This window comes from Callithrix jacchus, chromosome 7, assembly GCF_049354715.1.
Source record: "Callithrix jacchus isolate 240 chromosome 7, calJac240_pri, whole genome shotgun sequence".
Lineage (NCBI taxonomy): Eukaryota > Metazoa > Chordata > Mammalia > Primates > Cebidae > Callithrix > Callithrix jacchus.
The window spans coordinates 26,111,354-26,688,069 of record NC_133508.1 but is presented as its reverse complement, the minus strand read 5'-3'; the positions used below and the strand labels follow the sequence as shown (position 1 = coordinate 26,688,069).

Below are 576,716 nucleotides of genomic sequence, written 5' to 3'. Positions count from 1 at the left end.
TGGGGAGATAAATGATGAAAAACCAGATGCTAGAGCCCTTTCTCATACCATATAAAAATAACAAACATTTAATATCAGAAAACAACAAAATATTAGAAGACAAATTTGGAGAGCAAATTTTGTATGGTGAAATGCTCCCAAACAAACCAGTAAACCCACTAATCTGAAAGATATATTTGTCTTGTTACATAAATATTTAAAATTCATGACAAACAAATGAACAAACACTAAATAAAAAGACTAAGAAATGGGAAAGATATTTTCAACAGATATGACAGACAAAACTATTAATATTCACAATAAAAATAATTTCTCTAAATCAAGAAGAGAAAACACACAAAAGAGGGCAAAAGTGATTCATAGAAGATAAAATTTAAATATCCAAAAAACATATAAAAAGATACTCAAACTTTCTAGAAGTCAAGTAAGTAAAATTAAACCAGGAGGATAGTTTTTTCTTTAAGTTCTGGGATACAAGTGCAGAACGTGCACATTTGTTATATAGGTATACATGTGCCATGGTGGGTTTGCTGCAACTATCAACCCATCATCTAAGTTTTAAGCCCCACATGTGTAAGCTATTTTTCCTAATGCTCTCCTGCCCCTCACCCACCACTTCTTGACTGGCCTTGGTGTGGATTGTTCTGCTTCCTGTGTCCATGTGTTCTCATTTTTCAGCTCCCAATTATGTGCGAGAACATGCGGTGTTTAGCTTTCTGTTCCTGATAGTTTGCTGAGGATGATTGCTTCCAGCTTCATCCATGTCTCTGGAAAGGACATGATCTCATTTCTTTTTATGGCTGCATAGTATTCCATGGTGTGTATGTGCCACATTTTCTTTATCCAATCTGTCATTGATGGGCATTTGGGTTGGTTCCATGTCTTTGCTAATGTAAATAGTGCTACAGTAAACATATGTGTGCATGTGTCTTTATAGCAGAATGATTTATATTCCTTTGGGTATATACCCCGTAATGAGATTGCTGGGTCAAATCGTATTTCTGGTTCTAGGTCCTAGAGGAATCACCACACTGTCTTCCATAATGGTTGAACTAATTTACATTCCCATCAACAATGTAAAAATGTTCTTATTTCTCCAGAAAATACATTGTAATTATCAAATTGACAGAAGAAAAAAAGAAAAGGAAACAAAGAGGGGAAAGATCCCATTTTGTGCTGCTAGGAGTGTGGGGAAGCAGCTGTTCTCTTACCTGGCTTCTGACAATAGTGAATTGCTGCATTGTCTCTGAATGTAATCTGAACATCTTTATGAAATAAAAAAATCCACTCTCTTCAGTACAGGAATTTCAGTTTGGAAATCTTTCCTGTGAAAATAACAGCAGGATTATGAAAAACCATATGTTCCAGGATATTTATTACAGCTTTGCTTTCATGGCAAGAAAACTGAAAATGATTAAGCTGTCTATCAATTAGTGAATGGCTGAATTAGGATAATATTAACATGCCAAAGACAAATCCCTTCATAAAAAGATACTAATAGGAATCCATGTCATGTGACCTTGCTGTGCAGCAGAAACTGTTCTGGGGAGGAAATGCCCTGACTCCAATTTCAATATTTTATAAAATCTAGTTTTTATTTATTTTTTAATTTTTACTTTAAATTCTGGGATACATGTGCAGAACATGCAGGTTTGTTACATAAGTATACATGTGCCATGGTACACCTATCAAGCCATCATCTAAGCCCTGTATACATTAGGTATTTGCCCTAATGCTCTCCCTTCCCTTGTCCCACACCCCCTGACAGGCCCTAGTGTGTTAATGTTCCCCTCCCTAAGTCCTTGTGTTCTCATTGTTCAACTCCCACTTATGAGTGACAACATACAGTGTTTGGTTTTCTGTTCCTGTGTTAGTTTGCTGAGGATGATGGCTTTTTAGTTTCATCCATGTCACTTCAAAGGACATGAATCGATTCTTTTTTATGGCTGCATAGTATTCCACGGTATATATGTGTCACATTATTTTTATCCAGTCTGTTATTGATGGGCATTTGGGTTGGTTCCAAGTCTTTGCTACTGTAAATGGTGCTGCAATAAACATACATGTGCAGTTTTCTTTATAGCAGAATGATTTATAAACCTTTGGGTATATACCTTGTATTGGGATTGCTGAGCCAAATGGTATTATTCTGGTTCTAGATCCTACGAGACCTAGTTATTTACTTTGAGTTCTCTAGACACGATTGTATTTAAGTGTTTGAGTTAATTATAATCTGTTCTGTCTTGCTTAGGTATGCAGTTTGGAAATTCCTTGTGATGGAGCTTTGAGGAGCTATGTAGCTAAATTATCCTGGAGTTTTGCACAGGCTAAACATAGGTGGTTTATCTCTATATTTATATATATTAACATATAATTTATATATTGGCATGTATCTACATACATAAAATATTTGATATAGACATGCTATATATATCATATATATGATAAATACTGGAAAAGGTGGAGAATGTCCATTATTATGGTTAACTATGAAAAGCAGCTGCTGAGAAATATCTATAAGATGATCCCACAGTTGTCAGAACAGATACAAGAAATTCCCACTTGCTTCTTAACATTGATTTCTCCAGAGCAATGAGCCTATAGCTGGACAGTATCAGAGATATTATGTCTTCTTTTTCTCTTGGGTGGTTTCCCCTTTATAATGGGCATGTATTATTTTAACTAATTTCCATAAGATTTGTTAAAAGGCTAGTTTATTTTCTCATTGAGGGAGGACTGGAGGAAGGGATTTGAGAGTTTGAGAAGCATCTTGGGAGACTGCAAAGAGCCAGGGAGCAATTTGTCTAGGAAACGTGAAGAATTTTTAGGATGCATTGAGATATCATTTGAGGATGGGGATCATGAATTAAGAAGACTACCAGTAAGCCCTGGCATGGGACTCTCCCAGTAGCACTTTCTCGGACTGTGGAGAAACCAGCATCTTTCAAACCTTAAATGAGACTACAAAAAGACGCTGGGACAAGAGAATTAAAGCCTTTTTTTTTTGGAAACATCTTATTGAAATGAAAGACCATTAGCTCTAAGCTGATTTGGTATAAAAAGGAAGGAAAGGGGCCAACAATTTGGAGAAACCAGAGCAGTCAATGGATTGGTTTCAATGAGACTGAAGAACAGCAGAAAAAGTTGAACATGTTTTCGGTTATGTTCAAGGGTAGCGGTAATATTAAAAATATTTATTGACTATAAAAAAGGTGCCGACCAATCAGAATAATGTTTGGATCACTGGATATTGGAATGATGCCTGGTCAATCGGTACAGAATGCCCAGTTTGTTAAACACATGGGTACAGCCTGAATCACACACCTGCTGTGGGAATGGACAGGAGAGGAGGAGTTGAGGTGATGATCATTAGAGGTAAGGAGATCAAGGAACTGAGGTATCAGGATTTTGTCTGGATTGTCCTGTGGACACTAAGGTCACATCACGTGATGGCAGGAAATGAGATGTAAAGTGACTGTGAGCCCGTCGTCCAAACCTTCAATGAGTGAGTGGAATGGGCTGGAGGCTGGCTGGTGGATAACAGTGGCAAGGAGGGGAGAAGATCGCTTGTGCAGAGTTGTGTGGGGTAGAAGAGAATGAGTAGCCTCCATTGGACATGCAGCAAGACCACCCAGGTTTTAGGTAAGGCTAAGATGTGTTCAAGGAATTTGCACTCTATTAAGGGAGACAGATGAGAAGGCAGTAATAGTATGGTATGTGAAGTGTAGGGTGCTATGAGAGCATATTAGAGTAACTTTTAACCATAGTGTAGGTGCTTCTGAATGAGCGAGGTATGAAAATAATAAAATATTATAATAAAATATACCTATAAAGTAATAATAATCACAATGATAGCCTAACACTTATGAGGGCTTAGCATGTGCTCCACCAGGTACTATGCTGGTTTTTTCCCCTTAATTCTTATCCCTATTAGATAATACAATTATTCCTCCCCAATTAACAGACAAGGAAACAGAGAAATCAAGCACCTTCCTCAATAGTACAGCTGGTGTAGTGGTCACTAAGATGCCCAGGTCCCCAGCAGGTTGGAGTGCTGCCAGCAAATAGCCATTAGCCAGCAGCTCTTTCTGGAAATTGCCGTCATCTGGAGAGAGCTGTTGGGCCCAAGATCACCAACCACTTCAGAGGACTGGCTACATCCAATACCTGGTCCACATGTGAGCAGAAAGTTCTGGCCCCTTTGCTGCAACCTGGGACAACTCTGAAGGGCCATCCCAGTTGCTCCCTGTGAGGTTGACTGAGACCTTTCTTGAGACTGCACAGCAGACCAGCTTCTCCCCTTGTTTAATCCTGCTTTATCCCTTCTCTGCCAAGGCATTTACCTAGGAACCATTCTCTGATAAACTGTCTGAATTCTAATCTCCATCCCCGTCTCTGCTTCCGGGTAACCCAACCTATCATTGGTGGCAGGAAAGGTGAAGAAAGTCAAGGCTAAAATGAAATTGTGGAGCTGGATCACCTGCCAGGTGTGTTGAAATGAGGACCCCATCACTGGTCATAGTGGAGAAAATGTAGTTCCCGACACAAGGTAGCAAAGCAATAGTCATGTTTTGTATACTGATATCGTATAGCATTGGAAGAAAATGCACTCGTGGAGGAGTGTCTCAGGTACTTGAGAAACTTGGGAAATTCTATCCCGATACTCATCATCAGAATTGGGTGCCTGTTGCAATTGATGCTTTGGAAGGACCTTATGAGTGACAAGGATACTATCCTTGATAGTATCTTGCATTGAGAGACAGCGAGGATTTGATATGGAGCCAGATGAAGAGGGTGCTGTTTACTTTAAGACATTAAAGATGATGAGTTTGCAGGTTAACAGAAATTGTAGCACTGGAGCTATAGATTCGGGAGTTGTCACTGCATATACAGCAATTGAAACCATAGCCAGGGATAAAATTTATGAGGGAGCGCATAGTGGGAGGTGAGCTTAGGGACCATCGTAGATAGCTGTGTGAGCCTGCAGTGCAGTGCTAGGGACCAAGCACGGGACTCGGGAATGCCATACACTAACAGACAGGCAGAGGATGATGAATTCATGAAGGCTGTTTTCCTTCAACCTCAGAAGTCAGAGAAAAGTCAGAAGGAGACAATGCCAGCCAAGCTTTGGAAAGAAAAATCAATAGAGTGGGGAATGGTATCAAATGCTCCAGCAGGATCAAGAAAGAGGAGAGCTTAAAAGTATCTGTTTGTTTTAGAAACAGAAAAACTGTGAATGACTTGGGCAAGAGAAGTTTCAGTGGAGTGATTGGGGTAGAATGCAGGGACTTTAGCTAGAAGTGGGTAGAGACTTAAGGAAGAACCTTTTCTGCTTGTTGTTATTTACTATGAGAGAGAACAGAGGGCGCAGTGTGGTGGTTCATGCCTGTAATCCCAGCACTTTGCAAGGCTGAAGCAGGGGGATTACTTGAGGACAGGGGTTCAAGATCAGCCTGGGAAACATAGTGAGACATTGTCTTCTACAAAAAAAATGGATAACTTAGAGAGGAATATGAATGAATTAAAGGAGCTGAAAAACACAATACGAGAACTTCAGGAAGCATGCACAGGTCTCAACAACTGAATTGACCAAGCAGAAGAAAGAATATCAGAAGTCGAAGATCAACTCAATGAAATAAAACGAGAAACCAAGATCAGAGAAAAACGCGCAAAAAGGAATGAACAAAGTCTCCAAGAAATGTGGGACTATGTGAAGAGACCTAACCTACGTTTGATAGGTGTACCAGAATGTGACGAAGAGAATGAATCCAAGCTGGAAAATACTCTTCAGGACATTATCCAGGAAAATTTCCCCACCTAGCAAGACAGGCCAACACTCAAATGCAGGAAATACAGAGAACACCATAAAGATATTCCACAAGAAGAGCAACCCCAAGGCACATAATCATCAGATTCAACAAGCCTGAAATAAAGGAGAAAATACTAAGGGCAGCCAGAGAGAAAGGTCGGGTCACCCACAAAGGGAAGCCCATCAGACTCACAGCAGATCTCTCGGCAGAAACACTACAAGCCAGAAGAGAGTGGGGGCCAATATTCAACATCCTTAAAGAAAAGAACTTTCAACCCAGAATTTCATATCCAGCCAAACTGAGCTTCATAAGTGAAGGAAAAATAAAATCCTTTGCGAACAAGCAAGTACTCAGAGAGTTTGTCACCACCAGGCCTGCTTTACAAGAGCTCCTGAAAGAGGCACTATACATAGAAAGAAACAACCAGTACCAGCCATTCCAAAATCACACTAAATGCTAAAGAGCATCAACATAATGAAGAATCTACAACAACTAACGGGCAAAAGAGCCAGCTAGCATCAAAATGGCAGTATCAAATTCACACATAACAATATTAACCCTAAATGTAAATGGACTAAATGCACCAATCAAAAGACACAGACTGGCAAATTGGATAAAAATCCAAAACCCATCAGTGTGCTGTATCCAGGAAACCCATCTCACATGCAAGGATACACAAAGGCTCAAAATAAAGGAATGGAGGAAGATTTACCAAGCAAATGGACAGCAAAAAAAAAAGCAGGAGTTGCAATTCTCATCTCTGATACAATAGACTTTAAAGCAATAAAGATCAAAAGAGACAAAGAAGGCCATTACATAATGGAAAAGGATTGATACAACAAGAAGAGCTAACAATTCTAAACATATATGGACCCAATACAGGAGCACCCAGATACATAAGGCAAGTTCTTAATGACTTACAAAGAGACTTAGACTCCCACACAATAATAGTGGGAGACTTTAACACTCCACTGTCAATATTAGACAGATCAACCAGACAGAATATCAACAAGGATATCCAGGGCTTGAACTCAGACCTGGAGCAAGCAAACCTGATAGACATCTACAGAACTCTCCACCCCAAATCCACAGAATATACATTCTTCTCAGCACCACATCACACCTACTCTAAAATTGACCACATAATTGGAAGTAAAGCACTGCTCAGCAAATGCAAAACAACTGAAATCATAACAAACAGCCTCTCAGACCATAGTGCAATCAAGTTAGAACTCAGAATTCAGAAACCAACCCAGAACCACACAGCTTCATGGAAACTGAACAACTGGCTGTTGACTGTTGACTGGAGAAACAATGAAATGAAGGCAGAAATAAAGAAGTTCTTCGAAACCAATGAGAACGAAGACACAACATGCCAGAATCTCTGGGACACATTTAAAGCAGTCTCTAGAGGAAACTATATAGCAATAAGTGCCCATATGAGGAGAATGGAGAGATCCAAAATTGACACCCTATTGTCAAAATTGAAAGAGCTAGAGGAGCAAGATCAAAAAAACTCAAAACCTAGCAGAAGACAAGAAATAACTAAGATCAGAGCTGAGCTGAAGGAGATTGAGACACAAAAAACACTTCAAAAAATCAATAAATCCAAGAGCTGGCTTTTTGAAAAGATCAACAAAATAGACAGACCACTAGCCAGATTGATTAAAAAGAAAAGAGAGAACAACCAAATAGATGCAATAAAAAATGACAAAGGGGAAATCACCACAGATTCCACAGAAATTCAAACCATCATCAGAGAATATTAAAAACAACTCTATGCACATAAACTAGTAAACCTGGAAGAAATGGATAAATTCCTGGACTCCTGTGTCCTCCCAAGCCTAAACCAGGAGGAAATCGAAACTATGAAATAGACCAATAACAAGGTCAGAAGTTGAGGCAGCAATTAAGAGCCTACCACACAAAAAAAGCCCAGGTCCAGATGGGTTCACAGCCGAATTCTACCAGACACACAAAGAGGAGCTGTTACCATTCCTCCTGAAACTATTCCAAATAATCCAAAAATAGGGACTCCTTCCAAAACATTTTACGAGACCAATATCATCCTGAAACCAAAACCTGGCAGAGACCCAATAAGAAAAGAAAACTTCAGGCCAATATCCATGATGAACATAGATGCAAAAATCTTCAATAAAATATTGGCAAGCTGATTGCAACAGCAAATCAAAAAACTTATCCATCATGATCAAGTAGGATTCATCCCGGGGATGCAAGGCTGGTTCAACATACGCAAGTCTATCAACGTAATTCACCACATAAACAGAACCAAAAACAAAAACCACATGATTATCTCAATTGACACAGAGAAGGCATTTGACAAAATTCAACAGCACTTTATGCTAAAAACCCTCAATAAACTCAGTATCGATGGAACGTATCTCAAAGTAATAAAAGCTATTTGTGACAAACCCACAGCCAATATCATACTGAATGGGCAAAAACTAGAAGCATTACCTTTGAAATACGGCACTAGACAAGGATGCCCTCTTTCACCACTCCTATTCAATATAGTACTGGAAGTTCTAGCCAGAGCAATCAGGCAAGAAAAAGAAATAAAGGGTATTCGAATAGGAAAGGTAGAAGCCAAATTGTCTCTATTTGCAGATGACATGATAGTATACCTAGAAGACCCCATCGCCTCAGCCCAAAAACTCCTGAAACTGATAAGCAACTTCAGCAAAGTCTCAGGATATAAAATCAATGTGCAAAAATCACAAGCATTCCTACACACCAATAACAGACTTAAAGAAAGCCAAATCAAGAACGAACTGCCATTCACAATTGCTACAAAAAGAATAAAATACCTAGGAATACAACTCACAAGGAACATAAGGGACCTCTTCAAGGAGAACTACAAACCACTGCTCAACGAAATCAGAGAGGACACAAACAGATGGAGAAATATTCCATGTCCATGGTTAGGAAGAATTAATATCATGAAAATGGCTATACTGCCCAAAGTAATTTACAGAATCAATGCTATCCCCATCAAGCTACCATTGACTTTCTTCACAGAACTGGAAAAAACCACCATGAACTTCATATGGAACCAAAAGAGAGCCCGCATAGCCAAGTCAATTCTAAGCAAAAAGAACACAGCGGCGGGGGGCATCACACTACCGGATTTCAAACTATACTACAAGGCTACAGTAATCAAAACAGCATGGTACTGGTACCAAAACAGAGATATAGACCAATGGAACAAAACAGAGGCATCGGAGGCAACACAACATATCTACAACCATACAATCTTTGATAAACCTGACAAAAACAAGCAATGGGGAAAGGATTCCCTGTTTAACAAATGGTGTTGGGAAAACTGGCTAGCCATGTGCAGAAAGCAGAAACTGGACCCCTTCCTGACACCTTACACTAAAATTAACTCCAGATGGATTAAAGACTTAAACATAAGACCTGGCACAATAAAAGCCCTAGAAGGAAATCTAGGCAAAACCATCCAGGACATAGAGGTAGGCAAGGACTTCATGAACAAAACACCAAAAGCATTGGCAACAAAAGCCAAAATAGACAAATGGGACCTAATGAAATTCCCCAGCTTCTGCACGGCAAAAGAAACAGTCACTAGAGTGAATCGGCAACCAACAGAATGGGAAAACATTTTTGCAGTTTACCCATCTGACAAAGGGCTGATATCCAGAATTTACAAAGAACTCAAAGAGATTTACAGGAAAAAAACAAACAAGCCCATTCAAAAATGGGCAAAGGATATGAACAGACACTTTACAAACGAAGACATACATGAGGCCAAGAATCATATGAAAAAATGCTCATCATCACTGGTCATCAGAGAGATGCAAATCAAAACCACATTGAGATACCATCTCACGCCAGTTAGAATGGCGATCATTAAAAAATCTGGAGACAACAGATGCTGGAGAGGATGTGGAGAAAAAGGAACACTTTTACACTGTTGGTGGGAGTGTAAATTAGTTCAACCATTGTGGAAGACAGTGTGGCGATTCCTCAAGGCCTTAGAAATAGAAATTCCATTTGACCCAGCAATCCCATTACTGTGTATACATCCAGAGGACTATAAATCGTTCTACTGTAAGGACACATGCACATGAATGTTCATTGCAGCACTGTTTACAATAGCAAAGACCTGGAATCAACCCAAATGCCCATTGATGATAGACTGGATTGGGAAAATGTGGCGTATAAACACCATGGAATATTATGCAGCAATCAGAAATGATGAGTTCGTGTCGTTTGTGGGGACATGGATGAATCTGGAGAACATCATTCTCAGCAAACTGACACAAGAACAGAAAATGAAACAACGCATATTCTCACTCATAGGCGGGTGATGAAAAATGAGAGCACATGGACACAGGGAGGGGAGTACTAAACACTGGGGTCTATTAGGCGGAAAAGGGGAGGGCCAGTGGGGGCGGAGCTGGGGAGGGATAGCCTGGGGAGAAATGCCAAATGTGGGTGAAGGGGAGAAAGGAAGCAAAACACACTGCCATGTGTGTACCTATGCAACTGTCTTGCATGTTCTTCACATGTACCCCAAAACCTAAAATGCAACAAAAAATTTTTTAAAAAAAGAAAAAAAATTTGGGAACATTGAGAGAAAGGATGATAGTCTAGGAAAAACTCAGACTTTGGATCCTGATAAAACTGAGTTCAGATTCAGACAGATCAGGGTTTAAATTCCAGAACTTCCACATAATAGGTGTTTGGCCAAATTATTAATTGAAAGTTCATTTTCTTTATAAAGTAGGGATAGTAACAGCTGTCTGGTAAAGTTATTATGATGAAAAAATCAGATAGTATACTGTATATACACTAGCACAGTGCCCTGTATATAGGAAACATAATACACAGTAAATGATAGCTATGATTAGCTGCATCATAAGGCTACAGTCTGACTGGAAGGAAAGTTATGTAAAACAGTTGGCATATAATTGCTGTTTAATAAGTCATGGTTATTACATAACTATGATCCACAAATAGGAGAAAACATTGACTCTTTGTTTTGTTCCTAATTGTCTTTGTTTGGCTATATATGAAAAACCATAGACTGGGTAATTGATAAACAACAGAAATTTATATTGCTTATAACTTTGGAGGATGGGAAGTTCAAGATCAAGGTGTAGCAGCGTCATTGTCTGGGGTAAATACCTGAGGTTTGTCGTCTCACGCCAAGGAAATAGAGTATTTGAATGCACAAGAAGTGGATTTAGGAGTGGAGGTCTAATAGATTAAAAAGGAGAAAGGAGAACAACTCTCTCTTTTGTGAGAGACAGGGGTGCCCAAATGGGGCTTCCAGCCAGCAGTGGAGTGCACAGGGTTTTACAGACAGGCTTGAGGAGGTGGTGTTTGATTGACATAGCATCCAAAGATTGGTTGGACCAGGTGTGACATTTACCAGCTTTCGGGGAAGCTGGCTGCCCCACCCTAATCTTATATGCAAATGGGGTCTTTGCCTGGACAGGCATGTTGTCTGCTCTTTGACTGCACACATGGTTGTCAAGGAAAAGGGAAGATGTAGCTGCCATTTTGAACATGCCTAGCCCCCAGGTAGCCCCTTCCCTATTGGCACAGCTGACAGCATTTACCTGTGCAAGCTTCTACCTTGCCTTTCTATGTCTCTAGCTTGATTTTATAGGCTGCTCTTCATTGGAAAAGAAAATGATTTGGGGTCTGCTTTTTCTTAAAAGGAAAACCACACTGAGGACTTCCTACCCTATCTGCCTAAATAATTTTTTAGCTCGTTCCTGAGGCCTCCCCAGCCATGCTGAAATGTGAATCAATTAAACCTCTTTCCTTTATTAATTACTCAGTCTCAGGTAGTTCTTTATAGCAGTGTAAAAACCAACTAATACACCTCCCAAAGGCCCACCGCTTCATACTATTGCATTCAAGATTAGGTTTCAGCATATAAATTTGGAGGCAGGGGAAACAAACATTAACACCATGGCACTAATGTTTAGTTTTAAGTAAGGCATCAAAGGTGCTTTCATCTTGGGTGCTACTAATTGCATAATAAAGGTGGTTAGAGAAAAAAAGTGCTTAATGAGATTTTGTGTGTGTGTGTGTGCGTGTGTGTGCGTGCGCGTATGTGCGTGCACATGCATGCATATGTGTTAGAGAACATGTACTCAGCTGTGATTACAAAAGTTTAAGCTTTTAACTGGCAAAAATTCTTTAAAAAGCAGTAGGATTATTACTGCCTGAAATGCAGCAAAAACATTCTTCCTATGAATTGTTTTATTTTCATGAAATGCAAGGTATAAGCCTGGCTTAGGTGACTTACACAATTACAGTCAGGTATTTGGCAGTCAGAAAGTATATGTTTGTTTTGTTTTTGACCTAAGTATTCCTCAGAGAGCAGAAACAGCATGACTTGATTGATTCTTTAGCATAGCTTGATTGATTTTAGCATAACTTGAGTGATTTTACCATAACAGAATTGAGAAAAGAAAAATGCATAGTGAAACCCCATCTCGACTAAAAATACAAAATTTGCTGGACCTTGTGGTGGGTGCCTGTAGTCCCAGCTACTCAGGAGGCTGAGGCAGGAGAATTACTTGAACCTGGGAGGCAGAGGTTGCAGAGAGCAAGATCATGCCACTGTACTCCAGCCTGGGCAACAGAGCGAGACTCCATCTAAAAATAAAAGAAAAAAGATAAATAATCTGTGTTGTGGGCAAACCAGTGGGCATCATTTGTGGATCTATACAGCTTGGCCTCAAAATTAGAACTGCACTGGTATTTGAGGAGGTCTCAGTGTAGCCCCGTTTTTCTGTTCATCATAATGGCCTTTTGCTTCTTTGGGTTTCTTGCAAACCTTCTAAAGCTTGAAGAGAGGTGCTTTGGAGATCTGATGCTAAAGAAGTCTTAAAGGGCCAGGTAGGGGTGGGTCATCACGCCTGTTATCTTAGCACTTTTAGAGGCCCAGGTGGGAGCACTGCTTGAGGCCAGGAGTTCAAGACCAGCCTAGGCAACATAGTGACACCCTTTCTCTACAAAAAGCTTTTTTAAATTAGCTGCACATGGTGGTGCATGTCTGTAGTCCTAGCTACTGGGGAGGCTGAGATTCGAGGATTGCTTGAGCCCTGGAGTTATAGGCCAGCTTGGGCAGCACAGCCAAGCAGACCCCCTTTCTAAAAAAACGAAAAAAAGGAAGAGTCAGGAATGTTACACGAGTCAGACTTTCTTCCAGAAGCTTTCAGAGAAGGTTGCTCACATGGCCGCGGCTGCCTTGGGTGCAAATTTAGATTTCTACCCCTCAGTAAGCACCTCTAGGCCGATTATTCGGGGCTGCTGGGGGGATGCTGGGGAGGGACTCCCACCCCAGCAGACACCACTCTCTTCCCCAGAGAGTCTGGCTGGGCTGGAGGGACACAAGAGGAACTAGAGACGTTTCCAGACTGTGGGTGAACAGACAGGAAGGAGAGATGGGGAGGGTGGCGTCCCCAGACAGCGCCCCTGAGAGGGGTGTGTTGGCCTGGAGGGACATCTCCAGACGCTGAGAACTCGGTTTCCCCAGCAGAGCCCACAGAGAGTGACCCACAAGGTGCAGCTCCCGAGCCACGTGGTTTGGTAGCTTTCTTGGCTGAACCAACAGCGAAAGAGATTCGCAGGTGGCCATCTGCAGACAGGAATATCCTTGGTCTCCTGGCACCCAGTGGTCCGCGTTGTCCAGGGCTCATGGCTACTCCTCCTTCATGTGGCCGCGATGCTGAACTCAAGGCCTACATGAGCTGGGGCAGCCAGGTGGTGGGTTTGCCTACCTGGGCCTCTGCTTCCTGGGGCTCGGAGACCGCAGCACGCCCGCGAGCACAAGCGACACCAAATTTGCCTGCAGGAGGCTCCGTGATAAAAGCCCGGATAGAGTCTGCTCGTTGAGCAGGTGGAGGCCGGTTGGCCTCACCCTCCACCCCGGGCCAGATCCGGGCCTCCCGGGGTCTCCAGGGGCCAAGAGCGTCCTGCGCTCCAGGGACGCATGACACCGCCCTGGGGCCTCCAGTGCCACGGAGCTCCGGGGTCCGGAAGGGGCTGGTGACAGAGCAGCCCCGCTCCGCATAGGCTTGAGAAGTCTGGGCCTCCCTGGGACCGGGAGCGGGCCCTGCTGCGAGCTTTCCAGCAGGTCTCCTACACCTTTGGGGAGGCGCCTGCAGAACTCTTCCCAGCTGGGCCTGCTTAGCTGGAAGGCACAAGCCTGGGCCATCAGCTTCCTTGCATCTGGGTGGATTGGGATAAAAGTTCTCTGGTGGTTTCCAAACCTCGTTGTGCGGCCCATTCAACTGACAAATGAGTTAAAATGTCTATCTGGTGTTTAAACTCATCGAATTGCATACATTAAACACGTGCAGGTTCCCCGCCCCCCCGACCCCCCCATGTCAATTACACCGCCATAAAGCTGTTAAAAAAACAAAAACTACCCGGGTGTCTTCAGCTGGGCCTGATGTAGTCTGCATTTTCCAATGAGTTCTAGGTCATTAGAGACCTCTCTGGAGTCAACTGTCTTTGGATGGGGGTCTTAGTTGTTTTTCTCTATGCGGAGAATTTTGTGTCATGCCTCCAATAAGCATAAGAATAAAGAAAATGTTAAGAGTATGACCTCCACGCTGTTTGAGGCAAGCTGGTTTGTGTCAAATTGGCCAAAGGGGATGCCCAGGATAGACCACTTGAGTTGAAAGTCGTCTAAGGGATTATTTGGTGGGGACATTTGACTTATTAAAAAAAATTTTTTTTGAAATGGGGTCTCCCTCTGTTGCCCAGGCTGGAGTGCAGTGGTGCAATCATAACTCACTGTAGCCCTCTACCTCCTTGTCTCAACTGAGCCTCCTGCCTCAGCCTTCTGAGTAGCTGGGACTACTGGCATGTGCCACCATGCCTGGCTATTTTTTTATTTTTAATTTTGTAGAGATGGGGTCTCACTATGGTGCCCAGGCTGGTCTCAAACTCCTGGCCTTAAGTTGTCCTCCCAGCTCAGCCTCCCAAACTGCTGTGATTATGCATGAGCCACCTTGCCAGGCCTAGTTTGTATTATTATTATTATTATTATTATTTGAGATGGAGTCTTGCTCTGTGGCCCAGACTGGAGTGCAGTGGCACAATCTGGACTCACTGCAACCTCTGCCTCTGGGTTCCAGTGATTCTTCTGCCTCAGTCTCCCAAATAGCTAGGACTATAGGTGTATGCCACACCTGACTAACTTTTTGTATTTTTAGTAGACACAGGATTTCACTGTTAGCCAGGATGGTCTCCATCTCTTGACCTCATGATCCACCCGCCTTGGCCTCCCAAAGTGCTGGGATTACAGGCGTGAGTCACCACGCCCAGTCCAGGCCTAGTTTTAAAAATTGATACATAATATTTGCAGATATGTATGGGGTACATGTGATATTTTGTCACATGCATAGGTGTAATGATCAGGTCAGGGTATCTGGGGTATCCATCACTTCAAATATTTATCTGTTGGAAACATTTTGAGTCCTCTTTTCTAGCTATTTTAAAATATGTGATACATTGTTGTTAACTATAGTCTCCCTTCTCTGCTATTGAACATTAGGATTTATTCCTTCTATCTGTAGGTCTGTAGTTATTCTTTTTAACTGTACGTTTTGTACCCATTAATTAACCTCTCCTCATCCCCTCTGTCCACCTACCCACCCTTCCTAGCCTCCGGTATCTATCATTCTATTCTCTACCTCTATGAGATCAGGTTTTTGCTCCTATAAAGTGAGAACATGTGATATTTGCCTTGGCTTAATTTATTAGCATAGTGATCTAATTCCACCCATAATTCCATAATAACATAATCCCATCTACATTGCTGCAAATGACAGGATTTTATTCCTTTTTTGGCTGAATATGTATTCCCTTATGTATATACACTGCGTTTTCTTTATCCATCTGTCTGTTGGTGGACACTTAGGTTGATTCTCTATCTTTGCCATTGTGAATAGTGCTGCAGTAAACATGAAACTGCGGGTATACACTGATTTCCTTTCCTTTGGATAGATATTCAATAATGGAATTGCTGGATCGTAGTTCTGTTCTTAGTGTTTTTGAGAATTCTCGACATTGTTTGCCATAGTGGCTGCACTAATAGACGTTCCCACCAATAGTGTATGAGAGTTCTCTTTTCACTGCATACTCGCCAGCATCTGGTGTCTTTCATCTTTTTCATAATATCCTTCTAACTGGGGTAAGATGATCTCTCGCTGTGGTTTTGACTTGCATTTCTCTAATGATTAGTGATGTTGACCACATTTTCATATACCCGTTAGCCATTTGTATAGGAACAGTTGACTTACTATTTTTCATTTAGGCATTTTTATATATATTCTAAATGTAAATAGTTGTTATTCTATATTGCTTAGGAAGTAATAACCAGAAATAAAATCTGTACGTGTTTAGTATAGATGTAACCATCCATTTTTTTATATGGCATTTTCAATCTGAGGTTGGTTTGAATCCACAGATGCAGAGGGCCGACTATATACTGTGTGCCAAAAAGTCATTGAGTTTTAGCAAAAAATAACCATCTCTTTAGTGTGAAAAGAAAACCCTTAAAGGAATGTTCACCAGGGAAACCTCAAAGTATTGCTGATAGGAACTCTGGCATTTTTTATTGTCTTCTACAATTTAAGTGCGTGCTTTTTATGCCATCAAACGGCAGCTTTGAGAATAGAGATTTGTTACCCCAGATGTTATTATACAATTCTTTGAGCATTTCAGGGCTGGCTAAGTGCTTTCATAAAATGTTTTACGGAAAACTTACATACAGAATTCCTCAGGTAGGCTTTTCATTTAAAATAAATCTGTAGGTAGGATAATGAGACTTTTATCAGGATATGAAGTAGATTCTCATATTGCTTTTTCTCCTTCCTGTGAAAGGCCGATTAAATCTCTGAACACTAGTTCTGTTGTTAGTTATTTCCTGATATTTCTGGAGATTGATTCGTCAATATAGTGACTGATTACTTTACATCTGTAAGTGTTCGGCAAAATCTTTCTCTTTTCTGAAATAGGGTGATTTATTTTGGTCTGAAACATTAGCAGTCAAATGGCCAGCCATATAATTGCACATATAAATTTTATGAGTAGAAAAAAGAGGGAATGATAATATATTATGGTTATTACACTAGTCTTTTTAGTTTAACTTCCTACCTCCGTTCTATGTTGTTTTTAGCATCCACCAGCTGTGTGCTTTAAAAAAAGAAATTCCAGAAACAAGCCATTTATTTATGAATAACAATGAGCAGGGGATGTCTTATCAGATGGGTTACTCTCTGGAATAGTGCTTCAGTGAAAAACACACACACATACACACTTGTATATGAAAATGCATATGTCGCTGTCAGTGTTTAACAGTAGAATAGTATCTTCAAATTAGGAAGAAATGTTGAGATCATTTGTTTTCCTGAATTTCTACTCTATCCAAAAGTTCTTCCAAAACATTTTTAACATGAAGTTGCCTAACCAGTGAATTACAATTGTTAGGGTCAAGAGGGTGATTACCTTTCAAGACAACTGTGAAAATGTGGGGGATGGTACATTGGAGAATTAAGCTTGAAACTGAGTGTCTTAGTCCATTCGGGCTGCTGTAACAAAATACCAGAGATTGGTGTATTTGTCTGTTCTCACACTGCTATAAAGAACTACCTGAGACTGGGTAATTAATGAAGAAGGGAGCTTTAATTGACTCATAGTTTCACAGGCTTAACGGAAAGCATAATGGGGAGGCCTTAGGAAGCTTACAATCATGGTGGAAGGTGAAAGGGAAGCAAGCAGCTTCTTCACATGGCAGCAGGCTAGAGAGTGAGGGGGTGTGATGGTTAATATTGAGTGTCAACTTCATTGAAGGATGCAAGGTATTGCTCCTGGGTGTGTCTGTGAGGGTGTTGCCAAAGGAGATTAACATTTAAGTCAGTGAACTAGGAGACGCAGACCCACCCTCAGTCTTGGTGGGCACAAGCTAATCAGTTGGCAGCGTGGCTGGGATACGAACAGGCAGAAGAACGTGGAAAGACTAAACTGGCTTAGTCTTCTGGCCTCCATCTTTATCCTGTGCTGGATGCTTCCTGACCTTGAACATTGGACTCCAAGTGCTACAGACTCTTGGAGCTTTGACCACACACTGAAGGCTGCACTGTTGGCTTTCCTATTTCTGCGGTTTTGGGACTCGGACTGGCTTCCTTGCTCCTCAGCTTGCAGATGGTCTATTGTGGGACCTCACCTTGTGATCCTGTGAGTGAATCCTCCTTAATAAACTTCCCTTTATATATACATCTATCCTATTAGTTCTGTCCCTGTAGAGAACCCTGACTAATACATGCGGGAAGTGCCACACACCTTAAAACCATCAGATCTTGTGAGAACTCCCTCACTATTATGAGAACAGCAAAGGGAAACCACCCTGTCATCCAATCACCTCCCACCTTCCCCCAGCCCTGGGGATTACAGTTCAACATGAGATTTGGGTGGGGACACAGAGCCAAACCGTATCAACTAGGTAATTTATAGATAGCAGAAATTTCTTGCTCACAGTTCTGGGAGGCTGAAGAGTCCAAGAAAAAGGCACTAGCAGATTTGTTGTCTGGTGAGGGCTCCCTCTGTGCCTCAAAGATAGCACCTGAGCTGTGTCCTCACAAGGTGGAAGGAAGGGGCAAACAAGTTCCCTTGAGACTTTTTGATAAGGGCAGTAATCCCATTCACAAGGGTGGAACTCTTATGATCTAATCACCTCCCCAATGTCCCACCTCTTAATATTATTGCATTGGGGATTAGGTATCAACATAAAAATGTTGGGGGAACACAAACATTAAGACTATGACACCTAGTTTGAGCTATATTCAGGATATCAAAAGAATACAATTATTTCTTGGATGACTGCTCTTATTGGTAAGAAATCCCTGGAGAATTGTGCTAAGAAGGATCCTTAGGTAGCATCTGGGCTCAGAGGAGAAGGGCCTTTGCAGATTAGTAGCAACAATGGCATTTGGGCTGAATGCCTGTCATGAGCTATCTGGTGGCACAATGAAAGTGGCTTGGTGTTGTGTTTAGATATGTAAGATAACTTGACTGAGAAAATTAAATGTATCCTCATGTTATTTACTTTCTGCTTTCCCTCCTACTAGAATGAAAGCTCAACAAAGACAGGTTTTTATCTATTTTAATCACAGTGGAGTCCTGTACCCAGACAGTGTCTGGCATGTGATAAATGTCTGTAGAATATGAATGAACTGTTTCTGTCTGGCAAGGCTTCAAATCTACATTGATTCTCCTCTGATGGGAGACCACAAGTGTAATGTCATTCCAGTGATCTGACCTAGAGGGATGTCTAGGGTTGGGCTCACCCAGGTCCCTCAGGAACTTGTATCATCCCTGGGAAGAAAGACAGAGAAAGAGGAGGAGGGAAGGAGGGAGATTGTCCTGAAATGACTGAGTATTTACTCAAAGTTTCAAACTGGAAGTGACTATTTTTACCTTGAATTGGCAAGAGTGTTTTCAGTGACTAAGCTAAAACAGTTTGTATTATCTCACTTATACATGCTACATAGCTAAGAGGGAGCTTTCAGATAGACCTGGTGATGTTACCCCCACCCCTTCCCACAGGATTCCCTGGAAATTCCCTGCCAAAGCAGAGCACAATATCTAGCACAATACTGTGACTTGGGACCATCAGTTTTCTAAGCACTTTTCTCTTATCAACAACAGAAAAAAGTGCAGTATTCAAATCCTGGTGGGTTTTGCTTAACTTTTCTCTGTCTAGATTTGTTTGCAGAAATATAATCTCCAACTCTTCCAAGCCCTATGACTTCTTTGTTCCTTCTATCTAAATTAATCTTTTTTTTCTAAAACATTTTAATACTTTTTGCATTTAGGTTGTTTGTAGATCATTTGTTCTTTTAAATATTTTATTTCCTGTCACATAAATGGTAGTAGGCCTTTTAATCTAACTTTGAACTATTATTTTGAAACTTATTTAAAAGTATAGATGCTAAGCGTATTATTTCCTTTCTAAATAGGTGGCTTCCAGTGCCTAGGGGTTGCTGATAAGGATGTCTTACTGGGATTGGGTAGTGGTGGCTATTTCTTCAATAAAGAAGTGCAAAATGTCAGGCTTGTCAGGCATGGCTTGTTCAGAACCTGATGGAAATCAGCAAATCAGCTTGCCAAGACCTGGGCTGCAGATGTTGAGTTACCCTCAGCCAGGTCTTCTTCTGCTCAAACCTATCCCGGGCTAAAACTCAAAGTAAAAAGCTGGTTCTGTAGCATCCACTGAGAATGGCATTCAGGCAATGCTGTCCACTGTGGGTTGACCTCAATTTTGCTATAAAACACAACTGCAGAAACTCTACTTCTCCTTAAAGTTAAGTTACAGTGAAGAGGTATCTGAGCTCAGTGGAGCAGGGTTTGAGCCCCCTGAGGGGAAGGTAGTTTTGGAGCACTGGTGTCACCAGCTTGTCCAAGTGGGACCTGGCCATGTCCTCAAATTGGGCCTCAACAGTCCTCATCAGCATTGCAAACAAAGCGAAGACTCTCACTGGCATGATCTTCACACACCTATTCAGCTTGATTTGGTTGTCTCATGACATAGAGTGGTGGCCACGAATACACAGAGTTCAACAGCAATGCAGTGTCAGTAACTATCATCCTAGTTTAAAATTAACCATATTTTACCCACACATAACCAGCCTATTCCATGCTCGGAGGGCCGTATGGTTCATGGAAGCTTGCCAATAACAAGTTAGTTTCCACCGGATTTTCTATTCCATGGATGCCTCTGCAGGCATGAAGATCCTATTGGGTTTTTCTTAACTTTTCTCTGTCTAGATTTGTTTGCAGAAATATAATCTCTGTTAGGGTTTCCCTTGATCTCTTACATAAGCAGGAATGGTACCAATGTAAAACTGATGAGCATACGCAATCAGGTATCAATTACTGAGCCTCATCACTCTCTACTTTTGGAGCAGCTGGGGTCCAGGCCAGAGAGCTGATGGATGTTGAGATTCTCTCCCCTGCTCAGAGCCTTGTGTGCTGCTTTGGAGACGCTCTGACATGAGCATGTGTAACCTCATCTGAATTCCATCAGCAATTTTTACAGTTCTTTCAGCCACCGTTTCCAAGACAAGTTCAACATCTAAAGGCTGAAACTATTGATATTTGTTATGCTGACTTTTGTTTGTTTTTTATCACATTTATTTATACTCTCAAACTTTCTCTACTTTTTAAAAGTATTTTGGGCTTTCTTTCAAACATGTGATCATACTTTTAATATTTGCTTATTTGTAGAATGGCCAAGGACTCTTGCCTTTTGCAACTTACCTTTATCTGTTTTTTTTTTTTCATTTTTTTCTCCTTGCAAGTCAGTCTTCAGTATAGTATACAGGTAGTTATAATAATTACTATGCTTTTTTCTTTCTATTGAATCTTCCCTATAGAATTGCACTATTTCTCTAAAATTCATAAAAGTTGCAAATTTGTCATAAAGGTGGGACTATGGAAAAAATGTAGTATCCAGCTTGGCGGTGCATATATCAGATTATTTGAAAGATGGTGGCTACTTATTACTGATGTTTTCATAGTGGCATGTGAGCATTCCTGTTTGCATCTACAAATTCTGACTTGTTTATTGCTATACTGGTACTTAGGGCATCAGAAAAGTGCCTTTTTTCTTCTAGCCTTTAAGTCAGTTAATGAGCAAAGGAAGGCAGACGTCATGTCCAGAGAATAATCAAAGGAGCTTTATATGCCAAACTGAAATGTTTGGTACCAAAGCCAAGTTAAAAATTCTTCCTGGTTTCAGTCATGAATAAGCAAACTCTCAACACTGTGCAGTAACTCTGGACTGAACACTACGGCCATATAAGAGAAGGTTTGTGTCCTGGATGTGGCTGTGAAATAAACCCTTGAGATGGAACGGAAGGGTTGATGAGAAGTCAGTCTCTGATGTGTGATGCTGTAATTCTTGAGCCTACTGCAGATGATGCTGCTGGCCCTGTGTGTGCCTTATTTTCAGCCACATTAAGTGGCAGTGTGCCAGCCAGTCACATTTGACATCAACTAGCATGTTCAATCCATGAATATTAAAGTCCCTAAAAACTACACATGTTTTGAAATATCAAAGATAGGAATATAGAATGTGCCTGAAGTAGTCTACTCTAGGGCATTTTCATTCAAAAGATGTAATTATTGTCTTGAAACTGACTCTTTAAATTATTACATTTAAATATTTCTCAGTGGTTTTAATGCAATGCCTCTTATTCATGTATTTAATCTTATAAAAGCTAGTTTGCCATCAAGCAGTTTATGATTAAGTATATTTCAATATTTCTAGCCTTTTAGTAATGAGAGGCATCTATTAGAGTTATAAACAGTAAATTATCTGTTGAAACATCAGGAATTCTAAGCTGTTAATGTTATGCACTAAAGTGAGCTCAACCCCTATATGTAAGAATTAAAGATACTCAAGAAATACATAATTTTTTCTGAGACTTGTCATTCTTTCAGGCACATTTTAGTAATTGACTGATATCTCAGTCAGCTTGGGTTGAATTTCTTATAGCACTAGAGGCTGGAAAGTTCAAGATCAGGGTTTTAGCTGATTTGGTTTATGGTGAGGGCTCACTTCCTGGCTTGCTGGTGGCTGCCTTCTTACTATGTCCTCACGGGGCCTTTTCTTAAGTGCGTGAATCCTGGGAGAGAAGAAGCTTTCAGGTGTCTCTTCTTCTAAGGACACTAATTCTATCAGATCAGGGCCCCACCCTTTTGACCTCATTTTACCTTAATTCCTTTCTTAAACTTCCTGTCTTCATATATAGTCATGCTAGGGGTTAGCGCTTCAATTTATACATCCTGGGGGACAAGAGGTGATAGATATTTAGTTAATAACAATTAGTAATCCACACTTCCACCTACAGAAGGCAAATTACCTTATATGACTGCTGTATGGAACTTTCACATACAGTTGAGAACATTGACTTATGAGATAGTGACATACTTGATGTTTGAATGATGGCAGAGACATACCACAAATTTATATGAAGTTGCTTTTATTTTTTATTTTTTAGCCATGTACACCAAATGTGGTAATATCAGTGCCACTCTTACAATGTGTATGCGAATCAACTTTAAAGACACCACTATCATTTCCTCTCATCACACTCCTAATAACCATTTGTTCAACAGTTAGCATGTGCCAGGAATTGACTACAATTTTTATTTTCCTTATTTTAATCTGTATGATAACTATGTCAGGTAGGTAGTATCTTGCCCTCTTTATGGTGGTCTAGAGAAGTCAATGATTTGGCAGATTCATGGTGTTTGTTCTGGTAGAGGCCTGATTTTAACGCTGTGTGGCCATCTCAAAGTTTATGCCCTTTTCTTGGTCTCACAGAAAGTATTATATGTCTGAGGATGTAATAGAACAAAAGGAGGTACTGCATTGGGATTCTCCTACTTTTGGATTCCGGGCTGTATAGCCTTGTTCCTATTAACCAGTCAGGAGAGCCGTAAGACTGCTCTATTTAATAGATGCCCAATACTGTCATTCTAGAGAGATTTTAGAAAGAAATGTTAAAATTTTTTCAGGGAGTCATCTTGAGAATTATAGCCTGTGTACAACTTCAATGATAGCATCATGGTAACAAAGGTCAGGCTGTATTTCTGCAGAGCAATCTGGAGCTCAGTTTGAATTCCTTGATGGCCACATTCACATTGACCTGAGAGTAAAATTTTGGTGCTTTATTTTTCACTTGATGGCCCAGGTTAATGGCTTCTTAACAAAGTCAATTCCTTCTAGTATCTGGTGGTAACTCTGGGCTGAAATGCAGTAGCTTGGACATTTAACAAAAGGATTTAACAAAAGTGGTATGTTGAGTAGAAAGTATCAGATGAGCAGCATAAAAGCAAGAGGTCAGCAGATGCCAGAGCAAATGCTGGCTATTGAGCATGGGTGTGGACTTCTGACGTGATTTAAGGGAGATTTAAGGAAGTAGCAAGATAAAAATAAATTAGAGAAGGACGAATAGAGTTTCATCCAGTATTGGGCCATTTCTGCCCCAGACTGGCTCGCTGTAAACTTGGCAGTATTAACTGATGACAACGCAGAGCCACTTCCTTGGTTTCCATTAAAATCAATTATAGAATTTGATCTTATTGGCCAGAGAACTTTCTCCTTAGTCTATTTCCTTCTGTATCATAAACAAGTACTCTCATTTCACCTGCAATGTGAAGACAGATCATAACCTTTAGACTGAATGTGATAGAAAATAACTGCTGAAGGGACACACATGTTGCAAATGCATGAAGCATCTGATTCCAGCTTTTGTTTTCATGTTGAATTGGACACGTGTTTGCATTTGTTTCAAATGATAGCTGATTAAAGTCTGAAAGTAAAGTACCATATAAAGCTACAGTTTGTTCATTGAAATGATAACAATTCAGCAGTTTTAGAATTTCCCTTTATAATTTTCTTTTTACAATTGTTTACTAGAGATTTTTACATTATAATCCTGTGGTAAATTTTTAAAAGCCATTTAGACAGTATTACAGTGGTAGTTTAATGTACCCAAGTTTCTAAAAAATAATAGAACTCTATTTTAGAGTGGTGCTATGATTGACTAAAAAGAAAATGTTTACTATATCTAGTTGCATTAAAAGAAGGTGAATCTTAGGGTTCAGACAGGTAACAGAGATCATATCAGCAATATATACAAAGGAATATTTAAGAGAAGGATGATTAACTAGGGCTGAATGAGGTGGCCTATGCCTGTAGTACCAGCTACTTGGGAGTCTGAGATGGGAGGATTGCTTGAACCCAGGAGTTTGAGGTTGAAGTGAGCTATGATTGTGCCACTGCACTTGAGCCTGAGCAACAGAGTGAGATCCCCAACTCTTAAAACAAATATTATTAATTAGGAATCACAATTAGTAAAATGGGAAAAGGAAAATTCCTAATAACACAGAAATAGCAAAAGTAAGGAAGAGTTACTCCCTTTAGGGCTAAGGGAAAGAATCCAAGGAAGGACAAACTTGGAAGAGGGCTCTTCACCAGCTGTGAACTAGCTCTGGCCTAAGGCACTGGTAGCCCATGCCAATGAGGTTCCTGAGCTGTCTCTGACCAAAGCTGGTCTGCAGTAGGCAGGCTGGGGCTGGTGAGAAGGAAGTTGTCTGCCCAGGAGCCAACCAAACTTGGAGGAAGGTGAACATGAGTGAGCCTCTTGCATGCCACTGGCAGCCTTGCTTTAGGAAAGAGAAGAAAAGCATACCAAAATCAGGAAGAAGCTTCAACTTTTGCAGCATCCCTTCCGCAGCCTATACAGAAAGGTTTCACTTTGTGGCGGCAAAGGAAAAGTGCTCTCTCTCACAGAGCACTGCAAAGAAGGGTGGATGCTACAATAAGATACCACTTTATATGTAATAGGATGGCTGTTACTGTCAAAAAAGATGTCAAAAAGACAGATGGTAACAAGTGTAGGTGAGAGTGTGTAGCAGTCTGGGAGATCCTCAAATGGGTAAACATGTAGTTAGCGTATGATACAACAGTTCCACTCCCAGGAATAAAAATAAAAACAAAAAAGAGAAAAGAAAACACACGTACCCCGAAACACCTGTACAGAAATGCTCCCAGCAGCATTATTCATAACAGCTAGAAAGTGGGAACAACACAAATGTTCATGAACTGGTAGAATAAATAAAATTGGGCATATCAATGGAAAGCTTTTTGTCAATAAAAGAAATGAGGTATTGATACATGCTACAGCATGGGTGAAAGTTGAAACGATAATGCCAAGTGAAAGAAGCCAGTCACAAAAGACTAAATATTATATGGTTCCATTTACATGGATAAGCAAAACTACAGAGACAGAAAACAGATTAGCAGTTGCTGAGGGCTAATGGGAAGATGAATAATTGAGAGGTGATTACTGAAAAGTATGGGGTTTCTTTTTGGGTTGCTAAAACTGTTCTAAAGTTGATTGTGGTGATAATTGCACAATTCTGTGAGTATTAAAAACCATTAAATTGAAGATTTTAAGAGGGTGGATTGTATGGTATATGAATTACATCTCAATGCAGTGTTATAAAAATTTTTTAATTGATGACTGGCAGAAATCTCAAAGAATGGACAATAATGTAGCCACTTTACTATGTTAAATTTCAAAACTTTTTTTTCTAAAAGCTGATAAAAATATCTGAAACCTATAGATGTTAGGTGAGTTGCTTAGTATGTGGTTTTCTTGACTTCTAGTCTCTTGTTTGTTGTACAGGACAATACAGTTTCAAGGATTCTGTAGGAAAGCAGTCTAACAGCCTCTGTTCTTCCCAGAGGGACACTCTCTGAGAATGGCATGGCAGAACTTATTTATGTCTGATTTAGAAGTGGTAAAAGGGCAAAGTATTGAGCAACTGATTAAGGTGAAAAATACAGATCTGGACATGGCCTCAGGCCCAGTTATGAAAACAGTTGGTTGCAAAATATCTTACCAGTCTGAAGATGAAGTGATTGCTGATAGGTTGTAGGAAGTATTTTGAATGAAATTAACAGGAAGTTTTTGAGTTTTGATAAATATAGACTCTTTTCTTAACACAAAATAATCCCCACTGTGTACACCTACAACTCTTGCAATTCCTTACATTTTAAATTCCCAAGACATAAACCAGTACAGAAGTGATTCTGGATTTGACCTTGAATAGCTTTTCTATCTTTGATAATTCACACCCCAAATTGTTTAGTCATAAATTTTGTTTGTCTGTAGATTATTTGTAATGGTCTTTCTGATTTTCATTTCTCTTCCAGAATTGTCTCTTCTGCTTCTATTTTGATGAAGCAGGATATGGAAGCCATATGTCACAATTCTTAGTAATATTACTTCAAACAGATTGCTCCTAGTTGTATTGAAGAGAGCATGTTCTTCCTTGAGCAGCAGAAATACCTTAACTAATAAAGCATTTTGGATATATTTTGGAGATGAACCTTTCTGAAAAGATCGGGAATATGTAAAATATTATTTTTCATTTTAAAGGAAGAAAACATAAATTTCATACTAAAGTAGAGATATACTTTAAAACAATTTTTATCTTTTTTTCAACATGGTGTCAAATACACTGAATTTTTGAGTGTATCATCTAATGCTACTTTTAAAACCAATTATAATTTTTAGAACATTCTCCTGAAAGAAAACAACTCTCATACCATGTTAATTAGGGATTCAAAAATATTAATAAGTCCTAAATGCCTTCATCAAAAAGTTAAACAATCTCAAATTAACGATTTAATTTCTCACTTAATAGAACTAGGAAAAAGAACAAACCAACACCAAAGCTATCAGAAGAAAATAAATTATTAGCATTGGAGAACTAAATAAAATTCAGATACAAAAACCCATAAAGAGCAGTGAAACCAAGAGTTGGTTCTTTAAAACACTAAACAAGATTGATAGACTGCTAGCTAGATTAACAAAGAAAATATACAACTCAGTACAATTGGAAATGACAAAGATGACTTTACAACTGATCTCACAGAAATACAAAGATCCTCAGAGAATACTATGAACAACTTTATGCATACGAACTAGAGAGTCTAGAGGAAATAGATAAATTCCTGGAAGCACACAATCTCCCAAGATTGAATCAGGAAGAGATTGAAACCCTGAATAGACTATAAAATTGAATCAGTTAAAAAAAAATCCAACCAAATAAAACTCTGGACCAGATGGATTCACAGCTGAATTCTACCCGATGTATAAAGAACTGACACCAATCCTATTGAAGCTATTCCAAAAAATTGAGGAGGAGGGTCTCCTTCCTAACTCATTCTGTGAAACCATTATCAGCCTAATGCAAAAATCTGGCATAGATATGATGAAAGAAAACTTCAGGCCAATATCCCTGATTAACACAGACCCAAAAGTCCTCAACAAAATACTAGTAAACTGAATCCAGCAGCACATCAAAAAGTTAATTCATCATAACCAAGTGGGCTTTATTTCTGGTATGCAAGGTTGGTCCACCATATGCAAGTCTACACATAAAACTAACCATATAAACACAATTAAAAGTGAAAACCATATGATTATCTCAATAGATACAGGAAAAAAAGCTTTTGATTAAATCCAACATCCCTTCATGATAAAACCCTCAACAGACTAGGCATCAAAGAAACACCTCTAAATAGTAAAAGCCATCAATGACAAACCCACAGCTAGCATCGTACAGAATAGGCAAAAGCCAGAAACATTCCCATTGAGAACTGGAACAAGACAAGGATTTCCACTCTTACCACTTCTACTCAATATAGCATTGGAAGTCCTGCCCAGAGCAATCAGGCAAGAGAAAGAAATAAAAGGCATCTAAATAGGAAAAGAACTCAAACTATCTCTCCTCACTGACAATATGATTCTATAATTGAAAGCCCTAAAGATTCTGCCAAAAGGCTAATAGAAATGATAAATAATTTTAGCAAAGTTTCAGGAGACAAAATTAATGTACAAAAATCAGTAGTATTTTTACACACCAATAGTGCCCAGGCTGAGAGTCAAAACAATAACAGAATTCCATTTACAATAGCCACAAAGAAAATGAAATACCTAAAAATACACCTAACAAAGGAGGTGAAAGATTTCTGCAAAAACTATAAAACTCTGCTGAAATAAATCAGAGATAACACAAATAAATTGAAAACCATTCCAGGCCCATGGATTGGAAGAACCAATATTATTAAAATGGCATACTTCCCAAAGCAATTTACAAATTCAATGCTATTTCTATCGAACTACCAATGTCATTCTTTGCAGAATTAGAAAAAAATTATCCTAAAATTTATATGAGACCAAAAGGGACCCAAAACAGCCAAAGCAATCCTAAGCAAAAAGAATGAAGATGGAGGTATCATACTACCTCATACTCTATACTATAAAGGCCACAATAACCAAAACAGCATGGTACTGGTAAAAAAAAAAGACACATAGACCAATTGAGAAATAAGCCTGCACACCTACAATCATCAGATCTTCGATAAGGCTGACAAAAACAAGCAATGGGGAAAGGACTCCCTATTCAATAAATGGTGCTAGGATATCTGGCTAGTCACGTGCAGAAGAATGAAATTAGATACTTACTTTTCAGTATATATAAAAATTAACACAATATAAAGTAAAGATTTAAATGTAAGACCTTAAGTTATAAAAATCCTAGAAGAAAACCTAGGAAATAGCCTTTTTGACATCAGCCTTGGGAAAGAATTTTTGGCTAAATCCCAAAAGCAATTGCAATGAAAATAAAAATTTACAAGTGGGACCTAATTAAAGAGCTTCTACACAGCAAGAGAAACTATTAAGAGTAAACAGACAACCTACAGAATGAAAGAAAATATTCACAAACTATGTATCTGACAAAGTTCTAATATCCAGAATCTATAAGGAACTTGAAGAATAACTTTACCTGTACTATTACACAATGATTGGCGGATCAGCAGGTATCACAATAAAGATGCAACTTCTGCTGATTTTTATTTTGCCCAGCTAAAAAGATTCGGTCCTGTTGCTCATATGAACCAGCACAGCTGGAGCTTTCTCCACATGTTTAATTCCTCCTCTAGGGATACAGCAGCACTTATAACTAACTGTAGAAGAATTATTTTATGCCCTTGGAAATCATCTGTGCAAGCAGTCCCCCTACTTCTACACATATGCCAAGTTCACACCATCAGAATTCTCTTACTTTCTGTATTTCTAGGAAGCACCTTGGAGTTTTGTTCTTTCCCTCTTTCTCTCTCTCTCTCTTTCTCTCTTTCTCTTTCTTTCTTTTCTTTTCTTTCTTCTTTTCCTCTTTATCCCTCCCTCCCTCCCTCCCTCCCTTCCATCCTTCCTTCCTTCTTTCTTTCTTCTCTCTTTATCAGGGTTTTGCTGGCACCCAGGCTGGAGTGCAGTGGTGTGATCATAGCTCACTGCAGCCCTGAACTCCTGGGCTCAAGCAATCCTCCTGCCTCCGCCTCCCTTAACATCATGCCCAGCTAAGTTTTAAAATATTCTGTTATGCAGCAATAAAAAATGATGAGTTCTTGTCCTTTGTAGGGACATGGATGAATCTGGAGAACATCATTCTCAGCAAACTGACACAAGAACAGAAAATGAAATACCGCATATTCTCACTCATAGGCGGGTGATGAACAATGAGAACACATGGACACAGGGAAGGGAGCACTACACACTGGGGTCTATTGGGGGGAATAGGGGAGGGACAGCGGGGGGGAAGCTGGGGGGAATAGCATGGGGAGAAATGCCAAATGTGGGTGAAGGGGAGGAAGGAAGCAAAACAGACTGCCACGTGTGTACCTATGCAACTATCTTGCATGTTCTGCACATGCACCCCCAAACCTAAAATGCAATAAAAAAATATTCTGTAGAGACAGGGAAATCCTATGTCCCCTAGGTTTGAGTTTGCATTTTCAATGATCTCTTCAGATCATTCCGATGCAAAGCCAGGGTGAGAATTGATGTTTGAAGGTGTAATAACAAATATATTATTTTTGCTTCCATGCATACTTGTCTTATTTGTATCTCTTTGGATTTCATTCTCTTTTCTGAAATATGTTTGTTAATTTATTGAGTGATTGATTAATTTATTAATTCATCTAAAATTTATTTAGCCTACTATGCCCCAGGAATTGTAGTAAGTGGGGTAAAAGGAGGAATAATAGGGGAGATAAATAAGAAACAAATTTCACTATAAAGTGAAAACAAAAATACAGTTAGACTCAGCAATGAGGACGGGCACTTAATCGAAGACATAGTCACAGCCTAACTAAAACACACATGAGGTGGAAAGGCAGGAAAGTCAAGCTGGGTGTGTGCCCCTGTCCTTGGTGCTGAACCATACCTTCACCTAGGGAAGTTTCTCCCAGTACCCCGACTGCTGATGATTTCTATACTACCCCCACGAATTCTGAACCAAATGAGAAAAGGGCCAGAGGAAATGGAGGAACATAGATATAAGCAGAATAAACAGACTGTTGGAAAAAAATTCGTTGAATTATTGACTCAGTGATGCTAGGAATTTGAGAGAGCAGTGAATGGGGATCTTGACTAATCTGGAAGAAAGTTTTCTTCTTTGGAAAACTAAGCTCTCCAGAACTTTCTACATTGCTATACTTATGACATTAGAGGCTTTCAGGAAGTGCTAACAATCTGAATTGACCTCTAAAATGTTCCTATAAATGAAGGGGGCCTGAGAGACATTCCAAGGAGAGAAAACCTTATGATTAATAATAAAGTACTTGTTCAAGGATCTATACATAGTTTAATATGGCAAGAACATAGAGTGTCATGGTAAGATAAAATGATGAAGAAGTATCTAAGGAGTAGATCATCACAAAGTATCTTGTATGTAAAATTCATAAGAAAGGGCTGGCTGGCAAGGTCATTCTGATAAGAGTCTCAAACTAAATAGAGCCTAAGAGTTTGGCTGTTCAGCAGTAAACGTGAGTAGAGGAGGAGAATGAGTTTCTGTTAAGTACATTGATTTTTGCCTAAAAGTATCCACACATATATGCACATATATGAGATACATATGAATACACAGATATAGACAGACAGATAGTTGTAGGAACCAAATGGTTGCTAGACATAGAGCTACTCCCTGTCACACATAAAAGGTGAGCTAGCATTGTGAGTGAGAAACAATGTTGTTTAGTCCTCACTTTAATAATATTGGGTTTGGTTATGTTATGAGTGTTTCTACTCACAGAGTTAATGTTTAGCCAACCCAAACACCTTCCAGGAATGCTCTAGGTGTTGAAATATCAAAATAATTCTGTACTGGTTCATTAACAGTTGTTACACAGAGCTTCTAAGTGACTTCTGGCATTTTGGCACCTCCTTGCCCCACCCAGGACTTCTTCCTGGTCAGTGAATAAATGGCTCCTGCCCAGCCAATGAGGGGCCTCCAAAACCAAGTCTGGCACATATTTTCCTAGTTGGTTGGTTATTGAGCCATTTTGAACACCACTCCTGCCTACTCATGCTGTGACTCGTTTATTCCAGAGGGCATCGTAAGATGTTCTCTTGGAAGGTCATCCACACTATTCTTATCTGAAAAACATGGTTTTCCGTTTTTTGGCACATCAATGGATAAGCACATTACTAATGAATGATCAATTAAATTTCTTCATGGTAACTTTGCATTTCTGCATTTCATGTCTTTTATAAATTGTCCTTGATCATTTAAATATTTTTATTTAATTTTAATATTTTATTAAATTTAATATTTTATTTAAATTTAATATTTTACTTTATTTATTTTGTGTTTATAAGTTTTACCAATTATATTTAAAACATAAGCAAGCTGTCAGGGCTCATGCCTATAATGCCAGTGCTTCAGGAGTCAGAGGCGGGAGGATTGATGGAGATCAGGAGTTCTAGACCAGACTGGGCAACACAGTGAGACCCATCTCTACAATATAAAATAAAAAAAATTAACTAGATGTGGTGGTGCATGACTGTTGTCCCAGTACTCTGGAAACTGAGGTGCAAGAATTGTTTGAATCCAGGAGTTTGAGGTTATAGTGAGCTCTGATTGTGGAACCACACTCCAGCCTGGGGGACAGAGGGAGGCAAGGTCTGGAAAAAAAAAATTAAGCTGTTTACAAGTAAGTATTCATATCCAGAACACATTGTTTTTGTTTTAAATCTTATCTGATGGTGGTACTTTTCAGATTAATACATATTTTTAATAGCTGCACTCTTTTTCTAGATATTGAGTTTCCTGAATTGTGACCTTGTTTGGAAAATGATTTAGATATCATATTATTTTATTCATAAGTATTTCAATGTTTATCTCTTTAAAGCAGTATGACTAAAATACTCTTGTCACATCTGAAAAAAAATAGCAGTAATTTCTCTTTTTTTTTTTTTTTTTTTTTTTGAGACAAAGTCTTGCTCTGTTGCTCAGGCCAGAGTGCAGTAGTGCTATCTCAGCTCACTGCAATCTCCACCTCCCAACTTCAAGCAATTCTCCTTCCTCAACCTCCAGAGCAGCTGAGATTGCAGGCATGTACCACTACACTCAGCTGGTCTCAAACTCCTGACCTCAGGTGATCTGCCTGCCTCAGCATCCCAAAGTGCTGGGATTACAGGTGTGAGCCACCATGCCCAGCCAATAATTTCTTAATATCATCAATTATTCACCTGACATTTGGCTTTCCCTAATTGTCTCTTAGATGTTTTGTTAAGTTCACATGCTGGTTTAGGTCTGTTATTTTAGTATCATTATGAATAAGTGGGTTTTAAATATGGTTTATGTATTATTATTTTTATTGCTGTCATATTGCCCCGTCTCTGGCTAATGGGAGCCTCTTCAAGTTGTCTCACGAGTGATTTGATATATGGTCAAATCACTGTATTCTAAAATCTTCTGAATAATTTCACTTCATGTGGTTAAACCAGCAATTTCATATACAAATGACTTCATTTGTTTCATTTTGCTTTTGAAATTTTAGGGTTGCTTTATTTTCCTCTTAATTTGTTTTAAAGTTATGTAAAATATTTACTTATTGCAAAGTCAAGTCTATAAGAGTGTTTGTATTCAGAAAAGTCTAGTTTCCATTTCTGTTTTTCCTCCTCTACTGCAGAGAATCCTTTAGTTTATTTTATGGTTTATTGTTTAAGAGTATAAATGTATATGTGAATGACAGTGTATGTACATATTTATTTATTTTTATATTTTCCCTAATTAGACAAATACTCTATAGCTTGAGTATCCCTTATCCAAAATGCTTGGGATCAGAAGTGTGGATTTTTTCAGATTTCGGAATATTTGCAGAATGCATACTAGGTGAGCATTTCTAATCCAAAAATTCAAAATCCTAAATGCTCCAATGAGCACTTCCTTTGAGTGTCGTGCCAGCACTCCAAAAGTTAGACTTTGGAGAATTTTGGATGTTCAGAGTAGGGATGCTCAACCTGTATATATTTTTTTCATCTTTTTTTTCACTTAATGTTACATTTTGATGATCACTTCACAGTAGTGTATAGAGGTAATCCCTATTTCTTTTAAAGCAGTGTCAGTTGTAACAGAAAATTGAACTGATAATGTTTCATACTTTGTAATAAATACATTTACATTTAAATTCTATAGAATCAATTCTATTTTCTTTAACTCTACCCAAACCAATAAAAAAATACTCTAGAGGAAATCTCTCAAATGTACACCAAGATATATCAAAATAATATTTGATAAGAGCATTATTTGTAAGGGCAAAAACTGAAAACAACCTGAATATTTATCAGTAGTAGAAAGGTTAAATACATGCTGATATAATCATCCAATAGAATACTGCACAACAATGAAAACCAATGGGCTACAGTCATGTGCATTCAACATAAATGAATTTCATACACATAATATTAAGCCCAAAAAGGAAGCTTTAGGATATACATAATATTTATAAAGAGATAAAGCATGTGTCAAATGAAACTATATAGTGTACAGGGATACAGTGATAATGCTACAAAAATAACTATAAGCAAAGGAATGATAAACACAAATTTTAAAATAATAAATTACCAGTGGGAGTGAAATGGGTGTGCAGGAAGGGCAATGAGATTAGGCAGGAGCCCACAAAGAGCTTCAAAAGACAGGTAATATTCATGTGTTAAGCTAAGCATGGGATGCATAGGTTATTTTTCTTTTGACCTCCAAGTCCTTATAACTCACTCACTTGTTATAAATATTTTGTATTCATTCAATATTTACTATATTTTCTGAAGAATCATGCATCAAGTGGTAATGTTTAGACGTCAAGAATACGCATCAACAGGCTAGGTATGTTGTCTCATGCCTGGAGTCCCAGCATTTTAGGAGGCCGAGGTGGGTGGATCACGGAGCCCAGGAGTTTGACAGTAGCCTGGGAAATGTGGCAAGACCTTGACTCTACAAAAATTAGCTGGGCATGGTGGTGTGTATCTGTGGTCCCAGCTATTTGGGAGGCTGAGGTGGGAGAATTGTTTGAGCCTGGGATGTTGAGGCTGCAGTGAGCTGTGATCATGTTGCTACACTCCAGCCTGGGTGACAGAGTGAGATCCTGTCTCAAAAAAAAAAAAAAAAAAGAAAGAAAGCATCTATAAGATGAATGAAGTAACTCACTGACAATATTCTGTGAATGCCTGTTTGTGGCTTAAAGATTGCAGAGCCAGAATCATACATATAAAATGTGAACTCTGTGCTCAGTGATTCCAAAGTAATGGTGATAACAATGATGTCAGAGGTACATGTGGATAATTTAAATATATTTTATTCTTTTTCTGAGAGGGAGTCTTGCTCTGTTACCCAGGCTGGAATGCAGTAGAGCTCACTGCAGCCTCTGCCTCCCAGGTTCAGGTGATTTTCCTGCCTCGGCCTCCTGAGTCGGTGAGATTACAGGTGCCTGCCACCAAGGCCAGCTAATTTTTTTTTTTTTTGTATTTTTAGTAGAGATGGAATTTCACCATGTTGGCCAGGCTGGTCTCAAACTCCTGACTTCAAGTGATCTGCCCATGTCAGCCTTCAAAAGTGATGGGATTACAGGGATGTGCCACTACCCTTGGCCTGCATACAATTTTTTAATGAAACATGAGAGTGAAAAAAAATCAACATTGTTAAATTAAAAGATGTTTTAATCATATGTGACTTAAGTATATATGTAACTAGGTTAAAAGTGAAATATAATTGGCAGGTAGGCATTTGACTACTGTGTACACATCCCTCAACACTCATGTATACAAGTTTACTGAACATCTTTGTAGAAAACCTCCTCTGCTGTAAGTATAGCATGGAGCTGTGGTTACAAGATCATTCGATCATTCCTCCTCTCTTCCCTTTCTCCCTCCTCTTCCCACAGGGCAAAAGTTTCTTTCTTGGTAGCTGCATTTATTTTTAAATGATGTCTCTTGTCACTTTATTATTCATCATCTAATGCTAACTAAGGACCACAGACATCCCTGGTACTAGCTAAATCCCAGGGCTAGAGTGGTGAAGGGGCTTCAAGATCCATATGCTTCTTGGGCCTATTCAAGGCACCTGGAGGCCCTGCTTACTTGAATTTTTTTTTTTTTTTTTTTTTGAGACAGAGTTTCACTCTTGTTACCCAGGCTGAAGTGCAATGGCACAATCTCGGCTCACCGCAACCTCGGTCTCCTGGGTTCAAGCAATTCTCCTGCCTCAGCCTCCCGAGTAGCTGGGACTACAGGCATGCACCACCATGCCCAGCTAATTTTTTGTATTTTTAGTAGAGATGGGGTTTCACCATATTGACCAGGATGGTCTCAATCTCTTGACCTGGTGATCCACCTGCCTCAGCCTCCCAAAGTGCTGGGATTATAGGCGTGAGCACCGGGCCCGGCCTACTTGACTTTTTAAAAGACTCCTTTTATCCTGAATGACATGAGAAGACATGGAAAGGTTTTCTGAGCATTGCTCTCTATTATCTAAGTCACTATAGTTCTTATCTTCATGTGGTCAAACTTGACTACTTTCCATTTCAGTGTTATGCATTTTTGCAGGGCATATTTTTAGAATACTTTGTTTTCTAGCTCCCTTTTTACTTCCTCTTCTATTTTGGTATTTCTGTGTTAATTTCCTTTTCTTCGTTTCCTATCTGTTGGTATCTTCCACTTTATACCGTCATCAATTTCCTCCTCCTTATTATTTTCTGTGAGCGCTCAAGTGATTTTTTTCTTTTCTTTGTATGGTCAGATATTTCTGTGAAGCCTCTAAATTACCTAGACAGGTTTTCAGGGTGGTCACAGATTTTCAATAAATTCTAGATAAACATTTGTTAACAAAAAAAGGTATAAACAGCACTGTTTTAACTACCTATTATGCCTGTGCCATTCAGGCACTGTGTCCAGCACCTTCAACTTAGGAGGAAACTCTTGCCTGATGATTCAATGTGCGACTCAATTTTACCTTAAGAAATGAGGCTTTCCGTAAAAAGAAGCTGTTGGCTAAAAAGAAGCTTAAATGAACCGGGACTTAAGTTGCATGATGTAACCAAACATTAGCTATTAACCTTTTAACCAAATAAAATGTGTTAATAAAAAAAATGAAATGAGGCTTTCTAAATTTCCACTTACCCAAACCATCATTTTCTTTCAAAAGAGCAAAAGACACACTGAAAATGCATCCAATGCAAAATATTGATACTTTTAGTCTCTTAGATTCATTGTTCTGTAGATTTCCAAAACCAGAGCTGATACTGACAGCTATGTGCTATAGCATCTGGTCTGATTGGTTAGGCTTCCATTCTAAGCAGTTTGTATCCCCACCCTACCAGACATTAAATGTTTTGATGATCACTTCTGCCTATGATGCGATAAATTCTTTCCACACTGGATTTTGTCTAGAAATGGAAATAATGTGGAACAGTCTAAGCATATTTTCAGTGGCAGGTAGTTATGAGGCTGAAACATTCCTTTTTCTGAGAAGCTGGTGCCACCTTAGTGGAAGGAAGCGTCACAGTTACTCTCTGCTTCTTGAATTTCTTCATAAGGCTGGTGAAATTTGATGCAAAGTCTACAGAATTATTTCCCTGTACATCTAAGGATGCCCATGCATATCTTAGGTGCCTTAGAATAGCCTTGACACAGTGCTACTATAACTTTCACATTAAAACAAATTGGCATGAATCTTTTTTCTCAAGAATTTTCAGAACTGAATTCTATACCCTAAAATGTTTTCATTTTTAGAATCTACCCTCTTTTTTCATAATTCACATGGAATTTCCATTTTAAAAGTTCTGCAAGCTTTGAAAAACAGATGTAGCATTAGATGTATCAAGAGTAGCCCAGTCCCAAACAGTAAATATATAAAAGGAAAATCGTTTGCATATCTGAGGAAGTAGATGTTACTCATGTGAATTCAGAGGTGTGAAGTCAAACTTTCTGCCTCTCTGCATGGAAGTTTCCAGTTTTGAGGGTCAGTGATGTTTTCATGGAGAATCAGAACAGAGATATGCAGAGGTCCGGGGAATAACCTAGGACGCTGGTGCAAGGTCACTTCATAGTAGGCTGTAGCAAGCCTCACTTAATTTGAAACCATTGTGAATGTCTGGTATGTTCTCAATCAGTTTCCCAGAGACAAGGCTCAAATAGGAAGTCTATCTGAGTCAAGGTGACAAACTTGGCAATGCTTATTGCCTGGCAAATATTTAGGTTAAAACTTTGGTTGCAACAGAAAAGGTGGTGAAGGAAAATAGGAAAAAAGCTGGAAAAAAAGAAGAGCATAAAATGCAAAGAAGAAACAGAAAAAAAGAAGAAGAAAAAAAACAGATCAAGAGAAAGGAAGACCAAAAGATTAGGGTCCTCTTGTATACTCTTCTGGAGTCAGGAAAGGCTGTGCTTGTATAATTTGAAGTTTTAAAGGAAGCAGAAACTGATGACTATCTTCAAAGACCTTGAATTCAAATTGAACCAGGGGTTTAATTCTTCTGAAAACCCCATATAAATGTTTATAAGTGTTTCAAATATCAAGATAAAGAGAAACCGTAGAGGATTCTTAATGACCTTTCATCTCATAAATTCTCTGAGGAATATTTCTCCTGGATAGATCTGTCTGAGAGAGAGCTCATAAAAATGCAGAATGGTAAGAAATGTTTATTATTTCTCCAATTTTCAACATTGGTTATGGTGAGATTGGCCATTTTTTTCTTGGCCATGCGTAGAGGTATTTTTTTGCTTCATCATACAAAATAGTTTTATCTTCTATATATTAGAGACTTGTTATTAGCTAAGGTCTTCCAGAAAGAGGATTGATGCTCCTTGCTTTCAAGCTCATGCACTCCCATCTAAAGACAGGCAGATATCTGGGAGAAGGATTCTGTGAATCAGAAAAGTAGATATAAAAAGACAGAAGAGGTTGGCAGGGGTGAGGGGTGTGGCCCACGCCTATAATCCCAGCACTTAGGGAGGCCAAGATGGGAGGATCACCTGAGGTTGGGAGTTCGAGACCAGCCTGACCAACATGGAGAAACCCTGTCTCTACGAAAAATACAAAAATTTAGCTGGGCATGGTGGTGGGCTTCTGTAATCCCAGCTATTCAGGAGACTGAGGCAGGAGAATCATTTGAACCCAGGAAGCAGAGGATGTGGTGAGCCGAGATCACACCATTGCACTCCAGCCTGGGCAACAAGATTAAAGCTCTGTCTCCAAAACAACAACAACAACAACAACAACAACAACAACAACAACAACAAGACAGGAGAAATTCCTCATCACAAGACCTTCCTCTAGAATCACCTTGCTGAAGGACACAAGACGCATTCACCAGCTACTTGAAAATCTCATGTTTCCATTGTCCATCATCCTAAAGATAGATCTTCTATCCCCAGAAGATCTCCCAGCTCCCATCATTTTGAAAGAATTGTTTACATGTAGCAGAGCTCTTGGTTTAGGACACCTATTTTCCCTCCAAAAACTAGAACAATACATCCAAGAGCAAACATTAACCATGTGCTTTTTTTTTTCTTCTGAGAGAAAGGGCCCTTTCCTTCACCAGTTAGACAATTGCTTCATCTCTGGGACTTCTTAGACTCATCTGTAGAATTCTAAAACTCATTTCTCACCCCAAAAATATTTCCTTAGAGACATTTTGCTGCTTCTCAAATATAGGTTCTTGTTAAAGTTTAGAGAAGTTGTAACTATAGGATCACTCCATATAAGAATACTCCAAATAGACTTTTCTCTGACGAACATAAATTTTAAATCAACCAAATATTTTTTCATCAGATGAGAAGAATACAAAGTTGTATCCATATAAAATATACATCCTCAAGCTAGATTTACCTATCCACTTCAGCCTTTGATCTGTTGCCTTTTTTTTTTTTTTTTTTTTGAGATGGAGTTTTGCTCTTGTTACCCAGGCTGGAGTGCAATGGCGCGATCTCGGCTCACCGCAATCTCCGCCTCCTGGGTTCAGGCAATTCTCCTGCCTCAGCCTCCTGAGTAGCTGGGATCACAGGCACGCGCCACCACGCCTAGCTTTTTTGTATTTTTAGTAGAGACGGAGTTTCACCATGTTGACCAGGATGGTCTCGATCTCTTGACCTCGTGATCCAGCCGCCTCGGCCTCCCAAAGTGCTGGGATTACAGACTTGAGCCACCGCGCCCGGCTTGATCTGTTGTCTTGATGGAAGCATATGAAGAAAACCTGTCCACACATAGATATGCAGTTGGCAATAAAAGAAGTATTTTTGTAGCCTTTTCAGACAGTAAATCTTATGTCAATGAAGTTTAACTCCTCTGCTACATTAAATTCCATTGGTCTGTCTTATACTTTGAATGAATCATTTGGCTATGTATGATTTTGTAACATCCTGTATTAGTCACATGGAAAATATTTAATGAATTTTGCAGATATTCTAAATATGAACATATTTTATTACATATTGTGAAAACTTCATTTATCAAAATCACCAGTGATATTATTTTAAAGGTTTTGAAAAGTTGTTAGGTTCATAATGGTAGATACAAATTCTCTAAAATTCTAATTTTTGCTTAAAAGCGTAAATTTTATATTTGGAAAAAAATATTGCCAGTTTTTTCTTGAAGTAACAGATTCCTTTCATTCATGAGGAAGAAAAACTGCTTCATTTCTAAGTGTGAATGATCTTAGGTTTTTTTCGTTTTGTAAGACCCATCTGAGCACATCTAGACTCCTGACCCAAGGAAATGGTGAGATAATAAACGTGTGCTGTTTCAAATCACTAAGTGTGGGGCAATTTGTTACTCAGCAATAGACAATTGATACATAGATATTACATAATTTTTCTCATTAGTGGTTCTACTGATTTAAAATTCTAATAGTAAATTGGAGTTGATATTTTCAGACCTTTTAGACCTTGCCAATGTAATGGCTGTGAAATGGCATTTATACTGTGCTTCTGATTTGCATTTTGGGGATTACAGATGTATTTGACCATCTTTTTATGTGTGTGACATTTTAGTTTCTGTGAATTGTTTGCTTACATCCTTTGTCCAATTTTTAGTGATATGTAGAGGCTCTTTATTCTTCTAATTTGTCAGTTATATGCATATATGTGTGTGTTGAAAATACCTTCTGTGGTATGTGGCTTGTATTATCACATTTAAAAACATTAATACATTTTATGTTTTAGAGCAGTTTTATGTTTGCAGAAACTTGAGCCGACAGTCCAAAGAGTTCCTTTCCCTCTTCATCTCCCCTAAAGTCTCCCCTATTATTAATATCTTATATTACTGTAGTACATCTGTTACAATTAATGAACCGACATTGATACATTATTATTATAAAGTCCATAGTTTACATCAGGATTCACTCTTTGTGTCATGCATTGCTATGGATTCTGACAAATGTGTAATGTTAATATTCACCACTATAGTATCATAAAAAGTAGTTTCACTGCCCTAAAAATCCCCTGTGGTTCATCTATTTATCCCTCTCTTTTTGACCCTGAGCCCCTGGTAACCACTATTTTTTTACTGTCTTTACAGTTTTACCTGTTCCAGAATGTCATATACTTGAATCATACAGAATGTAGCCTTTTCAGACTAGCTTTTTTCACTTGGCAATAGGCATTTAAGGTGTCTCATGTCTTTTCACAGGTTGGTGACTCATTTCTTTTTACTTCTCAAAAATATTCCATTGTTTAGTTGTGAAGGACATCTTGGTTGCTTCTAAGTTTTGGCAATTATGAATAAAGCTTCTATAAACATCTATGTGCAGGTTTTTGTGTAGACTTAAGTTCCCATTTATTTGGGTAACTACCTAGGAGTGTGACTGCTGGAGCCTATGGTAAGACTATGTTTAGCTTTCCAAGAAACTTTTTGCAATCCCACCAACAATGAGATTAGTAATAGCTTTTCATATCCTAATTGGTCAGTGTATAATCAGTCTTGAAATCCAAACCAAATTTTGAGTGGCAGTCTATAGTATGTATTTACATATATTAACCCTTGGGAACTACTGTAACAGAAGACATAAAGGAACAGTCAGATGCTTATACTTGGATACAGAATCACTGTTGGTGGCAGCTACAGACTGATGCAGGGAGATTACATATGGGCAATGTTGCCACTGATTGTGTGCTTTTCTGAAATAGTGCATATTTTGAATAAATTTTCAAACACAAGAGTGTAATTTGTACTCTTCTAGGTATTCCTGGAAAATTCAATGCATATGAAAATCTTGCAAAAATTACTCACGTCTCTATGTACAGTAGAGCTAGCCTTTAATTTTAGGTAACTATATCCAGATATTTTGCCTACGTAAATGTCCAGAAGAGTATTTTAAAATTGTGTAGTACTGTGTCATGCAGGAGGGTACCATGCATTCTGGAATGTCTAGAATGTGACTTCTCCCTTTCAAAACCACAGTTCAACCTTAACTTGATGTAGTATGGTGCTAGGGCATCCGCCTTTCCTTGTAAAACTGCTAAGGAGGGCTTCTGTCTAGCACCAGGGTGAGGGCTGCAGAAATTGGCCATTTGCCATCACTATCTTCTAGACTGCCCACGGGACAGCTGGGATACACACAGCATCTCTCCTTGAAGCTTACGTCGGCTTTCTTGAGACCCCACCACAGCCAGCATTCCCAGTAGGCACTGTGATATGTGAGCAGTGCCATGTACTCAGGAGCTGAAAACTGCATTCAAGGCAATCTGGCATTTTATTTTCTTTTTTTCACTATGTACTAGACTTGCAAGAATGTTGTATTTTCTATCATGCTATCCCCAAATTCTCCCAGCCTCTGCCCATTGCCCAATTTCAAAGCCATTTCCACATTTTTAGGTATTTGTTACATCAGTCTTGGTAACAAAATCTGTGTTAGTTTTTGCTATGGTTTGAAAATCTCTCTTCCAAAATTCAGGTGTTGCCAACGTAATAGTATTAAGACATGGGACCTTTAAGAGGGGATAAGGTCATGAGGGCTCCTCTCTCAAGAAGGGGATTAGGTACCCTAATAAAAGGGTTTGATGGAAGGAGCTGATCCTTTCTGTCCCTCTAACTTCTGCCATGTCAGGACACAGGTCCCTCCCCTCCAGAGAATGCAGCATTCAAGGCACCATCCTGGAAGCAGAGACCAGACTCTCCTCAGACAATTAACCTGCTGGTGCTTTGATCTTGGCCTTCTCAGGTTCCAGCACTGTAAGGAATAAATTTCTCTCTTCATGAACTACCCAAGCTCCAGTATTCTGTTATCATAGCACAAACTGTTGTACAAATTGCTGTTGTAACAAATTACCACAAACTTAGTGGCTTAAAACAACAAAATTTATTAGTTTTTTGTTCTGGGGATCAGAAGTTTGAAATTGGTCCTGCTGAGCTAGAGTCAAGGCTTGGAAGAGCTGGTTCCTGCTGGAGGTTCTAGGGGAGAATCTGTCTCCTTGCTTTTTCCAGCTCCTAGGTGGTTGTTGCGTTCCTTGACTCAGGACTTCTTTTATCTTCAAATCTCCCTCTGATTCGGGCCTTTCTTCTGCCTTCTTTCTTGTACTCCACCTAAGAACACTTGTGATTACACTGGGGCCATTCAGATAATGCAGGAGAATCTCCCTGATTTACAGTCAGCTGATTAGCAACCTTAATTCCATCTGCAACCTTAATTATTCTGTGCCATGCAACCTAGCATAGTCACAGCTTCCCTGTAGCAGGATGTGGTCATCTTTGGGAACCATTGTTCTGCTTACCACATTCTACCTCTTAATATTTATAAGATGATAGGAAATGTATAAGTTTTAACCCGAAATTTTCATGCAGTGACTTCCCTGGGGACATCCTGAAGAGGAGTGTGGGAAGAAGAGAAGCTCAAAGATAAGTCGTCATCAAGGAGGCCACTTCCCCAGCACTGCCATCATCAGAAGGCTTGGGGCCAACCCCAGATTCTCTAGTTCGGATACGACTCCCGCAGACCAGCCTCGCATACACTGTCAAGGCATCTCTGCTGCAGTTAATCCACTGAGTTAAGACTGAGCCTGAGTCAGCCTCAGCTCCCTGTGCTCCTTCCCTGACGTTCTTGTGAATCACAAGGGGACTCCTGGTCCTTTAAAGAGGAGTGGTCAGCATGCCTGCAGGAAAACCAGAATGGATTTCTAGATCTCTGTCACTAATGGCCGTTGGGGGTGATGGCAGTTCGATTTACATTTTTCTGAATTCCCAGGGCCAACCAATTCCCAGATCTGATGGACACAGTTTCTCTCCAGATGTTATTACATTTAATACATGCAGTCATGTTATAATCAAATTGTCGGCATAAGAATCAGTCCAATTTTTATAAACGATGCTTTGGCATGTATTTATTCTGATCTACTGTGTGTTGATTTTAGGTTTTATGTCTTCAGAGGACAATCCCATTTGACTGATTTTTATGCTCTTGATATACCGATGATAGGAATGGCCAGCTGCTTGATCTTCTCAGTGGTACGAAAGGGCATTCTTCTGAAATGCATCCTGACCTTTAATTAAAACAAGGCAGCCTCTGTTGGAAACCTTCTTGGAAATTTGCTCTGACGTGGTGGAGCTACAGATTAGGGTATGTCTACAGAACTATCCCCAGAACTGTATTAATTGCAACTCTGTTGAGCAACAGAATTCCATTCAGGTTGACTGAAAGCAAAAATAAACAGGTAGCAGAAGGGAATTACTATGTGGGCACAAGGAGTCTCCTATACCCCAGGATCAGAAATGAAGTCGGACTAGTAAGGAACTGGAGCTAGGAATTGTCAAGCTGAATTCTCTGAATACCCACTGCATCCTCCTTTCTCTCTCAATAGTCTGACTTTTCTCTTGCTTTTTGAGTTCCACAGCCAGAACAGGCTACCCTACTTTCTCCAATTACATCTCCCAATCCCAGCCACTTGGGCTCTCTAGCTCCTCTTCCTGGCTCAGTAACCACAAATTTTTGGGAGAGAAAAAAAATCTCATAGACCCAGTTTTATTCTGATGCCAAGCTCTCATTAAAAAGGCACTGCCAGGTACTGTGCTAAGTATCTATACATCTTGCAAATTAGCTCTATGTCAGTTTGGAAAATAAGAACAAGATTGTGATTGAGTTGCAAATTACAGGCTATTTGTGTTCTTCATGCAGTTGTCTAGTAAAGGTCATGGAAACGACTTCACTTAATGTGGCAGAGGAACCTTTGGATACAACATAATTCAAACCACAGAGGCTATCTAATTGGGGTAGTTTTGTGATTTAAATAAGTCCAACAAAACAGGAGCCAAATTTGCACCAGTTTTGTTAGTTGTGAGAGGTATTTCACTGAGGGAAACATCAGTGTAATCACTGAATTCATGCTGGGCTGATGAATAGCATTTTCTCTCTCTCTGGTTCATTTTCAGCCTCTTCTTCTTCCGCTTGTTACCCTAAACTCTGTGCAGCTATTTGATAAGTCCTCTTGGGTGCAGATGCCAGTGATGTTCTCTATGACCTCTCTCACAAAAACTGACATTTTCAAAGAGGCCCCCTGCAAAGCACAATGCTTAATCCAAAAGGGTAGCCCTCTAATTGTAAATTTACCTGCACCTTGGAAGGACAATGCAGAGGATGAAATATTTTGGAGTGGGCTAGGCAGAAAATCCCATCTTAAAGCAGACTATGTAGGTTGGTGTCCAGTGGTCTTATTTTCTGCCCAAGATAGAAGAGTATTTGAAAATGTAACTGGAGATTTCAGAGCTGTTCTTTCACAGATAAAACTTAAGTTTGGCAAGCGTTGAGTTCAAAACTTGAGAGTTCCTCCTTGTAAAATATATAGCTACATATTTTATACTGTTAGCATTCAGTCTGATGAACCATTAAATGTCCACGCACACCTCCATCTTCCTCTCCTTATTAAAATGTTTAGTTGTGTGTAGCGAGAATGATCCAGCTACCATGGGTAGAAGGAGATGCGGGTAGAAGGAGATGCGTTATCTTTCCAACTATTATAAAATCCCCATCTGCACTAAAGGAGCCCATGAACAAGGGGTCAGTTCTGAATCTTCTTGAATTGTGAGAAAAACAGACCTTCATCACAGGGACTTGCAATGAAAGTTTGATAGTAAAATCTCTGAATATTACTGGAAGCAGAATGCTGACTTTTATCAAAATGAACAGAAATAGCACTTCATTCAAATGCAAATATACAACTTAATTTCAAATGAGTTTTTCTAAGTTGGGATATTTTCTGATCCTTTCTAAAAATGCTTCTCCTTAAAAAAGGCCACATCATTTACCCCCAAAAAAGACAACACATTTTGTTTCTTACTTTTGAATTGTTTTAAGGGAGTCACAAAATTTGCAAAGCTAAAAAATCTATGCACATGTACGTTCATATTTTACCCCTGAGAAATCAAAACAATATGCAGCCCCTGAATAACAATTAGTAATACCATCTGTTACCAAAGACAGATGTAGTCAATAACCTTGTGCTTCTGCTTCCTGATTTATAAAAATGTTTTTATTCTAAACCTAATTTTCTCTTTTGGAAGAGCCCTGAGCCTTCTGTGACTACTGTAGAAAGCCAAATTTCTGTTTCAATTATAGTATTTTCACAAGTAATCTGGATAGAAGAACGTGCCTATCAGATGATAATCAATTAGCTGGAATTTTAAAACTACTTTAGTTATGACAGTCGGCCCTTCAAATCCACAGATTCCACCAAACACACATAGAAAATAATTGGGGGGAAAAAACTAGTAAGAATAACAATACAACAATAAAAAAACAAATAAAACAGTACAATATAACAACTATTTACATTGTATTAAGTATCCTAAGGAATCTAGAGATGATTTAAAATATAAGAGAGGGAGGGAGGACTCAAGATGGCGCTGTGAGAACAACCCAGGATTGGAGCTCTCGTTGAATCCGCAAAGAGGTGAGTCGGAGTTGCATTTCCAGACTGATCTTTGTTGCCCACAGAACGGGGAAACTCCCAAGTGTAAGGGAGACACAGGATGCCAGGCAGTAAGTCTGCCTGGCGAAGCCGGCAGCCGGGGCAGCGGTGGCCAGCCCTACCCAGCAATCCCCACAGGGCGCGCTTGTCCGGGTGCCCTGTTGAACCGGCAACCTGAGACTTGAGAGGGCTGGACTTGAGACTGAATGAGACTTGGACAGTAGGCCAGCCCAGGGGATTGCAGGGACAGAGCGTTCGGGGTACCCAGTGGGACGAACAAAACCGCGATTTCAAACTATCCCAAGCAGATGGTCCGAGACGCTCTGTGGGGGAGGGGCGTCCACCACTACCGAGGCAACCTGCCCCAACTGAGATACACGCCCACTGCTGATGCAGCCAGCCATTGCCGAGGCAACCCATCCCTACTGAGATACACGCCCACTGCTGACGCAGCCTGCCATTGCCAAGGCAACACGCTACAACGAAGAGACTCGGCGTGGCGGAGACCACAGCAGAGCCTGCAGGAACAGGGCAAATCACACAACAGCAGGGCGGAGACTCAGCAGGCAAACAGTGGCTAGTCTGCCTTCTAGCTGGGCAGGACACCTCAATGGACATCGAAAAATAAAGCCCGAACCCCCCAACACAGAGCATTTGAGAAAAAAAGGGTTTTTTTAAATGAGCTCTGTTGCAGCAGAATCAAACATAGCAGCCTAACAGCCCTGAATGAACAACAGAGCTCACAGCTCAGAAATTGAGCTCCTAAAAAGAACAGACTGTCTCCTGAAGCAGCTCCCTGACCCCTCTATTTCCAAAAGACTGACATTTGGCAGGCATCATCCTGGGACAAAGATAGCAGAAAAAGAAACGGGTAGCATCCCTCACTGTGCCACAGCTGCTAGAGGTGCACCCCAGACAATCAGGGCCTGGAGTGGACCTCAGCAGTCGTACAGCAAAGGGGCTAGGCTGGTAGAAGGAAAATCAAGTAACAGAAATACTTCATCATCAACAATCTGGGGGTCCACTCAGAGACCCAATCGAAAAGTCAGCACCTACGCAGACGACAAGCGGATAAACCCACAAAGATGGGAAGAAACCAGCGAAAAAAGGAGGAAAACACCCGAAACCAGAACACCTCGCCTCCTAGAAAGGATCAAAACTCCTTACCAGCAAGGGAGCAAAGCTGGACGGAGAATGACTGTGATGAAATGACAGAATTAGACTTCAGAAGGCGGATAATGAGAAACTTTTGTGAGCTAAAAGAACATGTATTAAATCAATGCAAAGAAACTAAGGAACTTAAAAAAAGATATGAGGAAATGATAACAAGAATGGATAACTTAGAGAGGAATATGAATGAATTAAAGGAGCTGAAAAACACAATACGAGAACTTCGCGAAGCATGCACAAGTTTCAATAGCCGAATCGACCAAGCAGAAGAAAGAATATCTGAAGTCGAAGACCAACTCAATGAAATTAAATGAGAAACCAAGATTAGAGAAAAAAGCGCAAAAAGGAATGAACAAAGTCTCCAAGAAATGTGGGACTATGTGAAAAGACCTAACCTACGTTTGATAGGTGTACCAGAAGGGGACGAAGAGAATGAATCCAAGCTGGAAAATACTCTTCAGGACATCATCCAGGAAAACTTCCCCCACCTAGCAAGACAGGCCAACACTCAAATGCAGGAAATACAGAGAACACCACAAAGATATTCCGCAAGAAGAGCAACCCCAAGGCACATAATCGTCAGATTCAACAAGGTTGAAATAAAGGAGAAAATACTAAGGGCAGCCAGAGAGAAAGGTTGAGTTACCCACAAAGGGAAGCCCATCAGACTCACAGCAGATCTCTCGGCAGAAACACTACAAGCCAGAAGAGAGTGGGGGCCAATATTCAACATTCTTAAAGAAAAGAACTTTCAACCCAGAATTTCATATCCAGCCAAACTGAGCTTCAGAAGTGAAGGAAAAATAAAATCCTTTGCAAACAAGCAAGTACTCAGAGATTTTGTCACCACCAGGCCTGCTTTACAAGAGCTCCTAAAAGAGGCACTGCACATAGAAAGGAACAACCAGTACCAGCCATTCCAAAATCACACTAAATGCTAAAGAGCATCAACATAATGAAGAATCTACAACAACTAATAGGCAAAACAGCCACTTAGCATCAAAATGGCAGTATCAAATTCACACATAACAATATTAACCCTAAATGTAAATGGACTAAATGCACCAATCAAAAGACACAGACTGGCAAATTGGATAAAAATCCAAAACCCATCAGTGTGCTGTATCCAGGAAACCCATCTCACATGCAAGGATACACAAAGGCTCAAAATAAAGGGATGGAGGAAGATTTACCAAGCAAACGGAGAGCAAAAAAAAGCAGGAGTTGCAATTCTCATCTCTGATAAAATAGACTTTAAAGCAACAAAGATCAAAAGAGACAAAGAAGGCCATTACATAATGGTAAAAGGATCGATAAAACAAGAAGAGCTAACGATCCTAAACATATATGGACCCAATGCAGGAGCACCCAGATACATAAGGCAAGTTCTTAATGTCTTACAAAGAGACTTAGACTCCCACACAATAATAGTGGGAGACTTTAAAACTCCATTGTCAATATTAGACAGATCAACCAGACAGAAAATCAACAAGGATATCCAGGGCTTGAACTCAGACCTGGAGCAAGCAAACCTGGTGGACATTTACAGAACTCTCCACCCCAAATCCACAGAATATACATTCTTCTCAGCACCACATCACACCTACTCTAAAATTGACCACATAATTGGAAGTAAAGCACTGCTCAGCAAATGCAAAACAACTGAAATCATAACAAACAGCCTCTCAGACCATAGTGCAATCAAGTTAGAACTCAGAATTCAGAAACCAACCCAGAACCGCACAGCTTCATGGAAACTGAACAACTGGCTCTTGAATATTGACTGGGTAAACAATGAAATGAAGTCAGAAATAAAGAAGTTCTTCGAAACCAATGAGAACGAAGACACAACATGCCAGAACCTCTGGAACACATTTAAAGCAGTCTCTAGAGGAAAGTATATAGCAATAAGTGCCCATATGAGGAGAATGGAGAGATCCAAAATTGACACCCTATCGTCAAAATTGAAAGAGCTAGAGAAGCAAGATCAAAAAAACTCAAAACCCAGCAGAAGACAATAAATAACTAAGATCAGAGCTGAACTGAAGGAGATTGAGACACGAAAAACCCTTCAAAAAATCAATAAATCCAAGAGCTGGTTTTTTGAAAAGATCAACAAAGTAGACAGACCACTAGCCAGATTGATTAAAAAGAAAAGAGAACAACCAAATAGATGCAATAAAAAATGATAAAGGGGAAATCACCACAGATTCCACAGAAATTCAAACCATCATCAGAGAATATTAAAAACAACTCTATGCACATAAACTAGTAAACCTGGAAGAAATGGATAAATTCCTGGACTCCTGCGTCCTCCCAAGCCTAAACCAGGAGGAAGCTGAAACTATGAATAGACCAATAACAAGGTCAGAAGTCGAGGCAGCAATTAAGAGCCTACCACACAAAAAAAGCCCAGGTCCAGACGGGTTCACAGCCGAATTCTACCAGACACACAAAGAGGAGCTGGTACCATTCCTTCTAAAACTATCAAACAACCCAAAAAGAGGGAATACTTCCCAAATCATTTTACGAGACCAACATCATTCTGATACCAAAACCCGGCAGAGACCCAACAAGAAAAGAAAACTTCAGGCCAATATCCATGATGAACATAGATGCAAAAATCTTCAATAAAATATTGGCAAGCCGATTGCAACAGCAAATCAAAAAACTTATTCACCATGATCAAGTAGGATTCATCCCGGGGATGCAAGGCTGGTTCAACATACGCAAGTCTATCAACGTAATTCACCACATAAACAGAACCAAAAACAAAAACCACATGATTATCTCAATTGACGCAGAGAAGGCATTTGACAAAATTCAACAGCCCTTTATGCTAAAAACCCTCAATAAACTCGGTATCGATGGAACGTATCTCAAAGTAATAAAAGCTATTTACGACAAACCAACAGCCAATATCATACTGAATGGGCAAAAACTGGAAGCATTCCCTTTGAAATCTGGCACTAGACAAGGATGCCCTCTTTCACCACTCCTATTCAATATAGTTCTGGAAGTTCTAGCCAGAGCAATCAGGCAAGAAAAAGAAATAAAGGGTATTCAAAGAGGAAAGGAGGAAGCCAAATTGTCTCTATTTGCAGACGACATGATAGTATACCTAGAAGACCCCATCGCCGCAGCCCAAAAACTCCTGAAACTGATAAGCAACTTCAGCAAAGTCTCAGGATATAAAATCAATGTGCAAAAATCACAAGCATTCGTCTACACCAATAACAGACTTAAAGAAAGCCAAATCAAGAACGAACTGCCATTCACAATTGCTACAAAAAGAATAAAATACCTTGGAATACAACTCACAAGGAACATAAGGGACCTCTTCAAGGAGAACTACAAACCACTGCTCAGCGAAATCAGAGAGGACACAAACAGATGGAGAAATATTCCATGTTCATGGTTAGGAAGAATTAACATCATGAAAATGGCTATACTGCCCAAAGTAATTTACAGAATCAATGCTATCCCCGTCAAGCTACCACTGACTTTCTTCACAGAACTGGAAAAAACCACCATGAACTTCATATGGAACCAAAAGAGAGCCCGCATAGCCAAGTCAATTCTAAGCAAAAAGAACACAGCGGGGGGCATCACACTACCGGATTTCAAACTATACTACAAGGCTACAGTAACCAAAACAGCATGGTACTGGTACCAAAACAGAGATATAGACCAATGGAACAAAACAGAGGCACTGGAGGCAACACAACATATCTACAACTATACAATCTTTGATACACCTGACAAAAACAAGCAAGGGGGAAAGGATTCCCTGTTTAACAAATGGTGTTGGGAAAACTGGCTAGCCATGTGTAGAAAGCAGAAACTGGACCCCTTCCTGACACCTTACACTAAAATTAACTCCAGATGGATTAAAGACTTAAACATAAGACCTGGCATGATAAAAACCCTAGAAGGAAATCTAGGCAAAACTATCCAGGACATAGGAGTAGGCAAGGACTTCATGAACAAAACACCAAAAGCATTGGCAACAAAAGCCAAAATAGACAAATGGGACCTAATGAAACTCCACAGCTTCTGCACAGCAAAAGAAACAGTCACTAGAGTGAATCGGCAACCAACAGAATGGGAAAACATTTTTGCAGTTTACCCATCTGACAAAGGGCTGATATCCAGAATTTACAAAGAACTCAAACGGATTTACAGGAAAAAAACAAACAAGCCCATTCAAAAGTGGGCAAAGGATATGAACAGATACTTTACGAAAGAAGACATATATGAGGCCAACAATCATATGAAAAAATGCTCATCGTCACTGGTCATCAGAGAGATGCAAATCAAAACCACATTGAGATACCATCTCACGCCAGTTAGAATGGCGATCATTAAAAAATCTGGAGACAACAGATGCTGGAGAGGATGTGGAGAAAAAGGAACACTTTTACACTGTTGGTGGGAGTGTAAATTAGTTCAACCATTGTGGAAGATAGTGTGGCGATTCCTCAAGGCCTTAGAAATAGAAATTCCATTTGACCCAGCAATCCCATTACTGGGTATATATCCAAAAGACTATAAATCGTTCTACTACAAGGACACATGTACACGAATGTTCATTGCAGCACTGTTTACAATAGCAAAGACCTGGAATCAACCAAAATGCCCATTGATAATAGACTGGATTGGAAAAATGTGGCACATATACACCATGGAATATTATGCAGCAATCAGAAATGATGAGATTGTGTCATTTGTAGGGACATGGATGAATCTGGAGAACGTCATCCTCAGCAAACTTACACAAGAACAGAAAATGAAACACCGCATATTCTCACTCATAGGCGGGTGATGAAAAATGAGAACACATGGACACAGAAAGGGGAGTACTAAACACTGGGGTCTATTGGGGGGAAAAGGGGAGGGCCAGTGGGAGGGGGAGGTGGGGAGGGATAGCCTGGGGAGAAATGCCAAATGTGGGTGAAGGGGAGAAGGAAAGAAAAGCACACTGCCATGTGTGTTCCTACGCAACTGTCTTGCATGCTCTGCTCATTTACCCCAAAACCTAAAATCCAATAAAAAATTAAAAATAAAATAAAATAAAATAAAACAAAATAAAATATAAGAGAGGACCAGACTTTGATGGCTCATGCCTGTAATTGCAGTGCTTTGGGAGGCCAAGGTGGGAGGATTGCCAGGAGTTTGAGACCAGCCTGAGAAACATAGCAAGACCCCGTCTCTACAAAAAAAATTGCATATGGATGTGTGCAGGGGTTATATACAATTACTATGCCATTTTACATAAGGGAGTTCAACATCTTTGGATTTTGATATCTGAGGGGTTCTGGAACCAATTCCTTGCAGATATTAAGGGTGGACTGTACTGATTCTTTGTGATATTAGAACAAAATTTAAATATGAATTGAAAAATTAGAAATATAGTCATGTACCAAAAAGGAGAGAATTTGGGACAGAGGACTTCATCAAGGTGACTTGATGCCTACACCTCCATCTCTGAGAGCCTGCTTGTTCCCCTCCCCCTGAGGAGGCTTTCCTCCTTTCTATGTGACCTTGACCCTTGTCCAAGCTGATCGGAATGAAGGTGGTCACCTGACCCTCAAAATGAGTCAACCAGAGTCTCTCTCACAGGAATCTGGAATGGTAGCATAAAGACTAAGAGAGGTTTGCTTTACACTGTTAAAAAATATTACTGAGGGCTGGTGCAGTGGCTTACCCCTGTAATCCAGCACTTTGGGAGGCCGAAGTGAGTGGATCACAAGGTCAGGAGTTTTGAGATCAGCCTGACCAACATGGTGAAGCCCCGTCTCTACTAAAAATACAAAAATTGGCCAGGCATGCTGGCACGTGCCTGTAATCCCAGCTACTCAGGAAGCTGAGGCAGGAGAATTGCCTCATATCTATAACTGAGACATGACATCAAGAATAAAGGTGAGTTCCATGATAAGACAGTTACGTGCAAGAAAGTTAAAGAAGAGCAGAAATTTGGAGACTCATGGAAGTGAGTCTGATCCACAGAAAGAAAAAGATGAGAGATTACCTCTCCAGCCACTTCATTCCTTCTCTCTGCCTTCAATCTTCCAACATTCATCAGTTGCAAAGGACAGGGTTATGGGAGGTGAGGCAGAGGGATACACTAGGGCTTACCTATAAAGGTCGACAAAAGCTAAATTCAGGATTTTGAACTTTATCCTTGGGGTCATGGCAATATATGAATCCAAAGTGGCCTGAATAGATTTGTTCTGGAAATTTCTCTCTGGCTGCAGAATGGACAATCTGTTGGAATGAGTGGAGAGTGGACACCTGTGGCTTTCAAAACCCATGAGGTTGAGAAGTAGGTAATGATGAGAGTAAATTCCCACTAGCTTTTACTTCCAGTGTGCCTCAACTTCCAGTATCCTTTAAAAGAACTTCCCCTTCCCTTGAGATTCTTCTGTTTCTTTTTGTTCTGCAATGAAAGAATCCAAATTTCTAAGCAGAACTCCAGGTAAACATTTCCACATGGTGTCCACAGTCACCTTAAAGTCACCACAGTGGGACTCCAGGCTCTCTGGTTCCTCACCCTGTGCTCCTTATTTCAATGAGTCTCATAAAACAAGTATATTCTTGGCCCCCTTGTCTCTTCAGTCCCCTACATCTAACTGGTCTCAAAGTTCTACTGATTTTTCCTCCTTTCTGGGCTCCCTCTCCTTCCTCTATCCCTTCTGCCCATTGTTCTCTCCCCAGCCTTCCCCATCTCTCTCCTGAACTGTTTTGTTGTTTGTTTGTTTCATTTTTTGAGACAGAGTCTTGCTCTGTCACCCAGGCTAGAGTGCAGTAGTGTGATCTTGGCTTACTGCAACCTCTGCCTCTTGGGTTCAAGTGAGATGAAGTAACATACCAGATAATTTAAAATTATTATTCTTGTCCTTGAGGTTGTATTGTTGCCTGTATAACTATGATGAATGAGGTGCCCCAGCACAGGTGAGGTGATCTCCAGCACACTCTGGATGAGGACTGCCTGGGAGGAGGCAGTTAGGCTTCTAGGGCCGTCTTTTAGAGTCCCAAAGGGAAGCCTGCCCCTCCAGCTGTCCTGAATGATGTCACTAATCTCTTTACTGTGTGCCATGACTTTACTCTGTGTCCTTTCTATGAATAACCTTTATTACTTACCTAGGTCAATCTCTACCCAAACTGTGGAGATCTGAGCCAATTATGGACATGTGTCAACATGGTGTCACCTTGCTTTATTTATGTATTTGATCCCTTCAGGTTTTCTGAAAGCTATGCCTTTAAGAAGTACTGAGCTCTGATGTTTTCCTAAGTGAATTCTTTCAAATGTTCAAGAAATTAAGATAATTATGCTTTTATAACTGTACTAGAGCATAGAGAACAAAAAGATTTTTATAAAACCAGCATATACATTTTGACAAAAATAGCACAAAAAGAAAATTATAGACTGCTCTCACATGTGAAAGTCTATTCAAAAATCCTAAATGGCCAGGCAGATAGAGTCCAGCGATAAACTAAGAGTACACAGAGCCAAATGGGTTTATTCTGAGACTTCAAGAAAGGTTTACTCTTAGGGTATTTATTAACGTAACTCACCATATGTTTAGAGCAAAAGATAAAAATACATACTCACATTGATAGGTACAGAAGAGGCATGTGATAAAAGTCAGTGTTTCGAATGTTCATTGCAGCACTGTTTACAATAGCAAAGACCTGGAATCAACCAAAATGCCCATTGATAATAGACTGGATTGGAAAAATGTGGCATATATACACCATGGAATATTATGCAGCAATCAGAAATGATGAGTTTGTGTCATTTGTAGGGACATGGATGAATCTGGAGAACGTCATCCTCAGCAAACTGACACAAGAACAGAAAATGAAATACCGCATATTCTCACTCATAGGCGGGTGATGAAAAATGAGAACACATGGACACAGAAAGGGGAGTACTAAACACTGGGGTCTATTGGGGGGAAAAGGGGAGGGCCAGTGGGAGGGGGAGGTGGGGAGGGATAGCCTGGGGAGAAATGCCAAATGTGGGTGAAGGGGAGAAGGAAAGAAAAGCACACTGCCATGTGTGTACCTACGCAACTGTCTTGCATGCTCTGCTCATGTACCCCAAAACCTAAAATCCAATAAATAAAAAAAAAGTCAGTGTTTATTCCTGACTTTAAAGAAATCGCAGTAAAATAGGAATAGATGAATACTCTTTAAAATGATGAAAGTTTATCTTTCCAACCAAAATGTAGGATTACACTTATGGCAAAATACTGGAAGCACTCATATTAAAATCACAAATGAGGCTGAGATGCCACCATCCCTCTCACTCTTTGACATTAATTTACAAAAGTTAATCTTATATCAGTGGTAATTAGTGAGGAAATAGAATTAACAGATCACCATAAAGATGTTTGAAAATAGCCCTACGGAGGGATTTAAAAGAAGACAGTGAGGTATTCTCTACTCAGGAATAGGAAGGCTTACTGGACATACTAACCGTTCCTAAATCAATGTGTACATTCTTCTTTCTTTTTTTTTTGGAGATGGAGTCTTGCTCTGCCACTCAGATTGCAGTGGCAGAATTTCAGCTCACTGCAACCTCCGCTTCCTGGGTTCAAGTGATTCTCCTGCCTCAGCCTTCTGAGTAGCTGGGATTATAAGTGCCGACCATGACTCTCTGCTAATTTTTGTGTTTTTAGTAGAGATGTGGTTTCATCATGCTGGCCAGGCTGGTCTCGAACTCCTGATTCCAAGTGATCTGCCGGCCTCAGCCTCCCAAAGTGCTAGGTTATAGGCATGAGCCACCATGCCCAGCGCAATGCATACATTCTTTAGGATCCTCATGTAAAATTAGATTTGGGGTAGAATTTATCAAAAATTCCAAAGTTCATCTATAAAAATAAGTATAAAATAATATTAAGGAAAATTCAGAAAGAGAAGAGTCACAAGAATAGAAAAGCCTTATAATATTACGTTGTGTTATGAGGCAGTTTAATGTAATGGCAAAGGGATAGTCTCTAGGGTCAGACAATCTTAGTTCAAGTCTTTACTATTCCACTGAATATGTGTGTGCACTGGGTAAATTACTGAAATTCTCCATGCCTTATGTTCTACTTGTAAAACATGTAAAATAGTACCTGTATAATAAGCATTCCACGAATCTTAACTTTTACCATTATGGAGCGACCTTCATTAATACTGTAGGATACTTGCATTGTAATAGATGGTGTAATTGGCAAAAAGGAATAGAGAATTCAGAAAAAATGCAAGAACTAATAGGATTACAGTATATAAATAAAAGTAGCATTTCAAATCAGTAAGAAAGGTGAATTACTGAATAATGTTGGAACAGGTGGCTAGACATTAAAAATGGATTTTTGTATTACTTACATTGCATTTTGTTAACACACATTATATTATAACTCGAAACAATTTTCAGTTACAGTGAAGACTTAAATGTAAAAGATAAAATCACAGAAGTACTAATGGAAAACATGAGTAAAAAGTGTTTTTATAATCTTGGGATGTGGAATGTCTTTATGAGCAGGTATAAAACCAGAATCCATAAAGAAAATGCTAATAAATGTGTTTGGGTGAAAATTTAAGCTTTTTTTATGGTGCTAAGAAAACCAACAATCGAAACAAAAATAAAAGCAGAAACAGAAAGTCCCCTCTTGCCACAAGAAAAGAGGGCATTGACAAAACTTAAGAAGATTGACTAAGTTTCTGTGCCTAAAAAAAGAAAAAAATTGGTTTTGTGCTAGGGAGGAAGGTGAAGAAAAGACAAATGTGGACAAAGAGGGAGGACAGGGCTGACCCTGGGCGATGCCACTGCCTCCAGTGGACAAAGAGGGAGGACAGGGCTGACCCTGGGCGATGCCACTGCCTCCAGTGGACAAAGAGGGAGGACAGGGCTGACCCTGGGCGATGCCACTGCCTCCAGTGGACAAAGAGGGAGGACAGGGCTGACCCTGGGCGATGCCACTGCCTCCAGTGGACAAAGAGGGAGGACAGGGCTGACCCTGGGCGATGCCACTGCCTCCAGTGGACAAAGAGGGAGGACAGGGCTGACCCTGGGTGATGCCACTGCCTCCAGTGGACAAAGAGGGAGGACAGGGCTGACCCTGGGCGATGCCACTGCCTCCAATCCCTTTTAGCCCTAGCCGGGGGCCTCCCTCTCCCCCAACCCTTTTCTGTTCTCCTCTCATCTTCCTAGTGGCAAAAGCAAGTTTTCCTTTTTAGTTCCTGGGCACCAGTTTAGACATCTTAGAATAGCACTTGACATATAGTAGGTACTCAATAAACATCAGCCTTAACAACAATACTAATAATTCTTAAATTATCTGGTGTGTTACTTCGTCTCCTGCAAATACCCATGTCCTCAGTGTCTCATCTCCCATCCCAAGGGGCCCTGCAAAAGGATTGTCTTTTTTAGTGTTCATTTTTTATCGATGTATCATAGTTGTACATATTTTGAGGGTATGTGTGATATTTTGGTACATGTATACAATGTGCCATGAGAAAATCAGGGAAACTGGTATATTCATCACCTAAATCTCTTCTCTTTTCTTTGTATGGAGAACATTATAATTCTCTTCTAGCTAGTCTGAAAAATGCAAAAAGAATTTTCTTAAACAAATGCAGCTACCATCCTGAGAGGAATTATGGTGCCAGGGTTAACAGACAAATGTGTGTTAAATACGTGACTCTCACATTCACACAAACACAATACTTAGACATACAGCCTCACACATTTGTATATGTTTCAGATTGTGCCTTGTGTTTGCTTCCATTTTCTATCACATATATATGTTTATACATGTAAAATTGAGGGCTCTATAAATCTGTATCTTTATACGTCTACATGTCTGTGAATGCACAGAAAGACTCCAGTGTGATGGAACCAAACCTCTTCACGGAGGTTACCTCTACGGAGTGGGGTTCTGAAAGGGTTTCCAGCTTGATTTTCATCTTTCTGTACTGGCTAAGTTCTCCACATGTTTTATTATTTTGGCAAAAAATACACTTAAAAATAAAATAGAGTGTTGAAACAAAGGACTATGAATGGTAAAATGAGGACTGCAGATATCCCCAGGTTTTAAATTTTCAGCAAAATATTTAAAATGATTTTATCGCTATCGTATGAATGCGGGATGCTTTCTTGAATCTTGGACTCTTTACTTAAAAATAAACAAACCAGCAAACAAGTTGCTGGTGGCTCTCCCTCCTCAGCGCAAGGGCACGTGATGGGACTGCCTCACGTGGAGAAGCACACAGCAAGTTCCTCCGTCTCTCAGGAGCCTGTGATGGAACTGTGGGTTCTCCAGTCTCCTGACTTGCTTCCCCAGTTCTTTTTTGACATGTTTACTGTTTCTTATCATTGCTTTTAGGGGAAGGGGAATAAAAACAGAAAAAAAATATAGAACTTAAAATTCTAAATGTCTCTCTCTCTCGTCCCTCCCGCCATCCTCCGTGTGTGTGTGTGTATTTTTCCTAATTTATATTGTTAGGTGTTTTTAGTGGAATCTCACAGAACCCACAGGCTGCCCCTTGCAGAGTTGAACACTGGTGAATAATGTAACACCACACACGAAGCAGGTAGAAAGAGACTATAGACCATTTTACTTTTTGAAAGTTCTGTTAATTATGCCTTGCCTGCCTCCATGATAGCATTCATCAGCATGTGCCGGCAATGTGGCTCAGAATACCCTGTCTCTTTATTTAAACATGCTCAGGTCCGTGCTCTGCTTGTGAAATGAAATTGAGGGGTCTAACTGTACATGAAGAATCAATAAATGGCAAAAGAAAAGATTCACCCTCCAAGAGCCACAATAGAGAATTAGAATCAGAAGACGAGAAAGTGGCAAGAACAGCAAATAATAATTTTCTGCATGTCTTTAGAAATTGAGGTGAAAGTGCACATGAGCCAGAAATTCACCAATGATGAGAGCGCTCACAGAAGCCACTGTTACTGAGGGAGGATGACCAGCTCTTCAAATAAAAGTATCATTGTGCTCCATGTTTCTGGCAGTGTGAAATGAGCAGAAGAAAATAAATGAAGCCTCAGAAAACAGTTTTCCTTGGACCGGATGATTCCTGAAACAGCTAACAGAGTCCAATCTTTTACAGTGAATATTGAGGGAAAGAATGAAATTGTAGATGCTGTCTGAATTAAAAGACACATGCAAAATTGGAGGAAAATCATGAATTCCCAAAAGAAAACACTACTACTGCTAGCACTGCCAGGTCAACAGGTTGAAACTATACTGGTGACAGGAGGCGTCTAGATGCCAGAACGCGTTCCCTGAGATAATAATATCAGTACCAGCTTTCAGGCATTAAGTAGGTGCCAGATGTGAGCCACAAGGATGCTGATGAAAAAGACATCGGGTGGCTTCATCTTACATTGAAGGATGAATCTGTGGGGCACTACTGGGATTACTGCATGTGGATGTGGAAGTTTTAGAAACTGATGATGGGGTGAAAAAATTGGAAGACACCCAAATATTCAGGTGTCCAGTTCAATGTTGAGTTCATATGTCTCCCTCAAATTCCTTCCTTCCTTCCTTCCTTCCTTCCTTCCTTCCTTCCTTCCTTCCTTCCTTCCTTCCTCCCTCCCTCCCTCTGTCCCTCCCTCCCTTTATCCCTCCCTCCCTTCCTTCCTCCCTCCCTCCCTCTGTCCCTCCCTCCCTTTATCCCTCCCTCCCTCCCTTCTTTTTCCTTCTTTCCCTCCTCCCTTCCCTGCTCCCTTTCCCTCTCCCCTGCTTCCTTCCTTCCATCCTTCCTTCCTCCTTCCCTTCCCTTCCTTCCTCTCTTTCTCTCTTCTTTCCTTCATCCCTCTACTCCTCCCCGCCCTTCCTTTCTTCCCTTCTCCTTCCCCCTCCCTTCCTTTCTTCCCTTCTCCTTCCTCCCTCCCTTCCTCCCTTCCCTCCTCCCTTCCCTGCTCCCTTTTCCCTTCCCTCCCCTCCCCGTGAGAATTCATTCAGTATTATGAAGACAGCACCATGCCATGACAGACCTGCCCCCACGACCCAAACACCTCCCACCAGGCTCCACCTCCAACAGTGGGGATGACAATTCAACATGAGATTTAGAGGAATCAACATCCAAACAGTGTCACCAACCTTTGAGCCGTACATCTTCTGTTCCTTTTTTCTTTGTGCCTGTGTGGAATTTGGCTAAATATGATGCAGCAATAAAGCAGCTGCTAACTGCTGGCCACCATTGGGAACAGGCATTAATCAGGTAAGTCAGCATTAGAGGAAAAAGTAATGTGAATATTATTTCAGAACCCATTAAAATTCAGAATGGTGCAAGCTTGCTTAAGTAAACAATAGGAACTATTTGGGACCAAATAATGTGCTTTAAGGATTTTGAAATGAAGGAGCTTGTAAAGCTGAGAGAAAGCTTGCTGAGCTATCCCGAATACATCGTTCGAGGAAACCTGGGCCACCAGGTTTCCGAGGCAGTCAGAAAACTCAGGGAGATGCCTAAGATATTAAGTATTCTCCACATTTCTCAGGTGAAGGAGAATAGCAGACACAGGGCTATGTCCTCCATTAAGGGAGTTTCTGTCTGATATTTCTCCCACAGGAATACTTTTGCCCGAGTTTCTTCTCTAAGTGTTTATTTTTTAAACTTTTGTTTTAGGTTCAGGGATACATGTGCAGGTTTATTATATAGGTAAACTTGTGTTATGGGGTTTGTCGTACAAATTTTGTCATCAACCAGGTACTGAGCTAGTACGCAATAGTCATTTTTTCTGATTCTCTCCCTCCTCCCAGCCTCCAACCTCAAGTAGACCCCAGTGTGTGTTGTTCCCTTTTCTGTCCATGTGTTCACATCATTTAGCTCCCACTTACAAGTGAGAACGTGTGATATTTGTTTTCCTTTTCCTATGTTAGTTTGCTGAGGATAATCACTTCTAGCTCCACTCACATTCCTGCAAAGGACATGATCTTGTTCTTTCTTTATGACTGCATAGTATTCCATGGTGTATATGTACCACATTTCCTTTATCCAGTCTGTGTTGGATGGGCATTTAGGTTGATTCCATGTCTTTGCTGTTGTGAATCGTGCTGCAACCAACTTGCATGTGCATGTGTCTTTTGGCTGAATGATTTACATTCCTTTGGGTATAGACCCAGTAATGGGATTGCTGGGTCAAATGGTAGTTTCATGTTCAGCTCTGGGAGGGATTGTCATTTTCCACAATAGTTGAACCGATTTACACTCCCACCAACAGTGTATAAGCATTCCCTTTTCTCTGCAACCTCACCAGCATCTGCTATTTTTTTGACTTTTTAGTAATAGTCATTCTGACTGTTGTGAGATAATGTCTCATTGTCATTTTGATTTGCATTTCTGTAATCATCAGTGATACTGAGCTTTTTTCACCTGATTGTTGGCCACATATATGTATTCTTTGGGAAAGTGTCTGTTTATATCTTTTGCCTGCTCTTTAATGGAGTTGTTGGCTTTTTCTTGTATATTTGTTTAAGTTTCTTACAGATGCTGAATATTAGACTTTTGTCAGATGTTTTCAAGCCTTTGATCCTGTTAGGAGTAAAGTGCTGTGTTTACTTTCATCCCCTACTATGTTCTAAAACATGTTTTGTAAAGGTAATAGTTACCCGTATGTGAGATAAAATGTATGTATTTTAATACAGATTTGAATTTGTAATCAAGCCCCCTTTACTCTAGAATGATTGTGAAATGGCATAACCAGTATAACATTGACATAGGAGTTACAAAGAAATTATTTGGGAAGATAGTGAGGGTAAGGAAGTTCTTGGTAAGTTTCCTTTTAACGAAAAGCAGCCCCTTAACTTTTTTTTTCTAACAAAGGGCAGCCTTAAAATAGAGCTACAGACATAAGCAAGCAAACCAGAAGTTTGCATGGGTGAATGCCAGCAGCTGGGCCAATAGGAAAAGGCTACCTGGGGCAGGCATGTTTAACATGGAGGCTTCATCTTCCCTTTTCCTCGTCAATCACTTGTGCAGTAAAGAAGCAGACCCTATGGTACTGGTCAAGTAAAAAGTTCATTTGCATAATTAAAGATTAAGGCGGAGCAGCTAGCTTCTTCACATGCTATGTAAATGACACACTTCGACCGACCAATCTCTTGAGCCCTATGTAAATGAGACACCGCCTCCTCAAGCTCTGTAAACAACCCCACCCCGGGTGCCGTGGTGCTGGAAGACCCACTCTGGCACCCCTCTCTCTACAGGAGAGAGAGCTATTCTCTTTTCTCTTTCTTTCGCTTATTAAACCTCCACTCTTTTTTTTTTTGAGACGGAGTTTCCCTCTTTACCCAGGCTGGAGTGCAATGGCGCGATCTCGGCTCACCGCAACCTCCGTCTCCTGGGTTCAGGCAATTCTCCTGCCTCAGCCTCCTGAGTAGCTGGGATTACAGGCATGCGCCACCCTGCCCAACTAATTTTTTGTATTTTTAGTAGAGACGGGATTTCACCATGTTGACCAGGATGGTCTCGATCTCTTGACCTGGTGATCCACCTGCCTCGGCCTCCCAAAGTGCTGGGATTACAGGCTTGAGCCACCGCACCCGGCCTAAACCTCCACTCTTAAACACAGTCTTTTGTGTTTGTGTCCTGGATTCCCTTGGTGTGAGATGATGAACCTCGGGTATTTACCCCAGACAGTGACAGTGCTTTAAGCGTTTCCATAACAGCAAGACTTTCATACGTATGGACACATTTCATTAAATGCAATATAATGCATCTACCAGTAATGTTTTATTTTGTTTAATATGTGGCTTAAAGATAGTTTTCTGTTTTTTAGATCATTCATCAACATTTGAGGATCCAACTGTGCTAATGGTCACCTTTATTAACAATAATGTACAGTATCCAATAAAATTCCTGTCCCTTATGAGTTTCTGAGTATTGTCTTCTGTATAAACATTGGTTGGTTCTTCTTACTTATTTCAATTATTTCAACTATTTTATATTCAGAAAATATTTATTAGCACCTACTGTGTGTGAGGCACAATGGGGGTACATGAAAATAATAGAGCATAATCCCAGGCCTCAAAGAACTCACAACCTGAGGAACAGCCAAATACACAAATAAATTGTTCACATGCTTAAGTGGTTGCAACCATTCAGACCTAGGCACGGAACAGCCCACACTCCATACTAGTATACTCTGTGTAGTGCATTGGGGAGTCCAACATAGTTGGAGAGGCTGAAAGAGGAACTGGTGGGGCACGTGGGGCTTGGTAAGGAGAAACTGTCAAGAGCTTAGGCTGGAGAGATAAGAAAGAACCAGGTCATAAAGGGTTTGTATGTCATGCTTGGGAATGTGGACTTAATATTGCAGATGTAAGAAGTTTTAAGGAGGGCAGTTATAGAACACTTTTGTGAGGGTGTGAAAGGTGGAATGTTGAACCAGAAGATTAGCTCTTTGAAAGTATCATTATTTGGCCAGCCCGGTGGCTCACCTGTAATCCCAGCACTTTGGGAGGCCGAGGGCGGTGGATCACCTGAGGTCAGGGGTTTGAGACCAGCCTGGCCAACATGGTGAAACCCCATCTCTACTAAAAATACAAAAAAGTAGCTAAGTGTGGTGGCGGGGTCCTGTAATACCAGCTATGGTGGAATCACTTGAACCAGGGAGGTGGAGGTTGCAGTGAGCCAAGATGGTGCCACTGTACTCCAGCCTGGGCAACAGAGTGAGACTTTGTTTCAGAAAAAAATAAAAATAAAGTAAGGTATCATTATTCTTTTTTAGGAGAGATTACATCTCACTTGATTGCATAGGCTCTTAAACTACTGGCTTCAAGTGATTCTCCCGCTTTAGCCTTCCAAAGTGCTGGGATTACAGGCCACTGTGAGCCAGACCAGTATCAATATTCTTGATGGCTAGAGAAGTGGGTAACAGAAACCTATTTGATAAAAATACGTATTTGATTGATACATTTATGAAAATTATACATAAATTTAATTTTAGAAAAGGGTATTTTAAAAGCTCCAGTGAAACTCTTAGGAGAACCAGAAGTGAAATCTTTTAAAAAGCACATTTTGAATTCTTTTGTAGTAAAATGTATTACTCAGATTAATTATGTATAAATTGAATTTTAAATAAATTTTCATAGATTTCAACTTTTCCAAAGCAGGTTTTAGATGAGTAAAAGCAAAGTTGGAGCAATTCAGGCCTAGAAACTCCAAAGCAACTACCATTACATTCAATCGCCATTCAAACAAGGCACATGCTTAGACAGTTTTAAATTGCTTGTGAAGAAACAAAAACAAAACTCCGGATTTAATATAATTTTTGAAAGATAATGATTTTACAATTTTTTGAGGGGGAGGCATTTAAAAAATCTATTTAAAAAATTTATAGGACTAAAAATAGGAGAATATAAGCTTTCTACACTGATGTTAAAAATTATAAGGGTTGGCCAGGCTCAGTGGCTCACGCCTGTAATCCCAGCACTTTGGGAGGCTGAGGCAGATGGATCACGAGGTCAGGAGTTTGAGATAAGCCTGACCAACATGGTGAAACCCAGTCTCTACCAAAAATACAAAAATTAGCTAGGCATGGTAGTGCGCACTTATAGCCCCAGCTACTTGGGAGGCTGAGGCAGGAGAATCACTTGAACCGGGGAGGCAGAGGTTGCCGTGAGCCAAGATCGCACCACTGCACTCCAGCCTGGGCTACAAGAGTGAGACTCCCTCTCAAAAAAAAATTAAAAAGTATAAGGGTTAAGGTGATGTTACCAAAATGGGAGAGTACAAGAAATCTGACTTTACTCTCACAGAAAATGAAGCAGAACTATTCAATGTGAAGATCATCACCACCAATATCCAAGAACTCAAACTTGAGGCTGTGACAATCCCTGGAGACACACAGATGTAGAAAACTGCAGGCAGAACATAGGAGAAATTGAATTCTCTATCCATGATGCTCTTCCTTCAAACTGCAAGGCACTTCCTGAAAATGTCCCCCAGCACTCATGCTTTCAACACCGGAAAAAGTGAGGTCAAGGTGGACAGCCAGCTTCCCCAATATCGTGAATTCCTATGCAGGAAAGCTGTTTCTGTCTCCACCCATAGGAAGCATCATGAATGTATGCAGCAAGAAGGACCCTGAGGGCATCTGGAGCCAGACAGCAGAGGTGGGGCTCACAGCCCCAGTACATAAAACTTGGGAGCTGCTCTCTATTCCAAAGAAGATGCCAAGTCAGAGAGGCAGTTTGGCAGCACCATGCTGTAGGAGGTGCCCTGCATGGATCCTTGGGGGCATAAATGCCTACCCAGTTTCACTACCCAGCCAGGAAATCCCCTCTGGGACATCTCCCTTCCAAGAAGGGCAGTGCTTTGAATAGTTGCAAAAGCTGCAGCAAAGCTGGTCTTAGGGCACCATCTAGTGGCGAAAGGGAGGCAGTGATCTAGTGCTAAGAGAATTAACAGGTCAACTTCCCCGAACGTCTAAACACACTTATGCTAGCTAGAAAGAGCAAACCAATCCAGACAGCAAAGACTGGAATAAATAACAAATTATTCAATGCGAAGACATAGATGTATGTTTATAAGAAACAACATCAAATAGGGAACAATGACCTCCCTAAATGGACAGAACGAGGATCCAGCACTGACCCTAATGAAATAGTGATATATGAGTTCTTAGATCAAGATCCAGAATAGCAGTTTTGAGGAAACTCTGCAAACTCCAAGATAACATATAAAAGCAATTCAGAAATTTATCATAGAAATTTAACGGATTGAAATAATTTAAAAAGATTAAATCCTAGAACTGAGAAATACATAGGCTGAACTGAAAAATGCATCAGAGGGTCTCAACAGCAGAATTAATAAGGCAGAAGAGAGAAGTAGTGGACTCAAAGACAGACTGTTTGAAAATACATAGTCAGTGGAGAAAAAAGAAAGAATAAAAGGAATAACGAATGCCCATGAGATCTAGAAAATAACCCCAAAAGAGCAAATCTAAGAGTCATTTGCCTTCAAGTTGGAGTTGAGCAAGAGCAAGCAGCAATAAGCTTATTCAAAGAAATAACCAAAAAAGAATGCTTTCCTATAATATATTTTTGTTGGAAAATATCCAAATGATGAAATATCCGTTGTTTAATATAACTTTAGATGCTAAATTATGACAGTTTGTTTATGAGTATTCCATTTATATAATTATGTATTTTAATCATTTACCTAGTTATTTATGAAAACCATGATGGTCATAATTTAAAGTTATAAAATCGCCATTACAAAATTATAACTGAGACAGTGAAGATGATCTGACCTAACTGACTTGCTTCTAGTCTCCAACATGTTCCTGTTCATTAACTTGTTTATAGTTTAGCTTTGAAACAAACATGATAACAGTCCTTTCCCAGAACAAACTTCCTTCATGTCTGTGAGCTAGACTGCCCAAGGCCACAAGAGCAGAAGTTAGGGTATTTTACTAATAATTCAAGATTTAGCTATCTTCATTAAACCAATATTAATGTTTCATCATTAAAAATGACACAAGCAAAGATCATCCCGTTTTGGGCTGTTATAGTTTTGTAGCCTCTATGCCAAATTTTGACGCCTTATAGTATTTGGCAGAGATAGGTATGAAATTGCTTGATCAATAAATGCAAACAAGTATGTTGACAACTCTTAAGACATTTCTAATATTACATTATCAATAATTTTTAAAACTAGCTTATTTATTAGAGATTTTATTTAAGTCATATAACTTGAAAAAGCATTTGACTAGTCTTTCCTTTTTTCTGTTGAAGTATTTAAGTGCTTTTATTTTTCTTCGAGCCAGTTAATTAAAACTCTTTTATATATTGTCAGTAGTGAAACATGGTGTACACAAGACATAAGTACACAGACATATTAGGCATGCCAATAGAAGCACATTTTATAGATTCATAAGACCTCCTTTTTTCTATCTTTTCACTGGATCTTTGAGCTCTGGGCAGAGCCCACAGTGAATCCTGAATTTTCAAAAAGGTAGAATTACTATGAGACTAGACCATGTGATGCTTTTACAGTGCACTTAGAAAAACATTTTTTTTTCTAAACAAAGACATTTCTAAGTGTCTAAATTATACTTTCTCTTAAAAGCCCAGAGTAGCTTCTGTTGTAATAGCTATTCAGGAAGGAAACAGAATTCAGTTAACTAGGAAGAAAAACCTTCTGCTCAAAAAGACAAGGTCTGAGGAGAGAAATAAAAACAAAAACATAAAAGTCTTTTAAATACAAATATACACACAGACATATGCACATCTTGGATGTTAGCTTTTAATTAAGCTGACTCTCAACCATTGAGCTTCTAAAAATATTTTCCTTCCCAGAGGCCTCTCAGCAGGAATGGGCCCAATACCTTCCATTTTCAAGTTTACATAATATCAACGGGAATAAGACAGATACACAAATAAGTGGAAACAAATTTTGGACAACACAAGGGGGAGTGCACTCTACTCAGGCAAAACAAACTCAAAACAACTCAAAACCTGATCTCTATCAAATACAAATGGGTATATGAGAAAGCCGTATTGCTTCCCGTGGTGGCACCAGACAAATGGCTTAGCAATCCCAGATACAAAAACAATAGGCTCCTGGCATACAATCCAGTTAACTCACCCTTTGAGTGCGTCTGCTCTTGATCTCCATTCTTCCCCAGTAGTGAAAGGGACGTACACTTTTGTGCATGGGACCCTTCAAGAGGATTCCTGGGAAAATCTCACCAGTAGCTGCCGGGATCCTCCTGAACAGTGTCTCATCACAGGTCACTGGCCACAGAACACAGCATCCACTGCTCTCTCCTGGCTGGCATACCAAATTCTGTTCCCAGACCAAACAGGATTGGGCTGCTATTTCTTGAGGCCCAATAACAAGACACAGATGAACTGGGGAGGAAGAGGGTAACCAGTTACAGGGAGAAGGCCTGGAAATTATCACCAGACCAACTCAAAACTACAGTTTTCTAGAGCTTATATGCCTCCTAAGCTACATGTCTACGTGTAAGTGAGCATTCACCTAAAGACATAATTGACTAACTTCTTTTAATCTATAACTAAGGTCTGAGTCCTCAAGACCTTCGTCTGGAGCCTCGGTAAATTTACTTAATCTAAATGGGCCCAGGTGCTAGGATGATTACCCTTACCTTGTCTCCTGCTAAATCACGGAGGTCTGGGGAGCTCCTTCAGACCCCCAATAAACTTGATTGTGGAGGCCTGGGGAGTTTCTTCAGCCCCACAGTAAAACTTGTTTAATTACGCTTTAAGGTCCAGGAAAAGACTAAGCAAAACCCATGGTGGGCTTTTGTTACGTTCTAGCCTGGCTTTTCTAGCTTTTAATATTAAACTTAACCACTCAGTCAGTACTGAAACTGTTGTTGGGGAGCCTTGCATTGGTGAGACCTTCTGCTGCCTTCAGAGAGCTTACAGCCTAACACACTTTGATTGCAGTGAGAGAGAACACCCGCCCTAGTTTTCAGGCACTTGGCATTCAACAGAGGTCCAAGCGCAGCAGTGGAAATTTCCTCAGTGCATGAAGCAGCTTCTATGTTCCCCAAATTTCACTGCTCTTTTTCACAAAGCACATATTTTCCTCATACCTTTAAGACCCCAGGGCATACAGGAGTGATGGAAGCAGGTGAGGAAGAAAACATTGCTAGACAGAGAAATGGACGTTGGTGGCACTGTTGAAGGGAGGTATCAGGGAATCTGACTGCTTGGAATGAGAAAGAGATTATCGCAATTTTGACAACCAGGTTCTGTATTCAGCTAGGAATAGAAAAATGTCCTAGGAAAGAATCAAATGGTTGAAACATCAAAATGCTTACAGAATTTCTGGCAAAACTTTGGTAACATTTTTTTCTCTTCTACATTCTTCCAGAAAATTCCATTGTAACTCATGAGGTCGTGGCATTCCGACAGCTGCCAAGCAGAATCATAATTCTTTTCTCATTGCTAATAAGTCATTCCCTTTGAAAATTTCCTTAGAGAAATGGTTTAATTCTGTGGAACCAGCTTTTGAGCAGGGGCAATGAGCAATGATTGGGGTCAGTTTTCCAGTTATTGAACTACTGACTGGAAGCTCTGTCAAGGTTTGGTTTACCCTGAGCTATAGCAGTTTAACTATCATTGACCAGGTACACGTTCAGGGGTTGAACTCTCCTGACTTGGGGCAGAGCGCCCTAAATAAGATTTCAGACAGATGTTTTTCATTGCGCAAACGTTTTCCTCACACAGATGTTTTTCACTGTAGATATGTGTGTTTTTGACTATTACAAAAGTCCCGAGTTAAATAGTTCCTGAAAAGAAGATCATCTGCAGCTAAAATGAATTTGGCAACACATTATAGGTTGGCCATGGTAAGAGGGCAAGAAAGGGTGAGAGCGAGAGAGAGAGAGGTGTGTTTTGGGGTGTATGCCACCACCATGACAAAACGACCACAACTCTACTCAGGGTGATCACAGGTTGTTTAATTTCTTTAAAGCCTGTGCTGTTCATTTTCCCTTGGGCTTGGGCTGTTTTAGAGAGTCACTGGGTAGGTGTATGTGGGGCAGTGAGGGGTGAGGGCCACCTGCACAGCCGTGTAGGTATTCGGGTGACATGCGCTCAATTACCCGGATTGCTGAGCCCTCCTCACTTCCGATCCCTATACCTGCCAGGTCAGAGTTTAGATCTTGCGGAACTTCCGCCAGGAAGACTGGCTCTTTCCTCTGCTCCACCTTCTCCCATGTCAGTCCACACATCCGTTTTCTCCACGCAGTTTCAGTGTCTGCTTTTCTTCTTTCAGAAACATACATTCCGGTCCATTGACAATACCTTTCCCTTGTTCTTACGACTGTTGTGGGTTAATCCCTCAACTTTTCTCTGCCTTCAGTGGAACCTGACCAAGAGAGAGCAGAAAGAACATGATTGTCATCCACTTTCTCCTACTAGAACTTGAATCAGAAAGTTTTTTTACTAATTTGGAAAAGGAGTGATACGACTTTTCCTCTGTCTTCTTCTTGTCTTCCCTGGTATAGGGTGTGGTGTCGCTGGTTAAATGCATTCCCATAGGCCGAGGAAGAAGGGGAGGAGTGCATGATGGAATGGAGGCGGCAAGGTCATTCTCTGGAGAGCAAAGACTCAGAACACTGGACCCATGGTCCATCCATGTCTGCCATTGCCACCCTGGTCTGAGATGCTGTCATGCTCCTCAGGATCATGGTCATAGCCTCCCAGCGGGTACTGCTTCTACACTGAACTATCTCCAACCATTTCTCCACACTTTCATTAATTCTTTGATGATTTTCTTTTAAATGGACAAAATTCTGTATCATTTCATAACATGGGTTTACATTGATGATACAAATTACATTGATGATATCCTTTCAATATGCAGATACACCCCCTACTCTCATTTCTTTTAAGACTGAGACACACCGCTTAAAAAGCTCTTTAAGGCCCTACAGACCCTGTGCTTGACTTCTCTTCAGCCCCACCTTGGCATAAGTTCCTTCCTGCAGTCTACTCCTTTGTGAGGCCTAACGGCCAGGGGCCAAACCCTGCTCTGGCAGCCAGGACACAGCAGTGGACACGATAGGCAAGACTATTGGTACATTAATGGCTAGAGACCCAAAAAAGTCAGACATTGTAAATCACTTTGGGTAACTGCTTCTATTCTTCACAGGTGTTTACATACACAGCTCCTGTTCCTATAACACGTTTTCCCAATTTTTCTGAGTTACTCTTATCCTTCTGCCCATAAGTTAATTTCTCAGGAATGTAACATCTTTATCATTGGCTCTTGTAATGTCGCATACCCCTCCCTCCCTCCCTCCCTTCCTTACTTCCTCCATTCCTCCCTTCCTTTCCCTCCCTTCTTCCCTTCCTCCCTCCCTCTTTCCTTCCTTCCTTTTATTTTTAATTGACACATAATAACTATGCAAACTTATGGGATGCAGTGATGTTTCAATACATGAATACACTGTGTTATGATCTAACCTAGGTAATTGGCATTTCCATCACCTCAAACATTCAAATTCCTCTCTTCTAGCTTCGTTGGGAATATATGACATATTAAAGTTGTCATTTTACATTGTTTTTGTTTTATTGTCTTCTCTTCACTTAGGAATATCCCCATGACAACAGGAGCAGTGCCTCTTTTTACTTCCCATTATGTCTCCAGGGCCAGACATTGTGGGTACTAGATAAATAAGTGTTGGCTAGATGAATGCTCGAGGGAGTGAATGAATCACCTGTGGACAGAGAAAGTGTGTGTGTGTTTGCACACATTAGGTAAATAGTGGCACCTATTGAGATGCCAGCCATGTCATGAACCATTGCCTTTCCCTAATATTTGTCCCTGATGTATGGGCATGGGGACTAGGAACCTTATTTATATTACATGATACCAGCATCTTGGAGATGGCCATCTTGACCAGGGGAGACCCTTGTTCCCAAGCTTGTCCAATCACATTCTTACTTAAGAGTAAGAACAAGAGGCCAGGAATGATGGCTCATGCCTGTAATCCCAGCACTTTGGGAGGCCGAAGCTGGCGGATTACCTGAGGTCGGGAGTTCGAGACCAGCCTGACTAACATGCAGAAACCCCATCTCTGCTAAAAATACAAAATTAGCCAGGTGGCACATGCCTGTAATCCCAGCTACTCAGGAGGCTGAGGAAGGAGAATTGCTTGAACCTGGGAGGCAGAGGTTGCAGAGAGCTGAGATCGTGCCATTGCATTCCAGCCTGGGCAACAAGAGCGAACCTCCATCTCAAAAACAAACAAAAAAAGAACAAGAGACAGAGACTAGGAATTGGGAGTTGAGTCAAGTGATGGATGGTAGGGCTCCAGAGGGAACTGTGGCTAATGTCATCAAACCACCCTGATCCCTGCCCTTCTCAAGTTCTGAATGTTCCTGGGGTTGGATTTTATGCACTTTTCTAGTTTTCTACCAAGTTTTCTTTCTCTAAGCTAGTTCAAGTTGATTTTCACTACTTGCAACCAAAGAACCTTAACTAACTTAGTATTACTATTACAACATTGCAAGGTGGAAATTAGGGCCATGACTAGGGTGAGCAGCAATAGTAATAGAGACAAAGCGATCGATTTACAGAAGTAGAACTCATATTGGTAGAAAATGATAACACGCGGGGCAGGATTCCATGTAGTTATGTCTGAAATGGAAACAGATGACTTTTAATATTCTCTGTGGGAAACTCACAAATTAGTTTATGTGACTGAACATTCATTGCCTTTAAGTGAAATAGATTTAAGTGCATGAAAATGATTTCATTAGATTCTTAGTTTCTTGCAGCATAGTAAATTGAGCAAGGTTTTATCCCCCTCTGCTAAATGTAACTGACCATTTCTTACAGAATATAACACTTGAGGGTTCCTGAACCTATGGCTGCCTCTAAAACTGCACTTGTTCTAATCTCATCTGTTTGTAAGAAATCATAGGTTTTAGGGAAGCAAAATTTTCCATTGCAAGCTTTTTTTTTTTTGAGACAGACTCTTGCTCTGTCACCAGGCGCCAGGCTGGAGTGCAGTGGTGCGATCTCGGCTCACTGCAGCCTCCACCTCCCAAGTTCAAGCAATTCTCCTGCCTCAGCCTCCCGAGTAGCTGGGACTACAGGCATGCGCCACCATACCCAGCTAATTTGTGTGTGTGTGTGTGTTTTTTTTTTACTGGAGACGGGGTTCCACCATGTTGGCCAGGATGGTCTCGATCTCTTGAACTCGTGATCCACCCGCCTCAGCCTCCCAAAGCATCGCAGGCTTCTAACCAGGGTTTCAGCCTTCAATTGTCAAGGGTCAAGGCTTCCAGTGTCAAGAAGAGGGTCTGGGGAAGTTCTCCCTCAGACATGGCCCGCTCTGGCCCCAAGCGACCCACATCCCAAATAAATGTATACTTGTTGCCTATATCAGACAGCCCCCTCCATTTCTCATGGTGCTTCCAGGACAGTAACTATTTAGGTTTGATTTTTATTGGGCCAGGCATGGTGGCTCATGCCTGTTATCTGAGGACTTTAGGAGGCTGAGGTGGGAGAATCACATGTGCCCATGACTTTGAGACCAGCCTGGGCAGCATAGTGAGGCCTTTTCTCTATAAAAAATTTTTAAAATTATTATCCAGGCATGGTGTTGCATACCTATGTTCCAACTACTCAAGAGGCTGAAGTGGGAGGATTGCTCGAGCCTAGGAGGTGGAGGTTGCAGTGAACTGCAATGGCACCACTGCCCTCCCTCCTAGGTGACAGTGAAACCCTGTCTCAAAAAATATGATATCTATTTTTCTGTGACCACCCCTCACTAGGTTTGATTTTTAAAAAATGCTGGCTAGTCAACAAAATGCATTTAGCCCTCCTTATGACCACAGCACCCCCTCAGTTGAGGGGACAGCTGGCCCCGGATGACCCACTGGACTGTGAGCCACACGGTCTCTTGGAGTGCCGCTCCTTGGGAGTGACTCCTACATCTTCTGCTTGTGCTGCAGGAGACCTGGGAAGCCTTTCTTTCTCTCCACCTTTTGGAAAACATCCTTCAAGACCCAGGCTTCTCTGTGCTCCTGAGGAGGCATCCACAGGACTATGCGGATGACTGCAACACTGTGTGAATTTACCTCCTCTCCGCACTGAGAGCTCCCGGAAGCCCAAGACTATGTGATCTCATCTTTGTCTCCCAGCAACAAATGCATTGTTCATATTCAGTGTTTATCCTGATTTACTCTTGCTCAACTCCTTTTTGTTTGTGTTTGGGAGACAGAGTCTTGCTGTATCCCCCAGGCTGGAGTGCAACGGCCCAACATTGGCTCACTGCAACCCCAGCCTCCCAGGTTCAAGTGATTCTCCTGCCTCAGTGTCCCGAGTAGCTGGGATTACAGGTGCCACCTACCACCGTGCCCAGTTCATTTTTGTATTTTTAGTAGAGATGGCATTTTGCTATGTTGTCCAGGCTGGTCTCGAACTCCTGATCTCGGGTGATCCATCCAGCTCGGACTCCCAAAGTGCTGGGATTACAGGCTTGAGCAACCATGCCCAGCTTTCTTGCCTGCTCTTTCAGGAGTTAGGCCATGATTTTTGGAATGCAGAGGGAATTGATTAAGTCTATTTTTTTATTGCATTTTAGGTTTTGGGGTACATGTGCAGAACATGCAAGATAGTTGCATAGGTACACACGTGGCAGTGTGTTTTGCTGTCTTCCTCCTCTTCACCCTCTTTTGGCATTTCTCCCCATGCTATCCCTCCCCAGCTCCCCCCTGCTGTCCCTTCCCTATTCCCCCCAGTAGACCCCAGTGTGTAGTGCTCCCTTCCCGGTGTCCATGTGTTCTCATTGTTCATCAGCGACCTATGAGTGAGAATATGCGGTATTTCATTTTCTGCTCATGTGTCAGTTTGCTGAGAATGATGTTCTCCAGATTCATCCATGTCCCTACAAAGGACATGAACGCATCATTTTTGATTGCTGCATAATATTCCATGGTGTACATGTGCCACATTTTCCCAGTCCAGTCTATCATCAATGGGCATTTGGGTTGGTTCCAGGTCTTTGCTATTGTAAACAGTGCTGCAATGAACATTCGTGTGCATGTGTCCTTATAGTAGAACGATTTATAGTCCTTTGGATATATACCCAGTAATGGGATTGCTGGGTCAAATGGAATGTGCAGAAAGCAGAAACTGGGCCCCTTCCCGACACCTTACACTAAAATTAACTCCAGATGGATTAAAGACTTAAATGTAAGGCCTGGCACCATAAAAACCCGAGAAAAAAATCTAGGCAAAACCATTCAGAACATAGGAGTAGGCAAGGACTTCATGACCAAAACACCAAAAGCATTGGCAACAAAAGCCAAATAGACAAATGGGACCTAATCAAACTCCATAGCTTCTGCACGGCAAAATAAACAGTCACTAGAGTGAATCAGCAGCCAACAGAATGGGAAAAAATTTTTACAGTTTACCCATCTGACAAAGGGCTGATATCCAGAATTTACAAAGAACTCAAACAGATTTACAAGAAAAAAACAAACAAGCCCATTCAAAAATGGGCAAAAGATATGAACAGACACTTTACTAAAGAAGACATACATGAGGCCAACAAACATATGAAAAAATGCTCATCATCACTGGTCATTAGAGAGATGCAAATCAAAACCACATTGATCTCATGACAGTTAGAATGGCAAACATTAAAAAATCTGGAGACCACAGATGCTGGAGAGGACGTGGAGAAAAAGGAACACTTTTACATTGTTGGTGGAAGTGTAAATTAGTTCAACCATTGTGGAAGACAGTCTGGTGATTCCTCAAGGGCCTAGAAATAGAAATTCCATTTGATCCAGAAATAGAAATTCCATTTGATTAAGTCTATTATATATTTTATGTAACTATTATTTAATATGGTAAGTTCATATATAAGTTCTTAGGCAGCATATGTTTTCCCTCACTCCTGAAGCAAATTGTTCATTACTTACACTCAGAAAGAATAAGAACTGAGGCTTTGTCATTTTAGTCTCTTCTCCTTTCTGCTTTTCCCTTGGTCAAGCACAAGGAGGGCAAGATAATGATGGTTCCTGCGCCAGACAGAAGTTGAAGGAGCATGGTCTTTTCTCGGGGGGGTTCTTGGCTGCCGGGATCCTTGTGTGTGTTCCGGTTAAAGGAGATCCAGTGAGAGCTGGATGTGGTGGTTCACGCCCATAACAGAGCACTGTGGAAGACGGGTGGACTGCTTGAGCCCAGAAGTTCAAGATCAGACTCACCAACATGGTGAAACCCCATCCCTACTTAAAAACAAACAAAAAAAATCCACAAAAACTAGCCAGGCATGGTGGCACATGCCTGTAGTCCCCACTGTAGTCTCAACTCAGGAGGCTGAGGCATGAGAATCAATTAAGCTGGGGAGGTGGAGGTTGCAGTGAGCTAAGATCTTGCCACTGCCCTCCAGCCTGGGTGACAGAGTGAAACTCTGTCTCAAAAAAAGAAAAAAAGAAAAAAAAAAAAAGGAGAGCCAGGGAAAGCAGCCTCCTCTGGTCTGTGAGGAGATGAATGAAGGCTGAATGCAATTCCTCCTGAGCACCAGCCACAGGGTGCGGGCGCGGGAGACACAGCCTGGCTGATTCTGTTCCACGCATGCCAGGGTGGTCCATGATCCAATTGAGTCATTTCTTTGCACAGAGGCAGCTGCAGTGGCCTTTGTCGCTCTGTCATCCTAAGGTCCTCTGTCTCAGGTGGCTGCTGCTCTCCAGCTAATGGGTGATTATCTGGTTTGCCCCTTGTGGGGCCCTGTCTAAATGGAATCTAATAAAGTCCTTATAAATGAGTTTATTAGCATAAAACCTGCTCCCAATGTGCTCAAACCCATGACTCTTTCTGCAGAAGCACATTGGCTTAGTTGATATTTTATTTAAACAAAGCCAAACAAACCCCTTACTTTCTATGAGGAGCTACCCAGGACAGTGAACAATCACATTCACAGAGAATCTGTAGATCCAGTTGACTTACCAGTGGCAACTCCATTAGGAGGCTATTCTAAGACCACAGGGATGAAGAGTGATTGCAGGACAGAGGAGAGAAAGGAAGGGCAGTTCGCCAGTGCCAAGGCCTTTCCAGATATTTTCCATTAAGTTCCTACAACCCTCTCCCATAAGAATCACTAAGCCAGTTTTACAGATGAGGAAAAGAATTCATAAAGTGAAGGGATGACATATTATTGGGAAGTAGGGAATTTTGCCATTGGTCTAGGAAGCATTGAGGGGGTTTCTGGAATTTTGGAGTAGCTGCCTTAGGTTCAGGGTGAAGGTAAGACAGAAAAATCAGCCCATGACTCTGCCATCCTTCAGTGCCCTTATGGAATATTACTTTAATGACGAGATTAATGGTACTAAGGGGTGGGGTCCTTCGTGCATTGCATTTACTCAGACTAAATAACCTCTAATCATAAATTATAATAGGTCATTATGACCAAAACACAGATAATCACTCAATGTGAGAATTTAATTCCCTACCCATGCCTAACTACAGAGGGTTCATTCTCAATACACATTTTACCTAAAATTTCATCATTCTTTTAAAATGTAAAGTGAGAGGATGCTTTGTCTTTGGAACTTTAACACACACACACACACACACACACCAAAAAAAAAAATTGAAGTACCCTCTTTCTTCAGATCTTGGCTCCTAAGTAATAATTGGAACATCTGCTCGTTCCTGAAAATAAACCAGCCTGGCCCAGCCAGCCGTGGAGACGCACAATGAGGAATGGTTTCTCCCACTAGACTATTTCTCCATAGTACAGAGGGGTTGTGAGCAATTTAAATGAAAGCGAATAATAAAGAAAATCCTTATCCTTTAATATCGTAGTCTCTGCAATCTTAAAAGAGACAAACTGTAGAGGAAATAAAGAGAAGGCCAAAGACAGGGCAGCCAGATTTCCTTTTGACTAAAATCTGAATTGAAAGAGACTCTGATTCTCTTTCTTCTTTTTTCACGTTTGTATAATTGAATTTTCTTGGAATTTACAAAGTTACTGTGCTTAAATAAATTGAAATCCCTCTTGAAAGTGATTTTCTTGCCAACTGTAATAAGCTTTTAATTACTTTTCCACAGCCTAGAAGTCTCTGTTCTGACACTTTGACAGGGAACACAAACTTTTTTCCCAAAGGTGGAGCCAGGATTGCAGGTGGAGAGGTGGCTGTTCAGCCCCTGGAGTCCGTAGTCTATTCGTGTTTATCCTGCACAAGCTACAAAGCAAGGGCTAATTCAGGAACAGGGCTGACCTCAACTCAGAGCTTTTCATGATCCTTTGCTACTGTGTGTGTGTGTGTGTGTGTGTGTGTGTGTGTGTGTGTGTGTGCGATTGAAAACTCCTGAATGGCTTTCAGGAGAATAGGTCACTTTTCCTTTTAATGGTGTGTCCTCAGTTGTCTTATTCAGCTAGGGGTGCTATAACAAAACACCATAGATTGGAGGGCTTATAAATGACAGGAATTTCTTCCTTTTTAAAGGATTTATTATTGGGAGACAGGCGCAGTGGCTCACACCTGTAATCCCAGCACTTTGGGAGGCCATGGCAGATGGATCACAAGTTCAGGAGTTTGAGACCAGCCTGACCAACATGGTAAAACCCTGTCTCTACTAAAATACAAAAATCAGCAAGGTGTGGTGCTGCGCACCTGTAATCCCAGCTACTGAGGAGGCTGAGGCAGGAGAATCACGTGAACTCAGGAGGCAGAGGTTGCAGTGAGCCAAGATTGTGCCACTGCACTCCAGCCTGGGTAACAGAGCGAGACTCCATCACAAAAAATATATATTATTATTTTAGATATAGTCTCCTTCTGTTGCTCAGGCTGGAGTACAGTGGCACACAAACACAGTTTACTTCAACCTCGAACCCTAGGGCAAACGTGGTCCTTGCACCTCAACCTCCTGAAGATCTGGGACTACAGGTGTGCCCTTCCATTCATCGCTAATTTTTTTTTTTTTAAAGATGGGATCTTGCTATGTGGCCTAGGTTGGTCCTGAACTCTTGGTCTCCAACGATCCTCCCACCTTGGCCCACCAGAGTACTGGTATTACAGGTATGAGCCACTGAACCTCATCCAGAAATTTATTTTTATTGTTCTGGAGGTTGGAGGATTCAGATCGGGGCAGCAGCACGGCTGAGTTCTGTGAACACCCACTCTTAGGCTGCAGACTTTTCACGGCACCGTTACATAGCAGAAGGGTGAGGGAGCTCTTTGGGGACTCTTTTATAAGGGCACTAATCCCCTTTATAGGGGTCCACCCTCATGACCTAATCACCTCTTAAAAGCTACAGCTCCAAATACCATTCCCACTGGGGATAGGCTTCTATATGTGAAATTTGGGGGGACACAAACAATGGTGAGTTGGCACCAATGACTACTTCTCACTGTGTTAATGGAAGCCAGTAACCATTAGGCAAGTGATCATATTCGCAATTCTTATGAAGCCAGAACCTCTGTCTCATGCCATTTTGCTTTAAATCTCTGTGGATGCATGTCTGAGGCAAGGATGCACCTGGAGAATGAATAGCAGGTCAGAATTCCAACGAAAATAACTGATTTTCTCTTGCTCTTCCTTTTTCCCTCAACTTTCCTGCCCAGTCCTCTCCGTCTCTATGCAGACACTAATAAAGCTAGGACTAAGGATGTGGGGGCTGCCTGCTGTCCTCAGGGATGCCTCATAAGTGGCTTTCTATGGGGTGACACTGCTGTTCATGATCCTTTATGTGTGAATTCATGGTATTCTCTGTGAGTTTAGGCAGCACGAGGGACCTGTGTCTAACCCTAGTCTTTTCAGTGACACCACCAAATAAAGGTAAGATCAACACACGTTGCAGTCACTCTCTTCCAGGCATCAGACTTTTTTCTCATTCGAATCTTCACCATCACCCTGTGAAGTAAGTGCTATTTTTGTCTTTGTTTTACAGATGACAGAACTGGGGTTCAGAGAGGTTAACTGCTTTGCCCAGGGCCACAAAGCTAATAAATGGAAGAGCCAGCATCAGAGGCCAGGCCGTCTGACTCCAGCTGCTGCTCCAGCAGTCTCCATGTGAGAGGAATGAAAATGTGAGTGCACAGACCCGACCTCTCCTGGCAGGAGTCTAGATTTCCAAGATGCTGCAAACCCAGATCTTTGCGATACCTCCTCCTGTGAAATCATAGCAGTACTCCTTTGTTTTTAGACCGGGTTTCACTCTGTCCCCTGCTGGAGTACAGTGGTACAATCTCGGCTTACTGCAACCTCCATCTCCCAGTGTTAAGTAATCTTCCCATCTCTCCTGAGTATGGGACTACAGATGTGTGTCACTGTGCCTTGCTAATTTTTGTGAACTTTTGGTAGAGACAGGGTTTTGCCATGTTTTCTAGGCTGATCTCAAATTCTTGGGCTCAAGTGATCCTCCCACCTTGGTCTCCCAAAGTGCTGGGATTACAGGCATGAGCCACTGCACCCAGCCACACCCAGTATTTACTAAGTCAGATTTGTATTTGCTTGGCTGTGGATATCCCTGGGAAGAAAGTTAATAAGACTCAATGCTTCAGCAGGCATTAGTACAAGAAGAAAATTCTCTTCCTAAGAACGCTTGTCTTTCAGAATTAACATCTGCAATTTTTTTTTTTCATAAATGCTTTTTGGGTGACCAGGGTAATTGAAATCTTTTTACTATTACACACGAAAAAAAGTATCAGGCAAGGCTGATGGGAGTAGGGGCATCTTTAAAACTCTCATATACACTGGAATAGTAATATTGTTTCTACAATGAAAACAAATCCCTTTCCTTATTTAGTCTTAAAATACTCACATATGCATCTGTATTTGGTAATTGCAGTTCATCAAAGGCCACAAGGAAAGAAATTCTAATATCCTTTTGGGATGAAGGAGCTAAAACTGCAATAGCAGCTTTGTTCCCTCTCTTCATACTCATCTCCCTCCCCATCCTCTACTGCTGACTTCCCCTGGGAATTAACTGGGACAGCCAATATTTAAAAAGCACTGAGTTTAGAAAGTCACTTCAAATCACAGCTTTCTGTGCATAAACAAGGCAGATGTTAAACCAGGTGCTTTCCCTAAATGGATGTTTTGATCTATGTTGCAGAGAATTGTTGGTTTCCATGCAGTGGCAGATGTTGTTAAATGTGTGAATTTGTTTGAATCACGGACTAGGAAACAAACGTGAAGTAGAAGAGTTTCCACTTTCCTCACTGAAGCAGAGAACCGTCTACATCATGAAGCAGCCCCAGAACTCACTCTGATGTGAACGAAAGAGTGAGGCAAAAATATTTTGGTATTTTATAGTCACAGCATCTCATCCATCTATCAGGGACTAATTTTGAAGTTTTTGTCTTTCTTTGAAATGTCATGAAAGATCCTAGGTTCTGATACCGTTAAATGGCTGAGGAGGAAAAAGATACGAATCTCATGATTTTGCATTGCCAGGGTGAAGGCAAAGACAGCACCTGCCTGGGTAAATTGCAGTAAAATGCACACAGTCAGGTAGGAGTAATCCAGTGCTTAGAGGTGGTGGGATATGTGTCCATTTGAAAATGAAAACACAATTGGCGGATTCTTAGCTTCTAGTAGCACGTAGATTACACCACAATCTGCCGTCTTTCAAAGCTTTCAATTTGACTTGTAAATATTCAAGTCAATTTGAATAATAATTACCCTGAAATGGGGTAGGAAGAATCTGCAAGATTGGATGAAATTGGTGGTTCTTGGATTTATGGTTTATATACCACTCTAATTTTTATGATGCAGGGGTTCAAAATGAAGTTGCTGACTCTTTTGACAGGTGAGGTGTCATCACTATTACCTTTTAAGTGGAAGGATATCTTATGAACAGTAACAATTAAAAATATAATGAGGACACAGTCTGAGACGAGACTGTCCTTCAAATTGAATAGCTTTAGCTTCACAAAAACACTTCTTGGTTGTCCTGGCTTCTCATTTGGCCACAGATTAGACACAACTTTACTCTGCCCTGAGTCCAAAACCCAGGGTTTGGGAAACTCTACATTAGATGACTTTTCCAGGGTGTAAATGAAAAATAAAATTCTAAGCCCCCCAACCATCTGAATAGACCCCTCCTCTCAGCAAAGGGCATTCCAAAGCTAACCTGAAAAACTAATTTGGGCCATGATGGGAAGGGAGGGTCAGTCATGCCTCATTAAACCCTCCTCCCTTTTGGAATTACTGACAGAACAGACTCTTTAAGTGTCTGATAAGAAACATTTACAACGTAGTGTCTCTCTGAAGCCTGATACCCGGAGGCTTTACCTGCACGATAAAACCTTGGTCTCCGCAACCCCTTATCTTAACCCAGACATTCTTAAGTCTTTAGTCAATAACAACTCTTTCATCCAACTCCCAATCAGAAAATCTTTGAATCTAACTATGGCTACCCACTTCCAGTTGTCCCACCTTTCTGAAATGAACCAATGTACATCTTACATGTATTAATTGATTTCTTATGTCTCCCTAAAATGTATAAAACCAAGTTGTGATCTGACCACCTTGGGTCCATGTTCTCAGGATCTCCTGTGGGCTGTGTTTTAGACCACAGGTCACTCATATTTGGCTCAGAATAAATCTCTTCAAATATTTTACAGAGTTTGACTCTTTTTGTCGTCAAGGGTATTATTTCCAGCTGTCTAAGTCTGTGACTGGAAGGCATGTCCCTGCCCTCAAAGAAAAATGGAAAGACCAGATTTACAGATGGCAAACAGCTGGAGAACAACTCTAGGCAGTACAGATGCTGGTAGTGACAGGGTTACACAGACTCTGGCCATCTTCTACTGGTTCTCCTATAAGCCACATTGAAATTAGCTAGAAATTCAACATCCTCCCCTTTTTGTCCTCCGTACCCCCATCTCTGTTAAAAATTATATCTTTTTACACCAGAATTTTACCATCAAGGGCAACTCAAGCCTGTTGGGGCAGCCTGGACCTAACACGGCACATCAGGCATATCTATTCTATCTGTTCAATTCCTACAGCTTTCTAGCTTTTAACCTGGGCACACCTCTTAGCCTCTGCTCCTGAGAGCCTGAGAGCAAAGTCGCTGAACACAAGACTACAGCTTGCAACTCACAGAAGTCCAGAAATAGACTCAGCACACTGGAAAATAGACACAGCATATGCACAGCAGGGTGTATATGGTGTGGTACTGTGTGCCTCACTTGTAGATGTCTCAGCTGTCCTGAAACACATCGTCTCATCAGGTTTTCTGAGCCACAGGCATGGGCTTTGCCACGAAATTAAGAACTGGCAAAATGTGAACAGTAGCTGGATAGCTGACATTGTCGTGGCAATATTATTATGTTTTTAGCTGTGATAATGGTATTGAGGACATTTTTTAAAAAGAGTCCAGGCCGGGTGTGGTGGCTCACACCTGTAATCCCAGCACTTTGAGAAGCCAAGGTAGGTGGATCACTTGAGGTCAGGAGTTCAAGAACAACCTGGCCAACATGGTGAGATCCTGTCTCTACTAAACATACAAAAATTAGGGGTGTGGTAGTGTGCACCTGTAGTCCCAGCTACTTGGGAGGCTGAAGCAGGAGAATCACTTGAACCTGGGAGGCAGAGGTTGCAGTGAGCCGAGATTACACCACTGCACTCCAGCCTAGGCAACACAGTGAGACTCTGGCTCAAAAAAAAAAAGTTTCCTAATGTTTTAGAGGTTCATATAAAAATAATTTAGTGTTGAGGAGGAAGTGGGGTAGAGGAATGGGTGAAACAAGTTTCAGGCTCAGAATCAGTAGATGTTGAATCGGAGTGAAGGCTACAAAGAAGTTTATATTATTTTCTCTACCTTTTTATGTATGTAAAATTTTCCATAATAAAATATTTTGTTAAAAAAGATCAGATTTGATTGAAGGAGAAACCAGAGTGGGGCAAAGGTATCCTTCAGAACCTACAGTGTGGGTAGCTGCAGAAGAGCTTTTTTTTTTTGCCGCAAAAGACCCAAAGATACGTCGAGCTCTTTGACAAGTGAAGGGCCTTTGATTCTAGCAATTTGTTGAAAATCATCTCCACCATAAGACAAAGTCAGAACAATTATCCACAGCCTGAGATGTGTCCACATTTACACATTTATTTGGGTTTAGAAGACAACACAGATAAAATACTTGGATCATACACAAGTTTATATTTGGTAAGAAGAACAGGTTGCGACATGTTTGTATATTTTATGTTTTTATTTTTTTCTGTCTTTAGTAATGAAGTAATGTTGGGGGAATGCTGATGTCATCCAGAAACACCAATTTGGGAACAGTAGTTTGGCACACGTAACTAATAAATACACAATGTTTGCATTTAGCATTTGAAAACAGAAGAGCACGTGCAAGATGATACCCAGTTTGAGGTTCCTTGGTTCCCCGTCCTGCTACTATATTTACACCTGTGCCTTCTTTGTCCATATTCTGAAGAGTAGCAACTACTCCACTGCCCAGCAGAGCCAACACCTGTGATTTTGGCAGCTGGTGACACTCCATGATTGGTAACATCTATTCTCAGAGACAAAGTGGTGTTCACCTTGCATTTTGTGAAGTCACACAATTCTCAGAGGAAGTTTCTCGGTAAGGGGCTTAGCTGAGGGCATGTTCTCTATTACAGCTGATGTGGAGGGCATATAGTTTAGGAAAGGGAGAGAACAGGAACAGATGCAAATGTAGTTTTCATAATATCAAAGTTCAATAGAGCTACCACACAAAAAAGACATACCAATAATATATATTGTACAAGCTTTTACAGAAACACATGTTGATTTGCAACACTGTACAGTTCAGATCTAAAGTGCACAACCCCAGTCTGAGGTGACAAGACAGTACTATCAAGATAATAAAGGCAACACAGTCAGACACAATTGATTTCCTTTTCTTTCCTCACATCCTGTGATGGTTTATGAAGTTCATACCATGTGCAGGTCTCAGATAAAGACATATCACACTTGTTTGTTCAAGTATTTGAAATGATAAACACAATATTGCTGTATAAATGAAAATGGCCATGTCAGTTCTGATTAAAGCTAAAACCAAACTTTTCTGAGATTTGTAAGAATGGGCCCACATAAAGACCATGCCACTGGGAATGTGGGCTAATGTTCAAAATAATCTCCCTTCTTCCCTCCCTCCCTTCCTTTTTTTTCTCCTTCCTTCCTTCCTCCTTTCCTTTCCTTCCTTACCTCCCTCCTTTCCTCCTTCTTCCTCCCTCCTTTCCTTGCTCCTTCCTTCCTTCCTTCCTTCCTTCCTTCCTTCCTTCCTTCCTTCCTTCCTTCCTTCCTTCCTTCCCTCCCTCTCTTCTGTGCAGATTACACACCTCCTTTCAAGACTATTTATTAAACTACTGGGACCTGGGCTTTTATTTGCTTCCTTCTTTGGGCTACAGTTGGTAAGAATTTCCCTGCACAGGCCTAAGCAAGGCTCTCGGCCAATTTGAAGGAGTATTGGGAAGGGGTAGGGCAGTGGGGAAGAAGAGCTATTGTTTTTGCTAGAATTGTTTTGCTGGAATTTCATACATAGACACAAATTGTCCTTGAAAATTGTATCATCTCATTGACCTAAAAAGCAGCAGTTTACAATCCACGGTCTGTAACCCAAGAGATAAAGCATCCTGGAGTAGAGCAAGGTTGGTTCACCAGGGCATTGGGCCCCACTGTCTTCTCCAAGAAGGACAGCAGGTTGGATCAATTAGCTTTTCTGCCTCTGAAGTGGAACCTTTGGGCCTGAGGCTCAAGATAGTTGGGCAGCTATGTGTTGATTCTCAGCAGCCAGTTTTGAGAAAGGAAAGGGATGCTTAGCCATTAGACAAAGTCTAGAATGGAAGGTTATTCCTTCAGGAAATTCTGTGGCACAGATGAAAGGCTTTAGTTCTAATCATCATAGTGAACCCATTTGCTTTCTAGACAGAAAGGGCCCAAAGCCATGTTCATATAAAATATCACTATTTTTGCATATAACCTGGGAGAAATAATGTAGGGGCAAGCTTAGGAAAATTTCAGATGGTTGGATCCTTTGATTATATTACAGGGCATTTCTATATGTTATATTGTAGGGCATTTCCACATGTTGAAGGGCAGGGCCTTCTCTCTTCCCTTGTATAACTGTAGTCTGAGTATTGAACTGCCTGGTCCATTCAGAAATGGAAAATGTTCCTAAATTTGCATTTGCAGTTTTCATATGAATCTAGTATCCTCCTATCAGGACTTGGAATCTGACAATGTGTGACCCCGTAAATATCTGTGGAAGCTTTTGTTAGCTCATGTTTTTCTATCAGGTTCACAGGGAAAGAAGGATGTTTTAAAAATACTATTTTGAATCTAAGGATCTTATTATTTCTGCATATTCTGGTCACTTTGGATCTCAATGAGAGATAGATAAAGGAAAACCTTAAGATAGTGTCTCAAACTCTAGGGTGAGAAGCTCATTTAATGGAAGAAAAACAACGACCCATGGAATATAAATTAATTATTTTGGATCTCAGTAGTAGGGAATCTAGCAGGAGAGAGTTTGTGGGTAGGAATGGGGAGGGGATGGAATTAAACAATTGCGCTGGAGGTAAATTTCTCTTTCCTGGACAGTGGGAATATGGCACCAGGATGATGCCATTATTGTCCCACAGAGATTTCTTCTTCCAAGGCCAACTTTAATTTTCTGGGCTTACCATATTCTGGGAGTGTGCTTCATTCCTCTTTGCTCAGGCTGATTAGGTTTTATTTTTATTTTCTCTAATTAATTCAAATGACCTAATAAAAGAATACTATTTGGAAGATGCCTCAAGAATGAGAATAAACCTTCTGTTCAAAACAGGCCAAATTGGAAAGCAGAATAGAGACAATTACCCTAATTTAATCTGAGATGAAGCTTGGCTTGTCTCACTTACAGAGTGAGTCCGCTAAGAGTAAACTGCATGGAAAACTTAAAGGGGAAGAGATTCTTATCGCCAATTGGATCAATTATTTTAAAGAACTTGCAATATTCTTTTCTGTTTGTCTTGAAATACTAACTTTAGAGATGTGATAAGCCATAACGTGTAGAAAGAAGGAATCTTATCTTTTAAGAATTTTGTGGGTCAATGCTTCAAAATAACTTTGCTAAGTGTTTTATTGTGCCTCCATTAAGAGAAAGGAAAAAAAAAATCTGGCTTCATTTTTATATCTGCCCCTGCAGTTTGTATAACCCATATAAAATAAAAATCTATATGTTACAAAATAGGATATCTTTTTTAATATATATATTTTCCTTTTGTAAAATTATATGTATTTAAATACATTTGAAATGTTGCTATACGTAAATTAGAAATTTTTTTTCTAATACTATGAAAAAGGCAAGAGTTTTTATTGTCAACATACATTTTATATTTACTTTATCCTTTTCACTGTACCCCAAAGAACCTTTTATGATTCAGGGGCAATTTGGCACTATTCAGTCCTACTAGTCTGAAGTGAAAATAAAGTTTGCTTTGCACACTATATTAAAAGTAAGGGAAGTATTTATAATAATTTTAAGCTTTTCCTTATTGATTAGAACACAGCCTTTTGTCACTAATTCTTAGAGAGGTATTCTAAACTTAAGAAAGGATTTTTAAAAGGAGCAATGTCTTTTTTGTTTAATTTTTAAACTCTACTCTATTTTGACACCACAATATAGAAATAGATTTACTTTGGAACAAACTACAAATACATTCACACAGTTTGTGACAACTTAATTGTCTACCTAGAGAAGTGGAACAGCTTGGTGAGCTAGGTTATTATAAATCTTGTCCAAGGCGTTCTATTTCTTCAATCAGGAAGTCAATGTCTTGGTGAGTTGCTGCGGGGTTTGAGATGACCATGCGGAAGAAATTGACCTTGTCTCCCAAGGGTTGGTAGCTGACCATCGTGGTTCCATACTCCATCATTCTGGCTTTAATCACTGGAGCCACCTGTGGGACAGACCATATTAGCGTGATGACTTTCTCCTGGGATTCTACCGAGTCAAAGAACCCAGCAGCAAGCAGTCTTTAGTCTTTAGCTCAACAGCCAGAACCTTATTTGTTTTCTCTTGAGTTACCCCCAAGTTTTCTTGGAATCAGAGAACTAGAACAGTTTAACACATTCAAGATCCTGCAGGGGATAAGAGGAATAATAAATGATAGACTATCAGGTGACTGCCACCTTGTCCTTGACTTTCCAGTTTGTGTTTTGGGAGGATGGGATGAATCTTATATTGGACCCAAGGACAGATGGTTTAGCAAGACGTTTGGGGGCATTTTTCCCCAATAGGAAATGTAAAAACATTGGAAATAAAACAGTTCAGAGGATTGCTATCAAAATGTAAGTTTCAGTATCAGGTGATATATGAAGATAAGCAGACTTTTGACAACTTTCTTGAAATCCTGAAGTTTTCTAGTTTCTTTTCATTCTCTTTTTGCAGTGCCTCACTTTATATTTTGAAAGATATTCCTTAATAATAATGATGAATCAGCTGGGCAAAAAGCTGAACCCTCAAGGACTTATCATATGTTGCATATCACAGAGAGGATAGCACACCACGGACAAGATTATACTCTATTTATGCCAGATTGTTGATTATAGCCTCAGTAGTTCTCTATTGTGTATGAAATTAACCTTAAACTCTAGTTCAATGCAAAGACCTTTCATCACCCATTTCTGAGGGCTCATCTTCCACAATTTGCCAAAATGAATCTTCAACTCTGACAAGACTCCTTTATTAAATATATCTTGAATTTGCTGTACATATTTTTATCTCTTCACACTTGTTTATCAGTGTTACCATGTCAGACCTGTTCTCTGTACTTAGAATCCATCCCTTTTCTCTTCCAGTTCATATCCTACTTCAAGACTCCACTACAGTCCTACAACTGCTATGAAGCCTTTCCTGACTTCTAGTGGCCATCAGTAGCTCTCGTCTTTTAAGCTGTAAACATATGATCCATGATCCTTCCCCATAGATTCTGACTATATGCTAATTTCCTACTATCCTCTTACTTCTGCGCAAATACATTTTTTTCCTCTACCTCAACTATCAGGTCCTGGAGAGCAGACACAGTGTCTTCTACTTTTTTGTTGTTTGTTTACTAGCATAGTGCTGGGTACATGTTGGAGGATTTCTAAATTCTTATTGCTATAAAGAGTAGCATAATAGAAACAGCTATCTAGGCAGAGGCAAAAAATTAAATCATGTCTAACCATACATACAATCTGTCCACATATATTTACCACTGGAGTTTGTAAATATATCATATCTGATCTTCATTGCTGCAAATACCTACCAGGAATGGTAGACGTCAGAAAAACTTTACACTTATTTAAGTTACATATGGTCAGAAACTCAGTTCAAAATGGAGACTATAACTTATATCACAGCTGGATTTGTCTTAAATGAAGGACAGTTTGATTCAAATGGAATGCTGTTAGGAACCTGTGACTTATAAATATCAACTTTTAAATAATTGGTTTATAATGAAGTTTTCATCTTCAAAATAGTCAACGCATAAAATCAGCAAAGTTCCCACTGGGTCCAATCATTCGTTAGTCACCAAAGGCAAAGTCAACAGACAGACTTCACCTTTACCTTCACTTCTCATTCTGAACCTAATTTCCTTATCTAAAAATGATGTGGATGATGATTCCAACATTGAGTTTTTTTATTCTAGGTTGAGTTCTTATATCCCTTACCACCCCTTGTTCCATGGGGAGGAATGTTTCTCTTGGACTTATCCTTCTTTCACTTAAAGCATTAAGAATACATGCAGAGCACTGGGCTCATCCCAGGTAAAAAATAATAAGAAGAATTTAAATATCTCAAGTCTGGGATTAACTTCTGAAAACATACCTACTAGAATACTCCAGCCAAAGGGGCAAGAAATTTATCCTTTGTGTTGCAAGGCATGTCAAGTCAATGTGATTCTTTCAAAGAGAAATCTCAAATTAGAAAAGGAATTCCAAATTCACTTGGATGCAGGAATTTAAGGACAAGTCACATCACTATTCCTTAGTTTTATTTGCATAATAAATCATTCTTGCTCTTTAGAACTGATAAAATAATGACAGAGCTTTACTCAGTAAATGAAACTCTCATTTAGTTTTCATGGGCAATCTAAGCAAAAATACTGAAGAATGGCACTAATTATTAAGGACAATCATCTGAAGCTTTTCAGATGAATGCAAATCAAAGGTTAAAAGATTAATGCTAACAGCCACAACCAAACAGATTTTGGCATAAAGTAAGATTGAATCCCCTCAGTTCCTGAAGCAAGCTGAATTGGCAGAAATCACAGCTGTCTAAATACATATGACTTTTGGTTGCTTCCAGAAAATGCTGATGAACTAAAATTAGCTGGAACATGGAACAGCTACTTTATTGTATATTCATTCATTGCAAGTTAAGAAGGAAAATAAGATTCGGACTATTCTGATGAACATATGTGATCTGTGAGACCAAAATAGAGACTCCCATAGCAACTAAGATGGACACCAAGGTTAAGGAAACAAAGTTACTTACAGGTCCAGGGTTCAGGGCCTGGCTGGAGGCAAATTACTAAATTCCTAATGATTGAAATTCCCTAACAATATGTGCTATGAGACCCCTCCTCGCCCTCATTTACTACCCAGACCAATACAACTCTGACTGACAGAAGGCTGACCTTACACACGTTATTTCCTGGTAAGCAACTGCAGACCTTAAGCTAGTTTTAGTAGCTTATAGACACGTGAACCAACTGTGTTTATGTCCAACAGTTCACCTTTTGATGTAAAGAGCCAAATTCCACCTCATTTTAACACTAAAACCCTTCTCTGAAGTAAACATCAGATGTATGTTACACATATGTTTACTCATGGTATATGTGCTTAGCTCCGCTCATAAGTATGGATAGCTTTCCCCCCAAAACCTACTGAATATGTATGACTCTACTGTGATACAGGCATAAAACCCAACCTGCCCTTTCCCTCTTGGAAGGGAGAGCACCTTCTGCACATGCTGGAGGCTGTCTCTTCCCAGTTTGCAAACTGCTATCACCAATAAATCTCTCCTTTCTACTATTTAGACATTCAGTGGTCTTTTGGATGATATACATAGAGATTTCACTAATTTCTCGGCTTTTGTATTTTTGGTTGGATTCTTAGTTTTCCTAAATAAAGAAGGGTAGTTGAGAAAGAGTGGTTGCATGTTGAAGAATTCCCTGAAGGCATAGTCGACAAGAGCTCCTTGGGGCTGCCTTAAGAGTTTTAGGGTACTGTCTTCTCTCTTGTGGCATTAGCTTTTTCAGTCCTTTAGAAAACAATAACCAGGGGATTCTTCCAGAATTGGAATCCACATTTGTCTCTTTCAAAGAGGGTACATAGCAAAGCATCATGAAATAAACTTAAACTATATCACAGAAATGTATTTCTCACTATGTCTTAGAAAACCTCTTTATTTTTACATTTTGGAAGACTGTGAGAAATTTTTGAAAAATCTAAAAGCAGGATAATTAAATGAGAAATTCTAAACTATTGGCCAGGCTTAGTGGTTCACACCTGTAATTGCAGCACTTTGGGAGGCTGAGGTGGGTGGATCACTTGAGGTTAGGAGTTCAAGACCAGCCTGGCCAACATGGTGAAACCCTGTCCCAACTCCATCTCTACCAAAAAAATATAAAAATTAGCTCGATGTGGTGACAGGTGCCTGTAATCCCAGCTACTCAGGAGGTTAAGGTGGGAGAATCACTTGAACCTGAAAGGTGGAGGTCGTAGTGAGCCGAGATGGCACCACGGTACTCCAGCCTGGGCAGCGGAGTGAGACCCTGTCTTAAATAAAGTTCTAAAACACTAAAATTTCTATTGCACTTAGTAACACAGACTTTCAAAGAGTCTGTGTTAAATATAAGGCCAGACTATTTCCTTACAAATTTAGTATTAAATCCACTGCTAACCTTTTAAAAGTCCACAAATCAGTATAGGACTATAAAAGCTGACAGAACCAGATAGTGATCAAATATAATGAAAATTAAAAAAAGAAGATGAAGAATAAAAAACACAAGAGGTGATTAACAGACCAGCCCTTTTGATTCTTGTTTGGTAAACACTGGCACAGCCTACTTGCTGCTGCTCCCTGTGTCTAAGGCATGGATGTGGGGTCACATGCCCGTAGTGCCCCATGCATTCATCATCTACACTGTCTCAGGGACAAAGTGCCATCTGCAAGATCCTAGTCCTGGCTGGGTGGCAGGAAGGACACTGACTGGATTCTCATCTTTACCACTCTCATGAAGCTATGACTATGCTTGCTTTATTAATAAATTCTGTTATCTAGATATTTGTCCCCAAGCTAGTGCACTCTGGGAAAAGGCCTATGATCCAGCATTAGGTCTCCTAAATGTTGTTTCCCTTCCTTATTCTGGAATATGCCTAAGATATTTACTATAGACTGAATTTTTATGTCCTCCCAAAATTTATATGTTGAAATCTTAACCCCTCAATGTGATGGTATTAGGAGGTGGGGCCTTTGGTAGGTGATTAGGTCAGGAAGGCACAGTCTTAAGAGACCCCAGAGAGCTTCCTTGCCCTCTTCTGCCATGTGAGGATACAGTGGGAAAAAGGCCATTGATGAACCGGAAGTGGGCCTTCTACCAGACATGGAATCTACTGGCACTGTGATCTTGGACTTCCCAGCCTCTAGAACTGTGAAAATAAATTTCTGTGTTTATAAGCTACCCAGTCTATATTAGTTTTTTGCAGCCCAACCAGACTAAGATAGAATTTCAGCTCAACAAATGATTTTTGAGTTCCTATTGTGCGCTACAGTTACGAATCAGGCAAGATGGTACAAAGAGTAATTCTCTGCCTTGTCTTGTCCAGAATTTCACATTATTCTTTTGTTTCCCACAGAGAACTCCATGTTTCCCCCCATTTTGGTTATCTATATCAGCGTGGACCAAGAGAACTCTGTGCAGTGATGCAGATGTTCTATATCTGCACTATTCCATACAATGCCATTGGTCACAAGTCAAGCAACTGAAATGTGGCTAGTGTGATTCAAGAACCAAATTTTTAGTTGAATTTAATTTTGATCAATTTAAATTTAAATATGAATAGCCACGTGTGGTTATTACTACCATATTGGACAGCACACATTATTTGCCTCAGCTGTTTTCCTTCTGAGACTCTGTGTGTGTGTGTGTGTGTGTGTGTGTGTGTGTGTGTGTGTGTGTGTATTGTGAATATTCTATACTTGTTCCTGGACATTATACATTAAGGGCTTTACACTTAATAAAGAACTTTCCAGAAAGCCTAAAAAAGTCATTGGCATAGATGAACAAAAGTTAAATTTGGTATTCACATGGTTCTTTTCATTTCCAAATCTGAATTGCTGAATTCTCTTAATTACAGTAATAAAAAATGAAGAAAAATCAGGAGAATTCATTTTGCAATCCCCAGAGACTTTTATATTTGAATTGTCAACAGCATAAAAACAGTTTGGTAATATTAAAATTGCCATCTCCAGGAAATAATCTCCATCTCCATTCCTCATCACAGCTCCCATGAGGTGCTGAAACGCAGGAGGCATTTGAAGAGTGATATTTAAATGGGGGAGCCTCCAAGTTGACTTTTTTCAGAAAATAAAGAAAAAAAGTTTTTTCTATCTTCCCATCTTGTTCTATCCCTCAGCCCAGTGAAAATGGACTGATTCAACAAATGAAATCAGCCAAACTAGTCCACGATTCTCTTTCTGGTCAGTCAGTTCAATAAGGAAGTGCAAGACAAAAAGAATGGAAGCATCTAATTTCTAACTAACAGGTTAAATAAAATTAATCATTGTTAATAAATTTTACATTATGAAGGCATACCATAAAAATTCCAGAAAAAAATGTGAATTCTTTCCTCTCAAATGACAGCAGACACCCGCAGCCCCTATGTTCGTTGTTACTGCCTGCACTGAGCATCTCATCCAAGACCACCTCTATGCCTTCCCTCCCACCTTGTGAGTGTGCTTTTCCCGGAATGAACCTACTCCACTAACTCATCCAACATAACCATAGTCCCTTCCAGCCAGACCTGGTTCTAGAAGCACCACGATCCTGGTTCTTCCATCTTTTCCTCTAGGTCGGGGGTTCTGTAGCTGAGCTGCACACTGGAATCATCTGGATAACTTTCAGAATCATTCCCAGGCCCATCCAAGCACAATCTGATTACATTTTCAGGGTGACACCTGGTCACTTGTGTCTTTTATAAAGTGCCTGGATGATTCTAATGTATGGCCAAGATTACGAATCACTACTGTAATTAGGAGGCTTGGTTTAAAGACCTCAACCATGTGTAAGTTGCCTCCTAATGAGGAGTTTGATCCTGGGTGCTTAAGGGCAAATGTTAACAGTTAAAAACTTTAGTGAAGGTTTTTAATCTACACGAAATCTTCTTCTTCATTTTACATAGAAGGAAATAAAGTGTTCCCAAAGGTCACTGAGGCAGCCCAAGCTCTTGAGAGGTGGTCAGACAGCCTGCGGGGCTCCTGGCAGTGACTAGAGGAGGTTCCCTCCTTCGCGATAAATGAAAGGAACCCCCAAATCAACCAATCAATTCTGAGCTCCAATTCTACATGATCATCCTTAGTTTTCCATGGGGGACAGGTCCTGCATATACTCCCCTTCAATGTGCATTATAAACCATATTTCACTCATGTGTACGTGCTGGGAGCAGGAGAGGATGAAAGATAAAGGGCATCTTACTGACCACAGTACAACTTAAAGCTCAAGCCCTCAGGCTCTGGAGGCAGATTTTCTGTGAGATTTTGGGAGTTACTTTTTCTCCCTGTGCATCAGTTACCCCATCAGCAAGATGGGTGGACAGTCCTTCCCATGTCAGGTTACTCTGAGGCTTTAAGTAACCTAACACCTGATACCGAGCTGGGACACAATACACACTCCAAACAGTGGCTGTTATTATTGTTCTTTGCCCTCCTACCTTTTGGGGGCCACCACAGCTCTAAGAACCCTGCAGTGTAGCCTTGATCTTGGCAGCTCAAGAGGGTCAGCGGCAGTATTTTTGCTAACCATTTCTGGTACCTGGAGTCTCTTTTGTGCTTGTAACTGAGCACCAGTTTCACTTGGAAGATCAGAGAACTTCAGCAACATTCTTGCTGCTTTGTGAATGTCAACAAAGGATATCACCTGACTACTTCTTTTAAGACATCATAAACTCATTCTCAGAAAACAAGCAAATAGAGTTGTTAAAAGTCTGCATAGGCCAGGTGCGGTGGCTCACGTCTGTAATTCCAGCACTTTGGGAGGCTGAAGTGGGCAGATCACCTGAAGTCAGGAGTTGGAGACCAGCCTGGCCAACATATTGAAATCCCGTCTCTACTAAAAATACAAAAATTAGCTGGGCATGGTGGTGGGCACCTGTAATCCCAGCTACTCTGGAGGCTGAGGCAGGATAGTCGCTTGAATCCAGGAGGTGGAGGTTGCAGTGAGCCAAGATCACACCCCTGCACTCCAGCCTGGGCGATAAGAGTGATACTCTGTCTCAAAAAAAAAAAAAAAAAAAAGGCTGCATATATCAGGTTCTATACATCCTAGGTCTGTGGGAGCCCACAGAAGGGAGTGGGTCCATGCACCCAGATGGGATTTCTCCTAAGGCCATAGGCATATGTCATAAAGAAAATGTGCACACGAAAGGCTCAATACACACATTTATCAGAGGAGCTCGAGCACTGACCTTTGAGAGGCGACTCATTCTCTCTTCATTGTCTTCCAGAGTACGCAAGCTTGGAGGAATGTACCAGAAGCAGACATTTGTGTGCTGAGGCTACAAAAAGGAAAGGAGGATTCACATCTGGCCCAGGCTGGCAATTTAAAAATTCCAAGGACATTTCAAATAGATGTATTCAGCAGGTTCAGAACACAATTCCCACTTTTCAATCAGGCATTGCCTTTGGGGGGCTTGATTTTGACATTAGACAGACTGCTTGGTGGGTTTGATCTTTATTCCAGCTTGTAACAGCTACCCCACCATCCACTGCTCCCCTTTGTGATGGTCCCACTTACCTGGACAGCTCGTCATTTACATCGAAACGTATCAGCGATGAGAGTTGGAATTGACTAAACTTTCTGGGATAGTAGAAATCCAAGTACATACCTTCCCGTCAAACACCATCTCATATCCTTCTCGGTTTTTTATGATGTTGTATAAATACTCTGCCAACTCCAAACACTTATCAACATGCGCTTCAAACCCGGTAGTCCCCTAGGTAAGAAAAGGACACAGTTCATTAGGCAGGCTGAGAGGGCGGAGGAAGCAATTTCCCAGGAGACTCGTGGTCATCCTGCCGCCTCCTTTTCAGCCCGTCTGGCACTTTCCCGACACAAGCTTGCATGTTCTTCACATGTACCCCAAAACCTAAAATGCAATAAAAAAAGAAAAGAAAGAAAGAAAGAAAAAAAGACTGTTTCCATAGGCTTTTTCAGCACGCTTTTCTCTTCAATGCTCTCCCTGTCAGGTGCTTTTGTTCCCTTTCATTACTCTTTCTACACAGACTCCATTTCTTCCAGAGCTTCCATTCCCCAGGCAATTATTTTGATTACTCAAGGAGAAAATGTGCCTGTGCTATTCATAGGAGTAATCATGGAAGTCATTAATAACAGGAGGGCTGGGCTACTCTCTCTCTTCCTGCAGATAAAAAGCATCACCAGAGACACCCCTCTCCCCTGAATGCCTGCTTAGACCCCCTCCAACCTGTACATTTTCCATTCCCAGAGTCCATTTTTGTTTGCCAGTGTACCTGATTCGGAACAAATTGAGTAGCTGCTCAATGAATTCGTTGAACAAATGGATACAGGAATTTAAGGGAGCACCCAGATGCTCTGCTAGCTCATCAAGCTCTGTAGAGTTATCCTTTGGGGGTAGATAAATGCCTCATGTCTATAATGGGTGAACATTATCACGCAGGTCTTTTAGTTTCTGGCTCTGGAAGCCCTGGATCCAGACTTGGGAAAACTAATAAAAGAGTCTGTACTGGAGCTGTTTAACTGACATCAGGACACACAAGAGAGCTGCCTTTCAAATGGCTTTCCTCTTATCTCCTTGGATGTTTAGTGGGTGCTGATGGAGAAAGCTTAGAGAAAAAGTCAATGCTCATCCCAGAAGCACTTTGAACCTGCCTACCAGTAACTCCTCCAGCAGGGAAACTAGAGAAAGCAATTGTAATAGATAAGATGGGCCCACTTGCCTGTTTCACACAAGATTACATCATCTCACCTAAGGGGGCCCAGCATAGCCCAGTGACTTGTGACATCTGAAGCAGGTTTAACAACAAGCTTCCTGGAGAAATCAAATGGGTTCAGAAATTCACTTATTCGGAGACTGCTGCCATGGCTGATCAGTTCAAGGAGGCTAATGGGTTTTTGATGCCTCCCCAGGAAGGACTTGGGCTGATGCCTAATGCTTGGCCAGCACCTATACCAGGAGTTCTGTGCATCTGTCATGCTAAGGAGATTAGAATTGGTTTGGACTGACCTGACAGTTTGGGTTCACTTGGGATGGACTGTAGGTAGAAGAGAGGGAGACTAATTGCTCTTCTCCAACCTGGATCCTTTGGACCAGTCTGGAGTTGGGTTTAAACTTCTGCATATCTGATCTAGGATATGGTGGACCAGTCTGACTCTGACCCTGTCCAGCTGAATGGCCTTGGCTAATCTCTCTGGTCAGATGGGAATGATGATGCCTTTCTGATTTCCCACGAAGAAAAGTTTACACTGTAATGGCAATGGAATTGCCAAAAACCAGATATGAGACCTCTGGTCCCCGTGGTCTGGGACCTCGCTATGGGGATGATCATGGGTCATGTGATTGCCCCTTTAGTTGGGGGCTAAAGACATACACGGGGCTAAAGACACAGAAAACTCTAGTGTGCCCTAGATGCCTCCCGTTGATGTTGAATATTTATGGGAATAAGATCCACATTTTATTTTCAAGGTTTTGAAGGCTTTTAGGAGGTTCTTCAAAATTCTTTCATTCATTAAATACTTTCACATTCATTAAATCATATGCCATACAGCTCTTACTGTGAGAATGACAGATACACATGTGAAACTTTATCAGGGAACATGTCCCCATAGCCTGAACCACTGTGGAGGATGCTGGAGGCTCGGCCAGGTACTTCTAAGTGAAAGGCCGGATCCCAGTGTCAAGCTTCCACTGGGGGAGTTTCTGGGGAAAGATGGTTTTATCTAGTGTCTCCTGACCCACACATGTAGGACTGATTTAGATTGACCTGGCTGCAACACATACTACATGTGGGCACAGGTTTATGTTTCTTTTGTTCACTGTTAAATCCTCCACATTCTGAGCAGTGCTGAGCACATATTAGGTGCTCAATGTACATTTGTTGAATGAATAAGTGAATAACTTTGAAGCCTTTTACAAAGTTAAAGAAATGATCTGAGGAATGATCTATATCAGAACCAGATTATTTGTGTTAAAAATGTAGATCCTTAAGCCCCACCTCAGACTCCCAAACCAGAATTTTAGGAAGATGAACAATGTTTATGTGGTCTTCTTCAGCAATCTCACTGTCCAAGTGTTCGGCTGCTGTCTCCATGTGGTCTTGGGGCTTGACATCTTGAGAGTTGGTCATGATCATTCTCCGCTTCTTGAAATGCTTTTACGAACATTCTCAGGCCCCAGAGATGGTGCTTCTGAAATAACTACCGAATCCCTTGCTGCTATCTCAATTTTTGCTAGTTCAGTGTCTGTTACTTTTCACCTCTAATGTAGCTCCCAAGTCTTCCTTCAGTCAATCAGACTCTTCTGTACTCTCAGAATATGCACTGAACTCCCACTCAACCACTCCTTGGAATAGCCTTCTCACAGCACTGCTGGGTGAAATCCTACTTCTTCTACCTATCCTGTTCAAATCCTATCTCAAAGGTCATCTCTTTGTGAATCATCTCGATTCTTAAACTTGGAAAGAGCTCTCCATCCTTTAAATTCCCCAGATGTGTCTGGATTTCTTTTGTGACCAGTCCTAATCTGTGTTTTATGATGGATTTCTGTGCATTTATCTTATCCTGTCTGGAAAATGAGAGCCTTCTCATCCCATTCAGTACTAAGCATGATAATAGATGTTCAATATCTACTTATTAAAATAGTATTTTAGAGAGAAAGTGAACATTCAGCCATTTTCAGCAAAGGATGCCAAATATCCATTTACCTTTAATAATTGTTTCCAGATAGTTTTTATTCCTCAGTCATTTGCCAGTCCCTCTGTTATGTAAATTTTTTAATTAGAAAAGCTAATCATAAACACACACACACACACGTAAATCTGCCAATTTGTTATGACTACATGCAAACACAGAGATTTGCTATGAAACCTTGGCTGTTATAAATGAAGCCATTCCTGTAGGCCTAAAAAGGGAATGTAGGAGAATTTCTTGAACCTGGGAGATGGAGGTTGCAGTGAGCTGAGCTTGCATCACTGCACTTAAGTCTAGGCAAAAGAGTGAGACTCCATCTCAAAGAAAAGGCGGGGTGGAGGGGATGTGATTTTAAGTTTATTTACTTATTTTTGACAGTCACTGAGTTTTAGCCACTGTAGGAATCTGTCAACATTGGAACATAATCATTAGGTCCTAGGATTATAAAATAAAATGGAGACAAAATGAAAGGCCAATTCTGTAAGAAGAGAGCTGAGGTTAGGCACCAGGCCTCTCCTGATGATAAACATCTGTATCTTAACCATCTAATACGCTTCTTAGCATTCCAAATCAGGGGTCTTATTTTTTATATAAATTTGTTCTAATCAGGTTAATTTGGATTTAATATGATGGCTGTCATCAGTGCATTTAGCTCCATTAGTCATTAACAGATTAATTCAAAGAATAATAATTTATACTTAGGCTATTTTTCATGGGGTTTATCTTAGGAGAAAATGTGGAAAACAGCAAATTCTCCAGGCATGTCTGATAACAGAGGTTTACTGAATTAATACTATGTTCTTCTTCCTTCTCCTCCTCCTCCTCCTTACTCTTTTCCAGATTGTTTCCTCATTCCTGTGGGGAGGCAAGTTACAACATCATAGACAACTCCTTCATGGCTCCTCTTGTGTGAAGAGGATGATTTCTTCCTTGGCCGGCATGGCTAGAGAGAGAGCTTTGATGTGAGAGTACAATTATCCTCACCTTTGATCTAGATTGTAGGACTAAGCTTATTACTTTAATAATAATTATTTCATTTTTTAAAAAAAATACGAAGGTTTAGATTGAAAATCAACTGGAAGTTTTTTCCGTTTAGATGTCTAGATACTGGAGGAGTTTCCACAAGGAAGTAAAAGAATAAATAATGCAGTGACTGTGATTTCCTCTTTTCATCCCCTTTCCCGGTGCCTTCATGAGGCCCTTTCTTTTATTTCAGGCTTCATCTGGTCCTGCTGTTCCATTCACACCTGATGCCCTCCATGTTCTTTCACTAAAAACCCACGCTGCCCCCTGCTGGAGAGGAGCCTTCAGATGGAAAGGGAGCAGCAGAAACTGATGAACCATGAGAGAAACATTTTCATGTAAATATTGCTGATGATCATTATCTTAATAAAAACACCACAGGGGGGAAAAGACACAAAGAATATTACCTGAAGTAAGAGGGAACTTGTACAATATTTAGAGATCATGGTTTCCTCAGCTTGCTACCTGATATTTATATTCATCATCTTGTAATTCCCACCAATCAACGAAATGAAAAACCTGCTCATTTTAAAGCAGCTTGGAGTTACATTTATATTCTTGATTGATTTTTTTTTTTCCAAATGAAAGTGTCATTGCTAGCACAATGAGCCTCCCATTGGTTGGTAAGGACCAGGTACCTGTCCTTGTTGGGCTGTCAATTTTCAAAAGAGGAAGGGGGCTCATCACCCCACCATTATTGGGCAACACAGTGGAGCTTCACTTCATGTAAAGCTCCTGATATTTAGCTTCATGTAGCTGCCTGATATTTAGCAACATGTAAAGAAAGTTCAGCTGGGGTTAACACTATTAAGGAGGCTTGCCTGAAAGATGCACAGTCCAGCCTCCCTGGAAACCACCCGAGAGTTATTGCTTCATTAAGCAAGATCACCTTTCTGTTTAAACAGCATCTTTTTACTAGAATGGACTTAAAGGAGATTCCATAAATACCTGTGGATTGCTTTGCTTCCCTCCAAAACTCCCTCTTTTTCTTTTTAAGGACCTGGTCATCTAAATTGCTTAAAGTAATTTAGGTTACTTAAAAAAATACATATGAAGGCATAAGGAATTCATTGCCATGGACATGGTTCCTACTTTTTTACACAGACTTCAGCAAGAATCCCTTCACTGGTCTTATCCTGGTATACTTCACTCCTACTGACCAAGCTATTTGCTTTTTCTTATGGGACTGATCATGTTGATCATGTTACCTCTTTACATAGGCGATTTACACATTTTAGAGCCAAACTCCATCTAAAAAAAAAAAAAAGAAAGAAAGAAAGAAAGAAAGAAAACCCTGATAGACAGAGCCAGGGAAAACCAGGGAGAGAGGGTTCTCACGCCTTGTATACTGGATAACAAAAGCTATCACAGAAGACTGCAAAAATTACAACCTTGCTCGAAGGCTACCACAACCTTACACACACACAAAAATACTTCTGCAGGGACATCTGCCTAGTGATTGCCTATCCAGCCTTGGACTGGCCTCACCCTTGTTATTGATCTTTGTAGCCAAAAATATTTATCTCAAAACAATTATGTAATCTTCCTCATTTCTTCCTTTAAAAACTTTTGTCTTCCTTTACCTCCTTTGGATATGCACGGAGTTTACTATGGCATATGTATTCCCATTGCAATGCTTTATTTCCAGATCAACATCTTTTCTTTTGGAGAGCTTCTCTCTGTTATTTAGGTCGACACTTTTTTTTTTTTTTTTGAGACGAAGTTTCGCTCTTGTTACCCAGGCTGGAGTGCAATGGCGCGATCTCGGCTCACTGCAACCTCCGCCTCCTGGGTTCAGGCAATTCTCCTGCCTCAGCCTCCTGAGTAGCTGGGATTACAGGCACGCACCACCATGCCCAGCTAATTTTTGTTGTATTTTTAGTAGGGACGGGGTTTCACCATGCTGACCAGGATGGTCTCGATCTCTTGACCTCGTGATCCACCTGCCTCGGCCTCCCAAAGTGCTGGGATTACAGGCGTGAGCCACTGCTCCTGGCCAGGTTGACACTTTTAATTGCTCCCTTTCTTATGTCAGATTTCCTTGAACCCTTTTTTTGCATTGGTGTTTCTATAGTATATACAGCTGGCTCTGTCCATTGCCTCCTGCAGGAGATAAATGAAGCTGGACTGGCAGGCACTAATTTGTGACTTAAGTTAAGAATCTGGTCCACATTAAAAATAAAATCTTTGACCTTTCCAGCCTGCTTATATTTAAATGTAAATGTAGGCTCCTGGAAGGCTACAATTAGGTCCAGCAAGTCCTGCACACTGTTAGTAAGTTTTCCTTGCTGAGAAAGTAGGGGTCACTTACAGTTAAATTCAGAGGGAAACACAGAGGCCACATTAAAGGAGGTGATTAGGTACTTCAGGAGATTCGAAAACAAAAAAGCTTTTTAACTAGAGATTATCCCTTGAAATGTCAAAAAATAAGCTATCATGATGGGCTTTTTACTTTTTCTTTTTTGTTCTCTAAACGTGTTGTTTCAGATGGCATTCACCTACCCCAGGTGATCAATCACCGGGTAAAAACTGAATTAGTGGGCAAAACCCAACAATAACAATAAACACCGGTTCAAGTTCAAAGTGGTCCACTATATAAAGCAAAATGGATTTGTTTTCTAGATGAGTGAGCATTTGAGGTAATTTGGCTAGAAAAAAAACAGTGGGTTTGACTCTATTTTTCCTCATGTCGAATGAAGGTATTTAGATGCAGGATTAAAGAAGGCAAATCTTGGGTAAGGTATTTCAATTTGGAAATCATTTTTTTAACATTTCATAATAGGGGTCACCATATAAAAGTTCTGTTTTTAGTTGACATTTACCTGGTCCACACACACTCACCTTTGCCCTCCACATCAGCCATAGTTTAAAAACATCAACGTGGCGTCCGCACTGTAAGGCCTTGTCTCCAGTGTCATAGGACAGGTCATAATGTTTATCTTGCTGAAAGAGGTAGGAGGCATGCATTTGGTTGCAATTCTGCATCAATCCCTAAGAGAGAGAATAGAATATTTAGAAAATTCTACTGACTACTCATTAGATTTATATTGGTAAAAATTAATAGGAAAAAAATAAAAGAAAGAGACATTGCATATCTTAAAGAAAGAGAAGAGTACAAATCAATTGGAAAAAAAGGATGGGGCCAATTCTGGACAGGAGTGTCTTGTTGTAATGGTCAACCATGTGGGATCAATGGCCCAGGGTCAAATGTCACAGAGGTTAGCAAGGCCACATTTATACTTTCACTCTCCCTTTTAAGATAAGACATTTATAAAAATCAACTGATCAATAAAAATCACAACCAGAGCATATATTTATGTTTAAATGTTCTCCTTCTTTGGGAGAACATCTCACTATTCTGGTTTTGTCATGATTAAAGTATTTTGGAAACTCTTTGGTTTTGTGAAATATTATTGGTTTGTTTCTTCTAGTATTTCCATCCATATTTAGTTCAAGTACTTTATCATTTAGCTGTTCGAGTTTGAGCTCCCTTTGGAAATCATAGCTTTTAAGACAGCTCATTGCTATCACTTTTATATGCTGAAATCTAAAAAAAAAAAATCCTACATATACATTGCAATTTTTAGATAAATTTAAATAACCAATCTTTCAAATGTCATGTTCCTCTCTCAAGAGTGGTCAGAGCTTCAGTCCTACAATTGTATAGTCAGTTTCTTAAGGCAATTAAGTGGAAAGTTTAATCGCCAATGACCATTCATTTGTTCTAGCACTGTAACATTACTATAGAAATGGGTGGCAAAATGATTGAATTATTCCGTAGGATAGTGAATGAATCATGCTTTCTGACTAAAACAGTATCGCCAGTCTCTTCACTAAAAGCCCCGTGTTTCAATTTGTCATGAACCACTGGAAACCTTTGACTATTTTCTTCTCTTCTGTATAATTGTGATTTTACAACAACTTTGGCATTTGGTTTTGTTTCTTTTGTGACTCATGGCAAAAGAAGACAAGACTAAAGTATGATCACTTAGTTGAAGTTAGAAGTGAAAACACTTCTGAAAACTGTACATGCTAAAACACAATGCAATGCAACTACGATTTTAATTTGGCTTTGAAAGACGGAGTGCTGAAAGGGTGGACAACAAAACTAGACTCTACCTCGTAGTTTAAGCTTCAATATATTGGAATCCATTTGTTATTTTTTGGAATAAGAACAATTAATACAGTGTATTTATATTAGATCAGTAGAAATATATTGAATTTGAAAAAGAAAATTTACTTGAATACCAATAAGGTGAAAATTTGCAATATATGCTTTTATTTGGTTTCCTGGTCACAGAAACTTTGTACCATTATTCCTCTGGCCATGAAAGCTCCCACATTGGTGCCATCAATACTAAGGAAGGCCACCTCAGAGATTGCGAAATGGTGAATGGATCAGACCTGTTCCTACTGTGATAGAAAAAACAACTCAAAACACATGAGCCCTAACAAGCCGGGCAGCTGCAGTCTCAGTATTGCACAAAATGACAAGCAAAAGTGATGCTGTTTTCCCTATAGAAGGCCTTAGTGAGATGATGTCCTGGTTCTAAGCCATGAAAACGTTTTAGACCATCATGTCCCAAACTATTTAAAACACATGAATAGTTCTGTACATGAAGAGATTCCCATACTGAAATAAATTTAGGAACCCGTATACCATCTATTCTTTGTTTTTAGATACCGCAATACACATCAGCATATTAAGGGCCCCAATAAGCCCTGAAATAATGTAAGTTGCTTTTAACTCTAAACCAATATATCCCAGCCTTTTTAAAACAGGAAACTCTCTTATTGGAGAACACTTATTACCATCTTATGGAACAGCACATTCCGTGGATGCTGTCAGAGCATCATAAACTCTTTGATTGTAGGGTAAATGAATTAGAGCTTGTTTATTCCTATTCAATAAAGGAATCATTTCTACATACTTACTAATAAGTGGCTGTCCAGTCTATTTAATCACCTCCCCCATTAATTTATCCCTATCGTTGGATAGCTTGATTGTTAGTATTCCTTTTATTGAATCCAAGTCAGAGCTAAAATCACAGTGTCTTCTGATTTTGCCTTCAAATCTGTAGCACCCGGTGTTAATAAACCAGCCCCTCAAAGCTGCAATGGAAATCCTAATCTCTTCCATTTGACAGTCCTTTAAACTAAAGTGAAGGCTGCCATCCTTCTCTCAGCCCTTTTCTTTTCTTTTTCTTCATAGGCTAAACATCCTTAGTTCTTTCAATCATCCCTCTTACATGTGTACCAGTTGGTCCCCACAGTTTGGGCTCTAGCTTGATGGAAACCCATGGACAATTTGGTACCAAGCTAAGCAGAGCACTGTAGGTGTGTTTTAACCAGAGGTGAGGGGGAGACCACCACCTTCTCATGCTGAAACTCCACTTCCTGTATCTCATTAATGTATTTTGTGTGGCATTTTTCTCTGGACTCATTGTTGACCCTGTAGAGCTAACATCCTTTTTCACAAGTCCAACAATTTAGCCATGTAGAAACAAGCCTTTCTTGTCCAATCAAAATGTAACCATCATATACAGGGACCTAAGAGCAGAGCCTTACAATGATCCCCAATAACAATGTCCCTTTTTGGATGTGGCTCACTGGTCCAGTCTGTAGAAATCAACTTGTATTCTGATTCTATCCCTCACACATTTACTCTACCTCCAAGTCTCTCTCATCTGAAACATTCTGTGTTTTACTCAAACAATGCATGAATATTTTGAATGTACAGGTTAGGTACCAAGCCACAGGCTCTATCCTGGGTTTAAAAACCAGTCAGTAGGTCCTTCCAATGCAGTCATCTAATCAGTTCCAAATCGTTCTATTTTCTTCCAGTTCACTTTTTTCTTTTGGTCTGTAAGTACATAATGGGAGTCACTGTCAAAATATCTGACTGAAATCTAAATAACACAAATTTATTTTCTCCTTTCAAGTAATTATAGCTGAGGTTTGCATGAGCTAGGGCCGATGATAATACACTGAACTGTATTTTTAACTGACGAAAAACCAGTCTGAAAGGATATTTTCCAATCCATTCATCTCATTTTGAAGGGATGCTTCTGCTTCAGTCCTGTGTCCATATTTTTATTATTGATGAAGATGCAGAAGGCATGCTGTGTATATCTGCGGCTGACAACAGGAGGTATTAAGAACCCCAGAAGCAATAACACTCTTTGACCCAGCAATCCCACTTTGAGGAGTCTACTTTGAGAAAATAATCAGGAATGTGATCAAAGATATATGTTTAAGGATTCTATCAAGTCACTCTGTAAAACACTGGTCAATATTTTAACCATGGAGATTTTTAAATATGGTTCACTGAATTATGTGATAGGATAATATGAGTCTGTTAAAAATCAGGTTTGGGGAGAGCATGCTCACAATCTAATGTAAAGTATGAAAAAGAATAAACATGTATGTATGAGGTAGATTATAGCAATTTTATTATAAATATACATTCATACATTTTTACATATATTTATTTCTAGAAAAAATGTGGGAGAAAATATTAAAAATAGTAATCATGTTTATCTCTAAGTGATAAAAATTTGAGGTGACTCTAAATTTATTTATATTTTCTGTTCTACCTCAACTTTTTAAAATAATGTGTTAACTGTGTAATTAGAAAAAAGGAAAACATTTTTATTTGAATTTTCTCTTTTTAGTAGAGACGGGGTTTCACTATGTTGGCCAGTCTGGTCTTGACTCCTAATCTTGTGATCCGCCCACCTCGGCCTCCCAAAGGGCTGGGATTACAGGCATGAGCCATTGCCCCCGGCCACACTGATTGAGTTTTTAACAAACCTGCACATTCTATACATGTACCCCAGAACTTAATAAGTATAATAAAAAAATAAAATAAATAAAATAAATAAATGGGCATGGTAGTTCATGCCTGTGATCCCAGCACTTTGCAAGGCTGAGGCAGGCAGATCACTTGAGGCCAGGAGCTCTTAAACAGCCTGGCCAACATGGCAAAACCCTGTATCTACTAAAATCACGAAAATTAGCTAGGTATGGTGGTGGGCGCCTGTAGTCCTAGCTACTTGAGAGGCTGAGACATGAGAATCACTTGAACCCAGGAGGCAGAGGTTACAGTGAGCCAAGATCACACCATCACACCTCCATGACACTCTGTCTCAAACAAAAAAAAAGGTAAATGAAGATCAACATTTAAAAATTCCTTTAATATGGGGTTGCTTTATTAATGCTAAGAAGATAAAATTTAATGGGGATCATCTCAAACTCCTTATTTGGGTTTCATCAATAAAATAAATGTGGGAGTGAGGAACTGAGTCTAGCCTGGCATCACGGAAAGGAGATGTATCGGCATCAATAGTGCCCACCTACTGAGAACGACCCTAGGCCTGGTCAACAGAACCGTCTTGAATGAAAGTGCTCACTGATGCTGCTTCTCTTTTCTGGTTAATAAGAATGCTGCTTCCTTACACTCTGAACATGGCTTTAAATATTAGATAGATTGTAATCATGAGATATAGAACACACACACATACATATACATGTAATGTACCTGGATCCTAACACTAACCTTGATCCTATATCATGTATATTTCTTATATAGAGAAAATGATCTCCTCTGAGTTTCTAGAAAAATAAAAACTGGAAATTTAATTTTTTGAGAGAGTGACGTAGAGGGTCTCTGGGTTGGGGGACAGCAGGAACACTTAAGGAAAAAAGTATCATATTGAAAACAGGAGATTAGGTCAAAGTTTATACTCTGAAAGTTGATGTCCTTTTATCCTTTCTTCCCCGCTAGGCACCAGACCTTCACCCTGCAGACAGGAATCTAGAAAGTGCTCTCTGGGGAATGTGAGTAGCGCCATAGAAAAGACCCGGTGATCTTGACATTTCCAGAGAAAGTCAACCACATAAAGAGTCAAAGCCCATGCCTGGACTGGGACACAGAGTCAGGAGAGACATACCTCTTCTCTAACCAGGAGAGCAGAGCACTGCAAAGGGACTCCCATCATTTTGTGTGGATTCCACGTCACAGAGTTGGCCCTAAAATAAACAAATCACATAAGCGAGTGGCACTCCACCCTGACTGGCTCAGGGCACGCACAGCCGAGCTTCAGTTTCTTAGTACTGTTTCTCAGACTCCAGATTGACACTAAATGTATGTATTTATTTTAATTTAAATAATTAAATAGATTTGTTGGGTACAAGTGTAGATTTCTTATGTGCATATAGTGTGTGGTGGTAGAGTCTGGGCTTTTGGTGTATCCAGCACCCAAACAGTGACCGCTGCACCCAACAGGTAATTTTTCAACCCTCACCCCCATCCCATGCTTCCACAACACTATATTTAGTAAACACAAAGTAGACTCTTAAATATGTGTGAAAGGAAAATATCTTGAGCCCCCAAACCACTAAGCTAAAGGGAAGAGTCAAGCTGGGAACTGCTTATGGCAAACCTGTTCTCTCATTCTACTCAGTCACCCCTCTGCTCACTGAGATAAATGCCTGTCCAATTGCCTCCTTTGGAAAGGCGAATCAGAAACTCAAAAGAATGCAATTATTTGTCTCTTATCTACCTGTGACCTGGAAGCCCCCTCCCCACTTCAAGTTGTCCCAGCTTTCCAGACTGAACCAGTGTTCACCTTACATATGTTGATCAATGTCTTATATCTCTCTAAAATGCACGAAACCAAACTACTCTGACCACCTTAGGCACGTGTTGTCAGGACCTCCTGAGGCTGTGTCACAGGCATGCATCCTCAACCCTGGCCAAATAAAGTTTCTAAATTAACTGAGACCTGTCTCAGTTTTTCAGAGTTCACACTGCCACTTTTCTTGGTCCACAGAAATAGCAGGTGAGGGCGGGTCACCTGTGGTGTGCTCCAGCTCCACTGGCAGCATGCAGCCCACCTCCGTGGTGGTCTCGGAGCCCCTTGAGTGACTGGGAGCATCCAGTCCAGGGTCCTTCCTTCAGCCAGTGATGGCCAGAGCACCTGGTCAGTCAGGGCAGCTGCTTCCTGTGCCTCTGTGGTCCTTGCTATTGCTATGGCCTGGTGCTCAGAGAGGGCTCATTCCACTGCTGAATTTTATTCCTTTCTTAACTCGATGTTTTCTTTCTAATCAATTGATGTCCAAATTTCTCAGATGCGTCCTTTTGTAGTAGCTACTGGTGAGGCCCCTGCTTCCACCTGTTTCCTAATCCAGAGTTATTTTCTTTCCAGACTGCAGGTGAGAAGTGCTGCGGCTCCCACAGCAGGGGAGAGTTCCGTCTTGTTTCGCCTCACACCTTGGAGAAATTTGATGTTCTCTCATCAGTAACAGTGGCTCACACAACAGCAATTCCCCGCTCAGGGATTTATGTTATTTCAAAAGTCTAAACTGTAGTCCTGGTTCAGATTCCCTTAATAATAATTATTATTTTATTTCAATCTGAATTCAGCAATTGTGTCGTAACTGATTCTCGGTCTCCATTTTGTTCCTCATGTGGCAGCAGAATTATTTTCTATCTCTGTTTATGGCCCTCTCCTTCTCCAAAATTCCTGAGCGTTTTCTTTTGCCTCCAGCCCAAATTCCAAACTGCAGGTGCGGCTGATGCAGCCCTTGGGGCGAGCCCTAGCTACACCTTAGGTCTTGCGTCCCTTCGCTTTTCTTTGTCCATTTCATCACCCCAGATTCTCTTTTGTTCTCAGAGAACTCTGTTCTCACATTGCTGGGTGTCACCGTGCTATTTCCTCTTCCTGGAATGTCATCTCCCTTTGCTTCACTTTGTTAAATCTTGCTTATTTTTTAAGGCCCCAGATTCTTTCAGTATTCTCTCCATGACCTGGTTTAACTTCTCCATTGTGCTCCTCTTTTGATTCTGGGCAAAGCAACTCTTCCCACTGTGAATGTCATGGCTCACTTCACTCATTTACTGGTTAAGGTGAGTCTTCGGGGAGACTGAGGGGTCGTGGCAGTGGAGTTTCATGAATCTGACTGTGGCATAAAGGAGGAAAGAAAGCATGATAGAACAACCAGCAGCAGCTGCCTGCAGAGAGCCATGGATTGTTGCCCCATCTGGCTGCGCAATGGACTTGGGCTCACCCAGTTCCCACCTCTCTGGGTGTGATGGCCTTGGGAAGAAATGAGAAGCTGGGAAAGGCCCCCTTTATTCATTTGATAAAGGGCAGGTGTCAGACAGACAGTCAGGAGGCACTCACTGGCCTGGGAATCTTATCCAAACCAATGAATAGTCTAGCTCAGCTTCTGGTCTTTCTCTGGCTCAAATACATTTAGGACTGGAATAGAGGAAATAGAAGCAAAGGCAGTTTATGGTCAGATAACTAACCCTGAAGAGAGGACTAAATGACTTAATGAATAATAACAGCATTGAGGTATCGAAAAGTTCCCTCCAAGAAAGTATCTACTTGCTCTGCAGAATGACCCTGCAGTCAGGACCCTAGGCTGTAAAGCAGACATAATAGTTAAGGGGGAAGCCCTCAGGAGCCAGGTAGTATGGATTTGCATTCAGGTTTCATCACTTCCTAGCTGTGTGACTTTGAGCAAGTTACTTAACCTCTCTGTGCCTAGAATTTCTCACCTGGTAAAGGAGAATAATAAATAGTTTAGGTAAAATGCTTAGAACTGTGCTTAACATGCAGTGAGCATTAAATAAAGTTGGCTCTTGCTAAAGATTTCACCTCTGTCATTTGCAAACTTGGTGACACCGTGCACGTATGTACACACAGCCATTCTTTATATTCCATCATGTTCTATGGCTAGATATCTAACTCTGATAAACTCAGCTTTGTCAGAAAGAATGCCTGATGGGAGAGGAAACAACCGTCCTCCATTTCTGTGACTGTGGTGTTTATCTCTATGCGGGGGCCTACCTGTCTTTTTAGAAGAGAAGCTGCCAAGACCCACAACTACCTGTCACTGAATTCTCTGTCCTGCCTCTCTCTCAGAGGCATAAAGATGGCAAAAAGCCCTGCAGATTGATTTTATGACATGACCTTGGTTTATTTGAGAAATGTTGGCAATTTATTTAAAAAAAAAAAAAAGCCTCAGGTTCATTTCAAAATGTTTTGGTGTGGGATTCGGTCATGTGGCTTCTGCAGCTTTTGTCAGTTGGAGAGAACTGAATCCAGCAGGACTGTTTAAAGACATCTTCCTGCGCTCTTATTTGTGCTTTAAATATGTAAGCCCCACTCACCACTGCTCAGCCTTCTAGACTGATTCTTTCTCCTCTATATTTGTATTCCTGGTGCCATTTTCCTTCCAGGCATCCAGCCTCCAAACCTCACTGTTGTCCTTGGTTTCATGTCTTTTTCCCTGTCTTGATAATGCCCCTACAGTTCTCTCTCTCCCACTCTCCTAGGTCCATCCACTTACTTCCTTTTCTGCTGCTACACACTCAGCTTCCCTCCCATCCTATACCTGGACACTCCTAATAGCTTAATAGCTTCTAGTCAGCCCCTGGCTCCCATCTCTTCTCTAATGCAGAGTTAATGCCAAGACACATGTGAGATCATATTGCATCTCGGCTTAAAGCCTGCTATGGCTCCCGCAGCAAATGTTTTCCACGGGTTTTGTCCCCCATGAGGAATCCAGTGCTCTCCATGCATAATGGTGGCCCACACAGCAGTGACACCCAGCTCAGGGATGTATGTTTCATGGGAAGCATCCCCGTGGATTCTGACCTGGCTCTCCAGGCAGGCCCTGGGCTGAAACTCACTGGCCAAGACTTCTGCATTTTCCACCCATGTCCTGGCCACTGCTGTGAAACCCTGTCATCCTCCAACCAAACTTGTTTAAACTTTCTCCAAGACCTTGTGTACTTTCACATTTGTGTCTCTTCAGCCTGAATGCACTTTTCCATTTCTGCCTGATGAAGTACCTTGTATGCCATGGTGCTCAGCTCCAGTGCTGCTCTGCTTGGCGAAAGCTCCTGGTAATCACAGAAGGAACCATTTCTTTCTCTGCTCTCCAATCTGCTCCCATGTCTGTCTCTTGAGTCTTTGTTTCCTTGCCTTGAATTTTAAGCCACTGTGCTCACACCTGTAATCCAAGCATTTTGGGAGGCCAAGGCGAGCTGATCACTTAAAACCAGGAGTTCAAGACCATCCTGGCCACCGTGGTGAAACTCCATGTCTACTAAAAAAAAAAAAAAAAATTGGCGAGGAGTAGTGGCGCACACCTGGGATCCCAGCTACTCAAGGGGCTGAGGCAGGAGAATTGCCTGAATGCGGGAGGCAGAGGTTGCAGTGAGGCAAGATAGTGCCACCACACTCCAGCCTGGGTGACTGAATGAGATTCCACCTCAAAAATAAATAAATAAAAGAAAAGTAAATGAACTAAAAATACGACGAACAGAGTCATGCTCTGGAGTCTCAGGCCTTGTGGTGTGCACTCTCAGAGGCACCATCTCAAGATATTTTAACAATGCTAGCAGGGAAGAGAGCTGTTTTCTGAGAATTTGGTTGGTTCTTAAAGAGGATGCCAGGCAGGGCTCCAGGTGTTTGTGCCATTTAACTAATCTATTTTTTTAGAGATGGGGGTCTCTGTTGCCCAGGCTGGAGTGCAGTGGTGCCATCATAGTTCACTGCAGCCTTAAATTCCTGGGCTCAAGTGATCCTTCTGCCTCACTCAGCCTCCTGAGTAGCCAGAACCACAGCTTTGCATGCCACCATGCCTGGCTAATTTAAAACAAAAATCTTTTTGTAGCGATGGAGTCTCACTTTGTTACCCAGGATGGTCTTGAATTCCTGGCCTCAAGTGATCCTTCCACCTTCACCTCCCAAAGTCCTGAGATTACAAGCAAGAGCCACCATAACTGGCCCTCTTGTGTCATTTTGTTGTGAGAATGGCATTCAGGATTCCCTGTGACTACTAAGGAGCCTCTGAATTTGGGGACAAGAATTGACTGTGGATTTCCTCTACTTTTAGAGTGAGTTTTAGACTTTGGTTTGTAGCACTTGGAAAAATGTCATTCCCTAAGCGAGACACATTTCTTTCCTAAACTTGTGGCCATATACATTATGTGGTTTCCACTGGTCTTCCAAGTGTACTCAGAAAGTACACCTTTTACTAATAAGTCAGTGAGAGGAATATCCTTGGGTAAATGGGTTGGCCAAGGGGGGTCCAGCAGTCCCCTCATTTTTTAGGACTTCATATATTGTTATTCTATTTGAAAAATTTAGTTACAATACAGTTTCAAGAAGTGTGGCAATAAGAGAACTCTGTGTTCCTTGATGAACGTTCTAAGCTTTGCTCTCAGATAATAGTCTTTGGTACAGAATTGTGTGGGTGTTTATTTTTCTAAGGCTCAGGGTAGGTACTTTTGTGAGTTTTTAAGTGGAGGATGTGCCAGGGATTTCAGCATTTGCAGTTGCACGTGGCATCAAAGGTAAAATGACAGTCTTTTTGTGCCAGTCAGAAACTCACAGAAGAGAAAGTACTGGATCTAGGCCACCTGTCTTGAAAGCACATGAATTTAATTCTTGTTCTTATCCTGCAAGCAGGTACCTTCCGAGTTGTTCTCTCTTTCATTGTCTCTCCCTGTTTAGTTAATTGCCTCTTCCTTAAGCTTCTGCTTTCCTGCAGATCTTCATAATGGAAAGGGATTAGGCCTAGGAGAAGCCTCAAGGGTCCAAGAGCAGAGGCCTGGCACTGGCTGACTCTGGGAGGGAGACAGGCCTGTCCTCATCCACCAATGTCTCAATGCAGCCCTGCAATCAGAGCTTGGGTGGCTCCAGGCGCCTTAACCCAGCTGTGCTCAGGCCAGGCCCTGACCCCGGCCATCAGACTCAGGGACAGTGACCCTTCTGACATGGGCCTTCGCTGGTGTATCCCAACTCTTTTTTGCCTTCTTTCCACTAATTTAGTGGGATGCTCTTGAATCCAGCCCAGTAACCCTACCCCTCTTTTCACACTCATGGGATCTCTGTGCATTTTGGGCCTGGGCGTCACATCGCACCCTCTGCACAGCCACTCTGGCTGGGCTTCCCACATGCCCAGGGCTCACAAGTGCTTCTGCGCTCCATCAGCATTCTCCTTGTCCTGTAACAGAAACTGTGCCAAGATGTCTAGCAGTAGAGCCAGTGTGACGCTTTTGCTGGGCAGCATCTGGCGACTTGGCAGGGCATGGTGGGCATTTGGCAGCCTCTGATGAATTCAGGCTTTCTTGGTCATCCGGAGTGTCAGATTTCACCACTGTGTCTGATCTGCCATGGTGTGGTGAAAGAACTGGGCTCTCTTTGCTTGTGGTTCAGAACCAGAGCCTGTATTTTACATTCTGTTTTTCTCTTTTCTTTGGACCTGAATGTGTTTTATGCTAATCAGACTTATCGACTTCGTGTTTTTCAGCTTTTCTCAACAGTCTTCTGTGTAGGCTCTAAATAAAAGGTGCTTTGCAGCATCAGTCAGAGCAGTGTCAGAGAAAAGTTATGACGGGAATGAAACCATGAGATGAGGTTATCGCTAGTATGTCTCACTTTAAGTGAACTAGCCATCTTAGACCCCAAACCAAAACTTTCAACACTGATAAGTTACAAGGTGCCTATTTGCTTTGTGAAATTATTTGTGGTGTTTTTTTTTAAGCAGCGGATATTATCCTTTTATGAAACATAAAAGCTATACATCTTCTCCCTGGAAAATGTGGGCTGCCCATAGGTTTTAAACAATTTTTTGTGGTTGGTTCAGAGATCCCAGGAATAGACCCTAGAAAGGAATCTCTACATCTGAAAGACATTCTGCCTGAGTCACTGGATGTGTGTTCTGATTTTTGTGTTGTTTACACATAATATTTACATATTTGATTTTTCTGTTGTTTACACATATAATACCACATAAGGCAAGGAGCACAGGCACTGGGTAGAGTGAGCTCACCCACTATTCAAGAGTTCCTGGAAATTGATGTGATTTGTGTTTCACAGTTGGCTTTTCACACTTTATGTTGTTAATAAGAACAATGCAACATACCTCTCCACGCCGCTCAGTTTCCACTTGTGTTTTCGGGACATCAGTAATCCACCACCCCAAGCTGCCTGAAAATAAAAAGATCGTAAGATGAAAATCGTAGCAGTTTGTCATTGCCTAGATTTCTTTGTGTGTGTGTGTGTGTGTGTGAGACGGAGTCTTGCTCTGTCACCAGGCTGGAATGCAGTGGCGTGATCTCAGCTCACTGCAACTTTGGCCTTCCAGGTTCAAGAGATTCCCCTGCCTCAGCCTCCCGAGTAGCTGGGATTATAGGAGCACACCACCACACCCACGCTAATTTTTTTGTAGTTTAGTAGAGACAGGATTTTACTATGTTGACCAGGCTGGTCTCAATCTCCTGACCTCAGGTGATCCACCCACCTTGGCCTCCCAAATTGCTGGGATTATAGGCATGAGCCACTGCGCCCAGCTGTGATTGCCTAGATTTCTATAGTTAGGTGTCTTCTAGACTAATGAGAGTCTCCTAGGGTGAAAATCATCTCCTTGACCCCAGGCAACTTAGGGAGTTGACCACCTTCCTCCGGCACTAGACCTTCCGAGTTTATATTGAAGGGCCATTCTAAAGTCCCAGACTCTATCCCACATTTATATGGGTGTTAAGGAGCCACCTTGGAGGCTTATTTCCTGGTCTGCAGGAGATGGAGAAAGACCCTCTCCCAAACCTATCACTGGCACTGTTAGTCCTAGTGAAGTCATGTTCTCAGAATGAGAGACCCTGTGTTCCCCACAGTGTCAGGCAGAGAAGATGGGCAGGAGGGCCATTAAACAGCTTCCAAGTTGCAGGGAAAACTCTTTTGACAAGTCTAAATGATCCCAGAAATAGGAAATGGTTTCATAACTCTAGTTCACTGATGTGTGATTTGTGATAGTTTTTGTGTCCAAAAGAAAAACCTCACCCAAAATCCACAAGCAGAAAAGATTCATACCAGTCAATTAGCTGAGCAATTAGAACACATGTCTTAAAAATGTGTGCTTGATCAAGGTTGAAGATTTGAATTGGTGTAGGAATCTCCTTTAAACACCGAATGTCAAGATGGAGATTCATTTAGAAATATTAACTTTCCACTGTGTGTACAAATAATTCTGAGATAAATTTAATGGGATTATAAAATTCATTTATGATGAAATTGCTTCCCCCAAATTTTGTTGTAAGTTCAGTTCCTTTTTTTTTTTTTTTGAGACAGAGTTTCATTCTTGTTGCCCAGGCTAGAGTGCAATGGTGCAATATCAGCTCACTGCAACCTCTGCCTCCTGGGTTCAAGCAATTCTCCTGCCTCAGCCTCCCAAGTAGCTGGGATTATAGGCACCCACCACCACGCCTAGCTAATTTTTGTATTTTTAGCACAGATGGGGTTTCATTATGTTGGCCAGGCTGGTCTTGAACTCCTGACCTCAGGTGATACACCAGCCTCAAACTCCCAAAGTGCTTTATATTACAGGCATGAGCTACTGTGCCCGGCCCAGTTCTTTTGCACTTTGAAAAATTATCAGATTTTCCAAATGTGTACTATTTTAAGATTTTTTTTCTACTATAATTTAGAATGTATGAATGTCAAAGCTAATAAGAGTAAGTGGTAAACTTGGTATGTTTCAAAGAAAAGCTAATAAAACTGGTTAAAAGATTCCCTAGTTCTAATTTAAGTATAAGGCCCAGAGGAATGACCCATAGCTTCTGTTGGCTCAGGACACACAGACATTCTTTTGAAGTTGTAAGGTAATCCTCTTCCTGAATCAGCTAGCAAGGTCTCACAGGCTTTCCAGTCCTGAGACCTAGGTCACTAATGGTACGGAGGTGGTTCAGTCTTTTCTCAGTGTCTTCAAGTGTAAAATGAAAGGGGCTCTGGTAGCCTAATAAATGACTCACACTGTGAATCAGGGAGGGTAAAGAAGATTGGTGATTGCTTTACGTGAATACTCTGGAATAATAGAAATGCACCCAGCTTAGCCAGTGGAAGTTTTGTGCTCTTAAAGAAAAGACTATTAATGAGCCTGGACATGGTGGCTCACGCCTGTAATCCCAGCACTTTGGGAGGCCAAGGTGTGTGAATCACGAGGTCAGGAGTTCGAGATGAGCCTGGCCAACATGATAAAACCCCATCTCTACTAAAAATGCAAAAATTAGCCAGGTGTGGTGGTGCACACCTGTAATCCCAGTTACTAGGGAGGCTGAGGTGGGAGAGTTGCTTGAATCCGGGAGGCGGAGGTTGCAGTAAGCTGAGATCATGCCACTGCACTCCAGCCTGGGCGGCAGAGCTCTGTCTCAAAAAGAAAAGAGCGTTAATTTGGTCTGAATAATTACTATTAAGCCCAAATGAGCAAAGCCAGGGATAGGTCACTGTCACAGCACTGGCTTAGATCTGGTGCTGGCCCATAACAACGTAAAGGATCTTGCACTCAAATGAACATCAACTTACGCATTCCTTCACTGAGAAAGTCTTGCAATGAAAAAATTATCAGCTGAGTCAAGCATTGTGCTTAGTTTGTGATGGTTTGTGATTAGCGATGGTTTGACACAAACTCTTTATCTCATGTGGATCACTAACAGTTTGCAGGTGGTAGCTAATCTTCAAATCACACTGAGTAATACAAATCTACACTTAAATCCCTTCAATCCTTCTAAAACATGACACTTTTTTTTTTATTAAAAAATGTTCTGGCGGGCACACCTCCATTATTGTTTAGTGTGATAAGGCCTGAAGTCAAAACCTTTCAAATATAATTTATCTTCTTACCTGACAAAGCTAAGAAACTGGAACTTTGCTGGTCCGTATTTCCCAGGAAGTTGTCAAGCCTGTTTTCCTCTCTAAACATAGGAATATCTAACTTGAGCTTGAGGATTTTTTTTTAATCCTCTGGGTCTCCTACATCAATGCAACTCCTTTTTACTCTTTTGACCATCCTGGTAAGTGAGGAAAAGCTGCATGTGTGGGACTGTGTGTGCAGCCTGTATTCCTCCATTAGATGCAATGGCTCAATGAATTGAAAACAAAGCAGTCAGCTTGGGTACTGATCAGAGAAATACAAATATTACCATGTTGGGGACATTAAGGCATAATCAGCCTCAGGATGCTTCTGGTGCATGTTGTGTACAGTGTGAGTTGTGTGCTAATTTGCTTCAGCCATCTTTAAAAGCTTTAATTTCACCACTCTGAAAATAAGCTGATCAAGTTAAAAAAAAGAGAAAACAAATTTCCTTCATGTGTCCCAGAGGCAAAGCATGCAAGGACATTTTAGTGGCCAGTCACTAAGGGATACTTACATCCACATGCATCCAGATCTTATACTTCTTGCAAATGTCAGCGACAGCTAAGAGGGGGTCAAATGCTCCATACACGGTTGTTCCAGCTGTGGCACTCACGAGGAAAGGAACAAATCCCTGTGCGAACGAGAAAGCCCCAAATCATGGAAAACAGATTCAAGGGTTCTTTTTAAAAGCTGATTAGAAGCCATGGAAATTCCCCCCCTAACACACATGTCTGAATTTTGGGAAGCAGCAGATGAGTTATTGATACCCTAGGACGTGGGACAAACTGCTGTTCACTCTCTGGAATCTGAGTTCTCTAGGCCATGCTGTTGGATCTTACTGTCTTATAAGAACAGACATTCTGATTTTCAGAAGAGGCTGCAATAAACCCAGAGGCTGTTAGTGATGTCCCCAAGACATGTATATATTCCAGTAGACTTTCTGGCCCTTTGTACCTCCTTTGCTCACTTTCAAGTATTCCTTATTCAAAAAGAGGCTTTGGAACTTCGTAAGTCCCCTAGAGTGAACAGGCAGAAAAATTAAGAGAAGTAGCTCTGACCAGCCCGTTGTTCCTATTTGGAAAATGCCCCCATAATTTATTTGGCATTTCAGCACAGAGGGGCTAAAATAATAAGCCACGACTTTCATCCATCTGACTAGTCCACAGTTTCTCTGACCATGGCTAAATGAAAACTGATTGAAATAACAGGCGGGAAGAAGGCAGAAGAAGGCCACAAACAGGATCGCCATAGTCACTCGTTCCGTAAGGACTCTGTCCTGTCTATAGAACATGACGTTACGGCGTCAGTCTTTAGGTGGCAGCAAAGGTTTGATCTTGTAGTTGATGTTACTAGACGTGATTCTAATATCTGTACAAGAATGAGGGAAACCTTCTCCTGCTGCCTGTCACTCAGTAAAACAAAACCAAATGAGAAAGGGCATATGAGCATAAATAATGACATCCATATGCATCATCAAATGAATGTGCATGTCATTAAATCAGGAACTGTAGATTATATCTACCAACCGGTAAACAGAATTTTAGAAACAAATTCTCTGATCTGTGAGCCATCGGGGGTTGTAAATGACTTTCTAGAGCTTTGGGAATCATGAGCATGCCTTCAGAATGTGTTACTTCTGAAAAGAGTTCTAAATTGCTTCCTGCAAAATAAGACGGAGAGCCAATGCTATCAGCATGCCCCTAGATGGGAAAAACTTGCCCCTTCTGAAGAACTGCACCAGGGTCCCTCACATACTGCATTAGTATTCTGCTATTTCTCCACCTCTGGAAATACTCTTTCAAATGTGTGTGTCTTTCATGCCAACCCCCAGTACCGAGGCAGACAAATGCTTTAGAAACTCTTACTGTATCTCTGTACATAATATTTACTCAGCAATTTAAATTTTTTTAAAGCAGAGCCTATAACTCAGAGAAATAAATAGTGACTGGATGCAGAATTCTATATTCTCACCAAACCTGAGAGATTGAGGTTTGGATCCTCTGTTTAAAATAAAACCAAAACACACTTTGTTCTCCGGTGGATGGAAATAGAAATATGGGCTGGATAAAGCTCCTGGCAGAAACTTACTTTCTGTTTAGCTTCAAGAATCCTTCTTTCAAGATCAGATGGGATCATTTTCCCTCTGGAAGGAAAAAGAAATACAGATTTGCTTTGAGTAATTTGCTTCCTCGACTTTACAACATAAGCGGCCGCAGGAGGGTAAAGTCCCACCCTCAACTGTTGATAATAACACTCAGTGAAAACAACTCATTGACTGTTTCCAGGAAGAATGCATTTACCTGCCTGGATGATGCATGACTATAATTTCTGGCCCATTTTGCAGACTCCTGACCATACTGTGTTGTTCTCCGTAGAACAACTATAATGGCCCCCAGCTGTGCACACAACCTTCTTATTAAGTCATCCTCTTAATTCAATTAGAAGAAGCCTGATTTTGAGCAAAACGTTTGGCAATGAAAGGAGAGTTCGGAAAAACCTTTCTATTCCAAACCTTTTAATAAACTGACCTGCAATTTCACATACCAATGACACACCAAGAAAAGAAAATCCATCCTGAAACATCTGGATGAAGATGCTAAGTAAATAAGCTACCTAACGACATTCCAAGTGCTAAAAGCATAAAGAGGACCAAAAATTCATGGGCTCAATTTTCAAATATGCTTTCAACCCTAAAAATGTTTCTTTCTTAAAATAAAAAAAAAAAACAGTGCTTTGCTTCCTATTATAATAATCAACCATGGTAATGGAGGCAGAGGAACGTTCTTTAAGTCAAAATAGCTCTCTGGAGGTTGCTAACATGGCCAGTTTTGCTTCAGGGTCATTGATGTAGGTTTTAAAAAGGCTATTTGGAAAATAACTGATGGTAGAGGTGATTATCACGATAAATGGCTGTGGGATACTGTTGGCATATAGTGAGCAGCGAGAGGTATTTGTCATTGGCACAAGAGTACATTTGTGGCTCTCCTGTGAGTCTAGACATGCAGCAAGCATTGGACTTCATTATAGCTTCTAGTGCTGTCTTACTTAGGCTTTTACATATTAAAATAAGTTAATTTATTATGAATTACTTCTATAGCCTTTATTTCAAAAATAATTTGAGCATTATATAGCGAGAAGGGTGTTATATTTTTGACCCATTTTTTTCAGGCCAGTAAAGGAGGTATGATAACATAATTGGCATATAAAGCAGACATGAAACCTCAAAGCATTGGGACTCACTGATTTTGTTGAAGCTGTTTCCCAGAGAAAGACAATTACCTGGGCAATGGTAATGGACAAGTTACCAGTGATTAGTTTGTCACATTGGAATGGGAAAAAAACGGCATTACAGGTACATTTGATGCCAAGAATATGAACTTGGATTAGAGCAGCCTACCCTTGGGGAACTTCTGTGAGACTGAGGGGAGAGACGAGAGAGTGGTGTGGTTGAGGAAAGCATGTAGAGAGCTTCTCACTCCCTATAATTCTTCCTACACTTCACAGCTTTGCCTGGCGGCATCTCTTAAAGCAGTTTTTCAGCCTCTCCCCATCAGATCAGGCTGTGCTAAAATACCTTGCTCCAGCCCTGATATAAACAAAGTGTTCAAGGTTCTGAGAAAGTGTATTATCTTTATCTTTTACATAAAGTTTAAAGCACATTAAAATTACCATAAACAAGAAAATTGAGAGTGAGAACTCTTTGAAATTGTTTTTTGTAAATCTTGAATTTTACCCAAGTTTACCACAAGCTAAACACCTCTGCCTGGAAGAATTTGGGGTAGACTAGTTTGACAATCATTATTTGCTCATCAAATCATATCATACTTAATATTTTGTTAAGTATAAGGCAGTAAGATGGCAGTGAGGAGTCAGAGATGAGGGTACATTTGAATTGGAAGGGGTTCCAAGACATGTCCGATTCTAGTTGAACCTTCTTATTTTTCAAGTAAGGTAATAGGCTGAGAGGAGAAGTGACTGCCCAAGATCAAATGCTGGTAAAAGGCCAGGGAGTAACTAGAAATATAATCCAAGCTTCCAGAACAAACTCAAAGGCACCGAACATATAGGAAACCTGTTTGGAAAGGCTGGAGTCTTTTAAAATAAGATAAATCTTTTAAGATCTGACTTTCATGAGCCAGAGCTGTCATCCAAACCTGCCGGGAAAATAGTAATGAACATATGGCCTGTTTCTTTTGTGTATCAGCGAGCTTTGGGCAGGAGGGGGGCGTATCTTGTCAAACATCAACTCCAAGTGTTCACCTCTGGCAGACTGGAAAGAAATGGGGCTAGCTCTAGTTTCTCCTCAGCACTCTGTCTTCCAAACCCGTATTTGTTTTGTCTACTTAGGACCCAGAGCCTGACATATGGCAGGTGGTAGATAAACACTTGTTGGAGGAATATGGCTAGAAGGAAAAGTTGAACCCAAAGCTTTAATATCTTTACCTTAATGTCTGACTAGACAGTGAATATGGAGGCCTTGTGAGAGGAAACTTACCATCTTTTGCTCTAACTTAGAATTGGCCAAATTACCTTAGAACATTGGTTCTTAAAATTTGGTGAGCATAATAATCACCCATGCCCCTGTTTAAAATGCATAGCCCCATTCTTAGGCATTTTGATTCAGTAGGTCAGCCTGGGGACCAGGAATTAATTCGTCCCACAAAAATTTATTGAGCACTTGCTATGTGCTATGCAGTGTTGTAGGAACTGGGGTCAGGGTAAACAGGACAGCGTCTACTCTCCAGGGCTTCCATGTTAAGAAGGGAGACAAACAATAAACTGATAAATAGACAAATGTGCACAAGAATCTGCATTTTCATCAGTCACCCAGGTGATTCTGTGTGACATATGCAGGTAGACCTAGGGCCATATGTTAAGAGATGCTGCTTGGACATTTTAACCTGGAGGTACTTAAATAACTGTGTAACACACTAAGTACTTTTCATACATGCCATGGTTTAGAGCCTTCATGGCTGCAGTGCAGTGAGCAGAAGGAGCTCCAGATTTAGCCTTGTCCATCCCTGCCTGCCCATATGTTGCAGAGAGAGAGAAGATTGGGTGACAACCAGCAGATTGTCCTCCGTGGATTAGAAGTTGTCGGGTCAGTCCTGCCTTTCTGCACAAAAATCGCCTGGTGCCTGGGAGGCTTTGGATGGCGACTGTTCCATACTCTATGTGTGGTCTAAAAGAATTTCTATAACATAAGTGTATATTATGCATCCAGCCTTCAAGCTCACAGTTAAGTAGCCAATGATGCTTTACACCACTGCTCTCAGTTACTTGTTAGTGTTTAAAAAGGGACTGCTACTAAAGTCAGGGCCATTGAACCAGACTGCTGCTTTGGACGAGGTATTTTGCATTGAGACGCTCAGTCAGCGGTAGCCTTTAAAAAGTCTTATGATGCTGGTGGGGTGCGGTGGCTCATCCTGTAATCCTAGCACTTTGGGAAGCCAAGGCAGGCGGATTATGAGGTCAAGAGACCATCCTGGCTAACATGGGGAAACCCCGTCTCTACTAAAGATACAAAGATTAGCTGGGCATGGTGGCACATGCCTGTAGTCCCAGCTGTAGCTATAGTCCAAGCTACTAGGGAGGCTGAGGCAGAAGAATTGCTTGAACCTGGGAGGCGGAGGTTGCAGTGAGCAGAGATTGCACCATTGTGCTCCAGCCTGGGATACAGAGCAATACTTCGTTTTTTTTTTTTGTTTTTTTTTTTTAAGTCATAGGATGCTATAGGGTCAGATAACTCCACTAAGTTGACTGGGCAAAATCCCAGGAAGAATGGCAGGTAGAACCACCAGCAGGAAAGATCTTCTCTTTGTGGGAAAAAGCAAAAAGACACAGATTGTACCTTGGACCATGGTCCCATATTCATGCCTAAAATTCTCCATGGCTCCAAAGGGAAGGACTGATTATCTGACCAAATGGAGCAGGTTACTGGAGAGTCTGTATTTCCAGGCAGGCTTGCAGAGGGTCACATATAGGGTGCCTGAGTCACTAGCTGACCCCATTCATTGGCCCTGCTGAAACTAGAGATACTACCACCCTTTCCTAAGTGAGCAGGGCTTAGCTCTGTTCATAAAAACGTGTGTGCAAAGAAGAAAGTAAGCGTTCATCCTTCCTGTTAGAAATGGGCTAAGGTTATATAACAACAACAACACTACCAGCAGCAAAACCAAATGACAAGTTTTAGAAGCAGCCGTTGCACAATCCCTGCTCCTCCCCAGCACTACAAGGAGAGTTCTTTCACATTTACCTTGCAGATTAGGAAACTGAGGTTCAGAGAGGCAGTTGACTATGGTTAAAAGCTTGAAATCTGGAGACAGAATAGTGGATTCCTGCCACAGATAACATGCTAACTGTGTGTACCTGAATAATTAAGTTATTCTTTTTACTCATTTATAAAATGCTGATGATAGTATTTGTCTCAGAAGATTCGTATGAGGGTTAAATAAGATAGTAGGTATAAACGATATTAAGCAAACTCTGCCTAACATATGGTAAGCACTCAATGTGTGTTTGGCAGTGTAACGTTGTTACATTGTTATTAACAGTGGTATTATTATTGTTATAGCATTATGTAACTTGCAGAATGTCACACAGCTAGCAGGAGGCAGATTTCAAATCTAGAGCAGTCTGATAGCAAAACCCACATTCTTGATACTGTACAACTACCCTGACGTAACAAAAAACTTTTCAGGTTGAATTCTAGGATTGTAATGACGTATGCAAAATGTCCCTGTGGTTTTCTGGAAGCCCCCTGAATTGAGTAGTTCAGTGATCCCAATTACTGCTATCAGCACTGGCTAGTAAATACTAAAAGCCTGTGACCTTGTCCTAAAACATATCTGATGATGTTGTTCTACCTAGTGCAGCATCCAAATGCAACAGCAGTAACAAAAACCTGCTAGCTGTTGATTGGTTTATATTTGCTTTTAACTAGTCAGTGCTAGGTAAAACTTTCCTATCAAGATAGCAAGAAGAGTAAATGGATGCAGGTGAATTTTCAAATTGCCCAGACTGTGTGGTGACTAGAGAAACTGCATGGACTGACTTGGGGAAAGATTGCTGAAGATGAATTGCAGAGGGGCAGTAAAAATTACCACAGATTTCTCCTGGATAAAAGAGCTCCCCGTGTCTTTACATAGGTGCTACTAACATGGGTACCCTGTCTTAGGAAAGGCCCCTAAGATAAACTAACAAAAGTTAAAACTGGTCATTTAAGAAGTACTTGTATTACAAAGCCAAACCCTTTGCAAAGAATTTTGCCATGATTATAAACAGTGAACTTTCTTGGTGCCTTTACTACATAGTTGGATTTGGAAAAAGAACTTTAACTGTAATGATTAATGATATTTTTCTCTTTTAAGATTTGTTTTCTAATATGCACAATGGAATCACTTAGCATTAAGGTCAAGTTATAAGAGAAGGATGTTTTTGGTGATTTTTTGTGTATAATTCTAGTAATGTTTACTCCTTTCATTGGCTTTCTCCAAAAGCATTTACTTTGCACACATACTATGATATACAACAATACAAGTGATGTGCAGCTGAGACTCCAACCATGATATGGTAAGGAGATATATTCTTTTGTATATGAAACTGCCTTACTGTTGCCCTTGAAGGGTAGTATGAGCACTGACAGGGAGGTATATGGTGAGGGAAATTGTATGGGCAGGAAGTTGTGCTGACCATCTCACATCACTCCTCCTTCTCCCTAAACTTCTATCCCTCTTCCCTGAATGTGTTTGTAGAGAGAAAAAAAAGAATTATAATAAGAGGTTCAAGTTACCATGTAAGAAACCATGCTTGGCTACTCTAAATAAATAACTTTGGAGTCCAAGAGGAAATCAAGATGGCAATTACAGAACATTACAAATTAAAGACACGAGAATAATACTTATAAAAACATGAGAAGCATCCTAAATCATTCTCAGAGGAAAATGTATAGCCCTGAGTGCTTATGAAGTTAAATAACAGAGAACAAGAAGAACTAAACGAATTAATCCAAAAAGCTAGGGAAACAACAACAGTGTAGGCAGAAAGAAGGAACATTTTTTTTAGTGAATTAGAAAACTTAATAAAAAGCAAACTTAACTAATACATTCAAAAGATGGAACATTGAAAAGATCAATAGATACACAAATATCTGATTAGTCCAATAAACAAAAGAGAGAAAATTTAACATTTGAAATGAGAGGGATGCTATGAATAAAGAGATTTTGCTATTTTTAAAGCATTCTATGTAAAGCTTTAGAATAATCTTAAAGTTTTTGAGAAAAATAAATAATGTTCCCTAGGAAAAGTAAATTACAAGAATAAATTCAAGAATATATGGAAAATTAAAAAAAAAGAAACTAATAACCAAGAGATAAGTGGGAGAAAAGTTGCCAAAAATCTGCCCCCACCTCAAAATGCCAGCCCCAGATGGTAAATTTTAACAAGTTTACTAATGACATATAGTACTCTTTAAACTCTTATAGAGAAGACAATGGAAAGCTGCAGAATTAATTAGGCACATCTTACAAATGTAGCTACAATAACCCTAAATATAATATTGGAAAATGTAATCCTGAAGGAAGTTCAAGATTAGCATTGGATCAAGTAGGAATTGTGGCAGGAATGCAAACAAAGGTGTGTCCTTCTAGGAAATCCTTTTAGCATAACTCATCAATAGATCAAAGTTAGAAAATCATCTGAGTTAGTGTCATCTCAACTGATGTCTAAAAGGCATTTTATGAAAGTCAACATTCATTCTAGAAGAGAAGGAAGTGGGTGAGGAGAAGGAAGAATAGAAGAGGGTGGGAGGAGAAGAAACAAAATAATTCTTGGTAAATTAAGACACCTTATTAACACTATAAAAAACTTTACTTCAAACTAAGAGTGAACATCATATCTAAGTGCAAAAGCTTAAATACATTTCCATGATATTTGGGACAAGAACATTCTTCTCAAAGACACAGAAAATTCTAACTGACCAATAATGAATAAGGGAATTGAATCAGTAATCAAAAATCTCCCATCAAGGAAAAGCCCAGGACCCAAGAGCCTCACTGGATAGTTCTTTCACACATTTAAAGAAGGAATAATAAGAATCCTTCTCAACTTCTTCCATATAGTTGAAGATGAAGAAACACTTTCAAACTCATATAGTTAAAGATTATGAAAAACCTTCAAACTCATTTTACAAGGCCAGTATTATCCTGATACCAAAGCTAGTCAAGGCCACCCAAAAAAAGAAAATTACAGACCAAGATCCCTGATGAAAGTAGATGCAAAAATCCTCAAAATATTAGCCAGTTGAATTCAACAGCTGATATACCATGATGAAGTAGGATTATCTCTGGAATGCAAGGATGGTTTGATATAGGCAAATCAATGAATGTGATATACTGCATTAACAGAATGAAGAATAAAAACCATATTACCATCTCAACAGATACAGAAATAGCACTTGAAAAAGTTCAACATCTTTTCATAGTTAACAACTCTCAACAAATTAGGTATAGAAGGAATCTACATCAATACAATAAAGGCCATATATGACAAGCCCACAGCTAAATCATACTCAACAGTAAAAGTTGAAAGCATTTCCTCCAAGATCAGGTGCAAGATAAGGATGCTCATTCTTGCCATCTCTAATGCAACTTAATATTGGAAGTCCTAGCCAGAGCAATTGGGCAAGAAAAAGGAAAAAAGGCATCCAAATCAGAAAAGAATAAGTTAAATTGTCACTGTTTTTGGATGATGTGATCTTATATCCAGAAAACCTAAAAGATTCACCAAAAAGCTGTTTTAACTCTTAATGAATTCATTAAAATTGCAAGATATGAAAATTAACATAAAAATCAGTTGTGCTACCATACACTAGAAAAAAACTACCCAGAAAAAAAATCAAGAAAACAATTCCATTTACATGGCATCAAAAATAATAAAATATTTAGAAATATATTTAACCAAAAAGGTGAGAGATCAGTACAGTGACATTATAAAACATTGATGAAAGAAATTGAAGAAACAAAAAAAAAAATGGAAAGATATCCTATGTTCATGAATTGGAAGAATCAATATTGTCAAAGTGTTCATACTACCCAAAGCAATCTACAAATCCAATGAAGTATCTGTCAAAATGTCAATGGTATTTTTCACATAAATTCATATGGAAACACAAATGACCATGAATAAAGTAATCTTGAGCAAGGAGAACAAAGCTGGAGACATCATGCTTCCTGATCTCAAATTATATTACAAAGCTATGTGATAAAAACAGTATGGCACTGGAATAAAGACAGATATGTAGACCAATGGAACAAATAGAAAACACAGAAATAAATCTAGGCATATGTGGTTAACTAATCATCAGCAAAGGTGCCACATACACATAATGGGGAAAGGACAATCTTTTTGCTAGGGCCAGGAAAATTGGATATCCACATGCAAAAAATTAAAATTAGACCCTTATATTACACCATACACAAAAATCAACTCAAAATGGATTGAAGACTTACCTAAGACCTGAAACTGTAACTAGAAGAAAACATAGGGAAAAATTTCTATGACATTGGTCTTGGCAATGATTTTTTTGAATGTGATACTAAAAGCAGAGACAATAAAAGCAACAATACAAAAGGTTGACTATATAAAACTAAAGTTTCTTCACAGTAAAGGAAACAAGTAACAAAATAAGAAGGTATCCCATGGAATGGGAATAAATATTTGCAACCTTACATCAGATAAAAGTTAGTATCCAAAATATATAAGGATCTCATATAACTCAATAGCAAAAACTCCCAAATAACCTAATTTAAAAATGGACAAAGGATCTGAATAGACCTGTTTCCAAAGAAGACATACAAATGGCCAACACGTGTACAGAAAGGTGCTAATCACTAATCATGACTGATTTTCAGGGAAATGCAAATCAAAACCACAGTGAGATACCATCTCACATTTGTTAGAATGGCTATTATCAAAAAGTCAAAAGATAACAAGTGCTGGAGAGGATACAGAGGAAAGAGAACCCTTATGCCCTGGTGTAGCCATTATAGAAAACAGCATGAAAGTTCATAAAAAAAAAAAAAAAATAGAACTACCATATGATCCAGAAATCCCACTTCTGGATATGTATCCAAAGGAAATAAAATCACCCTCTCAAAGAAATAGCCACACTTCCATGTTCAGTGCAGCATTACTCACAATAGCAAAGATTTAGAAACAACCTAACTAAGTGTCTGCCAACAGGTAAATGGATAAAGAAGAAATAAAATAAACATATACAATCTTGTCATTTGACAACATGGATGAAATTGGAGGACATCATACTAAGTAAAATAAACCAGACACAGAAAGACAAATACTGATGATGTCCCAAGTATATATATAATCTAGGAAAGTCAAACTCATACAAATAGCAGAAGAGTGATAACAGGGGTTGAGGGTGTTGGAACACCATTTGGCAAGGAAGGAAAGAAGAAAGAAAGAGAGGGAGGGAGGAAATATTACATACTTCCCAAACATTATAACCAAAGTAAATTTCAGTTAAATCAACTATTTAAATGGTAACATAAAATTTCTAGGGAAAAACAATGAATATTAACATGTTCTAAGAATAAAAAACATTTTCTAAATACACTAAAGGTAGAAAATAAGTAACCAATCACTCTATCAAAAATGGAAACATTTAAAAAATACAACAAATGAAATAAAAAAGCAGATGATACATTTTAAAAAACATTTGCAACATACATGATAAAAGAGAGCTTTGTTTTATTTTTCTTTTTGAACTATAAATAACTGATAAGTATGAAGTACTCAACTTTGCAAGGATAAATGCTTGAGGGGATGGATACCCCATTTTCCATGATGTGCTTATTTCATATTGTATGCCTGTGTCTGTCAAACTATCTCACCTACTATGTACCCACAAAAATAAAAGATTCTACTTTGCTAATTATCAAAACGTAAATGAAAACATGAATAATAAAAAAGCTCCATCCATCAGATTGATACACATCACTTAAGGTTTTAATTCCTAGCATGAATGAGGACATAGTGGGTAGGTACCCCTTTATAGTACTGGAAGAGTGTAAACTGGTTGGGTCTTTTCTGAAGGCAACAGGACAGCAAGTATTTTAACTCAGCATAGACACAGTCCTGAGGTCAGAAACTCTACATCTAGGAAGGTGGGTTTTTTTTTGTTTTGTTTTGTCTTTGTATTTTTTGAGACAGAGTTTCACTCTGTTGCCCAGGCTGGAGTGCAGTGGCGTGATATTCGATCACTGAAAACTTTGCCTCCTGGGTTCAAGTGATTCTCCTGCCTCAGCCTCCTGAGTAGCTGGGATACCACACCCAGCTAATTTTTTATTTTTAGTAGAGACAAGGATTGTTGGTCAGGCTTGTCTTGAACTCCTGACCTCAGGCAATCCACCACCTTGGCCTCCTAAAGTGCTGGGATTACAGGCATGAGCCACTAGGCCTGGCCACAAATTATTTTAAGAAAATAATACAAGGATATGTACAAATGTTTAGACGTGATAATGTTTATAATAGCATTTTTTAAAAATAGTAAAAGTTTAAAACAACTTAATGTTTAGCAACGAATTTGTTAAGCAATATAAATTCTAAATAGTAGGTTATTAAATAGTGAATAGAATTGTATTGAAGCATTTCTAAGACATACAAGTTGTCCATAATATTTGGTATGTAAAAAACAAATTTCTAATTAGTAAATACTTATAGTTCCTTTTATGTTAAATATATGAAAATGTATTTTGAACTATATCCACCAACTATTATGAGAGATTTTATCTAGGATCTTTTATTTTCTTATTTTTCTACAATGAGTATGTGTGGCTTCTCGAATAGAATTATGTTGTCATTCTTATTTTTAAAAAGGAGCCATCTCTTATACAACACCAAGTAAATTAACTCAAAATAGATCAGAGATCTAAATGTAAGAGCTAAAACTATACAACTCTTGGAAGAAAACATAGGACAAAACATTCATAACACTGGATTTGGCAATAATTTCTTGGATATCACACCAAAGGTACTGACAACAAAAGAAAAAATAGACAAATTGGATTTTGTGAACATTGAAGACATGTACAACAGATGATACTATTAACAGAGTAAGAAGGAAGCTCAAGGAATGGGAGAAAATATTTGCAAATTATATATCTGATAAGCGATTAATATCCAGAATAAAGAAGTTCTAAAACTCAACAACAACAGTAACAAAACCAATCCAAAAGACCCGAGTAAACATTTCTCCAAAAAAAGTATACAGATGTCCACTAAGCACATGAAAAAATTCTCAGCACCACAAATCATCAGATGAGTGCAAATTAAAACCACGATGGAATACCACTGCATAGCCATAAGGATGGCTGCTATGAAAAACAAGCAAACAAACCAAAAACTCAAAAAAGAACAAGTCGGTGAGGAGGTAGAGAAATTGGAACCCTGTGCACTGCTGGTAGGAATGTAAAATGATATAACAGTTGTGGAAAAAGTATGACGGTTCCTCAAAAAATTAAAGATAGAATTACAATGTGACCCAGCAATTCTACTTTTAGGTATCTACTCCAAAACGATTGAAAGCAGAGTCTTGAAGATGTAACTGTTCACCCAATATTCATTGCAGCATTGTTCCTATTAGTCAAAGGTAGAAGTAAGGCTGGGCACGGGGGCTCATGCCTGTAATCCCAGCACTTTGGGAGGCTGAGGTGGGTGGATCACCTGAGGTCAGGAGTTCAAGACCTGCCTGACCAATATAGTGAAACCCCATCTCTACAATAATGCAAAAATTAGCCGGACACAGTGGCATGCACCTGTAGTCCCAGCTACTCGGGAGGCGGAGGCAGGAGAATTGCTGGAACCTGGGAGGCAGAAGTTGCAGTGAGCAGCTATTGTGCCACTGCACTCCCAGCCTGGGCGACAGAATGAGACTCTGCCTCAAAAAAAAAGAAAAAAAAAAAAAAAAAAAAAAAGGTGGAAACAACCCAACTAAGTGCGCATAAATGGATAAACAAAATGTGATCTATACAATAGACTATTATTCAGCCTTAAAAAGGAAGGAAATTCTGACACATCCTACAACAGAGATGTACTTTGAGGACACTGCGCTCAGTGAAATAGACAAGTCACAAAAAGTCCAATCCTGTATGATTCCATTCATGTGAGTGAGGTACCTGGAGTAGTGAAATTCTTAGAGACAGAAAGTAGAGTGGACTTTTCCTGGGGATAGTGGGGAGGGAGTGGTGGGGAGTTAGTGTTTACTGAGCACAGAGTTTCAGTTTTGCAACGTGAGAAGAGTTCTGGAGATCAGTAGTAACGATGGTTGTACAGCAACCATCAGTGGTACTTCATGCCACTGAAATGCACACTTAAAAATGGTTCAGATTGGAAATGTTATGTGATATGTATTTATCCCAATAACAAAATGAAAAAATAGGAGCTCTGTTTAAACTAGTGAACACTAAGAGTTCTCTTCTGAGCTCACACCCTGACTCTTCATCTATAAGCCATGTGACCTTGTACGTATCCCCTGTGAGAGGCTATGAAAGAAAACTTGCCATACTGTTTAAAACTATTATGTATATGGAATCACTTCACAACCTATGTCGGCACGAGAAAAATGTGAAAGAATATACTATTTTGTGACTCTAATTAAATGAATTAATTAGGTCAATTTTGTCAAGTGTCTAGAACTGTGCCTGGCATGTCATAAACTCTCAATCAGTGTCAGCTGTTATTATTTTATATTCCTTTCTGATAGAGGGCAGAATGCAGTACACACAACACTGGCATCCCCGAGTTCTCTGCATCTACACCCATAGGAAATACACGACTCAGAGGGCTTCCCACAGCCTTGCTCAGGAAGAATTGATTTGGTGTTTCTGTGAAGTCTATTCCGCTACAAAGCACTGAACAGCTCCCCAAGGACCCGAAAGAGTAATTAGCATCCCTAACCACCTTCAGGCACTGGCTACAATTCAGCTAATTTAATGAAAGAGTATCACGACCCTTGATTATTTATACTTTCAATTGTTTAAATCAATTTTATGATAAAGCATGGTACTTAAAAAGCACAGGGAAATGTAGTCTAACTGTAATTTATTTACTTATTTTTAATTTTATTTTTAAGCCTATAACACATGGTATTTCCAGGCAGTCTCCCACCTAAGTACTAACCGAGTCTGACCCTGCTTAGCTTCCAAGACCTGACGAGATTGGGCGCATTCAGGGTGGTATGGCCATAGATGTCTAGCTGTAATTTATAAAGCTTGAGTGATATGTTTAAAAGAAAGGCTAAAATATACATAAAAGCACTAGTAGCTAATTTGTGGTAGAAGAGCATTAATCAAAATGGCTAACAGAATTTTTGTGTTACATGGGAGCTAGGAAAGCCAGCGACTCTAGCAGTCCTATGCCACTAGGTATCATGCGACTTGGTCAGATTTATTTTCTGTAAGGTTTACAACAAATTACAAGTAATTTAGATAATGTAAAGGGAACCCTGAAGGGAGGAGAAAGAGAAGGCGAAATGGAAGAGAGTGGGGAGAACAAGTGGAAGAAGGTGCTAGAACATATTAATTTCTTTTTTCTTGTTTTGAGATGGAGTCTCGCTCTGTCTCCCAGGTTGGAGTGCAGTGGCATGCTCTCAGCTCACTGCAACTGCTGCCTCCCAGGTTCAAGTGATTCTCCTGACTCAGCCTCCCAAGTAGCCAGGATTACAGGCGTCTGCTACCAGGCATGGCTAAGTTTTATATTTTTAGTAGAGATGGGGTTTTACCATATTGGTCAGGCTGGTCTTGAACTCCTGACCTCAGGTGATCCACCCACCTCCGCCTCCTAAAGTGCTGGGATTACAGGCGTGAGCCACTGTGCCCAGCTGAGCATATTAATTTCTAAAAATACTTTTGAGTCCATACTGAGAATAAATGAGAGAGCAAGAAAGAGGGAGTGAGAGATAACAAAAAGACAAAGAGCTCTTCCCTACAGTGGAATGAAAGGACTAAGAAGGACTAATAAATACAGAAGTTATTTATTTATGGAGTTAGAAAATCACTGTTCTGCAACCATTACAACAAAAATTCAGGGAAAAATCATCGGTGGATGCTAAGCTAGTGGGTGAACATTTCAGAAGCAATGGGGTATTTATACAGTCTCAAAGCATCCTCTGCAAGATACTTATTAACTGCAAAATAGAAAATAGTCATTTCATAGTGGAGTAACCTGGCAGACACTGCCTTCACCAAAAAATCAAAGTTGATATGGGACCAACCGCCAGACGAGATGCACTCGAGAAAGCCAGTCATCTCCTCCTCCAAGTCCTGCGCCAAATGCATCACTTGAACCTAATCATGGGAAAACACCAGCTGAATCCAAAGTACCTGCAAACTAGATGGTCTCTACTCATCAAAAACATCAATGTCCTGAGAGACAAAGGACAGCTACAGAAACACTGCAGATTAAAGAAGACGACAGAGACATGACGACTAAATGTCATGTGTGATCCCAGACCGGGGAAGAAATAGCCGTCATGGATATTATTGGGACAGCTGAAGAAACTTGAATAAGGTATGTATATTGAATAATAGTATTCTATGTCAAATTTCCTGATTTTCATAATTGGCCTGTGATTGTGTAAGTGAATATCCTTGTTTTTAGAAAACATACATTGAGGTATTAAGGGGTTAGAACAGCACGATGTCTGCAAGGAGCTGGCAGATGGCTCTCTCTCTCTCTATATATATATATATATATTCATATGTATAATTAATATAGGTAATATTCATTACACTTAATATGTAATATTGGATTTTATATACAGTATATATTGAAAGATAGAGAAAGCAAATGTGTCAGACTGTTCATAACTGATGAATTTCCAACTATAAGGGTGTCTGATTTGAATCATTAGCAGCTTGTCAACATAAGCTGAGCCCAGGCTGGCCCCTCCTGTCTTTCCTCCCCACCCCTCCCCAGTCCTCTTTGCACCTTCCATCAACAGCATGCTGCTGTTGCTTTCTCCCCTGTTTCCTTCCAATTTTAGGATATGAAATTATTTCAGAGTTTGTGTGAGCTCCTCAGAGAAAGGGTCTACACAATTTTAGCCAAAAGACTAGGAACAAGACAAATTAAACCTTTGTTATTTATTCTTTCTTTCCCTCCCTCCTTCCTTCCCTCCCTCTTCCTTCCTTTCTTCCTTCCTACCTTCTTTCCATCCTTCCTTCCTCCCTCCCTCTGTCCCTTTCTCCCTCCTTCCCTTCCCTTTCCCCTCCCCCATCCCCCTTTCCTCCCTTTCTCCCTCCCTCCCTCCCTCCCTTCCTTCCTTTTTCTTTCTTTCTTTCCTTCCATAATTCATATTTCCTCTCTAGTGGGTCCTCCACCTCACAGTGAAATGGGCAGTAAGCCTCTCTCCTTTAAACAACAAAGCCAAAAGCCATCCTGGATTCAAAGCTCCCCTCCAGCTTCTGCCCTGCCTTCTCCCCTTCACGGCTCCACCTCCTGGACCTTGCCTGTATTCTCCTTTTTCTCATCTACCACTCACCCCAACCTACTGCAAATTGCCTTCTGCCCTCACTCCTCCACTGAAACTGCCCTTGCCAGACCCAATCTCCACCTCCTTAGGAGAAATGCTGATGGGTGGTTGTTGGCCCTCATCTCGCTTGCTGTAGCATTTGATTCTGGTGACCACTCCTTTCTCCAGAAACACGGTCATGGCCCTCATGGCCCTGTTTCTGATTCTCTGACAATTCTGGCTGCTCTTCCTCAATCTCCTTTGCAGGCTGCTCTTACTCTGCCTGTCCCTGAAGTGTGGATGCTCCTGAGAGTTCCTTCCCAGGCCACCTTCTGCATGGCTTCCCTAGTGCATCTCCCGAGCTCCAGGCCCATACTTCCAACTGCCTATCAGACACCCTTATTTGCGTGTCTTATAAGGTCTTCACACTCAGTATCTCCAAATCTGAACTGTTCACCTTGGATAGGGTGCCTTATCTCAGAGAATAGCACAGCATGGACATAGCTGGCAAGCCAGGAGCCTGGCATTCATCCTTGCCTCTTGTCTCAACCTGCACACCAATCAGGTTACTAATGGCAACACTTCTTATTAACTCCAGCACTCCTCTCCAATTGCTCTGCATCTGGTCAGCCCACGATTCATCATCTCCCATTCATATTACTACAACATCCACCAACTTCCAGTCTCTAATCACATTCGCTCTGCATTTAGAATAATCTTTCTTACACAAAAGTATGCTATTGCTCCCCTGCTCAAAACCTTCAGTGATGTCCCATGTCTTTTAATCAGAAGCCCAAACAGCTTAACATGGCCCATAAGGCCCTCATGACAAGGACATTCTAACCAAGTTCTCTCTTCTTTTCAGTTCCTTGAACAAGCCAGGTTCTCTCTTACATTCAAGGTTTAGAGTAGGGGTCCCTAATCCCTGGGCCATGGACCAGAACTAATGGCAACCTGTTAGGAGCTGGTCACCCAGCAGGAGGTGAGCCCCACCTCCTGTGAGATCAACAGCAGCATTAGATCTCATAGGAGCCGGAACCCTACTGTGAACAGCAGATGTGAGGGATCTAGCTTGTGTGCTTCTTATGAGAATCTAATGTTTTTGGGAGATCGAGGCAGGCAGAGATTACCTGAGGTCAGGAATTGAAGAACGGCCTGGCCAACATGGCAAAACCCCATCTCAACTATAAATACAAAAATAAATAGCTGGGCATGGTGGTGGGTGCTTGCAGTCCCAACTACTTGGGAGGCTGAGGTACGAGAATTGCTTGAACCCAGGAGGTGGAGGTTACAGTGAGCTGAGATCATGTCACTGCACTGCCACCTAGGAGGCAGAGTGAGACTCCTCAAAAAAAAAAAAAAAAGAAAGAAAGAAAGAAAAAGAAAAAGAATCTAACAAATGCCTGATGATGATCTGAAGTGGAACAGTTTCATCCTGAAACCATCTGCCATCCCCGCCTCTCACAGCCCTCTCCGTGGAAAAACTGTCTTCTATGACGGGTCTGGTGCCAGAAAGGGCGGGGACCACTGGTTTAGAATGTGCTGTGGCGTCTGCCTGGGACATTTTTGTCTCTCCTCTTTATCTGGATGACCCCCATAATCCTTCCTCTAGCTGCGGAACTAGACGTGTGTCAGTAACAACCAGCACTTTCTCTGTCATGGTGCTTCCCCTCCTGTGCTCATCTCACTCCAGACTGAGCTACGTCCACCACATCTGCCACTGTGTTCCGGTGAAGGCCACTGTCTGCAGCCAAAAGAGGTAGCTCGCAGGGCTCCTGCTTCCATCATATAGGAATTCCCCATTCTTCCAAATTATCACCCATGCAATAGAAATGTTCTCTCCTATTTTCTTGACTGGATATTTGGGAAACATCTTTTTGCCCAGTGGCCTAAGCAAATTTGGAAATATTACTCTGTTTTCTTTCACAAATGTGTATTTTCTTCTCTACACTAATTCACTTTTCTTCTCTCTTCTTAGCTATAGCTACACATCGTTAATCTAGATGCTACTGATTCAAATTTTGCAAATATGAATGACAGGAATAAAAATTCATTAATCCCATCCCTGAATATTCATCTTTTTGTTAACAAGGAGAGGAAACTCAAGCTATAACTTATGAAATCATGTATTCACCTAACACAGTTTCCTCTTTCAAATTTAATAAGTAATTTTTACAAAATGGAAGATTCCCATTTAGTTATAATACTTCACATCAAAATGTAAGCCATGGTGAACTGAAATTTTGTATTACCTTATCTTATTCCATTTTTTATAGTATATTTAATAAAATTAAAATGCTTTTTGATTTTCAATTCTAAGAGAACGTAGTTCAAACAAATATTTACTGTAACTTTGTTTTTTTGTTTTAACTGAGAACCGTGTTCCACTTTGAATTGTCACCAAAAGCTAACCCCTCCAACTGTAATCCCAGAACTTTGGGAGGTCGAAGCAGGTGGATCACCTGAGGTCAGGAGTTCAAGACCAGCCTCGCCAACATGGCAAAACCCCGTCTCTACTAAAAATACAAAAATTAGGTGGGTGTAGTGGCACACACTTGTAATTCCAGTTACTAGGAAGGCTGAGGCAGGAGGCTCTCTTGAATCTGGGAGGCAGAGGTTGCAGTGAGCTGAGATTGCACCACTGCACTCACTCAAAGAGTGAGACTTTGTCTCAAAAAAAAAAAAGAAAGAAAAAAGGGTGTACGTCACAGGATCTTCTTCCACATGCAGCTTTGGGCTTATTGTTACAAAGACACAGACCATTCTCTTTCACTGGGACATTTCTTTTCAGTTGTGAACCTTCAATCAAGTCAACTGTCTGCAGAACACAATAAAACCCATCACCCCAACCACTGATAGACTATTGTGTGGTAGGAAAGGGTAACTACAAGAAATGAAAGCCATAGAGAACAGGTCCAGGCTTTTGTTTTGGGAAGGCTGAATGAGTTTTACAAAGCACATTACAGGAAACAAGCATGAAGGCACTCACCTTGTCAGCCTTACATGATGTACTGAACTGCACATCTGACTTTTACAAGGACGTGATAATAAAAATAAAATGGCTGCCGAGAGTGTTTTAATTGATTCTGACCCCAGTGGTGACTACAAATGACTGTCCGAGACTTTCCCCTTAGCTGCTGAGCGCAAACACTTCAATGTCACTTAAACCATTAGGGCCAGGCCCTTCATCTTAAACTCATGTCATAAAGATGATGTGAATTACCAATAGAGAGCCAAAGATGGCATGTAGCTAAGAGCACAGTTAAATTTTTTTCAAACATGTTCTTATATAATGCTGCTAGGAGAACGAACTGACGAAATCTTTTGCAAGGCTTATCTGATGCATCCCTTTTCTTAAAAATGTTCATATGATTTAAGTTAGTAAGAATACAGAGACATTGTCAAAATGGAGAAGCCATGGACGCATAAGGACGTTCACTGAAGGATATAAAGGTTATTTGTAACCGTAACACGAGAAACAGAAACATGTATAATGGGGACTGATATTCTGGACTTACCCCATTCATTGCTGGATTGTTTTTAGCATTTTACATTTGTCAACACATTTAATCTTTATAACAATCCTATGAAGCAGGTGCCATTACTTTTTCATTTTTTCAAGTAAAGAAGCTGAGGCACAGAGAGGCATTTGCCCAGGCTAGTGCTGGGGCTGAGATTGGAATTTAAATAATTCAGCTCCAAAGCCAGCTCTCTAAATGTACTGCAGTGCTTTCTGAGTAGTCACATCTAAAATATTATACAGTTAAGTGTGTTTGTGTTTGTAATCATGTGGAAAAATACTCATGTTATATCTAGTTAGAAAAAGAAACATGAGGCTGGACATGGTGGCTCATGCCTGTAATCCCAGGACTTTGGGAGGCGGAGGCCATGAGTTCAAGACCAGCCTGGCCAACACAGTAAAACCCCGTCTCTCCTAAAGATACAAAAATTAGCCAGGCATCATGGCAGGTGCCTGCAATCCCAGCTACTCAAGAGGCTGAGGCAGGAGAATCACTTGAACCCCGGAGGTAGAAGCTGCAGTGAGCTGAGATCATGGCACTGCACTCCACCCTGGGCATCAGAGCGAGATTCCATCTCAAAATAAGAAAAAAAGAAAACGAAACATGATCAAAAATGTGTAAGAGGAAAAAAGGGAAAAAGAAAGAACAAACTTCTATGCTTAGAAAAAGATCTTCAAAGGTTTGGACACCAATGTGGTACTACTAGTGATGATCTTTGTATAATGGAACTATGATTTTTCTCTGTTATTTTAATTTTTTTAAAGTAAGCATGTATTGCTTTTTAAATAGTAAATACGGTCATTCACTCCTTTTAAAGATCTCACTGTGTTTCTGGCTCCCACTCACATTGCCCTCGACATCTCTCCCCCTTGCTTTACTTCTTATTTTCCGTCACAAACTTCTCTCTCCTTATTTCTCTTTTCTCCTTATTTTCTCTCTTATTTCTCTCTTAGTCCCTATTTTCCCACCTTTTGTTTCTTACCCCGCTTGCCCTTTCCCATTTCCTTCTTTCTTCCTCCTTCCTCTCCTGGCTCTTCCTCCTTCCCCCTCCCACAAAGCTTAGGAGCGGAAAGGGAAAAAGCCCCCAGCCCTAGCTGCTCAGGGGCCCTTTTCCCTGTGTCTCTCCCAAGGGGTGTATGTGAGTAGATAGGGACACTAGAGAGTGAGCCATTTTCTGAAAAACACATACCTTTTAGCATTCTATTTCTAATTGTTGTTCTAATGACTTCTAAAATTGTTGAATTAAGCAGGGTGTGATGACTCATCCCGGCCACTTGGGAGAATGAGATGAGAGGATTTTTTGAAACTAGAAGTTCAAGACCATCCTAGGCAACATAGTGAGTGAGACTCCAACTCTGAAACAAACAAAAATGAGCTGCGGATAGCATTGTGGGCCTGTAGGCCCAGCTACTTGGGAAGCTGATAGGGGAGAATTGCTTGAGTCTAGGAATTCAAGGTGAGCTACTACTGCACTCTACTGCACTACAGCCTAGGTGAAGAGCAAGACCCCATGTTTTAAAAAAATAATTGTTGAAATAAAATTCTTTGACTTTCACATTTGAGGACCCCTGGCCAGTCACTGATCGCAGGCCCCACCAGCTCTCCAGCCTTCTTCCCTGCCCTCCTGGTCTCCTGGTGGTGCATGGCAAATCCCACCTGCCTTTATCCCGGCAGCCCTGTCCATGGTCCCTTTCCCCACCACTCCTCTGTTTTCCCTTCTTGATCTTCCTTCTTCTAGGCCTGCACTTCTCTCGTGAGCAGAGCGATGCCTTCAGACCGGCGGATGTCCTCAGGCCGGCCTCTTATTCCCATGACAACCCAGCTGGCTGGCTTGGTGTGCTCATCCAAGACCATTTCTGCTGCCACACTGGATTTTCACGGTAGTAGAAGCAGTGATACCGATGCTTTGAACACTGGAGTCCAGAGCCCCTGCTGCTCTGCCAGTCACCTCTCAGCCCGCTGGGATTCACTAGAGAATGCCAGCCGCTGAGGCTAGCAAGGAACACTGCCTAGGCCAGCGAGCCGTGGCCCCTCTAGGTGATTCTTCCCTGAACTCCGGGCTCCTCACTCATAACAGATCAACTACAGATTAAGAAAGTTTTAAAGTCATCTAAGCATTTATTCTCCACATTTTTAAAAGCCAGTTTTTTTCCTCAAATCTCAATTCTTAAGTGCTTGCTAGTAAGGAATACTGGTAGCCTTAAAAATATGAGGCAAGCCAGGCACAGTGGCTCATGTCTGTAATCCCAGCACTTTGGGAGGCCAAGATGGGCAGATTGTTTGAGGCCAGGAGTTCGATACCAGCCTGGCCAACAGGGTGAAATCCCATTTCTACTAAAAGTACAAAACCTATAGCCAGGCGTGGTTGCGTGCACCTGTAGTCCCAGTGATTCGGGAAACTGAGGAAAATAATCGCTTGAACCCAGGAACCAGGAAACAGAGGTTGCAGTGAGCCAAGATTGTGCCACTGCACTCCAGCCTGGGTGACAGAGCGAGACTCTATTCCCGGCCACCCAAAAACAAAAGAGAGGCAATTTGTTTTCTTTTCCAAATTGTGTTTGCCTTGCTCTGTCCTTTTATCGTTAATGCCTGTCTATTGCTAGGGTCTCCCACTGGCCTTCCTGACTGGAGATCCTCTCACTTTTTTGCCTCCTGAAGGGTGGCCTCACTCATGTTCTTCTTTAATGAAAATTCTTTCCAGTTACCTCATTTCCAGACCTATCCAGCTTAAATCCTAACTTTAGCTCCCCTTGCCCCCCACCAAAAAAAAAAAAAAACACCTCCCCACCTTCCCGCCACCCCCATTGCAAAGGTATGTTCTCTGTCAACAAACAAAAGCAGGCAGTATAAAAAGGTGTAAACAAGAAAGTGGTAACCTTCTTTAACCTCATCTCCCAGAGCTGAGTGGGGCAGGAGCCCTTTTAGTGGCCTTCAGGCAACATTCCTAAGTCTGGAAATAAAGGGAAACAGGTTCCTTCAAGGGAAATTCCAGGCACTAGCTAACCCGGAGAAGTAAACCAGCAACTTCTGAGGAAGTTAGAACCACAGGATATTTGATTCCCTGTAGAAACTAAAGGTAAGGCTGGGCATGGTGGCTCACGCCTGTAATCCTAGCACTTTGGGAGGCTGACGTGGGCAGATCACTTGAGGTCAGGAGTTTGAAACCAGCCTAGCCATGATAGTGAAACCCTGTCTCTACTAAAAAGACAAAAAAGTTTGCTGGGTGTGGTGGCAGATGCCTGTAATTCCAGCTACTCAGGAGACTGAGGCAGGAGAAATGCTTGAACCTGGGAGGCAGAGGTTGGAGTGAGCTGTGATCACACCACTGTACTCCAGCCTGGGCAACAGAGCAAGACTTCGTCTAAAACAACAACAAAACCTAGAAACTAAAGGTAACATCTTAACATGTATCCTTAAAGCAATAGCTGAGCAATTTAGAAGCACAGGATATTTGATTCCCTGTAGAAACTAAAGGTAACATCTTAACATATGTCCTTGGGTTGTTTTTCAGAAGCCAGGACTCCAGGACTCCTACCAAATGGATCGTAGACCTCAGATGAGGGGAAACTGAGGTCTGAACTCTGACCACCTTTCTTTGTTCTAAATTTCTTCCTGAAGGGCCTGGAGGGAGGTGTGCCTCTGAGCCAGAGCTAGCATTCTTTTCTGCTGACCCCAAATTGTTAAACAAAACCTTCTCTTCCTTAACCCACAGCAAATCAGAAAACCTCTGAATTCACCTATGTCCTGTAATTCCCCACTTCAAGATATCCCACCCTTTCGGGCCAAACTGATGCGTAACCTCCATGTATTGATTTGTAATTTGCCTGTAACTTCGGCCTCCCTGAAATTATCCCTGCCTTTAAAAACCCCTACCTGCACACCATTGGGGAAGTCAAGTCTTAAGCATCAGTGCTCAATTCTCCTTGCTTGGAGCCCTGCAAATAAATGTCCTCCTTCCTCCTGCTGTAAATCTCCATGTAGATGTTTGGCCTCACTGCTGCTGGTGAACAAACCTCAGTTTGGTTCAGTAACAGAGGTAAACATGGCTGTTTTCAGAGATTTCTTTCTTTTTTTTTTTGAAATGGAGTCTTGCTTTGTTGCCCAGGCTGGAGTGCAGTTTCATGATCTCGGCTCCCTGCAACCTCTGCCTCCTGGGTTCAAGTGATTCTCCTGCTCAGCCTCCTAAGTAGCTGGGACCACAGGCGCACACCACCACACCCAGCTAATTTTTGTATTTTCAGTAGAGACAGGGTTTCACCATGTTGGCCAGGCTGGTCTTGAACTCCTGACCTCAGGTGATCCACCTGTTTTAGCCTCTCAAAGTGTTAGGATTACAGGTGTGAGCCACTGTGCCCAGCTGGATTTTTAGAGCTTTCCGAATTCCATGTAAACAATGGTATTTACCAGGCTGCCCCTTCCCCATGCCTCTGCTAAGGCTTGGCTTCTAGAGCCCCACAAGGCACTCATTACTTCTTCTGTGGTTTGTCAGAGGCATGTGAAACAGAGCAACTCCATCTTGAACAGGGGCTGGGAAACTGAGGCTGAGACTTACTGGGCTCCATTCCCAGACAGTGAAGGCGTTCTAAGTCACAGGATGAGATATGAGGTCAGCACAAGAGACAGGTCATAAAGACCTTGCCAAAACCCACCAAATCCAAGATGGCCACGAGAGTGACTTCTGGTCATCCTCATCGCTACACTCTCACCAGCACCATGACGGTTTACAAATGTCACGACAATGTCAGGAAGTTACCTATATGGTCTAAAAAGGGGAGATATGAATAATCCACCCCTCATTTATCGTCAAGAAATAACCATAAAAATGGGCAACCAGCAGCCTCCAGGCTGCCCTGTCTATGGGGTAACCGTTCTTTTATTCCTTTACTTTCCTAATAAACTCACTTTCACTTTACTCTCTGGACTCGCCCTGAATTCCTTCTTGCGCAAGATCCAAGAACCCTCGCCTGGGGTCTGTATTGGGACCCCTTTCCTGCAACAGCTTTGCTGCTGGTATTCAATCTTCTGCACCTGCCCTTGCCTCTCCATCCACTTATCCAACTCACTTCTAATTTTAAAAATCCAGCTCAATTCCTGCCTGTTGCATGACGCTTTCTATGTCTTCTCAATGTTCAAATGTACACTTCGTGCCATGCAGTTCAACCATGTAACCATCTCCTGACAAGAAGTGCCTCTTCCCACCTGGCTCACATCCTGCAGGGAACCAGGACTACCGTATTATGCTTTTCTAGAGCCTAGTGACATGGTGGGCAATCAGTACACATCTGACTGATAAATGCAAATGAATAAATAAATGGCTAATGGAGTGGTTTCCTTTAAATTTAGTGAAAATTCTTACTCAAACTTTAGAGACTGAATCGAATTTTTAGTAGGTTTCAGGCCTATAGGTCAGTGATACTTTATGTGGACATCCTCAAAGTGCTTTTAAATCTCCCCCACAAAACACCACACTGAATCCTAGAGTGCCTATGAAGTTCCAGTGTCAATTAAGACAGAGATTTTTCCTGAGTCCTTTGGTTACAGGTGTTGAGTTGCTGGTGCGTTATTTACCTCCTGCTCCCTAAACTGCACCCCTCCTGTAATCACCCCATCAAGCTTACACAGTCTATGGTGCCCAAAGTGATGACACCTCCATAAATCAGTGCTCAGATCGCCTGCTGTTGCTAACATGTCTAGGTGATAAATGTCCAGCACTTTCTTGGTGTTGAATATTCCTATTGATTTAACAAAGGTTTAGGTTGAGTCAAGGGCTGAATCTCCCTTGACTCCTTGACATGGAAGACTCCATGGCATCAAGGAACCACATCGAGCACTAGAAACAGGAGCCCATGTTTAAAAGAAACAAAGAGTGGCAAAGGCTGAGAGGGAGGCCGACTTGCTGCCCCGTGGTCCTGTCCTGTTTTCAGACCAAAAGGCACTGGTTTTTGGTAACCAACAAGAGTTAGAGATGCATTCTCACCTCTCATCACATTTGATCAGAATCACGCTGTCTGTTCCAATCCCTAAGGCTGCAGCTCCCTTCTTGAGAGAAAAATGACTCTGTAAGAAAAATACACATATTTGCAATTAGTTCCATATAAAGACAAGATCCATTCCACTGGCTGTTTGTTTTCTGTTTTCCTTTTCTCCTTTGATTTCTAGTCTTCCTCCAAAGCCTGGGCTGCTGAGAGAAGATGGCATCTTTCAGTTGTGCTTTTTAAAAAACCGTAGTGAAACAAACATAACTTAAATACCATCTAAACCATTTTTATTTAATTATTTTTTATTTCTATTTTAAGTTCCAGGGCACATGTGCAGGTTTGTTACATAGGTAAACGTGTGCCACGGTGGTTTGCTGTACCTATCAACCCATCACATAGGTATTAAGCCCAGCATGCACTAGCTATGTTTCCTAATGCTCTCCCCACCCACGCTGCCCCCCAACCGGCCCCACTCTGTGTTAGTAACTTTTTTTTTTTTTGAGATGGAGTTTTGCTCTTGTCGCCCAGGCTGGAATGCAATGGTACAATCCTGGCTCACTGCAACCCTCATTCCCAGATTCAAGTAATTCTCCTGCCCCAGCCTCCCGAGTAGCTGGGATTACAGGTGCCCGACACTATGCCTGGCTAGTTTTTGGTATTTTTGGTAGAGATGGGGTTTCACCATGTTAGCCAGGCTGGTCTCGCACTCCTGACCTCAGGTGATCCGCCCACCTCAACCTCCCAAAGTGCTGGGATTACAGGCATGAGCCACCACGCCCAGCCTTATTAACCATTTTTAAGTCTACATTTCAGTGACTTTAAGGATATTCAGTGTTACGCAAACCATCACCTGCATCCATCTTCAGACTCTTTTCATCTGGTAAAACGAAAACTCCATACTCATTAAACATTTTCCCCACCCCAGCACCTGAAAACCACCATTTCATTTTCTGTTTCTGAATCCGATTACTCTAGGTACCTCATATAAGTGGAACTCACAGTATTTGACTTTTTGTGACTGGCTTATTTAACTTAATATAATGTCCTCAGGGCTTATCCATGTTGTAGCATGTGTGAGAATTTCCTTCCTGTTTAAGGCTGAATGACATTTTATTGCATGTACATACCACACTTATAGACAAAGGTTGCCTCTACCTTGCAGCTATTGTAAATAAGCTACTGTGACACATGGGGGTACAGCTGACTCTTCCAGACTCTGCTTTCAATTGCTTTGAGTAGCTGCCTAGAAGTGGACTGGCTACGTCATACAGCACTTCTATTTTTAACTTTTTGAGGAACATCCATACAGTGTTCCATCATGGCTGTGCCGTTTTACATTCCCGCTCTTGGCGCACAAGATTTCCAATTTCTCCACATCCTCACCAACAATCGTAATTTTCTCTTTTTTGATAATAGCCATCCTAATGAATGAGAGATGGCAACTCATTAAGCTTCGGGTTTGCATTTCCCTAATGACCAGTGATGTTGAACATCTTGTGCTTAGCATCGTGTGCTTAGTGGCCATTTGTACTTCTTCTCTGGAGAAATGTCTATTTAAGTCCTCTGCCCATTTTTGAATGGGGTTGTTTATTTATTTTTTGTTCCTGTAGGGATTTTTGAGGGATGTTGCAAAGATGCTGGGAATTGTAAATGGATCTGATAACACACAGTAACTACAAGCCAAATTTTAAAAACAAGGTATAAGAATACATCAACCACCTCCAGCAGCTGTGTATTGTATAGCTTATTTGTTACCGAGAAGTTACACTCAGTTTCTCCCAAGTTCTGTGAAACTGGGTACATTCGGGTAGGAGGAGAAGTGACCCCAAATCTAGCACTCTTTATCTCAGAGTTGCTGGAGGGGCTATTTGTTGCATAGACAACTGCCAAGCCTGAGTCAGTCTTTAAAAAAGAGGCATCAATTACTGACTGGGGCAGAAGGACTTGTCTGTGTGTACAGAGCAGGCCACACTGCCAACCTCCCGCCACAGTCTTTGTGCCTTTGGTATGATTCCGGGAAGCACCGTGTGTCTCAATGGTTGTAATCACTGTGCCATTTGATTGCTGAGAAAGGCTAACCTAAGCCCAGCTGTACTGCATCTGCCCATCAGCCTCTTGCTATTAACTACAGATCATTAAGCTGTCCAAAAGGAGAGCTGCTTCCTCCATTTACATCTCCAAAGGGCTGCTGACTAGAATTTTAAGTTACGGATCCAAAGAGGGTCCTCTCTCTTTGAATACTCACTTTTGTACTCATCTGAATTCTCAAACACACAGCACGGGAACTCTTAACACACATATTTTAGGGGGTATATCTCATCACCAAGAAATCACATTTCTAACAGCAGCAAAGAATGATGACCAATCAAAGAGCTGTGGAGTTTGACAAGCCAGTGCAGATAGAAGCAATGAGAAAGGGCCATTAGCCTCATTTTACAACCTCAGAATGACAAAGTGGACAGTCATTACGGAGATACCTGGGAACTAGAGGAGAAAGCTTAATTAGATCGAGGTTTGTAAAGATACATGACCTCCCCCACCAAAAAAAAAAAAAAAAAAAAAAGTTCTTTTTTGTGCATTTAGCAGAGCCCTGGCGACCCTGAAGAGAAGGAGCTCAGAGGCAAGCTAAGTCTCTTACAGCCGGAGGGGACAGAACAGAACAGCCAGCTGCCCCGACTAAGCAAGCCTGGCAAGCCACTCAAATTACGCCCCTCTGTGAATGAGCTCTTAAGCACTAAACTGCAAAAGGGTGAACTGGAGATAAGTAAGAGATCTGGTGCACCTGGTCAATGGGAGGATGTATTCTTGTCTGGTCTTTAATGAGAAAGAATAGGGGTTCTTAAATGAGGAGCAATTACCCCGGATAATTGGTCACAGCACCAAATGCTGCAAATTTAAAGAAAAACACGTGCCCAAATAGAAAGCTTAAAGACAGGGAACAAAGGTGAGATGAGGCATGAAAAAGAAAATTAGGTAGCAAACATCGAGTCTGTTTATATTTTGAGGAAAGGGAGCGGAGAAATAGCTTAATGTCGTTCACAAATAGCAAGGGGCTCATGGAGAGGAAAAAACTTGAGAGGAAAAAGCAATCTACCAAATGAGGGAGAAACAGTGAAGACAGCTTAAATGGCATGTCTCTCTGGGCTGGCAAGACAACATGTGGCCAGTCATTTTTATTCCTTAGCACCACGTTGAATGGAACTACTTGTTGATGAACCAGAGGAGAACGGTGTCTGAAGAGCAACTGCCTGGATGCTGAGAAGGCTGGAAAGCAGGTGTCTGGAGAGAACCTAGAGGGTGTCTGGCCATGAGCAGAGGGCATTAGGGATATCTGATGTGGGTGGCCTTCAGGTGAAGGGCTGTGCCTGGGCTGGGATTGGGGGATCAGCTGCTCTGGAGCACATCAGGCTGGAGAGGGCGGCACCCTATTCCACCTAGCCCTCTGGAGGGTGAGGCATGAGCTCTTTTACTCTTCAATGGCTTCAGAAGACAAAATTCTGAACAAAACTTGAAAGCTACAAGAATTCAAATTTGTCCCCAAATAATCAAGACTCTTGTAATAATCAGTCATTCTTCAATAGAATGACTGGGGAATAAGCCAATGAGAATGCCCTCCTCCCCTCCTTGGATTTGGGATAGATTACAGTAGAGCCTTGATAATAGAATCTAGTGCTTATTTAGGACTAAATCATGTTTCTATTTAAGGGCCACAGATATTAAAACCCATATAATTTTTATTTTCTACTAAATGAAAAATTCAAGGTTGATGGAAGAGTAATTTCTCTCTCTCTCTCTCTCTCTCTCTCTCAGATGGAGTCTTGCTCTGTTGCCCAGGCTGGAGTGCAGCAGCTTGATCTCAGCTCACTGCAACTGCTGTCTCCTGGGTTTAAGTGATTCCCCTGCCTCAGCCTCCTGAGTAGCTGGGATTATAGGTATACACCACAATGCCTGGCTAATTTTCGTATTTTTAGTAGAGACAGGGTTTCACCATGTTGGCCAGGCTGTTCTTGAACTCCTGACCTCAAGTGATCTGACCACCTCAGCCTCCCAAGGAAGAGTAATTTCTCTATTAAAAATACATATGTGGCTGGGTGTGGTGGCTCACACTTGTAATCCCAGCACTTTGGGAGGCTGAGGCAGGTGGATCATGAGGTCGGGAGATTGAGACCATCCTGGCTGACACAGTAAAACCACGTTTTTACTAAAAATACAAAAAATTAGCTGGGCGTGGTGGCAAGCATCTGTAGTCCCAGCTGCTTGGGAGGCTGAGGCAACAGAATCACTTGAACCCGAGAGGTAGAGGTTGCAGCGAGCCAAGATTGTGCCACCCACCGCACTCCAGCCTGGGCGATAAGAGCAAGACTCCATCAAAAAAGAAAAAAGAAAAAAGAAAAAATATATATATATACACACACACACACACACATATATATACACATACATATATATAGGTGTGTGTGTGTGTTTGTGTGTGTGTGTAAATGTAAGCCAGAAACAGGTTACATGCACCAATAAATAAGGAATTTTATAAGTATTTGTAATTAAAATAATAAGCAGGCTTTCTGGGTTTGAGTGGGATGAGATCATCCAGCGTAATAGTGAGTGAGAAGGAATGCATCAGGCTGGAGAGGGCAGTGCCCCATCCCACCTAGCCCTAGACCAGAGGGTGCAGCATGAGCTCCTTCACTCTTTAATGGGGACCGTAAATCTAATCCCTTTAGGGATGGTAGGAGAATAAGGAGAAAACTCTGAGACAAACTAATTTAGAATCTTGGCATGTCAGTTTCTCTTCCTCTATTAGAACTGAGATAAGAAATCTGGAAAACTGTATCAATTCTTTCAAGCCCTTGCTAGTTGCATCCAAATATTTAACTGAGACTGAGATTCGACTGCCTAACAGATCACAGGGTTTCAGGGACAAGCCTCTACTGGGCTTGGAGGACACAGATTATTAATACAGTCCTCAGTGTCTGGATACCTCCCCTACGTCCTTTTCTGTCTTCGTTCCCCTCGCTCTGTCTACCTGGTATGTTGGCCTTCCTGGTCTTCTGCTAAACTTGTTCATGCCTCTGGGTCTTTGTACTTATAATTCATTTTCCTGGAAAATCTTTTCAAATACTTACATGGTTTCCTCCCTCATTCAATGTAGGTCTCCGCTCACATATCACCTCCACACAGAGATATTTTTATGACCATCCTATAAAGTAGCTGACCTAATACCCTACTCTCATCACCACATGACATTATTGCACATACTTGTTTACTGTGTGTCCACTATGAGAACACAGGAGGCTGCATGAGGGCAAAGACTTTGTCACAGACTTAGAGTTGACAAATATTTGTTGAATTTGTTGACCACATACTCAGAGAACAAGTCCAGATAAATGTCACGATTTATTGCCGCAACTATCTGGCCACAAATCCCAATGTTGAAATGTGGCTCTGATGGTCGGAGCCAGACCATGGTGGACTCCGTGGACCCCAATGCCTCGAATATAAGGCCCATTCTAAAAGCAAGTCCAGGGGTCTTCCTGGCACCTGCACCAGAAGGCCTAAGATGGGGTCTTGCCCAAGCTGGAGGCAACTGTGGGGTCCTCCTAACCAGGCCAGCTGCTCAGGAGAAGAAAGAAGAAACACGGACTTCAAATAAAGAGAAAGGACACATTGGCTGGGAAATCTTAGCTCTTAACTCTTCTGACACCCTATCAAGCATTGTACCTTCTAGCTCTGAGATCCATCATTGATCAATTGTCCCCAGCCTTGATTCTTTTGTACCAACACCCTTTGTGGGTGGAATTAGTGGATATGTGGGGAGGAACAATGAACAGAAGTGAATGGGGATCATTATACCTTGTCCCCAACAAGCAGACCTTGAAGCCCAGCCTATCAATGAGCTGGAATCTACCTTTTTGACCCTTCCTCATGCTTCATGACTCCCCCAGTCCTTCAGCAATTGCAGTTTTAACCTTATCCCCTTGCCCTCCTCCTTCACACCCCTCTGACACCTCTATTTGCTTGCTCCTATACAATACACCCTAAGATTTGAGGGAAATGATAGCTAGAGCTGCCTTAGAAAGACTGATTGTCTCTGTCCTTACTTCTGCTTGCCAACTGGCCTCAAAGAACATCCTCTTGCTAAAGCACTGGATTTACAAAGAAGCTTGTGCTCTGGGAGATCACCTCGTTGATTTCTAATTATTATGATCCAGAGGGGAGGCAAACACCCAGACACATTTCAGACACATTTTTAGAGAGTCTGTGTTATTCACAGGTGATGTTAATCTGTACACAGGTACTTCTGGGAAGCTGTTATCTTTTTAGTCACATTCAGTTCTGACTAGTAGATCAAGGTGGCACCACTGTGAGCTTGTACCCTAAATAGGTGTTGAATGAAAGGAATTATGTGTACCAGATTAGCTTAAATGAAAAGAGATCCAAGAATGATCTTCAGTGACAAATGTGAACATCAGTACTGAGTATGTCTTCAGTCATTTCGATCTCTGTGGACAACAGTGATTTCCATGATATGTGGCTCACGAAGAGTGAATGAAAGTGTATAATGGAAAGAGGTGATGTGAGGCACAATGATGAGGGTTTGACACCTGCTTCTAGTTAGGCAAATTACTTTCTCATGCCGAGCCATGGTTTGTTCAGGTGCAATGACAAAGCTTCTCTTGGCAGAATTGATGACAGCAGTGTAGCTGTGGCACGTGAGGCATATTACATATCATTTTTTTGGGCTATCCCCCAAAAGGGTAGCCCTTCCTACTTCCTATTCTCCTGTCCTCCGACCTAATGTGATACCATCCTTCCTACTTCCTATTCTCCTGTCCTCCGACCTAATGTGATACCATCCTTCCTACTTCCTATTCTCCTGTCCTCCGACCTAATGTGATACCATCCTTCCTACTTCCTATTCTCCTGTCCTCCGACCTAATGTGATACCATCCTTTCTACTTCCTATTCTCCTGTCCTCCGACCTAATGTGATACCATCCTTCCTACTTCCTATTCTCCTGTCCTCCGACCTAATGTGATACCTCTCCCTTTTCACCTTGAGTGGCATTTTGAAATTTTCACACAAAATTCATGTCAGTTCACTCTTTCTTCTCTCTCTCTATCACACACACACACACACACTCTCTCTCTCTCACTCTGTGTGTGTGTGTGTGTATGTGTGTGTGTGTTTGAGATGGAATCTTGCCTTGTCACCCTTGAGTGCAGTGGCATGATCTCAGCTCACTGCTACCTTCGCATCCTGGGTTCAAGCAATTCTCCTGCCTCAGCTTCCCAAGTAGCTGGGATTATAGGTGCCACCACCATGGCTGGCTAATTTTTGTATTTTTAGTAAAGACAGAGTCTCACCATGTTGGCCAGGCTGGTCTTGAACTCCTGACCTCAGGTGATCCACCTACTTCAGCCTCCCAAAGTGCTGGGATTACAGGCATGAGCCACCATGCTCAAATAACTCACTTTATTTCTTAAAATAAATATATACCATATGGAGTGTGTAGGGAAATCCCAATATTATACAAGTAGCATCTAGACTCTCCCAAGGCCATGGATCCTTGAGTAGATCTGGCACTTTGGGAGGAAGGGCACATCCCTCTTAAGGAAATCATTGGCCTTGACTCCACTCTCCCTGCTGCCTCTGTGTCGCCTCCTGGCTGGGCTCAGCTCCTGTAACAACAGTGTCATCTGTGAGGGGCTCACCAAGAGCCACGTGCAGTGCAGTTACCTTCCCACGTATCATCTTGCTTCATCCTCCCCACAACTGCAGGAGCCGGGTAACATCATCTCCATTTTACGGATGAAGATGAGATAAAGGGACACGCCATGGGAGGTGGCAGAGCAGGGGCTGTTACCATTTCGTCACTTCCAAAGCTCATGGGCTTTATCACTAACCTGGAGAACAATAAGTCTGTCCAGTCACTTTTGACCTGGTACTAGGAACAAGGGAACATCCGTCACCTGGCATGGATGGATCTCAGGGGCCCCTTCCCCTTGCTTTCTCTCCCAGTGCCAAGGACTCTCCCTGAAAGCAGGCACTGGGTATGTTCTGCCCACTGCTGTCTCCCCCATGCCAGAAGCAATGCCTGGTGCCTGCAGCACTAAAGGAAGAAAGGAAGGAATAAAGGAAGCATCTCTCTGCACAGTGGCTGGCTCGTGCCTCACCGCCTCATGCCTTTGCCTGCAATTGCAATGGGAATAGCCGCAGGAGAGGCAATGGGGAGGCCTTACCTATCACTTACATCTCAGCATGGCTTTTGGGCTCTTTTCTGAGAGGAGGTTTGGATGGGACTGGTAGAGGAGAAAATAACATGCAAGTGATGAGGGCCCTGAGGTGAGAAGGAGGTAGGAATGCAGCAGCGGAGCGGGGGTACTGAAGGTAAGTGGATCTAGCTTGCAATTTCACTCACTGTCAGTTCTGCCTAAGGGGGAGCAATACATTTTGTGGAAGTCATGTTTCTAAATTGCCCAAACAGCCCTGTTTCCAAACAGGTCGCCATTAAAATTTTTTTTTAAAAGATCTATTTTTGAAATTAAAAACCTCTCCAAGAATGATATGTGAAGTCATCTCTCTCAGTGGGCACAGTGGCTCATACCTATAATCCTAGCACTTTGGGAGGCCAAGGCGGGTGGGTCACTTAGGTTAGGAGTTCGAGCCCAGCCTGGTCAACATGGTGAAACCACAACTCTACTAAAAATACAAAAATTGGCCAGGTGTGGTGGTGGGTGCCTGTAATCCCAGCTACTGGGGAGGCTGAGGCAGGAGCATTGCTTGAACCCAGGAGGTGGAGGTTGCAGTGAGTTGAGATTGCACCATTGCACTCCAGCCTGGGCGACAAGAACAAGACTCCATCTCAAAAATAAATTAAAAAAAATAAAAAGAAAGTTACCTTTCTGAAGATGTGGTGACTCAAGCCTGTAGGTTCAGCTACTTGGGAGGCTGAGACAAAAGGATCATTTGAGCCCAGGAGTTTGAAGCTGCAGTGAGCCATGATCATGCCACTGCACTCCAGCCTGGGTAACACAGTGAAATCCTGTCTCTAAGATAAAATAACAAATTAAACTAAAATAAAGCAATTTTGAGAAATACCTCCCCACAGAAGTGGACCAAGGTCACAAGGGGCCTTGGCAGAACATTGGCAACTGGTTTCAGGAGACGTGGGCATGAGCCAGGCTTGGAGTGTGAAATGGGGAGTGAGTTAGTTATGGTGATTTGCCTAAAGATCCGGTGTCTGTTATGATTATGAAGAACATTTATCCTAGATGAGGTTATGCTGTTTTATGAAAGCTATTTCTGGAAGATCTTGTGCCACACGAGAAATAAGAGGAATTTGGAATTGGGCTCATAGTTTAGGCTTTCAGAGAATTCAGAACTGGAGATGTGAATTATTGAGCTGGGATCTTAGCTCCCCTCTGAACCTACTTTCAAGAGAGACCCTAAAACTCATTGAGTTAATTTTTGCTAAGCCTTTGTATGGCTGAAGATTTGGGGCAGGGGATGAGAGTCCAGTAAAGGATGTGTTAAACCAAAGGATGTTTAAGCTTGCTTTCACTTCTGAGATCTTGTGATTCTGTATTTTAGAGAAAAGTAATCTTGGAACTCTTAAATGCTTGCCACAGAAATACTACTTGTTTAATTTAGTCTTATTCAAGTTTTGCAAGAAAACAATTGATTCAAACAACCAGAAAAACTGAATAGCTCATCCTCCTCATCAGCTAAGTAAAGTTCTAGTCTGCATTGGTGTCTAGAAAAGAGGTGGGTAGCTTTGGTGGGGTGCGACACAGAGAGAGTGAAGGGTCATTTAGAAAACAAAATGACTTTTCTCTTCATGAATATGTGAAAGTTTCTGGTTGGATGCTGAAGACCACAGAGTCTCTCCATGTTGCTTCCATCTCTATGGCTCTAAACATGCCAAGTTATAAACTCAGTGCTCAAATTAGAAGGGACCAGTAGTGTGACCTGGTTCAGAAGATCAGGAAATTATATTAGCACAGGAATAACCAAAGGGGGCCAGGTGTGGTGGCTCATGCCTGTAATCCCAGCACTTTGGAAGGCCAAGGCAGGTGGATCACCTGAGGTCAGGGGTTCGAGACCAGCCTGGACAACATAGTGAAGCTGTCTCTACTAAAAATACAAAAAGTTAGCTTGGTGTGGTGGCGTGCACATGTAGTCCCAGCTACTCAGGAGACCGAGGCAGAAGACTTACTTGAACCCGGGAAGCAGAGGTTGCAGTAAGCTGAGATGGCCACTATACTCCAGCCTGGGTGACAGAGAGAAAAATCCAAGTCAAAATAAAAAAATAAAATAAGATAAGATAAATGGGATTTGAGAAAGGGTGCTACAAATGAATTTAGAGCAGCTAGCCAGAGAGAGGTGTTCAGGACAATTAAGACAGTAGTTGATTGAGCGGTGTTGGGCTGGGCACTATGCTAACCTCTTCAGTGGTGGTGTCTAACTGAACCCTCCCAACAATCCTATCAGAGAAGCCTTAGTATGACTTCCCCGGTCAGAAAACAGGCATAGCGAGATGAAGTGGCTTGTCCAGTGTCACACAGCTAGTGCGTGATAAAGCCAAATATTTCAGCCTTGCTTGTCTGATTCCAGAGCCTATCCTTAGATGACACATCAAAGAAATTAATTTTCAATTCAATAAAATACACTGAATACAAAAAGAAAGTTTAAAAAGAGCAGTGTTGGTGTTATTGAGAAGCTGAGGCTTCAAATCTGGCTCTGCCATTGACGGGCTGTAACGCCCTAGACAAGGCCTCTCCCACCTCTGGAATTTGGTGTCTTCATCGGTGAAACCAGGGTTTACTGTTTTGTTTTGCTTTGATTTGTTTCCAGAGTCTCACTCACTCTGTCACTGAGGCTGGAGTGCAATGGCGTGATCTTGGCTCATGGCAACCTCCACCTCCCAGGTTCCAGTGATTCTCCTACCTCAGCCTCCCAAGTAGCTGGGATTATAGGTGCTCACCACCATGCCTGGCTAATTTTTGTATTTTTAGTACAGACAGAGTTTCACCATGTTGGCTAGGCTGGTCTCAAATGCCTGACCTCAAGTGATCCACCTGCCTCGGCCTCCCAAAGTGCTGGTACTACAGGCGTGAGCCACCCAGCCCGGCTAAGGTTGTTGTTTTTTAAAGTTGACTGGTATTTATGCAGAGCTCCCTGTATCCCAGGCACTGAGACATGAGTTTTACAAGGTTCTCATTTGATTTTCCAGGAGTCTTGAGCCTTGGAAGCCTCTCAAAATGCGTGAAGAGAGAACACCCGAAGCAGTGTCTGTTTTAACCCCTGGCCTCCCTCTCCTCACTGAGTCAACAGAGCAGCTCCTCCATCACCCTTTCTCCCTGCCAGCCAAGCCACTGAGGAAAGAAGCCTCCATGCCAGGACTGAGGCTGTCCAGACGGAGAAAAGGCATTTGAGAAATGATTTGGTAATTTTCTTCCTAATGTCTCTGGAGTTCTATTTCTGGAGCTGGTGGAGACAGTATGATTGTAAAATCTGAAAAGACCTAGGGAGTATATGGCCTGGCCTGAAGCCAGAAGGAAGCTACACTAAATGATGAGTTGAAAATAATGTCTGAGGTCTAGAGCCCAGAAGGAACTAGTTGGGGACCATGTTACCTCTTAACCTGCAGCTTCAAAGGCGGGGCTCACTTTTAAGAGCTCACCTGTCCAGGATGGTTAAGGTCAAGTGTTCAAGGAGACACAGTGGCTTTAAATGAGCTCCAAAACCCCCTCCAGCCCAGCCCTGTGAGATGATGACAATGTTTTTGGTAGAAAGAGAGAGTCACAAATTAGCATCGATTTCACATTAAGAAAATAGCTCTTGGTGGAAATTTGATCAGGGAAGATATAAGATGTTAAGTCTGTTGATGAGCTGCTGTATACAAAGCTCTGTGGCGGAACCTTTTAATCTGGTTTCTACAGTGGTAGTCCATGCATGGACCTCACTAGTCTTCGACCAGTAAACCCAGTTTGATCCTGGCTCCACCTCCCTAGCTAATTTCAGCTTCTTCATTTGTAAAATGCTGATGACAATCTCAGTTTGATCCTGGCTCCACCTCCCTAGCTAATTTCAGCTTCTTCATTTGTAAAATGCTGATGACAATCTCTGTTCTACTTGTCCCATAAGGTTGCTGTGAGAATCAAAGTTCCATATGTTAAGAGTGTTTTGGAAACTGTCATATAGTAGTCAGATATTAGGTATTATATATTAAAAAACAATCCATTTGTCAAAAATGAGAAGGCGATGATAACCCAAATGATAGGCTAAGGTTAGAACCTATTGGTAGTTTAGGAAAGCTTCATAATTCAAGTGATCTTTCATAATTATATGCATGGATGAGATGCAGGAAGAAGGGAGAATCAAATCCTTGTTATATGGCCTAGTTGTGTTTCTTTCTCAGAAATGAAGAAGCTGTCCAGGTGTGGTGGCTCATGCCTGTGGTCCCAGCACTTTGGGAGGTCGAGGTGGATGGATCACCTGAGGTCAGAAGTTTAAGACCAGCATGGCCAACAGGGTGAAACCCTGTCCTACTAAAAACACAAAAATTGGCCAGGCATGGTGACATGTTCCTGTAGTATACAGCTACTCTGCACCAGAGGCTGAGTCAGGAGAATTGCTTGAACCTCAGAGATGGAGGTTGCAGTGAGGCGAGATGGCACCACTGCACTCCAGAGATCTGGAGTCTGTCAAGAAAAGAAAGAAAGAAAGAGTGAGAGAGACGAAAGAAAGAAAAAGGGAGGAAGGAAGGAGAAAGAAAGAGAGAGAGAGAAAGAACAAAAGAAGAAAGAAAGAAAGAAAGAAAAAGAAAGAAAGAAAGAAAGAAAGAAAGAAAACATGGATGAATCTGGAGAACGTCATCCTCAGCAAACTGACACAAGAACAGAAAATGAAACACCGCATATTCTCACTCATAGGCGGGTGATGAAAAATGAGAACACATGGACACAGAAAGGGGAGTACTAAACACTGGGGTCTATTGGGGGGAAAAGGGGAGGGCCAGTGGGAGGGGGAGGTGGGGAGGGATAGCCTGGGGAGAAATGCCAAATGTGGGTGAAGGGGAGAAGGAAAGAAAAGCACACTGCCATGTGTGTTCCTATGCAACTGTCTTGCATGCTCTGCTCATGTACCCCAAAACCTAAAATCCAATAAAAAATTAAAAAAAAAAAGAAAGAAAGAAAGAAAGAAAAAGAAAGAAAGAGAAAGAAAGAAGTAGACTCTGATTTACAGTATCAGGAAAAGAAGGTATAGCAAAATTATTATTTTCAGATCCTCAGACCACATAGCTTGACCTTTCTGGGCAACGCTCAGTCAATTTACATAAAGCATGAGGCTGAGAAGCTCATGCCCAGATGCCTGGCTGACAGCACAGAGTGGCTTGCTGCTGGACCCAACTCATTTTAACTTGTGGACACAGCCTGGAAACCAAAAGAAAAAGATGCCCAATAAAAGATCATTTGGACTTTTTGAGGCTGATAATGCAGTGACATGTAACTATTTAGGGGTCTGAACCCATTCCAGGAAAATAGTAATTGAGGAGAAAAATAGATCACATTTTTCTATCTTTCGAGAAGCTGAGAAATGGAAGTAATCTCCTGGTGGGGTACTAGGTAGGATGGGCTGAATAACAGATACTCCCTGCCACAGAAATCACATCTTCATCTTCAACACTGTGAATATGTTACTTTACATGGCAAAAGGGACTTTGCAGATGTGATTTGGTTAAGGGTCTTGAGATGGGGGATTATCCTGGATTATCTGAATGGGTCCAACAGGGGGAGGCAGGAGAGCCACAGACAGAAAGAGATATGGTGGTGGAAGCAGAGGTCAGATGTATCTATCTATCTATTATCTATCTACCTATCTATTATCTATCTATCTATCTATCTATCTATCTATCTGTCTGTCTGTCTGTCTGTCTGTCTGTCTGTCTGTCTATCTATCCATCTATCTATAGAGAGAGATCCGAAGATGCTAGGCTGCTGCTTCTGAAGATGAACCAAAAAATGTAGGTGGCCTCTAGAAGCTGGAAATGGATTCTCCCAGAGAACCTCCAGGAAGTATGAAGCCCTGCTTTCCCCATTTTAGATTCTGACCCCAGAACTATAAGATAATCAATGCATGTTATGGTGAGCCACCAAGTTTGGGATCATTTGTTCCAGCAGCAATAGAAAGGTAAAATACTAAGTAATTTTAGGCTGTGGTCTTTGCTCAGTGTGACCTCCATATACTGAGGAAGGGCATTTAACAAAATAATAAAACCCCAAAACATGACTGAAAACAAGATGCTCTGATATATGTTAACATAGAATTGCTAGTTTCCTTTAATTCCATGGCCACTACTGTGGTAATGGACTGTATCTGCTGGTTTCCACTCTGTTTCCTTGTCATAGACACATACAGATACACACCTTACAGACACACACACATAGACACCCACAGACACACACTCACCTCACTTAAAATGGAAAACAGAGAAATTCCACGGTGGATCTGGACCTGAGGCCCATCACAGTTCCCTGCGTCTCCTGAGTGACATCTCCTTACAGGAGCCCTGAGTCTCCCTCTAGACCCTTCCTCCTTCCCTGTCTCTTAGTTCCCTGGCCATCAGTGGGTTTCCTGATTGTCTCTGAGGCAGCTGTATTACAAACCCCAGGCTACTGTGAGGCAGAGATCATTAAAGAACAGTCTTACGCTTTGCTTTTTTTTTTTTTCTTTTTTTTGAGAATGGAGTGTCACTCCATTGCCCAGGCTGGAATGCAGTGATGTGATCTCGTCTCACTGCAACCTCTGCCTCCCAGGTTCAAGAGGCGATTCTCCTGTCTCAGCCTCCTGAGAAGCTGGGATTACAAGTATGTGCCACTACACTTGGCTAATTTTTGTATTTTTAGTAGAGACAGGGTTTCACCATGTTGGCCAGGTGGGTCTCAAACTCCTGATTTCAAGTGCTCTGCCTGCCTAGGCCTTCCAAAGTGCTGGGATTACAGGTGTAAGCCACCGAGCCCAGCCGGGTGCTATTATTTTATGGTAAAAGAAAAAAAAGAAACCTCTGGTCAAGTTAGTCAAAGATGAATGTTAAATGGTTCAGGCTTAGTATGATGGTGGCTCACACCTGTAATCTCAGCATTTTGGGAGGCCAAAGTGGTAGGATCACTTGAGACCAGGAGTTTGAGACCAGCCTAGCCAACATTGCAAGACCCTGGCTCTACAAAAAATAGAAAAACTAGTCAGCTATGATAACACACATCTGAAGTCCCAGCTATCCAGGAGGCTGAGGTGGGAGGATCACTTGAACCTAAGAGGCTGAGGCTGCAGTGAGATGTGACTGCACCGCTGCACTACAGTCTGGGTGACAAAGCAAGACTGTCAAAAAAAAAGAAAAAAAGAAAGGCTCAAGGCACCATGAGGGCAGAATATCTCAGATCAGTGGGCTGAGTTTTTAAACAGAAAAACTGTCTCAAAGGCTACTCTGGAGTTTTCATTATACGGGCCTACAATGGTCCAAATGAGTCTGTAGTCCCTTTGCCTTTTCTCCTCCTCTTACCCTTCCCCGAACATGCAACTTGATTGCACAGAAGGGAAGGGTACAATCACAGCTCCCTGTAGTCTTGACCTCCTGAGCTCAAGTAATTCTCCCACCTCAGTGTCTTGGGATCATAGCTTTAGGCACCACGCCCAGCTAATTTTTTAAATTTTCTGTGAAGATGGGGTCTCACTATGTTGCCCAGGATGCCTCCTTATCTTCGAGGGTTTTCTTGAATTTCAAAGAGTCAAGGAGGGCACCCCATAGTACCACTCAGCTTTCTCCCTTATTCTCTCCCAAGGTGTCTCCTAGAAAGAGGACCTCTGGGGATAATGCATTTCCAGCCATCATTCCTTCAACTTGGGCTTTACAGAACATAACCTTAAATTTGGAGAACGGAAACACATACATGCTCAGACGTGAAGGCAATGAGCCTGGGAACAGCAGCCATTCCTTTCTCCTTGACTTCCGGGAACATCTTAAAGCGCGCGATCATCATGGCATACATGTTAGATATGGCGCCACCTAGAGTGCATAGCAACACACAGTTACTTTATGTATTAGGGACCTCATTTCACATGCAAGCCACATTCCCTACTTCCAGTGATATGAGTCCTTCTTGGACTCAGGAGAAAACCCTATTGGCTTTCTTTAAACTGAATCCTCAGACTCACAGGCGCTACCCAAGAGGGCACACTGGGACAGGACAGGTGCCACACGCCACACCCCATCTCAGTCACTCAGGGGAACTGCAAAGGATTCTGCTCTTGCTGGGAGCCCTTTGAAGAGGTTTGTTTTTGTTTGTTTGTTTTTATTCAAAATAAAACGGTTTGCCTCCCGTCCCAGCTTGTGAGTGTGGTCATTCTGTGTTGGGTATGTAAAATCCTACGTATATCCAGATGAAGAAAACGTATTATTATTTTTTTTCATTTCAACTCATACAGTGCCTTGCACTTGGATTAAGATAAATCAGCTGTTACTCGGTTACTGGTATGAGCTATTAATCAACAATTCTTTTATCTTTCTTTCTTTCTTTTTTTTTTTTTTTGTAACTTGAGACAGGGTCTCACTCTGTCACCCAGGCTGGAGTGCAGTAGCATGATCTCAGCTCACTGAGACCTCCATCTCCTGGGTTCAAGTGATTCTCCTGTCCCAGCCTCCCAAGAAGCTGGGACCACAGGCATGTACCACCACGCCTGGCTAATTTTATTTATTTATTTATTTTTGTATTTTTAGTAGAGACAGGGTTTCACCATGTTGGCCAGGATGGTCTCGATCTCTTGACCTCGTGATCTGCTCGCCTTGGCCTCCCAAAGTGCTGGGATTACAGGCGTGAGCCACCATGCCCGGCTTAATAAACAATTCTTACCGAGTAGTCCCCAACATTTTTGGCAGCAGTGCTGCATTTCCTGCAAGATAATTTTTCCACTTAACAGCGAGTCAGGAGCTGGTGGGGTGGGGTGGAGAATGGTTTTGGGATGAAACTGTTCTACCTCAGATCATTAGTTGTTAGATTCTCATGAGGAGCATGTAACCTAGATCCCTTGCATGCGCAGTTCATGGATTCAGGCTCCAGTGAGAATCTAATGTGGCTGCTGGCCTGACAGGAGGCGGAGCTCAGGCGGTAATGTTGGGGGCCCCCTGCTCACCTCCTGCTGTGCGCTTGGTTCCTAATAGACCACAGACCCCGTTAGGGATCCACCACAGGGGGCTGGGGACCCCTGTTATAAAGGATCAACCTCCAAGTCCATCTCATCATACTCATCTGTTCATCCCCTCTAAACAGGTCTTCCCTTGCAAAGACATCATTGAAATACAATTGTATTAGGTAACAAAACTTATTTCATAATTATAGAAAAACACACAACTAAGAATTTTCAGTCCATATTGCATCACTTTTCTATGTCATCCTAAGGTTGTCAGGGATTCCACGCCATAAGATTCGTGTCTTATAAGTAGAGTCTCACTTGACAAGCAAAGAAAACCCAGGGCTGTTGGGAAGTTTAGGATTTTTGCAATTCATAAGAGACAGATTGTTATGAATGCAAATTAATACACTGGTGTGGAAGGCATGAGGCCATGAGGCAGAGTGAAGGTACTGCTTCTCCCTTCTATGGCGAAGGGGACACCCCAGGCCCTGCCATCACATGAGTGCTCCGAGTTGCTTTCCTTCCTGGTGGCTGAGGAGGAAGAGGGCTCTGTGTCAAGCTGAATGGCCCATGCAAGGCCATGCCCTTTGCCTCTCCAGCCCTGGGCTCTGACCAAGCAGGCCGCCTGGCACAGAGCACTCATCACCCAGATCCTGGCTCTGTCCTTAGTCAGAATGAGGGCGATTCCTTCCTTCCTAGACCCCAGAGACACAGGATAAGTAGAATCCAGGTCACACCTGCTCTGAGCAGACACCCTGTCTAAAAGGCTGACTGTAGGTGGCTGGAAGCAGGGTCCGCTTAGAAAGGAAATTCCATTCCAGCTCATGGTCTTGGCACTTACTGACATTTTGGGCAACATAACTGTGGTAAGGACTGACTGGGGCATTGCAAGGTGTCGAGCAGCATCCCTGGTTTCTACCCACTGGATGCCCATAGCACTCCCTCCCCCAGACAATCAAAATTATCTATAGATTTTGCCATATGTCCCTTGGGGAAGGCAAAATGACCTCATTTGAGAATTGCAGCTTTAGTTGCTCTTATTTATTTATTTTTCTTTCTTTGTTTTTTTTTTTTAAGACTAGTCAAGTGCAGTAGTGAGAAGGGGGGAAAGAGTAGAACAAGGCGTTCGATCTGTAACTGATTGTGAACGATCAATTGGCATAACTCACTACCTTTGGACCAGCCAGCTTTAGTTGTTCTTAAAGAGGCTGGAGAAGGAAGGAGGGAAGAAGAAAAAGGGGAAGATGTACCCAAAGAAAGTGCTCTTCACATGCAGTTCTCCTGAGGCTTCCAGCTCTGCCCTCCTACGCCTCACTCTGCAGCTCAGCTGTCCTCTGGCTAAAGGCTCAGCAGCCCTGAGTGGGAGGAAGAAGCTTCTGGGCCTCTGGGCAGAGAAGACCGTTTTGTGTAACAGAGGCATGAGAACAGATGCGTGAGCTCTTATTTCCTACGAATCTTCAAAAAAGGATGTAAAAGCAAGTGCTACTTTGGGAGAGTAAGGTGTGGGTGAGTCACCTGAGGTCAGGAATTCAACACCTGGCCAACATGGCGAAACCCAATCTCTACTAAAAATACAAAAATTGGCTGGGCATGATGGCACGTACCTGTAATCCCAGCTACTGGGGAGGCTGAGGCACAGGAATTGCTTGAACCCGGGAGGTGGAGGTTGCAGTGAGCCGAGATCATACCACTGCACTCCAGCCTGGGTGACAGAGTGAGACTCTGTCTCAAAAAAAAAAAAAAAATAAAATAAATAAAAGCAAGTGCTGAAATATTATGAAAACCCTTTTAGCTAGGAAAAGGTCTATGACCAAGCCAAGCTTTCTTTCCTAGCTCCTCCTTAGTCTTTGTGCTTTGTGACTTGATGAGCAGTAAGGAGTGCTCTGTACTTCTCTGGTTCCCAGGGTAAGTGACACCACAAAGGCAGATTTCTTTTAGGAGTCCTAAAAGACTTTCCACAAAGCATGATGCCTTTGAATATTATTGATATAGGTGTAAAGCGGTATGTTTTAAGTCACAGATCTAACCCTTCACGTTGAATCCCAGGGAATGTGACTTTTAGATCCCAGACCCACAAGATGTGTGGCTTTCTCTATCCCCACTCTTAAATTGTAAGACCCTTTACTGCAGGAGCAAGGCTGGATGTTCCTGAGAATAGCATCCATAGCGAGTAAGGATATGATGAGCCACTTCTCCTCTGTGATGTCTTGTAGAAAGTAGAGCAAAAACAGGTTGCAATGACCTTCTCTGCTGTCTTCTCCCCACTTTGCAATGTCTGCATTGCACTGTAGTGTGATATCTATGGCTTGCATCTTGGGGTAAGAGCAAATGGGTCTTTAGTTTCCAAGGAATCCTATAATTTCCATACTCAAGCTGAAGTCTTCACGTGAAAATCCCCCATCGTCAATAAGTGTGGAGGGTAAGCTCTAAGTCCATACCTGGCCTTGCAGAACTGCCAAAGAGAATTCTTTCTCTGGGTATATGTTTTCTGGGGCATGTAGGTTTTTCAGACCAGCCAGGTAAATTGGGCCTGGCTCTTATTCAAATTAGTCAATGTTCAGGATCAACATGTACAGCTGTTCTCTCTGTGCTCCTGGGGACCATTAAAACTTATGGCATGGAAATAAATTCAGCATAAAATAAATTCAAATAAAAGAAAAAAACAGAGCCCAGCATGTTCTTGGTTCATCTCAGGGACAGATCAATCCTAAAACCAACCACACAAGGGTAGGAAGAAGAAAGGTAGAAATGATGAGGATCTCTGTATCCCACTTCATTCCTCATGAAAAATGTTTCCAAAGCATCAGGCAAGCTCCCCCAACAGGGATGGTTTTCCAGCAGAAAACTAAGTACTAAGTGCCCTACAAAATAAAGGCTAGGTTAAAATTAATCACAGCTGTTGTTCAATGACGTTTAAAAAGGCTAATTTTCCCTTCCATTTAACTAACACCTTTTCTTTCAGCACCTGAAAAATTGTGCTATATATTTAAAGACATAAAGTAAAATAGCCGAACACAGCTTGCAGGCAAACATGCTTAACTTAAGCCTGGTCTTGGGACCACTCTTGCTTATTTATCATTTCTTCTTTCCACTCATTCTTTTCTTCCTCCCTCTCTCTCATCATCTGCTTGTCTTTGTAGATTTGCTAAAGAAAGATCACAACCACTTGGCCTTATGCACTGTCTGACACAACGACAGGTATGGCTCTGGCCTCTCTCCCAGGTGGGTCCTGTCTCAGTGGACTAATGACTCCCGCTCCTGCCACTGATTAGCTGATGGGTTTTTTTCCATGAATCAGTGACTCTTTCCACTGCCTTACTGACTTCTATTCCTTTTCTGCATCAAACCAAGGTCATACACAGAATCATAAACCGAGGGCATAGCTTTTTGTTTCAGGTTGATCCTCTGGGCTGGAAGAGGTGTAAATAATGGAGCTTAGAATGCAATGGCTGGTGATAAAAGGCAGAATGGAAAAGACTGAATATCATGACAAAAAAGAGAAGGGATGAGAAAGCTCTTGAAGAAATCATAACCCTCTTTTTTTTATTTTTTGCTCTAAGAAATTCTCTCCCAAGGCATTCTCTGTCCTCCTTGAAATTAGCGTAAGTCCACTTTGTTGCTTGTTATTTCAAAAATACCGCGGTCCATATGCTCTATTGAGTAGACTTACCTTGCTAGGCAACCTTGAACAGCAAATGCTTTAATAAATGAGGCTACCTGTTTCCTTTCACTAATTCTAGGAAGAGCGTCAGAGAGTTAATTTCCTGATTAGAAATCTTGATTCCTTTGTTCCACGTTATCCATACATCCTGCTTATAGGATCACAGTAGAAGCACTGGGTAAGTACCATCTCTGATTATGCTCTTTTTGGACACAAATAACTGATGTTCAAGCATGGGTTACTTAGCTTGGAGGCATGTCCAGTGGTCATGTGCATTTAATCACATTCATTCTTTTGATCAACACACAGTCTATTTAATCTGAGCAGAGACACAGGCTAAATATTTAATCTTCCCCAGGCTTACAACAAGGCATTGTATTTTAGAAGAAAAACCACAAAGAAAGTTGAAATATCATGTACCTGGAGAAAATATTCCATCGCCAGAGCCCCCTGGCCAGCCAATGATTTCTCTCATTTTCTTTAGGGTGACATATTCCAAAAGCACAAATACTGGGGCAATTTCATAGGTGAACCTGAAATGTAGTTATGGCCACATTTTACCTTTGTCACTCAAAGAAATAATTTACAATCATTACAATAGCTACAGAACTATTTACTTTTTCAAAACATACATTTATAAGTGTTAAGATTATGACATTAAGTAGAGAGAAAATTATTTCAAAAAGGCCTTCCAAAGGTTTGTTTATTTTCTCTATATCCCTAAAATCAAGAGCTCCAATTATTGACCTAAGACACACGGGGAATTTATCGTATTAAATAAATAAAAAATATTGCAGAGTAACATGATTTAAAGGATAATATCTGGTCCCATTTGTCTTTGACATTATGCATAATAATAAATCAAAAATGTCAGAAAAAAGTCTCTTTTGTGTTTTAAAAATTTTGTAGCGTTTGATTACATGGAAGATATATCAGGACTACTTTATGTTACATTAAAGTGAACACTTACACTTCAGAAGTTTGTATCACTATTTTAGTGGCAACTTAATAAAAACAGATTTTCACATAAGAGGTAAAGACTATGGAATGTCTCTAATAATTATCCTAAATTACATAAAAATACATTTGGCTACTTACATGTTAGTATTTGCTGTTGATGTCAGCCAGTCTGCTGCTAATCCCACCATATCCAATCCAGTGGAAAGTTGATTGAAGTATCTGGGATGCCCTGAATGAAATGGAATACCAGAATCAGGATTACCTCCAGTGAAAATGAATGCCTCTCAAACACATGATTTCTCTAGCTAAAGGAGCGTGAAAGATCTGTCAGTGACAGGAAATTCGTAAGTAGAAATCCAACATGTACACACATGTGTATATGCAAGAACACACACACACACACACACACACACACACACACACACACACTATTAAAGCATTCCTCTAACCATGAAGACTACTTTACGTTTTGATATTTCTTAAAACATACCCTACAAATCCTCCTTTAAACATACTATATAAAAAATTACAAATGTGGTTTGCAATCTGGACATTGATTTCTTCTCTGCTTTCAATATTTTTGCAAGCTAAAATGCTACTGCAACCCAAAGCAATTCAGACAGGTTACTTCTCGTTTACACTCATGCTGCTAGAAGTCCTCTTTTGTTGTAGTCGTCCTGAGAATCAGTCATACCATGACATCCGCCAGGCATGCCAACATTCATAATAGTATCAGTGACAAATGGCTGATGATTACAAAAGACAGGGCAAAAATGAGAAAATAGGACACTCCACTGAGTGATTTGCCCTGGATTCAAAAAGTGATGATTGTCTAAAGATGGCATGGACAAAGCTAATTCTTGTCAGTTCTTCTTTGTTGATTACAAACAACAGAACTCCTTCATAGTTGTGATTTAAAATAAAGCCACATACAGTCAACGCAACTGTTTTATCAACAAGATGCATAAAGATATATTCAATGGACTGATTAGTCCATTAGCAGGGCTTGTCTCATTAACTTCTGGATTTCTCTAAAATTCTCCAAATGGATTGACATCCACATTCTCCTGAGGCTATTATTTAAAATGTGATTATAAATATGTCATTAGCACTCAGTTTTCTCCTCTTGCTTCACAAAAGCCTATCATCGATAGGTCCATGATTTGCACAGTAGCAAAAATTTTGGATGATGGGCAATTATGGAAACAGCATCTGATAAAAAGCTATCTTCCTCATTCTGGACATCTGTCTGAGGCCTGGGATGTGATCTCTCTCATCTCCAGCACAGGCAAAACATGATAAAGGAAGGCAATGGGGAAAAGCAGAGACAAAAGTCAATGTCTAGCTTATCTCCTGCACTGGAGTGCTCTCTTATCAGCCTCAGCCATGTGGCCGGAGAGTTAGACACTGGGAAAAGATAGAAGCTGGGAAGACGCACATTTTAGCGGCACCAGGATTTGTGTATCTAGTGAGCATTCTCCAGCATTGTTTTATGTCCTTGTGGCCTCATGCAGAACCCTTCTATCTCTGATGCTGACCCCCCTCAGTTTACCCATCCAAGAAAGGTGAAAAGGCCTTTTTGCTGCTGTGGCCACTGATGTCTGGAGCAACCCTGCACTCCTCTCTGCCTCATTGACTTCCCATCTCATTATACTCGCAGCTGAAATCACAGCCGTTTCCTCCCTCCCGATGCTCCTTTATTTCTCTTTCTCTAAGCCATTTTTTTTTCAAGTGAGGAAATTAATAAGGATTATCAGCTCTATCCATTAATCTTATTCTTTCAATTCACATGCGTTTTCTGGATGAATGTGATGTCTATGACTAGACGGTATTTAACTCCAGGGAAACTTGGGAATGAAAACCTCTGCATAAGACAGAAAGGGATGTGTTGTGCCCCTGGATATCAGAAGGCCAATCTACCCTGATGATAACTTTCCACAAACTGTGAAAACAAGTTTGATGCTTTCATTGCTGGATTTCCCTTCCTCCCTCTATATTTTTTTACCTTTGTCTGCCATTTTACCTGAATCTCTCTCTTGCCTCAAAATTTTCATTCCCTGATCATTATGTGAAAACAGGGAGGGAGATGGTTTGACAGGTCAGATCAACAGGCCCTCTTGATTTCTGGCAGAAATACTCCCCTAATGACATTTACTATTGTCCTGTGACCACTACAGGCTGCTTTCTAAGGCTGCCCAGCAAATACAGGCAGGGCTTTCTCTGAGGAATTGTGAGACCTGCCCCCACCAGTCAGCTGTCCTGGCAGCCCTTGGCCTCCTGCTGCTGTCGCCGCCCTGCCAATCCCTGTGATGGGAGCAGAGCACAGTGCGTCAGGCATCCGGTGGCCACACAGAGCCGGTGAGGCCAGGAAGATGGCGAGCTTGAGATGTGAGAATCCGCAGCTCAGACTCAGGGATGCTCCCTGCAGACTAGCAAACGAGCATGGACAGATGAGCAGACCGGGAACAACCAACCTCAGGCAACTCTGATCCTGGTGCTCACAATCAGTTGGGAAGAGGCCAAAAGTCGGTCCAAAGGGCTCTTGATGTCCTGGCAATACTCACACCAGAATGGCCTCATCTACTGAGGCTTAATTCCCTTTGTCTGGTGGTTTGGTTAAAGATTCAGGACCACGTTAAGTCCTCTCTTCCCCAGCCAGCACCACTACCACCAGCACCAAATCTAATGATCTCTGCAAATGTGAATTATATCCTTCTCTGGACAGTTTTCTGTGTTCCAACATTTCTTTTCACAGAAGTAATTTTAACAATCCATGAAGACTTCATTTTCCCACTGCCCTTCACTCCTCTCTAAGCTTGAAGCCCAAGTGGAAATCAGGGTAAGGTCTCTCAGTTGAAACAAGATGACAATATGCATTTTATAAAATAATCTCCTGAGGACCATTAAAATGTTTGGTGGTAGCAGGGGTGGTGACTAATTGACATACCCTAAATAGTGCCAGATGACAAATATGATAGTCATAGCACAGAAATCTATAGGCTTGCCAGCTGAATAGGGAAGAGGACTGCTGTTAATTTTTTGAGATGCTATTTGGAAGGAAAAGGCCAGCAGACTAAATATGTTATGAAAAGTATTGAGAGATTGAATTGATATTGATATGCCTTGCTTAGAAATCCAACTTAATCCATCACATTTTTATCTGAACTTTAAATAAAATGCATTACAGTGACACCTGACTAACAGTTTCACAAGCATTATGGCAAAATCCAAGTATTGAATTAGCCTATCTTTTCCTGGCACTAAATGGAACATTGATAGACAGAACTATTGTTTTCATTGGCTTGCAATTCCCATTATCTTAACTCTTTAGACTGCATTTCAGGCACCGCTAGCTTTCAAGGATGAAGACATAAAACATTTTCATAGGTTCTTTTTGGTTTGGTAGCAATAAAAACAATAGGTAGCAATTTACTATTAACATATCTAAATATGTTATGGAGAATGGGTCAAACAAAGATGAATAAAAGCATTCCTCAGGATTGCACTATTGATGCAGGAAAAGCTGAGGAGGGGTAGGACATTTTTAATGCCTGCTGTAAACATGTGGGTTCTCCATGAACATTAATTGAGGATTATGTCGAATACCCCTTCAAAACTCCTGACTTTGATAGATATCAATGTCCCAAGGCTTTTCATATGCATACCTTTCTTCTCTGTTGGTATAAATAATGTGAACAAAAAAGAAAAAAAAGAACTAAAGTTCTCACAGCAAACATTTTAAGAATGTTTGTTATTGATTAGCATAATAATGATAATTCATCAGCAAAAAATTTGCAGTCTAAAAAGATGACATTTCTACGGTGATGAATGTTCATGTCATAGTTCACATTTTTTATTTGCTAGCAAATCTTTTAAAGACTACACATCCATTTAGATCTACAAAGTCCTCCTCGCACCTGGAAATTCATTCATACTTATTTTTATTGCCTTAATGAAGGGCCATGCCTTCCTGTATCAGGATGATTAGAGACAATGTAAAAAGCAAGGATAATTAAGACCTGGGCAGATGAATAGCCGACTTTGTGTAGATAACATGAAAGCTCAGAATGGACCCACATAAATGTTATAAACGAAGCTGTCACATAGATGAAATATAAAGAATCATGTGAAAAGCCAGAAGACCACAAAAATATATTTAAAAACATTTCCCCCTAAGGATATCTGATTTGCCCTTCCCCCCTTTTTTCTTTATCTCACATACACAGTGGCTGGGAGGAACACATATCCTTGAATAACAAGGCTGAATTGCTAAGCTAGCTTCTGGCATGTCTGCTTGTGTGTTGTGCACGTTTCCTTAAAAATAAGTGAAAATCTGAATTCAAATCGGAAAGGTTGGCCATTTGAGAAAATGTGAAAACATCCCTCCTGCTCAGTGATTAATAGGGTGGTGAGTCCTGTTTCTAACCAGTTCAATGCCAAAGACAATACCAGCACAGCACTGGCATTCGGGGTTTTGTTTGGATCATGCATTTCTTGAGCTTTTATTTCCATATTCTCGTTCTTCATTTTGGGTCTGCTGGCCTCTGCTGATAAATGTTTGCTTCTATACCAGCGGTTAATCTCCGGGTCCAAATACATGCAACGTAAAACCTGATGATTTTACACTTAAATCATGTTTCTGACATTATCAACTTCAGAAGCATGAAAAATAACAGTGGAAGGTGTTTTGGATTAGAATCATGACAATAATGACTATTTTCTACATGATGAAAATAACTTTGCAATTTTGAAAACATCAGTAACTCCATCAAACAAACATTTTATAGAAAAAATAAAAATTGTAAAAGAAAAAGAGCTTTATTATTTTCGATGAGACAATACCTGTTTTAATTGCATATTTTAGAGTTGTTTGGCAATGCATCAAAATTTCCTCCAAATTTTGTGGTTGGTCTGCCAATTCCCAATTATATTCTTGGAGAAGCTCATTAGGGTAATGGAAATCAATCACTTTGGTTGATCTATCGAAACTTTTCACCACATACTGAAGTAAAATGTTCATAACATCCTGCAGAAACGCCAAAGTGGGCCTTTCCCCATCACACGCCGGCAGCAGGTCTAAAGAATGGAATTAAAATGCCACATTTTAATTTTACTTTGAAAATATTCAAGGCAAGATCTTGATAAGGCAGTAACATCTCTTTGAATTGAGAAATTTCATGTTATTTAATAAAGCTTTTGGAAACACAGAATATTTTTCTTTAGAAAGGAGGCATTTTTCAAAGGTTAAGAGAATGAATGAGAGAAATTACGATTTCTCCTCTTCCCCAAATTAACTTGCATTTCAATTCATAACTCATATTGTTGGCTTTCTTTTCTTGAAGAACGTGTGCCTCCGTATATGTATTTCACAGGAGTTCGTCCTAAATGTTGTTTCTCAGTATATCATCTTAAATGTTTATGGAAAGGTTTCAGGTCAGAAGAGTTTGTCTGGAATGCCTTCAGGCAAACCAAAGTGGAAAAGGAGCATTAGGATTTCTGGTCTGTTAGGAAGGGAACAGCCCGCCGTCAGTGTGTGTGTGTGTGTGTGTGTGCGCGCGCGCGCGCGCGTGTGTGTGTGTGAAAGAGAGAGAGGAACGTGTGCGTGTGTGTGACTGCATGTGTGTGAGCGCGCATGCATTTGGGAGACTGTGTAAGCGCACGGGGTTAAAACTTGTGCGCGAGTTTCATGTGAATAGAATCGTTCTCTTGTGCGATTGCAGCTACAAATCACTCTCGTGATCTTAAAAAAAATTGTGCAATTCTGAATTCTCGGGCACGATATTTGGAAATCGAGTCCCACCCGAGGCCCCAGCGGCCTAGGGAAGCCAGCCGTCCTTGATTCAGGGCGCGCGCGAGCGCCTGGGTCACTGGCCACCCGCCTCCCCAAGGGCAACGCTGGGGGAAGAGCGCCACGGCCTCAGAGCCCTCTTGGCGTTTAGAGGCCCGTTCGGGGACCTGGACCCAGCGGGCAGGTCCCGCATTTCTCGCTTTCATCTAAAGATTCTGGCAGGTCCCGCCTCCGCAGCCACCTTAACGCCCCAGTCCGGCTCTCAGCGCGAGGTCCCCCGCAAGGCTGCGGTGGGCGGGGCAGAGAGCTGGGCCGGGGCGCCCCGGGGCTCGGCGCGGAGCCTTTACCTGTTGCGTGGAGAAACGCGTAGTTGACATCCGCTTTGGAGCAGCTGCAAGGCTTATGATCGCAGGCGCAGGCGGCCTTCCGGGTGGCGGCCCGCGGGGTTTGGCTCCCGCCGCCCTCCGCCGGCTTCTCCGTGTCTCCATAGAGCAGGGCTGGGCAAGGACATCGAGCGCGGGCCTGGTCAATCCTCTGCCGGGCCCGGCTCCCTCGCTACCGCCCACCCACGGCCAGGAATCCGCGGCTCCTCTGACCGCTATGCAGAGGTGAGAGGACGGCTTGGACCCGGCGGACCGCGAGCGCGCGACCTTGCCCGCCCCCAACCTTGGGCACTCACCGCACAGTTTGTTTCCGATGCCTCCTGTGAACTTCTGAGCCACTTGACACCAGGCTCGCGCTGCAAGGAAAGACAGGCAGGCGGGCAGCGAGGCAGAAAGAGAACATCGGACGGACGTGTGAAATTTCGTTCTGTGTGAACATCAAACAGCTGGGGGTCCGGGAAGGGGCCGCCTTCCTCCTGGGGGCCGCTCAGGACCTAGTGCTGCCGGCAAGTGCCGGAGGCAAGTGGGAGCCCGGCCGCCCGGCCGCCCCTCATTTCCTTGATCTGCTTCCCAAGGAGAAGCCCACACCGCTGCCCTTCCAGGTGCCAGTCGGCTCAGGCAAACTCTCCCTGCCTCGCTTGGGCGAGTTTTCCTAAACACTGAAGCAATCCATTTTTTCGCAGACTGTCTTTCTAGACCAAGAATTCTCTTGCCTTTCCCATTTTGGTTCTATCTTCACGGTCACTTCGTCCCTCCCCAGGGTCCAGACACCCAGATCTTAGCAGCGCCCCAAGCCCACGGAATTCCACGTCCTGGAGACACCGCGGTCTTTGGGGGGCTCTTCCAGCTTTCCGTTAAAGGGGCCTGAGACTATTCGGGCCTCTTCCCAGGGGACAAGAATCTGTAGAGGTCTTGAGCTCTTGGGCGATCAAGGACTTAGCCCAAAAGCAGGGAGAAGCGCCCGAAGAAGTTTCCTGTTGCAGGTGGAAAAACCTCCTTCTGCTTCCCCGAAGCCACGCAAACCCCAGACTACCGCAAAATTCTCCTACCTCAGGTCCGCGTTCTCTTTCCTACCTGTGCCGGGATTGTCGGGATCCCCGGAGCCATCTTCAGACCCGAAGGACCAAAAGCCGGAGCCCGGGGATGCCATCGGCGTTGGAGACTGGAGCAGGTCGCCTGCGAGTGCAAGCTGCCGGCGAGCTGCCTTGGACTTGGCCCTGCGCGCGCGTGCGTGCCGGTGTGTCGGGAGGAGGGCACCGCGCGGGGACCCGCGGGGCCGCGCGGCGAGGGCGGGTGTCACGCCGGGATAGAAAACGCGCGTGTCTGAGTGTGCGTGTGTGTGTGCGCGAGCTGGAGACAGGGTTTAGGGACGCGGCAACGCTTTGGAAGCCGCGGAGCCTTAAAAAGGACGGGGAGGACCTGAGGGTCTTCGGAGCCCGGACTCAGGAAAGCGTCGAGAGCCCGAGAGCATTTGAGGGAGAGGGAGCCCAGTGGGGATGAATGAGGGGGCGGCGGAGGAAAAACCAGGAGAGAGGGAGGGAGCTGAGTCGTGAGGTTGCGAGGCAGACCGTGCACGCCAACTGGAGTCAGAGTGCGAGGGTGGGAGGCGTGCCAACGCCTCCAGGGGCGAGCCAGAGGCGGGAAGTGCCGGAGGCCGCTGTCCCGGGTGCTGCCACAGCCGCTGCGCGTCGGCCTCAGCGAGAGGCGACTGGGGACACCTCGGCGAGGCGGGACGTGGCTCAGAGTAGTTTTCTTTATGCACAGACAGGGGTGTTGTTTGAGGTCTAACTCCAGCTGGGGGAAAGAAAGCGGTGTTCCGTCGCCGCCTTCCTCCTAGCTGGTGCTGAGGTCGCTGCAACCTCGAGAGATCGCGCCGCTGGGCCGGCATCAAGCGCCTTTCACGAGCCTGGGGAGAAGACGGCGGGTGAAGGGCTCCTACCCGTTGATGGGCTCATTTTAGCGCCTTAGTAGAGCCTGACGCCTGCCTGCTGAACCGCGCGGTCCCCCGGGGCGCACCGTTCTGCGCAGCCAAGGGCTAGATCGCAGGACCCACCGTCCAGGCTCTGAGTGACGGCTGGGGAGGATGACTGCTGATTGAGGCAATTAAAATCCACGCTGGAGTCTTCCGAGGACCTTGGGCTGGGGAAAACAAATAAAACCAATAAAAACTTCTTGGAAGGGAACGAGGCAGACAGAGCGGCCAGAGTCGGCAGCATTGACGGCGGGTGGGGGATGGGATCAGGTCATTTGGTGACCTTGGCACGCAGAGGCGTGGAAGGGCCCGCTGCTTGCCAGTAAGAGGAATCTGTGTGAGCCTGGGAGGGGAGAACAGGGTTTCCAACTAAGCAATCTCAGCTTTCTAAATCCGAGTAGGAAAGAAGGCATCGCCCGCAGGGCCCTCGTTTTAAGAGGACTCAAACCAACGGCATCCCCCCACCCTGGCCCCCAGCGAATCTTCGCGGTAGCGGGTGACCCGGGAGCGCGAGATTGGCTCTCTCTGCCTAGTAAGAAGGGTTTTCTCTTTTTCTAATAAAGAAAGGAGAAGAAATAATCTTTCTGATGATTTCCTTTCTACAAAAAGCTGTTCCAAACAGGGAGGACGCCCTGAGGACTGGGAGCCCTTTGACAGTTTGCGCTGCGTTCTCCTGGCAGTCGAGATCAACTTCAAGTGCACCTCGCAACTCCGGGGCTCTGGCAGAGAGGGAGGGAGAGAGGGGAAAGGGCTGCGGTCGGCTTCCCGAGGCGGCTGCCTTCCCCGCGCCTGCCAGAGCGCCTGTCATTTCCATTGTGTTCACAAGCCGTTTTCTTTCTCTGAACTCCTGAACCAGTCACCAAAGCTGCTACCAAAGCAGAGACCCGGGGATCCCGTCTGGGAGACCACCCCTCGACCCTCACTTAGAAGGGACATCCTGGGGCCCATGCTGGACGCATACGGGCCCAAGTCCTGTGTCCTGGAGCACAAATGTCCCTGGTCAATTTTCTCCACAGAGCGCTGTCTTCTCGCTGCCTGAGTCCAGGGCTTCCCGAGGAGTCATGGGATCCACACTATGGCAGCTGGGCCCAGGCACCGGGGTGAGAGCTGGGAACCAGTCAGGCGTTGATAGCGTCCTGCCGAAGGCTGGTGCTGAGCGGGCTAGGTGGAGGAGTCTGGATCAGGCTATGGGAGCCTGGGTGGTCAAAAACTCAGTTTGGCTCCTCTTTCTGGCTCTCCTGGCGCTGACACTCCAGGTGACCAAGGTAACAACTCTGGAAACACAAAGACTTGTGGTTCAGCCATCTGTACTTCAGGCATCGCAGCCCCGCAGCTCTCTCCAGCCTCGCAGAGACTGGTTCTTTGTTTAAATGCCTATCAAATCCTGCAAAGGTTTTGCTCCAAGCCAGCAGGCTAGGATTGCAGAACTTTTCTACTGTAAATGAGTGGTTGAAAACATAATGGTTCTTAAAAACAAGTATTTAAAACACAAAACCCCCAAAGAAGAAATGGATTAAAACACCTGAATTTAACTGATTATTTTCTTCTTTTTGGTAAAGCAATGGCTTCAAGTGTTACTGTTTTAACTCCATGAAATCCCACAGATCTGGAGTACTTTGGATCTAATGGTGGTATTTATATTTTTTATTTAAACGCACCCAGCTTCGGATGCAGACGGGGACCGGATTTGTCTTTCCTGAAGGCTGTCCCTCCCTTGATGGCAATTTGCTTTGTAATGACCTTCATTTCACAAAAGAGCCCATTCCCGGTCTTCAGGGCTTGGGGTTGGAGATAACAAAAGAGCTCTGGGAGGTAATAATTACAGTCATTAGTTCACAAAGGAGGCATCCAGTGAATGGGAAGGGAGGGCGGGCCAGGGGCGGGGCGGTGTGTGTGGTGGGGGCAAGCTTTCGAAGACCCTTCCTTGAATCAGGGGAGAGAGACCCAATCCTCCAACTCCTAGAGACTGTTTCCTTAGATGTCTGTGGTTTCCTAAGACAGCGGTCTCAGGCTGACCCAAAGAAGAGTGTCTTGTACATAGTTTCCTGTGTCCTTCCAGTGCTTAAATGTCAAAAGACAGAGAAAGAAGGGAAAATGGAATGAAAAAGGAGAGGAAACAAAAAACCACAGAAGAAATAGAAAACAAACGCATTGCAAACAAGCATTCACCAAGCCTTTGCCATTCTCTTTTCTGTTCTCACTGAAAACATTGGTGCCGGGAAAATTTAGGGAGGGAGTCTATTGCTTCCTTACCTAAATTCTTCCTATAGCAACAGAAGTTATAGAAGGGCCTGAATGCCAGGGCTCTGGTCTTCAGGGGCCACTCCAGAAGGAAGCCTGGATTGAAGGGGGACAGGCAGAAAAGCTGAGCTCAGCTTACCACTCTCTACCTCCTGCCCCTGCTCTGCCCTCCCCACAAACCCAGGCCTTCTGGAGTCAGGTAGATAGGTGGCTAGAGGTGGAAGGGGGCCGGACCACTTTGGGTTATAGACACCCCTGTCCCTCCCAGCCTCTCTGTCTTGTGACCTGCTGTGCTGATTTCTTGGGTGCTGCGCCATAGGCAGCTACTCAATACATTTGCACAGCTGAGGGTCACTCCTTACTTTCAGTCCCAACCCCAGCAAGACTGTGCTGCTAAGCTAGGGAAAAAGAAGGCCTGGAGTGCACTTGGACTCTTCCCTTCCATAGCTGCAGGTTTCCCCTTGGCCAGATTGCAACCGTAAAATGAAGAGATTGCACGAGTTGTCTCTGGGGACGTTTTGGTGCCAACTTTTTAAGTTGGAGAGATTACTATGCCCTGTGGACCAGCGGTGCAACATTCTGAGCCCCTTGCACATGCCCTCACTCACTCCTCTAATATTTCCCCAGAGTGTTTTGACTCTGGCCTGTGGATGCAGAAGCCAAGGGCACCCACACAAGGGGTAAGCCCAGTGCTGGGCAGAACCCTTCTTCTGATTCCATGCAACTTCATGACCTGTCCTTACCCTCTCCAGGTCGCTTAGATGGGAGTGTCAGTTTCATAAAACAGCTTAAACCGGTTTTAGAATAAGGGTAGTCAATCCAGGAATGCAAACTTCCTTCCACCCACTAGTCTCCATCATTTTAAATACACACAAAGTCGGAGTAGTGAAGATGGCCCCAAATCTGCAGACTAGGAGAACCTGAAATCTGACAGTTGCATCCAGTGGGGGCACCAGCATCTTTACAGATGAGGCCAAAGACAGTTACACAGATTGGGAAGGCAGCGTGCACATGGGCACGTGTGGTGTGTTGGGATTTAGAGATTGGAGGCCGCCCCGTTTGTGCAGCAAGGAGTTCTCGCTTAGATTGTGTTTTTCTGAAGTGGCTGGGTGGTGCTGAGTATGGCACTGATGAAGGCATCTCAACGCCCCTCCTCGGGCACGGTCACCAGCGCAGCCTTATGGCAGAAGCCCCAGAGGGGAAAATAAGAGATCAGTTATGCAAACCACGGGCTTTCCAAGGCACTTCCTTTATTTAGTAACCTTAATAACCAAAGAAAGAGAAAGAGCCAAGTTTGAGATGAAGTTCATCTTCGCAATTCTCCCTACCCCTCCCGGGCTTTTATCTTTACGATTCAACAGCTATCGAGTGTTCTATGGGCTAGTGAAAGCCGTTTCCAAGAAAAAAGGAATCTGTGAAGTCACCCCAAATGAGAGAGGGGCTGGCGAAATCCCAAGCGCCCTGGAATCCACAGAAGGAATCACACATTTAAAAAAAAAAAAAAAAAAAAAAAAGAACAAAGAGATAGATTAGGGGAACAAGGACAGGGATGCCCCAACTGGCGGGCTGATGAGAAAGGAGGGTGCGGGAGTTCGGAGAGAAGGCGTCAGAGGAGGTTTCCCGAGGGCTCCCAGGTCTCTTCTTCCGGAGCACGGGAAGGCTGGTCCGGGCACTCAAGGGCCAAGCGCGGCAGGCAGATCCTGTGGAGATCAGGGCCGCAGCTTCAGTGCCTGCTGGTGCCAGCACCACAGTGCCCGCTTGGCCCCTGCTGCCCCGCAGGCTCCAGCGGCTTCCGACGGCGGTGTCTACCTCGCGCGGCTAGGACTGCTGGACAAGGCGCCTGCGCTGGGACGTTTTGCGCAGGAGCCTCCTGAAGTCGAAGGGGTTGGCTGCTGGCCCTCTGTCCTCCACCTCTTCTTCCTTCTCCTCCTTCTCCTCCTTTTCCTCAGGGCTCTCCACCGCCCAGCACCTGCAAGCGAAATCCGTGGTCCGGGTGTCAACCGCGCAGCAGTGGGCAGGGCATCCCCACCTACCCCGAATTAGGCGGGTCCTCATCCCCTCACTTTCTGCCAACTGTGGGCATTTAAGAAAGCCACAATCGAAATGACTGGGTAATGGCCAAACTTATCTGCGATAACTCTCAGCAGGTTTTCAAAACTCCTTTGAGCTGAGGAGCAGAGGGGCTGGCTGGTGGAGCCTGGTTTAGATATGTGCTAAGTAAAGCGTCAGAAGGTGCAGTTTTGGAAAGGTGAGTTTCATTTGAATTGCAGTAATTCACAACCAATAAACAAATATTTATTTTAATACTTTAATTTTAACATACTTTGGTCAAACAGAAAAAACCTCAAAGTGATGAAATAGACACCCAATATTTTCCATTTTAAAACTGCTCAGATGTTTCTTTAAAAAAATGCTCCCTCAAAATCTGATGAACTGCTGTTAGTGACACCAGAGCTATGATCCCTGTTGGCTTTTTCAGTGTTTCAATGTTTTCAATGAGCCTGCTGGGCTAAGTTTCTGAATCTATTGTTGGGAATCCCTGCCAATGTTTACCTTTAGATTCTGCAGCTTGTTTGGGAAGTGGAGTATTCTCTAAAAATGCAACTACATAGATTCATTCACTCCTCATTCATTCATTCATTCATTCAGGAGAGACCCACAGACAACTTAAAAACACCAGGTGGTGAAAGGTGCTATTCAGAAAAGTAAAGCTGGGTAATGGGGGGAAATGTAGTGAGTGTGTGTGTGTGTGTGTGTGCGCGCGCACGCACACACGCATGCGTGTGTGTGTACAAGCCATTTCATAGGGGGTGGTCAGGAAAGGCCTCTCTGATAAGGTGATATTTGAGGAGGGACCTGAAGGAAGACAGTGAGTAAGCCATGCAGATCTCCTGGGGAAGGACAGTAATTCCAGGATGACAGATCAACTAATGTAAAGGCCCCAAGACAAGAATGTACACTTTGTGTTCAAGGAAAAGCAAGAGGGGGAAATAGCAAGAGATGAAAGCAGGAGGAATGAGGAGTGTTGAGACCACATCAAGGACTTGACTTCTACTTAGAGTGAGAGAAACATTGAAAGGTTCTGTGCAGAGGAATAACTCGTAACAGGATCTGTCTGCCAGGATGAAAGTAGGAAGACCTGTTAAGAGATTCTGTAATAGTCCAACCAAGATTGATAGTGCCTTACACTAGGTTTGTGGAGGAGGAGGTGAGAACTGGCCAGATCCTGGTCATACTTGGAAGGAGAACTGAAAGGGTTGGCTCACTGATGGCTACTTATTTTATTTTTTATTATTGAATGTGGGGCATGAAAGAGAAGAACCAAGAATGTCCCTGAGGTTTCTGACTTAAACAACTGGAAGGGTAGAATTGTCATTTAATGAGACAGGGAAGGCTGCAGAGAAGAATACTTTTTGCAGTGAGCTAAAAATTTTAGTTTTGGTTATGCTAAGTTTGAGATATTTATTAGATATTCAAGAGGATATCAAATACATGAGTCATGATCTAGGCTAGAGAGTTCAGTTCATGAATTTTAAGTATAAAGACAGTATTTTTTCGCTTTCTTTTTTTTCTTTCTCTCTCTCTCTTTCTTCCTTTCTTCTCTTTTTCTTTCTTTTTTATTTTTTTTTTGACAGGGTCTCACTCTGTCACCCAGGCTGAAGTGCAGTGGTATAACAGCCTCAATCTCCAAAGCCCAAGTGATCCTCCTGCCTTAGCTTCCTGAGTAGCTGGAACTACAGGCATGCACCACGATGCCTGGCTACTTTTTTTGTTTTTATGTTTTTGTAGAGACAGGGTCCCACTAATGTTGCCAGGCTGATCTTGAACTCCTGGGCTCAAGTGATCCCTCTGCCTCAGCCTTCTAAAGTGCTGGGATTACAGGCATGACCCACAGTGCCAGGCCAGGAATTTTAAGTACAGATAATATTTAAGTTCATGAGAGTGCCTGTTGATAAAACAAAGGACTGGGATACTCCATTACTGAGAGACTGGTGAAATGAGAAAAGTCAGCAGAGGGAGGAAGAAAGAGCAGACAGTAAGACAAGAGGCAAACCAAGATAAGTGCTGCCCTGAAGGCCAATGAATGAAGTACTTAAGGAAAGAACAAGTACCACAGGTGTTAAATCAGAGTATGGCAAACCAGAGGTTACTGTTGACCTTGGCAGAGGCAGTTTCAGAGTCATGCTGGGAGACGAAACCTGATTGAAGTGGCTCAAGAGAATAGGAAGAAAGAATGTACAGTAGGTAGTATCATTACTCTTTCATTTATTATTTATTTACTACACTGAAGAGCAGAAAAAATGAAGGATTGTAGAGGGGGACTAGGTCAAGGGTATTTTTTTATGATGGATCTGAATGGATCATGTTCACTAATTGCCAGAAATGATTTAGTAAGAAGAACAAACATTCAAGGTGCGTTAAGAGAGAGAAGACAATTGCAGGACAATGTCCTTGAATAAATGATAGGACTTGGATTTACTGCACAAAGGGAAGGTTTTACTTTAGCTAGGATGACAGAAAAGTCATCCATAGTATCCTGAAGGAAGTGGATGGGTAAGTGGTAAGAAGGCTGATAGATTCACCATGTATCTGTTAGCTGCTACTGTGCTAAAAGAAGGTTGTCAGCTGAGAGCAAGGAAGTTTGGAGGGTTTGAGGAGAGAGGATGAAGTTTGAAAGAGTGGACTGGGAAAGGGATTTTTAGGGAAATGTAATATTCCAGAATAACTAATGGCCCATCAAACGTATGGCCATAATTTAAGTGTGATTAGATTGTTCTGATTTTACCCAGCATTGGAGTTTGCCAGTTGAATATGATTGAAGGAGACAGGGCAAGGCCATTGGAAGTATATGCAAATAATGATGAAAGGAGAGGTCTAGAACTTGGCCTGTAGATGAAATATGCCTTTATTCTGGTCTGTTCTGAACAGGGAATTAAAAAAAATAGGAAAACGAAAAAAAAAAAAAAAGAAAAAACTTTGGCAAGGTCTTTCAGGCATCTGAGCTCAGTGCATACTTGTCAGGGAAAGGTCAAGTAGCATCATGATGGGTATTGAAGGGGCAGATCATCCTCCTTTGAGTTACTGCTTGAATTTTCAATGCTATTCAGCTGATTTCTTTTTAAAGAATATTAAATATCAACTATCTTCCAGGTATATCACACACAGCATTTCTAATTCTAAGGACAACACTGCAAGGCCTTAGATTCTTGTTATTCTCAATTTGCAGATGAGAAAACAGACTGAATCTAGTTGCCATGGCTAGTAAGAAGTAAAGTGCAGATTCAAACCCAGGTCTATAGGACTCAAATCTTTTGCTTTCCTCCTTGTATCTTTTTGCCTCTTTTCTGCTGGTGCTTCTTTCACATTTCTCCTGTCTCTTAACTGAGGCACTTGTATTCTATCTTATTTTTGCCTTTTCATCCTCCATTTATCTTCTTGCCATAATTAAACCCCACTTATGCCCTAAACATCCCATATCATCTCTTACTACTGCCCAACAGAGATCCCACTATGTTCCATCTTTGAAGGAGACAAGCAAATGTCAGCCTCCTGTTGTCTTCTAGTGCAATTCTCTAATCACCAATTACCTGTCACCAGCTTTTATTCATTTAAAGTCCATGAGAACAATGAACTATACAAAAAAAAAATCAAGAAAACAATCTCATTTATAGTAGCCACAGAAAATACTTAGGAATAAATTTAACCAAGGAGGTAAAAGATCTAAACACTGAAAAGTATAAAACATTGATGAACAAAATTACAAGTGACACAAATAAGTGGAAATATATTCTGTATTCATGGATCGAAATAATGAATATTTGTAAAATGCTCATACTACCCAAAGCGATCTACAGATTCAAAGCAATCACTATCAAAATTCCAAATATAGGAAATTTTGTCTTAACAAATATAGAAAAAACAATCTTAAAATTTATATAGAACCACAGAAGAATCCCAATAGTCAAAGCTATCTTGAGCAAAAAGAAGAAAACTGGGAGAAATCACACTACCTGTTTTCAAACTATGTTACAAAGCTATAGTGTGTAAAACAGCATGGTACTGGCATAGAACAGATACATAGACCAATGGCACAAAACAGAGAGCCCAGAAACAAATCCAACATATAGTCATTTTATTTTCAACAAAGATACCAAGAACACACAATAGGAGAAAGACAGTCTCTTCAATAAATGGTGTTAGAAAAGCTGCATGTCCACATGTAGAAGAATGAAATTAGATATTATCTCATTTATAAAAGCAATCTCTCACACAAAAATCAATTTCAAATGGATTAAAGACTTAAACGTAAGACATGAAAATACAAAACTACTAGAAGAAAATATAGGGGCTAGCTCATGTGATGTTGCCTAAAAAGAGAAAAGAAAGAAATTATAGGGGAAGAGCTCCATAACATTGATCTGGGTAATGATTGTGATCTCAAAAGCACTGGCAACAAAAACAAAAATAAAAAATAGATAAATGGGATTATATTTGCTGAGCTTCTGCACAGCAAAGGAAACAATCAATAGAATGAATAAACAATCATTTAAATGGAGAAAATATTTGCAAATCATACATCTAACAAGTGGTTAATATCCAAAATATATAAGGAATTTATACAACTTAGAACAAACAAACAAACAAACAGAAAACAACCCACATATAACCCAATTAAATAATGGGCAAAAGACCCAAATAAACATTTCTTAAAAGAAGATTGAGAAATGGTCAACGTGTATATGAAGAAATGCTCAATGTCACTAATAACTGGGGAAATGGAAATTAAAAACACAATGAGATATCATCTCACTTCTGTTAGGATGGCAACTATAAAAAAGATGAAAGTTTACAAGTGTTGGCAAAAGTGGGGAGAAAAGGGAAACTGTTGCACATCATTTGTGGGAATGTCAATGAGTATGGCCATTATGAAAAACAGTACGGCAATTCTTCAAAAAGTTAAAAACAGGCCTGGCACAGTGGCTTATGCCTGTAATCCCAACTCTTTGGGAGACTGAGGTGGGTGGATCATCTGAAGTCAGGAGTTAGAGACCAGCCTGGTCAGCATGGTGAAACCCTGTCTCTACTAGAAATACAAAAATTAGATGCATGTGGTGGCAGGTGCTTGTAATCCCAACTACTCAGGAGGCTAAGGCAGGAAAATCACTTGAACCTGAGAGGCGGAGGTTGCAGCGAGCCAAGATATTGCCATTGAACTCCAGCCTGGGTGACAGAGGGAGACTGTGTTTCAAAAAATAAAAATGAAAATGAAAAGCAGAACTACTATATGATCCTACTTCTGGGCATATATCCAAAGGAAATGAAATCAGTATGTAAAAAAGATATCTGGGCTGGGTGCAGTGGCTCATGTCTGTAATCCCAACACTTTGGGAGGTCGAGGTGGCCAGATCACTTGATGTCAGTAGTTTGAGACCAGCCTGGCCAGTATGGTGAGACCCTGTCTCTACTAAAAATACAAAATCAGCAGGGCATGGTGGTGTGTCCCTGTAGTCCCAACTACTCAGGAGGTTGAGGCAGGAGAATCACTTGAAACTGGGAGGCAGAGGTTGCAGTGAGCCAAGATCACTTGGCTCTACCACTGCACTCCAGCCTGGATGACAGAGCAAGACTCCAAAAAAAAAAAAAAAAAAAAAGATATCTGCACTCAGATGTTCATTTTAACATTATTCACAAGAGCCAAGATATGGAGTCAACTTAAGAGTCCATCAAAGGATGAATGGATAAAGAGCATGTGATATATGTACACAATGGAATACTCTTCCACCTTAAAAAAGGAAAGACAACCTTCCATTGACAACATCACAATGAACCTGGAGGAAAGAATGCTAAGTGAAAGAAGTCAGGTGCAGAAAGACAAACACAGTGTGATCTCACTTATACGTGGAAGCCAAAAACAGGACAAGCACATGGAGCAGTGAGTAGAATAGTGGTTACCAGGGGATGGTGGGGGGACTGGGGAGATGTCAGTCAAAGGATACAAAATGTCAGCTAGACAGGAGGAATAAACTCAAGAGATCTATCGTACAACATGGTGATTGTAGTTAATAACAATGTAGTGTGTACTTGGAAACTGCTGAGGGTAGATTTTAAGTCTTTTCATCATAAAAAGATCAATATGTGAGGCAATTCATATGTTAATATGCATGATCAAGCCATTCCACAATGTACACATATCTTAAAACATTGTGTTCTATACCATAAGTTTATACATGTTTTATTTGTCAATTAAAGCAAAAGGCACTCAATTCACTGTTTCTGTTATCTCTTTCTTCCAGGCTTACACCCTCTCGGGCAATGTGTATACACACACACAAAGATATTCTTTGTGCACTAACATCTTCTGACACATAGTTTAGTCTCACATTTCTCCAATTGTTTCATAGCACTGTTTTGCTGTTTTGTTTTTATTTTCTATTTTAAATTCAGGATCCTGTGAAGGCTATTTTGTCCCTGTAATCTCCCTCAGGAAAAACCCTTCTCTGAGTTACCTTGTTCAGCTTTCCTATATCAGTATACTTTTCCTCTATCATGAAGGTCTTGGATACAAGGATCACATCTTATGCACCATTCTATCCACCCCTTCTTCAAATGACCAGTGTGGTCTTTTGCACAGTATGGAAATGCTGAGTAATGGTTAAGGCCATCAACTCTAAACTTAGAAAACCCTGTGTTCAAATTCTGGATCCATAAACTCATCATCAAGGTGATTTTTGCAGTCACTAAACTTTGTAGACTTAGCCTCCTCATCTATAAAATGGGGCAATAATAGTAACTGCCTCATGTGGTTGCTGTGATGATTAAATGATAATGGCTTAGTGCCTAGCCCTATGTGGGCAGTCAACAATGCTAGCTGCTAGCATTTATTCCAGTGGCTATGAAATACACAGCATTGATATCACTTAGTCTACACCAGGAGTATTTCAGGGATAGAATGCTTTCATAGCAGACATGTGCCTGCCGGTGGGGGGAAGGGGAAGAAAACACTGGAGAGGGGCAGAGTGAGCTATTAAAATGGGAAGCAGGTAAGTCAGTGAAAAGCAAATGGGCAGGGAGTGAACATCTGGGATTTTAGTTCACTAACTTAACGTGTGATCTTGGGCAAATCACTTAATCTTTCTGGCATTTAGTGATTTCCCGTACTGAGCTCTGAGGTTAGACTAGAACATCTCTAAGCTCCAACATGTTATAGTTCTGGATCCCAAGATGGAAGAGCATATCTTCTTTTGTAAACAAAGGGGAAAAAATCATAGTTCAGAGGGATTCTGAAAAAGCAAATAAGATGATAATAGACATCACTGATAGAACACCTTTCCCATGTCTCTCCTAAGTACCCTATTGCTACATTTCATCTCTACAACAACATGGTGAGTCAGTTATTAGTAAATTCTTTTGTAGATATGGAAATGTAGCTTAAAGAGGTTGGCTAACATGAGCAAGGCCACTTGACAACTAAGGGGCAGAATCAGGATCCAAACCTAAGACCATGTGACTCTAAAACTTCTTCTCTTCACCATCATGTCATGCTGTAAAATGGGTAGGGTTCTGAGGACCCTAGGCTGACAGGATATTTGTTTAGAATTTTGGATGAACAGCTTTTGGTTTTCAGCCATTGATCCCATTTTTCATAGGCTATGTTTCTGTTTTATTATGTACCCTGATCTCAAAACTCCACAGATATTTTGGGAGAAAAGAAAAAAATTCCCAAAGTATTAAATAAGCTACAAAATAAGTTAATGTCACAAAGTTGGTGGCAAGTGAGAATTCAAGTCCAAAATATGCATTTTTCTATGAATCTTTCTCTCAAATGTTTTTGGGTCTGACATCATTGATTCTGAGAAATTAACCAGCATAATTAAGAAACCAATCTGTAATTAAAATTACATTGGTCGAGCTTGAATATATATTTTGAATGTGATACATTGCTTACAATTAGATAATCATATAATAATTCATCATCCAAACTGAAGTACTTGTATTAAATAAAATGAGTTTTTGTTAATAATCACACCAAAAAAACAGGTATAAACTTAGTTTTTGCTAGGAAAACTGAGGTGTCTAATTACCCTAACATAGCACTGTACATGATGTTACTTTTAAACAACATATCACTCAAAAGATACAATATTCAGTAAGAGTGCTTTGTCATTCATCTATATATAAAGTGAAATTACTTAAGAAATGGAATTATAAGTATAAAACTGCAAATGCTGTACTTTAAAGCTTAGCTTTTTACCTTTCATTAGCCTTAATACATTGAGTCTGGAGTTCTCGCTGTGGTCTTCGTTCTCTTAAACTAGGTCTATGTTCCTTTGGTCCAGAACGACTGGGCAAAAATTCCTTATAATAGAAATCTTCCAAATCTAATAATTTTCCCTGACTGTAAATGAACACATAAACACACCATTGCATCAATCTAATTTTCTACTCACTTAAACTTACAGGATACTTGTTTTTTTCTTTAAAAGTATTTACAACAATTTAGGAGTAACATGTACATGTCATTAGAAAGTCTTGAAATGTGGGAAAAATAGAATATCCCATAAATGAAAAAGAAAAACCTTCATATCTTACCTTGAATAGAGCAGTAGCTGTGGGAACACATTTTCCTGGTTCTATTGTACTTAACTTGGCACCAAACTAGTGGTTACTAGAATAGCCAGTGATTGCATTGTTTCAGTCTGGCCAGACCAGGTCAGCAGTCACTACTGACCTTTAGGCCATTATCAGAAAAGCTCAGCTTTGTGTTCTAATACACAGCCTTTCCAAATTTTATCAGCCCTCAGTACATTGATACGTGTATAATCTTAACTTAGTTCTTTCATCAGTGATTTTCTGTCCTCCCGCTACCCTTAGTTCTTTATCGGATTAATTTCTGTGCTAGATTTTAACACCCACACATGACATACACATAAGGGTATGTCCTCAACCATTTTAATTTTTGGTTCTACTCAGGGTGCAGTCTGGTTCCTATGGTGCTCAGTGTCTACAATCTGATAGGACTTACTAAGAGATAAACCAGGTAGGTCTGGAAAACCTCCAGGTGTCACAGTGCTTCCAGGAAAACACGATTTTCAAGTTACAGATACTAATTTAGCAAGGACTTTCAGGCTGTTACTGATTCAGAAATGAAGAACTGTGTTCACTCATGCTTAATAAGAAACACTCTTGTTTTTTCTTAGCATTCACTGTCTGGAAATTGGTTGACATGAACATTGATTAAAATAGTGGTATATTAAAAGAGTAAAATATCAGTGAGAAATACAAGAAAGGAGAAAAATGTGAACTTAAGTGTGCCATAATTGTAGGTAACATAAACCTAATCTTCTTGAAAAAAAATCCATTAAATTATAAGAAGCAAGATTTAGCATGTGTAGAAGGAGAAAAAGCAAAAAGGCATTTGGGGAAAGAAAATTCATGAATACAGGCATGTTCAAATTGCCCAAGTAAAACCATTCCATGGATCAAAAAAAGGAAATTATCTATTGGGAGGGTATGATTCACTGAAAACATACTTAAGTTTTTAGTGCTATGCTGGCTCAATAGATTTCCAATAGGCAGGATCTTTTTTTTTCCTTTGGGACAGAGTCTTGCTCTGTCGCCAGGCTAGAGTGCAATGGTGCAATCTTGACTCACTGCAACCTCCATCTCTTGTGTTCAAGCGATTCTCCTGCTTCAGCCTCCTGAGTAGGTGGGATTACAGGCATCCACAACCAGGTCTGGCTAATTTTTTCTAATTTTTTGTATTTTTAGTAGGGACGGAGTTTCACCATGTTGACCAGAGTGGTCTCGATCTCTTGACCTCATGATCTGCCTGCCTCAGCCTCCCAAAGTGCTGGGATTACAAGTGTTAGCCATTGTGCCCAGCCACGATAGGCAGGATATTATAAGTTATATATAAATCACGTATTTGTAATATAAATGTATTGAGTGAACATTACTTTCCAGGTCTATCCATATAAAATAGGTGACTTAAAATAGTAATTTGAACACATAAATTTTTATTTTTGTTTGAATACCTTATTGAAATCAAGAAGTAATAATTACCTGTCTTTTCTTGGTCTTCGTTTTTCTTCTTGGATTGACTTCTGAAGGGAAAGAAGAATTCAAAAGATCTATATAATATTATGATCTTAATATAACATAATTGATATAGCACTCTAATCTTAATATGTAAATACATTTATTCTTAAAATACTGCTAGAAATAAGCAAATGGATACAATATTTTAAAAACTGAAAGAAATATAATTTACTGAACTTTTATTAATTGTAAATTTTGGGTTATTTTTACATGCCTAAACTGAAATGAATCTTCGCATTCCATATGATAAATGTATTTACCACACAGTGACCAATATAGACAAAGTTACGTAAGATCTATTTATTAAAAATGGGAGCAAATTATAAAAGTTCTGGGAAGCCCATTTCTCTACTACAAATGCAGTTGTGATGTAAGCAGGTTAATTAGGCTGCTTTGATGTCTTGCTTCTTAGTTTGCAGGTAAAACAGGTGGGTGAATATGGAGGGCAGATGCAATAGTCCACAAAAAGAATGGAATTGTGACTTCATAAACCTATAGGAGGCCATTTATGACATAAATGTGGCAGCAAGATGATATATGTTTTCATTTGAACTATGTTTTCATAGTTGAGAACTTTATGTATCAAGGTCAGAAAAAATTAAGATATTCAAGTATGGAAATAATGAGATATATGTTAATCGATACTTCAATTTGAACAGTAACAAAATGGTCCTTTGCATATAAATTTCACCTTATAGACAAACCAAGATGATCTGTGCACTGTAGCATTAGTAGTCTGTTTCTGTGTGTGTGCTACTTCAATATATTTGAGCTCATATATTTACATGTTGCCACAGCATATATGTCTTTTAGGCTGAGAAAAAAGACACCACACTCACTTTGAACAAGCTGAAAATATAATTGTGGAAACCTTATAGCAGTTATCAAGTTGGCTGGTACCATAAAAGTGTACTATAATAAAAATGGCAATTAACAATGGTTTATAAATACTGAGGCTATTCCACAGTATTTTTAGAGACATAGTAAGTCATGCTTTTTTCAGAATTTATCATTTGTCATACTCTAAAATGGTGGATGAGTGAAACAGTGCATGGCTTCTTTTATTCTTACTGGTTGGCATTTTAACGGATGAATGAGGTAGAAGTGAGTGCTTCCTTGTATCAAGTCTGCAAGGAGACCATTCAGGAAAGAGCCATGTAAGGGCAGGATATCAATTACATTCCTCCCTCCCACTTCCCATCACTTCACATTCTTGATCCAATGCCCTAGGCTAAGAGGTCCTTACTAATAATTACATTGCCAGCATAGGAACAGTGGCCACTAGCAGTTCAGTTAATGATCTCTGGGACTGGGGTGGTATTTGTTGTGGTGATTGTTGCTATTTTAACATGATTTCAGTAGTAATTTCCTACAGAGGTGCTGCCACCCTCATCCTTTACCTGAAAAAAAAGTCCCTTTTGTTCTAGGTAACAACTGTCTATAGTTCAAAGTTATGCTTAAGTGATGGCACTATGTTGAGTGACAGAGATGTGCTTTATACAACCAAAAATCAAATAATGTTCTGCCCTTGAATTCTCAGGCTGGTGAGGATCCTATTTATATATACTAGATCAGCACTTCCCTCTGGGACGTGCTGTATATAAGTTGGTTCTCAGTTATTCCTAGAAGAGGACATATTGTCCCACACTTCTTTCACTCTTTCCTGTGTTAAAATATTCTTTTTTCTTTTTTCAGGACAGGGTCTCACTCTGTGACCCAGGCCGGAGTGCAGCAGTGCAATCTCCTGCAACTTCCGCCTCCTGGCTCAAGTGATCCTCCCACCTCAGCCATCTTTGTAGCTGGGACTATAGTCATGACCCATCAGACCTGGCTAATTTTTGTATTTTTGTGGAGACAAGGTTTCACTGTGTTCCCCAGGCTGCTCTCAAACTCCTGAGCTCAAGTGATCCACCACCTCGGCCTCTCCAAGTGTTGGGATTACAGGCCTGAGCCACTGTGCCTGGTCTTGTGTTAGAATATTCTAATAAAATGTAATTCAATAATATATTTTTCCAAAAATTATTTAAGATGGCTCATGATAGAAGTAGTTACACAGTCAAAGTAATAAAGTAGACACTGTAAATGAGAAACAGAGGAGGCAAAGGAAGTAGGTGTGCTGAGATGGAGGCTTACGTTTGTCTCTTAGTTTCCAAACAGCTGGGGCTGAAAGGGGAGCACGATGCATTAATCCCTGCTCTTTGTCATGAAAAGGGAAGCATATCACTCCTCAAAGGTGAGGATTTTATAAGAAACTTATCATGTATAGTTTATACTGGGGATGTTTTTTGCTAAGGTGTACAATGTTTTCAATTATAGTTTTGAAATTACAACTTAAAAACTTGAAATTTGAAATGAAAATAAAGAAGCAGATGTCCCATGGCAATTTCTTGTAGAACCAGAGTAGAGAAAAGAGAGAAAGAGGAGACAATCATGACTCAAGTAGATATTCTGGTGAGGGTGTTTCTTGAGGAAGTCTTTAAAGAATAATGTCTTAATTCTGAAGACTTTGAAGAACCTGTTCCTTAATCAGGCACATCACACTCCCCCTTCACCTCCACCCAACATAAAGAAACATGTTTTATGAGAAAACATTAAAATTCCTATCCATTACATCATTGTGAGCACAATATTACTTTCCTTTTGGTAATACACTACCAATTTATTTATGGATGAAGAAGGAGCTAAAACGTAGAAATGAAGAAGGAAAAAAAGGCTTTGGAGCAGCCAAACTAGCTACTGCTGTAGTTCAGGGAAAGTACTGGAGAGAATTATAAAATTGGAAGGGATCTCTGATAGGATTGTGTTCTATTACTCGTTTTTGTTTTGAGGAAACTTGGCCCTGAGTCGTTTTTGCTGATGTCGCACTCGCCCTCCACTAATGTTCTCCTCCACAGGCACGCTTCTGTGGCTTGGCTCACTCTTTTTTTTTTTTTTTCTGAGACGGAGTTTTCGCTTTTGTTACCCAGGCTGGAGTGCAATGGCGCGATCTCGGCTCACTGCAATCTCCGCCTCCTGGGTTCAGGCAATTCTCCTGCCTCAGCCTCCTGAGTAGCTGGGATTACAGGCACGTGCCACCATGCCCAGCTAATTTTTTGTATCTTTAGTAGAGACGGGGTTTCACCATGTTGACCAGGATGGTCTCGATTTCTTGACCTCGTGATCCACCCGCCTTGGCCTCCCAAAGTTCTGGGATTACAGGCTTGAGCCACCGTGCCCAGCCGACTTGGCTCACTCTTATTTTGGACACAGCAGCAGCAACATTTCCTGGATGTAAGAGATAAAGAGCATCAAGTCACAGGAAACAGCCAATATTGACATTAAGGCCGCCAGAATGACCATTGTAAGAAGTGACATCTCAGGAGGAAAAAAAAGTTATAAAAATAGCAAAACAACAGAAAGCAGAGAGGTTTGTATTGGACAAATGTGAAGGAAATAATTTTCCACAACTCAACAGCCCCTGCGGGTACTGTACTACAGGAGTCTATTAACAGTCTTCTAGCTGTTAGCAGCACAGTGTTCCAAGGACTATGGCCATAACAGTAAGCAAAGGCCCTGCCTCCAAAAAGCTTCTAGTTTAGATGGGGAAGTCAGGCAGGAGACAAGAGGACAAATAAATATTTATAAATGCACTGAAGAGGGCTGGGTATGATGGCTTATGCCTGTAATCCCAGCACTTTGGGAGGCCAAGGTGGGCAGATCACCTGAGGTCAGGAGTTTGGGACTAGCCTGGCCAACATGGTAAAATCCCGTCTGTACTAAAAATACAAAAAAATTAGCTAGTCATTGTGGCAGGTGCCTGTAATCACAGCTACTTGGGAGGCTGAGGCAGGAGAATTGCTTGAAATCAGTAGGCAGAGGTTGCGGTGAGCCAAGATCATGCCACTGCACTCCAGCCTGGGCATCAAAGTGAGACTCTGTCTCAAAAAACAAACACACAAAAAATACAAAATGCACTAAAGAAAAATGAAGCAGGCCAGGGGCATACAGAGAGATAGGGTGTTGCCTTAGACATGGTGGTCAGGGATCCTCTCTGGTAAGTATAGATCCAAATGAACCAACTCAATTGCCCCATAGATTGTTCTTTTTGATAAACATAGAAACTTACCCTTCTGGTCCTAAAGCTTGAAATTTATATTTGTTTTATCTGAGTTCTTTCCTCAGGAAATAACTTTCAGTCCTCTCAAAAAAGTATGAAAGAACTGAAACTCACCAGATCACTGTACTCTTTCACCATGATTGCTTCCTTGCCCCTCCCTAGATCTTGTTTTCTTAAACATTGTTACATTTCCTCCCTGCTATATAAACCCTGGTGTTAGTCAGGGAGAAGGATTTTAGATTGAGCTCCCATCTCCTCAGCTGCAGTACCTGATTAAAGCCTTCTTTCTTGGCAATACTCGTTGGCTCAGTGATTGGCTTTCTGTGCAGCGTGCAGCAGGACCTCAACCAAACCCCTGGTGTTTCAGTAACATGAATCAAGTACAAACATTTTGAATAGTGCTACAATATAAGTTCACAGTAATGTATTGCATATTTCAAAATAACTAAAACAGTGCAATTGGGATGTTCTTAACACAAAGAAATAATAAATGACAGATACTCCAGTTACCCTGATTTGATCATTATGCATTGTATACTTGTATCAAAATATCACATGCACTCCATAAACATATACAACTAGTATATATCCATAAAAATGGAAAATAAAACATTAAAAAAGTAAGAAACATTTTCATTTGCTAAAGTGACCCTGGGTCATCAAGAAAGAGTTTTAAGTATGTAGTATAATATATTTTAGAAAGACTTTCATAAAAACCATTTAAAATTACAGAAAGTGTTTGGTGGTTGAAGGGAGTGGGGCCCCATTACAGCCACACTTTTCACTGTGTGTTATGCCTCAAATCCTGGGAAGGGCCAGATAACTATGAACACATGGTATGTTTTCACTTGTAATACTCCTTTTCTGTGTTTTATTTTTCATTGAAGCCATAAGATTTCAAGACTTAGAGTTACAAAAAAGGATCCTATTCCTAATAGGATATATAGAAATACAGTCACTAAAAAATAATAGTCTGATGACAAAGTAAGCTTCTTGGGGATAGAACTTACTTATGAGGCTCGGAGTTTGCTCCATAGTTCTCACTGGTTGTTAGTAATAAACATTTCACTTCTTTTTTACAATTTCTCATACTGGGAATACTATCTGCTGTTGAAGCCATCACAATCATTTGTCATTTCAGTTGTACTTAATAAAGACCATTGAGTATCATTTACTACTTAAATTCGGGATTAGGAGGGAATGTCTGGTAATTTCTAATCTTGTTTCTGCTGTTCTGTTTAACTGCATAAACAAATGTCAGTTTATTTGCTGCTTTGCTTTTTAGATTATTTTAGCAGCACAGGAAAAAATCAATGTCATTTCTTAATCAGCTTCTGTTATAAAGTGACTGTCAAAGGCAGGTATCTGGAATTTTAGATTTTTCTCAATTTACTCCGATTTGTTTTCATTCTTTTATTTTATTGCTCTCATTTGTACAATACAACATATATTGCATGCCTGCTATGTGTCAGGTTGAATGCAATAGGCAAACTCTTTGACTTTGTGGAAGTCATACCAATCCTTCTTTAGCATGATAAAGTGTCATAAAAGGGAAGTATGGGCTGCTTAGGGAGGATATAGGAAGAGCTATCTTGGGATTTCAGAATGACAAGAAGTTTTCCTGAAGAAAAAGACATCTAGACTGAAGGTGTTTTGATCATGAAAGATGAGAAGAGAAAGAGGCTGTGTGTTCCAGGATGACAAAAGGGCATGTCCAAGGACAAATGTTCATGGACAATTTGAAGAGGAGAAAGCAGGTGACTGGAAAGGAGGGGTGGAGTGGAGAGTTTGGAGGGGTGAATGAATGAATATCAAGCACAGAGGCTGGAAAGGTGAGCAGGGCCCAGATTTTGACAGCCCTCCATGTCTTAGGACAGTGGGAAGTAGTGGAAAAGTTCCATCCATGGGAGGATAGTATAATTGGATATTAATTTTAAAATAAAACTCTGGCCACAGTGTGGAAAATACATTAATTAGAAGGGGAAAAACAAGAGCCCAAGTGACCAGTAAGAAAAGTGACTCAGAAATAATGGCAAGACAAGACATGCTGGCCCGGAAGAGGGTATTAGCACACAGCATGGAGAGAAACAGAAACTCAAGGGATATTTGGATTTAGATTTTTGAATATGGAAGATGAGAATGAGGGAGAAGTCAAGGTTATAGTCAGATTACTGGCTTGTACAATTAGTTGACTATTCAAAAAAGACCACATATTGTGTGATTCTATTTATAGAAAATGTCCAGAATAGGCAAATTGATAGAAACAGAAACTAGATTGGTGATTGCCTAGGGCTTGGGGCAGGGGGTGGGAGCTGGGAAGTGACTTCTAATGGGTTTCTTAAGGTGATGAAAATGTTGTAAAATTGACTGTGATTAAGTGATTGTACTAAAAACCATTTAATGTATATTTAGATGTGTGAATTGTATGGCATGCAACTTATATCTCAACAAACTGTGTGTACAGTCATGTATGGATGTGTTTGTGTGTATATCTATATATCTATATATCTATATATGTATACATGAATGCCTGTGTGTATCCATGTAGCATATGTAAAACGAACATTAGGTAGTTTGATATTTGAGTTGGGGGCTACAGAGAGATTTAAGCCAGTGATAAAGATTCAGAAATCAGCAGTCACTGAGGTCATGGTAGCTAATTAGATTGTCTAAAGGAAATGAGAGGGGAAGAGAATGGAAGATCGAATTCTGGGCAACACCCAAAGGGAGGCAACTCTCTGGAAACTGAAAAGAAATCACTAGAGAGAAGGGAAAGAACTAGAGAAGACTGGCTAACTTGAAGGTCGAGTATGAGCTTCATTTTTTGCCTGCAACATGGAAAACTTATTTCCAAGTGATTCTCTGGGTTTCGACACATCTGGGTTCTCCAGAGCATAGGGTAATGCTGGTCTCTCACTGTGGCAGTGAGGACTGGAAGAGTGAATAAATATTGCAAATGGAGGACCAGCCAGTGGCAGCAAATGCCCTGGGAGAATTGAGGGAATGAAGCTCACCTGCAGAGTTTCAAGCAGTTCACTGTGGCTCAAGGACAAGAAGAGGGTGAGAAAAGAGGCTGAAGGGCAGTCGCAGGTCCAATGAAGAAGGCCTTGGAAGGAATTAGGACTTCATCCTGAAGGAGTTGCTGAGCCATTAAAGGAACAATTAAGGGAGGAGTATGCTCAAAGGTATGGTTTAGAGACATTTTCACGTGCAGGCTGGACAGGACACAAATTAGACAGTTAGGTGGGACCTGAAATATTCCAGAATGGGAAATGATGATAGTCTGAAATATGGTAATTGCTGTGAGGTTAGAGGAGAGAAATGAGTTGGAGTGAGCTCTTGCAGGTAGAAGCCACAGTTTAGAGACACTGATGGATTACAGGTATGAGAGAGAGGACAAGATCCAGAATGACTCCCAGGTTCTTGGTTTAGGAAACCATGTGGTTGACAGTGGCATTCATGGAGAACAGGAACATGGTTGGAAGGCCAGGATAGCAAGGGTGAGGAAAATGAGTCCTCATGTTGTGAGTGAGCAGGAGCTGTGGGGTCAGAAGACCTCAGTAAAACAAATGGCCTGGCAGCTGAGACATGTTTATCTATGTCTCAGAATCCTGATCTGAGAGATATGGATAGTACATTCAGGGCTTCTTCCAGGATTAGCTATCACAGTGGATGTGAATGAGCCTCATTCTAGGCCTGGAATTTAAAAGATGCTCAATAAATGTCTATTTCTCCCCCTTTTTCCTTTTCTTCTAGTTTTATCATAACCCACCCATTTATACCAAAGCCTCTCTCTGGAGAGTTCCTGCAATGATGGGTTTCCCTTTCTGAGTTGATATTTTCATATTAGCTTAGATTAATGGACCAGCAGAGAAAGCTACAAGGAGGATGTTGTAGGTACTACTATGGGAGAGGCTTGAATGTGAGGAAGAAGGGCTGGAGGAGATCCAAGTGCCCAGGCCAGGGGAGGGCACTGAAGAGGAGACCAAGGACATCTCTGTCTTGCCAAGCCTTCCTTTGTGCCAGGCACCTAATCTAGCCACAGTTTTCACACTGGCCATTAGTGGATGTGATGGCTCCCATCTAATAGTAAGAGTGAACCACTTACATGTAGTAGATAATAGTATGTGGAGTCTTCGGGGTTATTTAATGTTTTGGGTTTCCGGGGTCGTCTTGGGGGTCTCAATATTTTTGGCTCTTCTCCTTTAGAGATACCTATAAGAAAGGTGATCATAAGCAAATATTCAATTACAAAGACTATTATCAAGTGATGTTTTCCTTTTGGGTTAAATAAGAAATTATATACATACAACTGAGGCTAGAGCTGGAGAAAAAGGAAATACTTCTGTTGCACAACCAACCCTTATCCTACTCCTCACCACACGCTTTCCTGGTGGTCTAGGGCTTTGAGAGCTAAGGGGAAGAAAACAAAAGGAAGAAAAGAAACGCAGCTGGGTGCAGTGGCTTATGCCCTATAATCCCAGCACTTTGGGAGGCTGAGGCAGGCAGATCACTTGAGGTCAGGAGTTCAAGACCAGCTCGGCCAACATGGTGAAACTCCATTTCTACTAAAAATACAAAAAAATTAGCCAGGTGTGGTGGCAGGCACCTGTAATTCTAGCTACTTGGGAAGCTGAAGGAGAATCGCTTGAACCCGGGAGGCAGAGGTGCAGTGAGCTGAGACTGCGCCACTGCTCTCCAGCCTGGGAGAAAATAATGAAACTCTGTCTCAAAAAAAAAAAAAAGAAAGAAAGAAAGAAAACAGAAAGAAAAAAAAAGATGCATAGTTTGTCATATGGAAATCAAGTAGAGCAGTTCAGAGGATGGGTAAGGTCAGGGGTCAAAGCCACCAGAAAAGAATTAAAACGGAGTGTTAGACTCACAGAACCTCTGCTGTCCCTTCTCTTCCCCTTGTACCAGCCTCACATGTGACCCATCTGTCCAAGCACTGCATGATCTTCATTTTTAAGTACCACCTCATATGTTATGGCCTCAGATGAAGAGAATGCTCATTTGCGGAGTTGACTCTTTCTGAAAAGCCTAATCTATTCTTTCTCCAAAATTTAGAACCTCAAACTAGTAGCATTTTCAGACCTGACATTAAAACAGTGACCAATAAAGAATAAATTTTGTCATCTTTTCCTACTCTTTCTGTTAATATAGCCAAGATCCGAAACCTGGAGCAATGCTGTCAGAGCTTCCAGTGATGTGTACACTTGGATGTTCATGTTCATTACAAGTGGCTTTATATTTACAGAGCTAATAGACCTAATTAAATATTTCTATTTTTTTCATGATTCTTGACCATCCCATCCACCGACTGGGTTTGTGCAAATATGTCTGCTCAATAGATCAGGGTAAAAGTGGTGGGCTGGGTAGGGTGCTAATTGTAAAGCGTCATTCAATACATCTGAGCATATATTTATAAGTAGACTTTAAAAGCAGTAATAGCTCATTCTTGCATACAGTAAAGGGGCAGTGATGATTCCTAATCCCCAGATGTAAAAATACGCAGAGAAACGGAGTTGTCCCAAACTATACTAATCAAACCAATGGACATTTATATTTATTATATGTAAACAACTGTGATTGGCAGTGCAAATCAGCTTTAGCCAAGGGTGAGAGACTCACAGATGTCTAACTTTCTAGTTCCCTGACCAGCCCATAGAGGTGAAGATATTGATCACAGCAGCATTCATATTCTGACATTATCCAGCTCATTCATTCTAAAGGTATGGGAAATCACTGGGTGACAAAGGAGATCAGCTTATTAGGAGTACTTCATAGAGGTGTAGTGCATGGATCAATGCTTATCAGAGAAACCTCAACAATCACACATTACTGTCCTTTTTGGAATAAAACATAAAAAAGAGATCTTTGTCAATGAGACCATGTTAATACAGATTAGTAACAGACAAAAGTGAAAGCACTTGTCTGACCCATCCCTGGAGGTTCATCTCCCATTCTCTCTCTCCCTTCTTCAAGGAATAGAAGGAGGTGGTGGAGGGAGTCCAAGTATCTGAGCCATTTCTGATCCATCCTAGACTGTCACAGGCACGAGGAAAGAGGGTAAGGCCTGAATTCTTGCCACCACCATAAATAGTGGTCTTTTTTTTCCTTCTCATTATCATCTCTCCCAGTGCTGATTATTAAATAGCTTCTATTGGCTCTTGCAAAATTTTCTCATTTCAAAATGCATTTGTCATATCCATTTATATTACTAATTTGAATCTGAATGGCAAGAAACATAAAAATATGGTATAAGTTATTAGATGTTATTAATATTTTTAGAAACATGAATGTGGTGTGTGACTAAATTGTAACTTGGCTTTAATATTATTTAAAATCTGAATTAAAATATCAGAACATTACTATTGTAATACAAATTAATGAAAATGAAGATGGCCAAGAAGTTAATAATTGCCAAGAGAGTGAAAAACAAAAAAAGGTTCTGGGAATAAAGGCATTCTTGACCTTGTATTCGTTTTTACTAAATGTTCCCCCATTCAATCTGATTTCTCTATTGAAAATGTTTTTATTTTTTGCCAAAACCACAATTCCCTTTGCGCCAACCGAATAGAAGGTCAAGGGTGCATTTCATTAACAAATCCTAAGGTCCTTTATCAGTCCCTATCGTCTCTTACCCTTCATCATTAGGCATTATTAAACACCCCTTGTCTTCATGACTCAGGATAAAGTTTCTGAAGGTAGATGCCTTATCTTACTTTTCTTTGTATTCCCAGTACTTATAGAAATGCTTGACACATGGTAAGTGCTTAATAAAAGTTTGCTAGATGACTAAGTGATCTTCCCCTTGTTTCCTGGATTAAATCATCCTCTCCTCAGCTCCTGGAAATTTCTGGTGTGCTCCATACACATGACTTTCTAATGCACACCTCAGGTTTGACCCTCCCATCCCACAGGAGCTCCTGCCCTAATTTCTTACTTCTTACTGAATACTTCTCTCTCGGACTCAAATGAAGCCACAGTCATCTTTCTTCCTCATCTAAGATTCTGTACACTACGACCTCAAAGGCAGCATTATTTCTGCCTCTCAAGTTGAAAACACTGGTATTACCTTTGCCATGTGCCTCTTCTTCATTTCCTACAGACAATCATTAACTTCTGTCCATTGTTTTGACACATTCTTTGAAATATCTAATATTCACCCACCACTTAGTCTCATTTGCCATTGCAATCACTCTGGTTGAAATGACTCATTGAATAACTGTGGAAGAGTCTCAATCTGGTTTCTATGCTTTATCTCACAAATGAAAACCAGATTTTCCTTTCTTAAATACCACTTTAATTGCGAAAGTTCTAGTTTCAAAAATTTATGATGACGTCTTTTTTTCTTCTTCATCAAGTTTAAACTTCTGACTAGGTTATTTATAATCTTAGTAATTTCAATTCTATCTCCCATTTTCCCCTGAAGGAACTATCTCCTCTTGTTAGTCCAGTTATCTCACTGATAAACCACATTAATAGCTGTAACTTTGCTTCTTCTCACCTTCTCATAGAAAAGCTTTTCATAGCCTCACTGAAATCTTAAGCTTGTTCAATGTCCACCTTCAATCCTATCTTTCTCATGAAGCTTTCACTGACTCCCCAGTTATCTCTCTCTCATTGAGCATAAATCGTACTTGCTAGTTGCACAAACCATTTGAAACCTCTTACAGGCTGAATTGTGTCACCTCAAAATTTACATGTTGAAATCTTAACCTTCAGTACCTCAGAGTATTTGGAGATAGGGTCTTTAGCAAGGTAATTAAGTTAAAATGATGTCATTAAAGTGGGTCCTAATCTAATGTGACTGCTGTCCTTATAAGAACAGGAGATTAAGACAGACACATGCAAAAAGAAGACCATGAGAATATGAGCATCTAAAGCCAAGGAAAAAGGCCTCAGAGGAAGACAACCTTGCTTACATCTTGATCTTGACCTTCTAGCCTCCAGAACCGTGAGAAAGTAAGTTTCTGCTGTTTAAGTCACTCAGTCTATGGTACTTTGCTATGGCAGCCCTGGAAAACCAATATAGAATGTAACCCCACCATTTTGCCACTTACTATTTTTTGCTGTGATTGTGTTTATTTTAAATAGTGGAACTAGAAGTCTCCGGATGGTGGGGATCATGACTTAGGTTTTGATGTCTTTGTGTCATTTCACTGGTGGTCTAAATGTAGTAGTGTTTGGAGATGCAGAAAGTGTGATTTCATTTCAGCTTAGAGATGTAGTGCTAAGTGAATAGTAGATACCCATATACTTCTGTGAACTGGATCACTATTGTCACCACATATAAAAATAAATCCCTGATGCTTTAAAGATAAATGTAAATAAAAAAATAATAAAGCTGTTGGAAGAAAATCTGGGGTAATTCATGAACAATCTAGGGGTATGAATGTTTCAATCAAAACTCAGAAGTCATAAAAAAGACAGACATATTTGCCTATTAAATATAGGCAAAAACCTTTTTTTGGCAACAAGGTCAAAAGACATATGATAGACTTGGAAGGTTATATTTACAACACAGATATAAACAAAAGGTTCATATTTTTAATATGCAAAGAGCGCTAACAAATGACTACCAAAAATATAGACCAACAGAAAAGTGAGCAAAAGATTTAAGTAGAAAATTCAAGATGAGCAAATCCAAAAACCAAATTCAGGGAAGGCACCTGAATTAACTAGCAGATAAAGGAATATAAATGAAAATAAGATGTGATTTTACTCCAGACACATTAGCAAAGATTAAAAAGAAGGATATTACTGATGGACAGGATGTCAGGACAAGTGTATGCTCCCAAATTGTTGAAGAAAATGTCAATTGCTAGAGCCTTTTAGTAAAGCAATCATCTTGTAACTCAATAACTTTATCCCTGGGGATTTATCCCATAATATTAAAATTCTAGTATATAAGTACATTTTCAAAGATATTTACTGCAACATTTTTCATGGTAGCAAAAAATGGAAACAAAGAGAATACCTAACAACAGGGAAAAGGTTATATAATTATTGTGATTCATAAATAAAGGATTATGCAGCCATTAAAAACAATAAATTACGGCTATACTAGTTGATGCGCAGAGATTCCTGCAAAGGTACTGCGAAAAGCAAGTTGCTTAAGTGTTTATATTATGATCATATTATTATACTATTTATATAAAACAATGATGAAAATCTGTTATGTATATACCTGCATGTATGTAAATCTGCAAAAAATACATGTTCTATAACAAGAGTTCCCTTGGTTGGGGGTAAGCATTGTGGGTTGACAAGGGGAACAGAGGGGAGGAAACAGGAAAAAAAGAAAACAAAACACTACATTAAATGAGAGTCCTGGAACGGGACAGGCGTGGTGGCTCACACTTGTGATCTCAACACTTTGGGAGGCTGAGGCAGGTGGATTACTTGAGGCCAGGAGTTTGAGATCAGCCTGGCCAACATGGTGAAACACCATCTCTACTAAAAATGCAAAAATTAGCTGGGTGTAGTGGCACATGCCTGTAATCCCAGCTACTAGTGAGGCTGAGGCAGGAGAATCACTTGAACCCGGAAGGCAGAGGTTGCAGTGAGCAGAGATTGTGCCACTGCATGCCAGACTGGGTGACAGAGCAAGATTCTGTCTCAAAAAAAAAAAAAATTCTGGAATGTATGATAGGGTAGCATTGGTATAAAATTATAAATATGCATGTCAGTGTCTACATATTATGGAGATTTTAAAAATCGAAATGCATTGAATTTTCAGAATTTCTGAAAATTGAATCTGCTGTAGTGTTAGCTTCTTGACATTTTTTCTTCACCAGGATAATCTAAAGCCAAAGTGTTGACTAGTCTTAAGGGGTGTCTCACTTAAGATATTGCAATGCAAGGTGGCCAGCCAGTAAATTAAAATGATGATGAATGTATTGTATTCAACAGACTATGATTGCTCTGCTTAAATTCCTTCAGACTATTTTTTTTAAGAGGAAACTTCCCATGAGCTTATCAGCATGCAAATATTTCAGAGAGGCATATATTTATTTGCCCTCTAATGGATCTGTGATTTTTTTTCCTTTGGGAAACTATAAACACTGTCTACTAACATCATCCTAACCCCTTAATTACAAAAGTGACATAAACATTTATAATCACAAATTATCAGCAGCATATCAATGTGGGCACTAGCATAATTAGGTTTGTGGCTATTTTGTGTGATGTGTATGGTAAATATTAGCTTGTAAAGGTTATTGCTGTATTAAATAGCCAGAAGGTAAGATATTTATTTATATTGCAGTTGTGGTAATAACATCATTATGTGTTTTGGTTTATCAGAAATGCACTTTTTTTTTGGATAATAATCACCTAACATCTCAACTATTTTGCATTCAGAAGATAGATTTAAAACTCATTGCCAGGGAAAACTGCTTTAGAAAATTAAATTTCAGTATTATTCTCATTTTAATTACACTGTTTTACTTAAGTATACAAGCCGAGTATAATTTGCAGAAGTATCACATGTCTAAATCAAATATTAGCCAAAACAGAAATGCATGTGTTCCTATAATTTTTTCTTTAATAAATCAGCTTTTTTGTTTCTGTATATTTCTATTTCCTCCTAAGAGTTTATGACCTTCAAGCAATTGAGTGACCTATGGGAAATCTTAGTAGAGGAATTTTCACTGCTGCATGTTAAAGGCAGACTCACTCTAGTCATGGTTGCAACCTGCCTTCTGGAAGTTGCCTTTTCCACCAGTCACCTCATTTGCCCTCAGCCAGGCTGGCTGTTTTGCTCTGGCTCTTGACTTAAAGAGCACTGCACAGAGTTCTGAGCTTCTGGACAGGACAATTCCAGAGGAGTCCTCTCTGCCTTACACTGCTTCCCTCCTTTAGCTCCTATGGACATGTTCAATTCTCTGTCTCTTTTTATTAAGAGATGGGGTCTTGTCATGTTACCTAGGCTGGTCTTGAATTCCTGGGCTGTAACCCTCTCACCTCAGCCTCCCGAGTAGCTGGGATTACAAGCCTGAGCCATCGTACACTTAATCCTCATGCTTGCCCTGGATTTGACCTTTTGTGTCTACTCTGGGATATCTCTGTTCTCTTGAGTTTGAGTGAAAAGCTAAGGGTAGGTGCTTGTCCTATCCTCTGAGTGTCCTTAGAACTTAGGGGATGCCTTACTGTTTTTTTTTTTAATTTAGATAGTTTCGCTCTGTCACACAGGCTGGAGTTCAGTGGCGCAATCTTGGCTCAATACAACCTCCACCTCCTGGGTTCAAGCAATTCTCCTGCCTCAGCCTCCTGAGTAGCTGGGATTACAGGTGTGTGCCACCATGCCTGGCTAATTTTTGTATTTTTAATACAGACAGGGTTACATCATGTTGGTCAGGCTGCTCTTGAACTCCCGACCTTATGGGGGTGCCTTACTATTTAGGCGATCTGACTCACAGTCTTCTCTGACCTTCTCAAGTGGCAACTGCCAGCTCCCACCCCCATTCTGAACTGCACAACTACTCCTGTGGCCCTTCTTTTCCTGCCAACTGAATGCCAATGCCTCAGGGCCAGCTTACACCTCTACCTATCCTGTAGGTCATAGGTTTGTAGCTTTTTGCCACTCTCGGATTTAGGTACTTTGAACTAATACCCAGATCCTTGAAAACAAAACTTAGTTTTTAAAAAATACTGGTAGGTTTAGGTAAGGTGCTGCTCCAGCCTGCCCATCTCTCTCCTAGTTGTGGCAGGAGAAGCAGGAGGATAAAGCAGCCTGTGTGGGAGGTGAGACCCACAGATATATGCTCTGGACTATCACTTGTTTCTTGGACATTATCACTACATATCAGCGGTCTACTTCTATCATTTTCCTTGGGCTGTTATTTTGCATGTATTGGAGTCCTCAAAAGCCAGTTCATTTTGTTCTAGTCCAGGGAGTTAGATTATACCCACATGCCCGGTCATCTCGCTTATATGTGAGCAGTCATCAAAACAGGACACCATACCAGAAGCACATGTGAATACACGTGGTGATACCAACAGATCTTTGTTGGAGAGAGTGAGCTGTTATGCGGAACACTATAAGCATGTCTTCTGTGTATGACTGCTCACCAACTACGGACATAGCCAAACAACAAAAAAGCATGTTTATTTGCTAGGAGAATAAGGAAAACTCAGAGGTGGCATCTAATTATCTCTTGGCTGTTTTTCAAAATGATGTGGGTATTCATTTATTTTTTAAAAATTAAATATATAGCCTGAGGTGAAAACTTACAATAATTTTTTCCCAGAGAGCCAAACTTTAAAAAATGATTTAGTGACTGTTCACAGTCATTTCTTAGATTGGCCTGTTAAAAACACAGAATTGAAGAACATTCTCTGACTTTAAACACACAACATTTGTTTTTTCTTTTGCTCTGCTCATACTTTATAACACATAGATAAAACAGTTTTTGGTTCCTATCAAGATGAGCTGAAACATACCAGTATTTTTAAAAAGCCATTATTCATTATTAGGGCACGTCTGATCACAAGCTGGCTGGAGGAATATCAAACAAGCTTTTAGTGGCTTAAGGCAGCATGGCAGCAAAGGTGACATATCTGGAGGTGACACTCTAGTCTTACCACATATGGCTATGGAAGTCCTATACCAGGTTGCAATAATATTATTCAGACTCTTAATTTTATATAGAAGTGTAGTGAGGGATGCAGAGTGTCTGCTCTGCTGGAGATGAGGATCTTATTCTCACTACTAGTCACTCAACTCTTCTAGTACCCTAGATTTAGGAGCTCTATTAATGAACCACCTCACGTATGTAAAGATTAAGCTGACTTATTAACAGTATTATAATTCTGCAATATTTTATTCAGTGGTTAGATTAGCTAGAAATTTTCTAAGAATATTCTTTGAAAAATGAATGTAAAGGGCTATTAATGTTCCATATATGAATGTCATTACTTATTAATCATTCTCTTATTGTCCAATTTTATTTCTTGCCATATATACAATTTTTTTTGCTCTGATTATTTCCTTAGGCTATGTTCTCAGAAGTGGGTTTACTGGGTCAATGATATAAACTAATTCAGTGGGTTTTTCTTTTCTGGGGCACATATTGCCAAGTCACTTTTCAAAATGTTGATGCTGCCATCTTACCATATATTTAGGAATAATTACATTAGCACTTTGTCATTACTGTTAAAATATTATTTCATACTTGCCATTTTGATGAGTAAAGAATAGTAACCTGGTTTATTTTTTATTTTTTTCATTCCTAGAGCGATCATATATATGCTTATTTTCCATATGTATTTCTTCTTTTGTAAACAAATTAATGGCTTGTGCCACTTTTCCATTGAGAGTGCTATTTTCTGACTAATTTATAAAGAGCTTTTTCTACATTAAACAGTTTAACTCTTTTTACATTTGTTCCAAATATTTTGTCAGCTCTTTAACTTTCAATGCTTTGGAATCTCTAGAAGGTTTTAACGTTCATGTAATCCAAATCCATCACAGTTTTTCTTTGTAATTCCTTTTATTACTTCTTATACTTTGTCCTTTTCTAAGCAGAGATTGTGAAATGCTCAGTTCATAGCATCCGGCTTCTTCTGGTTTATTTCTTACATTTAAATGATCAATGCATCTGGAAAATATCTGGGCACTGAGCAGAAGATAAGAATATTTTATTTCCTCATCCCAAATCAGATAAATTTTAAGCATTATCCATCCATTTATTTTTGTTCGTATGTAACTTTTTGTAAATGACATTTTTAAAACAAATACTCAGGCCAATTTTAGGGCTATTCCATTCCATAAATCTGTGATAAATTTTTGTAAAGGAGGCATATGATTTTAATTATTATAGCATTATTCATTTTTACTATCTAATAAGTAAGTCCTCATTTATAATTATTCTTTATTTCTCTGAAATTTACAAATAATCCTTAGGGATATTTTCTTAAGTTTCAAAGAAAATCTCAAAAAAACTCAAAACCTAGCAGAAGACAAGAAATAACTAAGATCAGAGCAGAACTGAAGGAGATAGAGACATGAAAAACCCTTCAAAAAAATCAATAAATCCAAGAGCTGGTTTTTTGAAAAGATCAACAAAATAGACAGACCACTAGCCAGATTGATTAAAAAGAAAAGAGAGAATAACCAAATAGATGCAATAAAAAACGATAAAGGGGAAATCACCACAGATTCCACAGAAATTCAAACCATCATAAGAGAATATTACAAACAACTCTATGCACATAAACTAGTAAACCTGGAAGAAATGGATAAATTCCTGGACACTTGTGTCCTCCCAAGCCTAAACCAGGAGGAAGCCGAAACTATGAATAGACCAATAACAAGGTCTGAAGTTGAGGCAGCAATTAAGAGCCTACCACACAAAAAAAGCCCAGGTCCAGATGGGTTGACAGCCAAATTCTACCAGACACACAAAGAGGAGCTGGTACCATTCCTTCTGCAACTATTCCAAATAATCCAAAAAGAGGGAATCCTTCCCAAATAATTCTATGAGACCAACATCATCCTGATACCAAAACCCGGCAGAGACTCAACAACAAAAGAAAACTTCCGGCCAATATCCATGATGAACATGAATGCAAAAATCTTCAATAAAATACTGGCAAGCCGATTGCAACAGCACATCAAAAAGCTTATCCATCATGATCAAGTAGGATTCATCCCGGGGATGCAAGGCTGGTTCAACATACACAAGTCTATAAACGTAATTCACCACATAAGCAGAACCGAAAACAAAAACCACATGGTTATCTCAATTGACGCAGAGAAGGCCTTTGACAAAATTCAACAGCCCTTTATGCTAAAAACCCTCAATAAACTTGGTATTGATGGAACGTATCTCAAAATAATAAAAGCTATTTATGACAAACCAACAGTCAATATCATACTGAATGGGCAAAAACTGGAAGCATTCCCTTTGAAATCTGGTACTAGACAAGGATGCCCTCTTTCACCACTCCTATTCAATATAGTACTGAAAGTTCTAGCCAGAGCAATCAGGCAAGAAAAAGAAATAAAGGGTATTCAAATAGGAAAGGAGGAAGCCAAATTGTCTCTATTTGCAGATGACATGATTGTATATCTAGAAGACCCCATCGTCTCAGCCCAAAAACTTCTGAAACTGATAAGCAACTTCAGCAAAGTTTCAGGATATAAAATCAATGTGCAAAAATCACAAGCATTCCTATACACCAACAACAGACTTAAAGAGAGCCAAATCAAGAACGAACTGCCATTCACAATTGCTACAAAAAGAATAAAATACCTAGGAATACAACTTACAAGGAACGTAAGGGATCTCTTCAAGGAAAACTACAAACCACTGCTCAATGAAATCAGAGAGGACACAAACAGATGGAGAAACATTCTATGTTCATGGTTAGGAAGAATCAATATTGTGAAAATGGCCATACTGCCCCAAGTAATTTACAGACTCAACGCTATCCCCATCAAGCTACCATTGACTTTCTTCACAGAACTGGAAAAAAACACCTTGAACTTCATATGGAACCAAAAGAGAGCCCGCATAGCCAAGTCAATTCTAAGCAAAAAGAACACAGCGGGGGGCATCACACTACCGGATTTCAAACTATACTACAAGGCTACAGTAATCAAAACAGCATGGTACTGGTACCAAAACAGAGATATAGACCAATGGAACAAAACAGAGGCACCGGAGGCAACACAACATATCTACAACTATACAATCTTTGATAAACCTGACAAAAACAAGCAAGGGGGAAAGGATTCCCTGTTTAACAAATGGTGTTGGGAAAACTGGCTAGCCATGTGCAGAAAGCAGAAACTGGACCCCTTCCTGACACTTTACACTAAAATTAACTCCAGATGGATTAAAGACTTAAACATAAGACCTGGCATGATAAAAACCCTAGAAGGAAATCTAGGCAAAACTATCCAGGACATAGGAGTAGGCAAGGACTTCATGAACAAAACACCAAAAGCATTGGCAACAAAAGCCAAAATAGACAAATGGGACCTAATGAAACTCCACAGCTTCTGCACGGCAAAAGAAACAGTCACTAGAGTGGATCGGCAACCAACAGAATGGGAAAACATTTTTGCAGTTTACCCATCTGACAAAGGGCTGATTTCCAGAATTTACAAAGAACTCAAACGGATTTACAGGAAAAAAACAAACAAGCCCATTCAAAAGTGGGAAAAGGATATGAACAGACACTTTACGAAAGAAGACATATATGAGGCCAACAATCATATGAAAAAATGCTCATCGTCACTGGTCATCAGAGAGATGCAAATCAAAACCACATTGAGATACCATCTCATGCCAGTTAGAATGGCGATCATTAAAAAATCTGGAGACAACAGATGCTGGAGAGGATGTGGAGAAATCGGAACACTTTTACACTGCTGGTGGGAGTGTAAATTAGTTAAACCACTGTGGAAGACAGTGTGGTGATTCCTCAAGGACCTAGAAATAGAAATTCCATTTGACCCAGCAATCCCATTACTGGGTATATATCCAAAGGACTATAAATCGTTCTACTATAAGGACACATGCACACGAATGTTCATTGCAGCACTGTTTACAATAGCAAAGACCTGGAACAAACCCAAATGCCCATTTATGATAGGTTGGACTGGGAAAATGTGGCACATATACACCATGGAATATTATGCAGCAATAAAAAATGATGAGTTCGTGTCCTTTGTAGGGACATAGATGAATCTGGAGAACATCATTCTCAGCAAACTGACACAAGAACAGAAAATGAAATACTGCATATTCTCACTCATAAGTGGGTGATGAACAATGAGAACACATGGACACAGGGAAGGGAGCACTAAACACTGGGGTCTATTGGGGGGAATAGGGGTGGGACAGCAGGGGGGGGACTTGGGGAGGGATAGCATGGGGAGAAATGCCAAATGTGGGTGAAGGGGAGGAAGGCGGCAAAACACACTGCCACGTGTGTACCTATGCAACTACCTGCATGTTCTGCACATGTACCCCAAAACCTAAAATGCAATAAAAAAATCACCATTAAAAAAAAAGAAAATCTCAAAGATATTTTGAATGCAATTTTTTTAAATGTAGAAAGTAATTTTATAGTGGTCATGTTTACAGTATCTTATCTTTCAATTCAGAAACACAATGTATCATTCCATTATGTTTTTCTTCTTTTTTGTCTCTTTGTGGTTTTGTTCCTGGCTTCATTTCAAGGTATTGATTTTTCTTTTTTTTTTTTCTCTTATTTCCAATGAGCTCTTTTTCTATTAGAAATTTTTATAAGAAAGAATATCTATCTCCATGACTATATATCCTTACTGAATTCTCTTGCTAGCATCAATCATTATTTTGATTTAATCTTTGCATTTTCAATGTTATCTAGTAATATTCCTATAATCCCATCTTTTTTCCTTTGATAGTTATACTTTTTTAAAAAGCTTCTTTTTGCTATCTTATTGGATTAACCAGAAATTTCCTAATAACATAAAAATGTGGTGTTAACTAGTAACTTTATCTTCATCCTGCTTTTTAATGAAACTGTTTCCAGTGTTTTACAGTTAATTATGAGGCAGACAACTGAATTAAGAAATGTATTCTTCTGGCGGGCATGGTGGCTCATGCCTGTAATCTCAGCACTCTGGGAGGCAGAGGCAGGCAGATCACAAGGTCAGGAGTTTGAGACCAGCCTGGCTAATATGGTGAAACCCTGTCTCTACTAAAAATACAAAAGTTAGCCAGGTGTGGTGGCAGGCACCTGTCGTCCCAGCTACTCAGGAGGCTGAGGCAGGAGATTTGCTTGAACCTGGGAGGCAGAGGTTGCAGTGAGCTGAGATTGCACCATTGCACTCTAGCCTGGGCAACAGAGTGAGACTCTATCTCAAAAAGAAAAGAAAAGAAAAGAAATGTATTCTTCATATTGTTAAAGAATATCCTTCTGCTTTTAGTTTAGTAAGAGTTTTACATTTCATCAGTACTGAGTGTTGGATTTTACTGAAAACTGTTTCAGCATTTATCAAGATAGTTTTTTTGATCTTTTGATATGTTATATTAATATGTATTATTTGGACAGTCTTTTAACATACTATTGCATTCCATTAGCTAGTATTAAATACTATACTCAGGAGTTTTACCTCTAAATTAATAATTGAGGGCGGGTGCAGTGGCTCATGCCTATAATCCCAGCACTTGGGGAGGCCAAGGTGGGCAGATCACCTGAGGTCAGGAGTTCAAGACCAGCCTGGCCAACATGGTGAAACCCCATCTGTACTAAAAATGCAAAAAAGTAGCCAGGCATGGTGGTGCGTGCCTGTAGTCTCAGCTACTTGGGAGGCTGAGTCATGAGAATCGCTTGAACCTGGGAGGCAGAGGTTGTAGTGAACCAAGGTCGTGCCACCCGCTCCAGCTTGGGTGCCAGAGTGAGACTCCGTCTCAAAAATAAATAAATAATAATTGCCATTGAATGATAGCTTTTAAAAGACATTATTGTCAGACTTGTCCTAGGATAGATGGACATCATAAAATAGGTAACTTTGTATATTTTTCTTTTTTTTCTCAAATCACATAGAATGAGATTTATCTGTTACGTGAACATGTGAATGTGTTTGCATAAAATACTGTGAATTCTTCGAACCTTGGTTGGAGGTAATTCTTTGAATAGCCACATCATACAGTAAGTCCTCACGTGACAATGTCGATGGGTTCTTCGAAACTGCAACTTTAAGCGAAATGACCAATTTTACCATAGACTGATATAAACAAGAATTAACTTCTTATGGTATATTTCTGGTCATGAAAACATTACCAAACTTTTCAATAGAGACCAACACACTTCTGATATTAAACACTGAAATAAATATGAACTATACCTACATTTAAGAAAGATTAGGCCAGGCACAGTGGCTCAAACCTATAATCTCAGCACTTTGGGAAGCTGAGGTGGGCAGATCACTTGAGGTTAGGAGTTCAAGACCAACCTAGCCAACATGGTGAAACCCCATCTCTACTAAAAAAAATACAAAAATTAGCCAGGCTTGGTGGCGGGCATCTGTAATTCCAGCTACTGGGGAGGCTGAGGCAAGAGAATCACTTGAACCCGGGAGGCGGAGTTTGCAGTGAGCTGAGATCACACCATCGTACTCCAGACTGGGTTACAAGACCAAAACTTCATCTCAAAAAAAGAAAAAAGATAAGAAACAAAGATTAGGTCTAGTGTGGTAGCTCACACCTGTAATCCCAACACTTTGGGATGCCAAGGTGGGTGGATCACCTGAGGTTGGGAGTTTGAGACTAGCCTCTGTCTCTACCAAAAATACAAAAATTAGCTGGGCGTCGTGGTGCGTGCCTGTAATCCCAGCTACCCGGGAGGCTGAGGCAGGAGAATTGCTTCAACCCAGGAAGCAGAGGTTGCAGTAAGCCGAGATGGTGCCATTGCACTCCAGTCTGGGCGACAGAGTGAAACTATGTCTCAAAAAAAAAAAAAAAAAAAAAAAAGAAAAGAAAGATTAATAAAAACAAATAAGAAAATTATTTATCCAGTTATTCCAGTTCAGAGTCATGAGTGGCTGGAGCCTCTCCTGGCAATTCAGGGTGCAAGGTGGGTCCCAAGGCTGGACAAGATGCCATCCATTGCAGGGCACACTCAGACTCTCTCATTCTCTCTCTCTCTCTCCCCCCCGCCCCACCTCTTTCTCTCTCTCTCTATCTCTCACTGGGACCACGCAGACACACCAGTTCACCTAATGTGCACATCTCTGAGATGTGGAAAGAAACGGGATTAAATATTAGCTAAGCAATATCTGGCGCAATTGTGACCTCTGGTTTTAGTACTTTGAACTATAATTTACAATGAACTTTTATAAGCTATTCAAGGAATTTTTTTTAAGAAAACATAAATTGTTAAAATATGTGAACATAGATTATATCCACAAACATTGGGGTCAATCTGCCTCCAAAGTACCCCAGTGATGATTTGCATTCACATTTTCCATCTGTCTCTATTCTAATGTTTAAATAAGATCTGAAGAATTCAGTAATTGTTAATAAATAGGAAATTTAATGACTTTTATGATTCTGTCTGCATCCTTCTGGACACAATCCTCTTAAGATCCTCTTCCCTTGTCTTTGGAGGGTCTAGGCTCCTTGGTTGCCCTCCCCATCTTTGGTCGCTCCTCTTTCCTGGTTCCTCTCTACCTGACCTGCACATGTCCAGATTCTTACACTAGGCTGTCTTCTCTTCTCAGTGTAGATAAATTTCCTGGACCTTCTCTTCTCCTCCATGGCTTCCGTACTCTGTATGTGTCCAACTGCCTCCTGAGAGGTTGTTCCAATCAATCAAAGGCTTCTCTGCCTGAATTGAATGCATACTCCTGCTTGTTATCTAATCTTTCCCACCTCAGGTAATAACATACCACCATCTACCATGATACTAGCCAATCATGTTAGAGACCTTGGCATGCCCCTTTTCCTGTGCAATCAATTACTGAATCATTTGTAATCTACAAGCTAACCATTGCCTTCTTGGCTACCATCATCTTTTGCTGATGGCTCTCATTGCCTTTCTCTTTATGGCTTTCTCTACCATCACCTTTTCTCTTTATGGCTCTCAAGTTCTATTCCTACAGTGTAATCAGATTTTTAAAAAATGTGGTTGTCTACATGTAGCAGGGTTACATTTTTTACAATGTACAACAATTCAGATATGCAAAAAATATACTTAAACTAGATTTAATTTCTGTTAGTGCTCATTTCTACTTTCTAGCATTAAATTACTTTTAACAAATTCTAGCTAAATTCTAAATTCTTAATGTCTTCTGAGTAGATTTAGTAATTTTAGGTTAGGGTCAGAAACCTAAAGTGACTAAATTTACTCAGAAGACACTAAAAATATTGAAGGCTTACATTCAGCCTTCCGTATTCTTCTCGGTCCTGCCGAATGTAAGTTGGGGATTAGGGTGGGGGACTTTCGCAGCTTTATGGCATTAGTGGGGAGGGACCATCTGTTTTGCAGCCACTCTTGGCTGGTCACTGGCATCTGCTGCATAACTTGCCCTGTCTGATCTCTGGTCACTGGACTGCTTTTCCCACTGTCCTCCTTATTCTTGGGTTCTGGGTTGTTAGCTCCACACCGTTACCCCTGTGTCATTAGGCCACATCATACTCCCTCTCAGGCACTTTCTCTGCTACTCTGTAAGACATGGGACAATTCGGATGTTTGCCAATTTAGCCTCAAAAAAGTATAGTAGAATATGCAACTTCTCCACAAGTTCAGAGAACAACAACAACAAAAAAGATTCTCCCTCTAAACCTGAAGAGTTAAAGAAATCTTTCTGAGTTACAATTCCTCTCCATGTAAGCTAAGAATTGATTTCTAATATTCTTCTTAAGACCACAAAAAAATGGAAGATTCAAGAATAAGGTGAACTTGGACAGGCACAGTGACCTATGCCTGTAATCCCAGTACTTTGGGAGGCTGAGGTGGGTGGATTACCTGAGGTCAGAGTTTGAAACCAGCCTGCCCAACATGGTGAAACCCCGTCTCTACTAAAAATACAGAACAATTAGCCGGGCATGGTGGCACATGCCTATAGTCCCAGCTACTCTGGATGCTGAGAAAGGAGAAGGAGAATCACTTGGATCCGGGAGGTGGAGGTTGCAGTGAGCTAAGATCACCAGCCTGGGTGACAGAATAAGAGTCCGTCTCAGTGAAAAAAAAAAAAAAAAAAGAAAAAGAAAAAGAATAAGGTGAGCTAATTTGACTTTCCCATAAAATTTTGCTGCTTTTCAGGCTTGTTTAAAGTCCCTGAGATGTTCATAAGTGAAAATCTTGGTGGCGACTTCTACTCCCTCCCAAGACGCTGCCTCCCATTTGCACCTCTCTTTTCCGGCTGGCAGCGGCCTGGAGTAAACTGCCTCACCTCCTTGCTTCCCCACACCACGTGCTTCTCTCTGCCCCACACTCACCAGTGTTGCTACTTCTGTGACCATGAAGGAACCTGAAGCTCCTGCCTTCCCTCAGCTCCCACCCTGCCAGCATGCCCCTTGGGCACAGGCCATTGCAGGAGCCAAAGGAATGGGCCTCTTGGCTCTAATTTGCTAGTCTATCTTCCTCACAGTAGGAGGCTCTCAGCCAGGGACAGAGAGCAGGAGAGCAGCAGGAATGAAGGGCACCAAAGAGCCAATTGTGGTCAGCTTCACCGCAATTGTTGACTTGAAAACAATGTGGCAGAATAATTTATGAAAACATTAAGATATTTCCCCTTCCTCTCATATCAGGCAAATAGCCAAGTGCATCTTTGTATTTTCCTGTCTCAGAGATTTATGCAGGGAAGAAATTAGCAGTTGCATGAGGCCAGTGGCTCCTCCTGTCTTTGGTAAGAGCCAAACTCATGGCAGAGATGATGCCAGGAAGCCCTGAGCAGGCGGTGAGATTGTGGAGGACTTCCAAGAAAGCAAGAAAATAAATGCAGATTCTTTTAGGCAGAGGTTAGCAGGGATGAAAGCTGTGGGACTCATGAACCTTATAATGATAGCTCCTTAGGGAGGTGTAAGACTGCAGAAAGAATGGACACCTGGTATGGGCGTGGAGAACATGAGGCTCCAGACTCCCATGGTTTAGGTGCCACCTGCAGGGTGTGGGAGCAGCCAGATGTCCCAACTTAAAGGGCTCGTGGAGGCCAGCTGGAGCCATGAGTGTCCCAACAATAACTTCAAGGGCAAATGATCAGAGACTATAAGCTGGATCTGATCTTTTGGTGGTATGCAAGGCCCGAAAACCTTTGCACAGCTGTGGGGAGACAGAGGTCTGAAAATTATGGAGATTGAATTCCCCACTGGTTTATTATAAAGGTTGATTAGAAAACGTTCAATATTTCTTGTATAAAGGGGTCTTGCACCTTCCACACTCTGTATTCAAGGTTGCAGATGTTGACAAAGGAAATAGAAATACTCCTATTTCTATTTTTGCTCTCTCTCATCAAATTTCCCTCCTGTCAGCCCCCTCTCTGTACCACCCCTTTTTATTACTTTCTGGTATCATAAGCCAAGTTCTAGTTAAAATGAAAAAAGAAAAACATAAAAAATGGAGGTAAACAAAGTCAGAGAAGGTAGTAAGTGGATAGAACATCCTTTAAAAAGTGTATCTCCAGAAAAGAAATGAAATAAAGGTTCTTCCCAGACAGAATACAGGCTCCTCAAATCTCCCATAGAATAAAGGTGAGAAACTAATAAACAAAGTATCTGGCATTTCTTTCCCTTTCAGGAAGCTCCAACTTTACTGATTTTTACCTGAGAGGCACTGCTGAGGAGAAACTCGTCTATTAATTGGCTTATGGTGTGAGACACCCAGATAAAGTGGCTTCAGTTGCTGTGACAAAATCATTTCATTCATTTTTTTCTGCAGAATGAAATATTCTTCAGATAACTTTGATATCTAAAAAGAAGGTCATGTGTCAGATTAAATCAAAGAAAATAATACAGAGATTTCTGCAGGCACCTAGGGCTGAGAAACGCCTTACCAACATTCTTGGGGACTCTCATGTTACTCTCCAGGGCCCACCTTGTCCTTTGTACCAGGGTCTGATAAAGTCCTTGCCTGACAACCTTCTCCCTTGTGCTATGAAAACTTGCCATCTCACATTTTTCATTAAAAACTGCCAAGCATGTCAGGCTACATGCAGAATTCCATTCTGATTGACTCCTTCCCAGGTTTCTGAGATCTGGCTTCCAGCCTTGCCACTCTGTTGTGTTTGCCTTTCTGCTTCTGTCCCGGGGACCCCTCTGCTGCCTTTGCTTGTGTAAACCTCCTTCCTTTTATTTCCAGTCTTTTCAGCCTGACTTCAGGGCTGCTCTATTCTGGGTTCTCTTTCCATCCTGCCCCAGGACTCTGTCCTGTCTGCATCCTGGCTCTGATAACACAGTTGTCCTGCTGGGTTGAGTGTGAGGCTCCTGCTGGGACAGCCTCTAGCTTTGCTCCATTGAGCAGTAAATTTACTCCCATGGTGATACTGGCCAGCTCCAAGTGGATGCCTTGGTAATTCTACATCTCAATGTCTCCATGGCATAGTAGATCTGAGTTCTAATCCCTGATTTGGTCTTTGCAGTGAGAAGAACTCTATGTTTATTAAGCTCACTATTTCCATATGCTTAAAAAAGAGTAGGAAGGGGATGGGTAAATTTAAAAAACAGCAGATCTTGGCTGGGCACGGTGGCTCACTCCTGTTATTCCAGCACTTTGGGAGGCCAAGGCAGGTGGATCACCTGAGGTCAGCAGTTCGAGACCAGCCTGACCAACATGGAGAAACCTCATCTCTACTAAAAATACAAAAAACAGCTGGGTGTGTTGATGGGCACCTGAAATCGCAGCTACTAGGGAGGCTGAGGCAGGAGAATTCCTGGAACCCGGGAGGCGGAGGTTGTGGTGAACCAAGATCCCACCATTGCCCTCCAGCCTGGGCAATAAGAGCGAAACTCTGTCTTAATAAAATAAACAAAGGCAAATCTCTACTGACAGCTAGAAGCTGGAGATTTCTGGGCCCTACCTCTAGCACTAAGGACAGTTACCGTGTTTCTCACAGGCTCAGCCTCCATCAGATACAAATAGTGTAGTTTAGGGAAGCAAGAATATTAGATGGTCCTTCTTGGAACTAACCCATTATGGTATTTCTTTTATTACTTCATACACCCTTGATTACCCTGGAAATTCATGTATTTTAGAGGCCGTCTAGTTAAAACTCTTCATTCTGCACAGAAGAAAATAACAGTGCTAAGACATAAAGTGATTTTTTTGAAGGTCAAATGCCTAGAAAGAGAAAGGAGGAACTGGAATTGGTATTTACAGAAGCTGGTTCCTGCGATCTTTCCATAGCACTAATTTATCAGAGACAAATTGTATGTTTCAGAGATAAATTGCATGTAAACACATGAAAAGCCCTAAAACCTATTGCTTCCTATGCTCGTCTCTAGAAACAGCTGAAACATGCCTATGACTGGCATGAGATATTCTCCAGAGTGGAACTTTTGTTTGTGGTTTTCCTTTATGATTCCTTAATTTCCATGACTATTCGTTCACTGTCATGATGTGACATGCAGACTTTCATCTTCACTGTATATGCCTCAGTGTGGCTACCTATCAAAATCTGATACCTAATTATGTTTTCTCAAATTTGTGAGAGGGAGAAAGCACAAACTTTAGAGTATTTAGAAAACTTAAAATGACTTTTTTTTTAGCTTTAATTAAAGGCCTCACAGATACATCAAGCTTTTCACTGTCGAGCCTTAGCATTCTAATAAGCTTTACAGACAATCTCTAGTATCATGACTACATGAGGTTTCTATCATATTTTATACTATTGTTACCACAGTAAATTGGGTTAAAGGTTCCTAGCTATTTGAATAGCACAATCTTTGAGACATTTTATTAAAAACATTTGTAGGCCCATCAACACAGATGAAACAATCTACCAGTTATTAATTATGCATTTAATTCAGTTATTGTATCATTCACAGGGACTTTTATTAGTAAATAAATTCATTTATTCACATACCTGTTTTGAAAAAATTGCCAAATCACATGCTTCTTTCTCTGAAGTCACTTTCAAGTCTTTATCATCCTTTATCTTGGTATCATAGGTTTCCTCATGTTTTGTGTGATAGGAATACAAATTGTGAGTGTTTCTTGCTACTTCTGTTGGTGCTGTGACAATCCTCTGATGCTTAAAAGAATACATCTTGTCCTTCCTCAACTGCTGCCTTCTCTTGTAACCCCGGTATTTGCTCTGAATGAACACCGCTGCTTTGTCTTCTTCCTCCTGGGTCTGTGTCACTGGCTCAAAGTGCCTCTCTTTGACCATCTCATGCCTCAGATGGTCCCCCTCCTGGCTGCATGTCGGTGCACTCTGGGTAACTACAGATATCTTCTTTTCTTTTTCCTTCATATTTGCATTTTGATAAATTGACTTTTGGCTAAGTGTAGGTTCCAAAGTTCTTTGAAAGGAAGTCTCCTTCTCTGCTAACCAAGGCCCTGGGTAGCTTGGCCTTTCTGATATGGCCTTCCTTTCTAGATACGCTGCTTTTGACTCTTCACAATTCCTCTCCTCTGTGTAGCTCTGATAGTTACTCTGAATCATAGCCTCCTCTTTCTCCACTTTCCTTAGCTTGCTGTTCTTGTCCAGATCTTTGTTAGATTTCTGTTTGGGGCTTATTTCTGGCCCTACAAGGTACAATTCTTGCTTAATCTCTTCCTTATATGCATTATTCATTTTTTTTGGAGTCTGATACCCTCTGTTGTTACTCTCCACAGCATTGGCGGTTTCCTCTTCAGGTCTGAAAGTGGAAGTCTTTACTACAGATACACTTCCTTTATTATTTGGAGCTGAAATGAATCTTTCATTAGCAGAGATTGCTTTTTCTGTTTGTTTCTTCACAGAAGATTCCCTGTGTAAAATATATTATCTTTGAATATACAGTACTAAATTTGAGCTAATTACTTCTTTTGGCAATAGCTATATGCTAGGAACAAAGAAAGCTCAAAATTCAAATGTCTCAAGTCACATTAATCAAGTGCTTTCCAAAATGTTCTTTCTGATGACAATTGTGATAACTACTCAAATAATGAGAAAATCGGATTCAACTTAGAGTGAGAAATATCCTAGCATATGAAGAACCATCTTTTCATTTAATGAGATATCTAAATTCTAGGAATTTAATCCCTTCAAAATACATTCTTTCAGAATAAAGTACCTTTAGTGGTGAGATGTTGTGAAAAATATACCTAGGTTTGAGACCAGTAAGCAGGGTATGTTCACTGGCTGACATACTGTACTTTAATAAGCACTAAGTTTACTGATTATAGGAAATATCTCATAAAATTAAAGGAAAAGCAATGTCCTCACTACAGTTCATGATCACGTAATACGGTGGCCAAAATTTCACAGTTGCTACTTTGCTAATATCCTTCCAAAATGATTTCCCCTTCACTTGAAGATAAAGCTTCTCTGTATCTTTTTTGATATTTTTTTCCAGCCAAGGGCAAAACCCTCACAAGAGGAGTATTGCCAAGAAAAAGTTAAGGTGGAATGAAAATGTCCTACCATGACACCCTGATATGCTAACACCTCTCATTGCTACTTGATGGGCTTTTGCACCAAACTTTTCATCTTATCCCAGAAACCCATGTGAGAGTTTAGGTCTTTTGTGATCTGTATATGAAGCTGGACTCTTCATTGAGTCAAATCTGGAAAAAGCTATTGGGATGCTTTTTCTAATTCTATTGACCACTTCCTAGGACTAGAATTACTATGGTATCCCCAGGCTTATACAGGAGGCATAGCAGAATCCTGTGATCTTTGGAAGTTTGCTTGACTGTTTTTAGCCAGTAACAAAGAGAAACAAATCATTTGAATCCTCACAGGCAAAGACCAAGAGCATATATATAGGTCTCAGAATATACAAAACTTGAAACACCAAATGTCTCTGTACTTCAGATAAACATTCCCATTTTTCAAATAAGGAAATGAGGTTGGCCTGAGGGATTCAGGGAGTGTTGGGTGAAGGTGAGGGGAAGAGGTAGCAGAGAAGTCATCTATGAGATCTATGAGACCACTATTGGCAGGAGAGAATAATAGCAATGGGTGAAGAGAACATTAGATGTGGATGTGTGGGGAGAAGAGGAAGCCAGGAAGCCACCTCTTCCATTTCATTCCTTCACCCTGTCTGTGGCCAGTTTTGATGTTAAAGACAAGGGGATTGGGGTTGGGGTTGGAATGATCTTTATCTGGATGACCATGTACTCAGCTTGATCAAGTTTCACTAATTGGGCAAAATGTAAATACTTTTCCCTTTCCCTAACCACTACCAACCAAGGCAGGGTTCCCTCCTCCTTGACCCCAGTTGTACTCTTTGTATATTTTTATAGCAGAGTTAACACATTTTATAAGAGTGATGTGTTTGTCGGTCATGTTTTTTTCCATAATACTGTAAGAAATTTGATAAGGATTTTGCCTCATGTGTCTATGTGTCCCCACTGCCCAGCATAAAGCCTGCTGAATAAATGAATAAGTGGTTTTCTAATATGCACTTGGAAGTACAGAGATGAAGCCTCAGAAGAAGAAAGGGCAGTTGGTGATTATGACATAGGGGTCAATGGCATATTGGCTATTAAAGCCATTGGAATGAATGAGAGGGCCCAGGGACACATTTAGATGTGGATGAGGATTTAAGTGTGGGGAGAGGAGGACATATTAGCGAAGGACACTCAGAATTAGGAGCAGAATTATAGAAAGCAATCTGGTAGAAGCCAAGGAAGAAAAATTTTGAGAAATAACTCCCAAATAGGATAGAGAACACAAAAGTAGCCATTGGGTGTTCACTGACATTTGATGTGTCAGTATCAGGAACCTGACTAGTACAACTGTGAACATTATTCTATGGCCCTGCCGATCTGAAAAATCTGTGTGTTACAATGGTATAAGAATGAACATCATTATACCTTGTATTTTCAAAGTTGTTCTTGTAGTCAAATTCCTGATTGGAAGTCTGAATGGCTGTTACTGTTGCGTTTTTCACATTAACAATTTCTTTTCTTTGTTTCCTGACAAGGTGTCCTCTTGCAGCTGAAACACACAAAGACCATAGTAGTGTTAATCATAAGAAATAAAAGAAGTCACTTTAATGAGTAAAAACGGTGGTTTTGACCATCGATATCCAAGAGGAAAATAAAATTAAAATGCCAACTAGAACAGGTTCACTTAAAAATGCGATTCATTAACAAGATTCTTCTAGATGGCAAGCTATAGCAATAATAAAGTATATTTCATACTAAGAAGAGTATTAAAATGAAACCAAAATGATAGAGCTGAGCAAAGTTGATGACAAAGGGTGCTCATTTGCTTAAAACTTAGTGATAATTAGTTTCCTTTTTTTTGCCATGCGTTTTATATATTTTGGCCAGATATATTTCAGATTATTGGAATATGTATTTCAGAATTCAGATTAATTTTTTTAAGTTTTATAAAGATAGTTCAGAGCAAATATATATTCTGTTACATTCCCTATGTCAGGACAGCACCCAATAACCAAACACATGAATAGTTCTTCTGAAAAACAGAATATTTTTACTAAGTTGGATGAGTAAAGGACTGTAAATAACCTCACATCATATTGGTATATGTTTCACTGCCAAATGAGCTATAAGGAACCTGTTTATCAGAGCTTTATAAATGTTGAAATTGTGGATAAAGGATTAGAGTCCAAAGTACTGAGTTTGCATTTTGATTTCTCAGTGAGAAGTTAAGAGCTTAAAATACAAAAAGAGATGATGATGACTCATTGCTGATTGACAGAATGAGGATTGGAACGTTAATCTCCCGAATGTCAGTCAGCTACTCTGCCCACAATATTAGAGTTCTTCAGAATGCAGGCTGCAAACCATTAGTGAATCATAAAATTGATGTAGTGGGCCAAATCTAGCATCTAAAAATGAAATAGAATAAACTAGAATTAAAAATATCAGACTGCAGTGCTTGTAGTGTGTGTGTGTCAGGTTAAAAAGCAAAATATATTTTTGTACTATAAGTATCCAGTCAAAAAATTCTGAAAGAGAGCATATTAAGCTGTGATAGGCTCTATCTAAAATTTGTTTCTTATGGAAAAATAGAAAGCAAAATCCAAAGTTTGTTAATACAGCCTAATAAAAGTTTGTAAAGTAAAGTATGGTTATAAATTTATTTCCCTAGAGTTGATAGAAATAAATGAATGCCCTTTAACAAAATAAGATTTAAGTTGTCAAAAATTATGGCAAGTGTAACCTTTGGAATAAAGTAGAAGAAATCTTATTGTCCGATGAATAATATGATTCTTGAGATCTGTAATTAATCATTTGCTATATCTTACACAATATGTCAATTGTGTTTCATTAATTCTTGACAGAAAAATTAAAAATTAAATTATTGAAGACAAAACATTTATTCAAATGTTAAAAGTGTCAATTACTAAAACAATTTGACTTAGATTTAATATAGTGAAAGTATCAAGGCAACACAGTCTGGAATTAAACACAAAAGCTATGTAAGAATTGGAGGTTTGCCTGTAAGAAATATCATAATATTGGATTTTTTGACCATATCTAAATACAACGAAATGCTTTGTTACCTGTAAGACAGTCTAAAAGATTACCTGACTGTATTATTATAGCGCTTTCTTTCCTTTTCTCCTGTATTTTTTGGTATCTTCTTGAACACAAGAATGCTCTGACACAAGCTTGAATCAAAATAAGTTTGTCAATAGCTTCCTTTCGCATTAGATTTAACTCTTCCACATGATAATATTTAAGGAACACCTGAAAAATTAAAATAAAATACAAAGAGCCATGGTACCCAGATGTGAAGCAGTTGTCTGCTATGCTTTGAAGACGATAACACATTCTAAATTGCTTGAGATTTTGGAAATCACTGTCTTTTGCTTCTTTGCCACAGATGACATTATGACAGCACAGATTTTTATGCTTGAAGAAAACATTTCTTTGAGAAGAAATGCAGAAGGGAACAACCATACTGTTTATTTACAACAGGTACCTAGGTTTTGTTGGATGAAACAGTAAGAGTGGAGGATGTTGAGGTCTTTTAGCAAAGTTTCTAGCATCATATATTCTGGGCTAAGCTAATTTTTATGCTTTTAAATTTTTTAAAGGCAATTATGTTTCCCAAATTAAAAACACCTTAACAAATCTAAGTATAGAGGACAGAACTATAGTTCTATTAGTTAATTCATCTAATGTTTATTGAGACCTGCTACAAGTATATATCTTCTGGGGATACAGAGATGAACAAGGCAGGGTCACTGTCCTTTGGGGCTGGTGGTGTTGTCAGTGGAGAGCGTAAGGCAGAGAGAGGGCCCCAGGCAGATTTAATTAACAATGTTCTCACTGGACCCAAAGTCTGCCATGGAGAAAGGAGGGCTGACTTTTCATTATTCTAAAATCAACATCAGTTGGAGCAAGGGAGGAGCCTGAAGACTTGGTGTGTTCTCATCTAACATATCCCAGCTCGGTTTTCCCCTCCCCCAAGGAAATGAAAAGCTTGTTTCTTCATTTTTCTTTTAATGACTAAATTTCCTAATAAAAGTCATCTCAAAGAGTTTATTGAATCCATCAAGAAAGTCACTTAAATTCAAATTTTATGGCTGAATCATGAGACCTGATAACCCTGACTGTAGAATTCTCTCAGCGTTCCATTACTTAAAAGCTTGGCACTGTGGGCAAACACGTTAGTGTTACAGGTTTGATTTAATTCAGTTTTAATTTCTACAGGACTCTAGATGTTAATACGTTTAATCCATTCTGCTGTTGACAATTCATTTAAAATTCAATCTATTTAAAAAGGTCATCATTTTTTTTTGCATGGCATTAGAAATGTTCCTATATTAATACTTTCTGTCCATGGTAATGAGTTGGAAAAGGTGAAGTGGAAAAATACAAATAGCTTTAAAATGCTACCTAAATATCATGCAGAACTATAACTGCAAAAGCCCTTTTTACAAGTTAAAACTCCATGTGAAGTTAGGCATGTGTTTCAGATCATAAATCATGAGGTTTTAGCCTGATGAAATTCATCTTTTTGAAATTTATCATCTAAGAGAAAATGGTATGAATAAAACACTCATTTTTAATGCCCAAAATATCCCCTTACTAAACATCAAAATAAATATGGATTACTGAATACATAGGACACTCAGTTTAAGGTAGATTAAAAAAAAAACCTCTAAAATTCTTACTGGGCTAATTTCTCATCTAAACATTATTAAAATTCTCTCCCACATCTCCTATACCCAAGACACAAATATTATAAATTTCTCTGCAAATATGGAAGTTTGTTTTGGTTTACTTCTGTGGTGTGGCTGATGGTAGGTATTCTTGAACGGTCATTCTATGAGTATCTCTCCACTTTAGCTTGGCTCTTTTACCCATCCTCCCCCAGTGAAACATTTCATACCCCCTTAAGATACATTCAGTGCACAATGGAACCCTGTTTATTTCTTGATCCCTATCCGGTAATGCTATGAGGATACCTGAGAAGACCAATGCATCCTTTCTCCAAACAGTGACCTTTCTTTCTTCCATATTCAAGATGGGTTATATTTTTTACTTTATTCTCTAAGGGATTAAATAAGCTAAGATTTCATAGGTTCTAAAAGCTAATATATTAACACATCATTGTCCAATACATACAGCAAGTCTAGTAATAATGGTGAATATTTTACACCAGATAAGTTTCAAGCTTATGATAGAGGCAGATCTAAGAATTAGGAAAAAAAACCGGAAAACACAAATCTTATTTAGAATCATTATGATTCTCTATTATGATTTTTACCTATGTGTAGTAGTGATAAACTAGAGAATATATATGTCTGTTTTCAATAGCATCTGAAATAAAGTACACTCATGTTTTATCCTTTTTTGATAAATATTCTAGGTAAATTTTTCTTGCATTTCTTTTTTTTTTAATTTAAATGTAAAATTTTCTTTATCATCTGGTCTTAAGTTTCATAGGCTGGAGTGCAGTGGTGTCATCGGAGTTCACTGCAGCCTTGAACTCCTGGGCTCAAGCCATCCTCCCACTTCATCCTTCTAAAGTGTTGGGATTATAGGTATGAGCTACCTTGCCCAGCCTTTTGTATTTTTTAAAAGAAACCTTTATGAAGAGCAAAAGTCTTTAATGTTGATGAAAAAGAAAATCCTTATGAGCTTACAAATTTACTTCACCTATTGTAAGCTACAAATTCTGTAACATAAAAAACCATACTTTCAAACATTGTAAAATGTTATAATTCTCAGTGAATCCAGCATAATTATTATTTTCCTGAAAATAACATGAAAACATTACTTTTGTTTTTCCAAGAGCCCAGTTATCAAGACCAGCTTTTTCCAAAATTGTGGCACAGGTGTCAGGGCTCACGGGGGGCTCCTCACTTGACTTGTAGCAGAGAACATAGTACCTTGGAATGGAAAAAGGGGCTGGTTAGTATTGTATAAAGCTCCAAGGGGCTGGTTAGTATTGTATAAAGCTCCAACATCTCTGTAGCCTGGTGGTTCCCAAACAACTTAGTGCAGGGGTGAGGAAGAGATGCCCAGAGGTGATGCAGAGAGAATCTTCAGGCATCCTCAGAACAACTTTGGAGTAGACCAAATTCCAAACTGATGCAAACCAGCCCAGTCTATATAAATGTGAGCATTGTGTTTTTACTTTTGTTATCACCTTTCAAAACTTAACACTGAAATCCCCCCACAAGAACTCCATCACTCAAAAAATATATAGCAGTTTTGTTTTTGTTTTTTAGCTACAATTATCTGGAAACTAAAAGGTGCAGGACTGCAGTGGCAGGAAGCAGAATAAATTATTTTTCACATTCCAATGTTAACAAAACTGGAAGCTGATCTTCAAACTGGGTGATGGAGCTTAATTCCACTGAAACTTCCCATCATTGTATATATGTCTTCCATCTTTGTTTTTCCTTGAGGGACACTATGTCTCCTGCTACAGTTTTTCTCTGTTGGTTTAATCTATCCATAATTGAGAGAAAGAAAGAGGAAGGGCTAATGTAGGAAAGAACTGAAAGCAGGTCCTCAGGCTAAACCACAAGGCTTATTGGGGAAGGAGATGAATTAAAGAAAGAAAATCCAATTTACACCGATCAGTAATCTTGTGCAAAAAGACAGATTTCTAGAATTTTTAATACTCTCCTATTTTTAATTTATTGGTGCAAGATTAGCCTGAAAGTCCAGCGCAAAGAAAGCAGCAAATTTTGGTAGGTTTTGGATTTCAAAAGATAGACCCTATATGTAGACAGCTGAGGTAGCACAGTGACATGAAGGGCAGAGTTCCACCCTTGACTCATTACCTGTACAAACTTGGACATATTGCAATTAAGTATCACTTTCCTCATTTAAAAATGAGTCCAGAAATAAAACCTCTAAAATGAATGTATTTCAACTTCACTAAGTTTCACTTCATTAAACCTGCAATGAAGTAGCTTCTGTTAGGCTCTTTGGAGAAGAACCTTGGTCTAGAATGGTCTAGAATGAAATAATCATAACTTTTGCTGTTTGTGCAAGTAACCCCAGGGAGTGCCTATTAGCCACTAGGCCCACTCACTAACTCACACATATATGTGTGGTGACCCAGTAGTGACTCCACATTCACAGCCTGTCCATCAACTCCTGTCTTTACTTCCTTCCAGAACCAGCCAGGGTCTCACAGTTCATTGTAGGAGCCACCCTTAGGCAGCCTCGCACCTTTCCCACTCCCATTCCTTTGTTGTGTACTCTCTGCAAACATGCATGCCTGGACCTGCCAATCATCTGCATCTCTGTCCTCCTGCCGGGCTTCAGAGCACAGCCAAAGAAAATCTTCACAGTTGGCTTCCTCTAAATGAGTCCTCTAATGTGTGGACTCAGTCAGGCTCACAAGAAAGCTCTGATCCTGGCCACTTTCCTCTCTTCTTTCTCAAACAGTGACTTAATCTGTTCTGCTTTCTCCAAGTCTCCCAGCTGTGCCTGCCCTGCCTACCTCTCTCTGCAGACAAGCTTCCCTACTATGTCACTAGAAGCCACCAGACTCACAATTCATAGGCTTCATCCCCAAATACAATTTCATTTGTCCATTATCAATTTTCCCTCCTCCCTCAAAGGAGATTTTCATCCTCTGTTTGCCTATGTTTTAGAGGCCATCTCTTCCGCTTCTTTTGTATATTTTCAATCTCATTTCAATCTTCTAGCTTCCTCCATTTACAAAATGAATATATGTTTGTTATTACAAAGCAAACATCTTAAGCCTTGCTCATCTGTAGCGACTCCACATTCACAGCCTGTCCATCAATTCCTGTTTTCACTTCCTTCCAGAACCGGCCAGGATCTCATGATTCTGCTTCTCCCACTAACTTTGCAGATAAGTTGAAAGACTGTTTAAAACAACCATCTCCACTTGCTATCACTCTTCAGCTCCTAGAATCTCATTTAATCACATAGCAACAAGGACTCTATATGCATATAGGATCCAGGAGTGGTGAAATCTAACAGGTCCTTTTCCATCCTAATTGTAAGTGTTCTTTCTGTAGCACCTGTGGCTGTTGGCTGCTTTCTCTGTCTTGCTGTCTCCCAGGCTTCCACTTAATGTCCCATGCCTCTCCCCACTCCCTTTCAGTTTCCCTGTATGCCCCATATTTAATGGTTTAATGACTTGTTGCTAAAATGCTAGTGTTCTACAATGTTCCATTTTTTTCTAAGCTCTGTCCACAGGCACCTCGTCGGCATGCTTGGCTCCAGCTATTCCTGTATGTGGTGATTCCTAAATTTACACCATCAGCCCTAACTGTTGATATCAACCCTAAACACATCAACAGTTAGGGCGATGGTGTAGATTTAGGAATCACCGCATACAGGAATAAATGTACCTACTCTACATTCCCATCTGGTTATTGCACAGACACTTTAAACCCAGTGACATTCATCAGTTTGCCCTTCCCCTGCCATTTCCTGTCTCTATGAATGAAATCACCACTTTTTAACAGGTACTTGAGCTAGAAATCTGTGTGCCAGCCTACTCTTCCCTATTCTTCACTCTATGGATCTAACAAATCTCTCTGAAATCCATTTCGTTCTCAGGATGCCTACTGCCATACCTCAATTAATTACCTCCTCCCTTCTCACCTAGACTTCTGCAATTGCCTCCTAACTAGTTACCTCTACGATCACTCTCCCGCCCTACCCCAGCCATCATCCACAGCTCTGTCTGAATTATTTTTTTTAATGAAAATCTGATCATGTCCTTTCCTGACACAAAAAGTCTCTATGAATGATCCAAGTTCTAAGCTAGAATGGTAAAATCAGCTGCTTTCAAAGTCTAGGCAGATACCGTTAATATGCAAGCCTGGGAGCAGTGGGAATGTAGGAGATAGAAAGGTTACACCTGCCAAAAAGCATTTGTTTTAAATTGTTTGCCACATATGATTACTAGCATGCAAGCTCCCTTCTGCCCTATATCCCTGCCTGCTTTTCTAGCCTCCTCTTTGCTGTTTTCCATGGCACTCCGAGTTCTTGTCATGAAAATTACTTAAAATTGTGCTGGCGGGTCATGCTTGCTCCTGCCTCTATGCTTTCATATGTTATTATGCTTGCACACCCTTTCATCCCACTCCTAGTTTCCTTAAGGAAGACCTACTTTTTCAATATTCTAAAAACTCTCTTCGATGTATCTTCAATGAGCAGACTAACTGGATTAACTGAAATTCTCTTTTCTTGTGTGAAACACACCAACTGAGGTCCGACTGAGGTCGGCTGGCAGTTCTCGCTAGTGTGCGCATGCATGTGTGTGTTCGTTCTCACTGGATGAGCTGTGTTTGCTCCAAACCTGTTTATGCCAGTTGTATTTGGTATGACATAATTCAAATAAGTATCAGGTTGAAATCTAAGTGAGGAAAGCCAGAGGATTGTTTCTACAAAACTGCATCAAATGCTTTGGTAAGACCTTGTAAAAAACAATGAAATTAAACATGGATGAAGCAATTACAAAGCACTGTGGAAAAATCATAAGAATCATGAAATATTCAGCCCTGTGATTGTTTCACAAGTATCTTTAATATCTTGCTTTACTCTAAGAAATGTTAACTGGAAATCATAAATAAGAGATTATACATAGTTTATGCAAAAAAGAGCCAATAAACTATGGTTAATAGATGTGTAATCAAAGAAAAAAATTAAGTCTTTATCAAAAGGCTAAAAAACAAACTTATGTTGATGTTGTAAGTTAAAATATTTATGGTGTGATTTTATGTATTACTTTTATTACTCTATGCTTTATCAGAATTTCTACTACAATGTAAACCATCCTTCCATTATGCTATCAGAGTATCTTGTTCATATTTTCACTAAAATACCTGGTCTTCTTTCATTAATTTGAAAAATATTTGAGCACCTACTATTTATTTGCCAGGCACCCTCCTGGTGCTTCCGACATAGTAGTAAACACAGGATACCCACATTCTTTCTGCCTGCAGCTGACTTTATTACACTGTATGATAATGCGGATTTTTAGAGCCCTGGTCTGTGAGTTTCTTAATGTCAGGGGCTCTTCCAATAATTTGGATCCTTCATCTTTCAATTAAGATTTGAACTTGTCTTTAGTTCAAGGACTGGAACACATTTGGTTTCTCAACGAAATGTTTGCTGAATATATAATGTACTATTGCTGGGACGTGTGGAAATAAACACTTAGGTAAACCAGACATGCTTATGGAGGGCATCCCTGAGGCCACTATAAGTCAGAGGTAATTTTGGGAGCTTGAGACTGAGGCAAAAATAGTAATAAAAATAATTACAGCTAATATGTATTGATGACACCTGGTTCTATCAACGAACTCCATATATATTATTTCACCTAATAGTTATAAACACATATATAAAGTAGATATTGTTATTATCATCCCTATTTGCAGGGACATTGAAGCTTGAAGCTTATAGAACTCAAGTAACTTTGAATAAGGCCACAGATTTACTAAGTGGCAGAGTTGGAATTCAAACCTGGGTTTGCTCACTTCAAAGCATGGTACTTACCTACTCTACCATACTACTGCCTTCAGTAAGTTCTGGTTGTATTAGAGCTCTAGTAGCCAAACCATTCTGTACAGGTGCTGAGCAGGAAAATGGAGCCAAGTTAAGTGGCTGGCTTGTTAGCATAAGGGTTCCTTTGAAACAGCTACAATAAAAAAACCCAGTGTCTTGTGTAAAGGTCACATTATATATCTTTCCTTAAGACTGTTTCTTTGTTATAGAACAGAAGAATTTATCTACAACAGAACAAAGGATCTGGGGAATTTTGCATCCTATGCAGAGGGTTAGCAGTTCTATTTACACGCCACAGGACCTCTGAAAATTGCTCTGCCTTCCTAAGAGTTTAGGTCAATTTGGATGACAACTTTCAAATTAGTGACACAGAAAAGGTTTAGCCTTTTATTTCTGAAACTTCCTGTATTTAGAACAGTTATTCACATGTTCTGTATACACTTAGTTTTATCCCTTTCTCTTTATTTATTGTATAGTAATTTGCTATTCTATAATAGCACAATAATTATAAATATGTTTAAGAATTCATTCTCATTTCTGACATTTGAACTACAATATCATTAAGAAAATAGGTATTTTTTTCTCATTATGGTCTATGTTGTAAAACTATGCCTGCTTTTCTAGCTATATGATTAGGCTGGCATTCAAGGTTTTCTCTTCATAATTTTAACCCCATTGTTTTTTCACATTATCTTCTGTCACTTCACCAATGCAATGCCCACTCTACCAACCCAATCCATTACAAGCCCTGATAGCTTTTGGCACACCAACATGTACACCAAGAAAAATCCTCTGTTTTCTTCACAGCTGCACGCACCATCAGGTCCCAGTTTGAGTCCTTCTTATTTGTTCATTTTTTCAGAGATAGACTCTCGCTCTGTCACCCAGGCTGGAGTTCAGTGGAGTGGTCCGAACAGAGCTCACTGTAACCTTGAACTCTTGGGCTCAAGTGATCCTCCTGCCTCAGACTCCTGAGTAGCTAAGACTACAAGCATGGGCCACCACACTCAACTAATTAAAAAAAATTTTTTTAAGAGATGAGGTTTTGCTACATTTGCTACATTGCCCAGGCTGGTCTCAAACTCCTGGCCTCAAATGATCCTTCTGCTTCACCAGAATGCCTCTTCTTTATATCCTCTCTCATCAGCCTTCCTGGAGATACTCTTCCTTCCCTTGAACTCTCATACTGTGTAAATAATTCTCTCGGACCTTGACATTTATTACCTCGCATTGCTTGTTAACTCTCCATGTCGGTGGCTCTAGTAATTCTAACTGGACTGTCCATTCTTGAAGATCAAGCCTGTTCTAAAATTCAGTGTCTCTCATAGTGTTTAGTATGGTGTCTTAATGCATTTAAAAAATCACTGAAATTTAAGAGAACTTATATTAATATTATACTCATAATATCTATATTGCTATTTAAGCAAGTTAAAGATCTACTTTTTTTCTAAAACATGAAGTGGGAAGGTTGAATTTTAATTTGAAATTTGAAACTCCTTTGTATCTAGTATTTTTGGGTTACCTGGTTTCATGAGCAGAATGGAGAATTTACCTATTATCCAATAATAAATTCCATTATTATTTTTTCTTTTTAAAAAAAATTTTTAAATAATTTTAGTAAAAACAGACGGGGTTTCACCATGTTGGTCAGGCTGGTCTTGAACTCCCGACCTCAGGTGATCTGCCCACCTTGACCTCCAAAGTGCTTGCATTACAGGCGTGAGCTACCACGGCCAGCCTCATTATTTTTTATTTGTTAGTTTTGGATATAAAATTGGGTCTGATCTGTAGGAAGTAAAGTCAATGATGAGCTGCTAATTAGATTTCTGGACTCTAAACTTGAGATTTTACTTTGTCTTAAACTACCATAAGGATTGGCCAATACAAAAGTCACTATATTTAAGTAATTTTGATCTCCATCATGAAAAAGGTAGCAGAGTTTTCTTGATTTCAAGGCATTCCAAATAAATAATCCCAGGTCTCTAAAGAAAAATAAAATAAAAAACTACCACACATTTGCTAAATGTATGAAAATTAGCAGAAATATTCGGAATTCGCATTACATTTAGAAAGATTCTTGGTTCCCCAAGAAAAAGAATGCCTGATAAAATGCATAAAATCTTTTGGAAGAGGACAATTAGAAATCAAATTTGGTGTACAATCACAGAACAAGGCTTTGTTTTGTTCTTAATAGTAATTTATATACTTTGAAAAAGGATGAAAAATGTTATAAATGGGACTTCCTCAAATACTGGATTTCACCTAAAAATTTTAATAGACTTTATCTTTAAAAATGGAAATTTCACTATGTTTAATGACCAAAGGAAATCATAGAATCAAAAAATATAAGAATACAAAATATATGAGATATTAAACCTTTACATTACTACTAATCTATTACACAATAAAATATATTTAATATATATCTCAATTTATTTTATATTAATCTCAAATATTAAAAAGAACTCATTATACTAAATGATTAAAAAAATTATGTTATCTTTTAAAATTGACAAATAAACCTAATTGTTTCATCCTCCAAATCATCATCGTTTAATCATTATAAGGATCCTATCAGGTAGTTAGGCAGATTTAGTAGGTGAGGAAAGTGAGGTTAAGTATAGCCCAGGGTTTCTCAACCTCAGCACTGTTGAGATTTGGAGCTGGATAATTCTTTGTGGTGGGGATGCTGTCCTGTAAATTGTAGAATGGTTGTTTAACAGTATTCCCAGGACTCTACCCATTAGAAGTCAGTAGGATACCCCCACAACCTTCCACCACACAAGTGTGACAGCCAAAAATATCTGCAGACATTGCCAAGTGTCTTTTGAGGGGCAAAATCTCTTCCAGTTGAGAATCAGTGGTATAGACCCACAGTCACATAGCAAGTGGCAGAGCTACAGCAAGAACCCAGATTCTCCAACTCCTCAGTACAGAAGCTCAGTCCTCTGGATCATGCTGCCTGTACCACATTGGACCACATGTATCCTATACCACATAGTACTGCCCAGCTGTCCACAGAGTCTTTCAGCCTCAGATAATAGCTACCTTCTTTTTTCAATACATAATCATTTGCATGAACAAAATGCCTCCCTCTTAGACCTCTAAATATTTTTCATATTTTGTTTCTTATAATTCTTCTGAATAATTTTTTTTAAATTTTTTATTGGATTTTAGGTTTTGGGGTACATGAGCAGAGCATGCAAGACAGTTGCGAAGGTACACACATGGCAGTGTGCTTTGCTTTTCTTCTCCCCTTCACCCCCATTTGGCATTTCTCCCCAGGCTATCCCTCCCCACCTCCCCCTCCCACTGGCCCTCCCCTTTTCCCCCCAATAGACCCCAGTGTTTAGTACTCCCCTTTCTGTGTCCATGTGTTCTCTTTTTTCATCACCCACCTATGAGTGAGAATATTCTGAATAATTTTTATATAAACTGAACAACAGATACTGAAAAAAGAAATCCACATACCGCTTTATAAAGTTAGCAAAAAGTATTCGATGGGAGAATCCTAGCCTTCGAATTCTTGCTGTTTCCAGAATTCCCGTGTACCGAAGCTGTAGTAGAACTTTCTCTTTGTCATATTTTCTTGCCTGACGTTCATTATTTGGCTTGATGCAACGGACAAAATGAGGTTGGCCTACCACCATTTTAGATAACAAATCCATCAGGGAATACTATAATATGCAACAAAAATACATTTCCCAATGTAGCATACAAAAACTTAAGAGCTTGCAGATCTTTCTTTTTACAAAAATATTTGAAAAATGAATGTTATAAATGCTCACATTAGTCATAGTAAATGGAGGGAAATCTGTTTTAATGAACATTTTATTGATGGTATAGTTTAAAAAATACAGATTTACTTACAAAAATTTAGAGGCAATAACTAGAAAATTAGCTATTAAAAGTTTGCTTATAAACCATTAACCATTTAATTAATAGATAAAACTATTTTTGATGTAGTTTGTAAGTAATTATATACTCTCAGGCTAACCAGTCAAATTATAATATTATACACTCTGGTTAATCCTGCTTATATTAATTTCCTTGTTCAACTCTGTCTTTATGGAAGGTAAAAATGGGAATACTTTATAACACACACTGGAGTTTATTGGAGGGTGAAGGGTAGGAGGAGGGAGAGGATCAGGAAAAATAACTAATGGGTACTGGGCTTAATACCTGCAGATGAAATAATGTGTACAACAAACCCTCATGACACAACTTCATCTATGTGACCAAACTGCATGTTTACCCCTGAACTTAAAGTAAATTAAAAAGGCGAACACTTTATTTCCTGTTAGGATCATCTCTTAGTTTAAGTTAATAGAGTTTAATATATAGGACATAGGTATATGCAAAGTCATAGCCAATTAAATATTTTCATCAGTTCTAATTTGATTTTCTTATTTATTTTTAGAGAATTAAAAAAATCACATAAATATGAAGCTGTGTTCTATACCAATATCTTTCTTAAACAGTAGCCAATTACTAGACAAGTAAGTATAACATATTAGGATAATCAACTAAAAATGGAATCCCAGAAAGCTAGTATTTCCAAGACCAGGATCACATTTATTGGCAAGGTAATGTATGGACACAAATAGCCATTGACAGCTGGATCCCCTTTAATGTTGGAAATGTAAAAGCCTGTGGTCACAAAGCCAGTGCAAAACAAATGCTGAAATTAGCAACAAACAAATTGGGCAGTGAGACTCAGATGAGATCTTTTCCAACAGCTGGGCCTGCCACTTTGGAGTCTTTTTCATTACATTTATCTGTAAATCAACATTCCTTTAGTCATGCAAACATCTGCCAGGTACTGGTGGTACAGGGGTGATACTCTGAGCAGGAGCTTCCTGCAATTTAGGCGCTGGTTTTTATGAGGGACTATAGTATAGTGTTACATTGTATTCAGTCTTCTCTGCAGAATGAAAAATAGCATTAAAAACATACTACATGCTGTGTAGAATTATTTTCTATCAATTCTCACTTCAGCCTGAAGATTAAAATGATTCCATGAACTAATCTGGTTTAAACATACATGCAGTGTTTGATGCCAACAACAGTGGTATGATAATGATCTTGGGTGACTCATTTAAGAAAAGGAAACAGTCCGGCTGTAAATATGTTCAGTGATTCACCTGTGGTGTATTTCTGATGTAAAGTGAAATGTTATCAGCAGCAAACGTCAGGTATTAAGCATATGAATGTACTAGGTACTACTCAAAGATGATTAAGTACACATTATCTATCTTCTGTGACCTTAGGACTTAAAAATATTTAGTAAAAGTATTCATGTATTTTTAAAAGAACTTTACGTTTCTGCTAGAGAATTGGATATATTTACTGAACACTTTACAGTAAATTTAATCTAATTTGCTCCACCTCCTTCACATTAAATTACATAAGTAATAACTCTAAGTTTTAGTGGTATTTTCTTCATTTTCATTGGCTGGTTAATAGGATTTTATCAGAATAGATAAACAAGAACTGGAACCAATAATAAGTGAAGGGTTATCTAGAGCACAGAGAAAATTAAAAAAACCTGTTTTTTTTTCCTTTTTTCCCATATTGCCCAAGGAAGGAAGTTTGCCTTGATCCTATGCTAAGCACCCACTGTAGCAAGTTATCGCATCTTCCTGATGACTCTTCTCTTTGCCCCATTCCTACACGGGCTCTATTTTCCTTTTGAGGTTTTTAGCTTAGCTCTGTACATTCAGTGTGATATGAAATGGAGATGGATGCTCAGCCTTGCCCTATCCATCTATTCTAAAATCACTTACAACGGGGAAGGAGAAGTGGTAGTTACCATAGCATAGAATTAAAAATCCTTTTAGGTTTTATTCTAGTGGAAATGCATTCCATTTTATGGACAAATTTTAATCAAGGTATAGACTTTCGTTAAGATTGACCTGGGATACAATAATTTCACAGGTAGAATATAAAAATAAACCAATCCACAGATTTCGAAGGTAGATGCTAATGTATCCTGTATCTAACAAATAGTAAATGGAATAAAATAAACATTTTCTTTTGCTAGTGTTACTGTTTTTTGATCTATAACTCATTAAGAATAAATAGCACCGCTAAGCACAATACATCATAGTTTAATATCTTACTCTAAAATATGATGCAACGGTTTGTGTTTTCATGTTGGTTGTCTCTCTGGCATGACATGTGGCTTCTCCAGTGTCGCCCTAAAAAAGACCAAGGAAGACAGTGATGCTTTGGTATCTATTGTACTTTATGATTTACAGAGAGCATGTGGCATTTTCCTTCTGGCTATCTTAGTTTATGCATTCAAATATGTAAAACAGCAAAATGTTTATATTCTTCCTTCAGGTAATTGTTCGTCAGTCTCATTGGAATTTTAATTGGTCTTATGTAGACTGTGAATTTAAAACTAGCTATGGGGGCTCATGCCTGTAATATCAGCACTTTGTGAAGCCAAGGCAGGCGGATCATTTGAGGTCCAGAGTTTGAGATAGACCTGGCCAATATGGTGAAACCCTGGCTCTACTAAAAATACAAAAATTAGCCAGGCATGGGTGGGTGCCTGTAATCTCAGCTACTCGGGAAGCTGAGGCAGGAGAATCACTTGAGCCTGGGAGGCAGAGGTTGCAGTGAGCTGAGATTGTGCCACTGCACTCCAGCCTGGGTGACACAGTGAGACTCCAGTCTCAAAAACAAACAAACACACAAACAACAAACAAAAACAACAAATCCCCCCAAAAACTAGCTAAAAAAGAAGTTAGAAATATTAATATATCAGAAATGCCTGATTATTTTAGCCCCAGCAGTAACATGAACATAACATAAATATCTGTTCAAACAGGAAAGCAAGATCAAAGGAAGAAAAATTAAATAAAGGTGTTGACTTTGAGAAGCATATAAATATTGCCATTGTACAGGTTAGATTCTTAGACTCACTGTCAAGAAAAAAATGCATCTTCTTACCTTTGCCAGATTGATTAATTTTTCTGAAGTCTTCATTTGATAGTTGATAACATTTTTAGTTTTAGAATGTGGCAGATTACCTATGAGAATGTAGGCAAAAATTAATATATGTTTTAGAATCCTTAATGGCTAGATGATTTTTCCCATTTACTTAAATGTTAAAATAACTATTGTTAATACTACAATAGTCATACTCACATGCTTGGTTAACTATTTATGGAGGAACTTAGGAATAAAAATATTATGTGAAAATTTACCACAAAAATTCAGAAAAAAATCATCTACCTTGGAAAACAGAAAAGGCAGAGGTAAGTGTTGGGTTTCCTTTCAACTGCCAGAAGGCTTGAGATGATTGTGCTGGAGGGAGCAGTTTGCTTCTTATACTTTTGTGTAATAAATGGCATCTGAGATTTTCTTTAATGAAGGCTAAGCTTTACAATGGGCCTGAAGAATCATATGAATCATCAATTTGCACAAGATGGTTATAAGCAAGTCAACTATGGTTGGAGGTAATGACCTTTTTCAATCTAACCTTCAGGAACATGTGCTTCATTATAGGGACTACTCAAATGCACATAATCCAAAGCAGTGAAAAAATTATGGTCTGAGAGGCTAGAAAGACTTGGCTTTGAAGTCCAGGTTTAGTACTTAAATTGTATTGCCTTTGGATCATTTACTTAGTCTCTGATCTTCACCCAGAATCCATAAAATGGGAATGGTGACTACCTCACAGAGTTTTGATAAAATGGGATAATATCTCTGGCACACAACGGACCCTGAAATGCACAAGGAACCAACCAACCCACAGTCCAAGAGTTGATCCTAATAGTTTGCAAAATATTTCCAAAATGCAGTAGCACTTCAGAAAGATTATTTCTTGTCTCTCTCCTTCTTTTAGGTGATAAGTAGAGGCTACATGTTTTTGGCAAATCTTTCCCATTCTTTATGGTTGCAAAAGACTGTCCTGAGATGGTGCAGGAAGAAATCGTGCTGGGGGCGTGCCTGGCAGTGCCTCTATTCTGTTTTCTCCCTTCCCTCCAAACTCCAGGGGAAGGGTTGAGACAGGTGTGTGCAATAGCTTCCATGCTGGGCTTGCCCTGCACACTGCCCTGTTCACTTTTCAAATGTGAAACTTACTGACTAAAGTGGACAGACAGAAACAGATGATCTTTAGAGTAGCAGTTCAAGAATTTTGCTTAAATCCATTTATGTAGATCAACAGGAACTAAAATTAGCATAGACCTTAATTTCAGAAATATATCCATTTTGGTTTTTATAGTTCACCAAATGAACAAACTTGTGATAAACCCAACTAAAGATGTGAGCTGCAAGGAACTGTGGTGAACTTTCCCCTAAAAATGGCTGAACTAGATGTCATATGTGAAGTCATAGATGCAAAGGGCCATGGTTATTTTAGAATCTTGAAGACAGCATAATATAGAACTGAAAAACTCGAATTCTAACACTTTCCACTTGGAAACCTTGGGAAAGCTGCTCAACACTTCTAAGCCTTAATGTCTTATTTGTAAAAAAAAAAGTAGTGCCTCCTTATTATGTTGTTGTTAGGAGCAATTGAAGGTGCTTAGAATGGTGCCTGGCACATAATAGATAACACAGTTGTCTATGATTATTATTACGTGTTTGCACATTTGGGTGAATATAAAATCTATATGTCTTTGCATCTCTGAGATTCTGAGTTTATTGAAACACATTCAACTATCAAGTTCTTCTCTTCTCACCAGCCAACCAGACACTGGTCTACTGATAGTCAAGCAACACAACATAGTATCTAGAACCTGCCTGCATATTTTATAAGGGGGAAAAACAGAGAGTTAGATGCATAGATGCTGTTGGTGCATATGGAAAGAGAGAGCAATTATCAAAGTCAAAAGTAATGACTTTTGCTTGTGGACCAGATAAAGTAACACAGACTAGATTAACCTTCCCACCCCAAACAACTAAAAAGACATACAAAATGGAAAACAGGTTTTACACATTGTGCATCAAGCATTGTAAGGACATTGATCCCTAAGAGAAGGAATACCAATGGGGTGAGCCCTCTGATTGTGCCAGCTTTCTTCTTGGAGAGGTGTCAGCCTGAAATGCAGGGGATGAGGGAACTCAAGTAAAGCCTGGGAAAATAAGCAGATATAACCAATAGAAAACAAATGGCAAGATCATAAGAGTCAAATCCAACCATATTACTATTCACATTAAATGTAAATAGTCTCATCATCACAATTGAAAGGCAGAGATTGTCAGACTGGATTAAAAAAAAAGAAAACAAGACCCAACTGTGTGATGTTTAGAAAAACCCTACTTTGAATATAAAGAACAAAAATAAGTTGAAATTAAGAGTATGAAAAAACATACTCCATTCAGCCACTAATCATAAGAAAGCTGGAGTCTCTATATTAGTGTCAGGCAAAGTAGATTTCAGAACAAATAATACTGTCAAGGATGAAAAGGGTCATTACATAATAACAAAGGAATCAATCTGTCAAGAAGACATAACAATTTAAAATGTTTATGTAACTAATAATAATATAGCTTAAACATACATGAGCAAAAACTGAAAAAATTAAAAAATAGACAAATTGACACTTACAGCCAAATATTTAAAAACCCTTCTCTCAGAAATTGATAGAACCAGGAGAGAGAAAAACAGTAAGAATACAGAAGACATGACCAATACTTTCAAGTGGACCTAATTGACATTTACGGAACACTTCATCCAACAACAAGCAGAATAAACATATTTTCAAGTGCGAACAAAAATAAAATAAGACATTATTATAGGTCTTAAAACATATCTCAATAAAGTTAAATGGATTAAATAATACAAAGTATGCTCTCTGAACACTACAAAGTTAAATTTGAAGTCCATAAATAACATTAGGAAAATCTCACCATATTTGAAAACCTTATAAACTCTTATAAATAACCCATATAAGTGCCAATATTAGAAAAGAAGAAATGTCTTTTTAAATCAGTGATCTAAGTTTTTACCTTAGAAATTAAAAAAGAAAACAAAACAAAACATGAAGTAAGTAGAAAAAGAAAACAATAAAGATAAAAGAGAATGAAATAGAAACAAAACCAAAAGAAAATCAATGAAACCATAAACTGGTTCTTTGAGATGATCAATAAAATTAATATATTTCTAGGAAATCCATCAAGAATAAAATGAGAGAAGACACAAATTACCAATGTCAGTTATGAGAGAGCTGATATAACTTCAGGATCTACGGATATTAAAATGACAGTAAGAAAATATTATAATCAACTTTGTGTCAATAAATTTGACTATGTTGATGAAATAAAGTTCTTAAAAGACACAATCTACTAAAGCTCATTCAAAAATTAGATAACTCAAATAGCTTTATATTTATTAAACAAATTGAATTTGTAGTTGAAAACTTCAGGAAAAATTCTTCAGGTCCAGTTGGCTTCACTGGTGAATTCTACAAGTCAGTTTAGGAAGAAATAATACTCATTCTACTATTCCTGAAAACTGAAGAAAAGGGCAATACTTCTCAATTCATTCGATGAGGCCAGCATTACTTTGATTCCAAAATCACAGACAAAGGGTAATAAAACTACAATGCAATATTCCTCATAAACATGCAAACTGAATTCATCAATATATAAAAAGAATAATGCATCATGACCGTTTCAGGCTTTTTCCAAAAATGATTACAAAATCAGTGACTCACCATTTAACAGATGCAGCATTGTTCATAGCAGGCAAGATATGATCAACCTACGTGTGATCATCCAATCAATGGATGATTGGATAAAGAAAATATGTACACACACACACACACACACACACACACACACTCACACACACACACACATGAGTACTGCTCAACATGGTTGAACCTGAAGGACACTGTAAGTGAAATTAGCCAGTCACAAAAAGATGAATACTGGATGGAATTTGTGGAATCTAAAAAAGCTGATTTCATAGAGCTAGAGAGTGGAATGGTGGTTACTAGGAGTTGGGTTGGTTGCAGTGGGAGGAAATGGGTTGGGGAGATGTTGGTCAAAGCCTAAAAAGTTTCACCTAGACAGGATAAATAAGTTCACGAGATCTATTGTATAACATGGTAACTATAGTTAATAGCAATGTATTATATACTTGAAAATTGCAAAGAGAGTACATTTTAAGTGTTTTCACCACAAATAATTACATACAGTAATGTCCATGTTAATTAGCCAGATTTCATTATTCTACAATGTATATATACTTCAAAACATCACATTGTACACAATAAATACAATTTTAGCTGTCAATTTAAAAAAATAATAAAAAAATTAAAAAATAAGAATAATCTATTCAACAGATGTAGAAAAAGCATTTAACAAATACAACTTGCATGCCTGAAAAAAACTCAGCAAATTAGGGATAAAAAGTAACTTCTCCCCTGATAAAGGGCATCTATGGAAAAATCTACAGTTAATATTATATTCAATGGTGAAAGACTAACTACTTTTACCCCAAGATCAGGAAAAAGTCAAGAATATTCAGTCTTGCAGCCTGTTCTGTATTCAACACAGAGATTGCATTGGTGATTCTAGCCAGTGCAACCAAGGAGAAAGAAGTCAAAAGAAAACATATTGGAAAAGAAAGGGCAAAATCCTTTCTTCACAGACGACATGATCATCTGTGCAGAAAATCCTTTGGAATTAACAAAAAAAGGTACTCTGATAAATGAGTTTAGCAAGGTTGCAGGGGAAAATCAATATACAAAAATTAACTTGACTTTCACATACTGGCAAAAAACAGCATTTCAGTTAAAAATTATCATTTATAATCACATAAGAATGTGATACACTAGCAGATAATTTGACAAAGGATGTGCAAAACTTGTACACTGAAAACTACAAAATACTTCTGAGAGAAATTAAGGAAGACTTAAATAAGTGGACAGTTATACTGTGCTGATTAGAAGATTTAATATTGGAAAGATACCAATTCTCCCATTACTGATCTATTTCAATGCATCCCAATCAAAACCCAACCAAGAGTTTTGGTAGAAATTGACAAGCTCATTCTAAAACTTGTATGGCAAAGCAAACAAATTATAATTACCTAAACAAGCCTGAATAAGAACAAAGTCAGTATAAGTTATACTGCCTGATTTCAGGACTTTATAGAAATCTACAGAAGTCAAGAAGTATGTCATTAGCCTAAAGACAGAGAAATATCAATGACACATAATAAAGGGTCCAGAAATAGACCCATTTATTAGTCAATTGACTTTTAAAGGAGTGTCAAAGGAATTCAGTTGAGGGGGAAATAATCTCTTCAACAAATGGTGCTTGAATAACTGGATGGGACAAGGAGGAGTGGAGGAAAGGATTATAAAGGGTCATGAGGAAACATCACCCTCATGTGGTGTGTGGGTGATGAGTATGTTCACTATTAAGACACGGTGATAGTTTTACAGGTGCTTGCTTATATATGTCAAACACTCATCAAATTTTAATGTTTAAATGTGTGCTGTTTTTTGTATTTCAGTTATACCTCAGTAAAACTATGAAAAAAGAAATGCAGAGAACAATTTAAAACTCCAGTAAGGAAAAACAACCCAAACTATATTTTTTCTACTTACAGCAAATGCAAGGATGTGTTATGGTTGGGTGGAACAAAGACACATCCATTTTTAATCAATAAGAGAGTTCACCAAACTGTTAGCACCTCAAAGAATCATTCCAAAGCTGCCCACTCCTGATTTGCACAGGTAATTATGAACTCTGGAAGTTGGTATGCTCTTGTAGTGAGTAGCTAAGAATACCACCATATTTTCTGAGTGAGTGCTGTAAACACTTACCTTTAATGAAATACTAGCTTGTTTATATTTTCTTCAGATGATTTGGGGCAGAGGATATTAACAAATGAATATGTAGTGAGCCAAAAATAAACTCACATGAAAAACTAAGGATGAAATTCATGAAAATCACAGAGACAGAAACTATTTGATTGGGCTTGAGGAAACTTGTAGGTAAGGAAAATTGCCTTACCTGTTTTTGTCAGAGGGTGGTTGACTAGTTGCCGAATTACACTGTTGTCAGATGACCTCAAAAGTAGCACAATATCAGTTGGAAGAGTGTCTCTGTTTTTAGCTAAGAACCCACTTGCATTATAGAAGACCTGTTGACAAAGTATGCTATCATAATTATCACAATCAGTGTCATTGTTCTCCTCCTCCTCCTCACCATCATCATCAATAGATACTCATTATAAGCTTACTGTATGTAGAGCAACAGAGATACAAGCATTTACAAAGGTAGTCCCTAATCAGCTGTGTCTCACTGATTTTATATGGGTTGAAATGACCAAAAAGTTTGATTCCTATTGTTTATTATGTTGGGAATTTGGTGTGTTTCTTTTCTGTATTTGGAGGGATGGAGCAGCATAAAGGAAGCATACTGAGCCACAAAGTCATTTCTGTTTCTATGATAATTGATTCACCTGTATTGAACTGGCCATGATAGATTTTTTTTTTCTGAGACAGAGTCTGGAGTGCAGTGGCACAATCTCGGCTCACTGCAACCTCTGCCACCTGGGTTCAAGCGATTCTTCTGCCTCAGCTTCCTGAGTAGCTGGGACCACAGGCGTGTGCCACCATGCCCAGCTAATATTTTTGCATTTTTAGTAGAGATGGGGTCTCACTGTGTTGGCAAGTATGGTCTTGATCTCTTGACCTCGTGATCTGCCCGCCTCAGCCTCCCAAAGTTCGGGGATTACAGGCGTGAGCCACTGCACCCGGCTTGAATTGGGCATGATGAATTTTTATCTCAGCAGTAGTGTGATCTAAATACATGGTGGTTTTTTGTGTTTCTGGTACTTCTAAATAATGTTATTACTTAAAAAATATTTTTAGAGATCAGATCTTGCTATGTTATCCAGGCTGGTCTTGAACTCCTAAGGTCCATTGATCCTCTCACCTTGGCCTCCCAAAGTGCTAGGGTTACAGGCCTGAGCCACCATGCTTGGCAAATTTTATGACTTTTTAAAGATCAGTGTAATCCAAAGATTTTTGTGGAACGAGTCAGTATAGTATTCGTTATGGGTCAAAGTGTGTTCTTCCAAATTCAGATGCTGAAGATGTAAACTTTCACTGTGACTATATTTGGAGACAGGGCCTTTATGGAGGTAATTAATGGTAAATAAGGTATCAGAGTAGAACCCTACTCCAATAAGACTTGTGTTCCTATAAGAGTTGGAAGAGGAACTAGGGGTATCTCTCCCCACTCCCTATGCTCACATAGCAAAGGCCATGTGAGGACACCTTGAGAAGGCAGCCATCTTCAAGCCAGGAAAAGAGGCCTCCCATATGCTAACCCTGCTGAGAGCACCTTGAACTGTCAGCCTCCAAAGCTGTAAAAAATAAATTTCTGTTGTTTAAGCCATGCAGCTTGTGATATTTTTGCTATGGCAGCCCGATCACACTAACAGATTGTTAAAATCTAACTGTTAAAAACAACTAGATAAAATGATCATGGGCAATTCTTTTTTTTTTTTTTGAGACAGAGTCTTTCTCTGTTGCCCAGGCTGGAGTGTAGTGGCACGATCTCAGCTCACTGCAACCTCTGCCATCCGGGTTCAAGTAATTCTCCAGTCTCAGTCTCCCAAGTAGCTGGGACTACAGGTGCATGCAATTCTTAATGGATGTTTAAAACAGGCTTGATTTGGAAAATGACATGCTAAGAATCATTAGGCTATAACTGTAATGATTTAAGGTATACTTTTAAAATGATGGAAGTCAGTGGAATGTTGACAGACATATGGAGGTTGCCAAGCACTCTAAAATGCTTAACGTTCTATGTAATCTTATTTTTATATATTTCTCATTTGATACATTCTTTCTTGATTTGAATATCCTTTTTGTCCTCCCATATTTATGACATCATTGTGACTGTCATTCTCTGCAGAAGGAAGGAAAGGAAGCATCCTCTGGGTCTAGGACAACATATCTGAGGTTCACTCTGGTGTGGGAATGTGTTTCTGTCAATGTAGAGACATTTCTTTAACTACATCATAATCCATCCATTTGGCTTAGCTAATTTATCTGACTATACCACCAGCCTGGCACCTTCTCTTCTTGAAAGGGGGGAGGAACAAAGAGTGCAGTAGAGAGAATCATCTAAAGTCTGAAAAAGGCAAAGGTCCTCAGGCATTGTTAAAAGAAGGAAAAAAATAGGTAACCATTGCCAACTAATCTCACCCAAGGATTCTTTTTTTTTAAGTTACTTAAAAATAATTCCTCTAGAAAAACTATAACTTTATGATTGTTAAACTAAGAGAAAGACTTTTCTTTTAGCCTCTTCAGCATGTCCTGGCATGGGTGTGGCCTCCATAGTGAGTGGCTGGCAAAGGACAGGATGGGTTACAGGACACCAGAGGGCAGAATTAGGGCCAGTGGGGGCAGAAATGGACAGTTTTGACATCATCATCGTCTATAAATATTTTGGGCTGTCATTTTGATGTCCATCCTATTATTTATTAAAAGGCTAAGGAGAAATCCAGTCGTAATTCTTAGGAGTTCTTACCTTTCCTGCATAATGGTGAATTCCAAAACTAAGTTCCATTCTTTTGGGTCTCCAGAAGTATTGTGATTTCAGGTTACCTTCAAATTTTTCTGTAGAAAAATACTGAACTCAAATATCAAGCACATATGAGATCCTCAAAAAATATTGTAAGAATCATTTACCATAAAAAGGACAAGGTGCAGTGAACAAAGACAGAAAATTTTACATAGCTAATATATGCAGATTTGGAATAGAACTAAGTGTGGTAAAGTTAAACTCAAGATCATTATTTTCTACCATTACCTTATGATTTAGGGCATCAGTCCTCAAGCCATGGCATGCATCAAAGTCACCTCAAGTGTTTTTTTGTTTCTGTTTTTGTTTGAGATGGAGTTTTACTCTTGTTGCCCAGGCTAGTGCAGTGGCACGATCTTGGCTTACTGCAACCTCTGCCTCCTAGGTTCAAGAAATTCTCCTGCCTTAGCCTCCTGAGTAGCTGGGCACCCGACATCACACCCAGCTAAGTTTTTCTATTTTTTAAGTAGAAACAGTTTTGCCATGTTGGCCAGGCTGATCTCAAACTCCCAACCTCAGGTGATCCACCTGCCTTGGCCTCCCAAAGTGCTGGGATTACAGGTCTGGGCCACTGCACCCAGCTGAAGGTTTGTTACAACATGGGTTGCTGGGCTCCAACACCAGAATTTCTGACTCAGTAGGTTTGGTGTGGGATCCAAGAATTTGCATTTCTAACAAGTTCTCAGGTGATGCTGATGTTCCTGGTGGGGGACCACATTTTGAGAACCACTAGTACAGAGGAAGGGAACTACTTGAGACTGCCCAAAGGGGTTTGTAAAGCACAGTTTGATGCTAAGCCATGAGCCTAAAAATCTGTTGTTTTCGCTCTTTTTTCTACTTGCAGAGCTATAAATTAGTACTGATTACATGAGAATACAACATTATCTTAAAGGCAGCTGAATTTCTAGAACAATTTTACTACCTTCAAAGAACTTGTTCTAGAAGGATCATTTGATAAACTGACTGCTATGAAATGATTTTCCCCACCACTTTGGGGTCAATTTCTTTTCCAGCTAGTGTTGTTCCATTAGAGGAGAGATTAAGCCAATCAGTGGGTCAGAAGGAAGGAACATCACAGGCCTAATGGTAAGAAACAGGCTCTTCATGTCACAAAAGTAAATGACAGAAAGATGTGAATCCACATTTTCTGCAAGTATTTTTTATACAGAAAAAATATCTCCTATCATAAGGGGATATGATGCTCCACATTTAAAAACAGTTTTTTCAGATATCTGAAAAATCTAAAGTTTTTTTCTTTTTTCATTTAAGGACTAAACATTTTCATTTTAATCAGCTTGGATGGTGATTTTAAAAAATGCATTATACGCATCTTTGCCTTCTCAAACACAAAAAATGAAAACACTTACTCTTACTTTGATGACAGGATTATTATCACAAACATTTGTTAATGTGATGTAACGTAGAGGTTATTAAGGTATTTGAAGTGATTTGCCTTTATTAAATAAATGAACAGAACAGGTCATCACAGATTAATTTATTTCCTACCTGTTAACTATCTCTTTTTAATTCCAGAGCTGTCCTTCTGCCTTGTTCACCAAATTCTAATTTTGGGCTGGAAAACTTCTAGGGTCATTTATAACCTGTAATTCTGTAGTTGGGCTTCACCATAAAATAAGGAGAAGTCCAATATTTAAGCTTGCTTAATTTATCACTAAATATTTTGCTCTATCATAAACATGCACTGGTCCAGGTATAAAATCCAAAGGCTCTTCTTTAAAGTCAAATATGCAGGCTTTGTGACAGCAATTTTCTCCCAGATAATTTAAAGCCACTTAAAAAAATCATTCAGAATGACATGACTGTATTCGTAAAACCATGCAGACACACTGGACTGAAAACTCACCTACAAGAGTCTGGTCAGTGGCCTTGGGAAATCTACTTTCTTCATCAAGTAGGGAAAGCAAACCCATTGGCTTTTGCAGAAACATATCTAAAAGGGGCCGGTTATCCTCGTATTCAATAACTCTAGCATCCACATCTTCATTTAGGTATTCATTCTATAACAGGTTATGATACAGACAAAACCACTTAAAACTGTGAATAATATATAGCGTGTTAGTAATTACCTAAAATTTTACTTTACACATATTAAAATAACCTGCTCCCTTTGCCTTTGACCTTATTTTTTTTGTTTTTTTTTTTTTTAGATGGAATCTCACTCTGTTACTCAGGCTAGAGTGCCATGGCACAATCTCAGTTCACTGCAACCTCTGCCTCTCAGGTCCAAGCAATTCTCCTGCCTCAGCTTCCCGAGTAGCTAGGATTACAGGTGCCCACCAACACGCTCAGCTAATTTTTATATTTTTAGTAGAGATGGGGTTTCACCATGTTGGCCAGGCTGGTCTTGAACTCCTGACCTCAAGTGATCTGCCTGCCTCAGCCTCCCAAAGTGCTGGGATTACAGGCATGAACCGCTGCATCTGGCCTGACCTTGTTCTTAAACTGACAGTACCATTTTATTTTTCACTCCACAGAGCTGCTTATTCCTTAAAGTCAGAACTGATTATACTCAGGGTAGTAATAAAAGGACCTCTAGTCTCCATACTAAATTATGGACATCTTAAGTTTTCAAGATGTAGGAAAATATGTTGTTAATGAGAAGTAACAAAATTATGTTCCAGACTTTACAGAATATTTAACTAGATATATCCTAAAGTTATACTTCCCCAGAGGAATCTCTCAAGCACATTTATATAACTTTTCAGTCATAATTCCAGACATTCGCATAGTTACTAGACAGTAGAGGGTTATAGAAACAACCAGTGGATTCAGAACCAAGGACACATAGGTTCGTCTCTGGGCTCTGCCACTTAACTAGCCACATAATCCTTTGGAATTCCCACACTCTATAAAAGTCCATTTCTAATCTATTAAGTGGGGGCAACAAAACCCATTTCACAAAGTAAAAATATATGGTATATTAATAATGATTTACTGTTGAGTATAGTATAATGTAAGATGTGTAAAATAGAAGCAATGAAGTACAGATAATTACTGTAGGGTTGAGGTACGAGCACAGCATAGGTACCTATGATCTACTTAACAAAAGGGGCATGAAGGCTTGTGCCCAGTTTGCTTCTATGATTCTGCCTTCACACTGTCCCAAGCCCAGTGCTGAAGTCTGTCAAAGAGAATACACACGTGGCCTCTGAACTATGACATGCAGCCACGCTTGCATGTGGGGGAGTCACTGCTTCTCAGGTGATAAGCATCCATTCCTGGGTAAGTGTATGAAACAATCACTGACTCAGGTGGAACACTCTGTGCTATTCCCATGTTTAAATTACAGACCATTTTCATTGTTATTTTAATATATTCTTTAATTCATTAAATATATTCATTGAATGCCTAAGGCACTGAGTGACAGAGAAGTTTCAAACGAGCTCCTGGTCCCCCCCAGATTTAAAATACAACTTGAGTAATAATGCAAAGTAACATACAATGGATAACTATGATGTATAATGTACTACAATAGTGAAGAGAAAGAAAAATTTCTGGGAACGTCTGCAATGTAGCCAGTGGCAGGTGGGACATTTTGATAAGTCAGAACTTTTAATCACTATGGTAGGGGCCTTATGAAGCTGAAATTTCATTTCAAAGGTGTCACCAGGAAAAATAAGTGTATATTTTTAAATGAAATGAAATCTAATGCATAAAAATGAAGGATAATCGATGGTCTTAAAGGTGGAGAACCTGAAAGACATTTATCTTATCCAGTATAAGAAAATGAAAACAATGACTTGAAGTTTCACAGCTTTTGTATTTGAAGGTAACCTTGGGAGAAATGAGTAGACCTAGAATTATTTTACTGTTAGACACATCAAGCTGACAGCATATTATAGTTTAAATGGCAACTGCAAAGTTCAAAACAACTTTTGTCTGTTTTATATAGAAAGTACATGAGGTTAAGGTCTAAACTAATGCATTCGTCATTTCTATTTGCCTGTGTCAAAATCCACTGACTGTTTTTGTGGCGGGTCATACAGAGTAGAGATGAGTGGCATGGAAAACAATGGGCTCCCTTTCAAGACACTTCAGGTAAAACAAGGAAGAAAAAAATGCTATTACTCGGAATTTATAAAATACTTACAGCAAAATTATAATGCCTAAAATAATTATGTATTTTATAGCAGTTATGATCCCAAAATGCTTAGTTGTTTTCAAGCATATGTGTAGAAACAAAGCTCCTATCTCTTCAGAAAGTCCTCTGCTCTGCCCTCCCTGTACATTAAAATTACATTTAAAGCAGAAGACGAGCGGAGTTATTAACTGTATTAAAGCTGAAGTGCTTAGCCAAATAATTTGTACTCCCTTCAGACTGTCTGAGTTCCCTTTTGAAAACAGATGAATAATCATTTTATATATATTTTCTTCAATAAAATCAGCAGACTTAGATGTTAGGAAATCCCACACCTGGGTAAAGTTCTCCCTTGTTTTTCTTTTTTTTTTTTTTTAAGACAAAGTCTGACTCTGTCACCCAGGCTGGAGTACAGCAGTGCGATTTCAGCTCACTGCAACCTCCGCCTCCAGGGTTCAAGTAATTTCCCCTACCTCAGACTCCCAAGTAGCTGGGATTACAGGCACCTGCCACCATGCCCGGCTAATTTTTGTATTTTTAGTAGAGACAGGGTTTCACCATGTTGGCAAGGCTGGTCTTGAATTCCTGACATCAGGTGATTCTCCTGCCTCAGCCTCCCAAAGTGCTGGGATTACAGGCATAAGCCACTGTGCCTAGTCTCTCCCTTGTTTTTCATTGAATTTTGAGTTGGGTCATGAAACAGCACAGTGGCAGGAAAGCCCATACAATGTGTACCACTCCAGCTATGGCCTAAACAACAAGCTTAAATGTTTAGGGCCAAAGGGCCATTCAAGGAGAGATGCAAGATGACTACATTGAGCCCTCAGAACATCTCAGACTTGCACAGTATGGAAGGGTGGTCACTATGGGCTGAGAGAGGCTGCAAGCGTACACATGGCTGGTAAATCAGGTGCAAATTTAAGCACAGATTACTCAGTACACATTAATAACCCAGTGAAGGTTCACTTTCATCATTCAAGTCTCACCTCTTCAGAGACACCTTTCTTCATCTTTCTAATTCAGCAATTTCCCTTCTTTAACTGGTCACTCTCATGCACTCTACCATGATTTACATTATTTTACATAGTGCTCTGCGGTACCTGATCAAGCTTTTCTGTATTTTCTATTATATCTTAAAATAGATTAGAGGATGACATGGCATGAACATTTTACAGGCTCCTGAAACATGCTTGTAGATTGATTTTTTTTTTTTTTGAGACAGTCTGTCGCCCAGCCTGGAGTGCAGTGGCATGATCTCAGCTCACTGCAACTTCTGCCACTTGGGTTCAATTGATTCTCTTGCCTCAGCTTCTAGAGTAGCTGGGATTACAGGCATGCACTACCACACCCGGCTAATTTTTGTATTTTTAGTAGAGTTGAGTTTCTCCATGTTGGATGGGCTGGTCTCAAACTCCTGATTTCAAATGATCCCCCAACCATGCCCCACTTTGGCCTCCCAAAGTGCTGGGATTACAGGCATGAATCACCGTGCCCGACTGTAGATTGATTTCTTGAAAGCTTGCAGAAACTGCACTCTAATCATAAACACTTCCAACCTGCTGCATCCTCACCAGCAACGAATAATTTCATTAAATATTTTAAATCTATTTTTGATGGGGGAAATGGTAGCCTGTTGTAATTGCATTTCTTTGCTTAAGTATTTCCTTAAGAGGATAGATTTTGGGGAAAATCAAGTAGATACATGCTTAGCACATACTACATACTTAATATCTGTTGGCTATTATTAGGAGTATTATTGTTTTGAAACCAGATAAAAAGAAACATGACATTTTTTGGATTCGGAGGCTTTCATACAGCATCAGTTGTTGTGATGTTGCTGAAGATTTGTGAAGCTAGCAATCGGACAGCTAAATGAAAGGAAAGGCTCCAGGACTTTCTTGAAAACATTGTTGGTGTCAGGTTGATGTTTGCTCCCTGGTCTCTTTCCCATTTGCTTCTTTGTGTCCTTTTGTTTGTGTGACTACATTTCACAGGAATTCATTCATGAAACTGGCATTTGAGTGACTTTCCTGAAGAAATCATCCCCTTGAGTGTTGATCTCAGTGGACTGGCTTGGCAGGAGCAGTCGCAAAATCAGCTGTGGTTTCTGCCATCCTCACCCACGAGTCTAGACCCCTTCCTTGTCAGCTTGCTCACACTGCTTCTATTGCCCTTGCATTGCCTCTTTGTGACATACGAAGTAAGACTTCTCTTGCCTTTCAATAATATGAGCAGTGTCATTTTGAAGAAAAATGTATGCTCCAAGCTTGCAAATTTTTCCTTGTATCATGACGATGATGATATTATCATAACATAATCTTATCAGAAGGTTCTTGAGATATGACAAGCTCTAGTCTTCGTTTCTTACAATTCGACTTTTAACAAAATTCTAGAATACTGTAAGAAGTCAGATCTCTAATAATAAAAAATACAGTTGGAAGACCCAGGTGAGGTAGCATTAGTTGGGAAGATGGACTAGAATAATGATGAACTATTTCAATTCTTTGTTTCCTTACTTGAGGTTCTGAAATTGTCCAGGTCCGGAATAATTTAAAATAAAGAATAACCTATAGTTCTAGTTCATAAATAATTTTAGCACACACAAATGAATATTTGTTGCCCTTCCATATCCTACCTAAATCTTTAAGAATCAACAATGATTTTATTTGTTTATAGTCTTATCACCTACATTAGTACACACCAGACCAATCAACCTGTACTTACTGTGTAAGCTTTCTTTCTTTCTTTTTTTTTTTTTGAGATAGTCTCACTCTGTGGTCCAGGCTGGAGTACAGTCATATGATTTCTCCTCACTGCAACCTCTGCCTCCTGGGTTCAAGCGATTCTCATGGCATAGTCTCCTGAGTAGCTGGGTACAGATGCGTGCCACCATGCCCCGCTAATTTTTGTATTTTTAGTAGAGATGGAGTTTCTCCATGTTGGCCAGGCTGCTCTCAAACTCCTGGCCTCAAGCGATCCCACCCACCTTGGACTCCCAAAGTGCTGGGATTACAGGCATGAGCCACCGTGCCTGGCCAGTCTGTACTTAGTGTGTTTTTATTTCTTAGCACCAACCTGTAGACAAACACTCTCAAAGTAGGCAGACTATATCATTAAGTAAAGAACAAACAGGTTCTGGAACAGTCTTCTACCTACTCCCCCACAAACATCACCTCATCATTTTACTATAGAAGAAAACTTTCTACTACCTTCTGACAGTTTTATCCAAGCCTTAAGTTTTACGATTCTTCCAAAGTCACCCATTGAAGTGATTTGAGGACTCTGGCTCAGACATCTTTCTTTTATAAAAGGTTGGTATACAGTGATGAGGCACACTTAGTTCTTTTACAGAACTTACACCTGGGGAACAATGTCATAGCCCTCTCAGGTAGGCGAGTTCATCATTTGACACTGCTCCACAGTTGCAGATGTTTCAGAATCTGGGGAAATGTTAACAGCTGGTATATAGTATATATGAACCTCCATATTCTCCTGTTTCTTGTTATCAAGTCATAAATCATTATCTCTTTTATAAGTTTAGTTCACTTTTTTATGGTCCTACCCATTTTAGGTGCTGGGAGGAAGAATGAGATTTATTTCATGAGATGGCACTGGCAATTCACCTGGGTTTATGGTACTGTCTTGGTACATATCACTGCAGAGGATGTGATATACTCAAATTCCTCAAACATTCATGAAGTGCCTACTCTGTGTGTGATTAGGGGTAGGTGGGGCTGGGGAAAATAGAATTAAAGATAAAAAAGATAGAGTTTCTGTTCTTTTATTTATTTATTTTTCTGAGATAGAGTTTTGCTCTTTCGCCCAGTCTGGAGTGAAGTGGACCCAAACTCACTGCAACCACCGGGTCCTGGGTTCAAGTGATTCTCCTGCCTCAGCCTCCCGAGTAGCTGGGGTTCTAGATGCCTGCCACCATACCTGGCTAATTTTGTATTTTTTGTAGAGATGGGGTTTCACTACATTGACCAGGCTGGTCTGGAACTCCTGACCTCAGGTGATTCACCCTCCTTGGCCTCCCAAAGTCTGGGGATTACAGGTGTGAGCCACTGCACTGACTGTTTCTGTTTTTTAGGTCATGACAAAAATGTTCTCTGCCTTTCCACTCCAACCCTGAAGTCACGTCTGAGATTTCTTTGTTTGTGGCTGTTTTCTCCTTTTCAGTTGTTCCACCTTCTAGTTCTAATTCCTTCTTGTGAGGGGTCTCCCCTTGTCACAGTCCTTGCCAGCCTCTGCTGCCAGCCTCAGTGCCCCTCAGGTTCTCCTGTCTTCTTCTATCCTGCCTTATGTTGATTCTCCTTGGTTTTTCATGTTAAGACTGACCTATGTTTCTTTTCCTTCCTCCTTCCTAATCTAATAGAAACAATCTAAAATTAAATAAATACTAATTTATAATTTAATAGTGATAATCTAATAATTAGCAATCTAATAGATTAATAAAGTAATCCCCTAGGCAGAAGAAAAAGATGCTCTTATTTATTTAGAAAGAAAGAAAAGAAGGAAAGAGCACCTTTTTCTTCTGCATAAGAGATTACTTTATTAGATCCCTGGTCCTTGCTTATTTGTTTGTTCATGAGAAAAACAAGAGAGCTGCCAGAAGCCCCTTACTTTGGTCCTGGTTTCGTTTCATTGTTCTATAACCTTGGGCAAATCACAGTTGAGTGGAAGGAGTCATTTTAATCAATGAAATATAGATCATCTATTTAGGTTCTTCTAGTTCTAATATTTCAGAACGCACAACTGCTTGGATATGTTTTGAAACTCAATGAATAAATGTGGTTAGGACTGTGACAGAACGTCTGCAGGAGGAAAGAAGCTACATGGACACATAGTCCCTGAAGTCTGTATTTTAGTAAAATAACTCCTACTTACCACTTCTCAAATGGTGTGCATAGTCATGAAAACATTACCCAGGGTGGAAAGAAACCAATGAGAAGTTACTTACTCTAACCATTGACAAAAATCCTCCATTTTCAAACAAAAACTATAAAGGTTGAAACTTTAAGATTTCTGTAAGAGTGCTACCAGAACTCTGGATGAACTATGCTTGTGTTTATCAGAGTGAAAAAAAAACTTTTGCCACTTTTCATTTTGAAATAATTTAAAACTTACAGAAAAATTTAAAAATAGTACAAGGAACTCCCATGTACCCTTTACATGGTGGCTATTCCACAACTGTTAATGCTTTACCGTGTTTGATTTTTCATTCTTTCTCTTTCTATATACACATATTTTTAATAACATTTTAATGAAATAACTATTTTTCAAAAATTCTAAAAAATGGTGATAATACATATCCTGTAAAAATCTGAACTTTTGTTCTCCCAGTGCTGGGAAACTGTAAAAGCTTCAAATACTATGAAATATTAAACTCCAGAAAAATTTTAAGAGCTACATATTTTACACATAGAAAAGTAATGCTTCTATACACAAGCTCTTTTAACATTCTAAATATCTAAATAATAAGGAAAATAAAGGGATACAAATTGGATGCCCCAGGTTGTTACTAAGAGATTCTGAGGCATATAGTAAATGTCCATGGGAAAGTAGGTTATGAAGAGAAAGGTGGTATAGCTACCAGTGAGTGGATAATAGAGATTCCTGGATTTAGGAAAATGTTTCAAAAGTAATACAAACAGTTGGAAATAATTCCAGAAAGCACAAAACTATTTACTCTGCATGCTATAGATTAGGTCACCATTATAAATTCTTTGATGAAAAACACTTACTGTAATTTACTGATCTTTTTTAAATGGAGGGCAATGGGGAAATGGTATTCAAAATAACTTTGTAAACAGCTTTACTGGAGTGTCCTATTGTCTATTACAAATACACTGAAATTAGACTAAATAAACACTTTCAGCAGACCATTATTTATGTTCCAATGTTGTAAACTGTCAATAAAAATAATGTTTATTGGTTTAAGCAGGAACAGAAGTGATTCATCCATAAAGGTGCTGCCCAAGGCTTGTGCTGAGATCTGGCCGGATCATTTGTACAACTCATGAACGTGAGAATACTACTTCTTTCTGATAGGCAATAATGGCTCTATTAAACTAAGGAGCTCTCAGTTAGGTCAAATCTGTGATTATATTCAACCAAAAAAATGTAGACCATGACTTTAATTCATGGTTTAATAGCAGTTTCTCGTTTATGGAAATTAGTGTAAGTGTGCTCTTTGCGATAGCTAATACATACAGTTAGTTAGCTTTTCTCAGTTATATCTTCAGCCTTCACTGGACAGTTAGAAAGAAAAAACAACACTCACGTGAGAGTCATTGACTAATTCTGTATCTCCTGGATAACACATTCATCAATCTGATTGTACTCAGCAGCCAATGTTTGGTTCATAAGATTATGAAGCAGAAATTCCTAGGTAGTTACTCCAGGCACCTGAAGGACTGGAAACTGTTCTAATTCCTCAAAGTGCTTTGTATAATTCTGGATTCTAGTTGAATTTTTTATTTTGTTTGTGGAAATTCTGAGTTCTTTTGTTTTGAAATCCTCTCAAAGTTATCTTAAAGGGCTTTATAGAATAATTTTTGTAACAAGCCATAGACAAAGGAATTAATAGCATTGGAATCATGAATGAAATTCAAGGCTAGCAATCAAAGCAACTTGTAGGTTGGGCTTGGTGGCTCACGCCTGTAATCCCAGAACTTTGGGAGGCTGAGACAGGTAGATGGCTTGAGCCTAGGTGTTCAAGACCAGCTTGGCCTATATGGTGAAACCCTGTCTCCAGGAAAAAATACAAAAATTAGCCAGGTGTGGTGGTGCATGCCTGTGGTCCCAGCTACTTGGGAGGCTGAGGCAGGAGGATTGCTTGAGTCTGAGAGGTAGAGGCTACAGTCAGCTGACACTGCCCCACTGTATTCTAGTCTGGGTGACAGAGTGAGATTCTATCTCAATTTTTAAAAATCGATTTGTAAACTAACATTTTATAAAAAGTGAAAAGCAATAATTACTGAAATAGCTGTACTTTGGTTAAGGCTAAAACCAGAGTCTACCCAATCACCAAAAGAACAACAGAGATCTACCAATGCAAGTCAGTAACTCATCAGATGGGCAATGCCTGGGGATGCAGCTGGTCCCATAAAGTCGGCAATTTTGATAGATCATATCAGAGTCCAAACCAAAAATGTTTATTTGTTTTGTTCTCTGATTCAAATGGATGTTGTGAGTATTGTAAAGCATTAAAGTAAGGTGACATTAGTTTAATTAATACTAATTGAGCACTTGCTACATGTCAGCCTCTAAAAAGACAAAAAGAATTAAGACACAGTATATGACCTAAAGGAGTTTACAGCCTAGTGAGAAGGACAAAAATGAACTAGGATGATGAGACAAGGAAGGGCCATTCCAGGGGAGTCGGGGAGGTCAGAGCCAGATACTGCAGACTCAGTATGGATGTGGAGATAACAGATGAGGAAGGAAGACATGCAATGCAGTGAGTGCTAAATATGCTTTCAAGGAGCTTGGCTCTGAGGGGAAGAGAGAGGGCCATGCTACAGAGGTAGGCAGAGTGGAAAAGGGCTTTGTTTTTTATTTTGTTTGCTTTTAAGATTTTATAGAGATTTCTTCACATATCTAGGCTATGGGAAGGCACCAATGGAGAAGGATAGAGAAGAAGAAAAGAAGAGGGAGAGAGGAAGACGGAATGAATAGGACGGAACATCCTGATAGATAAAAGAGAGCTGACAACTACATAAGGTCTTAAATTTATGTCTTTTGTTAGCTTAAGAAATGTCAAAATCTAAACGTTTTATTTTGTGACCACTGTTTTCAAAATGTAATTCCAAAATAAATTTTTAAGAAGCCTAAATATTTTGAAGAAAATGAAGTTTATGTACCTCTAATTTAAATGTAAAACAATATAATATTATTTGAAGGAGACAAATGACATACTGGATGATATTAAATATGACTCTTTTAGATTTAATAATTTAAATATTCTTAGTATTATAGTTTGTCAAATGTGATTCAAGTAAAGCTCTTATTTTTCTCTAAAGAGGAATATTTTTTTGAAGATGATTCATAAATTACACATTGTACCTCGACAAAATTATCATTTCATGGCATTTGCATTGAACCCATTATCTTATGTTCTGTTGCCTAGCTACTGGAATTCTGAAGCTTAATGGCTTTTAGATGGTTATTGAAATTTCAAACAGAATTTCAGCTATGTAGTCTACAGAAAGAAAAACTGCCGGACACATTTATTTACTTAAATTTTCAAAGGAAATTTCTTTGTTTGCAAAGGCTCAGAATTCTAAGTTTTGGAGAAGAGTCTACCGATTTTCAATGGAGGACACTTAACATTACATATCAAGTCACACTAAATTCACACCAGTTTTTTTGTTTTTGTTTGTTTTTACTATGGATGTGGAGATAACAAAAATCTTTTCTTTGTCTTTCGATTGTTCAAGGCTTTAAATCTATTGTTAAGGTCCTGCTTCATTTGCACAAGTCTGCATATGATATACACATGCAGGCATCTTTATAGTAAGTACTTTGGCTTACCTGTTCCCATGCGAACACATGTTGATTATAATAATACTGAATTTGTTCATTTGCAATGTTAATGCACAGCTGCTCAAAGGAATTTTTTTTGAAATTTTCAAAGCCAAATATATCAAGAATGCCAATGCTCAGCTCATCACCATTCTCACTAGAAGAATAAAAGAGACATTATTTTATTTCCTGAAGAGGTAATGGAAAACAGGGAATCTTAGAGTTGTCATTTGTGATTGAGCTAAGAAACTACTATAAGGACGTACACTTAGAGTGAAATTTTCTTCACTGAAATAGTTTCTGTCTGTAGCATATAAAGATAATGGCAGATATTGATTTTTATATAAAAATGGAACAACATTTTCCTTGAACTACAGAAACCACTTGGATACTCTTATATACTGAAACCAAAGAAACTTTTACTTCTCCTAAGAGCAAAGTAACAGGCTTGAGTGAGTCAGGAATTACAAGAACCACCTAGGTTCTTAGAGCGATTAGAGCACAGCAAAAATATATTTATCAAAAACTGTCCCAGAAAAGCAAAAATTCTATTAAAGAGTATAGTCTTTCATTTTAAGAGAATAATTTGAAAATCTTACTAAAAGATCTTAATTATTTTAAAGAATTGTTATTTGCTTTTGGGTCATTTACTTATAATTTTTAAAATGAACAAATGGCAACCTGGAGAAAGATAAATACATAGGGATTTATTTTTACACTAAAATACTTTAAAATATAATTAAATATTATTTCACAATTAAGTGTTTCAAATACATTTTTTTCTATTATTGGTCAAAAGGTTTACTCCTCCCCAAAGAAATAGATACATTGCAGAGTTATTGTGATGTAAATTTAAAAAGAAAGTACAAAAGCTTCTCTATGTGTTCATCATTTAAGTATTCCAGGGTTATACTTAGTATTATGTAAGGAGGTGATTTGGAAATGACAGTCAGCAACTGCACACTGTGAGCTGAAGGATCTGCTCTACATTTGGAGGAAGTGACCGAATTCAAATTTCAGGCTGTGGAATACTTTAAATATGTGCTGTAATGGACAAAAGGAAAGCTATCTGAGTATTTCTGAAAGTTCTTATTTTGAATAATAATTCCATATTATTGTGTGAGCCAAGATGTCTAGTTAATACTTATGCTGGTTTTATCAAAATTATTATCCTTTTACAATCTCTTTGCCCCCAGGATCCCACAGAGAAATATTTAACTCAATGCATAAAAAAGTGTTAGAGCCAGGAGGGACCTTACAAATGATCTAGTTCAGGGATTCTTAAAGTAGGATCTGTTCATGGCTTTCAAGTGGTCTGGAATCATAAGTGTGCAATATTTTGGAGGGCATGTAGAAATGTATCCATTTTTTATTTTGAAGTGAAGGAAAAAGGAAGTTTTCAAGATATTCTTAAAAGGCTCCAAGATACACCCCAACAACTAAGACCACTGACTGGTCATTCAATGCCCTTATTTAACAGCTGAGGAGGGAAAGACCCAGACAAATGCAGTAAGTTGCACAGTATCCCATAACGAATTAGTGGCAAAGCTTAACATACGACATGTGTTGTTTAAAATCTAGTGCACATCTTGACAAAGTTGAACTAAATTGTTTCAATTGGCCTCCCTTCAGTTTTTAAAATTTTTGTAAAAATTCTAAAAATCTAAGATTTGGATGGTTTTCACTAGTGAATGGAAAGGAAAGTTGCCATTTAGTATATTTAGTCTATGTACATTTAGTACATAGCTACAGTGGACCCCCCTTCTGGGTAGGTTCCATTTAGTGCCAAATATGCAGATGATAATTAACAAAATTTCTGGAATATACAGATAATAAAAATCCCTGATTTTTTTCCATTTTCATATGAATGCTTGACATAATATAGATGACCACAGCAGAACATACAAACCATTTTGACCATTACATCAAAATGGGAAGATGGTATAGATGGTACCCAGGAGTTACAGAAGCCATTTTGTGAGACACAGAACATAGAGAAATAATGGCTTTTAGATATCTTGACTATACATAGTATTATGGTGTGGTATGTATTTTAGTGAAAAAATTATAATGAATTGCACACTTGAAATGTGTATAATGGTCTTTTATGCTTAGTAAGCAAGTGTGAAGGAGGTGATCTTATGGTAGGCATCCATCTTGCTCTTCCACATGTGAAATTCTAAATATTATGCCATTTATTACAGAACAAAGCTTTAGATGCAAATGTAAGGACCTGGATCTATGTACAAGCCCTGTCTATAGAGAGCACTTAGTCAATGGTAGCTGTAATTATCTTTAAGAAGGAAAGCTTTAGACTTACAGTCAGATAGTAATACTTACATCCTGGCTCTGCCATTTACTATTACCTACATTTATCTAGTGCATTTCTGAACCAAATTTCATTGGAGTTACAGTGAGGATGTAATGGGGTTACAGTTAGAGTTAAAACATGAAAAGAAAGTTTACCTTTATCTTCAAGGTTTAATTTAAACCCTCAAAATAAATACAAAGAACTGCTGAGTTGACATTTTATACAAGCATAAAATGGTATATGCTTCATGGTACAACTTCTAATTAAAAGAACTATTAGTTAATAGTAAGATACCACATTTTTAAAATTCACTTTTATTATGTTTTTCATGTTGCTACAGTTTATGTTACAGCAATTTAAAAATTTTACAGTTATGTGGCATTATGAGGTGGGACTATTAGGAAGTGATCTACTAAACTATCATTTAAATAATTTAATCAATTAGAAACATCTTGGCCCCGCATGTGTGTGCCTAATCTCAGGTGGTCCACCCGAGACCCCCTGAGAATCAACCCTAGTCCGCCGCGCGACCCCTTATCCATGCTGACGGGATGAAAGAAACAATCATGAACCAGGAAAAACTTGCCAAACTGCAGGCACAAGTGCGCATTGGTGGGAAAGGAGCTGCTCGCAGAAAGAAGAAGGTGGTTCATAGAACAGCCACAGAAGATAATAAAAAACTTCAGTTCCCCTTAAGTTAGGGGTAAACAATATCTCTGGTATTGAAGAGGTGAATATGTTTACAAACCAAGGAACAGTGATCCACTTTAGCAACCCTAAAGTGCAGGCATCTCTGGAAGCGAATACTTTCACCTTTACAGGCCGTGGTGAGACAAAGCAGCTGACAGAAATGCTACCCAGCATCTTACACAAGCTTGGGGCAGACAGTCCGACTAGTTTAAAAAAAAAATGGCTGAAGCTCTGTCCAAACAATCTGTGGATGGAAAAGCACCACTTGCTACTGGAGAGGAGGATGATGACGAAGTTCCAGTTCTGGTGGAGTGGATCACTGTTCCTTGGTTTGTAAACTGCATGTTCTTTTTTTTTTTTTTTTTTTTTTTTTTTTTTGAGACGGAATTTCGCTTTTGTTACCCAGGCTGGAGTGCAATGGCGCGATCTCGGCTCACCGCAACCTCCGCCTCCTGGGTTCAGGCAATTCCCCTGCCTCAGCCTCCTGAGTAGCTGGGATTATAGGCATGCACCACCATGCCCAGCTAATTTTTTTGTATTTTTAGTAGAGACGGGGTTTCACCATGTTGACCAGGATGGTCTCGATCTGTTGACCTCGTGATCCACCCACCTCGGCCTCCCAAAGTCCTGGGATTACAGGCGTGAGCCACCGCGCCCAGCCAAACTGCATGTTCTTTACATGTACCCCAGAACATAAAATGCAATAAAATATACATATATTAACAAATAATAAAAAGTATTGTGGGCCTGAAAAAAAAAAGAAACATCTTGAAAGAGGCCTATACAAAACAATCAGTTAGAAAATAGATTTACCTCACCTGACATTTGGGAAGAAATGTTTCTGTAAAAATTTTTACCTTGGTAATGAGTCATGCTTCAACAAACTATTAATGCAATTGACTATCCAACTAAAAAGACGTCCATATAAAGTTTTAGCCATGGCATCCCTGACATCGGTAGCTTTTTCTACAGTGTTGGGTCGAATAATTGTTTCTCCTCTAGTGACCACACAGTGGGAGGTGAGAGCTTCTTGTAGCTCATCTGCCTGAATGCAAAGCAAAGAAGCAGCTGAAAAACAAACAGTTGCGTTGTTAGAAGAAATTATGGCAATGAAGTCACTCCCCAAAAATGAAAATGTATTAATCTGCCTTCCTCAAATGACATGAATTAAAGTGCGAAGATTCTGTAATGTAAAAATACGATACTATTCAACATGAGGCCTACGTCTCTTCTTGATCATTTTCTCGACTTTTCTCTGCTCATTAAACAGGTTACTGCATAACATGACACAACCCAAATCACACTGGCTGGCAGAGTGAAATAGCTGCACAAGCAAGTGGCTGTTTATGTGATGTCAAACACAGTTTCATTAAGTTATGCTAAATAATTTAAAACATAATAAATAGATATGGTACAATTTGGATACCATTCTCATATACATATTTTCAAAAACAGAAAGAGCATAAACTTATCTTGAAGTACATGTACTTAAAGTTGACATTCATGTACTTGTACTTATACTTGATATTCATGTACATATTCTACTTTTCAGTTTCATACTTCAATTACTAAATTTTGTTAAAACTAGATGCTTGACAAACATTTATTTGGCATTTAATGTTGATTGTGTTTCATGAGGAATTTAAAATTAATAATACTTTAACTCAGTGAACAAAACTCGTTTTTGAATATAATAAACATCTTTAACCAAAACTATGACATGACAGATTAGCTAACTTTTCAAATCTGTTATTCTCCTTTTAAAATATTTTGAACATTTAAAATTTACTTTTAGTGCTTGTGACAAGACATTTCTTGGTTGTGTGGGTAAGACTGTTAATCCCTATCTTAAAATATTTTTTCATATCATGGAAGTACTACAGGCTCATTGCAGAAATTTTACCTTCTAAGTTAATATTCTGCATTTTTTTCCTTCGAGGCATGTTTACTATCATTAGTCTGTACAAACATTTTATTTAATATAACATCTTATGCATTTCCCATTTTGCTCAATATTGTCTGAAAATGTGATTTGATTTGCTGCATAATATTCTGACAAATATCATAATATATAAATAATTTAAAAATTATTGGATGTTTAGGTTGTTTCCATATGTTCATAATTGTAAAACATGCCAGGATAGGCCAGGCATGGTGGCTCACACTTGTAATCCCAGCACTTTGGGAGGCCGAGGCTGGTGGATTACCTGAGGTCAAGAGTTTGAGACCAGCCTGAATTACATGGCAAAACCCTGTCTCTCCTAAAAAAATACAAAAATTAGCCAGGATGGTTGTGTGCACCTGTAGTCCCAGTTACTCAGGAGGCTGAGGCAGGAGAATCGCTTGAACCTAGGAGGTGGAGGTTGCAGTGAGCCAAGATTGTGCCACCGCACTCCAGCCCGGGTGACAGAGTGAGACTCCATCTCAAAAAAAAAAAGGTCAGGATAAATACTTTAAGCATAAATCTGTGTTCATATTTTCTACTATTTTCTTAACAGAAGTTACCTAAATTCAGCAATTTTTCAAAAATATGTAAATATGTAAAAGTTTTGTTTTTTTGAGACAAAGTCTTGCTCTGTCACCCAGGCTAGTGTGCTGCAGCACAATTATGGCTCACTACAGCTTCAAACTCCTGGGCTTAAGAGATCTTCCCACCTCAGCCTCCCACGCAGCTGGACCACAGGTGTATGACAACCTGCCTGGCTAATTATTATTATTATTATTATTATTATTTGGTAGAGATGAGGTTTTACCATATTGCCCAGGCTGGTCTTGAACTCCTGGACTCAATAAAGTTTTTTGATATATATAATTTAACTGCTTTTCAAAAACTCTGAACCAATTACGCTTTTCTCAGCCAAATAAAACACTAATAATTTCAATTCAATTTCATGGATACCAGAGAGCATCATTTTTTTAAATAGCCAATTTGATAGGAGAAAATGTTTGCTTTTTATTTACTTGTAATTGATTCCTAGTGAAGCTGAGTCTTTATTCTTTCATATTTTTATTGATAATTTGTTTCTTAGTTTGAAAATTGCAATATTTTCATTGATATGTTCATCTTTTTCTGATCAATTTGTATGAGCCGCTTCATAACTTAAAAAAATGATTTGCTATATATGTTGTAAATATTTTCCCTCAGTTTCAAAATTGTACTGCAATTTTGTTTTTTTCAGTATAAAAGTTTTAATTTTTATGTAGTCAAATACCTATTTTTTTAAAGAAAATCATTTCTGCTTTTGATTTTCTACACATAAACTTCTTCAAGTCCTTTCTCCCGTCAATATTATATAAATCCATTTCAGTCTCTTTAATGATTTTTTTTTTTGCATTTGAATTTATATATGTTTGGAATTCATTCTGGTATACAGTATATGAGAATGATTCAAATTCCTCCCTCCCAAATGGCTAGCTAGTTCCCTACAATACTGATTCTCTAGTGATTTGTATATGTCATTTTTGGTAATATAACTTGGATCTGTTTCTGAGCAGTGTCTCCCACTAATCTGTATGTTTATTTCTGTTTCTACATTGTTTATTTATTTGACATACATTTATTGTCTACTACATGCTAGGCATTTTACCTGGGGATATATTGCTAAGTACAATACTTTGTAAAACAAAGGACTAGTCCTGATGGTCTTTATCCAGAAAGAATGGGAAGCTGATCAAGAAATTTAAGCAGGAAGATAAAAGGAGAAGGATGAGGAGGAGCAGAAGGAAAGAGAGAGGGAGGTGGAGGTGAAGATGGAAGGAAAGGGGGAGACTAAGAGAACCCACTGATACATGGGTTATGTGGTTTCTGAAAGAATTGTGGAGAATGACCTGTAAAAAATCAGTTCTTGATGTGAAATGATTAACTGGGAGGTCACTTAGCTCAGGTAAGAGGTGATGTTGTTTTTGATGAGAATGCTGACAATGGTGGTAAAGAGAAGTGGTCAGATTTGAGAGACATTTATGGGATAAAATGGTCAGAACTGGTGCTTAATTGAAACAAGGCACCTGTAAGATCGTAATGAAAATGCAGCTTTGGTTTGGACCTAATTCCTTGTAACTTTTAATTAGAAATCATTTTAATGTCAATTAATAAAATTTTTACTTTCCACGAGTGGTTTTCCAGAAAGTTTTTGATTAAAAAAATTAAATTTTATTTAATTTTAATGATATTCATATTAATATCAACTTTTTGTAACCTATATGACTGTCTTCTGTTATGCAGAAATAGGCTCTGACTCATCAAAATCATTTTTTGGTTTGGTTGTTTCTAGGTATACCCTTATCTACAACCTATCTCAATTGTAACTTATTCCATTGGCTGCTGCTAGCTCTTCTAAATATGATCAGATGGTGAGATTTAAATCTTATCAATGGAGTTGTCAGGTTATTCCTTCTACTTCTGATAAATTAATATCATACATGTCAATTAAAATTTTTTATATATGGAAAATTCAAACATGTTTCCTCAAGGTTTCCAGGCACATGCCAGTCACTACATGCTAACTCCAGACACTTGTGCTACTGTATTACCACACTGGTTCCAAAGACACAGTGGGGTAGAGTTTATAGGGATCTTGGGGACAGGTCCAGACAAGGATAATGCAGCATGTAGCCTCCTAAAACTACCCCATCTCATCCTGTTCTTAAGTATAAATCAGAAAAAAGTATATAAATAATACAAATTTTTATTATGATTCTTCATTTTTTTTTTTTTTTTTTTGAGACAAAGTCTTGCTCCATTACCCAGGCTGGAGGACAGCGGCATGATCTCGGCTCACTGCAACCTCTGCCTCCAAGTTCAAGTGATTCTCTTGCCTCAGCCTCTCCTCTCAAGTAGCTGAGACTACAGGTGCATGTTACCATGCTTGGCTAATTTTTGTACTTTTAGTAGACACGAGGTTTTGCCATGTTGGCCAGGTTGGTCTTGAACTCCTGACCACAGGTGATCCACCAGCCTTGGCCTCCCAAAGTCCTGGGATTAGAAGTGTGAGCCATTGCACCCAGCCTAATTCTTCATTTGCTATTTTGAATGAAACAGCAAATATGGAAGTATGAAAGCATGTGCCAATATTAAAAATAAAATGCTGGGCGCGGTGGCTCATACCTGTCGCACTAACACTTTGGAAAGCCAAGGCGGGCAGATCACGAGGTCAGGAGATGGAGACCATCCCGGCTAACACAGTGATACCCTGGCTCCACTAAAAACACAAAAAATTAGCTGGGCATGGTGGTACGTGCCTGTAGTCCCAGCTACTCAGGAGTCTGAGGCAGGAGAATCGCTTGAACCTGGGAGGTGGAGGTTGCAGTGAGCTGACAGGGCGCCACTACACTCCAGCCTGGGTGACAAAGCATGATTCCATCTCAAAAATAAAATAAAATAAAATAAAATAACAGAGCATACTAGGCAATACTAAATAGAAAAAAGCTATGCTCTTGAAGATATTAATGGAAAACATTAAACTATTGGAATAATTGATAAAACTCTACTATTAAGAAAAAACTTGATTTGAAGCAAATACTATGATGTGCTTCTCTTGTGTAGAAAAATTGCAAAATTAATCAACCCAGGATGAATGCGTGTAAAATATATCTAGTATGGAAACATACAAGCCTTTATTACTTGTAAAATGATATAGATGCTAAATCTATAAGACAATAACTTATAATTCTTTTTCAGATCAGTTTACTTAATGTTAACTAAATGTGCTTTTACATCAAAATGTAAATAGCTCCCAAAATAGTCATGAAGCCCTAATCTTTAGAAACATTTTCTACAGTAATTAATTTGTAGGCATGGAGATGTTTTAAGTAGTGGACTTCTAAAATTTAATTTTACACAAATTAAATCTGAGTATTCTTTTAAGGATTCTATGTTAGCACAATTGCTTGAAATGATCCTTATGTGACACTTAAGGTATGTCATAAGACTTTGAAAGAGTTCAGTTTTCAATAGAAGATAACAAAACTTACAGTTCTCTAGGGCTGTATGATTAGAAATGTGGCTCTTGTCAATCTGGTGTTCAGTTGCCACAGAAGAAAATTCAATGTTGCCAACATTCAAGATTGCAGTGAGTATGCTGTATATACTTCCAAGTTGCTGAAACACACCACAGAAACATTAGCATCATTCTTCCCTCGAGTACAGCCAAGCGGTGACTATAGCTGGGAACAGAATGGGAGAGAACCCTCAGGCTATATCATATCTATTCACAGACTATGATGGTGTCACACTGAGATCCAAGTAGGCTTGGCCTTTTTCATTATTTTAACCTCAGAGGTTAGCATAGTGCCTGTTACCCAGTAAGTGCTTAAACATATTTTATAAATGAAAATATGAGTAAAAAATAAAAAGAGAAGCTGTTCTCAATAGATAAATCTATCCATGCAGAATTTAACTTCAGAACTTAGTGGGGTTGTTACCATATGGATTTTTCTTGAGGCCATCTTAAAAGTGAAGCTATATGTGTGAAAAAAGGAGAGTTAAGAAAGAAAAATCAAAAGATCCCAGCACCCAAATCAAAGGATATGTGTGGTTTATGTATAAGCATAAGACTTTTTTTTTTTGAATCAAAGACTCACTTGCTCAGGCTAGAGTGCAGTGGCACTGTCTCAGCTCACTGCAACCTCTGCCTCCTGGGCTCAAGTGATCCTCCCACCTAATCCCCTTGTGTAGCTGGGACTACAGTTGCATGCCACCATGCCCAGCTAATTTTTTTTAATATATATATTTTGTAGAGACAGGGTCTTGCCATGTTGCTCAGGCTGGTCTTGAACTCCTGGGCTCAAGCAACCTGTCCACATTGGCCTCTCAAAGTGCTGGCACTATAAGTGTAAACCACTGTGCCAGGCCACGTAAGAAGTTTGGATGACAGCGTAGAGTTTATAGTAGTTATTACTTCTTTAATATACATTCCTAAATAAGGTACATCAAATTACATTCAGAAACATGTATACACACATATATGATTCTTTTTGGAGACACTGAAGGCATATGTCAAGCAGGTTATGGTAATCCTAGCTCTTCAACTATGTTCATGGTGCAGTGAAGTACAGGAAAGAGACAAAATTCTTTATTGGTTTTACAAGTTGCTGCATATATTCCAGTCCTGATTCTACACTTAACGAAGTGATTATTCCATTCTCTCTCATATTCTAAGTCAAGATAAAAGCTGGATGTGAAAAAACATCTTCAAGGATATGCACTTACTCATACATAATACATATAAATATATATTTAATAAATATATAAACAAATATATTTGTTGAATTAATATATATGTGGGATATTTATTTGATTTAATAAACACATATTTTATGACAGGCACTGTTCTAGTCACAGGTAATTCAGCAGCAGACAGACTGAAGATCCTGGTTGCCTTGGGGTGTTCAGGCCGTAGGGAGGCAGACAGTAAGAAAATAAGCAAATAAATAAACATGATATGTTCAGAAAATATTACAAGGATTATGAATAAAATAAAGCTAAGAAATGCTTATTTAATAAAGTGGAAAGTTCCTGGGAAAGGATGAGCAGTCTTTTTCAGTCAGGAGGTCAGGGAAGGGTGCCCTCAGAGGAAGCAATAGGGAAGCTGAGGCCTGAATGACAGGAAGGTGCCAGACATGAACTTGAATCAGATTATTCTAGGCAGAGGACAACAAAAGCAAAGGCCTTCCTAGAGGAAAGAAGGAAGACCCATGAGGGCTGGAGGAGGGTGAGGATGAGGAGGAACAGTACAGTAAGAACTCAGAGAGGTAAGCCTGGGCAAGACCACTGAGGCTCCCTGGGCTAACAGAAAGAGCTTAGAGCTGGGCATTGTGGCTCATGCCTATAATCCCAGCATTTTGGAAGGCCGAGGTGGACGGATCACTTGAGGTCAGGAGTTTGAGACCAGCGTGGCCAACATAGTGAATTTTTGTACTAAATTTCTGTACTAAAAATACAAAAATTAGCTGAGCATTGTGGCATGCACCTGTAGTCCCAGCTACTCAGGAGGCTGAGGCAGGAGAATCTCTTGAACCCGGGAGGCGGGGCCTGCAGTGAGCCGAGATTGCATCACTGCACTCCAGCCTAGTGACAGAGTGAGACTCGGCTGCAAAAAAAAAAAAGCTTTGATTTGATTTTGTGCTAATTGACATAGAAAACTACCAGAGATTTCAGAGTGGGAAGCAAAATTATCTTTTATATTTTAAATGGATGAGTCTGGTTATCCTGTGAAACTGAGTGGATTGGGGCAAGACGGAAAACTCAGGAGGCTACTGCAGTGGTCTAGGTGAGAGATGACAGTGGCTTGGATATAACAGTAAATGGTAGAGACGGAAAGAAGTAAATGGACGTAAGGTGTATTTCAGAAATGGCACAATACATATGCTTATTGACTAGATGTAAATAATTTTTCTAAGAAAATTCTGTTAAGAAATTACCATTTGTAATATGTATAACTTGCAATGAAGCAACCAGTATGGTCTATCGTGGCTTTCAGGTGGAAAAATTCATACAGCACCTGACGTTGTGCTATATATTTCTTGAGGAAACTATAGGCCTTAGGAAAACAAAACAAAACAAAAAAAACAACAACCTATTAAAAAGTACCTTTCAGCTGATATTTAGTTGTGTTACCTGGTGTATCATACATTTCTCTGGGCATATTTCAGGTGTTGCTCCTACTCAATTTTCATTATAACCTCTCTGAACAATTTAAAAGTGGGCAAAGGATATAAAGACACTTCTCAAAAGAAGACATATGCACAGCTAACAATCATATGAAAAAAAGCTCAGTGTCACTGACCATTAGAGAAATGCAAATCAAAACCACATTGAGATACCATCTCACACCAATCAGGATAGCTATTATTAAAAAGTCAAAAAATAACAGATGCTGGTGAGGTCATGGAGAAAAAGGAACACTTCTACACTGTTGGTGGAAGTCTGAATTAGTTCAACCATAGTAGAATACAGTGGGGTAATTCCTCAAAGATCAAAAGACAGAAATACTATTTGATCCAGAAATTCCATTACCGGGTATACATAACAAAGGAAATATAAATTGTTCTATTATAAAGACATGCACGCATCTGTTCATTGCAGCACTATTCACAATAGTGGAGACATGGAATCAACCTAAATGCCCATCAATGATACATTGGATAAAGAAAATATATACTCTAAGGAATACTATGTAGCCATAAAAAAGGTAAAGGATCATGTCCTTTGCAGGGACATGGATGAACTGTGGGCCATTATCCTTAGCAAAATAATGGAGGAACAGAAAACCAAATACTGCAGGTTTTCACTTATATGTGAGAGCTAAATGATAAGAACACATGAACACACAGAGGGGAAGAATACACACTGGGGCCTATTGGAGGGTGGAGGGTAGGAGGCCTGGCACAGGGTAGGAGGGAGAGGATCAGGAAAAATGCTGGGTACTAGGCTTAATACCTGGGTGATGAAATAATCTATACAACAAACCCCCATGACACACGTTTACCTATGCAAACAAACCTGCACAGGTACTCTGAACTTAAACAAAAGTTGTTAAATGTGTTTTTTATCCTAGATAAGGATGTTACCAATATAATTAGTATAAAACTGGCCTATGAACTTGGAATTATATAATAAAATGATGCAGAATTCCATTATAAAGTATAAGGGATTGGTTGAATCCAGTAAAACAGTGAAGAGACTTGGCTGTATATAGTTGCGTCTACAAATCCTATCCAAACCTGCAGAAAAATTGTTCAGAGAGGTTATAATGAAAATTGAGTAGGAGTAACACCTGAAATATGCCCAGAGAAATGTATGATACACCAGATAACACAACTAAGTATCAGCTGAAAGGTACAGCTTGGGCTTCCCCATCTGGATCTGATGAGAATAGAACCAGACCTATGGCTTGGATTAAATGACCTTAAAACAGTGGTTCTCAACTGTTGGAGAAGGAGTAACAACTCTGCCATCATGGGACATTGGCAATGTTTGGAGACATTACTGGTTGTTACAAATGGGGTTGGAGTGCTACTGGCATCTACGGAGAAGAGGTCAAGGGTGCTGCTAAACATCCTACACCACACAGGAGAAACACCACAAGAATTATTGGACCCAAATGTAAATAGTACTGAGGTTGAGAAACCTTGTCCCAGAGAAATGCAGGATCTAGATTCTGGAAAGAGTCTCAAAATTTTTTGTCCCCAAAGAATGGTCCTGAACTTTTAGTGTCAGCTCAGAATCCTAGGAAAATGTAAAAATAAGAATAGAGGTACTGAAGTAAATGAAATTTGTAGTATCTGTTGTGGGTTGAATTGTGCCCCCCTCAGATTCATATGTTGAAGTCCTAAGCCCCAGTACTCAGAATGAGGTCTTATTTGGAAATAGGGTTGCTGCAAATGTTAAGGTGAGGTCATACTGGAGTAGGGTGGTCTCTTAATCTACTATACTGGTGTCTGTTTAAAAAAACATGTGAAAAGACAGACACACACAAGGAGAACACAAGGTGAAGACAAATTTAGGTGGAGATGGGTGATGCATCTGCAATACAAGAATACCAATGATCACTGGGGAACCACTAGAAACTAGGAGCAGAGCATAGAGCAGATTCTTCCTCACAACCCTCGGGAGAAGCAAACCCTGTTCACATCCTAATCTCAGACTTTGAGTCTTGTGCTGTCAACAATGAATTTCTGTGGTTTAAGCCACCAAGTGTGTGGTAGTTTGTTACCGCAGCCCTAGAAAACGAATGCTTTTTTGTTAGATTTATGAATAAGATACGTAATCTTGGAATAATCAATGTGTTTACTCTTAAATATCCAAAACTGTTAAGACAATATGTGAGACATAGGAAAGATCATATTAGTGACATAGTAAATCATCTGACAATCAGTCCTGTGATTTAAATTTAAATACTTATTTGATATTACACTTATGGCTTTAATTTGAAAAGCAGAACATATTTTGACTGCAAACTACACTCAAATGTAAAAGATAACTTGATTTACTACATTAATAATTTTGAATTATTAGGTCTTCTTATGCACTAAGTTTAACTGTATAAGAAGATTTGGTAAATTATTAGAAAATTTAGAAAGCACTTATCAGTCTTTATAAACCTTCTCTGTCCTTCATTTGGAGTGTTTGAAAGACTGAGATGTACTAAACTTTTATATAAGTTCAAGTGTTAAAAAAATTTAGTTATGTTTCTTTAGGGCAATATAAAGTTATATTTATGAGTTAAATGAACAAAGAACAACAACTGATAGGTATATATATATATATATACATATATATATATATATATATATATATATATATATATATTTTTTTTTTTTTTTTTTGAGACGGAGTTTCGCTCTTGTTACCCAGGCTGGAGTGCAATGGCGCGATCTCAGCTCACCCGCAACCTCCCCCTCCTGGGTTTAGGCAATTCTCCTGCCTCAGCCTCCTGAATAGCTGGGATTACAGGCAGGCACCACCATGCCCAGCTAATTTTTTGTATTTTTAGTAGAGACGGGGTTTCGCCATATTGACCAGGATGGTCTCGATCTCTTGACCTAGTGATCCACCTGCCTTTGCCTCCCAAAGTGCTGGGATTACAGGCGTGAGCCACCGCGCCCAGCTTCCGGCTAGTTTTCTTTGACATATTTCAGCCAGCCAAACTCCTCATGGGTTCCCAAGCATCACACGTTATTTGGTTATTTTCATGTCTCAGTTCTGGCATATGCTCTTCTTTTTTCTCACTCTGGGGTATTCTTTTTTCCACCCCAGACTCCATGTTTCCATGAAATTCTCTGCTGTTACAGAGTTGACTACGTTTTATTTAAATGATGCCTAGTGTATATTTCTTCTATCAGCTTATAAACTTACTGAGGACAGAGACTGTGACTAATTCATATCTCTAATTTTTAGCACAGGTCCTGGTACACAGGTAGTACCAATAAATGGTTGTCAAACTGTTTTATTTGGTTTCAGTCAAGTGACAGTACAATTTCCTTCACTTTCAAAACATAATCTCTCCTATTTGTTTTACATCTGTAAGACTCTTAATCTGTGCCTCATTGTTTCTACTTATGTTTCTTAGAATTTCTTAAAAAATCTAAATGTCCCCTTCTTTTGATGTCAAACTTTGCATCCTGAGCAAGTGGTTAGATTTTAGAGAACAAAAAGATCTCACTAAGCCAAGTTGTTTTTTTTTCCAAAAGCCAATTAACTTCTCTAAGTGGTTGGGAAATACATGATTTCCTTTCCTGTGATTTTGTTTTGGGAATAGAAGCTGCAGTCCATGCAGGGTAGACTGAGTTTGGTGCATAGAGTTGTTTTGGCAACATGTGCTAAGTCCTTTCTTAGGGCCTCAACCTATATACCTGATGCCTAACTGATACCCATGTGAGAGAGGTCTGGGAAAGAGGGCAATGACTAGACCTCAAAGGAGGTGGGGATCATCACAGACCAGGACAAAGTGGCCCATCCCTGGTGGATGTGGCACCATCCAGTCTAATCCTGGAGAACCAAGGTACTAATGCTCCTGTTGAGAAAGGACAGGGAGGCAGGCTGAGTTGGAGGTAGGCTGAGAAGAAGGGAGGCTGGGGAGCAGGAGACCCAGGATAGGGTATTACTGCAACTCACATGCCAGGCAGATAAGAACTGATGGGACAGAAGAAGATGCTCTGCAATCAGCATTTGCAGCTGTTGGTACATGAGATATTAATATGTTCCCTATTCTTAGGTTCAATTCTGCAGATACTTTAAGCAATAAAATGGCATGCACAATCTGCAAAGACTAGAAGGAAATTAAATGCCCCTCAATTTTAATCATGGAAACATAGAGTTGGAAGTGAATCGGAAATTCATTATCCCTTTTCCCTCCTTTTACTGGTAAATAAGCTTAGACCAGAAATTTAGTTATTGGATGCACAACCAGAAATAAGCAGTGTCAAGGACTTTAGCCCAGGGATCTTTACTCCCTAGCACAGAATTATTTTTATTTTGCCAACTACCTCCTTGGTCCTCTCATTTATTTTAAGTCATCAATGTTGGCCAAATCATGGCATTCTGGAATTATAACTTATTTTATGTTTTTACAATGAAAAAAATAACTAGGTATCAAATTATTATTTTAAAATTATTACAAATGACTAACCAAATGGGATATACACATCCTTTCCATTCTGACCAAAACCAATTTTTAAAAATGAAGTATTTCATGGAAATTCAATACTTTGTGTGATGCTTTAAAATATTTTACTTCTTTCACAAGTATTATTTGATCATAACTAAAGATATAACTGATAATCCAAAGAAAACATGCTAGCATGTGATTTTAGACTATCATAAGAAATGAAAGCACAATTAAAGCAGAAAAAAGGCATTTTCATCTTAGACATAAGACATGTGACTTTGTGTAAATGCCCCCCCACAGAAATTCTCATTATATGGTAAAAATTGTCTCTAATTGAGACAAAGCACTCATTGAATCATCAAGCTACTGTGAATCATCAAACTACCAATCATTTATTTTAAAACTATGGCAGTGAAATGACTTAGGAAATCATATGATTTAACGGTTTCAGAGTCTTCCAATTAGTGTTATTTTAGAGATTATCTGATTCTGATTTGCTCATCATTACTTAGGATTGTGCTGAATCACAAATGCACACGTGAACTGTAAATGGTGAGAGCATTTAAAGGGACACATACACTGGGGGTCCTGTACATCAATGAGAGAGAGAGTGGGAGAAAAAGTGAGAGAAAAAGACTGCATTGGAGAGTCACTGAAGTGTGCTGCAGGAAACTGTGAAGAGAGCATGCTGTGCCTAGAGGATATCAGAATCATGCCACTTATCTTGATATTAAAAGTTGTCCTTTACTATCAAAATAGATTAGAAGCAGCTATTGACAAAGAACATATCCAAGAAAGCCAATAAGGTAGCGTAAAAAAACAATACTGGGATAAAAAGGAAGTAAATACCCATGAAGTTTAATTATGCCAAAGCCAAACTGGGACAGTCTCTGCTTTTAAATGGGAGGCCACCACATCCTAGGAGAATCACCTTGAACTGGACTAAAAGTCTTCCCAAAATATCTAGCAGTGGTTGTGCTCCAGCTCCAGAAACATGTTATATTTTCCTTTGTTCTAAGCTATATGTTTGGATGTTCAATAAGCATTGAATATGTTTAAATTTGGAATATACAGTTTGAAATAAATAAATTATATTTGCCAGTAGATGCTAGCTGCAAAACTTGTTTCATTTTAATGTTAATAAACATTAGTGTTACTAAACCAAGCAGCAGAAAGGAGTTCAGCCAAACACAAGTGTAACATTGCCTCTAATGAGTGGGACTTCGAAGTAAACAAACTAATTAAAAATGAATCCTTGCTTCTAAGATAGCAAACTCTCAAAAAGTGAATGTGCAATAACCAGATCAACTCTGAAGACAAAAAACAGGGAAAAGGACTATGAAGAGGCCCAGCCTCTGGTCACAGGTAGGCACTACCTTGATTGTACATCTTCCAGTCAGGAGGATGCCCTGAGTTCCTACTAGCTGCTCCTGTTTACCCCGAACCAAGCATCCAACAGAGCCTGGCCACAGTTCAAAAGGAGCTTCTACCACTAGTAACACTGATCTTATGACCAAGGATTGCGAAAAAGAATGACTGTTGCTTTTTTCTTTATTCCATGAATCCCAAATAAATTGGCTCTGCTTTTAAGAGGCAGGACACTGAGTGCTTGGATCAGCTTGTCTCCATAGGTACAAGCCGTGAAAGGGGCAAAGACCAGGTTAGGGAGGGCTGAGGGAGGGGAAGTGATGCAGTGGAAGGGGAAGGTCCAGATTTGAAACTGAATTTTGGCAGGGGGGAAAGATGCACCTAGAAGATGCATGAGGGTCATGCCCAGGAAAGGGTAGGGGTAGGGGTAGAATTCGGGTTAGGCTGACTAATAAGAGCAAAAGACTTAAGTGGTCATTTATGATGCCTGGGACATCAGAATTAGAGCATAAGAATGAGACTATATCTAGAATAGGGTGGCATGTGGAGTCTCCTTGGAATGTGTCCCTAGCTCATCTGCCATTTTTGGGTAGAGGCCACATATCACCTCGAACATGGCTGAAACTCATGCTTCCTGATTCAGGGAGTTCCTCTCCCAGAGTTGAAGCCATTATGAATACATTTATTTCTCTAGTATTAAAAATATCACCAGGCGCAATGACTCATGCCTGTAATTTCAGCTACTGGGAGGCTGAAGCAAGAGGATCACTTAAGGCCAGCTTCAAGACTAGCCTGCGTAACACAGTGAGACCCATCTCTACAAATTTTGTTTAAAAAAGTTAGCTGGGTACGGTGGTAATCGCTTGTAGTCGCAGGCAATCAGGAGGCTGAAGTGGGAGGATAAATTGAGCTCGGGAGTTTGAAACTGCAGTAGGCTATGATTTCACTCTGCACTCCAGCCTGGGCAACACAGAGAGATCGCATTACAGAAGAGTAAAATAAAAAAACCAAAAAGCTATTTTCCAGAAATGCATCAGGGTCATCTCTGACTCCAGGTCCTATAGTTCAGACCTTGTTCCCAAAAGACAATCAGGTAGGGTCAATGGCACAAATTTCAGCATGTTTGAAATAGGTTAGGATGTCTATCATGCAGACCTCATGGCTTGTACAAGGATATATACACCCTATCCTTTACATGAGGTATCGAAGATAAGTCCTAAATGCTTAGTTATCTCTCAATTATTCAACTCCTAACCACTCTTCATCATTTTCTTTCAACTCTCAGACAAAAGGTGCTATTGGTCAAACAAATGTTCCTGTCCTTATATATTAATCCAGACATCTTGCCAACCTTTGCTGCTTTATTTTTTTGGGGGGAGGGAGATGGGGGAATGAGATTCACATATCGGTGACTTAAGAACCAGGTACTGTCTCACCATAACAAATTACAGCTAAGAGCAAAGTCCAAAAGCTTCTCCAAAAGCTCTCAGAGAGACTGCATTAAACAATGAATTTTTGTTCCATTTTATAGCCTAAAAGCAATCTAATGCATCAAGAGAGAGAAGGGCCCCATTCATCTCCTTTCTGACCTAGAGACCACAGAACCATTGAGTCCCCAAATTACAGCTGCAGTGTAGTAAATAGCCTAACTTGTCAGCCCAAAGTCCCAGATAGAGTTCCTCAATCAATGGAGAAAATGCATTATTCAGAAATGAAGATGGTCAAGTTGGAGTCTACTTTTAATCCAAGTTATTTAACTTTAGCTCAAGACTTTTTGTGAGTAAAGCGTCTTCCTAAGGATGCATTCAATCTTGCCTTGCTATTGAGGCGAGTGTACAACTTTCTTGTCCTTATAATTCACGATGTTCTGGTAAAATCAGAACCCTTTGGGGATATCATTGCAATTACTCCCCCTCTGGTCCCAAAAGGAGTTGTTAATAATTCCTGATTGGTGCTGGAAATACCTTTCCAGGTTCCCTCTGGCTCCTCAACCTCTCTCTCACCTATGTGTCCCTACAATAAATTAATTCCTCTAGAAACATAGTAGCAATGTTTATTCAGAACTCCATGAGAGAGTCTAAATTCTGGGCCTGTAAAAGTAGCCGGGAAACAGTCTTCTTATCAAATCTGAATTCCTCTTAATTAAGGAGAAAGCCCATATTAGAAAAGTTTACTTGAAAGTTGAAATGTTTCTCAACAACCATTGTTTGACTGTAACACATCAGATTATAGTAATCCCCTCTAATCCATGGGGGATACCTTCCAAGATCTCCATTGGATTCCCAAAATCACAAATAGTACTGAACTCTCTATATATGTACTATGTTTTTTTTTATTTGGTAACCAACATGGCTACTAAGTGGCTAAGGGTCAGGTAGCATATACAGCATGGATATGCTAGACAAGAAATGATTCATTTATCAGGATGGAGGGTGTGGGATGGCAGGAGTTTTCATCACGCTACTCAGCATGGTATACTATTTAAAACTGTTTATTTCTAGAATTTTCTGCTTAATATTTTCAAACTGCAGTTGACCACAGGTAACAGATGGCAGAAAGTAAAACTGCAGATAAGAGGGGACTACTATGCTCTAAATATTCATTGTTACAGATCCTGTCTGGTTTGCCAGTTAAGTTTAAGAAAGTTCCTTTCATAGCAATTTTTATTTCTCATTTCTTAAGTTAGAGTGGCCAACCTGTCATATCATTATTCTTTATTTTCCATTCTTACATAGATTATACAAAACAAAATCTCTCTTTCAAGAAGTCCTTATTAAGTAAGATAGTTCTGAACTAAATAATTTGAATTCCATTTGAATCTATGTATTCTTATTGTATCAGATAACTGTCTGGAACATCTCTGGGTTATAGAGTTAGCTTTGGGGAGATGGATTAGTGAAGATCTCTATGATATTGATGGACAAAGATGACACTGGATTTATCTAAGCCTCCCTTGTAAGGCAGGGCCCTAAATTCAAACCGAAATAAAATCAAGTTATTCTGCTCCTTCTCCAACTTCACCCAGTTAGTAAAGATCACACTTCATCCGCTAGGGTCAAGGTCTTGAAAACAACCCCCCAGTCCCCACCTTCTGTAAGCCTGAAGCAAGGATACTCAAGATGGAACTAAAAGCTTTCAAAGAGAAGGCAAGACTGAGAAACTCCTATCAGAGCTGCCAACAACAGAAGTTCCCTATTTGGAGAATATGCCAAAAGCACTTACATCTTAACAAATACTTCTTTTGGCCATCAGATGGATCATGGAACTAAAATTATTGCTGATAGCCTTCCATTTTAGAAGGAAGTCAACAGTGCCTTAAAAGCGGCTACAAAATCATTAGACTCAATAATTTCATAGTATAAAATTTGAGTAATTTTTATAAACTTTCACTTCTATTCCCATTTCTACACTTCATATATTGCTGATTAAATTTTCTAATTTTTTTGAGAAAAACAAATTTTTTTTTTTTAGCTTAAGTTCTTAGTAGAGATCTGATAACCCAAGAAATCTTGGTAAACTTCTTAAGCAGACATATTGAATGTTTAAAGCTGCAGGAGTGTCACTTATGAAAATGAAATGAAAATTCAACAAACTGCAGAAAGAATTCATCTGAAACTCCAGAAAGAGTTCATCTGAATTACTGATTTAAATTCAGAATAAAATCTTCTTTTGTCATATACTCTGAATCAATGCAGCAAACAATAAACCATTAAGAGTAAAGTCTGAAAGCTTCTCTAAAAGCCTTAGAAGTCCCTATTAAATACAATACTTTGTTATAAAAATTAAAAAATACAACCTTTGGGACATAAGGAAGTGTTTATTACTCAGGGATAAATTTCTAGCCTTAAATGCTTTCATTATTCAATTAAAAATGAAGGAGAGGAACGGCTTTTGAAAAAAGAAAAGAAGAAACAAATGAATAATAAAAATATAAAAATCAAATTAAAATAAATAATACGGACAATGAAAACATTTATCAGATGGGCAAATGCATTCAATAGCCATTGTTGTGGTTTTGCCTCTTTCTTTTTTTAAAGATTCAAAACCCATTGTAAACCCAATTAAAGATAAAAGAGAACAAGGGCAAAAATGAGAATTTCTCATTGGAATGAGAAAGGAAACAAAGCCAAGGATACAGGATTAATTTAAAGTATTATAAGAAAATTCAGCAAGCAAATCTATGGCATAAGATTTCATGATAATTTTTTAGCAAAATACAAATAACCCCCCAAAAAAGAATGAATTCAAATAAATAATTATTATAGAAGAATTAGAAAGGCACTTAAAAACTCAATATCAAAAAGGCCCAAGGGTCAGAGGCACACACAGTTGAGTTTTACCCTAATCTTTATTTAAGGTTTTAAAAGACATGTCCCCAGTCTTCTCTAATGATAAGAATCACTTGGGGTGCTAGCAATGGCACAGAATACTAGATCTCTCTTTTAAAAATTTCCATATGGTAGGTGTAGTTAATAAGACTCATGTATGTGTGTTGAGGTGCTTCTTATCTTCCAAGAACATTGGGAATGATTTTAACTCACATAGGCCAAAGGAAAAAAGAAAGAAGCTCACTGGCATAACTTTAGTAATCAAATCTGATATAAAAGAAAACCAAACAATAGATACATTTCACTGTTAAATATATAGATGCAAAAATTCTAAATAAAGCACCAGCTCATAGATACAGAAGTTTATCAAAAAGATAATATAGACTGACTCTATTGGGTTTATTTCAGAAATGTAAGAATATTTGAAAATATTAAGAAATTTATCAACATAAAATGGAGACATCAACAAAGTGCTATAGGCAAAAAATATAATTATATCAATAGCTCCTGGAAAACATTTAATAAAATTCAGCAGAATTCCTAATAACAACCCTAAGTAAAACAGCAATAAAAGAAAATTACTTATGATAAATATTATTTTTCAAAAAATAGCAAAACACTAAAACTATTTCATTTAAAATCAGAAACTGACTGAAAGGCCTACTATAATCATTATTACTTAATATTGAGTTCGACTAGTCTTAGATGATCTAAGTACAAAAAAAAAGAAGAAGAAAGAAAGAAATGACTAACATAATATGAAAGGGGTAAAACTCTTCTTTTTGCTAATGACCCGATTATATATTTCAAAAATTCTACCAATGGAAAAATTCTCTCACTTATAATAGAAACTTTAACATAGTTATCAATAAATTTAAAAATAAGGCACAAGTTCTAGATGAATATAACTACAGATTATTATTAAAAACCCAAAACAGCATCTAAACAAATGGAAAGTCATATGACAAAAAGTACATAAGTCACATCAAAATTTGGAATGAGAAGACACAAATAACATGAAAATGACAGTGCTCCAAAAATTAATATATAAATTAAATACAATTCTAATTAAAAGTCCAACTGGGGTTGTTGGAATTGAACAAATTGATCTTACAGTTTATATGGATAAGCAATGCTAAACAATAGCTAAGGAAAGTATGGAAAAGAATAAAGTGAGAGCAAGAATAGCCTTACTAGACAGATGCCTTACTAGAGAAACACAGAATCAAACCACTGTAATCAAGTCAAAATAATCCTGCTATAGAAAGAGAAAACATAGATTGATGGTTGAAATAGAGGCATCAAAAATAGATTACATGTCATATAAGGCCTTAATATAGGATAAATCAATTCTGGCTCTCCATCTGGAATAAAAGAAAAGTAGTGCTCCATCTGGTACCATAAAATAAATTTCAAATGGATTAAAGATAAATTGATTTTTTAAACTTTCAAGAAAATCTGGTAGACTTCATGTACTACCTAGAGTCAGGGGAAAACATTTAAATGGAAACTAGAGACCTAGATGTAAATAACAAAAAGGTAAATTTGTTTGAATAAACAAAAATTAAAAATTCATTATGGTAAACAATATAACAAAAAGTAAGTCACAGAAAAATTTTACAACTATAAAGAAACATTTATAACACAAATGATAGAAACTTATAATGTCTATAACATTCAATGAGCTTTTAAAAATTGACATAAAACAAATAATTCAATAAAAGGGGCAACATATATAAATATACAATTTATAAGAGTAAATATAAGCAGCTGGCAAACAAATGGAAAGATGTTCAAATATATTATTTGTCAAGAATATGCAAATTTAAAATGAGATATTACTTTCACCCATCAGAGTAGTAAATATTTAAAAGGCCACAACACATTGCTGGCAGGAATAAGTGGGGGAAGGGTATTAATATGTATTAATACGTATCATTGGTGGAAATGTGAAGTGCTACAGAATTATTGGAATCTTGCTATTTCTATTCAAATTTAAAATATATATACTTTTTAACCCACAAATTCCACTACTAGGAACATATCCCATAGAAATAATTTCACCAGTCAATAATGACATAATTCAGCTTTGCTCATGATGGCAAAGATCCGAAAACATTCATAGTTATATGCCCAGTCATGACTGAATAGCTGAATAAATTATGGTAGTACACACCATGGAACATTACACTGCCTTTAAAAAAAGTGATTCAGTGATTTGAAGGGATGTTCACAGGTACTGCTGAATAAGAAAAATCAGATATAGAAAAGTGTGTATAATATAATCCCATATTAATAAAACAGTGACCATCTCAGCATATATATGCATGTGTCCACATTTGTGTGTGTGTGTGTGTGTATCTATAAACAAGACTCTAGGACTAGGTAAATAAATATGGAATATTGGACCATGTATACATCCATTAGCTGGGGAAGAGAAAGATAGCAGATATAGATGTAAGGAGGTAAGATGGGGAAGAGAGAGCTGAACAAAAAGATTTTGTAAAGGCTCTAGAAATTGACAAGCTGATCTTCAAATTTATATTAAAGCTTAAGGGACTGACCCTGAAAAGCCAAAAAATATTTTAAAAGAAGAACAAAGTCATAGAACTCATGCTCCCCAATCTTAATACTTATTATACAGCTACAGTATTCATGTGTGATACTGGTATAATATAAATATATAAATCAATGAGATAGAATTGAGAGTCCAGAAATAAACCTATATATTTGTGGTCAATTGATATTTGACCAAGAACAATGGGGAAAGAATAATCTTTCCAACAATGGTGCTGGTACACTGAATGTCCAGAAGCAAAAGAATGAAGTTGGATCCCTATCTCACAACATACACAAAAATTAACTCACAATGGAACAATGTCCTAAATGTAAGAGCTAAAACTATACAAGTATAAGAAGAAAGCTTAGGCATAAATCTTTGTGACCTTGGATTAGGCAATAGTTTTCTATATAACACTAAAATCACAAGCAATAAAAGAAAAATAGATAAATTGAACTTCATAAAATATAAAAAACTGTTGTGCTTCAAAGGACACCATCAAAAAAGGGAAAATATAACAAATGGGATTTTTTTTTTTTGAAAATCAGATTCTGATAAGGGGCTAGTACATAGAATATGAAAACAATTCTACAACCCAATAATAAAAAGACAATAACCCAATTCAAAAATATGCTAAGGACCTGAACAGACATTTCTCCAAAAAAGATCCAGAGATGACCAATAAGTACATGAAAAGAAGTTCAGCGTCATAAGTTATTAGGGAAATTCAACCAAACCTTCATGTGATACCCACTTCACATCCACTAGAATCACTGTAATTGTAACGACAGATCACAATAAGTGATGGTGAAGATGTGGAGAAACTGGAACCTTCATACAGTGCTGGTGGGAATGTAAAATGGTCCAGTGATTTTGGAAAACAGTTGGACAATTTAGTGAAAAGGTTAAACACAGAGTTACCCGATGATTCAGCATTTGTACTGCTAGGTATATATCAAAGATAAATGAACACTTATGTCTACACAAAAAGTTGTACCTGAATGTTCATAGCAGCATCATTCATAACAGACAAAAAGCAAAAATAACCCAAATGTTGCCCATCACCTAATGAATGGGCAAATAACATGAAGTATACTCATAAAATGAAATATTATTCAACAATAAAAAATGAAATACTGCTACATGCTATAAAAATGGATGAACCTTGCAAACATTATGCTAAGTGAGAGAAACCAGTCACAAAGGATCACATAGTATATGTAAAATGTCCAGAAAAAGCAGATTTATACTGACAGAAAGTAGCAGTGAAGTCAGAACTGAGAGTAACTGTTAATCGCTACCATATTTCTTTTTGGGGTGAAAAATTTATAATATGAAAATATTCTAAAAATGATTATGGTAATGAATACATATCTTTATGAAAATACTAAAAGTCACTGAAATATACACTTTAAATGGGTGAATTATATTGTATGTGAATTACATCTTAATAAAGTTGTTAGCAAAATGCACTAATAAGAACATGCACATATATGCATTATGTAAAATTATATATATTTATATATATATATTCTACATTTCCTATATATAGGAAATATAAGTATAAATAAAAGATTAACAACAAAACTAAATTCAATTATATCTCAAGGCCACTATTTCTTCACCTATAAAATAAATATTATATTTCCAGTTATTTCGTAAAGCTGTTTCAAGCTATGTAAAGCACTTAGGCTGATATATATTAATCACTCAATAAATGCTCTTAACATTAGTGATGATAAAAAGATACTTTAAAAATAGGTTCAAGTGCCTTTCATACTTACCTCCATTGTAAAACCTATGACTTTGAAACATTGTTCAATTAATTCATACTGAGATTTATAGAAACTATTATTCATGATGTCGTGTACTGTTCTGAGGTGGTCATTTTGTAGGTACCTGAAAAAAATACAAAAGGAAGGGTAAAAGTCTAAAATTAAGTGGAAAGTGAAAGTATTATTCATGAAAGTATAACCCGGTAGCTTACCTGGGAGGCTTATTTTCAGGAAGTTTGTAATGGGCTAGTTTCTTCTTTTCAGCTAAACCAGCATAAATGTAGTAAAAAATATGAAAATTTTTTTCTCCACTGGAAAAAAGATATTTTCAGTAAGGTAGTTAGTAAGAATATTTATCATTTAAGTTATTTGAAAATATAATTATTCAAACCATGACTGTGAGTGCCGAAATGGGCTTTTCTGAATACTGCATTTGGCTTTCTGTGGTCCTTATTGTTGTTATTATCTTCAACAACCACTCTCATTAAATTCTAGACATTATCTTAATCACTTCATATTAATCATTCAACATACATTTGTGAGTGACTTCCAGGCATTGTTCCAAGTGCTGGGGATATAGCCGGAGCAAAACCTGTCAAAAAACCCTAACTTCTTAAGAGTTTACATGCCAATGAAACAGACAGAAAATTAATAATATATACAGCCATGCCAATGGTGATAAACACTACATTATCTCATTAACTCACCATAAGCCCCTGAGGTGAGCATGTGTTCCCCATTTTATGTAGAAGGAAACTGAGGCTTAGAGCTGCCAATCTCCCCTAAAGCTGCAGAATTGATGATGAATATGGATTTGAATCATGTCTATTTGACTCCAAAGCCCATGTCTTTAACCACCTTTTAATATTGTCTTTCTGAGGCTCAGTTTTCTCACTTGTGTGAGGAATCTCTTTCTTATGTCTCAAATCCCATGGCTCTGTGGTTCTGAGTAGTATAAATAGCATTTTTCCAGATGCTGCGATAATGTCATTAAGGGAATATGGATCACAACAGGGTAAGTTTCCACTTCAGGATGCTCCACAACATAATTCCTTGGACCTCAGGGTCCCCTCTCCTTCTTCCCTCATGTCCTCCTTCTGCTCTGGTGAGTTCCAGGGAAAGATCACACTTTCAGGTTCTCTGCTGAAATAGCAGAGGATGAATCTCTTGCTCTATAGTTTCCTCATCTCTACTGCCCTGCTTTGCTTCCACTCTTGATGACCCTCGTGGTCAGTTGGGACACCCTGGGGTTTGCATCTCTCTGTGGCATTCCCCTTTTCATCCTCCCACTAGATCCTCCTCTTGTTTTAGGGTGGTCCTTAATCTTCACTTGACTGTTCACTCCTTAGGCTCACAGGCTGGGGTTGGGGCAGGGTAGGATTTTTCTTATAGGGATTAAATTAATTGTAATGTCTCAACCAGAAGACCTTGCTGTCTTCACTTCTTTCTATTATTACTTCTCTTCCAGTTGGTATAAAACTGTCAACCTCACCACAAAGCTTTGGATGTCACCATAGGGGTTAGGGCAGGAGACACTAAATTGTTGTAGTTACTCCCCTTCCTGCCACTCTTGGCAGTGGCCTCAACTGTGCTCTGGGTCCCCAACTCATCACACCCAAGATGGAAACTTCAGGGGCAGCTTGTATCCCCTCTCTCCCTGCTCCTTTCCTTCACTCCATTCACAGCCTTTATCAGCACTCTTAGGGGGCCAATGAAATATTTTCAGAAAAGGAATTATTATTACTAAGCTGATTTTTAGTAGAACAGAAGAGCCTTTGAATTCTTTTCCATATGAAGTATATGGAACAGAAAAAAAGCCTACTTCATGATATGCATATTTGTATATAAATTATTTTACTTAAAAGATTAAGAAAAAACTTAAAAAAACATTCCAGGGGTCTTCAGTCTTCTCCTCCTATATATTGTGCAGTATCATCTCAGTGGAGATGAAAATTTTACTGTTGTTCTCTAGAAATTATTCATTCTTTCAGTACACGGAAGTTTTCTTCAGAATTAACAGTAACTCAAATATATCCATATGTATTTACTCTTCCAATAATGCAGTAAAAGACATTTGGAGTTTTAGAAGAACTGTGGCTTTATTTTGTAATCTCTAGTTTTAATCCAAGGTTCTGCCAAAAGCCATTACAAGAATAATTTTTACAGAAGCTCACTGAGGGCTCTAACACATAAGTCATATAGGTTTAAAATAACATTAAAGGTTTGTTACATGTGAGACACTAATAACTATTAAAGGTACTCTGATCTCTCTTGAAAGTTAATAAATAGAAATACTTAATATGAAAGGGTAGAGCTTGATAAGGTGAATAATGCAGATCTCTGTTCTTCCGTGTTAGTATTTCAAAAGGAAGGAGACATTTTCTAAAGAGAAAAGTAACAATGATATTGGTTAGCATGCATTCTGCATTGAGAGTCTGATGAGTGAAAGGAGAGTCTTAGATAACTAGAGAAGTTATGTTCCATTCCAAAAGAGAGGGGCTATGGGAAAACAGATTTGAGATGTGTATTCAGTTGAATTTGAGATGATAGCAGGATATGTAGGTAGCTGGAAATAAAAAAAAATTGTTAACTTCTTTCAGTTTTAAGAGAGGGGTAGAGGTACATCTTTGGGTGTCAAGCACATAGGGCTCTCTGTTGAGGCCACAATGTCAGAAGAATTTGTGAAGTGAGAGTATAGAGAGAAAAAGAGAAGAGCTGCAGGGACAAATCTTTGGTAAATACAGTTTGAGACTGGGTAGACAAATCTAAAACAGAAGAAAAATTTAGGCAGGTAGAAGAGGAATCAGGAGAATCTAGTCATGGGGCAAAAAAAAGTGAAGGTTTCAAGAAAAGGGTGATCCAGAGGCTGGGTGCTGAAGTGAGGACTGGCACACCCTTCAGAACCCATCCTATTCTGTTGCTTGTTGCAGTCACCAGTGATACTGCAAAAAACACCAACATTGCACATGAATGAAGTTAGGACAAAACTGAAAGTTTCCTTTAGTTCTCTTATTTTCTCACTACAGAATAATAAAAACTCTATGACTGGCACAGCATGTAATTTAGTTTGCTTTCTTCTAATGAAGTCACACTGATTGCTACACTTCACTAATTGCACATTGTATCAGCTAAGTGCTAACAATTGATTGTTAACATTTAACTAATATAGTGTGATTGTGATTGTTAACAATGTACACTAATTGTACATTGTATCAGTTAAGTATTAACTACAATCACATTGTATCACATTCTTAACACTTAACTGATACAATGTACAATTAATAAAGTGATTCATAAACTTAGACACACAATATTAATGGATTTCTCTTCATCAGTTTACATTTACTGAGAATTATAGTTTGACAAGACCTGGAGATACTATAAAAAATATACTGACCTTCAGTGGACAATCAGAAAGTTAAAGAAACAGGAAAAGAACACACCTCCAAAGCATACCTTGGGTCCCTAATTATATCAAGCTGTGCTTATGAACACAGAGCACTATAGTGTCCTACACTTGCTAATGTTTCTGTGGGTTCCCAGGTCAGGACTGCCTGGGGACAGACATAGGGTCTTGCTAGTTACCAAATATCATTTCTCTGATGGTGATCTCATTTATACTTGTGGATCTTCTAACACTTCTTCAGAGTGAGTTCCACTCAGCTGCTTGCAGGAAGGCCCTCCGGGCTGTCTCATGTGTGTGTTCACCTGCTTTGGACCCCGGGGATTACCTGTGCAGCCAAGGCCTCTGACACCCTCAAATGGTGGCAAAGTCCTCACAGGTGTAGCTTAACTCACCTGTGAAACTTTTCAGTCATCAACAAAGTGGCCAACAAGCAGATTTTGAAAGCTAATAATGAAGCTTTGTATTCTTAAGGCACTTCAGGGTGTTCATAAAGTAATGCTTTTATTCATTTTTTAATTGTACTTTAGATTCTGGGGTATATATGCAGATCGTGCAGGATTGTTGCACAGGTACACACATGGCAAGGTGGTTTGCTGCCTCCATCCCCTCGTCACCTACATCTGGCATTTCTCCCTATGTTATCCCTCCCCGACCTCCATTTTTAATCACAGCTCCCTCCTTGTAAACTTGCTCCTCCTGGATATGCAGTCTCCTCAGTTCTCTTCTCTTGCCATCTACCTGCTCAATCTTAGCAGATGAACTCATTTCCTACTTTCATGAGAGACTAGAAACCAATGAATGATCAGGAAATTTTATATTATACTGTGAGCTGTGTTATCACAGGAATCCTGCCTTACTTGGCTTTATGTCTCCTATGGCTGGCACACAGTAGGCACTCAAGAAATATGTGTGAAATAGATGGATGGATGGATGGATGGGTGAATAAATGGTGGGCTTTGGAGTTAGACAGAAAAATGAGGCTTCAAACTCCAACTCAGTCTTTGCTGGCTTTTTGACATTAAACAACTCATTAAAATTATCTTAGTTTCTCACGTTTGAAAGAGTAAATGACACCACGTCACATGACTGCAAGAATTAAAAGAGATAATAACGTAAGGTGCTTAGCACAGTGCCTGACATAAAGTAATTGCTCCATAAATGTATTTCCCTTCCGCCACAATGGATAGCACCATGTCTGCCACTTGTTTATGTCTCCTCTAGAGTCCTGTCAAGTGCTGGGGACATGAGAAAAATGCAAACAATGCTTGCTGAACTAAACTGTAGTAACAGGAGGAAACTCCAATGGAAATAGCTATAATTTGTATTTATGAGACTTATCTAGCATTGCCTTCAATATGTTTATTTTATCCTTGAAATTAAGTAGCCTCTTAAAATTTTCTTCTTTAAAATCACCTATGTTTACAAAAGGATTTAAATCACAAGAAATAAGTACCATCATCATTAGAAAGGTAATCTAAAAATAAATGTGGTCAGAGATTGGGCTGGGATGACATGGGCAGAGGTAAAAAGTGAAGAAAAGAACAAAATTTCTTAAAAGAAAGGGTGTGTTTATTTAAAAAAAAAAACTTGTCTCCCCTGCTCCTCAGATCATTCTCTACTCTTGTTTGTCTTGCTCTGGGACCCCAAAGGCCAATCTCTACAGCCCGCAATCCCTGGGCTCCCTTGTTCTCTGGCTTCCATATGGGTTCAGCCAATAGGAAGCACAGGCAGGAAACAGGCAGGAGGGAGGAGAGAAAGGATAAGATGTTACCCCTTGCTCTCTCCCTGACAGGCTGCATTCCTCTAGGGCCATAGATCCAGACAGGCAGCGCCTGATTCACAGCTGCAGCTGGCACCAGGCACAAGTGCTGCCTCTCCCTCTGCTTGCGGACAGGAAGATAGCCATAGCTCCTCACCCCGTTAGTCCATGAACATCTCACCATTCATTCTTGATTCTTCAATGCCCATGTGACCTGTGTAAACAGTTTTCTCAGTAAAAACCCTTGAGCTTGTTCTTTCCGTTCAGTACCCTGATTGATAATAGTGCAATTAAATTTATAATTTTTAAAGGCACCTATTAAGAATTCTTCTATCAATCACATGTCTGATATTTTCATATTCATAGGTTATAAAAAGCTCCTCTGGAACTTAAAAATGCAATTAAATTAGGTGAAAGAAAAAATAGATATAAAAATGGAAAAAGTGTTATAAATTAAAGACAGCTGTGCTCAAATTATAACTGAGTTATATTTCCACCTGATTATGAATTTGAAATTTGGAATGCTTTTCCTCAATAAGCAAAGTTGTAAAATTAAAATAGTTCCTTAGGGGGAAAAAAAGACTTAATTCATAACATGCCTTAAATATAATCCTGATTATGCGATTTCTTAGAATACATTCTGCAATATTTCAGTAAGCATTGAGATTATTTCTATGGTTACAAGCCCAAGGACTCACTGTGCAACTCCAGAGGGTCCTGTTCATGTGCTAATCTATGTGAACTGTGTTCCTGAACTCAACTCCATAGAACACACTGTGAATTATATCCCTTGACATTGTGCAACATGGTGGCACCATCTAAATACCAATTAGTTACTCTTAAGTAGTTCTTCCCCAAGGGCCTGAAGAAGAGGCTTACACAATTATGAGAATAAATGATTTTGAGAACTAGCTAATTTTCCACATCTGCTAAGATCCCAAGGTCTTTCTAGGTATGGGTGGCAATGGCACTGACATGCATGTCCACTGAGTTTTGAGCACTGGACACACATAATAAATAGTATCTGCCATCTATTGAACATCTTCAATAGCCCAAGTACTGTGCTATATGTTATTTCTAATCAACTATTAACACAACGACTACTACTCCTAATGGCTTAAACATATGGGGTTCTTAGTATATGCCATTCATTGTGCTATATACTATACATATGTTGTCTTACTTGATAGGTAGGTACTAATGCTATTTCATTTTAAAGATGAAAAACAGAGGTGCAGAGAGGTTAAGTAAACTATTTCAAATCATACATATGATGAATTACAGAGCCAAGATCCTGTAAGAATCTTTAAGATTTAAATATCTTACCCAAGGTGGATTAAAATGGTGTAATATCACAACTGAAAACCATATGTGTCTAATAATCATTCCTTCCATATTCTGAATTGAAGATCAAAGGGTAATTTTCCATATTAAGGCTAGTGCTCAGGAACTGACTCACGCCAACTTATATTCATGACTTGCTCATGAATTGAATGATACCAAGTTTGAAGGCACGTACATTAAATAATAATGTACTAATATACAACAAGAGCTTATTATGTTACTATGAATTTAATGTGACATATTACTATAATAATGTAGAGTATATTTAGCATAAAACCAACATAAGGAAAATGAAAGACTCTAACTTGCCATGGCTTTAAACAAAATAATATAAGTACAAGGGTACAAATCCAATGTGTAACTATTTCCTCATTAGAATAACAAAGATGTTTGGGGAGACAGAAGAAAAATTTTGTCATTAAGCTACAAACCCACAAAAGGAATTCATTCAACTTAATATCAAAGCATTATGAAGAGTATTGATGGCTTAAATCAGCGAGCAATAAAAGGCCAATATGATAAAGCTCCTTCTTGAATCTTCTATTTGGCCCCTTGTGTAAATATAGGAAGAACAGAATTAATACAAAGATCTATTTATATATGATGGCATTTAAAAGAGAAAAAGACTCAGTTATTTCTAATTAAATTTCACATTAATTTTGTATAGATAAATATTCTCTGCTACATCAGAATACTCTCTAAATACATTGTTAGCACCTCTATGATGGGCTTAGGTTTCCTATCTGGCAGCATAAATTTTAGTTTATTTATTAATTCCTCTATTAGATGTAACATATATTTGAGAGAAAGACAGTGCTAAGAGATCTCTTCATTCTCAATACTAAGAGATTTGCGACAAACTTACATAGCTTGGTGGATAACTCGGGATTTTTCCAGGAGATATTCGGAAATCTGTGCTCCCACAACAGCTCCAGAAGAGGTGAATTTCATTTCTAAGTATTTTCCAAATCGGCTAGAATTGTCATTTATAATAGTGCTGGCATTGCCAAAGGCTTCTACCAAATTGTTTACTTGTAAAATCTTCTCTTGCAAGGTTCTGTTATTAGCCTAAAAAGAAAATATTAAGATATTTTTTAAACATAAAAAATTAACTTGGTATATAATAAAATGTCTCTTCTTTGGTATGCACTTTATGTAGACATGAAACATGTGAAAGCGTGTTCTTGATATATTGCCAGATATTACATCCTGGTCTATTTTACCCCTTCCATATGTGTATCCATTCACTTGTTTTCCTACAAAGGGACAAAGAGATATTCTATACTTTTCAAATGCAGTTCTGTTCAGTGCCTAATTTTTGAACACAATTTATAAGCAGCCTACACACACTGAAGTACACCTGTCATTTTGTTATTCCTCCTCTACCTGCCTGGGCCTCCAGCCAAATAGTCCCCAAAGCCAGAACCACTTTACTTGCTTCCACAGAAGCTGCTAACCCTGAAACTAAGAGAGAAAAGATAACTCATTAATTCAGAAGCAGACAGAAGGGAATAATTGTGAAAATTGAGAACAGCTCGGAAGTATGAAAGGGAGGAGTGGAAATCAGGTCAAAATTAGCAGGCTTACATGGCTTTCCCTCTATTTATTCCTTCCCCATCTCTTAGGCACCTCTCCTCAAACAAGTATTATGTTTCATTTTTCTTCTTTACCACTTTAGTTGAAATTCTACTGAGCAGAAATTTATTTGGGTTAGTGGCCAATCACTTTTACAAAGGCATTCCCACCTCTGCCCCCAGAGGTTTAGGGAGATATTAATTATTCACTACTTGGAAGAAGTTAGCTTAAGTAGATTATTTTCAGTGTAATACCTTAACACATTAACAAGATCAGCTATGTTAGAGTTACTGCAAATTTTATATGTTGAGGGAGAGCAGAGGTAGCTATTTCTGGAACACAGGCTACATTAGAATTTGAGTGGGTTGGAGGGGGCATTGACAATTAAGTTTTGAGGCTGTGTAAGAACTTTGAGTATCTTATAAAAAAGAGGCAATAAGGGGTGAGAGAAGAGCACAGTAATTTGGGGGATAAACTTGGCTCTTTTAAAATGCTTTTGGCTGGTCTTGACCCCATGAAAAAGGTGAAATAACATCTTCACTGGCATATATGAAATAGCAGTAACCTGCTAAGTAACATTTGGAAGACTGCATATTTTAAAGTTAAGTTCTATCTACCAAATACCTAGTTTTTGCATCTGGTAAATCCTTATCAAAGACATAAGTAAAAACAAGATAAGATGTGATAAGGGTAAGAATCTGAAAAAATGTGTATATATACCTATCCCCAATTAACATTAATCTAAAACAAGACAAAGAGATTAGATTAAGAAGTTTGCTGACAGCTACAGAACCACATTCACGCACAATTAATTTATCATTGAAGAGAACCTCTATGAGCCACAGATAAGGCCAAAATACCAAAGATCCATGAGTAAATTAATTCAGGTGTTCAGCTCCTCTACACCAGGATAATATGCTGTACCTCTCTGCCCCCCCACCCCACATTAAATCGTGCCTCTCTGCCCCCTCACCCCACATTAAATCTTGTCTCACTGTTGTTAAAACCTTTTAGAATGATACTTCAAAGGAGCGGGTAGTGATGGGCAACGGGGAGGAAAAGACTGAGATGAGACACCTGGAGTAGCACCGCCCTTTCCGTCTCTCCTGGCTCTTCCACTCCTGAGAGAGTCACAAGTCTGGTAAGTAGAGGTTATATTAAGCCACTCAGCCAACACATCTGATAGACAATATTAAAACCAGTCAATTAGTTTTTAACAAGAACATGGAATTCTTCCTATTTTGAAAATGAATTTTGAAATCTGAAATTCATTTGAATTTTTGAAAATGAATTAGGAGTGGCATCAAGATGGTTGGCAAGAAGCTCTCCCTCTCTTATGGTTTGACTCTGTGTCCCCACCCAAATCTCACGTTAAATTGCAATTCCCACATGTCAGGGGAGGGAACCTGGTGGGAGGTGATTAGATCATGGGGGCAGACTTTCCCCTCACTGTTCTTGTGATAGTGACTGAGTTCTCATGAGATCTGATGGTTTAAAAGTGGCGCTTCCCTCTTTGCTCTCCCTTTCTCTTTCTCCTGCTTTGCCGTGCTTGCTTCCCCTTCACCTTCTGCTAATGACTGTAAATTTTTTGAGGCCTCCCAGCCACGTGTAACCGTGAGTCAATTATACCTCTTTTCTTTATAAATCACCCAGTCTCAGGTAGTTCTTTATAGCAGTGTGAGAATGGGCTAATACACCCTCCAGTCCCCCTCCCCCCGAGTGAGTAAACAAGTACATTTAAACCAAAATAACTAAAGGAGCACACTGGAGAGCAGCAGAAAAGCAGGCAGCAGAAATTCTGTAGAGCACAGAAACCCAGAATGTACACATAGAGAAGGAAAGGAAACACCTTATCTTAACCACTTCATGCTGTGAGTAGGGATCAGCTCACAACCGGAGAGACATGTCCCTTCAAGGAAAAGGTAACCAAGATACCCCAGCAACCTCTCTCACTACTGTGGACACTTGGAGTCATTGCTACTGAAGACTCCTGCAGTCCTTACAGGCTCTGAGCCTGGCTGAGGAAGCTCCCTTACACCAGAGCTGAGGCAGTACCCTGCCCTCAGAGGGCCTCAGGCCTCCTGAACACTGAAGTAGTTGCTGCCACCACACATCACAGGTGAACTGGCACCTTGCAGCCTCCAAGCCTCTGGCACACCTAAGAAGATGCACCTCCTAGCACCACAGATGATCAAATATGTGGAAATTAAACCATGTACTCCTGAACAACCAATGAGTCTAAGAAGAAAGTAAAAGGGAAATTTAAAAATAACTTGAGACAAGCAACAAGGAAAATACAACATACCAAGCATATGGAATATAGCAAAAGCAATTCTAACAGGGAAGTTTTTAGCAATAAATTCCTACATTAAAAAGGAAGAAAGTTCTGAAATAAATAGTCTAACATTATGTCTCAAGGAACTAAAAAATGAAGAATAAACTAAACCTGAAATTAGCAGAAGAAAGGAAAAAATCAAAATCTGAGCAAAAATAAATCAAACAGAGAAAGGAAAAAGTATAAGAAGAATCAATAAAATGATGAGTTTTGTTTTTGAAAAAAATAAGCAAGATTGACAAACCCTTAGGTAGTCTAAGAAAATAAGAGAGAAAACGAAGATAAGCAAAATAAAAAATGAAAGTAGAAAAATTACAACAGACATATCAGAAATAAAAAGGATCATAGGGACTATTATGAACAATTATCTACAAACAATTTGGGTAGCCTGGAGGAAGTAGATAAATTCTTAGAAAAATACAACCTACCAAAATTGAGTCAGGAAGAATTAGCCTGAACAGACTAAAAACAAATAAAGAGATTGAAGAAGTAATCAAAACCTCCCAACAAAGAAAAGCTCAGGACAAACTGGCTTCACAGCTGAATTCCACCAAACATTCGAAGAAAATCAACACCAATACTTCTTAAACTCTTCTGTAAAAAATAGAGTTAGGCCAGGCACAGTGGTTCATGTCTGTAATTCCAGCATTTTGGGAGGCCAGGGTAGGAAGACAGCTTGAAGACAGGAGTTTGAAACTAGCCTGGGCAGCAAACTGAGATCTCATCTGTGCAAAGAATTCTAAAATTAGCCAGGTGCAGTGGCACTTGCCTGTAGTCCCAGCTACTTGGAAGACTGAATCAGGAGAGTCACTTGAGCCTAGGAGTTCAGATGCTGCAGTGAACTATGATTATGCCACTGTACTGCAGCCTGGGTGACAGAGTGAGACTCTGTCTCTAAAATAAATAAATAAATAAATAAATAAATAATAAAAATAGAGCTAGAGGGAATACTTGTTTCTTTTTTGAGACAGAGTCTTGCTCTTGTAGCCTGGGCTGGAGTGCAATAGCAATCTCTGCTCACTGCAACCTCCGCCTCCTGGGTTCAAGTGATTCTCCTACCTCAGCCTCCCAATTAGCTGGGATTACAGGTGCATGCCATCACCACTGGCTAACTTTTTGTATTTTTAGTAGAGACGGGTTTCACTGTGTTGGCCAGGATGGTCTCAATCTCCTGACCTCATGATCTGACTGCCTCAGCCTCCCAAAGTGCTGGGATTACAGGCTTGAGCCACCGCGCCCGGCTGGCAATACTTTCAAATACATTTCATGAGGCCAGCATTATGTTACTACCTAAGCCAGATAAAGATATCACAGGAAAAGAAAACTACAAACCAATTTCTCTGATGAACACTGATGTAAAAATCCTCAATAAAATATTAGCAAACCAACTCCAATAACACATTAAAAAGATTATACATCATGTCCATGCAAAATGTATCCCTGGCATGCAAGTCTAGTTTAACACATGCAAATCAAACAATGTGATAAAACATAGTAACAGAGGGCTGGGCGTGGTGGCTCATGCCTGTAATCCCAGCACTTTGGGAGGCCGAGGCGGGTGGATCATGAGGTCAAGAGATCAAGACCATCTGGTCAACATGGTGAAACCCTGTCTCTACTAAAAAAATATAAAAAATTAGCTGGGCATGGTGGCGCATGCCTGCAGTCCCAGCTACTCAGGAGGCTGAGGCAGGAGAATCGCCCAAACCCAGAAGGCAGAGAGGCTGTGGTGAGCGGAGATCGCTCCATTGCACTCCAGCCTGGGTAACAAGAGTGAAACTCCGTCTCAAAAAAAAAAAAAAAAAAAAAAAAATAGTAAGAGAATAAAAGACAAAAACCACATAATCATCTCATTTGATGCAGAAAAAGTATCTGACAAAGTCCAATTTCTTTTCTTTTCTTTAATTAAAAAAAAATTTTTTTTTAAGCCTGTGAGGACTGCAGGAGTCTCCAGTAGCAACAACCGCAAGTATTCTATTCAATTTTTCATATGAAATTACAAAAAGAAAAGCATTTATTAAGGTATAACTCACAAGAGGCTTTCTATAGCTATTTATTGTTCTATAGACAGAATGTCCCAGATTCTTACAAACTATCTAGAAATTGCTGGTCTTGCTGTGATTTCCATTAAGTAGCAGTATTCTGTGGGAAGAAAAGGGCATTTTGGAAGGAATGAAGTACTCTTTGGCATAACCATTTTCATTCCCAAAGAATACAGGAGCTACATACAGTTATGTACATTTTTCTAAGGCAATAGAAAAGCAACATTAAGCAAAGTGGTAATGGGTTTCTTTACCTTGAAAAGACATAATTTTTAGCATTTTTCAAGCACAGAATATTCTATATCATATATATGAGTTACAAAAGACCATTTAATATGCCACAACATCTTTTCTTGATGTTGACGCTCAACAGTTTAGGTATAAAATGAAAGTTCCTCAACATAATACAGGCAATTTATGAAAAACCCACAGCTAACATTATAATAATCAGAAGAAAGTAAAAGCTTTTCCAGTAGGATCTGTTACGATGCAAAAATGCTCACTCTCAACACTTCTATTCAGTATAGTACTGGAAGTACTAATAAGAACAATCAGACAAGAAAAATAAATAAAAGGCACCCAAATCAGAAACAAAGAAGTAAAATTATATCTACCATAGTGCCAGTTACCTGCAGTCAACCATGGTCTAAAACTGTGAAATAAAAAATTCAGAAATACATAATTTCTAAGTTTTAAACTTCATGCCACTATGAGTCATGTGATGAAATCTGTGCCATATCACCCTGTCTGACCCAGAATGTGAATCCTTCCTTTGCCCACTGTATCCACAATTTATATGCTACCCACGTGTTAGTCAACTAAGTAGTCCTCTCAGTTATCAGATCAGCTATCACAGTATCACTGTTCTTGTGGTTAAATAACCTTTATTTTACTTAATGGCCCCAAAGCACAAGAGTAGTGATGCTGACAATTCAAATATGCCAAAGAGAAACCATATTTGCTTCCTTAAAGTGAAAAAGTAAAAGTTCTTGACTTAATAAGAAAAGGAAAAAAAAATGTATGCTCAAGTCTACTATCTGTGAAATTGTGAGGTAGGAAAAAGAAACTTGTGCTAGTTTTGCTGTCACATTTCATATTACAAAAGTCACAGTCACAGTACATGATCAGTACTTAGTTAAGATAAAAAGGCATTAAATTTGTGAGTGGAAGACATGAACAGAAAATGTTTTCTGATTGGTGTCAGTGGTTGCACCAGAAAGCACAGAGAGTATACACAGAGGTCAGCAAGGGATGCCCTGAAACAAGTGACACTAAACCATTTATTGCAAGTCGGGGACTGTGATACAGAATCAGGAATAGAGAACGTCAATAGCAGCATAACACTGAATCACAATGTGTATGTTACTCACCTCACTTCATCTCATAACATAGGCATTGTGTCATCCCACATCCCCACATCATCACAAGAAGAAGGGTGAGTAAAGTACAATAAGTCATTTTGACAGAGAGAGAGAGACCATATTTGTATAACCTTTATTACAGTATAGTGTTATATTTTATTATTAGTTATTGTTGTTAATCTCTTATTGTACCTAATTTATAATTTAAACTTTATAATAGGGATGTATGTTTAGAAAAAAACAGTATATTATCTGCAGTTTCTGGCAACCACAAGGGTATCTTGGGTCATATTCCCTATGGGGATAAGTGGAGACTACTGCATTTGCAGATAATATGATTCTACCTGTAAAAAGCCCCAAATACCCCAAAAAATAAGTGTTAAAAATAATAATTCAATAAATTTTAGGATACAAAATCAACCTGCATGACTCAGCAGAAGCAGTCATAATACTCCTAGTTACACAATTTCAGTGACCTGGGAGTCTCACCCCCATCCCCAACAGCAGTCATAGCAAGATACACCCAAGGAGAGTCTAAACTCAGACACACCTGTCCCTGCCCCCACCTGATGGTCCTTCCCTACCCACCCTGGTAGAGAAGAAAAAGGACATATAATCTTGGGAGTTCTAGGGCCTTGCTCACTGCCAGTTCCTTCCCATACTGCCACAGCTGATACTCTCTGGAAAATTCCACTTCCTGGCAGGAAACCAACCAACACAAAAATAGGCAATTAGACCACCAAAGCTAAGAACCTTAATGGAGTCCACTGCACTCCCTCCACTACCTTCACCAGAACATATGTTGGTATCCATGGCTGAGAGACCCATAGATGGTTTACATCACATGACTCTGTGTGGACAACCCCTACTAGCAGCCCAGAGATGGGTAGACTCACTGGGTGGCTAGACCCTGAAGAAAGACAACAATCACTGCAGTTTGGCTCACAGGAAGTCACATCCACAGGAAAAAGGGGAGAGTACTAAATCAAGAGAACACTCTGTGGGACAAAAGAATCTGAATAACAGCCTTCAGCCCTAGGCTGTCCCTCTGACAGAGCCTACCCAAGTGACAAGGAACCAGAAAACCAGCCCCGGTAATATGACAAAACAAGGCTCCTCAGCACTCCCCAAAAAATCATATTAGTTCACCAGCAATGGATCTGAACCAAAAAGAAATCCCAGATTTACCTGAAGAAGAATTCAGGAGCTTAGTTATTAAGCTAATCAGGGAGGGACCTGAGAAAGGTGATGCTCAATGCAAGGAAATCCAAAAAATTATATAAGAAATGAAGGCAGAAATATTTAAGGAAATAGATAGCTTAAAGGAAAACAACAAAAATATTCTGGAAACTTTGGATACACTTTTAGAAATGCAAAATGCCGTGGGGAGTCTCGGCAATAGAACTGAACAAGTAGAGGAAAGAAATTCAGAGCTTAAAGATAAGGTTTTGAATTAACCCAATTTAACACAGAAAAAAGAATAAGAAAATATGAACAAAGCCTCCTAAAAGTCTGGGATTATGTTAAACATCCAAACCTAAGAATAATCAAAGTTCCTGAGGAAGAAGAGAATTCGAAAGGCTTGGAAAATATATTTGGTGATTGGTGGGGTGGGGGATGATAATCAAGAAAACTTCCCTGGCCTTGCTAGAGACCTAGACATCCAAATACAAGAAGCACAAAGAACACCTGGGAAATTAATCACAAAAATGTCTTTGTCTAGGCACAATGACATCAGGTTATTCAAAGTTAAGATGAAGGAAAGAAACTTAAGACCTGTGAGACAGAAGTACCAAGTAACCTATAAAGGAAAACCTATCAAATTAATGGCAGAGTTCCTTACAAGCAGAAACCTTACAAGCTCTAAGGGGCTCTATCTTCAGCCTCCTCAAACAAAACAATTATCAGCCAAGAATTTTGTATCCAGCAAAACTAAGCATCATATATGAAGGAAAGATAAAGTCTTTTTCAGACAAACAAATGCTGAGAGAATTTGCCATTACCACGCCACACTATAAAAATTGCTAAAAGGAGATCTAAATCTTCAAATGACTTCTGGAAACACATCTTTATATAAAACAAAAATACAAATTAAAAGCAAAAACAAAAAACAAAAAATCTAAAGTAATCAGGCAACAAATAACATGATGAATGGAATGGTACCTCATATCTCAATACTAACATTGAATGTAAATGGCCTAAATGCTCCACTTAAAAGATATAGAACTACAGAATGGATAAGAATTCAACAACCAACTACATGCTGCCTTCAGGAGACTCACCTAACACATAAGGACTCACATAAACTTAAAGGGGTGGAAAAAGGCATTTCGTGCAAATGGACACCAAAAGCGATCAGGGGTAGCTATTATTATATCAGACAAAACAAACTTTAAAGCAATAGCAGTTAAAAGAGACGAAGAGGGACATTATATAATGGTAAAAGGCCTTGTCCAACAGGAAAATATCAAAATCCTAAACATATATGGACCTAACCCTGGAGGTCCCAAAAATTTATAGAACAATTACTAATAGACCTAAGAAATGAGATAGACAGCAATGCAATTATAGTGGGGGACTTTAATACTCCACTGACAGCACTAGACAGGTAATCAAGGCAGAAAGTCAACAAAGAAACAATGGATTTAAACCTTGGAACAAATAGTCTTAACAGATATATAGAGAGCATTTCAGCCAACAACTGCAGAATACACTCTCTATTCAATAGCACATGGAAGTTTCTTTAAGATAGAACATATGATAGGCTATAAACCGAGCCTCAATAAATTTAAGAAAATTGAAATTGTATCAAGTACTCTCTCAAACCATAGTGGAATAAAACTGGAAATCAACTCCAAAAGGAACCTTCAAAATCATGCAAATACATGGAAATCAAATAACCTGGTCCTGAATGGGTATTAGGTCAAAAACAAAATCAAGAGGGAAATTGAAAAATTCTTCAAACTGAAATGACAATAATAATATAACCTATCAAAACCTCTGGAATACAGCAAAGGCAGTGCTAAAAGGAAAGTTCACAGCCCTAAATGCCTACATAAAAACAACAACAACAACAACTGAAAGAGCACAAACTGGTATTCTAAGGTCACCTCAAGGAACTAGAGAAACAAACAAAGAAAACCAAACCCAAACCTATCAGAAGAAGAAAATAACCAAGATCAGAGCAGAACTAAATGAAATGGAAAGAAACAAACAAAAACCCCACAAGAGATAAATTGAACAAAAAGCTGGTTCTTTGAAAAGATAAAATTGATACACCATTAGCAAGATTAGCCAAGAAAAGAAGAGAGAAAATCTAAATAACCTCATGAAGAAATGAAACAGGATATATTACAATTGACACCACTGAAATACAAAAGATCATTCAAGGCTACTATGAACAACTTTACGTACATAAACTAGAAAACCTAGAAGAGATGAATAAACTCCTGAAAACACACAACCCTCCTAAGCAAAAAAAACAAATCTGGAGGCATCACACTACCTGATTTCAAGCTACAGTATAAGACTATAGTCACCAAAACAGCATGGTACTGGTATAAAAATAGGCACATAGACCAATGGAACAAAATAGAGAACCTGGAATAAACCCAAATACTCACAGCCAACTGATCTTCGACAAAGCAAATAAAAACATAAAGTAGGGTTATGCACCATTTTCAACAAATGGTGCTGAGGTAATTGTCTAGCCACATGCAGGAGAATGAACCTGGATCCTCATCTCTCACCTTATACAAAAATCAACTCAAGATGGATTAAGGAGTTAAACCTAAGACCTGAAAGTATAAAAATTCTAGAAGGTAACATTGTCCCTTCTGGACATTGGCTTAGGCAAGGATTTTATGACCAAGAACCCAAAAGCAAATGAAAAAAAAAAAAAAACGAAGATAAATAACGTGGACCTGATGTTCAAACATTACATTGGTTTTTAAACTGCCATTTCATTTCTTATTGAGTTTTATGAGTTTTTTTTCACATATTCTAGATTCAAGTTTTTATTAGTTGTGTGCCATACAAATATTTTCTCTGAGTCTGTTGATTGTGTTTTCATTTTTGTAACAGTGTCCTCATAGAATAGACATTCTTAATTTTGACAAATCCAATTTTTCCATTTATAAATTATGCATTTTGTGTTGAATCTAAGAACTCTTCACCTAACTCAAGATCACAAAGGACTTTTCCTATGTTTTCTTGTAGAAATTTTATGGCTTTTGTTTTATGTTTAGATCTATGATCCATTTTGAGTTCAACATTTGTATAATATGTGCATATAGATTGATGTTCATTTTTTTTTGCATGGGCATACCCAATTATTTCAACACCTTTTGTTGAGAAAACCACCTTTCTTAATTAACTAATTTTACACCTTTGTCAAAAATCAGTAAACCATACACAAGTACCCTCTCTATTCTGTTCAGTAAGTGTATATGTCATCCTTTCTTTAATAACACACTGTCTTGACTATTGCAGCTTTATAGTATGTCTGGAAATCAAGTAGTATGAAACCTACAACTTAGTTCTTTCTCAAGATTGTTTGGCTTTTCTAGTTCCTTTGCCTTTCAATATGCATTTTTGAGTCACCTTGTCAATTCCCACCAAAAAAAAAAAATCCTGCTGGGATTTTTATTGTAATTGCATTATATAAATAGATCAATTCATGGAGGACTGACATCTTAATAATATTGAATCATTTAATCCATGATCATGATATATCTCTTCATTTATTTAGGCCTTTTTTTGACTTTTCATTTTCAGCATATAAATCTTGCACATATATTATAATATTTAGATATACATAGTTCATGTTTTTTTTATGTTATTGTTAATGGCACTTTTAAGGTTCTGTTCGTAATTGACCATTGCTAGTATATACATGTAGTATGTAAATATAATTGATTATTGTATGTTGACTCTCTTTTAACCTGCTAGCAACAAAAGGAGAAAAAGTAAAGGAATGATTCGATAGATGCATTGGGACTAAAAAGAATAAAAATCACATTTATAAGCCTTGCTTAATAAGTGTGATAAAAGTTACAAAATCCTCAAAACAGAGTACATGCTTTTCATACTGCTCATTATTTTGAACTCTCAAAGGATAACAACTGTATGTTAAACTTTCTGTATATTATTAAATGTGAGATTGAGATATTAATCTAATCAATTATATTAAGTTCTGAAATTCAACAAATATTTCTGATAGGACAGAGAAAAAAATAAATTATACCTTTCCAAGCACCGTCAGCTGCTGAACTAAAAGATGAGCACTTTCAGTCTTTCCAGCACCACTTTCTCCAGAAATAACAATGCACTACACATAGAAAGGAAAACCGTGAGAAGATCTTATCCTCAAAATTCAGCTGACATTTAAGAAACTAAGAGGTAAATTTCTAAGAACGTGAGACTCTTCTTACCTGATCTGAATTATATGTTATCATAGATTGATATCCTAAGTCAGCCATTGCAAAAATGTGAGGAGGACTGGCAGTTCTCTTTGATCCAATATATAGTTTGGAATGCTAAAGGTTCAAAAGAATACATTTTGTAGGGCTTTTTGTTTGTTTTTATTTAAGCCCTGAATTATTTACAAGTATAGCTTCAATTTTTTAAAGCAAAGTATAAATAAAAACACCATTTTGTGCCACCAAAACATTATTACATACATATCACACATATATCTACATGCATAATTATATAAAATAAAAGCCTGACACAAAACAGCCCAGAAATATGATACGACATAAAGTAATTTAGAAGAATATGCATACCACTTCCAAAGCAAAATGTAAGGTTTCAAAATTCCATTATTTATTTAAATAAAAGCATACATTATAAATAAAACAATCAGGTTTCAGTTTGTTAGCTGCTCCTTGGATACAATAACATCTCACATATGATCATTACTTTTTTCCTTTCATAGCATTTAACATAAATTCTCTCATTTGCTTTGTCTAAGATCACACAGTGAGTTGATAGCGGAATTGTACTAAAGTCCTTATCTTCTGAAACACAGGTCAAGGCTCATAAATTTGCTGTTATTTCTGTAAATTTTAGGATAGTAAAACATGACAAAGATATATACTTTTTACATACAAAAATAACTATTAGAAACAGTATTAAATAATTTTCTGGAGTACACAAATAGCCAGAAGAGAAGGAGTACAATTAAAAATGCAAAAAAAATCTTGTTTAATTCCAGAATAGTATTCTATACTTAAGCCATTAGGGGTTGAATAATTGATACTTATATATTCATATTCATAAAACATGTGATATTAATGAAGCCAATAATAAACAGATCAAAAGAAATTTTAAGCTCATAGTGACAATTTTTATAGCCATTAAGTATGTATTATCTACATAAACAACATAATTATACTTTTGATTCTCCCATACTTGTTTCAGAGGCAGATATTAAGTATATACCTTTTTAAGTAGACATAAGTATGTGTTTTTAAAGGCATCTGTTTAGTGATACAATATTTAATGTAGAACAGTTATCAGTAACTGAATGAAATTAACATTCTGGCACACACATTTGGAGAAAGGGACCACAAACTGCATCCAGATTGACTCCATCTTCTATTTTTCCTTGTTCTATATTTTAACAATAATTATATAACTGTGTATTCAAAATATTGGATAAGATTTTTTCTGGCATTTACTTAAATTAAGTATCAGAATGTATAATTATGCATATGAAGTAACGGACTGCACCCTGTATGACATACCTTTGTGGAGTAAAGACCCAGACTCTGAAAAGGGTTAAGAGCAATGAGTATGTCTCCCACGTAGATATAAATCTGATCTCTGGAATAACACTTCTCAAGTTGCTCTGAGACTGCATTCTGCAACAAAAGGAAACAATTTCTCCTTAAAAATCATTTGTGGCCAACTACAATTTAAAAAGTAAATAATAATAAATAAAACATCTGGAATCTGGACCAAGGATAAGAAAAAATGATAGTAAAAAGTATATAACATCAGGTCTGCAACTACTTATTCACTTGACAGATATTTTCTTTGGTTTTCAGAGCCACATAGTATGTCATTTTTACCTACAGTTTCCAAAGGACATATTATATGTCACAGGAAGTTTATATATATAATGCCTTTAAGAAAATAATAGCAGTAAGTGAAGTAAAGATTAAAAATGAAGTAAAAAGAAAAGAGAAGGGAAGATAAAGTGAACATGATTTAATTCCAAGTCAAGGTGATCCTGTGGCTTTATGGAATGCCCTGGGCCCTGGTCCTTTTTTTTTAGACTTTTGGCTTTATGAAGTACTGTGAAAAAATTTTAAAACATAATTTTCATAGTCTATAAGTCATTTGAGTAAATGAATTTATTTTGATAATGTTAGAAACCACCATTTATAGTACATGACACAAGAAGGGAGCAAAAAAAATCTTAGGTCCAGAAAGAAACTAAAAATAAAATATAGACAACAGAAACAAACCCAATATTTAATATATTAATATATTGGTCAACATCATGATTAGTGAAAACCTCCTTTGCAATCCACAAGCCTAGGAATTCATGTCATTGGAAAATTTTATATGTAAGAATTCAGAAAGGTGTCTGCAATCTCTGACTTATTGACACGATCTGATTTCAAGATGTTCGATGTTCTTGATATTATTTTAAGGAAGTACTTGAGTTGTTTATGCAACCCTAAATTTACCAAATGACTACCTCTATTCAGAACTTACCTCCTGATTGGTACATTTCTGAGTCAAATGCTCAGGCATGTATCAACAGTGTAAAAAAATAAAAAGCTGTTCATCAGGCAGGACAGAAGTCCCGACCTTCTGCTAAAAAGAGGGCATTTATTTCTCTAATGATCTGACTATGTGGAATAAAGAGGGATAAAGGGAAAGGAGGCTGAGACTAGAATTAATGTTTGAAATACTTCTGAGATAATTAGAATAAGAAGCTCCATGCAGAATTCAATAACCTGAAAGATAAGCTGTGTGAAACAAGGGTTTTGTAATCCAATGAGGGAGAACACTGACCATGGTAACAGATAGGCTCTTGAGGTATTCCAGAGTTTCTGGGTACAGCCACTGAGAGCTGGAACAGGAGAAAAAAAAAGGAGGAGGCCAACACATGCTGGTTACAGTAGGCTGACTGCTCTTTGAATACAGTAAATAATATATTTGAGACTCCCAGAAATAAGAAGAAAATAAAGATCTGTGGCCTAACAACTTATGTCCCTGTTAGTTGAGCATCAGATAAAAATGAACACTAGGCTGGAAAGAACTGGAAATTTGAGTTATATAGATTAAAACTGAAGATAAGATAAATAATCAGAAGCCAAGAAACAAAGCATGAGACTTAGAAATACAAGACATGGGCAGAGTGAGTGTTAAGACTCTTAATAACCATCATAATCTACATAGTCCTTCTCCTTCTACCAATGCCTGTGTCTTCTTGAAATCAACGAAACATCTGGAATGTCTAAGTTTAATTAAACTGAAATTCTTACCTCATCCAAAACTTCTAAGGTTGCTAAATCATCTACATCCTTCAGATTGGATATTAGAGATCGGTTGAAGTTCCCTTTCTTGGTGTGAATACGTTCATGTCTGTGAAGAAAAATGCTTTCTGATTTAAGAACTTATTACTGATCATTGTGGAAATAAGTTTTAGATACATATGAGACTGAAAATCCTCTATGAATCTGTTTACTAAATTCAAAAATAACATACCAGAAAATATCTTAATATATTTGATATTAACTTGTTTACTTCTCTCCATTGGAAAAAATGCAAATTACAGAACTTACTTCATGGATGATCAAGAGTACATAATTTCCTTCAATAATAATCTTTATATAGTTTGTTTTAAAGCTTCCTCTAAATTTCTGTATGTGATTAAATCTGTTATGAGGTGACGAGTCTGAAGGGTTTAAATTCATACATTTCTAATTTTGTTGGAGGTAGTGTTAGGCCATTGGTGGTCAATGTATGGTAATTTTTAATTATTATTCAGCAAAATTTAACAGGAATATAAAATAAATCACATTATAAGTTTTCAAAAGGTTAGATGTGTGTAAAAAATCGATTTCATGTACCCAAAATTTTATTTTCAAAGTAAAACATTTCAGCAACTTTCAAAAATAGTATAAAGATCTTGTTTTAAAACAAAAGCTGAAGAAGTTGCTGAGATAAACAAAATTGTTTATTTCAACTTTTCTGGACATCCATTTTATCTTGAGGATAGTTGTATTTCTGGTATTTATTTTTGGACATACCCTTAAGTATGTGGATTTGCCCTTTGATAGAAGGGGAAGGAATATATAGATTATGAGGGTTATTAATAATCTTAATACTCACTCAGAAAACTTTAATGGTTTTTCATTGCTTAGAAATTTAAGCCTATTGGCCAGGGGTGGTGGCTCACGCCTGTAATCCCAGCACTTTGGGAGACTGAGGCGGGCAGATCAGGCGTTCAAGACCAGTCTGACCAACATGGTGAAACGCTGTTTCTACTAAAAAATACAAAAATCAGCTGGGCATGGTAGCTGATGCCTGTAATCCCAGCTACTTGGGAGGCTGAGGTAGGAGAATTGCTCGAAATGGGACCCAGGAGGTGGAGGTTGCCGTGAGCCGAGATGGCGTCACTGCACTCCAGCCTGGGCTACAGAGCAAGACTCCATCTCAAAAAACAAACAAACAAAATACCAAAAAAAAAAAAAAAAAAAAAGAATTTAAGCCTATTGATCAATTGCCCCTTCCCCTATCTAAGGCCCACTACTCCTTCTGTATACTATAACAGCTTCTATACTCTCTCACTTAGGAAAGGACATCCTTCCCACTGCTTTTTCTCTCATTCCTATGTCATTGAATTTTCCCTGTTATATCCCCATCTCACAAACAACAAACTGCCCACTCTGACTTCCAGTTTTCTCCACCTGCTGTTCCATTTCTTTGATATAGAGTAAAAATCCTCAAAATAATTATCTATACTTTTTTCTTTTTTTTTTGAGATGGAGTCTTGCTCTGTTGCCCAGCCTGGAATTTCAGCTCACTGCAACCTCGAACTCCTGGATTCAAGTGATTCTCCTTCCTCAGCTTCCCAAATGGCTGGGATTACAGGCATGGGCCATCATATTCAGCTAACTTTTTTTTGTTTGTAGTAGAGATGGGGTTTCACCATGTGGGCCAGGCTGGTCTCAAACTTCTGACTTCACGTGATCTGCCCACCTTGGCCTCCCAAAGTGCTTGGATTACAGGCGTGAGCCACTACCCTCGGCCTATACTTCGTTTCTTCAGAGTTTCATCTTGACACTCTATGGCAGCAGCTTTTGTTAAGGACTTTATTGACCTTTATTTTGCTAAATCCAATGGTAAATTTTAAGTCTTAATTTCACCTAATCTACCAGCAGCATTTAACAAAGCCTTTCTTGAATACCTTTGCCTTGGTTTTCTGTCTTTCTTAATTCTCTTGTCTCATGGGTATCTCTGTCTGAGTATCTTTTTTTTTTGTTTTTTCCTTATCCTCCTGTTACATTTTGGGTGTCTCCAGAAAACAATTTTCCTGAAATTATCTTCTCTCACATTCATTTCCTAATTTCATAGCCTTAAATACCACTCATTCACTGACAACTGCTAATTCTAGACTTCTGCATCTAAATCTTATTTGATATTTTACTTGGAGAGACATCTCAAACCACACTCCTAAATACTCTGCCCTCAAACCTACTCCTTCTCTATGATTCTATATCTCAGTCAGTTGTGATTTCCTTTCTTCTGACTATTCAGGATGTTAAGAGTTATCCTTGGCTCTTCTGTTTCTCACAACCCTCATCAATCTATATACAAATTCCATCAGCTCTATCATCAAATTCTATCTAGGGCTAGACATTTCTCACCACTATCCTTCCACCACATTTCTTCTCACTACTGCAACAGCCTCCCAAGTGGTTTCCCCACTGCCACCTTTACCTTCTGACATTCTTCCCAACACTGCAGCCAGAGTGATCTTCAAAAAAATGTCAGATCTGCTCAAAGTTCCTGATATTTCCATTATTACTCAAAGGAATATCTAATGCCTTACCATGACCTACAAGGCCCTATATGACTTGTGTATCTGTGCCTCCCTCAACACCCCTATTATTTCTCTAACATTATCTGTTTTTAATATCCCTCCTACTCAATTCTTTCCAACCTCATTGGCTTCTTTGCTGTTTCTTGAACACATAAAGTATGCTTCTTCCTTGCAGCCTTGGTACTTGCTGTTCCCTCTGAGTGGGACACCATTTTCTTTGATTACCTGTAAAGCTCTCTCTTGCTTTCTAAGGGTCTCTTTTAATATTACATTAATCAGAGTCTTTTCCTGGTGAGCCCTTGTAAATTAGTGGCTTCTCTCCAGAACCTCTCATCATTCTTTTCCTGCTCTACTTTTAGCCATTGCCTTTTCCCCCAATTCTCCTCACCACTTCTCACATATTCTACCTTGTCCTCTGTCTTCTCCTATTAGATTGTAATTAATATAATGCCAATCTAGATTCTGTTGTAATGGTAAGACAGAGTACCTGTATTGTTCACTGCTGTGTCCCCAGCAGCTGTAACAGTGCCTGCAAGGCAGTAAGCCCTCAGTAAATATTTGTTCAATGACATGAAACTCATTCAAGGCCTTCCATAACATTACACAATTTGTCTTTCCAGTGTATTTTCCAGAAAACATTTTTACACTTTAGCTTAACTAGACTTGTTTCTGTTTCTTAAACTATACATCCCTGTGCTTTCTTCATCTGTCCTTTTGTTCTTGTTATTTTATCCTCAGCCCCATCTGTATGATAAAACTTTATTCACTTTTCACAATCCACCTCAGATGTCACCTCTTTTACACTCCTCAGCACAATTCTATACATCATTTAGGACAGATATCTAGCTAAATGTCATTTCAGTCATTCATTTGTGTCCTCATCTTATACCCTTTACTAGATTGTAAATTTCCTAGGATAGGAATATCTTTTCAACATACGGTGCTGGAACAATTGGACATTCACATCCAAAAAAGAGACTCAAGACACTGACCTTTCAGCTTTTACAAATATTAACTCAAAATAAATTACCGATCTAAATGTAAAATGTAAAACTATAGAGCTCCAGAAGATAACAGAGGAGAAAATCTAGATAACCTTGGGTTTGGAAATAAGTTTTTCTATGCAACACCAACAATGCCATCCATGAAATAAAAAATTGATAAACTGGACTTCACTAAAATTATAAACATCTGTACTATGCAAGTTTATTTTAATAAAAAATGAAAACAAAAAATTATCTTCAATCACACTTCTTAGGACTGTGCTATTTTCCGGCCAGGACACTGACTAATAGATCCAGCCAGCCATTGACTTCTTTTCAACTGCAATGTTGCTAATTTCTGGTCACATAACTCACACATGAAAGATTGGAGTTTTCCCTCCATTGGACCCTGAAGTTACTCATTAGTTATTTACTAATCCACAGGAGATTTCCTAGCTCATTTTACATAGCAGTCATCCACAAATTTCTACCTTTCAAGCTTCCAGTATCTATTTTCCCTTTTCTTCAATGGAAACTAACACAAACTCACTCAGGTTCCTTTCATTTTATCTCAAAACATTAGTGTATTTTCATCTATCTTCTCCTCATACTCCCTTACCCCTATACACTCTTCTTTTTAACTTTCCAGGGTGGAAGTGTCACCTTTCTTTTCTAGGCCTAATCCTCCCCACCGTCTCTTAATTTTCTTTCCTGTATATCTTGCTGTGCCATGCCATTGGAAGCTTCCTATCCACAGATCCATATTCTCTGTTGATCACATCTTCTACCAACCTAAGTTGTACAATCTTCAATTCACTGCTTTCTTGTTAAGAAAATAAAAAGCCATAGACTGAAACTATTTGCAAATCATTTTTCTGATATTAAAATTTGTATCTAATGACAGAAATAGTGTCTTATTCCTATCTGCAATCTTATATTCCTCCATAATTTTTGTAGCACTTAAAAATATGCACTTGTATAGATAATTTAGTTAATATTTGAAATCCTTAATAGAATGTCAGCTTCAAGATTGGCAAAATAATGCCTTTAGTTTTTTATTGTATCCCATAAATAAAAAGATGGTTTAGAGTAGTGTAGTTTCTTGATAAACTTTAGTTGAATGACTAAGTGACTGTATATCCCCTCACAAAACAACTTCTGGCATGAAATTTGCACATAGTTGCTCTCCACATTTGCTTAATTAACAAGTATCATCTTTAATCCCCTATTTTCAAAGAGATTCTTATAAGTATAATCATTTTTGATATATTCTTTTTAGACAAAAGAGGAAGAAATCCAGTTATCCATTTAATTGAAGGGCCCTGTCTGCGTTTTATAGACCCATTTGGCTGCTACAGACAGTTCCCAGAGAAGGATGGGGAATGAATGTTGAGGAGCAGAGGGATCAATATTTGGCTCTTTGGTACCCTCAGTCGTCCACTCCTGTGAATCCATCCTCCATGATGCTTTTGGTATCAGCTGTCAAAAACTTAGAAAAGATTTGGTCATTGTGATGATTAGAAAACCTCAGATGGCTCCCTATCTTCTATGGCACAATTTAAAACTTTTTATGAAGTCATAGCACAACTTAAAACTTTCTTGGCATGGATTTCATGGACCTTCACAGTCTTGCCTTAAACAACCTTTCCAGCATCATTCTTCATCAGCACTGTACAGAACAGCTCCCAATATATGAAGCGTTTCCAAGACTCTGTATTTGTTCAATCCATTTCTCTACCTGGACCTATTTTCCTTCCATGCGTGGCAAAATTCTACATATCCTTCAAAGTTAGGCTTAACTTACCCTCTCTGTGAAGACACTGCAGGTCTTTCCAGAGAGAATATACCACTAGTGGAGAAGTTCTCACATTTAATGAAGTCTATACATGTTCATTGTTCCTGCCAGACCTTTAGAAAGTTCTGTGTAGAAATCAAGTGTTAATCATCATTTTACGTCTTGACACAAAGATGCAAAAAACAAGGTGTCTTGAATTTTCATTACCTTAATTCAATAATCATGTATTTAGGAAATGCCCAATATTATACCAAGAAAAAACATTTAAAGCTATTTTCTATCCAACCCTCAAACATTTTGATAGTTAAAATGATAAATTTATGGAAAGTGATAGCTGTGAATTTTGGAAGGGCACAGGTTTTAGAATCTTCTAATCTTTTTTTCTTTTTTGTGATGGAGTCTTGCTCTGTTACCCAGGCTGGAGTAGAGTGGCATATCTCGATTCACTGCAACTTCTGCCTCCCGGATTCAAGTGATTCTCCTACCTCAGCCTCCTGAGTATCTGGGATTACGGGTGCCCACCACCATGCCAGGCTAATTTTTGTATTTTTACTAGAGATGGTATTTCACCATGTTGGCCAGGCTGGTCTCCTACTCCTGACCTCAAGTGATCTACCTGCCTCAGCCTCCCAAAGTGCCACTATTGTTTTAATAAAAATACAAGTATGCAATTCAATCTAACTCACATTGGTTGAGACCCTACTATGTGCGAGCATTGTCCTAAGTGTTGCAGGGTTATTGTAGGTGGAAAAACATCCAGGTTGTACAATCAATGAGTTGCAAACTAGTGGGAGATTTAAATACAAATATTTTAAAAATCACAAAGTATATGGCAAGTGCCAAAACTAAAGTAATATATAACGTGGAAATAGCAAGGAGGGAATAATTAATTCCATTTTGGAGAAATGGGTATGGTTCTTAGTTGATTTAGCATTTAATCTTGGTCTTTAATTAGGAGTAGAATTCCAGTAACCAGAGGAAGAGTATCTGTATGTAGGGGTGGTGACTGATGGGTGAAATTAATTAATGTAATTAATCATATCAATAGGCTAAAAAAGAAAAATGACATGATCACATCAATAGGTGCAGAAAAAACATTTGACAAAATTCGACATCTTTTCATGATAAAAAAATCTCAGCAAACAGGCAAACAAAATCTCTCTTCAATCACACTTCTTTGGACCATGCTATTTTTGCTGCCAGGGTGCTGATACATCCAAATAGCCATTGACTTCTCTTCAGCTCCAATGTTGCTTATTTTTGGTCACAAAATTCAAACATGTAAGATTTGACATTTCCCTCCTCTGGATTCTGAAGTCTACTCAATTATTTTACCCATCCAGGGGATGACTTCCTACCTCATTTTACATAGCAGTTGCCCAAAATATTCTACTTTTCAAGTTTCCAATATCTATTTTTCTTTTTAAGGAAACACAAACTCACTCATGTTCCTTCCCTTATATCTCAAAATGATAGTATATTTCATGTATCTTCTCTTCCTACTCCTCCCCATTTCTCTCTGACTTCCAGTGTGGAAGTGTCACCTTTCTTTTCCAGGGTTAACCCTACCAACTTGTCTACTGATTATCTTTCCTGTGTAACTTGCTCTATCATCCTATCAGAAGCTTCCTTTCCACTGGGTCCAAATTCTCAGTTGATCAAGTCTACTATCCTAAATTGTCCTCTCCTCAATTTGCTGCTTTTTCCCTCAAACTGTAACCATCTCTACTCTGCCTTGTCAACATTTCAAAGGACAATCTGAATGCGCAGAATCCTTCCTTATTTACGTTGACTCCTCAACCCACTAAACTCTGCAAGCAGCGCTTATCAGCCTTTTGAAAGTAAAATGACCTTTTTATCTTCCTGTTCAACTGCCCTGTTTAGATTTCACTACACTCAATTCTTCTGTGTCCTTTAACTTTATCGATCTACACTGTCTTGAAATTCTCTCCTCTATAGCTTTCATCTATTTTTCTCCTCCTGTCTTTCTCACTGTGCCTCACTTCAATTATCTCTAGCTCAGTCAATGATACCATCATCTCCTTCATGGATATGGAGAAAATGGAGATTTAAGAAATTTTAAGAAGATTAAAATGATATAATTTGGTGATGGAGTGGATATAAGAGCTGAAAAAGATGGAGATTTCTGGTGTGTATAATTAAATAGATGATGTCTGTCAATGAGATAAAACTAGAGAGTTTTAGATTTTTTGAGGGAAGACAGTGCTCTGCTTCTGAGCATTTGGAACTTGAACACATTTAGGACATCTGTATTTCTCTATAATCATGCCCTCCCCTGACCTAGATTCCTTAGCCTTCAACATCATACACTAAAGCTCTCTACATCTGTTTATAGCAGATCATCACTGTGTCTGGGACACATGCCCTGCCACTATCCATTTACATGTGCTATATATCCTATATATAACATGTATATATCCTATATATATATATATATATATATATATATATATGCTATATATAACATGTATATATTCATTCACATGTTACTATTTGGTGTTGGTTTTTTTTTTTTTTTAATATTTATCCTCCTTGGTGTTCTCTGATAATCTTGGTTCTGTGGTTTAGTGTTTGACTTTAACTTTGAAAAATTCTCAGTCACTGTTGCTTAAAATATTTGTTTATTCCTCTTTTGGTATTCCCATTATATATATATCACACCTTTGTTTTTTAGTTATTCCACAGTTCTTAGATCTTCTATTCCAGTTTTTCAATCTTTTTTCTCATTGCTTTTCCACTTTAGACATTTCCATTGATGTATATCAGAGATTCTTTCTTCCACTGAGTCCAGTCTACTAATGAGCTAATTAAGGTTGTTCTTCATTTATGGTACAGTGCTTTTTATCTCTAACATTTCAAATTCCTTCTCAGAATTCCCATCTCTCTACTTACATTGCCCATCTATCCTTGCATGTGGACTACTTCATTTGTTAGGGCCTTTGTCATATTAATTGTGGACTTAGAAAAATTCCTGGTGTGATAATTCAACATTCATGCCATATCTAAGCCTGATTCTAATGTTTGCTGTGTTTCTTAAAACTGTGATTTTTGCCTGTTAGTATGCCTTGTAATTTTTTTGATAGCCAAGACTGGGTAAAAGTAACTCCAGTGAATAGGCATTTATTAATGTGGTGGTAACATGCTACAGGCATATGGCATATGGGAGGCAAAGCATTATGTAGTCCTATAATTAAGTTTCAACCTTTCAATAAGCCAGTAGCTTTTGATCGTGATCTTCACAAGTGCCTCAGTCTCCTCATTCTCTACTCTCTTCCTATGCCTTGGGAAGGACAAGTGGAAGGTAAACCACATTAAAAGGAACAGAATGCTCTGACAATTTTAAAATGACACTTTTCCCTCTCTCCATGATGTAAACATGACGGGATTTTTCTCTGAAATTCACTGTGAGAACCTGATTTATTTGGAGGTAAAATCCATTAAAGTATGGAGACCACCTGTGATCAGGTGGTCTCCATACTTCAACTCTATAGTTTTTAACTCTCATACTGAGCCTCCAGCAATTCATCAATTACAGTTCGAATTTTCCCATCCCAGTAATTGTTTTCTTGGATGTCTCTGCTTGTAGGTTTCTGCTCCAATAAGTTGATATTTTCTGTATTTTCCTACCTGTGGGGAGTGGTTTACCTGGTAGCCTTACTTCTCTGATGGATCCAATAATAGTTGATGATTTTCAGTTTGTTCACCTTTTCATTGGTTGTTAGGATGGAGTGACAACTTCCAACTTCCTTACATGCTGGATCAGAAACTGGATAAAGATCATGCCTGCATCAATTTAACAGCCGCTTTCATCTTCATATATTTTTCTCTCTCACTAACTTTCTTGCCTCTGTCATATAAGGACTCTTATGATTACATTTAGGGTTCACCGGCTAATCTAGGATAATTGCCCCTTCTCCAGATTCTTGACTTAATTACATCTGCATGGTTCCTTTTGCCAGGCAAAGTAATATTCACAGGTTCCAGGGATTAGACCTGGGTATTTTTGAGAGTCATTACTCAGCATCTCAGAATCTAGAAAGGCAAATGGAAAATGTACAGAATACAGAAATATTGTCAGGAAGGTAAGAAAATGTGGACCAATTGTAAAAAACAATTTAGAGAGTTTTCCATGAACTGCTGATTGGAAACATAGGTGAAAAGGGGGGATTTCTTACATTGAACAATATTCTGCTCTCCATCTAAATCCTAAACAGAGTATTTAATAAAATCATAATGTCTATTTCTAAAGCAAAACTTCCATTGCTACTACCATGATCTTTAAGCCACCATTATTTCTGACCTCGATTATTGCAAATAGTGAGAACGATCTTTTAAAAACGTGGCTCAAAAATGTCACCTGTCTGGTCAGTACCCTCCCCATGTCACTCAAAGTAAGGTCTCTTGTAATGTGATCCCACATCCGTCCCACTGCTTCTCTCACCATATCTCATAACACTGTCTCCCTGCTTACTCCTCTCTAGCTTCCTAGATCCCTCTTGGCAGAGCATCTAACACTTGGCTCACTCCTGCCTCAGAGGCTGACTTCTCTCTACCCAGAGAGCCACAAGCCTAAAGTACTTCTCTTGGTTGCTAGGTCTGGAATGACCAATATTTTCAACACTGCAATTCCACCCTCTGACCCTGAGGATTTCTAGTCCCCGTTATATTGCTCTATTTTTCTTTAGCATGCATCACCATGTGATATACTACACTGCTCACTGAATTTTTATATGTATTATCTGGGTCTTCCAATAAGTACGTAAGCTCCATGTAACAGGTTTTGTTTTGTTGTCACTGACTGATGATATACCTCATACTCCTAAATCAGATTCTTGCAAATGGTGGATGCTCAAAATATATTTGAGTGAATAGTTTGCTTTTACAAAATGTTCATCTACTGCGAAGCCAAAGAAAATGTAGTTTTACCTTTACACTCTGGTTATAAACAATTTAAATGCTCCCAGACAAAGTGTATATACTTTTCAATGTGTATGTGTGTGTGTGAATATATATATGAATTTATATATATAAATATACAAACATATATATTTAATATATATGTGTGTGTACATATGTATATGTGTATAAATATATATGTATATATATACACACACATACCTATATTCATATGTTAAATATATATGTTTCAAGATACTTTTATAGTTTTAATATTTACCTTTTGCCTTCATTTTATAGAATTGATTTCCATTCTTGTTACTTCTCTACTCTTTCCATTCTTGTTACTTTTTTCAATGTTTACTTTCTGTAAGGCTTGGAAAAAGCAAAGTCGGAATCCTTCTATAAGAATTTTGTCCTCTTGTGAAAAGTACAACTTGTTAACCAGATGATATTTTTCATTTACTCTGTAATACTGGAGAGACAGTTTCAGACTATAAATATTTTCTTCAGTGTTGTCAAAGGTCACAGATACCCTTAGGGGTGGTTAATATAGCTTTATTTGTATTTCTTCTCTACACACTGAAGAAAAAAAACAACTATTGCTGCCTGATGTTAAATTTTTACCCTTACTATTTAGTTGTACTGTTGAAATGAAACAGCTTTATTTGCTTTTACTTTGCTTAAAAATACTCTTGTAAATATCAAGCTTTATCACCTAAGGTGACTCAGGAACCACTGGGGTAGAATAGCAATCCTTTGTTAAACATACATCTAATCAATGGTTTTGTATTCGTTTCCTTATCCATCTTTAAATTCCAGTAACAAGAACAACCAATGTTGTCTACCAGCATTGGTAGTACCTATGGGAGTACAGGCTCTCCCTCATGTGCCCTAGAAGACTAGATTTTATTTACCTGCAGTTTGACCCCTTTGATCAAGCGTGTAGTTTTGAAATGATGGTGAAGAAGGAAGCACACACCAGCCTGGTGAGGCATAGCACTAGATCAACTCACAAAACCTGGAATGACAGATATCATTGGTCACCAAGCCCCCAATAAGTTTTAATTGCCTTTGTCATTTCTGGAGACTTTCCTTTTTCACATCTACTTCTTTAAAGATGTACTTTAATCTGGACTGCATAGATAAGTGTGTATTCATAAAATTTGTAACAATGATGGAAAGAAGGATGGGATTGGAAAAATGATACATGAAAGCAGATGAAAATCTGTACATGTTTAGCTATGCACTTGCCCTTAATTTATTCTAGATCTCTCTAAGAGCAATGTCCCTGCTTTTTTCTTGGTAAACACTAAGCATATGAAATAAATAAAATCCAAGAGATTTTACAGATAGCTTGCATGCTCCTATGCGATACTCTATACTCATAATGTTATTGCCACATTTAAAATCAGTTCTTGCTTTTTCTTTTCTCTAATGCTTCTTGCTCATTCATTACCATAAGGAAGATTTCTTACTCCAGGGCACGTTTCTCTAAAGGGTCAGGTAAATATTTTCAGCTTTACGGCCCACACAACTTGTGTTATAACTACTCAACCCTGTCATTGTGGCATGAAAACAGCCACAGACAATACATAAATGGATAAGCGTAGCTGCGTTCTAACAAAACTTCATTCACAAAAGTAGGTGGCAAGCATGATTTGACCTATGAGCCATAACTGCTGACCTTGTGATAGGCACAAAATCTGGAGAAAAGAGGAGTCTGAAGGGGAGGAAAGGCAAACACCATCAATCATCTGTGGTTCACAAGATAGAGAATTTAAATATATATATATATGATCAATGCATATATATATATGATCAATGCATACTTTACGACTGGGCGAGTAAAACTATTTTTAAAAACTAAACCATAAAATGTCTAGTACTATATTAAAAATTTACAAGCCATTAGCAAAGATTACCATTTTTCTATATGCTAACCCAATTAGATGTCTCATTTAATCAACTAAGTGCATACGAATCAACTTTTAAAGCATTGTCTTCCCCTCAGTCATTTAGACTTTTATTCAAGAAAAATATTAAATGATTTCTGATCTCCAATTTTTAGTGTCTTCTTGCACTATAAGCTTTTCTGACCACCATTCTTCATATCTTTGATACAGTGATAAAGAATATTAAGTGATGTTTAAGGGCCTTATTAAGTTTTTCCATGACTGCTCCAGTTATTTGCTTGTATATAAATAGACTATCTCTAGAAATATATGCAAGAAATTGGGTACATTGGCTGCCTCTGGGAAGGAACATTTGTGGAAAGACTTTTTCACTGACTAGAGTTGTGCACTATTTTAATATGCATAGATTACACATTCAAACAACAGAAGAAAAGATATGTCATACTCTGGCATAAAGTTTGGTTTATAACTAAGGAGCAACCTAAAGAAGTGGCATATGATCCTTTATGTATGAGTTGGACAATAGGCACAATCCTACCTGTTAAGAGGAATAACTTCATGAAGTGTATTAGCAAATTCTAAGCAACATCCACTATATAGAAATCCCTTTTGGGTGGCTCCAAACTGGGTGAGAGGATTTGCGTGCTTTTGAAAAGAAATCAGATGTCTGGAAGCTAAAGAAAAAACGTCATAGTGGGAAATTTTGTGTGTTTACTCTGTAAATGTGACTTCTCTCTGCTCTAAATTATTTTAGATAGAGCAACTTGAATTTTAGATGTTGAAATAAATCTGATATGTGTGTTGGCAAGAATATTTGATGGTTATTCTCCATCTGCAAAATTCCTCACTCCACTCTTAGCTTAGAGGCAAGTAAGAGCTTAGAGACAAGTAAAAAAACAAACAAAAAAAAAAAAAAAGAAAGAAAGAAACAGCAAAGGAACAGTTTCTGTAAGTAGAATTTTGTCACAAAGATGCAGTGGCACAGTTCCTTCAATATACAGAGCTGTATTACCAGAGCCACTGCAAGTTCTGTGGGACAAACACCATTACAGGAAAATAATCTGGTAAATGGCTAGGAAGGTTTATGGAGTTTACCTTTTCCAAGAATCATTACACGGCATGATGGGTCACTGGTGAGTGTATGATTGTTTTTATTACATTGATTTTTTTCCAAGTATAAAAATAATATACTTTCTTTGTAAAAAAAATTTTTAATGCCAAAAGGTCTAAGAAGAAAAACAATCACTTATAACTCCATCACCAAGAGATAATCACTATTAAAATTTTGTTTCCTTATGCACATTTAAAAAAATTTTTGATTCTTTAGAAATGTGCTATCATATTGACTGGAAGATACTATTTTGCACATAACTGCTTTGTAGATGGTGTTTTTACTTAAGATGATAAATTTACTTAACATGTTGGGTTCTGTCCATGTCATTAAATAGTCTTGAAAATTTTCATTTTAATGTCTACATAACTTTCTATTTTTAGGAGAGACCATTACTTACTTAACCATCTTTTTATTGTTGTATTTCTCCTTTATTTGCTATTATGAGTATGTCCATAATAAACATATTTGTACAAAAATGTTTTTCCTCTTCCTTGAGAAAAGAACAAAATTTCTTGGGTCAAAGGATATGAATTTTTATAATCTTTTCTCTAATTATAAAAGTAATACAAGTTCATTGTGGGAAACCTAGCAAAAAAGAGTAAAAAAGACATTTCTCTTACACTCCTCTGTACCAGAACTCTCAGCTGATGACCATAACTCACACTTCATTGAGCAGTTATAAACAAGTAGAAAGAATTTCAATGGGGCATGGTGGCTCAAGCCTGTAATCCCAGCACTTGGGAGGCTGAGGTGGGCGGATCATGAGGTCAGGAGATCAAGACCATCCTGGCTAACACAGTATAACCCCGTCTCTACTAAAAATATAAAAATTAGCCAGGTGTGGTGGCATGTGCCTGTAGTCCCAGCTACTCAGGAGACTGAGGCAGGAGAATTGCTTGAACCTGGGAGGTGGAGGCTGCAGTGAGCCGAGATGGCAGCACTGCACTCCAGCGTGAGGCTCTGTCTCAGAAAAAAAAAAAGAAAGAAAGAAAGAAAGAAAGAAAGAAAGAAAGAAAGAAAGAAAGAAAGAAAGAGAGAAAGAGAGAAAGAGAGAAAGAGAGAAAGAGAGAAAAAGAGAGAGAGAGAAAGAGAGAAAGAGAAAGAGAGAGAGAAAGAAAGAGAGAAAGAGAGAAAGAAAGAGAGAAAGAAAGAAAGAAGGAATTTCATCTTTGCATCACTCTGCCTCCTTTCTGGTTCCAATGGAGAAGAAACTGCCTCTGCTTCAAGCAAAGGCTAACTTTTCTGCTTGTGCACATACTGTTTCCAGGATCCACTGCTGTAATGATGCCCTCTCATATGCATCATCAACCTCTTCCTTCCATGAGCATACAACCTGTGCTCTAGTATCTCTGTATCGCCCATGTTTAAAATTCTCTCCTTTGATCCTCCAACCTTTCCAGCTATTGCCCCATTTCTGATTCCTTTATAGCTGAGCTTCTTAAAAGAGGAGTTCATATTCCCTATTCCTCCTTACTCACCTTGCCTCTCTCCTCCATCTTTCCTGGCTTGGGCTGCCCTTCATCCCACTCTATGGAGGTGGCTCTTGTTAAGGTTATTAAAGAACTCTGTGTAACCAAATTCAATGTTACACTATTTTCTTGAATGTTCTGCACTACTTGGCAGAGTTGACTATTCTCTCAGAGTTAACTATATGGCTTGCAATAAATGACATTCTCTGCTCTTCCTCCCTTGAGGGCTACAATCCCTTAATCTCCTATTCTGGCTCCTCTGCTAATGACTAAATGTTGCTGTTTCCCAGAGCTCTGTCCTGGGCGTCCTTCATTTTTCTTTTTTAACACTCACATTCAGTGACTTCATCCAATGCCATGATAGTGAATAATTACATAAGCAAACAACTCAAAACATTATTTCCAACATGGATTTTCCCCCTGAAGTCCAGACTACTATATCCAACTGCCTTCTTGATAACTCTACTTTGACATTTAATTGGCATGTCAAATTTAGCATGACCACAATGGAATGCATGACCACCCTCAACCCTATATGAATAAATACAGAAGAATTACACTATCATCCATGGACAGGGAACGACATCTACGTTTTAATCTGGGCTGCCCAGGTGATATCAGACCTTATATACATAGACCACATGCACAGACACACACACAGACACACACACACACACACACACTATATCTTATATAGATTTGGCTATACCACAAGTTCCCCTTGTGGGAATAGACAATGAAATAAAAATATTCCATTTCAATTTCTGGTCCCACGACTGGCATTGTCACGGTTATTTACTTATCTCCCTATCTTTCTTCTTGTTAAAACATTGGGGATTTTGACTTCAGATTTTTCACTTAAAAAAAAAAGCTGTATTTATATAAATGTATATATCCTACCTAACTGCAAAGTAAATAATCATCTTCGAAAACTACAAATTCTGTTAAATATAATATGCTTTTTTCAGAGATTAGAAGAGTAAATGGGAAAGCAAACAAGATTAGGGGAGCTGAACAGCTAGAGATAAAGCTCTATGTTCCTGGCAGTAAGGAATGAGGGGCATGTCATTTTGAATTCTACTCAAAGACCAAATTATTATGCCCTAAAACTTCACTACTATCTTTAAAAAATATTTCTCCCTCTTCCCTGTCATGGCTAAAGTTATATCTACTTTAAAGCACAATTTTCCAGTAAGGTACTGTCAATAGATTTATTACTAAGGTCTTTGACATAATGACAAAAATGTATTTAGAGAATTAAAAATAGGAAGGTGCCCAGGGAAAACAGTTGCTCTGTACTCCACTCAACCCATGTAACAAAAAAAAGAATAAAAATGTTATCATCCATACTCAGTCTCATGTCTCCTAAGGGGCAGAACTCAACAGTAAATGTAAGTCTATGCAAATGTGTTTTTTCTTATGGCAACAATAGCAAAAATGGATTCAGTCAAATCCTAGGCATGTGCTAATGTGAAGGAAAAAAAAAACCCCAAAAACTTAGCATTGCAATATTTACTGAAATTCATACTGTAGGTTAAAGCTCTTCATAATCCTTTAGGTTATATGTGCCTTTTTTCTTTCTTTACAATAATTTTTTTAAATGCCAAAAGATGTATACTCAGAATCTTTCAGGAAATTGTTATTTTTAGTAAAATATGTTTTATTTCTTTGTATTTAAGTACATATATTCATTGGGCTCATCTTATATTGTCCTATGAAATTAAATGTAATAGTTTTCAGAAACTTCTTTAAACAAAATAATTATAAAATTACAAGAAAATGTACAAATATTCTTGAAATAAGTAAACAATTGAGTTCATTTCATACAGCTAAAAATAAGTAATGCTATCCGTAAAGTAATTTTTTCTAGAACATCATTGGAAACATTTACATTATAAGAATTTTGGAATCTTAATAAACTTTCAAAATTTATAAAGTGATCCTAATAGCTGATAAAGTTTAAGTGTTGCTATTTGTATTTAGCATATTTTAATACTACTAATGAAAAACAGTATTTCATTGAACGATGCTGAACATACCAAAGAAACAACTAATAAATTAGTCTGCATGAAATTTAGAGAAACATATTACAATCTCATCCTTGTATATATTTGCTGAATGTAGGTTTATGTGAATGCAATCTTATATGAAAATACTTAAGGTAACAAAATTTTTAGGCTAAATCAGGATCCAGATTAAAAACAATGAACCAGGGATAGCTTTTTAATCTACTGGGTTCTCTATTTGTGTATATAGCTAATATCACAGATGGTAATCTATTTTGGGTTGTAAAGCAAATGTATTCAGAATATTCTCAGGCTCCTGATCCACATGTCCACATTGCACAACTCCAGGGGGCACCATTAATGTTCTATTTATGTGTTCCAGGGTGAGGGCACTGACGTGGAATATGATATGAGTACAGCCTCCTGGAGTTGTACAACATGGGGCACCTGTATTGAAAATACATTTTTTCCTGTGCTCTCACATCACAATTAACACAGAAGACTTCTGTGGCCAGATGTGTGTGGATTTTTCCTCATGCATCAAGTAAGCAATCAGATTGGCAGCAGACACCAATAGACCAACAGGTATCCTCCAACCCAGTTCAATTCTGTCACTACCTACCTGTAAATAGTATTAGATTACACAAGTTGAGCACTCAGTCCTACTAGACTGCTCCTCACTTCCAACATCAATAGGAAGCCACAGGTTGTTTTATCTGTGCTTCTGACCAATGGGATAAATCAGGGTTCCCATGACCCTCTTTGGGTTTGATTAAGTTAAGAGTGCCTCGCTTCCTTACACATACTGCTTTATTATAAAGGATATTACAAAGGATACAAATAAAGAGATGTGAAGGGCAAGGCATGTGGGAAGGAGTTTCCATGCTCATGTGCCACCCCTCCACATGAATGAGTTCTTGTTCACTATGCTTTAAGAGCTCAGCTGGCCAGAAGTTCTCTGTACCCTGTCCTCTTGGGCCTTTTATGGAGACTTCACTGGATAGGCACAAAGGAAGCATAGACAACCATGTAGAAATGAGATTGGATAAAGAGTGGTCTTATGATCTGCAATCAGACAAGGTAGGTCAGATAATTTCTTTATGAGCAGCCTCAAGACAGAAAGGTGGGTAAATGAGGAATCTGTGGGGATCGCTCCAGTGTGAGGCCCCTAGGAAATGGGCCTCGCCATACGGTAAGCTTGAGCCTGGACACAGATCCTCGGTTGGGGTAGTTGAGCTGAGGGAAAGCAGGAACCAAGAGAGGGACTATGTTATTGAAAATAATTAACAGACATTACTTTATGGATATGAGGACTTGGGAGGCATTGAGTCCACTTTCGGTTTCTTATGGTTTATTGTTTCATTGTGTTCATTTTGGACCCTTGTTACATTCGTTGTAAAATATTAACTTAAGTATTTACACTTGGTTAACTTACTAACTTACTTACCTTGACTTATTGGGCGTAACCTACTTACTGGGCGTAACTTACTTAGTGGGCTTAACTTGCTTACCTTGTGACTTAACTCAAGTATTTTGATCTGATGTAAACAACATTAAGCAGAAAAGTATATAATGGAACGTATTGCAAAAATTAAATTGCTGCATGGGCATAGCTCATGTGGCCCTCCAGACCTTGCTCTTTCTCCTTTTTTCCGGCGCACGCTCTCTTCCAGGTTTGGGACCCTCTCGCTGAACGAGATTCCCGGGCTCACGTTCAGTTCACAACAGATAAAGATTTTATTTTTGGTCTCTATGGCTTGCTTGGGGAGCAAAAGGAGCAGGTAAAAGGAGGACAGGGGAAGGTCAGAAAATGAGATTCTGCTTCCTGCAGCCTGCTTCTGAGACCTAAAACACCCCAACACTGTAATAAAAGTCTTTCTATCACCTTTATCACTCTGAAGCTGTTCCAAAGCTGCTTCAGGAAACAAGTACAAAAAGCCACATGCTTCAACAAAAGATATGCTAGTGTTATGACTAGCATATCAAGTGTTATCTAGTGTTATGACTAACATCAACAAAAGATATTACTAGTGTCATGACACCTGTGGTACCCCTAAGTTGCATGGGAACATTATATATATATAATATGTATGTATAATACAGATATAATATGTATGTATAATATATATTATGTAGTATATATATATATACACACACACACACATATATATATAATGTTCCCATACAACTTAGGGGTACAATAAGTGTCATAACACTAGTAATCAAATTTTGCAGGCTTTTTGTTCTCACATGCTAATGTGGGACTTTTGTCACTTTACGAAGTTCCCATAAGTATATTTCACAACTGCTTATGGACAAGTCAGCTCCAGCCAGCTACCACTGGTACTCAGCCCTCACTTAGCTGGACATTGGTCTCCTTCCCACTTTGCTGGGCAGATGGTGGCTGGCACCCTGTTAGTCATTCTGGGCGTTCTTGCTGCTCTTGAGCATATGGAGTCCTTGCTGGTCAGGCTTAGCACTGCTCGGCCAGAAAAGCAGTGTCTCCAGTTGCTCTGCCAGGGATTTTGTTCCTCTGCTGCTCATGCTTTGGGTGGATACACTGCTGCTGTGCTGGGCAGCCTGCATACCAGGCATGCCATGCCCTTCTGCAGCTCCATTCACCCAGTTCTTTCAGAAGTCAAACAGATGGATCCATTTGTTATGTGTTATGTGCTAATTGACAAGGAAAAGCACAGTTGCTTTTACCCCTTTTTTACAGGTTGAGTGAAACAGCTCTTTCAGTTTTTACTTGTAGCCCCGCCCCACCCCTCCTTAGGACACAGATATGTACCCCATTGGTTGGGCCAGGCTTGAGATGGCTTTTGTTAAGAGCCAGTATGTATATTCAGAGCTCTGACCCCTCCAATTACTAGGTTTTGCTATTGGGTCAAACTGGTGCTCTTCTCCTTAGTATTAGTTATATCTAAAAGCCATGTTATCCTTGACAAAACAATTCCTGACTGGGCAACCCACTATCTTATCAGCACAGAAAGCAAAACCAGGCTGAACTCAACTGATACTCACCAAAAGAGGGTGTATTTAAACCAGCCCTAACCAAGGAGAATTGCCCATCCCAGAGATCAGAATTTAAGATTTGGCAAGCCTTGCCACCATGGACTAAAGTGCTCTGGGGTGCTAAATTAACTTGAAAGGAAGCCCAGGCCACAAAGACTGCAATTCAGTAGGTAAGAACCTACTGCTCAGAGCCAGTGGGCAAAGGGAGTGTTTGGCCTACTCCTCCAATGACAGGCTGCACAGCCCATAGCTCCAAAAACGAAACTTTCTTTCCACTTGAGAAAAGGAAAGGAAAGGAAAGAGTAAAGAGAACTTTGTTTGGCATCTTGAATACCAGCTCAGCCATAACAGAATAGGGAAGCAGTCAGAGTCATGAGGCCCTCTTTCAAGACCCTAGCTCCCAGATGACATTTCTAGACTTACCCTGGGGCAAAAGAGATGCTGTTGTCTTAAAGGGAAGAACTAATTCCTGGCAGAACCCATCACCTGCTGACTAAAGACCTCTTGAATGACTAGCAGTGATACCCAGGATGACATTTCTAGACTCATCCATGGGCCTTGGGTGAGACTCAAACTTGCTGGCTTCAAGTAAGACTCAGCACATTCCAGCTATGGTGGCTATGGGCAGAAGACTCCTTCTTCTTGAGAAAAAACGAGGGAAAGATAAAGGGGGCTTTGTCTTGCATCTTGGGTACTACCTTCACCACAGGGTCATACAGCATTAAGTGGGCTCTTGGAGTCCCCATTCCAGGTCTTGGGTTAGGGACAATATTTCTGGACCTGCCCTGGGCAAGTCTAACTGAAGAAGGAATGAAGTAATATATGACCACAGAGGAAAGGAAATGTAAACACATACTTGCAATTTCTGGGAAAGGTTTCTCAAAGGTGCCAACAGTTGGAGACTGGTTTTAAGTATATTACCAAGAAAAGAATGAAGGTGGGCGAGATTTCACAGAGAGAATACTCCTCCATGAGCCAAAACAGAAAGGAATGAAGATGCATAGCAGGTTCAGCAACCAGCAAATGGCCCCAGGGGCTACAGTGTGGGTGAGTCCACAGGGAGAGATGAACAAGTTGGTCCTTATAGGAACACTTACTGTCGTCAGTGACTTGTGCTGGGAGCCACTGACGATTTGCCATTTTAAGCCTAAATGAAACTAAAGACTGAAAAGTAGATCATGTAGAGCACACAAAATAACAGTCTAAACAAAAGTCTCAGAGTGCAGTACAACTTACAGTATTAAATACTAGAGAAAATGGTCTAGGCCCTTTTCTCACTGAATGCAGTTTTGTTGGCCCCTGCTGAGAACTTGGCTACTAATATCATATGCAAATCCCTAAACTCATTATAGGTATGAGGGACTCTTTCCGAAAGATGTGGAAAGATCATTATGCTGATGACTGTCAAAAACCATATCGAGTGTCATTAAACCTAGTTCTTAAATTATTATTTCCCAAACATTTAAAGCATAAGTCAGATGCCCATTTTAAACCTAGTTGTTTCCACACTCTATGTCCTTAATTTAATTAAAAATAGTCTTAGGGAAAACATGAACAAAGATTCCTTGACCATTGAATATTCCACTTAGTAATGCAAACTCTAATTGCAGTACACCAAAGAAATAAACTAAAATTTAAGTATAAATGCCCGCTGTGAGTAAACCATACAAAGTAGCTCAAAAGAGTCAAACAAAATCTGTCCATCAGTTTTGTGACCACTAGTTTCTAACACTAGTGAGGAAGACAGAAACTAGTGAAAGAGCTAGTCTGAAAAATCATCATACTTGAGTTACAGCTTTGTGCTGGTCATTAACTGGCTACTGTCTCAGAAGGCAGGATTCAATTTCTCTGGGATTTACTTTTCTGATCTCTAAAAAATAAGGATCCACAGTCAAAGCTCCTTTCCAGCAATAATAATCTATGATTATATGATTATTTGGCAGTGGGGAAGTAGCATGATAAAGACAGGAACTGAATTAGGTGTTTAGGACAAGTGGGTTCTGGCCCCAGCTTTTCTGCAGCATGACATGACCCTGGATGAGTCTCTTGTCCCCTTGGTCTCAGTTTCCTCTGTTTATGTGAATCAACACAGTTGGCAGATTACATGAATGTGATGGTTCTTGATCTTGTTTTGTTTTGAAGCAATAATGTAACTTAATCTCAGAATTATTTACAGCTTTTTTGTAGTATCAGCAACTGCTTTTTATTTACTTGAATTCCTTTATTTAGTGCTGCTTAGGAGCAGAGGTACTTACAGTGGCCTTCTCTAGGGAATAATTACTCAGTTACCTATTCCTTATAAAATTCCTGGAGATCATGTTACAAAGCCATTTAGCTTTTATTCTGGGAGCTTTTCTGCAAGGGGAAGTAGTGAAGAGAGACATACGGAAATATTTAAGGCAGGAAAGGGTAAGTTATTTCTTTTCAAATTTATTGGTCCTAGGGGGATGGATCTTTGCTATATTCCCCAGCTTTATCTCTTTCTTTTTTTTTTTTTGAGACGGAGTTTCACTCTTGTTACCCAGGCTGGAGTGCAATGGCGCGATCTCGGCTCACCGTAACCTCCACCTCCCGGGTTCAGGCAATTCGCCTGCCTCAGCCTCCTGAGTAGCTGGGATTACAGGCACGCACACCATGCCCACCTAATTTTTTGTATTTTTAGTAGAGACAGGGTTTCACCATGTTGACCAGGATGGTCTCGATCTGTTGACCTAGTAATCCACCCGCCTTGGCCTCCCAAAGTGCTGGGATTACAGGCTTGAGCCACTGTGCCCGGCCTGCTTTATCTCTTTCTTCTGAGTTGTCAATCTTGGACAGACACAGCTACCAGTATATTCCTTTATGAAACCTTTCCTTCTAGCACTGACAGGGACAATTCCTTTACTTTTTATTTTAACCAAAATAAGATTGGAATCTTCTAAAATAAAATCTTACTTAGAATATAAGCACAAATGCATGTGCATGCACATACACACACATACATACTCCAGTTTTTTAAAATAACCCCACAAAACATAGAAACAAATAAATGTTCACATATTTTAAATATATAACAATATTAAATATATATTAACATATTAAATATGTAAATATCCAGATACCACTAACTGCCTTGCCTATTACAGCTTAATAAATATATACTATAAATCTGAAGTAAATTCATTATCCTTTCAACACTCAAGATTCAACCTCAGCCTTTGTTAATATTACTAATAGAATTATCTTAATGTCAACTGTAGCTCCTTTTCTATTTTTTTCTCTACTAGCAACTAGATCTGGTCGTAGTAAATGGCCATGTAGTTTAATGATGGAGCTATCATTATCCAGTTTCTTGACTCATGATAGATTAGTATCTGAATAAAAGCAAACTCTAGGTTATCTTATTTTCAGATGGTACTTTCCTGTTTCTAATTTTAATTTGAGACACTTACAGTTCTTACTTCATCTGCAGAGCCGTTAGAATCAACTTACACTGAACTAGGTGAAGAGCAATACTTCCGTCTGGGTCCCTAGCTTGAGTGGGCTGCTGTAAACAGTGAAGTTGCCCTCCTGGCAGTCCAAGGCAGGTATTGGGATTTAAGTGTCTATAATAAGGGCTGGGCACCCACTCTTGTGTAATGAAAGATGGCAGAAGGACAAGACCAATCAAGCACATTTAGATATAGATGATAATTAAACATAGTTAAGACCAATTCCCCCTACCTCCAAAAAATACAATATTTTAAAGCTAAGAGGAAACATATGAGAAAAGTCATACTAGGAACAAGCAAAATGTATCCAAAATTACTGAGGTAGTCTGTCTTGGTATATCCATAGTTTACCTTTTAGAACCAACAAAAGGCTGGTGCACAGTAGGACACAGGTGGCTTAAGAGCTGGCAATGGGGTACTCCCTACTGTGAGCTGTCATGGACAAAGGTCTAACCTCTAAGTCTGACTTTCAGTGCTCTGTGGTCTGGTCTCTGTATACCTCTCCAGTCCTATTTCTGGGTTTTCCCCTTACAGCTTGATTAAATGCTTGCCTTTCTGTTAGCTTATCTCCTTGATTTCATCATTTTGCTCAGACTGCTCTTTCTAGCTATAATGTTCATCTGTGGTAACTCTGTCTTCACATGATTCAATCCAGTTTATCCCTTGTGGTGCTGATTCAAAGGTCACCTCCTGCATAAGCCCTCCTGTCCCTGCTAGTGGAAATGGGATTGAAATTTTGTATAATGGTTATTTATGTGCTTGTCTTATCCTGTTTACTAAAAAGCCCCAGAGCACAGGCTCTATAAAGGATTCAGCTGTCAGACCCCTGTGTAGAAGCTTTATCCGGACCGTTATACAAGGGCCTCAACAAAGGTTGAAACAACATGGATGTCATCTCAATCCACGGTTTCTAGGGTAGAAAATCCTAGAGGGATTGTAAGAAATTTAGTCCTGCTTTGGACTAAAAATGAAAAGTAGGAGAGATCAATATGTTAAGATAATCCCTAGATTTTCAGTTGGCATAATGAGATAAGTGGTGGTGTCATTAATAAGAAAGGGAACAAATAACACGTTTTAGATGAAATACCGTAAGTTTAATTTCGGACATGTTGAGTTTGGAGTATCTTTCAGTCACGTGGAGATGGGAATTGAAGATATACTTGTTAGAAAAGCAGTGGGGATAGCATTTTTTAATTTTCATGTGTTAAGGAAAAGGGTACATGTTCCAAAGGGTGAATAATTCTCACCATGACATAGTCACAGCCATTAAAGAAAAATTATCTTGCCTAGAAAATAGAACATAAAATGGAGTCATGCATTCTGCCACATGGAAAGAACCCTATTATTACTTCCTATTGATTTTTTTGCTTTCTATTTTCATTGTTCTGTTTTGTAAAATAAAAATCCTTTTTGAGGGAATTTACATTACATAAACTCCCACACCTAATAAGAAATTGACAACTTGGGCGGGGTACTTTTAACACTGAATGGATGGCCAGTTTTTAGTTTGCCTTTCCTTCCTGGCATTCCACATATGTTAATCCTTCCACATATGTCTCAAATCTGCCTTATAATCCGGCCTAAAAACCATAGATGCCAGGACAAGTGGACTGGTTGCAACGGCACCATAAATACAGCCAGGACTTTTGGTCCAAGAAACCAAAGTTAGGAAGAAAAAGGAGTTACTAAATCCCTTTTATTTCTATGAAATTATACGCAAAGTCTAACAATTTATAAATATCAAAGGCAATTGGCACTAGGATATTTAGAGTATCAAGTAAAATATTAAAGTTATTTTGTGTTGTATATAAAATATAAAAGAAATTTAAGATAACATGCTAATAATGACTGTCAAAAAAGGAAGTTTTAATTTGAAATTTGTTATCATTTAAGTAGATGCGCTGAGTTGGATATTTTCTTTATTTACAAGGAATGCCAGTCATAGCTTAAATAATATTTTTAGGCAAATGTTCAAGGTATATAAAAGAAAGAATTTTAGAAGCCTGTTAAATATTCCATACAGGAGCTAGATGTGGTGGCTGTGCCTATAATCTCAGCTACTCAGGAGGCTGATGCAAGAGGATCATGTCCAGAATTTTGAGGCCAGCCTGAGCAACAGTGAGACCCTGTCTCTAAAATAAAATGAATAGAATAAAAAATATTCCATATAATGGCTATCCATCTGTTACTCCAGCAACTCAAAAATACCCTTCTGCTGTGGGGAGAGATTTCAAAATGGTTAGGAGGTAGGACTCTGCCTCTCACACAGAAACTGGAAGTGAGCTGAGATCAAGTGTTTCTCACCACCTGCTTTCACCTACAGTGTGGGCCTGTGACCTACATGTGGGCAATCCAATGGTCCAGTATGGAACTTAGGATCTCAAGGAAGCGACACAAAGCTCAGTCAGTTTACAAATATTTTGAGTGGGACATGGCATTCAAGAAACTAGTGTCACTGCAGGGAATGTTAGGGGCAGGTGGGTGGTTTTTCAGTGGTAGCCTTTTAGCTGGTGATTCTTGAGGAAGGACAATTGAAGCCCCTGCTTTCACGGCTAAGTGTGGCTCTCTCCCATCCTCTCCATTCTCTGAGCCGTCCAATATTGTTCACTAAACTGCTCTTCTTTTTAAGTGGGCTTGTATTGTTTTAGTCAAGAATTCTGAGCAGCACATTTCAGCTACAAATGACTTTTATCTATTCCCATTAAATCAGATAGTCAACTGTTTAAAAATACTGGATTCATAAGAAAAATCTTCTTTTAAAATATTTTATAACTAGAGTTTCTCCCAATTTAGTGTGCCTTCTAACATTGTCAATTTTAACTCATGTGAAAAATTCCTTCCCATTTTTCGAAGTGTGTATCATAGAAACAGCTGTTGCTATGCACATTTGTCTTAATTCTTCAGAATAGTTGAATAAGTTAGAAAAGTGGTGTGTTTCATATTCAGGTCTTGACTTAAAATAGAAAGATCTCATATCCATTCCACGGTATCTCTCAACCTTCTACCTCCTTCCATCAAGGAAGTTTATAAAGTATCAGTTTGTATTCAATTTATATTAGGACCATTTTCTTTAAAGCTGAATCTTTAATTTTTAAAAAATTATCCTGTAGCCAGGCACAGTGGCTCACACCTGTAATCCCAGAACTTTGGGAGGCCAAGGCAGGTATATCACCTAAGGTCAAGAGTTTGGGACCAGCCTGACTAACATGGTGAAACCCTACCTCTACTAAAAATACAAAATTAGCTGGGCATGATGGTGCATGCCTGTAATCACAGCTACTTGGGGACTGAGGCAGGAGAATCACTTGAACCTGGGAGGTGGAGGTTGTGGTGAGCCGAGTTCGTGCCATTGCACACCAGCTTGGGCAACAAAAGCCAAACTCTGTCTCAAACAACAACAACAACAAAAACAATTATCCTGCCAAGCACAATTCTAAAGGATAACATCAAATACAAGAAGAAAAATGTTAGCCAGGCATGGTGGTGCATGCCTGTAGTCCCAGCTACTTGGGGGGCTGAGGCAGGACGATCATTTAAACCCAGGAGGTCGAGGCTACAGTGATCAGAGATGGTGCCACTGAACTCCAGCCTGGTTGACAAAGTGAGACCCTGTCCCCCCCACCCAAAAGAAAGTATATCTAGCAAGAAGATGATATTAAAATGTTAGAGATTAAAATGTTATAATTGATTAATTTTACATTGTATATTTCTCTGTAACTTTTAGATTTCATAAAATAAACTTATATTCTATTTAAAACCCCAACAAGAAGTATAAAGATACTTAAAATGATCTTTCAATAAAATTTAATCAAGGAAAATGAATAAATAGTGTCAAAAGGTCTTTCAAGTTTTATGTTCTTTTTTAAATCCCAAATCTAAGATATCTTACTTTATAGAAAAGCAGAAAATACAAGAAAACATACCAATACAAAAATGATCTTTTGAAGTTTACATTCTTTGTTCTTACAAAGTTGTTTAAAAAGGGCTGCTTGTCACACCTATAATCCGAGTACTTTGGGAGGCTGAGATGGGCGGATCACAAGATCAGGAGTTAGAGATCAGCCTGGGTAACATGATGAAAACCCGTCTCAACAAAAAATAAAAAAAAATTAGTTGGGTGTGGTGGCACATGCCTGTAGTCCCAGCTACTCAGGAGACTGAGGCAGGAGAATCACTTTAACCTGGGAGGCGGAGGTTGCAGTGAGCCGAGATTGCACCACTGCACTCCAGGCTGGGTGACAGAGCAAGACTCCATCTCAAAACAAATAAACAAATGAAACAAAACAAAACACAAAAGTGCTGCCTGTAATTTTACCAATATTGAGATGCCATTCAACAGGTGACATTCACTTTTTGCGTAAGTCCCCATTACTTTGAATTTTGTTCACCTTAAAAACCAATTCATTGTTAAACTATTCAAAATCTTTCAATAATCCTTGGATTTTGGAGTCAAGATATTATATGTTTACCTGGCCTTTTCTGTGCCTCCCATGCATTGATGGATGCCAATAAATTCCATTAGTTGTTTTTGTAACATTGCATCTTTGCCCTCAATTTGAGTAATAAATTTATGCTGTAAAAGATCTGACACCGTTGGACGCTTTTCATAATCTTTAGTCAAGCACCTGCACTGGCAAAAAAAGAACATACAATTATTAAGTAAGTTAGAGTTTTGAAACTGTTATTCATATTCCTAAAAAGTAGTCTAACATGCCAGAGCAATGCTCCTCACAAAGGCCCAGCCCAAGCTTAAAATATATTAATTGCAATTTTTATTTTCTCAAAAATATCAAACTGCAATATGATGAAATAAATGTTTGTGAAAGTGCACACATTTGTGAGTGATTAAGCTGCAGTGATACCAACTTTCAACTAAATAGCACTTCTGTCCACTCCCAGCAAGGATTATTGTGTAAGTGATAATTAAAATGTCTCCTCTACAAAGGCTCCTTTACAAGTCAGTAGCTACAGATAAATGACAATGAAGTTATTATAGTTTTAATGCTTATCTGAAATTAAAACAAACATTGCAGTTTCCCTTCATGAATGTTTTTAAAGGCTTCCCAATTAATCTGTTTCTATGTGATCAAATTGCTAACCCATTTGAGAAGGCTATTCAGCTAAAGATGTTTAAGTTTCATGTCAATAGGTATTTTTTGAGATCATACAGCAAATGTACTAATGGATGTTATACTTCTTCATAGATTCTATCAGAGCATATTCATGAGAAAGGATAGGTCTGGTGAGAGCACCTGAAACAACAGCATAGGAGGAGTATTTGATCAAACATAGAATGCTTAATCAGCTGTGACAGCTGACTTCAAATATTTAGAAGGATTCAACTAGTTTTTAGTGGTCGCAAGGGGTAAAAGACCTAGAATTGGTTGGTGGAATCAAGGCAGAAAGCTAACAAAGATTTCATGACCTTAACACTTGACCAAATGGACCCTACAGACATCTACAGAATTCTCCACTCTAAAACAACAGAATATGCTTTCTACTCATCTGCACGTGGCACATACTCTAATATTGTCAGTAAGGTGTTAAAGTTTCCTGCTATTATTATGTGGTTATCTAAGCCCCTTTGAAAGTTTCTAAGAACTTGTTTTATGAATCTGGGTGTTCCTGCGTGAGGGGCATATGTATATTTAGGATAGTTAGCTTTTCTTGTTGAATTGAGCCCATTATGTAATGCCCTTTTCATCTTTTTTGACCTTTGTTGGTTTAATGTCTGTTTTGTCTGAAATTAGAATATCAACCCTACTTTTTTCTATTTTCTGTTGGCTGGAGATAGTTTTCTCCAGCTCTTTATTTTGAGTCTATGAGTGCCATTTCATATGAGATGGGTCTCTTAGTATACCATTAGGTTTTGCTTCTTCATCCAACTTGATCCTTTTTGTCTTTTAATTGGGGCATTTAGCCTGTTTACATTTAATGTTAGTGTTGGCATGTCTGAATTTGATCCTGTCATCATGTTGTTAGCTGGTTATTATGCAGACTGGTTTGTGTGTCTGCTTTCAGTGTCACTGGTTTATGTACCTAAGTGTGTTTTTGTAGTGGCCAGTAATGGTCTTTCCTTTCCATGTTTAGCACTCCCTTCAGGGCCTGTTTAAGGCAGGCCTGGTTGTAAAGACCTCCTTTAGCATTTGCTTGTCTGAAAAGGATCATATTTCTCCTTTGCTTATGGAGCTTAGTTTGGCTGCATATCAAATTCTTGGTTGAAATTATTTTGTTTAAGAATGCTGAATCTAGGCCCCCAATCTCTTCTAGCTTGTAGAGTTTCTGCGGGCAGGTCATCTGTTAGCCTGATGGGGTTCCCTTGTAGGTGATCTGCCTCTTCTCTTTATCTGTCTTTAACATTTTTTCTTTCGTTTATACCTTGGAGAATCTGATGACTATGTGACTTGGGAAATACTTGTTGCATAGTATTTTGCAAGTATAGTATTTTGCAGGGGTATTTTTTTTGCTCTGTATTTCCTGAATTTAAATGTTGGTCTGTCTAATGAGGTTAGGGGAAATTTTTATGAATAATATCCTGAAATATGTTTTCCAAGTTGCCTGGTTTCTCTTTCTTTCAGGGACACCAGTGAGTTGTGGATTTGGCCTCTTTACATAATACCAATTTTCTCACAGATTTTGTTCAGTCTTCCTTACTGCTTTTTCTTTATTTTTAACTGACTGAGTTACTTCAGAAAGCCTGTCTTCAAGCTCTGAGGTTCCTCGGCTTAGTTGATTCTGCTGTTAACACTTGTGAGTACATTATGAATTATGAAATGAAGTATTTCATATTATGAAATTATGAAATTCTGGTAGTATGTTTTTTAGCTCTTGTCAGATCAGTTTGGTTCTTTCTTATAATGGCCATTTTATCTATCAGCTCCCGTACTGTTTTATTGCAATCCTTAGATTCCTTGGATTGGACTTAGACTTTCTCCTGTATGCCAATGATCTTTGCTCCTATCCATATTCTATTTCTGACATTTCAGCCATTTCATCCTGGTTAAGAACCATTGCTGGGAAGCTAGTGTGGTCATTTGGAAATAAAAAGGTACTCTGGCTTTTTGTGTTGCTGTTCTTTGGTTGAGTTGTCATGTTTTGCTTTTTGTTTGTTTTGCTTTGTTGATTTTATCTTCCTTGATGCACTTGGGGGTTTGATTATGGTAGAAGATGGGATTGGTAGACTGCCTTCAGTTCTAGTCCACTCCTGGGTCTTGGAGGAGCCCTCTCCAATTACTGTCTCCCTGGCTGTATTTATTTTGTTGGGTATTCTGGTCCATGAGGCTCCCTCAGGCAGAGGTTGCAGTTGGCAGACAAGCTGTATCTTTGCTGGGTTGGCCTAGTCAGCTGTCCATGTGCTTCTCAGGTAAACATGGTGTTGTGCCTGCCCACAAAGTTCAGGCAGATATGAGACCCCTTGGACTGGAAGCTCTAGGAGGTGTGGCCCTTCTGGGTGTGAGAAATGGGGGTGGATGGAGTTGCCCACCCTGCTGTACAGGTGTTTCCAGGGCAACAGAAGGCTGTGTCTCTTGGGAAATTTAGACAAAGATAGGACTTCTAGGCTGGAAGCTCACCTGGCTACCAGTGGCAGGAATGGGTGGGGACACCTTCCCTGTCACCTGGGTGCTTTCTGGGAAAACAGGAGACTGTGCCCACTGGCTGAGTTCCCACAGAAGCAAGACAGCTGGGCCAGAAGCTCTGGCAGACACTGCCTGCCTGGCTATGCATGGTGAGTGGGTTGGGTTACTGGTGCTGTCATCCAGATGCTTCCCAGCACAACAGGAATTTCCCCCACTTTAGCTGAGTCTATATAGAAGTAGGACTGCTGGACTGGAAGCTCTAGCAGGCATTTCCTGTCTGGCCACCAGTGGTGGAAGGGGGTGGAGTTGCATGCTCTGCCATCTGGGTATTTCCTTAGACAACAGGAAGCTGTGCCCTTTGAGTTCATACCAAAGTAGGATCACTGGGCTAGTAGCTGGTGCTGAGCCCTATCCAGCAAGGGAGTGTGAAGCAATCTCTTCTGGGCACTGCATCTGTGGCCTCTACTCAGATTACGTTGCTAGTGCTGGTTTGTTCCAGGGCCTAAAGCTTGTAGAGGCCCTTTGACTCAAGAGTTGCCCTCATAAAATGTCTGGGTAGCTCTCCACTTCAGTCTAGAAGCATGGTGGGAGGACTTATGGGGGCCAGGAAGATTCTCACATTCCCAGTCTTGCACAGATCCCTGTGGAAAGCATGAATCCCTCTGAGGGCTCTCACTCACTCACCCTTTTTTTTTTTTTGAGACGGAGTTTCGCTCTTGTTACCCAGGCTGGAGTGCAATGGCGCGATCTCGGCTCACCGCAACTTCGGCCTCCTGGATTCAGGCAATTCTCCTGCCTCAGCCTCCTGAGTAGCTGGGATTACAGGCATGCGCCACCATGCCCAGCTAATTTTTTGTATTTTTTTTTAGTAGAGACAGGGTTTCACCATGTTGACCAGAATGGTCTCGATCTCTTGACCTCGTGATCCACCCGCCTCGGCCTCCCAAAGTGCTGGGATTACAGGCTTGAGCCACCGCGCCCGGCCCACTCACCCTTTTTATTGTGTTGAAGAGGTTCTCCTGGCTCTGAGCTAAGCCCAGAGAGGCTGGTGCCCAGCTTTGCTCCTCACTGCTCTCTTTGTCTCCCTGCTGCATCGACATCCTGATGTGGTTTCTCAGATGACTGACTGCAGGTTCAGTATTCAGTAGTCTTTTGTTTCCTCTCTGTGACAGTGATGCACATGAGCTGCTTCTAGTCTGCCATCTTGGCCCAACCCCCAGATATTCTTGATAAGAAAACAGTTACAGTAGTATGTATGAATGTGGCTGTTCCTCTACTTTCTTTGCCCTTCCTACATTTTCTGAGTACAGTTTGGCACACCAAAGCTCAACAACCCCTCTCTCTCATTTCCTTTGGTTAAAGGTCATCCCTTACCTTACTTATTTAAGGTGAAGACAAAATAAAAATTACAATAAAAGGTTTGTGGGACAGATTTTTAGAAATGGTTGACTCCTAGTTTCTAGTTAATTGTCCATAGATACTGCGCTTGTGCTAAATATTTGTCAAATTTAAAACGTTCACTGAATATCAAATAGATAAGGATTTTATAGATACAAGTATCTGATTCACTGACTGCAATGAAAATTCTTTGACTGCAATGAGAATTAGTGATGCAAATAAATGAATGGTTAAACAACTCACTAAATAGGTCCTGGTTGAGCAGGTGAGAGATGCTGAGGATGTAATTGCAAAACACAGGTGAACAGAACGTATCTATTGATGATAAAGGGTCCACAGAAGCTTAGCTATTGATAAGTGAATAAACACGACCCTAAGGCCACTATCTGAGCTATGATAAAGTCACCCAATATTTCAAAGACACTATAGATGTTTCTTTTGAAGAAAATAATGGAAATATCTGGGGTTGTTTAACAGATAAGAAGAAATAGGAGGATATTTAGTTATAGCAGGAGGGAATCTTTTTGGTTTTTTTAAAGACTGTTGTTACTCACTTGCTTATGAAGTCATTGAATTCTGCTGACCATAGCTCAGGCTGCCTTAGTTTTGGGGGTGGATTCCTAGAAAAATAAGAATCAATGTTAAATTCTACATATTTGTCAGTCAGTGTAAAATGAGAGGCAGAGCCAGATAGACTAATATATTACTACAATGACACGTTCTGCCAATTGTAATCAAGAATTCCATCTTTTTCCAATTTCAATACAAATAAATAGTTAATCATCTTCCTTTATACAAAAAGACACAATTTTTGTTTCTCTGAAAGCAGTTAACATATGACCTAATTTTTCCAAACTGTTAATTTTTTCTTTTTCTTTTTTTATCCTCTCACCTCATCCTCTGAAGTAGCTAGGACTACAGGTCGGGCACTACCATGCCCGACTAATCTTTTTTTTTTCTCTCTCTCTTTTTTAAAGAATCTTCTTGTTTTTACCTAGCTCTAGAGGGAAACATCAGTACTTAACAGAACAGAAACAACAGATCCTGGGGAAAAGGTTTTTTTCCTATGAGTTCCACTGGAGTCTCTGAGGAACATCCAGGGAACACAGAAGTGGGCTGTTTGGAATATGGAGGAAAGTATGCCCAGGAGTGGCACAGTAGAATGCCCTTATGAGTTGTTCTATTGTTACTGAACACATGGCAGGAAACACATTACAAAGTGTTACAAAGGTAAGGAACTGAAAAATATTGTTAGCAATAAAGCTCTGAATACAACTTTAACAATTTTATTAATTCCTTTCAGTTTAAGCTGAACAAATATATTTTTTTGGTACATTCGTTGAATACAAAGGAACATCAGTTGAAAATGAGGCTGATCTAACTCTGTAATCAAGCAGCATTGATCAACCATGATAGTTGAATTTGCTGAAGTGCTGCTTTATGTTAATTCTAACAGCTCTTTGTTTTCATTAGTGAAATGGAAATACTTTGTCTTCGGTTCTGCATTACTCCTTAAATAGCGTATAATGAAATTAATGTACAGTTTGTACAGGCTCATTAAAGCAAAGTGCAGCTACTCATCTACCCCAGATCACGACTAAGCTCATTTCACAATCCTTAGGACAATTTTAAGATTGCTAATTTGCACATTAAAAGAGGTAATTCTTTTCTGCAGAAATGTTGTTTTGTTTCTTGTCCTTCCTTTTATGAGATTTATTGGCTTGCTTTGAATAACAAAATTTGGATTATTTCAGAACACTCAGAACTGGGTAGCTTTTCAGAGCCCCCTTTTCTATATATTACTATAGTCAGTATTCTTGGAATTCCACTGGTGTTAGACATAATAAGGAAATAACTAAGATGATGTAATTTCTAGAATTACTTTGCACATTGCCTGTTACCTAGGTACAATATCTATCAATAGTGTCACCCTTCCTTCATGTGGCATTATCACCAAGAGTAATAAACATCAGACTAAATACGATGGTTTAATCCACAATTAAAACAGCTAAGGCAGTACAGAACTTCACTTTACATACTGAATGACAGTAGAAGTTAGAAAATACAGATTTTTTTCCAGCTTTCTTCATATTTAATGAAATGTCTTAGATTTAGTATAGAGAAGGTTTTCCATTCTTTTCTGTAATGTTGTTTCTCCACTTACAAAATTAGCAGTATGTAAAGGATAATATATAGCCAAAGTATTATAATTTGGAATATATAGATAGGTCAAGAAATTCAAAGGTAAAATTAAAAATGAATTCAAATGCTTTGGTCTTATAATAATTTAGTTAGATGCCAAATATTCTAATGTCCTAGATCCCTGTCACCACAAGGTCTGGGTGTGTGTCCTATTATAATTAAGGCAAAATCCTTAAAAATGTATTTAAAAACAACACCTTTAATAAATGTGTTATTTTTTCACATTAGTTACCTGAAACATCTAGGGACTAACCACCACTCATAGAAAACAGTGTTTAAAGAAATTAGTAATAGAACAGTAGAGGAACATCTGGTGATACACACACAAAGAGGTGGGGCTATATAGTCAAGTGCTTTCATGGCACTAAAAGAGGTTATTCTTCTAAATTCATTGCTTTATATTAATATATTCAAAATATTAACATGTTTAAAATCATTTTCTCAAGAAATTTTTAATATAATTTTCTTAATAATATTATTTTAAAGTTCTGAATGAAGGGAAGTTTTAGCAAGTAGTAAAAAATTACTAGATCAGTAGGTAAAGCTAAGCAAAACGCTTGCACAGGTTATGAACTATGATGCCTCATTGAGTCACTGGGGAATGGATAAAGAGTGGGAGAAACTGCTATTTTCTGAGATTAAATCATAGTAAAAGAGAGAAAGACACAGTGATTATCAAGAGAAAGCTCTTATACTTAGACCAGGGAAATGCAACTACTGAACAAATACAATGTCTCAGAAGAAGCAGAATAATATTCCAGGCTCTTCTGCTCCCAACTTTGTGGGATGTATCTGAATGTCTCCATGAAGAACATGATAAACACTCAGTAGATGGAGGAAGAAAAACCAGGTGTAGACACTGGACCTAATGTTAGTCATCTGACCTTGGTATTTTGAAGAGTGCTCTCATTGGATGCAGGTCAGCTAGTGGAGGATCTCCATCACCCAGCTCAATGGCTGTAATACCCAGGGACCAAGTGTCACATCTGGCATCATAAGTGGTATCCAATTGCTGTTCACACGCAATCACCTAGTAGAAAACCACACCACCAAAAGGTGAAGTTTGTAACTTTAACAAGTATGTAGTAAAATACTTAGAACAAACATTAAGTATTTAAACTGGTGAAGTTTGACAGCTACAAGTAAAAACGAAGGCAGTAACTTAGAATGAGAATAAAAGATCAATTATCGGTAGTAGTATTTTTGTTCTGTGAACAGATAATATGTTAGAAGGTTTACAATTATAAAAAAGAAGCCTATAAAAAGAAATATTTTTGAAAATATAGAAAAAAAAGGAGGAAAGATATGGTGTTCCAAATGGAATGGCATGGGATCAAACTCACAGCTTAAGATTGGACAGTGGTTGTCACTCAATAAATATCTATTGAGGGAATGGAAAAAGATAAAGACTATGTTTTCAAAGAATTAAAAGTAGAGGAAATAAAGGTAAATATTCTTGAGGGCTGTCTAGTTAGATGGCCTTGATCTCTACTGGCAACCAGAAGACAAGGCTACCCATGGGAGGAATAAGACAAGTTTGGAGGAATGCAAAAAGCTTTAAGCCACTAATAAAAGAAAACTGAATAAAAATAAACCCTGATGTGGTTTTATCAACAGCTTATCTGAGGCCACCCTAAATTTGTTTTTAAAACTGCAACCAGGTTTAAAAACATGTCACTAATCAAAAGATATAATTGAGAAAAAAGGAAAAAAAGAGGAATTTGTTTTTATAATATTGTAAGATTGTATAATATAAAGTATTGGATTGATTACTTCCCAATTTAGTTATAAATTTGTAAGTACAAATACAGATTGATTTTGAATGGTAATTATTAACATCAATAATCACAAAAAGAAAATTCAACTTTACATTTTAAGAACCATTTTTTACATTTTTAAAATTTTATGTTTTGTGCATGCCAATCCACAAGAAAAATAAAAAATAATTTTGGGATGATGGCAGATTAGAATTGTGTCATTTATATACAGTACTGTAAAATGATATATAAAGTGAAAAATCTACGGCCCTTTTTGGAATGATATTTCACCTTCTGACTTCACTTAACATCAGGCTTAACGCATTTAAAAAAAATTTGTGTGGGCACACTAGAATTTAGTTGGTAACCTTTACACACATGTCATCCAGAAAAAGTGACTCCTTCATAAATAAATTTTTATTTATATCTGACACTAATGGCAATGACAGGAAACGGTTTCATTATAATCATATCAGTGTGATTAAAAAATAAAAAGAAGGCAATGATAAACAAAACATATAGGACAACAGTCACTCTTGAGAGGAGGTAACGAGTTGGAATAGGGGAAGAGACAGAGTCCAGTGCATGCTGTTGGTAATATTCTCATTTTGGCTTGGGTGGCAACTTTATGGGCAAATAAGAAGGCCATTAACCAATTTATTTCTAAGTACCTGAAGGATAACAATAAATACATTCACAAATAAATTATACATGTGCATATATATGTTTACATACAAAGAAAGAATATTTTCTCAACTTAGAGTTAGTATTATTGGACATCATCATACACAGTGCTTCTTAACTTTTTCTATGAAAGTATTTTTAATATCACATGAGAGTAAGCCACTAAAATCAGAGAGCATAGCCTGAAGTACTGAAGGAAAGTGTAAAGTCCTAATTTTTACATTAAAAATTCACACATAACCAAAAGTTATAAACATCCAAATGTTCATCAACTGACAAATGGATAAACATAATGTGGTCTATATATACAATGGAATATTATTCAGCCCTAAAAATGAGCGATGCATTAATACATGCTTCAACATGGATGAACCCTGAAAACATTACACTATCTAAAAGAAGCCAGACACAAGGGCCACATATTGTTGATTCAATTTATTTAAAATGTCTAAAAAGCTGTTAAAATTCAAAAATGCATTCATATGAATTTCTCATTCTGTTGTCTAATATACCTTTGTTTGCTAGAGCATAAAAATAATGTCATTTTTTTCTAAGGAAAATTATTTTTCAGGATAATACATTATTTCATGACTTTACATATGTGGTCAGAGCATATCTCCCCATAGGCTCAGGTGAATTTATGTCCCATTTTGCCTGGGAAATTCTTGTTTAATGCTTGTTGTCCTAGAATCATGATGAATATTAGCCCTTTTCACTCTCCAAGGTGTGCTGGTTTGTATGATAAGTTGTATGGTCACCTACTGCAGTCACTAATTCCCTTGTTTCCTTCATCCTGGCAGAGGATGTCTTTATGTAACCAGCGAACGCTACTTGTGATACAGAATTTAATTTTAAAATGCCAAATAAAGAATTTCACTCTTCAAGTGATAATTGATTTGAATAAGCTTGCCTTCTGAGCTCTAAAAACACTGAAATACTTCTATGCCATCATGGTGAATATATTTATATTTGTTCACCTTATTGCTTTCGATTCTTAAAAATTTGCTATTAATACCATAGAGAGGTATCTGTGGAATATCCTGATTAACTAGAGAGCTCATTATTTAAAATATGTTCTTCAAGTTTAGAAAATACTTATTACAGAGAGATGAACATAATATGAACAAAATTTCAAACATGTATTTCCATGACAGCTTGAAAAACACTGTAGTGAACCTTTTTTCTCTTTTATAATATCCATTAGTTTGCTAAGCCAGAAAGAACTTTCAAGCCTTACTGGGGCTACTATAGGTTTATTAATAATAAAACTGACATTAGAAAAATGATTGTCTAGTAATTACATATTAATGAGTGTTTTTACTAAATAGAAATTTAAATATTGAATAATGGCTTTGTTATAATAAATAAACATATAAAAACCATAAAGCTAGGAAATTATTTAATCATATTAATATATGCAAAAAATGCAATGTTTGGTATTATAACTAAGTTTTTATTAACTTCTCATTTTTGTAAATTTTTTTCTAAGTTTTAAAAACACTAGTAATCTGATATATTAGAACAAATTCTAAAGAAACTCTCCTTTGAGATTTTCTTTTTCAATTTTTGTTTTTGCTTCTGTGACTATACTTTTTATTTATTCTAAGATGTGCTCCGTGTTAAAAAAATTTTTTTAATCCACTGTGGATTTTTTAAGTTCCTTAAAATAATTCATCTTCTGCCCATATTTTGTACTAAGTTTACATTTTAACTTGTTTTGCAAGTAATAATTAAATGAGTATTCAAATAAAAACAGCATACCAGCATTTAATACTCAAATTTAATTATAAGATTTGAAAATATTAATATAGTATATGAATTACTTCTCTTCCCTTCATTCCCTAGAAAATTGGAGCTAAATAGCAGTGCTTTTCCCAACAGTTGCAGAGAAAGTTTTCAAAAATAAGTGTCTATTATAGGTGATAAACATAATTAAAACAATTAAAAGCATTAATAGTGATGGGGAAGAAGATGACTCTTGAAAACTTTTTCCCTCAACTATTTTAGCAGTTTATCTGCAACTTCCCAAAGGTAATGCTGAAAAGAATTTACTAAAGCTGAGCATAGTCCACAGGCAGAGTGACTCAACACAGGAACCTGCCATATAGGTTAATGGACCCAAGTCTGATCTCACAAAGGCTAGGGGTTCTCATAATGTTCTATTTCTATTACAATTTTAAAAGAGAATGTAAATATCATTAGTACAGATGCACGCTAAACAGCTAAATTCAATGAAGAATCAAAGCTGGAAGTAGTTTCTCTTTACCTCATCTGATTCACTCATTCTATCTTTCGTTGATTCATGTGTTCATTCGTAGCCCATTTATTGACCACCTCCCAGGCACCTCCTCACATAGCAAAAATCTCACATAAAAATAACACAACTGACAGTTTCCTCTCTTATATTCCAAAACGCTTACGGAAATAGAGTACACATAAAAAGGAAAGTCAGACAGGATCAGCTATTATGTTCGTCTCCCTCAAAACTCAATCTGACCTCAGGAGCCATCCAAAATGGTGTTCCTACGGATGTGTTCCGACGGTGCCGGGTACTGGTGAGCTGGGCAGACACACCTGGAGGAAGAGACAAAATGTACTTTTTTGCATTAATTACTCATATAAAGAGCTTTCAATTGCTACAATTTTTTTTTTACAAACTAATATTAAAATTCTATTTCCTCAAACCTGCCAGTGGAACTAACTTCACATTAAAGGATCCTAATTCAGGATTTCTGCAGAACCAAAAAACAAAATGGTTCTCCTATTTTCTCTTTCTCAACTCCAAATCCTGCTCCTTCCTAAAGCCCCATTTCAAATCTTAATTCCCCCATGCTGGCTTTTAATCTGCTTCAATTATACTGATCCCTATTTCAATCTTCCACACTGTAAACAATTTTACATATTTTGGCATGTAACTGTTATTTAAATGGTGTGCTTCCTCTCTGCCCTATTTTTCTCCCTCCCCACTAACAAATTCCAGTGAATTTGAGAATGTCCTACATGATGTTATGCACGTCGTAGGTGATTTATGAATCTCCATAAATTGTTTTCCATCTACCAACCCTGGGCAAATCACACCTTATCTGACTGGAAGTTTCAAATCAACTATATCTATTTAAACCAACACCATTAACAGAATAAGTACTCTTCCTTTAGAGACATTACAGACTGAAGGACTACAGTAAAGAGGTATAACCAAATATTTCAGTCATGTCCTTTCATTAATTCCACCTTGTTAGACCACTCATAATTGACCTTCAAGAGAATTAGGAGTACAGTTTCTTTTCTCGATTTTCACACTCCTGGTCCTCGCACAAGGAGTCCTGGTGATCTAACTGTACAGACCTTTCACCTTGCTCTGGACTTGATGAGTTAAACCCAAATCATGGGCTTTCATTACCTGATTTTCCTGCTTTGCAAAGTGCCTCCCCAAAGTCACATTCATTTTAGGCTCTGGTTGCTCATCTTATAAGCCAAGTAGAAGAAAGGTACTAATGGAGATTTGAAATGGAGATACGTTTTATTTCTCCAAGACGGCATTCGACTTTTACCATGAAATTCAAAGCCCATATGCAACCAAATGGGTGTTTCAGTATTGGAAATATACTTGGGCAGAGGAGTGAGGAGTGTAACGTTAAAAACAGGACACATACCCAACTATGAACAAGTGACAGAGGAAAGAATTTACTAAATTTTATGTTTTTTGAGTACATGCAATGCCTGTTAAAACTCAAGATCATTTAAGTAACACAATCAAGTAGCTTCACAGCTAGAAGATAACTTAATGATCATAATAACTTGCTCATTTTCAGGTTAGTAAACTTAAACTGGAAAGGAAAGTCACTCCCCTGAGGACAAATGAGATTTTTACTTAGTGTAAATTCCCACAAAAAAAAATAGCTAAGAAGATAGAAAAATGCAAAATTCTATTAAAATGATTGACAAAAATTACTTTAAAAGGCAACAGGGATCCAAAGTATAGGTTCAGGAGCCCTAGGAAGTAAAGAAGATTAGGAAAATCATCTTGTCTAGAGAATAACTGAAGGAATAAATCACCAAAGTAAACAGTTACATAATCATCTCAAGAGAGAAACAGCTGATAGATGGAAAATTCCAGGCAGAATGTTGGGATAGTGAGAATATATGACAAGGAAAAAGAGGTCAAAAAGGACCAAGGCCGAACAGAAAACAGTCTAATAGAAAAGGCAATAATCTATGATAAGTCAAAGCCACAGGAACGTTATAGAGGTTTATGTTAATGCTTCTTGAGCCTTTTGCTCTGCTAGGGAATTTTCAGGCTATTTTAGTTCTGTTCAGCAAGGCTTGTTGGGCTATTCCATGATTGTACAGCAACCCCATTCCCTATTGCACAAGCCCTATTTCTAGGGAGAGAAATATGCAGACTTCATCCTCGTAGTCAAGAAAACTCTTAGGGTCTTAGGAAGACAGCAGAAACATCAAATATGTGCTTTTCAACATGGCTCAAATAGACCAGACAACTTCTGGGAACTCACTTTACTATAACCCTTGACATCTCAGTAGAGCAGAGAGAAAAGCATGTTTTGTCATTGTTAATAACAAAATACTGTAGGAATGAGAACTAAAACTATAAAAATATAGAGTTTTGTTAATATAAAGGGGTCTTAAATTGTGTTATACCATCTAATATCCTTATTTTGTTGATGAGGTTAAGACAGTGTGATAGCTAATTTTATGTGTCAGCTTGGGAGGGCCATGGCTGTTTTAGGTAATCCAACAAGGCTTCCTAGGCTGTTTCATGGCTATATACAGCAACCCCATTCCCTATTCCCTAAGTCAAACAGTATTTTGTAAGACTGTATTCTAAATATTTCTGTGAAAGTGGTTTTGAAATCAGATTAATATTTAAATTGGTGGATTTTTTTTAAGTTAAATAAGCCTTTTACATTGATGTGCAGTAAAAAGCAAAAGTTTTACGCTCCAATTTCTGAAAGTTATATGAAGTTTAAAACCCAAGGAAAAAAGCATGGTGTGAGTGCTCTAAGGATAGACCTACAGTATTCTAGAGCAAATATTAATAAAGCTACTTCTATAGGAAATCATTTTACACAGATATTGTAGGTGAAATGAATACCATTAACTGCTCACCCTTCCTTTTTTTTTTCTTTTTTTTATTTTTAAAGATGTCACATATGACCTAGGGAACTTTATCACCAAAATTTAGTCTCTCATAGTCCCTCTAGCTTCCCCTTCCTGCCCACTTAAGAAAAGAAAAATATAAACCACAAAGTCCCACTTCAGTCAAAATTTTCATTTTAGCCTTTCTTCCTGCAGACCTATACAAACCCAGGCAAGATTAGTCAACAGGGGTTCAGATTGGGAATAAAGAGTTTTTAAATGTCAAGACAGGTTTCTCCCAAAACCCAACTGTGGCAACAACTATCCCAAGGGGCTGGGGGGTGGGGGTAGGGTGAAGAGGTGACACTGGGAAGAAGGTAGTAATACATGTGCTGGAGACTGAAATAAAGGAGGTGCAGTTGTGTCGCCAGTGGAGAGAGCTGCTGGTTTCTGGCCTTCACTTCGCCCATGGGTAGAGGTCCTCCAGCAGGCCCATGGTGCCCTCTGGTGCTGAAGGGGTAATGTAGTCACAGTGACAAAGTTAGATTACAAAGCACTAAGTTGCTTCTGCAAGCTGTTATTGCTTTTCCTTTTGTGATTTGGCACTTAAGGCCTAAGCCAGTAATAAAAGACATCTACTAACAAAATATAGGGCTTTGTTATGAATGGTAAGTGGGCTATAAAATCTCGGGCAGGGTTTCAGACCAGAAGAAGCTACTGACAAATTGACTTGTCCTTACCTTAGGTGGAATAATGAGAGGGAGAGCATGGGGCATTCCAAGGTTTTAGGGAAAAAGGAGTTGAGCTTAACTTTGTTAGTGTAGGAGTTGTGGGGAATCAAATGGGTAGGGAGATGAGGGTATGGGATGTGGGTGCCAGGTAGGGAGTAGAGTAGGCAGGGGTCGCTCCCTACCCCGGTGTAGTCATCTGAGATGGAAAGTCTGCTGAAAATGGGCAGGCATCTCGAGTTGTCCAAGGCAGGGGAGTCTGAGCCACTGTGGCTGCTGCTGGAGCTGCTTCAGATAACCTTCAGACAACCCTCCTGTTAATGTAGTATCTTACATTGATTTATTTTTGTATGTTGAACCATCCGTCATTCCAGGAATAAATCTCACTTTTACTTGTTGTATGGTTTATAATCCTTTTAATATACTGCTGAATTTGGTTTGCTAACATTTTTGAGAGTTTTTGTATCCATATTCTCTTTTTTTTTTTTTTGAGATGGAGTTTCGCTTTTGTTACCCAGGCTGGAGAGCAATGGCGTGATCTCAGCTCACTGCAACCTCCACCTCCTGGGTTCAGGCAATTCTCCTGCCTCAGCCTCCTGAGCAGCTGGGACTACAGGCATGCACCACCATGCCCAGCTAATTTTTTTTGTATTTTTAGTAGAAACGGGGTTTCACCATGTTGACCAGGATGGTCTCGATCTGTTGACCTCATGATCCACCCACCTTGGCCTCCCAAAGTGCTGGGATTACAGGCTTGAGCCTCTGTGCCCGGCCTGTATCCATGTTCTTAAGAATTATTCTGTGGTTTTCTTTTTCACAGTGTCTTTGGCTTTGATATGAGGGCAATGCATGTTTTACACAATAAGTTAGGAAGTATACCTCCTTTTCTATTTTTTGGAAAAGTTTAAGAAGGATTTATGTTCATTTTTCTTTATTGAGCTTTTCCAATCCACAGCCCATAGGCCACATGCAGCCCAGGACAGCTTTGAATTTGGTTGAACACAAATTCATAAACTTTAAACCTTTTTTTTTTAGCTCATCAGCTATCATTAATTAGCATTAGTGTATTTATTTATTAGTGATTTTGGCCATTATTTCTTTGAACTATTTTTTGCAGCGGTTATAAAAGTGATTGAGTTCTTGATTTGATTCTCAGCTTGGTCATTTTGGTGTATAGCAGTGCTACTGATTTGTGTGCATTGATTTTGTAACCTGAGACTTGTCTGAATTCGTTTATCAAATCTAGGAGTTTTTGGAGGAGTCTTTAGGATTTTCCAGGTATACAATCATATTATCTGCAAACGGCCAAGTTTGACTTCCTCTTTTCCAATTTGGATGACCTTTATTTCTTTCTCTTGCTTAATTGCTCTGTACTTGCAGAACTATGTTGAATAGGAGTGGTGAAAGTGGGCATACTTGTCTCGTTCCTGTTCAGGGGGAAAGCTTTCAACTTTTCCCCATGATGTTGGCTGTGTGTTTTTCATAGATGGCTTTTATTATTTTGAGATAGGTGCCTTCCATGCCTAGTTTGTTGAGAGTTTTTATCATAAAGGAATGATGGATTTTGTTAAATGCTTTTTCTGCATCTATTGAGATGATCATATGGTTTTTGGTTTTAATTCTGCTTATGTGATTTATTACATTTATTGACTTGTGCATGTTAAACTATTCCTGTATCCCTGGAATAAAAACCACTTGCTTATGATGAATTATCTTCTTGATGTGCTGCTGGATTCAGTTAGCTAGTATTTGGTTGAAGATTTTTGCATCAATGTTCATCAGGGAAATTGGTCTGCAGTTGTGTCCTTTCCAGCTTTTGGTATCAGGGTATACTTTTTTTCTCAGCCTTTTGGAATAGTTTCAGTGAGATTGGTGTCAATTCTTCTTTGAATGTCTCATAGAATTTAGTGAACACATCTAGCCCTGGACTTTGTTTTTGTTGACAGTTTTAAAATTACTAATTCAATCTTGCTGTTTGTTATTGGTTTGTTTAAGGTTTCTATTTCTTCCTGATTTAATCTAGGAGGACTGCATGCTTACAGGAATGTGTCCATTTTCTCTGTTTTCTAGTTTGTTGAAATAGTTTTTATTTAAATAATGTAAACTAAGTATAGATATAATCATCTTTTTCTCTTTTTAGACACAGTCTCACTTCCATCACCCAGGCTAGAATACAGTGGTACAATCACAGCTCATTGCAGTTTCAATTTCCTGGGCTCAGGTAATTCTCCCATCTCAGTCTTCTGACTAGCTGGCACTAGAGGTGCATATTACCACACCCAGTTAACTTTATTTTGTATTTCTAGTAGAGACAGCATTTCATCATGTTACCAGTCTTGAACTCCTGGGCTCAAGCTATTCACCCACCTCTGCCTCCCAAAGTGCTGGCATTACAAGTGTGAGCCACTACCCTGGGCCAGAAACAATCATCTTTAATATGTAAATAGACCCTTGTGCTGGGGAGGCAGAGGTTGCAGTGGGCCCAGAAATTGCTCCACTGCACTCCAACCTGGGTGACAGAGTGAGATGCTGTCAAAAAAAAAAAAAGAAAAGAAAAGGAAAAGCCACAAAATAAGAATGCTATATTTGACAATCTTATTTAATTAAATAGCATTTAACAAATAAATGCAAAACTCTTCAGTTAGTATATTTCAAAACCATTGTACATTTCTAGCAAATGGAATATTAAAGTGTGCCTTTCAGCAAGTCATTTTCCTTCTCTAGGCTTTTATTTTTGCATTACTTAATTTAGGGAACTGAAATAAATAAAAGATTCTTTATTACTTTTGGATTAAAAACTACTTAGTGAATTTCACAGATGCTATATACTTTCAAACAAAAAATTCATATTCAGACATTTTGCATATAACAAGGATAAAAAATCTTTTGATGTTCCTGTACTTAATATACCAAATGATATTTAAGCTTCTCTCCAGCTTTAACATTCAGTCTCTACAGTGACTCAAGGTGACTGGCTCACTCCAATTACCTCTCCAATCAATAATCACATGATTTCTCTTGAAAATCCATTCTCTCTCCAGTCGTTTTGCCTCTAGATCTTTTCCTTTATTTAAGACTTGGTTCATATCTTATAATAAAGATAATTATATGGCTTTCTTTAAAGACCTCAACATCACACTGTTTGCCACATTCTTCTTGGCTTTGGACATATGAACAATGCACCGAGCTCTGTCTACACCATTTAATCCTGGATGAGTATGCATATGTGTACATATGTTCAGTACCGGACATTAGTTGTAGAGAGTAGAGTACATAGCATACTTCTCATTCATGGTACACTATCATCACTGATATCTTGTCTTATTTTTCCATGTCCTTTTTGCCCCATTTACCTCTCTCATTTTTCTCTCTCCTGCCTATCATAATTTCTATTAACTTAAAGCTCTTCAGAGATTAAAATTTTACAACTGCAGACTAAGATCTTTAAGTTCTAGTCCAAAATACTTGTTTTACAATTAGAAGCACTGAGGAATAAAGAAGTCATTCTTAAAAATATAAGTCCTCTTGGTTCACCTACAGTTATCACTTGATAGAAAAGCACACTTGGTAGTTCTTATTTTTTTTTTTTAATTTTTTATTGCATTTTAGGTTTTGGGGTACATGAGCAGAACATGCAAGACAGTTGCGTAGGTACACACATGGCAGTGTGTTTTGCTTCCTTTCTCCCCTTCACCCACATTTGGCATTTCTCCCCAGGCTATCCCTCCCCACCTCCCCTCCCACTGGCCCTCCCCTTTTCCCCCCAATAGACCCCAGTGTTTAGTACTCCCCTCCCTGTGTCCATGTGTTCTCATTCTTCATCACCCGCCTATGAGTGAAAATATGCGGTGTTTCATTTTCTGTTCTTGTGTCAGTTTGCAGAGGATGATGTTCTCCAGATTCATCCATGTCCCCACAAACGACACAAACTCATCATTTCTGATTGCTGCATAATATTCCATTGTGTATATGTGCCACATTTTTCCAATCCAGTCTATTATCAATGGGCATTTGGGTTGATTCCAGGTCTTTGCTATTGTAAACAGTGCTGCAATGAACTTTCGTGTACATGTGTCCTTATAGTAGAACGATTTATAGTCCTTTGGATATATACCCAGTAATGGGATTGCTGGGTCAAATGGAATTTCTATTTCTAAGGCCTTGAGGAATCGCCACACTGTCTTCCACAATGGTTGAACTAATTTACACTCCCACCAACAGTGTAAAAATGTTCCTTTTTCTCCACATCCTCTCCAGCATCTGTTGTCTCCAGAGTTTTTAATGATCGCCATTCTAACTGGCGTGAGATGATATCTCAATGTGGTTTTGATTTGCATCTCTCTGATGACCAGTGACGATGAGCATTTTTTCATATGACTGTTGGCCTCATATATGTCTTCTTTCGTAAAGTGTCTGTTCATATCCTTTGCCCACTTTTGAATGGGCTTGTTTGTTTTTTTCCTGTAAATCTGTTTGAGTTCTTTGTAAATTCTGGAAATCAGCCCTTTGTCAGATGGTAAACTGCAAAAATTTTTTCCCATTCTGTTGGTTGCTGATTCACTCTAGTGACTGTTTCTTTTGCCCTGCAGAAGCTGTGGAGTTTGATTAGGTCCCATTTGTCTATTTTGGCTTTTGTTGCCAATGCTTTTGGTGTTTTGTTCATGAAGTCCTTGCCTACTCCTATGTCCTGGATAGTTTTGCCTAGATTTCCTTCTAGGGTTTTTATCGTGTCAGGTCTTATGTTTAAGTCTTTAATCCATCTGGAGTTAATTTTAGTGTAAGGTGTCAGGAAGGGGTCCAGTTTCTGCTTTCTGCACATGGCTAGCCAGTTTTCCCAACACCGTTTATTAAACAGGGAATCCTTTCCCCATTGCTTGTTTTTGTCAGGTTTATCAAAGATTGTATAGTTGTAGATATGTTGTGTTGCCTCCACTGCCTCTGTTTTGTTCCATTGGTCTATATCTCTGTAGTTCTTATTAAAATTTCTAGAGCTGTGTTGAAGTCAAACAAGGGAGGCTGGGCCTTCTGTTTTTCAGTGAACTTGATAGCAACATAAAAACTCCAGAGGTTGCTCTGCAGATCCGCACCTGAGGAGTAGGGAAAAGAGACTGTTTCTTCAGTGAGAGAGTAGGAGGCAGCAAGCAGTCTTGGTTCTTGCCTTTCACTTATCTGTCCCAGTTCCAGTTCCCTTGGCCCTGCTCTCTCACCTGTGAGACTGCCTTCTGTATTTCACCTTTTTTTTGGAGGTAGTTGGGGTGTCTAGTTCTTATAACAAGAAGGTCTTTGACTAAAACATACGCCAGTATCTGTAATGTTAAACAGCTTAATTCAACACTGAAAAATGGTCAGTTTCAGAACTCTTCAGCCCACAGGTTCTGCTTTAATCATAAAACTATAAAATAAAGAGTCCACTTATTCATGGTTCAACTTTATATAATAAGAATTATAAACACCATTTTTTTTCCAAGGAAGCTAAAGATCACCTCCTCAAAGTACAAAAATGTATTCTGGATGAGTAAAATGTTAATGTTTTGTATAGGTATGAGCATTAAAAACTGCCAACTTTTAAAATGGTTTATTCCTCTAGGTTTTCTTTTCAGTATATTATTTCACTCTACAAAGCACTTGCTCTAAAATTTTCAAGATTTGTAACATTCAACTAATATGTATTACACACACACACACACACACACACACACACAAATTTCAACCTTAGAGAAAATTTGGCAAGAAAATTACAAAGTACATTTTTTCCTGAATCATCCGAGAGTAAGGTGGGCTACATCATGCCTCTTCACTCCTCTATATTTGTTTGTAACTGCCACAAACAAGGATATTCCCCCACACAACCTTCAAAATCAGAAATTTTAACACTGATACATTTCTATCATCTAATCTACAGAACCCATTCAAATTTTATCAACTGTTCTAAAAATGTCCTTTATAACAAAAAGATCTAATCTGGATTATGTGGTGCTTTTACTTGTCAAGTCTCATTAATCTCCTTCAATCTGGAGGATTTCCTCAATCTTTTCTTGAATGTCATGAACTTAATTTTTTTTTTTAAGATTTCAGTCAGTTGTTCTATAGACGGTTCCTCAATTTGGATTTGTTGGATATTCCCTCACAATTTTATTTTTGGCAGGAACATTACAGAAGTGATGTTGAGGTCTTCTCATTGCATCCTCTCAGGTGCTGTGTGGTTTGCATTCATCTTCTCATTACTCATTATGTTTGCTTTGAGCACTTGATTAATGGTTGTGTCTGCCAGTCTTCTCCCCTGTAATCTTTCCCTCTTTCTTTTGTAATTAATTAGTATTTTGTGGAGAGATATTTTGAAACAATTAGGCTACCCTATTTCTAATCAAAATGTAACTCACTAGTTTTAGCAGCCATTGAAATTTTTGGATGAATTAATTATTACATTGATGGCTACCAAATGATGATTCTAAAATTACATGATTTCTTCTATCTTTACTCATCAGCATTCTTCTGCTTTTCCCCATTCATTTACTTATATATGTATGTATGCCAGTATGCATTAATGGATTTTTTATTGCATTCAGTGAATTAGTATCATTACCAGCAATATTAGTATTTCGGTGCTCAAACCATCCCAGATATAGAGAATGAGAATTGCTTCAAATTGGCTTCTGTGTGCCTCTGACTTGTCTCCATCATTGTTTGAGTGTTTCCTTCTTGAGGGGCACAGTAAGTTCCAGGCTCATCTCATAGAGCCCTAAAATCAGCCTTTCTCCAAGAATCCCTGATTCCTTTTAATTAAAAGGAATCATATTTAAAAAGAATTATATTTAAAAACCAAAAGCTAAGTGCTAGATGTGCTCTCTTAATGCACTCTCTTAGTGTAATTAGCTAGGCAATATGTATACACACACACACACACACACTCACATGCATTCACATTATATTTATTTTTGTATCTATGTGTATACATATATAGTAAAATAGTGAGTTCACATTGATATCTCCAATTCCAATCCAATATCACCATAATTCTTTTCTCTATTAAGAAACCTGCCTCCCGTTGTCCTCAGTATATCTCCTGATGGTATCAAGTCTCCTTTAGGTAACCAATCTCTTCTTTCCACCCTGATCCCTATGCAGATGACTTTCTCATCCACATGAAGTTTGTCCCCATATAGGGTCATCCCCATCACCCTACATGGATGCACTTCTCATTGCACTTGGGAACCCCACATTCCCTGCCAGCACAGACACCTTCCTCATCCCTCTCAGGCTCCAAACTGCCTACTGAGCTGCACCTGGACTCCCATGCTTGCTTGTCCAACCTAATGCTTTTGTTCTAAATTATTCAGAAAGAAAGGAAGGATTTAAAGACACTTCACAGTTTTTAAGTTTGGGTGTACTGCCTTACTTGGTGCTAAAAAGTGGGTTATTAATAAACAAATCACAACTTCTCTTTGACCTACATTATGCATTGGGGATTTGGTCTAAAATTGGGCATGTGAGTAATAAGAGATTAAAAACCATAAAATATTCTGTCATAAGAATGAGGTCTAAATAAATCACAAAAAGTACATTCTGTACTTTTGTATTGAAATGTTAAATGTCCTATTAGAAATGAAGTTCCCCAGAGAAATCCATAGAAATGAGAACTGAGGGCTGTCCTTTAAATTTAGTCTCTTTCATTTTCTATTCAAAATAAGGATTTTTTTTTTCCCAAACATTAGTTCACTTGCCTGAAGGGATCTATTTCCTGGGAAGTCATATTATTTATTGATTGATCATATGCCAGTGACAGCTAATACATTTCATTAATAACATTTATAAGGTCACTTGTCTTTTTGTTCTCTGAGGTGTCTGGTGATTTTTTTGTAAAAGTATATCCCACTTAACAAAAAACTAAAAGGTTTTCTTAAAGGCTGTATTTATAATAAGCATTAGCAAACTGAACCTTACTTTCAGTGTAATTAGATATCTTCATTTGATATTAAAGTAATATCGAATTCACTCTAGCAGAGGGTTGTTGTTTTCTTTTTGGGAAATAAAGAGGCACCTCTTTTGGAAACTCAAAGATTTTCATTATTTAGCAACTATTTAATAAGCACCTAGTATGTGTACAGCATTGAGCTATAGGCTGAGTAGGAATATTATCTCATAATAATGATAACAGCACAGATTTTCTGAATTACAAAGTATCAGTAACTATACTAAGTAGTTTGCCTCTAGCATCCCATTTACTCTTCGCAGCAGCCAATCTTAGGAGGTAGAGACTTTTTCACTCTTGTAGATAAGTAGCTTGATGCCCTTGGAGATTCTATGTGACTTTCTCATTGTCATACAATTGCATGGCAAGTCCTCCCTTTCCTTCATTCATTCATTTATTAAGTACTTTCAGAATGTTAGCACTGAACTTGGTTCTAGGGACAAAGTGATAGACCAGACAGAGAAACCTATAGCTTATCAGAGAAAGCACTCGAATAAAATATATGATTACAGTGAAGTCTGACAACTGCTTGGCTAAATGAAGTACAGGGTGTTGTGGAAAACTCAGGCAAACAGAAGTTAGCTGGGTGCAGAGGAAAGGGAAGGTTTCTATACAGAAAAAGCATCATGTTTGTAACTGGTCAAAAAATTCAGAATCTACTCTTACATACACAAAGAAATTGTAATTTCTTCATTTCATCTATAAATATTATGACCTTTCCCCAGGCTCCTGCCCACTGGCTGGGAGAAAAAGGAAGCTCAGTTAAATTCAATAAATATGTAAGTCCTTTTAGATAGGGCTCAGTCTCTCTTGAATAAAAGTGCTCCATTTCTCAGATGGCATCCCTCCTCAGGAAGGGTCTTGCTCTGTCATCTAGGCTACAATGCAGTGGTGCAATCACAGCTCACTGCAGCCTAGAACCCCTGGGCCCAAGCAATCCTTCCTCCTCATCCTCCTGAATAGCTGGGGCTACAGGTGCATGTGACCACACTTGAGTAATTTTTTAAAATAACTTTTTGTAGAGACAGAATCTTGCTATATTGCCCAATCTGGCCTCCAACTCCTGGGCTTAAGGAATCTCCTGCCTCATCCTTTCAAAGTGCTGAGATTACAGGCATAAGCCACCATGCCTGCCCTCCTCATTCTTATAAGACCTTGTATCAGGGAGAGAGGAGAGGGTCCTTGGTCATAGGGGCTCTCTAGTCTCTGAGGCCATATGCTTTTGTCTGCCTAGCTTCTAGGTGCACTACTGGCCGCCTAGGCCATTATCTGCCTCCAGGGAGCTCATGCAGACAGGGCTTCCTGTGGCTCCTCCAGCAGATTAAGTCTCAGTTTTCTCCAATTGGAGCTGAGAACACTTAGGTCTGGCCGTGACTCCCATTCAGACACAGTACAGTCAGTCCAGGGGATCTGCTCAGTGCCTCACTATACATCCCCTTATCTTTTGAAAAACCCCCTCTAGAAACTATTTAGCCAGATTTTCAGTTACTTTCAGGTTTCTGGAAACTAAAGCTAAGGATTTGGGGAAGCTAACTTGAGTCTTTCCATTCTGATCACTCTTTCTCTCTATGTTAGCAATGATGTGGCTCACCCCAGGCAGGACTGCAGAAGATTCCAAGTGGCTTTTCCGGGAATGTCAAGTGAGAGTGTTAGTAAGTGTGAGGGTAACATCATTTGGTTCTATGACACCACCTAAATGTAGTATCAAATAGTAATTCCCAGTTTAGGGGGATGGAGCTAGTAGGAGGTAATTGGTTCATGGGGGAGGATTTCCCCTTGCTGTTCTTGTGATAGTAAGTGAGTTCTTACGAGATGTGGTTGTTTAAAAGTGTGTAGCCCTTCGTCCTTCACTCTCTCTCTCTGGCTACCATGGTAAGATATGCCAGCTTCTCCTTTGCCCTTCTCCCATGATTGTAAGTTTCCTGAAGCTTCCCCAGCCATGTCTCTTGCACAGCCTGTGGAACTGTGAGTCAATTAAATCTCCTTTCTTTACAAGTTACCCAGTCTCCAGTAGTTCTTTGTAGCAGTGTGAGAATGGACTAATACAGAAGGTAAGAGCTCCTTCCTGCCCTCATTATCTTTTCAAAAGCTCATCTCCTTCACTCCAGCCTGGGCAACAGAATGAGACTGTTTCAAAAAAAAAGATCATCTCACTGCCCTGCCTCACTCTGTTTTATCTTTCCACAATGACCCTAGAATTGGAAAAGGTTTCTCCCTTCTTTCTATCCTCTCTTACATAAAACCCTATGGTGTATTCCTGAAAACTCTCTCTATATATGCTAATGAAAGGTAAAGCAATTTAGACAAGACTTTCCTCAGGAGATAGGCTTGCTACAAATTTCTATTTTTGAATGCTAAAAGCTGAATATTACCTCGGTCATTTTTTTTTTGCAATTTGCATTTCTTCTAGAATAAACGTTAATATTTCCCTGCTGCCAAACAGAGAGATGCCTCAGGCACACTGGGGTGAAGATCATGTCCTCAGGCAAGAAAACAAAAAAAGCACGTAAATAAATTTCAAAGTACTTTCCAAGTTACAAGTGTAAGAGCTCTGACTGGGAAAGACTGTGGTGCATTTAAGGTAGTGAAAGACGTGGACCTGGCTGATAGGTAGTAGGAAGACAGGGTACCTGATTAGCACCAAGAAATATAAAAAAGTTATTACTCATTAGCTTACTCTGTGCCAGCACAGAGGATCATAAGGAAAAATCCTCCCTAAGGGATAGAGGAAGTCATTGAATGGAATACTGAACAAGGCAGTGTCAGGATCAGATGTGTTTTTTGAAAGGATCCCTCCGGCTGCAGTGTGGAGAAAGGACTGGAAGGAAGGGAAAAAGATTAGGATTCAGAGAGTTCAGTAACTTTTGTCTGCAGGAACCCAGGCAAAAGATGAGGGGTAGAACTAGGGCAGGAGTAGTAAAGATAGAATCTGAGGATATCTAACAGAGAGACAAGTTCTGTGAGTAAGTTGTATAAGTGGGAGGTGAAAACAAAGGAAGATTCAAGGATGAGCCTAAAATTTTCATCTTGAGCAATGCGTAGATGTGGGTGATTTTCTAAGACAAGACACTCTTTATATGCAGCAGATTTCTAGAGACAGATGAGGTAGTACAGCTCCACTTTGGACATTCTGAGTATGAGGTGTCTAGTAGCCATTTAAGATCTTCAGTACCCAATAATGAGCTGATAGTATACTTATGAAGTGACAGATTCAAATAAAATTTATTCTAAAACCCTTTACTCCCAGCTGTTTCTCTGAAAATTTGATTTAAAAATAAAATTTCTCAAATTTCTCTGAAAATTTAAAAATAAAATTTCTCAAATTTCTCTGAAATTTTGATTTAAAAATAAAATAAGGACATTGATTTTCAGTTTGATTCTGGAAGTTGTGGTTTACAACATCTTGTTCTTTCTGCCCTCAAGAAGTTTCACTATAAATGCACACACCTCCCATTCTCAGGTTTTAATTCACACAACCTACTAATCACTGTAGGCAAACTGAATCCATGTCCTCTTACTGTGGAGAACAGAAATATTATAAACACTATCTTGAATGTAATTAATAATATTATGGTGTCAGACACTAGGAATGCATTTAATAAGCAACTGGCCCTCTTTTCTAATTATTGCTGAAAATCTATAAATCAAATAATTTAACACCAAAGCTCTCATTTTAACTACTCCAATTTATGACTTTTTAAAACAGTACCATATAAAAGGTTGCCTTATTTGTTACCCAAGTATACGTTTTTAATCTAGTTGATTTTGAAGGAAATCATAGGAATTTACATTTCTTAAAGCATCCAGTTTACCAAATTTTTCTTTAATGGCTACAAAGTTGTTTATTGATACTTGCTTTAACAATTTTCAATTTATGCTATACTTATTGTATCTATTTTTTAGAGCAAGGTAATTATGAGATCCCAAGTTAAGTATCAAGTTCTCCATTTGAGTCTGTCTTAGAGTATAGCCAGAATTATTTTCTGGAGAGAATAATGGCCCTTCCTGTGGAGGAGTGAAGAATGTTTTATTGTAATTTCAAGCAGAAGCCCTTATTAGTACACTAACCCAGAAAGATTGCTCAAGGCTCTGAATTTAACCAGCAACATAGACGAGCTACACCCCAGTTATTAATAAGCAACATAGACTAGCTATACCCCAGTTGTTAATTAGGAATTCACAAATTCACTGCTGCTCAGTAGTTTTCAAAGGCACAGGTGAGAAAAAACTCATGCACATGCATATTTGAGGATACAGTATTCATCCATTCCTTTCTAGATGCTCTGAAATTCATTCCTGGCCTAAGCCAACATGTTAGAGAGCTATGCACTTGGATATTAAAGAAATTTTAAAACTTAACCCATTAACTTTTTGAGCTTTAGTTTCCAAAATGCAAAATAAAGGAAGCTTCATTCATTCAATTAACACTCAGTGAATTTCTTTCTTTTTTTTGAGACGAAGTTTCACTCTTGTTACCCAGGCTGGAGTGCAATGGCACGATCTCAGCTCACTGCAACCTCCGCCTCCTGGGTTCAGGCAATTCTCCTGCCTCAGCCTCCCGAGTAGCTGGGATTATAGGCATGCGCCACCGTACCCAGCTAATTTTTTGTATCCTTAGTAGAGACGGGGTTTCACCATGTTGACCAGGATGGTCTCGATATCTTGACCTCTTGATCCACCCGCCTCAGCCTCCCAAAGTTCTGGGCTTACAGGCTTGAGCCACTGCGCCTGGCCAACACTCAGTGAAGTTCTATACTCAAAACATTAGGTCTACGAAATAGACTAAGACACAGTCCTACTTCTCAAAGACCCTGTCTGTCCACCTATATTTATAGTATGTTTATATATTTTAACTGACTAAATGTATAATTATAATTCTATATGATAAATGCAAACATGGAAGTATACACAGGTTACAGAAGCACAAGGAGGGATATCTTATCCATCTAGAGTGTAAAAAGGAAGGAGAATAACGACTGAAGGATACTGAGGCATCTTCAGGATTACTGTCACCCACCGTCACAGAAAAGCTTAGTAAATACGGAAATTTATTATCTCACATAACAAAAGGTCCAGAGATAAGGCAGGCCCCAAAGTTGACTTAGTGGCTCAATGATATAATCAAACACCCCCATCCTTCCCCTCTCTCAGCTCTGCCTTTCTCAGAGTTGGCTTTCTGCTCAGGACAGAGCACCTTAGTCACAGGTAACTGTAGCAGTCTCAGGTATCACTGTAAGACACACAAAAGTCCTAAGAAAGAGACTATCTTTTCCTGTGGCTCCTTAGGAAGGAAGAAACACTCCCAGATAATAATGAAAATTTCCCCTCACATCTCAAAATCCTGAATTTGGATATATGTCCATTTGCAAAGCAATCATTAGTAGGAACCATGAGATTGCCATTATAGGCTTATAGTAATCATTTGAGATGCTGTCTGTTTTAGAGGATCAACTATTCATATTACTACACTGGTGTTATATGAGCACAAACTAGCTGACTTGAAAGAAGTCACTCTTCTGGGAATCTCTCATTTGCCAAATTATCTCTGCACTTCTTACCTTAATAAGATATTACTGATTTTTCCTCTACTTTAATACCTAGAAAGGAAAGCCATTCAAAAAATATCAAATCATACAATACTAGTTCATTATGCAGTTAAAACTCATGCATTTTGAACAAAACTTACCAAAATCTACTAGTTTCACTCCACCTTCAGTGGTCAACAGAATGTTATTTCCTTTCACATCTCTGTGGATAGTTTTGTTGTTATGCAAATGGTGAAGTCCCTAGAAGATGGGAAATATATAATGACTTAACAAAAAAATCAAATTACAAAAATTTTTAGATGATGTACTTGTACAAAATCAATAGCAAACATGTTAAAATAAAATTCAGACATTCAAATGTTTCACAGTGAGTTAGTCACATTACATCATTTCCACTTTGAACTACTGTATTACGAATGTGTTCATTTCAATGGAATAAAATATTTCATATACTTATTTAAGATAATGGCCAAAAAATCCTGTTTTTAATTTTCTACCTTTATCACTATCACAGTCTCAGAAATATAATGAGGTCAGAATTCAAGATCCTGTTAGCATAATGACAGTAGATTTATAGTGGAAAAAAAGAATTAGCTATGCTGAACATGTCAGATTTTGCATATATTCTTGCATCAATAAATACTAATGTAGTGGTATTTTTCTAAAAATAGATTTTTTTTTAACTGAAACTGCTTCATAATTAATGCACAAACAATTTAAATTGCCTTACCATTAGTGCTTCATGTAAAATATAGGCAATTAGAGGCTCACTCATTCTTTCACCCCTCTTCAGAAATCCTTTCACAAGGTCAGTCACTGATCCTCCATTGCACAGCTAAACAAGAATATTTTAAGATGGATATGAAAATACATGTGACATTCTATGTTCTTGCTAGAAAATGTTTTCCAAAACATTTTTAAAAGTGTTCCAATGTTCTGTTCCAAATGATTAATGCCATTATCTTTATGGTTTAATAAATACAATGAACATATAAACTTATACTTGTGTAAAATTAATTCCTAGAATACAATTTTCAAATGAATTAATTTTTAGAAAATAAATTTGGAGAAGCACTGGAGCTTGATTTTCAAATTTAAGGATAAGAATTATGATTCTACAAATTCTCAAATTTTAGGATCTAAAGCTTAAAAGCATTAATGATTACTGATAGTTTAATCAATAGTGCGATAGATTCTATCACCTCAAAACACGGTTATGTACTATTTTGTATGTATATTAGTTTAAAAATTGACAAAATTTCAGAATATATTGAAGTGAGGATTAGAAATAATATTTTAGAAAACTAGAATATCATGTACCCATACATACTTTAGCATCCTCCTTCCCCTCCCCACCCCCAAAACAGGGAGAATGTACATAGAAAAAAAGGAGGAAGGAATAGGGTAGGGGACTTTTCCATATCTGTGTTCTCCAAACTTAGGTAACATTAAATTCCATAGAAAACTATCAAAAGAGCTGTATGTTTGCAGAACAAAGAAATACTGATATTAGAAGCAAATATTAATAGAAGGAAGATAACTGGATAAATGGCCCTGGAACAAGAGAACATCCCAATGAAGAATTGACCCCACAATTCCTGGATCCTCCAATCCCTAATCCTTTAGTCTTTGCCTTCAGCCTTGCCACACCTCCCAGGGTTCCCTTCTGTCTGTGGTTTTCCTGTCCACCACCCTGACATTTCATGCCTCCTCCTTTCCCATCTGCTTGAGAACTGAAGAAACCATCATTTCCCTGAATCTCTTCTAACCCAAGTCAAAAGGTGGGAGCAGATATGTATATTTTTATTATCCTAATTTGAAAAACTAAATCCATTTTCTCATTCCGTTTTTCCTGATATGGTGATTAGATTTTACTAAGTTTGGCTGGGTGCAGTGGCTCACATCTGTAATCCAGTACTTTAGGAGACCAAGGTGAAAGGATCACTTGAGGCTAGGAGACCAGCCTGGGCAACACAGCAAGACCTCTGCCTCCAGAAAACTTTTTATAAAAATTAGCCAGGCATAGTGGCACATACTGGAGGTTTGGCTATTTGGTAGGCTCAGGCAGAACTGCCCGAGCCTAGGAGTTCGAGGCTGCAGTGAGGCTTTAGTGAGCTACTGCACTACAGCCTGGGAAACAGAGTGAGACCCTATCTCTAAAAAAAAGTAATAAATAAAAAACCTAAATTTTAGGTCTACTTTTTAAACTTCTAAAAATCACTGTAGATTGACTAAATTTATCTTTTTTTTTTTTTTTTTTGAGACGGAGTTTCACTCGTTACCCAGGCTGAAGTGCAATGGCGCGATCTCAGCTCACTGCAAACCTCCGCCTCCTGGGTTCAGGCAATTCTCCTGCCTCAGCCTCCTGAGTAGCTGGGATTACAGGCACGCGCCACCATGCCCAGCTAATTTTTTTTGTATTTTTAGTAGAGACGGGGTTTCACCATGTTGACCAGAATGGTCTCGATCTGTTGACCTCGTGATCCACCCACCTCTGCCTCCCAAAGTGCTGGGATTACAGGCTTGAGCCACCACGCCCGGCCTAAATTTATCTTTTTATTTCTCCAAAGTGTGGCCTCTATTTGGCTGTACCTTCTACAGTTGACTATTATGATAATACAGGAGTAAATATTTGGCTTATTTGACTTAGCATAATGCATTTCAGATTCATCTACACCGCTGCACATCCTTTTTCTAAATGCCATTTTAATTTTTTAAATTCTATTTTGATGCTCAGTATTCCACTGAATGGATGAACCACTGCTTATCCGTTTATAAAATTGAAAGTCATTTGAATTGTTTTCAGTTTTTGGCAATTATAAGTAAAACTACTATGAACATTCACATAGAGGTTTTGATGTGAATATACATTTTTATTTTTCTTGGGTAAATACAAAGAGAGGAAGCTGCTGAATCCTATGGGTTATATATTTAACTGTCTCTGCATCTGCCAGAATTTCCCACAGTGGCTACGGCTATACTATCTGCAGCCTGTCTAGCAGTGCATGAGAATTCCAGCTGTTCCACATCTTCATCAGCACTTGACATTGTGAAGCGTTTTATTAAAGTCATTCTATTAATTTACTTGTTTTATTTTTTATTATTATTTTTAAATTTCAGTAAGTTTTTGGAGAACAGGTAGTGTTTGGTTACATGAGTAACTTCTTTAGTGTCGATTTCTGAGATTTCAGTGCACCCATCACCCAAGCTGTGTACACTGTATCCAATGTGGTTGTCTTTTATCCCTCACCCCCACCCCAACACTTTCCCTCATGTCCCCAGAGTCTAACGTATCATTCTTTGCTTTTGTGTCCTCATAGCTTAGCTCTCACATAGGAGTGATAACCTATGATGTTTGGGTTTCCATTCCTGAGTCACTTCGCTTAGAATAATCGTCTCCAATTCCACCCAGGTTGCTGTGAATGCCATTATTTCATTCCTTTTTATGGCTGAGTAGTATTTGATTATATATATGTTTATATACATGTGATTGATATATATATACACATAATATATATAAAATTTGTATATACATGATATATATCATATATATATGATCTCTCTCTCTATATATATGTCACATTTTCTCTATTTACCTGTTTATTGCCATATGTTTGCAATTGCAAATTGTGCTGCTATAAACATGCGTGTATAAGTATTTTTTTCATATAATGATTTAGTTTCCTCTGGGTAGATACCTAGTAGTGGGATTATTGAATTAAATGGTAAATTTACTTTTAGTTCTTTTAAAAATCTCCACATTGTTTTCCATAGTGGTTCCATAGTGGTGTTGATGGGAGTGTAAAAGTGTTCCCTTATCACCACATCCACGCCAACATCTATTATTTAAAAATTTTTTTATTATGGCTATTCTTGAAGGAGTGAAGTGCTATGGCATTGTGATTCTGATTTGCCTTTGTCTGATAATTAGTGATGCTGGGCATTTTTTCATATGCTTGTTGGCCATTTGTATATCTTCTTTTGAGAACTGCCTATTAATGTCCTTAACCCATTTTTTGATGGGATTGTTTGTTTTTTTCTTGCTGATGTGTTTGAGTTCTTTGTAGATCCTGGATATATTAGTTCTTTGTTGGATATATAGATTTTGAAGATATTCTCTTACTCTGTGGGTTGTCTGTTAACTCTACTGATTATTTCTTTTGCTGTGCAGAAGCTTTTTAGTTTAATCAAGTCCCATCTATTTAGCCTTGTTTTTTTGCATTTGCTTTTGGGTTCCTGGTAATGCAGTCTTTGCCTAAGTCAATGTCTCAAAGCTTTTTTTCCCATATTATCTTCTAGAATCTTTATGATTTCAGGTCTTACATTTAAGTCTTTGATCCATCTTGAGTTGATATTTGTGTAAGGTAAGAGATGAGGATCCAGATTTACTCTTCCATCTGGATCATCTTGCCAATTATCCTAGCACCATTTATTGAATAGAGTGTCCTTTCTCCACTTTATGTTCTTGTTTGCTTTGTCAAAGACCAGTTGGCTCTAAGTATTTGGCTTTATTTTTAGGTTCTCTATTCTGTTCCATTGGTCTACGTGCCTATTTTTATATTAGTACCATGATGTTTTGGTGATTGTAGCCTACAGTATAGTTTGAAGTTGGGTAATGTGATGCCTCCAGATTTATTCTCTTTGCTTAGTCTTGCTTTGGCTATTTGGGCTCTTTTTTGGTTGCATATAAATTTCATGATCATTTTTTCCAGTTTTGTGAAGAATGATGGTGGTATTTTGATGAGAACTGTACTGAATTTATAGATTTCTTTTGGCAATATGGTCATTTTCACAATATTGATTCTACATATCCATGAGCATTGGATGTGTTTCCACATGTTAGGAATAATAAGTTCCTCTTTAAAAGGTTTAATTATGTAATGTTCTTATCCTTTGTTCAAAAGCCTAACCTCCTTGTACTTTCTTATTTCCAGCCTGCAAACCACCCTACCACTCTCTAGTTGTGCCCTGACATGCCTTGTACTATAATGGACAAACCACTATGACCCCTCCTTCTCTCATAAATCATGTGCTTACCATGTTGAAAAAAGTTTAAGTGTTAGCCAACTGGGATCAACTTAGATTGTGTGGTCCAACCTAGACAACAGGGGATGGACACAGGGATAAGAACTGCATTAGGAATAAAAACCCCTTCTCTTCTTTGTTTGGTGAGCTCTTGCAATCGTAACTGATGCAGGTGGCACCTTCTGCAGAAGTAAATTGCCTTGCTGAGAAAACTTTTCCCTAAGTGCTAGTTTTTCTTTACAGTACGAAGCATTTGCTTCCAACATTTTGGCACCGTTTTGTAGTTTTCCTTGTAGAGGTTTCTCACATCGTTGGTTGGATATATTCCTAAATATTTTATTTATTTATTTTTGTGGCTTATTGTGAAAGAGAGGTTGAATTCTTGATTTGATTCTCAGCTTAGTTGCCTTTGGCATATAGTAGAGCCACTGATTTGTGTACATCAATTTTATATCTTGAAACTTTGCTGAATTCATTTACCAGTTCTAGGAGCTTTTCAGATGAGTCTTTAGAGTTTTCTAGTACAAGATCATATCATCGGCAAACAGTGACAGTTTGACTTCATCTTTACTAATTTGGATGCTCTTTCTTTCTTTCTCTTGACTGATTCCTCTAGCGAGGAATTTCAGTATTGTGCTGAATAGAAGTGAAAATGGGCATCCTTGACCTGTTCCAGTTCTCAGGGGGAATGCTTTCAACTTTTCCCCATTCAGTATAATGCTGGCTCTGGGTTTGTTGTAGATGGCTTTTATTACCTTAACGTATGTCATTTCTATACTGATTTTGTTGAAGGTTTTAATCATAAAGTGATGCTGGATTTTGTCAAATGCTTTTTCTGCATCTATTGAGATGATCATGTAACTGTTTTTAATCTGCTTATGTGATGTGTCATATTTATTGACTTACATGTGTTAAACTATCCCTGCATCCCTGGTATGAAACCCACTTGATCATGGTACATTATTTTTTTGGTATGCTGTTGGATTCAGTTTGCTAGTATTTTGCTCAGGATGTTTCCATCTATGTGCAGCAGTATGTAGTTTTCTTCTGGTCTGCAGTTTTTGTTGTTGTTGTTGATACGTCCTTCCCTGATTTTGGTATTAGGGTGATACTGGCTTCACAGAATGATTTACGGAGAATTCCTTCTCTCTGTATATTTTGGAATAGTATCAATAGTATTGGTACCAATTCTTCTTTGAATGTCCTATAGAATTCAGCTGTGAATCTGTCTGATCCTGGCCTTCTTTTTTGGGGGGTGGCGGTTGGCAATTTTTTTATTACTAATTCAATCTCACTGCTTGTTATTGGTCTGTTCAGAGATTCTATATCTTCCTGATTTAATCTAGGAGGGTTATATATTTCCAGGTATTTATCCATCTCCTCTAGATTTTCTAGTTAATATGCTCAAAGGTATTCATAGAATCCTTGAATAATCTTTTGTATTTCTCTGGTAGCAGTTATAATATCTCCCCTTTCATTTTGAATTGAGCTTATTTCAATCTTCTCTCTTCTTGGTTAATCTTGGTCTAACCAGCTTTTTGTTTCATTTATCTTTTGTATTTTTTTTTTGTTTAAATTCCATTTAATTCTATTCTGATCTTCATTATTTCTTTACTGCTGCTGGATTTGGGTTCAGATTGTTCTCACTTCTACACTTCTGTGAAATGTGACCTAAGATTGTAGATTTGTGTTCTTTCAGACTTTTTGATGTAGGCATTAAATGGTATGACATTTCCTCTTAGCACTGCTTTCACTGTATCTCAGAGGTTTTGATAGATTGTGTTACTATTATGGTTCAGTTTAAAGAATTTTTTAATTTCCATCTTGATTTCATTGTTGAACCAATGATCATTCATGAGCAGGTTATTTAATTTCCATGTATTTGCATGGTTTTGAAGGTTCCTTTTGGAGTTTATTTCCAATTTTATTTCACTGTGGTCTTGATATGGCTTTAATGACTAGAGGAACAGCAGAGTTTTTGGTTTTGTGCCAATAGGATTAACAACATGGACACACATGGAGTGGTTTTCAGAAGCAAAAAATTTAATAGAAAAGCAAGAAGGAAGTAAAAAGAGAACAGCTTCCCCATACAGAGACAAGGCAGGGGGGCTTGGAACAAAAATAAACTCTGTGTGTGGCAGAAAGGCAGTTTATAATATTGGGAGGCTGGAGGAGGCCATGTCTGGTTTGCATAGGGCCCAGGGGATTGGTTTGACTAGGTGTGTTACTTATGAAGCCAGTGAAAAACCTGGCCTTTTTACCTTAACCCTTCAATATACAAATGCAGGTTGACAATGATGTTTTGAACACATGGTGTTATTTGAAGATGGCTATTACACTTGGCACTGGTGGTGACAAGGAGAAGATGGTGGGAATTGCCATATTGAGTGAACCCAATTTTTAATGGCTGGCATTTGCCTATCAAAGCTTGCCAGCCTGGACTTTCAGGCTGCCTCTTCTGTTAGAAAAGAAATGGTTTGGGGGTTGTGTCTTATTACAGGAAAATTTCCACTGAGATCCTTTACCCTTACTATCTGCATAAAATAATTTTTTTATTAACTCCTGTAGTAGTCTGAGAGAGTACTTGATATAATTTTGATTTTCTCAAATTTACTGAGACTTGTTTTGTGGCCTATCATATGGTCTATCTTGCAGAATGTTCCATGTGCTGATGAATAGAATGTATATTCTGCAGTTGTTGCGTAGAATGTTCTGTAAATATCTCTATTTGTTGTGGGGTATAGTTTAAGTCCATTGTTTCTTTGCCACACTGTCTTCTACATGGTTGAGCTAATTTACACTCCCACTAATGGTGTAAAAGTGTTCCTATTTCTCCACAGCCTCACCAGCATCTATTGCTTTTTGGCTTTTTAATAATTGCCATTCTGACTGGTATGAGATGGTATCTCATTATGGTTTTGATTTACATTCCTCTAATGATCAGAGATGTTGAGCTTTTTTTCATGTTTCTTGGCCACATAAATTTCTTCTTTTTTGAAGTACCTGTTCATATCTTGTCCACTTTTGACGGTTTTTGTTTTCGTTTGTAAATTTGTTTAAGTTTCATGTAAATTCTGGATATTAGCCCTTTGTTGGGTGGGTAGATTGTAAAACTTTTCTCCCATTCTGTAGGTTGCCTGTTCACTCTGATGATAGTTTATTTTGTTGTGCAGAAGCTCTTTAGTTTAATTAGATCCCATTTCTCAACTTTATTTTTTGTTGCAATTGCTTTTGCTGTTTTCATCATTAAATCCTTGCCCATGCCTATGTCCTGAATGGTATTGCCTAGGTTTTTTTCTAAGGTTTTTATAGTTTTTGGTTTTACATTTAAGTCTTTAATTCATCTTGCATAAATTTTTGTATAAGGTGTAAGGAAGGGATCGTTTCAGTTTTCTGCATATGGCTAGCCATTTGTCCAAGCACCATTTATTCAATAGGGAATCCTTTCCCTATTGATTGTTTTTGTCAGATTTGTCAAAGATCAGATGGTTATAGATGTGTGGTGCTACTTCTTAGGTCTCTGTTCTGTTCCATTGTTCTATGTGTCTGTTTTGATACCCATGCCGTGCTGTTTCAGCTACTGTAAACTCAACATCCCCTTATGTTAAAAACTCTCAATAAACTAGGTATTGACGGAACATATTAAAAAAATGAGAGCCATTTATGACAAACCAATAGCCAATATCATACTGAATGGGTAAAAGCTGGAAGCATTCCCTTTGAAAACCAGCGCATGACAAGGATGCCCTCTCACACCACTGCTATTCAACATAGGATTGGAATTTCTGGCAAAGGCAATCAGGCAAGAGAAAGAAATAAAGCGTATTTGAATAAAAGAGAGGAAATCAAATTGTCTCTGTTTGCAGATGACATGATTCTATATTTAGAAAACCCCATCGTCTCAGTCCAAAAACTCCTTAAGCTGATAAACAACTTCAGCAAAGTCTTAGGATACAAAATCGATGTGCAAAAATCACAAGCATTCTTATACACCAACAATAGACAAGCGAGTGCCAAATCATGAATGAATTCCTATTTTTGATTGCTACAATTAGAATAAAATACCTGGGAATACACCCAACAAGGATGTGAAGGATCTTTTCAAGGAGAACTACAAATCACTGCTCTAGGAAATAAGAGAGGACACAAACAAATGAAAAAATATTTCATCTTCATGGATAGAAATCAATATCATGAAAATGGCAAACTGCCCAAAATAATTTAGATTCAATGTTATTCCTATTAAACTACCATTGACATTCTTCACAAAATTAGCAAATAGAATTTAAAAAAATAAACAGCTAAGAAGAACTCTCCTGGAATAAAAATAAACCTGAAAGCTAGCCACAAAAAGTACTCCTGTAAGGAGACTGCAACTTAATTGAATCAGATTTTGAAACAATTCATGCCCCAGGACACTGCTGAAAACAACAGAGGAATCAGCTGACAATTAGTGGAGTCTAATAACTGGGGGTGACATCAACAGAAGCAGACAGCTTAATAGAAAGACCAGGGAATGAGACAGTCAAAGAAAAGCCCTGTTAAAACCACTGCCATTCCAGAGTGACTGTGCATATACGCCCTAGGCTGTGCTTGCTGGAGAGGGACATCAAAGGCTTCATACTATGGGGAAAATAGATTTCACTAAAATAGTTCAGCCAAGTCACTAAACAAACAGGCAAACAACAAGTTCCCCACTCAGGGGACTTAGTATGAAGACTTCTTGTAATACTTTAAATATATGTTCTGAAATATCCAGTTCTCAATGAAAAAAATAGATAAGACATGCAAAGAAACAGAAAGAAACAGGAAAATATCATTCATACACATGAAAAAAAGAATGGCTTGTGAGCAGGCCCACATATTGGACTTAGTAGACAAATATTCCAAAGCAAAATAAATAAATAAATAAATACATAAATAAATATGTTTAAAGAACCAAAGGAAATCATGCTTAAAGTAGCAAAGAAAGGTTTGAAGGTAACATCTCATCAAATATGGAATATCAATCAAGAGAACACTCATCACTCATAAAAAAAGAACCAAGTGAAAATTATGGATTTAAAAAGCACAATAATGAAAATAAAATTTCACTAGAGGGACTCAACAGATTTGAATTGGGATTGTGAAATATAAAAAAAAGAAGAAGGAATGAAGGTAAATAAACAGTCTCAGAGAAATATAAGCATACATATAATGGCAGCATAAGATAGGAGAGAAGACAAGCAGCAGAAGACAAATCTTTGAAGAAATAATGGCTGAACTTTTTCAAATTTAACAAAAAGCATTCATTTATACATCCAGGTAGCTCAATGAACTCAAGTAAGATGAGTGCATGTAGTCCCAGCTACTTGGAGGCTGAGGCAGGAGAACTGCTTGAACCCGGAAGGCAGAGGTTGCAATGAGCTGAGGTCACACCATTGCACTCCACCCTGGGTGACAGATGAGACTCTCTCTCCAAATAAAAAAAAAAGATAAATGCAAAGAGGTCCACAGCCAGTCACATAGTAGTAAAAAGATTGAAAGCCTATAATAAAAGGACAATCTTAAAATTAGCAGAAGAAAAATGAATTGTCACATATTAGGGAACTAATAATGTTAACAACTGACTTCTTATCAGAAACTATGTAGGCCAGAAGGCAGAGAATACTAAAGAAAATTTTTTAGAATGAAAGTAAGTAATCTCACATAGTGATCTGGATCTACACAAGAAAACAAAGAGCACTAGTAATGGTAATTATTTTATTAGAGACAAATGAAGATTATACTGTAAATGCCTATTTCTTCCTTTTTCTTTTAACTTACTTAAAAAGCAATTGTATAAAACATTAGGCATATAATTGTAGTCTTGGGCCTACAATATATAGAAATGTAACATATTTAACAATAGCATAAAAGAGGTGGGCTGGAGCAAAGCCATATTGAAATAATCACACCAGGCAGTAACTCAGATTCATAGGAACAAACAAAAAGAACCAAAAACATGAAATAAGAATGATAACAAACTATAATTAAATACTTGTTTGTTTCTTCTCTCCCTTTGTTTAAAATACAAAAAATATATAAATAATAAAAATGCACTGTTGTACTATTTATTGATTTAATATATAGAACAATAATACAACATAAAAATGAGGAAAAGGAAATAGAGCTATAGCAATAACATTTCTATATCTCTCTAGAATTAAGTTAGTATAAATATTTGATAGAATTCACCAATGAAGTCATTAGGCTTGGTATTTTCTTTGTGGAAAGGGTTTTAATTATTAAACTTTTTTTTAGTAATATAAACTAATTGTGTTCTCTATTTCTTCTCATGTCAGTTATACAACTTGTGTCTTTCTAGAGAGACACAAGACACTAAATTATCAAACTTATCAATATACAGTTGTGTATACTATCTCATTAATATCATTTGAATGTCTATAAATTCAATAATAATTTCCTCTTTTGATACTTAATATAAATAATATGTATTTTCTTACTTTTTTCTGGATCTGTCTAAAGAGGGATTTACCAAGTTTATTATTGACCTTTACTAAGAGCCAACTCTTCCTTTCATTCTCTCCATTATTTTTGTTTATTTTTTATTTAAGTGATTTCTACTATTATCTCTATTACTTATTTAGGTGAGACTGAGTTTAATTTGCTTCAATTTTATTAACTTCTTAAGGCAAAAATCCTATATAATTGATATTAAATCTTTTTTTTCCTAATATACATTACAGGGAGGTGCAAATGCCCTTCTAGGCACTGCTTAAATGCATTCTACAAATTTGATATGTTTCATTTCCATTACTCCATTCAAAATATTTTCACATTTTTCTTTTGATTTTTCTCTCTGACCTTAAGTTTATTTTTGAGGTGTGCGATCTAATTCCCAGGTGTTTTATAGTTTTTCTAATATTTTTATTTTATTGATTTTAATTGAATTCCATTGTGGTCAGAGAATATACTTTCATGATTTTGACTCTTTTAAATTTGTTGATACTTGTCTTATGTTCCAGTATATTCAAGTTTATGTATTCTCAAATAATTTTCTACTTGTTTTTTAAATTACTGAAGAAATGATTTTGAAATTTCCATTTAATATGAGGATATAACTATTTCTTTTTTCTATTTCTCTTAGTATTTGATGCATATAATTTTAAAGCTTTGTTATTAAGCACACACAAACCTAAAAGTGTTTTCTCCTCTTGACATGTTGAACATTTTGTCATTATGAAATGTCATCTGTCTCTGATTATATTGCTTGTCTCGAAGTTACCTTGTCTTATCTTAAAATAGCCATTCCAATTCATAAAAAATGAATGTTTTCATGATGCAGCTTTTTTATGTCTTTGCTTTCAATCAATCTATCTGTATCTTTCTATTTAAAGTGTGTTTGTAGTTGAGTATTACAATCCAGTCTGATAATTTCTGCCTTTGAATTATATAGTCTAAATCATATATGCTAAATGTAACTACAAATATAACTGGGTTTAAGTTTACCGCATTATTCTATTTGTTCCTATTTGTCTTTTGTTTGTTCTCTTTTCCTACTTTCTTTGGGTTTGAATATTTTTAGTATTCCATTTTGCCCTTCACTAGCTTATTAGGTAATTAGGTATACTTTCTCATTTTACTTTCTACTGGTTGCTTTAAGTTTACAATATGCATCTTCAACTTATTACAATCTACCTTAAAATAATATACCATTTCACATATAAGATACTTTAATTGTATACACTAGTCGCCCATTATCCATGGATTATATATTTCAAGACCTTCAGTGGATACCCAAAACCACAGATGGTATTGCACCCTATATATACTATGCTTTTTGCTATACAGATATCCTACGATAAAGTTAAATTGTAAACTAGGTATAATAAGAGATGATAACTACTAGTAAAATGGAACAATTATAACAACATTTCAGCAACACCACTCTTGCATTCTGGGGCCATTATCAAGTAAAATAAGGGTTACGTGAATATGAGCACTGCAATCCTATGACAATCTGATAACCCAGGTGGCTACTAAGTGACTAATGTACAGAGAGCATATACAACAGATATGCTGTACAAGAAAATAATTCATATCCTGGGTGGGATGGAGTAGGACCACATGAGGTCAGAGGAGACAAAAGAGAAAAGAATAAAAAGTAATGAAGCACACCTCAAAAGAAAATAGCCTAAAAAATAGCCTCAAAAGGGCAAATCTAAGAGTAATTGGCCTTTAAGAGGAGGTAGAGAGACGGGTATAGAATGTTCATTCAAATGAATAACAGAGAACTTCCTAAACCTAAAGAAAGATATCAATATCTAAGTGCAAGAAGGTTATAGAACACCAAGCAGATTTAACCAAAAGAAGACTACCTCAAGGCATTTAATAATCAAACTTCCAAAGGTCAGGGATAAAGAAAGGATCCTAAAAGCAGCAAGAGAAAAGAAACACATAGCATACAATGAGGTTAAATATTTCTGGCAGTAACTTCTCAGTGGAAACCTTACGGGCCAGGTGAGAGTGGCATGACATATTTAAAGTGCTGAAGGAAAAAAAACACTTTAACTCTAGAATAGTACATCCAGTGAAATATGCTTCAAACATGAAGGAGAAATAAAGACTTTGCTAGATAAACAAAAGTTGAAAAATTTCATCAATACCAAACCTGTTCTACAAGAAATGCTAAAGGAAGTTCTTCAGCCAGGAAGAAAACAACATTAATCAGCAATAATCACCTGATGGTACAAAACTTACTGGTAATAGTGGTACACGGAGAAACAGAGAATATTACAACACTGTGACTGTGGTGTATAAACTACTCTTATCATATGTAGAAAGACCAAATGATGAACTAATCAAAAATAATAACTACAACAACTTTTCAAGACATAGTACAATAAGATAAAAATAGAAACCACAAAAGGTTAAAAAGCAGAGGACAAAGCTAATGAATTTTCATTAGTTTTCTTTTTGCTTGTTTGTTTTACATGCAAAGTGTGACATATTCATTTTAATTTCAATAAAATATATTAATGTACCAAATTCTGGATTCCAGTAAATTATTAATAAAAACTGGCACTATCACCTAATAGACATTTTCTATTGGTAGTGTGTAAAATTTTCACATTCCTTTTCTAATATGTAAACTAGAAATATTTTAAAGGTATTATTGGCATATAATATAATTGGCTGTTTTAGGTATACAGTTTGATCTATTTTAGTAATCGCATACAATCATGTAACCACTAAATCAAAATATAGAACACTTTCTTCACCCTTAAATGCCTTAAAACTCTAGGGAAAACACAATAACATAGTGGTAATGCAATCAACAAGTAATCTATGATAACAGAGAAAATAACTTATCAGAAGAAGTATTTTTTTTCCTTTTTATTGCATTTTAAGTTTTGGGGTATGGGCAGAACATGCAAGATAGTTGTATAGGTACACACATGGCAGTGTGATTTGCTGTCTTCTTCCCCTTCACCCACATCTGGCATTTCTCTCCCTGCTATCCCTCCCCAGCTCCCCCGCTGGCTGTCCCTCCCCTATTCCCCCAATAGACCCCAGTGTGTAATGCTCCCCTCCCTGTGTCCATGTGTTCTCACTGTCCATCACCCGCCTATGAGTGAGAATATGCGGTTCTTGTGTCAGTTTGCTGAGAATGATGTTCTCCAGATTGATCCATGTCCCTACAAAGGACACGAACTCATCGTTTTTGATTGCTGCATAATATTCCATGGTGTATATGTGTCACATCTTCCCAGTCCAGTCTATCATTGATGGGCATTTGGGTTGGTTCCAGGTCTTTGCTATTGTAAACAGTACTGCAATAAACATTCGTGTGCATGTGTCCTTATAGTAGAACGATTTATAGTCCTTTGGATATATACCCAGTAATGGGATTGCTGGGTCAAATGGAATTTCTATTTCTAGGTCCTTGAGGAATTGCCACACTGTCTTCCACAATGGTTGAACTAATTTACACTCCTACCAGCAGTGTAAAAGTGTTTCTTTTTCACCACATCCTCTCCAGCATCTGTTGTCTCCAGATTTTTTAATGATTGCCATTCCAACTGGCGTGAGATGGTATCTCAATGTAGTTTTGATTTGCATTTCTCTAATGACCAGCGATGATGAGCATTTTTTCATATGTTTGTTGACCTCATGTATGTCTTCTTTTGTAAAGTGTCTGTTCATATCCTTTGCCCATTTTTGAATGGGCTTGTTTGTTTTTTTCTTGTAAATCTGTTTGAGTTCTTTGTAAATTCTGGATGTCAGCCCTTCGTCAGATGGGTAAACTGCAAAAATTTTTTCCCATTCTGTTGGTTGCTGATTCACCCTAATGACTGTTTCTTTTGCCCTGCAGAAGCTGTGGAGTTTGATTAGGTCCCATTTGTCTATTTTGGCTTTTGTTGCCCATGCTTTTGGTGTTTTGTTCATGAAGTCCTTGCCTACTCCTATGTCCTGAATGGTTTTGCCTAGATTTTCTTCTAGGGTTTTTATGGTGCCAGGCCTTATGTTTAAGTCTTTAATCCATCTGGAGTTAATTTTAGTGTAAGGTGTCAGGAAGGGGTCCAGTTTCTACTTTCTGCACATGGCTAGCCAGTTTTCCCAACACCATTTATTAAACAGGGAATCCTTTCCCCCTTGCTTGTTTTTGTCAGGTTTATCAAAGATTGTATGGCTGTAAATATGTTGTGTTGCCTCCGATGCCTCTGTTCTGTTCCATTGGTCTATCTCTCTGTTTTGGTACCAGTACCATGCTGTTTTGATTACTGTAGCCTTATAGTATAGTTTGAAATCCAGTAGTGTGATGCCTCCTGCTGTGTTCTTTTTGCTTAGAACTGACTTGGCTATGGCGGGCTCTCTTTTGGTTCCATATAAAGTTTAAGGTGGTTTTTTCCAGTTCTGTGAAGAAGGTCATTGGTTGCTTGATGGGGATAGTGTTGAGTCTGTAAATAACTTTGGGCAGTATGGCCATTTTCACAATATTGATTCTTTCAAACATGGAATGCTTCTCCATCTGTTTGTGTCCTGTCTTATTTCGTTGAGCAGTGGTTTGTAGTTCCCCTTGAAGAGGCCCTTTACGTTCCTTGTTATTGTATTCCTAGGTGTTTTATTCTCTTTGTAGCAATTGTGAATGGCAGTTTGTTCTTGATTTGGCTCTCTTTCAGTCTGTTATTGGTGTATAGGAATGCTTGTGATTTTTGCACATTGATTTTGTATCCTGAGACTTTGCTGAACTTGCTTATCAGTTTCAGGATTTTTTGGGCTGAGACGATGGGGTCTTCTAGATATACTATCATGTCGTCTGCAAAGAGAGACTATTTGGCTTCCTCCTTTCCTATTTGAATACCCTTTATTTCTTTTTATTGTCTGATTGCTCTGCCTAGAACTTCCAGTATATTGAATAGGAGTGGTGAGAGAGGGCATCCTTGTCTAGTGCCAGATTTCAAAGGGAATGCTTCCAGTTTTTGCCCATTCAGTATGATATTGGCTGTTGGCTTGTCATAAATAACTTTTATTATTTTGAGATATGTTCCATCAATACTGAGTTTATTGAGGGTTTTTAGCATAAAGGCTGTTGAATTCTGTCAAAGGCCTTCTCTGCGTCAATTGAGATAATCATGTGGTTTTTGTTTTTGGTTCTGTTTATATGGTGAATTACGTTTATAGACTTGCATATGTTGAACCAGCCTTGCATCCCCAGGATGAATCCTACTTGATCATGGTGGATAAGCTTTTTGATGTGCTGTTGCAATCGGCTTGCCAATATTTTATTGAAGATTTTTGCATCTATGTTCATCATGGATATTGGTCTGAAGTTTTCTTTTCTTGTTGCGTCTCTGCTGGGTTTTGGTATCACGATGATGTTGGTCTCATAAAATGATTTGGGAAGGATTCCCTCTTTTCAGATTATTTGGAATAGTTTCAGAAGGAATGGTAACAGTTCCTCTTTGTGTGTCTGGTAGAATTTGGCTGTCAACCCATCTGGACCTGAGCTTTTTTTGTGTGGTAGGCTCTTAATTGCTGCTTCACCTTCAGACCTTGTTATTGGTCTATTCATAGTTTCTGCTTCCTCCTGGTTTAGGCTTGGGAGGACACAGGTGTCCAGAAATTTATCCATTTCTTCCAGGTTTACTAGTTTATGTGCATAGTGTTGTTTGTAATAATCTCTGATGATGGTTTGAAATTTTGTGGAATCTGTGGTAATTTCCCCTTTATCCTTTTTTATTGTGTCTATTTGGTTATTATCTCTTTTCTTTTTTATCAATCTGGCTTGTGGTCTGTCTATTTTGTTGATCTTTTCAAAAAACCAGCTCTTGGATTTATTAATTATTTGAAGGGTTTTTCGTGTCTCTATCTCCTTCAGTTCTGCTCTCCTCTTAGTTATTTCTTGTCTTCTGCTAGGTTTTGAGTTTTTTTGATCTTGCTCCTCTAGGTCTTTCAATTTTGATGACAGGGTGTCAATTTGGATCTCTCCACTCTTCTTATGAGGGCACTTATTGCTATATATTTTCCTCTAGAGACTGCTTTAAATGTGTCACAGACATTCTCGTATGTTGTGTCTTCATTCTCATTGGTTTTGAAGAACTTCTTTATTTCTGCCTTTATTTCATTGTTTATCCAGTCAACATTCCAGAGCCAGTTGTTCAGTTTCCATGAAGCTGTGAGGTTCTGAGTTAGTTTCTGAATTCTGAGTTCTAACTTGATTGCACTATGGTCTGAGAGACTGTTATGATTTCAGTTGTTTTGCATTTGCTGAGGAGTGATTTACTTCCAATTATGTGGTCAATTTTAGAGTAGGTGTGATGTGTTGCTGAGAAGAGTGTATATTCTGTGGATTTTGGGTGGAGAGTTCTGTAAATGTCTATCAGGTTTGCTTGTTCCAGGTCTGAGTTCAAGTCCTGGGTATCCTTGTTAGTTTTCTGTCTGGTTGATCTGTCTAATATTGAAAGTGGAGTGTTAAAGTCTCCCACTATCATTGTGTGGGAGTCTAAGTCTCTTTGTAAGTCATTAAGAACTTGCGTTATATATCTGGGTGCTCCTGTATTGGGTCCATATATATTTAGGATCGTTAGCTCTTCTTGTTGTATCAATCCTTTTACCATTATGTAATGTCCTTCTTTGTCTCTTTTGATCTTTGTTGCATTAAAGTCTTTTTTTATCAGAGATGAAAATTGCAACTCCTGCTTTTTTTTGCTTTCAATTTGCTTGGTAAATCTTCCTCCATCCCTTTATTTTGAGCCTTTGTGTATCTTTGCATGTGAGATGGGTTTCCTGGATACAGCACACCGATGGGTTTTGTGGGTTTTTATCCAATTTGCCAGTCTGTGTCTTTTGATTTAGCCCATTTACATTTAGGGGTAATATTGTTATGTGTGAATTTGATACTACCATTTTGATGCTAGCTGGCTGTTTTGCCCGTTAGTTGATGCAGATTCTTCATTTTGTTGATGCTCTTTAGCATTTGGTATGTTTTTGGAATTACTGTTACTGGTTGTTCCATTCTATGTGTAGTGCCTCTTTCAGGAGCTCTTGTAAAGCAGGCCTGGTGGTGACAAAATATCTGAGTACTTGCTTGTTCACAAAGGATTTTATTTTTGCTTCACTTATGAAGCTCAGTTTGGCTGGATATGAAATTCTGGGTTGAAAGTTCTTTTCTTTAAGGATGTTGAATATTGGCCCCCACTCTCTTCTGGCTTGTAGGGTTTCTGCCAAGAGATCTGCTGTGAGTCTGATGGGCTTCCTTTTGTGGGTGACTCACCCTTTCTCTCTGGCTGACCTTAGCATTTTCTCCTTCATTTCAACCCTGGTGAATCTGATGATTATGTGCCTTGGGGTTGCTCTTCTTGCGGAATATCTTTGTGGTGTTCTCTGTATTTCCTGGACTTGAATATTGGCCTGCCTTGCTAGGTTGGGGAAATTTTCCTGGATAATATTCTGAAGAGTGTTTTCCAGCTTGGATTCATTCTCTTCATCACATTCAGGTATACCTATCATGTAGATTAGGTCTCTTCACATAGTCCCACATTTCTTGGAGACTTTGTTCATTCTTTTTTGGGCTTTTTTCTCTGATCTTGGTTTCTCGTTTTATTTCATTTAGTTTATCTTTGACCTCTGATACCCTTTCTTCTGCTTGGTCAATTCAGCTGTTGAGACTTGTGCACGCTTCACAAAGTTCTTGTGTTGTGTTTTTTAGCTCCATCAATTCACTCATATTCCTCTCTAAGTTGTCCATTTTTGTTATCATTTCCTCAAATCTTTTTTCAAGGTTCTTAGTTTCTTTGCATTGAGTTAGACCATGTTCTTTTAGCTCACGGAAGTTTCTCATTACCCACCTTCTGAAGTCTGATTCTGTCATTTCATTACACTCATTCTCCGTCCAGCTTTGTTCGCTTGCTGGTGAGGGATTGTGTTCCCTTGTAGGAGGCAAGGTGTTCTGGTTTCAGGTGTTTTCGTCTTTTTTGCACTGGTTTATTCCCATCTTTGTGGATTTATCCACCTGTCGTCTGAGTAGTTGCTGACTTTTCAGTTGGGTCTCTGAGTGGACGTCCAGATTGTTGATGATGAAGTATTTCTGTTTCTTAGTTTTCCTTCTAACAGTCTAGCTCCTCTGCTGTAGGACTGCTGAGGTCCACTCCAGGCCCTGCTTGCCTGGGTACACCTGTAGCAGCTGCGGAACAGTGAGGGATGCTACTAGTTTCTTCTTCTGCTATCTTTGTCCCAGAATGATGCCCACCAAATATCAGTCTGATCAGTCCTTTTTGAGGTGACTCTTTGGACATATGGGGGTCAGGGATCTGCTTGAGGAGATGGTCTGTACTTTATAGGAGCTCAAGTGCTGAGCTATGAGTTCCATTGTTCATTCAGGGCTGGTAGGCAGGTACGTTTAAGTCTGCTGCAGCAGAACTCATAAAGCCCCTTTTTTTCCTCAGGTGCTCTGTCTCAGGGAGTTAGGGCTTTATTTATGAGTATCTGTTGCACTGTCCTGCCCAGCAAGGAGGCAGTCTAATCACTACCTGCCTGCCGAGGCTCTGCCCTGCTGCCGTGGGCTCTGCCCTGCTGCCGAGTGTAATTCCCTGTAGTCCTGTTTATCTGGGTGTGGTTAGAACTGCTGTGGCGATGGTGGCCCACCTCTGTAGTGGCGGACTCTGTTATGGCAGGTTGCCTTGGCAATGGCAGGCTGCATCAGCAATGGGAGAGTACCTCCGTAGGGGCAGAATGCCTTGGTAATGGCGGACACCCCTCCCCCACCAAGCTGCACTGTCCTGGGTTCAGCTGTGCTTGCCATGAAACTTTCCACCTCGAGCATTTCCAATTGCTGTTTTGTTTGTTTTTGTGGGGGTGGGACCTGCCGAGCCTGATCACCTGGGTCCCTGCCTCAGAGCCCTTTTGTTTTTTTAAATTTGAATGGTTGACTCTCTCCCACGTGTTTCAGTCGCCTGCTGAAAGGGCACCGGGATCTGTGTGATTTCCTGTGCAGTGACCCACTGCGCTGGCTCAAACGTCGCTGCCTGGGAATCTCCTGGCCTGGCTTACTGTTTAAGTCCCGTTTAATCAGATGAATGTGCTAAACTGCCTTCCCAGATCTCAAATTGCTGGTTTAACAGGGCAACCAGACCAGTGTATTTTGTACGGAGTGCTGTGCCAGCCAAAACAGCTGCGCTGGTGTCCCATGGAGCTCCTACACCTGGGAATTTCCTGGTCTGTGGGCAATAAAAATCCGTCTGGAAATGTGGTGTCCACTCATCCTCTGCGCTTTCACTGAGAGCTGCAATCCTGAGTTGCTCCTATAGCGCCATCTTCCCCCTTCTCCCAGAAGAAGTATTTTAATGTGTACAATAAAAATCTATTAATTTATTAAATAGCAAGACATCACTGGTCATCTCATATTTTCTTATCTCTGAAGTAATACTGTGAATGTGAATGCCTATTCAAAGAAGATGTTTTTGCCAGCACTGAAGTACAATTAGGAAAGAAAGATATGTAAGAGTTATATGTAGTATTTACATATTTCCTAGTTTAGAAGAGAATAAAGAAGTACCATTAGACTGTTTTGCTATCTTCCCCTTTAAACAAACAAACAAAAAATGAAACAGCTCTAGGTAACTGGCTGTCTGTTCTTTTTCAAGTACACCAAATAATAGCCTTTTATATGATTGCTGGGAATAGTGGTTCCAGCCTTAAAAACATGAAGGGAATCACACTGTGAGTCTGCTACTGCTCTGCAATTGTGAACTGCCAAAGGGAAGAAGGAACAGTTCTGTGCTGTCTAAAGAACTCAGCAGCCCAGCTTCTCAATCCTGCCGTTTCTCCTGACCCTTCAGAAATACAAAGGTCTGCAAAGGCTTTATATTCCCTTCTGTGTACATGTTATCTCCAGGGCAGTAGCATTAAAGGTTTAATAGCTGAACAAATAGAAAGCTCACATTCATTCTAACTTACCCTCTTTCTATCATCCTATGTTCCCTTTCCTTATGGCAGGCCTGATATTACTAGGTAGATGTAAGTATAAAAACAGAATAACCAATAATGCATGACACATGAAAGTAGTATTTATGTCTATAAAAACCACTCTGATGACTGAAAATGTGCATTTGAGAGGCTTTATGACTATTTACTGAATTTTTGTGCTTTGAAATACCACCTGTAATTGGCAGTCTTTAGTCTCCTGAAAAGGATATAATTTCAAAGAGAAAAATTGCTATAATTGGGGAGCAATGAGAAAAAGCAATGTCACTATTAAGAATGAACAAATCAGGACCAATTCAAATGAATAATAAAATGCAGACTGTAGCACCACTGTGAAAGGAGCAATTATAGCTAAGATTAGATTATGAGGGAAAGGGTATTTTAAAAGAAAGATGTCCTAACTCTGAATTTTGGATCCATTAAAGCTGAAGGCACACTAAGCAAACAGCTCCTGTGAGAGAAGTCCAGATTTCCTTACTTACTTAAAATGTGGTAGTTCATCCAGCCAAGAAGGGGAAAACTATGGTTAAATCTCACTTCTCCTGTTTGTGTCCATCAATACCAAATGCCTTATATGAGACTGATTTAACTCAATTCTGACTTTGTTTTATGGTCTCTCAGTTCAGGAAGGAAGCATTTGAAGAATCCTAATTCAGTCCTCATCTTCCCAGCTCCCCTCCACCCTTGATACTGATCCTCAACAGTGGATACTAGGGGTTAAAGGGAGTACAAAGTCCAAAGAGGTATTTACATCTCAGTAAACAAGTCAGTCAACAGATGTGGTAGCAACAGGCAGAAAGGAATATACGTAAGGTATTTCAAAATGAGACATAGGTAGAAACAAACAGAAAACATTGGTTCTCACTTTATGTCTACATCATTAGAAAAACCTAAAATATTGAGTGACAACAAAAATCCCTATAGATGTTCTATAGAAAACTAAATCAGTTCCCACAGCATAAAACTTCATGCGAGTATATTGCTGGAATTTTAGGGGACCAGCAACCAGTGCCCTTTTACTAAACCTGGGCACCATTTAGATTCTAAAAATAAACATGCAGAGAATTAAGATGAAAATAACTCCTAAAAATAAATATGCAGAGAATTTAGACAAAAGTAACTGCAGGATTTTAATTCTGGATTGAAATATAATTAAAATGATTTTTCATTGTGAAAAGCATCTCGCAGGAGTTTCTCTAGGCTAGTACGGCCATCCAAACACACCAGGCTTAGAATGAGGACAGTCACTCATTGCTTTGATACGCCCACTCCAGTACACACATTCTTTATGTAGATTCACATTAAAAGACTAGCATTGTTAACGTGACTCTCTGGGTAACATCATAGCCACTGCCCCTCTTTTGGTATCCTCATGCAAAATAATTTATATGGACTTTATTACAGTAAGAGGTATAATTAGCAGTCATGTTGTAGTACAAAGTATTGATGCCAGAAGCCAATTTTCTGAAAGTGCCTCTAAAGCAGCACCTGCACCATTCATGTTTATAAATTAGGTAATTGTACATCTACCCACTTATGTGTATATGTGATTAGTCTAATTTACATATGCAAATCAATTATCTTATATACAGTTTGCCAACTTCTTGCTTTCCTTAGACTTTTTTTCCCCCCTACTTTGTAAGTTGAAGTAGATCAGATTTTGGAAAAACCATTTTATTAAACTAAATTTATTCTTTTTTTTCCTAATCCATTTAGAGATATTTTCAATGTCTTCATCTGATAATAAATTATAAGGAAAAAATTCAAAGAAATTGTTATGAGAGTCTACTGATTCATTATATCTGGATGCTGCTTTACTTATACTAGATATTCCCAAATCATTTTAATAAATTCAACTCATTTTAATCATTCTGCTCTCTCAAAAAACATTTAAATAAGATCAGGAGTTTCTGTCACCTAATTCTAGATGATAATACTCAAAATGCCAAGATATAAGTATAGGGATTTAATAGGCATAACAACAATGAATGACCTCATTCAATATTTTTAAGCTTTGGGAAAAGAATTATACCTCATTTTTTTGTCCATTTAGGCCTATATTAGACAGAATACCTGAATCTCCACTTAAATGCACATCTGCCAATGATTCTATACATGGAAGAAAATTAAAGATGCATTATTGAAAATGTTTTGAAGGATATAAAAAAATTATATTCAAGATTACATCCAGGATTTTACACAGCAGTACTTTTCAAAATATCCAAACACAAACAAGAATTAAACTCTAAAATTATCCATTAATGTAAAGCAAAATGGTTTAGGTTCATAATTTATTTTCTATTATTTAGTAACTAAGTTTAGATTAGTAAAAGGTTAGCTTTGCTCTTATATGTGATTTCACTAAAAATATAAAGCTATCTTAAACTAGAGAAATAAAACATGCAGTTGATCCTTGAACAACAAGGGTTTAAACTGTGTTCGTCCCCTTATATGTTAATTTTCTTCCACCTGTGCCACACCCGAGACAGCAAGACCAACCCTTCCTTTTCCTCCTCCTCCTCAGCCTATTCAATGTGAAGATGAAGAGGATGAAGACCTTTATGATGATCCACTTCCATTTAATGAATAGTAAATACATTTTCTCTTTTTTTCTTTTCTGTAGCTTATTTTATTGTGAGAAAATAGTATATAATACATATAACATAAAATATATATTAATTGACTGCTTATGATATCAGTAAGGCTTCTGGTAAACAGTAAGCTATTAGTAGTTAAGTTTTAGGGGAGTCAAAAGTTATACTCCAATTTTTCAGTGCATGGGAGATTGTCATCCCTAACCTCTTGTTGATTAAGGGTCAACTATAATATTGAAATCATAGATAAATTGTCTATTTTTAAATGACACACATGGTTATTTAATTTTATAAAATAATATGCAGCATCAGATGATGAAAGATTTTTTAAAATACTATTTTACATTTTGAAAGTCTCTAGAGCATAAAGGTGGCAGATGAAATATATACATTTATTTCCTCTTACTCATGAATCCCGATTAAAAAATGTTGGTAAAGGAATAAAAAATTATAACTGCAAAGAAAAAGAGGACAGAAAAAAGGCGAGCACTGAGCAAAACATTTCAATAAATTTTACAATATGGAAGGCAGACAAGCAAGTGGTAACTGATTTAGCAATGCAGAGGAAGCCACAAACTAAGATACTTTGTGTGGTTCTTTTGAGGTCACCCAAGCAGATTAACCCAGACAGTGGTAGGGCATAGCAGAAGTAGAGAAGCAGTTGAGAGGAGCAGGGCAGAAAGCAAGGGGTCATTTGGAAGTCTGCAATCAAAAGACTCAAAACAACTGCCTGAGCGGTCCACCCACCACCACCCACCCCCCACACTATCACACATACACATTAAGAGACTCAAAATTTTGTTCCCTGAACTGGAGGTATTCAAGATTTGGTGGTATCAGCAAAACGGGTAATCGAGGACAGGCACAAACTACTACATGATGTGCCAAACAGAGAAGGAAATTTGGAAAGAGGAGGCCAGGGGATCCAGGAACCAGTGATTCCATCTAGGTGGGCAACAGAGAGATGTCAAAGAGGTCAGACACATGGCAGGTCTTCAAACTGGAGTGGGAAGCTGAAGAGCTCCAAAAGTGTAACAAACAATCTTGCCAAAATTAAGAACATGGATTACTAAATGAGGCAGTTTAGAAGCTATGCCATACTTTTCTAAGAATAGCAATCACAACACATCAAAAGTGTGGACCTGCTAAGGAGAAGGTGGCACCACTAAACTGGTTCTATGTTTTTATTACTTTATCTTATCAGCACTTTGGAACTATCTGCTTTTTTATTACTCAAGTAAATATATTTACTTTGGAAAACATAATAATTAAAACTATCTGAAGTTACATTAAGTGAAAATATAGAATAATTTCATAAGTAATATTGTCAACAATTTTAAACATACAAAAAATATACACTCCTATTCAACATAGTATTGTAAGTGCTGGCCAGAGCAATCAGGCAAGAGAAAGAAATAAAGGTCATCCAAATAGGAAGAAAGGAAGGCAAACTATCTCTATTTGCAGATGACATGATTCTGTATCTAGAAAACTCCATAGTCTCAGCCCAAAAACTCCTTAAGCTGATAAACAACTTCAGCAGTCTCAAGATACAAAATCAGTGTACAAAAATCACTAGCATTCCTATATACCAAAAATAGCCAAGCTGAAAGCCAGATCAAAAACACAGTCCCATTCACAAATGCCACAAAATAATAAAATACCTAGGAATACAGCTGACCAGGGAGGTGAAAGATCTCCACAATGAAAACTGCAAAACACTGCTCAAAGAAATCACAAACAAATGGAAAAACATTCCATACTCATGGATAGGAAGAATCAATATCATTTAAATGTCCATACTTTCCCAAAGCAATTTATAGATTCAATGCTATTCTTACCAAACTACCAATGACATTCTTCACAGAACTAGAAAAAACTATTTTAAAATTTATATAGAACCAAAAAAGAACCTGAATAGCCAAGGCAATCTTAAACAAAAAGAACAAAGCTGAAGGCATCACACTACCCAATTTCAAACTATACTTCAGGGCTGTAGTAACCAAACAGCATGGTACTGGTACAAAAAGAGATGAATAGACCAATGCATAGAGAGCCCAGAAATAAGGCCACACATCTAAAACTATCTGATCTTTGACAAAGCTGACAAAAACCAGCAATGGGGAAAGGATTCCCTATTCAATAAATGGTGCTGGGATAACTGGCTAGACATATGCAGAAGACTGAAACTGAACCCCTTGCTTACATCATATACAAAAATCAACTCCAAATGGATTAAAGACTTAACTATAAAACCCAAAACTATAAACACCCTGGAAGACAACCTAGGCAATACCATCTATTCTGGACATAGGAATCAGCAAAGATTTCATGACAAAGACTCTAAAAGCAATAGCAACTAAAGCAAAAATTGACCAATGAGATCTTATTAAACTAAAAAGCTTCTGCAGCCGGGCGCAGTGGCTCATGCCTGTAATCCCAGCACTTTGGGAGACCGAGGCAGGCAGAGCACATGAAGTCAGGAGTTTGAGACCAGCCTGGCTAACATGGTGAAACGCCAACCCTACTAATAATACAAAAATTAGTCGGGCATAGTGGCAGGTGCCTGCATTCCCAGATATTTGGGAGGCTGAGGCAGGAGAATTGCTTGAAGCTGGGAGGCAGAGGTTGCAGTGAACCAGGATTGCACCACTGCACTACAGCCTGAGTGACAGAGCAAGACTCTATCCCAACCCCCCCAAAAAAGAGCTTCTGCACAGCAAAAGAAACCATCAACAGAGTAAACACACAGTCTACAGAATGGGAGAAAATTTTTGCAGACTATGCAACTGACAAAGGTTGAATATCCAGCATCTATAAGGAACTTATATTTAGAAGAAAAGACAATCCCATTAAGAAGTGGGCAAAGGACATGAACAGATACTTTTCAAAGCAGGACATACATGTGGCCAATAGCATATGAAAAAGGCTCAACATCACTGATTATTAGAGAAATGAAATTCAAAGCCACAATGAGATACCAGTCAGAATCGCCATTTGTAAAAAGCTAAAATATAACAGGTGTTGGTGAGGTTTCAGAGAAAATAAAATGCTTATATGCTGCTGGTGGGAGTGTAAATTAGTTCAGCCATTGTGGAAAACAGTGTGATGATTTCCTCAAAGAACTAAAAGCAGAACTACCATTCAACCCAGCTATCCCATTACTGGGTATATGCCCAAAGGAATAGAAATTGTTCTACCAAATTGTATCTACACGCAAAGATACATGCATGTGCATGTTTATATTCATTGCAGTATAATATACAAGAGCAAAAACATGAAATCAACCTAAATGGCTGTATTAATCTGTTTTCATGCTGCTGATAAAGACATACCCAAGACTGGACAATATACAAAAGAAAGAGTTTTAAAAGACTTATAGTTCCACATGGCTGGGGAGATCTCACAATCATGGTGGAAGGCAAGGAGAAGCAAGTCACATCTTACACGGATGACAGCAGGCAAAGAGAGAGCTTGTGGAGGGAAAATCCCCCTTATAAAACCATCAGATCTCATGAGACTTACTATCACTAGAACATCATGGGAAAGTCCTGCCTCCATGATTCAATTACCTCCTACCGGTTCCCCTTCCACAACACATGGGAATTCAAGATGAGATTTGGGTGAAGACACAGCCAAACCATATCAATGCCATCAATGGCAGACTGAATAAAGAAAATGTGGTACATATACATTGTAGAATACTATGCAGCCATAAAAAAGACTGACATTATGTTCTTTGAAGTAATATGGTTGAAGCCAGAGGCCATTATCCTTAGCAAACGAATGCAGGAACAGAAAACCAAATGTCACATGTTCTCACTTATAAGTGGGAGTTAAATCATGAGAACACATGGACAATAGAGAAGAACAACAGATACTGGGGTCTACCTGAGGATGGAGGGGGGTAAGATGGAGAGGATCAGGAAAAAATAATGGGAACTAGGCTTCACACCTGGGTGATAAAATAATCTGTAAAACAAGCCCCTGTGACACAAGTTTATCTATATAACAAACTTGCACGTGTACTCTTGAACTTAAAATTTTAAAAAAGGACAAAAAAAGAAAAAAGTATACAACAAAATGAAACAAATATGTTAACTGTTAAGAATTTTTTTATAGCTTCAAATATTTTCTGCAATGATCATCTATTATTTGTAGAATCACTTTAAAACCATTGTGGAAGCCAGGCACAGTGTCTCATGCCTATAATCCTAGCACTTTGGAAGGCCGAGGTAGGCAGATCACTTGAGGTCAGGAGTTTGAGACCAGCCTGATCAACATAGTGAAACACTGTCTTTACTTAAAAAAAAAAAAAAAATTAGCTGGGCATGGTGGCATGTGACTGTAATCTCAGCTACTCAGGAGGTTAAGGCTTGAGAATCCCTTGAACTGATGTGGAGGATGCAATCATTGAGATTGCACCACTGTACTCCAGGCTGGGTAACATACCAAGATTCCATCTCAAAAAAAAAAAAAAAAAAGAACAATGCCAGGCACGGTGGCTCACACCTGTGATCCCAGCACTTTGGGAGTCCGAGGCAAGTGGGTCACAAATCAGGAGTTCCAGACCAGCCTGGCCAAGATGGCAAAACCCTGTCTTTACTAAAAATACAAAAAACTAGCTGAGTGTGGTGGCATGCGCTTGTAATCCCAGCTACTCTGGAGACTGAGATGGAGAATTGTTTAAACCTGGGAGGTGGAGGTTGCAGTGAGATCGTGCCACTGCACTCCAGCCCAAGTGACAGAGCGAGACTCTGTCTCAAAACACAAACAAACAAAAAACATGATGGAAAAATATGAATATAAAGTCTTAATATAATTTACATATGATTACTATGCCTATTACACTTTGGCTGTGCCCCTCCAAAATTCATGTGTTGAAACTTAATGGTGAATGTGATATTATCAAGAGGTGGGATTTTTAAGAGGTAGTTAGGCCATGAGGGCTTCTTTCTTGTGAATGGGGTTTTAAGATCCTTATTAAAAATAGGCTCCACACAGTGTTGGGCTCTCTTGCCTTCTGCCTTCTGCCATGTGAGAACACAGCATTTCTTCTCTCCAGAGCATATAGCAACAAGGTGCCATCTTGGAGGTGAACAGGCCTCACCAAACTGAACCTGATGGTTCTTGGATCTTGGACTTTCAGCCTCCAAAACTGTAAGGAATAAATTTCTATTCTTTTTTTTTTTTTGAGATGGAGTTTCACTCTTGTTACCCAGGCTGGAGTGCAATGGCGCGATCTCAGCTCACCGCAACCTCCGCCTCCTGGGTTCAGGCAATTCTCCTGCCTAAGCCTCCTGAGTAGCTGGGATTACAGGCACGCACCACCACGCCCAGCTGATGTTTTGTATTTTTAGTAGAGACAGGGTTTCACCATGTTGACCAGGATGGTCTTGATCTCTTGGCCTCATGATCCACCCGCCTCAGCCTTAAATTTCTATTCTTTATGAATTACTCAGGGTGTCAACTTTTGTTACAGCAGTACAAATGGACTGAGACAATGCCACCTCAGGAAAAGCAATGGAACATTCTAAAAGAAAATACTCAAATGCTTATAAAATAATAATGAACACAAAAAATATATGATGTTATAGTTGTCAAATAAAGGTATCTACTGTCCCTGACTTTGATAAAAGCAACTTTAAAAAATTCTAATAGATTTTATTAGAAATAATGTTTACCTCACTTGTATAATATTCAATGAAAATCAGAAAAATGGAATTATTCTGAGACTGGCAGTCACCTTAGTGAGGGACCTGCTAGTATCCTGCCTTAGAAAGGATTGCTAAAGTGTAAGAAAACTTTTTTAGGATTGGAAAAAGCAGATTCCACAGCTTCCTTTTGGCAACTTACTTGGTATCGACACCATTTTGAGTAAGTTTTCTTCCATATAAATTTTAATACCTGGTTCTGTAGCTTAATTCATTAGCATTCAATAAAGACAGAAAAAGAAAATCACAGCTCACTATTTTTGGGTAATAAAGCCTCACCTTAACATTAATTTTCTCTTATATCCTAGCACCTGGCACAGAGCCTTATCACATGTTAAGAAAACAAAATATAGATGAATAAATATTATAATGAAATCCCTTTTAACTTGTTTTTCTGTGGGAAAAATAGTTTCAGTTTCTTTAGTCTTTTATTGTCAAGTTATTTCCTTTTAATATTTAATAGTCTTTGTGGCTTTCCTTCAATTTTCTGATATGTTTCTTAAGAGAGCAAGGCCAAAACTAGGCACAACATTTGTGGTCAGGAACTTACCAGAATTGTTTATATGGTATCAATGTTACATAACTAGTACAGTAAGTCATTTCAGAATGAAACAAAAACAAGATGAGCCACGTAGTCATGTTTGTAGAAAATCACATATATATGAAACGAAGTAAGCACTGTAAGTTTCCACCCATGCAAATAATGCTGAAACACTTACCTCAAGAACCAACCACAGCTTGTCTCCATTTACTTTATCCTTCTTAAAATATATCCCATAGAATCTAACCACATTAGGGTGGTCAGAAAGAGATTTTAAGATGTTATATTCTGCTTCAATCTCTTCATCAATATCCTAGTTTCAAGAAGTCATAAGAAGAGAATTGTGAGAAAAACGTAAGTAATTTCAAAGAAATAGATTATAGAATACCAAATATAGAATTCCATTTTGTCAAGAAGGTCATAATAGTTTTTACTGTGCTTGGTATTAGGTATTGTAATTTCTCATTATGTTATTTAAGGGGAGAAATTGTGATTTTCATGCTAATCAAGTGAATCTCAAGTTATTTTAATCACATTTTGAAAGGGTTAAAGAAAAAGTTATTTTATATGCAATTATAAATAAATATTTATGGAGAGCTACTCCAGATGATTTTGATTTTGTAGTATTAACTTTGTTATAGTGGCAAAGCCATTGATCTGAAATAATAAACTTTAGGACTGGAAATCCGGTTCATTTTGTTTCTTCAGAAAAAAGGGTATTTAGAAGCTATCCAAAAATCAGTCCTACAAACAATAAATTCCTGCTTTTTCAAAAAACTAAAATGGAGTTAAGTTATAAAAGACTGCACAAAACCTTTAATGAACTAAAGGTCCGTTCACCAAAAGAAGAACAGGTTGCTATCTTGTCAATAAGAATGAAAGATAGCTACTTAGTCATGTTTCTAGAAAATCACTTAAATGAAACAATTCACAGAGTAATAAATAAAAGAAAGCCTTATTAATGTTGTTTTTATAGTGACATGTAATGTATATGTTGTTTTATTACAGAATCATGGAATCATAGAGGTAGAATTTATATATGAGCTCTAATTTTTAAAGGAATAAAGTCAAGCCCTGAGAAGTTACAGTCAGAGCTGGGTAGTGCAAAATCCAGATACAGACTCCAAGCCTACTACCTTCTCATCTTACTCATTCAACCCCCCTCTTGAAAAAAAAATCACTGATTAAAAATATGTAATAGTAAGACTCCTTTAATTTAAAATAAGCTAATCTTTGAAAGCTGTTTGGATGCTATAATCTCTTTGTTATTAATCTTTTTTATTTGACTTGTGACATGATGAAGAGTAAATAAGTAATTCTTAGAAAAATATATACGTACTGTGACAAGAATGAAAGCAAAAGAATAAATTGCTATAGTTATGAAATCAATATTTCATTAAATAGTACTAAGTATGACTCATAAGGTTTGTAGATACACCATACATGAGTAAATTATGAAAGAATAGTGGTTACTTAGATTATAAGCCATCTGTTCTTCTCCATTAAGAAGGAAGGGAAAGAGAGATACACTATGGGGTCAGACAATGTGATTGGGCTGAATTTCTTTCTCATGCTGCCACACACCCGAATCCCTAATGCAAAGGCTAGAGGAAAGATGTACAGTCACTTTGGTAGAACTTAGCTTATGACTCTCTTCCTTCAGTTTAAATGTTTAGAAGTTTCCAAGAGAATGTGAAGACATTCAGCACCAGTTAAGCCTAGGCATGCTAGGTCTCATTTTTTTCCTCCAGTGTTATTTAATTTATTACTTTAAAATAAACCTCCCCTACCTTTTTCCTCTGCTCAAAGTAATATGGAACAGTGTAGTTATGATGGGTTTAGCAGAAATAAACTGTCAAAAAAAGAAACAGCAACCCTAAAATGAACAAATGGAAACTCCAAGACCTATTGCAGCATCCCACAGTTAGTAGATAAACTGTAACAAAGTCCTACCTCTCTGATACCCTCTCTGCACACATATCATCATTTCCATCATGACATATTCCCATCATGTGTGCAAGAGTCCTTTAATCAGAGAAATTGTTTTCAACAGATGTTGGGGAACATGTGATTACTGAGCTCATTCTGGTTCACCCATGTGCTATGGTAGAGAAAGGTGTCTCCCAGCAACCTGAAGATATTCTGAAACTGCTAGCTCTCATGAACACAAAACAGAATCTCAGTAGTCTCATGCTCTTTACAGAAGAGAAAAGGTTTGGCAGTTTCCCTTATTACTACTACCAAACAATGAAAAAAAGCATATGGGGACCCCCTCATTGTGGCCTCACATGAGATCAGCAGGGCTGAACATGAAATTTAATTTTTCATAATGAGGAACATTGCCCTGATTATATATCCATACCATGTGTGCTTTGGAAACATTTAAGCAAACCTTAAAATTAATTTTCCTTCTCTGAAATAAATTAAGTTTTTAAAAATACTCTTTAGTTTGGTCTTAGAGAAATATTTCCTGAAGCCTAAATAAATGCAGGACAAAAAGGAGATATGGTTAAGATGACATTTTAGGATTACTTCTAGACCCCTGAGTTTGTATCTTTACAAAGATCTTCTAGACCTCTGAGTTTGTATCTTTACAATTTTTATGTCTAAAATAATATTGAGTCAACCTCAATAATATTGTCTGTTGAGAGCAGCAATTTTTGTGTGCTTATGCATTTAAGCATTTATTCATCAAGTACTTATTGTGCCTTATTACATGTAGTAAGCACAGAAACTTGGAAAATCAAACAAGTAGACATTTCTTTTACATTTATTTTTAAATTGTAATCTATTTTAGACTGCTATTGTGATGAATTATTCAAGATACAATACAGTCTTTTTAAGCATTTAATACAGATAAAAATAAAGCTAATTAGAAGAAAAAAATACGACTTACATGAATTGGATCCAGAATTTTGACTGCTGCTTTTTGGCCATTTTTCTTATTCAATACTTTAAAAACTTTCCCATAAGTTCCTTTGCCAATTGTCTCAATGATTTCCCATGTATCAGAAGGATCAGGAAAGTTATCAAAGATGATTGTTTTTCCAATTAATGGAAACATCTCAAAGGTTTAAATACCTGGAGATAAGAAGTACAGTTTCATCTACATTTGACTGAGGATATCAAATGGCACACACAAACCCATGGGAAATTAGCTAATATTTTCACTGCTATGGTAGAAAATATTCAACAGTAACCAAACATATTTCAGAGTCATAAGAAATTTGAATTTCTATTCTCATTTGCAAACATTAATATGAGTTTAATAATGCTTTGTAAGTAGGACTTTATTTCTATGTCCAATCTAGTCTCTTATTAATTGCTATTCTTTTTAGATTAAAATAAGATATATATTTATATTATTTTGATTTTCTTCTTTATATTAAATATTACAACAATCAAATAATTTTAGAATAAACTTAGAGATAATAAAATTCGACTTTCTCATTTAAGCAGATTTTACACATTATAAATGATCATGTTTTATATCACTTCTCTATGTAAAACTCGATAATGAGTCTTCTACATGGCCTTTAGGAGGAAATTTTCTTAATATAACCTACCAAGTTCTTTAAAATATGGCCTTTCCTTAATATTCCAGCCTCTTCTCTCACACACTATGATTCAGCTACTCTGGATGCCTCAAGGCCTTTCTTTCTTGAGGATCTTAATATATATTATTCCTGACCCCATCTGCCTGTGGCTTCTTTGCTAAATTCCAAAACCTACTTATCTTTCACATCTCAGCTTGGATACCACTTTTTCCAAGTGTGACTACTCTCCACTCCTTCTGGGTTGCACACCCCACTTAGGTACTCCAACTGCACTCTGCGCTACTGTTATCTGACATCATTTCTGTATACCCAGCATCTGGCACGGTGCTAAAATGATTGATTAATTAATTAATTAAAAGCATATGGCCAATGAGGTCATTTATTAATATCATCATCAATATTATCACTATCTGATATCATCACTGGTACTGTTATTGTGATTATAAATCAGATAGCATTTATGTATCCGATATCATCACTGTATGCCTAACACCTGGCACACTGCTGAAATAATTAATTTGTCAATTAATTAAAGAATAGTTCAATGAGGTCAAGTGACTTTCTAAAGGACATTTTACCTTTTCTTGACTTCCAAACAATGCTCTTTTCTGCATTCTCCCTATATTATATTACACCATTTCTATAAAACTACAAAAAAGGGTGAGAATAATAAAAGAAAGGAAAGTGCTCTTAGCACCTCTAGTAGCCCTCACATTTTTCAATTATCTATACAAAACCACTCTTTTCAATATATATTAATATTTCATATTAGCTTAGGAAATTCACTTGTCTGGCCACACTCATAACTTTCAGCTGTATTCACATCACCAATCCACGGATCCTCAGTTTTCTTTAAGCCCATAAATCCTCTTAATTTTTCACTCCCTGCTCATTTCTCCTTCCCCAGGATAGATTTTAAGCCTTGTATTACTGTGATGACTTTACAAATGCCCTCAACACTCTTGTTGCTTAATTTTTCCATCATATTCTCCTGGAGGGGGAAAACAACTCTGGTTAAATACTACATCATCTTCACATCTGTGCCCATAACTGAGAAAACCATACAACCATGTTGACTAGTTTCACTGACAATTCAGGATAACAAACTGACAAATAGACCCTCAACCCTGCCCAGCAACCCTACTGCGTTTTTGTTGTTTGTATACTCCCTGTTCTCTAGAGTTACTATTTCACAGTGATATCTTTCCTCAAATTTGTCTCTTCACAAATTGTTCCCTCTTTGCTGTTTACCCTCTTCTATCAAACTTTACAAATGATGCATGTACTTCATAATTGAAAAATGGAGGCCGGGCGCGGTGGCTCAAGCCTGTAATCCCAGCACTTTGGGAGGCCGAGGCGGGTGGATCACGAGGTCAACAGATCAAGACCATCTTGGTCAACATGGTGAAACCCGTCTCTACTAAAATTACAAAAAATTAGCTGGGCACGGTGGTGCGTACCTGTAATCCCAGCTGCTCGGGAGGCTGAGGCAGGAGAATTGCCTGAACCCAGGAGGCGGAGATTGTGGTGAGCCAAAATCGCGCCATTGCACTCCAGCCTGGGTAACAAGAGCGAAACTCCGTCTCAAAAAAAAAAAAAAAAAAAATGGAAGGAATAATAAATAATCCTTAATATTCTGACCTTAAAAGCAACAAACAAATGTCTGTCAAACATAATTAGTTCATTGCTATCTGGGGTAACTGTCCTCAAATAGCCTTTTCCTTTGGTTCCTTCTTGTCCTATAGATCTCAGCTAAAATGTCAGTTTCCTAGAAAGGCCTTCCCTGACCAACCTTCAGAAGTTAGCCTTCTCCAGTTATCCTGTTATTCTTTCATTAGAATATAAGCTACACAAGGGCATGGACTTTGTTATTTTATGACTGTACCCACAATTCCCAGAACAATGCCTAGCACATGGTAGGCAATCAGTAAATATTGGCTAAATGGGCAAATGTTTATTTGTTCATTGTTAATTCTGACAGTGGAGACCTAATCTATCTTGTTCACCTTCAAATCTAATAATAGATTTGGCCTAATTCTGTGCCTGAACATACAGTAAATGTTAAATATCTAGCTGTTGAATAAATGAATAAATAGCGTTCTTCAAAAAATGCTTTTTTTTTAAGTTAGGAAGAGAAATAAGGTTTAGGGAGAACTAAAAAGAATATGAAATCCAAAACACAATAAAGAGCATATTCTGATTAATTATACTTAAGGCCACATTATCTAGTAAATGGCTATGAATGCCTGCTAAAAATTATATTACTATATAAAACATAATTTTGAATAGTTCTTAGAACCTTAATCTTTATGAAATTCATGGCTTTGATCCAAAATGCAAAGAGGTAATCAGTAATAATAATCCTCTTTAACAATTTCTTAATCAGTGACAAAATAACTACTTCTTATATCTACTTGAGTCATGCAAATAAGCATTTATACCATCTCTATAACATAAACGTTAGACCAAAAGATCAAATTAAATCTTGTTAAAGGTCTGAAATAGGAGCTGTCAACCAAGAGAAACATTCATTACATGGAATACTGCCTTTCAAGCAGTAATGTTATTGAACACAATCTTAATTTCTGATATATTAACCCTCAGGAGTTAACTGTTGGTTTTTCAATTCACAGACATAAAAATTCAATAAAAAAAATAACTGAACAACAAATACGTACAAAGTATTCTGATGGGTTTGAAAAATACAAAGATAGAGAACTCATGGATAGATTAATAAACATGTAACTATAACATAATATAAAAAGTGATAAATAATAAGAACATGCATAAAATGCTATAATCGCCCAGGCAAAAATCAATTAATTCTGAAGTGATCAGGAAAAGATTCAGAGAAAATTCTGAAGTGATCAGGAAAATATATGAGGTGGACTAAAAATAAGGAGGAATTTGTCTAAAGTGTAATTTTTTCTTTAACAGTTCTCAATCAGACAAATATTTAAAGCAGTGCATCAATATTTTGTAAAACATTATAAAACTATAATCACAAAATGACAAAAACAAGGAATTTTGAAAACAGAATACACACAGTCATGTTTCATATAAAGCAAATAAACAAAACTCCCAACATGTAGGTAAAATGAAGCCATTTTAAAATGACTGCTTCAAAATAACACATTAAAGAATTTCAAGAATTAGACTAGAGTCAAGTCTCCTGACTGCTAAACTGTATTTTTTCCATACAAAGTTGTTTATTCTTTAGGAATGAAATAGAATGTCACAGCTACTTAACAACTAATTACTTAATAACTACAGTAAATTGCATTTTACATAAAAATGAATGTTCATGTATTCCTCCTAATCCTTTAGCATGCACAGAATTAAAAGTAATTCTCTAGCTTATAAAATTAAAAACATATAATTAAGTTCTTAGTTATATGATCATGTAAGCCAAATAATTCTCTTCAACATTTATATTTACCATATTTTGATACTGCATTTACCATAATTCTGAAAAGGTACTTATAAAGCTAAAGTTCTAAAATGAATACTCATTTATTTGAATAGATTTATTATATATTGAGCTTTTGGGTTTTTTTAAAGATAGAGAAAATGATCATAATATAATAAAAAATGTATCTTACTTCAGGATCGTAACTTTCATCTCAATTTTTCTGCTTGTTTTGTAAACATGCACTTAACTCTTCTTTAATAAAATAACCAAACTGGCTTCATGATCATTCTAAAACATAGGAGGGCTGATTCCCTATTGGATTATCTGTATTCCCTCTACCTAGAATGCTCTTTCTCAAGATGTTGACATGGCTCACATTCTCACTTCCTTCAAGTCTTACATTAGCCATCACCCTCCCAATAAGCCCTACCCTGACCATCTTACTTAAAATCCCAATATAACTTCTACATCCCATTCTGCTTCCCAACTCCTGGTCTAACTCACCCTGCTCTATTTTGATAACACTAATCACTTCCTAACACTCTACATAATTTCCTATAATTATAATTTTTTCAATTTATTTTCTCCACTACCAGAATGTGATCCTCATGAGGCCTGAAATGTTTGTCCTGTTTTTGTCACTGATATACTTCAAAGACTTTAAAACCATGTCTGACACATAGTAGACAGTTCATAAACATTTGGTGAATATTAAGTAGACATGAATAGAAAAGAGTACATAGAAAAATTTCAGATGATTTCAACAATCAATTTCATCAAATATTTTTGAAAGAATTCTTATGCAATTTTTTTCAGAGAATAGAGATAGAGGGAACATGTGAAAGTATCTATAATAAGACAGACTATAAGAAATCAGATAAATTTATTAAACAGAATCAAATGGAAATTCTGGATATAAACAATAAAATAACTGAATTGAAAATCTCATTAAAGCAGTTCAATAGCAGACTTTAATAGGCAGAAGAAAGTATCACTGAACTTGAAGACAAATTACTTGTAATTATAATCTGAAGGGCCAAAAAAAAAATGAAGGAAAATAAACAGAGCCTAAGGGACATATAGAACACCATCAATAATACCAACATATACATTATGAGTATTCAAGAAGAAGAGAAAGAGAAAGGGGAAGAGAGCTTATTTGAAGAAATAATGGCTGAAAACTTCAAAAATTTAAGGAAAGACATGCATCTACAAATCCCAGATGTTGAGTGAATTGCAAGGCAAATCCGAGGAAACCCATGCCCAAGACGTTATAATCAAGCTGTCAAAAGACAAAGACAAAAAAAGAAAACTTGAAAGCAGCAAGAGAAAAACAACTCATCACATACAAGGGACTCTCTAGATTATCAGTGAATTTCTCAGCAGAAATATCACAAGCCAGAAGGCAGAGGGATAACATATTTAAAGTGTTAAAAGATAAAAACCCGTCCACTGAGAATTCTATATCTGACAAGCTATCCTTCAAAAAGGAGAACAAAATTTACTTTTGTTCCCAGATAAACAAAAATGGAGATAGTTCATTACAATAATATCTGTCCTACAAGAAATGATAAATGGAGCCCTTCAGATTAAAATGAATGGATGCTAGACAGTATTTTGAAGTCTTATGAAAATGAAAGTTTTCCAGTAAAAGTAATTATGTGGAAAATTTTTAAATCCAGTAGCACTGTAATTTTAATTAATGCCAGATTTTTTATCTTGAATTTCAAACACAAATGCATAACAGTAGCAATAAATCTGTGTTAAGTGGGGATACAATACATAAAATGTAATTTGTGACATCAATAACATAAAATGTTTGGGGGGAGCTATAAAGGAGTCAAATTTTTATAAGCAATTGAGTTAAGTTGGTATTAATTTGAAATAAGTTGCTATAATTTCAGGATGTTATATCTAATCCCCATGGCAACTACAAAGAAAATACCTATAAAATATACACAAAAGGGGCTGGGTATGGTGGCTTACACCTGTAATCCCAGCACTTTGGGAGGCCGAGGCAGGTGGACCACCTGAGGTCAAGAGTTCAAGATCAGCCTGGCTGACATGGTGAAACCCCATCTCTACTAAAATACAGAAATTAGCCAGGCATGATGCTGCATGCCTGTAATCCCAGCTGCTACAGGGGCTGAGGAAGGAGGACTGCTTGAACCTGGAAGATGGAGGTTGCAGTGAACTGAGATTGTGCCACTGCACTCCAGCTTGGGCAACAAAGCGAGACACCATCCCAAATATGTGTGTGTGTACACACACTGACACACACACACACACATACAAAAGGAAATGAAAGAATCAACACATGTCATTACAAAATATACACTAAATACAAAAGGAGAAAGTATTAGAGAAAATGGGTAATAAAAATGTTATAACATCAAAAAGCAACCAAAAAATGATAATAGTAAGTTCTTCCCTATTGGTGTTTTAAATGTAAATGGATTAAACTCTCCAATCAAAAAACAGATCAGAATTAATTTTAGAAAGAAACATATCTGATGCAACTATATGCTATCTACAAAAGACTTTAAGCCATAGATGGGATAATAATAGAATGGTCAATTTGCCAAGAAGACCTAACAATTACAAACATGTGCACCAAAATTCAGAGCTCCAAAATATATGAACAAACACTAACAGAACTAAAGGGGAAAACAGCTCTACAATAATAGTAGAAGACTTCAATGTCCCCGATAATGGATAGAAGAATGAGAGAAAATCAGAAATAAAAGACATGATTTACACTATAGACCAATTGGATCTAACAGACATATATAAAATGCTGCACCTAATAATGACAGGATACACATTTTTTCTCAAGTGCACAGGAACATTCTTCAGGATAGACTATGTGTTAGACTGTAAAACAAGCCTTAATGAATTTAAAGGGACTGAAACATGCTAAGCATCCTTTCTGATCAAAATGTAATGAAACTAAAAGACTGGAAAATCCACAAATACGTAGAAATTAAACAGTACACTATTAAACAACCAATAAATTATATAAGAAATTACAAGAGAAAACTGAAAATATCTTGAATCAAATGAAGATAAAAATACCAAATAGCAAAACTTACAGAATGCAGTGAAAGTACTGCTAAGAGATAAATTTGTTACTCTAAAAGCTTAAATTTAAAAAGAAAGAAAAATATCAAATCAATGATCCAACTTTACATTTTAAGGAACAAGAAGAGGAGGAGCAAATTGAACCTAAACATAGCAAAAAGTAGGAATAATAAAGATGCAGCAGAGATAAATAAAATAGAGAACAAAAGTATAGAGAAAATCAACAAAACCATCAGTTGATTCTTCAACAGGTCAACAAAATTGACAAACCTTTAAGCAAATTTACTAGGAGAGAGGACACAAATAAAGAGGGAACACTTCCTAACTCATCCTATGAGGCCAGCATTATCCTGACACCAAAACCAGAAAATGGCACTATAAGAGAAGAAAACTGCAGTTGAATATCTCTATGAACATTGATGCAAAAATCCTCAACAAAATACTGGCAAACTAACTTCAACAGCATATTAAAAGGATCATACACCATGACCAAGGAAGATTTATTTCTAGAATACAAGAATGATTCAACATATGAAAAGCCATCAATGTAATATACCATATTAACAGAAGAAAGGGGAAAAAGCACATGATCTTATAAGTTGATGCAGCAAAAGCATTTGCAAAATTTAACATCCTTTCAAAATTAAAACACTCAACAAACTAAAAATAGAAGAAAACTGCCTTGACATAATAACCATTTATAAAAAGCCCATGGCTAACATTATATTCAATGGTGCAAGATTAAAAGCTTCTTCCCTAAGATCAGGAACAAGACAAAAATGCCCACTTTTACCATTTCTATTCAACATAGTACTGGAAATCCCAGCGAGAGCAATCAGGCAAGAAACATAAATAAAAGCATTCAGACTGGAAAGAAAGAATTAAAATTATCTCTATTCAGGACTATTTGATCTTAGCCTAAAGAATCCCGCCCCCCCACCTCCCCCCCTCTCTCTCTCTCTCTCTCTCGCTCTCTCTCTCTCTCTCTCTCACATGCACACACACACACACACACAAATGTTAGAACCAATTAATGAATTCAGCAAAGCTGCAGGATACAAAATAAACATGCAAAAATCTGCTACATTTCTGTACACTAACAATGAACAACCAGAAAAAGAAATTAGAAAAACAATTTCATCTACAATAGAATCAAAAAGAACAAAATACTTAGGAATAAACTTAACCAAGGAGATGAAAGACTTGTGCACTGAAAACTATGAACATTGCTTAAAGCAATTAAAGAAAACACAAATAAATGGAAAGGTATCTGTGTTCATGGACTGGAAGACTTAATATTGGTTAAATGTCAATATTACTAAAGGGATCTATAAATTCAATGCAATTGCTATTAAAATGCCAGTGATGTTTTTTGCAGAAATAGAAATAAATATACCCTAAAACTCATATAGAATCCCAAAGTATTTCCAGTAATCTTGTAAAGAGGAACAAAGTTGGAGGTTTTATACTTCCTGGTCTCAACACTTAGTACAATGCTATAGTAATCAAATCATTGTGGTACTGGTACATATATAGACAAACAGTGAAATAGAGAGCCCAGAAATACAGTCAAATGATTTCCAGCAATAGGGAACAAACAGTTATTAACAAATGAGGGTGGGAAAACTGCATATCTACATGCAAAAGAACATTCCTGTTAGATCATATATAAAAATTAACTCAAAATAGATCAAAGACAAATATAAGAGCTAAAATAATAAAGCACTTGGAAGAAAACATAAGGGTAAACTTCATGAAAATGGATTTGGCAATGATTTCTTGGATATAATGCCAAAAGCACAGGCAGAAAAGAAAAAATACATAAATTGGCCTTGGTAAGAAGCAAAACCTTTTGTATATCAAGGGATGTACAAAACATCAACAATGGAGTGAAAATACAATCTCCACAATGAGAAAAAACATTTGCAAATCGTGTATCTGATAAGGGGTTAACATCCCGAATACATAAATAACTACTACAACTCAAACAAAAAGCAATCCCATCAAAAAATGAGCAAATGTTTGACTAGAAGTTTTTCCAAATAATATATCCAATTGGTCAATGAGCATATGAAATGATGTACAACATGACTAATAATTAGGGAAATGCAAATCAAATAGCCACAATGAGATACCACTTCATGCCCATTAGAAGGTTATTATTTAGAAAAAAAGAAACCTAGAAAGCAATTTAAGTGTTGTTAATGTTGTAGAGCAATTGGAACTCTTGTGCATTGCTAGCAGGAATATAAGATATTGAAGTTGCTGTAGAAATAGTATGGCAGTTCTTCACAAAAGTAAATACAGAATTCCCGTAGGATATAAATTTCACCTCTTGAATATAACTCAAAGAAATCAATCAAGGGATCAAAGAGATATTTGTATACCCACATAAATGACAGTTTTATTCACAATAGCCAAAGACAGAAACAACCTACATGTCCACTTAAAGATGGGTAAACAATGTGTTGTGTACACCTACAAATGAAATATTATTTGGCTGGTCATGGTGGCTCACACCTGTAATCCCAGCACTTTGGGAGGTAGAGACAGGTGGATCACTTGAGGTGGGGAGTTCAGGACTAGTCTGAGCGACATGGCAAAACCCTATCTCTATTAAAAATACAAAAATTAGTCAGGTGTGATGGCACATGCCTGTAATCCCAGCTACTCAGGAGGCTGAGGCAGGGGAATCACTTGAACCCAGGAGGCAGAGGTTGCAGTGTGCTGAGATGTCGCAACTGCATTAGAACCTGGGTGACAGAGCAAGACTCAGTCTCAAGAAAAAAGTGAAAGAAATATTAATAGTATTCAACCTTAAAAAGGAAGAAAACTTGACACATGCTACAACACATATGAGATGAATGAGCCTAGAAGACGTTACATTGAGCAAAACAAGCCAGTTGCAAAGGGAAATACTGTAGGATTCCACTCATATGAGGTGTCTAGAATAGTCAAATTCAAAGACAAATAGTAGAATTGTGGTTGCTAGCAGCTAGGGGGAGAGAGAACAGGAATTATTGTATAAGGCAGAGTTTCAGTTTGGGGAAAACAAAAAATTTCTGGAGATGGATGGTGTTAATGGTTGGGCAACAATGTGACTGTACCTAATACCACTAAATTGCACATTTAAAAATAGTTCAAAAGGTAAATTGTATGTAATGTATGTTTTACAACAGCAATGTAATTACCCAGAATGTAATACAGGGGAACAAAATAAAAGAAAATGTGAAAGCCAAGATAAAAGTTATGGAAAGGAGAATAGGATGATCAGGTTGCTCTGAGATCAATGCATGATCATCCATCCCCTGAATCTTGGGGACTGACAGCTCAAAACTATTTCCTACACTCCTTGTCCAACTGGCTTCCTGCCTTGAGAGATTCTGCCAATGAGTCCCAAGTAGGAAGAAGGGAGAAACCAAAATATTTTTCCTCTGCTTTCTTTGCTTTCTATGAAGATTTCTCCATCAGTTACTGTGTCTCTCTGTGGTCATTGTTCCTGTAGGACAGAAGCTGCCAGGTTCTAGGTATCCTCAGATTCTGGGTTCTGCTAAGAATACCTCCTGCAGCCTGAGAAGTGACAACAGTATTTTTGCTACTGTTAACTTTAAATTGCCTCATCATCCCCTATTTGACTTTCAGATGTGACAAACACTTGTAACTAATTCTCTACATTAAATTCCTTCTGTTGAACTATATGGCATTAACTCTGTTCTTGACTGATTCAGCTTAATACAAATCTAATCGGAATTTGAGAAGAAAATAAGAGAATAAGGAAAAGGCAATCAATAATGACTGAGAGGTTTCCAAAATAGGTTAAAGGTATGAACACTCCAATTCAGAAACATTTGAATAAGATAAATAAAAAGAAATCCATACTTATATACACCACAATGAAACTGAAGAGCACCAAAGACAAAAAGAAGCTCTTAAAGTCAACCAGATAGAAAAGAGTTATTACATACAGAGGAAAATAATTGGAATTGCTGATTTTCAAAAGAAGATAGTAGCACAATATTCAAAACTCTAAAAGAAAATAATTGTTAATCTGGAATTAACAAAAGTACTCATAAAAATATCTTTCAAGGTGAAAGCCAAAATAAAGATATTTTTTAGAAAAAAAAAAGTTTAACACCACTGACCCCTGAGAAAGAGCACTTCTAAAGGATATGCTTCAAGAATGACAATGATCCTGCAAGACAGGTCTAAATTATCAAAAACAACAAAGAAACTGTATGTTTCTTAGATATATCTAAGCTAATTGTAGGATACAATAATGGGCTATGTTGGACAAGACTGAGCAGTAATCAAAAGTGGAAATGTAATAGGATTTAAAATGTTCTAAGTTCCTCCTTTAGTTCAGGAAGCAGTGAGAAATAATTTTAGACTTTAAAAGAAAAATATACCTGTCAAATACTTGTAACACTAGAATCTCAAATTACCATGTATAGCCTCCAAAATACTAGAGGAGAAAAAAAACTGACTTTACAAAAGTCATTCAATTGAAAAATTCAGGAAAGGAGAATAAAGGAAATATGGAAAAAGCGTAGAAATAAAAAGCATAAAACAACATGTGGAAATCATTATTAATATACCAGTAATCATAATAATTGCATCTGTAACTGTAACACAGTTATTATAACTACACTCACCAGTGAAAAGACAGAAATTGGTAGCTAAGAGCTGTCTGCAATACATCCACCTAAAACCTAAATAGAGGGAAAGAATTAAATTATGATAATGGTACCATGTAATAGTCAATTAAAGAAAGCGATGTGGCTAGCTCAATATCAGACAAAATATATTTTAAAGCAAAAATATTTATTAGAGGTATGATAGCCACTATATAGTAATCAAAGACTTAATTCACCAAGAAAATACAAAAACTCAAAACAGAACCCCAAAATATGTCAAATAAAAGCTGAATGAAATTAAGGAAGAAATTAACAATTTTGATGGGAGATTTTCACACACCTTCTCAGTAATTTTTTAAGTAAACAAAAATATTTGTAAGCATAAATAAAATTTAAATAACATAATTAAGGAGAATTTAATGAATATGCCAGAATATATATGAAATATACAATAAAGAATAGATACACTCTCTGAGCACATATGACTGCAATGCATTTAAGTAAGAAATTAACTACTAGAAGTTACATTGTTTAAAAAAAAAAAACTATACAATTGCATACCTCAAAAAGGCACTAAACAATTCAAAAGTCAAAGAGGAAACATAATGAACTAAATAGAAGAATGAATTAAAATAGACTTAGAACTAAATAATAATGAATATTCTACCCATCAAAATGTATAACCAGTAACTCAAGTAGTGTGCAGAGGAAAATATATAGCCTCAAAGTTTACATTAGAAGGTAAGAAAAGCGAAAATTATATAAAACCAATGAAAGCAGAGAAAGGGGAGAGAAGAGGGGTATAAATTAAAGAAAGACATTATAAGAAAAGAAAAAGACAGACTAGGGGATTAATAAATATAATAGATCTTTAAAGAGAATTTTTTTTTAAATAGAAAGATCCTTGTCAATATTGATCAAGAAAAAAAAAACAAGAAAGAAGGTACAGATGTGTAATATTAAAGATGAAAAGACTAACAAATTAGGGCAGAGATTAAAAAGATAATCTTATATTAATAAATGTAGAAACTGATTCGATGGACACTCTCCTGGAAATATTACAGAAGGAAAAAATAGAAAAATAAAAGCTATTTTTCTTGAAACGATTGCATTCATGGGCCTTCATATTTTAATTTCAAACAATTCTTAACTCAAATAAGGACAATACATAAGTTACACAAAAAAATCATTCTCTCCAGTGTTATATCTCACAACAGTTCATACATAATGACCAAATCCATTTGTGGAAGAAGCTAGAAACCCACCTTAGTAATAATTGCTTCATAAATGAACATGGGCACATTTTTCTTTCTAAAGTAATATGAATATCAATAAATTTAATCATTTACTTTCCCCAAATACATACAGAGAGCACCATTTTTTATGAAAATACAAGTTGCCTCATTGATATACAACATGCTAAGAAGGCAGCAGATGGCTTTACTCAAAACCAAGCAATATTTGAATATCACAAGTCTCACTTTTATAAACATTAGACATGTATATTCGTAGAATATTATTCAAAGATCCTTCTCCTTATGGACCCACTTCTATCAAGCTGCTTACACTGCATCACATAAGAATTACATTAGATTCAAAAAAAGTTGCTGCCTATGATGGAATAAACACACTGGAGTTTCAGCTTGTCAGCTATAGAATTTGTGTCTCTCTACAAAGTAGTGAGGATGATCTCCACATAGAAATCAGATCATCTTATTTTCCTGCTAAATATCCTTCAAAATCCACATTCTTTACCAAGTTCTCCAGACCCTGAATGATCTGGCCATTTCTGACTTTCCTGTGTTCTCACCACTCTCAGTGACTTTAGCCTCAATTACCTTCTGACAGGACTTAGAACGCTGTTAAACCCTTTTCTGCCCCAGGACCTGCTACTCTCTGCCTAGATGCTTTCTCCCAGTCTCTGTGAGACTGGTTTGAGCTTCTCTCATATATAGTCACATATCAACAGGACTATACACAGTTACTACACCCATAAGTGCAGCACCACTGATTCTAATTTATTCTATATTATTCTCCTGGGATGATTATAAAAATAATAAAACAAAGCCCTCCTTGTTCAAAGAAACCTACAAAAAATTAAATATGCCCATGCAAAACACCAGTCTGCACCACCAAACAAGTTTTGGGTGTCTCCAGAACATTAAAACACAGGAATTGGTCTAGCTTAACTGGTCACAGAAATCTGGTCTAGCTTAATTACAGAGCAGATAAACTGTACACATATTCTTTCCAGCTTTCCAATAACAGACAGTAAAGTATAGTTTAAAACAGACCTTATTCAGTTATATGTATACTATGTTTTGAATGCGCCATAAGCAATGTTTTATTCCCTTCAATTTGCTTAAAATTACTTTGCAGAGAGGGAAATAAAAAATGTGCTTATGTATTTTTATACATGTATTCAGTTCTCCACCATTCATTTTCTCCTTTATAATTATGGGGATAAAAGTACTTGCTCAAAATAAATTCTAGAACCAAAAGAAAGGCTATAATTTCCTTAAAAAAATCTCCATCTTTAAAAGGTGGTATTAGTGAGACCCCCAAAAACTTCAAGTCACCAGATCATTATTTTTGGTATAAACCTGTAAGTCAATGTCCACAGCTGTAATATGGGATAAAAATGCATGTCTGAACAAATTCTCAGAGTTGATATAACTATCACCTGAGTTTTATGAGGAACTGTTTTGTAAATTGCAATACAGGATTATTTTCCTTTTCAAAGGATGACAGTTATTGTGTGAGTCACACAATTAACTGTTCAAGTTAGTAAGGGATATTTCCAGAGTCAGAAATCATAAACTCAAATGTTTGCAGGAGTGAGGGAGGTAAAATACACGAGTGAAGCAGATCTTGATGAAACAAAGGCAGAGGATGACAGCAATGTGGCAAAGTGGAGAATGTATGCCCCATCCAAAGTGGACAACTCATTCTGGCTTCTGCCATGAGCAGTTGCAAAAGCTGTCTTGCCTGGTCCTCCATTTTTTCAAGAGAAGCCAGGACTCCACGAACTTACACAAAATTTACTAATTTGAAAATATTGGTAAGTAAATCAATTACTTTAAAGTATTGAGCTGACTCAAAAAAAACATTTCTGAAGGCCAAATTCAGTTTGAAACTATCAGCATATTTCTTCTATATGAAGTTTTGCATTTTTAAATCAAGAAATGGCCTATAAATATAAACATATTTACATTGTCTAATCACCCTCAGATATCAGGAAAAATGGATATTAACAGTGGCTAGCTTTTTTTTTTTTAACTGCTTACCATATATCCAGGTACCCTCTGTGCTAACAGTTTTATATGCAGTATATCATTTAATTCTCAGGAGAAACCCTTTAGAAAAGCATTACTGTAACCCAGATTTTCAGAAAAGAAAACTGAAATTAGAAAGTTTTTAAGGTCATAATGCTTAAGTTCATGGCAGAAATTAAGTGTTCAATGATAGAGATTTTAGTTCAAAAGAGTAATGCTTCCAAACTTGAAGTTCCTGACTTCCTATGTGTCACCAAAGTGGTAAGTGATTGTCTATGAATCAATTTGAAAGCTTATCAAAAATCTTCTATTTACCCTCTAATGAATAACTGAGTTTTGTTTCCTATTACGAGGGGAAGGGAGTTTGTTTGTTAGATACAATCATTTAAACGATCAATTCCCAGACAAAACTAATGAAGTATATCCTTGTTTGTAAAAAGAAAAAGAAAACACAGTTGGAAATGACAATGACGAAATTATTTAAATAATAAACATTTTACACCAAAATGTTATATAGTTTATATAAAATAACTATACATTCTAAAGCGCATTTCAGCTTCCAAATATGTATTTATCAAAGTCAATTGTAGCAAATAATGGGCCTTCAAATATTTTGGATTTGACAGAGAAACATTATTTTTCAAAGAATATATGCAAAAAATTAGCTGTAAAGATGTAGTTGAAAAAGGATAAAATAATGCTATCCTATTATGTGACATGACCAAATTTATATATATATATATATATAAAATACACACACACACACACATATATACTAAGCTGCTATTAAAGATTACCAAATTGAATCTTTTAGTTTGCATTTGTGTTCTCAAATAATAATTTAAAATGACTAAGACAAATGAAGGTAATTTTTCATATGCTAGGCATCTCATCAATATATTCATGAAGACCATGTTATCTGTGAAAGCTTATGCATCTGTAAATTTTTCCATTTAAAAATAATTTTCTTTTATAATGTGATAAAAATCAGTATGGCATGAATAAAATGCACTCCCATTTATCTGTCAAAACTTGGCATGTAGGTCCTGGCAAATCCAGAACACTGGTCAATGTTATCACCTACCTTTAGAAAAGCTTGAAAATGATGCATAAGGATGCTGCGACAGCAAGATTTAGAATACTGTGTTCAGGCTGCACTGGGGCCCTGGGCCTGTAACCCAAAACAAAAAGATCATGGCTTTATGTGGGTAAACACTGAGGATCTGGGGGAAATAAACAGAAGTTGAACTTAGAAACTTCCAGGAAGAAGGGCAGACTAATAGTTTTATCCTCAGTAACTGTTTTCGCACTTTTACACAACGAACAAGGAACGTAAAGCCCCTCATTTCATGTGCTGGCATTAAACAACTCTCAAGTTATCAGATCCATATGAATTATAAAAGTGCTTAAGAGGCTTTAAGTGCACCTGTACAATTAGTTAATAGAAAATCCATGAAGATTGAGTTTTCAAAAACGCTTTTTTTGTGTGTAGGTTTCAGTGGCATTACAACAGTTAATTCAAGGCTTATGGACAATTTCTATTCTAACAATAATAATTTTTTTTAAACTTTCTGGAAGGGGACTATTAGCAAGGTGCGAATTAGCAACTACTTGGAGGACAGAAGAGGGCTGTTGGTGAGCAGAGTTAAAAGGACATCCTTTTCTGGTAGGTTTCTTTATTTCTCAGTAATGATCACACTTTTCTTGTCTACTCTTTCTTCTTTAAAGAAAAACTCCTTTACAGGTGCGTTTGGGGTTGCAGGGACCCCAGCTCCAGCAACCTGTTTGCTCCCAGAAGTGACCCAGAACGCAGTTCCCTCAGGGACCGGCAAGCCCGCGAGCGCCGCAGGTACCCAAGGCCTGGACCCGGCGCCTCTTCCCTCCAGTCCCCCTGCAAGTCCCCCTCAGTTCTCGCCTCTCGTTACCCTTAGAGGTCTCCTCTCGTTTCTTTCCCAAGTTCACGCCTCAAGACCTTCCTTCACCCCTCATGTCCACTCTTCCTGTTCCCTCCTCCTGTTTCCCTTCCGTTTCACGCCTCCGGTTCCCTCCTCAAATTCATTCCTCAGTTCCCTCCTCCATATCCCCCCTCACTATTCCTCGCGTTCTCCCCTCGGGTTCACCCCCAAGATCTTCCCTCAAGTCTACCCCTCACGTTCACCCTTCCCGTTCCCTCCTCCTGGGTCCCCCTCGAGTTCACCCCCGCCCCGCTCCAGTTTTCCCCTCAAGTTTATTCTCTCCTCCCCTCAAGCTCTCCCAACAGCTCGTTCACCCCTCACGTTCCCTCTCCGGTTCCCCGCTCCACTTCTCCCCTCGAGTCCTTTCTCTCACCCCAGGTCCAAACACAGACACAGGTCCTCCGTGTCTGACCCGGGCGGGAAGGCGGTCGCGGCGGCCTCGCGCTCAGGGAGCCCCGGGCGCGCCCCTCAAGCCCACAGCGTCCGAGGAAGAGGGGCCGCCTCCAGCGCCGCGCGGGCCCCGCTCACCGCTGCCGCCCCTCGCCAGTCCCCGGTGCTGCCCGGACCCTACAGGAAGCCGGGCGCCTCCTTACTTCCTTCTGAGGGCACTGGCGACGGGCGCTCCCTAGAGGGGCGGGTAGGCAGGGGCAGCCGAGTCGGGGAGGAACTGGGCCGCCTGCCGGGGATGGGCCGAAGGCCGGCGGGAGGAGCAGACCCGGGCCACCTGGGCCGAGGGCGCCTCTTATCCCGGCTAGCGGAGAATATTCTTCCTCCCGCCGCGCTCGCCACCGTCCCCGGGTGACGGCCGCGCGGGGAGGTCGCGCCATCCGCTCCATCCAGCTCCTCGCAGGGCCTTTGGCTGGCTGCCTAGGGTCTTCCAGGGACTCCGGCCGCGCCTCCTTGGCCCAGAGCCCGGCGGGAAGGGAGCGGGGCTGCGGATCCAGTAGCCCTCTTGGACTGCCCCAGTGCCTGGAGGAAATTCTGCTCCCTGCCCCGCGTGGTATCTTCCTCCCAGGAACTTCAGTAAGTCTTTTTTCCACTCCTTTTTTTATGAATATATGGTGAAGTTTTCCAATGGCTCTATAATATGTGATATCACAACAGATTGAATGCAGAAACAGATAATGTCTTCTGTTATGCCAGACATTAAAGAAATGTGCAAGAATATAAAACAATGGGACTCCTACCATTAAACTTTTTTGGTTTCGGAATATATAGGTATTTTTCATTTAACAATATGCTACTCGTGTTAACATGTAATGAGCTTACTAGTGAAATATATTTTTTAGATTTCTCAGTTGTAATAGTGATAACACAGAAAAGTTCTTTAGAGTCCTCAAAATTTTTTAAGAGGGTAAAAAAGGAAGGTTCAAAGACCACAGTCTGAGAAACTTTTGATAAGACAATGAAAAGAGAAACATATAATTAAGCTATAATAATGAAAAGAATGGCATTAACACGGGATAGAATAGTGTGTTCAGTCCAACCAGCCTAAGATCATCAACGACACAACCTGCAGTCCCACAAAGTCATGTTCCTTGACTCAATTTTACAGTGGAGATACTGCGCCCTAGAGGAACCATGAAGTGGAGTTTTGATAGGCTCACAGCAAAGCAGGACTGTGAGTAAGGGGTCAACATGAGGTTTGGGCTGTGACCAAGGGTTCTGTTTCCTTGGATAAATATGGAATGCTGTCTTGGGAAACTCCTTATCTGAAGCTCTGTACTTGAGTTGTGAATTAGGGCCACATCTCTGTTGTCAAAGTGAGTTCGCTCCTACAAGCAATTATAAGAGGTTTCAGTCTTAGGGGCATAATTTCAAAAATCAAAGTTTCTGGTAGACTATGAGCTTAGGAAGCAAGATTTTCCAATGAGTTAGAAAATAGCAGTCACTCAAAAAAGGGGACTGTTGTTGACATTTCACAATGCAGCCTGACCTTGGAAGAAGCGTGGTGTCCTGTTGATCTTACACCTGGCAATTTCGATGTTTTTGTTTTTCGTTTTGGTTTTTCCTTATATTGTTTAGGCTGGTCTCAAACTCCTGGATGCAAGAGATCTTCCCACCTCAACCTCCTGAGTAGCTGGGACTACAGGTGCACGCCCCAGTGCCCAGCTTCATTCTAGTTTCAACCCACCCATCTAGCTCTAGGCAAAAAGGCTCAAAGAAAGCAGAACTGGGCCACGCAAGGTGGCTCACACCTGTAGTCGCAGCTAGATCTCAGTGAGTGGAGATGGTGCTTCCACACTGGGCAACAAAGTGAGACTCCATCTCCAAAAGAAAAAAAAAAAGGGAGAGATAAAAAATTGAATGCACTTGCCAGGAGGAAAGCTCCATGTTGTAGGCTAATGGCATCTCATCAGTGAGCCCAGCACAAATGACCCAGTGATCTGGGAGACCAACTAAGGGAAGAAAGTGTGCTCATTCCTGCTTCCTGAGCTTCAGAAACCCTGGCTTGTGATATTTTTACATGAACTGTAGCCCAATAAAATTAGCTCTCAAATTTAGCCTTATCTCTCTATGCTGCTGATATTACCTTAATTTAGGCCTTTACCGTTTTAGAGTATTCCAGATTTTTCCTGAGTTTTCTACTGCCTTGCCCTCTCTACTTTATAATAAGTCAAATCATTGAATGTGTTACTCAAGTCTTTTGTAGGAAGACTCCATGCATTTTTAATGCATCTGGGTGGTGACTCTCTCAGGCTAGAAAACAGAGTAAACCACCTGTAGGTCTAAAAGTTCTCTCTCTTTTAAAAATGCAGACTTTCTTTTAGTGCATTATTTCATTTTATATGCACAACGTCCCTCTCTAATGGAAATACCTGTAAGGTATGTGTCTATATTTACTCATAAGGAAACTGAAGCGAGGAATCAATGATTTTTCAGAGGCCACAATCTCAGTAATCACCTCTTTATCACAATAAATTCCAAAAGCTTCCACCTCTGTTAATGCTCAGATTAGAGTTTGATTCTCACAGAGTTATCACAGATGAAAACATGATGATTCAAATGATGTAAATCCCCTTAACTAGTTTCCCAGTGATGGACCAAGAATGAGCTTAGGCCTTCCTGTGGCCTAAGGACTTTCTTAGCACCTTTCTGTCTTATCTGTATCCACAATGAATACCCACTCGCTTTTATATTTACTGCACCATTATAATCTTAGTGGTGGTATACTTGACTGTTCTTTTCCTAGAAAAATGCATTTGCCAGCAATAATATGATGGATATAGTAGTCTACTTTTAAGGAATCCATCCCTCCATTTCTTATTTATTACTCAATTAATGTTTACTGAATGCTTCCAGGTGCTGCAACTGTTCTAGGCGTTGAATTTGAAGCCCATCTTTGCCATATATGACTATAAATTGTTTGGAAAATTGCCTTCTGTATGTGCTGATACTCTGAGATGGATGATTACCAATATAAGTGATATTCAGTTAAAACTTACACATTCTTTCACTACTAATCTTGTCTAAATCATCAGATCATCTGCATTATAAACTTTTTAGAACACATGGCTCAGGTGTTTTCTTGATTATTATTTTGGGCACTTTTGGCTGGTTGTGCCTTCACTGTCAGTTTTGCAGCTATCAGGACCTCAAGCCATTTACATATACATACTATTGTTCATGCACATTAAAACGATTATTTTAATTATATCTATTCAGCAAGAGTCCAAGATTGGACTTACATATAGTTGTTAGTAAAATACTTCACATTTTAAGATCTTATTGGTGTCTTCTACTTGATGTTTCTCCATTAGTTTTGAACTTCTGTCATTGTTTTGCCATTACGTTACTGTGTGGGAGGGAGAAAGTATATAATTTCACTATATAATTTAATGGAAATTTGCACTTTTGTGAAGTGTACACAAACTGTTTCACATAGCACCTACTGCATAGGCTTTATTTTCCTACTGATCTGTACATTTCAGGCAGTACTACAATGAATAGAATGGAAGAATATGTCTTATTTGCTGTATAATGAATTTTTATTTTTTGCTGTTTATTTCTTACCTGGACCTAAATTCATTTATTATCTGATACTTTCATTGAATCTCAAGATTGGCAAAATAGCATTTCAAGTAATTGTTTTTAGAATGTAAATATTTGGTTTAGATTCTTAACTGGAAATAAAGCTGCAGATTAAAAGTAGTCTCATTCTAAAAGGTGTGTTTTCCAAGAAAACTTAATGAAAACTACAAATAAGGACAAGTTTATAATCCACACACTTTGGGGATAGAGAGAAGGGACAAGTATTGAGGAAACAAAGTAGGGTATAAAACCTCTTTAAGGCCAGGAGCAATGGCTCACAATAGTAATCTCAGCACTTTGGGAGGCTGAGGCAGGCAGATGGCTCGAGCTCAGGAGTCCAAGACCAGCCTGGGAAACATGGCAAAACCCCATCTCTAGCAAAACAGAAAACACAACAAAAAACAAAAAATCAGTCAGGCATAGTGGTGCATGCCTGTAGTCCCAGCTACTCAGGAGACTGAGATAGGAGGGTGGCTTAAACCTGGAAAGTGAAGGTTGCAGTGAGCTGAGATCTCACCACTGCACTCCAGTCTTGGTGACAGAGTAAGACCCCTAACTCAAAAGAAAAAATAAATAAATAAACCTCTTTAAAAAAAGTAAAGGAAGTGGATGCAAGTGGTGGCTCAGGCCTACAGGGCTGCCTTTGGGAGGCCAGGGCAGGAAGATCCCTTGAGGCCAGGAGTTTGAGACCAGCCTGGGCAACATAGCGAGCCCTTGTCTCTACAATAAAAAATTTTAAAAATAAAGATTAAAAGAAGTAAAAGAAGGTATTTGACATTTTTTCTTCTACGTATTTACAGCTTACATGGCTTTTCAAAAATATGATATTTACTGTGAATTTTTCTTAACTTTGTTTGTTTTTAAGTCCTCTCTGTATTGCAGCAATATTAGCATTCTGTGTTTATATGCCTACAACTTCCTTTGTGGAGTATATTGGGTAGGAGGCTAGAAGGCATGATGGGAATGAAAGGGTATGTGAACATCATCTGCTCCAAATTCCTGTTTTATGGAGTAGACCATTTGGGATTAATTCTCCTGCCTGAGGCCATATGTCAAGGTAGTGGCATAGCCAACATCTCAAAGAGGGCCCTGGAACCCTGGCTTTTCTTTGTGCGCCTGCTTTTGCCAGGACTTTCCACTCACATTCTGATTAATATTAGGGTAGGGCTGGGAATACTGGAAACTCAGTTGGGAAGGTACCTGTGGTGGTCCTACAAATATATACAATTTGCTACAGTCTTTATTGTTAAGCTTATACTCATGGACCCCAACTCAGTTTCTGCAGGGAACAAAGACAGGTATCCTTATACCAATGGTATAGAATCCTGCTTGTAAAGGATCAGTGTCTAGAAAGAGAATTAAGAAAATAAGTTATTTCTTATTTCATTCATTCAAACATATGGCTCAAGAGCTTCTTGTGTGTCAGGTGTTCTAAGTGTAGGGAACATGACAACCCAAGAAATTGTCAAAAATGTCTGCCTTTAGGTAAATTGTGTTCTAGTTGTGGAGACAAATCAGCAAATAAGTAGGATATAGTGCCTTTTATTTTTATTTAGTTAATTAATTAATTAATTTTGTGATGGAGTCTTGCTCTGTCACCCAGGCTGGGGTGCAGTGGCACAATCTTGGCTCACTACAACCTCCACCTCTTGGACTCAGGCAATTCTCCTGCCTCAGCCTCCCAAGTAGCTGGGACTACAGGCGCACGCCACCACACCTTGTTTTTTATTTATTTATTTTTTTTGTATTTTTAGTAGAGACAGGGTTTCACCATGTTGGCCAGGCTGGTTTTGAACTCCTGACCTCAAGTGATCCGCTGGCCCTAGCCTCCCAACGTGTTGGGATTACAGGCATGAGCCACCACACCCAGTAAGTATACTACATTTTAGATGTTGATAAATGTGAAAATAAATAGAACAAGGAAAGGGGATAAATAGTTGGTGAAGGGGTAGAGTCTGCAATTTTCAACAGGGTGGGGAGGGCAGAGTTCACAGAGAAAATGACAATTGGTACCTAGAGGAATGAGAGCGCCAGACAAGGCTGGGGGTCGCAGCCTGTGGAGCACAGAGGCTTCTTTGAAACCACTGAGGGCAGCCTGTTGTGGAAGAGGAGCACCTCTGAAGCACCCTGATTTCCGGGGATTCCTTCTTTACTACCTCTTTGCTCCAGCCAGTGGAAGTATGGCTTGTGTGAGAGTTTACCTTCTGTTCAGAACTGTCTCAAGAATTTAGAAATTTAAAATGTTGCACGTGCTTGTAATAAATAGAAGAGGAATAGAAGGAAGGAATTAAGAGTTGGAAGCTCACTGATGGGGATTCTGAGCTTCTATAACACAGTTAACATTGCTCCCCTTGATGGCCCCCTCTCTACCTCATCCCTTTGTGATGCCCTCTGCCTGTTGATGACATTTACTCTGAAGATTACCTCTATTCCTAAACTGTGACTCCTAGTGTTTACTTCTTGAGTTCCATAAATCAAAGTTTCTCATTTATGTTCATTTTAACCAATTTTCATTTATATGCACATAGACATGATGTCGGTGTAGAAAAGAAGCCAAACAGTTGTGTTTCCTCTGGTAGTTGACTAGAATGACTCACTTGCAGGCTGAAGAGTTCCAGAGGTCATTTGGGAATTCGCTCTGTAACAGAGTCCTTTTACCTGGAGTTGGTTGAGAAGGAAGAGAGAACATCAACCAGCCACTGGATTCTGCTCTGATGCAACAGTAACCTTGAGGATAGTCTTAATTTATCAGTATCATGCAGAATGTCACCATTCGGGAATGAATGGTGAATCCAGCTAAGTAGTGATTTGGATGTTCGTGGGTAGATGTACTCACAATGTGGTAGAGTTGGAAGAAGGATGGAGGTAAAAACAATTTTGGAGTGATCTGAAAATGCAACACAAAGTTCCTGTTTTCCATTTAGTTACCAGGTATTTTATAAACCTTATCCACGACTTTTATATTTTCAGAACGAACAAAGCATTCATTAACTTTGTATGATCAGACGCTGGGTTGTGAGGAATTTTCAGGCCGAAATGCACTGGGTTATTGTCTCCTATTGATAGAGTGATATTACAGATAACCTCTAGGACGTCCTGAACATAATCAGGCAAAACCAGGCAAACAAGCATTCAGGATGTTACCAGTGTCGAAAATCCCTAGGAGTAAGTAGGCAGGGAATCAGTGTGAGAAAGAAATCAAATGAACATATTTTGGTTATAAAAGTGCTACAAATGTATGAGAGTACTTCAAAACTACTCTGTAAGCTACAAAAGCCAACAAGTTTAGTTATGCAGTTCCTTTTGCATCATTACATTTCAATAGTTTATTTAGTTTTGTTTCATTTTCACCAATGAAATGTGTATTAGTCAGGATTCTCCAAAGAAACAGAACCAATAGAATATATATAGATCTACAAAAAGAGATTTGTTATAAGGAGTTCGATTGTGCAATTTTGGAGGCTGGGAAGTACCACCATCTGCTGTGGAAAACTGGTGGTATAGTTTCAGTCTAAGCCCAAAGGCCTGAGAACCAGGAGAGCCCAAGGTGTAAGTCCTGACTTCTGAGATGTTCCAGGGCAAGAGAAGATGCATGTCCTAGATCAACACAAGGGAAATGATTCACCTTTCCTTTGTCTTTTTGTTCTTTTTAGCCTAAAATAGATTGGCTAGTGCCCACCCACATTGGTGAGGGCTGTCTCTTTATTCAGTCTGCTGATTCAAATGTTAATTTCTTCCAGAGACATTCTCACAAACATACCCAGGAATAATGTTTTGCTAGCTATCTGGGTATCTGTTTAGCCCAGACACATGAAACTAACCATCACAAAATTCAATTCTTTTTTTTTTCATTGCATTTTAGGTTTTGGGGTACATGTGCAGAACATGTAAGATAGTTGCTTGGGTACACACATGGTAGTGTAATTTGCTGCCTTCCTCCCCTTCACCCACATCTGGCCTTTCTCCGCATGTTATCCCTCCCCAGCTCCCCCCTCCACTGTCCCTACCCTATTCCCCCCAATAGACCCCAGTGTGTAGTGCTCCCCTCCCTGTGTCCATGTGTTCTCATTGTTCGTCACCTGCCTATGAGTGAAAACATGCGGTATTTCATCTTCTGTTCTTGTGTCAGTTTGCTAAGAATGATGTTCTCCAGATTCATCCATGTCCCTAAAAAGGACACAAACTCATCATTTTTGATGGCTGCATAATATTCCATGGTGTATATGTGCCACATTTTCCCTGCCCAGTCTATCATCGATGGGCCTTTGGGTTGGCTCCAGGTCTTTGCTATTGTAAAGCAGTGCTGCAATGAACACAAAATTCAATTCTTATTTAAGATAGCAGCTTTAAACAATTTACTATGCATATTTAATTAAATTTATTTTCAGTTGACCTTTCAGTTTTACTACTTACTAGCTATGTTACAATGAGTACAATATTTAGTGTTTCTGTACCTCCATTTACTTCTCTAGAAAATGATGAATACTAATATTGTCTACATCACAGAGTTATCTTGAGGATTAAATAAAATTAACATTATAAGGGTGCAGGACATTACATGGCATATAATACATAATTATTACAGATTAGCTATGATTATTACTGTTGTGTCATCATTATTATAATTACCATCATTTTCTCACAGAAGGATTTCAGGGCTACTATTACAAAACTATTTCCCTTGTGTTTCTAATATACCAACTATTTCAACCAAGAAAATTAGTAACCTATGGAAAGAAAGTGGCCTTTGTCGTAACTGTGATTCATTCTATTAAATGTATTAAAAGTAATGGCAAAAACCACAATTACCTTTGCACCAACATAAAATCACTAGGTACATGAATTTTGCCCCATTCTTTTAATTTCTCCAAACTTGATGTTTCTCATTTGTTCAACAAGGTAGATATTATTAATCTCTTAAAGAGATGTGAAGAACAAAGTTTAAAATGTTAAGGACAGCAAACAAGATCACATGTAAGGGCTTGGCACTTTGTGGACTCCATAAATAGTAGTTTCTACTTTGAGCTATTATTCCCTTTCATGAAAATCCTCATACTAAAACTATGTGCTTCTTCCAAGAGAGATTGGAAAATTAAGCCAAAATTAAGACTGTTGGAGAAATTTCCCCCAGCAATACCACTTAAAAATATATATTTTTTGCTTTAATTTCCTGGTATTAGGTTTTCTGCAGAAATATGAATAAAATTGTCTGTATAGCTTCTGAGAACCTACTGTTTTTTGCTAACCATATTCTTTCCTTGAATGAAGATTCTGAATTATATAAATGAATATAATATACATTCATTCGTCTTCCTGAGATGGATGATTATATGCACCAAAACAGCTACCCACAGCAACTGCCTGGGTCCTTTTCAACACTAACACACCTAGGGGTCTGGTTCTGTCACTGGGGAGTGCCACAGACTCAGGTTCTTCCAGAGCAGGATAGAGTGTTGTCACTCAGGAACTTGGGCTGAGCCATCTCTGTCACATTTCCTATGACTAATCTCATCAACACTGAAAGGCAGGCTGGTGCCCCTGAAGAATAACCCCAGATTTCAAACCTGATCCATTGCTTCTAATGAGGAATTATAACAAATAACTAAAGGTGAATCATATAAGAAAAGAAAAAAAAAACTGTTCGACAAAATAATTGCATTTTCCCTTGTAAGTTCCTTACTGCTAAAACTTCCTTCTTTGCCAGAAACTTCCATAATACTTCACATTGCAGGCTGGAGGAGGAAGAAGGAGAAAAAAAGAAGGGAAAAGTTAATGGAGAAAATAATTATTGCATATCTTACTCCAAACATCCTTCAACACCAAAGGAAAGATGTAAAGGCATTACATAAATGTCATTTACTGACCATGAAATAGAATTTTTAGGGAAAACATGATTCAGGGTGAACTTCTGATTAGCAATATAATTAGCCTTCCTTATGATCACAATAGTTAATTAATAGGCCTAGAGTTCAGAACATGTGCACTGTGAAAGAATTTTGTTCCCTTTGATTTAAGCAAATAGCAATAAAACTCCCAATTTGCATTCTTTTTGAGGGTTCATGGGGCTGAAACGACGGTGTAGCTTTGTCTACCCCATTGCAAAACTAATTTCTGATTTCAAAAGTTTGCAAAAGTCTTTGCCATGTAATTAATTCATTTGATGCTGAAGCATCCAGTGATGGGAGGATGCAAGTTGTCTTGGTGGCATTAAATATAAATTCACCTAAAGCTGAGGTAAAGTAATCCCACAGGTTTGTTAAAATATTTACATTGCCAATTAGTGTAATGGGGCCACTAGATTCTGTACCAGATAGCTTTGAAAAGCAGGAAAACCAGTTAAGTAAATGTAAAAGAAAAAAAAAGGAAGAAGAAAAAAATACACCTTTGTAAAGAAGATAGAAAATGTTTTCAGAGTCACCAACACATTTGCTTTTCATCCAAACCCACCAGAAATTTATGCCTCTGAGTATTTGGTCTATCATGCTTATAAACAAATGTAGAGACATCTTTCAGGCAGAGCAAATCATAGCAAATAATTTTAGCTCCTTGTTGCAGGGGCTTTCACCTTTGTTGGTGCTAGGCAGAGTCCAGATTGGATGAGTGATAGGTGGAAGGATGAATATTGAGAATGATTGCTTCCTGTGGTGCCAAAGAGAAGCTGAAGCAGAAATGTACATCTTTATGCTGCAAGGTTGCTATGTCCTCATCACCTTCAAGAAAAAGAGTGGGAATACCCTACTCCTTTCCATGTACGTTTGTCCTTCTGAAATTTTTTTATTGTGACTGTCAAGATATAATTAATTGTCATTTCAATTAGTTTATCTGAAAAAGGAAACAATAATATTGAACACTAAGCCTGTACCATATGTCCTCTAGGCCCTTTGCATACATCATTTAACTTAATTCTCAAAAGAACCCTACTGGAGGCTGGGTACAGTGGTTTATAACTGTAATCCCAGCACTTTGGGAGGCTGAGGTAGGAGGATCATTTGAGGTCAGCAGTTTAAGACTAGCCTTGGCAACGTAGAGAACATAGAGATCCTATCTTTACACATACAAAAAAACTTATTAGGGTGTCATGGTGGACACCTGTAGTCCCAGCTACTTAGGATGCTGAGGCAGAAGGGTCACTTGAGCCCAGAAGGGTCACTACCCAGAGGCTGTAGTGAGCTAAGTTTGTGCCACTACACTCCAACCTGGACAACAGAGACCCAGTTTTAAAAACACAAAAACAAAAAATCCTACTAGAAAAAAATTTGCATTTCCATTTTAAAAATGAGTAAATAAGGCTAAAAGGGGTTAAGTAACTAACTCAAGGTAGCACTGTTTATAAGAGGTGGACTGAAGCAGTGAGAAGCAATTTTTGTGCAGCTATACTTTATGGAGCATGGGATGTGTAGAAAACTTGCCTTATTATAAGAGTTGCCTAAAATAATACATTCTAATCACATGACTTTGGTGTTTACATACTTTGTTTACAGATAGATAAGAAATGGAGTACATTGATGTGCCAGATTTTTTGATTGTCTTTTAAAGATGTGATAAAATACGTGTAACATAAAATTTACCATCTCAACTATTTAAGTTTACAGTTCATTGTTATTAAGCACATTCACACTGTGCTACCACCACCACCATCCATCCACAGAACTCTTTTCAATTTTGCAAAACTGAAGCTCTGTACCCATTAAACACTAACTCCCATTTCATTCTACCCTTGAGCCCCTGGCAACCACCATTCTACTTTCTGTCTCTATGAATTTGATTGCTCTAACCTCATGTTAGTGGAATCACACTATATTTGTGTTTTTTTTGACTGGCTTACGTCATGTAGCTTTAGCATAATGGCCACAAGGTTAATCTATGTTGTAGCATTTGTCAGAATTTCCCTCCTTTTTAAGGATGAGTAATATTTGCATTATTTAATGCATTATATACATTCATTGTATGTATGTATGTATGTATGTATATATATATATATATATATATATATGTATTTTTTTTTTTTTTTTTTTTTTTGAGACGGAGTTTCACTCTTGTTACCCAGGCTGGAGTGCAATGGCGTGATCTCGGCTCACTGCAACCTCCGCCTCCTGGGTTCAGGCAATTCTCCTGCCTCAGCCTCCTGAGTAGCTGGGATTACAGGCATGCGCCACCATGCCCAGCTAATTTTTTATATTTTTAGTAGAGATGGGGTTTCACCACGTTGACCAGGATGGTCTCGATCTCTTGACCTCGTGATTCACCTGCCTTGGCTCCCAACGTGCTGGGATTACAGGCATGAGCCACCACGCCCGGCCGTATGTATGTATTAAAAGACAAATTCACATTTTTTTTACGTATTCCTTTGTCAATGGACACATGGGTTGCTTTCTTTCACCATCTGGCTATTGTGATCAATGCTGCTGCGAGCCTAGGTGTACCAATATCTCTTCAAGTCCCGTCTTTCACTCCTTTTTGATATATCCCAGGGGTAGAATGGCTGGAGCAAATGGTAATTCTGTTTTTAATATTTTGAGGAACCACCACAATATTTTCCATAGTGGCTGCATCACTTTACATTCCCATCAATAGTGCACAAGTGTTCTAATTGCTCTACATCTCAGTAACACTTGTTTTTGTTTTTGTTTTTTGAGACGGAGTTTCGCTTTTGTTACCCAGGCTGGAGTGCAATGGCGTGATCTTGGCTCACTGCAACCTCCGCCTCCTGGGTTCAGGCAATTCTCCTGCCTCAGCCTCCTGAGTAGCTGGGATTACAGGCACGCACCACCATGCCCAGCTAATGTTTTGTATTTTTAGTAGAGATGGGGTTTCACCATGTTGACCAGGATGGTCTCGATCTCTTGACCTCGTGATCCACCCGCCTCGGCCTCCCAAAGTGCTGGGATTACAGGTGTGAGCCACCGCGCCCAGCCTAACACTTGTTTTTTTATTTATATTTTGTTTGCTTGTTTGTTGTTATAGTAGCCATCCTAAGTGCGTAGGGTTGTCTTTTAATGCATGGGTTTGCTTCTGCATAAAAAGGTAGGAAACTTTGTAGACATCCCAAAATATCTTCCCATTTACTTACCACTGAATCTGAAATTCTCTGCAATGTGTGAGTCATTAAAAGACTCTCAAGAGAATGCAGATTATTATTAATAGCATTTGTATAATTCTTTTCATGTATGTTTAATCCTTACAACATCTCTATGCGGTCAATATTATTATACCCGTGTTATATATAAGGAAACTGATATCTGTCTTATTCATGAACCAGAAGATTCAAACCTAGATCCTCTGGCTCTAAATTCTGGATCATTCCACACCTAAGGGATGAAAGCAGTTGAGAAGGGTGTTAAAAGAAGAAGCTATTATCACTGGTAAAAATTATTGGATTGTAGGTAGTTGGGGTTTGAGGTTACAGTGAGCTGTGATAGCTGTGATAGTGCCACTGCACTCCAAACTGGGTAACAGAGTGAGACCCTGTCTCTAAAAATAAAAAATAAAATTATTGGATTGATAGCAGAGAGTAGACCTTGAGGGAATGGGAGACATGATTATTGCTAATTGATTTTTTTTCCCCAATACCTCCTCCTGATGACTTGCAATAAGTCACATTGGTAACTTTTGTTAGTCTCTATAAAGATGGAATGAAAAAAAGACAAAGAAAAAAGTGAAGCCTTTAGTAATATTTGACATTCTTAAAGTGTGATTTTAAAAAATACTTTCAAAGCCAGTATTTTGAGATTTGCTAGCTGGGAAGAAATGAAATGACCAGAAATTATCAACCCAGTCATTTGCTTATTATCTGATCAATTGACAGTAAGAGAACTTAAATACTGAGAACCATTTAGTAACCCAACAATTTTGTTAATAAAATAATTTAGAAGAATGGAATAGTCATATGACAAAGACTTCAGAAATGAGACTAAATTAGAAACAAATAAATAGAAAAATATAAGAAAGAGTTTGGAAATAAACTTTAGTATGATCTAACACAACCAGACATCTCTAATAAAATTTTCTTTATGTACCTTACCCATTTCAAAACATTTCTTAGTTCACATGGTAAAAGTGGAAGTGATGACTGTAATTCATACATTCAATATGACTTCTAAATAAAAGTTTAAAACCAACTAAACTAGCAAGATCATGCTCTATCTGTAGGGACAGCATATTAGCTATTAGATTATAGCTTGCTATAAAAACTATGGTGAATTAGGTATTACAAAAGAATGGAGCCTAATTTAAAAGTTTTCAAAGTATAGGTAGACACAGTAGCTCACACCTGTAATCCTAGCACTTTGGGAGACCAGTGGATCATCTGAGGTCAGGAGTCTGAGATTAGCCTGGCCAACACGATGAAACCCCATCTCTACTAAAAATGCACACACACAAAAAAACAAATTAGCTGGACAGGCATGTGCCTGTAATCCCAGCTACTTGGGAGGCTGAAGCAGGAGAATCACTTGAAACTGGGAGGCAGAGGCTGCAGTGAGCCGAGATCATGCCACTGCACTACAGCCTGGGTGACAAAGTGAGATTCCGTCTCCAAATGAATGAATGAATGAATGAATGAATGAATGAATGAATAAATGTCTTCAAATTAAAAAGAGATAGTATTGCTTTTGATGAGTGTGATATAAAAGATTATTTCCATGGTTCATTATACTCACCTGGAGAAGAGCCTAACAAATGTTACCTGACTCTCTGGCTCATAGAGGGAAATCCAACTCCAGCACAGTCCTGGAAATAAAGATAAAAACTCTGATCACCCCCACCAAGGGACTGACTCTGGTTGATGGTGACCCTGGAAAGTCTGACAACTCTAAAAGTGATCCTTGATCACACAGATCCTAAAAGGACCAAATTTGATTAAAGTGCTTCTGAAAAGCAGGTCCTGGAAAGCCTCAGAATACCAGAACAGGAATGTTTTCTTGCTGTTCTCACTAAATTTCTTTAAAATTACACATACATACATACATACACAGAAATATAGGTAATCCAGCCTAGGCAATAGAGAAAGACCCTGTCTCGAGAAAAAAATACTTTTGAGAAAAGTAGGCTATAGTATCCTGGATCAAAGTGTCAAGTGCAGTAGTTTCTCATATTTACTTCCAGAAACACTCAGATGTCAGATATTAAATGGCCAAGTGTTCAAGAACAGGGAAGACAGTTCTTAATCACGGAAGGGAAAGAAATAATATGTCACCTCAGACATGACAGAGCAGGAGCATTGCTATCTTGGACAAGCACCACCATTTTAAAGTTCCCCTTGATCAAAAACCACCTAAATCCAAACGGCATCAGCTAATCGTTAAGGTCTGCATGACCAAAAACCACAAACGGCATCTCCAACCCGAAATATTTCAACCCTAAGATAAACTATTCTGTTCTGTTGCTCTACTCTTTATCCGTGTGCCAATGTAATTGCACAACTTTGAAGGATCCTACTTGGGCATAAATCCTGGCTTTCCTACTTACTATTTGTAGGGCCTTGGCTACTAAATCTCAGTTAATGACTCAGTTAATACTTATTAGAAGAATCCATTTCACCACAGTCATTTCTAGGTTGATCTATATTTCTGACCTTAAGATTTCAGGTCTTTCTTACTCTTTTCACTAGCTATCATGGCCCCCTTGGGTTTATGATGCTGCCTGTCATGTCCCCGCTGCATGCGGAATCCTGAGACTTTGTCATACAGCCATTGCTATTCTAAAATCTCACTGCCTTTTTAATATCTATGCAAGATGGGGTAAAATCCCAAATTAGAGTGGGATTTCTGTTAAGTCACTCTCATTTGAACAGGTGTCTCAGGTTCTCTACTTATGACAATGAGCACTGAACATTATAGCTAATATCTTAGGGAAATGTCACCAAATAAAAGAAACGGATTATCAAATATAACTTCAAGTATGTTATTCTGCTATGAAATTAACATCACATGTTCAGAAAGGTCCTATTAAAGTTACAAAGCTTTTATTCTACTACATCTGTCTATGTTTATATACAAATAACCAAAATGATGCATTTTCCAACTATTCTGAAAAATGAGAATCTTTATACTTTTTAATTTGTCTATTTATTAAGGAAATCATTTTCAATATATTCTATAAGGACCTAGTTCATGAATTTGCTTACCAGACATTAACTTGAATTTTTTCTTTTTGAGACAGAGTTTTGCTCTTGTTGCCCCAGCTGGAGTGCAGTGGTGTGATCTTGGCCCACTGAAACCTGTGCCTCCGGGGTCCAAGCGATTCTTCATTGTCAGCCTCCTGAATAGCCGGCATTACAGGCATGCACCACCATGCCCGGCTAATTTTTGCATTTTTAGTAGAGATGAGGTTTCACCATGTTGACCAGGCTGGTCTCGAACTCCAGACCTCAGGTGATCCACCTGCCTCAGCCTCCCAAAGTGCTGGGATTATAGGCGTGAGCCACTGTGCCCAGCCTAGAGGAGCATTGTTGTTATTAGCCAAAAAATTTTCTTCTGAAAAGACAAGTCCTGATTAATTACTGTCTCTACATTTTTTTAAATTAATATAACTAGTGTATGAGCTTATAGAGCACTTAAATATTTTCTCAGGTAGAGAGTGTAACTTAATTTAGACTACACTAATTCCTAAGAAGTTCTTATCAATCAAGGCTTATTAAATTGTACATAATAAAAGATACACTCAGAGAAGAAGTAACTCTGTGCCACTTCCACATCTTTAAAGAAAAGCTGCTAGGCATGGTGGCTAACACCTGTAATCCCAACACTTTGGGAGGTGAGGTGGGAGGATTGCTTAAGGTCAGGAGTTCGAGACTAGCCTGGGCAACAAGGCAAGACCCCCTACATCTCCATTTAAAAAAAAAATTAGCCTCGTTTGGTAACTCATAGCTGTAGTCCCAGCTACTCAGGAGGCTTAGGCAGGAGGATTGCTTGAGCCCAGGAGTTCAAGGCTGCAGTGAGCTATGGGTACACCACTGTCTTCCAACCTGGGTAACAGAGTGAGACCCTGTCTCTAAAAAAATTTGATAGGAGGAATCTGTCATTTTTTAAAAGCTATCTGCTTTTTTGTCTTCAATGACTGCCATCTTTTAGGTCCGAAGTAGGTAGATTATCATTTGTATTCCATTGTTATGGTTTGGATGTGGTTTCTCTCCATCAAATTTATGTTAAAATTTAATTGCCAATGTCATGATGTTGACAGGTAGACCTTTTAAAAAGCAGGGCCTAATAGGAGGCATTTAAGTCATGGGGGCTACACCTTCACGGGTGATGTGATACTGTCCTTGTGGTAGTGAGTAAGCTCTTGCTCTCCTGAGACTGTACTAGTTCTCACTTGAATGGATTAGTTCCCAGAAGAGTGATTGCTATAAACTTAAAAAACCCTTGGTGTTTGGCCGCTTTGCATGTGTCTGCTTCCTCTTTGACTTTACACCCTGTTGTGACACAGCAGGAAAGCCATCTCCAGAAACTTAACACCATGCCCTTGAACATTCCAGCCTGCAGAACGAAAAGCCAGATAAACCTCTTTGCTTTGTAAATGACTTAGCCTGAAGTGTTATAGTAACACAAAATGGACTAAGACATTCACTACAGAGAATTCTGTGGCATTGTTGATATAATTTATCTCAAATTGATTTTGCATAACAGACTATTTATTTGCCAACTTTAAAATAGTTGTATAATAATTTTTAATGTTTTAAATCTGACAAATTATTTATTTCCCAGGATCTCAAATACTTGAGAAGTACCCATTTACTTATTGTCTTAACTATCATCAGAACCCAGCTGGGCTTGGTGGCTCGCGCCTGTAATCCCAGCATTTTAGGAGGCCAAAGCGGTCAGATCTTGAGGTTAAGAGATCGAGACTACCCTGGCCAACATGGTGAAACCCCGTCTCTACTAAAAAATACAAAAATTAGCTGGGCGTGGTGGCACACGCCTGTAGTCTCAGCTAATTGCAAGGCTGAGGCAGGAGCATTGCTTGAACCCAGGAGGTGGAGGTTGCAGTGAGCTGAGCTTGTGCCACTGCACTCCAGCCTGGTGCCTGGCAACAGAGCAAGACTCTGTCTCAAAAAGAAAAAGAAAAAAGAGCAAGTCCCTTACAGGCAAGAGATTTTTTTCTAGGTAGCAAGTTTGAATCCTTGTAATAATGATATTGTTGACCATGATAGCAATTTCAGTGCACATATTCTTGGGCATTACTGTAGCTATATTCAGACTGTAAGTTCTGTCTCTAGTTTTTGGGGGGTGGTTCTGATATCAATTCAGTTTTCATCTTTGCTATGCTGTTTGGATCTGTCTGCTATACATGCCATTTGAGTTAATCTAGGATTTGGGTGGTGGTTTGTATCATACGTCAGTTATTGAAGACTTGTTACACTTCTCTGAGTGTGTTGAGAACATGCTCAACTCAGTGGTAAGTGTAGAACTTAGTTTATATAATGAACAGGAGATCACCTTCTCTAGCACTTTTTTCTCCAGGGTTTTCCCCACACCCTCTGGCTCTTAGGGTCCCTTCCCCTCTTCCTCTGGCCAGAGTCAGGTTTTCTTTCTTGTTTCTTGGTTTTAAATGTCAGAGCTGGCCAGGCACAGTGGCTCACTCCTGTAATCCCAGCACTTTGGGAGGCTGAGGTGGGTGGATCATGAGGACAGGAGATCAAGACCTCTACTAAAATACTAAAAGTTAGCCGGTCATGGTGGCACACGCCTGTAATCCCAGCTACTCAGGAGGCTGAAGCAGAGGAATCACTTGAACTCAGGAGGTGGAGGTTGCAGTGATCTGAGATCACAACACTGCTCTCCAGCCTGGCAGCAGAGCAAGACTCCATCTTAAAAAAAAAAAAAAAAAAGCTGCTACCACAGCAAAGCGGTTTTTCCACTGGGCTGGACTAGAGCAGAACTAGGAAGAAAAATGGAGAGAAAAAAAGAAAAAAAAAACACCCTGGGGATTCCTGACATACTTGCTGGCACTCAGGGGACTCTTCTTCCAGCCCTCTTGCTAAAACCATGAGAATTTTCCTCGAGTTTTTGTGGCACATTTCTGTCCTTTGACCTATCCTCAGGTCAAAGTTGAAATGCAAAGGAGAGAAAACAAACAGGGAAACTCACTGCCATTACAGATCCTTATATATGTTTTACCTTCAGTCCTCAGTAAATTAACCTATTTCATCTTGGCTGACACCAGAAGTTCAGGATCTTTAAGAACACATGTTGAGACTGATCACATGAAGTAGGAAGTTTAATCAAGGCCCAGCTGTATATACTCCAGCCCAGATGTTCTGATAATAGGGCGCCTTATCAATGCTAAATACAAGAAAATTAGAAAAAACAAATGAGTAGCCACACATCATGGCTCCCACCTGTAAATCCAGCAGTTTGTGAGGCTGAGAAAGAAGGATTGCTTGCGGCCAGGAGTTTAAAACCAGCCTCGGTAACATAGCAAGACCCTGTTTCTACCAAAAAAAAAAATTAGCTGGGCATGGTGGCATGTGCCTATAGTTGTAACTACTTCGGAGCCTGAGGCAGGAGGATTTCTTGAGCCCAGGAGTTTGAGGCTGTAGTGAGCCAAGATCACGCCACTGATTTTTGTTTTTTTAAAAAAGAAAAAAGACATGAAAAAAATGAGAAGTAACTGGAGGTAGACTTTGTATAGTGTGTTTAGTTCTATTGGGAGAAGATCTGAGAAGGAATGCAGGACAGATTTGTGAAGTAGACAGGTTATGGGTGAAAGAATTTGAGGGAACTTCTAGGAACTGCTGGAGCGTTGCCTCTTCCAGTAGCTTTTGGATCATGTCGGGGTAAGTAACAAATCAGGTGGTTTAAGTTCCATAGGCTATTCTACTTGTCAGCATTTCTGCTTGAAGAAATGCTGGACTGGGAGGGAGAAAGTGGAAGTCTACCTTCTACTGCCCTGGGTGAGTTTGCCTTAGATTCATGCCACAGGCAGTTTGTGGCTTATGTCTGCTCCCTGTGCCCAGGGTTGAGTCATCTACAGAAGGGACTGGAGCAGGAATTTGTAAGCAATTATAATTTAAGTCCAATTCATTATGAAATAAGCTTATTTGCATTCTTTTACTTTATTTTATTTATATATGTATATATTTTACTTTATATATACATATATTACATATATATTACTATATTTACATATATGCATATATAAAATTTAAACTAATATACATATATAAATATGTAAACGTGTATTTATGCATATATGTATATGTTTATGTGCATGTATGTATATATGTGTGTGTATGTATTGTCCAGGCTGGTCTTGAACTCCTGGACTCGAGCAATCCTTCTACCTCAGCCTCCCAAAGTGCTGGGATTATAGGTGTGAGCCACTGTGTCTGAATTTTGTTTTTATATAAAGTTCCAATTACAGTTTTATTTGTTTATCAGTTGGCAGCTTTTTTTTGTCATTTACCATAACGTTTTGCTCCTAATTTTAAGTGAAATAAACTTGAAAGTCTTTGTTATATACCAATTATCCTCCATTTAGGGTCTTTCATTACCATGTGTCAAGCAGCATTCTAGGTACTTTACATGAATGAACATCTCAAAATAATATTTAAAGGTCAGAGAGATTATGCAATTTGCAGAGAGTTGATTGAGACAGATTCAAACCCAGGACTTTTAATCATTGTACCAGGCCTCCTTTCAATGTTATAGGTAATATACCATTGCTCCCTTACATGTTGTCTTCTACAGCCTCTGCTGTTTAATACATTACATTCTACTATAACTTTAGTTTTTTGTGTGTGTGAAAAGAAGATTGTGCTACCTGTTTTTGGAAACATGCTCCCACTGTTTGGAATATTTGGAAACTTTGCTACACTTCGATACTTAAATTCCTTTGATACCCTGGAAGATTTGCTTGTACAAAGGTTCCACTATCAGCCCCTGTCATGCGTCAAAGATTTCATTATAACCTTTGACATCTAGCTAGTAGATTGGACATCTAGCTTGGAACTGGGCTGGTCATCCACTTCAAAGCTTGGTTCTGCAGCCTTCTCAGAAACAGGAAGTGGGGTCCCCTCCTGCACTATGACTAGTTCCTCTGCTGGGAAAAAAAAAATCTCATGAGTTGAATCACAGCAGGGAGCCCACTCTGGAACTGCAGAAGCATCTATAGCACAGCAGCTTGCTTTGGAAACACATGGTAGTTGGAAATATTGTGATCTTTGTCCCATATAAAATGGGAGGGGAGATTATGTGGACAAAGATTTATAATATATTCAGTTGAAACAAAACCATAATTGACATGGGCTACTGAAAAATATGAGATTCTTACACAATTTATTTTTGGAGGAATATGTGAAAATTATACTCACACACACTCTTATGCAGCAGTGTCTTTTCAAAATGCCCTAGTGGCAATAATTGCAAATGGAGGCCAGGCATGTTGGTTTATGCCTGTAATCCCAGCACTTTGGGAAGCCGAGGCGGGTGGATCACTTGAGGTTATAGCCTGGCCAACATGGCAAAACCCTGTGTCTGCTAAAAATACAAAAATTAGCTGGGTGTGGTGGCGCACACTTACAGTCTCAGCTATTTGGGAGGCTGAGGCAGGAGAATCACTTGAACCTGGAAGGTGGAGATTGCAGTGAGCCGAGACGGTGCTATTGCACTCCAACCTGGATGACAGAGCGAGACTCTATTTGAAAAAATAACGAGAATTGAAAATGAAAAAAGCAGAATTGAAAAGTGAGGAAGGCGGCTGGGCATTGTGGTTTGTCATAGTCCCACTCAAGAGGCTGAGGAAGAAAAATCCCTTGAGCCCAGAGTTGAAGATAGCAGTGAGCTGTGATTGCACCACTGCACTCCAGCCTCCATGACAGAGTGAGACTCCATCTCATAAATAAATAAATAAACTTATGGAGATGAGCTTAGAAGAATAATAACCACAGAGATAGAATGTAGACAGTTTGAATTAGTGAGAATTTTTTTCTTGTTCATTTTAGAATTAAAACAGAGACCTTAAGACTGACAAAACAGACTCTCTGTAACAATAGGATACCAAATTCCAATTTGACTCTGGTATAGCATCACATGACAGATAGCAGGTAAAACATTTACCTCAAAATGTGTTTTTTTTTGACATATTTTGAAATGGCCCTGCAAAACCATCTCTTACGGGGGAAATTTCTGTTCTGTAGAGAACATCCTTCCCTTACTAGGTCTTTTCTGGGAAGTCTGACATTTTTTAGAGTCTGATAAGAGATATTTCCTATTTTCCCTTAAGCCTGCTACCTAGAGGCTTCCACAGTCCCCCTTATCTAAATTACTCAAGCCTTTTTTTTTTTTTGTGCCAAATTCAACTCTTCAGGCAGACCTTAACTGTTTCAACCAATTGCCAATCAGGAAATCTTTGAATCTACCTATAATGTGAAAGACACCCCCTACCTCCCTTCAAGATGTCCTGCCCTTCCGGGCTGAACCAATATATACCTTCAATGTATTGATGGATGTCTTTGCCTATAACTCCTGTCTCCCTAAAATGTATAAAACCATGCTGTAACTCAGCCACCTCAGACACATGCTCTCAGAACCTCCTGAGGCTGTGCCATGGGCCATGGTCCTTAACCTTGGCAAAATAGACCTCTAAATTGATTTAGACCTGTCTCAGATTCATTTTGGCTTACACAAGTAAGGGCAATAGAACCATCTCTGATAATAACAAGGCAAAAGTTGGACGTCTTAATTCAGACCAGACAATAGGGACAAGAGCATAGTAGAATATCCAGAGAAAATACAGCCAGCATTTCAGCTTCCCCCACAAGAAGCAATGGTGTCTTCTCTAATTTTTGTCTATAACTCCCTCTCCATAAACATATTGAGAGGGAGGCTGTGGAGAGAGGTGCTGGAGGCAGGAAGTCCCTGGCTTGTCCTAGAAGCAACTAATCAGCTCTCCTGGGCATATTTGGAAAGCCAGCAGGACAGCTTACCAGAATCCTCTTTGCATGAGGCACTGAGGAATATGCTAGGAGAGAGTTTCCCCTAAGAGAAAAAGGAGTCGTGACAAACTTGACCCAGAAACAAAGCCTTAGTCATCACTACAGAGCACAGAACAGAACCCGTCACTCAAATATGTCCCTGCACCTTGACTGAGTCCAAGGACAGGAGGGGGGCTATACCTGAAGCAATTAAACAGCTGTTATACCAGAAGCTGAGCATTTCCATGCAGGCAGCGCAGATCTGATGCTCTTTAACTGTATTTGCACGAGACTGAGGTACCTGTTCTGCCATGGAGCACTATACGGTTCAGGCGCTTTGAGGGCTCCTGAGTGTCTGTGGTGGTGCAGGTTTAAGATGGCAGAAGTGTGATGGTGCCTTGAGACACTTATCAGAGACGATTTGGTCAGCAGAGTGCCTGGAGAAGACTGGATAGAGATCCCAAAGTGTCACATATAGGATTCCTGAATTCCTGGGGGACAATGGGAATTGTCACTTACAACAATGTTCTTTTGTGGAATATATATATAAATATATATATATTACACATATATATGTATTCCATATATATATGGGTCAGGAAGGGACTAGACATGTGCATTTGTGAAAAATTGAAAGACACTAAGGAATAGAGAAAGGAAGCAGATGGTTGTTTCAGTTTCATGAGGGGTCAGGGGTCAGTGGGAGACTTTACCATTATCATGTCAAACCTTTCAAATCTATATATTTATTAATTTTTTCTTTCCATTAATTAAATTTTATTGATACATTATGCCTTAAATCTAGAATGCACAAGCTGTCCAATAAGATCTGTTTGCTAAATTTTTAGGTAGGGGATCAGAATAAAATCAATATGATGACTCCCCAGTTAGTAACTCTGGCCCTCTAAGCTATGTGCAGCTTTTGAAATTTCCAGCCTGTCTCCTCTTTCAAGGAGAGCTAGATTAGTAGAAACCTGGCCAGGATTGCTTCCTGGGGCTTGGGGTACAGGGTACAACAGGAACAGCATGAAATCAGAGGAAGGTGTGTAGAGGAATACAAGGTGTGGCTGGAGGAAGCACTCTAAAACCAAATGATCAATCACAGTACCCTCACCAAGTAGAAATATATGGAAACAAGGATGGGTCAGATAAACCAGAGCAAGGGACAAAAATGTCACACAGCCTACAGACTTTCTGGAGCCCCTCTATAGGTGCTTCTGCCTGGCCTTTTAGGTGTGCTCAGGCTTAGGGCATTTAAAGGACATGAAACAAAATCCACAAGTCTTATGATTCCATGTTCCGTTACTTCCAGGGCTGCTATAACAAAGTACCACAGACTTCATGGATCAAACAACAGAATTTTATTTCCTCACAGTGCTGGAGGCTTGAAGCCTGAGATCAAGGTGTTTGGCAGAGTTGGTTTCTTCTAAGGCCTCTCTCCTTGGCTTGTAGATGGCTGTATTTTCCCTACCTGTCTTCACATGGTCTTCCCTCTGTGTGTGGCTGTGTCCCAATCTCCTCTTTTTATAAGCACACAATTTGTATTGGATTAGAGCCCATCCCTATGACCTCCTTTTAACTCTACCTTTTTAAAGATCCTATTTCCAAATACAGTCCCATTCTGAAGTTAGGATGTCAACATATGATTTTTTGGGATGGGGCTCAATTCAGCTCATAACACATTTTTAATATACGGTTGTCTCACCTTATTCACAGAAGATACATTCCAAGACCCCCAGTGAATGCCTGAAACCACAGATAGTACTGACCCCTGTATATACTGTGATTTTTCCTATATATGCATACCTATGATAAAGTTTAATGTATAAATTAGGCACAGTAAAAGAAAACAATAACTAGTAATAAAATAGAACAATTATAACAACATACTATAATGAAAATCACATGAATGTGAGCTCTCTCGAGTGCTCTCAACATATCTTACTATATGTAATATTCTTGCACTGAAGTTGACCATGGATAACTGAAACTCTGGAGTGCAAAACCATAGTTGGGAGAGCGACTGTAATTGTATCAAAGTCTGTATATATGATTAGTCTCTTACTAATTAATTAGTGGTGAAGTGGTCCATCTTACATTTTTCTATGTACTGGGAAGACTCCTGGAATGTAGAATGGAGATGAATGATAGTTTTGGTTTCAAGATGAGTCAGCAGGAGACTGTGCCATTATCATTTCAAAATTGTCATTAAATACCACCTATGGTTAAAAGAGAGCTGAACAGCAGACTCCATTTATTCACCCTTTCCCCAAAGGACTCCTTTCATGTCAAGGGAAAGGGGAATGGTAGAAAAAAGTGCCATCAAATCACCTTGATCAGTGTCTTAAAAAGGAGACAGTATTAGTCCATTTTCACGCTGCTGATAAAGACGTACCTGAGACTGTATAGTTTATAAAGAAAAAGAAGTTTAATGGGCTCACAGTTCCACATGGCTGGGGAGGCTACACAATCATGGTAGAAGAGCAAGGGACATCTTAACATGGTGACAAGCAAGAGAGAAATGAGAGCCAAGTGAAAGGGGAAACTCTTTGTAAAACCATCAGATCTTCTGAGACTTCTTCATACCATGAGCACAGTATGAGGAAAACTGTCCCCATGATTCAATTATCTCCCACTGGGTCCCTCCCATAATATGTGGGGATTGTGGGAACTACAATTCAAGAGATTTGGGTGGAGATACAGCCAGACCATTATTAGAAACATCTTTTCCACCTTGAGATGGAGATCTGGCTGCAGGAATGTTGCTGGGGAGTGATTTGGGGATCAACATCTGCAGGGAAGTAAAGAAAGTAGGATTGGACAGAGAAAGGAGCTGAACTCAATGCAGTGAATGTATATGCAACATAGGCTTTAATTGTCCAACAGATCTCTGGAGCTGGAATGGCCCCTCAGATTTGTGCCGTCACCTCATGCAAGAGGCTGGATTTCTCCCACCCTCAACTTGCCCAGGGTAGCTCTTGAATAAGGACCATCCCCTGAGATGGGACATGACCTTAGCTCTCTTTGGGAGAACACTAACTGCTGGGGGGTGAGGACCTCAATTCCAGAGATCTGAGAGACACCGCATGGCATTCGCTGTAGTCAACTTCTAATATTGACTAAATTATCCAGAAAAAAGCAGCTGGGACCCACGAGAAGTCAGACCCTCAAATGACAATTACCCACTTGAAATTAATCTTTCCCTGTGATCAATAAGGAACAAGTCCTATAAAATATGCTGTTATAATGTTGGTTTCAAAACACTGTATCCTTTAAAATAGAAGAAAGGGTTTTAAAAAGTGACTCATATGATCCATTGGTCCTGAAAGTGTCAATTAACTGCAATGAGCAAAATTCCTGAATTTACATTTGTCTCTTTCACATAACCTCTTCCTAGACAACAGATAATTCTTGAACAATTGATCCATAAAGGATCAAATACTTTTAACCTTTTAAGCTTACATATAAACATATTAAAATATGTTGTCTTATTTCCTCTCTGATCTTTCACTAATGAATGAAAATAAATTATTATACATCTAGGACATTTTAATGATGGAAATTTACAAGATTTTTTTAAATTCCCCAAATTTTTACATCAAATATTTACTGAACATCTTCTCTATGCCCAGCACAGTGCATCATCTTGAGCACTGCAAGTGAAAAAATGGAAAAGAAAAATATGGTCCCAGCCTTTAAGTTATTTACAGGCTTTGACAGAGACAGACACACTAAAAAGTGAAAAACTATTAAAATACAAGTTATTTTATGTGCTGTTAAGACACAGTGTGGATCTAGAGAATAACTGAGATGAGGAGGTCGTCTGCGTCAGTTGGTGTCCTGGGAAGACCTCTCTGAGCAGCTGACTTTGAAGTTCTGGCTTGAAGGTCAAACAGGAATCAGACATTTATGCAAAAATGGAAGAGTGTTCCAGTCAGAGAGAACGATTTGTACACAGGCTGTGAGGTGGAAAGGAGCTTGGCTTGTTCAACAGACTGAAATGTAGTCAGGGAGGATGTGGGTGGTGGCATCAGAGAGTGTTGGGAATTCGATCCTGCAGCAGTTTTGAGGCCCTGGAAAGGTGTTTGCATCTTACTTGAAGCACAGTGAAAAGTCATTGAAGGGTTTCCAATTGGGAAGAGAGATGTGATCTAATTTCTATTTTAAGACTGGTTTTGTAGTTAGAGGGGACTCTAAATGAAAGAAGGGAGAAGATTTAGGAAGAGGAAGCTAAATAAAAATACAAAAGTCCAGGGAGAGATGATGATGGGATTATAATAACTGAAATTAGATAGGGTGGCCAGCCAGTAAGGGAAAGGGAGATATTAACGTTGACTCTAAAATATTTGGCTTGAGCGACTGGGTGTATGGTATTCCGACTATGGAGACAGGGAAAACAGCATAGAATAAAAGGTTTGAATAGCAGGGTTGGGAAGGTGAATCAAGTATATATTTTTCTGATTCTTTCTCTTCCTCTTTTCTTTCACCATCTACATCTGTATACCTATACATACTTTCACAGCAGGTAGACATCAATTATATGTAACACAACAAATGTATTCATAATATAAAAATAATGATGATAATCTTATCAAGTATTTTCCATAGAGATCAGAGATTGTGCTAGTTGCTGTATATACATTATTTCTTTTAATTTTCACTATAATCCCAAGGGCCTATTCCCTGTTTTCTATAAGGAAACCAAAGCCTCCAGAGTTTAAGTCACTTGCACAAAGTCATATCTTATCTGCCTGGGTATCATCTGTCTGCTGAGATTTGAACAAAAGCAGCCTGTTGACATAGTTTATCTACAAACTGAAGTTAAGCCTTTTGAAATGTTAAATGTTTTTACTGTTTTTATGACACTTTCAAGTATTTCTCTGGAAATACTTCACGTTGCCATATGGCAGTTGCAGTTCATACTTCTTTACCACTTGTCGCAGGACTAGATCAGTCTACAAATACTGTGTTTTGTATCAACAGAAGCCTCCTAGCTGATTTCAAATATGCAGAAGCTGAGCCTAGAATAGAGCACAGTGAATTGTCAACTCCATGGTGTATGATGTTGTTCTAAAGAATTTCTATATGCAGTTTCTATTAATGAAAAACACAATTAGATAAATTTTTTTTTCTAATCTTGAACAGATTCTTTTGATTCAAGACTATGAATGATTCTATGTCTGCCAGGGAACTGAATATTTTGATTTATGGATTACTGACCCTTCTTTATTGCGCTCTGAGCCCTGAAATCTGCCCTGAACCGGATTGAGTAAGGAAGAGGGTGGGTAAGGAAGGGGGTGGGTAAGGAAGGGAGTCTCTTGTGGGTAAAGTACAGATAGAGGATAAGGAAATGGTTCCCTTGTGGGTGACTGAGGAAGGGGAAAAGGAAGGAAGACTTTAGTGGGAAAAGTACAGGTAATGGGGACCAGCTGGTCTGTGCACCTCAGGCTGCCCAGATTTCCCTGCACTAGCAGAGGTGTGGCCCAGGCAGAGCATGGGTCAGGAAGCACCAGATGCCAGCTACTATGTTGGGGGCTCCATATACCATCTGCTTCACACCAAACTGCAGAGGAAGAAATTGAGACTAACAGTCAGAGTCTGTTCTCACCTCTCCATCACGCTGGTGCTCACCATTAGGGTAGTCAAGGGTTAAAGCTACATTTCAGCAAAGCCACAGAGATCAGGTGCAGAGTCACAGCTGAGGGTCTGTCCCTTGGGCAAAACAGTTGATTTCCAGTCTTACTTTAATACCTTCTTTACCACGATGATTTCTATAATATATCCAGCAGTGTTTCATTTCCTTGGAGACGTCCTCCTGCAGGGGTAAAGGAAAAGTGTCCCCTTTGCTCTTAGAAGGTTTGCTAAAAAATCAACTAACAAAAAATTAATAAGAGAAAAAGGCATGCAGATTTATTACTACCATGAGTATACAGGAGAATCACAGAGTGATTGCCTAATATCCCAATGGGATACAGCTTCTTATGTATCCTACTTCTTAGGGAAAAAGGAGACAGGAAAGTGTGGATCATTTTAGGGAGATAGTAAATAATTTTTAGGGGAATTCAGTGAGCTTGAAGAACATACAATGGTTTGGGACGAAGTCCGTTGGGCCCTCAGAGTGGAAAAAAGTTGTGACAAAAATTTGTCCAGGTTTCTTGTCAGATTTTAATCTTCCTTCCTGTGATATGGTTTCAGCTAACGAAAACCTAAGAGAAAGGACCAGAGGTAATTGTTTTCTTCTTTGTTAGGTCTAGACTATAGGCCTAGATAAGACAGCTTCATCTGTGCTTCGGGATAGGGAGAGGATTTGAAGGTGTGGATGACGAGATGGATTGTTCTCCATTGTTCTTGGTGGGTCTGTCTGATCTTTAATTCAAAACACTCATTATATCAAATAGCATATTTTCAGGTGAAGTTCCCTGTACTCCTTCATTCTTTAATCAACAGTTTTTTCTCATTCCTTTTCACATCACTTTATATTAATTACTATTACAATTTCAAGTTTTTGTTTACAAATGATTGGCCATTATAGGAAATTATGCCAAAATAAAAATGAAAATAAATCATCCATAGTCACACTACCCAGATATAACCTTGGTTGAAGTGTATATTTCCTTTCAGATTGTAAACATATTTTCAGAATCACATTAATTTTGTAAATACAAGTTTACTTTACTCTCATTTTAAAACAATAGAACGCCATGAGAATCTTCCCATGTTGTTACCAATTTGTCAAAACAAAACACTTAAAAATATTTATGATCTTCCAGCATATAGCTATGGCATCATAATTTCCCTATTGTTTGCCATTTAAATTTGTGCAAGGAAAGATTAAACTGTGGTAACAGATATACCAAAAATATGAACATAATATTTAGATGTACCTAACTAGCAAAAGGCAAAAGAAAATTTGGAATAGATACACTTGTTCTTTGGTTAATGTTGTTATTATTTTGAAACAATCTCAAACTAAAAAAGAGTTGCAGGAATGTTTTTATTCATGAAACATTTGAGACTAAGCTGCTAACAGGAGGCCTCACCACCCCTGAATGTTTTAGTGCATTTCCTATAAACAAAGATATTCTCCTTTGTTACAATACCACCAATCCAATTGGTGGGAGTTAACATTGGTACATCATCACCATTTAATCTTCAGACCCCATTCCAGTTTCACCAATAGTCCCAACAATATCTATTATGTAAAAGGATTAATTGAGAATTACATTGCATATTATTGCATTGTCTCCTTGGTTTCCATAAATCTAGTACAGTTCCTCAGTGTTTCATTGATTTTCACGGCCTTGGTACTTCTGAAGATTACACACCAATTATTTCTTGTGATGTCCCTCATGAGTTTCTTTGAGGTTTCCTCATGATTAAATTCAGGTTATGCACTTTTGTCAGGAATATCACAGAGGGGAGGCTCTATTCTTCTTATCACTTCTTACCAGGCAGAACACTACCTAGATTTGTCCTATTACTAGTGACGGGCACATTAAACATTTGACTAAGGTGGTATCCATTAGGATCCTTCACCATAAAGTTTATTTTTTCCCTTTTGGCTTTAAGTATTGAGATGGAGCAGGGATCCCTGTTAGGGGCCTGCCAGCCTAACGCCTCATCCCTCACAAGCATGGAAAGAAAGGGAAATCTTTGGTTATTACAAAGGCAATTCCAGGCACCTAGCTAGCCTGGGGAAATAAATGAGCAACTTGATAAGCAAGAAGGTAAAAGTAGCTTAAAACAACTGCCCAGGAAGTTAGAGTCACAAGATGTTTGGTTCCCTATAGAAACTAAAGATAACAGCTTAACATATGTCCCTGAGTTATGTTAAACCCCAACTCCCACGAAATGGAAAATGCTATCCACCTGCACACAGACCCCAGCTAAGAGGGAACCAAGGACTGAACTCTGACCACCATTCTTTCTTCTAAGTTTCTTCCTGAGGGGACTGGAGGTAACACCCATGGGCCATAGCTAGCATTCTTTTCTACTGACCTCGAATTTTTAGACAAATTTTTGTGTCCTGAACCAATTACAAATCAGAAAAATTTTGAAGCCACCTATGACCTGTAGGCCCCCACTTCAAAATGTCTGTTTTTTTTTTTTTTTAAAGTCAGCTCAATATATAGCCTCCATGTATAGATTTATGACTTTGCCTGGAACCTCTGCCTCTCTGCCTTTAAAAACCTTCACATATAATTCACTGGGGAATTCAGGTCTTAAGCGTGAGCGCTCAGCAATTAATGCCTCACTTTTCTCTTGCTGCAAATCCTGATGTCGGTGTTTGTCTTTGCTTCATTGGGTGGGCAGACCTACCTTCGGTTCAGTAATAGTATTTTGAAGGGAAGGATTTTGAAGTTGTGTTATCTTACTGAAGCAGCATCATTCATCCTTATCGGGGGTACATACGCGAGGTTCATCATTTCAGGCCCGGGAAATCAAGGACTCAAACACACAAGAAGTGAGTTTAAGAGTGGAGCCACTGCACTCCAGCCTGGGAGACAGAGCAAGACTCAGTATCAAAAAAAAAAAAAAAAAAAAAAAGAGTGGAAGTTTAATAGCTGAAAGAAAAAGAGAATAGCTTTCTCTCCTGCAGAGAGAGGGGGGTCTTTCAAGTGCTACTTTCGGTCAGCAGGGAAGTGGACAGGGTTTTATAGACTAGCTTGAGGAGGCGGTGTCTGATTTACATAGAACCCAAAGATTGGTTAGACCAGATGTGTCATTTACATAGCACATGAAGCTGGCCACCCACCCTAATCTTTTGTTATGCAGTTGGGTTCTCTACCTGGCCAGTGCCATGTTGTCTGTTCCTTACTCTACACGTGGTTGACAAAAGAAAAGGAAGATGGAGCCTCCATGTTGCACATGCCTGGTCCCCAGGTAGCCTTTCCTTATTGGCACAGCTGCTGACATTCACCTGTGCAAGCCTCCAGCTTGCTTATCTATGTTTGCAGCTCAACTTTACAGGCTGCTTTTTGTTAGAAAATAAATTATTTGGGAGCTGCTTTTTATTAAATGGAAAATCTTACTGAGGACTCTGTTACCCTCACTATCTGCCTAAATAATTTCTTTTTAACTCCTATATCACTACATTATCCTACTTTGCCTCAAAATTTCAATTATTCATTATTAATTTATATCAATATGACTCATGGATATCTATTTTATTCAATGGGGTATAATCTATTATTATCATTTATTTTTATATTCAAATGATCCCAGACTTGGCCAGTGGCAGTTCCTACATCCTTTGGACATATCTTCCTATTTTTTAAGCTCTTTTGTATTTTCTGGCACAATAAGATGTTCTAGACCCATCTTGTACTTTCCCACCCCAGCCCTGGAATCTGCCATTTCTCCAAAGAGTCCTAGTTTCTTTTAGTTGAGATTGGTTTATGTAAACCTGTCATCATTTAAACATTTATAGTGTCTTCCATTATGTTTATATTAGAAAGTCCTTACCCCATCAAACTAATTATTTATTTCACATTTTCTTCTAGTTCTCTACCAGCTTGCTTTATTATGTTTAGTTCCTCATCTGGAATTTAATTAGGGCATGTTATAAGCTGAAACTCTTGTTTATTCTTTCAAGTAATTAGCTAATTTCCCATGTAATTTATGAAATAAATATAACCCTTCCCTGTTTATGTTCTATTTTCAAATAAATTTCAGAGCTGTTCATTCTGTCTGCTGATTCCTTTGTCATAGCCATCCAGTTTTCATTATTGTAGCATCCTATTACATCATAATGTCTGTTAGGGTAATTTCCCAACACAAAAAAATCTTACATGTAAATGGACTAATATTTTGCTGCTCCCAGCACTTGGAAACCTGGGTCCAATGATCCAGAAAATGATTTGAACTTTGAGGATTTTGTGTCATTCCCCAAATGTTGTTACATGTGAATCTGTTTCTTTTGATTGCCCTGGATTTTTGAAAGGGAAGAATATATGTTGTATACAATATACTGGCAGGATACAGACATGTTGGTGGCTTCTTACTAATGGGACAGTTCACCAAAGCATCTACAGGGATAGTGTAACTAACCAGGAAGATAGATTTTGATCCTTCCATACAAAGAAAAAAAAAACAAAAACAACACCTCAGCTCGCTCAGTTGTATTTCAACAACTTTCTTACCCCCTTCTTTTGTTTCCTAATTATCAGGTGTCATTTCTGCAGAACAATTTGCATTTCAAAGCACAACTAGGGAACCACCCCAGATAGCAGAGAAGTTGAAAACTAAATTAACCTAAGAATCAAAAATGAAAACAAAGCATTAGAAAATGAACAGTTCTAGTTTTCTATAAAACTATTAAAAGAATCAGAGTTACGATAAAATCCAGAAAATGTATTTCATTGTACCCAAGTCTGGTTATCACTGTGTCTCATTTATTCCTCCTAGAGACTGAGATAATGGTGCTCATTTGGAGGAGTGATGGTTTAGCTGGGTGTATGGTAGGCAGCAGCAAGGCAGCAAAGCAACTCTACACCTTTGTTGTTATTGGTATTCCACAGGCAGGGTTGCTAGTGTGTCCTTAATTTCTTGCTTCACTGATTTACAAATGGTAACTATATAGTTGGGAATGAACACAGTGGTAGACTAAGGAGGAAAAAAAAAAATCCCTAATCTCTTAAATGGCCAGCAGGCAACTATCCAGACCACATTGTTATCTGAAACAGCAGAGTGACAATGGAAACATTGATGTTGGATGATAATGAGTCACAAAGCTAGATGAGGCTACTGGGTCATTGGTGCTTAAATGTTTCATATTGTTTTCAAAGGTGCAACTTTTATAATTCAGTTCTGCAATGGCACGTTTGCACAGAAAATACTAAGTGGCTTTTAGATACTATTACATGAAGCACGACCAAATAGAAAAGGTCTTAAAGAGAAACAGTGGCATCAATATTTCAGCTAGAAAGAGATCTTCCTAGGTGTCTGCATTTTCACATTACATGACTAAGCCTATTTTCTCTTTTTGTTTAAGAAATAGCCACATTTATATAGCACTTAGGGCTTGTAGAAAGCTTTCATATATATTACCTAAACTTTTTAAACAGACACGCATTTATTGAGGCCTTGTTCAGCACCACATACCATACAGAGAACACATAAGTAAGCATTATCTCATTAAATTCTTGCAAGGGCTCCACAGGGTAACTTTCAGGTTAGCCTTTTTACATAGATGGAAGAACAGAGGTTAAAGAGTTCAGGTAATTTGCCAATGGTTACTCTCCACTTCTAACGAGTGCTAAGAAAAGAGACAGCTCTTCCTTCTGCATTTGGTTACCCTAGCACAACTTCTGTGGATTTCAGAGGATACTTTGGGAGCGTTTCTTGATAAGCTGATTTTTCCGGTATTAGATACCCTCTGATGTTTCCTTCTGTATTTTTCCTCCCCATCTTCCAATATCTTATGGAAGCAATCACAAAGGGAAGGTTAGTTCGAACACAGAGGGAACACCCATTATCTCAATCAATTGAAAGGTTGTGGAGATGAGACAAGAGTCTGACAAAATATCTAAAATACCTTAGACTTTAAGATATTCAGATGAATGAAGTTCCCCTCTAGTAGCATTGGATATAAAGTTACACATCTTGCTATTGCCAGGTAAAATAAGAAAATTCATTCTTTTAAAAAATTATTTATTTATTTGAGACAGAGCCTGCTCTGTCACCCAGACTAAAGTGCAAGGGCACGATCTCAGCTCACTGCAGCCTCTGCCCCTTGGGTTCAAGTAGTTCTTGTGCCTCAGCCTCCCAAGTAGCTGGGATTACAGGTGTGTACCACCATGCCTGGCTCATTTTTGTATTTTTAATAGAAACAGGATTTTACCCTGTTGGCCAGGGTGGTCTTGAACTCCTGACCTCAGGTGATCTGCCCGCCTCAACCTCTCAAAGTGCTAGGATTATTACAGGCATACACCACCATCCTGGCCAGGAATTTCATTCTATTCCTTCACACCAGGAATTTTAAGAAAGGAAAAGTCCTTTTGTTCCTCCTCCTCTTGATCTGTAGTCCTTACAGCTCAGGTCCAAGTTTGAATCTTGAATCTTGGATACAGCCTTTATAGTGATGGGACTTAGAGAAGTTACTTACCCTTCCTGAACTTCAATTTTCTTGGTGTTACATTAGGGATAATAATAACAATATTTCTTTATGGTGTTGTAATGAGACCTAAACTAGATTGTATCTAGGCACAGAATAGACACAGGTAATTTTGGCAATTATTGTTTAAAAAGAAAGACTGTGGAATTTTTAAGTGATGCTTAGTTTCAGATTCCAGATGCCGGTACCACCTTTGTTTTTCACCCTCCATGACCTCTTCGTCCTTGCCACTACCACATGGGCAGCCCTAGACATGGATAGAGATTGAAGATCATTCCTGGGAGAGCTCTGATATCCTTCTTGGATTGTGTGCAGCTTGGTTGTGTACAAAGTGGTTCTCCAGGGCTCACGACAGCATCCCCTTTCCTTGCTTCTGGCACCTGGCCTGTATCTTTGGTTGTTTAGTGGACAATTCTTAGATGTTTCAAATTTATCCTGAATTTACCATCATAAATCCAACTCAGCACATTTTTCTCCTTCCTGCAAATTGCTGTACTTTCTGATTTTCCTATGCTCATTCTCTCTAAACTTTAGAATATCTTTTATTACTTTTTTTTTTTTAGAGAGATAGGGTCTCGCTATGTTGCTTAGGCTAGTTTTGAACTCCTGGCCTCAAGTGAACTTCCTGCCTCAGCCCTCTGAGTAGCTGGGATTATAGATGAGTATACTCCAGAATTATTTCAATTCCCTTCTTTTGCTTAAATATGACAGTTATCAAAACAGAATTGTTAGCTCTGTTGATGGTGGCCTTACCTGATACCTCTATTTTCAACACTTTGTAAAGTTTATTCTTATTTGTAGGTTGTTGGTTAAATCACTACTGTTGTAGTGTATGAGTGTTCTTTCCTTGTAAGGCTATGAGCCCCATGAAGTCTGGGTCATATCTGGTTTCTCAGTGACAGTATCCCTAGTACCTAGCAAAATCTCTTATAGTGATTGGCACCTAGCAAATACTGGTTGACTATTGATCTGTTCTCTGTGATACTTTTTTTGCTCTACTCCCATCTCACTGTTGCCAATGACACCTTCTCTAGTGAAAACATCAGTGCCTCTCACTTGGACTTTTAAAGACGCTACTGTAAGAATATTTGGGTCATCAGACACAGAAGAACTAAAATCCTGGTTCTGCCACTTACCAGCCATGTCATCTTGAGAAAGTTTTTGAGCCCCAATATTTCTATTTCTAGAGTAAAAATGATAAAAAAAAAAGTACCAATAGGATTGGAGGGTTATATGAATTAATCTATTTAAAGTACTTTGGAATTGCCTAGCACATAGTGAATTCCCAAGGCATGTTGGCTAGAGGGAAATGCAAAATGAAGAACATAAAAGACAACTTTCTCCCTGATTTTTAATATGCGTTAGATTACCTACTCTGGAACTCTTTTTCCTTTAAATCCAAATGTCTGTATTTTATTCCCTCAGGACCTTACTCTCTGTGCTTGAAACTAATGGCTAATCTGATAAACTAGTATATGCTAATTGCTGATCTCTTAGGGGCTTAGTATGTCATCTCTCTGGTAGTATATTTCATATTAACAGACCCTCTAAAAGACTCCTTAAAAGTTATTCTAAAGATAAGACATTTGAGCACACAGCAGAAAGGCTGGTGGTTTCATCTCCTGCCAGTGTTCTCACACAGTATCGTTTTTTTCTTCCCATAGCTCTGCCTCTGGACTCTTTCCATTGGGCTCAGCTTCATAAAACCCTAAAAGGTCAAATCAACCTATACAAGGGACAGAAGGATCAGTTCTTGCCTGACACTCTGAGACTCTGAATGGGTCCTTCTTTGGCCGGTTCAACTCAAATCTGAGGTATTCTGCCTTGTTCTGTTGGAGCACCACTGTCCTTCTAGAAATATGGCTTGCATTCCTCTTTCTAGTCTTGTTTAAAGAGACTGGCACCCTTGCTCTGAATCCTAGAGTCCCTGCCAGTTTCTTGTTGTGATAGGTTTTCCTCCATGCAAGCACTCTTTGCTTACCTGATTCTAAATAGCATCCACTTTGGAATTACCTGTGCTTCCTTTCTATTTGCCTGTGTAGAATACCCCTTCCCTGTCACAGGGCACCTCATGTCTGTTTTCATAGGCTCTGGATGTCTAGCATTCTCTGCTTGACTGATATTGCTCCTAGAACCTGTTTCTGCAGCATTTGGCCAATCCAATAAATTATGTCTAGAAAACAGCACCTTCCAGCCTGACATCTTCATCTGGTGGAATTAATAATTTCTTTTAGCTGTGATCCCAGAATAAGAGAGATGCAGAGGAGATGTGCAAACCAGTTTTTTCTGCTACTGTTCGAATCATTCTATGCAGTTATTTCTTCTACATGAGAGCTAACATCTTCAATTCCTTGAGCTAGTCATGACTAGAGAGGTGGTTAAAAGCACTTTGAATACTAAACAAAACATAAACAGAAACACAACCACAACCACAAAAGAACCCCACATTAAACGTTATAATTTACCCTAATTTCCCATAATTATACTTATTATTGAAGTATCTTTAATATAATTATAAAAGCTACTGCAGTTGATAAAGACAGGAGGCAAGAAAATACTGAGTAGAAGAGGGCAGTTCCCTGTCAAAGGCCCAATCCTCAAGCCTGGAAACCTGCGGCCTTAAATGGGAACAGGCACTCCTATTTTTGAATCCAAAGGTTGCCTTTGTGGCCCTCCACACCCCTGTATACTGTACCCATATGACCCCAAACAACAGCCTCCATCAGCAGATGATCAGACAAGCAGATGAGCAAAAGAGCAGAGGAACAGAAAAGTGGTATGGCAGAGAAGGAGAGAAGAGAAGGGGCATCTGAATGTTGAGAGGAGTTCAGCTGGGGATGGTTGAAGAGGAGTTTGGTTGTGGGATGGCCAAACTTCAGGGGAAGAGCATCTTCCTTCTCCATCCCCTTTCCATCTCCCCATCCATCCATGAGAGCCACCTCCACCACTCAACAAAATACCTGCATTCACCATCCTTCAAGTCCATGTGTGACCTGATTCTTCCTGGATGTCAGACAAGGACCTGGGTACCAAGAGGGCACTGAACTGGTTAACACTTAATGTTTGCAGATGACAGAGCTAAAGGAGCACTGTAAGACATCCACTGGGGCTTCAGGAGTCACAGACACCCACCCCTAGATGCTACCATGGGGCTGGAGCCCAAAAGTACTTGCCCTGGCTCCTGCACCTGCCTATCTTCCTGCTCCCTCTCTCATAAGGGGTTTGAGTATATTGTGGCCAAACAGATGAGCCACACCCTGCTGCGTGTTCTGTGATGGAGGTCTGGGAACTCTCCCATTTCATAGTCTATCTGGCATGAAGTAGTTTTACTTAAAAAATCCTGGTTACATGGCATTCCTCTTTAGGCCTATTATAAAATTATCTGTAAAGCTCTCAAAAATAGTAACTTATTCTTTAATGTTAAAAACAAATATTTAATAGCACATTTGTTATGAGATTTGATAGATTTACATAATCATAACTTTAAAGTGGTAAATAATAATCATTTCCCAAAGACTGCAAACTACTGAAGTTTGTTTATGGAAGCCTCATCTCTTTCATAGCAGAAGATTAATGACTTATAGATCATCTGCCACATTTAGAAGGTATCTGTAATTCTTCAGGAATTTTTCTACAGACTCGATATGACACCTGGGACAAGGGAAATGAATTGCATGAGCCTTCAGTTGCCTCAGATTACTGACAGGAAGGATTTCAGAACTGTATCATAAGAAGGGGTAACCCAAGCGGAATGTCAGTGTCCCTGAGTTGAGTTGTCAGAGATTGGAGTACATGGAGGCGGAAAAGGCTAGAATTTTCCAGAAGAAGTATTGGAGAGGAAGGAGCTACCCTGAAGAAAGGGGGGAATAAAGCCTGTTAGGATGAAATTTCCAAGGAGCTGTAAACTGAACATTTCCAACCAGCTGAGTCCTGACTAGCCAAGGTGAGAATGCTCGTTGTTGAACACAGAGTACACTAAGGACCACACCTTAGTAACAGGACAGACAAGCTCTAGAGCAAAGGCTATTCTAGGCCCCCCTCAGTAAGCTTTCTTTACTCTTAGATTCTGATTTTGATCAGAATGGCAATGTGCTCAGTCACAGACCTTTTTTTTTTTTAAATCAGCTTTCCTTGCAACTCAGTTTTATGTAAGTTTTATGTAACTGCAATAAAATCTAAATCTTTGAAAATATTTTAGATTTTATTGCAGTTACATAAAAATCACTCTGAGGGGTTTCTGGAAAAGTTCTTTAAAGGGGAACAACTTACTTGGCTTATGCCTTTATCTCATTGCTCATCTTCTTCTTGTTTACTGGAATCCAAAAGTGATGTTGGATCAGGTGCAGCCCTCTTGTCACCATGAAGTAATAAGCTTGAGAATTAAGCACTCACTGAGGATGGCCGAGAAGAAACTCAAGAGGAAATCATTATCTCTTGAAGATACTGGAGAACTACTGTACTGGTCATTAACTGCCTGCTTTTAGGTTTCTTGTTGAGTAAATCGTTGAGAAAAATAAAACCCATAATTTAAAAAATGACTGTTTAAACTGATTCTCTGTTTTAAAACATTTGGTAAGTTATTGCTCTTCTTTTAAAGAGTTTTTTTCATAGTTACTTTCAGATGCCTATTTATATAGATGAATATAATTTTCCTCCCTTCCTCCCTACCCTCCTTCCCTCCTTCTTTCCTTCCTTCCTTCCTTCCTTCCTTCCTTCCTTCCTTCCTTCCTTCCTTCCTTCCTTCCTTCCTTCCTTCCTTCCTTTCTTTCTCTCTCTCTTTTTCTCTCCCTCTGACAGGGTTTCACTCTGTCTTGCCCAGGCTGGAGTGCACTGGTGTGATGTTGGCTCATTGCAACTTCTACTTCCTGGGCTCAAGTGATCCTTCCTGAGTAGCTGGGACTACAAGTACCCAGCTAATCTTTGTGTTTTTGTAGAGATGGGGTCTCTCTATGTTGCCCAAGCTGATCTCACACTCCTGGCCTCAAGTAATCCTCCAGCCTCAGCCTTCCAAAGTCCTGGGATTTCGGGTGTGAGACACTGCAGCTGGTCTCAAGATTTCTTTTTTAATTCTGAAGAAATAATCTTATATAAATTTTGATTGGAATCTTCTTAGAGAGCTAGAGGCTAATTTAGGCTTTAGAACCAGAATGCCTGGATTTGAATCCTGATTATGCCAATAGTAGTTGTATGACTCTGAGCAAGTATGAATGTCTCTATGTGTTGGTTTCTCATTGGTAAAATGGGGATAATTGGCAAAATAGAGTCACTGTGAGGATTAAATGATTTAATGTATACAAACTATTTAAAATAGAACCAGGCACATAGAAAGTGATTAAGAAGTGTTAGCTGTTATTATTTTAAATAGATATAGTTGAAAAGTATTTGCTGTCATATTGAGCCTTAGTATCCACAAACAAATATGCTTTTTCTAATATTTAAATTTTCTGGCTGGGTGCAGTGGCTCACACCTGTAATCCCAGCACTTCGGGAGGCCAAGGCGGGAAGATCATGAGATCAAGAGATCAAGACCATCCTGGCTAACACAGTGAAACCCCATCTCTACTAAAAATACAAAAAATTAGCTGGGCATGGTGTCAAGCGCCTGTAATCCCAGCTACTTGGAGGCTGAGGCAGAAGAATCACTTGAACCTGGGAGACAGAGGTTGCAGTGAGCCGAGATCACACCACTGCATTCCAGCCTATGTGATCGAGTGAGACTTCATCTCAAAAAAAATAAAACAAGTAAATAATAAATAAGTAAATAAAATAAATTTTTTTACAAGACTCAAGATTTTTAACATTTTCTTAAAGACTTAAAGTTTTCCTTTTTTAGACCATCTCCCATTTAAATGCAAATAATTGTATTTCAATAAAGATATACACGTTTTTTCTATCCACAAATCAGATACTTTCTGGACATAAAAAGATAGGAATGTATGTTGACAAATTGAATAATTATGTTATCCCACTTCAATACAAATTTGAAACATAATTATATATTGAGATAAAAGAGAACACGATGAAAAAATCAATAATCAGTCTTTTAGTTTTGGCAGTTCAAGATATTTTTAGCAATATCAATGATTTACATTTTCCAATGATTTTCTTCTATGGCACTTTTTAAGCACAAAATATTATTTTCTGGAAAGAAATGTAATGAAGAAAAACGGTGAATTTTATTAAAATTGGTTACATTGGCTGCTTTTTTCCAGTACACAAACATAATACAAATGGAAACATATATGTATGCCAAGGGAAAGATACTATTAATAAAGATTGCATCTAAATGTCAAAGCTATGTAGAATTTGTGGTTTTGTGAATGTGCTCCAAAATCCAAATGTCATAAACCTTTAAGTGACCTTTGTGTTCCAAGCAGTAACCAAATGGCCAAATCTGGCTTGTGTTACCATGGAGACACACTTTGATGGAAAGACCTGTGATGAGGTTGAGCAGCGTGAATGATTAGGGGGCAACATTGTGATAAACAAGGATTCGCGTCAGTGTAGCACTCCCTGCAAGAGATTAAGGGTGTGTGTGCTGCGCAGATAGCATTGTTTAAGAAAATACTTGAAAGCAGCTAATGTCTACAAGTGATGAGAAAAGAAAAGATACTCTAATATTTTAATATTCTTCTTGGGGTTCTTAATATAAAAATGTTGGGGGATGACAAAGATGTCAATTCAAGGACAAAATTTAATCAGCAGCATAATTTATTTTATTATGCTTCTCAATAAATATTTGATGCTATAAAAAATAGTACACAATATAATAAATAATGATCAGAGGACTGTTCAGTCCAAGCACACTATACAGAATAATTTTCTGTTATTGATAGGAGCTGGTCATAATTCATATTAATTCAATTTTAATCACAAATGTTGTGTCCACTATAAGGATGGCATTGTTATGTGCAATGAGAATCCAAAGAGAAGAAAGATAACATACTCTGTTTTCAAGAGGTGATATGTTCACAGATATTTAATTTCTTTCTTTTTTCTTTTTTTTGAGACAGAGTCTTACTCTGTCACTCAGGCTGGAGGGCAGTAGTGCAATCTCAGCTCACTACAACCTCCACCTCCCAGGCTCAAGCAATCCTCCAACTTCAACCTCCTGACTACAGGTTCATACCACCACAGTCAGCTAATTTTTTTGTAGTTTTGGTGTAGACACGGGGTTTTGCCATGTTTCCCAGGCTGGCCTTGAACTCCTGAGCTCAAGGGATCCTCCTGCCTTGACCTCCCAAAGTGTTGGGATTACAGGTGCGAGCCACTGTGCCTGGCCCACAAATATTAAATTTGTATTTATGCTACAACTTGCTCATAACTGAGATTCAAATTTAGGACCATAAGAATTAAGGGGAGGAAAATACTAACATTTAAATGTGAAGAAAAGGTAAATCTTCAAGGAAAAGAAAGCCCTTTAACATAAGCAAAGAATAATACAAGAAATATGTAGCAAGAGTCTCACTAGAATAAGCAAGGTTTAGAGGAAGAAAAGCAAAGCCTCTATGCCCTTAGGGCCATTATTAGATGAAAGTGGCTGGTACAGAGTAAGAGAACACAGAGGTAAATGAGAATGGGTCAAAATGGCAGTCTGAGCACATATGCCTTCCTTCCATCACCACAATTATCCCATGAAAACATTATGTCAAAACAAAAAAAATCCATAATCATATGGGAAAACAAAAGTCTAATCAATGCACCAGAAATTTTGAAGAATTCTTGATATAAAATTGATCAGTATCGGCTCTATGGAGAAAAGTAACTGGGGGAAATTTAAGCTCATTAAACATGCTCTCCTGTCATGATAGGTTCTAGGGAGTTCCAACCCAAAAGACAAAAAGCCCAAGGACCAGGAGAGAGCATTATGGCAGTCAACAGGGTAATTAATGGACAATTGCATCTTGAACTGCAAGTTGAATGGGTTTCTCCTACTCAACACAGACAACAGAGCCATTTGCTCACAACCTAATGCATGAGGTAGGGGCTGAGCTCCAGGTACCAGTAGTGCCTTAGAAAGATACCAACAAAGGGCACTGGCAGGCAGACTGCATGCTCAGAAAACAAGCTACACTTGGAGGGAGGCAAAAGTGTGCAAATGTTCTTGCCTTGTATGTTGAGATCACAAGAACACTCTAAATTTAGATGATAAAATATATGTTAGAAAAGTATTTATGCTAGAAAGCTAAAGATTCATCTCAGCATACATCTTTTTTGCTCACAAAGGTAAAGATTTAGAATGAACAACTTCCCAACAAAAGAAAAATAAATAAAACAAATAATGATCCATCAATGTAGCAAAACACAGAAAGGGAAACCAGAAAGTATTGAAAAACATACAATAAAATGACACTCGTAAGTCTAAACATATCAGTAATAACAACAGTGTTAATTGATTATTAAGCTTTCCTAATAAAATACAGAGGTATTCGGGCAGGTGAGTAGAGTCTAGCTATAGGTTGTATTCAAGAGACACACATAAAAATGTGACCAAAAATATACAATGTAAAGGGATGGATAAAATATATCAGATAAACAATAACAGTAAGGCAAGAGTAGCAATAATAACATCATACCATAATGTAAAATATATTATATGGGGCAAAGATTGATTGCTTTAATGGTAGAAAGCCAGTCAAGAATATGTCCGCTATAAATATGTAACCAACAACACATAAATAAAGCAACAATAAACATTGAAAAATAGACACATCCACAATTATGGTGGGAAACTTATGAGGTGTTTCAAGAAATGACAAAATAAAGGAAGGAAAAATTAAGTAAGACTATAGAAAACTTGACTAAAACAATTAACAAGATTTATCTTTTAGGTCTAAATAGAATTTTAAACCAATATGTAAGGAATACTTTTTTCAGATGCATAGGACATAAAAAACTGAATTAGGCTGCATATGAAATTGCAATAAGTTCTTAAAAATATATTTCCTATAGACTCATAATTGACTAAAACACAATACTATATTAATAACAAAAGATAATTAGGCAAGAGAATATGCACAAGAGAAAAAGATCAGAATTTTTAATGGCCAAAGAATAAATAAGGATGAGAAACTACATATCAACCCTTGAGATAATAAGAATAAAAGAAAATTTAGTAAACACAGAACGAATACAAATCACTCTATTCAATTAAAAAATACATTTTGTAAAGCCTAATAAAATAGTCATAACTGACACATCTGATCAAGACAAAAAAGGTGGTAAACAACCTACTTTATTGCTGTTTTGGTAGAATGTGCCCAAGAGTTCTTATCATTAAATTATGGAAAACATCTCTATAATGGTAAGGATTCCTCAGAGAAATAAAACTAATAGGATATATAGTATTCACATGGAATTGATTCATGAGATTGTGGAGGGTTGGCAAAACCAAAGTATGCAGTGTAGGCTGGCAGGGAAGATTTGTTTTGGTGTGAGTCCAAAAGAAGTCTGCTGGCAGCCTTTCTTCTTGGGGAGGTCAGTCTTTTACTATTAAACTTCCAACTGACTGAATGGGGCTCACCCACATTGTGAATGATAATCAGATTTATTCAGTTAACTGATTTAAATATTAGTTTCATCTTTAAAATATCTCCACAAAAAATCTAGAATAATGTTTGATCAAATATCTGGTTTTCTTGGCCTACCTAAATTGACACATAAAATAATCCATCATAAATTTACCCCATGTCAACCTGGCACCCATATGCAGCTCCTTAAACCATACATACTTTCCAAATAAAGACAATAACAAGGTCATGCTTCCACCTAAAATGATACAACAATGTACAACTGAAAATGCACTGGCCCTTTCCCCAGAAGTGGATGCAAAATTCTTGGGTGATGTTTACTCTTCTCCTTGATATCCTTTGTTCTTTGCTTGACAACAAATGCTATGATGTAAAGTTAACAGCATTTTAATACTATGACATCAAGTCAACAAATCTTATGTTGCATGAGAAGAGAATAAGGAAAGGAAGAAAACAGATATTTGCAAGCACACACACATAAGCACACACAGAGTCACAAACACAATCATAACAAAATAGAAAGGAACAAAATAACAAAATGAGAAAGAAATACTCTTGACAATTACAGTGCTCATTTCTGTAACTGGTCGTGTTTATGTAGCTCATAAATATGAGCTACCTTCTTCTACTACCCATTCGGTATTCCCTTTGCCCTTAGCTGTGCATTTGTTTTACCTGATGGGTTAACCCATATATTCATTCCTGAAGGATATGGGCCATTATTAGTCCTGCCTGGATGGGGTTGTGGATTTCCATTAACTTTAATAACAGAGCTTGGTAATATTAAGAGTTATCTTAAGGAGTCTCCTGTATTTCAGACATATTCTTTCTTACCTGTATTGTTGAGTAGCAGTCCAATTTCCCCTTTGTAGTCTGGATCTATCAACCCAGCCAGCACAGTAACTTCCCTGTTTGCCTGTAGATTCAGTGGTAGTCTTAACTTGAAGTTCAGTATAATCATTGTTGTGTCCCCTGGTGAAACCATTCCTTCCTTTGGAACAAAGACTTTTAGGACAACAGAGCATAAGGCTTTGGGGAAAGAAAGCAAACATTTAGCTGGTGAGTTGCTAGGGGAATGTACCGCCTTCCAGAGAGCCTTGTCCCAGCCTTTCAAGCTATTGCTATCCATCTGGAACTGTGATGGAATCTTCAAAATGACATTCCACTGTTCTACCAAATGAGCAGCTTCAAGATCATGGGCAATACAGTAACACCCAGTAAAATCCATGACCAAGGGCCCATTTCTGCCCTTCTTTCACTCTGAAGTGAGTTCTTGTTCAGAAGCAATGCTGTGCAGAATGTCATGATGGTGAATAGACGTTCCGTGAGTTCATGGTTGGTAGTTTGGCAGAAGCACTACGTAGAGGAAATGCAAATTTGTAGCCAGAGCAAGTGTCTATTCTGTTGATAACAAAATGCTCCCCCTTCCATGATGAAAATGGTTTATTATAATCAACTTGCCACCAGGTATCTGACTGGTCACCCTGGAAATGCTGCCATATTGGGGACTCAAGTGTTGATCTCTACTACAGGCAGATTGGGTACTCAGCAACTGTAGCCAGCTCAGGCTTGGTGAGTGGAAGTCCATGCTGCTGACCCCATGCATCCTCCATCCCTGACCCCATACTGGCACCTCCATCCCTGACACCATGGCCACTTTGTCAATGAACCTTTTGGGTGATAATAGAGGGAAAGAGACTGGCCTGTATCTACAGAATACATCATTCTATTCAATTGATTATTTAACTTCTCCTCTGCTGAGGTCAGACTTTTTGAGCATTCATATGAGACAGAAATACCTAATATATTTGTCTGTTCTGAGAGATCTATTCTCTGACCTCTTCCCATGACTTTCTTGTCACCGATTTTCCAATCATAATCCTTTCAGTTCCCGAATTATCCTTCCTATTGGCCACAGCCCATGAATTGGCATATAATCTCACATTTGGTAATTTCTCCTTCTTAAGCAAATGGAACAACAGGTACAGTGCTCAAATTGTGCCCACTGGGTGGATTTCCCTCCACCATGTCCTTCAGGAGCATCCTAGAAAGGGGCTACAGTGCTGCAGCTGTCCACTTCTTGGAAGTATCTGTGTATCATGAAAGACCATTTTTAAATTAGGCCTTGAACTTTTAATGTTTTATCAGCTGATTGTAGGGGACCCTTCATGAGGCCATAGGTGCTGGCTGGGAGAGTGGAGATGGTGTAGCAAGAGTGAAGACTGTGGATGCTCATGGCACTTTTTCATGTTATTTATGCATGCTTTCAGATCCTGATGAAGCCCAGTCTTGAATATAACTCCACTCCCCTTCGATGACAGAATGTGGCTGTGGATGCCCAACCTTATAGTATGTAAGAGACACACCTGAAAATAGGACACAGAAAAGATAAAGAGATGGATAAAATGTATCATGAGTCTGACAGAAAGAAAGGCCATTATAGCAATAACATCAGAAAACGTAAAATTCAATGGCAAATACATCATATGGGACACAAATTTAGGTTTCCCAATTCAGTTCTTGCGTAGTCAGAGAGCGACCCCAGAACAATTCAAGGTTGATAGGGCTCTCTTCACAAATTTATTTCTCACAAATATGGAAAAAAGCATTCCAGGGTGGATGAGCAGATCTGAAATGACAAATTCATTCCAACTTTCCTTTCTCCATAAGCTTATCAACCCTTCCTCTGGAGTAATCGGTAGTTCTAGCATTTCAAGTTCTTTTTCTGTGGGCAACCTTTTTGGTCCATGTTTCAACCATCCAAGCAAATAAATGAGCTTATTCTGACTCCCTAAGCTGCAACATTCAATGAAGAATCTCTGCCTAGTGGGCCTATATCAATAAATTTAATCTGATCCAATCTTATGTTCTACCGCCATTATCCCACATCCTTAGTGACCATTCCCACACATATTTCCCAGATTTGGCTGTATAAATTGGGAAAATCAGGTAGTCCTTTTGGAGTATAGTATACCTCTTCATGGGTTACACCTTTTGCCTTACCTTCAGGGGCCTGCTAGGACTTGAGTGTAGCATAAGTTCAGAAGCAAAGAGGAATGGTGGGATTGTGTATGTCACACTGCTATAAAGATACTACTTGAGACTGGGTAATTTATAAAAGGAAAGAGGTTTAAATGACTCATAGTTCTGCATGAAACTTGTAATCATGGCAGAAGGTGAAAGGGAAGCAAGGCACGTCTTCACAAGGCAGCAGGAGACAGAGAGTTCAGGGAAACTGCCACTTTGAAACCATCAGATCTCATAAGAAGTCCTTCACTGTCACGGAATAGCATCGGGGAAACCGTCCCCATGAACCAATCACCTCCCACCAGGTCCCTCCCTTGACACGTGGGGGTTACAATTCTAGGTGAGATGTGGGTGGGAACAGAGAGCAAAACCATTATCAGGCTGGGCCCTGAGGAGAATCAGCAGGGTCTTGAAAGATCGACTCTAGAGAGACCACTGTAGTCTCAAAACACACGTGAAACAAACAAATAATGATTGTAGAAAGGACAAATATAACCTACTGTAGTCAATAGAATGCATACAGCAATGAAAGTGGATAAACCATTTCTACATGCATGAGCATGGATGAATTGCCCAAGCATAATATTAAGCAAAAAGGTGAGACACACAAGAGCATATGCTTTTATGATCCTTTTTACAAAGTTTAAAATTGGCAAAACTAACACATAGTAACAGAATTCAAGAGAGTGGGTTCCCTTTGGGGTGGGGAAGTTCCTGAGAAAGGGTGGTTAAAGGAGCCTTCTGGGTGCTGGTCTTTGTTTCTTAATCTTAATGGCAGCTACATGGTTATGTTCACTTTGTAAAAATTTATTGGCCGGGCATGGTGGTTCACACCTGTAATCCCAGCACTTTTGGAGGCCCAGGCAGGTGGATCATTTGAGGTAAGAAGTTTGAGACCAGCCAGGCCAACATAGTGTAACCCCATCTCTACTAAAAATACAAAAAAAAAAAAAAATTAGCTGGGTGTGGTGGCAGGCACCTGTAATCTCAGTTCCTTGAGAGACAGACAGGAGAATTGCTTGAACCTTGGAGGCAGAGGTTGCAGCGAGCTGAGATTGAGCCACTGTACTCCAGCCTGGAGGCTCTATCTCAAAAAAAAAAATTATTGAGCTGTATGTTTATGGTTTGTGCATTTGTATATGTGCTATATTAGTCCATTTTCTGTTGCTTACAACAAAATATGTGATACTTGGTAAGTTATAAAGAAATTTATTTCTTACAGTTATGGAAGCTGAGAATTCCAATGTCACAGAGCCACATCTGGCGAGAGCATTCTTGTTGGTGGGAACTGTGTGTAGCATCCTGAGGCTGTACAGGGTGTCACATGGAGAGAGAGCTGAGCATGCTAGCTCAGGTCTTTCTTATAAAGCTATGGATTCCACTCTGGTGATAACCTGTTGATTCATTAATCTATGAATGAATTAATCCATTCATGAGGGCAGATCCAATCACTTCTTAAAGCTTCCACCTCTCAAAATTACCGCATTAGGGATTAAGTTTCAACATGAGTTTTGAAGGGGGACATTCAAATCGTAACATATGCTATACAACAAATTGCTTCTTAAAAAAGTGAGTGGATATTGAGGAAGTGAAGGTAGTTAGCTGCTATAGACTGAATATATGTGTCCCTCCCAAAATTCATATGTGAAAGCATGACCTGTAATGTGGGGGTCTTTGGAGATAGGGCCTTTGGTGATTAAGTCATGTGGGCAGAGCCTTTACAAATAGGATTAGTGCCATTATTAAAAAAGACTTCCTCATTCCTTCTGCCATGTGAGGACACAGTGAGGGGACAGCTGTCTTTGAATCAGGAAGCAGGCCTCCATCGGAAATGGAGTCTGCCAACATACTGATCTTGGATTTCCCAGCCTCCAGGACTAGAAGAAATAAATGTCTGCTGTTTAAGCTACCAAGTCCATGGTATTTCATTATAGCAGCTCAAATGGAGTAAGACAGTAGCTTTGTTCATATTAATGTTTCAAGTCATGTAGCAGCTACAGAAAGGAGAAAAAGATTAGTAAACAGAAGCACTGAAATGAAAGAAGGAAACCATTTCTGCATAGGAAAGACTAGAACCAATTTGTAGACAAAGGGGAAAGAGGAAGTCTAAGGCTGTCTGGAGCCAGCTAGAAGAAAAGGAATCTGGAACATGGAGGAATTATCCCTGGAAAAGATGAGTAAAGGAATATAAAAAAGTTGAAGGTTTAGGAAATATTTGAAATACAGATTTTATATTAAAGAGCCTGGATCTGCTCTGTGTATTATTGGACCAAACTAGGGTCTGCCTGCTCAGTGCAGCAAAGCCAGACACGGACATCTGCATTTGCAGCAGCAGAAAGTGAGGCATTTGTTTCAGTGCACCAGGCCAGGGGAATCGAGTAGCTCATGGTCAAGACCCAAACTCCCTGATAGCTGACAGATAAGGGTTTATCAAGCAGAGGTTAGGGTTACCCAGGGGGGTGACCTCCTCCAGGACCCCCAGGAAGAAATTTAGAACAAAGAATGGTCAGAGTTCAGTGCCCAGTTTCTCTTTATGAAGTCTACTTACCAGCTGATTCATTTGGTGGGGGTCCGGGTTTCTGAAAAACAACTCAGGGACATATGTTAAGATGTCATTTTGAGTTTCCATAGAGAACCAAAACATCTCATGACTCTAACTTCCTTGGTTGATGTTTTCAGCAACTATTACCTTCTCGATTACCAAGTTGTCATTTGCTTCTCATGGCTAGCTAGGTGCCTGATATTTTCCCTTGAAGGGACTTAAGATTTTCCTTTGTTTACATTCTTGGGCAGGGTTTTGGGGGTGCAGCAGGCCCCTAAGAGAGGTTTGTGCTCTATCTCACAAGTAGAAGGCTAACGGTGTTGGTAGAGCTGTTTCTACCTTATTATTGGAGGAAAGCAAGTTCTTTGATGAAATGGAAAGTCTAGATGAGATAGTTTAAGTTATGGTGAGTGCTCCTTAATGATCACAAGCCTACTTTAAATAAAAACCTGTTTTGGAATATATTTAAAATGACAAACTCATATTTTACATAAAAACTGGGAAGGGAACATTGAGTGGCTTCTGTTATAGCTAGCTATATGAGAAAGGCCTGCACTGTTGCCTTTCTGATATGAATTGTACCAATACAAACAATCAGCAGACTTTATATGAAAAATTATTCAACAGACAAAGCTTGAAAAGTAAATGAATGCTCACAGTTTTGCACTTGTAAAAGCTGAGATGCTGAGGGGTTGCAATGCCGGTGGAAGCCAGAGTGACTGGCCAGCTGAGAGCCTTGGATGAGAGCTGCCCCGGGCCAGTACCAGCAGCTCAGCTGCCAGCCATGGCCCCACCATCTGCAGAGGGCTCCCCTGTGTTGTGCCCTCGTAGCCAGGTCTGATGAACTAATGGCACCCTGACAGCTGGCATGGCCATGGGCTCTGTGCTGCACACACTGGGTCATGCCATTTCTGGGGGTTTTGGTGGAAGATCTAAATGCTGAGCCCCCAAGGCCTGACATCATTGACCTAAGCTTTTGGGAGCCCCCAGGATCCCTGCCCATGAGCCAACAGCAGAGTGGTCTTTGCCACTATGAGATGAAGGCTTCTGGAGGGACCTTGAGCTTTGTGAGGGTTTTGGTGAGGTGCAGAAGCAGAGCAGGTTTGCAAATGGAGCAGCCTAAGCAGGCAGTTTAAATTGATGAAATGGGCCAGGCACAGTAGTTCATGCCCATGCCTGTAATCCCAACACTTTAGGAGGCTGAGGCGGGTGGATCACTTGAGATCAGGAGTTTGAGACCAGTCTGGACAACAGGAGGAAACCCCGTCTCTACTAAATATAGAAAAATTAGCCAGGCGTGGTAGCACTTCTCTGTAATCCCAGATACTCAGGAGGCTGAGGCAGGGATAATCGCTTGAAACCAGGAGGCAGAGGTTGCAGTGAGCTGAGATCCTGCCACTGCACTCCAGCCTGAGTGACAGAGCAAGACTTTGTCTCTAAATAAATAAATAAAAAAATTGAATTGAATTGAAATGAAAAATTGGCTGTCATGACCAAGTTAATTTAGCACACAATTAAAATTGATAGTGAAATGATAAAGTACAACACCTCCAGGTAATCCTCTCTTCTGCCATTAGTAGCTTTTCACAATAGCAGAAGGGTATTTTTGTTGAGGAGGAGTCAATTGAGATGTATGGAGTTTGGGATGGGCTGAATGTTGGCATCCTTAGAGGGGTTGTTATGATGTTAACTGTTTGTGAATTAATGAGAATAAAGTGATCTTCCAAAAAATTAAACAAAAGTATACATACCCTAATAAATATAGATTATTTAAAAATGTACATAATTAACTAGAATAGAATCTCCTATCCCCAGTGAATGATCAGATATTTTGCTATTTGTAGTAAAAAGTAGAAACTCCTATGGAAATGAGATCATGTAGGCAACTGTATTTTATTTGATGTTACTTTTCCTGCCCTGACAATTTTTGGTTTCTCTTTTGGCATTCTGGCATCTTCTTTTCTCTCTCTCTCTCTCTCTCTCTCTCCCCCCCTCCCTCCCCTCCCCCCCTCATTTTTTCTTTGAGGCAGAGTTTCACCCTGTTGCCCTGGCTGGAGTGCAGTGGCATGATCTCAGTTCAGCTCCCTACGACCCCTCTGTCCCAGGCTCAAGTGATTCTCCTGCCTTAGCCTCCTGAGTAGCTGAGACTACAGGCACATGCCACCATGAATGACTAATTTTTGTAATTTTTAGAAACAGGCTTTTGCCATATTGCCCAGGCTGGTCTTGAACTCTTGACTTCAAATGATCCTCCCACCTTAGCCTCCCAGAGTGCTGGGATTACTTACACGTGTGAGCCACTGTGCCTGCCTGTCTTCTGGAGTCTCGTTAATATGATTATTGATTGGCAGTGTGTTGCCGTCAACTAATATGGTTTAATGTATACCTTGTAAGAAAACAATTCAAAAGTCAGTGAGTTTAGATACTTGAGATCATACTGAAAATTTCTGTCAAATAATTTTAACTATTCATTGAGCTTTACTTATCAAGCTCTGCTCTGGATGCTATGAGGAATCAAAAATAGTCGCTCCTGACACTCTTCAGAATTGTACACATAAAGGAAGGGCTACAAGGTGCACATCTGCACATTTATTAATTCGTTTCTCATTCACATATATATCAAATCATTCAGCAAACACTTAATTGGAAAAGTTCTCCTTGGTTGGAGAGCCAATGATGAATATGACACAGTTCCTGTCCTTGAGGAGTTTACAGATTAGGACAGGAAGCAATTGTAAATAACCGCCATCTACTTATTTCATTAGTTAATTTATTATTATTTTTTTGAGAAGGGTTCCACTCTGTTGCCCAGGTTGGAGTACAGTGGTAGGATCATGGCTCACTGCAGCCTCAGTCTCCTGGGCTCAAGTAATTTCCTGCCTCAGCCTCCCAAGAAGCTGGGACTACATGTGCATGCCACCACACCTGGCTAATTTTTAAATTACTTGTATAGGTTCTCCCTGTGTTGCTCAGACTGATCTCAAAATCCAGGGCTTAAGTGATCTCCAGCCTTGGCCTCTCAAGGCCTCTCGGGTTACAGGTGTGAACCACCATGCCTGGCCTAAATAACTGTACACTAAAGTGATATAGAATTGTGCTCCAAGTGTTAATCACGAGCTAAAGTAGTAGCAAATGTGAAATTTCTAGTTTAACAATATGCTATCTTACTATTCCTTGACACAGAGGGCCTTTATAAAGCACAGGAGTCCTGCAAACAAAGAATGTTCTTAGAAATTGCCGATTAGAGTTTCAGCTCTGTATTTCCCACTAAATGATCTGGAAGAAGCACACTTAACTGGGTACATCTCCATTCCACATATATAATTTGAAGATGATAATTCCTCTCCCATCAGTCTGCCATGAAGGCGGCTCAATGAGATACTGCAAATATGACACAAATGTCCCAGGCCTGTGACTACAGAATAAGGTCACATTCCGTTTCATATTCCCATCACATGACCCTGGATCTCCAAAAGTCTCCCCGCAAACAGTAAGTCCCTATCACAGAGCCTAATCCCCAGGCACTTTACTCTGGAATGGCCAGGAATTCCAGGTACTTTCTTAACCATAAGTGTCAGTATTGTCACTCTCACCTCTCTATTGAGTTCAAATAAAGTCTCTGGGCAAGACAGAAGCTTAGGGATATTTCCCCAATATCCCAGAAAGAGCTAGAGGTGATGCCCTTTCCCCCATTCTTGTTAATGGGAAGACTGAGGTTCTAGCAAGTTGGTTACTTGCTCAGGATTACATGCCTAGATTTTGTGTATTGGGTTATAAATTCCCAAGCCCAGTGTGCCTCTCATCATAATAAAATAAGGCATATAAATAAAAAAACAGGAAGAAGAGTTTTTGAGGGTTTGGGGTAGGGTGATGGTGATGACTAGTTTTCATTTGTTTTGTTTTCTTAAACCAATATGTACAAGATACATGTAATAACCTTTATTTAATCTAGGAATATAAAACAAGAATGGAATATGAATTTATTGATGCTGTATATTCAAACTCCTGCCATTGCTTATGGAACACGGAAATAAAAAGCAGCAAATATATACTTTTGGAAATATTTATCATTGTCTCAATATCATGATTCATTTCTTTTTGGTGAGATTTTGGTAAATAGATAGTGCTTTACTTGTTTCTCTATCAACCAGATTATATGTTCCAGGTTTGTATTATGCAGGAGTGAAACAAGCAAAAAAAAAAAAAAACCGAACTATTCATCCAGTATTAATTTTAACCCCATTTGTCTTATCTGAAAAGGTGTCAGTGCCTTTTTCTTGCTTCTCTGCTCTTCTAACCCTGTGTTGTCTCCAGGGTCTCTCAGCCTAGTTAAATTGCTGGATATAGAGAAAATGTTTTTCTTCTGTTTCTATGAACTCCATAGGGGCCAGTATAAATTGAAGGGTTGATATTTAGTTTTTAGTTAAAATACATTTAGATTTTAATTGATATATACTATTAAAAGCTATAAACTACCATTAGTTCTTCAATCTCCTATATCCTTTTCCCCTACTTCTCAGCAGATGACTGCGTTTCCTTGTTTCCTGAAAAAAATGATGTCATGAGTGGGGATTTTTCTCCCTCCACTGTCTTCTCTACAAATCCCTCCTGCCTCTGACCTTGGCACTTTCACTCTTGACTCTATTTACTTGATGCCCATCTGGACCAACACTCATTACTCCAGCCATTCCTTGGCTAATATCACTTCACACATGATACTCTGTTTCCTCTGATCTCTCTCCTTTTGCAGAGATGCCTCAAAGGCAGGATAGCAAATTCATTGTTTAGAAGGCCCTGATCCCACCTACTAAAATATATCCAAACACGTTTTCAGATAAGACCTTCTTGGGGTGAGAGCTATCTCTCTAAATCCTGAAGACTTACAAGTATCTCAGAATCAGTCTCATTGGCATTCCTGTTTTCATTCTCGTCTTTCACAAGAAAACCAACCGGCACTCTGAGAATACCCACATGGGCAGCAGCTCCTTCCTCTGGTTCACCCCAAATCCTAAATGCCACACTCATTTTCTGTTCTCAGCTCCATGTCTTCAGATGTGAGAAGTCTTCTGGGCTCTCCCACCTTCTGCTTCTCACTGAACTTTGCTCTTCCTCTTCCGATTCCTCAGCGCACTCACTTCCATTTGGCTGCTGAACTCACCCTTCTTCCAACCGACGCTGCTCTCTGGCCTGGTCAATACTTAACTGCCAATACCCCTCCCCCTCCCAGCACTGCCTCTCATTTCTAGTATTGTATGGCTTACATTTCATTAAAAATAATTATGGTTTTTCAGGAGGCAGAGGTTGCAGTAAGCCGAAATCACGTCACTGAACTCCAGCCTGAGTGATGGAGCCAGACCCTCTCTCCAAAATAAATAAATAAATAAAAATACAAACTAGGGTTTTTATGAAATTTTCATTAATTGTCAGAGTTAGAAGGACAAAGGAATGAGATATCCAGAGAATGTGTGGAGGAGAGGAAAGGCAGAGGGAGAAAGAATGCAGAGAGGACTGAAAGTGAGATCTGAGGAGTCTGTCATTAGAATAAGGAGGAATGCAGTTTTCTAGTTCCTCAGTGAGGTGAAGAAGGATAGTAAACTATCAAAACTGGATGAATTGGCTGGGTGCGGTGGCTGACACCTGCAATCCCAGCACTTTGAGAGGCTGAGGCAGAATCACCTGAGGTCAGGGTTCCAGACAAACCTGGCCAACATGGTGAAACCCTGTCTCTACTAAAAATACAAAAATTAGCTGGGCATGCTGCTGTGTGCCTGTAATCCCAGCTACTTGGGAGGCTGAGGCAGGAGAATCGCTTGAAACTGGGAGTTGGAGGTTTCAGTGAGCCGAGGTCATACCACTGCACTCCAGCCTGAGTGACAGAGTGAAACTCCATCTCAAAACAAAACAAAACAGAATACCTGAATGAATTCTCATATGACTTAGCTTTACTTAATAATATATACGTGATTCAAAATGATGCAAGTAAACATAAAAAGGCTCAAAATTTAGCTGTAAAAACTTAACTAAGTTTGAAATGCATGAAATTACACGTTACCATTGGAACCCAAGAGAGTACTTATTAATTATTGCATTTTGATCCATTTTGACCACCATCCCTGTTTCAAACAAGGCATCATAATAAGACAGTTGTAGAAATTAATCCTTTGAATAGAGCTGCTTGTTCCTCTAAAGAGAGAATGACAAAAAAGATTCTTTCCCTCCCAGAACGATTTTGAGACCAAGGGCAGAAACTAACAAGAGAATGTGTTCCCCACTTCCCTGTTCCAATCAGTGCACACTCCAAGAAATGAATAAAATCGTAAAAGATTTACAGCCAACTGCATCAATGATCAAACCAAGATTCCACAGAAATTAGGTGTAAAGAATCAAGGATTCCACTGAATTTTATATTTCCCTTTGTGTTCACTCTGGAGATAAGAGTGATTTAGATTATTAGAATTGTTGACATTTTAATTGTTGACATTTAATGATCATTTTCTAGAATAATAACTTTGGTGACAAAAAGGTTGAGAATTGCTATGCTATAGAATGTGCCTTTTTTTGCTAAAAGTTATTATTTTTGTCACCAGAGACTGGTTTTCCTGGAAGACAATTTTTCCAGGCCAGGGTGGGTGGTAAGGGATGGTTTTGGGGTAATTCAAGTGTGTTACATTTATTGTGCACTTTATTTCTATTATTATTACTTTGTAGCATATAGTGAAATAATTATATATTTCACCATAATGTAGAATCAATGGGAAACATGAACTTGTTTTCCTGCAACTAGACAATTGCATCTGGGGGTGATAGGGTCAGTGATAGATCATTAGGCATTAGATTCTTGTAAAGATTGTGCTGACTAAATCTCTTGCACACACAGTTTGCAATAGGGTTCATGCTCCTATGAGGCACTAATGCTGCTGCTGATCTGACAGAAGGTAGAGCTCAGGTGGCAATATGAGTGATGGGGAGTAGCTGTGAATATAGATGAAGCTTTGCTGGGTTGCCCACCCTCACCTCCTGCTGTGCGGCCTGATTCCTAATAGGCCACTGACCAGGACAGATCTGTGGCCCAGAGGCTAGGGACCCGTGCTATAGCAGACAGTTAAAATAGAAATTTTCCTTCAGATATATCTATATATCCTTTTTATTGGCTCTGGGTCATATTCTTATTTATTTATTTATTTATTTTAGAGAAAGAGTCTCACTGTTGTCCAGGCTGGAGTATAGTGGTGTGATGATGGCTCATTGCAACCTTGAGCTCCTGGGCTCAAGGGACCCTTTTGCCTCAGCCTCCCGAGTAGCTATGACTACAGGCATGAGTCTCTAAGCCTGGTCTACATATTCTAATTGGTTAAAAAAAAAACCATGTTGCACTTAACTAGTTACTTTGAAATGACAGTTTACAATAATAGAATTTAATTCAGCCTACAGTTATTTTGGCAGACACTGAGATAATATATGACCTGGGGGATGTCCCTAAAACTAAACTTTCCTTCAGAGCAGTTTTCTAGGGAAAAGACTAATTTTTAAAAGTGAAACTTGTGGCTAAGCAACACAAAGATTTATGGGGCCAACAAACATATGAAAAAATGCTCATCATCACTGGTCATTAGAGAAATGCAAATCAAATCCACATTTAGATACCATCTCATGTCAGTTAGAATGGCGATCATTAAAAAATCTGGAGACAACAGATGCTGGAGAGGATGTGGAGAAATAGGAACACTTTTACACTGTTGGTGGGAGTGTAAATTAGTTCAACCATTATGGAAGACAGTGTGTTGTTTCCTCAAGGATCTATAAATAGAAATACCATTTGACCCAGCAATCCCATTACTAGATATATACACAAAGACTTATAAATCGTTCAATTATAAAGACACATGCACACGTATGTTCGTTGCACTGTTTACAATAGCAAAGACTTGGAACCAACCTAAATGCCCAACAATAATAGACTGGATAAAGAAAATGTGGCACATATACACCATGGAATACTATGCAGCCATAAAAAAGGATGAGTTCATGTCCTTTGCAGGGACATGGATGAAGCTGGAAAACATTCTCAGCAAACTGACACAAGAACAGAAAACCAAACACCACATGTTCTCACTCGTAAGTGGGTGTTGAACAATGAGAACACATGGACACAGGGAGGGGAACATCACGCACTGGGTCCTGTTGGGGGGTTAGTGAGCTAGGGGAGGGATAGCAGGGGTGGGGGGATTGGGGAGGGATAACATTAGGAGAAATACCTAATGTAGGTGACAGGGGGATGATTGCAGCAAACCACCATGGCATGTGTATACCTATGTAATAATCCTGCACGATCTGTACATGTGCTCCAGACTTAAAGTAAATAAAAAAAAGAAGGTTAAAGCTATTGACTAAAAGAATGTTTGGAGATTAACAAATGCATTTCAACTCTGTATCCAATTCTTGTTACTATTGCAAAAGATGTGAACAACCAGAAAAACAGCTTATAACATACAAAACTCCAGAAGCAGTAGCATTAGCCTCAAACAGGGAATCTGAACAACAAAATTCTTCTATAAAATACGTAATTTAACTTACTATATGAGTAGTAATTCTCTTAAGAATAAAGCTGTTGTCTTGGATGAATATCACAGGAGAGGTTGCTTATGAAACTGACACCCGGAATCCCTTCTACCGTAAAGCTACTCATACACCTACCCATGTTGTTCCCTTTTATGTTGATGTTACTACCAGTTAAAGACATAATTCTATCTGAACAGGTAGGTATGGTCAATAACTAAGGTATTGTCAGCCATTAACATTTTACTTCAAATTAGGTAACCAGATTAACAAACTGGCCACTTAATAGGCCCCTCCTAGGAAGTAGAAGCTAAGACATATTAATTGTGAGGGAGGAGGTCAGAAAAATAGAAGAATATTAAACAAATTTGCGTAGAATTCTGCATTGAAAAATAATTCCTGATGTAAAGAAAGACTCCATAAACCCTCATTAAGATGCTCTTCAACTCTAACATTTTATAATAAAATGTTAGAACCTCATTTTTTAACCGCATTTTTCTTAGGATCAACTTTGCATAAAAAGAAAGTCAATAAATACCAGTTTCTGAAATTTCAAGTGTAAGAAAGCATGAAAACAAAAACTCCCACCAAAATCCCTTAACAATATCTTCTCAGTGTACTCGTTCTGGCCAAATGGTACCATGACTGTCGAGCACAGTAAGCTCCAGGCGCCCTCTAGTGAATCCCTCTGGAAATACTCGTCCTAAGCTTAGGTGTTTGCTCTGTCAAGAGAATTTCCAGAGCAGCTGTGCTTAAAATCTGTTTATTATGCATAGCCAGCTCACACTGAGGTGTTTCTCCAGGCTTCATATAAATTCATTAATTTACCTTATTTATTTTCCATCTATTCTGAAAGGTGACTTACGAGAACTCATAAACTATTACAAAATTGGAAATATTAGACTGCATTGGATGAGAAAAGATAGGGTGAGGCAAAGTGATCAATAAATTCAATCAAAATAGATAAAATAACACTGACCATTCTCCCATTGATGATGTATTTAGCAGTATATTAATCAGGAGGCACCAGGCTCTACCATGATAAAAACAACTCCCAAGTCTCAGGAGTTTTCGACAATGCTTTAATTTCTCTTTTGTTACAGGTCTCACGCTTCTCTTTGGTTTCTAAGCAGCCATTGTCACTCACTCTCGCTTTAGCTATTGTCAGACAGTCACTCCCACCGTCTCCTGTTGAGTTCATATTAATATGGTTTAGTTCTCCATGAGCACCAAAACCCAAGGATCTATAATGTGCTCCTACAACCTAGTCCCAAACCAATGTTTGTCCTGGAATTAAAGGCAAAAAAAAAAAAAAATTCTATTTAGTGTTGCAGACTTTGACCTACACCTGATGGTTTAAACAGCTGTACACACTGCACTTTGTTCAGGAAACTAGCTTAAAGTAGCTCATTTACAACAAACTTATCCTATATAGAGCACACAATGTCAAGTGGCGGTGCTGCTGAGTTATCGTTGTCATCAGCCACACAGGCAGCCCAAAGTCCCTTTGTCTGAAATTTCCTGGTTCTCTTGAGAGAGGTCATTCCTAATGTTGTGGAGTACTTGTGAAGGACGATCTTCCATGCTAGTCATTGTGTTTTGATACACATTGATTGAGAAAATATGTGATGACAAACACTACTGTAAATTCAGCCCGCCTTTGAGTGCATTTATATAAAAGTCTACTAGCAATCACATCCCTACCTATGTATTTTTATGTATATTGGTACATACATATACAGCATTTGTTGTTCAGTCTATAAACAAAAAGTGTGGCCCATATATGAATTCATAGACACCTTATACTAGCTCCAAGACATCCAGAACTTATTACAAATAAGTTGAATATATCTGTTCTCTACTTTCCTAAACTCTCTAAACCTACTAACTGTCCTCCTCACACTCCTACCCCTCCATCCCCACCCCACTGGAACTCCATGAGATTTTTGTAACTTTAAAGTCAAAACAAAATCTGAAGCAGATAGAACCTACCTTAAAACTTACATGCAAGCCGGACACTGTGGTGCATACCTGTAATCCCAGGTACTTGGGAGGCTGAGGTGGGAGGATCACTTGAGGCCAGGAGTTTGAGGCTGTGATAAGCTATGGCCGTAGCACTGCACTCTAGCCTGGCAACATAGTGAGATCTCATCTCTAAACAACAACAACAACAACAACAACAACAAAATACTACATGTATATGGCTGAAATGCTTAGAGGTGAAATGTACTGATGTCACTTTCAAAAATGAAATGGATAGAAAAGTGGATAGATGAAAACATAATAAAGCAATTTGGCAAAAATGTCAACAGTTGTAGAATCTAGCTTGGTTGGATACATGTGTGTGTATTAGTATGTTCTTATGCTGCTAATAAAGACATACCCAAACCTGGGTAACTATAAAGAAAAGAGCTTTAATGGACTCACAGTTCCACATGGCTGGGGAGGCCTCACAATCATGGTGGAAAGCAAGGAGGAGCAAAGCCACATCTTACATTGTGGCAGGCAAGAGAGAGCTTGTGCAGGAAAACTACCATTTAAAGCCATCAGACCTTGTGAGACTTACAGACTATCATGAGAAGGGTAGGAGGAAACTGCCCCATGACTCAATGATCTCCACCTGGCCACACCCTTGACATGTGGGGATTATTGCAATTCGAGGTGGGATTTGTGTGGAGACACAGCCAAACCATAACAGTGTGCTTACTATAAAATTCTTTCAATTTTTCTATTTATTTGAACATTCACATAAAAAAGTTGGGAGAAATACATGCATGATTCTTATAATTATTTCATATATAGAGACTATACATATAGTATTTGGATACAATTATTATATATATTTATAAGATAAAATTCTAGCTAATTTTTGATGTTAAAATCAGCTCCTTTCAGACTAGGGACATACTCTTCTCATGTCTCTTGGCCTCTTTCCCTCTCCTGACCCTGATACCTGGTTGGAAAAACCCACAGAACATCCACCATAGGCTAGGACCTCAAGAATGGGAGGGAGGAGAAGAGTTGACTCTGAGCTGGTGTCTGGGCAGAGTGGTGCTATAGGGCTGGCCCCAAAGGAGGTAGCCAGAAATCCAAATTACAGTTTTAACAGGAGAATGACATCTGGGTCTGATGTGGGTTGCTGCTGGCATTCCGCAAAGTGCTGGGCTTAATAAGGCAGCAAGAGCAAGTCCAGATCTTAAAAATTACGGAGATAGGGGCTGGGGACATTGGCTCATGCCTATAATCCCAGCCCTTTGGGAGACTGAGGTGGGCTGAGCATAAGGTCAGGAGTTCTAAACCAGCCTAGCTAACATGGTGAAACCCTGTCTCTACTAAAAATACAAAAATTAGCTGGGCTTGGTGGTGCACACCTGTACTCAGGAGGTGGTGCACACCTGTAATCCCAGCTACTCAGGACACTGAGGCAGGAGCACTGCTTGAACCTGAGAGGCAGAGGTTGCAGTGAGCTGAGATCACACCACTGCACTCCAGCCTGGGGGACAGAGCCAGACTCCATCTCGAAAAAACAAAAAACAAACAAACAAACAACAACAACAAAAAACAGAGATTGGAACCTGCAATGCCCTGCTAAACTTGCTTTCATTGGCTTAAAGACTGGGAAGGGCTGAACCCCTAGATTGAAGGCTCTTGGTACCTGGAACTGAGCAGGATAAAACAGAGTATCCTGGCACTCCAGGCAGGAAACACTTCAGGGGCCACCCGAGGCCCTCTGTCGACATGGGTTTTGGGCTCCTAAGGAAGCCACCTTGGAGATAGGGCCTCCTTAGTTCATTAGCGTCTCTCAGAACACTCTTTTGGAGTTTGTTTCACTTTTTATTATAAAAGCAATTAGGCTTTTCTTTAAACATTTTCTTAAATATTTAGTGGACTTTTCGGAGCACCAAATTTCCGTTGAGACCTAATATTGGGAAGAAGATGTTTAGAGTTTATTATCTTAAACTATGCTTTGATGTAGTGCTGTGCAAGATCAAGACCTAAGAATTTTATTGCCCTTCTGCAAAAGGAAGGGGTGCTGTCAATAAGGACACTTAGGCCAAATATATTATCCTGTGATAGTTTAATATGAATGAGTTCCTGCGCATACTGTCATTAGGCAAGGACTTGAGTGTGGACTTAATTTTTCTGCTTCCCTTCTCTCTCAGCTAACCATATACTCATAAAATCAAATAAATGTGATCCACATTCATGTTGTTCACTTATGATCAATGACAATTTATCAAGGAAATTCTGAATATAAAGGTGAATAAAACAGAGAACCCAGTTTTCCCCAAATGATCACTCTTGTGAATGGTTATCTATCTTTAGCTGATGTTTGTTCTCATAAATCCTCAGCATATAATCCCATCCATGGATCTGCTAGAACCAAGGTACACTGGGAATTATAGTCACATGCATGAAAGATTTTCTAGCATATAAAGAAGAGTGACTTTATGGTACTCTTCACCTGTATTCTATACTCTGATGTTAGAACACACCTAGAAATCTCCTATTTTTGAGGTTATCAGACACTTGTATTTTTGTCTCAGCATTTAGCCATCCACAAACACAATTTGTTACCACATGTACCATTTGCTTATAAAGATCAGCACTGAATTTCGTAGTGATATATTGATGACAGGACAAGTCACTTTATTATTTAGAATGTCAGGGATTTTCAGTGGAGTCATTTTATGATATGATGAGACACTCCAGTAATTTGATATATTTTATGGAATAATTTAATAATAATGATTTTAATGATTTAAAAACTGAATCACTTATCCCTGAAATGAAGAGGAAAACTTCCCCAGTTTTTTTTTTTTTTTCCAAGATGTAGTTTCACTTTCGTTGCCCAGGCTGGAGTACAATGGCACTATCTGGGTTCACTGCAACCTCCACCTCCTGGGTTCAAGCGATTCTTCTGCCTCAGCATCCCAAGTAGCTAGGATTACAGGAGTAAGCTACCCTGCCTGGCTAATTTTGTATTTTTAGTAGAGATGGAGTTTCACCACGTTGGCCAGGCTGGTCTAGAACTCCTGACCTTAAGGAAGCTACCTGCCTCCCACCAAAGTACTTGGATTAAAGCTGTGAGCCACTAAGACTAGCCAGAAAAGTTCACATTTTAAAAACGAAGTTGTCTTCAAAATTCTGAAAATGATATTTCTACATGTAGAGCCTAAATCCCCTTTAAGATGATTAAAGCACTGGAATGAGAAGTTGAGTTGGAAATGTCACCTTTTGGATCTAGTTGTTTTAGCTTGTGCATAATCCAAGTAATAATAATGCCTGACATTTATGGGGCACTTTCGATGTTCCAGTCATTATTCTTTTTTTTTTTTTTTTTTTTTTCAGTTCACAGAGGTTTTATGTTTTATTTTATTTTTTTTATGGATTGGAGGTTTCAGTGGGACAGGAGAATCACAAGGAATCAGGTGTTCAGAGGAATGTATTGAGTAGAGGTGAGGAACTAGGATGTTGAAAAGTAAAAAAAGGAGAGAAGGAGAGGAAGAAAGGAAGAAAAAGAGGGAGAGAGAACAGGAATATTGCTTCATTCTAAAAATGGGTATTAATAATGGCCGATCAATATTTTGTGTATTTAAAATGGAGAACTCTGTAAATATTTATTGAGTTTACTTGTTCCGGATCTGAGTTGAAGTCCTGGATATCCTTATTAACTTTCTGTCTCGTTGAGTCTAAATCTCATTATGGGTCTTATGTATCTGGGTATTAAGATCTCTTATTGTTGCATTGATCCTTTTACCACTGTATCTTTGTTGCTTTGAAATCTATTTTATCAAATGTGAGAATTGCAACTCCTGCTTTTTGTTTATTTATTTATTTTTGCTCTCCATTTGGTTGGTAAATTTTTCTCCAACCCTTTGTTTTGAGTCTTTGTGTATCTTTGGATATACCGTTAGGTTTTGGCTGTATCTTTTGATTGGGGGATTTAGTCGATTTAAATTTAGGGTGACTGCCATTTGATGTTAACTGGCTATTTTATCCATTCGTTGATGTAAATTCTTCTTTATGTTGATGCTCTTTACTTTTTGGTATATTTTTAGAAAGGCTCATACTGGTTGTTCCCTTCTATGTATAATACTTCTTTCAGAAGTTCTTGTAAAGCAGGCCTGGTGTTAATAAAATCTCTGAGTACCTGCTTGTTCATAAAAGATTTTATTTTTCCTTCAATTGTGAAGCTTAGTTTGTCAGGATATGAGATTCTAGGCTGAAAGTTCTGTTCTTTAAGTATGTTGAATATTGGCCCCCACTCTCTTTTGGCTTGTAGGGTTTCTACTGAGAGATCTGCTGTAAGTCTAATAGGCTTCACTTTATGGGTAACCTGGCCTTTCTCTCTGGCTGCCTTTAGTATTTTCTCCTTCATTTCGATCCTGGTGAATCTAACAATTATGTGCCTTGGGGTTGCTCTTCTTGAGGAATATCTTTGTGGTGTTCTTTGTATTACCTGGGGTTGAATAGTGTCCTGCTTTGCTAGATTGGGAAAATTTTCCTGGATAATATCCTGAAAAGTATTTTCCAGCTTGGATTCATTCTCTCCATCACATTCAGGTACACCTATCAAACGTAAATTGGGTCTTTTCACATAGTCCCATATTTCTTGGAGACTTTGCTCATTCCTTTTCATTCTTTTTTCTCTATTCTTGTCTTGTCATTTTATTTCATTAAGTTGGTCTTCGGCCTCTGATAGCCTTTCTTCTGCTTGATCCATTCTGCTATTTAAACTTGTGCATATTTCACTAAGTTCTCGTGTTGTATTTTTCAACTCCACTAGTTCATTTATATTCCTCTCTATATTGTCTATTCTTTTCAGCATTTCGTCAAACCTTTTTTCAAAGTTCTTAGTTTCTTTACGTTGGGTTAGAACAAGTTCTTTTAATTCCCAGAAGTTTCTTATCATCCACCTTCTGAAGCCTACTACAGATAATGGAGTAGAAGCTTCAGAAGTTTCTTATCATCCACCTTCTGAAGCCTACTTCAGAGAAGTTATGGGCTGAGAGATCCAAGATGGCTGATCACTAACAGCTCAGGATTGTAGCTCCGAGTGAAAGCTCAGAGAATGAGAGGATGCCACACTTTCAGACGAATTTTCGTTACTCACGGACCAGCAGATTTCTAGTGGAGGAGCCCCATGGGTCGCCAGCGCAACTCTTGTGGCTGGCACAGCGGTTTTGCCGGCGCCTTGGTGCGGCAGCTCTTCCTGCAGAGTAAATGGGACTGGTTCCCTTACTGACCGGTGCTTGGAGCTCCTGGAAGGCAGAACCACTTGTTGCGGACTCAAGAAGAAAGCCAGACCAGAGATTCCCGGGCAGAAGAGCACCATCAGTCTTATCACTGCTATTTTGGCCGGCGCAGTGGGTTGCTTGAATCCTAGCACTGGGAATCAATAAATTGGACGTCGACTCAGAAACCTAATTAGAAAGGCGGTAATTGTAAAGACGACAGATGGATAAATTTATAATAAAGGGAAAAAACCAGCCTAAGAATGCTGAGCATACCCAAAATCAGAAACCCTCTCCCTCTGCAGGGGATTGCAGTTCCTCATCAGCAACGGAACAAGCCCTGATGGAAAAGGACTGTGTTCCAGTCATTATTCTAAGTATTATCTCATTTATTCTTCCAATAGCCCTTTAGGTACAGCCTACCCATTTTAGATGAGGAAACCAAAACTAGAGAAGCTAAACACTTGCCAAAGGTTATACAGCTAGTGAGTAGGGATTGAATCTAGGCATTGATACCATAGGTCTTCTCTTAACCACTATATGAATGTCTGCCAGTCATGAGAGAGTCTACTGTCCTATAACAAACAAATATTTTTTTCTGGGCATTGCATTATAGTAGGTATATTAATTTCTTATGGCTTCTGTAACAAATTACCAAACTGAGTGGCTTAAAACAATAGATATTTATTTTGCCAGAGTTCTGGAGTCAGAAATAAAGATGTTGGCAGGCCATGCCCCCTCTCAAGGCTCTAGGGAAGAACACTTGCTTGTTTCTTCCTAGGTCCTGGTGGCTCCAAGGATTTTTTTGCTTCATTATTTCAATCTCCACCTTTGTCTTTTCTATCTGTGTCTTCTCTTCTGTCACTTAAAAGAGCACCTGTCATCGGATTTAGGGCCATCCCTGATAATGCAGGGTGATTTTCTATCAAGATCCTTAATTTAGCTGAATCTGCAGAAACCCTTTTTCCATATGTGGTTATGTTCGCAGGCTCTGGAGTTAGGGCACGGACTTACTTTTCTTGGGAAACTTCATTCAATCTACTGTAGTTAGTTATGAATAATAATCATCATAGGCAGCATTTACTAATTATTTATTGTGTGTTAGTTTCTCTGCTAAACTCTACATAAATCTTCTCATTTAATCCTCACAATGGCCCTATAAAATCAGGACTATTTTTATTCTTAAGCCCATTTTACAGATGAAAAAGCTTAGGATTTAAAAAGCTATTTAGTTTTGATGGCTTTAGATGAGTCTTTTGAAATTTCCTTAAAATCATATTACCTGCATTTCAAATGTTACAAAATGCTTTCTAATAAAAAAGTTACCATATCTAAATGGTTTTGTGGAAGTTTTAAGTTTTAAGGCTTTCAAGGAACAATAATTATATTATTCAAATTATTGTAATTCATATAAAAGTATTAAAAGATCACCAGATTATTCCAAATATTACCAAATACCAAATATTGCAAATGTTTCACCTCAATAGTTCAAGCACAGAAACAAAATAGACCAAGCTTACTCATAATATATATACAAAAATGTCAAGCAAAATATAAGCAAATTAAACATAGTAATATATTAAAACAATAAAACATAATGACTAGAAGGATCTTTACTAGGAAAATTAGAATGGTTTAATATCAGAAAATCTATTAATTTATTTTACTATGTTAATAAAAACACAAATTTTATCAATATGTGCTAAAAATCATTCTGTAGTATTTAGAAGCCAAGAATAAAATAGAGTAATGGTAGTTCCTGAACATTATAATAAGTATAAAATTTCTTAGAATCCAATTGCAAGAATTATATTAAAATTATAAAATAGGCTGGGTGGATTGGCTCATGCTTGTAATCCCAGCACTTTGGGAGGCCAAGATGGAGATATCACAGGAATTTGAGACCAGCCTGGCCAACATGGCAAAACCCCATCTCTACTGAAAATACAAAAATTAGCCTGGCTTGGTGGCGGGCACCTGTAATCCCAGCTACTCGGGAGGCTGAGGAAGGAAAATTGCTTGAACATGGGAGGTGGAGGTTGCAGTGGGCCGAGATTGTGCCATTGCACTCCAGCCTGGGCAACAAGAGCAAAACTCTGTCTCAAAAAAAAAAAAAATTATGAAATACAAGCAATCCTACTACTGACTGTACATACAAAGGAAATGAAATCAGTATGTTGAAGAGATGTTTGCACTCCTATTTTTATTGCAGCTGTATTCACAATAACCAAGATATAAAATCAACCTAAATGTCCAACTAATAAACATAAAGAAAATGTGACATATATATATACAATGGAATACTATTGAAGCATTAAAAAGGAATGCAATTCTGTCATTTGTGGCAACATGGATGCACTTGGAGGACATGATGTTAAGTGAAATAAGCCAGGCACAGAAAGACAAATACCTTGTGATCTCACTCATATGTGGTATCTAAAAAGTGGTTCTCATAGAAATATGAAGTAGAATAGTGGTTACCAGAGGATGAGAAAGTGAAGGGGAAGAGGAAGATGTTGAGAGATTGATCAGTGGTTACAAAGCTATGGTTTGATAGAAGGAATAAGTTCTGGTGGTCTATTACCTGCAAGATGAATAGCGTTAACAATAATATATTGTATACTTTAAAATAGCTGGAAGAGAGGTTTTTGAATGTTTTCATCACAAAAAATGATAAATGTTTAAGGTGATAGATATGCTAATTATACTTATTTCATTTTACAATCAAATTAAGTATAATATACATATTATGCCCATAATGTACAATTATTATGTGTCATTCATAAGAAAATGAAAAATATATTAAAGGAAATGTCATGAGAAATTATTCAGCTTTGTCAGAGAAAAGCTGGTAGCTTGGCTGAGTCCAAGCCTAAAAGCCTCAAAACCAGGGAAGCCAATGGTGCAGTCCTGAGTCTGAGGCTAAAGGGCCAAGAGCCCCCAGGAGGTCACTGTTGCAAGTCCCAGAGTCCAAAGGATAAAGAACCTAAAGTCTCAGGTCCAAGGACAGGAGGAGAGAAAGCAAAGAGCCCAGATAGAGAAGAGAGTGAGAAGACTCAGCAAGCTGTTTATCCCCTTTCTTTGGCTTGTTTTGTTCTTGCAGTGCTGGCAGTCAATTGGATGGTGCCCACCCACCTTGAGAGTGACTCTTTCCCAGTCCAGTTACTCAAATATCATTCTCCTCTGGAAACACCCTCAGACACTCATCAACCATCTAGGCATCCTTCAATCCAATCAAATTGACACCTAAGATTAACCATCACATTAGATAATAGAATAGGTGAGCAAAGGAAGAGCAAAAGTGTAAAATAAATTGGGGAAAACTATATACAGACAAACCATTTTAGTCATCAATTTCAAATGCTGCTACCATGATTTTTGCCACTTATGCTTCCAACATTTCATATGGTACAAAACAAAGGAAAACAAGACAAAACAATACATGTAAAGTAAATAAAAACTAATAGTGTTATGACTTCAACTCAGAGGATTACAAAACACTTTGTTAAAAAATATATATATTTCAGGGTCTCACTTGTCACTCAGCCTGGAGTGCACACGATCTCAATTCCCTGAAGCCTTGACCTCCTGGGCTCAGGTGATCCTCCCACCTCAGCCTCCCATGTAGCTGGGACTACATGTGTGTGCCAGCACACCCAGCTGATTTTCTTTTTGTTTTGTAGAGACAGGGTTTCACCATATTGCCCAGGCTGGTCTTGAACTAACTTTTGGGCTCAAGCAATCTGCCAGGCTGGTCTTGAACTCCTGGGCTCAAGTGATGCCCTGCTTTGGCCTTCCAAAGTGCTGGGATTACAGGTGTGAGCCACTGCACCTGGCCTAAAAATATATATCATTTGGTCAGCAAAGGTTCAACCTAGAAGGACCCAACAAAAAATGGAAATCATTTTATTTGGAAAAGAGAAGGATGAATTTAAACATAGGTGAATTTAGTTATGTGTAAAATTAAAATATCAACGATAATGTCTTATTCATTTTAGTGTAAGTTGCTTCAAATCCTCTGTGAAATAAAACAGATATATAGCAGTCAATCAATCCATCATCCACTCAAGATAAAACAAAAGGTAAAATTTCAACTGTGCCATTTATGGTTCTATTTCTAAAATCTTATTTTTCATTTTTTAATTTTCTCAGTACTGTTGCAATATTTCTAAATTTTTTACCAAAACTTTCTCTTTAGATTTTCACAGCTGAATTCATCCTCACCTCTGCCCACTAATTTACTCATTTGTTTATTTCCCACTCCGTCAATGGCACCACCATTTTCGCATTACAAAAGCTTAATATTTTGAGTCATCGTTGACTCATTCTTCTTATGTTTTGATTTTAGTCACCATGAAATCCTATATAATTGTTTTGCAAGATACCTCTGGATTGCATCCATTTGCTTAAAATTGTGTAACCTCACCTCCTTGTCCTCGTGTAGCCTAAATACTCCTCGTGTACCTGGATCTCTGTGCTATGTCAGTTCAGAGAAATAAAAAGAAAATTGATTACAACTCAAGACTTTACTCAGTCTCTCAAGAACTGTGCAGTCTAAGTGGTTAACAGCCAAGGTCTGAAGCCAGATTGCCTTAGTTAAAAACAGACTCTGGCAATTCCTAGTAGTGCCTCAGTTACTTCATCTGTAAAATGGGAGTAATAATGGTATTCTAAACATCACAGGATTATTGTGACAACAAAATGATTTAAAACACACTTATTTATAACAATGCCTGGCATATGAAAAGCTGTTATTATTATTAGTTTTCTTGTTGTTAAAAACCCTTATTAGTCTTTGTTACTATCAAAGGGGACAGCAGGTGTTTTCCCTAATTTATTTCTCTACTATCAAAGGGGATAGCAGGTATTTTCCCTAGTTTATTTCTCATCTCCACTCTCTACTGCCCACCCAAATTCTCCTCCAGGAGGCAGCCCACACTGCTTTCCATGTCTCTGGCAATTTTTTCAACTTGGTAGACACTTTTCTTGTCTTTTTCCAAGGCAAAATTCACTAGCCCATCTCTGATTCTTTTAGATGTTTTTAAACTTTCTATCAAAAGGAAGATGGTGAAAGCAGTCTGCCAGGCACAGGTGATAAAGGATGCTTCCATTACAGAGAATTTCAAAAACAATAATCAAATTGATAAAAAGTCTGTTTGACTCTAATCTTTACCATATGCTGGCAATTACTGAAAACACACGCAGAAGTCAAGGCACAGTGGCATGTACCTATGGGCCCAGCTGCTTAGGAAGCTGAGGCAGCAAGATTGCATCTAGGAGTTCAAATCCATTCTGGGCAACATAGTAAAACCTGGTCTCTGAAAAAAAAAAAAAAAAGAAAAATGCAGTAAGTGATAAACTGCTGTTTCCTTCTTCCTTCCAAATACTTTATTGATCTAATCCCTGTAGTTGCCATTGAGTTTTAACAGAATATACATTTTCATTACTGTGAACAGCATAACAACAATAAAAATGAAATAATATAAAGCTTATGCGTGTAAATGTGTATATATGTGTACATTTTTATATATGTATACATATATATATATATTTACATGTATATAGGTGTAAGCTTCATATTATTTCACTTTTATTACTTATCCCCTAGTCAACTTTGGATTCTACTTGTAAATTAATTTGGATAGCTCCCATTTAACACAGTTGTCCCTGACACATGTGAACTGAAATTCCCATACTGTTTTGATAATAAGTTTATGAGTGTTTAGAGCCATTCCAGCAGGTTTAACCACAATCTCTCTCCAACTCCTGTGGTATTGCATATTCTTGCACTTAGACATTAGTTTTAAAATAAACAGTGGCATCACAGTGAATATAAAGACACAGAAACTGAAATTAAATTTCTTCAATTTTGGCATACTATGTGACCAATCAGAGTTTTACTTCGAGTTTAAAGTTTAAAACAGCAAAACAAAGAATGTAAAATTGCAATGTATAATTTACTGAATTCAAATAGCCTGAAAACTTCTTTTTAAACTGTTAATTGTTTCAAATCTAAAGAATGCATCAAGAAAATCATGCATGACAACTGCATGATTATTACCAAGACTAATTATTTCATACACAGCAGGGGCTTTTAAAAATGGTTTGTCTCTGTGTATCAAATATTCTCATAGTAGCTTTCTCTCAGTATCCCTGGTCTGCATGACCCAAAACACAAAGCCTGATTGTTCTGACTTGGCATCCTTCTCAGAAAAGGGCTTGTGAAGGCTGGGAAAACTCATATGCATTAGTAACCTTTGTACAGTTCACAGATTACTGAATTGGCCTTTTAGATAACCTTACTTTACAAGATTGTGACTCTCTATGTTAAACTTTACTTTCAATCTCTAACTCCTTTGCTCAATCTTACATCAGCACAACAAATCTAAACTTCTCTGTCTGGTTCTCAAAGTCTCCCATAGTTACTCTGTCCCCATCTCACCATTCATGTGTACCTCTTTCTATGTCCCATTTCACTGAAAATGTAAAAATTACAATTTGCCATCTATGCAGCCTCATGGTTTGAACAACAATGATAGTAATTATACTGAATCAATTACTGAACATTGTGATGATTTGCTATTATCCATCATTGATAGTGGTTCACAAGAAGAATGTAAGCTCCTATTGGATAAAGAGGGGATTATAGAAATGTCATGTATTCATCACAATGCTTAATCTGGGACCAAGGACAGGTTACTCCTTGAAGTTACTCTTTCAGTCCCTCATATGGTTTGGCTGTGTCCCAACCCATATCTCATCTTGAATTATATAGCTCCCATAATTTCCCATGTGTTGTGGGAGGGACCCAGTGGAAGGTAACTGAATCATGAGGGTGGGTCTTTCCCATCATGTTCTCATGATAGTGAATACATCTCACAAGATCTGATGGTTTTATAAAGGGGAGTTCCCCTGTACAGGCTCCCTTGGCTGCCACCATGTAAGACATGCTTTGGCTCCTCCTTCACCTTCTGCCATGATTGTGAGGCCTCCTCAGCCATGTAGAACTAACTGTGAGTTGAGTCCATTAAACCTCTTTCCTTTATAAACTATACAATCTCAGGTATGTCTTTACTAGAAGCATGAGAAAAGACTAATATAATCCCTAAAGTGCTGTGAAATGCCATCTCAACTTGCCCTGTCCTCTACACTTTCAGTTGAGGGAGTGCTTTAGTCAGTGAGCTAAAACTCTATAATATGCCCACACTGTGTTCCCATTGTTATATTATTCTGCTGTCGAAACAATATGATTTCACCCTTAAAGAAAAGAAGTGTGTTAAAGGAGAATGTTCTCTGTGTCATGTTCATATCAATTATAATTTGACTCTTCCTCAGTTGTTCAGCACTTTCTCCTTTCCTCTGGTTTGGATCATGTCTTTCTTGTTTAGCTGTTGTTTTTCTTGCATCCTACTTTCTTTTCCATTTTTCAAATCTTCTTATATGGCTATACCATATTACCATAGCATCATGATCCATTCACTTTATCAATATATCTACTGCAGTAAATCTACTTGGAAGCATTCCTTCTGCAGCTCTCAAACTTTCTGTTTCCATGGAACAAGTTGCTCTCTAGAACTCTAATGGCCATTTATTTATTTTTTTTTTGAGATGAAGTCTTGCTCTGTTGTCCAGGCTGGAATATAGTGGGGCAATCTGGGCTCACTGCAACTTTGGCCTCCCAGGTAATTATTCTCGTACCTTAGCCTCCCAAATAGCTGGGATTACAGGCATGCACCACCATGCCTGGCTAATTTTTATACTTTTAGTAGAGACAGGGTTTCACCATGTTGCCCAGGCTGGTCTCAAACTTCTGACCTCAAGTGATCTGCCCACTTCAGTCTCCCAAAGTGCTGGGATTTTCGGCTTGAGCCACCGTGCCTGGTAGCCATCATTTTATAAGTGTGTTTTTTAGTTTTAAAAATCGCTGAAATCATTTTGTTAAAATAATATTTAATATGAGACTTAAAAATAGCATAAATATTTATAATGATAATTAAAAAAAATAGTGTCCTGCATCATTTTTCCCCAGCCTCATTATTAGACTCTTCTAAAGCACTTATTTTATTATTTTCACTATCTCTTTTGAAAGGTGCCTCCCAAAGAGCTGGGATTACAGGTATCAACCACCATGCCCAGCCTCAGCAATGTTTAGTAGTTTTCAGAGTACAAGTTTGTTTTTTTTTTTTCTCTTTGGTTAAGTTTATTCCTAGTATTTCATTTTTTCTAATGCTATTGTAAATTGAATTATTTTCTTTTCAAATTTTTCACTGTTAGTGTATAGAAACACAATCAATTTTTGCAAGTAGGATTTGTATACTCTACTGAGATTGTTTATTAGTTCAAGCAGTTGCTTTTTTGTTGGAATTTTTGGGTTTCCTACATGTGACATCATGTCATCTGTGAATGAAAATAATTTTACTTCCTTATTTTGAATTTTTATGACTTCTATCTCTTTTTCTTGTCTAATTGCTCTGGCTAGGACTTCCAGTACCATATTAAATAGAAGTGGCAAAGTAGACATCCTTGTTTTTCACCTGATCCTAAAGGAAAAGAATGATGTTAGATGTGGGCTTTTCATATCTGGCCTTTATTATGTTGTGGTAGTTTTCTTTTACGCCTAATTTGTTTAGTTTTTTTTTTTAATCATAAAAGAGTGTTGAATTTCATCCAATGCTTTTCTGTGTCTATTGAAATAATCATATGATTTTTATCCTTCCTCCTTTTAATGTGCTGTATGATACCGATTGCTTTTCATATGTTTAACTTGTATTTCAGGAATAAATCCCATTTGGTCATGGTGTATAATCCTTTTAATATGCTGTTGATTTTGGCTTTGTAGTATTTTGTTGAGGATTTCTGTATCAATATTTATAAAGAATATTGGTCTGTAGTTTTTTTGTTTCTCTGGCTTTGGTATCAGAGTAGTGCTGGTTTCATAGAATACAATTGGAAATGTTTCCTCCTTTTTCTTTTTTTTGGGGGATGTGATTAAAGAGGATTGTTGTTAATTCTTTAAATTTTCCATAAAATTCACCAGTGAAGCCATCTGGTCCTGGGCTTTTCTTTGTTAGGAGGTTTTTGATTGCTGATTCAATCTCCTAGCTAATTATATGTCTGCTCAGATTTTCTGTTTGTTTATGATTCAGCCTTGGTTGCTTGTATGTTTCTAGGAATAGCCATTTCATTTAGGTTATCCCTGTGGAACAATTTTAAACCTTACAATATTAAAACACAAAATAAATTTACAATAGAATAGCATTTTTTTAAAATAGAAGGGTAAAGTTAAGATGTTTGGTAACAACCATTCTGGCAAGAAACTAAGAAAATAGGAACTATTTTGCACAACTGGTAGGGTGTTAGTACAACAACTGAGAGTATTTTGTCTATGGAACATGAAATGCTCACAGTCACAGAGTCACTCATTAGAACTAACACATACTCTACAAAATATAGTAAGAGAAGTGTGCATTGTTACATGTACAAGAATGAAAGCTGCAACATGGTATGTACAAGATAAAAATTAGAAAACATCTAAAATGCCATTGTCAAGAAAAAAGTTGCAATTCTGCATGGCTTTAAAAATGCTTATGTTACCGTTCTTATTTATTTTTAATTTAATGAGGATGCTTTGAATTTATAGATCCTATTTGTTGTACAATTTTTCCTCCAACTGATATCTTTATAATATTTCTTCATTATATTTATTAATTTATCAATTCATTTATTCCTATTCCTTTCTACTAACATTTATTGAGCATCTTCTAGAGGCCAAGTACTGTGTATACTAGGTATAGACTAGTGAATGAAACAAAGCCCTACTCTCAGGGAGATAAGCCATAGATGGTATTTATCTCTTCAATTACTTAAGTCTTCCTTAAGATCTTGAAATGCAATTTTATCATTTCTTTTGTTTATTTGCTTCTTCTTTTCCTTATTTCATTTTCTTTTCTACACATTGCTTTGAAAGAGCTATATTCTTTGAGTGATTACCCTTGGAATTTTAACCTTCGTATTTACCAAAGGTTGATTTATTCAGTATCTCTTCTCATATAACATAAGTGCTCTTGGAATGCTATAACTTCAGTTATATTCCTCCCAGTTAATATTCATGGTTGTTCTGTATCTTATTTCCATCTTGTTTTAATTATTCATAACACCACAGATTAGATTTTTATTGTTGTTTTATCATTCCAGTGTTTGTTTAGATTTGTCTACATATATACCTGTTTGATTTCCTCTCAAAATATAACCTATTCAAATTATTTGGGGTATGTGTAGTTCGGAAACTCTGTGTCTATTTATCTTAAAATATTTTTATTTTGACTTTGTTGTTAAAAAGATATTTTTCTGGAGAATACAATTTTTGATTAATTGTTTTCTGTTTGGTTTGGTGTGGTGTGGTAAGTAGTTTGAGGATAATTTTTACTTGCTGAATTCTGCCATCCAGTGTTGTTTTGGAGAAGTCAGCTGGCAATCTAATTCTTGTATTACTTTGAAGTTGATGTTTTTACTCCGTGATTCCTTTATGATCATTCACTCTCTTTGGCGTTTAGCAGTTCCATTATAATGATTCTTCCCAAATATATATATTGATATTTTTCCTCAGTTCCGAAGCATTTATGCAGACAAGATTATTATTCATTTGAATCTATATCTTTGCACTACATAGCTGTTATATTCTTTCTCTTCATTTTCACTTTGTCTTTTTCCTATTCCTTTGGAACAAACTATCAAAGTTTGTGCTGTATTACTGTTGAAAATTCCTGTTTAAATGTTCTGTTTTAAAATTTAAACGTCATCAGGTGCAGTGGCTCATGCCTGTCACACCAGCACTTTAGAAGATGGAGGTAGGGAAGTTTTCTGAGCCTAGGAGGTTGAGGCTGAAGTGAGCCGAGATTGCACCACTGAGCTCCAGCCTGGATGACAGAGTGAGACCCTGCCTCATAACAGCAACAGCAACAACAATAATAGTAATAAAATTTAAATGTAAAATTTTGTTCCTTAACTCTGGTATTTTTCTTTTTCTTTTATTTATTTTTAATTTTAATATTTATTTATTTATTTTTGAGATGGAATCCTGCTCTGTAACCCAGGCTGGAGTGCAGTTGTGCGATCTTGGCTTACCGCAACCTCCGCCTCTCAGGTTCAAGCGATTCTGGTGCCTCAGCCTCCTGAGTAGCTGGGATTACAGGCTAGTGCCACCATGCCTGGCTGCTTTTTTTTGGATTTTTAGTAGAGACAGGGTTTAGTCACGTTGGCTATGGCTGGTCTCAAACTCCTGACCTCAGGTGATCTGCCCACCTTGGCCTTCCAAAGTGCTGGGATTACAGGTGTGAGCCACTGAACCTGGCCTCATTTATGTTTTAAACTTCAGACTGCTCTCTTTTTATCTCCACTTGGTCTTAGCCACTCCGTCTTCCAGTTTCTTGTTCACATTTCATCTTCTTAAAATTTTTTGAGGAGAGCAAGATCTAATTTCTAAAGTTTTCTGTAGAACTTTAAAGAGAAACGCTTTTTCTCTGAATCTTCTTCATAATCATAATTTATGATGTGTGTTAGCTGAGGATTTCCCAAAAGGGGACAACAGAAAGGAGGAGAGTGTTCTAAACATGTCTTTTTGTATATATGAGTGTTGACTGGTTCATGTTTTTAGCTGGACATCTGATACACAAGCTTGGGGGATTAGCAAACATTCCTCCAACACTTGTTAAACTTCTCCAAGGAGATTCTGCTTTGCCCGTGATACTTTAACATGACAAGAGTAAGATACAGCCTATATATTTTTTTCTTGGCTTAGTTATGGGCTCTGAAAGCCTTTCCCCATAAGTGGTCCCACTGCTGGGGCTCCTGCTGTCTTTGTGCTCATCAGCAATGTTTCTTTGTTGGTTACCATGCATCTCAGAGCATACTATGCTTTCCACTAAGAAGTTAATAAAAGAATTGAAGGGGTTATAGTGAAGCAGAAAGGTGCAGCTCAGAAAAAACACCCAGTTAAAAACAATCCCTGTATAGTGGAGGGTTGCTATGCCAACTGTACATCCTTCTATCCCTACATTGTAGCTAACAGGGAGTTAATTTAAGACTTGCCTTCTTTAATGCTGTCTGTTACATTCTGCTTCTGAAGTCAGAATGTATGAGGTTAAGGAACCCATTTCTCTTTTATCGTCCATAAATTGCATTTAATGGGAATATCTCCAAGAGTGTTATTATTTTTAGTTTTAAATGGTATAATTGGGTTTTGTGATTATTTGGCTATTGATATAGTGCTTTTCATGGGAAATTGGAAGAAGTCTTTGCTGGTATTCTGAGGTGAAAGCCTGGAGTTCTATATTTGTATATTTCCCTATATTATCTTCCTTCTTGATTTTTAGGATTTTTTAAATCATTTATATAATATAGATTACCTCTCTTTGATGTTGCTGATTTTCTTCATGTCATAAAATTGGTCTATTAAGAAAAGAAAAAAGTTCCCATGATTTCTACTTCTATTTTTCCTTAGAGGAGTCTTGTTATTTTATGAAACTGTATATGCTAGACTCTAAGACACTCATCTAATTGGCTGACTAGCAAGACGATGGATTGATTGCCTACATCTCTCTTTTTTGGGACTGATGAATTTAGGTGTTCTGAATCTACAGTGGCTATGTTACTCATACTGTGACTTCCTTGGTTATCTCAGCCACCTTCCATCTGTTTTTCTGACTTCATAAACATATTACAACAAAATATTTCCCAAATTTTTATTATGAAAATGTAAAAAAAAAAACCTCTAGAAAATTTGAAAGACTGTTACAACAAACATCTATCTACCTCTAACCTAGATTCACCAATTATTAACATTTTACCACATTTCCCTCTGTGGGTATGTGTATCACTGTTTTTTTTTTTTCCTGAGTCATTTCAAAGAAGCATATGAGTTGTATACTTCATGACCCTTTACTTTTAAATGTTTCAGAATGTATCTCCCAAAGCAAGCTTATTCTCAAATAGAACCACAATAATATCATAATAAAACATTTAGTCATATTGATAAAATAACATTAGCTAATAATTTTATTTTATATACAGTCCCAAGTTAAATTTATATAATTGTCCCAATAATATACTTTATAGCTATTTTTTTCCAGTCAGAATCTAATCAAGATTAGCTATTGCACTTAGTTGTTATTTTTCTTTTTCCTTTTCTTTCTTTCTTTCTTTTTTTTATTTTTGGGGACAGGGTCTCACTCTGTCACCCAGGCTGGAATGCAGTAGTGCAATCTCAGCTCATTGCAACCTCATCCTCCCAGGTTCAAGCAATTCTCGTGCCTCAGCCTCCTGAATGCTAGGACTACAGCCGTGTGCCCACCTAATTATTGTATTTTTAGTAGAGACAGGGTTTTGCCATGTTGGCTAGGTTCGTCTTGAACTCCTGGCCTCAGATGATCTGCCCACCTTGATTTCCCAAAATTCTGGGACTACAGGTGTGAGCTACTACTGGGCCTGGCCAGTTGTTATTGTTCTTTAATCTCTGTTAATCTAGAATAGTCATTCTGCTGTCATATTTCAAATCCAGACACCAGTGCAGCCGTTGACAGAATTATGTTTTAGGCTTATATAAAACTCAAATTTATCTGACTTGGAAGATTAATAAAATGATTTATTTTTGAATTGATTATGTTCCCATAAAAAATTATTCATTTGTTAATCTGCAAAGGATCTCTTAATGGCTAACATCATGTCTTTATTCTAATAATATAAATTGAACAGATTATACTCATTTATAAACATTTATAGCTTACAAATTGTTGTTTAAATTATAAAGACTGTTATCATAATAAGGCTCATTTTACCCATCACTAAGATGCATAAATATAACATCTTTCATCACTAACCATTCCATCCTTCTATCCATATTTGACACTCATTTTTTATTTCTTCTCATCATTTCCCCTCTAATTATATCCCCTCTCTCCTCATCATTTTTAGTATCTGTTACTGTCCCTCCCCCTTTTCTCTGTTCCTTATCTCCCTCTCCTGCAGTACCATTTTCTATAGCAGGAATGAGTAATTTATCCTTGTTAAAAGCGTTTTTCAATATGGAACAAACATCCAAACGTTTAGTTAAATAAACTATAATTATTTTTTCTATCAAATGTTCGGTGACTTTTAATTTTAATCTCAGCATAAAAAGGAAGCAAATGAAATAAAAGCAACCTCAGAAAGTGACCACCACAGAGAAGTGAGCATGGAGAAGTCCATCATCTTGCCCAAGTTCACACAGCTGCTAAGTGGTAAATCTGGGAAATGAATATGAGCAGCTCCAGCCAGAGTCCCTGACCCCAATCACTGTATTTGACTGCCTCCCCAAGGCAGACACCTGAGAGCATTTGAGTTTCTGATTCCTGTCTTGTCTTTCAGGATGTGTTGTGTGGTTCTTTTTCTCCCATTTGGTAGAAAGCTTTCCAATAGCTTTCCTTGGGACCTCATCTCTTCACCCCTCTCTGATGGCATTTCAGCTCCTCACATCTCTTGGCTGCCTCCAGGGATCCACCTCTCTTTGTCCTCTGCAGGGAAGTAGGCAGAGTCATTGTGGTTATGGGCTGCGGCCAATTAGTTCCATTTAGTTCAGCTTCTATTCTGGGATAGGGAAAGGAGGCTTCTCATTACGCAGGTTGAAGATGTTGAGAGAAATAGTCCTTCACTACACAGGGATGTGCATCTACTCGGCTGAGATGAACCTGTTTTTTTGCTCTGGATTTATTTCCAAAAGGTCCCCCTCAGTTGTCTTTGACTTAGTACCTGCCAGGCCCCAAAAGGGGATGAAGGTGGGATAGAAAACACTATAGCGGAAGTTTCTCAATTAGCTGAGCTTCTTTACTGCTCTAGGCCTGAGACAACACACGCCTAAAATAAGGATACTGATGCCAACCTGGCAATCTCTTGTAAGTACAGAAGTCCCCCGCTAATCTGCAGCATTGCTTTTTGGGGTTTTTGTTAACTGTAGTCAACCAAGATCCAAAAATATTCAGAAAATAAACAATTCGTAAGTTTTAAATTGTGTGCCATTCTGAGTACCATGATGAAATCTCCTGCTGTCCCACTCCATCCTGCCTGCACTGTGAGTCATCCCTTTGTCCAGAGAATCCTGTACGTGCTACTCACTCTTCAGTCACTTAGGAGCCGTCTTGGTTATCACATTGAAAAAACAGCATATTTAGGGTTTGGTACTGTGAAAGGAAAATATCTTGTGCCCCCAAAATCAATGAGAAAAAGGGAAAATTCAAGCTAGGAACTGTCAGGGCAAATCTGCCTCCCATTTTATTTAAAGTTATCCCTCTGCTTGCTCAGATGGATATATATTCTGATTGCCTCCTTTGGAAAGGCTTATCTAAAACTTAGAAGAATGCGACCATTTGTCTCTCACCCATCTGTGACCTGGAAGCCCCTCCCTGCTTTGAGTTGTCCCTGCCTTTCTGGACAGAACCAATGTATGTCTTACATAAATTGATTGATGTCTCATGGCTCCCTAAAATGTATAAAACTAAGCTGTGCCTGACCACCTTGGGTGCAGGGCATCAGGACCTCCTGAGGCTGTGTCATGGGCACATGTCCTTAACCATGGCAAATCAACCTCCTAAAATGATTGACACTTGTCTCATCATTTTTCTCGATTAACAGTACTATCTGTAGGGGGGACTACTGTATTTGATAAAATTAATCACATGAAACACTGAGGAGATAAACTAGTTAAAAAAAAAAGGAAGCACTTAAAAAGTGGTAGCTATTCTTATTTATCTTGACAATCTTATGTGAATGAAAGCAAATTTTTCCAAGATTCTGACAGTATTTCTGTGTAGTTATTAGTATTCACAGGATCCTGATATATGTTTATTTCACTGAGACCTAATATACATCCAAGATTGTCATAAATAATTCTGGCGGTACATGGATATGATGCTTTTGATGTGTTTTGCTGTGTTGCTTTGTTTTGTTGCTTTGCAGGGGGAGTGGTAACTTACTGCAGGATACATTATTATAATTTTGCTTAAATATAATTGCATAGTTTCTCAGAAAATCACATGAGACAAATAGCAGCAACTCGTGACCTGATTTAGAGAAGCGACTTTATTTTTTCATCAACTTTCAAGAAATAGACATGACAGGTTTTGATTACCCACATGTTGAGGCTTCCATTTGGTCTTGGAAGTCACTACAAATATGACTCACCTGGACAATTTCAAAAACAAAAGCCAGAATTTACCTTAAACCAGGGTTTTCAACCTCAGCACTACTGACATTTGTGGTTGCATAATTCTTTGTTGTGGGGACAAGGACAGTCCTACACATTGTAGGTTGCTTAATGGCGTCTTGATATCTACCCCCTAGATGCTTGTAGCATCCTCTCAATGGTGACAACCAAAAATGTTTCTAGACATTGCCAGATGTCTCCTGGGGTGATGATGGTGCAAAATCACTCTAGTTGAAAAATCATAGCCTTCAGCTCACACTATATTTAATTTTCCTGAGCAGGTCTTCAAATAATTGAGAAAACAATTTCCAGTAGGATAAAAGGTAAAAAGAAGAAAGAGGCTTCAGATGATCCATTCCTATTTTGCATTCAGGACATTCTTTTGGTCAAGCTATTTTCCTTAAAGAGAAAAGAATCCACCCACTGTTCTCACAAACGCACTTTCAGCTCCTTCCTGCTTGACAGATCATTCCCAGGCAAAGCAAAGAGCTCCTGATGGGTGTAATTTATTTCGGCATCCAATACACCAATTTCCTCTTCACATCTTGAGCTATTTGTTCTTCCTCAAGTATCATGTGATAGCATTTACCTCCCACCACTTCACAGAGACTATTTCTCCAGACATTATAAAGTTAAGGACTCAGTATTATGCAATTAAATGGTCCTTTTTAAGACTTTACGAAGCTCTATGGATTCATTTAAATAGTGACTCATCACATTATCCTTCTCAGAAGCAAAACCCACTTTCCATTCCCCCATTTATGGCCTCCCTACATCATGCGCTTGAGGTGATGTCTAAAATCTTAGGAGTCTGCTAAGACACAAACTCAGTATGTCTTTAAACTAGAACAGGGGTCATTAAGATACCAGAACTTGCAACTGATCGTTCCTGGTGACAAATATGTTTTGTTTTACAAAGCAATTTCTTGCATTTTCTCTTTTTATTATCCTAATAACCCTTAGAACCATCCATCAAACTGCCATTCTTACTTGAATAAAGCATCTGTCAATCTGGTAAGTGACTAAAACAGAATTTTTCGGGGCATAGGGAAACAATAGATTTGATCTCACAAGATAGTGTCTGGGATACTGGGATGAATGGATCAGATTCCCTCTTCTGCCTCTTCCCATCCCATCCTTTGATGTCTGCTCTCCATGCAAGATTGAGAGAGATGGTGAGGTGTGGGATTTATTTGTTTGGAAGAGGTAAAAGGTCAGTAAAGGCTGTCTTCAGAATCAAGAATCTGGCTGTCCTGGGGAACACAGAGAAACTCTCGCAGGGAGGAGTTTGAAAGTAGTTTCTGTTCCTTCCTGGCTACCCCATGACTCCTATCCTTCACCTAGATGGGATAAGAATGATGTCTGTCTGTCTGACAATCTAATCGTCTCTGAAAGGGCCAAGATGTGGTATCTAAATTCTACACACTGTCATCTTTCCAGGACTGGCTCCAATGCGCCCTTTTCAGGCAACTGTCTGTGTTCCATTACTTAATCACAGTCCTGTCTTTTCTAAGGGAGTGTCTCTCAAGCCTCTTATCTCTTTATACCTGTGTTGCATTTACTTACATATGAGCCTTTGATCTCTTCTTAGATGATGCAGTCCTTCAGAGCAGAGCTATGTGGTTGTTTGCAGGCATCCAGCTCTGAGCTACAGCATGCGTCTTCCCTGACTAAAAAGGAGAGGAAACCTGTGCCGGACTTCCACTCAGAATGACCTTCACTTCACAGCATCCCTAAAATTTAAGTCCTCACACCCACAATCCTAAACCAAAACACTCTGCACAATAGTGATAAATATCCTTGCTTTTTTGCTTCTCTTTATATGCAGTGTTTGCATCAGCAAATGTTATTCAAGCGATAGTTATAATTATACTCATCAGTGCAGGAAATCTGAATCCACTGATAGATTTCTCCCTTCCTCTCCCTCTCTTCCTTCCCTCTTCCCCTTTTCCCTTCTGATGTGGTTTGGCTGTGTCCCCACCCAAATCTCACCTTGAATAATCCCCACGTGTCAACGGCGGGGCCAGGTGGAGATAATTGAATCATGGGGTGGGTCTTCCCCTGTTCTCCTGATAGTGACTAAGTCTCATGAGATCTGATGGTTTTATAAATGGGAATTCCCCTACACATACTCTCTTGCCTGCTGCCATGCAGGACATGCCTTTGCTCTTCCTTTGCTTTCTGTAATGATTGTGAAGCCTCCCCAGCCTGTGGAACTGTGAGATCATTAATCCTCTTTCCTTTATAAATTACCTAGTCTAGGTTATGTCTTTGTTAGCAGCCTGAGAACAGACTAACACACCTTCTTCCCATCCCCCTTTTCCTCCCTCCCCCCTTTTCCCTCCCTCCCCCCTCCCTCCCTCCCTCCCTCCCTCCCTCCCTCCCTCCCTCCCTTCCTTCCTTCCTTCCTTCCTTCCTTCCTTCCTTCCTTCCTTCCTTCCTTCCTTCCTTCCTTCCTTCCTTCCTCCCATCACTAAATATGTTAGCATCTACTCTGTGGCAGGTTTTCTTCCAGGCACTGGGATTCATTGGTGAATAAGATAAAGTTCTTATCCTCACTGAACTTACATCTTAGTGTAAATCTTGCACTTATCCTGGAGGTCTCAAAAGTGATTTTGCCACCTTCCTCTACCCAGACGGGCTTGTTAGAGGCCTGACAAGCAGAGAGCAGAGCCTGCCGTCATAGCAGCATGGGGTGCCTTGGGTCCCTTCCACGAGGGATTCATGAGCATCGCACTCCTGGCTTCTGCCCAGGTGCGATGATACCCCTAATTCCTCATCACTTCGGGTAACTGGAGACAAGGAAACAGCCTCTCACAGAATGCTGAAGCCTCCTGTAATAGCATACTTTGTTTCCAAAGTGATTTCTTGCATTTCTTCTTTTTCATTATTCCAATAACCTTAAGAATGATACATTAAATTGCCATCCTTATTCAGAAAAAGTTCCCTTCAATTTGATAAGGGGCCAAAACACAGAACTTTTCAGGCCATAAAAAAATCACAAAGCATTAGGTTGATGAAGAAGTGATTGCGGTTTTTGCTATTACTTTAAAAAAGAAATGGGCCGGGTATGGTGGCTTACACCTGTAATCCCAGCACTTTGGGAGGCCAAGGCAGGTGGATCACCTGAAGTCAAGAGTTAGACCAGCCTGGCCCACATGTTGAAACCCTGTCTCTAGTCAAAATACAAAAATTAGCTGGGTGTGGTGGTGCATGCCTGTAGTTCCAGCTACTCAGGAGGCTGAGGCAGGAAAGTTGCTTGAACCCAGGAGGCAGAGGTTGCAGTGAGCCGAGATCTTGCCGTTACACTCCAGCCTGGGTGACAGAGTGAGAATGGGTCTCAAAGAAAAAAAAACAGACAAAAACCACAATTACTTTTGCACCAATGTAGTACTTGCTGATTTGTTATCTGACATCTCCCTTTAATGATACTATGAAAAACTGTTGCTTTAAGAAAGGAGGATGCCCAGGAAAACTCTTTATACCCAACATAGAAATAAGGGCTTTGTAGACCCCTGACATGGAAGGATTTTTTTAAAGGTATTTCCTAATATGAATTTCTAGTCTATCAATAGAAACGTAAATTGTTGCATATGTAATGTCTTATGTTGGGACTTACTATCTCCATTTTGTGCGTGGAAAACCCAAGACATTTTAAAACTGCCTTATTGGAAACCCAGGAAAGAGAAACATGACAAGCTACAGGTAGAATGATTGCATGCCATTAGAAGGAAAGAAAATGAGTTTCTGCAAAGGCACATTTGATTTTCTGTTTGAGAAACAAATTATCTCAAATAAGGGGTACTTTTTGAACTATTGAGAAATGTACTTCAATGCAGAAATGTATTTCAACTTCAAAAATTGTTCCTTCTCGGTGACAGCGTATCCTTTATAATGATGTTATGTGATAAAACTCTGGTGAAGGAATTGTTTTTTGTGCCCCATTTAAACTAATTTTATCAAGCATGTGTAAGGAACCAATATTATAAATCAAGGCACTAAACACACTCATGTCACTCATCACATTTTCTTAATGTGTTTTCAGGTTATTGTTCTTACTTCTTTTCAGGGAAACCTATTTAGTTTCTGTTTGTGCATGTTTGTTTTTGTTGTATGTCCCAGAAGAGCATTTCTATGGAACGCACATCAAGAGAAACTTACTCCAGTGGACCAAGTGAAGTCACTGTTCACATGTGTTGTTTGTGCTGTCAACACAGCGTTTAATGCTATAGCAGCCACCAGCCACTTTCTCTGTGGACTCCACACTTCTGAAAATGCTTTGTGAATACACGTCATCATGTATCCACAATATAGAAAAGGCCAGGATTCTAGATGCTGTTTCAACATGGGGTGTTATCATTCTGTGTCAAATTTGCCAATTTGCCGAGCAAACCGGTACACTGCTAATGGTTAGTAGTCAGAACTGCTTCTCAAACCATCTGAAGAAAATAACTAACAACAAAATTCTATTCCATCATTGGTTAATACTTTACAAATTAGAATAAACCATGAATCACTAGAAAAAGTATTATAAAAAATCAAAGACACAATACACAATAAAATACCATTAAAAAATTATATTCTAGCTGGGCATGGTGATGTGTGCTTATAGTCTCAGCTACTTCAAAGGTTGAGGAAGGAGGCTCTGGAGTCCAGAAAATTAAGGCTACAGTGAGCCATGATTGCACCAGTGCACTCCAGTCTGAGAGACAGAGCAAGAATATACATATATACATATATATATATATATATATATATATATATATATATATATAATTTGATAGACATAAAGTTGTGTAGGAGAGAGAAAAAGTAATACCCTTTCTAGGAGACAGAAAAAGTAGTACCTTTTCCTCATCCATTGCAAGTTTCATGACAGAAATCCCTGTAACAAAAGACAGAGAAACAGGAGAAAAGCATAACCAAATTTATTTACCATAAGTTTTAGGTAATATGAGATCCTTCAAGATGAAGACCTAAATACCCAGGGAAAACTGCATTTTTATAGTTAGATTTGATGAACAGGGATCAATCATACAGAAGTATGATTCAACCAGGGTGGGAATGAGGTGGGAGTGAGAGGTATTTGTTAGAAACAGAGCACAATGCACACTTGGGGGTAAACAAAAACACAGCTGGAAAGATAAAGAAGATTTATAGAAGGGCATGAGATGAATAGCCAATAATTTTTCCTTGGATAAGCCTTTATTACTCAAGGCAGTGTGCATTATAAAATATGAGAAACCAAAAAAGAAGAGGAGTCAAAGGCAAATTCATGCAGATCATTAATCATTGATAAAATAGGAAGACAAGACCAATTTGAAGGCTCAGAGTAATGGCCTTGAGGATTCTTTATCACAAAAGCCTGGGTAGATTGTAAATATGAGACAGTAAGAACATGAAAATCACTGTTATCTGTCTGAGAACATCTGAGCAATGTACATGCCATTCTGTTTTCAGTGAACACCGATGGGGCCATGGGAAGAGAAATTCAAAAGCAGCCTAGTTTGTTTCTACGTCAAGTTAAGAATGCATTAGATTAATTTGGGCTATGAGAATGCTGAGGATTCAACAAGCCTAATTATGGATGCTCAGGTTTTTACAGTAACTTTTTTGTTTAGTGGAAATATAGCCTTAAAATTGCATAACCTGCCATTTAAAAATACTAAAACAGCTTGGTGAGTGGGAAAGGGATGTGACCTTGACTTTGGGAGACCTGGTTGAAGAATCAAGTCCTTCAGTAACTAGCCAATTGACCTCAAGCAGATCTCCAAACCTATTATTGCCTCAATCTCATTATCTGAGATATGGAACTTTTGCAGGAGCCAGGCACTTGGCTCATGTCTGTAATCCCAGCACTTTGGGAGGCCAAGGTAGGAGAATCACTTGAGCTTATGGGTTTAAGACCAGCCTGGGCAACATGGCATAACACCATTTCTACAAAAAATATGAAAAATTAGCCAGGCATGGTGGTATGTTCCTGTGATCCCAGCTACTTGGGAGGCTGAGGCACAAGAATCGCTTGAGTCCAGGAGACAGAGGTTTCAGTGAGCTGAGATCATGCCACTGCATTCTGTCCTGGGCGACAAAGCAAGATTCTGTCTCAAAAAAAGAAAAAAAATCTACAGGGTTTAATTGATTGACCAGGTTGCTGAGTGAAAAAACAGAAAATGACTGAGTGGTATAAAATCTGGGAAATACAATTATACACTTAAAAATAGCTTAATTTGGTCTTGATTCTAGAGAGGACTGAGGTTCCTTTAGAGTATGTAAATAAATGTAAGATATGTTTTTATTTCTATATTTAACCTGTTCCAGATAGTTTTTAGGTAACTATGTAGGCTGTGTATTAATTAAGTTCATATTAATGACTTATGGGATCGACTTTTCTTTCTAATAATGTAATGTTGAAGAACTAAAAACTAAAATATAGTGGGTTTCTGTTTTTAATTGTTGTTTTTACTGTTGCTATTTTATTATTTTATCCTCTTCGTCAACATCAAATGTGTCTTAATGGAAGTGAACTATAAGCAACCAACCAATCTGGACGTTAGTTATTTCTCTGCCACTTATTGTGTGGTGTTTCAAATCGATTCCTTGTGGCTCAGGGCAGAAAACTGACTAAACTCCAGTATCCAGAGCTTTTGATGAGTGTGGAGGAGAAAGGGGGTTGTCATCTAAACTATGGGGTCCACAACTCCCATTTGTTCTTTGCAACCGTAGGCTGGCACTCAGGAGAGCTATAAGAATAAGCTCAACCCCTCAGAGTCCATGCCCCTGAGCCCAGTCTGCTGGCCAGCAGCCAGTCTCATTTTCCCAAGGCCTGCCTGTATGTAAATGTCCACAGCTAGTCAGCTACATAGGAGCAGCTGTTAACCTTGAAATGCTTTAATTGTTGGGGCCCTATTTCCATTAATATGTGTTCCTTTGTCTTTATCTCTCCACGAATGGCATACAAATTAGCACAATTTATTTATTACTTGGGAAATCCTGTAATGGTGCCCAGTGCATTTTAAGACTAAGGATCTCCCATAATACTACTGTCCACATTCTAGAAGGAGGGAATGCTTCTAGAATGCTCCAGGGAGCATTTCTCATTTCCTAAAGACACATTTGATCTGATTTAAATGGATTCATATTGCTTTTCAATATTTAAAGGGAGGTAAGGGGAATAAAATTTAAGTATCTGAATTCCAAGCAGTTTTTGATGAAAAGACCAAATTCTAAACTTTGCTACTTAATCTCTACATTATTACTATTAGAGGTCAGCAGACCTAAAGATGTCAATTGAGCTTAATTTCTCAACCCTGAAGATGCAATGCTTAAAGAGTGCAGCTTTTTAATCTTCTCTTGAAGCATACAGGATGGGCTGGACAAGGGGCATGAAGGGTCCCTAAAGTGTCCAAAATAAATAGAAACAAAATGCATTCCACAAATGAGTTTTTAAAGCATTCATTGCAAGGCTCCTATGATCATAAAAGGAATAGATAGCTAGTTATCGATTTAAAACTCTTTTTTTTTCTTTTTGAGACAGAGTCTCACTCTGTTGCCCAGGTTGGAGTGCAATGGCATGGTGTTGGCTCATTGCAACCTCCACTTCCCGGGTTCAAGTGATTCTTCCACCTCAGCCTCACAAGTAACTGGGACTGCAGGCAAGTGCCATCACACTGGGCTATTTTTTAAAATTATTTTTAGTAGAGATGGGGTTTCACTATGTTGGCCAGGCTGGTCTCGAACTCCTGACCTCGTGATCTGCCGGCCTCGCTTCCCAAAGTGCTGGGATTACAGGTGTGAGCCAACACACCAGGTCCCATGTAATACTTTTAAAAGTGATGTAATCTCACTCAGTTTTTTAAAAATTCAGTATTTCCATTGTTTCTTCACTTTTACTGTTATGTAAGACTCAATGTTTAGCTGGACTGTATGTAAATGACAGAGAATTTCAGAAATTTGACTATCAGAAGACATTTGCATATATCACACTAAATATTATAGTAGTTCAAGGTAAAGTCTAGAAGAGATGAAGGATGTCATAATTAAACATGAGCCAATTAATAGGAATTTCACTTCACATAACTTAAAGAAAAACATTGCTGTTTCAATAAATGAAACTAAAATTTCTCCTGGATCCCAGAATTCAAATTGTATTTATAAATGTATAATATATTCAGCTACTATTTGGTTTAAATGAACTTGTTGGGCTAGCCTGGGAAATGCTATCATTTCTGCTATTTTGTATAGAGAAAATATGTTCTAATTTAAGTTGGAGCTATCTGTGCAGCTGTTTCTCTACAGTTGTACATAAAATAAAATGTTTTTTTCTATAAAATGAGCTAATGTGCAAAATATTACTCTATACCATAATAAAGAGAGTAATACTTTGAAAAAAAAAAAAGATGAGCTGAGTAACATGAAGCATAAATAGATTACAAAAACAAACCAAAGCATTTCATGTGTTGCTATGAGCATCCAGTGAGGTCCTATATATGCCGAGGCCAGCTTGGTCATGGAGACCCCAACCCCGCGGCACTGAAGGAATTAAGAAACAAACACAATAATTGAACAGCAAAGTGGATCAGGGGACTAACAGCCTTCAGAGCTGAGAGCTCCTGGAGCAGACTCTGACCCACATATTTATAATATGAAATATTATATTGAAAAGGTGATTATTATTAACAAGCAGGTGCTCTATGTTTTCTCATAGAACAAAGATGAACTAGGCAGACAACTGGTACCTGCTTACCACTGATCAAAAACAAACTAGAAAGCATGCTCCATGAGGGAGCAATGTGGGAAGGGTCAGAGATCCCATGCTTAAAGAATTGGTTTCCAAAAAAAAAAAAAAAAAGGAATTGGTTTAACTAGTGTATGATATGCGTATACTGTTCACTATTTTAGAATGCCCTGAACAGTTTTCTGCTTGGGGACTGGCTCGGTTTTTCTTGCTGTCATTCTCAGTAAATGATAGAATCCATCACACACGTTAGGACTTGTCCCGGCATATTTAAAGTGTTTTCAATAGTGCCTGTCCATAGTGAGCTTTCAGTGGAGGTTTACTATGACTACTGCTCCTATTACTAATGCTCTCTTTATTAGTTTTCACAGACTTTTTCCAGAGAAAAATACACATACGTTCCAAACTCCTACACCTTCGTCCTGAGAAATATTACTGAAATTCTCTGAAGCAGAATTTCCAGTAATTGAATAATGGATTGAGTTGCAGACTGTTATAGAAACTGTAAAATTTGGAAACTGTCAGAGAGGCTTCTGAAATTTTTAAGAAGTATTCCTCCTATGCAGTAGCTTTTGAAGAAGCATTTAAAATTTAGGGGAGCAAAATTCTAGCCCCACTTGGGGTGAGAGAGTGGGAGTCAGGGACAATGATGAGGAAGGAAATGCTGGTCAACACCAAAATGATTGTTGAATGGATCGCAAATGTTGCACCAGCCTATTTTAGAGGAGAGCACTTTTATAACCAAAGATATGCCCAGCATCTTGTTTCCACTATTGGGGTGATTCACCTTCTACAGCTTTCTTCATATTCTTCTTTCCCCATCTATTGTATTTAAGAGACTTAAAGTGCCTAGAAATGTAATTAGCTCAAAAGTGATAATGTGTGGCCAACATTTGAGCATATTTGCTGAGCTAAGCACATAAGCAGGGCTGGTTATTTAATGTGGGTAGTTTATCAGTTTCATTTAGAGTGATTAGAAAGTTACTATTGCCCATTATTTTTAAAAGTGTATTTCTTTTATCAGTTTTATATTTTTGGATGAGAGACAGTCCTGTGAGGAAGACTACAGACAATTTAAAAAACTAATGTACACAGCATTTCATGGCTCTTTGACAGAATTAATGAGAATAGTATAATCATGGATACATTTATAATCAAATAAATTTATTTGTTTAGATCATAATTTGAACAGATTAAGCTAAAGTTAGTCTAAAATAGTATCTTTGTCTTTGACTTTAGAACATAAACACATACCAAAATCAAAATAAAAAGTTAATTTAGTGTTCCTGGTGATGATAGAAATATACTACCTAATTTTTAAAAATGCCTCTTGTTATATGTACCATTGGAGAAACACAGGGTTACATCCATCTCCACAGAGCCATTTGCCTGTGATCTGCAGCTTGAGGGGCCCCACATTTTGGCCATTCTTCTGTTGCCTGGTTATGGCAAGGGGAACAAGAGAAACTCCATCATGAACTTTGATCAAAATTGATATTGATCACTCCCTAGTACTAGATCAATTTAAGAATGAAGGATAAATCCATCTGTGAAGATTTTGGAATACCTGACCCCTTCTCTACACTTCAAAATTCAATACATATGTAAAAGTGTGGAACAGGTGAGTCTAAAGGCAAAATTATAAATTGTGAATAGTGGTTAAGTATCCTAGTTTTTTCCTCTCCCCAATTTATGCCACTGTACTTTGCACTATCAATGATTATTTGTAAGTAGATAAAGTTCTGAATTAGTTATAAGAGCTAAATAGAAACTATTGTCCCAATGACTGTGATATTATTGGTACCACTTTGTTCAAGTATCAGTTTTAAATGGAAATATTTCATGATATTAAGTGACTTACCAGGTGATTTTTCATTATCAGTAAATGTTTAAAAGTTCTGGGATGAGCTCTGCAAATAAATTTTATCAGACATATTTCTTGTTCTTTAGTAATTAGTAGTTGGTAACTGACATAGCTGTCTACATCAAATCAAAGTGTAGTTTATTTACACAAAGGCAGAATAAAGTTTGGCTTTATAATCATATGATTTCATGCATAGATATAACATAAATCAGTAGGATTTGAGCATTTGAACCACACTTGCTTCTTCATTGATTTGGAATCTTACCTTCAACCATTCCCATACTTGCTACGTTCCATACTCAGTTACACTTTTAATCCCAACTTTGTTGATCAAATATTCATTGTAATATGCATCACCATGATCAGAGACTATATAGATTTATGTTAAAAATTCAGTCCAAAATAACGCTCTCCTTCTAAGTATAGTAGGTAATGCCTCCTCTGACTCCTGTACCTTATTCTCTGGGCTGAGGGATGAGGGAAGCAGCATCTTTGTTTTTCTCATTAGCTGGGTGACCGAAGAGTTAAGAATCTGTCACTCTTTTTACCAATCTTTACTATAATAAGCCATTATTAAAAAGCCTTCTTTTCCCTCTAACAATGTCAGATATTTCATTTGAGGGACAGTGGAGTTAAACTATTTAAAGGTTAAAGCACACCTCTCATACTTTCCACCTAAACTTAAACTTGATTCTATTTGGTTCTTGTTCTGTTAATGATGTTAAATCCCTAGCCACCCATTATATATTTATTATGTTATGCTTGCCTTCTTATTCCACATCCAATGAGTTCCCGGGTCTTTCAGACTCTTCCTATAGGAATATTTCTTGCATTGATCATCTTCTCTTCATACCTGCTGGTTTAACCCTAGTGCAAGTCTTCGTTGCATAGACAGCTTCCTTTTCTGGATTCTATGATCTTTGGAGGCTCAGATTATACTTTGTGCCTGTTTATATCTGCCAGCATGTAGAATGGTATCTGCTCATGAAAGACCTTCAAAATGTTTCTTAGAGGGTTTTTATTCTGCATCGTCACAAATGACTGTGCAAAAATGGCTTCATTCTCAAGTTCAAATATCCTTACTGTCTTTTAAAGTATCCATTAAAATTCCTGAGTTAATTTTTTCAGTTTTTTAAAAAATAGATGCATACATATTACAAATGCCTGATATATGAATTGTTTGGTTATACACTTACTGGTAACTGACACTGAAATGCACATACTACAGTACTAGAACAACTACGCTTTAGAAAAATGAGAGCTGTTAGCTTAAACTAGTGAAATAGAGTGGCACATTTTGGTCTTGGTTAATAATGTACCCACATTTATTCCTCAGCTGTTCATATGCCAAAAGCTAGCACCAGTCAAGCATAATAGTGCCAGATGTATGTACTTTTCCACTGAAATGAGGGCATAAACAATTTGTGCAAACCCTTTGGCTAGTTGACATGGCATGTCTGTGGGGAAGTCAGAGTCCCAGATTCATGTGTGAACAGGTTACTTTTGTGCATTCATGGGTAAGTCACAGATGACTAGCTGCCATGAAGGGCTACTCTTTCTTTGAGGGCATTCCCTTCGGTTTCATATGATCTTTAAAAATTTCAGGCTGCTTATTGACAGAATCAGTTTTAATCTATTACTCATTTACACTGCTCACATAAGTCAAATAATAGTTCTCACTGATATTGACACACTGGATGTTTATTAGCCAGAAGAGCTTTGATGGAAAAAAGAGAAACATTTCACATGTTAGAAAGAGCTAAAATGGAAAATTAAAGGAAATAAAGTGATCTTGAATTATCTTTCTTCTATGAATCTTGGCATAAGTTTAGGAACACTAGTGACATTCCTTTCATATATGTATACAATTTTCATTTATAGAAGACATTATGAACACACACACACACACACACACACACACACACACACACACTTCACAAGCCTTCAGGCCTAGCTTTAATGAGATAACCAGATTCTACTGAAAGGAGTCCAAAGTTAAATAGCCATATAATGATTTCTGCTGCATGGCAAATGGTATTATATAAAGGGGAGGGGATGTTCACAAACATAGTAAGTATTATAATAATATCTAAGTGTTTTCTAAGGCCCTGGTCGATTTTAACTACTCAGTGTATGGTAAATCAGAGGAAGAACATCCCTCTCCTATTTTGTTTCTTGTCTCTCTTCAGATAAGAGTGATTGAGTTTACCAAGTCTCATGAAAGATTTCCTGATAAAATTGAAATCATATTCATGTTAATCACTATATTTGTAAAAATTGGTATCTATTTCCATTTAGTCGTTGCTTTCACGCTGGATGTAAATCTGTTGATTATTTTTATCATTCCTATACCTTTATCTTTAAAGATGGAGATTCTTACCTCTCTGGGTTAGTCTGGCTTTATCTGATAGCCTGAAATTTAATAGCCCTTTCTTTGGACTGTTTATTCTCCCTACTTGTTAGACTTGTCTTGAGTGGACACATAGAAACTTCCAGGGCATTCATGAAAGTTAAGTGGATTAGTTAGGATAATTATACCCAATGAATGAAATTTTAATACTCTTGTGATCAACTGCATTTTTAAATAGTCCTGATAAGACTGGAGATACTGCTAAGGGCACTATTTAAGCAGTGAGATGTGATATTTGTGGTTATTCAAAACTGGAGAATGTTAGTTTGAAGTTATTGCCTCTATGGTATAAAACAGCCAAGGTAAGCTGCTTGATATGATATAATATTTCATTTTTAACCCCATCATTCTTTGTGCTGACAAATGAAACAGCTTTAATCTGGTGAACTTTAATGACATGGATTTTAGTGAAGATCTTAGGGTGAAGATAATAAATGGCCAATCATAGAGCCTCCACCCAGCTAAAGAAAGAGAACCTAATAGACATCTACAGAACTCTCCACCCCAAATCAACAGAATATACATTCTTCTCAGTACCACATAGCACTTATTCAAAAATTGACCATAATTTGATATAAAACACTCCTCAACAAATGGAAAGAGTGGAAATCATAACAGTCTCTCAGACCAGAGGGCAATCAAATTAGAACTCATGATTAAGAAACTCACTCAAAACTGCAGAACTACATGGAAACTGAACAACCTGCTCCTGAATGACTACTGGGTAAATCACAAAGTTATTTTATTTTATTTTATTATGTTATTTATTTTGAGACAGAGTCTTGCTCTGTTACCAGGCTGCTGTGCAGTGGCTGATCTTGGCTTACTGCAAACTCTGCTTCCTGGGTTCAAGCGATTCTCCTGCTTTAGCTACCCAAGTAGCTGGTTATACAGGCATGTGCCACAATGCCCAGCTAATTTTTATACTTTTAATAGAGAAGGGGTTTCACCATGTTGGACAGAATAATCTCAATCTCTTGACCTCGTGATCCACCTGTCTTGGCCTCCCAGAGTGTTGGGATTACAGGCGTGAGCCACTGCTCCTGGCCTAATTTATTTCTAGACAAGGTTTGGCTCTGTCACCCAGGCTGGGGTGTAACCTCATTGTAACCTCTGTTTCCCAGGGTCAAGCCATTCTCCTGGTCTCAGCCTCCCAAGTAGCTGGGACTACGGGCACTCACCACCACACCTGGCTAATTTTTGTGATTTTGGTAGAGACAGGGTTTCACCATGTTGCCCAGGCTTGTCTTAAACTCCTGAGCTCAAGCAATCTGCCACCTCAGCATCTCAAAGTGCTGGGATTACAGACATGACCCACCAAGCCTGGCCAGAATGTTAAATTTTGTTGGAACTCTTCTGCATTTATTGAAATGATCATATAATTTTTCTGCATTAATCTGTTAGTATGGTCTATAAAACATATTGAAATATTTTTCTAATATTGAGTAAACCTTGCATTACTGGATTAAATACAACATGGTCATGCTGTATTATTGTTAATATATTCTGTGGCAGATTTTATATACCTACTCACTGATATACAGTGTTACTTTTCTTTGCCTTTCTCTGACAGACAGGTAAGCCTCCCTTTCAACTAGAGTGGCCCTATGACAGAGCTTGGGTCAATGAGATGCAAAATAGAAGTCTGGAAATTTCTGGAAAAAGTCTTTGTTCTCCTGACCCAGGTATCAAACTTTCCTCTTTATTTTCCTCTTTCATTCATCCTACATAGAACTAAAACCTTATAGCAGGAGCGGAAACAGTCCATCTGAGACCTATGAGAGAAAAGCTGAGAAAATACAGAGACTTTGGTCCTGACATTCTTAAACTGCCAGCTGTTGTTTTACTTGAGACTTCTTATTTGAATAAAAAATAAAATTAAGCTCTTAGAGTGTAAACCTCTAATTTGACAAGATTTCTATTACTAAATTCCATAGCCAAATTCCACTCTCAATTGAAAAATTTGCTCATGTTTTGCTCAAAATTTTAGCATCTACTTTTATAAGTGAAAGTGTTCCCTGATTTTTGTTTTTCCACTTGTCATTTTTTGTTTTGTTATCAGCAGTGTGCTGGTATATGTTTAACAACCAATCCTCCAGGGAAAAAAGAAACAAACAAAAACACTTTATTCATAGCATTTGCTGGTTTCTGTGTTGTAGATACTTCAACTGTGGTCAATTTCTTTCTTTCTTCTTTCTTTCTTTTTTTTTTTTTTTGAGATGCCCACGCCGGAGTGCAGTAGCATGATCATGGCTCACTGCAGCCTCAACCTCCCAGACTCAAGTGATCCCCCCACCTCAGCCTCTCAGGTAGCTGGGCCCATAGGCATGTACCATTACACTCAGATAATTTTTAATAATTTTTTGTAGATATGGGGTCTCGCCATATTTCCCAGACTGGTTTCAAACTTCTGGACTCAAGTGATTCTCCCACCTCAGCCTCCCAAGTAGTCGGGACCACAGTACTTGTAAGATTCCTTCTATATTTTAGATATTAACCCTTATCTGGTATATGACTTGTAAATATTTTCTCTTATTCCATAGATTTCTTTTGCATTTTGTTGACTGTTTCTTTTGCTGTGCAGAAACTTTTTAGTTTGATGTAATCCTTCTCATCTACTTTTGCTTTCGTGGCCTGCATTTTGGTGTTATAGCCAAGAAATCATTGCCAAGGCCAATGTCAAAAGTTTTTCTCTATGTTTTCTTCTAGGTGTTTTATAGTTTCAGGCCTTACACTTGAATCTTCAATGCATTTTTGATTTGAATTTTGTATATGTTACAAAATAAGGCTCCAATTTCATTCTTTTGTATATACTCAATTTCCCCAATACCATTTATTGAAGTGACTAGCCTTTTCCTATTGAATATTTTTGGCACCTTATTGAAGATTAGTTGACTGTGTACACACAGGTTTATTTCTGGGCTGTCTATTCTGCTCCATTGGTCTAAAGGCCTGTTTTATGACAATATGACAGTATTTCGATTATCGCAGCACTGTGATGAGTTTCAAAATTAGGAAGTGTGATGCTTCCAGCTTTGTTTTTCTTGCTCAATAGAAATGTCTCTAGTGTCTCTTATAAATTACCTGGAGTTAGATTATTTTTATTCAGACTGATAATCTTTGATTTTTAATAAAAGAACTTGGACTATTTGTATTAATAATAATTTTTATTTATTTGAGTATATGTCTTCTGTTTTCCTTTGTGCTCTTGATTTCTTCTGCTTTTCTGTTCGCTTCCTTTTCTTCCTGGTCTTGACACCCACCCCCTCTGCTTTTCCTAAAAAAATTATTTTTTTCATTCACTCCCTTGTTTTCCTTTACTAGTTTTCAAATTATGAAATTTTTTTCTCTTCCCCTAATTGTTATTGTAAAAATTTTTAAGTGTGCCCTAATTATAAAGTAGTCAATAACTTTTTCTTAACCTCCTCTAGGCCATACAGAGATTTTATAACGTATTAATACCTATTAGCCTACTTTCATATTATATTGTTGTAAAGCACCTTAATTTTATCTTTTTAAAACAAATCATTTATTGTCTTATAGTTCATATGTACACTTTTGTCTACCGTTTTCTTTTCTTCTATTTTTTGAAACTCCATCCTGGTGCCTTCTTCTTCCTGAAGTACATCAGGAATTTTTCTGAAGCCTTCTGCTGTTGCTGCTCAAGCCAAGAGCAGAACAACTTTTCCTTTCCTCTCTGCTTTCAATCTTCCACCTGCACCTTCTTTTGGTGGAACCCAATCATGGACCAACTGGCAAGAGAATCTGAGAAATGTAATTTTCAGGACAACAGCTCCAGGCGAGCCAGGGAGGAACACAGTGAGTTGGGAGCAGGTTGAGCACCATCAGACTATAACTGGCTTAGGAATGTGCACTCAGGTCACAAGCCCCTGAAAGCTGAATTTTAAGTGATTTCACCTGCTCCCTCTACCGCAGCTACTATGAGACAGGCAAGTTTCCTTCCTGACTTCCTCGAGGAGTATTTTCCCTCCTAATTCATGTTCTTTCTGGTGGCCCTTCAGTACTTGAGATTCATTTTTCAAAAAACAATGGCTACTGAGATTTAAAAATTAAAATTTTTAAATCTCAGTAGCTTACAGCTGAGCTTTATTTCTCACTCACAGTGCATGAGAATCTTGAGAGGCTGAGAGCTCTGTTCCATACTGCCTTCCCTGAGAAACGCAGGGGCATGGAGACTCCATCTTCTGATGCAGCTCTGGTTTGTTGTAGAGTGATAGAAACTTAATTAATCCCCCTTGCTCCTTAAAGGTCTTTGTCTTGAAATGATACATGTCATGTTGGCTCAAATTTTGTTAGCCAAAGAAAGGCACAGGAAAGTGAAATCCTACCAAGTGTCAGGAAAAAGAAAATGAAAATATCATTGAAGAGCCCAGAGGACTATTCTACTTACATTTACTTTTAAAAAACTGTAGGTGTCTGTGGGATGTCTTACAGTCATGTTTGTCAGGGATTCTAAATGTGAGTTTGGAGCTCAAAAGAAATATCTAGGCTTAAGACATAGACTTGACGGCCTACAGGAACAGATGAGATCACCTGGAAGGGGTTACAGGTCTGCACTGTCCAATACAGGAGCCATTAACATGCAGCAATTGAGCACGCGAAGTAAGAGTAGTCTAAATTGAGATGTGCTGCAAGTGTAAGATACACACTCAATTTTGAAGACTTAGTATGAAAGAAGTGTGTAAAATATTTGAATTACATTAACGAAATGTTGAAATGATAGCATTGTGGATATATTAGTTACAAAAATATTAAAATTAATTTACCCTGTATCGGTCTGCTTCTTTTCAACATGGGTACTAGAATATTTAAAATTACATGTACAGCTTGCATTGTATTTTTACTGGACACTACTATTAGAGAATGAGAAGAAATGGGTCTATGATAAAGTATTTAGAAACACAGGACCAAGCTTCCAAGAGCAATTAAAGAGCTGCTTCAAAGAGAAGTGATCTGTTTGGCAAACTGTTAATTTAGTGGCTTTGATCTTATTTCTTGTCAGAGCTGAAGGGACTGTCTTATAGTGGTATTGCCTAAAACTATCCACTGCTACCATATTGACCAATTCTTCATGCACGGAAAGTAGAGAATTGTCATGAATTATTAAAAGACTAAACTTCTGTTTCCTTTATTTATCATGGATTGTATTGTGTGTAACTCCTTTTAGTTAACATATTTCTTGCTTACGACCAATGTCCCAAGTGTAGGAACCAAATTGAACTCACAAATCAAGAACTACTTTAAATAGCATTCCTTGTTCTTATTGTATTTCATGCTAATTAGACATAAAAGGATAATGTAGTTTATATAGGTCATTGCAACCATTTCTATTTTTTATGACTTTAAACAACTATGAGGAAAGTAATTCAGCAAACTTTTAATAATTTTTCTTGTCATTAGCCTACATTGTGGAAATTAATATATTTTATGTTATGTTTATTAATATATAACATTAATACATTATAAATAAATAGTACTTATAGTTAATGCAAATATTTTATTATATAATTACGCTAATTATATAGCAACATATTAATATTAACTAGTATAAATGTTTTAATATTAAATGTTTACATTTACATTTAGTATTAAATAATTTAAACATTCGACAGAATATTTGAACATTTTATGTGAATGAATTAGCAATATTTTATTACCCTTAGTCAAACCATTATAAAAACACTGGGTTTTCTGCAGGCAAGGGTACTCTTAGATGGACTAATAACAGTTTATAGTCCTCTAGCCATTTCCTTTGCTGAAGGATTGGATCACTTGAAGTCAGGAGTTCAAGACCAGTCTGAACAACATGGGGAAACCTCAACTGTACTAAAAATACAGAAATTAGCTGGGCATGGTGGTTGTACCAACTACTTTAGAGGCTGAGACAGGAGATCTGCTTGAACCCAGGAAGCATAGGTTGCAGTTAGCTGAGATCGTGCCATTGTACTCCAGCTTGGGCAACAGAGTGAGTGAGACTCTGTCTAAAAAAACAAGAAAACTGTCTCAAATGAAAGACATTGTTTTCTTTTCAGGTTTATCCTCCATTGTTCTTTTCAACAGTAGAAAAGCACAAACATTTATTTTGGTTCTTCTCTAGAAGAAAGCTAAACATTATCTTCTCATACCATTTAGCAATCAAAGGTGATAGAAGATGCTTCCTTCTAATAAAGAGGCAGCTATGAAACCGCCAATCTGAAGGGGTTTCTAAGACACCAGAAAAGCAGTGCAGTAAACAGCTGGACAGGGTGGCTGAGGGAAGTAGTGGAGGTGAGATTATCCACCAAATCTACAAGTTAGAATGGTGTTCATTAACAGCTATATGGATGGAAACAATGCTACATGCACTCAGCATTGAATAGAGCAGTAGCATCAGGGCACAGTAACAAACCCCATCCTGCCACAGAGAGTCACAGATCTGAAACCTTGAGGGCTTCCTTTAGCTTGATGAAGTAGAGTTTCTAATGCCTTCTTTCAGGAGAATGGCTGTTTTGATGTGAGCATGTAAGGATAGTCATCGGAAGCTCTGCTTGGGAGGACTGAAAAAATGCCAAAGAGGGGATTCAGGCACAGAGGGTGCTGGTCTGCTATGCAAGGTGATGGAGAGGTGGATGGGAATACAAGGAGGGCACAGTCTGGGCCCTGACAGATTCAGATCTAGGCAGAGTACCTTCTGGTTTCTTTGCATACTCCAGGAGGCTTCTGCTTTAGGCTTTCTTCTGCCTGGTATGCTTGATGCAAGATCTATTCAGATTGCTTGCAATGCCATAACACAATTCTGCTGTTTACCATCCAGAGTTAGTGTACACTACACAGGTTTAAGGACACAATCTCCAACAAGACTGTCTTAACTTCCCATACCAGCTGCAAATTTAAGGGTCTCCAGGCTACCCTCACTTCTGACCTACTGGCTACAAATTCAGGCGTTCCTATAACCCTTTCAGATACAATTTGCCAGAATGACTCACTGAATTGAGAAGCACACTATACTTACAACTATAGTCTTATTTTGAAGGACACAGATCAGAGCCAACCAAATGAAGGGCAAGGCCTGGGAGCATTCCAAACACAGAGCTTCCTTGCTGTCTCTCTGTGGAATTATGATGCATCACCTTCCTGGCACATGGATGTGCTTACCAGCCAGGAGGTTCACCTGAGCCTTGATGTCCAGTGTTTACTCTTATTTTAAATTGATGTTTAGAGATGGGGTCTCACTTTGTTGCCCAGGTTGAGGTGCAGTGGTACAATCACAGCTCAATGTAGCCTGGAACTCCTGGGCTCAAGTGATCCTGCTTCTGCCTCTTGAGTAGTTAGGACTATAGGTGTACACCACCATACCCAGCTAAATATTATTTTTTAAGATGGGGTCTCACTATGTTCTCTAGGCTTGTCTTGACCTCCTGGCATCAAATGATCCTCTCTCCTTGGCATCCCAAAGTGCTGGGATTACAGGCATGAGTTCCAGGCCCAGTGATGGGCAAACCCAGAGTTTTTGTTGGCTTTATGTAGGCCTAATTGATGGAATCATTTGACACATTTCCACCTTCAGCCTCCTCCTCTCCATGGAGGTGGAGAGATTGGGCTGATTTCATGTGGAACAAAGCCTCAATCCTCTAATCACATGGTTGGTTTTTCTGACATGACCAACCTCCACCAGAATCATCATTAGCATAAACTCAGGTATGGTTCAAAGGACTCACGAATAGCAAAGACAGTCCCATAACTCAGGAAATTCTAATTAACTTTCCAGGATCCAGGGACAAAGACCATTTTCTGTATTATATAACAGGCTATCTCCTGGCCTTTGGTGATAGTTTTCTTATAGCAAAGTGTTATTTGAGGGTCCCCATTTGGTATAGCATTTATATAACAGATACAGCAATAGAATCAGCATAAATACCCTAACATTCGGAGGAGCCAGTGTGGGGTTGGGATATGATAGTTTAACTCAATTTCCCAATACATTTAACCACTCATATCAGTATTATCATTTACCAACAATGCCAGTGTCACATCATATTAGAGTGTAGTAGATGTAATCTGAGAAATAAAAAATGTAACCTCAAAAATAAAAGTTCAAAGATACTTGAATATTACTATAATTCCATTCAGTCATTATAATTAGCCTGGTTCATCATTATATTGTATAACAAAATGTCTTGCAGGGTGAGTCCACTAAAGTGTGCTGGCTCCCATTCAGTTTTTTCAAGTTCCACAAGCAGGTGTGGTTTCAGAAATATATGATTTCACCCATTCAGTTATCTGGTATTACTGAGCTAAGAGACAACATCATCTCTTACTCTATGCCTGTTGGACTATCTTATTGCATAATCCATTTATTTATTTCTTTACACTTTGCTGCTGTCTCTTCTTTTTCTCCATTTATACCCAAACTTTTCTACCTTTGGATGGGATGTTAGGTTCAGCCACTGTGCTGGTTTAGATTGCAGGCAGCAATAATAGTCTAGCAAGTGTCTCCTCCTCACTCCTTCTTATTCATATAGGGTAGGGTTACTTAAGCACATAACTAGTAATCAATTTCAACTACCAAATAATATAGCACCATTCATAATTAACCTCATTTTTTCCAGATGGGGTGAAGGCATAACCTACCCTATGAGGCCCTTGGGAAATCTGGCAAAAGCTTTCAAAGCATAGTAATGGTTTCTTGCTTAGGAATTATCTTGCTTTCTTCACTCGTAGTTGCAGCTCTGGTTCTAGGACCACTGCATTAGGAAAGAAAAAGAAAGTTGAGATGATATGGGAAAGAAAAAAGTGTAGTCATACCAGCATCTTCTTCCCATAGGAATGAATAAGTGCATAGTCATACCAGCAAACTCTCCTGCCCTCTTTTTCCCAGATCCACTAGTAAACTAGGAATCTGTCTAATAGGGACTTTTCCTTGGACCTCCCCAAGTTGAGTGTAAGCACACACTCATGAAAGAGTGTAAGTTTCATGCCTATCTCTCTCTCTTTTTTTTTTATACAACCAGGGTTGTAACTGCCCATTTCAACTCTCTACCAAACCCTTATTCTGAAGATACCTGAGGAAGTGTTACTCTGTAGTGAAGATTGATGCAGTATTTTTTGCTCCAGTTCTTTTTACAGCATTCTGGGCATTCCCTTTTACTACCAGGTATGCAAATACTGGTCTAGAGAAGTGTGTATTCCTATCAGGACCCACTAGTAGTGTCCTGGGGCTACTGACATCACTCCAACTTGGCTGCTCTGTGCTGGACCTTCCCCTGGGAAATCTGCCCAAAGCCATTTGTAGACTTTCTCTCTCTCTTTTTTTTTGGACAGAGTCTTGCTCTGTCAACCAGGCTGGATTGTAATGGCATGATCTTGGCTAACTGCAACCTCCATCTACCGGGTTCAAGCTATTCTCCTGCCTCAGCCTCCTGAGTATCTGGGACTACAGGCACCACCACACCTGGCTACCAGGACTACCCACCACCACACCTGGCTAATTTTTGTATTTTTAGTAGAGATAGGGTTTCACGATGTTGACCAGGCTGGTTGCAAACTCCTGACCTCAAATAATCCACCTGCCTTGGCCTCCCAAAGTGCTGAGATTACAGGTGTGAGCCATCATGCTTGGCCTGCTCTGTCTCTCTTATTGGCAAACAGAAGACTTCTTAATTTGTGCCTCAGGTAGTGCAAGAGGAATATGTCCAGATTCAACCCATCTCCGCATTGCTGCAGCCCCTCAGTGTCCATTCATCTCATGGAACCAGGTGGCCACCTCAAATGAGTGTATCAGGATATCCACTTGCAAGCTCAAATTACTTCTGATCCTGGAAGAGGGTTCTTCTGATGGGCATTGGCATATACTACTTAAATGCGCCCTTCGAACTCCCATGGTGATTCCATAGGGCTGTTTCCCATACAGGCATTCCTTAAAAGACCAGTTTTGTATTGCCCTTCTCTCTTAACCATGTGGTTAGGCCATCAGCTGCTGCTCATGAATTGGTCAAAATGCCAACAGAGAGGCAGAAATCATGCAATTCACCTCAGCCCACTGAGCTGATTTAAGTTTACCTTCATTGATCAGAATGTCAGTCTTTTAAATAAGATGGTATTTGATCACCTTGGAACTGCTATCCATAAACCAAGCGGCTCTTTATTGGTCAGTCAAAAGCTGTTTATAGGTCACTGTCCAAATGATAATAGAATGTAGCAGCTCTTGAGGTTGTTCCATAGTTGGTCCTAGGGGAAAAGATTCTACTTGTCCATAAATATGCTGGCTAACTCTTGTCTTTCCTCAATACAATATCCCTGCACAAATCATTTCTGTTTTACTAGAGGACTGTTCTGGCCTCTGACCTCACCATTAAAGCATTCTCTAACATCATCCAAGACATGAGTATTTCAGGTTTCAAGATTATTTTATGTTTTTCAGTCAGAGGGGCAGTTTCAACTCATGTTTTACATCAAGCTAGTGATTGTTCCCCTATATGCACAAACTCTTCATCTCTCTTTCTTATTTCATTTTTCTCTTCATAGCACTTATACTGTCTAACAATATTTCTCTTATTGATTCATCTCATATTTGTTAATCTCCTCTCCACCCTTCACCAGAATGTAAGCTTCACAAATGGTGGAATTTGTATGTGATATTTATTTCTTTATCCCCATTTTCTAAAATGGCACCTGGCACATTGCAGCTCTTCAGAAACATTTGTTAAATAAATAAGTGAATGAATAAATAGGTAGCAGATCAACATTAGCCCAGAAAGGCATCTCAGAATGTAAAAAAGTATGTGACAAAGGTGATACCATAAATCAATGAATAACAAAAGGGATAGTCAATAAATGCCATTGAGATGGTTAGTAAGCTGTTTAGTTATACTTTAGATTAGATACTCTTTTCTCATCTTATACTAAAAAGACCCAGATGTATTTAGAAGATAAATACATCTTCTAAAATAACATAAGAGTAAAATAACATAAGGCTCAAACCCTTTTAGATATTGGTGTATGGAGAAACTTTCTAAGCCATAAAAGCAATTAGAGAAGTCACAAAGGACAAATATGTTAAAACTAATAGCATGAAGTATAAAATCATTAGATAGAGTAAAATAATTGCAATAACTGTGAGAAACCAAAGAACAATATTCTTACTATAAAGTGCCTTAGGGTAAGAACAATACAATCAGATAGTAAAAAATGAACATATAGGACCAAATGATTCACAAAGAGAAAAGGTGGACAAATAATAAATAACATTACAAGGACTATTCAACTCTGCAAATAATACAATAAATAAACATTTAAGTGCCAGTTAGAAAACATTTTTTAAAAGTCAAATTGTGAAAGTGTTGATCTGATACTATTCTTTGCTAGTGAAGATGGGGTGAGGGAGCACTCACAAACTGTTGGTGTGAGTGAAAATTATTATAATATTCCAAAGATGAATAAAGCAAGATCATACACATGAATACAACAAGAGTCTCCATAATATTCTTTCTTTTGATTGTTTAATACCACTTCTTATAATTTTTATTAAGGAATGAATTAGGGATGTGACCAGATATTTATTAGTGAAAATATTCATTAAAGCATTTGTTTACAATAAGTAAAAATCTCAGGATTAAAAATGTTTAAAATGGATAATCACTAAGTTATGGCACACCACCAAGTTGGAATATTACACAATCATGAAAAAGATATCTTAGAAGATTAATAACATGGGTAAATACTTACACTATTAAGGAGAAAAATGGATACCAATCATATATATAGTAATTGTTCACTGTGTTTGTGTATGTGTGGATAAAAATTTAAAGAAAATACACCATGTGTTAGCAGTAGTGATTCCTGAGTAGTGTGATACTAGGTAATTCTTTTTACAGGTAATGTCTTGCTACATTGTCCAGGCTGGACTTGAACTCCTGAACTCAAATCCAGGAACATCCTGAGCACTTGGGACTACAAGTGTGCATCACTATGCCCAGCTCATAGGTAATCTTTAATGTTCATTTTTTGACTTTTTAACTATTTTTCAAATATTCTATCATAGGTGCTGTTTTTTTAAATAGACAAAAACAATAAAATTAATCAAAAAGTCACATGTCCTCCCTTGTATGTGGGAGCTAATAAAGTTGATCTCATGGAGACGAAGAATAGAAGGATAGTCACCAGATGCCAGAAATGCGGTGATAAGTATGAAGAGAGTTTGGTTAGGTTGATTAATGGGTACAAACGTACAGTTAGATAGAAGGAATCAGTTCTAGTGTTTGATTGCTTGGTAGGATGACTATAGCTAACAATGGCATATTGTGAATTTCAAAAAAGCTAGAAAAGAAGATTTAAAATATTCCCAACAACAACAACAAAAATAAATGTTCTGGGTGATGGATATAATACCACCTAAATACCTTAATTTGATTATTACATATTCTATGCATGTATTCAAATATCACATGTGCTCCATAAATATGCATGAAAATTATGTCAATAAAAATTTTAAAAATTAATGAAAATAGTTTCAAAGACACTGCAATAACTGTCCTGGGCAGAAGAGCAAATGAGTTTCACCATTCTATATTCCGCTGGGAAAGGTCACTTTCAGGTGTCTGCACTTGACAGAAACATGTACCAACTGGCCTTTATCACAATTTATATTTCACAAATAAACCTGAACTTATGATGCTTTCTATGTGATTTCATCAAAAGTGCTAAAAAGAGTGCACATCTCAAAATGAAAAGGTTGTGTTTCTGTTAAAAGATTCTACATGCTCTCAAGGGTCAACTGTAAGAGCTGTTGCCATCAAAGGACATCAGCTGTTGTGATGAGAAATGCATGTCTGCAAAGTCTGAGGAGTTCTCTGCTGGCATGATGGGCCAAGGGGGAGGAAACGCTATTTTCTCTAATAAGTTAGGGATATACACCATATCTAAAAATAACAGCATAGTAGCCTTATGGATGTAATGGTAACAACTAAAGCCAAGGGCAGCCTCTATTCCTAACAGATTAGCCTACTTTCCTGAAGCAACAATATCTATCTTTTATTAGGCCTGGAATAGATAGCAGGTACTGCAGTCTTTTATATTTGTTATCTTGCTTGATCTCTCTACAATGCAAGGTCATCTGAGGATGAAGTAATGCAGATATGACTCTAGATCTTTAAAAAGAATCCAATTTAGATAAAGTATAATGGAGCCCCATTTTTGTAATAAAATTCATAGGAAGGAAACTAACATTTATACACATGTGCCATATGCCAAGGATAGGACTGGGTATTCTAACATGTAGATATTAATCAACTCTTTTAAATTTAATGTATATAATTCATTTCAGAAGAACTTTTGTTTGCGCATAGGAACTTTATTATTTACCATTTTAAAAATTACCCATTTTATGCTAATATAGGTAAGTTAGGAGAAAGTTTGTGAAACATTTCCAAACTAGCATGGCTCAGTAATCAGGTATATAATCATTCTCCATAACACACAGTTATAGGGAACATTATAAACCAAAGGTAGCAAAATCAGAATGCAGAATTGTAAAATCCAACCCAATGTAACTCTCAGATAGTAAATGATGAAAATTACCACTCAATCAGCACGGACATGTAATTCATGTTGAACTTTTTTCCATCATACCCAACATGATATTCTGGTAGAGTAATATCTAGAGAATTTGAATATCGAAATTATTGTGTATATTCATGTTACATAAAATGAATCAAGAAGTAAACAGTATAACGGGTCTGATAATATCAGAAATAAACAAGACAATATTATCAAATAAGACACTTTGGGCATTTGTGAGAAATATTAGTCTCTCAATTATTAATAATTTATATTAAAATAAAAGAAATTAAGGAAAAAGTAACATTTACCTAAACCCACATTCTTTTGAAGCTTATTCTTATATATATATATTATATAACCACGATTATTCTGATATATCTAATGGTATATGCTGAGGCTCTGAATTTCTCTCTGTGGGCAGAAACCACATCCCTTTAATAGAGAGCTGTACATAGCTGAGCATGTTTTCAAACATAAACTAAAATCATATAGAATGAAGTAAACACCTGCTTTTAAATCAAAATGCTTGGAAATGATGTGACTTGTCTATGGGCCCTTGAACTCTGGCCTTGACTGCTGCTTACAAAATTTCAAAAAGAAACTGATTGAATTTTACATTTCTATGTTATTTGAGATTTGCTAAATCACTCATAGGCTCATAAGTTTCACATACAAAGGCAAAGTTCCTCAAGACACAAGACTTGCCTTTCTTCTTGGTGTCAATTTGTGCATATTTAGCTCTCTGAGTGATCTCTTGAGCTTCTTTTATGCTCCTACTTATAAGGAGTCTCTATCTTTGCTTTTCTTAATAGCATTGTTTCCCATATTTCATTTGTTCTGGACAATATATGAAGTAGTGGCTTTTTCTCTTAATAAACCCAGTAAACAAACTTTGCAGAAACCCGAAGCAGTGATCAACTTTAGGTGGAGCAATATTAATCCCTCACTATGGTTTCTCAATGCCCAGACACCTTGCAGAAGTAATAAGAAAATTCTGGGACTCTTTGTGGGCAGGAACCATTTCTCCTTCACATCCTTCTTAGATGAGCATCCTAATAATATATATATATATATATATGAAGATCACTTAGGTAAACAGTCTTTCTAATAGTTCTCAAAAGACTAGCCTGGATTGGAAAGCAATTTCAATTTTCTCTCAACTTTCTTTTTCTGCTCACATTTAGAATAAGAATATGTCTTTCTTTTGTAGCCAGAAAATAACTGTCAGCAGTGACATTGTGCAAGAGATTCCAGTTCTGTTCTTTTTCCTTGTGTTCTCTGAAGAGAAAATGATTACACTGTGACTTGCCATTGATTAACTAAAATCATCCAACTATAGAGAGAGGAGAAAGTGCAGCCCAGAAACCATAGCAACCTCTGCAAAAATGATTCCTGTAATGACACTCAGAATGTCCAGGCTTCCAGGTGGGTGACGGCTTGTCATTTTTGCCTGTGGTACTGGGTCATCCACAGTGGAGCTGACTGGAATTTACTTGTAAGGATCATTCTAATTATTCAAGGAGAGCTCATATTTGCCGCTGAGAAGGAGCAACAGAAACATTAGCTTTTGCTACATTGTACAGTCAAAGAGGGTATCTATACTCACCTTACTGCATTGGGAATCTATATGCATCTGCTCCCATTTATCTTTTCATTTCACTTGATAAACAAGAAGTTAGTCTCATTTCAGACTCTAAAGACTCATTTCCATTTTGTGGGACACAGCTCTCACATCAGGGACTCCTATTATTATTCAAGAGTGAGAATGTTGAAATTTATCAGTGGTATTTTGACCATTTATGTTATGAAGACATCTATTTGATTGCCAACCATAAGTTCAACAGATGAGAGATTGGAACTCTGGACATGAAAGAGCAGTGTTATCACCTGGAAATCAGTGGAAAGGTTGGAAGTAATAACCTTTTTTTCACTTAAATTACCATGTTTTATTTTCACCATTTGGAATAATTTTACTTACTACAGTTTCAAACATTTTTAATCCCCACATTTATATACAAAAAGCCAAAAGAACACAGCAGTCTGCTATCATTGTTGCTCTGTATTTAACCATCTGCTGATATACGGTGTAACCAGCTATCAAAGGAAAATATTGGAAATAACTTACAGATTGTTTTAAATGCAGGCTTTTCCTTATGTAGAGGAATCAGAAGATGCTTTATCTAAACTCACACTGTGCTAATTTATCTTATATTTTAACACTGTTAAGAAGATACATTAATTCACTCTTTAAAAAAATCAAGCAAATGGGGAAGTCTAGCGGGTACTACATAAGTAAGCACTGGGCCAATCAAGATAAAAAATTATCTTTCTTCAAGGGAGCCATAGTCTAGAAATCCTCAAGTTCCTACTTGTTAAGAAATCAATTTATATTTAAAGATTTTAATTTTTCCAGAGGGTAATTTGCTACCAATGGAAATGGCTCCACTTTCCTTGTTTTCATTGAAGCTCTTCTTACACACAGGCTGCTTAAGGCTTATGTGAAAATCCTTTATGAAAACTACTCTCCAATCATGGGATAATGGTAATCTCCCATTTGGTAAAGAGAAATTATTCCATGTAAGGTTTCTATGGTCTGTAGTTGGAGTGGAGAGAACCAGGCTTCATGCTGTAATAAACTGCAGAGCAGAGGCCAGCAAGTAACTGAGAAACTGTAGGGCATAGCACAGCCTTTGTAAAACATGAATCTTACCTCACTTCCATACAGTTTTTATTTATCTGTGATTATTTCCATGTATCTAAGTCTTTTTTCCCCAGTAAGAGTTTCCTTTCTGGGTAGACAGACTGTATCTCACGCTCCTTTTCTATGCCCGTAGTATATATAGTGCTTAATAAATATTTATTGACTTGACTGAATTTCTCTCTCATAATTTAAATTATAATTGCAGAAAACAATCTGAAACATATCAAATGCCACCTATGACTATAGAAAATCTTTTAAAAGGTTTGAAGCTGAGTTTTAGTCATCATTTAAATCCACTGTGGGGTTATGTAAGGTTATTTCTTGCAGCTAAATATAATGATGAATACGTAAGTTAGTATTTCACATTCTCCTTTTAAAGAACTCATTTAGCTTATCTCTCAAAAACAGGTTTAATTTAAAATATGCCCTTGGATATTGACTTTTCTGAACGAAAACCTGTGAGAGGCTTGGTGCATATGTAAGCTGTATACTGATCAGAGAAAATACAAACAAATGGCGGACTCAGCAGAATCCATGCCACATTTCAAGGACTTGACTTCTAATGTAGAATAGTTAATGTCTCATTCTTTATCATCAGTCATTATTGCTTTTAACTCAATCAGTAAAACTTTCAGGATGTTCACTAATGGGTGAATTTATATATTGTTATGTGAAGGCTTTTTTTTTTTTTTCCTAAAAACAAATACGTCATTAGGCAAGAATTCATGTAGCAAGTCCTATGGCTAATTGCTTCCTTTGGGGCAGACAGTATTTGTTGGGGCTGAGGGAGAAAGTGTTTAGTTAATATTCACTCGACTTGCCAATGATCATGGTTGAAATTATAATACAGATAATTTTTCTTATGTAAGTAAAGGTGTATTATTGGCAAAATGTCATGAACAATGAATGTAAAAATTACTATCAATTAATACTGAAATGTATCTAGTTAGAGAGGGAGGATTTTGAAGGAGATGATGAGTTGAGTCGGAAATTATTCAAGAAGGCCTTGATGTGCGTCCATTTTCACGATGATAAAAGTACATTGTTTTCCCCTCTCCTGTCAGTAATGTGCAAATAGCTGGTTTAGTAGTTGGGATTCCCTAGACCTTCTGGTTGCTGCAGGAGTTTGAACATCAGTACAAAATATTTAGTTCAATTTACATAGAACATATGTTTACATGACTGGACATGTCATTCACTACACATTGTGCCCCAGAGAGCAAGTGCTGGAGTCTGATTCAAAGTTTAAGGGAGGGCTGAGCATGGTGGCTCATTCCTGTAATCCCAGCACTTTGGGAGACCGAGTGGGGAGGATTGCTTGAGACCACCCTGGAAAACATAATGAGATCCCATCTCTACAAAAACCAGGATCACTTGAGCTCAGGAGTTTTACTAACTCTAAGTGAGACCTTGTTTCTACTAAAATTCAAAAAAAAAAAAAAAACAACAACAATAGTGAGACCTTGTTTCTACTAAAATTTAAAAAAAATAGCCAGGTGCTATGGCACATGCCTGTAGTCCTAGCTACTTGGGGGGCTAAAGTGGAAGGATTGCTGGAGCCTGGGAAGTTGAGGCTTTAGTGAGCCCTGATCATGTCACTGTGCTCCAGTCTGGGCAACAGAGCAAGACCCTATCTCAAAGTCTAAGGGAGGCTCCCAATCATTCTAGTTTAAAGTGCTGATGAGTCAGCCTAAACTGGTTTTTAATTTGGGCTCTGCCATCTGCTTGCTTTGTGCTATTGTATATTTAACCTCTGTAAAGTCAAAAACATGTACTGTATAGATGGCAGTCATTGTGTGTATGCTTTTATTAACATGGTAAAATGTTTCATTTTTAGTATGTTCAGGATGATAGAGAGATAAGGTGGTGGAGAGGAGAAGGGGGAAGAATTTAATTTGTTGGTTTACTTCAGCTAAGAGGTCTTAGTTTAATACAATGGCTGTTAAATACCTATGTGTGGTTCTATTAGAGACACTTGCAGGTTTTTTAAAAAAATGTAGATTTCTAATTCCATTCCTTAAGTCTCTTAGTAAATTGCTTTCTCCACTTCCTAGCTTACAATGGAGAAAATGATTACCCAGTGTCAACTCCACATGATGTTTGAGTAATAGTTTTTAATATGCTTTGACCACTTGGGATAAAACAAAACAAAATGCTCACCTACATCACTCAAGATCAAAACACATCTAAGCATAATCGTGGAGTATTAAGAAAGTGACAAGAACTCTACAAATCAAGCCCATAGCATGAGGCTAAAGCTGTACTCATACACAAATTTGCTCACTATCAAATATTTTACACTATTAAATAAAGGGTAAATTTTAAAAATAAAGCATTTAAATGAAAAAGCTAACAAAAACAACAACCCAGAATATATAAGGAAGGAAGCTTTAAAAATTGAGATAAAAGCAGAGATTATTCAATAGGAAAACAGACAATAAAACCCTATAAATAAGACTTTTTGGTTTTTTTTTGTTTTATTTTCAGTTGTGGGACATGCCAGTTTCATTACAGAAAGAACATAAATATAGCAAATGTGAAACCAAAATAATGTCATATCAGATAGAATGGCAATTATGACAATAACGCATTTTATAGAAAATTATGCTTTATCATAAATTGAAAATATCAGTGTTAAAATTTTCCTTTAAAAATATAAAGTACTTTCATTAATGCAAAAAAAAAATAGGTAAGCTTAACAGACCAGCAGTAAGGGAGGAAATTAAAAATATTGCAAAAATAGTTATCTCTCAGAAGGCTCTGGCTCCACATAATTTTACCAGTGTATTCTTAAGGTGTTAACTATTTACTATACAAAGTGGTCTAGAACATGAAAAGAAAGAGAAGGGAATTTAAAAAAAAACTAATTTATGATTCTGCCAGAACAGTGAATTACATCCAATGCACAACCAATGCAAACATATTTAAAGTTCAATCAGGCCAGGCACGGTGGCTCACACCTGTAATCTCAGTACATTGGGAGTTCAAGACCAGCCTGGTCAACGTGGTGAAACTCTGTCTCTACAAAGATACAAAAGTTAGTCGGGAGTGATGGGGAGTGGTGCCTGTAATCCCAGATACTCGGGAGGTTGAGGCAGGAGAACTGCTTGAACCCTGGAGACAGAGGTTGCAGTGACCTGAGATTATACTCCAGCTTCGGCGACAGAGCGAGACTCCATCTCAAAAAGATAAATAAATAAAAACAAAGTTCAATCATGCATATTACTATAAATGAAAACATTTCCAAGTTAAACATTAATTAATCTTGCTTATTCTCAGAATGCCAGGATCATTTAATGTAAGAGAAAATATTACATTTCATAAACCAGTAAAGAGAGAAAATTATCAGAAAGTGAAAAGGCATTTGGAAAGTCACTGCTGTATTTGATTGTAAAATTGTTTCATTAAGCTAAGTTTTGAGAAATATTTTTATCAAATAGTTTTTTAAATGCATCTCAATGCAAACCTAATACCCTTAACAGTAAAATATCGCAGGCACATAGTTGTTCAAGTCTGGAAAAAAAGCTTTTGGGTAGTTATTACTATTATTTAACATGTCTTATTTAACATTGCTCTATAAATTCTAGCATTCGCTAGTCAAGAATAAGAATAGAATATAAACTGGAATTCAGTCAGCAAATTTTCATTATAGATGATATTATCTTGAAAAGCTCAAGAAAGTAAATTCAAGGAGAAAAACATGCTAAAACTAAAGAGGGCAAAGCTATATATTTAAAAATCTACATATATATAACATTAATGGACAATAGATCTATATGTGAATAATGACCAGTTATATATATATAAGGAAAGTACCAATTTACTCTAATAAGACAAATAATTAATTTAATAATAGAGATAAAATAGTCATTGTAAGAATATTTAAAACCTACTGAGATCATTAAAATAACACTTTGAGCATCAACATATCATTTACCTGGAGTATAGTAAAGATATCAAATGTCATTTAAATAATTTTAAGTTAGAAAAATAATACCTGATAGTATTTACTATTATTTAAGCTTTTTATTTTACAATGTGTTTGGAATTAGTTTGTAGTTTCCTTTTCATATTATGGAAAAAAAAAATAAGAGCAAACTACCCAAACAATTTAGAACATGTAATTTGCTAGTGAGGGGGAATTTGTACAAGTTATTAAAACATTTAAAAAATATAATGTAGACAGTACATTGGTAGTTCACAAATAAACTTTCCAATACAGGTGATAGAATAGAAAGGAAGGAGATGGATATTTAGAATGTGGTAAAGCTCATTATTTCAAGTAAGTCAGAAAATAAACCATTATTTAATAAAATGTGCTGAAGCAAATGGCCATTTTATTTGAGAAAAATATTAGACCTCTGCCTCATACCTTACATTTCTGGAATAATAGGGATAATTACAGTACCCATTCATTATGGAACCTACCTGATCAAATTATTTGTGGATTAAATTAGTTAATGTGCATCAAGGGCCTGGCACATGGCAACTTAGCTTTTATTTTGTTTGTTAATAAAATAAACAAAATAATAAACACTAAACAAAATAAAAGCTAAGTTGCCATGTATCAGGCCTTTCATACATACTCACATAACAAATTTAATCCACAACAATTTGACCAGGTAGGTACTATAATTATTCTCATTTTACAGATAAGAAAATAGAGGCAGAGAAAGGTTTAGCAATTTGCCCAAGATCGTCTAGCTATTAAATGGCAGAGTGAGCATTCACACAAGGCTCAATCTCTACAGTAAACTCTGTTTGTCCTAGGATACGATTCTTTTTAGTTTACTACTGATCAGTTCTATTCAGGGTTATTTTGTTTAAACTTTTCCTTCTGATATTTATTCAAAAGTGAGCGGGCTTTCAGGTTTTCTTTTTGCATACCTTTATCTGATTTTTAAATTACTGTCATTCTGGCTTTACCACGAAGAATTTGGGAGCTTTCCATCATCCTTATATTCTAAGACATGTTAAATGGCAGCCAAAGAATCTTTTTGTTGAATGTGTCAAAGGACCCCGTCTTCTTCATCTTAATATCCTAAGAGACATTTCTATGAACATAGGGTCATTTTCCAAAGGAAATGGGCACATGTGTGGGAGTGGTTATGCTGAATTTTCTTTGCAGTGGCCATACTGTTGGGACACATGATTGAACACAGCATCTGACAATGGTGCAGAAAACCTAAATTCAGAGGTTTGTTCACTGCGCTGTTTCCTGATGCTGGGATGCAGCCGCTGATCAACCCTGCAGTGCTCTCTCCTGCCCAAGTCACATCTCTGAAGTGAAGGGGAGGGGTCCTGTCAGGATGCAGGCACGACCAGACCTTTATTTAGCAGGAGGCACAGCTGACTCAACCCCTTCTTGTGACATCCAGGGTGCTAATCAAAAGTCTATTGTGAGGTGCTGAGGCTGAGCCATCACTCCAGTAACTCTGACTTACTTGCAAAATGATGCCTGTTTCGGAAAGTTTCTTCCCAAGAAATGATCCATTGGGTGGGCAAAAAAGTTCTCAAATGGGACAACGTGCTGCCCTAAAAGACAATTTTCACAGACTCAGCGATCTCACCCTGATATAGATTAGATATCTATGTTCTCCCAAATCTCATGCTGAATTATAATTCCCAACGCTGGAGGTGTTTGGGTCCTGGGGGCTGTTCCCTCATGGCTTGGTGCCGTCTTCACAGTAGAGGGAGTTCTTGCAAGATCTGGTCACTTAAAAATGTGTGGCCCCTCCTACCCACTCTCCCTCTCTTGCTCCTGCTTTCACCATGTGACATGCAAGCCCCGGGTTTGCGTTCCACCATGAGTAAAGCTTTCTGAGCCCTCCCCAGAAGCTGAGCACGTGCCAGCTTCTTATATATATATTTACATATATAAATATATATATATATTTACATATATAAATATATATTTACATATATAAATATATATGTAAATATATATGTATTATAAAGACCCAGTCTTTATAATATATATATATATATAAATCCAGCCTCACCCACATTGCATAATTGCCCCAGAATTGGAAATACTTCCAGAGGCCCCTTGATGTGCAGGAAGAGCTGGTCCCAATTACTTCCTTCCATCTGCATGTATTAATTCACAAATTTCAGGTTGACTTGGCAATCTGAACAGTCGGTTTTCGCCTCCCCTCATGCTGAGGCAACAGCTGAAGGCACTCGTTGCTCACTTGTGTGCCAGAGTTTGAGAGAAACGCCGTGTGACCTCTGCTTCCTTATTATTCCTGCCCACTCGGCTGTTCTGAGTTAATCAGGAACCAGAACCTTCCAGGGGCCATTGTTCAGATAATGCTAGCTCATCTTCATTCTTCACTTTCAATTTTCATCGCCTTAATAAAAAGTGTTTTCTTCCTCTTCATCCTTCCCTGCCAGGCCCGGAATGGCCACTTCCATCAAATTAGGTGAAGGATGAAAGAAACGAAAGAAATGGGCAAATAGAGCTATATGAAAGGGGGAAAAAACCCTGCAAACTAAAAAGCCAGTGCTTTGTGACTGCACGTAATTTTCTTCTCTCCCCAGCTATCCACAGATAAGTAGGAGGGGGCAACATGAAAGCTTTGTAATTTCACTAAAAGGTTATTCCATAATGTGTCAAACCTGGGGAGCAAAAAGAATGTGCGTACTCAAAGCCACGTACCTTTGACTGCAATTTTCCCCTCTATTACTCAGATTGCTAAGATGGGCTTATAGGACAGCTTTTTCTTCCTAAAACCACATGGTGAAATTGGAAAACCCTGCTATGATCCAATTCGAGTTTCTGACATCATTGTATTTCCTGAAGGTGAGCTCTCATGCTGATGATGGAAAGAGAAAATAATAAACAAAACAAGAAGCTCAAGTCAGCCTCGGTTTTCCTGAGAGGACAGATTTTGCTGCTTTGAACCAGGGGTGTCTGTAGAGCAACTTTCTTGACATAAATGTAGTCAGATGCAGAAGGTGAGGCAAAAGCCATTAATTCAATTATAGGAAATAGAATGAATACTTAGATTTCTCTATCTCTGTAACATTTTTCATTTGTATTAATATCAGTAAGAAAGAAATCTTCTGATAGGTATTTTGTCCAATAGATAATGTTGAATTGAGTCTACTCCCTACTAATGGTTCTACTCATCACTCATTACTTCTAGTCCCCCTACTAAGATTTAAAAGATTTCTGTTTAAGGAAAGTGTCTCTCTCCCTCAAAGAACAATATCTAAGATATAAAACAGACTATCATTAAGCAAAGGGGATATCATGGAATGCCTTCCAAAGTCACAGAGCTAAAGCTTTGCTTCTATAGGGAGTAGTTCAATCTAGTTTTTCTTCAGTCTGTACATCAGAAATAAAACAGCAAAAGCAGAATTGAGTGGCTATCTTCACAGCAGCCTGGATGGAACTGGAGATTGTTATTCTTAGTGAAGTAACTCAGGAATGGAAAACCAAGTCTCGTATGTTTTCATTCATAAGTGGGAGGGAAGCTATGAGGATACAAAGGCATAAGAATGATACAATTGACTGTGGGGAATCGGGGGCCATGGTTGGGAAGGGGATGAGGGAAAAAAGACCACCAATTGGGTTCTGTGTATACTGCTCGGGAGATGGGGCACCAAAATCTCACAAATCACCACTAAAGAACTTACTCATGTAAACAAACGCCACCTGTTCCCCAAAAACCTTTGGAAGAAAAAAATTTAAAAAATAAATAAATAATTTCCCATTCAAAATAAAGAGAATTACAGTTGTTATGGGCTAGGACTTGTCCTTTATTCTTGCCTACCAGGCCTAGACAATATAGGTAGGTACTAGGCTAGAAGGCGGAAGTCTAGAATGCTAAAATAATTACAGGGCAGGCTGTAACCCTTATCTCGGGAATCAGGCAGGACTTGAGTGTTGGAAGTCCAAACGGGCATTTAATTCATTCATTTAACAATGATGCAGTGCTTGCCTTGGCAGCACATACACTAAAATGGGAACAATACCGAGAAGACTAGCATGACCCCCCAAAAATAAAAAATGAACCAATAATGAGACACTAATTGGCAGCATGTACTAGGTGCTTTTCCATACAGTTGGGATATATCAGTGGAACAAAGATCCTTCTCTTTGTGGAGGATACCTTCTGAAGCCATTAAAAATAAACATAATAATGGAGTAAATTCTATAGTGTGTTCAAAGCTGAGAATTGCTACAGGCAAAAAAAATGAAACAAAGATAGGGATCAAGAATGCCAGGAAAGCAAGTGAAATGTGAGTCTCAAGTTTTAAATAGGCAATCAGGTTTGGAGCACATCTGGCAGGCTGGTGAGAGGAGGAAGGTGGGTTGGCTGTAGCAGAGGCAAGCAAGGTAGGGAGAAGAAGAAGCTGGCATCAGAGCAGTAAAGGGAGGAGGTTGTAGTTACTGTGGACCATTGTAGGAACCTTGGCTTTTACCCTGAGTGAGATGGGAGCCACTGGAGTTTTGAACACTTTATATATTGAATTACGTCAGTTGAGAGAGGAGAATTTTAGGTGATTACTGTTCAGGTCAACAGTTCAGTTTCAGCAGTGCTACTATCTGTAAGGAATGCTTTGCAATGAATTATAATGCAATTGAGACAAAGCTTAAAATTGCATTATATCTGTGATTCTTAACCCTGGTAATAAATTAGAATCCTATGGGGAGCTTTTACAGCCTATGAATGCCAGAACCCATGCCCAGTGATTCTGATTTAAATAGCCCAGAAAAGAGCCTGGGAACCTACATTTAAAATAAAACCAAAACAAGCAGAGCAAAGAAAAAAGACTTTCTAGGCGATTCTAATGTGCCACCTGGATTGGCCAATGTTTTGAAGGTAAAAATATTTAGCTCATTTAACTAAAACTAGCAGATCCTCTATTTTGATTAACAGTAAAATTCAAAAATATGCATGAAATCCTCAAAAGCTATCATGAGATACAATGCCTAAAAAGAATGATGTAGTCAGACTTTAAAATATTTTTAATATAAGTGAAACCTCTACTTTCAACCTGTCAAACTGTAGGAATTTCCTGCATTTTATTTCACTTAGAGTTTCTAAGAGTCGTTTTGAAGAGTGGGGATATGGGAGTCTATGAAAATGTACTTCTCTTTGATGGTGACTGAGCTCACACACTGCACAGTGAACTGGGTGTCCCTAAATGCATGCCTGTCTCTGCAGCGTCCTCTCTGCTCAGCAACAAACTCCACTTCAGGGCACAGGCCTCCTTGCCCAGTCTGCAGAAATGAGGCAGCGACTCACCTGAACAAGCGTTTAGCCATGTTAAAATCAGAAGAAAATACTCATGAGCCCAAGAAATAAATGCTTATGCTGCATGCACAAGGATAAAGGAAAAAGCAAAATAGTTGATTAAAAGAAGGGATAATAATTGAGATTTCTATGTAGCTCTCTGCCTTCCTGTCTTTCAGGTTGACATGTAAGAGGAAGCTTACATGTTATCCTCCAAGATGTTGCATCATCGTAAGTAAAATCACCTTTGATCATTTTAAAGTGGAGGGTGCATCTTTTCAATCATTATTCTCATCATTATCATCACCAGAGCTTTATATTCATGATCTCATGCCATTCTCACAACCCTAAAATTTAGACGTTATATTCACCCCCTTTTACATGGAGGGAAACCCAATTTTGGAAACATGAGGAAACTTTCCTATTCTAACAACTAGTGCATTGCAATAGCTGGCTTTGAGCCCCTGTGGTCTGGCTTCAAGGCTGTGACACGCAGCCACCCTAATCTCCTCTACTCCATTAGAATAAAAATGCTGGATTCCATGCCCCAATGCAGCTCCTGCAACTGCTGAATAAAGAGGATGTAGGTTGTGGCTTATTTGCTCAATATTTTCTCCAAATAAAATATTCTTAGAATGTATATATCTATTATTCATTCTGCAAATCAGCATAGACACTCTTCTATTTCTCTTGGTGCTAAATGACTTAGATGGCATTTAATGTGTTATGACGTCAAAGATAAAATATTTTGTGAACATCACTAGGTAAATATCATCTTCTTCCTTGAAAACTGTTGTCTGCCTACTCATTTTGACTTGATTTCATCACTGCCTTCAAAATGTGGCAGCCAAAATCCTCCTAATGTTAGGGTGGGGAAAAGTCCATTCTCAGAGGCCGGATTACCCAGATGGAACAGAGAAATCTGTTACCGGCCTCCAAATAACAACAGTGTATAATTAGTAGCTGCTAAAAGAATGGAAGTCAATTGAACAAAAATATGGTATGATCCACATTCACTTATTAAATACCTTATGTTTCCAAACACTGCTTTTCACAGTGGCTGGAAAGTCTTCTTGGGGGCATTTCGGCGTGTGTCCCTGGGCACCAAACATAGGGAATCGACAGATTTTTTTTTTTAACTTCTAAAAAGAGCTATTACTACATCCAAAAGCAGGCACAGACATGCCTCTTTTACATCTGTGGGATGAAAAAAATACGTTTGTCAAAAACAACCTTTAAGTAGGCTGCCATTATCAAAGACGTCAGCAGCCAGTCTCCCTGGGAGACAGTGAAACCCCGCATTTATCTAAATTATCTCGGTAATATGACAGAGTGATTGCTCACTAATGGTCAGTAACAGTTTTCTTTGTCATTTTCCTAGTCATTACCTCCTTAGAATGAACTGCAGAATAAACTGCTTGCAGTCTGTGACTAGAATACTAATGTCCTCCGTACATTTCTGACTATTTCTCCTAAACATATGAACTTGACTATCATATTTCTGATGTTTTCATTTTATGGAAAAGAACACCCTGCCTTAGAAAATCTGATGAACACAGAGATACTTTACATGCAAAAAAAAAATAGTGTTAGCATTTCCTCCCAGGTGAATTCTTTCATCTGACAAAAGCTTGCAGTGACTGTAAGCTCAGAAAAGGCTAGAGGAGGTATTTACAGGTGTGGGCTCTGTTTTTGTGGCTTTATCAAACTATGCTTCACGTTTTCATTTCTCAAACCATCCTCCTCTGAAGATACCAATGATACAGTCGAACCAAGTCCCCTTGACTGCAGATTCTGTAAATACTTTGCTGCAACAGCATGAGTCTCCAAACCCTTGGTCCTTTCTGAGAAGTGAGATGGCCAGCTGTTTGTTGTACATGATTTTTCTGCCCAAGAAAAGCTAGATTGGACTTTATAAAAACGAAAGAGCCCAAAGCCAAAAGGGAAATGGTAAGAAAGCAGAACTTTGTCTTCCAATAAATAGAGCTGGGAACGTTGGAAAAAAATAAAGTTTAAAAATGTTGACGAATGAGCTCTACTAGGAAAGTAGGTCATGGTAGTGCAAGGTGGTCACTTGGCTGGGCAGTCCAAATACAGGAGCCAAAACAATCAGCTGTGGAATCAGAATGGCAGCTACTGTAGCCATTACAGGTAGGAAAAGGTGGGTCAGGTGTGCTCCTATCCTGTGCAGAACTTCCACCTTACAAAAGATGAAACGATGTAAAGGCAGACATTATGGAAATAAAGGTATGCGAATATCACTGCCCGTTCATCCACGTGCAAAAGGAGTCATGAACAATTTCAGTAGTCTCCTTTCCACCCCAGTGCAATCTCAACTGCATTGTTTATCTAGCAATTTTGACCATCTTGTTTATTCACTTAAAAAACAATATGACTCATATTTTCTGGGACAGTCCTGACTTGAAGGGACTTGCTCCATTTCTATCTGGAAGTACATACATGCTTATCAGAATAAGTATACTGATTATAAGCCTGGGTAATATGACCACTAAACATGCATACATCAGACCTAAGCTGAGTTCCAATACATGTGCACTCCCTGCCATCCACTGTAATCTTTCCCTGTTTGACCTGATGCATGTTGCGAGTCACACCTTACTCCCCAGAGTACCCATATGTCCAAGTGTCAATTAGAACTGGCAGCCAATGTGCCCTACAGGCATTTCAAAGGTATTTTATCAGAATACTAAGCTCAACATTTTCCCTCTCCAAACTGTGGTTTAATCTAGTAAGTTTCACAAACCAGAACATTGTGGTTATCCTAAAATTTATCTTCTCCTTCACTTCCACGCTAAATCCAATTCTACTTTCCTTTGCTCTCTGGAATACATTTCCACTTATGTAGGCCTGACACTATTGCATATCAAGCCTTCCACATCCACTGCTTGAACTAGACCAACAAACTTTTAGAGTGTGGTGGTGTGATTACAACTCACTATAGCCTTGAACTCTTAGATTCAAAAGACTGCCTCAGCCTCCTGGGTAGCTGGGACTACAGGCATGCACCACCATGCCCAGTTAATTTTGTTAAAAGGTTTTTTGTGGAGATAAAGTCTTTCCATGTTGCTTAGGCTGATCTCAAATTCCTGGACTGAAGTGATCCTCCCACTGTGGCCTCCCAAACATCTGGGATTATAGGCATGAGCCACTGAGCCTGACTTCAACTGACTCTTAATTGGTCTCTCCATTTCTAGTTTCTTCATTTCCAGGCCATTTTCCATACTGCTTTCACTTTTTTTTCTTAATTAAAAAAATTATCTTGTCTATTCTCCCAATTTAAAATACAAAATAGTCCCCCAAATTCTTCAAATTATGGCGTTCTATTTAACCCTAACTCAGTCTCTGCCACTCAGTCTCTAAACCCCACACCAAAAACATTATGCACCTATCAAAACTGGGCTTTGTTCATGTGGTCACTTTCACCTACATTGTCCTTCCCTCCATGTTGACATATCTTTTGAAACCAACCTTAAATCCCATCTTCATTCTTTAAATTTCATTCCATCCCTCAAGTAAATTAATCCCACTTCACACTTTCTCTATTTGATTTTTCTTTTCTCTATGCTTTCCTAGCTCAATTCCAATGTCTAATATAGGACTGAGCACACTGAACTGTAGTTGCTGCTTTATATGTTTGGTCCTCTTTCTAATCTATCAGCTCCTTGAGGGCAAAAGCTGTTATCCATTCACCTGTGTGTCCAAATACCTGGCATATAACAAACCCTTAATGCATACATGTTGAATTGAATGACTATAGTTGGTCATATTTGACTTTCCAACATTTAAATTATTAAAAAAATAAGGCATAAATTTAAAAAAATACTACTTTTCTCTTGCAGTAGTACTTCAAATCTTAAGACATCTTCTGTCTTAAAGATAATAACCTATCTTTTGTCTATGGCCATACAAACATGCCTAACCTTGTCTGATCTTGGAAGCGAAGCAGAGTTGGGCCTGCTTAGCACTTGGTTGGAAGACTAACTAGGACTAACAGGTGCTGTAGTTTTGAAAGTAAACAAAACCCCATCTTGTGTCTGGCAGCCAGATGTTGCCTGTTTTAATCACTCAAATAACAGGAATCCCATGCTAAGAGTAAAAGTCTTTGAATGGCAGAATTATGGGCAAGGAAAGAAAAATAACACTGGTTTGCTGGGCTGTACACAGCAAGCCTGTGGACTACACCTAGTGTGAGGTGGAGATTGGGGGTGTAGAGACAAAGGAACAATATTCCAGTCCATAGGCACTTCTCAGATTTCATGCTATCCTTTTACAATATTCTTCCCCTGCCAGATTTTATTTTTTTTTGGGAATCTAGAGTCCCTTGATGTTAGTTTGAACGTGACATAAAATTTGGAGATGATTTGCTAAGGCTATCATATAACTCCTCTCCTGACTAAGGAGAATTCTTGGCCACATGAGCATCCATAAACTTTGTTCTGAAAAGAGGCAGAGGTACCTCAATTCAGAAGAGGATGCTAAGAATATTGAACATTAAACTGTACTGAATCATTAAACTTGTGGTCACAATATAAAGCTAAAAGCTGAACCTCTGAAAAGCATAAACCCCAGTGTAATACAAACAGTTATACTTACCCCGGTGGGCCTTGACAGCGTTGCTGTATTATCACTCAGTACAAAGGCTGACGATGTTCAGAATGGTGACAATAGGCAGGGTGTTACTGGTGGCTCATGCCTGTAATCCCAGCACTTTGGGAGGTCAAGGCTGGTGGATCACTTGAGCCCACGAGTTGAGACCAGCCTGGGCAACGTGGCAAAACTCTGTCTCTACCAAAAAAAAAAATACAAAAATTAGTCTGGCATGGTGGCCTACACCTGTAGTCCCAGCTACTCAGGAGCTGAGTTGGGAGGATTGCTTGAGCCCGGAGTTTGAGGCTGCAGTGAGCCATGATCATGCTGCTGCACTCCAGCCTGGGGACAAAACGAGACTCCATCTCTTAAAAAAAGAAAAAAAGAATTGAGAATGTTGACAATGAGTCATCGATGAAAGATTAAATTATGCTCAGTTCATCTATTTATGAAGTCAGATGAATATAGTATATGTTTTAGAAGGAATTCCTCTCAAACAGCATAATTTTAAGAACCTTGTGTTTCAGGGAGTAAAATTCCATTGCCTGATGATTTACTTTTTGACAATTAGCTCGTTTCCTACCCATGCAAAGTCAACTGGAGTATTTATCATACCAATAGACTAACTCCATGACAGTAATGCATCTGAAATGTATTTTTAGGTACAAATGGCTTCGAAGAACATTCTGTACCCTTGTGAGATATAAACAGTAGATATGGACTATAATATGTATTCAAAAACAAACTCTGAAAAAAAAAGTAAAGCATTTAAGATAATTCCACAGTTTGCAGCTTTTGATTTTGCTTTATTATAACTATGTACTCTATTTATTTCTTTGCCTTCCTTCTAAAATAGATGGTAAGTTATTTGAAGCATGATTGTGTCCAGCTCATCTTCCATCTTACCCAGTACCTAAAGGAAATGGCTAACACTGTTAAGATTCTCAACATTAGCATTGGTAAGGGACCACTAGCATGAAGCTCTGGCCTGGTCATCATAGAAAGATTCTAAGTTTAGACCAAGAAGGTATAGCTCTATCTGGATTGCCAGGTGTGACAAATAAATGAGTCCTTCATACTTCATGAGATAGAAGTGGAGGAACCGCATTTGAGTTCAGACATGGCTGAAGACCTACAGAATCTGTTTGCATTTAATAGAGTAGTTGTAACTGATAGTCACTTTTAGTATCAATGTAATTTTTGTTAAACCTCTAAATATCTTAAAACAACATCAATTAAATAAAGATTTCCTTCTCTCACTAGGATGTATCTAGAGAAAACTGATTGAGATGGTAAAGTCATGAAACCAAGCTATAAGGGAAGTATTTTTAGCCAGAAGAAAATAAATCCAAATGTCATGATATTTAAAGAACTATCAAATGCAAAAGAAAGAGCAAAATATGTTTCTTTTTGTTATTTAAGCTGGTTAAAGTAAAATCATTAAATGAACCACGTTATGTGTGTGTGTGTGTGTGTGTGTGTGTGTGAGAGAGAGAGAGAGAGAGAGAGAGAGAGAAACTAAGCAGGAAAAATAAAAAGAGAGAGGAGAGGTTAAGAAAGTCATATTTTCAGACTTCCTGTAATTCTTTTAATTAGTGAGAGATAATTCTAGATGACATTGAAGGTTCTTTCCAACTCCAGATTCCATGATTCCATGTCTGGAAGTTTATTTTACTTAGATGAGAGTGAATAATTGGCAGAAATAATGACTCAGCTTCAAATGGAATCTTATTAGCAATTTTTTTTGTTTTCATAGCTATTGAACCTCTAGCTCCTTAAAAAAGAAATCAGTGGAAACACACAGACAATAAGTCTCCTTGAATGTCCTTCATTCAAACAGCGGCGGTAGTCTATGCTACCCCACAGACACAAGTCTTGTATTTCCCTACAGAAGTCACTGCGGAGAGTATGTTGGCCGACTGCTACACACACACAAATTCATTCAAATACCAGTGACACAATCTGGATCTTGCAGACAGGACAGATTCACATTACCTTCTGTGCTGCGTGTCTGTGCTTCCAGATTCCATTGCACTGTTGCCTGCATCTGTTATTGAACAAACAGCTTGGCTTAAATGTCTGCCTTCTGTACAGAGAAACATTCCCTAGGATTTGAGCTGACAGTGATTTCACCAGCTTGGAGAATGAGAGTGCGAATGATAGGTTACTCCTCGAATATAAATCCTGACTTGGAGATTAGGAATCTATTTAGTTTACTACAAGCTACAAGTCTCCCTTGTGAGATTATTCGACCATTCCAGAGATATTCAACCCCTACAGACAACCCCTACACATCTCCATCAGGAGGCACTGGGTATAACATGGGGCAATGTCGCATGCCTGGAATCTGCCTGCAAACATCTTGCTCCTAGTTCCATCATTTCTATGAAACACTGACAGTATTCTTCTTTTGTTTTAAATATGTGGAGGTCATTAGATGGTAAAATATATCCCATATATGTAGACATCCAGATCTTATTTATCTATTTACTCTTATTCTGAGCAGAACAAGCAGTTTGTAAGAAGACTGCAGTTCCACTATTACAGAATTGTCTATGGGTGAGAGGGAACATAGAGTCAATATCAGCACTCTCATATCTATCAGAGCCACAAGTCCTGCCTGTCCTTTTCCAAATAACCAAGTCTCAGTCTTTCTAAACTAGGCCAGTGTCCTGCGTCAATACTTCAGTCATTCAACACTCACATTAGATAGTCTTCCTAGGGTCATTTTTCTTTAGTGGTTTATGTTTCAATGGGAAAGGCAAGACTTCCTCTTCAACAGAGGGCTCAGTAGATTGCCCTGCATGGGGAAAGACACATGTGATATAGGAATAGAGTAGGTGGTAAGTGTTGGATGGGTTTATAGCATGGCATGACTGTGTTGATGATATGGAATAGCAGTATTTTCTCCTTCTTCATACAATAAAATAATGGTAGATGAACTATGTTGCAGTGACCCTTTTGGCTAAAACAGAACTTGGGGATGAGAATGTTGAAATAACTACCTGGAAAGTTAGATACTTGTATGCCACAGAAAAATATACACCATTTAAACTCCCAAACATTAGAAATTTTAGGGAGTTAAATCATAGAGGAAGGCCAGGGAGAGTGGCTCATGCCTGTAATCCCAGCACTTTGGGAGGCTGAGGCAGGCGGATCACCTGAAATCAGGAGTTTGAGACCAGCCTGGCTAACATGATGAAACCCTGTTTCTACTAAAAAGACAAAAAAATTACCCGGCTTGGTGGTGTGCACCTGTAATCCCAGCTACTTGGGAGGCTGAGGCAGGAGAATTGCTTGAACCTGGGAGGTGGAGGTTGCAGTGAGCCGAGCTCCTGCCATTGCACTCCAGCTTGGACAACAAGAGCAAACCTCTGTCTCAAAATAAAAATAAAAAATAAATCATAGAATAAGTAATTGTAGAATTGTCTAGATCTCAAAATATCTCATACAATGTGTAAACCTTCTGCTTTTCACCTGTGAATAAATGAAATTGCATTCTAATACCTTTCTCCTACTTGTATGAGAGGTTTTCTTTTATTAATTGGAGTTAGGGGACAGCCACTGAAAAAATGCACACTTAATAAGTTAGAGGGTAGGAAATCCTATGGTTTCCAAATTTTTTTAAAGCATCTCCTGCAGGAGCAAATTCTCCAGAATCTCAAATGGTAAAATGCCATTGATTCAATTGGGTTTAATAAATTTCATGCTGTATTTAAGCTTACGGAGAACCTTGCAGTATTATTCAAAGAATTGCTTGTTTTAATTCAATTAAATTATTAAAGATATTGAAATTTCAAATCAATGTATAATACATATTTTCGGCTGGGCGCAGTGGCTCAAGCCTGTAATCCCAGCACTTTGGGAGGCCAAGGAGGGTGGATCACGAGGTCAGGAGATCGAGACCATCCTGGCCAACATGGTGAAACCCCATCTCTACTAAAAATATAAAAATTAGCTGGGCATGGTGGCCTGCACCTGTAGTCCCAGCTACTCGGGAGGCTGAGGCAGGAGAATTGCTTGAACCCAGGAGGCGGAGGTTGCAGTGAGCCGAGATTGTACCACTGCACTCCAGCCTAGTGCCTGGCGACAGAGTGAAACTCTGTCTTCAAAAAAATAAATAAACAAACAAATAAATATTTTCTTTTCTACTTTAAATTGCAAAATATTTAACACATACAGCTAATACATGAAACAGACACTTATAGACTCCAACCGCCAAGATTAAATGAATGTAAATATTTTGCCATATTTTTTTCACATCCTTCATTTAATGCAACAATGTTTATACTCAAATCCCAATAGCCTCATAGGTCTCTTTTTTCCCAGAGGATATCCTTATTCTCGGGAAGTGATTATCATTTTCATATGAATATCATTTTGTGCCTTTTTGCATATGCATATATCTTATAAAAATAAAAGGAAAAAATATAAACCTTCTCCTTTTAACCTGTCAATAAATGATATTGCATTCTAATACATTTCTGCTACTTGTCTTTTCATTCTTTCATTTTCAGATTTATTGATATATTATTTTGGGTGCCTGTGTTTGTTCATTATTCATATTCCTTGCTATTCAGTGTTCTAGTTAAATTTTTCAATCCTCCAGGCGTGAACAAGCTGGCATATCCACAGGCTGCCTGACTCCACCGTCATAAGAGCAGCTGAAGAGCGTCTGTGGGTGGCACTGTCAGCTGCAGGGAAATATTACCTCCTTTTGCAAGCCTTTCTGTAATTGCTTGGGGGATTGAGTGTGTTGGTCATTCTGATTTCCTAGTGCATTTTCACACTTTTTGCTCTTCAGTTGGGAGTGGGCAGAGTTGGGTAGGGTGGGGTTGCTTGTCCTTTTTTTATCGATGGGTAATTATTTATATAGACCAGAAAACTCTCCTTTATCTTTCAAGTGTGCAGCTTATAAATTTCCCAGTTAATTGCTTGTCCTTGAAACTTTCTTTAGGTGCCATTTGTCTAATAGACATTTTAAATTGTAATAAAGTCTGATTTATCAAGCTTTTACTTCGTGGTTTCTGCTTTTCTTCTGTCTTATTATCTAAATCTTATTCTACTCCAATATTAAAATTGTTATTCTACATTTTACCATAAAGTTTTAAAGTTTTGGTCTACCACTTGCTACTAATCCTATGGCCTTGGGTAAGTCACTTTGACCTCCTTACCTCAGTTTCCTTATTTATAAAAGGGGACAGTAATAGTAACCTCATAGGGTCATCGTAAGGAGTAACTGAGTCAATGTATGTGAAGCACTTCAGAAGTCCCTGGAACATAATAAAGGCCACATGAGTGTTGGGTTTTATTAATAAAATTAGAAGCAATAGTATTATAAGAATTTAAGTAAATAGTAGTTAAAACATTCTAAGGTCTGTGTTATGTTTAAAAGGACTAAAGGAATACTGAATAATTATAGACCATGTTAAAAATATTTATCGTAGGATATGCCAAAAAACCCACCAAATGAAATAATAAATTTTAAATTTTAAAATATCATAATTACAATAAAATATTATAATTATAATAAAAGTAAATTGAAAAAATCTTTGGAAAAATATTATTAGCTTAGATTAAAAAAATAAACAGATGCTAGCCAAATCCTCCTGAGAAGTGATAATGGCTTAAAGTAAATGGATGGAAAAAGGTAAGTATGAAAATGCTAGCCTGAAGAAACTTCCCTAGAATAGTTATATAAAGCAAAGTACACTTTAACCGAAAAAGTATTAATAAGGATAAATAGGGATACTACATAAAAATAAAAGGAAAATCTACCAAGAAGATATAATAATCATGAGCATGATTACCCCTAATCACTTAGGTTTAAAATGTATGAAATAAATCCTGACACTATTGTCAGGAAAAAAATTTAACAAAAGTATGATTACAGTGTGAAATGTTAATATATTTCTATTAGAAGCCAACAGACAAAGCACAATAACTTTAAAAACTTTTTGAAGTTTCGAGAAGCAGTAGCAGTCTACCTAATTCTCTCTCTCTCCCTTCTAAAGAAGACAGATCTATCTGCACCCTTTAAATGGAGAATATTTATAGGTTTTGAGTACACAAAGAATGTTTACAAAAACTGACCACATATATGTTACAATTTCAGTAAATCTCAGAGAACAGCTATGATATAAACATATTCTCTTACTACAATATTAGATAGTTTTAAAAAATATAAAATAAACCCCAAAATACACTCCTAAATAGTTCATGTTTAATGAAAAGAATAAAACATTTAGAAGAACTAACACAAACCATTACATCTTTTTAAAATGTGAGATATACCTAAAGTTGCATGTAAAGGTAAATTTATAGCCTTAAATGCATTTGTTTAAAAAAATGAAATGTATAAATAAATTAACTAAATAGTAAACTTATAAAAAGAACATAGTAAATCTGAATAGGTTAGAAGGAAGAAAGCAATGAAGAAAGATTTAGAAAGCTATGAATTAAAAAAAAAACAGAAACAACAAAATTAACTTTATCCTGCCATCATTTGTTCTAAGTTAAATCTGAGGTTCCTTGTGATGAGACTTTATTTCCAGTTTACTTGGCTAGTGTACTTAAATGTAGTCAGTGGAAATGAGGTGGATAGAGGTAGAGAAACAACTACTTTGGCCGGGAGCAGTGGCTCAGCCTGTAATTCCAACCCTTTGGGAGGCCCAGGAGGGCAGATCACTTGAGGTCAGGAGTTTGAGACCAGTCTGGCCAACATGGTGAAACCCTATCTCTGTTAAAACCACAAAAATTAGCTGGGCATGGTGGCAGGTGCCTGTAATCCCAGCTACTCAAGAGTCTGACGTAGGAGAATTGCTTGAACCCAGAGGAAGAGGTTTCATGAGCTGAGACAGCATTGCCACTGCACTCCAGCCTGGGTGACAGAGTGAGACTTCGTCTCAAAAAAAAAAAAAAAAAAGGAAAGAAATAACCACGTTGACCCTTGAACATTGTGGGGGTTGGAGTGTGTAACCTTTGATTCGTTCAAAACTTAACTACTGATAGTCTAATGGTGACTGGACACCTTACTGTGAGTGGCATTCAACCAGAGTGACTCTATCTTGAGTGAGCGCTAGGAAAATAAAGCTGGGACTTGCTGAGCTGCATTTCCAGAAAGTTAGGCATTCCTAGCCTCTAGATGTTTACAGTTAAGGGAACAGATTGATATTGTTTACTAAACAGACCTAGACTTGGGAGTGTTCTAATATCCCAATATCTTGAGAACAAAAGCATTCCTAATTTTGATTTTACACACAATATTGATTCTTGCAAAATAAAAAATTGATTCTTGCAAAATAAAAATATTGATTCTTGCAAAATAAAGTATTAAGAAAATTAATCCTTTATCACAAACGCTTGTAGCAGAGCACATCTCCCCATAATTTTTTTAATCGTCTATATAGGAGCATTGTACCTAAGGTGGATGCCTTTCTCCTCTTACTTTTGGGAACCCCTTACTCTGTCTATGAAGTAGCTGTATGTATTAGTCTGATTTCACCTGTTGATAAAGACATACCTCAGACTGGGCAATTTACAAAAGTTTAATTGAACTTACAGTTCCACGTGGCTGGAGAAGCCTCACAACCATGGCAGAAGGCAAGGAGGAGCAAGTCACATCTTATGTGGATGGCTGCAGGCAAAGCGAGGATGAGCTTGTGCAAAGAAACTCCTATTTTTAAAACCATCAGATCTTATGAGTCTTATTCACTATCAGGAGAACAGCATGAGAAAGACTTGCCTCCATGATTCAATTACCTCCCACCGGGTCCCTCCCACAACATCTGGGAATTCAAGATGACATTTGGGCGGAGACACAGACAAAACAATTTCACTGTACTTTCAACACTTTACTTCCTTAATAACCTTGCTTTTGCTTTGTACTGTGGACTTGCCCTGAATTCTTTCTTGTGAGATCCAAAAACCTTTCTTGGGGTCTGGATCTGGACCCCTTTCCTGTAACATTACTAATAAGATAAACAGTGGATTAACATGTATTTTGTATGTTATATGTATTATATACTGCACTCTTACAATAAAGTAAGATGGAAAAAAGTAAATGTTATTAAGAAAATCCCTAAGGAAGAGAAAACATATTTACAATTCATTAAGTAGAAGCTGAGTAGGCTGAAGAAGAGGAGAAAGAGGAGGGATGGTCTTGCTGTCTCAGGGGTGGCAGAGCAGAAGAAAATCTATATATAAATGGAACTGTGTGGTTCAAAGACATGTTCAGGGGTCAACTGTGGTGGTGAACAAGCAGTTGACTTCTAAAAAGAGCTTTCAAATAGCAAATTACCTTTTTCACTTATGAGAATGTGCTCACTAATTTCTTTAATAGAAAGACAAAATGCAGCTCAGACATGGGCCTCTGTAAATCCCTCTGTATTTGGTCTTTCCTGGGTTGGACTACTTTCTCAGCTGAGCAAAATGATCTCATCCTAAATCATTGTTAGTGCTCCTGGGGGTGTCTCTGTTTTATCTCCGCCAGCTGTGAGGTGGCCCAGGTACACTGGCAACCTCAATTTTCCAGAATTGGCAAAGAAGAGAGGGTGTAGCCCCTGCTGGCAGATTGGGGTCACTAGGGCCTGTCGGCTAGGAGCTTGCCAGCGTATTCTATATGGCTTGCCCTTTCCCCTGAAAATTTTTACAGCTCTAAGCAAAATCTCAGTGAACTGGAACCCTTTTCTCATTTGGCATATGCTTGGGCAAATTATTTTTCTACTGATAATCTGAAGAAAATTGGCAATAGCAGTTAGTGGCTACCTGACACGTTGAGTTCCCTGAAGGAGAAACAAATCAAATGCAATTAGAGATTTCTTTTTTAAGACTGAGATTCATTTGGTCTTTCAAGACTATAGTTCAAGTGCATGACGATTTCTATCTTTGGCTCAATCTATAGATCACATAGAACTCTATTACATGATATATTACAATAAAGCATGCAATGCATATTCTCTTGAATAAATATCCCTATTTTGTTTTAAAATAACATTTTAATTCATATCTGCTATGATAAATGTAACATGATGAACTTTCTTTTGGCGGTAACTATCACAAAGAATAATCTGGCTTTTGAAAAACTGAATTTGAATATTTTATTAAGTAATTATTAAGACAAAATCTAAAAGGTTACTAAATATAGCATATAATTACAGTTTGAGAAAACGAATATTAATTAAATACAGTCGTGCATTTAAGAGACCAAAAGAGAATTTCGCATTTAAGAGACCAAAAACTAACTCATTCATAGTAGGTAATAGATATTAGGTATCTGTATTGACAATTATATGACTATAGTTTCAAACTATGGATTATAAATATTAGACTACAAAATTAACACACCTAAATATTTTCAGACCATTCAGTAGAATTGAATAGTAATAATAACCAATAGAAACAAAAATTATTTTCCATACTGGGGGTCTATAAATCCAACAATCTTTTCAAAACTAGAAGGTTCAATTTTCTAACCCCTTAGTGCTTTCCCGGGATATCTGTTTATTTCACCCATTTTGCTACTACAGTTGAGTTTCTTCAGTTATATTCTCTAGAGGAAAACATTCTTCTGCTCTCCTGTTTCTCAGGCTTTGTACAAAAACAAAACAAACCAAAAAGTACACGGCAGATTTTCAGAATCTCCAGAAGAATTGACAAGAAACTTTCCATAACCATACACTGCTGCTTAGGAGATTATATTTATTTCCAAGTCAAAACAGTTACTGGGTGGGATTGATTATGGTAGGTTTGTTTGCCATCATGATGAGATCCATTGATTTTGTGACCAATAGCAAATCCATTAGACAATTTGTGTTTTATTCCACTTAGGCAACAAGTTAAGCAGATTTCCATGTATCCACCAAGACTCCAACTTTCCTGCTTTCTTATTTACCCTCTCCACTTATGTCAGAGTTTTGTTTCAACAATCTTCAGCTCATGGCCTCCAGCAACCAACTTCCTTTCCCCATGAGTTTTTTCTCTATCTTTTCAGAAACGTTATATGTATTTCCAATTAGCACATGTGTGTGGATATACCTAATCTTTTCTCATACAAAACAGAAAAATAAAATTAACAACAAAGATCTCCACACTATTCTCAGCCTTGCTTTGCTTGCTTAATAATACACTTTACAGTGCTTTCAATATTAGTCCTTATAGAGCTATTCCATTCTAAGTTGTATTATTTCATTTTACAGTTATATCATAAGTTATTCAACTTTCTTACTAAAGAAGGTTTAGGTCAGTAACTCTCAATCAGAAATTTTGCCTACCCAGGGAATATTTGTCAATGTCTTGAGACATTTTTTTTTATTGTCATTTACTTGGGGGAAGGTGCATTTACAGTCACTTTTTAAAGTGTGAACTTTTATCAATTATTTATTCTGATTGGTATTGTTTTCACACATTGAAGGTTGCTGATTACCATATATCAATACCCAGTCATCTTGCTTATTTTTCTCAATGTTTATAACATTTCAAAATTGATGATTCTGGAATTTTTAGATATATAATAATGTAATTGTTACCTACAGCGACTATTAATCCTCTTTCTAATTTTTATTCCTTGTTGTTTTCTCTTTATATTCACATTAGCCTGTACCACCAGAATAATAATAAATAGCAGTGATACTAAATACTTTGCACTGTTGCTGACTCTGCTGGCGATGTTTTCATCATTAAATATGATGCTGGGGTTTGTGTGTGTGTGTGTGTGTGTGTTTGTGCATGTATGTGTGTATATAAACTCATATTAAGGACCTTAATAACCATCATTTTATTAAGAGTTTTTATGATGAATGAATGTTGAATGATATTGAATGCCTTTTTGAAGTATACAGGAATTATTGTATTGATCCATTCAGGTGATGGATTTAATACTGAAGATTTTCTAAAGTTGAATCATTCTTGGATTTTTGAAATAAACTACTTGCTCATATTGTGTGTTTTTTTAAATAGACTGCTGAATTCTGTTTACAAAAATATTTGGAAGTTTTACATATATATTCATATTTGAGGATGATTAGTAAATATTTTATCATTAGTTATCCATTTATATATAATACATATAAAAGTATATATTTATGTGTTATATATATTTACTGTGTATACATATATAACATATACACATAGATGTTAATGCCTCCACAACAAAACGAGTTGGAAACCTTTTTTTTCTGTGTTCCAGAAAATTATAAATAGCATCAAATTTTTCTTTTTTTTCTTTTTGAGGTAGAGTTTAGCTCTGACAGTTGGGCTGGAGTGCAATGGCAGAATCTCTGCTCACTGCAAACTCTGCCTCCCGGGTTCAAGTGATTCTTCTGCCTCAGCCTCCTGAGTAGCTGGGATTACAGGTGCATGCCACCATGCCTGGCTAGATTTTTTTATTTTTATTTTTAGTAGAGAGGGTATTTCACCATATTGGCCAGGCTGGTCTCAAAGTCCTGACCTCCTCATCCGCCCACCTCGGCCTCCCAAAATGCTAGGATTACAAGTGTGAGCCACTACACCCAGGCTATCTGTTTCTTAATGCTATGGAATTTCCTGAGACCCTTCCAGAAAATGATGTGCTTGTTTGAGGATGTCATGATTGGGTACTTTTTTTTTTTTTTTTTTTTTACAATTTTACATATTCTTTTATGGTATTTATTTCTTTACGATTTTCTACCTCTTTAGTTCTCAGTATTAATAATTTATGGCTTCCACAAAAAATCATGCATTACATCCAGTTTTTCAGATTTATTTACACAGTATTGACAAAGTAGTCTCATACTATTCTTAATTTGTATTTCTTAATATGCTGCTAGAGGCCCATTTGACATTTGAGAGTTCTTGGGCAAGAGTACAAATGCAGGTCTGTATATCATAGGTCATGAACGTGTTTATTTTTTTCATCTTCTAATGGGGAGGCTAGAGTCTCTCTTTGTTGCTTTTGAGTTATGAGTTTTATAGGAATAATTCTTTCTTATTCTCATTGTTTTGATTAGAAATTAAATATTCACTTAATAAAGAAGATGAAGTTTCAAGGATTTGACCTGTTTGAATTCTGGATTCAATAAGATTGATTGTCTTGTTCTTTTTCATTGTTTTTTATTTATCCTCTCAGCTCATACCTAATTTCATTGTTTTAATCAGTAATTAAATCTGCTTGAATAAAGAATTTGTAATCTTCTATTTTAGAGTTATTTGTGAATTACACTTTAAAGAAATCTGCTCTCTTTTTACTATTTAGAGTTTTCAAAAATTTAAACAATTTTTTTCTCAAAATTTTGGTTTTTTTCTTTTAGCTCTTCTCTTTTTTGATCTGAACTGTTATATGCTCTTATCAAAGTTGCTTCTTTTACACTTTCTAAAATTAAGAAAATACAAAATGCAATTGTCTTCAAAGTGTATGCAGTTTGAAATTTTTTATCAGAAACTCATAAAGTAAAAGAAATTTAAAAAGTAAAAATTATTTGTGGACATGTTTCCCAAAAGTTCTTTTTCTCAAAAATATTCAAATTACTTTTTAATATTAAAAACAACAAAAATATAAACTTTGCACATTGAAATAGCATAAAGGCTCATGGTGCTCACCCCTGTAATCTCAGCACTTTGAGAGGCTGAGGCAAAAGGATTGCCCGAGCTTAGGAGTTTGAGATCAGCCTGGGTTGATAAACATAAGGAGACCCTATCTCTACAAAAAAAAATTAAAAATGATCCAAGTGTGTTGGTGCATGCCTGTGGAGGCTGAGGTGGGAGAATCTCTTGAGCCTCGGAGATCAAGGCTGTGGTGAGCTATGATCACGCCACTTGCACTTCAGCCTGGGTGACAGAGTGAGACCCTGTCTTAACAAAATAAATAAATAAATAAATAAAATAAAATGAAAATTTGAAAATACATAAAATTCTCAATAACATTTTAAAAATAAAGTGGAATTTTAAATTTCACTGCTTTCATTAAGAAATATTATATAAAAAAATAAATTAATTAACGAAAAAAATAAAAAGAAAGAAAAAATTTTAAAAAGAAAAGAAAAAAGAGATATTATAAAAATACAACGATTAGCAATTTTGTGTGTTTGGGGTCTATCCAGCTACCATTCATAAAGAGATATGACTGTTTCTAATAACTGGCTGGTATGGACCAGGCGTGGTGGCTCACGTCTGTAATCCCAGCACTTTGGGAGGCTAAGGCAGGTGGATCACGAAGTCAAGAGATCGAGACCATCCTGGCTAACATGGTGAAACCCTGTCTCTACTAAAAATACAAAAAAATTAGCTGGGCATGGTGGCACGGGTCTGTAATACCAGCTACTCAGGAGGCTGAGGCAGGAGGATTGCTTGAACCCGGGAGGCAGAGGTTGCAGTGAGCCTGGTGACGGAGTGAGACTGTCTCAAAAAAAAAAAAAAACAGCTGGTATGTTTAAAGTGCTTAAAACAATGCAGAGCTCACATTAAGAGCTCAATATTTTCCCATTATTATTATTGCTAATATTATTTTCTGTTCAGCTTCTTAAGTTATACCACTTTACACTGTTAGGATTTAAATATGTCCAATCTGTTCAGTGATTATAATACCTAGATTAAGCACGTCTATCTTGTCTTTAAGTCTTTTCATGCTCACTGCCACTCTTTCTATCACAGTTTCCACAGTCATCCTTTGGTTGACGTTTGTCCTCAGGTAACTTGAGAAAGGCTGAAGACAGTATGTTTTGTGACTTCTCAAATGTTTAAAACTATTTTTTTGATGCCCTTATGCTTAAATAATAAATTGGCTGGATATAAATACTATCATATTATGTTTCCTTTAGAAAACAAATGATCTATTCTCTATTTTTATAGCACCGGATATTACTAAGGAAAAATAGAAGCCCACTGTGTGTTTGTGTGTGTGTGTGTGTATGTGTCCTACTTGAACTCTAAGGATTCATTCTAATAATTCTACTGGATTAAACTCATTGTTGATCTTTGTGGCTCAATTTTCTCCCAGATATAATAGGCCCTAGAATATTAGATTCAAATACAATTTTACTTACTTGGAGTTTTCTTAAGTTAGATTTTTAAGTGTTTTATAGTAGTCTTCAGAGATGTTTACAAATATTGCCATGTTTATCAAAAGCGACACAACCCCATTAAAAAATGGGCAAAAGACATAAACAGATACTTCTCAAAAGAAGACATACATGTGGCCAACAAGCCTATGAAAACAATGCTCAATATTACTTATAATTAAAGAAATGCAAGTCAAAACTAGAATAAGATATCATCTCACACCAGTCAGAATGCTTACTATGTAAAAACCAGACACTGGAGAGGTTGCAGAGAAAAAGGAATGGTTGTACTGCTTGTACAGTGCTGGTTGGAATGTAAATCAGTCAGCCATTGCAGAAAGCAGTTTGGAGATTTATGAAATAAATTAAAACAGAACTACCAGTTGGCCAAGCAATCCCATTACTGGATATATACACCCAAAGGAATGTGAATTTTTCTACTATAAAAACACATACATGTATATGTTCATTGCAACAGTATTCACAATAGCAAAGAAATGGAATCAACCTAGATGCCCATCCATGCTGGACTAAATAAAGGAAATATGGTATGTACACACTGAGAAATAAAAAGAGAATGAGATCATGTCCTTTGCAGCACCATGGATGCAATTGGAGACTATTATCCTAGATGAATGAATGCAGGAACAGAAAACCAAACACCACAGGTTCTTACTTATAAGTAGAAGCCAAACATTGAGTATACATGGAAACAAAGAAGGGAACAATAGATACAGGGGCCTTCTTGAGGGTGGAGGGTGGGAGGAGAGTAAGGATCAAAAACTACTTACTGGGTATTATGCTCATTACCAGAGTGATGAAATAATTTGTACACAAAACTCACATGGCACACAATTTACCCATGTAACCAAACTGCACCCTAAAATAAAAGTTGGAAGGAAAACAAAAATACAGAAAAACAAAAACAAACATTGTACTTCTTTTTCCGGCCATATGGAAGCGTTGAACTTCTCTCCCTATTTGAAATTAATTGTGGCTCCATGAGTGGCTTACGGCAAGGGAAATCTTTGTGGAAGTCACATGTGCTATTTCTACTGGAAATTTTAAGATATGACTTCACTTCTCTTGGTCACAGAGATTTTAGGACATTGCAGAAAATGGTGGCTTTTTTAGCCTAGATTCCTAAGTAGGAATGTCATGAATCATGGCTTAGTCAACCCAAGACAGACACATAGCCTGAACGAGAAATAAAAATTTGCTGTTTTTAGCCACTGAGATTTAGAGGTTTTATGTCACTGCAGAATAACTCAGTCCACTCTGATAAATAGTTTCATTTTGTTTGGCCTTGTTTTGTTCTGTTGTTCCTTTGACTTAGGTTTGCTTTCTTTTCTGATGACATTTTTCTGGTCAGTGTTTTTCATCTTCTATTTCTCCTTGATTCTTTTTCTTTAAATTCTCATTTTTATAAGTAGGATCTCTATACGGATTCCGAGATGGTTTTTCTGGATTAGTATTCAACCTTTAGCAAGGCGAGTTTTTTCTAGAGAAGGTCTTTGTTGGAGAGGGGTTAGAACCATTTTCTGGCTGTACACAGATTATCTCTGATTCACACTGTAGTCCCTTATAATATAGGGTTCTGTGTGCAATTGAATATTTTAGCCTTTTCTTCTCCCAAGTGAACCAAGATCAGCAACTGCAGGGCTATTCACCCTCCACAGTCTCTTTTTCCCTCAATATGATGTGAAGACAGCGTCATCAAATGTAATTATAGAAAACACTTACACAGCCTGTACATTGTGCTAGGCAGTGTCTAAGTGCTTCACAAACAATTGAAGTAATCATCGTGTATTGTCTATGGCATAGGTATTACATCAATTTATATTTTAAAGATAATGAAATGGAGATACTGAAGTGTATTGGTTCACCCAAGTTTACACATCTGGTAAATAGCTAATCCATGCCTCAAACCCAGAGAAGCAGCCACTGGAGTCCTCATTGTTTGTTACCATAGCACATTCCACCTCCCTGATTTCATGGTGAAAAAGAGCCTCTCCTGAACCAAGCTCTAGCCAGGCTACTCTGAGCCTTCCTCTTGAATAGGCCTTAACCTTGGCCTATAAAGACTTAAATGAACACTGACATACTTTTTTTAAAATTAAAATTTAATTTTTTAAAATGTTAAGTTTCAAGGTACACGTGCAGGATGTGCAGTTTTGTTACATAAATGTGTGCCATGATGGTTTGCTGCACCTATCAACCCATCACCTAGGTATTAAGCCTGGCATGCATTAGCTGTTTTTCCTGATGCTCTCACCAACTCCCCACCAGGCTGCCCAGCATGTTTCCCTCCCTACATCCATGTGTTCTCATTGCTCAATTCCCGTTTATAAGTGACAATGGTACAGTGTTTGGTTATAAATGCAGTGTTTGGTTTCCTATTCCTGCATTAGCTTGCTGAGGATAATGGCTTCCAGCTTCAACCATGTCCCTGCAAAGGACATGATCTCATTCCTTTTTATGGCTGCATAGGGTTCCATGGTGTATGTGTACCACATCTTTCAAATCCAGTCTGTCATTGATGGGCATTTGGGTTGATTCCATTGCAGCACTATTCATGATAGCACTAACATACTTTCTAACTGCTCAAGGCCACATCCCCCGGATGACCCTAGTATCCCCCGACTCCCCAAGGGGACTGCTTAAAAAAACTCAAGACTGCCAAATGAATTTACTGTTTGTTCTGGCCATGCCAGAACAAGGGCCTGTGTCTCTCAGCCTCTGTGGGAGGGTAGGAGTTTAACCTCCTTAAGTGCCCAATAGAAAACCCAGATGGGTTTTACACTGACCAACCCCCTTTCTACTTTTTGTAATTTTTCATTTCTGACTCTACTGAGCTCCTGCTAGTCCCCTTTCCTACTCCCCCATTATCCCTTTAAAATGCTCAGATATCTGTCACCTCTGTACAGTATATACTGGACTCTTTTCCCTATTGAAATAGTTATTACTAATTAAAGTCTGCCCTTAACACTTCAACTCCGGTCCAGCTTTGTGCATCTTTATCAGTGGTCAGTGATTCTTCATTCGATTTCAATTCCTTTGCTTTTTCTTGGTGCCAGACGCAACCCAGAAAAGCCACCATCCCTTATACTCTGTTCCTGTGTCTTGTGTTTTGATTTCAGACAGTGGGCTGTGGTCTTGTCACAACAGATATGCCAGTTCTCTGGAGCTCTATCCCCTTTGTCTGAGAGATGCCCCTGTGGGCATGTTCTCCTTGGTTTTCCCGTATCTGAATTTGACTTCATCTCATAAGGAAGACCATTTTTACAGACTGTGGTTTGAAGTTACAGCTATCTCCTAGTTTTGTCATAGATAAATTTATGCTCTAGTGGTCAATTCCCTCTGCTTTTCAACATGATTTAGAAGAGGAGAGAAGGTGGTAAATTTTTAGTCTGCCATTTCAAAAATGAAATTTAGGATTTATTTTTAAAATTAAACTCACTATTGATACAGAGCCTGTATCAACTCTAAATACCCAATAATCTTGGGTTTAGGGAAATTAAAATGTTGACCAGTAATGGCTAATCTTATAAGCATTCAATAGGACTAAGTCATGTGTTTCAGTGACCATAGGGGGATCAGGTGGTACCACACGTAATAGCCAGAATGTTTTCAACTTGTTCAATAGAAGACACCAATAAAGTTTGCAGTGGGGGAATCTGTCACAGCGTGGGCTACTTGCAAGGCATTACTTTTCCCACTGTAAAGGGTATTAAATGATGCATGACAGAAAATGGAAGAAACTAGAGGAAAAACAGCCAACAGGTCCATGCATCTCTCCCTGGTGTTAACAATTGGGGTGGGAGCTGGGGCAGGAACTATTGGAGCAATTACTGGCCAATAATTTAATTTTTCTAAATCTAAGTTTATTAAGTATTTAGAGTTGATATTGGCTCTATATCATTAGTGTGTTTAATCTGGGGGTTTAGGCAGGGACAGAAATTTTTGAAACATCCTGGAGGGAAGCAAGGTTTCCTTTTAATTAATTCTCTAGGATTGGTCAAGGGTATGGGGGGGAAAGAAGAAAAGAAGCTTTTCACCTAAAGAACGCTAGCTCCGTTAAATGATCAGGCCCAGAGAAGCATAGGAATGTGACAACAGCCGCATAGGAATGTGACAACAGCCACGTAGGAATGTGACAACAGCCGCGTAGGAATGTGACAACAGCCGCATAGGAATGTGACAACAGCCGCATAGGAATGTGACAACAGCCGCATAGTCACATCACTCTCCCTTGAGCTAAATAATTACCTCCTGAAGCCACTTGCTCTGTGAGGTCTAGACTAATTGAGGAGTCACAAAATGCCATATGTGGGATATCGTAGATCATACCCTATAATCCAAAAATGTATAGTCAATCACTAATCAATGTTATCTCTGTAAAACAAGAGAATTGCTGTCTGTACCCCCTTCCTTGTTCCCTTTGCTTTTAAAACCCTACTTGTAACAAATGCTGAGGGGGCACTCTCCAAGGCAACTTGGACATGTTTCCAGGCAGCAGTCCTCATTTTGGCTCTAATTCATATTTTGTGACTCATCCTCTCTGTAGGTCAACAAGGGGATAAAGGCAGTAGTCTCAATTTAGTATATGTTACTATAAAGGCTATTTTGAACACTTAGACAAGAATCAAAACTGAGAAAAAAATTATACTCAAGATTTTTTTTTGAGATCAGGTCTCACTCTGTCACCCAGGCTGGAGTGCAATGGCATGATCTTGGCTCACTGCAACCTCCACATCCCAGGTTCAAGCAATTCTCATGCCTCAGCCACCTGAGTAGCTGGGAGTATAGGCACGCACCATCATGCCTGGCTAATTTTTATTGTTTTGGTAGAGATGGAGTTTTGCCATTGTTGGCCATGCTGGTCTTGAACACCTGACCTCAGATGATCCAACCACCTCAGCCTCCCAAAGTGCTGGGATTACAGGCATGAGCCACCATGCCAGCCTATAGTCAAGATTTTGATGCTCCAAGTAAGCACCAGGGAAACAAAATTAAAAAACAAAACCAAAAACAATTATTTAAATTAGTCACACCGAGGCTAGGTGTTGCCCTGAGCGTACCAGATTTTACATGTGAAATTTTTCAGTTTATAATCTTACCAGTTCATTGCTTCATCCATTCACTCATTTGTTAATTTATTCATTTGTTTTTGTGCAATGCATGGTAGCTACAAAGATCAACAGACCAGAGGAGAATTTTTATCCAAGTCAACTTCCTCTAACAGATTATGGATCTCTAGAGCTGAGAGGAACTGTAATTCTCCAAACCAGCTTCCTTTGGAAAAAGCACAATGTGCCTACGTTTTTGAAGAACATTTTATAAAATTAATCATCGATCTGTCATTAAAAATAACATTAAGAACAGGATGACGTTAAAAATAACATTAAGAACAGGATATACTTGTGCCCAAGCAACACCCAATGCCATTATATACACAGTAGACACTTAGCAAATATTTGTTAAAAGAAAAAAAAATGTGTATATATGTCTATGTATATAATGTCATAGCTAAACAATGGCTTATCATGCTGCATATTAATTATATTGATTTGAATAAGAAATTACCATGTAGGGAGCATTGTTATGAAAAAATCATAATTGTACTGGCAAAAAAGAAAATTGTATATTTAAAAGGCTAAGAGAGGTAACCATTCATCCATATAGGTGACAGAGTAACAGTATCCATTTGTTAGCAAATTAGTAATTTGTCATGTTCAAAAAACCAAATATTTTCTCATTCTCCCAGAGATTGTGCAACAAACTTTCTTCCATAAAGCCTTTGAATCTGTTAAAGTACTCATCAGTTCAAAGTACCAAATTCTCTGGAAACCAATTCAAATAGCCTGTCGGCAAGGTGACAAAACACATTTACTCGCTCAAATGCCCTAGTAAACAATGTCAGCTAGTAATGGCACTGCTAAAGCCAGTGGCACAAAATTCCTAATTGAGAGTCCACCTAAAAGAAAACTGATGATTATAATGCTTTTCTTATTCAGCTTTATTAAAATTTTTTTGTTTTTAACATTGAAATATGATGTTCTAGTGAAAGTTCTTGGTTGCAAAAAAAAAAAACAGAAAAGGATGCAATAAAATACAATCAGGACAGGAAGGGTGATTGGATCAATATAAGGAAGTCTCAAGGAAATAAAATACAGTTGGGCTTCCTGAAAATGCTAGTTTTCATGAAGGATACAGATGGAACTGAAGATCATTATGTTAAGTGAAATAAACAAAGCACAGAAAGACACTCATACGTGAAAACTTAAAAAGTGGATCTCATGAAGATGGAGAGTAGATTGGTGGGTACCAGAGGCTGGGAAGGGTGGGGGCAGAGGAGGATGAAGAGAAATTGATTAATGAGTGCAAATATACAGTCAGATAGACTCAGAAACAAGACCCAGTGTTCAACAGATCAGTAGGGGGACTATAGGTAATAATAAGCTCCTGTACATTTCAAAATAACCTAAAGAGAATAATTCAAATGTTATTGGCATAAAGAAAAGATAAACGTTTAGGTGATGGATAGAACATTACTCTAATTTGATCATTTTTTGTTTGTTTAAGAGGCCAGGATCTCTCTCTGGCACCCAGGCTGGAATGCAGTGGTATGATCATAGCTCAGTGTAACCTGGAACTACTGGGCTCAAGTGATCCCCTCCCATCTCAGCTTCCCCAATAGCTGGGACTACTGGTGTGTATTACCATGTCCAGCTAATTTTAAAAAATGTTTGTAGAGACAGGGTTTCACGATGTTGCTCAGGCTGGTCTCAAACTCCTGACCTCAAGCGATTGCTTGAGGAATCCTACCACCTCAGTCTCCCAAAGCACTCCAGGAAGCAGAGGTTGCAGTGTACTGATATTGCGCCATTGCACTCCATCCAACCTAGACAACAGAGCGGGACTCCATCTCAAAAAAAAAGAAAAAGAAGAAAAAGGAAATTAAATGCATGCCTACTGCATTTAAACTTAGATGTTGTATTTCAGTTTAAAATATACAATGAATCAAAGAAAATTGGCCAGAAAAACATTTTAATTTTATTGGACTAGAGCCTGCTGATGAAGGTGATTCTAGAGGCAAACTTCCTAAGTTTGAATCTTACTAATTCACGTACTTTATGAACCTGGGCCAATTCGTTCATCTCCGAGTCTCAGGTGGCATCTATAAAATGGGGAAATTATTGAACCCATCTTTCACACTTTGATCAAAATGATCTTGCTAAAGCTCAGATTTGATAGTTTCTTTTTTAAAAAACAAAAATGTAAGTTCCTCTGAAGACAAAAATGGCCCTTCTAGAGCTGTTCCCTGGGTTTCCCCCAGCATATTCTGACCCTCCCCTAACTCCCTGCCTTACACCAAAATATTTATGGTTTCCCAAATATTCATTCATTGGCCAGAGGGCCAAGGCCATTGCCTCAATTCTCCTAGGGATAAGGTGGTATTTGATTAGTGTTTTAGTGAAGCAATGAAATTGAGGCATGTGAATATATTTCTCTCTACTTCTGTTACCTTGAATCCATGAGGTCTCCACCTGGGCATTATTTAGGTAGCTATTTCTCCTTAAAATGTAAAGTATATTTTTGGCATGATGCACACAGAACTTTAAGCTTTATTTGTGTTTCTCAAAGCGAGGCTTTAATTCTGCCAACATCAGCACCACCCGGTACCTCATAAATGCAGATTCCTGCACCCCACTCTACATGAATGAATCAATCTCTGGGGTGGAGTCTGAGAATCTGCATTTTTATTACTTGTAATTTATTCACACAGCCTCAGGGTATTTTTCAAAAAGCTGCCCTCTCCTCAATAAACTGTCTTTATTTTTAATGGTATAGGCAGGAGGCATTAGGAGATGGTCTGTCTTCCTTAAAGTACTAATAAAAGTGCATACAATGTGCTGTAGAACTCCTGGGGCACCAGCAATGTGGTGGCCTGATACAGGCAGCAGTGCAGACATAGACACAACATGATTTATATATGAAAGGAGGCTCCTCCTGCTCCTATAATTTCCTATTTAATAGCTGCCAGCCTTTTGTTCCAGGGAGTGCTACTGTTTCACAAAGAACTGAGAATGTGTGCTGTATGACTTAGTCTCACTTTAATATCAAATAATTTGAGTTTGACTTAGGGAGACCTGCAGGTGTTCTTTGGGAAGGCTTCAGAAATCAATACAGCCAAAAAGAGAAGTAAATAAAGTCACTTTTAAAAGGCCAACTTGATAGAGGGTGTGTAGACAACAGCCTAGTGAAGTGATTCGAGGCTGCGATGCCATTTTCTCTTAGCCAGCCAGGAGTAAGTCAGAAATTGCACTGTCAAGATTCTCCTTTTCCTAAGAAGAAGTCTGATGGTTCCATGAACTCACCCTGCTCTGAAGAAGCCAGGAAAAGCAGCAGAAGCGATGAGAGGGTTTAGGGGTCACTGCTGACCGCTCCCTCACCAAGCACCAAGGAGGAAAGGAAGCAGACATTTCTTTTTTCCTTTCTTTCTTTTTTTTTTTTCTGAAACAAAGTTTCACTGTCGTCACCCAGACTGGAGAGCAATGGGGTGATCTCAGCTCACTGGCTCACTGCAACCTCTGCCTCCCAGGTTCAAGCGATTCTCCTGTCTCAGCCTCCTAAGTAGCTGGGGTTATAGGTGCCCACCACCACACCCAGCTAATTTTTGTATTTTTAGTAGAGACGGGGCTTAACATGTTGACCAGGCTGGTCTCAAACTCCTGATCTCAGGTGATCCACCCGCCTTGGCCTCCCAAAGTGCTGGGATTACAGGTGTGAGCCAGGAACCAGACATTTATTTAAGAACATAATAAGAGGCATTGCGTGTCATAGAAACCACAGGTGAATTCACTTAGTTTAGATTTGTAAGACTTCAGAATGGTGAGTAGGGCTTATTAGGATAACAATGGCTTACTTTGAATTAGTGGAGAGGATTGGGACATTGAAAAACAACCCTAGAGCTGTCACAGGTCACCTTAGGCCACCTCTAGAGGCTGGGAAGACAGGTACCTCCACCAGCCATGAAAATCACACAAAGTCCCAGGAAAATTGGAAGCACAGGTGTCACATTTTAAATGTTTCAGATTGCAAGTCTTGAGTAAGCACTTACTGAATACTTGCTGATCTGACTGGTGTAGCAATTGGCAATGAGACAGCATTCCCTTCTCAGCCAGCCAGCTGCTATTTTTCACAGATCCTGTTTGGCAGGATCTGTTCTGTGATAGACACAACCTCACAATATCTGGTGCCAAGACTTGATTTGAAAACTAATGGAAAAGAACCAAACAGGTGGTAAGTATCCAGGTGTTTCTGGGGTTACATTGATATCACCTTGGTTATCATCAGGGCGAAGGAAACTTGAGATCAAACAGTAATATAATTTAATTGATAATATAAAGGTCAGATGCTGGGCCAGAAATCAGGAGGAATATGTAAAAATTAATCCAATTTTAAGAATTTAAATAGATTTTAAAAATTACACACAGAAAGTCATGTGGGGATAGATTAGTGTAATTTCATTGGTGGTTTATTGAAATTGTTTAATTTCTATAACTCTTCCTTTAAGATGAGATGCACTAAAGGATAAACAGATGGCTGTCATGTCAATAAACTGGCATATTACTGCTTACTGTTAGCCACATGAGCAGAATGTCTGCTTGTTCAATTAATCCAATTGTTTTTATGCTTTATATCATAAATGACAGTGGTAACTGATTCAGTGTTGATTCTGAAAATATCCAATTCACACACTGCTGCTGGCCTGTTATTGATGTTTATTGTTCACCCATACTCTCTTACAGGTGACTGTAATTATCCTTTATGATGCAGATATCAAGTATCAAAACCCAAATCATTAGCAACAACTTTACTCAGAATACAATATTGGAAATACACATATAAACTCACCTTGCAATTTGAAGAACAGCAATTTCATCATGAGTCAAAGCATTTATATGAACAGCTAACTAAAACAGAATTGCAAAAGCAAAATAAGTCCTCATCCACTCTGGCTTCTCTTTCATCAGGCCAGTTACCTAATCTCTGGTCCAGTCTTTACCATTTTGCCCAGTGACAGCAGCAGAAAGCTGACCTTGGTAACAGGAGAAGGAAAGATGCACCCTGGGGAAGGAAGGTGAATTTGTGATCTGAGCAGAGAATGGAGGTGCCCAAAATAAAAAAGGCAGAGACTTCTAATCATAGTAACAAGATGAACCGTGGAACATGGAAATGATGACACATAACACAGTAAAAATATATAGACTACAGAGTAAAAAGATATTTTCCTATAAAATTAATTTTCCAAACATGCAGAATGTGAATTACTCTTTAAAGAAAGGTCAGGAAAGATTAAATGAAACTCAAACGTATAAAGTATTACCCTCTTTTAAGGGCATAGACTAGTGAATAATGATGACTGTAAGTTTCCTGAGGCTTTCTCAGCCAAGCTTCCTGTAAAACCTGAGGAACCGTGAGCCAATTAAACATCTTTTCTTTATAAGTCATCCAGTCTTGGGCATTTCTTTATGGCAATATGAGAACAGACGAATACAGTGCCCTTCTTCTCCTCCAGAGCTCTCAGAGAAAATACTGTTATCTACTTCAGATGGGGGCAGAGAATTAAACAATAAACCAATACTTTTCGACTTGCATTGAATTTGTTGAGAAGTGTGCATTTTAGTCTTTGAAACTTTATCAAGGAAAGTGCATACCATTTACAAATGTAAATAAGTAAATAATGAATAAATTAATGAATGAATGTTCATCTCAGAATGAGAATGCTCCATCTTATCTCAAAAACAGAAACCCACAGCACCAGGAAACTAAACAAGTTCCTCTTAGTTGTTATGATCTACTAACATGTAGAGCCAGAGGATGGGCTTTAAAATAATCCACTAGAATTAAGTAACGAAAAAAATGTTCATTCAGCTTAAAAATGTCTCTTCTAATATATCTGAGCTTGAATTCATGATACCATAGAAGGTACCACAGAAGATTTTTTTATTATACTAGATAAATCAGTTGTAGACAGAAAGAGAGAAAAATAAAGCCTGAGCACACCATCGACTAATAAAAAATCAGGCTGGGCACATTGACTCATGTGTGTAATTCCAATGCTTTGGGAGGCTGAGGTGGTGGGAGGATCACTTGAGGCCAGGAGTTTGAGACCAGCTTGAGCAAAATAGCAAGAATTCATCACTACAAAAAGATGTTTTTAATTAGCTTGGCATGGTGGTATGTTCCTGGAGTCCCAGCTACTCAGGAGGCTGAGGTGGGAGGCTTGCATGAGACCAGGAGTTCAAGGCTGCAGTGCACTATGATTGAACCACTGTGCTTCAGCCTGGGCAACAGAACAAAAACCTGTTTTTAAAAAAAATCAGGTTGTCCTGCCTTCCTGGTTTCATTAAATCCAGGTATTTCTGAGGCTGATGATGCTGCTGAGTAGGATAGCATCATGGCACTAGAAAGACTTCACAAACTGTCTCATCAAATCATCATCTTTTATGGATGAAGAAAACAACTCCCCACAGAGGTGAAAAGCCTCGTACAAGATCACACGACAGTTTAATAGCAGTCAAGATGAGGATTCCAGTCTGACTTCCAGGCCACTCTCATTTCACTACAACGCACTGGTTTTCAGGGTGAAATGTCTCATTTGATCTGTTTCATTTATGTGTCTACTCAGAGAATGTCCCCATTGACAATAGCAAATGAGGCTGGGTGACAGTTATAGTAAGTAATACATTCTCTAAAGATGCCATCTATTTGTGCAATGTATTTTTATCCACTCTGATAGATCATTTGCACTTTAAGCATTATAAAACACCTTTTAGAGTTAATTCTAAAGGACTTAAAGGTCTTCATTTTCAATCTTGACCTGTGCTACCAAAGTCCAGACACATTTCAAGTAGCATTTTCCAGAAGGGCAGTAACTTTTTTCTGCTAAAACCCACAAGCCTTTAACAGACATCAAATGTTGGTTAAATAAGATTTGTGTAGCCTAACATGAAAGATCATGAATATACACAAAAGCTAAGTCATGTCCACATAACAAATCAACCATATCTCAAAAAAAAATTAAGATGGAAGGGATTTTGTTTTGTTTTGTTTTGAGACAAGATCTCACTCCAGGCTGGAGTGCAGTGGCACAATCTAGGCTCACTGCAGCCTTGACCACCTAGGCTCAAGCAATCTTCCCACCTCAGTCTCCCAAGTAACTGGGACTACAGGGATATGCCACCAAGCCCAACTAATTCTTGTATTTTTTAAAATAGAGATGGGGTTTCACTATGATGCCCAGGCTGGTCTCTAACTCCTGTTCTCAAGCAGTCCTCCTGCCTCAGCCTCCCAAAATTCTGAGATGACAGGCATGAGCCACTGAGCCCGGCCTGTGTTAGCACTTTCAATACATCACAATATTTAATTGTCACAATAGCCCAAGGAGGTAGATGTAATTATTTATCTCATTTTACCCGTAAGAAAACAGAGGCACAGAGACGTTAAATAAGTTGACCAAGGCAGAACCAGGATTTTTCCCTAAGACAGTCTGGTGTTGTAGTCCCTTCTCTCTCTCTCTCTCTCTTTTTTTTTTTTTTTTTTTTGAGTAGGTGTGGTGTGTTACTGATAAGAATGTATATTTTGTGTATTTAAAGTGGAGAGTTCTATAAATGTTTATTAAGTTTATTTGTTCTGGATCTGAGTTCAAGTCTTGGATATCCTTATTAATTTTCTGTCTCATTGATCTAATATTGATGTTGAAGTATCCCACTATTATTGTGTGGGAGTCTAGGGAGTCTAAGTCTCTTTACAGGTCTTATGTATCTGGGTGTTCCTGTATTGGGTGCATATATATTTAGGATCATTAGGTCTTCTTGTTGCATTGATCCTTTTACCATTATATCTTTGTTGCTTTAAAATCTATTTTATCAGAGGCGAGAATTGCAACTCCTGCTTTTTATTTATTTATTTATTTTTGCTCTCCATTTGGTTGGTAAATCTTTCTCCATCCCTTTGTTTTGAGTCTTTGTGTATCCTTGCATGTTAAATGGGTCTGGTCCTTCTCTTAACAAGGAGGAGAAATATGACTTGTGACGTGAGAAAGAGTAACTGAGACTTTTTAGAGTAAAGCCCTGACTATGGCTGTTCGTCGGACCTCCCTTTTTACCTATAAATCTGGAAGACACATAAGTCACAGTTAAATGTACTTATCACAATCAAATTCCTAAATGTTGGTTTTGTTGGCTATTTCCTGAACAGTGTGAGGCACCTGCCTTGATGAGACAGTTAGTACAGTCAGTTCTCTACAGGGAGATGTATTTCATGAGAAGATATATTTAATGTGAGGACTTATTGAGGGAACCACATGGAAAGGCATAGGAGAACTTAATGACTATAAGTGATCAATAGTAGGCAGTATCTTGGGTGCTGTCTTGGGTGGTTCATGTCATTGTTTCTAATCCTCTACATTTTAAATATGAAGACAAGGTGGTAGAGTCTCCAACCAAGATCCTAGCTAAGTTCTTTGGAATTATGCCAGCTAAGTCTATGAAATTTAAGAGCAGTCAATCTAACACTGTCATCCGCAATGACTAAGCCCTGAAAATACAGCATGTTAGCTTTTTCCTGAAAGACATAAAGCATAACTGTATTTTACTCATCCCTTCTCATCCATATTTCCTGAGGAGTCATCCACAATGGTAACCGTTTGGGCAACTGCATAAGTGTGGTTGTGATGATGAGCTCCTGGAGAGGACTGGTAACTCCCTGTGTTCCTTTGCAGCTTTCCCCAGCCGCAGACTTAGCATCGAGAAGACATGGAGTACGATTTCCTGACCAAGTACAAGATCACAATTTTGAGGAACCGAACTGAGGTCCACTCACCTGGAGCAATAAGGCCAAACATCCACACTGAGATCTTCCAGTTGGAAAAAGGAGGGCATTTCTTTTCAGGGCACTAGGCAAGGAGAATCAAGAATAAGGCAGCATACATTTCAGACCCAATTTCCCCAATGACTGGCAAATAAGGATGTATAAAGGAAGGGGGTAATTTCAGGAAAGCATAAAATCAGTGACAGGCAAAAGTATAAATCAGTACAGGGATGTTACACATTGGTTTGGCCTGAAAGGGTGGATATCTTGAAGCAGGGGGCTTACAGGTGATAGGTGGATGCAAAGATTTTCCAGTTTGCAATTGGTTAAGGAAAAGAAGCTTTGTCTAAAAATTTGGGGGCAGCAGAAAAGAAAGTGAGCTCTGGCTTGTGGACATGACTTCCTCCAGACCCCTCAGGAAGAAATTTAGAACAAGAAAGGACGGTCAGAATTCAGTCCTCAGTTCCTCCTTATTTGAGGTTCATGTGTCAGCAATCTATGTGCTGGGGGTCCAGGTTTCCGAAGAACAACTCAGGGATATAAATTAAAATGTTATCTTTTGTTGCCATAGGGAATCAGACATCCAGTGACTCTTAACTTCCTTGACTGTTGTTTTAGTATACTGATAGAGGAGATAGAAATTATTTAGTCAGACAGTGAGGGCAAAAGAATCCTCGGCAGACCTTCTAACAAAGAGCAGCTCCCAAAAACATTTCTTTTCTAACAAAGAGCAGCCTGAAAGATGGAGCTGCAAACAAGTAAGAAAGCTAGAAGCTTGCATGGGGGAATGTCAGCAGCTGCACCAGTAGAAAAGGGCCACCTGGAGGCCAGACATGTCCACCATCTTCCCTTTTTTGTTAGCATGTGTACAGTAAGAAAGAAATGGGCAACATGGCACAGCTCAGGCTGAAAACCTGCCTGCATAGTAAAAGACTGGGGTAGGGGCTGCCAGAGATTCATGTCCTATGCAAATGACACCCCTGGTCCTAACCAGTTTTTCACATCCTATGTAGATCAGATACCATCTCCTACTGGCTCATCTACAAAACCCTCTGCATTTCACTGCAGATTGGCAACCAGTTTTCTGGGTCCCCCTCTCCAGCAGAGAGCTACTTTCTTTCTTTCGCCCATTAAACTTCTGTTCTTGACCTCACTGTGTGTCTGCATCCTTGATCTCTGTAGCCATGAGACACAAACCTCAGGTGTTAACCCTAGACAATGAGGTGGTTTCATTTTCTTCTTGCTTAGGAACTTGCTCATTTACTTCTCAGGGCTAGCCAGGTGTCTGGAATTTCCCTTGAAAGAATTCAATATTTCCCTTTACTTCCATGATTGGGATGGAGGGCCCACAGGCCTCTAAGGGGGGTTCTTGCTTTGTCTCAACAAAAGAAACATGCCTTTCTCGAAACTTCAACTTGAAAAGAATAGCCATTCATTGGACAGAAATGTTGAGCATCTAGCAAGTGCCAGTGCTGGGGTTTTATAATAACTAACATGGTTCCTGCCAGCCCTTTGCTGCCACAGGATACCTACTTGCTTGCATGAGTCTACTGTTATATTTGCAGGAATTTTACCAGCCAGTAGTCGGCATGTTGGTACTTCGGGGAGACAGCAAACTGAAGGGACAGCAAACTTGAACGGCTGGTTGTTAAACATTTACTGGCACATTACTTCTTCCTACCCTCCAAGAACTCTCCTACACTCTAGTGGGGAAGGGTTTTAAAACATAATTACAAGGGTGATGAGTAGTAGCAAGCAGATGTCCAGGTGTCATGGGAGGGCTTTGTCTGAGGGTACTCAGAAGTAAACATTGACTTACATCTCTTTTTAAAGTCAACTACATTTCTCCTTAAAATGTTCTCATCACTGATTTTCTTTTTTTAAATGGAACCTCACTCCATTGCCCAGATGATCTCAGCTCACTGCAACCTCTGGCCTCCCAGGTTCAAGTGATTCTTGTGCCTCAGCCTCCCAAGTAGCTTGGACTACAGGCATGAACCACCACATCCCACTAATTCTTTTGTGGAGACAGGGTTTCACCATGTTGGTCAGGCTGGTCTTGAACTCCTGACCTCAAGTGATATTCGGGCTTCAGCCTCCAAAATTGCTGGGATTACAGGTGTGAGACACTGTGCCTGGCCAGCCCTGTTGTTTACCACATCTCTGAACTCCATTTTATATCTCTTATGTAAAAATAATAATATATTACCTACTATTATAGGCAAGGTGCAGTGTGCAGAGATCTGAACTCAAAGTGCAGCCCTGACATTGCCAGACTGGCTTTGGACAAGTCACCTAACATCACTGAACTCAATGTTTTCCTGTGTAAAGCAGGATAATCATGGTCCTTTGCAGGGTTATTTTGAACATTAGGTATATTAGATGTATAACATTTAATTAAATTAAATCATTTTTAGTCATGCAATTGTTTTTATTCTAAGTCCTACTAGATTTTAAATACCTTAAGGAAAGACAGAATATTTTATTTCCAGCATATGCCAGAAGTTGACATATGATAAAAGTTTGTTGAATTAATTCATTTTTCATTGATTTAAATTGCCCCAAGTGTCTGTCTGCAAAGAAAAACTGGTTATTTCTATTCACATCTAGAATACACACACTTTGCTATGCCAGGGTTGAGGAAACATTTGTTTTAAAACTAAAATAAGGGAAAACATTAACAAAAAATGTATTTAATTTTAGCAAGGTAGTAATGGTAGCACCAACTATATCCAAATTACTGAAACTATTGATGCCTCTCACTACAACCTTGGAAATAATAATTTTTGTTATTCCATTGGAGAAATTTCCAAAGAAAGAGTTCTGCATTGGGTAATGTAACATATACTCCTTTTAGGAATTTTGCTTTCCACATCTCCCTTATTTCCGTATTCCAGATATCTTGTTAAATCATTCTAAATATTGCAGGAAATTGATTTTTAGAGCCATGCAATTTAAGAGCTGCAAGAGATCTTAGCAACCATTTTAAACTTCATTTTGCAGGTAACTGAAATTTTAAAAAAAGGACTAAAGGTCACACAGTTAGTGAGGAAAAATTCCTTGTTAACTTTGTGGCTTAGACAACACTGGACTAGAACTATTATTTTCTGTTTTTTTTGTTGTTGTTGTTGTTGTTGTTGTTGTTTCGGTTAAAAATAAAAAACCCTGTAAGGGAAACAAGAAAATATGACTTATAAAAATAGTCTCACACAACAATTGTGGAAAACATAACGACCTCTCCCTGCTGGCACCAAAAAGTATGGCAAATGAAATAAACAAATAATGAATAAAACCATATAAATTAAATGTCAAATTGCACTGGCAACAAATAAAAAAGAAAGAAAACAATTTTTTTATGTTTTCTTCAGAACGCATGTGAACGACCCAATCTGAAGCAATGGGCATTATTTCTTCTTGTAAATTGCTTTTCCCAAGCATTTCTAGTTCTAATCCATTTCTAGTTCTAGTCCTTCCTGTATTTGAAAACCAAATCAAACGCTGAGTACGTCCCACTTTTAGATAGGCCAGCGTTGATAAGGTTCTCCAGCGCAGCACGGCTTCTTCTTACCCTCGCTTAACCTTTTTTCTCCTAATCCTTTCAGATCTTAGTCCACCGATTTTATATTTCTAAGCAATTAATTTTTTGGCTGGGCTGCGCGATCCACAGGTGGGGGGTGATTGACAGCGCGCAGATAGGCTCCATCTGTTGGAGGCTGATAATGGCATCCTGGGGGCTTCTGGGTAATGTCTTCGCACACATAAAACCGAGCAGCCTAATCTATTTGCAGCTCAGGCAGAGAAAGCCCCTCAGCTCCCGCTGTTATTCAACAGGAACAACTGGTTTACAGGCAGCACGTTTATGGGCACAGTAGGGTGGCTTGGGGAGGGCGCAAGGTCCCACAGTGAATGATGATTCCTCTAAAGCCCATGGTATTTTCCCTCTTTGGGAAGAAAAGAAAAGAAACAGCAACAACAAACAGGTGCGATGGGGAGGGGGAATTTTGTGGCAATTCCAGGAGAGAGAGAACTTGGGGTTCCTGCCCATCCTTAGCTTCACACATTATCAAAGAAAGATGACAAAAAGGGAAATGAACAATGATAATAATTAGAATGTAGTAGTGTTGTAAATAAATAAATGAATACAGCAGTGGTAGGGGTGGCTTCCGAGCCTCCCTGAAGGCTTGGTTAAATTCCTGGGTTCTTGTTGGAATGTAAATCAAGTACTGGTGTTCTGTTAAAAGCACCCTGGTACAGGGGACTACACTTTAACAGAAAGAAGATTAGGTATTCACGTAGGGTGGGTGGCTGGGGGTAAAATTAAAATTGCTTTAACTGTGAAACACATTTCATAGACTATGGATAAGCAGGACAAAGATTTTCAAGATCAGAAAGATTTGTAAACATTATTTATATTGAGCAAATATTTCAGATTTAGGTAAACAATTGACGTGGCAATATTTGAAGGGAATATTTCAGGCTTTTAAAGCGTTGAAGAAGTTTATGCTTTTCTCATCTGATTATCTTGCTCCCTCAGACACCAGCTGGAGACAATTTAGCCTCATCGTCCCTTGCCAAACGACGCCAACGATTCCTCAGGTCAGTTCTTCTACTTTGATGTATCAGGTTGGATTTTTTTAAAAAGCAGTCTTTGATGTATTAAGTTGGATTTTTCCCCTTCCATTTTCTCCCTCTCATGTTCTCTCTCGCTCTCACCCCATACTCTTTTATCTTTTGGAACTCAGTAAATAAAAGTTCTTTAACACAAGACAAGCATACCCAGGTCCATTTTGAAGCCATGCCTGTGATAGCAGTCAGTCCTTATGGACACTTCAGACCCGCTAGCATCACTCAGACACACTAAAACACATCCAACCTCCTGTCTCTGGGTGTTTTTATCTGCTCTGAAAGACAATCTATATGGTGATTTGAGAATCCCTAATGGGTAAGAAAATTAAATGCATATTTGCTAATAAGCATATAAAATGACTTGTTATCTCCTTTCACAGCTGATGTTTAGAAGATGAATCTATGTCAATAAGCATTTCTTTCCTCCACACTTAACTCAGAATTATCATCTACCAGGAAGAATCAGAGGTGATATAAACACAGTAGACAATTAAGTCTGTGTCTAAACAGCATTAACACCAATGCTCTTTAAGTGATTGAAAACAGATTCAATATTCAATCAACCTCATTCATACTAGCAGGGCAGGAGGGTGGAGGCATTATTTTGGGTAATAAGAGACTAAACAATTTACAATGGCTTATGTGAGTGAGTGACAGACATACATTTTCATGGCCATGATACTTGGCAAGACTCGGGTTTCTGGAGATACTGCTTTCTCTATTTCTGTAACTCAAGCTGACTTTTGATTCTCAGTGTCTGATTCTACTCTTGGCTTAAAACATAACTTAGTCACTTCTGAGATTTTTCTCCTATCTAGTCCAATTTTTCGATCTGTCTCTACATCATATTTTGTTTTCTATTTGACATTCCAATCAAGATCTAATTCTCAAATTCAGTCAAGTGAAGACTCTGCCCCTTCTCCACTTTTTAGAAAGCATCCCTTAGGGTTCAGGGGGAATTTATCTGCTAGTGCACAGGAACTATCCACAGTCACGCGTCTTTCACGATAGATGGTAATTTCTTTGGCTAGGACTCTGCTCTAACTTTAGCTCTGACCCTTTGAGAAACCCACGGCTGTCAGCCTCCCGACAGACAGACAGACAGACACACACACACACACACACACACACACACACACACACACTGCTTTATGACCCCTCACCAACATTTCTGTGAAATGCCAACTACCAGAGAACATAACAAGTAAGCATGAGTCCTCACTAGTTTCCTCAAATTGTTGAACAGTTTCCCTCCTGTCTCCTGTCCCCACCACAATTTGAGAAAGATGGGTTGAAAAAATAATTTTTTTCATCCAAAACATCTCCTTCCCTTGTTTCAGGTTTCATTGACTCATGTCCGAGATATCTCCTTACAACCAAAGACTATGAACCAGTCTTTACAATCATGGGTTTAGCTGACAGTGGGAAGATGTCCTATACCAGGCAGGCAGGAAAGAGCACATGGACATTAGAATAGACGGGGTCGTTAATACATGCTGTTAGGGATTAAAAGTGAAGCAGCAGCTTTGTGTGGGGTAATACTGGAGATTCGTCCTCTCACAAGGAAATCCAGTATGAGGACACAAGAAGAGGGTTTAGGAGCAGAGGTGTAATAGGTAAAAGAAAGAGAAAGGAGAGTAGCTCTCTGTCTCGCAAGAGAGAGGGGTGCCCCAATGGGACTTCTGGCTTGTGGTGGAGGGCACCGGATTTTGTAGACAAGCTCGAGGAGGCAGTGTCTGATCTACACAGAGCCCAAAGATTGGCTGGACCAGATGTGATGTTTACATAACATGCAGGGAAGCTGGCCATCCCACCCTAATCTTATTCTGCAAATGTGGTCTGTGCCTGGCTGGGGCCATGTTGCCTGCTCTTTACTGTACACGTGACTGGCAAAAAGAGAAGATGGAGCCATCATTTTGAACATGCGTAGTCCCAGGTAGCATTTTCCTATTGGCGTGGCTGCCAGCATTCATGTATGCAAATTTCTAGGCTGTCTTTCTGTCTTCAGCTCCATTTTACTGGCTGCTCTTTGTTAGAAAAGAACGTGACTTGGGACTGCTTTTCATTAAAAGGAAAACCTTACCAAGGACTTCCTTACCCTCACTATCTGCCTAAATAATTTCTTCTTAACTTCCATATCAAAACCATGAGGACACACATTACCATAAAACCATTAATATGTATTCTAGGTAATAGATATACTTCATAATATAAATTCAAACAACAGAATTAAATATATAAGGATGATGAAAAGATCCGGCAGCTCTGTTTAGAGATGCAATTTAAGGGTAATATAAAATTTAAATTTGTATAGAGTTATAATGTAAAGGAATCATGGGAGTCAGGGCATAGCTTTGAACAGAGTGCACGTATGGTTTTTGGAAGATGGTCAGCCTGTTGAGGATTACTATCAGAAATAGTACATGCAGAAACCTTCCATGGTAGAGCAACGTGAAAGGAGAGGTACAGAAAGTGCAGGCTTGACACAGTCCCGGGGGAGAGGGACTGTGATCAGACAAATACCCTGCAGCAGAGGGGACCCTGGAAAGGGTCAGGAAAGGATACAAATGAAGGTTTCTCTGGTTTAGAATAAACAGCTAAATCTAAGCTTGATGTTTGAGAACTTCAGGGGATTGTTACTTCTGGGCCAACTCAGCTTGGGCTGGTGATGACAGTTGCTAAAGAATCTCCCCTGGAAAAAGGCAGAGGCTCCTTCTCCTGGACATTGATAACCTAGCTGGGATTGGATCCATCAGATCAGACTGAGGCACAGATCATTCTCCTTGTTCTTTCCATCACAGGAATAATACAGGGTGGTCACAGGAGGATTAAAAAATCCCAGGCAGCAGTTTCACATGACTGGATGCTATGGGATGATAAGACCCTGAAAAACCAGAGTGTGGGCCAAGCTGGCTAAGACCACCTGGACCCAACATGGCACTGGATATGACCTAGGTTTCACCTTGGACCTCATTATATGCTCATTAACATATTAATTAGACATCCACCAGCACTATGACAGTTCTGAGACCACCCATATTTAGTGTAAAAATGGGTGGGGCGGTAGGGAGGGTTGGGAGGGATAACGTGGGGAGAAATACCAGATGTAGGTGATGGGGGGAGGAAGGCAGCAAACCTCCTTGCCATGTATGTACCTATGCAACAATCCTTCATGATCTACTCATGTACCCCAGAACCTAAAGTACGATTAAAAAAAAGACTTAAAAAAATGGGTGCCACCTCAATTCTAAGAAATCTCCACCTTTTTTTCTGGGAATTTTTATGAATATTCCACTCGTTGGTTTAAAAAAACGCATAAAGGTAGCATCCCCAAACACTACGGCGTGACTCTTCCTTGAGTCCGCCCACACTCATTCTTCTTGAGTGTGCACTATTTTCCGACTCATCCTTGAATTCCTTCTCTCAGCAGTATCAAGAGCCTGATCACCAGCAGGTCCCTCCAGCATTTGGGGACCTCCCCCAGTCCACCGGTATCATTTTCACAGCCCCAGAGTTGGAATTGGGAATTAGAACAGGGCATTGATATTTGCATGATGTTCTGTAGAACAAATATCTTAGTGTCAGTTCTTTCCCTTTTTGATGTCACTTGAGATCCTTTTCTAAAATTCCAAATTCGTAGGAACACAGAAAAGGATTCTCAATAGATACCCATTGTCCTAGTCAACTCTGGATGCTACAACAAATTAGCAAGGAGTGGGAGGCTTAGACAACAGACATTTATTTTGCACAGTGCTGGAGGCTGGAAGTCAGATCAAGGTGCCGGCAGATTTGGCTCTGGGGAGGACCTGCTTCCTGGTTTGCTGTGTCTTCACACGGAAGAGACAGAACCAGCTTTCTGGGTTCTTTTCATAAGGGCACTAATCCCATCATGAAGGCTTCAGTCCCCTGGTCTAACCATTTCCCAAAGGCCCCACCTATTATCATCATGTCAGAGGCATTTGATCCACGGCAACTCCATCTTGAATAGGGGCAGGGTAAAATGAGGGTGAGGCCTACTGGGTGCATTCCCAGACGCTTAAGGCATTCTAAATCACAGGATGAGATAGGAGGTCGGCGCAATATACAGGTCATAAAGCCTTTCTGATAAAACACTTTGCAGTAAAGAGTCTGGCCCAAATTGACCAAAACCAAGATGGCAATGAGAGTGACCTCTGGTCGTCCTCACTGCTACACTCCCTCCAATGCCATGACAGTTTACAAATGCCAGGGCAACGTCAGGAAGTTACCCTACATGGTCTAAAAAGGGGAGGCACAAATAATCCACCCCTTGTTTAGCATATCATCAAGAAATAACCAAAAAATGGGAAAACAGAGGCCCTGAGGGCTGCTCTGTCTGTGGAGCAGCCATTCATTTTTCCTTTACTTTCCTAATCAACTTGCTTTCACTTTACTCCATGGACTCTCCCTGAATTCTTTCTTGCGTGAGATCCAAAAGCCTTTCTTGGGGTCTGTATC

General features: G+C 38.7%; 4 protein-coding genes, 2 long non-coding RNA genes and 2 pseudogenes across 14 annotated transcripts; 3 read left to right on the top strand and 5 right to left on the bottom strand.

Annotated features, from left to right (window-relative positions):
• Positions 1 to 84,426: 84,426 nt before the first annotated feature.
• GAD2 (glutamate decarboxylase 2) lies at positions 84,427 to 174,455 on the bottom strand. Its single transcript, XM_002750103.6, has 16 exons — positions 174,344 to 174,455; positions 173,566 to 173,625; positions 173,234 to 173,383; positions 171,941 to 172,174; positions 167,237 to 167,327; positions 166,559 to 166,671; positions 161,238 to 161,353; positions 145,287 to 145,366; positions 120,350 to 120,404; positions 118,776 to 118,892; positions 115,499 to 115,563; positions 108,502 to 108,580; positions 103,391 to 103,540; positions 96,468 to 96,575; positions 96,048 to 96,137; positions 84,427 to 88,273 (listed from the first exon to the last, which is right to left on the bottom strand). Exons 1-16 carry the CDS (start codon positions 174,417 to 174,419, stop codon positions 88,100 to 88,102), a joined length of 1,758 nt encoding a protein of 585 aa, XP_002750149.1. The 5' UTR covers positions 174,420 to 174,455; the 3' UTR covers positions 84,427 to 88,099.
• LOC118143290 (5S ribosomal RNA) lies at positions 133,408 to 133,526 on the bottom strand (annotated as a pseudogene).
• Positions 174,456 to 174,517: 62 nt separating the features above from the next.
• On the bottom strand, positions 174,518 to 176,389 carry LOC144576894 (uncharacterized). Of its 2 annotated transcripts, none has more exons than XM_078329621.1 (3): positions 176,165 to 176,389; positions 175,323 to 175,408; positions 174,518 to 175,175 (listed from the first exon to the last, which is right to left on the bottom strand). In XM_078329621.1, exons 1-3 carry the CDS (start codon positions 176,187 to 176,189, stop codon positions 174,669 to 174,671), a joined length of 618 nt encoding a protein of 205 aa, XP_078185747.1. In that variant the 5' UTR covers positions 176,190 to 176,389; the 3' UTR covers positions 174,518 to 174,668. The 2 variants fall into 2 exon arrangements, with proteins under 2 accessions (XP_078185747.1, XP_078185746.1); XM_078329620.1 differs by lacking the exon at positions 176,165 to 176,389 and adding an exon at positions 175,944 to 176,062.
• A 2,772-nt stretch (positions 176,390 to 179,161) lies between these two features.
• Positions 179,162 to 415,258, bottom strand: MYO3A (myosin IIIA). 8 transcript variants are annotated; one of them, XM_035306980.3, is made up of 36 exons: positions 414,991 to 415,258; positions 413,527 to 413,613; positions 409,186 to 409,242; positions 397,380 to 397,564; positions 394,662 to 394,796; positions 364,873 to 364,977; positions 364,283 to 364,382; positions 347,300 to 347,376; positions 343,246 to 343,391; positions 340,714 to 340,779; positions 335,654 to 335,809; positions 307,936 to 308,035; positions 306,181 to 306,297; positions 304,864 to 304,968; positions 304,677 to 304,760; positions 292,984 to 293,186; positions 285,822 to 285,920; positions 285,619 to 285,733; positions 268,443 to 268,569; positions 263,330 to 263,540; positions 259,481 to 259,628; positions 248,711 to 248,864; positions 246,793 to 246,881; positions 244,261 to 244,390; positions 238,231 to 238,310; positions 237,393 to 237,470; positions 234,742 to 234,947; positions 226,538 to 226,649; positions 223,833 to 223,995; positions 222,148 to 222,271; positions 219,206 to 220,094; positions 216,948 to 217,092; positions 197,786 to 197,892; positions 189,546 to 189,586; positions 187,735 to 187,878; positions 179,162 to 179,451 (listed from the first exon to the last, which is right to left on the bottom strand). In XM_035306980.3, the coding sequence occupies exons 4-36, from the start codon at positions 397,545 to 397,547 to the stop codon at positions 179,301 to 179,303; spliced, it is 4,875 nt and encodes a 1,624-aa protein (XP_035162871.3). In that variant the 5' UTR covers positions 397,548 to 397,564; positions 409,186 to 409,242; positions 413,527 to 413,613; positions 414,991 to 415,258; the 3' UTR covers positions 179,162 to 179,300. The 8 variants fall into 8 exon arrangements, with proteins under 8 accessions (XP_035162871.3, XP_035162869.3, XP_035162870.3 ...); XM_035306978.3 differs by having other exon boundaries at positions 414,771 to 414,998; XM_035306979.3 differs by lacking the exon at positions 414,991 to 415,258 and adding an exon at positions 414,368 to 414,457.
• On the top strand, positions 185,364 to 201,642 carry LOC144576893 (uncharacterized). Its single transcript, XR_013519592.1, has 3 exons — positions 185,364 to 185,415; positions 199,663 to 199,746; positions 201,512 to 201,642. It is a non-coding gene; the product is annotated as an uncharacterized LOC144576893 (long non-coding RNA).
• Positions 262,266 to 263,272, top strand: LOC118155212 (transcription factor BTF3 pseudogene; annotated as a pseudogene).
• On the top strand, positions 414,132 to 550,337 carry LOC144577184 (uncharacterized). Its single transcript, XM_078333090.1, has 4 exons — positions 414,132 to 415,420; positions 521,463 to 521,571; positions 535,275 to 535,326; positions 547,267 to 550,337. The coding sequence occupies exon 1, from the start codon at positions 414,132 to 414,134 to the stop codon at positions 415,197 to 415,199; it is 1,068 nt and encodes a 355-aa protein (XP_078189216.1). The 3' UTR covers positions 415,200 to 415,420; positions 521,463 to 521,571; positions 535,275 to 535,326; positions 547,267 to 550,337.
• LOC118155280 (uncharacterized) lies at positions 440,986 to 443,634 on the bottom strand. The gene is made up of 3 exons (XR_004745538.3): positions 443,427 to 443,634; positions 442,951 to 443,157; positions 440,986 to 442,363 (listed from the first exon to the last, which is right to left on the bottom strand). It is a non-coding gene; the product is annotated as an uncharacterized LOC118155280 (long non-coding RNA).
• Positions 550,338 to 576,716: the final 26,379 nt, after the last annotated feature.

Bases quoted from the DNA above. Each gene is read 5' to 3' on its own strand.
- GAD2 (XM_002750103.6), bottom strand. From the start codon at position 174,419: ATGGCATCCCCGGGCTCCGGCTTTTGGTCCTTCGGGTCTGAAGATGGC. The intron at 166,672-167,236 runs GTAAGTAGCCAA...ACTACATTTCAG, and splicing joins TCAACAGCAAATACTAACAT to GTTCACCTATGAAATTGCCC. The intron at 108,581-115,498 runs GTATGTTGCATT...TGTTTATTTTAG, and splicing joins AAACTGAGCGGCGTGGAGAG to GGCCAACTCTGTGACGTGGA.
- LOC144576894 (XM_078329620.1), bottom strand. From the start codon at position 176,055: ATGGAAATGACAGGCGCTCTGGCAGGCGCGGGGAAGGCAGCCGCCTCG. The intron at 175,409-175,943 runs GTGCACTTGAAG...TGTTTTCCCCAG, and splicing joins CAGAGCCCCGGAGTTGCGAG to CCCAAGGTCCTCGGAAGACT. The intron at 175,176-175,322 runs GTGGGTCCTGCG...TCTTCTCCCCAG, and splicing joins CGTCACTCAGAGCCTGGACG to GCTCGTGAAAGGCGCTTGAT.
- MYO3A (XM_035306980.3), bottom strand. From the start codon at position 397,547: ATGTTTCCATTAATTGGAAAAACAATCATCTTTGATAACTTTCCTGAT. The intron at 293,187-304,676 runs GTATAATTTATT...TTTTCTTTTTAG, and splicing joins AGCTGACGGTGCTTGGAAAG to GCTAATAACAGAACCTTGCA. The intron at 187,879-189,545 runs GTAATTATTACT...GTTCATTTACAG, and splicing joins CGAAGACCAAGAAAAGACAG to TCAGGGAAAATTATTAGATT.
- LOC144577184 (XM_078333090.1), top strand. From the start codon at position 414,132: ATGATCACACTTTTCTTGTCTACTCTTTCTTCTTTAAAGAAAAACTCC.